The sequence below is a fragment of the Lytechinus variegatus genome, chromosome 10, assembly GCF_018143015.1.
Source record: "Lytechinus variegatus isolate NC3 chromosome 10, Lvar_3.0, whole genome shotgun sequence".
In the NCBI taxonomy this organism is placed as follows: Eukaryota; Metazoa; Echinodermata; class Echinoidea; order Temnopleuroida; family Toxopneustidae; genus Lytechinus; species Lytechinus variegatus.
In genome coordinates this window covers 11,107,260-11,527,724 of record NC_054749.1, presented here as the reverse complement: position 1 = coordinate 11,527,724, position 420,465 = coordinate 11,107,260, and the positions used below count along the sequence as shown (strand labels likewise).

Here is a 420,465-nt window from a genome sequence, read left to right as displayed (position 1 = left end):
AGACAAAAATCCTTTTGGTTCAAACTCTTTTCAGGCATTTTAAATGATGTGTTGTATCTTCCCGTGGATATTTATATAGTCTTGCTTGTAAATTAGTTTAGAAATAACAATGCTAAAATGGGAAAATATTTTTTTACCTTTCAAAAGTGCACCCTTGATTTCACAGCATTTAATGCTTTACATATCTTGAAAATGCACATGTATGCTGTATGTTTGACAATATTATAAATAATACAAAGTTTCTTTTTCATATCTTGTTGTCTTATGGAAAGTTAATGAATGGAATTTAAATCCAGTATTGTGTAGCTTGAATTTATTTTGTATTAAATTTAGAAATAAACATAGGTTAAAAGAAAATGGACCATAGGAGTAAGGACAGCTCACTCTGCCCAGATGGTTTTTGAAATACTTGAATGCAAAATATTTTAACCGAGAAACATCAATCATGAATTATCGCAATCACCTTTCGGAATGAGGTTACAAAAACAGGCTGCACTTTAGAATCTTGCTGAGAATTCATTATTTTAATATCAAAGGTCATGTTAAGGTAAGAAAGAAAAATGGGAGTGGGGGATGTTTTAAAAAAAACCCATCGCAATGAGATGTGATCTCTAAGAAACACATAGAGGATATGTGATGAGTTTATACAGTAGTGAATTCTCTTTTTTAACAATTCTTTTGAATTTGAAAGAGAATGTTATAGGTGGTAAAAAAAGATATATTCGCAGATAAATAAGATCAAATGAACATAAGGAATAAGAACAACTGCTTGGTATTGTCATCACGCATGAAGTATTTGCTGTGAAATAATTCAGAAAGGTGAACATATGTATCTTTTTCCTTTTACTATTGAAAGATTTTTTTTAGTGAGGAAGTGCATTTTTTTTCTATGACCAAGGGGTTGATATTTCTACTGCAGGCTAATGTTTCTTTTTCAGGAAAGCTAATGTTTCCACACTTGAAATCTGTTTATTAAAGTGAGGGATTTGAATGTTTTTCCAGACCATAAGTTGATAGCTCGGAGGGGAATACCATTATGTCTGCTTATCAACACAACCCCTCTTCTCGTTAATTGCATAACAACGCAGGCTGCCACATAAATTGACATTTGGAAATTATTCATGGAGACGTTTTGGATTGATAAAACACGAGAGGAGTTCGAACGAGATGACTTCAGCCATTTAAGCACAAAGGATGGGTGTGGCAGGCATGTGGGAAAATTTGTGGAAAAATTAGAGTTATTATTTTTGAATTGCAAAAGAAAGAGAATGTGATTAAATATTATGAGACGGGAGTTCTGGAAAAGAGATAAAACACTAAGAGAAGTGAAGGGACACTAGAGAGATAAAATCAAATTGAAAAATATCGACTGAAGCGAGTATAATTCTAGCAGGTTAAAATTGAAGATCATGAAGAACAAAATTATTTAGTTTCTAACTGTTTCTCCACAAATATCATACACATATTTAATGCATAGGCCTATATGATTGCCACTATTGATTTGAATTCAATATAATGATACATTTAAATTAAATGTAAAATGGTTGGTTTCTGGAATGGAACTATCATGATTGGGATGATGTGTTAGATTAAATAAGACTTTTTTTTCCTCATCACATTTGAGAATTTATTCAGTAATTATATCAACCAGTCATGATAAAAAAATTGCCAGAGGAATAAGGCATCATTGAGCAGTGGCCAGACTGGACTAAAGAAATTCATTTTCATGTCAGTATGACTCCTGCAGAAAGACATTTATTTATAATTACCTTTCCCTACCCTGAGGTAAAGCACTTAGAATCATTGTTTTGATGATTTATCCACAATATAAAAGTGGAATAATATTAGTTAATATCATTTGTGCTTGTTTTTAAATGATCTATTCATCTTTATGACATAAATATTGTATCTTTGAAATGATTTTTTTCCTTAATTCGCTATCCACACTTGGTTTGAGCGGATATCCATGATGGTGATCATCCTGAACTGTATCACGTTGGGTATGTACCGTCCTTGCAGCGACATCGAGTGCGACTCCCAGCGATGCCTGATCCTCCAGGGGTTCGATCACTTCATCTTCGCTTTCTTCGCTGCGGAGATGGTCGTCAAGGTCATGGCCATGGGCTTCATCGGGAAGCAGGGCTACCTGGGGGAGACGTGGAACAGGCTGGACTTCTTCATAGTGGTAGCAGGGTGAGTTCTTCAACTCCAGGGTGTGGCTGGTGTGGTGGGAGACATGAGTGGGGAATGACGTTGCTAGATCAGGCAAAGATTAAGGTTGATGGGAAAGGGATGAAGACGATGAAAGATTTGGCAAAAGATCTGGAAGAAAGTTGCCTCCAATTGAGGCAAAAGCTGCAGCTATTGTATTTGTGCTGGTACGCTAAATGTATGGGCAATGTCTAATGGGCTAGACTACAAACACTGGCTGCTGAGCAAGCACTGCTGATACCCTCTTGCTTGCTGTAGTGGTTTTATTCCCATTCATTCCCACTGTACCAGGGGCCTGTGCTTCTTAAAGGAGGACTAGCAACTGTTGTAACTGTAACAGGGTTCAGCAGCCAATCATATTTGTGGTTTCCATGGTAGTTACCATAATGGAACAGTTGTAAGTCCTTTATGAAATGGCCCAAGGAATTGGTAGCAGGTTTTTCACACAAAAATCCACACCAAACACCAAATTATTGTTGTTACAAAGAAAAACACTAAAATGAAAGAGGATTTAGGTGGTTCCGCACTCACTTTTTCTAGTCGTGCTGCATTAGACATGTCACTTATATTTCACATAACAGCAAAGGCAATAGTTGCAGTCTCTATGCAGTATCTACCTAAAAATGGGCCAGGAATAAAGAGGAAATTAAAGGACAGTTTCAATTCAAAGTTTAGCATATTAGCTGACATTGATGAAAGCTTGTGGTTGTGATAATTGACGGTGTGGTTGAGATCAGTGACTGGTCTCTCAACATCAAGAATTGGGCTTCACCAAGTTTCCTCTTGATGAAGATTTTCTTGATGTAGAATTTTAAAAGGTCTGTGGTTGAAGCTTGGATATGTTGATTTTTGTCTTGCCTGCATAGCAGAGCAAGACTGTAGGCGCCGCTTTTCCGACGGCGGCGGCGTGAACATTGAAATCTTAACCTAAGGTTAAGTTTTGAAATTACATCATAACTTTAAAGAAAGTCTATAGACCTTGTTCATGAAACTTGGACATAAGGGTAACCAAGTATTACTGAACATCCTGTCTTGATTTTGTTAAAGGTCATTTAGGGTCAATGAACTTTGGCCATGTTGGGGGTATTTGTTGAATTACCATCGTAACTTTAAAGTTTATGAATCTAGTTCATAGACATAAGAGTAATCGAGTCACTGAACTTTCTGTGTGAGTTTCAGGTCACATGACCAAGGTCAAAGGTCATTTAAGGTCAATGAACTTTGGCCATTTTGGGGGTAATTGTTGAATTCCCATAATAACTGAAGTGAAAGTTTAGGGATATTGTTCATGAAATGTGGACATAGGGGTAATCAGGTATCACTGATCATCTTGCACAAGTCTTAGGTCACATGATCAAGGTCAAATGCCATTCAGGGTCAATGAACGTATTATATTATTTTATGAATGGTATTTTTTGTGAATAATTATTTGATAGCCGTTTTCAAATTCAGCACTGCTGCTAGAGTGAATTGCATAATGCAGGTGAGACTGCCAGAGGCGATCCACTTGTTAATGGACACTATGATCATGGACCTAATAGGTCCATGCTATGATGAAGCTGCTGATGATTTCAATAATGATTGCATTGGAAATGTTGCATTCATTTTTGTTCTGGATTTGATGATGAAACTTGTGAAGATTGCAGTAAAGAATGCATTCCAAGTGGTTAATGTGATAATGATTGCCTTTGAAAGGTTTATTGTAAGAACGATTGCAAATGAAATGACGATTACAATATGATTGCATGTAAAATTGGTAAATGTCAGTATGAGTGCATATGAAATCTTGATGAGAATATGATTGCATTTCAAATAATTAAATGTGATCATAATTGCATTTGAAATGTTGATGATTATTCAATGATTGCATTTGAATTGAGGATGTTGTTGGTGAATTAGTAGGCCTAATGTTTGTGATGATGATTTTATTGACTAAGAAAATAAATGTAGCTGAAAAAAAGAAAAAAAATCATTAAAGATTTTGAAATGTTAAATGTCATAAGAATTATCTTGGCTTGTAGCTAAACTTAATGGACTCCCTTAATTTCCTAAGGCTAAGGACCCTAATCCATTATAGAACCATATTGAGAAGCAAAGTGGATATATTTAACTAATATGATATCATGCCAAATACAGTTGATAGGAACTAGGGAGCAATATTATTTGGCAGAGGGATATATCTAAATTCTTCCCACTTGGAAACTTGCCTATACAGTATAAAAGCAAAACCTTATATAGTTCATGGAATAAGTCCTCGATGTCCCAATTTGATGGATCTAGAAAGCATCTTGAGGTCAATATTCAAATGTTCTTTTGCAATACCAATTTACTTTTTTATTGACAATTTGCTGTGGCATATACAGTATATATTTTCCTTTCTATCTATGAATGAATGATACACTGCACACAAATTCCAAGTTCAATGAGTTGCTTTACAGAAAGAAATCCTAATTATTCATTGAGTTTATGGATGACTGTTACGTGTGAATCTTAACTGAATGATGCCAAATCTTGATTTATGCTATTATACATCATATTGCACTTTACCATGAAACTCATTTTGATGATTTATTATTTGATTTCATTTTTTTTGCAATCAAGTGCATGTAAGTTTTTCAAGAATAGTTTGATGAATATATATTCTTATTTTTCTTCTCAGTGTGTTTTTGTGCATATGCTGTAGGCTTTGGCATTAAATGCATACATGACTTTTCATGTACTCTCTAAAGAGAAAATTTAAGTCATGGTTAAGCTTAAGTAAGAAGATTACGCAAATGACAAATTAAAACTTGCTTATAATCGGATCTGCTTGCAACAGCAAAATGAGGAATAATTGCAGAGGGGGAAATTCATCGTATATTTTATCATTTTTGTTTCTTTTTGATGATTACTTGTACTACCATCTTCTCAATACCAAAAATAATGTTCCAATTGTGCCTTACTTATTCAAGATAAGAAATTTACTGTGTTATGTTTGTACAATTATTAGTATTACACTTTTGATTAATATTTGATTAGAACTGATTTACCAAAGCCCAATGCAGAGTGTAGACATGGTAGAGGTATACATAAAATCACGCAATTAAACGAAAAGTTACTTGATAATACAAAAGATCTAATCTTGCGGATTTGTAATTTATTATGATAATGTAAGGTTGCTCCTTTAGGTGCATTCTTGTTCAAATGATTATTTGACTGATTTTCATCACTCTTTTCCAACTTTCTCTATTTTATTCCTGATTTGTTTCACTGTGGGGAATGTTGGTTTGTAAAGGATTGCTGAATACATCATGGAGTAAGAATACACTTCCCTCTTTCTTTCCATTTTTTTTCCTTCACATTTTTTTTCACTCTGTGTTCCATTGTCTTGTGATTATAGAAGAGAATCGTCTCTTCTTAGTTGTTTCCCTCGATTCTTTAATCTCGACAAGAGAAATCCTTCCATCTCTTAGTGCTTAATAAGTGCATTGGATAACAGATCATTGAATTAGTCCAGTTGCATCCTCTAATTTTTTGTTTGCATTTCTTACAAAGTTTGCTTCTAATTCCCTTTCTTAGACCTGTCTCCTCGCAACGTGCTTGTCAAAGTCGCATAACTAGCAGTTGAAAGCGTCTAACAAGTCTTTCAGTTTCTTTTGTTTGAATTGAGATTGTTTTAACATGAATGGTGATCCTTATTCTAACATTAACCTAATTTTTTTTAATAGAAATAAATGAACATTAAACTTGACAGCATTTGTTAAAGAAGTTTATTAAAGATAAGATTTTACCTTGGTTATAATTTCTCTTTGAGGCCATAGTTTGTGACCAGCAAAAGGGGGGGGGGGTCAGATGATTGGTACATGTATATACATGTAGGCCTATGTGTCCCCTCAAATTTTGATTGTTGTAGCCTATGGGGGGAGGGGTATCACATGCCCCTCCCCCTAACCATGTCAAACTATCTAAAAGCAAATCATGGCACATGCTTAATGGCAGTCCATAAGTGATCCAGATGAATTTCCTTGAATGATAAATCAGTATATTTTGGGGGAACAAAAAATCTGTTGGCATCTTAAAAAATGTCTGTGTTCTATAACATGTACAGATCCCAATTATGAGGCAGAAAAATGTTTAAATATTTCATTTCCGTACATTCAAACACAGAGTATTTATCCGATTCACATCTGTTTATGAAGCACTTCTTTTTGTGAGGCATGATGTTTAATGTACTGCACCTATACAAGCTCATAGGATTTATCATGAAAAGGAGATTCTTTTAGTTTTTTTTTTCAAATAATGGAATAGAATTTCAGATAAGTTCAAACAGTGGAATAGAATTCAAATATTCAAGGATTCTAAATTCTAGAAAATATTTTGGAATAAGGCAAGGGCCTTTTGGGTACACTAGGGGTTTGTAAGTATATCCTGTGGATATTGTTTTCAGTATTCTTTTGAAAATTCATTGAACACCTCAAACTAAAGGGAATTACACATAAATCCTACTCTCTATATTGGATAATGACAGTTTAAGGTTTTCTTTCAAGTAAAGGGGCAAACCTAAGCTTTATTGTTGAAATAAACTATACTACAGCTGGAACATTTGACACATAAATATATATATTTATGTATAAATCATTGATGTATATATGTATGTTGATTGGAAAGAAAAAAAATTCATTCTGAAGTAAGGGTACACATTGTATCACAGAATGTATATATGTATATCTTAAAAAAACCCTCTGAACTGTATGTAATCTAATTATGATTATTTATTTGATAATACATAGCAAATAGAATTTATGAGTTGCCATCATGTAATGAACTACAAACTTGTGGAAAGTGTTCTCTGTGGGTATTGCTCAATGCAGTCTATATTAGTTTTAAAAAGATTAAAAGCTGTAGTTATGTTTGTATTAAAAAAACCCCAACAACATAGAATTAGAGTAGGAAAAACACATTGGTACCCGTTTATCATTTCAGTTTCTTTTCTTCATATATTTTTAATTTGTGATATTAATCAACGAAGCGTCACCCTTAGATACAGCTAGTATCTGTGTACCTCTCGATATACAAGTAATGAAATAGTTACATAACATTGTCTCGTCATTGAGGAATTTAACGAGCCACCATTTGGTTTGAATGCAATGCCCAGGGGCACCTTTGAGGTTGACATAGAGAGCTAAAACATAAAAAATAGATTATTACATAATATGAGTAGGTTAGGATTTATTTTTACCTCTTCAAGGATATAGACATAATTAATGAAATGTTAATATGCTACATTAATTTTTTCACATATGGAATATCCTGAATTTCTACCTAATCTTTGGGATGATATAATCTCAAGTGCTTAATCTTCAAAATAAGGTTTTAATAGGGGCGGCCCCTTAGGGGTAGGCTAGAAGTGAAAACAGAAAATATAAAAGGAGGAAAAATAGAAAATTTAAGAAAGGAAAAGAAAAAGAGAAGATTTCTTTTGCTCATTTGAATAAAAATGGGTATTATATATTTATATATGGAAAATGATATTGACCCCGCCCCATCAAAATATGGTGTTTACTCACTTTCATTCTCTAAATATCTCTTGATAATTATTCCTTTAGTAAATTAAGCAATACACACCTTGCTATCTTCTTTGTACCCCCATTCTGAAACCATATTATCACCTATACTGAGAAGAAAATAAATTGTATTCCTTCCCTTGCTTCTATATACTCGCTACTAGAAAGAACACCTGTCCCGCAGTGTTTCACGGTGTGTTCACAGTGTGGACCACAGTTTGAACACACATTCACACTCTACAAGCATTTCAACAGTGTGAATCACTTATTCACATAGTCAACCGTGTGAACATGCTGTGAACAGTCACACTGTCAAGGTGTCCTCAGTGTCAAAATATCTTCACACTGTTGAATGTGAGCATAATAACAGTGTGAAGAATATTTTCACACAGTCCTCTGTGTGAACACACCGTGATCACACTGTGACTTTGTCCTTTCCAGCATCGCTGATGCATTAAGAGATCTAATAAAATGAAAAAGCAAATGTTGGGCATGACAAAGGTTGAATGAAAAAGGCATTCTAAAGCAATTTGTAATTTTTTTATGTTTAACAGAATTTTCGTATTGGTTTGAGGATGAGCACCATGGATTCAAGTAACACTAAGGCAAATAAAAATAAAACAATAACTCACAAGTTATAAGCAGTTTACTATTAGTCAACCAAATTTAAAAGCTTAGTAGTGTGTTATTGTAAATTTGTAGTTTTGGCAATTTTGATGAAAGGGGGCTTTGGACCAGTTTTTGTATCTACCTGACTTGCCGACTAGCTACTTATCATCTGTCCACGTCTAATTTTTATTATTTAATTAATTATTTTTAATTCAATTTTTGTCAATTTATTTAAAGGTTTAATAGGGAAACAAAATACTGCAGGATAGAAGAAGATGTATAGTGATTCTATATACACAATAGGTTTCATGAATTTTGAATATTTGAATTTTGAAGCTATGATCCTTTGAAGCGGGAAATGCACTGCATATGTGATACTTGTTATTGCACTCACCAAATTCTTTCTACATGTAGCCATCTTTTTGTATCTATTGACACACAAACTAAATAGGTAGAGACTTAATTGTGTTTATTTAGACCAAGTTCATGTATTCAATTCATTCAGTGTGTTGGTATTATGAAAAACATACAGAAGTTCTGCACTTAGCCCACACAAGCAGTATAGCCTATACTAATGCAAATTGCAGATGACTATTATAAAGTCCCACGTCACTTTAAGGTTGCGCTCACTAGACTCGAGTATAATAATCCTGCTTATAATTAGCTTTCCCAGTGCACCCACACCTAAATACCCACAATCACCCACCTACACCCCACCCACACACCTTTCTTTACCCAAAACACTGCTCATTTGCATATTATTTGAAACCTATACCCTCTGTTTTGAGAAAAAAACATGAAGTCCTCGATGCAAACTATTAAAAAAAACATGGTGTATTCTTATTCTTAATAAAACAGTGTCAAATCCAAACAAAACTTGTCTTATCATATTTCAGAAGCTGATTATCATCAAGTAGAATCAATGAGTGAATTCAAATTGATATATAGATCATGCTTATTTTTGTATCTCATGTATTAATTTTTCATTTTTATTTATTTTTTTCGATTCAGACTAGGATTGTGCTTACAACTCTGCATTGGTGCTGTATTTGTTTATATAATAAAAATATATATATTTTGATCATGAAATAAAGATTTGTTGAATAGCCTTTCTATCAGCAAGCAAGATAGTCTCAGTGGTGTTATAAGAATCTGCATTATATGAAAAGGACTGGATTTAAAGATAACAAATTGAAAAGTTGAAGAGGGAAACTGAATGCAAATTCAAAGGCCATCCTGTATTTCTCTGGACTAGCATTAGGGACTTCATGTTTCTGTTTTCAAAGCAGCAGAAAAAAGTTTCATACGAAACCTCCCATATCATCTGAGCAAGCTACTATTTCACTATTAATCAAGATAGATGCACTGACTATTAGAATTTCTACTCTAAAAAAACTACAACTTATCATTGGCTGTTTGATTATTTTTCATTTCAATCCTTGATTTATTGGGCTGTTAAATGCCCTTTCATTTTGCTTATCCGACAAATATACAAGTCACGATTTAAAGATCCGATCTGAAACTGCAGTCAAGATTTGCAACTCTTTAATTTTTCAGAAAGCATTGCTCTATTTTTCTTATTATGTGTCTGTGGCACTAGTTTTACATCTTTGTTTTGTTATACACCCATTATTTACATTTCTACATGATTTATATTTCTTTTCGTTGGCGCTGGCAAGGCATTCGATATGCTTATGGCTCCATAAATATTTTTGATGACATCGTTCCGTGCTTTTACGTTTATCTCCTTCGGTGTACGTTCAGTTAGAATTGCACAGTCCAGTAAATGTGCATGATTATTAAAGACGAAATCAATGTGTAGTCATACAGGTACATCATATTCATTAAATAATTTAATTTGATCCAATAACACCACTGACAGTCTATCTTGCCTGCTTTAACATTTATCAATTACATTTATTTTGTAATTATGTTTGTTTTATTCAGTTTAACAAGTTAGTATTGTAAGTGGTAAATTGATAAATGTATCATATGTCATGACATATTATGCTGTAAAATATATCTACTAATGTTATTATGCAAAAGTTTACCTAATACTTGCGTATATTGTGTACTCTATTCATTGATTATCCGTATAACTTTTGTAATATAGCGCAGCCTAGCCAGCTACAAACAAGTGCCTTATTGTTTTGATATTAATGGATTATAATCAAAATATTTTACTGATTTATTTACTCTATATAAAACATGCTTAGAATATGAATATTATATTCCATTGTGTGTGTCACAATCTGAATTTTTGTTGGTGGTATTTTTCCACAAGGTTGGTATGCAGAGGTGGCCTGTGTTTTTAAAGATATATCCAATATTCAATATTACATGCATGCCTTACCATCATATACCATGTATATATCTTCATGTATATTAAATTTGAACTCAATGTATAGAATTTCTTTAAGAAGTTGGGGGGGGGGGGCAAAAATACAATTTTAAAAGAAAACTATAAATAAGAACATATACCATGTATATTAAATTTGAACTCAATGTAAAGAATTTCTTTAAGAAGTTGGGGGGAGGGCAAAAATGAAATTTTAAAAGAAGACAATAAAAAAGGAACAGAATTTAATGTCACATGAAATCTCCTTGCAGAAAAATAATTGATTATTTGATTATTGTTTGAGTGAAATGGGTTGTTTAGGGGATTAAAACAGAATTACAACTGCAATGAGCAGCAAAATATAAAAATAAAATGTTAATAATGTTGCACAAATCAATGATTGCTTAGTGAAATAGTTGTAGCTTAAAACTCACTCATCTTTCAAAAATCAATTTATAATGTGAAAATATTAGATGAAGATGGAGTCAATATTTTTTTATTGTACACCTGAATGAACCCCACTTTGTCTAATTGAATATAATTTTACACTTTAAAAGTCAATTTTGTGTGTTTTCCATTAAATCCTCAAACATTTATAGCATGGTTTTATAGAATATCTCCGAGCTTTTCTGTGTTACATGATTTTTTCAAAAATTTCTACGAAGTATACAGTTCTAACATATGTAAACAATCACAAACGCATTACTGATAACAATTTTACAATTTCAACCTCATAAAGAGTATATTCCTCACTCCCTCTCTTATCTTATTCTAAATATCTTTCATCCCCTTTTCATCTCACTTTCCCTTCCTATTCCATTCCCTTTACTTCATTTTGCCTGACCAGTGCACATAATGCGTAATCAGAATCTTCAAAGCTGCAGAACATCATACATCTGAAGTCACCAGACACATTAATATGATTGCGGATAAGCAAAAGCCACAATTTTGTGGTTTGGCATATGAACATTTATAAAGTTGGTAAACTTATGGATCTTTTGTCCACGAAATAGCCACAGAATTACATGGCATCTCATGCAAATTGCCCGGAATGAAAAAGAAACAACAACTGAAATTTGGTACTTAGTGCCTACAGCATGCTCTTTAGAGGGCAAACACAATGACTGGATTTTTTTTAATTTGTACTTGTTAACAAGCCCACTTTGATGAACCTGAATTGAACTGAATATTTTTTTCACAGTATAGCACATTTTTCTTCTCATTGATATGTTTAATAGTGTGCTACGCTGGTCATTTCATTAATCATTGAATTATCATTCCTGAAAATTATTTATTGCAATCAAATATGTATTATAACTTTTTTATAAGAGATATAAAAGCAGCAAAGTATTAATTATTATTTGACGTCTTTATAGGAGAACATGAGATGCATAAAGCAGCAGTTACTATCCTTTGTTGAATTCATTTACTGCTTTGAGGCTACCGTAGCTTAAATCAATGACGTCAGAAAGGGTTGAAAAAGAGAGCCCCTTTATTTGATAAACTTCATTAACATTTTGTGCTTTAAGGGTTTATAACAATATCCAACCTATATGGGTGCACTGAATTTCCATGAACCCCCCAATCCACGGTGCAATTTGAATTTCAGATCAATTCGAATATCGACATTTTAAAATGTCAGGAGTATATACGACAGGGAAAATAAATCTACATTCCAAGACACTAGAAACAAAAAAAAATGTAAGAGGACAGGAGACTTCATTTAATGTGTTATTTGAAGATGCAGAAATGGATAGTCATTGATATGCAGGTACATGGAGTAAATGACAAAAAAAGATGATATAAGAAGTAAATTATCGGTAGAGCTACAAGCATATTTATGAGACAGTATGTACCACATTTTTATAACATAATTCTTAAAAAGTCATCAGATTTAAGGGATGAGATTTTTTTAACAGATTTTTATGTCAGTTTTTGATTTCTCAATATCGATAGTTTATTTTCAATTTATTCCTTATCAATCATTAATTAACGTCACCATGAATTCATATTCATCATCAACTTGATTTACTAATCTCATCTTCATTATATTCACAATCAATTTCCTCATTATCATCTCTATCATTGTCACCAACATCATCATCATCTCCATCACCATTACCATCACCATCATCATCAACAACATCACCATCATCACCATCATCACCATCATCATCATCATCACCATCATCACCATCATCATCATCATCATCACCATCATCACCATCATCATCATCATCATCTCTCTGTAGAACCATTTATTTAAAATCTGCATCCAGAATTACTGTGGTATAAAGGCACATGCATGACAATAAACAGTTCTTTTGATGATGTAGATGAATCTATTCTCAACAGTCATCACACATTTTAATAGGTTTTTCATACCTGCGATAATCCACATGATTAAATCATCTAATAGTTTTGAAATAATTAAAAGTGACACTCTCATTTACATTCATGCATTGACTATTTTCCCATTGTTTACTGTAAGCAATTAATCTACTGCATGCAAATATCAATAAATTGCTTTTAATTTAAAGCATGAATGTGTGGTTCTTTCCAGTGGTTGCTATTTTTCATACATGTATATATAATATAATGATTACTTTGCCTCAAGGGTACCAAAGCTGCCCTCTTTTATTCAAATGTGTACATTGCATGATATAGTTTTGACTCTGGCATAGCTTTATTTTCTATTTTGTGTGTCCCCCTTTCCCTGCATGGTTTATATATATGTATGTTTTATTTATATATAAACCTATATAACTTTGGTATGTAATCAGAATTGTCAACTTATTTTTCAAATGTAAGACGATCACAAAATATCCAAATTTTGCTAAAATTGTTTTGCCTGAAAATTTCAAATGTGAGATTCTTCCAATAAAGGCACAGTGAATGAAGATATCCTGATTAATAAAACAGATATTAATAACCATGACAACTTAAAATCAACAGAACACTGAATATAGGTTTATATCACATGCATTCATTAATATTGGTAGGTATGCAGTGAACTTGAATTAGATCAGTTTTAATGTAGCATGGCCAGATGACGATGGTGATAGTGCAACAATAAGCACCCTCCTTATGCATTGTGTTTGTTTATGTGTTGTGATTGTGTTTGTTATAATTGTGGGTTGCTGAAGTTAGTTGTAGCTGCATTGGATGTGAATTGCATGCTGTCATTGAAGCTGTGAAGATGTATAGTCTTGCATGGAAGTTATAATTGTGTTGTTAGTGACAGGCCATCCTGTCCACCAATCATTTTTAAGTTTCATATTGAAGGGTTCAATAATCTGAAGTCTTTCCCAAATTAATTTTTCACCACATGTGGAAGACTCCAGAAGCTGATGCATTGATTTATCTGTTGTTGATTGTAATATGATTGATGTTATTATTCAAGGAAAAGTTTAATTTGTAATTGGTAGCCAGAGAGGCGTTGAGTCTGTTTTTAAGTCAACATTCAAGTGGTTTAAAGCAAACAAAGGGAAGTATTTCATTGGATACTTCATCAATCACCCAAGTTTGGAAAGTCAAAATGCGGCTGTCAAACAGAAGTTCTATGTAAATAGGTGGTTTCAAACCGCCTCGATCACAAGAATCTACGTTAAATTAAGAGAACTTTTTCAGGTTAAAAAGATACCCATTGATCATATCACGCATTCACATCGCCCTGAATCATACCCTTCGGAACAAGTTCCTGAAGTTATGGGCATGCGCAGTGTGGTCTGATCAGCAGGCAAGGCGTGAGATTCAGAATCGCTAGCTCAGCACTGAGCCACCCACGGCGCCTTCGCCCAACTACACACTGGGCTAAAAGTTCCCAAAATTTGCTTTCACACTCCAATAATACCTGCGACCTTGGAAACATCCCTGCAAAAGTTCTCGTAATTTTGACAAGTACCTACTATTTAGCGGGTATTTTCTTTCGGGGAGATTACGTGTAATTTGCTTTCAGACTGCCCAAATTACCTGGTATTTTTCAAGCGGGGTAAATTTCCTGATCAGAAAGTACCTGGAACTGACAAACTTCGAGGCGGTCTGAAACCACCTAATGTGCCTTTCTACACGAAGCGTCACCACTGGTTGACGATAACATGCATGCATGTACTCAGAAAGAAGATTATGATCTGGGATGCATTTCATGAACTGAGTGACTTTCAGTGACTAATGTTATAAGTTAATGCAAATCCTTGCATACAATTCACTGAAAGCAAGCAGTGAAAAGCAAAAGAAGATAAAAAAAATGCTGCCCAGAATATTAACTCTTTGCCTGCTGCAGACATACATGTAATTCCCTCCTGTTCTGCATTTATTTAAGGGAGCAACCTTAAGAGGGGTTTTGCATGGACTATGTCAATTCAACTCACATTCACTTTTAATTGGGTTAGTGTAATTAACAAGAAGCTATGTATGTTCACCATACAATTTGATGCACGTATCACTATACAACAGACTTCATACACTCTGTGTGTATTGTGAATGAAATGTGACTTGAGTTAAAGTTGGCAGCTCCCTGTATGTTACTCTAGTCAAACGAAGCAGGCAAAGAGTCTTGAAGATTGTAAAGAAAGTCTTGAAAATTCTAAAGAATGTTATGTTCATGTCGATAATTGCATGATAAGAAGTAAATCATTAAATTAAATATCTTTCTATACTCTATAATCTCCTATTTACGTTCCTTAAATATTTCTGTACTGTTCGAGAGATCAGCGTCATACAAGACTCACTTCCTAGCTGGTCTCTTTTTTAAAATTTCTTTTCCTACTTTTAAGCATACATACATGTAGAAATATTCATGTTCTTTTAAAAGGTTTGATTTATCATGATGTTTGTTGTATATTTTTGTCATTACTAATTTGCAAGTGACGCGTTTATTCATGAATGATTGCTATTGATTTTGTATTTATATATTTTGATTTGTATTATGGAAAAACTTGATACAGAAAAGAAATAAATCAAATGACTACTTTATTTACCCCCTCTTCTTTCCTTATTGCAATGTTTGCGTAATGGCTTGTTAAAAAACCACCATTATCGCCACTCCACCCTCAAATGATTAAGAATTCTCTCATGACATATATGTAATTAAAAACACTGTTTAAGAAACTTATTGTGTTTTCCTCCAAGTCGTTTATAAACATACTTCTTTTAAGCAATTTTCATGTTGTCGTGTCAGACCTGGGCCCCGTCTTACAAAGAGTTACGATTGATCCAATCCATCGTAACTCTATGGAAATCCATCAGTGTCATAATTTTTTTACATAAAATTTTCAAAATGTCCTTAGTAAACAAAGGCGAACGCACCAAATTGTCAAGCAAACAATGAATTTATGTAATTAACGTCATATCTAGAAAACATTTTGAACATCCATGCATTTTAGATGTTGAAGTTGCTGGCTGTCCATAGTTGTGATTGATTGGATCAATCACAGCTCTTTGTAAGACGGGCCCCTGATTTTCCCCAACCAATATATCTGGTGGGTAATGCAATTTATGTTTCTTACTGATCAAGTCATGTGTGCCACATCTACAGTTACTTTTGATGTAATTTTCTTTTTGTTAAACGATAAGACCCTTCCTGATGGAAAAAAAGATTATGTTATTATAACAACAACTCATATTAATCAGATTATTTAAGTACTTATCAGATTCAAGCCCATTTTCTTTTATTTCCAAGATGAGTCTCATGCACTTTTATTGAAGAAAGGAAAACTAGCTATATCTGAATCATGATGTGATTTGACATTTAAAAATTGGTATCCACTTCATCACCGTGCAATAATTACTTGCCACAGAGATGTGCTTCAAATATATTTTATAAGTAGATTTCTAGCAATACAAAAAACTTCCACATGCAGCCATGCAAGATGTTATTTTCTCCTGCTAATGTCCGTTAACACTTCCAAGTTGTTTATGGGAGACACACAGCAGAATAATCAATGTTTACACCTCAGCTGCTAAATGCGTCTAAGCTTGCACTATGAAAATCATGCTATTATTGAATGGTGGCGATTTGTGGATTTTCCCTGATTTTCACATTGCTGCAAAAACCATTTCAGTTTTAGTTGGTTCGGTTAACTGTCCATTTGACAATGAAAATGTTGAAATTATAATCTTTGATAATTATTGCAGTGGCGTCTTAATTATGAGGCTCAATCAAAGTTCCTGTAAAGTATTTAAATTCAAAGTGTAGGAAAGTACTATTTAGATTTTTAGTAGAATTGGTAACTGATTGTATGTAGAAATAAGTAAAATGTATTCACATCATGAGTTTATTATTAATATCTTGAAAAAAAGAGTACTCGGACTGGGACCAGTAATGTATACAAAATCAAAGCTTTGAGGACAGGTATTGTACAAACTACCTCAACTAGTACTTAAATTGGTTTTTACATATTTGATGTTGAGTCGAGATTAGATGAAGATGATATATCATATAGATGGAAATGACCATAAAAAATTGAATCAATTATTGCTTATTGAGCTCCATTATCTTGTACCTCTATCGACGTTATACATGTAATATGAAGTCAGTCGAATAATCAGATTTGACGGGCCAGAACTTGATTCGGCCGGCTTTCATCTAGGTTGGATCAGATGTACACTGTCGGGTTGCCATGGTAATGCAATCTACTACCACTTTCCCCGCTGGTCCCAGCGCATCGTCACCGAAGTAATCTGATCAAATTTGGCAGTCCTTTGAATGATCACTGTGTGTATTGTGGTGCAAGGGCACGAGATGCCTTCCACAGATTTCTTGTTATTCCAAGAAAGATGTCACCATGAAAGGATAGGCAACATCCTTAATTATTCTAATTAGTTTTATATATTTGAATAATGGTTCTGTAGATTTGAATGATAAACCTGTGATCAATATATTTGTATAATTAATAATGTTATGATGAGAAATTTTGTTCGCAAATATGCTTGTCTAATTGTGATGTGTATTATTTATGTTATTTTTTTCAGCAATTTGTTTGTAAATCTTTTTAATAACATATGCTTGTCCAATTGTCATTTGTGTGTATTTTTAAGTTTCATTGAAACAAAATAATGACTTTTCTTTTCTAGTATTTTTTTAAAATCATTATTTCCATTCTTTTCTTTCTACCATTATCTTATCATGGTAACAGAGTACTGGAGTATAGTCTGAATCTAGAGAATGTTAGCTTATCAGCAATCAGGACGATACGAGTGCTTCGGCCTCTAAGGGCTATAAATAGGATACCAAGTAAGTCCAACAACTCCTTGGCCTGTATTCTGAAGTCAGATTTAACTTAGACCATGGTCTAACTCTGTACTAAAATTATGGGAAGCCAAAATGTCAAATTTTTTATCAAGTTGTATGTTTCTTATATTTACTGTGCTCTTTCCTGATTCAACGATGGTGAAGACAATCATCTATACTTCCTAGACAATTATGAACGATTTGAGAGCCAAATGAGCTGAAATATGATATCTCTACCGTTATTGATATTTGTAGCAATTGGCTATCCATACTTAAACCACAACTTTAAACCTGAGTTTAAGGTAAACCCGACTTCAGAATACGGGCCCCTATGTCAATATTTTGTTATAATTTTCTCTTCATAAATAAGTCTATTCTCTTTTACAATTAAATGTCATGCAAGTAATGAGTTTCATATTTCTCCTTATTTTTTAGAGACATAGAATCGAATTTTAGTTAAATAGTGTTCATTCTGTGAAAGGATTTTATTTGCTTGTTTTAGTTGTTCGGATATGAAAAATTGTTCTAATTAATTTGGAATTCAATATTTGAAATGCGTAAGATACTAATATATGCAGAAACGGGAAGAAAGAGAGGGGGACAATGTTTGTGAGAGAGAGAGAAAGAGGGAGGATGATTACATACATAATGATTATCTTAAAAAAATCTGCCTTATTTTAAAGACTGCTGGGAAATTGCAGGTTTAAACCCTTAAGTCATCAATTCCATATCAAACTTAATTCTAGTCCATTTATTTCATGATGTTCAAGACTTAAATGTTATTGTTATTGTTGAAATAGACTATTGTGGGTGAAAATTTATAGCCAACATTAACGTTATTGTCAAGGGAATTCTGTTAGATATTTCTACTTCCTCTGAAACTCTGAGGTCAAATAAGAGAATATTATACTGTCCATGGAGTTACAGTAGACAGCTCTTTTTGAAATGTATATATGACTATTAACAGTGTTCTTAAAATGCTTCAAATTCAAGAAATAACTCAAAGCATATGTCATTACATTGTATGTAATAGACAGGCAGATAACTGGTGATAACATTTGCTGCCAGTGCTGACTCGACAGGGAATTTGAGGTTAATAATAAATGATATATCACTGATAATGTTTCATAGCAGGAAGTATTGGTGGCAGGAGTGGGATGTAATATATATCTATAAAAATAGAGAATTCATGAGCTGTTTTTCAGTTTAATTCAAGACACACTCAAGTTGATTTAATACTTTAATACGCGGGTTGGAATCTTTCCATGAAAAACAATTATTAGTAGACTCAGTTACCCAACATTTTCTCTCGTCACAATTGTTTCTCTTGTCAGTTTTCTGAAGTCAAAGGGTTAGGATCGCTTTGGTTCTTTTTCAGAACAATATTAATACCTCTTTTATATTGTACTTTCACACGCGCATTCATTCACTTCCTTCCGCCCGAGCAAATCACCCATCGACTTTCGCAGGGGAAAAGATATCAGTGCGAAAGGGTACAATTTTTACTTTGCCCGGGAAGTGAGGAATGCGTGCCGGAGAAGTTCGCCGGTAAAGTTCACCAGGGAAAAATGAAGAGGCCAGTCTGAAAGGGGTATAAGATTAGAATTAGGGCAAGGGTCAGTGTGAGCGGGGGTTACAAGAAGGTGTTATGTACCGACTTTCAATAAAAGTATGGAAAACATAATGGGTGATTTCAAGTTCAGTGTTGACCTTTTGGTGTTGGTGTTAGGTCATTTGTGACAATAACACCAAACATTGAACTGAAGATTGTCCTTAAAGTCACTCAGTAGTTGTTGAGATGTCAATAATGTGATCTGGATTAGTTTAACTAACTCATTGTTTTTTTGAGCAAGGGGGAAGCAATCCAAATTGTGCTTTCAACACCGACGCCACAGCCAACACCGAACTTGAAATCACCCAATGGAATGATTTTCTATGGTAACCTCAACCAAGGTTAGGTGAATGTTTCCTCAGCAAGATTAACTCCTTTAATGCACCAGCACTGGCAACGGCAGTTAGAGCTGAAGCAGGAGTAATATATAATATGTCCTTTAACTAGGATGGTAGATAAATGGTGTTTTTGATAGTGAGCTATTTATGCAGGTAGTGTGCTATGAACATGACTTAAAAACAAGAAACACCTACATGTATATGTCGAGTTTACTAGAGATAGAGATAGTGTTTTTATATACTTGTGAACATAATGAGGTAGAGAAGGAGAGCAGGTGTATATTCTACTGAGCACGGGCAGGTAGGGGATTTAGCACGTCATGGCACCAATACCTGTCCCTGCTGCCATCAATGCACAATGGGTCAGAGGAGTATTAAACAAGACGAGGGCTTGCTTTCACCGGCGCGAAATTAGTATTACCCTTCGACTGACGCAGCCGCATGACGATATAATGAGCATTGCTAATGATATGATTCCACCTGCCCTCTCCCTACCTGGGCCCCGTCTTACAAAGAGTTACCATTGATCCGATCAACCTCAAGTATATGGAGATCCATCAGTGTGGTAATTTTTTCTTTAGGAAATTTGCAAAATGTCCTTTGAAAGCAAAGAGGATTATACTGAATTGTCAAGAAAACAGTGAATGTATGAATATACATGATATGTAGGAAATATGTTGAACAAACATGTATTTTAGATGTTGACGTTGCTGGCTTTCCATAGTTGTGGTTGATTGAATCAATCATAAGGTGGTTTCAAACCGCCTCGATCATAAGAATCCGTTATATTACGAGAAATTTTTAAAGCTAAAAAATACCCTTTAATTATTCCTGCAGTCACACCGCCCCAAAACATACCCTTAATGGGATAAGTTCCTGAAGTTAGGAGCATGCGCAGTATGGTCTGATAAGCAGGCAAGGCGCGAGATTCAAAATCACTAGCCCAGCAGCCACCCACGGCTCCCGCGCCCAACTACACGCTGGGAGAAAAGTTCCCGTTATTTGCTTTCACATCGCCAAAATACCTGCGACCTTGGAAAAATCCTCGCGAAAGTTCTTGTAATTTCGCCAAGTACCTACTATTTAGCGGGTATTTCCTTTCGGGGAAATTACGCGTACTTTGCTTTCACATTACCAAAATACCTGGTATTTTCTGATCGGGGTAAATTTCCCAATCAGAGAATACCTGGAACTGATGAACTTCGAGGCGGTCTGAAACCACCTATACTCTTTGTAAGACAGGGCCCTGGTCATTTGTGGTTTCTTTGTGGTAATACCTGCTTGTATAGTGCTTTTAATGGGTGTTGATAGAGAATAATAGAGAGTTATTTTGTGTTACCATATTTAAGCCATCTCCCTCTTGACGTTCATTAAATGATATCCCCACTCTGAAGATTTTAATGATGATAATGATAGCTGGAGGCATGTAGCACTTTTTGCCAGATTATACATACACAAAACAAAAATATTGTTACCCCAGCTTTAGCCTGAGCTACTTCTGTATCAGCAGCGCTCAGTGCATGCAAGGAATTAATCCTACCTAGTACCCATTTATCTCACCTGGGCCTAGTGCGGCACAATGTGGATATATTCTTGTCGAAGGAAAATATGCTATGGTTGGGGTTTGAACCCACAACCCTCTGTTTGAAAGGTGAGATTCACACCCTGTAGACCACGACATGCCCCCATCACCTACCACAAGATTTAGGATGCAATTCATGCTATATGATTTATCTTTATTATTATCATCACTATTTCTGAATATCTAAGGTAACATCAATAAAGTTAGGTACAAACATGGCACTTATGTGATGATACATTACGTGTATCCTTTAAACTACTGATATGATGCCTCATTCACATTATAAGTTTCAGTATCATATTCTATAATAATCCATTGTTTCATAATAACAATAGATATTCTTATTCGGGTAAGACATAAATATGGTTTAGGTGTAGGAGTTAGAATGTCTTTCCCCCACTCATCAGTTCCTTATCAATTTGTATATCCAGAAAGTAGTGAACAAACAAAGAAGGTTTTATGATGTATGGCTAGAGGAATTGATTTATGAACATGTTACTTAAAGTTGACACTTATTTTCTTTTACAACGTAAAGGAGGCAGATGTTTTTTTTTAAATTGTACATGATCAAAAAGCAACCTTGTCCATCAGAAGTGGACTTTGGTCAGGCTTTAATTCAGCCCGTCCTTTTGAGTGCAGAATTTTGTTTTCATGTCAAAGTTTAAATGTCAGCATATTCTAAATAACATATTTGTTCATCTAAAAAAATAATGATCATTTGATAAATTCATAGTATGTTTAGGATTCATTTCCATATCAAAAGAATAAAAAAAGATCTAGAAAATGAATGAGAAAGTTAAAGTACAAGTAATTAGAATGGTTGTGAGATTAAAGTAAATCCTCTTCTCATTCCTGGAAATATATTGAATTGTTGTGCCTTAGCAAACTGATTATTGCTGGAGAATCAGATTGCTATTATGTATAAATGTGCTTTACATGGCAGATATGCATTATGTTGATATACTATAATTGTAATCTTGGTAAGATATGAAGTTATGATCACAGTTCATACAGTACTTTATGATTGTGTATATTCAACTTGTTATTAAATCTTCAGGGTAATTATCCTGTGTTGGAGCATAAGACTGACTGTACACAGCAAAAACTGTGGTGTTAACCAGTGTACATAGACGACCACACCAGTTATTTTACACCGGTGTTAAATTGGTGGTGTTAGTTTTACACCTATAGGTGTTATTACAACACCTATGGTTGTTACATTTACACTCTTTGGTGTTATGTTCAATCTCTAGGGTGTTATTTTAGCACCTCAGGGTGTGGTCCTCTATTAACACCAATTGGTGTCAGTTTTAACACCACAGTTTTTACAGTGTACAAGGCATATCCCTCACTAATCTTTAGCGAAGCAGAATGTCTTTTGTTTCCATGTCCGCTTGTTTTAAAACAATTTAAAGATTGTGCGTTTCATGTATCCACTCATTTGTGGTTGTCTCTTTTCTCCACCACAGGTCTGCGTATTTTAGTCATGTTACTTCTAGATACACTGCCCATGCTGGGCAACGTTCTTATGCTCTGTTTCTTCGTCTTCTTCATATTTGGCATCATCGGGGTACAACTCTGGAAGGGTCTTCTGAGAAACAGATGCTTCCTAGATCTCAATGCCACCGTAGGAGATGGGTGAGTCTACCACAAAGGACAATAATTGTCATTGTCACTTTTGTTCAAATCCATGTTGTTTGGAATTAATATCAATAGATACATATACATACAGCGATGCTGAACATTTTTGTGAACCTCACTGAAAAATGAACATATTTAAAAGTATTCAAGTTCTGCCATCTTTTAGATATTTAATTGTGAAGCCAGCTGATCAATATTACATTTTAAATGAAGTTTGTTTCTCTGGTCTCGCCAGACATTGTAGTGTTGTTGTTTACATTCAACACTCAACATGAAAGAGTGCATGTCTTGTGGGGTTCACTATTATTTTTTTAGCTCCACTGTACATGTAAAAGGTAGACAAGCAATAAATTTGCAATTAATTTGCCAGACTTATGATTGATTTTCTGGTCTCAAATTGACTTGTATTTGATTGCAAGTTCAGAGCTGCCAAGTAGTACGGATTTTCCGAATTTAGAACTGAAATATGAGAAGAAAACTGATGGTTTCATGCAAAATACTGATTTCTCACATTTCATTTTTATGTGTTGTCCTGTGATATTTCTTTGAAAATACTGATTTTTGTAAGTTTCTTACCATCCCCCATTGCATAAAACTTATTATATTATTATTATTATTATTTATACTGTTGTAACTTTACCATCCAATGGGAACTAACATGGTAACAATGCCAAACTCAACCAATCGGAATCAAAGCTTTCAGGGAAGTTTCTATGGCATTGCAAAGTTACTATAATAGTAAAAAGGTGCCCAGACAAGTTAAAGGACAAGTCCACCCCAACAAAAACTTGATTTGAATAAAAAGAGAAAAATTCAACAAGCATAACACTGAAAATTTCATCAAAATCGGATGTAAAATAAGAAAGTTATGACATTTTAAAGTTTCGCTTCATTTCACAAAACAGTTATATGCACATCTCGGTCGGTATGCAAATGAGGGAACTGATGACATCACTCACTATTTCTTTTGTATTTTATTATATGAAATATTTTGATTTTCTCGTCATTGTCATGTGAAATGAAGTTTCATTCCTCCCTGAACACGTGGAATTCCATTATTTTAACATTTTGTGCTTCAGGCATGGAGGTCCTAATCATCAAATTCGTAAAAATTGAAATATTGTATAATTCAAACAATAAAAAACAAAAGAAATAGTGAGTGAGTGACATCATCGACTCTCTCATTTGGATGTAACTGGCTCATTCATATAACTATTTTGTTAAAAATAAGCGAAACTTTGAAATGTCATAACTTATTTTACATCTGATTTTGATAAAATTTTCAGCATTGTGCTTGTCTGATTTTTCTCTATTGATTCAAATCAACATTTTCCTGAGGTGGACTTGACCTTTAAATCTGATGTGACCAAAGTACCTCAATTCGAGAGACAATTAAGCCACCCCTTTGTAGGGTTTGTAGAGTTTTTCACTTGACTTGCTCCTGAGCGAGTCTGTATGGTTCGTCATCTTAACATGCTTAGAACAGCAGGGAGTCTGTCGCTGGTAAGCAGATACCATCTTGGGCGCTACTGGTGAAATAACGCGCACAGCTGCTTTTCCCTTTCTCTCAATGGGTACCGGGCGTAATCCAAATCTGTTATTCCATCAAAAGCATCAATCGAGTCCTTGTTCGCACGCGGGCGTGCTATCGTTTTAAGCATGCTTTGACGTAATATTTTTTTATTTTTACTTTTCTGAAGAAACAAGAGCGAGGAAGCTTGGGTTCTTGCCATGTATCTTTCAGTAGGCAAACTAATCTTGGTCTTGTTTCATACAGACTTGTTATAATAACAAATGCACAATACCTATAACAAATTTACTGTTAGCCAATCATATTGAAGAATTTCAGTAGCTTTTAACTGTTTGTAAATATGTTGTAGTAGATTTTATGAAACAGGGACCCTGAATTCATTTCAATGTCTAACGCCATCTGCAGTTTGAATGTCATATAAAATCCACATTACCAACAATCCATCCTATTTATGTATAAACTTTGGCATCGTTAACCTGCTAGTGGTTATACTTGTTTATTTCAATACAAGAAAAAGAGAGTGCTTGTTATTTAAAGGAGAATGAAACCATTGGAACAAGATAGCTTGTGTGAAAACAGAAAAATCAAAGAAACAGATCAACAAAAGCTTGAGAAAAATCGGACAAATGATGAGAAAGTTATGAGCATTTGAATATTGCGATCACTATAGCTATGGAGATAGCAAATTGGCAATGCGACAAAGATGTGTGATGTCACTTGTGAACAACTCTCCCCATTACTTTAGTATATATTTCACTTGAATTGCCTCTTTTATCACATCTATCCATAGATCATGTGTTCTTTCTACATGAGGGCATGTAATACATATTTTTAAAGAATACATCATGGATAAAGAGTTTGTATCATCATAAGAAAAAGCAAAAAGAGACATTTTGAGGGTATTTTATAGTCCACCAAAGGGAAAGTTGTTCATCAGTGACATCACACATCCTTGTCGCATTGCCAAAGGGAGGATCTCCATAGCATTAGTGATTGCAATATTCAAATGCTCATAACTTTCTCATTATTTGTCTGATTTTTATCAAACTTTCTTTATTCTTATTCTTTGATTTTTCTGTTTCTACACGAGCCTAGTTCTTCCAAAGGTTTTATTCCCCTTTAAGTTTTAACTCAATTCTTTTGCATTGATTTTAGAAGTTCAGGTTGAAAGCTGCATCATGTATGTACATATATTTAGCGTCATTTATAAATATGGCATTGCAATCACTGCCGTTTTTTTTTACCCATGGAAGTTTTCAATTTTCATTGAAATTTATGATTGAAATCAAGGTTATCTAAATTATGTATATCCAAGTTTCAGTCTCCTGATACACGTCATATCAGTATGTGTCTAATTGCAGTTAATGAGGAGTAGAACATTTTGTCTTCCTGCAAAAAGGTCTGAAGTACCATTTCCTCTTCAATGGTGGAAGGACCCCCAACAACTGAAAGTCACATTTCATTCTTTCAGAACATACTACCTGGAAATTAATTTGATTTAACTGATGTAAATAAAATTGGGTTCATGTCTAATATATTTTTTTAGACCATGGTCTAACTCTGTGCTAAAATTGTGGGAAGCCAAAAGTGTCACCATTTTTATTAAGTTGTATGTTTCTTATTTTCCTGTGCTCTTTCCTGATTCATCGATGGTGAAGACAATCATCTATTTTTACTTCCTAGACAATTATGAATGATTTTAGAGCCAGATTAGCTGAAATATGATGACTCTACCATTAGTGATTTATGTAACAATTGGCTACTTATACCACAACGTTAAACCTGAGTTTAAGTTAAACCCGACTTCAGAATACGGGCCCATAATTCAAGATAGATGGTACAGTGTATGTCATATTTTTTTCCATAAGTAAACAAAACGATAAAAAAGCAAATTATCATAATCATATTATCAGGTTCTGTGAAAATGGAGGGATCTACTAAAAAACAAATGCTTGTAGTGTATGGACCCCTCTAAATAATGATTGTAGAACTGCCTATGAATTGTAGAATTACCTTCTGTTGGTCTGGTGTCGGTTTTGCCCGTGTAGCTGTAGAAAATCCACATACTTACCACCTTCCTATGCACATAGATAGTTGTTTTCATGTGGATAAGATTGTGAAGGACACACATCTTAATGTGATCTTAATGGAAACAGTTGTTAGGATATGCTCAGCACCTGCAGCCCAAATGAAATCAATCATTTACTACAAAGGGAAGTAGAATTGGCTTTAGATCAGTAGTAAGGCATACATCACACAGAGTGAGTAACATCTCTTTTAAACAGGAGATACATACACTCTTAGAATGTTGGGCAACATACTGTCCACACAACAATTGGTTAAAAGATTTATTCAACTCTGGGTAGTTTTCACCCAAAGCACATATTGGTTTAAAACTACCCAGAACTTGATAATTTTTTAACCATTTGTTGTGTGGACAGTATGTTGCCCAACATTTTTAAGAGTGTAATCTCAAGCAGACTTGTAAGATTGATATATAAGAAAATGAATCTCACTGCATACACCAAATATTTAAGACTACATCTGCACTCATTAACAGAATCACTCGGACAAAAAAATCACTGTTTCAAAGCTTGAAATTTTCTGATATCATTTAATACATGAGTGAAAAGCTATGAATTATACATTCTGCAAGATTGTACAGTATTCTATAGAAGACATGATGGACAGTGTGTAACAGACAATCAAATTCCACCTAACTGTCTTCTGACCACAGATACATCTTATGACTGATGTTTTATTGCAAAGACAGCTTCGAAATATGTATTGAACAGTGTGTATTAGCTTTGAGGTGAATGCTTAAATGCAACATTTAAGGACAGTGCCAATTGCATTGACGTCAGGCGTACGTACATGTAGACAGGCTAAATTGAATTTGACTGTGCAAATCAGGTGATAACCTTGGTATTGTGTTTGTCATATGAAGGAAGTATAAATTACATGTAGCATTCATATCACATACAACAAACTAAAAATACATTTAATATGGTGTCATTTATCATGTTAGAAGGGTATTTCTATTTTGGGGATTTTGTCAATGTTTTTTCCAAATTCCAAGGGACAGCCACTTAGATCCAAAACTGGAAAAAAAAACCATTCAATCAGACATGGTGAAACATTTTGTCATGCACTCATCAGAGTAAAATTGCATAAAGAATATAATACTTGAATTAAACTATACATAAATAATTAATTTTGATGACTTCATGTTGAAGAACTCCTGTATATTTATTTTCAAAGTTATTTACCAATTCATTTTGCAATGCCAATTAATCATTCATCCGAAACCTTGGCTTTCCAAAACTCAAAAACTTCTTTCGAGAAATAATCTTGTGGAGTAGATCAACCTCCTTTGGATAATGTTTTTGTAATATTTTCTAACATATAGACTTCTTCAAGAATGCATAACAAAAGATAATGTATGCATGCCCTGACATAGCGACGCAAAAGGCTCATTTCCTAATCAGTGGAAAGTACATTTTGTTGTTCTTTGCAAGCCCCCAGTTATAGCTACCTTCAGTTGCCGTGCTCTGAGGTGGTGTTTCATCATTATTTTCCTTCCAACAAATTGTCGGATAACTGATCTGATAACTTTTCTTGATTTTTGATTGGGTTAGAAGCATAGTACCTTTTGTGACTGGTGCATAAAACATCTGACAAAATCTTTTATGAAATACTGTCCCAGATTCGGATTCTGATGAAGGTGTTTTTTTGAGAAAATGACAAGGTTTATTAAGCTTATTTGGAGGACAAAACAATGGAGAAGGTATGTCTTTCATTTACATGGTAAGGTGTTGGAGCCAAGGAATAGGGAGGGGTGGACTTTTTACTTTTTTCTGAAATTGTGTCCAAAAATGTAAAAATTACCATCTTATTGTGATTTTTTAATGATAAATTCCCCCTTTGAAAAATATTGTTCCGCGGCCCCTGAGATAACCGTGTATATATATATATATATATCACCATCCTTCAAAATGAAAATGGTAATAGCACATGGTCTCGTGAAGGTTATGATCCATTTCTTCTGAATAAATGATTTCCTTATTTTATTTTCGACAGGTACCCCAATCTTACTGATTTTTACGTTGAAGACGAGCCTTGGACGGACTATGTATGCAGTCTGCCCTCGGACAAGGGTATGAGACATTGCACAGAAATCAAACCTCTGTATAGTTTTGATGGATTGATATGTAACGGGAGTGCTTTACCGGATGCAGACAACAGTTATATAGTGAATTCATCAGAATGCGTCAATTGGAATCAGTACTATACTAAGTGTGCCATTAGTGATGAAAACCCATTTTTGAATTCAATATCGTTCGACAATATACTCTACGCATGGATTGCTATATTCCAGGTAAGGCCGAATCTTTGTACAATTATTCATTTTTTGATAATTCAAATGTTATGTATATTATATTTTTTTGATATTTTTATTATAATGATGCATTATGTGTATTCCCTACAAATCTAAATCAAAACCATCTAGTATAAGTAAACCCATTGTCATAATATTCAATTCAAAATGTATATAGAATGTGTTATGTGATTGTTTAAAATTCCAATCATTTGACTAAAGCTGTATTCAATCATTTAGCCTTTGAATAACGGGGACAACAATATTTTTATTCCAAGACGGGGGTAGAACTCCCAAAATGGGGTCTATTACCTGATGGGTGTTTCATAATGCTGTTTGTAAATTATGAGTGGTGATCCTTTCTTGTAGTAAATGATGGACACCAGGGCCCTGTTTTACAAAGAGTTGCGATTGATCCGATCAATCGCAACTATGGACGGCCAGCAATGTCAACATCTAAAATGCATGTTTGAAAAAAAAATTAGATATGAATCTATATCCATATATTCATTGATTTTGCGACAATTTGGTGTGTTCTCCTTTGATTACAAAGGACATTTTGCAAATTTCTTGTAGAAAAAATTATGACACTGATGGATTTCCATAGAGTTACGATTGATTGGATCAATCATAACTCTTTGTAAGACGGGGCCCTGATTCCATTCATGTTGATTAAGTTCCTGAGAAAGTATTAACAGTTTCTCGTAAAGTTGCTTGTAGCTTACAGTTTTATGAAACACCCACCCGGGGTCTATTAGCTTATTGCACTATGTATCCTTCAGTATCTCTCGAACCAATTAAACTCTGTCATGAATGTATTTTTAAGAAGAAAGATATCCATTTATTCATGTTTTTGAGAGGTCCAAATATTTCTGGGTACCGAAGTTCATTACACTCCTTCAGATATTACAGAGTATAAAATGCCAATATTTTTGTTTCAGAATCTTGTAATTTTTAAGTGTTGTTCTATTTTTATTTAAGATGATTCCAGTATTTCTTTTTAAATGTTTGGCCCCCTTCAGCTTCCAAATTTTGCTTTATTCTTTAATCTCAGTGCATCACATTCTGCTTAAGAGAACTTCTAATCCGTCAATTTCAAATGAAATCAAATGAAATAAGGCTCAGTTTGTAAAATGAGATTGAAATTATATAACTGGGTCTATGTCATTTTCTGTTTAATTCTGTCAATACTTTTTTTATTATTGAAGGTCAATGATCCTTTACCCAGATAGATACACAACGAATGAGGTGTTGATTTATTACGTTCATTTTCTTCTCATCAAGCATTTCAAGAAAATTATTTTGCCTTTTTAATTTCTTTAAAATATTCTATGTTTCTAATACCAGTTTTGTTCCTTCTCTCATTTTCAGACCTTCGTTCAGTTCTCCAGCACACCATTAACTTGGCTACCATGATTTATTTTCATCTCGTGTGTATTGTGTTTATGTTCAATTAATTAGAGATTCATTGTTTGCATGTTAATCAGATATTCTTTCTCTATTGATTTTCTCATTGAGTTTAATTGAATTTCTCCCTTCTGTGTGTTGATGTTGTTGTGTGATTGCTATGTTGTCTTGTGGGATTGATTGTATCTAGGTCATTGACCCCTGATGCTCAACCATGGAATGGTCATTGTATTGGATTCTGTATGAACTCATTTTTAAATCATTACCACAACAGGCATTTATCTTTAAATACATAGGCCCGTATTCTGATATCGGGTTAAATTCAAACCCTGTATTGTTCTAAAGATGTTGTTTAACTATGGATAGCCAATTGTGACATAAATCTCTTAAAGCATGGTCACACCGCCTGAGCGTTGTTGGAGTGGTCGTGGAGTGGTAGGGAAAGAGGGCCGAATTTCGCTCACAAAATTGGGGAAAAAATCGAAGGAAAAAAAAAAAATCGAAGCCGCTCCAACAACGCTCAGGCAGTGTGACCATGCCTTTAAAGTAGAGGTTAACCTTAGCCAGTTTGACACTCAAATTGTTCTGAACCATCTGGAAAGGATAAATAAGATAGTTGTTTTCACCAGTACAGAACTATGAAAAGGCATGGTAACCATAGAAACATATGTGTACTTTTTTAAATACATATTTGGCTTTCCATTTAGTACAGAGTTAGACTACAGTCTATTCAAGTTAAACCTGGTTTTAGAATACGGGCCAATATGATTTACATGGCTGTATGAACACCACATGAGCATATCTCTGAATCCAAGTCTAGTTAGAGATGACAGAAACATATCCATCATATTCTGAAGCAAATGAAAACTTTCATCACTGTCATAGGCACATGAGAGAGTGAGAGATATATGATACTCATCTGTAAATAAGATGGGGTCTTATATGTCGGGAGAAGAAAGATGTCAGTTGTAATGTTTAACAGTTTTTAATACTCGTCATTCACCGAGCCAATAAATCAAGAGCTGCGCAGAGTTTTTCACGTACTGGCCATAGATCTCCTGTTAAAAGTCATGTCATTTAGCGGCATGTATTAGAGTCCTCGATAATGATGTATCTCTTTCTTTGTGTCGAAACGAATGTCACTTCATGTTATGTTAGACATACAAATGCCTTTTAAAAATTGTATTATAAATTGGTCATATATATATATAGTCTCTTTCTCCAACGTTTCCCTTTTAAAGTTTATTGAATTAAATATATCCTCTACAAAATGTTTTGTTTTAACTTTGATATTCTCATTAGGAATTTCCGTAATGTATTTCAATAATTGGAATATTCCTAATAGAATAATGTGGATTTCACGTTGGGTTATTCTTGCACACATTTCAAATGGAGCGGGGGAATGCTGCCATGAAGGTGCCCCTATGAGAGTGAATATAAAACAATTAGGCATTTGCACCAAGTGAATGATTTTAATTATACATTTTATTATTCAATGATTAAAAAAATATCTTTAAGCATTTAAAGTAAAGAAAAATAATGTTCAATTTGTATTTCACTGGACTGTTTACCTCCACCCCACACACACAAACCTATGTGTCGTGTGCAGTAACAATTTTACAAATATTTTTGTTAGAAAGTATACTGAGTGACAAAGGAACAATCATAAAGAAGAGAAATAGAAATCAAATTGATATCTATAGTAGAACTTGACATCGGGGAGCAAGGGAATCACTTGCTAGCAATCTGAGACCAGGGTCCCGTAACACAAAGCTTAAAGGACAAGTCCACCCCAACAAAAACTTGATTTGAATAAAAAGAGAAAAATTCAACAAGCATAACACTGAAAATTTCATCAAAATCGGATGTAAAATAAGAAAGTTTATGGCATTTTAAAGTTTCGCTTATTTTCAACAAAATAGTTATATGAATGAGACAGTTACATCCAAATGAGAGAGTTGATGACATCACTCACTCACTATTTCTTTTGTATTTTATATGAAATATGAAATATTTTTATTTTCTCGTCATTGTCATGTGAAAATGAAGTTTCATTCCTCCCTGAACATGTGGAATTCCATTATTTTAACATTTTGTGCTTCAGGCAAGGAGGTCCTAATCATGAAATTTGTAAAAAATTAAAATATTGTATAATTCAAACAATAAAAAAAGAAATAGTGAGTGACATCATCGACTCTCATTTAGATGTAACTGGCTCGTTCATATAACTATTTTGTTGAAAATAAGCGAAACTTTGAAATGTCATAACTTTCTTATTTTACATCCGATTTTGATGAAATCTTCAGCATTGTCCTTGTCTGATTTTTCTGTATTGATTCAAATCAACATTTTTCTGAGGTGGACTTGACCTTTCACGATTAATTGTACGCTTGATTTTCACGATTGATAGTACATTGTAGTCCATGGAATCAATCGTAGAAAAATGTTCTACGATCATTGCTAAGCTTTGTGTTACGGGCCCCCTGGATTTGAGGACTTGGCCTCTTAGCTACCAAGCAGTGTTTGAGTAGTGCAGGTCCCTTGGTGACTTGAACATTTGATGGTCATGTGCTCGAAGAGAATACATAATGAGACAACATTTCATGACGTGATTAGACTGGAGACATTCATGCATGTTCTCTCAGTTGATAGGTGCTTATACATGTAGGTAGCACTGTCGTATTCACATTGAGCAAGTGGGATCGCTTTGATAATTTCCATGTTAAGAAATAGTATTCCCCAAATGGTTGGATATTTTAACTTATTTTACCAGCAAATTTTCAGATTTAAATAGAAATTTGTGAGAATCGTAGGAGCCATATCATCAACTGAGGGTTATTTGTGCTATGATTATATGCCACCAATTCTGAGAGAAGCAGAACATTTTGTATAGGGGAGGTTTCCAAATTCCAAATTTTCCAAACAAAAAAGACAATTTTAAATGAAAATCTATTTTTATTACAAATTATATTGCACAGAAAATATTTCATATTTTACCTTTATCTTTCCCTTTTTTTTCTCGGGGGGGGGGGGGGGGGTAATTTTTCTTGTTTATTTTGAATGGGGGAGGGGGATGGACCCCTCAAGCCTTCATATCTCCACACCAGTTGTGTGAACAGATATTTTGAAATGTATGATCCCCATTCTTCATATCAAGTCCTTTTACGCCTTTTGGACCCATTGCTCGCGCCAATGCTCATCGGCGCACGCACAATCGCACAAGCGCAGCCCAGCCGGCTAGGCACTGCATATTAGGTACAGTACGCGCCCGGCCCGAATATGACAACTTTTGCCATTGGCTTTTGGTCTGACACATGTTTATTTAAAGCTAAAACGCGAACGCAAAGTTTGACCAATGAACATCATTCTTACATCATCGTAAAGCTTAGAAAAAACTGCACAATGACTTATGGGAACTAAGCTGTACGATACCATCAAGCGAAATTGGAAGAGTGGGAAATCGTTTGTGGTGACATAAAGTAGGATTTTACGTTGAGTTTCATCCTATTTTTGATATGAAAGGGATGTTTTTGACCCCAAAACGCGAATGTAATTAACATCTTTGCAAAAATTTCAATTATTTAATGGAAATGATATGATATCATCAGCATTATATCATTGGAACTAGGGATAAAAGTGGGAACTTTTTTCAGGAATGACAAAATTGTTAACAAAACATGAAATTTCCAATGGTATTTCCATAGAGTGGAAGACACGCGCGGAAAGCGCAGTTAGTGTCCCGTAGGATTCGATATGCTGTGCCAGTTTGTTAAAAACTTAATCACATGTATTCATATACCATACACGTTGGCTTTTAGTTTCAGCTAATTATGAAAAAGAAAACATGCAATTTGAAGATCTATCTGAGGTGATGTAAAGCAAGGTTTGCTCAAGTTGAAATCACTTCTCACTCTCTCTGTGGTGCTGTTCATGTTGCTATCGTAAACATAAGGCTAGACTAGACGTGATCCGTACTGTAATTGAATGATAACATACAATGTATGTTATTCTGCTACTCCATGAAGGAGTGACTCTGAAAAGGGGAAATAGATTGTGGTAGAGCCCATGTAGTTAAAGCAGAAAAGTGGGAGACATACTGGCCTGAATTCACAAAGGTGGTTTTGAAAACTAATGGTTGAGTCCATGGTTTAATGCAGATTTTCTGTATAAATTACGCTTAATTTAGCGCGTATCAGGAACGTGTATAAAAAATTCCAGTGCTGACGCGCGCTTTGGTCACAGTGCGTCAAACTGACGCTTGTTATCATGGTTAGGAATGCTATTTTATTCATGAGTCCAATGTTTGAAGAGTGGTCTCATCATCAAAAACAGTGGACTCATGAATAAAACAGCATGGATATATCATAAAAGCATAACATGATAAAATGATGATAGAACTAAAAATGGCTGTACAAAACCAGAGGGTTTCATGAGGGCAACTACCCTATCTGGGGCACGTTTCATGAAGGACTTGCAACTGTTGTAACTTTGCCATAATGGCAACTACCATGGTAACGGGGCTCAGCAGCCAATCATAATCAAGGTTACCATGGTAGTTGCTACAATGGCAAAGTTACAACAGTTGCAAGTCCTTAATGAAACGGGGCCCCAGATATGACTTTTTTAAAATGATATATAAGCATAACAGGGAAATGCATTTTGATACCAAAACCATTCCAAATACAACCCGACGATGGGGCCTGACATGTTTTCTGGTATCATGTTAGCATCTTTGTGGGAGCCCATTTACAATAAGCAGACAATCTGTTGTTTTCTGTTGGTAAGTGTAGATGAAAGGATAACAAGCTTCTAACCTTCAGATGTAGCTAGAAGGGATGAGTAAACCACTAAGTGGTGCAAGTTCATCCAGGACCCATCCAATACTCCCCCCCCCTCGGGAGTGCTTAAGGTTTGTTCATGTGAGCCTGAGTCTAGACCGGGGATAAGCAGAGGGTGTTATGCAGGCATTGCATCGTAATTTGATAACCGCGGACGACAACGGACGACCGCTCTCCCCATCTACCCATTCCAAGTTTGCTCGCATAATGAGGTGCGTAACATTCATGTGCAGGCATTGACGCAATCAGTGCATCACCGGAACGTGGTCGTTTCCAAGGAGAATGATGAATAGTGGTGCGAGGAGGATAACATCGGCAGAGTTGCAAGGATGAAAATGTCTCGATAGCATGATCATTCCTTGATATTTCCTGTCCTTCCTTCCTGAATTAACAGACAATGTTATTCTAACAAGGAAGCTTGTCTACATGTACTTTCTTTAGAAGGAAATTAATTGAAGTTAGCCCTGTGACTACTGAATTCTGTATTTCCCCAAGGATCTGTGCAGGCACTACCTGATACCTGCAGGCAAAGGGTTAAGTTATACATGGAAAATGTGTTTTGGTCTAAAATTGCAAGCATTTGAAAGAACATATATTTCACAGATAGCCTACATGTTCAGTATGTCTAAGAAGATGAGGAACTGTTATATTGCAGCCCCCCCCCCGTTAGCTATTAGATAGATATTATGCAGGGGTCCTGCAAGTAAGCTTTAACAGGAAATTGAATTCTCCAAGCAGCTTCAGTTGGCTGTAAGGATCATCCTCAGGAGATAATAGGATGAAAGGTGAAATAGTATTGAACTTAATGATAAAGTGATGAAGCCATGTGGCAATATTGAAGGAGGAATCTGTTGGGAAAAAACTATTCTGGAATGAAGTTTATTGTATAATTTTATTGCATTTAGGAATAATATTAATAGGCATTTATATAGCGGCATCTGTCTAGAAATATTCTATTCCGAGGTGCGATGTTATTATTATTATTACCCCGGCTTTTTCTCGAGCTGCCTTTCAGCGCCCATGCATTCAAGGAATTAATCCTACCTTGTACCCATTCACCTCACCTGGGTTGAGTGCAGCACAATGTGGATAAATTTCTTGCTGAAGGAAATTACGCCATGGCTGGGATTCAAACCCACGACCCTCTGTTTCAAAGTCAGAAGACTAATCCACTGGGCCACAACGCTCCACACAATGCTGTAGAGAATTAGTAATTTATAAAGGGTGAATACGCTGGTTTAGAAGTAGGTAAATTGATTAGTTTTCAGCTTGTGAAGAAGGAAATGGGATGAAAATGGTAAAATAATGGTGAGGATTGAAGTCAGTTATTATTAACAGATTTAGAAGAGTTTGCTCTTTGAAAGCCTTGGTGGTAAAGGTATGAATAGTTAAACGAATCTTGTTGACACGCTTGAGACCCAATCTAGTTAGTTCCATTGTCTGAAGGAGGTCTGTACCAATCGAGGGTGAGGGATGGAATACTGTATAATGAATGCAACCACACTGTGGTGGTGGGTAGGGTTGTTAGATTAGAGTAGTTAGGCGTTGGAGAGACCTAATGACAAAACCAAACTGTGGGAACGAATAAATCAGAGGTGGAAGGGTTCGATAGATGTAATGAATTTGATGAAACTGTGGTGATATGCACGTATATGCTAACATGATAGGGTATCTTCTATCTGTTTCGTTCAGTCAGCAAAATACCAGGATTGGCACATCACGCTAACGGAATGGAAATTTTCAAAGGATTTGTCGAAGAAATCAATCTGTTGGTGAATATGTGTTCAATCAATAAAAATATGATTAATATCAAGTATTCTGGTAAAAACCTGCCAACAAATTAGTTTTTTTCTCCCATTTTTGTCAGTCACACATACGTATATTCATGATTGCATTGGTGATTTGACCAATCCGTTTTTAATAATGTGTAGATTCTGGTCATTGTGACTTTTACCAAACAAAAGAAGCTTTAGAATGGAGAAGAAGATTAGAGAGATTAACAAATATAACATTTTTAGTTTGGGATATGGTATAAACCGTGATTGCAACCTTGATGGAAATGATTTTTTTTAGAATCCTAGATTTAAAGAGAAATGCCAGTAGTTGCAGTTAACACTGATTTCATGAGAAAGTCTGTAAAACCAGGCTTAATTGTCAGAATATCATCGAGGATCTAGATCTGGTACAGTTACACATAAACTGAACTTTGTGAAATCTTGAAATATACGCTGAAAAACGTTCACACTGAAGATCACCAACACAGATAGGCACACGTGGGACAGTGTATTATTATTGCTGGAATAAAGACCCGACGGAAGTGACCGAATCCGCGCTTATTTTGCTTATTTCTCAGCAGTCACACAATTTCTCCCAGAATCCTTTGGCACATATTTTATATTCATACAAACAGACACTTGGGTGGTCATTATATTAGATTCTGTAAAAAGTCAGTTTGAGATTGTTACCAAAACTGGAATTTATCTTTAATATGTATCAACCAGAAAACGTCCTTAAAATGTTGCATGCACAAATGAGCTGTAAGTGAATTTATGTAATTCTTGCTGATGGTCCAGGTTAATTCATGATACCTTCCAACAGAGAGAGAAAGAGGGAGAGAGGGAGAGAGTAACATGCATAAACACGATTGAAACAAGATCCCACACCAGCCAGCCAAGCATGAGAATGTAACCAGGAATAGAAAGGTTTCCATGGCGACCGATCCTCCAGTACATCATCCGCAACCCACCATCCATCCACCGCCAAACCCCCTCAGACGCTGGCTCGGTTAGACAGAAACGGGACACATTATCCCCGGGGGGTGAACAGATGCACGTCTGGCTGAAAACCTTCATCAAGAATGGAACATCTTTTTATTAGCTCGGATTCCTTAACCTACCCCCACACCCATGCATAGTTATCCTTTTTGTCTGGGACATGCATTGTCTCTAAGATGTAGTTTATGTCTAGTGGGGGTTGTTGCATGAACCTTGCATTCAATCGCAAGTCTAAAGCGGGTCTAAAGATTAATCATAAATCGTGCAATTGATTGCAAATGTAAACTTGATTACTGGGGTGCTTTGCATGAAAGGATGTTTTTATCTGAAAGTCCTGTTTTGTCCGACAATTACCAGAGATGGTGCTTTTTCGCCAGTCAAAATCAAGGAAAGTTGTCATATCTGACAACTTGTTGGACAAAATGTTGATGAAATGCTCCCTAATACCTTGGTCACATTTGCTCTACGGTGGCCTTATGGTGAGTGGAAAACAGCCATTTTAACATTCTTTTGTACCAACTACATAGAGGTGGTTTGAATTAAAATTAATAAAACGGCTGTTTTCGACTCGCCGTAAAGGCGCTGTGGAGCAAATGTGACCAAGGTATAACTCTTCTTCTTGCAACAAGCACTCCAACATTTCTTTCCTCAGGTTATAATTGATACATCAGTTATAAATATAATCGTGGATGTTCATCTGTGTGGGTTGAAAGTAAATGATTGAATTTTGATTTATATCTGAGAAATCCTAATGTCACCAGCAAATATTCCATGAATTCAGAAAGGCACAATGCTAAATCTCAATCGAAACCTATATATATTTTCAGTCCAAATATTCAATTTTGTGAACCTGCATGGTCTCGGCAGGGTTATTTGTTTTACACTACTGGACACATGGATGACAACCTATCCTGTTTTACGGATGTGCCTTAGAGGAAGGTGGATGGATGTTTATGACAGCCTGTCAACACAACGTGGATGAGTTTATGTTACTCTCTAAAATGATGTGTCACGTCTTCTTCGCCTGTTTTGGAAAATTTGTCTTTGGCTTATGATGAAACATTCCTACATTTTTTTTTCTTTTCATTGCCATTTTTTCATTTACAGTTTTTCATTTGCTGTACGTGATAAACTAACCATTTGTTTTGTAAAACAGATCAGGGGACTGTTTCATTCAGAGTTCAACCAATTATAACTTTACCATATTGTATTGTTACCATGGTAACAAGGCTAAGCAGCCAATCATGTTTGAGGTCTTCACTGTAGTTTCAATAATGGTAAAGTTACAATAGTTCTAAATCTTTATGAAATAGGACCCAGCTGGACATAAAGTTGTTGTTACAGGATGACAGCTACATGTATAATTTGTTGAGGACAGACGTGTATTTTGTAGGCCTATTCTTTCTCCTCAAGTCTGTTGTTAATGTAAGTGTGAGTGTTTGTGTGTGTGTGTGTGTCTGTATGTGTGGTTGTTTACATGAAGAAGGATTCAAGGGATACTGAGAACAAACTATTAATTTATGATAATTTTAGTGGGTGTGTAATACATGAAAATAAATGTGTGATATATTTGTATATAAATATAATATCAATTTGTAAATCATATATTTATATACATTGAATATATATTATCTTGATTTAGATCGTTGGATCCAGGAATTCTGAAAATAATTCCCTCCATTTTAATTCATTTGGCATCAGTCCTTAACTTAATCCTTCATTCTAATTTTGTAATTCAGAAATATTTAAAGACCGCTTTGCTTGGATATTAATACTCATTTGAATAGAAGACACTGGATTCATTGTCTTATGAAGTAGTCATCGAGAAGAGTAACGTCTCACTAGATCATGTACATGCAGGCGCGGATCCGGGGGGGGGGGGGAGATGTGCCCCCTCCCCTTTTGAGAAGCGAAAAAAAAATTGTAAAGTAAAAATGCCATTAAAACAGAGGTGTGCCCCCTCTTTTGAAATTGAAGACCTTTTTTTTTGCTCATCAAATTTTTTCAGGTACGAATATCTTTAATGTGTAGTTGAAAACTTTTTTTGCGGGGGCTTGTCAAAATTTTCCTCCGAAAAATTTGCCCCTCCCTTTTGGAAAATCCTGGATCTGCCCCTGTGTACATGTAGGTTAGTTTAGGGAGTTTAATCTTCTCTCATCCGTCGTGATGGTAGGCCAGTCCGTCTTAATCTCCTGTTTATATCCAAGTATTCATCACATCTTCATAATCTTGCCTCCGTAGTATGTCAGCTGTATCGCTAAGCCAACAGCCAAGTCCCTGATGACCTGTTTTAACCGTCACTGTTCAAAGCATGGCCTATAAGTTACTGGCATTTTTAGCGCTTATTGGCTGTATATGTTCATTTAAACTAATTGATTCATGTATATTTCAAAATATGTATAAATTGATTTTGATCATTATTATTTTTTGGTTATTGTATGCAGGACACTATGTATACATATATGGCTCTCTCTATTTAACATTCATTGGATAGTTATACATGTATGTTTGTTAGCTTCTTGTCATCTCATTGGTGTGTTTAGACTAAATACTACAATGAATGCTTCACATGTACATGTATATACTCAGTGTTGCCTTGCATCACTTTAGTATAAAGGAAACATAGTTTGGTGAGGCACACAATCTATAATCAATTTGAATAGTCCCTTTATCTCCCCACTTACTATACAGAAGCACCAATTTTCTAAACCCTTCCCAGACTCCTTTGCACCTCGGCACAGTGATCAGACCCTTTCTCTTCCTGTTAACCCTATAGCAGCTAGTTCCTGACTTGTTTCAATATTTCTCTTTATGATGAATGAAATCTCTGTTCCTTCTTATTCCTCACTCTTGATTGTCATGATCTTTTGACCTTTGACCTTGGGATTTCTGTTTCTCTCTCTCTCTCTATTTGTGACCTGCTCCTGCTCCTGTCCCCCTACTTTGCACTCTGTAGGTGATCACTTTAGAAGGCTGGGTTGATATCCAGTATCACTTGCAGGATGTCTACTCTCCCTGGGTCTGGATCTATTATGTGTTTTTGATCATTGTAAGTATACACGATCCCACCGCTGCCACCAAAAAGAGGCATCGGGTTACAGTGCTAACACCACCTCAATAAACCATCCTGCATTTCACTGCCATGCATTTAACCATGCCCCTTTAATCATCTTTGCCATATTAAATTGCATGCTGCCTATGTAACCCTCAAGTCTCAATCACCTTTAACCTGGCCTATAATCTAGAAGGAGACTGCTGCTGTATATGTCTTGTTGTTATGGTAAATGCGATGCGTCTGATACGTCAAGACTACGAACAGTTGAGTTCTCCCTTCCTACACTCTCTACATGCTTTAGTCAGGTTTTTCCTTACCTTTGATTCAGTGCAGATTTTTGGTTTGAAAATCTATCACTGGATATTTGTTGGTAAAAAACAAAACAAGAACTTAGCAAGACGAGAATACAGGCAGCGGTCGCTCAGCAGTGACTGTTTGTACTCTTGCCCTATCAGACTCGTAATAGCAAAGACAACTGCTGCAGTCTCTGCCTAGCCGGCTACCTTTTACCAAGTTGAATGTACTTTTTGAAACCCTCTTTATTCAATGTCACTACTGCTGCACTGTCTTTTGCTTATATGTTTGCACGATTGCCTCTAGTACATGTCTTCACTGAAAAGTTGCATGCATCACTTGTGATTTATATTCATTTTATATATACATTTGCATAAACCTTTAAAATCTATGTTTAACCTCAAACAAGTCAGTTTAATTTATTCTTGTTTTGGGTCTCATACACCTCTGTTTAGTCCCTAACATTTTAACCATTACGTTTCTTTCAAGCTTACCATTTCCATTTTCATTTTCAGAATATTGTGAGCAGATCCTTCATTGTTGCAACTTTTGCCGATCTCGTTTCAAAGACAGAATCTCTCTTGTATACACCATGGTTTGCTGAATGGAGACAAGTTAATAAACTCTTAAAGAGAATGGTGGTGTGTTTCCTGGAGAGCTCTTTCAACATCACCCTTCACATCTTGTAAAAACCACAAGGTTTTTTTTTTACTCAGGGTTAACAGTGCTGCGAATCGGGCAAAAACGGGCAGGAGCCATTCCTACCTTAATGCAAATGAGGTTTCATCCTTCATCATTCATCTCTTGATCATTATTGTCACCTTTGTCTCACCATTCATCCCACCCCCTTCCCTCCCCTCATACCCCACCCCCAGGTCATCACTCTCGAAGGATGGACCGATATCATGTACCAAATACAAGATGTCCATAGTTTTTGGAATTGGGCCTATTTTGTGATTCTTATTGTTGTAAGTATGATGATTGTGCTTTGCATACCCTGCCACAGACTGCTCTATCCACGGTGTAGATGGTGTAGTTGTGTGACATGTGTTGCTAGATGGACAGTACCTCTCTCAAGCACTCAGTAGTCTCAGCTTATATCCCTGGCTTGATCACATGGTATTCACGTGGTAGTCACCTGGTTATATAATACATGTCATTTCTCACTCTCTTTTTCACATTCCATTTGATATTTCTCTCTTGTGATTATCAAACAGCACAAAATCTCAATATTCAATCCTTATAATGTCATCTTGCTTCCATTGTGATTTCCTTGCTTTAATTGTCATCTTTGTTTTGTGTGTCTCTATTTGTGTGATACCATGTTTTGTGTGTCTCTGTTGGTAGTTTTTTCTCCTTTTGTGTTATTGATCCCTTGTATCAGCAATTTTCCGATAAGTGAATATTCTATTCGAGATCCTCTTCAGATCCTTGCTGTGCATTATTTTATTTCTTTTTTTTTTAATTTTTGGTAGAGAAATCTTAAAAACTTAATGTAATCCTTAAATTTTGTTGTTAAATTATTTATCTCCCTCTATTTGTATGTTTCCTGTTCTCCCCTTGTGCCTAATTGGAAATCTTAATTAGATGTGAACGCACTTTGCAGGAAATATATTGATAATGTACCATTTTGCTATTGAATAATTTAGGGGAATGTAGATCCCATGATGGTATCGTATAGTATGCCTTCAAAGTGGACTTAACGTGTTGCCATTAATGTGCACAGATTTTGAGTTTCACTGAAATATGCGTCCCGAGATGAACATGGAAAAGCACCGCAGGATAAAAAAGCACTTCAAAAATCTGATCCCTTTTCCGTGCTTTTGCATGGTGCCTGATTAAGGGATGCACGGCTTAAGTGGGTAACATGATAAAATACTAATTCTTTTAAGTAGCTGGAAGAAATTAATCTCTCCAAGAAATGGAATGACTGAAGTAAAAAAAAAAGATGTCCGTACTCTGGCTCTTTCTGCTACCAAACATGGTCAGTTATTTTTTTCAAAGAAAATCATTTTTGCACAATGCAATTTCAGACCATTTTTGCTCTCACAAGTGCTCCAAAATTAAAATTCTTATTTGCCCAATTTGAATGTGAACCTAAAGTGTAATAAAAAGTAGAATTTAGGTCAAATAGAAAATAAACATTAATTTGATACTCCATAATTACAATGATTGTGTTTGCAGTTATCTCTTTTCTGTTTCTTTTTCTCTAAATTGTATAGATGAGAAGTTTGAAAATGGCAGTTTTTGTTAATGCTCTCTAATGTCCCTAAATGTTTGTTGGAAGTTTCAAAACTAAATTTTCTCATAAATCATGATTAAAAAATAACAAAATGAGTTTATTTTTATTTTTATTTTGTAGCTTTTTATTAAAATCTCTTTCACCCTTCAATTTTTCATGTTTAATGCACTTGTAGTTCAATGCTATAATCTTCCTTTAAAAATATTTATTGCATCCTCATTAATGTTTTTGGCATTACATTCAATATTATATGTCTCATTTTCATGTCAATGTCACTGTAGTTGAAGATTTTATTTGTAAAGTTATATTGCATTTAATCATATTTGTATAAATTCATGTTTCATTCATCTACTCATTTCATCATCTAATAAAATTCATTGAATGTTAATCTCCATAAAAAAAACAACCTGCTTGCCATTTATTAATCATCACAGTAACAAACAATATCATTTTTTGTCATCCTTATGCTGCTGATATTTTTCTTAAGCATTTAAGCGCAAGAAGATTGGTGGAATTTCCTTTATTGGTTTTTATTTTAACGATTAAAAATAACAAAAATATTTAAATATTGAAGATAATTAAAATACTGTTCATGAACGTCTTTAAGCACCTTAGAGGTCCCTAATATTGTCTACTAGTGTAACATTTTCATTGAATTTAGGAAATGCTTTTGAAAATAGACAAAAACTAAAGAATTCTCAACTTTTTACCAACCACCTAACCTTTAAAGTGCATCGGATAATATGCTGAAGTGTCAAGAGATGGGGGACAATTTCCTGTTAAAGCAAGACCCAATATCACCAAACACCTTTCATACCCTGACTGCATGACAAACATTGAGATTCATACGAGACGGGACAGATTCTGACACATGGCCAGTTTTTTACCTGACGATGCTGGCAATAAAAGTGTGTGGCTCATTGTGGCAGCGGAGTGTGGTAGATTTTGGTTTAGATTGACACTGAGGTTTTAGTTTACTATCCTTTCATCGCTGCCGAGGTAGGCAAGGTATCGACGACGACGTCATTCCTAGGGTCCTTTCTATTCCTTATACTGACATTGTCAACCAATACTTTGCCCCTAGTCAGATTGATAACCTTATCCTCTTTAACCCTTTGGTTCTCATTCTTGCCTTGCATTACCTTTACCCCTCTCCAAGAGTAATAAAGTCACAAACTGCACCTTGAATTTTACTCTTATGAAAGCCTTTTGTTTTAAAAAGTTCTCTTGTAATTTTGCTGAAATTCTCAAGCCCTGAAATTTTGCTTGGAATATTGATTTACAATTGCAAAATAGATTTTTGATGGTTCAGATCAAGAAATGCCTGAAATTCAATCCATAATGCTAATAAATATTTTGCTTCCCAACATTGGTCTGTGATATCATTCGTGATATCTTTATTGTTATTAGAGCATGTTTGATGATTTTCATTTGTATGTTCTGATTTTAACTATCCTTCCGAATTTGGCCAAAATATTTGTTTCATCAATGTTGTTTTCTACCATATGAATGAGAAAGGTAAGTTTAACTGAGAAATCAAAGTTCTTGTCAAAGGATCTAGATTTTATTTTGTCCAAACAATCAGAAATTTGAATGCATGCCAGTGGAATCAAGGTCCCTTTTCCATTTTGTTTTCATTTAAGTCTTGTCTAGGATTTAAACTTTGAGTCAGGAATTATTAATCCATTTAAATGTTGCCTTAAATGGCCTTTTGAAATTGAAAACAATTCTTAAATGTATGCATTATTTTGTACTAACATATTTATATTTTGATTTCTAAATCCTAAAACAGATTGGTGCCTTCTTCTTGATAAACTTGTGCTTAGTTGTCATAGCAACTCAGTTTTCTGAAACCAAGCAGAGAGAAAGTAAGCTCATGGAAGAGCAACGTAAAAGATTTCGATCTAGCAGCACGCTTGCAAGCAATGGCGAGGTTGGGAGCTGCTACGACGAAATCCTCAAGTACATTGGACATTTATTCCGTCACGTGAGCCGGCGGTTTCGACGATGGCGAAAACGAATGCATAGTAAGCGAAAGAGCAAAGTCATGCCAGCAATATCGTTACGACGCAAAAAGAAAAGGACTAGAAGCGTTCATCTTCACCATCATCTCCACCACCACCACCATTACCACTTCGGGAACGTCAATTCTCAAGCGCCCAGAGCGAGTCCGGAGGACAGCGACGTCAGCTCGTCGCCGTCGCGGAAACATAAACTGGCAATACCGTCCAGCAATGGCAGTGCTGCGTCACTGCAGTCAATGAACTACTGTACAGAAAAGATCTCTAAACTGGAACCATCACCGCTGTGTCAAGCTCCATTGTCTTCCCCTTATCACATGACCACCACATTGTCCATTCACAGAGCTTCGTCCATCAATTACCCGACCACAAACTCCAAAGATTTAAACCAAGCAGTAGCTTTTGCCAAGATGGCCTCTGACAAGGAAGGGAGTACACCTACCACACCCAGTAATGTGTCACCAGGCAGACTCCAGGAGAAGTGGACAGAACTCTGTGGAGGCAACCACATGAGCAGATACAGCAAACTGCCACCCATTAAAACTGATACTGGAAAAGGTGAATAGCAATTCACTCTTTAAGGTTTTTATGATGTCACTTAAAGATTCTGATTCAAGATTTGAGATTCATTAAAAAGCATTTGATCGTAGTTTAAAAGCTAAAATGGCAAATGTTTCACTAAACAAAAATAGAAATACACATGAATCAAACAAAATAAGCAGAATTACAAGGGAATATGAAATCACAAAAAACACTTACATATGGAAATAAATGACCAATATGATGGTGTAATGCTGATACAATTCTATGTGATGTTCATGGAAGCTGATAAATTATCTAGGAATTCTCTAATTTCATATTTAATTCTTGATTTAGCAAAATATTTATTATCTCTGTTGATCGATTATTTTTTATATTTCCATTTGTTCATCAAGTTTCACATCTTAAGCTAATAGAAAAATATTTTGATTTTATGTATCATTTCAGTAATAACTTGAAAAAGTGTATGCATTTTCTGTACGGTAATTTAAGTTACTCTTAACTAAGAACTTGTCTCAGAGATCATAGTAAGGAAGTATATATATTACATATATCTGTGAGGTCGCATTAGCAATTCTCATCATTTTATCATTCTTATCATTGTAGATTCCTTGGCGCCGTCCCACCCACCTCTAGCCCAGCGCCTCTCAGCCCCGCCCCTCACCCAGCCCGGCAGTCCAAACTCCCACCTGACACCACCTTCACCGTGCCTAGCGATGCATTCCTCTTGCCCGGTCCATTCCCCGTGCCCCGTCCACACCCCCTGCCCGACCCACTCCCCCTGCTTCTCCTCCAAGAACCCTCATTCCAACTCGCATTCCTGCTCCCACGTCTGCACCTCCGAGCACCGCTCCGAAGAGTACGCGTGGAGCGACTCCTCCACCTCCTCCACGACCGACGACTCCGATTCCGACTCGGACACGGAGAGCAAGGCCGAGATGCAGAGGTACAAGGTCCAGAGGCGGCGCTACAGGTACGGCTACCTGAGCGTCCTCACCGAGAAGGTGCAGGAGATCGTCGAGAGCAAGTACTTCATGAGGGGTATCCTAGTCTGTATCCTCATCAACACCCTGAGTATGGGCATTGAATTCCACGGACAGGTAGGATAATCTCAACTTAAGTCTCTTACAATCTTGGGGTTTCAGTGGTGCCGGAATGATTTTGGGTCTGTTGCAGAAAGAGTTTGATCAAATGCAACTTCAAAATTCAAGCTCAACTTGATCTCCAGCAAATGATATACTGTGCATGATTTGTTTTGTTTGTGTTTAAGCAGAACTCTTTCTGAAATAGGCACCTGATCAGACAAACCTTATGCCACAATTACCTTAATGGAACCAACTCTAGACCTACCAACGCTGCAAAGCTTTTTCATTGTCTTGGTAGGTTTGCAGTCAGTTTTGTTGGTTTTGTTTGTATAACCAGGTTTGTGAGAGTAAAGATTTTTATCTGATTTCAGATTTTTTTTTGTTCTGATTTTCAGCTTAATTTCAGCTTGTTTTTGGTTTTCCTCTGTACAAATAATATGGGAGCTCTTTCTATTTCAGACTTTTTCAACACTCTTCAGCTTTTTTCAGATCTTTTTATTTGTGACCACTCACACCCCTGATAACTGTATCGTAGGAAGAGACAAAAGTGTGTAGACAATGGATCGAACACCAAAGCAATCCCTGATGAGACTGATGAGCTTATGGCATTATTGTATGTCTGTGGTCAAAAACTACTATTTATCTGCTAATTTTAGTCCTTGTGTTTCATAAAGCTTTTTAATGAAGCTTTGTACGACGTCATGAATGACTTGAATATGACGGGTCAATAGGTTTCATGATTAGTTTTATTGCATTGGGTCAAGTTGATTGCAGATGTTGTTTGTTATTCATGTTCTTAACATTCGTTTGACACAAGTGTTCTGAACAGCTTTAAAACACAAGCCCCCGTTGATGTAATTCTTAATAATTGATAAGTTAGTCCTAGCTCCTCGTTTCTAGCAGCAATGATAGTGCATGAATTTTCTGTTTTAAGACTTGTACTAAAATGGTATTACTGTACTTCAGGCAAGTCGAATGATATACATCATATCTGTCTATACATACTGAATCGGATGTAATTTTATGGTTTATCTAATGTACATCATGAATATGAAACAATTAGCAGGGACAAAAAAAGAATTAGTTTACACATTTCAGGTCAATTAATTACCTGCCAATTGGAAACATTTTGTAATATTACCAATCAGTCACAGTATAACAAACTGTGACTGTCAGGGAATTGCTAATTGATTGCACTACACATGCCGGCATCAAGGACTCTCTCATTTTTCATTGCCAGCTAAAGATCTGAATCAATAAGGGTTGAAATAATGGGAGGCCCCGGAGAGGATCAGTGTTTTCTAGACTTCCATTGCAATGTCAAGTTCGCATCGCCCCCGTTGTTCATCATCGCTGGGGACGGGAATGTCGTTAGCTGGACTGGTATGCGCGTGGCCCGTGGCGCATATTTCACCCCCCATCAAAGATTTTTTTTAATTGCTGTAACCGATGGGGGAGACCTTGAACCTGGCAGGACTGAAATAGACTTTAGATGACCTGATACGACACGTCGGATAGACAGGGATATAGGCAGGAGATGTGTGGGTTGGGTTGTCAAGAACGATGGGATGTTTATGGGTTCATGGTTGGTTACACAGAGTGGGAAACTTGGTGGGGGGAGACAGAGAAGGAACAATACTGACAGGCAGAGATTAGAGATCATAATTGTTAAGGGGAAGAGGTAGATAGAGAAGGGAGAGTAAGGGGGAGAGAGAACGATGAGAGGGAGAAAGAGGGGAAGGCACAACAAGAAGCTTAGAGGATGCTGAGAGAGAAAGGGAAACAATAAGGAAAAAAGAAGAGGGAGGGAGGGAGGGAGGGAAAGAGGGAGGGAGGGAGGGAAAGAGGGAGGGAGGGAGGGAAAGAGGGATCAGCTCTGAACAAAGCTTACTTTTTTAGATGATGATAGGTCCTCTGGTTTTTGCAGTCAGGTGACCAAAACAAGTCTCCTGCCTCTTTCTCACTTCATATCACATGCAATTCTAACACATTGGATGATTTCAAGTGGACCTTTTGGTGTTTGGTATGGTTGATTATCATATCAGCACAGCACCAAACTGAAAATCAAGGTTGGCTATCATTAATGAAATTTTGACCATTTTTGTAATTCATGTGAGGTATTAAAGATGGGGACAATTTCTGCTTCTAACACCAACACCAGCACCAAAACTTGGTCTTGGGAACACCTTAGTCAAGGTGTTGGCTATCATTAATGAAATTTTGACCGTTTTTGTAATTCATGTGAGGTATTAAAGATGGGGACAATTTCTGCTTCTAACACCAACACCAGCACCAACACTAACACTGAATTCAAAATCATCCAATATGTTCTGCTCATTTGTGCTGCTTAGCTCTGTCTGAACAACCCCAAAAAAGGTGAAGGAGAGTTCAGCAGAAAGTGATCTGGTTCCTTAAGACCACTTCACCCATTCTGAATTACATATTACCGATGGGAATTGCAAGAAAACTCCCCTTTAACGGTTTCAGTTCATCTTCAGGTTAGAGTCGCATACAACAAAGAACTGAAAAATAGGGATACCAAATACACCAGTGAGCATTTCATGAAAGGACTTATCAGATAGTTCAACCAAAAAGTCTCGTTTCGTTTGACAGTTACCATAGTAATCGTGCTTTTCAGCCAAGTAGAATAGATTTATGAGTTCCGATAACTCGTCGGACAGAAATGTTGATGAAACTCTCCCCAACTTATAGAAGTAAGATGAAATGAGTATTTATGAAATATTTGTTTTGTGGATAGAGAGAAAGACAGTGAAAAAACCTATTTAATAGGGAATATAGCATTGCATGTATTGACAAAAATATGATGAATGGACGATGCCGAGCAGAATGTAGCCGAGTCACCGGGGGATGATCGGCGTTGGAATCAACACTCTGTCAGCTCGTTAGATAATCTAATTATACTAATCAATATCTTCCTCCAACATGGGATCATTAGTTCATGCATTGATGACCATTGCTGGGGCATATCCATCATTACACTAATGAGAAAGGGCTGCAAGTTCATAGCCAGCCATAGTTGGGGTTGTGGCTTGTTTTAGAATACGTGGGATTAGAATGGATGGTAAAGACTAGATGGGCGGGGGGGGGGGGGGGGGTGGTGTGCAAAGAAACAAGGCGGTGTTAGATGTAGATAAGTGATTAACGGATAAGTGATGGAGTGTGAGACAAATGTATGTAGAGAGAGAAAAAAAAAGGATAGCATTTAGTGTTGGCAGATGGGGAGAAGGGAGAGAGAGAGAGAGAGACGGATGGAAAGTCGGGGGGGGGGGGGCATGAGATGGAGAGAGGAAAAGAGAAGTTTGAGTGGGAAATTAGAGAGAGGGGTAATGGGGTATGAGGTTTACTTGATTGGAAAATTAGACAGACATGATTGTCATATTGATTATAAGAGTTAATTAGAAAACAATGGGCTGTAATAAAGTTAGGTTTCAAGTATCAAAACATAATCAATCCATGATACCGTTCCAATAAAGTTGGATGCCTTCTTTATGCTAACCTTTTGATAATGCATCCATCACAAAAAAAATCTTCAAAGTTGCCAAAACATAAGCACTGAACACAGTCATGGTGGTGCAGATTTTGTGTCCACTATTGAACATATAATTAAGAAATGTCCATTAACGAATGCTTCCATTTTTTAAAGGGTGCTAAATTCATGCTCACATCTATTTTTCAGGTTGTGGTGTACTCCAGTTTATTAAAGGGGAAGTTCACCCGGAAGAAAAGTTTGTTGTAGAAATAGCAGCAAAAAATGATTAGAAAATATTGATGAAGGATTTAGGAAAATCCTTATTAAATATTAAGAAAGTTATTAGAATTAAACGTTTTGGATTTGTGATGTCATAAACGAGCAGCTGTCCCATATATGTAATGTTATATAAAATGCATAAATTTAAATGGTTCAATTTTTGTAATGGTTTGTAATGACTTATTAATCATTTACTTTTTAGAAATGGGTGTGAAATTATTTGCCATTGATGTAATGAAGGTACAGTAAAATCCGTTTTCAATATTCTGAGAATATGACTTGTTTTTTTTTCATAAAATTTGTAGGAAAGCTGATCACACATGACGTCACTAATCAAATAATGGAAGGTCTAATAGCTTTTTTATTCTTTGATGGATTTTTCTCCAATCACTGGCAATTTTTTTCTGCTATATTTACAATGAACTTGTTGTCAGGGTGAACTTTCCCTTTAATATACGTGAAATAGTTTGAATCGACAATTATATACTAACTCAGCCACAAGAATAACTTGTTTTTGTCAGTTTACATTCATTTTTATCTTCTCTCTTTATTTCATTTGTAAAATCTGCATAAATCATGGTTTAGATAAGGTCATATTTTTTATCAAGCCCATTTCGCTGGTTATCAAGCGAAGTCTAAAGAGAAACGGGGTCATTTTAGAGCGGTGTGAACAAGAGGTCAGAAATTCCTTCTCCCCAAGAGGACATTGGAGCTATTAAAGTGGTCAGCCATCTCAGTAAGGAATGACCCACTACCACCTATGAAGATGAAACACCTCGTAAATTGTCACAGTAGGGGGGATGGGTCTTAACCCCAGCTTGTGAAGGAAATGGGGATTATAGAAGTGCAGTGTATGCGGATTAAGAGGCATCAAAAGCTGATGGGGGTGGGGGGTATGCAACAAAATTATTTACCTATCTACGGAGAATCAAACATCTTGTCATTTGTCATAGTTTTGTTATTTTTGTTTGATTCTTTTGTTATTATTGTTAATATTAACAGCATCATCATCACCATCATCATGATCACCACCACCACCACCCCCATCACCACCACTATCAACATCATCATCATCACCACCACCATCATCATCATCATCCATCCTGGAAAGAGGATGGGGGGCAAACTTAATACTTATCCATGAAGTGGTTATATGAAACGTATTTCTTTACCTCCATCATTCGAGATCACATTATTATAAAGAGATAATTGCACTGGTAAATGTTATGCTCGTAAACCAGGTGTGGAAAGCAGTAACTGTTGGAGGGGATGGGTAAGGGATGATGTAGGAGTGTAATGGTGGTATACAAACGCATGAAGTACATGAGGACGATGGGCATATGTGCCCTTTTGACATCCCAAATTGCCCCTAAAATTCCCCCAAAATGCATGCTTTGGGGTGACCACTCTTTCTATAGTTGCCCCAAGATCTGTTCCAAACAATATTCAAGATTTTTTTAGAAAATCAATATTCTTACTGTGGCAGAAGAATAATTTTTACTTTTACTGCACAATTACCTTTTACCCCTAAAATGTAGCCCTTGAAATGAAATAATAGCTCCCAAAATTCAGAACCCGCCACAATGTGGAAAAGAAAAATAGCCCCTAAAAAGGACAATGATTTCCTACCTCGTGGTTTTCTGATACAACATCAATGGACATTAATATATATGATATATAGAATGCATGGATAGGAAGTCTTTCTTGTAAAGTCCACTTCCGTCAACCATGAGTGAGTATACCCGGCATTAAACCTTGCGAGGCGGGTCAGCCGCTAGAAAGACGGACAACAGCCTTTGGTAGGATGTGAAGACCGACACGACACATCAAGGTGTCCTACTTCCATGCACCTGCTACCAATTTGATGAAGAGGTAGTGATGTATTGGTCCAGACGTGGATTGAGTGTCAAGCAGAGACTATAACTGTAACCTATTTGGGATGCCCCCATGCTGAGAAGATAGTATGTCCATATCTTCCGAAGATAGCTCATGGATGAAGTGTTCAAACTTGGAATGTATGAAAATCTATTGTTGCTTTTTCCCTCAAAGGGTGTAATTCAATTCTAGTGTTTCACAACCAGTTTATTTAAAAGGTAACTCATAGTTGCACTTAAATTTTGGGTTGAGGAGGATATGTCCATATCTTCCAAAGATAGCTCATGGATGAAGTGTACAAACTTGGAATGTTTGAAGCTCTATTGTTGCTTTTTCCCTCAAAGGGTGTAATTCAATTCTAGTGTTTCATTGCCAATTCATTCAGAAGGTGACTTGAATTCACACCGAAATTTTGAGCTGTGGATGATATAGTATGTCCATATCTTCCAAAGATAGCTCGTGGATGCGGTGTGCAATCTTGGGATGTATGAAATGCTGCCGTTGCTTTGTCTTGAAGAATGTTGCCCTATTCTTCTGTTTGTAACAAGTTGAATTAAAGTTTGAATTCAAGTGCACTTAAATTCCCTCTTACATGTGTAAACCCTCACATGCCAAATATATTGGCATATTTCCATGAATAGTTCTAGCTTGGTAAATTATTTTTTTCCTTTTGAATCATTCAAACTTTGCGGCAAATTTGGAATAAAAATGTTTAGTGGTAAGAGCATTGGACTCATGATTGTAAGGGTGTGAGCTTGGAACCGAGCTCTGCCATTGTCTCGAATTTGATAAAAGGACCTGAGAGAGAGAGTAATTTTTGTCATCTATAATGTCAGCTGCTTTGCCTGATTAACTTGGGTGTAAAAATATTTCCTATTTAATTGGTTATATACCAACTGGGTATTATACCAGCAAAAACTGTCCCATTGAGTTATTTCAGGAGTTACCATAACAGAGACACAAATACCCAGTTTCATGTGGTGGTCCACATATGCAAAATATGTTACATGAATCATTGAATCTTGGTAAATAAACTTATAAAAAAACATTCAAATGTGGTTGCAAATTTGGTATGAAAGAGAGATTGATACTGCATGTTTCTTGAATCATGACATAAAAGTCAATACTCTTCATAACATATAATAAATTTTGCCGATGGGACAGTAAATATGATGAGTGAGGGACTGAGGGTATAACAAATTACAGCAGAGGTCACATAATCAGGCGCTCATGCTTCTTAACCTGGCATGGTGGCTCAGTGGTAGAGCGTCCGCCTCATGAACGGGAGGTTGTGGGTTCGATCCTCGGCCGAGTCATACCAAAGACTTATAAAAATGGGACCTTCTGCCTTCTTGCTTGGCGCTCAGCATTTAGACTGGAGAAGGGTAATAATAAGATATTATGTTATGCAGGGCCTGCTGGAAGAGCAGTCTTATGATTGAAGTGGCTACCCTGGGTAAATAAAATGTTATTATTATTCTAAGATAAATTCAGGTCAAATTATCTTTGTGAAGCACTGCCCTTGCTTAATATCTCATTTTATTTTGGTTTTCCCTGAAAAGAAGAATAAATTATAAACAAGAGTATTTGCTGTAGGGTGTTAACACTACTCTAATGCTGTGTAGCTATTAAAAGTTACTATCATTGTATATATCACCCTTTATGTACAAACTATCATAGGCTAGCCGCTTAAGAGCCCATTATGTAATTTTTTTATCTTTGCAGTTTTCATTCGTCACAAAAACAAAGTATACAAAACATATCGTTGCACTTCAATCAAATAGAACATTGATACAAACTGTGTATAAGTACATACAACATACCCTAAAAAAAATTGTGTACTCAGAATAATTTACAAGCAACTTGTACCCTAGTCCTGCCGACAGGACGATCCATTAAACCGAAAAAGAAAAGGGGAACGGTAATACCCGTCGGTTCACTGTCATCCTGGCGGCATCGCCGGGTATAGCGCAACATAAGTAAGTTACCATAGTAATGACACTAGTGTGCACTAATGCACCACCTGAGTTATACTCATTTGAATGCTTTTGTAAGAAAATAATAAATTTGCGATTATGACTGTGATGACATACTCTTTTACGTACAACTAGAAGCAGAGCCACAGTGATTGCCAGAAAAAAAAAGAACAATTATTGATTCATCATAACTATTTCACAACTACAGTAGACAAATTACCTATCAATGTCTAGCTTAGTATCTCTTCCTTTACCTGATTGATATTTTTTCTATTGTATTTGTGTTTTATTTGTTTTAAATCATCTATAATTCTCAGTTTTGCCTTTTTTATTCAGGAATGCAATGTATAATCCATTGTACATGCTTGTTGTCAAACATATCGCAATATTTGTATCCATTGCTTGAACAAATTTTCATGTGCCTTTATTGTTAAGTGGTGGAAAGCTAAGATAAGTTATAATTCTGAAGACAAATTCTATACTCTATATTATAGTATAGTTAACTATAGAGAAAGTATGAGGTGTAATTCTGGTGTTTGATATGCAATAGGTCTATTTTCATGGGTGCATGAACTTGTATTTAATGAAATGATAAAAAAATAAGTGTAGTCAAATATTTTACATTTCCAAAAATTAATCTGTTGACATCAACATCCTTTGTAAATGTGTGCCTTTGTAAACATGCCTTTCATCATGGTATGAATGGATCCTATGTTTGCTTTTCACGAGAAACACACACAATTGGCAAAGAATGTACGTGAATGTCATAGCAAAATGATCAAGTCCAAATTTGGAAACCATATCCTCTGAATTTCTTGCAGCAATCAAGTAGTAAAACAATTCTCAGACGATTTGCGTGAAGATGTCATGCCATATTTGCGAATGTTGTTTGTAGTATTGATCAACTACTGCAAGTGAACAAACACGAAGGACATGTGATTGAATTACAAACATGAATATTCCAAGAATCTAAGGTTAAACTGAGAAAAACTGATTCTTTCACGAGGCATTTGGCAACCGTTCGTGATCTGGCTGGGGTTTTACTTGAACTTAAAGACTTTTGTGAACTTCACCTTCGTCTTTCAGGGTCCTTCACATATTTATGACAAACCTTTTAAGACATGTTTGCCAACAAATTCTTTTGTGAAAGGTGTCCCCTGATGCAAGAACAGCTTGTGAGAAATTTAAATTTAAAAAGAATTCTGTCAGAGTATTGTAAGAATGTCACTGGTAAGGTACTGGCAAGCTTTTGAACCTGTCCACAGGTTTGATGAGTTTTTGCAGCGTAACATGCAACCGTTGGACTTTTTTGTCGGACATTTTTTTGTGTATCATATTTAGAGGACACGATTTTAGATTTTAGAAATGAAAGGTTAAAATAATGGATTCTGGGCCGCATTTCATCAAGAATGTCGACTATACAGTGCGTATCAAAAAAAGTTTACACTTTGAAAAAGACCTGGGAATTAAATAATATACAACATGTGGAGAATTTGTCACATATAATCCTGGGTTTGGGTCTTATCTATCAAATGAAAGTAAAAGTTTTGACAGAATGTTACACTTGAGTGAGCACTGTTCATTTTTGTAAAGCTCGCAAAAATCTTTTTGCGCAGAAATGCTCGTTTTCACACTGTGTCAAGGGGAAAGGGCGAAATCAAACTAACCCTGCAAAACATTTCTCATACATTTCTCTTGCACTTTTAGTCAATGGAAATTAAATGGATACATTCTAGCATTTCAGAACAATTTTGCCACCAGAATTGAAATTTCAACACTTAGTAAGCACAACCTTTACCCCTTTTCTGCCAGCTGGATCTGAGGACATATTAAATGAATCTGAACAAAAGTTTATGTCAGACATCTCCAGCATTTTTTGACTAAGGTTTTATCATTTAAAGTGGATTTACATTTCATTTTTCATTTAATACTTGTTTTTCCACACTTTTCCCAAGCTTTACAATGATTAATAAAATGAAAATGAAGCCTTAGACATTTCATGTAAATCACAGCTCAGTGTAAAGCAAATATCGTCAGGATTACCTCGCTGTGTGGGGAGTGGGATGGGGAGCAATGCACTCTTTGAAGTGTTTTGGGCAAGGAAACAAGTTTAAAAAAGGTAAAAGATATCATCAAGTCAATTTACTAGCTAAATTCCATGTGTTCTTCATGATTAAGGTCTACTTTCATTCGCATAACTATTACCAAGTTCTGCGCAAATCATTTTTCACTAACTTTTCAAAAGTAAGTGGTGCTCACTCAAGTGGAAATATTTTTCGACAGTTATATCGTCATTTGCTTAAATGGATCTGTACCAATGTTAAAATTTGGAAGAATCTTCAGGATATTACAAATATATAATTTTACAGGATTTTTTCTAAGTGTAAACGTTTTTTTGATACACACCTATCGTGGTAACAGGTTTCAACAGCCAATCACAATCACGGATTCCATGGCAGTTACCATAATGGCAAAGTTACAAAAGTTGGAAGTCTTCATGAAATGGGCCCTTGGGTTATGATGTTGCTGTCGTTCCATGGTTAACTGGGAGTTTTTGCAACTGTAAAAGGGACTGATTCAACAACAGAGTGAATATATTGAAAATGCCCATGCATTGACAAAGAACCACAGGGAGGTCTTCGTTGAAAATTGGCAAACTGGGATAGCAGTTTTGTCCTGAGCCAATGAGGTGACCAAAAATTGCGAGTGTATCACTGTCCAGAGTCCAGAGTGAAACGGCTGTTTTGATTCACCAGTTTAGACAAAGACGTTGTGGCTGTGCTTTGTCATGAAGGACATTTGGCAATAGATTTTCTATGTCCTTGAATTCATCTTGTGCCGTGGTCAGTGAAGACTCCCAGATATTCAGATAAGCCCCAGTTAGCGTTGGACATGTTCTAATCCCCCGGTCTGTGGGGTCCTAGTGTAGTATTTCTATGGACATCACACCTGAGATGAGGCATGCCAGAATTAAGTGATTAGCTTGTCTGCATACCTGCACGTATCGCACATCACAAAACAGTTGACCAAGTGAGTCCCAGTGTGGTTCACCTGTCACAGCTTTAAAGGCCACCGCACACCTTACGACTGTTCGCCATCCTATTTTGGAACAAATCGCATTTTGCTCATTTTCTGAAAATGTGAATGGAACATGTCATTTTATTTGAGGTTAAAGTTAATTGAAAGAAGACTAATATAACCATTTTGAAAGATTGCAAGCCTTTATTTTGGAGTAAAGGCCAAATTATTTTCAAATCGTAGCCAATCTTATGACTGCTACATGTATGACGTCATTACGACTAAATATTAAATTTGCTTTTATTCTAAGAAAGATGATAGCATAGTCACAGATTTGAACATATAAGTATTTGTACGATGATTTAGAATATTACACAGTAAGATATACCAAGTCTCAATATTAGCATCAAATTCTATATTTTTTTCTGAAATCGGGTCGCAGACCCGTAAGGTGTGTGGTCGCCTTAAGACTAATACTTGATGGGCAGTAGTGTAATTGGAAAAAACAACAACTCCGAATGGCTGGATTCTCCAAGTCATGAGCTGCTTTTTAAACTTTTTCTTGCTAGATCGACATCACCTCTGTTAACTCACTGCTATTGACAAGAGTCAACATTCTGCATAGGTGATTTAAAGAGATGCTTACTCATTTGTATTCAGTTAGTACAAAATGAATAAATGTAGGCTTATGGGATGGCAGAGGACAGTTTGTCAATGTCAAGTGAATGAATAATGTGTCTATTCTGTAAAAAGAAACTTCTTGAATGAATAGTGTCTAGGAACATTTGGCCCTCTCTCCTCCTTGCAATTTAAAAAAAAAGCCCCAGCCATTTACAGTATTGCCTCTGCAGAATGTGATGTATTTCAGTGCAGTAGCAATGTGAGGGATAAGGATTCTGTGAGTGGGTTTATGCAATGCTCAGTACATATTTGCCACAGGGTGTATTCGACCGGTGTCACGACCTCGCCTCTGACTATGCTGCAGCCGCGCATGATCACCTAGATGGTGCATCAGGATGTGGACACCCTTGCACAGCACCCACGACTGCAAATAGAAACAAGAAATTGGAGTGGTGGGATGAGGAACATGTTTGGTGGAATCTTAAAGTCTTAGGTCAACTGTTCCATGTTTGCTTTCTCCATTATCATCCACCATGATATTATATTATCAGTTTACACAGGCTCCCTCTCTTGCACAAATATCAATTCTTTCTTTCTCTCTTGCTACTGGTGAGAGGAATTTTGTATCGCCATTGCCCTTCTCTTCAAACAATTTCACTTTATCATGAAGGTTTGGTATTTGGTAAAGAGTATTCTAGAAGATTCACCTTTTCCAGGTTGTGCTATTCATATATTCTCTCTAAAATGATTATTATTTTATTTAACTCAACTGGGGACTCGGTTTCTATTGATATAAATATATTTGAATGGTTTTGAATTTGATATTTTCCATTTTCATGAAAATTCAGTCAGTCAATTTGGAGTAGAATGAAATTACAAAATAAATTGAATTTATTGAAAAGGTTGCTGAATCCCTGGTGTATTTATATTCAGATCTTTTGTGAAAATCTTGTGTTCTCTCAATTTTCATTTAATTCAGTCTCTTATTTTAACTGTATTCATGTTTTTATTTAGTGGCATAACATGGACAATGACCATTAGATTATTCAATCAAAATAGGTTTAGTTTCATAGATTGTTTCCATATTTTCTTCAATTGAGAGATCATATTATGCTTTTTCTTAGAAATCTTGAAATAAATTTAATAAGCATATGCATATTTTATGATATTCTCCACTGAATGTTTAATCGCAATCAGTTCCATGCATGCTCTAATCTATGACCTACTAAGCTCCCATACGCTATATGATCTACTAATTATTTTCAATTCTGTATATGCGAAGTTTGTTAAGGTTGATTTATTATGATGGCATGAATTCTGAAAAAAAAAACATATTGCAATTTATCAAAACTTTCAGAATAGAATTAAGTACGAAACAAAAGTATTTGCTGTCATCATACCTTTGACATTTGACCTTTGGCCTATGACCTCTTGATATGTTATCTCACGCTGTTAGGTAAGACATTAACATCACAACATTAATCATGTGAACAGCAGGAAGAATCCTTCATCTCGGCACAATTTCATGGTTGATAGACCAAGAAATTCTGAGGAGAAAGCAAGCAAGAGAAAGAAAAGAAGAGATTTCATTAAGATATACGTCCATCTCGTAAGGGCATGACCGGTGGCGGAAAAATAAGGATAATAAGTACTTGAGCAAGACGGTTTCTTGTTTTTCTTACTGGAGTAATATTTCCCATAAGAGAGAAAAGGGTTAGCTACTTGCAAGATTTTCGAGAAGTGACATTCTTTTTTATTTTGGTTTGAAAAGAAATTTGAGCAAAGTGCCTGTAAATGAGAACATTATTTTGGTATTGATTTTGTACATGAGTAGAAAGTCTTCCTATAATGAGATATTTAGTTAGCTATATCTACTTTTATAACAGAATGGATGGACCAAAATACATAAAATCATTCTATGGGGTTGACCGATTGCAGTCTATATGCACAGTGATTTCTTGAGATTTTCTGTCACAGTGTCATTAACTGATACTGTTTTATCCTTACTCCTTTTCAGATAATTGCAGATCCAGAATGCCACCTATAAATGCACGAACAGGTGGTTTTCTTGTAGCAAAATTGCGGTTTATGCGGGAGCTTAAATTTAACGTCAATTTTCAATACACTTTAATGATTGAGACATGTGTTTCAGAATGATCATTCTACCTCAACTGACCTCATAAAGAATTCAATGGTCTATATATTTCTAGTCATTCCAGAGATTGACCATTGGCTACTGAACAATCTCAGCCATGATTGATACAAGAACTACCTGATTTTATGTAGGCATTGGATTTCACTGCTCTCATCATTATATGTAATGCCCTCGTTCCCCTGCTGAAGTATAACAAGAGATTATGCCGCACACCCCTCCTCCTCTTTGTTCCCGTCGTCGATCCATCTTGTTTGGCATTGAGGCTACAGTTGACCAAGCTTGCTGACGTCATTGCAGCTGGTACATGGTGCGAGGCGCTGCCCTGGACTTCAGGGAAGCTCAGACCGTCCTAATCCCCTGGGATTAAAGCGAGGCTATCCTATCCCAAACTGATTAAGAGAGGGCTGCTGATGGCTTATTATCTTTGTTAGTCTATCCATGATTTGACACAGCAGGGTTTTATCCCTCGTCGTCGACCATAGCTGCTACTTCAGTGGGGGGAATGCCCCCTCTGAAATATTGCTCATTCTGAAACAAAATGAGAGTAATGCGATATAAGATATTTGATATAGATTATTTTAAGAATGAAAAAGTTATATTATGAAAAGTGTTCTTAATGATAAGTTACATGTACGTGTACTTTCTGTTTAAACCTGTGAGCTCCTGATTAATATAGTTTTGCTTGTTTGTGCAATACTCTGCATTATTTTACTACTTTTAGATGTACATGTACCTTTAACACAAGATACTTCTTAGAGTGGGAAGGAGGAAAGGAGAGAGAAAGACAGATATACAATAATGGAAGGGAGGGGGAAGGAGGGGAGGGGGAGGGAGGGGGGTTGGAAGGAGGGTAGAATGACAGAGAAAGTTTACTAGGAAGAATGGGAGGGGGGGGAGAGTTATAATTTGCCCTTTCTGATAGCCAATAGGCCTACATGTATATGTTCATATCTACCATAGATGGCTGATATGTTTTATGAAATTATTGCATTATTAAAAATTAATTATTTGGGTAAAACAGAGTCATTAATATTATCCATCAATAATGGAAGGGGGGGAGGGGGAGGTTGGAGGCAGGGTAGAATGACAGAGGAATATTACCAGGAAGAATGGGGTTGTATAATAATTTGCCCTTTCTGATAGCCAATAGGGCTATATGTTCATATCTACTATAGATGGCTGATATGCTTTATGAAAATATTGCATTAATTTCTTTAAAATTAATTATTTAGGTAAAACAGAGTCATTAGCATTTGCAATGTGTTTACCATAGAAGAAAGTGGGTTTGGAATGAGGGAGTGACAGTATGTTAGAATATGTGTGGGTGGGTGTGTGTGTGTATGTGTGTGAGAGAGAGAGTGATAACGAGACAAGAAGAGTGCTGGAGGTTGAGGGCTGACAAGATAAAGAGAAGGAATAAGAGAGTGAGAGGAATGGTATTTTCTTTTGGTTTTTTATCCTCTTAATTCACAATGAACTTGTTTTTGTCAGATCCTAATCAAGTCCCACAGAAATTACTTGATGAATACCATAATGTGCATTGGTAATTCAAACTTCTCATTGATCTTTTTTGTGACGTAAACCTCCAAAGTGTCTCTTCATACTGGGGTGCCTTGCTGATGTCAATTGTTGATAGCCATTTTGTGCTTTGGCATTCCTAAAAAAATGTTTCAAAGTTTCATAGATACCTCTTTGTGAAACGACCCTTAGAACCGTATTATTTAGAGACAAAAAAAATGAAGTACAAATGCTTGAAAGTAGTGAAAGAGAATGAATCAAGTTCCATATGAAATCTTTGACAATTAAATGTTAATTGTAAAAGTTGAATTAATCCAAGGCCACTATAGGCCTTGACCTTTGATGCCCTTTGATGCCCTTTGATGACCTTTGATGACCTGTTAACTGGTCTTAATGCCCCCCCCCTTGGTCTTGAGATTTGCTATGTCTTATTTCAGTTGTCCTATTTGTACCTCCCTAATACAAAAATGTGCCCACTGGAGAAGTGACCTCCCCTAAAATTGTTCTTAAAATGACATGCCTCTACATGAAATGCTCATGTCTTAGCATATTTTGTACATGTATGAAACCATACGATGTTGTTGGATGTGAGGAGCATCTCTCAGAGGTTTATAAAGTAGACAAAGATCTCGGGTCATTAGACCGGGTGACGTCTTTCTCCGGCATACGTTTGATAATGTCACATCCCAAAAGACTGATAACCAACGCATTCTTGGCACCATTACGCTTTAGACACTCCATTACATTACAACGGTTCTCATTGGAATCTGTCAGTAATCTTGGATAGTCAGTCAAGCCATGATGTCTTTTGCGACATGTCCATGCTTTGCTCTCTTTCTTTTTGTTATTTCCCAAAAGTTTATCGTGTGCGTTTGGATTAGAAAACTAGGCCTTTTCTCAAGTTCTTAAGCTATTATCACCCTTCTCATTTCTTAAGGAAACTAGTTTATATAATTCTTGGTTTGAATTTATCTAAAAATTTCTCCTCTTTTCTTTTTCTTAATTTCCATCCAAGTTTATTATTTGCATTGGATTGATAGAAAATTAAGGCCTTTCAAAAGTTTTTCAGCTATGTTTGGACTTCTCTTCATCTCTTTAGGACACCAGGGCTCCGTAACACATAGGTTTGCGATGAATTGCATGTATTTAAGAACCGCACCGATTGGTTCCTGGTCAGTATTTTAAATAGAATACGCATGCAACGATGATCTTGATTGGTCATTTCATTTAGCGATTAATCGCTAACCTTTATGTTACGGCGCCCAGATTGTATTCTTTTTGTGAAATTTCTCTTTTATATCTTCTTATTCGAAAACTTTGAGGGACAAAACATAAATTATGCTTATTTGAATGTATTTGATTGAAAATAAATGCGTAAAAAATATTGCATATGAGTTATGAGAATATTCAGATGTTCACAATACATTGAATCTGAATTTAGCTTCCACATCATAGATGAGGCTTACAGTTCTCCGTACGACTAGTATTGGAAAGGACTGTTGGGATGGTAGAAGGAAGAGGAGTATGTGAGAATTGAAAGTGAAAAAATTCAGGCCCATATTTTGAAGTCGGATTTAACTTAAACTCAGGTTTGAAGTTTTAGTTTAAGTATGGCTGGCCAATTCTTACATAAATCACTAACAGTAGAGATATCATATTTTAGCTCATTTGGCTCTCAAATCATTCATAATTGTCTAGGAAGTATAAATAGGTGACTGTCTTCACCATCGATGAATCAGGAAAGACAACAATAAACATAAGAAAAATACAACATAATAAAAAAATGATACTTTTGGCTTTCCATACTTAAACCACAACTTTAAACCTGAGTTTAAGTTAAACCAGACTTCAGAATACGGGTGTGAATTGAAATGCAAGAAGTGATATTACATGTACATGTATGTAAGGATCAAAACATAGTTGCACCAATTATTATTTGCATTGTGTTTAATCACAATCAATGAAATATCAGTGTTGTTATCTTTAAACCCCACTCTTCCTTTGGAATCCATGTTTGCATTTTGTAATGTTAATGTTGGCCAAGCTAAGGAACATCGTAGGATATAAATCAGAATGTTGTTTATATGTCATGTAATGATAAATGGGCTGTCCGTGGATGCAACATTCATCATTCATTGACATTTATTGTGAGAGAAGGGTAAAATGTCTCATTATGATTTATGTTGTATATGAGAAATAACAATGTGTGTTTCTCCGTTGAATTGAAAAGGCAAAGCAGCTAATTTACACACCGTACTGATGAGGTCCCTTGAAAACAGATAAATGGCCATCATTTAACTGTTCGGTTATTTGCATTAGGAAGCCTCAAGTATCAAGGTAATAGATAATAAATTAGTTTTATTTTAACATATATGTAGGCTGATTCAGTTTTCATGTCTTTCATTCTGGTATACATGTATATTCTTTCCCCGTTACTTTGATGTTGATGATGATGTTATGTATACATTGCCTTATTTTTTTCCTGACATTAACACTATAAAGATTTCCTGAATGAATGTTTAAAACTTGTTTATATGCATTAATACTAATGTATATATATTATCTATATAAACACATGTTAAAGTTTCACATATTGGCTTCTGTAAGGTAACAAAATATGCTAAAGATAATGCTTTCATTGCCAATATAGTTTGTATTCTTTACTCGAATTTTAGACGGTCCTCCATCTTCTTCAGGAGTATATACATTGTATTTACTCCTGAAGAAGACGGAGGACCGTCAAAAATTTGAGTAAAGAATAAAAACTATATTGGCAATGAAAGCATTATCTTAAGCATATATTATATATGCACATGTTTATACACAATTATATGTGTGTGTGGGTGCATTTACAATATACATGTAGATGTATTGTATGTGTTGAACTACATTCTAGAAAGATACCACTTGAAGTAATTATGTTTGCTTGTTCAGTGTCTCAATGATCATCTCTCTTCCCACTCTTTCCACACAGCCTTATGAGCTTACAGAGGCCATTGAGATCAGTAACCTGATATTTACCAGTCTCTTTGCCTTGGAGATGATCCTTAAGATAATTGCCTATGGTCCAGTGGGGTATGTTAGCAACGGATTTAACGTCTTTGATGGTCTTATTGTAATTGTCAGGTAAGTAGTGCAAACACTTCATTCCAGTCAAGTAGGCCGGGTAATTGGGGGAATAATTTCTTTAGCCCAGGGACTTACTTGAATAGCTCCTTATTACATTTAAGTCATGTACATCCACACATAATATAAATATTTAATGACTAGAAATGCATTTATAATGTTATGTGTTGTAAATATGAATTTGATTTTTACTGATATGGAAATAAAGACATTGAACTGAACTGAACTGAACATAAAATAGATACCACGATAGTTATTACTACATCCTTTTATGTACCTTGCTGCATGAGTCCTTTTGCCCAAGCACTAAATTGATTCTTTCGGTCTTTATCGTATTTGTACGTCATATGCACATGAAATATATAAAAGGAAAGTTATTGCAGCAGTGTTGGAAGCTTTTAGTGATTGACCTTTCTTGTATTACAACAGAATAACCCCATTAGATTTGATACTGTAATATTTATTGTTAACATTGAGATGGTTATGATAATTGGTTGTTTCATGCTTGTATAAATTTTATGTACCCCCGACAATCACTTGATGTAGAACAATGAGGCACTACAATATTTCTTTTAAACTCAAATTACAGCTTTGCCACTTTATACTTTTGAAGTCTCTTGAATCATATGAATTTATACTATAGTATTTACCCAACTGCAACCCTTTTCTCCACATTACTTTTAGTTAGTACTCGTCAGTGTGGTTTCCTAAATTTTTAAAGATGTTTGAGTGTTAGCCATATTCTATCTTGATTTGCATATTGACTTCAAAATGTATTTGCATACCATGTATGATTTATATGCCTTTACCATTTTCCATTACATCCCACTTCTACTTAATCTGGCTTTAAGAGTACTCTCCCTTTACTCTCCTTCAACTTCTGAACCTTTCTAAATTCTTTTCCTGCCTATACCGCCCCCTGTGTTACCTGTCACTAATTAGGTTTTCTTCATTTCTTTCTTTCTCCTTCCTTTGTTATCAATCGTTGGTAATGATTTGAAGATGTTATGATTGTCAGATGTGTATTGATTCATTTGTTGTATTTTATTATATGATGTAAATGTCACTTAATTCAGCTTTGGGCTGCCATGTGATTTTAAATGAATACCTTTTCAAATTTAAATTCAAAGGGTTCCATGGGAAGTTTTGTTTTGAATTAGTACACTTTATCTGTTGATTATGCACTGCGGTTTCTGCCCAATGATCAAACAATTCAAGCCATTGAAATAAAATATATTTTCCACACAGATTTGAGTTATAAATATACACCATAATGGCATTGTTAAGGTGTTGTATAATACCTACTATTTGTTTCAATATATGCTTCCCTGTTGCCAATTTGAAGATTTTGCTCATTATTTCTCTTTTTTTTAAAACATAGTGTGGTAGAGGTCCTACAAGACGGCAGCGGAGGCCTTTCTGTATTGAGGACTTTTCGTTTGCTTCGGATCCTCAAATTGGTCCGTTTCATGCCGGCCCTCCGGAGGCAGCTTTTGGTCATGCTGCGTACTATGGATAATGTTGCAACCTTCTTCTCTCTCCTAGCTCTATTCATCTTTATCTTCAGGTAAGCAAATGTAATTTTTTAAGGTAACGAAAAGCAAGTTACATATTCAGGGGCGGATCCAGGATTTTCAAATGATGGGGGGGGGGCACATTTTTCCAATAAAATTTGGACAAGTAAAAAAAAAAAGAAAAAGTCTTTCACCTAAAATCGGAGGTCATTTTGTCTGCAGAAAATTAAAAAGGTCCTCACTTTCATAAGGGGGGGGCATGTTTGGGTAAAATTGATTATGGCTCTAAAAAAAGGGGGGACAGGCTGTTTGTGCCCCCTGGATCTACCAGTGCATATTCATAGAGGTACTTGTTCATGCAGGAACTCTAACCTTCAAGTTATCCCTCATGGTTGTGATAATTTTGTAATTGATAACATCAGTAATAACATGACTGTAGACACAGTGTTCCTTTTTCTAAATGCTGTTTTAACTGAAACCATGGTCTACCTCTGTGCTAAAGTATACATGTAGAAAGCCAAAATCTCAAAAATTTGTTTCACTTTATATTTCTCTTTTCTCAAAATTTTATGGTGAAGCTTAGGACATTTGTCCTTATTCTTAAGGTTGGTTTATCTGAAACTATGGTCTGACTAAAATATGGAAAGCCAAAGTCTTTAAAATTTGTGTGCACTGTATATTTCCTAAGTTTAGAACTTTCCTCATAATTTATTAAATGGTGAAGTCAACTATTTTAGTTCTTTTCTCCCATAGACAGTAATTACTGATGAGCATGTATAAACCAAGCAGGTAAATTGAATCTTTACTGTGAGAGATTTTTGGTGTAATTTGCTTTCCATATTCAAGCCACAACTTCAGACAAGAGAGTAAAATAAGCCTTAACCTGAGAGTATGGTCCAGTGTAGTTTGAATAGTCATTAGATATTGCAGCATTTTTCTCTCGAACTGACAAAGTATGTTTGAAAGATCATACATATTATTGGGTCTGCAACTTTGCACAGGATGTGACTGCCCTAACAAAAACAAAGTAATAGATTTAAAGCTAACTCCATATTGCTTTCATCAAGAGAGAAATGCTCCTTCAGTGGATTTCCTCTCAGATAAACCAAAACCCAAATTGCTACACATGTCATATCTATCCAGTATATCGCGGAAAATAGATATATGTGTATCTTTGGACCTAGTATGGGTGCTATCTCTCCAGCCATTAGCAAACCACAAGATAGTTACTTTTACTGAAGTAGGGATGAGATATGACGTCGTTGATAATACCTTTACGTAGAGAAAAAAAGTATTCTCTTAGCAACCATTTCATGAGCACACTGTCTTGGCATTAAATTATTTTGTTGGTCTTCAGAGTGAGGTCATTTTAATCTAAAATTTTACAGTATTCATTAAGAATGACACTTAAACTTTTGTTATTTACCTTATTTTTTTTATTTACAGAAATGAATTGGCCTTGCAATTATTGAATTGCGTCATTTTGGTTGAAAGACAGGCTAATTGTCAGTTCAAAGTATGAGTTATATTTTGAGCAAATGTTCTACATGTATACGTAATTCAAGTGTTTGTTTTGCAGATAGCTGTGATTGATTCAAATCAATCTGATAGTTTCAGATTGATTTCAATTTATCTTGTAGTGAACAATAAATATCAATGAATGATAATTTGAATTTTAGTAAGCAATTGACACTATTTGTAAGATGAGCCACATGTGTTGTCTTGCATACATGTAGCTTTTTTCAACCACCAAAAGACTTTCAAGCTCTGAATTCATCTCATTTTAATAACGGGTTTATTGATAAAAAAACATCATTGTGGCATAGCCAAGTTGCGTTGAGCTTACATAGGCATGGTTACATTTATACAAACATTATAATAGTAAAGTAAACATAATTTTAAAGGTAAATATGGCATTTTGTAAATTAATAATTTCATAAAAAGGAAATGAAATTTGTTTCAAATTGTTAGTTGTTGAGTGCCCACCTCCTGAACAGGAGGTCGCTGGTTCAAGACATTCTGCCTTCTAGTTATTGCTGGGTGCTCGATATTTAAAAATGGAGTAGGGTAATAATAATATTGTGTTTTGTAGGGCCCACTTGAAGATCAGCTAATAGGTATAGTGGCTTCCCTGGGTACATTCGAGTTAATATTATCCTTACTTATAAATCAACACTTACAATTTGATACCCCTAATGTGATATGTCTACTATGTGACCTGAACCTACCGAACTTGGAATGTAGGCAAAATATATGACTGCTATTATTTCAAGCTTTCAGCTTGCGATAGCTGGCCTCTGTATTTAAATTTATTTGTTACTGTTTACATGAATTATGTCTATATCTACTTAACAACTATACAATTGTCACCTTTGTAATTTGATCATTATGTATGTTTGATGTTATAGCATTATTATAATATTGTAATTTTGATTTATTGATAAATGCAGAAATGCCTGCTTAAAAAAATTATCACCCCCCTACTCAGTTAACTAACATATATTGCACAAGAAGCTTTTGTATGATATACTTTGTTATGTAGGACAGAGTAGAATAAGGTAAGCCCTTTTTTGACAAAATAAGAATTGATATGAATAAAGAAATATGTAAGAGGGCACTTGAGTCATTGGCATTTTGACAGGAAGTAAGTTAAATGAGGCAAACCTTAGGCAAACAACCACATGACCTGAATATAAGACTTTTACCCATCATGCCCTGTTCAGGTAATATTTTCTAGTAGAGTCTTCTTAAGTTTCTTCTATTTTATTCTTGGGGCAAGAGGTATTTTCTCTAAAAATAATACATAAGAAATACAGTACAATTAATTGATAATTCGTTAAGGAACCTGTTAGCTTCAACTTTACTATAGAAATTGACTGCATTTTCAGACTAGTATACCTCTAATTATTGTTTACATTTGAAAATGTACAATTTCATGCTCAGCATATTTTCCTTTTCCATTCTTTCTTCTCTTTCCCTTCCCTTCCCTGTGATCTCGCTCTCTCTCTCTATGATTCCTCTATAAAATAGTTTGTCTATATTTCTTTACGTACTTTGTTCTTTCTGTCTTATCTGTTTTCCATATTCCCCAAGTCTCTTTAAATGTATGCTTCTCTTCCCTCTTCTCTTTTTCTCTTCTTTTCTTTCATCCCATCTTTTACATGCAATTCCACTCTCTTTTATATGATCTCATTTTCACAACTATATATATATATATACGAGTAGTTTTTCTTCTTCTGAATTCATTGCACATGCAGTTACCATAGTAGCTAAGCAGGCAATTAAGAGGATTTTATCTTGAGAATTAGCTGAAACAAGGCAAAAATCGGTTCAGATTTCAGTCTCCGTATCTCAGTCGAGTATGGTCTTCCAACCCCCAAGAGATCGACCCAGTAGGCTATTTTACATCTCAGTATTTGTAATTCAACACGATGTTTGTCATTTTTTGCTTTGCTTTCCTCAATGATGGAAGAGTCAATGCTAATGGCAAATATACGAAGCTTCATTTTTTGAAGTAAGCCTACCTGTTGTCAACATTTTCCCAATATGACATCGAAATACACACTCGCTTTGGGTCTTTGGGGATTGTACTTCCTGAAAGATATAAAATGAGTTTAAGAAATTGATTTTTCTTGATTGATATAATAATTCCAGACTTGAACATTTTTTAATGTTTTCTTTTCATTTATTTTTTTTTAAATTAGAAAACATTAAACCTAACAAATTGTTACATATCATTATCATATAAACCTATAGGATTAGCTTTTGATACAATTCTTGTGTATGCCATCACAGATTGCGGTATTTCTAGTTATTTTTACAATTTGGTGAGACACAACATCACTAATGCCTTTTTTTGTAAGTCCAAGAATGTATTTTTTTAACACTTGGAAGTAAATATAATTCAGTTCGGCCATAGAATTGCGATCAGTTGATAAGACCTATTCAATTTAAATCAATTCACATTTATCTGTACTCACTCGGATTTCGAAACCTCATATCAGAAAATTTCTGGGCACCTAAAAAAGGGTGATATAGCAATGCTGGCGGTCTAATATTGTCTGAAACCAGTGTCCTTATATCATCAGTGATTTTACGAACACAAACCTAATTTTTGTTCAAATTTTTGAAATTGAGTTTTTTGCTTATTCTGAAAGCCCATCATTAACTCTATAGAATGACCAAATTTCAAATAAAAATAAATATCATTTATTGAATAAGAGCATATTTAAATTTTACAAGAAACGACACACATCACTCCTTTGATTTTACGAAGTGGCACAAACCATTCTTTCTATACTGTAGCAGTCACCGGAATAGTGCGCACAGGTCAATAACCCGACTGAGATATCGCGCGTCAGCAGCCCGTATACAAAAATGATTTTACGAAGTTGCTCAAATTGTGGTTTGTGCCGCTAAAAAAGCAACGCGCATGGTCTGCATGATTTTACAAAGTTACCAACTGTAAACCCTGCTTTTTGTAAAAACTAGCAGTCACTGAAATGCCTACCTGCGCTTCATTTTAAGTATTAAAAAAATAAATTTGAATTGCAAACAAAATTTTGCATATCATAATACATAATTTCTGTGGTTTCTTTCAAAGTGCGCAGTTATGAGCATCAGAAAAACAACACAAAAATGTTGAATGCGATTATCTGAAAAATTGTGGTTTGGAGACCAGTTGAGTTTTCTTCCAGTTCGTAAAGTCACTGATGATTTGAGTAGAGAATTCTTCCTATGCACAAAAGGTTGCCATACTTATGTCATAACTCTAAAATCATGCTTTTCTTGAGCATATGTCCTCAAAATTACAGTGGTTGAACGTCCCAATGGCACTATGCACGCACTATATCTCTATCAAATGAAGAAAAAACCTGGCAAAATCAATTATGGCTTCTCTGAATGGTTGTTTTTATTGCACTGTGCCCAATTTGCAAGTAAAAGCTCAGTTTCGAGTACATATTACGTTAGTATCGAATGCTAGCATTACGCCCAAGGGGGAAATCTCTTTATACATTAACGCTGTGGTAGTGTCCTCAGTCTGTGCCTAAAAGACTGGTCTTTGGAAATGTTTTAACTGGAATAGGCAAATTAGATTACTTTACCTTGTTTTTTTTTATTACCACCAATTTCTGCATGTATTCACCATTAGGAGATACAAAAAACAGTAAGAACTCTGAGGAAGAAAAGTTCAAAATTACTGGCACATGTGATTTTTTTAAACATACAATTTGTTGATAAGAATCCTTATTGGGGATTTCTTGAATATGAATTGTTGCTACATATTCAATTTATTTCAATTCATTTCCAATTTATTTGAAGCTTGTTGAAGGCCTGTATTGTGAAATGGAATATTTTCATAAGACATAAAATTGTATAACATTCTGCAGACAACATGATGAATATGATAGAGCTTATATTTATAGGTGCTGAAAAGCCGGTGTAGTCATCATATGCTTTAGCTGAATAAAATCAACTATGAACTAAATCCCAAGTTCAAGCTTGACTGTAATCACTGATACTTATTTCACTGTCTTACCCCCCCCCCCCCGACCTAATGCCCCTACCCCAATACTCCCACCCCAGACATTGTATGCTCAGGTACAGCATGATAGAAATGGAACAAATCAATTGGCTTGAAAATGTTTCTCCACTTCTTGTTTCCCACTTAGTACCCCCCCCCCTTATGATTTTAAGTTACAGGGGCCTGTCTTACAAAGAGTTGCGATTGATCCGATCAATCGCAACTATGAAAAGCCAGCAAAGTCATAATTTTCAATGCATGTTTGCTCACATTTTTTGTCTAGATATGAATGTACTTCCATAAATTATTTGATTTCTTGACAGTTCGGTGTGTTCTCCTTCGTTTACAAAGGACATTTTTCACATTTCCTGTAGAAAAAAGATTGACTCTGATGGATTTCCATACAGTTTCAATTGATTGGATCAATCGTAACTCTTTGTAAGACGGGGGCCCAGGTATCTGTGCGCATCACTGTATTCTACCCAAACAACATACATGTATATTCTATCACCTGGGGCTAAATAGACCAAAGAATTGGTTTCCAGACTCCATTATTAAATTCTGATGGACATCCAAACTTATAGAGCAGTTCCCTACAGACATGTGTACCTGTTTGCAGAATGAAACTGTCAATGAACAAAAAAAGTCAATTATCGCTGGCAATCTATTCTATTTACCTTCTCCCCTGTTTTATGAATAAAAAAACATCAGTCACTAATCTTTCTTTATAAATACAATTCAACTTTAGCCAAGAAGCGATTGATTTATACAACTATAATCAACTCTGACTGAGAAAAAGATTATTTTATTTACCTTCATATATTTCATAGAATTCATAACTTTATAGTTTAGTTCTTTTCTTATTTTTCTATTCATGAGTTTCTTTGCCAATTGGCTCAAAAGAAAGAAAGATGGAGAAGGGAAAGGTTGCAGGAAAGGTTGCATTACCCCCTTCCTGGAGTGTCCCTCTGCTACTGCTGCAAAAAAATTGTATAGGTTCGATGTGTTTTCTCTATTGATTTTAAACATTGATGTTTTAACACGATCATACGAAAAGCAACCGGAAATTATTGAGACATACACTGTATCTTAGTAACAATATGCGTAACAATATGCAGTGTGTAGGCGATTGAGTCTACTTTATTTCAAATTAGATGTTTGTTTTTCTCCATAGATTGGGGAAACGGGATTCGGCAGAGAACTGTCAATGCTATTGTGATAACGCTGTCATCTTATTTACTTCAGTGCTATTTTTGAATAGCAAGCCAGCTTGTTTTTAGATGTTATTTGATGCAGAGTCCACTCATAGGAAATTAAATTCTTGAAATTGATTTACTTATGATTAACATCAAAGATGTATCAGGATATGAGAAAAAGTGACCTTATACTGTTATATACCTCTCATCTTGTTATTTGTAAAATTAAATACATTTTATTGATCAATTATTGATAGTGATGTTAAAAAAGAGGACATTGGCACATGACTAATATTTTAGAAGATACATATCTCTGTTCCCAAGTGAACTTTTGTTAGATGTAATGTTATTAAAATGAAGGGAAAACAATTATTTATTTGAGTAATATAAGCTCCTCTCAAACAGACTGATAATTGTTATACTTCTTAAATTAAAACAATTGCATCGATGAATCTTCATATGACGAAAATTTACCACTTTGGATTGGGATTTGATTTTGAATAAGAATCCAAATTTATTTGAATTTTATCATTTTTTGTCTATATGTATTGCAGCATTCTGGGAATGCACATATTTGGCTGTAAATTCTGTGACTATATTGACGGTGAACAGATCTGTGATAGAAAGAATTTTGATTCCCTTCTCTGGGCCATTGTTACAGTATTCCAGGTGAGTAAAAAATAAACTTTTATTCATTTTTAATGAAAATAGCAAATAATATAATAAAGTATGTTTCTTTGCAATATGTTTTTACTCTTGATCAAAGTTATTTATGTTTTTAATGCATGAGGCACAGAGCGATTCACCCTGGATTGAAAACACAGCAAAAACTGTGGTGTTAACCGGTGTACATAGAGGACCACACCAGTTATTTTACACCGGTGTTAAATTGGTGGTGTTAGTTTTACACTTATAGGTGTTATTACAACACCTTTGGTTGTTACATTTACACTCTTTGGTGTTATGTTCAATCTTTAGGGTGTAATTTTAACACATCAGGGTGTGGTCCTCTATTAACACCAATTGGTGTCAGTTTTAACACCACAGTTTTTACAGTGAAATAAACACTTGTATCGCACAAGAGTCCATGGAAAGTGTTTGTAATAATTTTAAAATGATAAATGAGGATGAACAGAATAATCATGTTTAATTTTCCTTTTAGTTTGACCCTAATTTACTTATGTGTTACTTGATTCTTTCTAAGCACAATCATTTCTGTTTAAGAATCTTTTGCTGGCAAATGCATTGAAATTGACCCACATTGTGTTTGTAAATGTTGTTTGATTTTGGATGTGAAAATATATTTTTTTCTGTGATATTCATTTGTCATTCACTGCTGGAAAGGACACAGTGTCTCTCAGTGTGATCACAGTGTGTTCACATATTCGACTGTGTGAAAATATTATCCACACCTTTAAAATGGTCAAATTAATAGTGTAAAAGGAATTTCACACTGTGGCTACCTTTATGGTGGGGCTGTTCACATTGTGCTGGCAGAGTAGCCTATGTGAATATGTGATTCACACTGTTGAAATGCTCAAGTTTAATCAGTGTGAAGGTGATTTCACATTGTGTTCCATACTGTGAACAGACTGGATCATGGTGTTCCTTCCAGTAGGGTTGCTTCTTTTTTATTAATACCATGGTCACATTTGCTCTGCAGCGAGTCGATAACAGCCGTTTTATTCATTTTTGCTAAAACCACATGTAGCTGTTAAAAAAAATGTTAAAACTGCCGCCGTAGAACAAATGCGACCAAGTTATTACTATAATATTATGTACTTTATATGTAATAAACCACATTCTGACTAAATCCCCCCCCCCCCCCGACTCCAGATATTGACCCAAGAAGACTGGAATGTTGTTCTCTACAACGGCATGTCCCGTACTTCACCCTGGGCTGCCCTCTATTTCATCGCTCTCATGACGTTCGGCAACTACGTCCTCTTCAATCTTCTCGTTGCCATCCTCGTCGAGGGATTCTCCGCAGAGGTACGTTACCATGGCAACCAAAATCACCAGTGGGAGCATTTGCCAATTTTGCTCTATTTTGCCTTCCGTTGGTTGCAGATTATCTGGTATTAAGCGGGGATAAGGGTTTGTAGTTTGCTGCGAGCAGGGTTGGGTCTTATCGAATGTGGAACAAATAATTGCAATCTCTTCTCTGAAGTTGATGGATTTCTTATCTAACAACGTTCTGGTGCTTTATTTTATTGCAAAAAAAAAAATTGCAAGTCCTGATGATATTTTTGCTCACTCTATATTTTTCATTGTTTTTATTTGTGAAGATAAGATATAAATAGAATTTATTTATGAAATAACATTGATTGCATTATTTTTTTCTCATTAAAATAAAGTGCTGTGTTTAACCCTTATATTTAAAGGAGAGTGAAGACCTCAGAAAAAGTTGAATTCATATCAAAAATAAAATCAAAGAAAACAGATCAAAGATATTTTGAAGGTTTGCATGAATAATAGAAATAAAAAGAACAATATAGAACCACTTGAAACCAGTTGAATTCATATAAAAGAAAAAAAATAAGAGTCAGATCAATTAAAGTTTGAGTAAGATTGAATGAATAATGAAAATAAAAAGATGTTATAGAAGCCCTTGAAAACAGTTGAATACATATAAAAAAGAGAAAATCAAAGAAATGGATCAGTGAATGTTTAAGGAAGATTGAATGAATAATATTAAGGTTATGAGTATTTTAATATTGAGATCACTAATGCTATTTAGATTCTCTCATTGGCAACGCGACCAAGATCTCTGATGTCTACACGTAAAACTACCCCATTACTCTAGTACATATTTCATATAAATTTTCTTTTTTATTTAGTCTTCCGCAAGATCAGGGATCGTTTCATCAATCTATTTGTCCGACAAGTTGTCAGATCTGACAACTTTTCTTGATTTTTATTGACTGAGAAGCACTGTTACTATGGTAACAGTCAGATAAAACGTCGGATAAAACATCTGACAAGTACTTTCATGAAACACTCCCTAGAGGTGCTTTTTCACGTGCGGTTTCTCACCATTTTATCATGGATGAATTGTTTGTCCTCTTGTTAAAATGAGATGTGTTATAGGTATATTTTCAGTGTCCAAAGGGAAAAATTTCACATATCTTGTTTGCAATGCCAATGAGAGGATTGATAGCATTAGTGTTCTCGACATTCAAGTGCTAATAACTTTCTTATTGCTTGTCCAAGGTTACTCAAACTTCTACAGATCTTATGCTTGCATTTTGTTGCTTTCATGCAAGCTAATTAACTTATTCCACGGTTTTCATTCTCCTTTAAATCCTTTTGGGTCAATTAATTGCTCTTGATAGGGACGCACCATGTCCTTCCTCCTATCAAAATAATGTTTTTAAAGATGGTGTTTTTGGGGTTCCATGACATTTTCTCTGACGACAATTTCTCTGATGATGATTGCTCTGCTGTAAATTCCAAACACTAATCAAATAACTAAATTAAACCCTTGATTTAGTACTATACCCTATCCTTGCCCTAAACCTGATATAAAACCCTATTGCAACCCTAACCATACATCTAGCCAAACTAAATCCCAGAGCGATTGTCGTGGGAGCAAAATGTTGTGCAGCTTTTTTTTTCAACTGGTGGATATTCTTACATTATAACCCATTTATCTCCCATTTTGTCTCATACTTGCTATTATGAATTCTTCATCTCTCACTCCAAATGATATTTACTTGCTCACTTGCTCATCCGGTGCCCCGCCCACATCTCGTTGGCCACGCCCTAAACCCGGCCCAACCCTCACCAACCACGCCCCCAATCTCATCTCATCGTGTCATATATCTGCTTTATATCACATGGTGGATACATCACGGTGAGTATACGTTTCATCAAAGCTACATGGTTCATTGGTTCATATGATGTATATTCAGGGCCATATTGCACAAAATTTATGTTTGAATGCAACTTTTAAAAATCAATCATACATCTAAGTCCCAAATAATCTTTGGCCTGTTGCAGACAAAGTTTGTGTTTTTTGATTGGTTGAAATGAAGTTGTGTTTCATTTTTTCAATCGTTTTTGAGAAAAATTTCTGAAAAAGGCAGCTAAATTTGAGGTATTTTCTCCTCAGTTATTTTCAAACAAATGTTTTGTGCAGTGGGGTCCTGTTGCACATTTGCTTCTAGGGTTTGGCTGCCTTGTACCACTTATGATTAGAATGGATATTGGAGTGAGTTGTGTGAATATCATGCTTCGAATAGCTACTTCTGTAATGTTGGTCAGGTTTAAAAAACATGGTATGCTGTTGTACAGTTAATCATGATACTGATTACAGTCTGCTATATTTATAGGCCTGTAGCACGTAAAATACGGTTCTGGGACATTTGCCTGGGCGACGATTGCTCTGATGTCAAATCTGCACATATTAAGCCAAACATGAAACCTAACCTCCAAAAACTAAAGTCTTATTGTTATCTTTACATTATTAACTAAAAAACCCTATTAAAATGCTAACATCCTAGACCCTCTGAATTATGAAGATTGCAGTGAATGTTGAGTGTTGTGGCCCAGTGGATTAGTCTTCTGACTTTGAAACAGAGGGTTGTGGGCTCGAACCCCAGCCATGGCATAATTTCCTTCAGCAAGAAATTTATCCGCATTGTGCTGCACTCAACCCAGGTGAGGTGAATGGGTACCCGACAGGATTAATTCCTTGAATGCATGAGCGCTGAAAGGCAGCTCGAGCTAAAGCTGGGGTAATAATAATAATAACATCGCACCTCAGAATAGAATATTTCTAGATAGATGGCGCTATATAAATGCCTATTATTATTATTATTAATGGTGTGTAACCTTAAATACAATGTATCTAAGCTTCGCATACAATTACCCTGACATTAGCAGGCTACTACCCTGACCAGGTACTTGAGCATTCTAGGAATTCATTCTGACTCATTTACCACACCCGAGTGGAGAGTGGCAGATGTAGAAAAAACACCTTGCCATGGTGGGACTTGAATCCTGACCTTTTAATTCAAAGTCCAGAAACGTACTCATTATTGGCCATCCTTGGTGCCAACCCTATGCGATGAATTTTCCTCTGTCATTGTGATATTTCATAGGGTTATTTTAATTGGCAACTTGTAGATCATATAACATCAAAATGAACTAAATTGTTGGCTTTGCCAAAAAATAAGTTAGAAAGGGAAAATAATTTGTTTGAAGATAGCTGTTGTACACATCTAGATAAGTTTCATGATCTTTTTTTAAATTTTGAATAAAATATCTTTTTTAAAGGAGAATTATTTTTTTTTGTGAAAGTGACGTGTAGCTCTATTTCTTATTTTCATCCACATTTTGCTGTAATGGTGTTTTATGAATATCATCTTCAGTTTAGAATCTTCATTTAACATTTACTCTCAGTAAAAAGATTTAAGCATTATCCCCTTCATTGTTAATTTTTATGTTTGAGCTGTTCAAGAAAACTCACATTGCGCAGGGCGGGTTATGTATGATGATGCATCTCTGACGGAAGTGGAATCAAGAACAATGTGAAGAAAGAAGGGCTTTTTTCACATAAAAAAACAATCATTCATTTTCTGTGGTGCTGGCTCAAATGGCACATGGTAGGGAACCAAAAAAAAAATCATCCAAATGTCATTTCCATGGCAACAGACCTGTCCCGTACGCAAGCTGTCTAGGGGCTTTATTTCACGAATTTATATTTATGGTGTATGTGATTACATCAACTTGAGCAGACCCGACTGTATGCATAATGAATGCGGGAAGGAGACAAGATTTAGCCCTGTTCACATACAAATGGCACTATACAAATGCAGTTCCTCATCAGTGTCATCCTCATCATCAATAGAATAGTGAAAAGCTTTTTTTATTTTGTTTGTTTTGTAATAGATACGTATGTTGCATTCAGAAATGGAATTAGATTTATAACATGCTCTGTTTATTCCTACTACTCCAAGCATCCAGAAATGAATGCACAAATAAGAATTATGATTTAACTGTACATGTTTAATGAATTCACACTTCTTATTGGCTTTTCACTGAGGGATTTTTTTCCAGTAATGAGTTTTGATATGCTCTGATTGATTTTATATCAATTATTCATATTACAAAAGAGTATTCTGTGAAGCTATTGTTACATGTAATGAAACAAATAGAGGAAATAAGTATGGAGTCTGTAACTGATGTTAAGTTACATGTAAAGGGTGAAACTAAGTTGTCAGGTTTAAGCCTTTGATATAAGATGATTTATTATGGCTTTGCTCTAGCAAATAAACATACATGTACAGATAATTAAAGTTTTTGAAGATTTTTACTGAACAATGATGATAAACTTTGATATTTTTGAAAGAAATAAAATCTAATTTCAGCTAAACAAACATTGTGAAATATTGGGACTTAGTTAAGGTCATCATTATCATGTTGAATATCTATCAAGGCATGTGAGAAAGTATTAATGATATATTAGATTTTAAAGGAGAATGAAACCTTGGTACAAGATAGCTTGTGTGAAAACAGAAAAATCAAAGAAACAGATCAACGAAAGTTTGAGAAAAATCGGACAAATAATGAGAAAGTTATGAGCATTTGAATATTGTGATCACTAATGCTATGGAGATCCTCAAATTGGCGATGCGACAAAGATGTGTGAAGTCACTTGTGAACATCTCTCCCCATTACCTTAAGTACATTTTTCGCTTTAATTGCCTCTTTTATCACATCTATCAGTAGATCATGTATTATTTCTATAGGAGGCATGGAATACAGATTTTTAAAGAATACATCATGGATAAAGAGTTTGCATCACCACAAGAAAAAGCAGGAAGAGACATTTTGAGGGTATTTTATAGTCCATCAAAGGGAAAGTTGTTCACATGTGACATCACACATATCCTTGTCGCATTGCCAATGGAACAATCTCCATACCACTAGTGATTGCAATATTCAAATGCCCATAACTTTCTCACTATTTGTCCGATTTTTCTCAAACGTTCTTTGTTCTTATTCTTTGATTTTTCTGTTTCCACATAAGCCTACTTATTCCAAAGGTTTCATTCCCCTTTAAAGATAATTTAAACCACTCTGTAATGCCTTCAATTTAATTTCTGTGTTTGTTATTTTAAACTCTCACTTGATGATTACACTGCATTCTTATAATGCATGCATTCTCTCCACTGTTTCATGCTTGTTGCTCTTTATTTGCATTTAAATCATAAAAAAAAGAATTGTATGCAATTTTATATTAATGCATTTTTTAGGAAATTGCCTGATTCTTTTGATTTTGTGTGGATAAGTGTGAATTATAGTGATAACATTGGTAGGCCTACATGTATGTGTATCTTTGCATTATTTCACTAAAAAAGATGGATGAAATGGTTATTTTCAATCTACTTGACAGTGATGGGATTTGTGGAGTTTATTAGTCAGAAAATCAAAACATTTAAAAATTATTCTACAATTAATTTTAAATAATCATAACATGTGTGAATATTTTTTTCTAAAACTAAAGGTTTTTTAATTAATTGAGTGAAGAACTTATCAAATTCTACATTCATTCCTTTTTTTGTATTTATGTGATTATTCCATAATTGCATCCAAATTATCAGACACCTGGAAACTGCTGACATCATGTGTTTGTGTCATGACAGCTGGTTTCCCTTCTGGTTTTAAGTCTGGATATGGAGAGTATTTCATAAAGTAAACAATAAGTGGTTGTCTCTGACTAATTTATTCTGAGCCAATCAGCTGCAAGGATTTCAGTAGCTTATAACAGTTGTCAGCCCCCTCTCCCCAAGAAAAACACTATTTGTTTTATGAAATGCTGCCATATGTTTTCACTGCGGGGTCTGCAAAACCTCTACATCAGCAGTTTTCACTAAGTTGTTCTGAGCCAATCACATGCAAGGATTTCAGTAGCTTATAACAGTTTACAGTGAAAATTGGTTTCCTGAAATGCCCCCTTGGTTTCCCCTGTGGGTCAGCATTAACTTTGAAATAACATTTTTTTTCCAAATTAATTTTTTTTAAATTGTTATATCTAACAGAGCAAAATAAAATGGTAGTATTACCACAGACATTTGCGTATATAAATTGAGATATGTATATTGTATTTTTTTCCAAAAGTAAAACACAAAAGCAAATTATCATATTTCTTCTTGGTACACATAGCCTGAGCAGAAAGAAGCAAACTTGGGTGATAAACCGGGTAGCGAGGACGAGGAAGAAGAGAATGAAGAGAACGAGAAGGAGGAGAAGAACTTGGATGAGATCAAGGATGATGTCTTGTCAGTAGCATCAGATAAAGATAACAGTAAGTAATAAGTATCTCTTCATTAAAAAAAGCATCTTTCTCCACAAGTTCATGCTAGTCTGTGAGTACAGACTCATGTTTGACACTTGAACCAATAACAGGTAGAGAGTAAAGACTAGAGGCCAAAGGCTCTGCCCCCCCCCGGGGGGGGGGAGGGGGGTGGGGGGAGGGGGGGGGGCACTCGACCAAAAATGTGGTGGGTGGTGCCGTGGGTGTGGAGCGGATTTCTTTTTTCTTGATAAGAAGAAAATGCTATGCTTTTGAGCGTCTTTCTTTGTTCTTTTATTCAGTAAGACAAAAATGCTATGCCTTGGAATGGAAATTTGAGTGTAAAAATGGGGGTTCCGTCCATGGCACGTACCCACTCTGCATTATATACTGAGTGCCCCCCCCCCCCCCGGGCTCTCCCCGTGTCAAATAAGAGCCTTCCACAGTACATAGTGAATCTAGTCTCATTAGTGTAGTAGGTTTCACAGTACAACATGTATCTTTCTTGGGCAAATGTTGGTCCTGAAAAGAACCACCCAAACTCGACGTTTTGACAAGTGTGTTCTTTTCATTGTCGGGAGAAAACATTCCCCTGAAGACGACAAGAACACACTTGTTGAAACGTTGAGTTTGGGTGGATATATATCATAAAACAAATAATGCACAATACTCACTCTGGCATTGACAAATTATCTAACCTCTGTATATTTGCTATAGTTGAAACACATAAGCCAAGGGAGAGTGACAAAGTTTTTATTGAGTAGTCATATCTTAATACTGATATTGTTGGAAATGCGTATTGTTTGAATAATGTTCCATCTTTTATTTGATTTTTGAAACCTCATCAATGAATTCTACTCTTTGCACTTCAAACAGGTGGAAAACTAGCAATAACCGGGCCCCCTCCTGAAGGGGGTAGCCACCCCCTGAGTCCCCCTATCATTACCCATACCGCAGCCACGCCCCAAGGCTCACCCAACGTTGATATGCAGAGGGCTTTTAGAGGAAGCTTCATTGATCACGACACAAGGTCATGGGACTCGGACTCTCAGTCTTTGGTAAGTATATGAACAGAGTTTTGGATCCCTGTTTAACAAAACTTGTTACAATAGCAAATTCGTAGTAACAGTTTAAAGCTAGTGAAGTCATTCAATTTGATTGGCTGATAGTAGCCTTGAAAGCTAAAGTTTTCATTTGTTATTAGAAATCTGATATGATGATATGGGCCCATTTTACACAGAGTTGGGATTGATGCAATCAGCCTCAAGTAAATGGAAATCCATCAATGCCATAATTTTTTTCTTTAGGAAACTTGCGCAATGTCCTTTAAAAACAGAGAAGCATACCGAATCGTGAAGAAAACCATGAATGTAGGAATATACATCGTATATCGAGAAAATATTTTGAACAAATATGTCTTTTAGATGTTGATGTTGCTGACTTTCCATCGTTGTGGTTGATTGGACCAATCAATCGTAACTCTCAGTAAAACGGGGCCTCCAAAACGATTACAAGCTAGCAAACGGTACAGGCTTTCTTTAAGATCCTTTATAAAAAATTCTGCATGCCTTTAACAAGCTTATGAACCAATTCACTAGCTAGCCATTAGCTTGATATTTCTGTAAAGGACTTCTGCTCAACTTTTCTTTCTCTCTCTCTCTCTCTCACCCTAGTCATCGTTAAACATCAGGGGGTCGCCCCGACTCCCACGTAGTCCCAGCGCCAACAGTGTGAACAGTCATAAAGGGGGCAGCTTGAGGAGCAATTCACCCCAGGACCAGAAACCAGGGGGCAACTTTCTCACCCCCTACCAACTGGGCGATGAGCTCGGGCAGGATAATGATAGCCATTCTTCAGTCAGTATAAGCAGGTAGGTTTTGATTTCAAACTTTGTCTCTTTTTTTTTAATATACATGTAAGTTTTAAGATTTAATTGTCTTGTTGATTTAGTTCTCAAGACTCTTTTTACTTAATTTGTAGATGTAGCTGAATGAGTGTAAGGTCCATCTATAGCCATTCCCTTTTTCAGTATTATCGAATAATAATATTCACTTTATTTTCATACTCAGATTTTTTTCCAGATTATATCATTATCCTCTTATCAGAATGGTTCTTTTCTTCATTTTTTACTTTCTTTAAATTCACTTTTAGAACCAGATCCTGTAAGGTTATTTTTTTTTTTACTTTTACTCATATGTTTTCATTAATAGTTTTGTCCTCAGCAACCATTATCCACTTTACATGTTATAGATGTTTGACCCTTAAATTGCAAAAAATCTTTATCTGGGTTTTCATGTACATAGCATTGTCAAATGGACACCTGGAATATATAACTCTTTGACAAGTTTTTTTTTGTCAATTCTAGTGGTAATTTCTATTCCATTCCATAAAATATTTAACTTTCATTCACAACACACGAAGGAATCTCGGAAGAGTTACCTCAAAATTTTCGGCCACTATTCCATTCCATTTATCATGTACAGAAGCTCCCTACATGATGGTTCTCACAACGGCTACCTACCCGACAGCGACAACAACGACAGCCGACGGACGTCCTACATCTCCTGCAATGGCGGATCAGTAACGGCCATCCCCCAAGCCGACACCCAGGTACCGGTTGATGGGCTGGAGGACAACAAGGATCTACAGACGGAAGGGACGCAACCAACAACCTATAGCAATATTGAAGATCCTGATGCCATAGATGAGGCAGTAAGTAGATTGATATGCCACAGAAACCAACTCTCTTATGTTTTTTTTCAATGGCATACCGTTGGTCGGTTGGAGTTCATTTTCATTGGTGTGACCTGTGGGCTCTGTAGTATTAATGAATAATCGTGAATTTGTGTTGCGCAGTTTCTATATGGATATACTCTTACAAGGAGGAAGTGAAACCCAGGGAATATGGGTGACACGACATATGCTCCTGCGACATTTCCTCGTGTTGGTGCAGAAACGCCCTCGGGCACCACACTTCCGCGCCCCTCACCGGTGCAGGAACGACCTTAGGCAATGCCCTAATGCGCACGAAAGGCTTTATTGCACAATGCATGAAAGTGTGGTGCTAAGGGCGTTCCTGAACCGACACGATTATTTGCTCTTGTCTCAATCTCACTGGGCTAGGGGTTATACTCAGGATTTTAATAGAGTTTTTGGTTCAGAATAATGTAAATATAAGGATTTGGGTTTAATTAGTTTTAGAGGTTAGGTCTTGTTTGGCTTAACATGCAGATTTCCCATTGGAGCAATTGTCGCCAGAGCAAATGTCATGGAACCGGAATATGACACTGAAGTCATAGCTCGAGGAGAAACAGGAAACTTTCCACTACTATGTCAAGAATAGAAGATTGGTTTTTAATCCTATGCTGTTTCTTAAAACATGATAGCAGATGTGCAAATTTACATGAATTGTTAAAATGTGCTCACTTGAAGATTTATCAGATTAAGTTTGCTTGAAATAATCTAAAGAGTTTAACTAGGATTTAGCTCAAACATTTTTTATTTATAAAAAGTAAACACTATTGGATGGGCACCTGTCCGTTCAAAAAACCTTTAACTTGTTTATGCATGAGATTTAACTTCTCCTCTCCAACTTAGATATGAACATACTGTGTGTTTGTTTACACAGTCTTTGTTCATATAAACTTATTAATCTTATACCCACCTAAATCAAGGTTGATCTTTACACAGCAAAAAGGAACCCAAATGCTTGCTCTTATCTCGATATGGCTGTTTTTGAAAAATTTTGCACGGCAAAGGGACGGGTCGGGTCGGAATGCCATTCTACACCCTTCTTCCTACTTCACAGAATTCTTTCCGCAGTGACTTTCTTGCTTTACGGCATATTTTTTGGCACAAAAGCAGTAGTGGTTGTACAGTTGCTGTTGCACGGAGCAGATGACTTCTGCTTGCATGGACTCTCTACTTTCCGTTGCTGTCAAGGTGTGCAGAATATCCGGACTAAAGGACTGCAAAGAAACTACATGTATTAACCTTTTCTCCTAACACACTCTGTAGAAGTATAGCTCAGTGATGCTAGCATGGCCACTGACTAGATGAACTTCTAAATATATGGTTTCTTGCTCTATGTGTACTGTGGGTTTAAGTTTGGACATTTCCAAATAGGTCTGTACAGTACGTGTATGTTTGAATGTGGCTTGAGTATGAGAAACAATTTATTGAATGATTGCACTCTCTTTTCAAATCATGAAATCTGTTCCCTTTTTTTGCATGGGATGGGAGGAATGTTTGAATGTGCATGTTTATTTCAGTTCATGCATGATTGATACACATGTATGTTTAATTTAATTTTTATATTCATTTGTATATAGTCTTGTTTGCATGATGTTGTTATGCTGTTTTTATAGCTTTCTCATCACAACTAGTCCACGTCAGCTGTTCATGCATGTTTACTGTCTCACACTCTACACCCACCCAACATTCATCAAGTAGTAATAATTAATTAATCTAATAATAATAAATGATAATAATATTAATGAAAATATGAGTATGGTACTATGATAGCTGCTGTACCAAATGTCATTAAAAAAGGAAATTAATAGTTTGATTTAAAGAATAGAATACACCACTCATTGATTTTACTATGAATTCTCATATATTTTTATCCAGAGCTTTCTCAGTACTATATGAACTCTTCATTTTAGTTTAGAAAATCAAATAATAAGATTAATGGGGAGAATCGATGACAATATTATTCAGTTTACCCTACTTCTTGTAATTGACTGAATGATATAATGATTTGTTTTGTTGTTATTACCTATATCTGTATCCCTTGGCCCACTCTCAAGTTTGGTGATTCCCTTATTTTTGCTTTTAAGCCCTAAATTGTGCGTCTTACGATTATTCATTATTTTAATGTTATGGGTTTACTTTGAAGGTGGGTTAGCTCCTTCTGGCCATTAGGTCTTTGTTTTATTTTTGCATATTGATATCTTTTTGCATCATCAGTAGCAGTATTGGAAGTTTGATTAGCATGATGTTTCTCCATCATCATTGTCATCATTATCATCATCATCATCGTCATCATCATCATCATCCCCACCACCACAATCACCATTATAAACAGTGGCATCACCATCATCATCAGCATCCTCCTTCTCATCATATCACCATTACCAACACCAAAACTACCATCATTATCATCATCATCAGTATCCTCATCATCATATCACCATGACCAACACCACCACCACCACCACCACCATCATCATCATCATCATCATCACAATCACCATTATCACTAGTGTCATCACCATCAGCAGCAGCATCATCAGTGTTAGCTTCCTCCTCTTCATCATCATATCACTATTACCACATCATTCTCATCATCATTAGCATCATCATCATCATTAGCATCATCATCATCATCATTAGCATCATCATCATTATCATCATCATTACCACCATCTTCATCATTGTCATCATCACGATTATCATCAGTATTATCAGTAGTATCACTATTATCACTATTACTATCATCATCATCATCACCATCACCATTGCCATCTCCATCATCACCATCATCGTCATCGTCTCCATCATCCTTATCATCATCTATGTCATCATAATCATGACTGTTAACATCATCATTACCATCATCCTCTTCCTCGTCATTGCGATATTCATTGCCACCATCATGTTTGGCGTCATCATATTTCACTTCATCCTGCTCTTCCATCCCATGACAGAAGTGCTCGTACCTTGGTTGGTTGCGGACGTGCCTTACTGGATGTTGCCGGGTAAATCAGTTTGTGTCCATGTGCACCACTGCTTCATGTATACGTAGCTTAGAAATGTTCAAAGGGGAAGTTTCACATGACAGATCTACACCTTTAAAGCAACTTCATAAGATGCATTCTAAATTATTTGAAAATTGAGAAAGAAATCAAAAGAATTCATAGATATCAATAATGATATCCTTTTCCTCCTTATTTCCCTTTCTTTTCATTCTAAATAATATAAAAGAATTTTTTTATCCGAACAAATAAAAAATAAATCAAATCCATTTTTTTAAACATACATTCTATGGTTTATATTTTTAGGATTTGGTGTAGTACTTCAAAGAAATATCCAGGAAAGAACATAAGAAAAATATTAGATTATTTCTATTAAATTGGCAGCTCCAGACAGTAAAAGCTATTTATTCTACAAGGGAAAAAACAAAATTTTGCCTTACCTGATTATATTATTCTTTACAATGGAAAACTTCTAATGATATTGAAACAAATTATGACAGAAACTTCTTTTTTTTTCCTTCTTGTCTAAATGAATATGTGTTTGCTGTGCAAACAAAGACACAGGGGCCAGTATTTTGAACTCAGGTTTGAATCAAACCCTGGTTTAAAGTTGTGGTTTAACTATGGAGAGCTAATGGGGGGAGGGGAAATCTCTACAGTACACATTAAGATTTTTAACTCATTTGACAGTTAAATTTTCCATAATTTGTCTGTGAATGATAGCAGCTGAAGTATTTTTTCTTCATTATGAAAGCAAAATAAACAAAATATTAAACATAAGAAATATACAATGTAAATGGAATTTTTGAATTTTTGGCTCCCATAATTTTTGAACAGAGTTAAACCTGACTTCAGAATATGGGCATGTGGGTTTTAAGAAGATTAGTTATTTTGAAGAGTTTTAGCAATGACGATGGATAGAAAAGTGCATGAATTGAAGCATGTTTCACATAGCATGCAATGCATTGCAATGTTGATACACGCATTTTGCTGTGAAAGCTGAGATGGTATTGCACAGTATAAATTGTATTTTTGTTTGTTTTATTTTTATCACCATACAACACAATAATCATATTGACAAAACGCTTAAGTAACATAAGAAATGGAATGCACAGTAGAAACAAATTATAAACCAAAAATGTTTGAACTGCAATATCTTGGGAATGACAAATTGTTGGAGTAAAACACGTCTTTTTTTGAATAATTTGTGTGTCTTCGAAATCTATAGTCATTCGTTTAGATTTGGTACGTCTTTTTACCCTTCTTAATATAAAAAAAGTTCACCCACCAAAAGCCTTTATAAAGATCAAATAAAAACTTTTTGTCTATGTCTCATCGTACATAAAGGTTAAGTAGGATAAAGAAATATCAAAGAATTTACATAGTATTTCCTTCAAAAAGTAAAGGCATTCTAAAATAGAAATGATAGAAAGAAATTAAAATGATTGAATAGTAATCAATGTTTTTAGATTGGGTGTTATAAGATTCAATCCAAAGAGGATCAAAGGATTTAAGTTCATAGGTGCTCTAAAACTAACTCCCTCTATTCCGTACTTAACCTGGGAACTATTTCATGAAGTAGTTCATGAATTACGCACTAGCTAGTTTACGTATGAGTGATGAACTTGGGAGAATTTTAATTAAAGGACTTGACAGGTGTAAAATATGTTTTATCCTATAATACCATACCATAGGAACAGTTTTCTTAGCCAATCAAAATTGAGAAAAGTTGTCAGATGAAAAAAAAATCAATGGATTACTCTCTTCTTGGGTTCCAAATCAGATTCTAAATCATTTTTAATCCCATGAGCTGAAGTTGATAATCAATTCTTTGTAGAATATCTTTGTTAATCAATCTTTACAGATTAAAATCTGTTTACTTGAAATCTGTTTTAATTCAAACTTTGTTGATAAAAGTCTTTGTTAATTGATTCAATCTTTGAAAATTGAAATCTGTGTAATTAACAATCAAAGTTTATGATTAGAATCTTATTAGAGTTATAGGAAATTGACTTCCACTATGTTGATTTAAACATGAATAATAGATTGAGGTACATGTATCACATCAAGCACAAGAACATGTCACCAGTAGAGCCTAAGGTTGTTTGTACGATTTTTCATAACTTACAAACAGCTTTCAGAAAAATTAGAAAATGTTGCCACCTACCTGATGTTGCTATTCATGGTATAACTTGTATAAATTCATCCGTTATGCAATGAGACAAATCCAATCAAATCATTTCCAAGCTAGCTTTTCAGAAAGCACTGCTCATTTTAAGACAAATAGTTAGATACAAGCTCAAGCATGCATGACCTGTGAAATTTGCTTCATATATGTGTTTGTATTATTACATTTTATTCTGACACTAATTTGATTTTCTTCCGACAATAATTTGATTTTCTTTTGTGCATTTTCATTATGATTTTTTTCATTTTGATTTGATTTGATTTTTGAATCTTGAAGTTAACTTTTTGACATGTGTGACCCACGTACGATGCATAATATTGTGACAGTCTGTGGCATTTGTTTTGCTGATGGTTATGTTTTAATTTTAATTTTATTTTGCAGTGACAGATGACTCCATTTTTGTGGTCATTTGAAGCCAAGATTTTGTTCAAATATTGATCCTGTAGCTACATGTATATATTGCTTATTTAACATTTATTTTACAGATGTCCGTTTCAATTTTTGTTAGAACCATCAATTCTGTTGCTATTATGTGAATGAGAGTGCAGCAATGTATTTTCAAACTGAAGTAATGGATAATTAGAAACTATGAAATGAATGTATATATTTTTTTCAGTAGGTGAGATGACGGAAACAGTTGATAAATGTAGAATGTGTAAGGCTGATTCCACCTATCATACGCAGAATTCATTGTGAATTGTCTTACATTTAGGCCTAAGTGGAAATACATGTGAACACCATTAAACAGGTGTTATTGGAACGGTATTGAATGGCAATAGTTATTACATTTGGTTACACTTTGTAATTCCGAAGGTTCTTTATTCCGAAGGTTCGTTATTCCGAAGGATCAATAATCCGAAAACAAAATAAGGTTCGATGTTCCGAAGGCTTGTTAGTCCGAAAAAGAAATAAGGATCGTTGTTCCGAAGGTTCGTTAATCCGAAAATGAAATAAAGTTTTGTTTTTCTGAAGGTTCGTTTGTCCGAAAACGAAATACGGTTCGCTAATCATTACATTTTCGGACTAACGAACCTTCGGAATTACGAACCTCATTTTGTTTTTGGATTAACGAACCTTCGGAATTACGAACCTCACTTTGTTTTCGGACTAACGAACCTTCGGAATTACGAACATTCGGAATGACGAACCTTCGGAATATATCCGAACCTTCGGAATTATGAATGTATGCGATTACATTTCTGTTTCTTACATTACAGTTATTTTGATACATATCTCACATAATTAGAACAAAACAATTCCTTTGGTCAAATTTTATGTGAATGTGATGCTGGAATATGTACATAGTATGTTGATAACTGTGGAATTTCGAACAATTAGGAACTCTGTTTTTTTTTATAATATACTTTATGCTTTGATTTACTTATTTATCTTTGAAGAAAGCATTATATTGTTCTGAGAGAACAATTGAAAGATACTCAGACCCGGCCCCCCACCATCGGGGATTAAACTGGATTAAAAGCCTTTATTATTTCTACTACTAATACTTTATTGAATGTTGTACTTCTAGACTTTCATTACATCAAACAGTATGGACAGTACTATATTTCTTCATGCATGTAATACAAAGGATATATTCAAAGTGCAATTCCATGCAGAAAGTTTAAGATGTATCGCAGAAAAGTCATCTCCATGCATTTTTAGATGTTTGAACAGTTGCATGCTAATCTAATTAAAGATCATGTTATAGTTTTCAGTTTATTTTATTTCTTTACCACCATCTCCATTATACCTGATCATTCTTCATGAAAATGCTACATTTATCCCTCTCCTCCCTCAACAACAGAGTGATTAATGACATATTCTCAACCTATTCCCAAATCTTGCTACCCTGGTGATATTTTCCTTTTTCGCCATCATGTAGAAAAAGAGGAAAAATTCATCCAAGAGTAATAACAGAAATGCAACAGGTGAAGAAAAGGATGACGGGGATGTAGATTATGATGACGATGGGGATGACGATTTCACACGAGATTGCTGTTGCATCCGGGTAATTGATAGTCGCATGTACATTGTATATCATCAAATAATTTTATCATTGATTTGGGTAAGGGTCTAGAATTCATAAAATGTTAGAAATGACAGAAAATTTTTCAGTCAGAAGAATTGAAACCAGGTATTTACATTTTTTCAGGTGTTGGGCATAGTTGGATATTTTAGATGGAAAATGAAATGAAGCATAAAATTTAATCTCATATTGAAGGGTTATGAAGCACAATATTCATCCTCAGCTTAAAATTTCATGAATAAAAGTTTTTTATTCCTCCGGCCACAAAATCTTTGAGGTATATGATAATGGAGATACATATGGCAAGTTAAGACATGCAGTAAGTGGGATTTTCTGAGGACAGTATTGACATTTAAGTTTCTTTCTTTGCAAAGATTAGAATATCTGTCCATCTTTTAGGCTTTCCAGATGTATATGGATGAGGAAATATTGAATAATGTTATATATCTTTTTTTACAATTTAAAATTGATGGCTATGTGTACCAAAGAAATTGTCTTAAACATGATTTAACCGTCAACCATCATATTTTGAAGGAATTCATTTTGCTGTGCTTTTCCTCTTGATTTTGTGAAAGAAGAAAGAAACTGATCTACCTTGTTGCATATTTTTTCCCAATTTTATTTTTATTAAAAACAGATAAATTTATGATTATAAATTCATGGAAGAAATGCTGTGTATACTATTACAAATACCATTAAAAAGGAAAATACTCATCCTCATATTTTCTCCTATTACTTTTGCCCCATATCCCAATCTTGTCATGTCATGCATTTGGCATGTTGAAACCCTTGCTTGTTATTGAACATACCTGCCTCCAATGATCCCCGTTCATCTGCAAATTGGCAACTCCTCTATGGGTGAGTTTCATGCCTAGAAAGTATGATCATACAGTTGCTGGGGCCACGGCTCCAATTGTGTGCAAGTAGCATAGAGATCTCATGGTAGCCATGTAACCTGCATCACTATATCTGCTCTATTTATACCCTCATGCTCCAGTTTCATATATATTTTCATGTACATGTTTCCACAACTGTAAAAAGGAATGGTTAATATGCAGTAAATGTACATTTCTCATATGTCAACATCTATATATGCCATATAACCGTAGTATGTAGTCTATGTTATTCTTCATTATAGCTGCAATTTCAGTCATTCATATATTCTATATTCCTACATGTACATGTATATCCATATATTTTCACACCTGTTGCACAATAACAATATGTTCTCTAGTTTGCATCATATACTTATATATATAATTATACTGTCTTTAAGTAATTCTTTTTAAAGAGAAATAAGGGAGTATATCTTTCCTCTGCTTTTGTAATCTTTGATACTTTGTCACAGTTGTTTGATTGGTATAATTAATTATATAAAAATACTTGGAAAGTACTACATTCAGATACAACTTTTTGCGTCTTTGGTTTTCAATACCTTAATTGATCGACCTTTTTCCTGTAAATTATGTTGCATTTTAACGATTGAAATCATATCATTGTAAGGTAATTATAGTATTTTCAGAATCAATTTTATCAAAATTATTTGTATGAAAGTAAAATATGAAAATAATGTTTCAGGGTACGTTTATGCTGCTAATGGCGACTTTTATTGATGAGGCTTGTTTGATAGAGAGTTACAATTGTTGGAACTACGCCATTGTGGCAATTACCATGGTAACATAACTCAGCAGCCAATCAAAAATCAAGGTTTCTATGTTATTCACAATAATGAAAAAAATTACAGTATTTGAAAGTCTTTATGGTCTAGCGAACTTGTCATCGCCGAGGGTGAACTAATATCCTATTTTCACCTATAATTTTTTTTCACCGTAAGAATTCTGATTGTATTTCCGCAATGTTTTCTTTTTCAGCCACACTACTCCTAACCATATTCATTTATCTATCATATCTAGCAGATTTTATATCACTTTTTCATGTCGCTGTCACTAATCTCAGTTTTCTCCTGATTTTTTCTTCAGTTTATTCTGACAGATTCTTGTCTTCTGTCATTGCCGTTTTCACCAAGTGCCTTATGTATTACATTTTCACATATCTCTCTAATACTTACTGTATGTGGTACTAAATGTAACTATTCTGGCTGATGCCTTTTTCATAAAGACCTAAAGCTATTATAACTTTGCCATTATTGTAATGATGTAATGTTACCGGTGTGTTGGCTCAGTTGGTAGAGTGTCGGGGTTTCAAACCCAGGCCGCGTCAGACCAAAAGACGTTAAAAGATGGGAGTTGCTGCTACCCTATTTGGCGTTCAACGATTAAAGGGATAGAGCCTCGTCGATCTGGCGCTGCACAGTGGCTGCCGGGCCTACGATCAATTGGGCAAAGTAAATATTTGGAGTATTTCATTTCATGTCTATTTCGAACAATAAATTATGGATTTTCATTTTCATAACAAGACTTATTTGTCAGCCAATTACAATCAAGGATTCCCTGGAAGTTGCAATAATGGCAAAGTTACAACAGTTGTAAGTTTTGATGAAACAGGCCTCTGTATTCTGGTTATGGTCACATAATATCTGAGAAGGTGATGATTAGATGTCTGCTTCTCTTATATACTTCAAGCATAATAACTGTTTTCATAAAACATAATTTCATGGCAACGTTGAGTACCAGTTTATTATAATGATGGAATTAGCAGTGTTACAGGAAATTTTAAAAATGCAAAATTTATTCAGAAGTTTAAGTTGAAAATTAATTGTGATTTTCAATAGTGTAATGTGGAATAACCCAAATGTTTGAATTAGACGTCTTTGATTTCATGAAAAATCATTTTCTTTATATGATCACGATTTAAGTAATTGGAGACCTAAAATATTGTTTTGAGAGGGGAGAATTTGTTTGAGGACCTTTGATGAAGGTTCTCTTTTATTACATTTTTACTCAATTTTGGAAAGTATTATTCATTCTTCAGTTAATTATTTATTGTTCAATAAAATTTCAATCCTATCATATTACAAAATGTGATTGTTACATGTTTTTGTCTCACCTGCGAAGCAAAGTGAGACTATAGGCGCCGCTTTTCCGACGGCGGCGGCGACGGCGGCGGCGGCGGCGACGGCGGCGGCGGCGGCGGCGTCAACATCAAATCTTAACCTGAGGTTAAGTTTTTGAAATGACATCATAACTTAGAAAGTATATGGACCTAGTTCATGAAACTTGGCCATAAGGTTAATCAAGTATTACTGAACATCCTATTAGAGTTTCATGTCACATGACCAAGGTCAAAGGTCATTTAGGGTCAATGAACTTAGACCATGTTGGAGGAATCAACATCGAAATCTTAACCTGTGGTTAAGTTTTTGAAATGTCATCATAACTTAGAAAATATATGGACCTAGTTCATGAAACTTGGACATAAGGTTAATCAAGTATCACTGAACATCCTGCATGAGTTTCACGTCACATGACCAAGGTCAAAGGTCATTTAGGGTCAATGAACTTTGACCGAATTGGAGATATCTGTTGAATTCCCATCATAACTTTGAAAATTTATGGATCTGATTCATGAAACTTGGACATAATAGTAATCAAGCATCACTGAAAATTTTGTGCAAGTTTCAGGTCTCATGATTAAGGTCAAAGGTCATTAGGGTCAATGAACTTTGGCCGAATCGGGGGTATCTGTTGAATTACCATCATAACTTTGGAAGTTTATTGGGCTAGTTCATTAAACTTGGACATTAGAGTAATCAAGTATCACTGAACATCCTGTGCACATTTCAGGTCACATGACCAAGGTCAAAGGTCAATGAACTTTGGCCGAATTGGGTGTATCTGTTGAATTACCATCATAACTTTGAAAGTTTATGGATCTGATTCATGAAACTTGTACATAAGAGTAATCAAGTATCACTGAATATCCTGTTTGAGTTTCACGTCACATGATCATGGTCAAAGGTCATGTAAGGTCAATGAACTTTGGCCATGTTGGGTTTTTTTGGTGAATAACCATCATATCTCTGTAAGTTTATTGGTCTAGTTCATAAAAAGTGGACATAAGAGTAACCATGTATCACTGAACATCTTGTGCGAGTTAGAGTAGTATTCAAAGTCAGCACTGCTGCTATATTGAACCGCGTGATGCAGGTGAGACGGCCAGAGGCATTCCACTTGTTATAGGGTATACTTCATATTAGGTTCCATTTATATCTGCTGGTGTAGATTCAGGCATGCACCAAAAATCAGAGTCAAACTATAGGTTTTATAGAATTCATTGTACATGTATAGTCTCTTGGTGATAACATTCTAATGGGGGGGGGGGGGGTTCACAAACATGTTTCCACATCTATTTCTTTGCATTACATGTATATCATCCCCCCCCATCTTGGGGCATTCTGCATAATGTATAGACTACTATTGATAGCAACATTGCTATTGATACCAACTTCCATGCTGATCTTCCACACATCCTATAGTTTGAGGTTCTCGTTGAATTAATAACTTGTGATAAAATGATCTCCGGCACAAAAGTGAAGTACTGACATAGTAGTACATGTAACTAACCATTTAGTAATTAAGCCTATAATACATACACACTGGTGTCTATGGAAAATATGCGTTTTAGAAAAATCTGTCAACCTCCATGGGGTTAAAAGGTACACGATACTCCTCTGGTGACATGCACTCATTTTCTAATTGGTATATTTACATTTTTGTCATCTTTCTTCGTAGTTTAGCCATTTCTGCCATGTATTACTTGTGTGTATTACTAAAAAAGTGTTCAGTCATTGAGATATTTCAGTTTTCTTTCTGTGATTTTCCATGTACATGTACGTATGAGTAATAGTTTATTACAGGCATACATGTATATGAACACTAGGTGAATATTGATGCAATTTCCAAAGTGTTGTAGACAGGGGCCGGTATGCTGAACCGTTGCTTTAGAAGTAAACTCTGAAGTTGTGGTTTAACTATAAAAAGCCAAATGTGACACACACCTCTAAGAATATAAGTTGATCTTATAAGTTTTTGTTTTAAACTCTAATCATTTGCAACTGTGTAGGAATGTTGTACTAAAATACCATCAAGGCATGGGGAATGAATGCTGTAAACTTATTAGAAAGATGCAATGTACACATAATTTTATAATGTATGAACTGACATAGGCAATGGTCTCAGTTAACCCTAGCTGAAGTTAGATTACAGACCAGCACTGTAAAAACTATGGTGTTAAAACTGACACCAGTTGGTGTAAATAGAGGACCACACCCTGAGGTGTTAATATTACACCCTGAGGTGTTAAAATTACACCCTAGAGATTGAATATAACACCAAAGGTGTTGTAATAACACCTATACATGTTCAACTAACACTGTCAATTCAACACCGGTGTAAAATAACCAGTGTGGTCCTCTATGTACGGGTTAACACCAGAGTTTTTGCTGTGAGGGAAAATAGGCTCCTTCCTCACTCAATATTCTACCAAGAACACACTGTACATTATATAGCTTTTATACGTAAGTGAATGATAATCTGAAGATATTTAATCAATTAATAACCAGTTGTAAATGTGAGAGCAAGTTCGTTTTTGTCTCACCTGCGAAGCAAAGTGAGACTATAGGCGCCGCTTTTCCGACGGCGGCGGCGACGGCGGCGGCGGCGGCGGCGGCGTCAACATCAAATCTTAACCTGAGGTTAAGTTTTTGAAATGACATCATAACTTAGAAAGTATATGGACCTAGTTCATGAAACTTGGCCATAAGGTTAATCAAGTATTACTGAACATCCTATTAGAGTTTCATGTCACATGACCAAGGTCAAAGGTCATTTAGGGTCAATGAACTAAGACCATGTTGGAGGAATCAACATCGAAATCTTAACCTGTGGTTAAGTTTTTGAAATGTCATCATAACTTAGAAAATATATGGACCTAGTTCATGAAACTTGGACATAAGGTTAATCAAGTATCACTGAACATCCTGCATGAGTTTCACGTCACATGACCAAGGTCAAAGGTCATTTAGGGTCAATGAACTTTGGCCGAATTGGAGATATCTGTTGAATTCCCATCATAACTTTGAAAATTTATGGATCTGATTCATGAAACTTGGACATAATAGTAATCAAGCATCACTGAAAATTTTGTGCAAGTTTCAGGTCTCATGATTAAGGTCAAAGGTCATTAGGGTCAATGAACTTTGGCCGAATCGGGGGTATCTGTTGAATTACCATCATAACTTTGGAAGTTTATTGGGCTAGTTCATTAAACTTGGACATTAGAGTAATCAAGTATCACTGAACATCCTGTGCACATTTCAGGTCACATGACCAAGGTCAAAGGTCAATGAACTTTGGCCGAATTGGGTGTATCTGTTGAATTACCATCATAACTTTGAAAGTTTATGGATCTGATTCATGAAACTTGTACATAAGAGTAATCAAGTATCACTGAATATCCTGTTTGAGTTTCACGTCACATGATCATGGTCAAAGGTCATGTAAGGTCAATGAACTTTGGCCATGTTGGGGTTTTTTGGTGAATAACCATCATATCTCTGTAAGTTTATTGGTCTAGTTCATAAAAAGTGGACATAAGAGTAACCATGTATCACTGAACATCTTGTGCGAGTTAGAGTAGTATTCAAAGTCAGCACTGCTGCTATATTGAACCGCGTGATGCAGGTGAGACGGCCAGAGGCATTCCACTTGTTTTACTTTACAATTTAAAGATAAAATTCTTAATGTTAATTTTTTTGTAAAAGCTGGATAAGTAATTTTACTGATTGTCTTTATTTCACTATTCAATCCAGGATTGCGACTGTATAAAGTGTTGTCCAGAGCCTAAGGGATGTTTCAAAACGAGAGAAGAATACTCACTGTATCTCCTATCACCAAGAAACAAGTAAGCTGATTAGATTTTAAGGAACATCTGAAGGGAATAGAGAAGAATGGGAATGAGTAGACGGATAATAAGGAGGAGAAGGAAAAGGAGAGAGAGAGGAGAAGGGTAAAAAGAATGAGGAGAGGTCGGAGGATGGGAAGGGGGAGGAGGAGAAATAGGAGGAGAAGGAGGAGAAATAATGTAGAATAACAAATGAGAATGAGTAGAAGGATGATAAGGAGAAGAAGGAAAAGGAGAGAGAGGAGAAGGATAAAGAGAATGAGGAGAGGACGGAGGATGGGAACAGGGAGGAGGAGGAGAAGGAGGAGAAATAGGAGGAGAAATACTGTAAGTAACGGTGTATTAACCGCACCTTTTTCTCGGCGGGATAGTAGCAAAAGTCGGGGGTGCGGTTTATACACGGTGACGGGTCTGAGCCAGCCCGCCGTAACCCCTCCCGTACATGTACGTTGTCTGCCAGTTCACAACACATCGAGTGGCCGGGCGTAGCCGCCCAGGCAATGTCGTTTTGAGGGGTATGAGCCGCGGGTAATGGGAATCGATTAATTAAATATTGTCCATAACAAACGCACCCACCTTCATGACACTAATTTTGACTTTATTCTCGATTCAAAGTAGTGAAGTTCCCTGGCTAATTTAAAAGAGACGCCAAGCACACTCGGTAATATTTTGTCACCGCTGAGTGAGAGTTGAGTGAGCTTAGAGATTGCGTTGTAATGTGGTTATAGTGCGACTTAAGCTGGCGCTATAGCTATTCAAAGTCCCGTTTCGCGCCAGCTTGTTTTTTTTCCTTCCTGTTTGCTTTTCATAAGATACCATGTAAGCCACGCACGAGAGAGACGGCACAAAGCCGTAAAAAACAACTGGAAAAAATGTCAATTTCTTTGTTTCTTGAACCTTCCTGTAATCCCGTATCCAAAATTCATGCTAAGACATCGAATTTCTGAAATTGATTGTGAGATTTTGATGCAAGAAATGTGAATGTTTCTTCCTCCTACGCTGGGAAAGACACAGATCATGATTTGATAAAATGTACTGGCATGACTGGTACTGTATCGTAGTTTGCAATGTACATGTAATGGCAGTGCTGTGTGTGTGTACACTGTGACTGTGAGGTGAGTGTATAAGTTACCAATATTGTCGGGATTGTTCTTTCTAATATTTGTAGATGAATTGATCAAGAACAGCAGATTTCCGCATACCGGTAATCTCTTTGGATACTTTGAAATCTTAAACTTAGTTTTGTTTCTTCGTACCTCAAATAAGCATGTAAATATGAGAAGAATTTTTTTTTTTTTTTTTTTTTTTAGTCCAAAGTTGGGGGTGCGGTTTATACACGGGTGCGGTTAATACACCGTTACTTACGGTAATGTAGAATAACAAATGAGAATGAGTAGAAGGATGATAAGGAGGAGAAGAAGGAAAAGGAGAGAGAGGAGAAGGATAAAAAGAATGAGGAGAGGACGGAGGATGGGAAGGGGGAGGAGGGGAAGCATCAGAAGAGGGAAGAAGAGAAGAAAAGGAGGAATGGGAGAAGAAAGATTAGGAGAAGAAGAAGGCAGAAGTGAAGGGGGAGAAGCAGAAGAAATCGGAGGACAGAAGACTTAGGAGGAAATAAGAAAAAGAGAGGAGAAATAGATATTTCAAGGACAAGTCCACCACAACAAAAACTTGATTTGAATAAAAAGAGAAAAATTCAACAAACATAACACTGAAAATTTCATCAAAATCGGATGTAAAATAAGAAAGTTATGGCATTTTAAATTTTCGCTTCATTTCATAAAACAGTTATATGCACATCTCGGTCAGTATGCAAATGAGGAACTGATGACATCACCCACTCTATTTCTTTTGTATTTTATTATGTGAAATATGAAATATTTTGATTTTCTCGTCATTGTCATGTCAAATGAAGTTTCATTCCTCCCTGAACACGTGGAATTCCATTATTTTAACATTTTGTGCTTCAGGCAAGGAGGTCCTAATCGTCAAATTCGTAAAAGATTGAAATATTGTATAATTCAAACAACAAAAAACAAAAGAAATAGTGAGTGAGTGACATAATCGACTCTCTTATTTGGATGCAACTGGCTCGTTCATATAACTATTTTGTTAAAAATAAGCGAAAGTTTGACTTGTCATAACTTTCTTATTTTCATCCGATTTTGATCAAAATTTTCAGTATTTTGCAAGTTTGATTTTTCTCTATTTATTCAAACCAGCATTTTTCTCAGGTGGACTTGACCTTTAAAGGATTTGTGAAAATAGACTGCGAGGGTAAACGCAAGTGGAATATAAATGGATTTTGAGATGTAGAATAATAAAACAATTCTATCACATGCTGCTTCTGTGCTCTCACAATCACTGACATGGTTAAATACCATCTTGTTTTCATAGGACAAGGAGGAAACTACAGCATCTGATAGCTCAGAAGTGGTTCGATTACGCTATTCTCCTCATCATCTTCTTGAACTGCATCACATTAGCTATGGAGAGACCGGCAATAGAACCAGACAGTGTGGTAAGATATATCTATATCTGTACTTCTTCAATTTGCAATCAGAGGAATATGATGCAAAGGTCCAAGGACCAAAACTGAACATGCTTACAATAATTACAACATGATCGTCATTGAAAAAACACACTAACTGAACACATTATTGAGCATCAAATGTAGAAATATATATATACATGCATATACAACAAGACAACTTTCATTAATAAGAAGCAGTATTTGATTTGATTTATTGTTTCACATTCCACAAAAACATACATTTTGAACACAATTATGAATACATGATGACAAACAATACATAGTTGTAGTATTTAACAAGAAAATACAATTACGTGAAATATGAGGAACCTATTAAAAAGCAAAGCTTGTAAACATATAGGTTCCCAGAAGGAAATAATCAAGGATTAAAAACTAACGCAATGAATCGACATCAATAAAATGAAAATACTCAATACATTATAAAGAGATCTACAAGATAGTCACTCTTGCATACGATTGTAAAAGAAATATTTTCAGCCTACATTTAAAAGAATACAGAGAGGGCGCCTGAATTATATGGGTGTCTAAATTATTCCAAAAGGAAGGCCCTGGGTGTCTAAATTATTCCAAAAGGAAGTATAATGTCAAGGAGTAAAAGTTTGATCACAGAAGGAGTCATATCATTAAGGTATTGTAGGTTTTCTTCTTCATAAAAAATAAAAAATAAATTGTCTGGAAGATTATGGTTTACTTGTAAGGAACTATACAGAAATCTTAAGACATTTCCAAGAAGAAGGCGGCTATCCGATACATACACAATGCCAATATCAAATCTATCTATGATCCAGGACCAGTATTCGACTCAGAGCACTGGCTCACTTCATAAATTACTAAAAATTTCACTTGGATTAATGAAGCAGATATGCTTAGCCAAGTATTCAGATCACTTCTATATATTTTGCATTTATCAGGCCAAATTTTTAGGCTAAATACTTACTAATAACCATTTTGACATTATTAATAATAATAATAATTGGATTTATATAGCGCTTTTTCCAGAGGATACAAAGCGCTGTTAATTGCATAAGACAAGTTAAGGTTTATGGTTATATAAGTGTATTTTGAGATGTTTTTTTGAAGAGGTTAAGAGATTATTAAGCCTAATTAAGCCAAATAATATGCTATGTATTTGTCCACCTGTGTGCATTATGATCAACCTGCTCTCATTAATTTTAAGTAGGCCTTAAGTTGACGTTGTTACCACTTTTGTATGTTATTTGCATCTGAAAGGAATTAAATTCAACCTAAGTGGTTTGGTTTCAGTGATGGACCTGAAACATGAATCTTGTGTAATTTATTTTGAATCTGTCTTTGGTTGATAACTTAACACTCCTTTGAACATTGTTCCTTCAGGAGAGGAAGTTTCTGACCATCTCAAACTACATCTTCATGGCCATCTTCTCCCTGGAGATGCTCGTCAAGGTCTTGGCAAAGGGGTTCCTCTTTGGCACCCATGCCTACCTCCACAGTGGCTGGAACGTGATGGACGGCAGCCTGGTCATCGTGTCGTGGATCGACCTCCTCATCACGGTGGTGTCGTCCAGCAGTCCGGAGATCTTCTCCATCCTGCGTGTCTTCAGGTTGCTGAGGACGTTGCGACCTCTCAGGGTTATCAGTCGTGCCCCGGGCTTGAAGCTGGTGGTACAGACGCTCCTCTCCTCTCTCAGGCCCATCGGTAATATTGTCATCATCTGCTGCACCTTCTTCATCATCTTTGGAATCCTGGGTATTCAGGTAAGAGGTCCAAGCGAGGTGCCGTAGCCGAGTGGTCTAAGGCGCCTGACTATACATGGAAAGTCCGGGGTGTGATCCCCGGCTGCGGTACCTATGCCCTTCAGCAAGGCATTTAATCGGCAATGCATTTTTATCCTGCATTTAAATAAATGAAAGTTCTATGCGCATTCTTGGTAACGACTAGTGCACTTGTTTAAAAAAAAAGAGGTCCAAGGTCAAGAGATCAAAGGTCATCCACTAGTTATATCAAATAATTGCCAATGTCTCCCATGCAATTTTCAAAAAATATGTAACATGATAACAATGGTTGGAATTGAGTATGTGAATACAAAAAATACCAAAGACCATCTCTTGCTCAAATTGAGTTAAACTTGGGAAATCTTTTGCTTATACATGAGCCCATCTTGTGCGCAAGTTATATCCCAGAATTCCGTCCAGAAGTACGCACCTATAAAGAATAAAAACGGGGCAAAATCCTCCTTGGACAGACACAAAAATAATTTTGATTTACTTCAAATAAGCAATCATTGATCATTTCTATATTCATATACTCAATTGTATATTTTTGAGAATAATAAGTTATTATTCAATGTTGAAATCTAATAAGAAATAACAATTAAAGAATCATATAAGATGATAAAAAATATAATAAAAAGCAGTGAGAAATCATTTATTAAATGAAGTATAATCATTGTTTCCTTTTGTTGTTTCCCACTACCGGCAGTTGTTCAAAGGCCAGTTCTACTACTGTTCTGGTCCTAACGTCCGTAACATCAAGAACAGGACGCAGTGTGAGGCCAACAGTGAGAATGAATGGATCAATCAACAGTACAACTTTGACAACTTAGCCCAGGTATGGTCAACCACTACCAGGTATGGTAGAGGCAGAGCTGCCAAGTAGTACGGATTTTCAGTATTTAGTACTGACGAATGAGAAGAATACTGATGGTTTCATGCAAAATACTGATTTCTCAAGTCTCAGTTTTATGTGGTGTCCTATGGCATTTCTTTGAAAATACTGATTTCCTCGCCAAAATACTGATTTTCAAGCCTTGAAAATACTGAAATGTCCTTGTTCAGGTTGGCAGCTCTGTAGAGGTGTTGTGGCTCAGTGGATAAGTCTCTGGACTGAACCACAAGGTCTGGGGTTCAAATCCCACCACAGCACTAGCATCCTTTGGCAAGGCATTTATCTACATTTGCCACTCTCAACCCAGGTGTAGTAAATGGGTATCCGGTAGGAAGGAATTCCTTGAATGCTTGATGCGCCTGATCAGGGTAGCTGTTCTAAAGCTGGGGTAATATTATGCAGCGCTTAGAAACATTTGTATTAAGCGCTATATAACAGCTGCATATTATTATTATCATTATTAACTACTAATCACAGTGATCAATATTGATTAAGATTATACTCTGAATTTGTAGGTAGATAATGGATTAAAAGATGTTATACAGTATGATGTAAGATTCAAACTTGACCTGTCTTTGTTCATTTAGGACTATACATATCCTTATGAATTAGCAACATTCAAGTGTTTGTTTTTATTTCTCATTGTAATTTTGTTTTTGATGGCATATTTTTGAAGATGAAAATGTTTCCAATTGAAATAACTTAACGCTTGTATCTCTATACTGATGCATTTTAGATGCCCTTTATAATCCCCTCCCCCCTCCAATAAAAAAAACCTGCAAGGTATTGCAGTAATGACTTATCTTGTCTTTTATCTGACTTCTCCTTCAATTTTGTTAATCAAAATGAAGATGTCTCCTTTACATGATCTGTTTCATATTATCGAATAAAATATAATTTTGAATTGTGTTTTGTATGTTGCAGGCTTTGGTTGCTCTGTTCGTCTTGGCTTCTAAAGACGGCTGGGTAGATATCATGTATAATGGTATTGATGCTGTAGGCGTGGACCAGCAGGTAATTTGATTTTCCTTCTAACCCCAAATCCTGCATAGAACATTGAACTCTCCCTAACTTTAATCCATTCAGTCTATTCCTGGCCAGAATAGTGTGGTGCAAGATTTTCACATATTCCAATGTTTTGGGTGTACTTCTGCATTTAGAAGAAGCCTGTGTTGTTTGTCGGAGTAATCAGTAAACTGATAATAGATCTGCCATTATTGGATACTCCATGCTTGCTTTCGTGAGAAATTAGCCATCCTAACCAGCTGTGTATGGCTTTAAAGTTGAGGTCTGTATATTATATTTTTCTGCGAATTAAACAATTATGAGGACGGGGCGTCCGAGGAGGGTCAGGTTAAAGGAGGAGGATGCACCGAATTGAGGAAAGTGGAGGGAAGGGATGAGGGTGATCTCTTTGGGAGCGAGGTGAATCTAGCAACCCCTGTAATTGCAAACCAAACATGATTTAAGACCTGAAAGACTGACTGACTTAAATTTCTTAAACACAGTATCATGAGTAAATATGGTGAGAAATTTTGCACAGCAAGTGTCCTTGTGACAGAGAGCTCTTGAATGTACCTATTCTGATTACTCTTTCAATGGTGAAATAAGATGTTTCTATTCAATCTTCCAGCCCCAGAGGGATCACAACGAATGGCTGATTCTCTACTTCATCTCCTTCCTGCTCATCGTCGGTTTCTTCGTCCTCAACATGTTTGTGGGCGTGGTCGTCGAGAACTTCCACAAGTGTCGGGAGGAGCAGGCGGCGGAGGAGCTGAACCAGCGGATCGAGAAGCGGCAGCTGAAGCTTCAGAAGGCCAGGCAAAGTAAGGCCGCCGCTGCTGCTGGCGTTACTATATACGTGGACCCCAGTGAGCTTGCGAATATGACCCCCGAAGAGAGGGCTAATTGTCAGATTGGTTCGTACGAGATTCAAGATCCGTTTCGCGGATCATACTTTTTTGCATCACCGATCAGCTATATACGCACATCCCCATGCCAGTATATCATTCATACAGCAGCCACTTCAGCAATGTTTTGGGAACTTATAATTCATATTGAAGGTCAGGGTTAAGACTTAATGGTGGAGGGTCATATGCAGCTATTACTCATTCCTCAAAGGTTTATGAAAGGAATTCTTGGTCAAGTTATTGTTATACCGAGGTTTTTTACCTGACTGCTAAGAAAGCACGAATGCCTGTGAGCAAGCAACCAGAAGACCAACGGCTTAAGGTCCTATCCAAGGGACCTGGTAATGAGGATAAATGCCTTACCAAAGGGCACTAGCGCACCATTTGGGAATCGAACCCGGGTCACCGGAATCCGAAACCCCCGCTCTACCGACTGAGCTGAATAGTGTTTATCATGTGAGGGTCATACAGATCAATTTCGTCACATGGTGGTCATATCATCTCTCGGGTTAAGTAGGTCAATTACAGTTCATCACCTTAAGGGTCATAGGTCAATTACAGTTCATAACCTTAAGGGTCAGAGGTCATTTACAGTTCATCACCTTGAGGGTCATAGGTCATTTACAGTTCATCACCTGAAGGATCATATATATCAGATACAGTTCATCACCATAAGGGTCGGTGACACAACATTTGCTCCGGCGACAATTGCTCCGGGCTTTATTTCGTCTGAGACATAGGGTTAGTGTTAGAGTTGCAATAGGGTTTTATGTTAGGTTTAGGATATAGTGTTAAATCCAGGGTTGAAGTCGGTCATTTCATTAGTGTGTGGTCAGTAACAGTGGAGCAATTGTTGTCACCCGAGCAAATGTCACGCGAACCACACTTGAAGGGTCGTAGGTCACTTACAGTTCATCACATGAATTAGGGTCATAGATCACTTACATTTCATCACCTGAATTAGGGTCATAGGTCACTTACATTTCATCACCTGAATTAGGGTCATAGGTCACTTACATTTCATCACTTGAATTAGGGTCATAGGTCACTTACATTTAATCACCTGAATTAGGGTCATAGGTCACTTACATTTCATCACCTGAATTAGGGTCATAGGTTACTTAGTGTTCATCACTTGAAGGGTCATCACTGAAGTTCTTTACCTTAAGGGCCATACATATACATGTAGGTCAATTTACAGTTCGCCACCTGAGGGGTCATTTAAGTCCATTGCAGTTCATAACATGAAAGGTCGTATAGGAAAATTACAGTTCATCACGTGAACACTCATTTGGAGGAACATGTAAAGGTCATTGTATTTCATCACACCTTTTTCATTCAAGGGGTCATCAGTTTATTTTATTTATGGGCTTTCCTGGGATAACTATATAGATATTCTTGTACATTTTGTGTGCTTGGGTGTGTGGTGTGTGTGTATACATGTAAGTTCAGTATGTTATAATAATTTGTGATGGGTCGTGTGGTGTGTAGGTTCATCAGAACATAATGGTAATTTGTATTATCTGTGATACCCACAGCAAGTAAAGAATATATTTGATGGATGAATGTTCCATATGGGAGTATATTTCATTGATGATACATACAGAGAAATATCGGAAATGGGTTTCTTTTCAACACTGTGACACAAAAACTTTCTAAGAACCTGAATGCATTTTGCCTAAACTTGTGCAAATTAGATTAAAGACATGTTATTGGTCCATCCTTGAATCAAAATATTCTTAAGATACATGTATGAGATAATTGACCTTGCTTTTCATTGTCCTCAATTTGTCTGCATTTTCATGGGATACTTTGAAAATACATGTATATTTTTTATTGGATAATATGGATATATTTTACTTTTTTCACTGTTTACAGAATATATTTTGACTTATCATATCTGGCTCTGTGTTCAAGATGTATTTTTAAAAAGTGTGTATATTTCTATACATATCCATTGGAATCATTGTTCTTATAGCCATCCTTATCATCTAATAGCCTTGCTATATGAATTGATAAAGTAGGTATACCATTATGCCGATCAAAAATCAAATTATCTTTGAGATTTTGTTGCTTGCTTTTCATAGCATTCACGGATCAGCACCACAATACAGTCTTTTCTTTATCAATTACTACAGACCAAGTAGGTCTTTACGCTCATCCACTTCTGGCTACCTTGTTATTCCAAAAGTTTCATAAACATGGGGGGAAAGTTCATTTGCTTTTGTGTGCCCCGCTTTGTGGAATAGCCTTTCTGAAGACATTAAAAAAATTGTACCTCTGTCAAGACTTCTAAAAATCTTCTGAAAACTTTTATTTCACTCTTAGCCTTTTATGCGCCTTGAGCACTCTATAGAGTGGATTTGGTGCTCTACAAGTCACATTATTATTATTATTACTATTACTATTATTATGCAGTTCATGCAATATTTAACAAAAATGCCACACAAAACTTGACTATAGCTTTAAAGGAATGAAGGTAAGAATGAGCTTTGAATAAATATTTTAAAAATCATTAATTTTGCCTCCTATCAAACGTTATCATCAGGCATACACTTTTACCATTATCTCATTTTATTGCAAATTCCATAAGTTATGATTCTAAGAGTTCCTTCTTTTTGCATTTTGTACAAACATGACATGATTTTATAAATAAAAAAGTAAGCCATTTCACGTATGTTACATTATATGTAGGCTTATATGGATAACATTAATAATGATGTTTAGAAAATTATGGAGATATTACTCCTTTCCTCTTCTCACCTCATTTTGCCTTCTGTCCGTCTTTATAATTCTCTCTCTCTTCTTCTCTCACTTCCTCCTACATTTGTTTTGATGAGTATCTCTGACCCGGGGGGTGGGGGCCCAGTTCCATTCACGAGTGGATACCATGCGCGACCATTGGGTCTCAACACGTAATTTCCATATTCTGAAAATGCACCCCTTAACAAGTACTGACGTGTGAAACCCTACTCTTAACAAGTATTGGAAACAAAACGATACTCTCGGCAAATATTCCCCGAAATGAACCCCTAAACAAGTATAGGAATGTTTTATTGTTACGGGTCCTTCGGTCGTCGGCTTTACCTTATTTGGTTTAGTTTGACCCCACCTTCTACACCTCGCGCAAATCGGACTCTAAACACGTAATTTTCCTAGTGAAATAGATACCCTTTTTTCATTATTTTTGTGTTTTTGACACCCTTATCACGTTACGTACGTAACGTGCCCTATTGTGAAAAAGACATCCTTTTACGTGTTTTTTTGGTCGCGCATGGTATCCACTCGTTAACGTAAGTGGCCCCCCCGGGATCTCTGATCAAAACTACCTCTTTTTCCTTTCTCTGTTTTTTTCTAAACTTTGAATATAATTTACTTAGAAGTATAATGGTTAAACACAATCCTGAAATTCAATGTGTAAAGGGCATGGCCATTTCTTCATAAAGCCACATGCCTGGAAGACAGTACAAAGGTTATTAACATTTAAAAAAAAGGCACAACTAATCTCCAAGGGAGTGAAAGGGGGCATCGATGCCGGTCAACAGGATATCAAAGGTCATGGCCCAGCTACAATGGCCTTGGATTTATTTAAACAGTGGTGAAAACTTGAAACGATTGGAAATATTAATCTTATCAAGATGACCAACATCCATTCCTCATCTTTTGTTCTTCGCAGGGTCACTGGAACAGCCATACTACATCAACTACTCCAAGACAAGGATGTCGGTTCATAATATTGTGATGAGCAAGTACTTCGATTTGGTGGTAGCCGCTATTATATTTCTCAACGTCATCACCATGGCGCTTGAGTTCTACATGATGCCTCAGGTTGGTGCCAAATTTTCTTTTCTTTCTACCAAAAAATTAAAATCTCCCGATTAAAGCTGGTATTCAGAGAGATTTTATAGAGTTTTGTGAGTTTTTTTCAGCAAAACAAGATTTGTGTATGTGATCTTCCCTACCAAATCTTTAACATTCTATTCCATGATCCATGGCAGCTTTAAGTGTAAGTCATGATAAAATACCTGTTTTTTTATTACAAAGGCCAATGATAATATTCAATCATTTTATTTTATTCTGATAGGTAATGATTGACGTTATGACGTACTTAAACTATATATTCACCGCCGTATTCATCTTGGAGGCCTTATTAAAGATTTTTGCTCTTGGAATTAAAAGATACTTCAAGGACGGGTAAGTATTAACTCTCATCTTTCTCATTTTATCAATATGAGTTTTCTCTCTCCCATGAACTTTTATCTTTTTCTAAACTTCCCAAACTTTATTTTCAGTGCCATGTATAGTTATCAGGGATGTGAGAGTTCAGATTTTTATCTGATTTCAGATTTGTTTTTGTTTTGATTTCGGCTTAATTTCAGCTTTTTGGGGGCTTTCCTCTGTACAAAAAGTATGGGAGCTCTTTCTATTTCAGACTTTTTTAACACTCTTAAGCTTTTTTCAGATCTTTTTATTTGTGACCACTCACACCCCTGAGTTATTGATATCAACTCTCCTCCAGTCCCACTCTATCTTTTCTCTAGTATTTCTTTCTTTCTTTTTTTCTTTCTTTCTTTCTTTCTTTCTTTCTTTCCTTCCTTCCTTCCTTCCTTCCTTCCTTCCTACTTACTTACTTACTTACTAACTTACTTACTTACTTACTTACTTACTTACTTACTTACTTACTTACTTTCTTTCTTTTCTTGTGCCTTGTCATTTTTACCTATTTTTTTTATTTCTACAAATACCTTTGATTTATTTTCTGTTCAGTGGTACTTCATCAAATGACAACATTAAACATTCTGGAAGGCATATTTCTGTGTTCTATTCTTCTTTCAATAATGTATTTTTGTAATTTAGAGATTTGAGATCAGAGTGGTGTTTTGTAAAAATGTTCATCCCCTGCTTGGAAAAAAATAGTGATAAAATACTTTTTGAATACCCCCAAAAGAAACCCCCGAAAATATATTTTTAGGGTATTTTGTTATAAAAAATGCAATAGAAATAATTTTTTCTTGTATGTTTCTTGGAATGCCAAATACTGTATGTCAAAAATATATTTTCTTGAGTATGTTCGTCATGTCCAATAAACTATGATTTTTTACCACCGAAAATACCATGAAAAAAACATTTTTGTCTACTCTTCCTGACTTTCAATAATTTTGGGCATGATACATGTATTAATAGCATGCAATTTAAAGACTACAAAGTATATTTCTTAAGTTTTTGTTCTGCATCTTAAAGAGAAAATAATATAAAGATATATTTTTCTTATATCTTTTAAATAGCTCATATTATGTTGATTCAATTTTTAGGGTATTTTTAAAAAAATTGTTCAAATTCACAAGAATGTTAATAATGAAGATGAAAAAGAAAATCCTTTTATTTGACATTCCAGGAAAATACCCCAAAATATGCTCTTTTTTAGTATTTGTTCCCAAAATACCCTAAGAATATGCTGCATGTATTTTAGAGTATTTTTCAGAAAAATATTCTAAAAATATGCATTTAAAAAGAATACCCAGAAAATATCAGGAAAATATGATAAAAATTTCCAAAAACGACTAGGGTTAAGTTATGCATGACTGGAGTAGGAGAGCATGTTCTTAGGTGCTAAGTCAGCTACATAGGGATATATCTGCATGAGAAAGGGACAACACCATTTTAGATAAATGTATTCTTAATCAAATCTCATACAGTTACATGTACCTGTATATCCCATCCAAAACCAGGTATTCATGAAGTGCCATTATCAAACTGCAAAATGTGCTTAATTCACAAAAAAATGTTAACGACATGTACATGATTCTAAATGGTAAATAAGAAAATTATGAACTATATGTAAATATGGCTGTCAGAACTAGGAAACAGAAAGATACATGTATTTAGTTGAGTTCTAAATGTTGTCAGACACAAACATCTTGTACTTTAATCGCAAATTCACTAAAATGATGGCATTTGCCAAATTTTTAATTTTGTTTTTAACAGATGGAACCAGCTTGATATTACGATAGTGTTGCTGTCAATTGCTGGTATAGTGTTAGAGGAATTAGAATCTAACATCATACCTATCAATCCAACCATTATCAGGATTATGAGGGTGCTCCGTATTGCTAGAGGTGAGTCCATCCCGCATACATTCGTAATTTCAAAGCTTCGTTATTCTGAAGTTTCGGATATTCCGAAGGCTCGTTAAGTTTTTGAAATGACATCATAACTTAGAAAGTATATGGACCTAGTTCATGAAAATTGGCCATAAGGTTAATCAAGTATTACTGAACATCCTATTACAGTTTCATGTCACAGGACTAAGGTCAAAGGTCATTTAGGGTCAATGAAATTAGACCATGTTGGAGGAATCAACATCAAAATCTTAACCTGAGGTTAAGTTTTTGAAATGTCATCATAACTTAGAAGATATATGGACCTAGTTCATGAAACTTGGACATAAGGTTAATCAAGTATCACTGAACATCCTACATGAGTTTTATGTCACATGACCAAGGTCAAAGGTCATTTAGGGTCAATGAACTTTGGCCGAATTGGGGATATCTGTTGAATTCCCATCATAACTTTGAAAGTTTATGGATCTGATTCATGAAACTTGGACATAATAGTAATCAAGCATCACTGAACATTTTGTGCAAGTTTCAGGTCTCATGATTAAGGTCAAAGGTCATTTAGGGTCAATGAACTTTGGCCGAATCGGGGGTATCTGTTGAATTACCATCATAACTTTGAAAGTTTATGGATCTGATTTATGAAACTTAGACATAAGAGTAATCAAGTATCACTGAACATCCTGTGCGAGTTTCAGGTCACATGATCAAGGTCAAAGGTCATGTAAGGTCAATGAACTTTGGCCATGTTGGGGTTTTTTGTTGAATAACCATCATATCTCTGTAAGTTTATTGGTCTAGTTCATAAAAAGTGGACATAAGAGTAACCATGTATCACTGAACATCTTGTGCGAGTTAGAGTAGTTTTCAAAGTCAGCACTGCTGCTATATTGAACTGCGTGATGCAGGTGAGACGGCCAGAGGGAGGGGAGAGGTCGTACAAGTATAACATCACAATTAGATGGTGATTTTCACGTTTTTTTAACACATTTATTGAAAAAATTTGCCCCCCCGTACTTATGTGGTCCCTGTTTTTTGAAACTACATTACTCAGTAAGAATGTGAAAGAATGGATGACAAAGGGTTAAAATATCATATATCAAATCTGTTGATTATTGAAGATAATATTTTAAGAGAAAGAGTTTCAGGTTTGATAAGTCAAGTTCTAAATTTTGGACAAATTTTAATGTACAATCTGGAAAAAGCTTTTGAAAAACTGCACACAATAAAAAATATCTCGATGGCATTTTTTGTCTCACCTGCGAAGCAAAGTGAGACTATAGGCGCCGCTTTTCCGACGGCGACGGCGGCGGCGGCGTCAACATCAAATCTTAACCTGAGGTTAAGTTTTTGAAATGACGTCATAACTTAGAAAGTATATGGACCTAGTTAATAAAACTTGGCCATAAGGTTAATCAAGTATTACTGAACATCCTATTAGAGTTTCATGTCACATGACCAAGGTCAAAGGTCATTTAGGGTCAATGAACTTAGACCATGTTGGAGGGATCAACATCGAAATCTTAACCTGAGGTTAAGTTTTTGAAATGTCATCATAACTTAGAAAATATATGGACCTAGTTCATGAAACTTGGAAATAAGGTTAATCAAGTATCACTGAACATCCTGCATGAGTTTCACGTCACATGACCAAGGTCAAAGGTCATTTAGGGTCAATGAACTTTGGCCGAATTGGGGATATCTGTTGAATTCCCATCATAACTTTGAAAGTTTATGGATCTGATTCATGAAACTTGGACATAATAGTAATCAAGCATTACTGAACATTTTGTGCAAGTTTCTTGTCTCATGATTAAGGTCAAAGGTCATTTAGGGTCAATGAACTTTGGCTGAATCGGGGGTATCTGTTGAATTACCATCATAACTTTGAAAGTTTATTGGTCTAGTTCATTAAACTTGGACATTAGAGTAATTAAGTATCACTGAACATCCTGTGCGCGTTTCAGGTCACATACCAAGGTCAAAGGTCAATGAACTTTGGCCGAATTGGGTGTATCTGTTGAATTACCAGCATAACTTTGAAAGTTTATGGATCTGATTTATGAAACTTGGACATAAGAGTAATCAAGTATCACTGAACATCCTGTGCGAGTTTCAGGTCACATGATCAAGGTCAAAGGTCATGTAAGGTCAATGAACTTTGACCATGTTGGGGTTTTTTGTTGAATAACCATCATATCTCTGTAAGTTTATTGGTCTAGTTCATAAAAAGTGGACATAAGAGTAACCATGTATCACTGAACATCTTGTGCGAGTTAGAGTAGTTTTCAAAGTCAGCACTGCTGCTATATTGAACTGCGTGATGCAGGTGAGACGGCCAGAGGGAGGGGAGAGGTCGTACAAGTATAACATCACAATTAGATGGTGATTTTCACGTTTTTGAACACATTTATTGAAAAAAATGTGCCCCCCCCGGTACTTCTGTGGTCCCTGTTTTATGAAACTACATTACACAATAAGGATGTGAAAGAATGAATGACAAAAGGTTTGATATCAAATCAAATCTGTTGATAATTGAAGATAATATTTTAAGAGAAAGAGTTTCAGGTTTGATAAGTCAAGTTCTGAATTTCAGACAAATTTTAATGTACAATCTGGAAAAAGCTTTTGAAAAGCTACAACACAATCAAATATATCTTGATGGCATTTTTTTTTACTATTGAAGTTTCTCATTGATGTTCTACCATGAGATTCTATTTTAAATGAACCTTTCAGTCAGGCATTTCAAGTATCTATTCCACATGCATTTTCTTATGGAGATGAGCTTAGTCTAGACCTATAGGCCCAAATTCACATGGGGGTTTTGAAAACCCACGGTTGAGTCCACGGTTTATGCAGATTTCCTGTTTAAATTACGCTTATTTTACCACGTATGTTGAAAAATGTCCAATGCTGAATCGCGCTTTTGTCACAGGGCGCCAAATTGGCGCCTGTTACCGTGGTTATCCACGCTATTTTATTCATGAGTCCACTCTTCAAACAGTGGATTATTGAATAAAATAGCGTATCTAACCATGGTACCAGGCGTCAGTTTGGCGCACTGTGACAAAAGAGCGCATCAGCATTGGACATTTTATAAGTGCTAAATTAAGTGTGAGTTATACAGGAAATCTGCATAAACCATAGACTCAATCGTGGGTTTTCAAAACCACCTTTGCGAATTCAGGCCATAATGTTTTCATTCATCAGACGCCATGATGATATTTGCTCACATGTTCATTATCCATCCTTTTTTAACACCCCCCACTTCCGTCGGAAAATTCAAAATGCACACACAGTTCTTAAGATTATGAAGACCATGAAAGGCCTTCGTGAGTTGCTCGCCGTCCTCATGGGTGCTATTCCGCAGGTAAAGTGATCGTCATGGCCAAAGAGGGCGATGTACCCTTCTCCGTTCCGTCCGTTGGTTTTGCATGTTGTGTCGATCCCGACTAAGTGCCTGATTCGTATCGGTGTACATGTGTATAATCATAACTGTTTTCTTTATTTCTAGGTTTTTAGCGGCTTCATGTACGTTTATGTCGCAATGGTCACCATCATGCTTATTCTATCCTTTTGTAGAAAATTATTTTCATTGTGATGATATAGTGATATATATATCTTATATGAATATGGTATTGCATGAATTATTTCCCCTTTCAGTACATTTGAGAAGTATCTGTGTCAAACTATACCATGACTCAATTTTGGTATCCATTTTTCTCATATTTTATGATGAAACTTGGATTGGTATTTCTTTAAATATATAGAGAAGAAATAATTCTTTAAAATTAAAGGTTTCCTTCAATATATACAACTGAGAAAAAGGATGTTAGATTTCCCCCCTTATAATGAAAAAAAAAAAATATTTTGGCACAGGTATTGTGTACAGTATCAGCATGATGAAATAGTTTTTATGTCAAGAAATAATTTCACGATTGCATGTTTGAAGATTGCACTATTAATATTAAATGTTTCTAAACACTCGGTGTAAAACAAAACAACATTTGTATTTTGCTTTTTTTCCCAAACAACCACTCAACTGCATTGCTGTATACATTGAACAAAGATTCTACAAACCACTCCTAATACACATTCAGTTGATGAGATTCACGCGTCATTTTGTGCCCTCTTGACAATTTTGCACCCTATGCAGATGAAACTCCTAAATTCAATACCCCTAAACAAACGGGACTGTTTCATGAAGTATCTTGTCAGTGCTTTACCCTGACAAATTTGCTCTGAGCCAACCAGATGCAAGGATTTCAGTAGCTTATAACAAATAGTCAATGAAAGCGACTACATGTTTCAAAAGTTTCCCTCACACAACAGACAGATCCCTGCTAATCAAATAAACATTAATTATTAAAAAAACATTTTGGCCCGAATTCACATGGGTGTTTTTAAAACCATCGCTTGAACCCTGTGTAGATTACGCTTATTTACCGTGTATATTAAAAAATGTCCAATGCTGATGCGCACTTTTGTCACGGTGCACCAAATTGACACCTGTTGCCATGGTTAAGTATGCTATTTTATTCATGAGTCCACTGTTTAAAGAGTGGACTCATTAATTCCACACATTGGACTCTTACAAAAAACATAGTGTGGATAACCACGGCAACAGGTGTCAATTTGGCACACTGTGACAGAAGCGCGCATCAGCATTGGAATTTTTTAATATTACGCTGTAAATAAACGTAATCTATACATGAAATCTGGATTAACCATAGGTTCAACCGATGGTTTTAAAAACCACCTTTGTGAATTCAGGCCTTTATGTCACAAACACTCTTTTACTGATATTGAGCCAGTTTGACACCTAAAATTTCCAAATCTCTTTTCATGGATTATTTTGGTTGTACAACAAGATAGTTGAGTGACCCCTATGGGGTTCCCTTCCTTTTGATTTCCTCTTCCATAGTATTCAGAAATGGAAATGATTATTTTGGACCCCAACTTATGCTTTTATATCTCTTCTTTCTGTGTTTGGCTGTCTGTCTGTCTACCTACCTACATGTATCTACCTCATTGTCTGGTTGGTCGGTGTTTGTTTCCCCCCGTCAGTGCTTAAACTGTTGAAAATGGCTCAAGGTATCCGAGCCCTGCTGGACACTGTCTTCCAGGCATTGCCGCAGGTAATCGTATAAAGAACAATCGAGAGGGGAATCCAACCAAAATGGAAGGTTGTTTAAAGAGGGAAAAGAAAATCCAGACAAGCAGATTGGTGAGAGTTTGTACAACAGTAGACAAACAATAAGAATTTTTTTTTAATTCTTAAATATTTGTAAAAAATTGTAATCACTATACCTATGAAGACTTCAAATAGATAGGGACTACTCTTCTATTCACTTGATCTTAAAAAGTTACTCAAATTTTTTTTCAAGTGTTACTTTAAATTCAACAAATTATATTTTCATTTCATGAAGACTTAAAACAATATGCTATATGCATTATATAGTTTTATTACTGCCCCAGGATATTATGAGAAGACACTTTTCATAATTTGCTCTTGGAATTGCCAATATGAAAGTCACATACCCTTAGTGGTCTTATTTTTAAAACAGTTGTGCCTTTCTTATTCTGATTTTGTTCAAACTTTCACCAGTCTTTTTTTGTCCTCTCTCACATGCTATTTTTATAACCACGGTTGGATTCCCCTTTATTGAAGTAAAAGATAATTATCTTTTAGTCTTTTAATTTAAAACAGCCTAAAGATATTGTTTAACTTTTATTAATAGCTGGAACTGGGACGAAAGAATTTACAAAAATTGAGAAAAATATATATTATCATTGATTGATAGTGATTTCTGCATTTAGCTGAAACAATTGAACGTATTTAAAAAGAAATAACAGGTGAATTTGAGTTTCCACTTGCTTTGTTTAGTATTCATATAATCGAATATTAATTTTTCTAGTTATGTAGTAGTAATGAATGAACTGACACCAGGTGAATACACTTGTTAGATGTGGAGTTTTCTAGTAATGCATGAAATCAATATCGTAGTAAAAGTTAGTTGTACATGTACTTGGTTTGCATGTATTTGTTCCCGCTATTTCATCGAGTATCCCTCCCTTACCCCTTGTGATAAATGGAACACTGTTCTTTACCATTTTCTTCACTTTTTCCTTTAAATTGTATTAAAAGTTCAATGTATAGTAGTTGATTTGATTTTGAAGTACACTTGAGTAAATCTATTTTTCATGTACATGTTTCATAGTTTTTAAAATCTTGAATTATATAGAAGTATAAGAATTAGGTTTGCATGAGAAATTTAAGAATATATTTCAATTTTGCTTTTTTGGATGCATAAATACAAGATTATAATACATTAACATTGTATTTTTTAACCAATGATTATTTTGGAAGTTTAGTCATATCTAATGAAGATATGAATGTATTTTCTATCTTGGATCAGTAATTAATTATTTTGGGATAGATCACAAAAGGGTTGTATGATGTATATTTTTGTATAACACATTCCAGTGTACCTATTGTCATCAGCTGTTTTTATTTTTATTCCATCAGGTTGGCAATTTGGGCCTGCTCTTCTTTTTATTGTTTTTCATCTTTGCCGCACTTGGGGTTGAGCTGTTTGGTCGGTTAGGTAAGTTGTGTTTGATATTTGTATGTAATGTATATTAGTCGCAAATAACAGTGTATATGAAAACATATCAAAATACTGATATAACACCCCAAACAATCACATTGTTGGGTGTGTTCTCTCGACATTACAAATCTCTACTGTCTGTAACACTGATCTTTCTACAAGTTTGAAATGTTATATTTGTGAGATATTCACCTTATTGAGGTCTGATTTCTAAGACTTTACTTTCACTTCTACTGCTTCTGTACTTTCCATCTCTCCTGACAAGGAACTCTTTGTATTCACTTGTATAGTATACTGTGTAGATACTGCATGTAAGATGCTAACATGGCCCTGAGTAAATCAGTCATGTAAATGCAATCATTGAGTGCACAAGTGTATTATTTAAGCGTGCTATATTCTAGTAGAAATATCTCAAATATACGAGGAACATGACAATATTGATAACCAAAAGCAAGGTTGAAAGGATCCATCCCTTGACGTTTTTATGGAACTCGAACATTTACACCTAATTGTGGAGTTTTCACACTTTCTTTTTTTCTTCTTCATTTTCTCAATCATTTCAGCCTGTACTGATCAGAATCCATGTGAAGGCTTGGGACGCCACGCCTCCTTCAAACATTTCTTCATTGCCTTCCTGACCTTGTTTCGTATTGCCACAGGAGACAATTGGAATGGGATTATGAAGGTAAATACGCCGTCAGAATTTTGGAGTAAGACGAGGAAGTAACAAATCCTTATTGCCTAACTATTATTATTTTTATTCAGCATTTCAAACAACAAACTAAACCAGAGAATGATGACATTACAAAGTATGACAGAATTTAAAAGAGGACTCCCCGCTGCAGTTCTGGAGTTGCCAGGAAGAAAAAAAAGGAATGTAAAATTCCTGTAACCCACAAGTCATTCCTTCCAACTTCAGGTAAGGCAGCAAGGGATATCTCTTACAAACATATACAATAGTGTTGACAGTAAATTTTAACCCTTAATAGCCCATTTCACCCATATTGTTGTGAAATTGCTGTAATTTTTTTTTAAAATCTGGGCCTTTATTTTGTTGTGAATCTCAAATGCTCTCTGTGACTTTACCAGGACACGCTAAGGAAAGAAGGATGCGATGACAGGTCGGGGTGCGAGTTTAACTGCTGCGCCAACCGCTACTTTGCTCCCATGTACTTCTTCTCCTTCGTGCTCATCGCCCAGTTTGTCCTGGTTAATGTGGTGGTGGCCGTTCTGATGAAACACCTGGAAGAGAGCCACAAGCTGGAGCAGGATGACGAAGAGGACGCGCAGATCATCGCCGATCAACTCAAACAGGATGCCATCGACGCGGCGGCGTTGTCGGAGCGGGAGGATGCGGCTAACAACTCGGATGAAGGGGTAAGGAGGGATGAGAGGGTGGGTGTGATGGAAGAGGGAAGGCTAAAAGTATGTGTAGACAGCTGTGGTCCAGAGTTTGAGGTAGTGAGATGCGGGCCTGTAGCACGAACTTGGGTTTTATTGAAAGTATGGATAGCCAATTGTGACATAAGTGTCCTTATTAATAAAGGTTCAGTTTATCAGTGAATCTTACACTCAATTCATTAAAAACCATTCAACCTGATGACAAATAGTTTTCCTTACCATTCAAAGCATGAGACAGAAGTTAAATATCGAAAGCGTATAATGTAAACTAATCTTGACATTTTGGCTCACCATAATTTTAGGACAATTATACCATGGCTGAAATCGTACATGGACTTCAGAGTGCATGCCATAGTGTTGGCGGTTAATTGAGTTTCAAAAGGCAACTCTGTAGTATACACTATGCAATATGAAAATTAAAAAAAAATCTAAAAACTGATCCGAAGGCCCACTCTTCAAGACAAGAGGGAGATTATAGAATAGAGAGGGATGTAGACACCTGGATAGACAAAGAGAAGGGGATTTACAGAAATTATTCAGTAGGCTTAAAATAAAGAAAATAAAAAGATTTTGTTGGGGGATAAGGCTACCATGCATTAAGGACAATGGATATTTTAGACTAGATGAAAATAAGACTTAAATAAATTTGAATATGAATTTTACCATTCTTTCTCACATCCAATTCATGTTATCTGGTAGAAATAAAATTTGTCACTTTTTGTAGACTCACTTGAAAATCTGAGAGAGAGAGAGGAGGGGGGAGGAACTAAGAAAGATTTGTATGATTTGAGCTGTGAGTTTGTTAGTATTGATTGTATTGAAATGTAGGCTTAGCTAGATTAAGGCTCTGCAGAGCTCCATGTCACATTATACATGTAGTATAGATTTAGAATCGTTTGTGTCGATATACATGTTTGTCTCGCTTACTTTGACAAATCTTCAACATTTTGTAAGTTTTCAAATCATGTGGCGTTTATCTGTGTGTGTGTGTGTTTGATAGCTTGTTGTAATTGTTATTCAAAACAAACAAAAAAGTTCTGTGCAGTTGAAACTGATAATTGTGATCTGAAATCATATTTGCACATGAAATACACCACAGTGTTAATAGCATGAGTAGAAAATTATGGGGTAGCATTAATCCATTTTGTCCCGGAAAATATCTCATATATGTTGGGCGAAGGTCGGATTTGATTACATGAGTCTGTATGACAGATTTCTTCACTCGCATCTTTAGGGTTATATCATATAGTGTTTTACATTTTCAAAAACTATATTTGTGAGCTCCAGGAGATCAAATTTCAATTTTTTTTTCATTTTAATGTTAGCTTCAACTCGTACAATAGAAACCAAAAGTGTGTAATCATTTTATTAAATAATGTGATCAGTGTATCTACTGATTTAAGGAAAGTAATTCTGCAAATTGTATCCTTAGTAAGACACATTCTTATTCAGACTTTAGTAAAAAAAATATCAGCTGGATGAACCCTAAAGGTGTTTATCATGATTGAACAACTAATTAAATAAACTTTGATTTTGACAATAATTATTATTTTATTTATTTATTTATTTTCTTGGGGGGAGGTTCAACTTATTTTTTGTATTTACTACAATCTCTATGAACTTATTCATTCTATTAAGTGCATGATATGCAACATGTCATATTGATCTTTTATAAGAAATTATCAGTGAAAATTGCTGTGTAGTAGTTGCTTGCTTAAGACAGATTATTTTGCTATGAAAGCAATGAGCATGATGTGGTTAAATCTGTATTGTAGAAGATATTTAAACATTAGTTTTAAATGTACATGTATTCGTGTACATTTAGCATTTGATTTTTTTTCTTTCATTTCATATTGATGATTAGGCAGACGTTTTGCTCAAATAAAAAAAAATGAGATAGCCAATGATAAAATTGTTTTTATTAGTTCGAATTCAGATGTTATTTATTGGATTAGATGATAAAATGATTATGATATAAGGCAAAAATAAATACTTAAATGGATATGAACAAAATTTGGTAAACTGTTGGAGTTTTGATAAATTCAGCTAAGAAGATATCTCAAGTGTAAGGGATAATTAGGTTTTCTTGATAAAACAAAAATTGGAAATGTGCAAGGGGTCTTGAAAAAAATCATTGCTGCTGCTCTTTTTCATGAAATTCAATGAGCTTACTTTTGCCTCACAATACATGCTTAAGAAATACTTATATTCTAGTGGCAAAGTGAGATCATTTCATTTGTAAAGGGAGTTAGTAAAGAAACATAGGATCTGTACACATACTGTAAAGATCTTTATGCAGTATTGTCCAAAATGGCAAGTGCTATAGTAGTTTATTTTACCTACATGTATGTGGTAATATTGATAAGACTTCACTATGATAAGGTATTGTATACAATATGACACACTTGAGCAAGATTCACTTTAGATCTAATATCTACCCCATCCCTCCCTTTGAACATGTGAATTATTTGCACTAGACAACATGTATGTTAAGTTTCTACCGACTGTTTAACGCATGCATTTAAGGTTTATATCTTAATTCATACCAGCAAGACCCCAGACTTGAAACTACAACAAAATTAACAAATATATATTTTTGAAAGATTATTATCTTTTTATATTGCAGTGGTGTGTGATACAAGCAACAACCCATGGTGGAAAGAATACAGGGTTGCACAGTGTGTTAACATTGCATTCACATAGTCGACTATGTGATTTATTTAGTTAAAATGCATTGAATTTAAAACTGTGGAGATGATTTCACACTGTGGAAACATCTACAGTAAGTGTTTGCAGAGTGAATGTACATAGCGAACTGTATGAAAATATGCTACACACTGTTAAAATGCTCAAATTTTTAAAAGTATGAAGAGGATATCTCACTGTGCACACTGCCTCAGTGTGAGTGTTTGCAGTGCATTAGTGGACTATTTGAAAATATGGTTCACACTGTTAAAATACTCAAATTTAAGAGTTTTAATATAATTTTACACTGTGGACACCAGCTAGTGGACCTCCGTACTGTGTGAGTGTTCACAGTGTGTTCACACAGGGGACTATGTTCAAATGTGACTTACACACTGTATTTCACAGTGTGGAGATGATTTTACACAGTGGACACCTCTCCAGTGTAAGTGTTTGAACTGTGTTCATGCAATAGACTATGTGAAAATGTGACTTTTACCTTGAAAGTATCTCAATTTAACAGTATGAAGGTGATTTCACACTGTATTCCACACCGTATCGTACACTGTGGGACACTGTGTTCTTTCCACACAAAGTCATGACTGAATTAACAATGTGTGCAGTGTTGTATATATATATATCACAGATTTCATGCTGTGCATTATTCTTCTCCATCTCTTTCTCTTTTCACCCTGTTACCTCCCCGGTCTTCTCTATTGTAGTCCATTTTTCACATTTCCTCCTCACCACACCTGACACAGAGCGTCCTCTTGGCGCAGCCATCATGGCCCAATCAGGTAGTCAGTCGCCTGCTATTGGTCAATTTCAAATATCCACACCATTTATTGGCTGTTTGTGTTATTCATTATAGGCATGATTTTTTTTTGTATATAAAATTCGAGTAATTCAGTCAGTTTACTGTTCATTCGTATTTTTTAGAATGAGTGTAGTGTCTTAAATGGTTTCAATTGATGAATTAAACTTGAAAGATAAAAAAATAAATTTACTTTGCTAACTTTTGAATTCTATTTATTTGACATATAGTTTTACTTGAGTAAAATTATGCTGAATTTAAACATATATCAAAATATTCTAAATTTTTTGACAAACTTCTTGTAAGAATTTGTAAGATGGTTGCAAAAATTCTGTTTTGTTTTTTCATGCAAATCCAGAATAAAATATCCAGTATTTCTAACATGCATGTATTCAAAGTGTTGAGAAAAGATGTGCAAATATATACATATTTTGTTTCCGAGTGAAAATGCTGTTTTAATAATTTGCAAAAGAAACATCAATGTCGAAAAAACACTTTGAAGGAAAAAAGCTGAAAAGCGTGTCACCATTGGTATAAATTTGTACCTATATGTGTACATGATTGCTTGCATTCAAAATGTTCTTCAGTGTTTTGCTGCTAAAGGTCTCCCATTTATAAAACACCCCAAATACCATTCAAAATGGATAAAACATACTTTTGAATAGTAAACTATTGACCTGAGTTTCTCCTTTAATTTTTAGATTCACTTAATAGTTTAACACATAACCATAGCCTATTATCAGGAGTATTTTGTACTAACAACTTCGTATATAATCATATTCACTTACAGTAGATCAGTAAATCAGTAAAATTAGTCCCATAAATGAACAAATAATAATTTTTATTTTTCTTTGTTTTTATTATTTGTATTATCACTAGTCTACATATTCGTATCTATACCATGTTTTCTTTTATTTATGTTTTTTATTGTTTAAATATTGGTAATTTTATTACATAAGTTATTAATTGATTTGTTATGACTATAATCGACTTATGTTCATGATTATATAAAGAAAAGTTACTCATCATTCATGGTCATTGGTTTGTTTTGATACAATTCATGGATTATTCTGACATTGCAAGACATGTATCAATAATATTCCTTTTTACAAAAACAATTTTCATTTAATCTGCTGAACATTTAACTTCCATTTTGTAATTTCACTTGATGATTTCAGTGTGATATTTTCCTGTATTTTTTTCAATCTTGCCCCACCTCAATAAAAAACAAGTAATAAATACTCACATTTAAATTTATGTGAATGAGCAGAGAGTTACATTGAACAACTTCCAATTAAATATCAAATATCTAAGATTGGAAAAAATATGCATACATATATTTATAAATATACACAAATCTAATTGGTAAGAATCATTGTATCTACAATTCTTATCATTTGTAATTTTATCTGGAAAGCTCTCTAGACTGATGTGTGTCTTGTGTGATATGCTTTGTGGAATTTATATATGGTTTCTTGAGAACAGGTGAATCATCTCAAATGTGGTGTGTAGAAGATTAATTCATACAGAATGATACATTTTCAGAATCAAATTTGAAATAGACTTTCAACTTTAGCAAATAATATCAATTTCTCTATACACATCACCCATCATTTTCTATGATATGGAATATCATAAACTTATCGCTGACATTGCATGTTCATTTACGTTACATTTAACACTGTTGAAAATTTATATCATGAATGGAATAGCTATAGATAGGTTTTTATTCTTTGTGGAATGTAACTGCATGAATCAATAGATTTACTAGCATGAAAGCATGACTATGCATGACTTGATTTACAAAATGGTATATTAGGTGAATGTGGAATGTAATGAGGTACTTGACCTCACCTCTCATCAATTGTGCTAATCAAATATTTTAAGATAAAAAGACAAAATGCCTTTCTTAAAACTTTGGGCAGTCTTTCTTTCTCATTTCCTTCATCATTTTTGGTATTTTACTATTTACAGTTAGGAGTGCATTTTATGTCTCAAAATAATCGTTGAAGGAGTTGCCAAGATGACATTTCCCACAAAAGTTGCATTTTTCAGTCTCTTCTCATTCTCAAGTAGAAAATGAAAACGTTCACAATTTGAGGTGTGAATTAGGTAAAAAGGAGAAGATCTGAGTTAAGAGAGGAAGTTCAATAGTTGTATCTTTTTTAGAGACTTTCAGGAAGTCACAGAAAAGGATGAATATAAAAATTCACTTTAAAACTTTCTCCAAGTTCCTTTTTTTAATATAAAAAGTGAAGATACGCATATATTATACCATTCTTTAAGAGAGAGATCATACCATACTTAAAATTGGTTTACTTAATGTTCAGTCAAATCATAGTTTCATTCAGCTGTGTATTGTAAATTGGAATTTTCGAGAACAAAAAATATATTGCAATCTTTTAAATTCATAAATCCATACCTCAATAAATTATGCATTGCATATATTTTCATCTTGTTCAGTATTAGAATTGATCAAGATTTTTGCTAGAATTATGTTATATTGTATATTGATTGTATAGGACTTCATTCTTCATGTCCTACGAATCTGTTGTCTAAATATTGTGATGTCACAAAAATATGCCCATGAAATTACCTGTTATCAATGATTAAAAAAAAAAATCAAGTTTACAATGCACAAAATTTGCTCCCAGATGCTAACTTTCATGGATTTAAAATAGATTCAGATCGGCTGATGATAGTGGCCAGCAAAACACTGGATTTAGATTAATTCTGTGAAGGATTGGAATATTAAGCTTTAAGGTTTGCGTTTAATTCCTTTGAAATTCACTTTTTTTTATTGAGATTAAATCCAGTGTTTGACTGGTCACTATTTAGAGTTGATCTAGATATCATAGTCATTTTAAGTGTATACGAGTGTTAATTATTTAGAGACTAATAGAATAGCACCGTTGTAGTAGGTAGATTTCTCATGCAATTTTTATCTATCTTCCTCTTTTCATCCTGATCATTAGACCACGTCATTAAACAGATTTCATCAGTCCATATACCCTCTATGAATTTGAACGTAGACATCAGAGTGGATTGAAATATTTATATTTTAAACTAAAAAGCATCATTAAAAATCCAAAAATTCCAGTTTATAATCATCAAACTGTTTTTCATCTCTTTAGTTCATGTAGATGAGTTTGAAATCAACTCCTTCCCGTGCACTAGAATTCCATCCATATTGAAATATTAGCGACCATTATAGCACTCTGCTGAAACATATTATTAGAAGCACATGACCTTTACATTCCAGTTTCATTACAAACTAACATCCATTTGTGAGAAAAGTAGCATTTTGTGAATCATTACTAATCTTTTCAAAAAATCTAGCCAACTATATTATGGATAGCAGAATTTGAACATTTCATTTCTTGAACAATATGCTCCAAATCAAACTATTTTTATCCATCATTTTCATCTATCATTTTGGAGTTGCCATGGTAATGCCAAACCTCAATTAATCCCAGATTGTTATATCTTTTTATCTCTTTTGCCCTCTCTTTCTCTTCTTTTTATTTAGGAACAGGGCAATGTTTTTACTCCTCTTTTAAAGGTATTCATATTGCATGCACTCTTTATTCATTAACAATATAATCACCTTGACTTTAAAAAAAGAAAATACAGGCACAATTGTTGTTGAAAGTAAGATGTTCAGTTTTGATCTCTTGTCTTAAATTCTTTCAAGCATGTGTTCTTTTGTAAAAAAAGTTTATATTTTTCTAAAGTTTTCGAGTCTCATTCTAATAAAACTTTCTAAAGTAACAGTCACCGATTGTTACCTTTTACTAACCTTCACTCTTCGTTTTTTTTTAAAAGGTTGAATTTCGACTTGTGAATTCTGATTCTATCTGTGTGTTCATTCCAACTAACCCAAAACAACAACTTGATAGTACTGAAATATATTGTGTTATTGTAATTGGAATTGTTAATTACTGACACATTTCTGATAATAGTTTTTTTTTTATTTTTAGTAAGTTTTTTCTGAATTTGTTAATGTTGCTCAAATTAGTATGACTGGTTAATATTTTTTTGATGAGGATTGGAATAAAACAATGAAGTCTTTATTACTAACATACAGCACTTGTGATAAAATTAATTATAGCCTGGTCCAGTCCCAAAGTAACAATCTATTTAAATACATTTATTGCACATAGATTGAATATATCATTCAGTTATTTGTTTTATTGCGGGAAAAAATTTTAACATGTGCGATTCCTTACAAGACAGGGCTTTAAAATTTTGGCTCATATCTAAAGATTTCGAAACCCTTTTTAATTTTTTTTTATTAAAGTCAAGATTGTGAAATCTACCAGGAATTTACTTATTTTAGAAGTAGTCAAAAGATGAATAATATTAATAATGATTAACAAGAAGTAGCATTGCCATTGAAAAGATGTGAAATTAGACAGGATTTATACTAGTGACTGGTTTAACGGGAAGAAAAGGAATCAGATTAATTATAGTCCAGGATAGAAGAGGCATAACCTTGTTTTTTTATATATACAATATTTTTTGATGGTTTCTTGTCAATTCGAGGGTGCTGATTATGAATCTGAATGATGCCACTCGTGTAACCTTGAGCATTTTCCGCAGATTGGCAAAATCCAATATGGCCGCCAAAATATGCAAATAACCCATGAAAATCATAAAATTTTCCTCACATTGGCTGTGAAATGCATGAATTTGTGTGGCAGGAGTGAAATACAATCTTAAAAAATAAGTTTTGATAAAATATTTATTTTCTTGATATTCAAAATGGCCGCCATAGGCCATTGTATACACTATCATGTACAATAAGAATAGGGAAAACTAATTTTCACAAAAATTAGCACTAAACTGCAAAAAATTGCGATGTATGAACGAAGTAATATATGCAAATCACCATTACTAACGAAATATATAATTTTGATGTCATATATGGGAAAATTGCAGTATTTTGATATCTAAAATAGCCGCCACTGGCCCAAACAGTATTGCGTACAATGGCAATGGGGGCCAAAAATTCTCAAGAGTGATCACTAAAATGCTTATTATGAAGATTAAACAATTGGAATACTGACTATAAGCATAATTATTAACGAAATATATTATTAATATGCCATGTATGTGGTAAATGTTGTATTCTGATATTCAAAATGGCTGCCAAATGCCCTAAAAGTATTATACACAATGAGAAATGGGAGAAAAGAAATCACAAGATTGAGCGCTAAAATGCATATATATGTGATAAATTAATTGGATACTGTCTAAAAACGTATTTTCTAACGAAATATATCATTCAGGTTTCAAGTTTGTGTTAAATACTGTATTTCGACTTTCAAAATGGCCGCCATCGACATTAACCGTATTAAGTACAATGCAAAGTGGGAAACCAATATTCACAAGAGTGAGCACCATAAATGCACGTAATAATGATCTATGAGTAAAATATTGTCTGAAAGCATAATTTCTATTAAGATATATCATTTATTCTGCCAGTTAGGTGATAAATACGGTTATTTTAAAGTCAAAATGGCCGCTAAAGTCCCTTACGTTATTATACACCATATGAATGGGAACAAATCATTTGAAACAGAATTTGGCTCTGCTTGGTCAAATGGTGATGTATGAGTGGAATATTGTCTGAAAACATGATTTATAACAAAATATATAATATCTTATGTAATTTAGGTGATAAATACTGTATTTCAATATTCAAAATGGCTGTCATATGCCCTTTTTGTGAACATCATTTGTCTCCACCCAAATTGTATATATACGATAAGTGCTTATGGTGGCCATTTTCAATTTAAAAATGCAGCATTTATCACCCTAATTACTCAACATTATGATATATCTAGTTAGAAACCATGGTTTTAGACAATAATTCACCTTTACATCACAATTCACAATTATATGCAATATTTAGAGTCAAGCAAAGCCAAATTCTGTCAAAATTATATGTCCCATGTTACAATGTATACAATACTTTTAGGACCTATGGCAGCCATTTTGGATTTCAAAGTACAGCATTTATTACCTCCACCATGTCCACGACCAATATGTGATGTATTCAGTTAGAAATAATGTTTAAGACAATATCTTTACCCGTACATCACAGTTATATGCATTTTATGATTCTCACTCTTGTGAAAATTAGTTTCCCTGTTCGCATGTTACATAATTTATTTAGGGCTTGTAGAGGTTATTTTGAATGTCAAAATACAGTATTTATCACCTATATGGAAGAAGAAATGCGATGATTAAAAAAAATGTTTTCAAATAACGTTTTACTCATACAACAGGATTATATGGATGTCATAGTCAAGCAAATCAAAATTCTTACAAAATTATATGTCCCAATTCACATTGTAGATAATACTGTTAGGGCCTATAGGGGCCATTTTGAATTTCATAATACAGTATCTATCTCATGCATGACAAAAGAAATGATATGTCTTGCTATAAAACATGTTGTCAGACAATATTTTATTCATATATCACAATTACATGCATTTTATGTTTCTTACTCGTGTGAAAATTAGTTTCTCTATTCGCATTGTACATGATTAATATGGGGGCTATGGCGGCCATTTTGAATTTCAAAATACAGCATTTACCACATAAATGGCATATTTACAATTATGTTTTTAGTCAGTATTCCACTCGTTTATCTTAATAATCTGCATTTTAATGCTCAATCATGTCATTTTTTGGCCCCGGCCATTGCCATTGTACATCAATACTCTTTGGGCCAGTGGCGGCTATTTTAGATATCAAAATACAGCAATGTTCCAATATTTGACATAATAAATGATATATCTCATTAGTAATGATGATTTGCATATATTACTTCGTTCATACATCGCGATTTTTGCCGTTTAGTGCTCATTTTTGTGAAAACTAGTTTTCCCTATTCATATTGTACATGATAGTGTATACAATGGCCTATGGCGGCCATTTTGAATATCAGGAAAATAAATATTTTGTCAAAAAATAATTTTTAAGATTGTATTTCACTCCTGCCACACAATTTCATGCATTTCACAGCCAATGTGAGGACAATTTTATGAGTTTCATGGGTAATTTGCATATTTTGGCGGCCATATTGGATTTTGCCAATTTGCGGAAAATGCTCAAGGTTACACGAGTGGCATCATTCAGATTCGTAATCAGCACCCTCGAATTGACAAGAAACCATAAAAAAATATTGTATATATAAAAAAACAAGGTTTGGTAAATTTTCTATGGGGCCTATCCTGGACTATTAAGGTTGTATAAATGTATAGCAGACATGGATCACATTATATAAAACTTGTTGTAATAACAAATTTTCAATAATAGTTAAAAGCTACTGAAAAACTTCTGTCTGATTGGCTTTTGTTAAATTCTTATAGATTTTTTATAGATATTGTGCATTTGTTATTAAACAGGGCCCATGAGTACATTCATTACAAGAAGTCTCGCCTGCATAGCAGAGCAAGACTAGGCGCCGCTTTTTTCCGACGGCAGCATCATCGTCAACATTGAAATCTTAACCAAGGTTCAGTTTTTGAAATGTCATCATAACTCACAAGGTGGATAGACCTAGTACATGAAACTTGGACATAATGGTAATCAAGTATGACTGAACATCCTGCTTGAGTTTCAGGTCACATGACCAAGGTCAAAGGTAATTTAGGGTCAATGAACTTAGACCATGTTCGGGTTATTTGAGGAATTGTCATCATAACTTTGAAATTTAAGGATTTAGTTCATGAAAAGTAGACATAAAAGCAATCAAGTATCCTTGAACATCCTGCGCAAGTTTCAGGTCACATGACCAAGGTCAAAGGTCAAATTAGGGTCAACAAACTCTGGCAATGATGGGGGTATTTGTGGAATTGTCATCATAACTTTAAAAGTCTATGGATATAGTTCATGAAACTTGGACATAAGAGCAGCAATGTATCCCTGAATACCCTGTGTGCATTTCAGGAACATGGCCAAGATCAAAGGTCATTTAAAGGTCAATGAACTCTGGCCGTGTTGGGAGTATGTGTCGAATTGGCATCATAACTAAGGAAGTTTATGGATCCAGCTCATGAAACATCGACATAAGGATAATCAAGTATGAATGATTGTTTTGCACATGTCTTAGGTCACTTGACCATGGTCAAAGGTCATTTTGGGTCAATGGACATTGTGCTTTATTATCATATTAGTGTTTTCTTTTGTGAATAATATTCATTAGCTATTTTCAAAGGAAGCACTGCTGCTATATCGCATTGCATAATGCAGGCAAGACTGCCTGAGGCGTTGCACTTGTTTATATGTTATTCTTTTATATTTTAAATTTTAAACAACCAACTTGAATCATGCTTAGGAACTGGCAATACATAGATTAACCCATTACTTACTGGAACCACATAATCTCTGTAGATAGCCTATCGAAATTACAAAATTCAATTCACAATAAACAGTGCATAGTTGTAAATATGCCCCTCAAACCTGTTTGCTGTGATAACCGTGTGTTTTTCAAAGATTCATCTTATTTGCAAATGTTTCTTTTTTATTGTTTTTTATACACATCACTTTCATCAAGGAACATGGAATGTGATGTTTAGAACACAAAAGAATAGATTGCAGAATACATTAAGGGCATAATTACTAAAACTGTTCACTTTTTCAGTTGTTCATAGCTGATAAATCTTTATATTGAAAAATGTAACACTTAACAATGTGTAGTTTAAAGGAGACTCTTGGCCAAGTGCATAAAAACGTATAGTGTAATAGTTAAATAGAATGCAAGCCAAGTTTTTGAGTATTTTATTTTAAATCTTTTTGACTGATAATTAGAACTTCACACAATAAAAAAGCATGTTATTTAAGCCGGTCATTCTAACAACAGGTTGTTTTAACTGTTTTGTAATTGTTTAAACTTTTTAAACAAATTGTTGAAAAAGTTTAAACAGTTGTTTAAAAAGTATAAACATTTTTTAAGAAGTTTAAACAGTAGTTGTTAGAGCGACGGGCTTATACAACGTGCTTAAAATTTTAAACAGCGTTTTTACAGTGCAGAAGCCATTTTTTTGTTTTCCTAATTATGGCAACTGTTAAGGCATGAAGAAGCATGCATTTTTTTTGCATGAGAGAACAAACATAAGTTTGCTTGCTTAGGAATCTGTAGAAATGTAGTGCTATTAAAAGTAAGCTTGTGTCCAAAATGCAGTGCTGCAAAGCTAGGCTTTATGCAAGGCATCAAATTACAAACATAAAAGATTAATATCATACATCTGAACGATCTTCAAACCTATAAATTTGATATACAACTTGACATGATTATTCCCATAAAACATTTTACAAGACAACAGTTGAACTATTTCATATAGTCAAATTTTCTCTATTCAAAAGATTAAGTTAGGGTTAAATTTGGTGGATAAGCTCATTTTTTATCGACAATCTGAATATTCTGTATTATCAATGATGTGAAAAGATAGATCAGGAATGTCCTCATTCATTATTTTTAACGGTCAAGGATGATCTGTATATTTAAAATGTGAAGCACTTGGAAACAAATTAATAAGCATCATATTTAACTATTATTATTACTAGCTCTGTGTATTGATAAACATCTTATTTACTAGTATACAATAAAAACAAAATAGTCGCTTTGGAAAAGGAATTACAGCAAGTCATTAATGCTTGATTTAAATAAGTTTGTGTTACTGAACAAACCCTTTAATCAAAATATGGAAAATGATTTTATACTGATTGTACATGTAAAAGTGTACATGTATTTTTTTTCAAGTTTGCTGTTTTTATAATGTATATCTGATATATTTCCTTGTATGTGTTTATTAATCAACTTTTATACATCATCAGTATCTGAATAATATTTAGTAAGAAACTTGTCTGTTTTGTTGTGAACGGTAGGATGGCGAGTGGTATATGTTTAGACTGTATTGCATGTTTTACGTGTATGGTATTACTAATTACATCCTACAATTACAATGTTGAAAATTCTTTTAAAAGTAGACCATATAACAAATTCATAATATAAATGTATATATGGATATTGAGGTGGGTAGTTAATGATACATTGGTATATTGTAAAACCAAGAACTTTGACACTTAACTCTTCTTAATTTTCATTTGTCCACTATATTGTTCCATTGCCATTTTAAATCACTAGTCCCTATGAATCACATGTATATAAAGTTAGTAGGTCGATATGTTGTTAACTCCGAATATCTTGTAGATGTACATGTATCTTATTTAATTTCATTCTCTTTTGTACATTATTTCCATATCTATACATTATCAGTATTTATGTATTTTTCTTCTTTAAGATTATTTCAATATTAGTTTTTTTTCATTCTAATACAGATTATGTTATCTGATTTGACCTACAGCCTTTATTTTGTATTATTTCCTTTTGTTTTATTTTCCCCTTTCTTGCATGAAACAGGTTACCTCCTCCAACCCTGAAATGTCTTTATCTCGAGGAGATAAAAAGTCAGAAAAGGTATATATTTGTTTTCCAAACTGAACATATACATCATCACACCAACATATACACCATCTCACCACTGTAGATTAAACGGTTCATTTTTTATTGCTACTTTTTCATTAATCCGTCTTCTTCAAGTGGTTTCTACACCTTTTTTCATGAAGTGATTTCAGTAAAACTTAATCGGGGTACATTATTTTATTGATTATAGCTATTTCTTAATGATACTAACATTACTCACATTAGCTCATTCGGGAAAAATGTGTGTGGGAAACTCATGCACCCTGACTATTAATATGCTTTGATAAAAGCTGGAAAAAAATATAAGTAAAGATTTGATGAAATCCATGAAAGAATAACAGTTTTTTTTCTTAATTTGAATTTGTGGTTTCATATGCAAACAGAAGCTCTGTATGCCATGTAATATATTTTTCCATTTTTTGAATTGTTCGTGGTGACTGAAATTTGTTTTCTTAGAAGCAGGTAGTGTCTGAAATAATAATGAATGTACAAATAAAGTAATTTTCATATGAAAAATGGGATGTTACACCAAAAAAAAAATTTCTATCAAAACCTATTTCATGCCAGGGTGAACTTTCTCGTTTAAAAAGGATGCATTTAGACCAATAAACTCAGATGACCTTATGTACAGTAATGCGGATCTACTTTCAATTTGTAAGAACCATTAATCTGGGGAGAAACTTCAACAAAAGTGAGGTTTACAGGGCACTTGAAACAAAATACCCAGCTTTTAAAAAATGATTTGTGTGTCTAAATATATGGATCCTATCCATAAACGTGTGATATTGTTTACAAGCCATTGATGAACCAGAGTTGATATTCCAGTGAAGTAATCATAGTACTTCAATTCTAAGATATGATAAACAACATCTGCAAGATTAATTGGAAGTCTTATAAATATTGTATATTACATATACTCCATTATACATATATATTCCTTGTTCATTTGTATGTTATTCTGATTCAAATTTAAATTTCAATGTGTGGTAAAATACTTATTATTAATTTATACCCTTTCAAAAACGTTCCCTGTTGGTTTTTCTACACTATACTTGCTTTTCTTCTTGGTATTATTTCATCTATAATTTCAAATATCCTTTGTGTTTCGACTTTTCATTTATATCATCTTTTTACTTTCTTGTTCATATTTCTGGGTAGGATCTGTCTCCTGCTGATGTGATATTGGCATTGAGTCCACATCGACATAAATTAACGGTACATTCAACGTTTCACACTCATTGCATGAACACACATTCATATCGTGCATCTTGGCATATTTTGGCAGATCATATACACTTTAGCTATTAGCAGATTGCTATCATATTTTTTTATATCATGCTGATCAACATTTATAATCACATGCCTAATTATAGCCTGGTCCAGTACCAAAGTAACAGTCTATTTAAATGCATTTATTGCACATAGATTGACTATATCATTCAGTTATTATTTGTTTTATTGCGGGGAAATTTTTTTAACTGGTCCAGTACCAAAGTAACAGTCTATTTAAATGCATTTATTGCACATAGATTGACAATATCATTCAGTTATTATTTGTTTTATTGCGGGTAAAATTTTGAACACATGTGATTTCTTACACGATATTGTTTGACACTCTTTATATCAAGTGTAGATTTGTCTTGTTCTTTGGTGTTTTAGATGACTTACACCATAGCTGCATGTAGCATACATCAAGCATTGCATCCTCCTAAACCATGCAGCCCCTCCCCTCCCCCCCCCCCTCCCGCTCCCTCTAATCTTGCCCTCCCTTTGACCCTCCTTTGAGGTCATCTACAAACTTGCATAGGTTTTTTTTTAATTACTGCATTTTACATTTTATCAATAAGGTATTTTATTATGCTAATCGTGCAAAAATCTAGACATTTTACTCCACAATACGGAATGAAAGCTACAAGTTTGTGAGCTCTTGGATAAAAGTATTCTGTAGTGTTCTTTAATAATTTACTTTAAATCAAAACAATATACAAAGTACTTTCTTGTATATTTCATGCTATTCCTTCAGTTGTTTTTTTTTGTTGGCAATTTGTCCTTTATCAATTTGTGTTCCTTCTTTTCCATTTTGAAATGAAATTGGTTTAAAGTATTCTTATTGAAAACATTCATTAAAACATGAATTATTCATGCAGTCACAAAAAGAAAAGTATTAAAGGACAAGTCCACCCCAACAAAAACTTGATTTGAATAAAAAAAGAAAAATTCAACAAGCATAACACTGAAAATTTCATCAAAATCGGATGTAAAATAAGAAAGTTATGGCATTTTAAAATTTCGCTTATTTTCAACAAAATAGTTATATGAACGAGCCAGTTACATCCAAATGAGAGAGTTGATGACATCACCCACTCACTATTTCTTTTGTATTTTATCATATAAAATATGAAATATTTTGATTTTCTCGTCATTGTCATGTGAAATGAAGTTTCATTCCTCCCTGAACACGTGGAATTCCATTATTTTTAACATTTTGTGCTTCAGGAAATGAGGTCCTAATCATCAAATTCGTAAAAATTGAAATATTGTATAATTCAAACAATAAAAAACAAAAGAAATAGTGAGTGAGTGACGTCATCGACTCTCTCATTTGGATGTAACTGGCTCGTTCATATAACTATTTTGTTGAAAGTAAGCAAAATTTTGAAATGTCATAACTTTCTTATTTTACATCCGATTTTGATGAAATTTTCAGCATTGTGCTTGTCTAATTTTTCTCTATTGATTTAAATCATCATTTTACTGAGGTGGACTTGACCTTTAAGTAATTAAATACTAACTGCATTCATGAATTTTGCCTCTACACCTAATTACTATCAATATCATACACGAAATCATGTTTTATAAAGCACTTTTATATCTGATGTGATTAGAAAAACTTTATAATTGCTAATAAAATAGCACATATATCTCTTCCTGACACACTCTTAACCAAATTAGATAAATCAGGTTTAAAATGAAGACCAAGATATATTCTAAAGAAAACAGATAAACAACAGATAAAATGAATGCACTTGACATTGCACATATATATTGTATAAAAGTCAAGTATTTAATTTTAGCGAGGATAGGAACTTCTATACATAGATAATGATACTGATTTTCATTGACCTGTAATTCATGCTATGCCCAACAGGAATTACATTGTATGCAATTCAATGGATAAATTTTTTGCAAACCCAGTTGTAAACCGAATGAATGGCCTGCTTTCTGAAACAAGATTGTGAATGATATTTATTTCTAGTAGTTAAGAAAAACACCCCCTTCCACCAAAAAACCCCATAAATAAATAATGAATTTAAGGGTAAATGAATGAAAAATAATCTTATGAAAAGGTCTTTAGTGTTTTAATGAAAAGACTGGTAAAAGAATGTCCAAGTATTTTGATATCTACACAATGATTTTAATAATAATTATAATAATAATAATACACAATTCAGTAATGTATTATTACTCTTTCAGCAACATTTATAACAATATTTCAAAATGTCTACACATTTCATTTCATGATGTTACAATTTATCCTTCATTTTTAACCTAATGTATTTATTTGTTTACCTTTGCTTGAGAGAGTGAGTACTCTTTTTTCTCCATTTCTGTTATTTAAACTAATCCCTGTTTTGTTCTTTTGTTTCCTCTTTTTTTCAATTAAATATTACATCTATTTATTCTAAAAGAATAAGAGATCAAGTATACAGTTAATCGATAAATCAAACACAGTCATTTAATTTGTTCATTGCAAACTTATATATTTCTCCACATTTGAATTTATTATATTTCACTTATAACACATATTTAATCTGTTTAACATTTCAACAGCATGTGATGTTTATGATAGATGTGTATTGCTTTCATAAATGAATAATGCATTAAATCAGATTCATGCATGGTGCCCATTCCTAAATGATAGCATATTGTCATTGTTGCTTTATGCTTTTTAGATAGAAAAGTAGCGCCGTACATTATTGCATGTCTGAGACACGAGTCAAGTGTCATGTTAGGAATGCCCTTTAGAATTCACAGTTCTATGGGTTATTTTGTCATCCAGCTATTAACAATAGACCGTGATAAATGAAGGAAGTATAGCATCTGTTGATTTACCAGTTCGCATCAGGGTTATAATCTTTAAAACTTATGTCAGTTGTACTGTCAAAACTTTCTACATGCTGGGAATAAGTTTGGGCAATAAAACAAAAAAAATCATATTTGTAAAATTCCTAAATATTTGAAAAATGAACCCATTAAAATTCTATTTGATTCAATTCATTAAAAAAGGAGAAAGAATTCACATGAGAAAATTAGCTAATAAACAAAAATTTACGAAAATACTGTAATTTATATTTCTTTACTTACATGTAATTAAGGCCTTTATGAGACTTAAGTCTTTCCCGGCAATAAAATTGATGTAGTCAGAATAAAAGTAATGCTGTATTTCTCTGTCTGGATTACGGGTCTTAAGATTTTACAACCTTACCCATGATGATGACTCCCTTAATACTCTGTTCTCATCCTCATCCTTGAAATATGAGGCCCATCTCCCAAATCTAGGGCCAATTGCATACAAAAATTGTTATACTAACATATTTGCACAGACAGTTTAAAACTTCTAAAACCTTTCAATTTCATTGGCCGATGGTGAACTTTCTATGGAAATTGTGCAAAGTTATTATAGCAAGTCTTTATGAACAACACTCAAGACTATTTCCCATCATAGAGGAGAAATCTAAAGCTCCTTGTATCTACATTGTACACAGCAAAAACTGAGGTGTTAACCAGTGTACATAGAGGACCACACCAGTTATTTTACACCGGTGTTAAATTGGTGGTGTTAGTTTTACACCTAGAGGTGTTATTACAACACCTATGGTTGTTACATTTACACTCTTTGGTGTTATGTTCAATCTCTAGGGTGATATTTTAACACCTCAGGGTGTGGTCCTCTATCAACACCAATTGGTGTCAGTTTTAACACCACAGATTTTACAGGGTGGTATGTCTAGAAAAAGTACTGTACATATTAGAAGAGCATAATGTGACCGGGTTGATAAAACCTTGTATCTCAAAATGTAAGAAGTTTGACGGCAGCTTCGAAAAGGCTGTTTTTCAGAATATAGCAATGGTGGCATTGTCATATTATCTGAAAACAGTCTCCTGGTAGCTGTGAAGAACTCTTTTAAGGCAAAAGAAGGTTAATTATTACACTAGAATCCAGTTTATTCTGAGCTGTCATTAAAATATCTAAATTTTGAGCTATGAGGATTTATCAGCCGAGCCACGATAGATAATCTTTGATATATCACAGGATGGAGAAAGCCATCTTCCTGATACTACGTATGTCTGATAGGCCTATCATGTTATAACCCCATTCTAATGGTGTTGGTAATACACAATGCATTCGCTCAGCATGTCTAACATAGCATGTGCATGAGGATCATATTCATCCTTTAAATATTTTTCTTAGTCCCAGATTTTAACCCATACTGAAATTTATATATATAAATATATATATCATATTTTTTTGTATATATATATTATATTTTTTGTATATACATGTATCTTAATACAGAGGAGTGAGGGAAAGATGCTTTGTGTCGATGAGTGCACTAAAAAAATCACTTAAAAATCTACTTTCAGCTGATCAGATGCATTTATTTCAGTATCATATGTTTTCATGTTTGAAGCCATTCAGATATGAATCACTCAGAGTAGAACAAGATTTATGATCAGCAGACTTTATGTAATACCACTGGAAACTGTCTGTTGGTAAATTTATTATCCCACTTTCCCTGGCCTGATAGTTGCTTGTGGCTAAGCAGGTTTGGCCTGAGAAATTCTTGCTTGAACACCGAGTTTGCCCCCCCCCCAAGTTGTCTCTATTACAGGTATTTCTAGTGTCTTTCACAGAGTCTGATATTAGCAAATGATAATACACTCCCGATAAAACTGATGCCCACATGACTTTTACACTCATTTTAGCTTGTCCTTACAAATAACTTTTGTCTAACCAGGGTGTGCCAGTCCCACTCTGCTCATCTGCAGGGGGAGCATTTCATGAAATGTTTTGTGAGTGATCTTCACTGACAAATTAGCTCTAAGAGCCAATCGGGTGCAAGGATTTCAGTAGCTTATAACATCAGTCAGTGACTATTTGTTTCATAACATGCTCCCCAGGCAATGACCAAGACAGAGAACAGGGTCCTGTTTGATGAAGACTTGTTTTGATAACAAATGGCAAAATTTCTGTCGCAAATCTACTATCAGCCACTCAGATTGCAGGATTTCAGTAGCTTTTAACTGCCATTCTAATTTTTTTCAATAACAAATATTATTAAACAGTCCCCTAAACCTTGATATTTTATTCACAATCCTCACTGCATTAATGAATGTATTAATGTCTTTTCTTTTTTTAAGAAAAAGAGGTATCCATTTTAATCATGATTTGTTTTCTCTCCCGATAGAGCGACAATCCCAGCACGCACCTGGTGGTCAAGCAGCCAGTCAGCAGGGTCAAATCGCTACCAGATAACTTCCAGTTTGCTCCCGATAAACAAAATCAGACATTGCCAAATGGTGAGTAAGCTTTTTTGTCAAAGGTCTGATAGTACAGTTCATGTACTTACATGTAGATGTATATCTTTGTGGTATTGGCGGTAAATTATGACACCATTCTCATTGCCGTCTTAAAACTACAGCTTATTGGAATAGAGCTTAGTAGAAACTAGTCTAACATGTAATGAGAATGCTCAAATTGGTCTTGTAAGCGATCTTTGAAACCGGTTTGGAAAACCACCTCTCAATGGAATTTTTAACGATTGCCTCGTTATACTGATTTTAGTGGAAGTGAAGACACAACTAATTTTCAGGAAGCAATATTCACACATTTTGAGTGTGCTGCTCTGCATACCGTGTGAAGAATGCCTACGGTGCAGTTTCAGATTCCATGTGAAAAACCGTCACCCACCGAGAGCATTCCCATAGCAACAAGACCGCTTTACATGAAGTGGTAATGAAAACCACTTTCGGGTGATCAGATGAGAACGCTACCAAAGCAATCTTCCAAACTGGTTTCCTGAACCGGTTTCCATGCAGTAAACTAGTTTTAGAATGTATAGTGAGAATGGGGTCTATGACTTAAATTCAAACATATTTTCAGATGAGTGCAGTATCTAACACATCTCCTTGGTTAAATCTTGCTCAGGAGACGTGAAGCTTGCTCCTGTTTTGCCATCAATAAGTTAACATGTTATGGATGATATATGTGCTTTGCAGTTGAGCTTGAATTTCAGTCACTTTTAACCTTTGTAAAACAACCCCTGGTTGGTATGCTGTTCTCCAAGCTTAAAAATGTTTTCTGTTTGTTTTTCTTCCTGTGTACTTGTGGTCTTTGAAGATGCAAATGATGAGGATGAGGAGAAGACTGATGGAGACCAAATCCTGCCCGTTCCCCAGCTATACCTGAAGCCCAAAGAGCAGAGGATTGCTGGTCAACAATCCTCATCAGCTGATAGCATCTCGGCACCGGAGGCCCCTAAGGATACCTCCAGTCTAGGCCTCAGCAAGTCATCGCTTAGCGCCAGTGGTGGTGGTGGACTCGGTTGTGGACTGATGGTGCCTGGTCGGGACAATGAGAGAGAAGGAAGCCCAAACCCCCAGAGGAAGTTTGCGGCGCGTCAGCTGAACCCTGTGGACAATACCCTTGGAGGTGACCTGGGTGCCAGTGGTTATGATGCTGTACCGGCAGGAGGTGTAGGGAGTGGGGAGGAGGTACCCTTGCAGGAATGGAGGGTACCGCCTGTAGTGATATCGTCGACATCCAGTGAAGATGACTCTCAGAGAAAAGGTGCCAAAGCCTTACCGGAAAGTCCTGCCAAAAAGGGAGTCAGGAACAGGACATCGCCCGGGCGTAAGAACTCTGCAAAGAAACCTAATCATACCGGATCAAAGGGTAATAACGGCAACGAGAACAAGAATCGATCGGACTCCTTGCTGAGTGTAGAGTCTGGCTGTTCAAGTGACAATGATTCGTTGCTCAGCTCACCTCAAATTAGACAACGTAAGTCTCGGCGAAAGAACACTCCCGCTTCAAACTCGTCATCATGCTCGAACAGTCCCAAATCTGGGCGGAGTCTTGGTGCAAGCAACGAAGAGAGCGGGCTAAGGACTCCATCCCCATTGATTGGAAAGGGTCACAGTAACCCGTTACTATGGGAACCAAATGGACAAACAAATAACAGTCCGAGACTGGGAAACGGAACACAGAATGGTAGATCCACTCCGCCCGCTATTCATGTAGATTCAACGCAAGACAAATCTAAGAGTAATCACGATCACCGAGTATGATGAATGGTTTGCGTTAGCTATGTACATGTCCTTCTTATTCATTTTCAATAAGTTGAGAAAATTCAATAGATTTATCACTTGTGCTCTTCAGTTCAGCATGTTTTTAATATGTAACATGTGCTATAAGTGTGTGACTTTGTTAGAAAAAAAAGAATGAAAAAATGACTAGTTTACGTCTTCAATATTGTTAATGTGAGGCCTAATTTTTATCATGAGTTCCATTATTTTTTGATATATTTCACTTAATAATTTGTTTTATATGTTTGCAGGTGTATAGGAAGACAAGGCAAATGATACAATATTTTGCAATGTTAATTATTCTAGAGGTATTCACCAAGCAATGGATTTCACCAAAGTATTTTACACTTCTGTTATTATTGTAAGGTTGTGTTAAGTTAAGTGCTTCAAATGTATCGAAAGTAAGGTAAAACGTTTCCATTTAGATGGAAAAGATGATTATGTACATTCTACTTGTGATACACCTGAAGTAATATTATGTCTTGTACAGATTTGATAATACTGTTTTTTAGGAAGAAGAAGAAGTTTTAGTCAGTTTGATCAAATGTACATCGCCCATCATTATGAAGAGTTAATTTTTGTCAATGTCAGCTATGGAATGCCAATGATGTCATAATTTGTCAGCTGCAAATATTTTTTACTGGGGAAACACTGATGAGAAATACATGTACAGTTAGTATTTAAATCAGTGGCACATATCAAGTGCTTGTCATCTTTTAAGAACACAGTATTCTCAGATGTGGGCATCGTACTTGATGAATTGTGACATTGTTGTTTTAAAATACAGTAGTTGAATGGTTTGAATTATTGCTCTCATAAGAAATGGCCTCTTGAAATTTTGATTGCTGAATGATATAGCATTGGCACAATAGATTTCATTCTTGATATCATTTTTCTCTTCACTTTCATTTTTTTTAAATGAATATATCTGCACAACAGACTTGATGTTTTGATGATTTTCATTGGAAATCCACTATCAAGGGTTTCATTACTTTAATTGAACAATGTATAATTCATCTGAGAAAAATCTACATTGACTTTACTTTTGCTGAAGTCTTTTCATCATGAAGTAGTGAGTTTGACTTGCTTTGCATTTTCAAAGTGTAGGAAACTACTAATTTCAATGTGTTACAACTCGGCACTTACATACAACTCAATGCAGACAACTCTACGTATGCCCACCTAAAGTTAATCACATTTTTCATGATTTTTTTGTCATTTTTTATATGCAAAGAAGCAAAGCTAGTTGGATGATATGAAGCAATAAAGTCTTGTCTAACAAGATTTCTCAACTTTTATATGCGAATGATGCTTGTGTATTAGTGTTAACTACTTGTGTAATATATGTGACAATCAAACTGGTTTTGGTAAAGAAAAGGCAATGAAGAATAAGCATGCTGCTGACATATTTTGTGAGATTGTATTTATAATTTTAAAAGATTGGAAAATATTATTGTAAATTGATTGAATATTCATGTTTGAAATGAATTTAAAAGATTACGAAGTGGACTGGTGCCACCTTTCCTATTTATCTCGAGAATATTTATTGATGATATTGTTAATATTTTTGCTTGTTATCAAATCCAAATTACTATTAAATGAAAAGAAATGCATAATTACGAGTTTTAAATCATTTTATGATACTCCGTTTGGGAGATAAATATAGAATGATGCTTCAACTCCTGAGAGTGCATTGCTGTACTACTTAAAAGCGAATGCTGCTATTTAATGCAACTCATTACTGTATTGTCCCCTTTACAGTGAACCAACTTCATAAGATATCCCAAATTAAATCATTTAGTGCCATCATTTGTTTTCATGCATTGGTCTGATTTATTAAACTAAACTTCACATTTCTATTCTAATTACAGTTTTAATCAATAATTTCTGTATAGGGTTCTAATTATTCTTCTGATAGCCCATCTTATTTTTGCATTTGTTCCAAAATCAGCATACTTGCTTTCTTACTCGTTTCAATTAGGACTTTTTAATGATATCAATTGACTCCTGGTAGTGCAATTCAAATGATTGCTTTTCTTTAATATGGAAAAAAGAAACAAATATTTTTGCTAGAAATGTCTAAAGATTTATGATTTACCTTTGACTTTGATGGGCAGATTTATAGAAATTGCATTTTCGCAAGACTTCATTTCACAATTCACAATTTGTACTTAAACTTAATGATAAGTTTTATTACTCTTGTATTCTATTTATTTATTCAAGCTCACACAAAGACGTTTCGATGCAAAGACGCATTATTCAAAGATGAATAATGAAAAGATTATGATTTAAATTCACTGTAGCATTCGATAATGTTGCCTTACTAGCTAAAAGATATCAATCTGATATTTGTTTTAGTAGAGTCATATATGCTCATGATCAATAATGTTTTAATAGATTTGATAGATTATCTATTAATGCAACATTAATTAACAAAATAAAAACCTTAAAGCATTCTGTTCCTTCTTTGTCTCTTATGTTTGAATTCCTCATTACCATTAAGATTTCACATATGTGCTTTAAATACAGCTTTCTATGTACATGTATATTGTGTAGGTGCTTTTCATACTACTGAGTGTATTTTATATATATTGTATTGCTACATTTGAACGTCAAAGACGTAGGATCTATAAAAGTAAAATAGTATCAAATTTTCCATCCATTTTAGTAAGGATATTAAATTCCCTGTAGTAAGGCCAATATCTTGTAGGTAAAAATTCATCTAAAGCTTGGCAAAAATTTATAAAAATTCAGTACACCTTTTCTTGTGATTTTACCTCTTATCAAATGCATTGCTCTTCACTAGATGAGTCTTAAAGGGCTACAACAAGCTGAAAATAAAATGATCTAAACATATCAAGTAAAATCAGAATAAAAAAATATGTTGAAATTTCCATCAAATTAGGACAAGGAACAATTAAGTTATGACATTTTATAAAGTTCCATGTGTGCATTTTTTGGGGAAGCAGTTCTATATGCATGTATTCATGAACTAAAGCAAGCTGGTGATATCTCAACTTACCGGGTATTCTTCTTTATTCTGTAATATGAAATTATTTTTGGCTACTAGCTAATTCAGTGTGTAATATAATCATTGCTGCAACTTATTTTCTTACAAGGAAGACATAGCACATGCTGGGCATGTATAAAAACATGAATTAATTACAATTTTATATGATAACATAAGAAAAAGGAAAGTGGGAATGTGACAACATCAACCCGACTATTGCATAATCATGTTGACACGCATAAATTTCTTTTTCCGAAATACATGTACATGTATTGCTAAATCTCAATTCCAAAACCTTTTTTTCTTTTTATTCATTATCAGATTTTGATGAAGTTCTTAGCATTTAACTCATTGAATATAGTCTGTTTATTCAGATATAATTTACGTTCATCCCAGAGTACCCTTTAAGATGAATCAGGGAGCTATTATAGATCGTAGTATCTTTGTCATATCATGGACAGATTAAAATAGTAGAATAAAACGGTCTCAACGTACTTATTATTCATGAAATAGAGACCAGGGTCCCGTTAAGATTGATCCGATCAATCGCAACTATGGAAAGCCAGCAACGGCAACATCTAAAATACATGTTCAAAATATTTTGTAGATGCGATGTATATTCATATATTTACTGTTTTCTTGACAATTCAGTATGCTTCTCTTTGTTTTCAAAGGACATTGAGCAAATTTTCTAAAGAAAAGTTTTGACATTGACAGATTTCCATATACTTGGGATTGATTTGATCAATTGTAACTCTTTGTAAGATGGGGCCCAGTTTTAACTTCTTGTGGTATATTTAAAGGTATATCATGACCTTAAAAAAGGTAGTTAGAAATGTCAAGTTATCACATCTTATATTGATAAACTGTAATGGTATTTCAAAGTGTGCACATATTTTTCTCTGTAGAAATCATGTAGCATATTTAGAAGTCAGAAACTTTCTATGAAAGGTATTCTTGACTTCGCAATTCATATTCCACCATATTCTGAAGTGGAATTTAATTCATATTTCCTTTTAAAAATGACCAAATTCTTTTTTTTTAAATCTTTGACAGGTTAAACTTTGAACAAATAATTATATCAAGATTATTTTATTTCTTTTATTTGATGAGTAGGAGTGGACTTTTGGTATTAGAGCAATGATGTGCAATTAAATTTGGTCTTTCTTCAAGCTTCTATCGTACTAAAACCAAATTCTGCTTTTATCTGCTGCAATCCAGATCCTTATTGAGCTTTGGTTAAGGCCTGGTCACACCGCCCGAGCGTTGTTGGAGCGGTCGTGGAGCGGTGGGAAGAGATGGTCGAATTTCGCTCACAAAATTTGGGAAAAAATCGAAAACAAATATAGAAAAAATAAAACAATCGAAATCGAAATGGTGAACGGTAGCGAGCGGTGATGATTTTTTTCTCTCCGCTCCAACAACGCTCGGGCGGTGTGACCAGGCCTTAAAGCAATGTCATTTCTGTTTTTTAAATATAAGTAAGTAAATACTTGGCATGTATGTAATTGATTATAATAATACAAAATTGTGAACATTTTGTTTACAATTTACACTTAGTTTACAAGCGCAGTCTCCAATTTGACATTATTTCGGTGGATTCACAATATGGTTCATCATCTATCTGCAGCTAACAGGCCAAATATCTGACTTCAGGGTCGACATCGGGCAGCGCATGGTGCTAGTGTACAGTAATATGACTGACTCTTCAAAAATGAAGAACGATTTGGAAGAATTTATCAAAAACGGTCTAAATTTCCCAAATAAATATGTAGGCAAATTTCTCTCCCACCTCTGGTAAACAGCATACATGCAAGCTGGTTGAGCCGCGTCGGCCAGCGCAGCATTCGCATGCATGCACTTAGCACGCAACAGATATCGACTTTTTTCCATGAGGCATAGTGGATTTAGACCTGTCTGATTCAACAAATAGATGGTGCACGGTATTGTGAACCTTTACAGGTTGACATATCAGGCCAGATAATTAGCTTTGGGGGGGGGGCAGGGATTGAAGATTTTACGTTGGAGATTATAATTTAGTAATGAAAAGGAAGCATTAAGTACATGTATACAAAATCTTTTGTAGCTTTCAGATATGAATAACTTTACTCTGTCAGATTAGTGATTAAAGGGGCTGTTATATAAAGGCGAAGAAAATCTGTAATTTTTATTTTAGTGTCAAATTTCCTCAAGGATCCAGCTGATGCATTTGTAAAATACTATTTTTTTAAAAATCAGACCAATATATTTCATATTGAATTTTCACCTGAACTGAATTCTAGCTTTATATCTCAGTTTTGATATTTCATTCTTTTCTTTTTGCACATTTTGTATTGATTGTTATCTGCATTGTAATGTATTTCCAAAGCTCATATTATAGACTATCAAAATGCATTTGTGGTGCTTTTTCTCTATTCATGTTTACACATGTAGCATTTAAGCATGGATGCGCTATAGTGAATGATATCTCCCTTTTATGTCTTTATGGAGACTTCCCCTACTTGCCATTGTTCATGTTGATATTAAAATTCACTGAATATCGGGTACTGTTTTAAAGCATTTCAATCAAGTTATTAGTTACTAAAAGTGTCTTCATGATTTTGTATCAATAAAATACAAATTAAACCTCCATATTAAGTCAAGTAGGGCTTGATGAAGACCTGAATATAGAAATGGGAACATTGTCTTTATAACACTCAAGTTTATTTGTGAGAAGGTAAGGTTAAGTCATAGAGAATATGTAGGCCTATGTATTATTCAATAAATAAAATTTCTTTATGTTGCTACAAGAACTATGCCTCTAATGAGATTTGAATGGAATTTAAATCTTCCCTGTTTTTCTCTGAAGGTTGGTAGCACTACCAATTATTATTACCAATGAGTCTGTGGATCTCTGTAATGTTGTCATTACAAAGTTATTAAAGTGGCAAAGATTAATTGTTCCTATAATGGTATACAATTGCACTTTGTATTATCAAGTGGAGATGTTTAAGAGCTTTTTTCTGCAATTATGTAGGCTTTTAATGCCTTTATTCAAATCAGGTGACGTACACGTTACAAAAAAAAAGAAGAAAAAAATATTAGAAATGGAAAGACAATGCAAAGTACTTCAAAATGTTAATATTCAGGGTAAATTTCTTCACTATCTTATTACATTTCACTAGATTTGATATAGTAGTTGTCTTTGCCATTGAAATATCTACCTTTATGTATGTCATTGCAAAAAAAAGTTTCTACATCTATTTTAGGAAAGGGAGACAAAGGGAAATTGTAATACATTGACTCTGTGCATTGATCATGTTTTTATGATAATCATTTTGTATATTATATCTGTAGCATTACAACTCAAGGAATGTCAACATTTAGAGAATTAAACTCGGCTGATTTATATATATATATCTACATTGTAGAGGATATGATTGTAAGCATCAAATTTTTCATCTTCACCTGCATCACGGTGAGATTGTTCTTTTTTTATCTGTATGATTATGTGTCCATTGCACCAAATGATTGATACAATGAATTTCACGTTTGTAAAGAGTTTTAAATCAAAGTAGTGTATCGATACTGAAAAAAAAGACTGAATTGTAACCTGCCTGGTTTGTAGAAACTTGATGTGTACATGTTTGGTGAAATTGAAGGTTAAAAAAAAGTGAGAACTTTGAATAAATGAAACCATGGAAGCTTTTTGTAATGAAAGTCACAATAGACACAAAGTGTGAATGGAATCCTTTGTCCGACTCTCAAGGCCCCGTCACATCGTTCCGTGCAAGCCTTGCACGTGACTCGCCAACTATTTTTGCTACTCCTAGGTCGCCCACATTGGCAATATTTTGGTGGTGATTTTTCACCTGATTGCTAAAAAACCATGAATGCTTGTAAGCAAGCAACGAGAGGACCGACGGCTTAAGGTCCTCTCCGAAGGACCTGGTACTGAGGATTAATGCCTTACCAAAGGGCACTAGCGCACCAAGTGGGAATCGAACCCGGGTCACCGGAAAAAGAATCTCCCGCTCTACCGACTGAGCTATCGCGCCTCCTCTCGCATGTATCTCACACCCAATTCTGATTTGCACAAAGAGATGTTTTAAACAAGCTCAAAACGTTTTTTTTTGGGTGAGTTGCGGGCAATCACCCGCACGGCTTGCAAGGAACGATGTGACAGGCCTTTTTTTTCAATGTTTGTTTTTTTGTACGCTCTAGGGATTATTCCATTTCAAATTGCATTTAATCTCATCTTATCACAACCACTCACACATGAAATATTTGATTCCACATCCAGTGCTCTTTTTTTCCAATTATTTTATTCAGACTTTATTAACTAAGAACACCATTATTTGTACAATTAACACTTGGAAAATACATTTGTTCTTTACAAATTCTATGAAAATTTCAATACTTAATTGAAATATGTAGGTCGTCTCTTGTAAAGGAAACCAAATTATCATTTTCATACAATTGACTGTTTTCCAATTTGTGTGGTAACCCAACTGAATTTCAATCCCTGCTTAGCCACATGCTTTATCATTATGTATGAAAAATATTGTAATTGAACTGATCTGAATGTGAATGGATATTTGGAAGTGAAATAATTACGCAAGTTACAGTTATTATCTTTTAAGATTTGACATTCTTCCTTTCGTCAATTACTAAATGTTAATGAAAATTAGAAAATACACAAATTCCATGATTTCAGTCAAAAAGCTGCTTTTTTAGAAGCACAAGCAGCTCCTCCCTCAAGAACAGTGGCCACTACACGTAGCAAACACAAAAATTGTGCATCTTATTATATACATGTATACACAATAAAGTTGTACTAATAAGTGTTTATGTACTCACATTTGTACATCCATGTTCAAAATAAGAAATCAATTATACAGAGTATGTGCTTTATGTCACAAAAATATATATGTACAGAGACAAATATAGAGTTAACAGAACATTTCATTCATAATTGGGCATCCAAGTTGTTAGCCTGCGTGCAATTACATTCTCATAAATCTCACTGATTTTGATTTCATATGACCAAATCATTGTAAGAATAAACTACAGTAATCTCGGGCTTGCAGTTCAATACAATATAATGAAATTTGAATTTTTGAACAAAAATAAACAAAAATATGTCTTACACTATCTGAAGTGGTAACAAATTTGCCCACTTATGATTTGATTAGTGGCTGACTGAGAGGCAAGTTGATTGAACTTGCAAATGAGGAGAACAATGACCATGTTTTATGAAACGGACTACAAGGGGTAATGTTAAAAGTATGAAGCTGATCGAGCTTTAATTCTGACTAATCCAGAATAAGGTGTTTCTTTAGAGTTTTCATAGCCATTCTATTGTATTCATCCCCCTAAAATGGTCTGCAGAAAATTAGCAATAAGCGTTCTTTTAAAAAAATACACTAGTTGATCAATGAAGTTCAATACACTGTAATTTCAAGATCTGACGTTGTGAAAAAGTGTTTTCACAAAACATAATCCCAAAACTCCTAGTCATAATACATGGTGAGTTTTCTAGACATTTGGTAAACTTGACATCAAATGGACATAAATTTTATACATTTTTTTCTGTCCTATCAACAGAAAATATCTTCCTTTCCAACCTTACACTCAACATGAATAATGAAACCATTTTTCTGTTCTGTAAATCATGCACATCCTCATTTGTCATGCAAATCTCAACTTGATTAAATTCAGAAAAGGGAAATTTTAGGTGGAAATGAGGCAACATGCACATTTAAAGAATAAATAATAAATATCAACTTACATACATGTATTTTTAATTTTTGCCCACAACAAAAAGGGAAATCAAGTGGGGGGATGGGTTGACGAATCAAGATGCTTGGTTGAATAATTTTAGAATTCATGCAAACTTTGAATTTTTCTAAAAATAAGGAATCTAGCAACATGGAATTGGGAAATTATAAACCACTACAGCATCTCAAATTGTATCACACTGTATAAACCACTGTACATACAACTGTACAACTGTCCATTTAAAAAAAAATGTATTAAGAATGTATATTTCAAACTAATTTCAACGGTATTTTTCATCTATATAATTACTTCTAGAAAACAGATTATTCCTTCCAAATTGGAAATTAACATTTTAAATTTATTGTCATTTATTAGAATATTAGCACCAAACTTTACATTTATTGGTCATGGTCATGGGTGGTCCATTTTGGATTACAGACAACAATGGAACAAGGTCAGATGAAGCTTTGAGGATTAGTCTTTAAATGGACCCAAATCTAATAAATATATTCTTCAACAGAGATTTTCTCCAAAAGCATGATATGGTTCCTTGTCATGTGATTTCAAAGATGGTGGCCCAAATGACGGAGTCGAGAATTATTTTTCACAAGAGCCATATGTAAAAGAATGTGCAATGTATTTGTTCATAAATACAGGAGGTAAATAAGCCTGCATATTGCTGCAAGGATTAGAAAGCAACAACTGCAGACCTGCCAACCTCTGGGAATTGAAAAAGTGTATTCTGTGATAAAATAAGTGTATTTCACAATAAAATGTGTGGCGCACTCGCTTATCGCGGCTCTCAAGCTGCATGTAAGCTAAAATGCCCGCTGCTCTTGCAGATGAAAAAAAAAAAATTAAACATGTGTATATATCACCCTGGGTTTGACAAAACTATTTAAAAAAAACAGTTGCCTGAAATTACATTGATCTAATAACCATATTTGTGGAAGTTTTATGAAATAGAGATGATTTTTCTCAATAAATTACGATTTTGTGAAAAACAAAAATGTATTTTTTAAAAGAAACAACGTACTGCCGTATTTTGGTAGCAAAAACGTACTAAATACACCAAAAACGTACTGGTTGGCAGGTCTGCAACTGGCCCATCTGATCTCTACATGTCTGTAGTGTTTTTTTTTTTCTAAATTATATATTTTCTACTTTTATGAAATCGACTCGCAGTGTGAATACACTTTGCCAATCTTATACAAATACATATCCTCATATGCTATTTTACTCTGCAATATCAGGGGGGCGTTTCATGAAAGGACTTGTCGGACGTTTTATCCGACAAGTCCCATTTTATCCGACAGTTACCATAGTAACAGTACCTCTCAGCCAATCAACATCAGAGAAAGATGTCGGATCTGACAACTTGTCGGATGAAAATGTTGATGAAACACTCCCCAGTCAGCATTGTATGACCCTTTAACACTCTCCAAAAAAAGAGCAATAGACAGAACAATATATTCCGAGGACTGAATCAATTGCTCTTTGTTGTCTATGAAGTATTAAAAGTGAAAAAAATAGCTGGTATTGTACATTAAGTTCAAATTGGTGAAGATTTGGCCCAGAAAACAAATTAAACCTCTGCATTAATTCTATGTACATCAAGCATGGACCATCAAATTACGATATTATTATATGAATAATTAAAATAAAAAAGAATGTTCTACAAATTAACTTCAAATGAAAAGAAAAATCAGCAAATCACATTATAAATACAGTCAATATTACTTACAATACCTCACTTTAAACTGTTCCTAAAGTAATGTACACAGGATTGGTATGTTGCATTGGAAACTAAGGATACAGAGGGGGGGGGGGGTGAACTAATATACAAACTACACATCAGCCATACAGAGAAAGCCTTCCTGGAAGGAAAAATATAAACATTAATTGGCATAAATATGAAAGATGAATAAAGGAATCAAGGTCTATTTACATGTGGTCTCTTACTTGAGAGCCTTCATTTTTTGGATGAAGAACTTCTCCAAGACGTCGGCACACTGGTAGTATGGTGTGTCTGTTGGGTTGTAGAAGCGGCAGTTGTCAAAGATCTTGCCGATGTCGGCAGCAAAGTCACTCAGCTTGACGTAATGCTTGTTCTTCAGGCGGTCCTCCACCGTTGAGAGGTCTGTAGTAGTGAAAGGAAATCATATTTCATTATTGAGTCTGATCATTAATTGCTGGAAGATGGTTACCATGTATAATTTTTTTTTCGATATTTCACGCAAAAGAAGGGGATCAGATTAGGTATTACATTTCATTTTCTATTTTTTTTCATAGTTTGTAAAACTCAAAACTGATTTTATTCATTTGAACCGGTTCACCTATCCATCCATCTATTCTTCTTTTCACTAATTAATAATTCACTTGATTATTCACTCACTCACTCACTCACTCACCATCCATCCCTCATTTGAGTCAATTTTACTCACTTTTATTCAATATTTCATATTCGCTCACTCACTCACCATCCATCCCTCATATGAGTCAATTTCACTCACTCACTTTATTCAATATATATTTTTTTTAATTTTCATCATTTTTCAAAATTAAGTTCTAGGGTGGATGGAAGGGATAAATGGTATTTTGGTATCCTTCAAATTAAACAGTTACAATTATCGACCTCATTCAATCCCCTTGTTGAGATCTCAATGCATATGAAATGCAACACCTGCAAACTCAATATTAAAAGACACTATACCAGTCTTACCCATGGGGTCTTTGATGACATCATAGTAATCCGGTGCGTCTAATTCGCTCACTGGTTCCAAGAAAGGCCAAGCCATCTTGTGACTCTGTAACAGACAAACAATCATTGGAAAAGAATGAAGGTGAAAGTCAATTAGTCTCCATTCATTGCAAGACAAATAAAAAATACATGTTCCAATAAATTCATTATTTTTTGGCACTTTTTTGTTTAAAATGTAAAAATTCATGTTTTCACCCAAAATTAGCATTCTACTAGCAATTTAAAGTGGGTATAAGGCAAAAGCATGCACAAATATAAGCAATTTTTTGAAAATTGTTCTTTTCAGTCTTGTAGTTTATATCTGGCTCTATGCGCAAGCAAATTTTTGCAGCGATTGCGCATTCAGCGGCAAAGATCTGAGGTGGGGGGGGGGGGGTTAAATAGACCCTCCCCCCAGTTTATCCTGGTATGAAATAGTCCAGTTAAATTAGGATTAAGGGTTTCAATCATATTGTCTTGAAGCAAATAATCTCTGCAATTGGGTGTGGATCAATAGTAAAGGTTTCAAATGTAATTATGCCTAATTTATTATTGGACAGTGAAGAATGGCTCTTTGGCATTCAACCCTGGTGAGATAATGGGTAGCTGGCAGGAATTAATTCCTTGAAATGCCGTGCTCGTAAGAATTGCTCTGCTAACACAAAGGCAATTATGCTGCAGTACTTTACTAAAAGACTTCTGAGAAAGGACAAGTATAATTATCATCATAATGAAAACCTGATAGAACTCACCTGGAGTTGTCTAAGCATCTTCTTGAGATGGTCATAGTCCTTGCCAGTCAAGGTCTTCTGTTTAGCCAGGTTTTGAATGGTTGTTGTCTTGCACCCTGGACAGATGTAGTTATCAATACCTTCTGCTTCCTCCTGGGAAATACCAACGCAGTGGCCATGGAACCAATCGTTGCATCGGTCGCAACCAATGTAGAACCTAAAACGACAAGGTGGGCGATTCAACAAAATGTCTCTGGAGTTCTTTTCCTATCACTGGACTCAAACAAGAATGGAAATCGGTAGGGAGAGGTCTGGGCCCCGTCTTACAAAGAGTTACGATTGATCCCATCAACCTCAAATGTATGGAAATCCATCAGTGTCATATTTGTTTTTCTACAGGAAATTTTGTCCTGTGTAAACAAAGAGAAGCACAATAACTTCTCAAGAAGGAACAGCATATCTAGAAAATATTTTGAACAGGCATTTTAAGATGTTGGTGTTGCTGACTCTATAGTTGATTGGTTGATTGTCTCAATCTTTCTAAGACTGGGCCCTGGTATCAATATGGGCAAACCTACCCCTCCCTCTATAATGGGATCTATCTGTTCTGTCTGTATATGCCTTGGACTTCTGGTTCATTAAAAAGGGGAACATGCTTGCTTTCACATTATCGTGGTTCTGGTGATTATTGAAGTGGGGGGTAGAAATGTACAGGAAAAAAAAAAATTTTTTAAATGTATCTGAGAGATCTATTAATACATTTTGAGCTTCCCTTTTCTAAAACAGGCCCCCTGTACATGAATTAATTTGATGTTAAATGATACAATGCAGACATTTTCAAAGGACAGCTCAAATAGACATATTTTTCTGGGTTAGCAGCAACACCAAAAAATCAGTTGAGACTTGCGACAATGAATGCAGGTAATGACTCACTGTGCTTCGTCATATGGCTGTTTACAGATGCAGTAGAGTTCCTCCTCGACTTCTTGCTTCTTGGTCTTGCATTCGTCACACACGTATTCCTTGAGGCTCGCAGCTGTCTTCTCGGAGACCTTGACACAGGTGCCATGGAACCAGTTCTGACAAACATCACAACCAATGTAAAACCTGAAGAAGAGAGGAAATATGGTAAAACCCAAGCCACTAAACAAAATTGAGGTCAACAGGGGAATCCAGCCTTGGTCATATGTTGTGTTTGAAAAGAGAAAAATGAATAAAACAGTATGAAAGTTATGGCTGTTTTTAAATTAAGATACCTAAGAATATGTAGATTTGAAATTGGCAACTGGATGAGTAAATTATGACAAGAGGCAAGGACAACTTTCCCATAGGCCATGTACTTTATTATCTGTGATTCGTAGTTTTCTCTTAAGTACCCATTCCCCTAAGGCAGTAATCTTAATATAGCCGAGGTAGTTTGTTTGACGTCCTCATGAAAGAATAATATATTTTGAAGTAAAACTTTTGAAAAAAATGTCATTCTAGCCATTCATTTATTGAAGTACATGGAAGAGTAGTCCTTGCCTTACATCAATATGACATCACATTAGTGGCCAATTTGAAGTCTCCATGGGTGAAGTGATTACGAATATTCACAACTTTAAAAAAATTCATAACTTTTTTATTGCATGTCCAATATTATTTCAAACTTTCACATATCAACTTGTCTGATTTTCCCTTTTCCATTTAACAAAAGTTTTTATTTGGGTTGGATTCCCATTTAATGGCCTTATCTGCATATTTCTGATTGACAACCTGAATAGGGAAATACATTAGACAGTGTGTAGTATCAACTTTGCAAAAACTAATTAACAAGAAAGTAAACATTATAAAAATATATGCAGCCATAATTGAACATATTAACGTGTTGAACATGATATGATTCATTGAAATACACATTCTTCACAGACCAGAGCTAAGGGCCACACAGGCCAGGTTTAGGACTCAAGAGGTTCAGATTGGTATTCACATGTACTATAACTATACAAAGTTAACATGAAGAATTTAGGGATTTGGCCATAAATCTCAGTGGACATACTGCCACGGACCTGTTGCTTTCGCGACAACCAGCCTATGTTATGCTCCAAGAATTATGTATCGCATGGACAAAGAATGTTAATACCATGACCATATAAAGTGTTATTCAGGGGCCGCGGAAAATGGGAGGGGGCGATTTCAGCTTCGGTTAAGATTTTGATGTCGATTCCCCCAACATGGTCTAGGTTCTTTGACCCAAAATGACTTTTGACCTGGGTTATGTGACCTCACACTCTGGCATGATGTTCAGTAATACTTGATAACAATTATGTCCTAGTTTCATAAACTACATGTAGGCCCATATACTTTTGAAGTTATGATGACATTTCAAAAACTTAACTTTTGGTTAAGATTTGATGTTGACAACGCCGCTGCCGTCGAAAAAGCCGCACCTATAGGTATCGCCTCTGCTTTTCAGGCGAGACAATAATTGATACCTTGTTCAGAAGCTACAAACCTGGTTTCATCATAGGGTGTCTTGCATATACAGAAGAGCTGAGTGTCTCCTGCAGCAGCACCTGTAGCAGCATCCGCTGGCTTAGGTAAAGCAGTCGGACCTTCCTGCATGGTCTCTCTGATGAGCCTTGAGGCTTCTTCACGCTCTTTAATCTCCGCTTCAGCCTTTGCCTTCTTGGCAGCATGGACTGCCTTGGACTTCTTACTCGCATTCATCTTCTTCTGGGCCCTGGCCTTGGCAATCTTCTTCCTAGCAGCAGTGGCCGCTGATGTCTTCTGGACGTTGACCGACCTGGAAGCGCCGCCGGCGTCATCGGTCTTGACCTTCTTAGGTTTGATCAAGCCTTTCGATTCCTTCTCTCTCCTCTTCTCGGCCCACCTCTCTCTCCTGACCTCATTCTGTGAGAATTACAAATATTTTCATTGCTTGCAATATTAAATGATTTAAAAGTTGGATTATGACAAATCAATCAAAAAGTGTAAAACAAATGTTCTGAATCCTTGATAAGGGGAAATGAAGGAAGACACTAATCTTTCACAATAATTCCAATAAAAACCATTCAAAATAGTGCTGCAAGTCAGGCGGCATGTTCGGGTTCGGTTCGGTTCGGCAGGGTTCGGCAATTTTTTTCCGAACTTTGGTTCGGTTCGGGGTTCGGCAATAAATGCCAAATTAAATTTAACATAAGATCGCCAACCTACAAACAAGTAAACTCCCGGATGAACTGTCATGTATTAATAATAAATTTTGTTTCTAAAAGAATAGTTAAGATAATTGTTGAAATTTCTTTTGTTTTAATTAACAAAAAATAAGTCATTTCTACTTTCATTTTTAAAATGAAAATAAAAAAATCAAAAGAAAAAAATATTGATAACGAGAGAATCAGGCCAGAAATAGAATTACAAAGATCAGAATATTTTTTCACGATTATTTCATGTAGCTATGATCATGATCGATTACGATGTCATTGCCAACGCAGCTTCTCAAATTGGAAAGTGTTGATCGGGAATGTCGAAATAGTAGACAAACAACCTCCACTCAACTGTTATTATACCGGTAAAATTCACATTCCAAAGAATATGAGAGTTTTAGAAAGTCCCTATTTTCTGAAAAGTGGTAAAATCTGGTCAATGAATTACTTTAAAAAGATAAAATATCAGTCCATTCTTGGTCCAGAAAGATCGACGCTACGTGACTTCAAACATATTTCTAACACGAAAATGAGTACATGGGACTGTACTGCATATTTTAGTGTTGTGAAATCACTCGGCGTTGATCGTCAGAACTAAGACGGAACTGATAATTTATCATTTCATTTTCAGTAATTGGCCAGATTAAACCACTTTTAAGAAAATATTGACAATGGAAAAACGTTTCAAGTTTGGAATACGAATTTTACCTGTATATATAATAGCAACCGAGAGCAGGTTGTTTGGACTTCCTGTTTCAACTTTCCTTACCAACCATTTCCGGAACATCGATCAGGGAACATGCGTTGATTTGGTTTGAATTTTTATCTTTTTTGTTTTTTTCACCCTCATTCCTTCATCTCTTATTTATTTATCTTTTATATTAATATGGAAATTTCAGAAGGTGGAATATATATACTTTACCATTACTTTGTCAGTCACAAGGAATTAATTTATGTCTTTTCAATTAAATGTACATCCGATTACAGCAATACGTAATTCAACTACACTTTTTAACCGAGTTAAGCTTAAAATGTCCCCACATTTTATAAGGAAAAAATATATTCATGTTTAGGCCTGGGACGATTGTTATTATTACCATTCGATTATTTCCTGGAAAAATAATTGAATGATTCGATTGTTCGTCGGGAATCACGTCTTTTAAGTCACAATAGTTGACCTACTTTATGGTGACCCCCCCCCCCTCCCCATGAAGAAATCTCCATCAAAGTCACATGTTTAGCATAAATGAGGCCCTTTTCCCCCTTCTCCATGATTTTTTATATCAAAAGAAACTTCATGAAATGAGATTAAATCTTTCAGTTTATTGTTCCAATGAAAATCTTTCCTAAATCAATACTGGTACCCTGGTATTATGCATGCATCCCTCCAAGTGCCACACCCCTGCATATAAATGAATCAGCCCCGCCGAGTCCAAAGACGTAAACAACTCATTCATGAAGTATATTCTTTGAGACTGAGCCCAGGTGGAGCATTTCACTTGAAAAATTTCATCCCTTGCCCACACCATGTCCCCGCCTCCACTTGTGGCACTGCCCACGATGCTACACATGTATTAAAAAAAATATTTCATTTGAAATACCTTTCAAATTTACGATTTTTTTTGAACCCACATGTATAACTGGGTCTATTTTTGGAGACTAGTCGAGAAAGTACTGGTGAAGGCGGGCGCGTGTTGGAATGTAGTTTTCATTGGTTGAGGGGGATATAAAAAGGTTGCATTGTTCTGAAACATGAAAGAAATTCTCCGGCTCCCACCCCCTATCCTTCCCTCTCTCTTTCCCTCACACGCACACACACACACACAGATGGGGGAGGGGTCAATTTATTTCTGAAGTCATGACCTTTCCTGATGATAAAGGGAACCACATGCCTTCCGCTTCTTTGTTTCCCAAAGTTTCATTGGCTATCCGAAGGTCCAATCAGCTCAAGTGAGCTGGTTATGTGTTTACTTATTATTGTGCACGCACACAGTGACTTATTTTGTGTATGAGGGCAAGGTCGGGTGGGATTAACATTTTCGGAGCGTTATCATGTTGGTATGTAACTGTGAATGTGATACAATCATTGATAATTTTTGAAACATTACCTCGGTAACATAATTTTTAAACCTGTAAAAAACAGCTGTCATCATTGTTTTCTTGTCATTTTATTATTATTACTTGGGTATTAGAGTTATGTCAACGTCATAATCGGGATCTGCCGAACATTCGATTAGTGTACATTTGGCTAATCGATTGGTGATTGGCGGCATGCCAATCGAACCATTCGATCAATCGATGTTTACTCCCAGGCCTATTCATGTTTATAAAAAAAATTGAAAATGATAAAAATTTAATCAAACACGAGACCGAAACTGTCATACTTTGTCATTTACGAGGAATGAATTTATGTCTGGTTCTTTTTCTTTATTAAATACAAAAAGATTTGGTCCGATTACGATCACGATCGATTACGGCAATACGTAAATACACCACACTTTTATACCGAGTTTAGCTTCAAAATGCCCCCTCATTTTATCAAGAAAAAATATATTTATGTTAATAAAATATTCTTAAGTTGATAACAGTTCAATCAAAGACGAGATGGGAGCTATCATAGTGGATTTTAAAAATATATTGAGTGGAATTCTCTTTGTGCACAATCACTAACCAATATATATTTTGTTAATTTTATAACTAAATCTATGTAGTCATCGCATTCACGCATTGCATACAAACATTCTTTATTTTTACCGAACTTCCGAACCAGGCCTTTGAGTTCGGTTCGGTTCGGTCCGGTTCGGAAGTGCCAAGTTCGGCGAACTTCCGTTCGGTTCGGCGGTTCGGCTGCAGCACTAATTCAAAATTTTCTTCCAAAATAAAAATCAAGACAATAAATGGTTCATTTGTTGAGACAAACATCGAAAACTATCATCTTGATTTAAAATGAAAAGATTCATTCTCCTGTGTATCTATGAAGCGGTTTAAAGGTATATGATTAAAATTGAGAGAATTGATGAAAACATCTATCAATTAATCATGGCTTACAAAGTCTTGAGAGACAGTAACCACATTTCAAGTTAAGCCCAAAGACTGGGCCCTAAAATCAGAAAACTACACATGAAAAATGAGATGTGGTTCATATTAACCCTAAAAAGACTGGGGGGGGGGCCTTTTAGGCCCCCCCCTGTACATAAATCGCGATAACTTTTTTGCGCATGAAGCGTTCGCGCCGCCATTTCATGACTTTTTTCTCTTGAGTTTTGCGCAACTTTTGATACCAAATTTGTATACCCCTATGCCACGGTTGCGGAGTTACGTAACATTTTCGTATCACATGTCACATAAGAAATTGAAATTTGTATTCGTTTGTGTGTAAAGTGTATGGTATTTGAATGAATGTTATACACATTGTTTTCTAACTACATTTTTATTTGTTTCTTTCTATATTATGTCACTTGTGAATTCAAGTAGCAGTTCTAGGATATGAAAATAATGAAAAACATTGCATAAAAAATAAAGAAATACATAAGAAATGCAAAATAAAGAAATACATAAGAAATTAAAATCAAAGAAAAACATAAGAAAAGTAGTGCAAAATACCAGAATCGCTTGCACAACTATATTTAGTAATTACTAATTTGCATAAGCATATCTAATAATTCAAGCATGAAACAACACAATTCCATGATAAACAACCTCTTCTTACAGCTGAAAACCTTGAAACGGGAATTTATGGACCGCAATAAGTACCAAAATATGAAAAATTCAATTTTTTGATAAAAATTTGCATATTCGCATAATTAATTATGCATATATTAAAAAATACAATGAATATCAGTATTTTGACTATGTTTTCTTTTAGAGGACATGACAAAGGATGTGTGTGCCAAATTTGGTTGCGATCGGACGACCAACGGCCGAGATCTTAGGGGGGGGGGCCCAAAAGGCCCCCCCCCCCCAGTTTTTCTAGCCTCCAAAATAGCCCAGTCTTTTTAGGGTTAAGCACTAAATAAAAGCAGATTAATATTTTTGTTCTAAATAAAGATTTGGACTATCAAAATTACAATAGAACAATGATATTCCTTACATAAACATCCATCTTGAGTCTCTTCTCTAGCTGACTGCGTTTGAGCAGTATGACTTCTCTGAGCCTGTCTTTACGGGTATCAAGGAGAGCCTTCTTCTTGACGATCTCCTCTCTCTCCTGCCTCATTGCTAGGAGTTTCCTCTTCCGATTCTGTCTCTCCTCTTTCTCAATACGATCCAACATTGATTTCATTACCATCTGACATGCATGTTCTCTGCAGAGAGACACACATCAAAAGCAAGAATGCTTTTAAAAAATCACCAACACCAGTGCATTTCTTTCTACAATGTCATCAAATTTTTGCATATTTGACCTTATATTGGGAAATAATGACATCTTTATTCTCATATGTTGTGGCTCCACAAGGAATAATAAACAAAATTTATAGAGCGCTTTGTACAAAAGTTTCAAAGTGCTAAGAAAGAAGGGGGGAAAATACAAGATATCTCACAAAAAGAACAACAAAGGAACTGAAAGTGAAAACACCATTATGAAAAATTAATTATATGTACAAATAAAGAGATAATCGGTGAATACACAACTTAAATATAATGGGTCGATAATCATGTATGTAAATTTAAATAATCCTAATAACTAACCTAACAATCCGACTTAAAAAATCTGAACACAATATGATAATAGCCTATTTATAAATGTTCTCATATTTCGCATACATTCTATACGAGAGATGTTTAAAAAAAATCTAGATTCTGCATCGTGTTGGAATTAGAAACTGTACGTCATGTTATTTTCATTCACTTTTGCCTTGATTGGGAGGGGTTGAAATAATAGGCTCTTTGAAGTAACACATTACACGACTGACCAGAAATTATGATCCTGACCCAAACTAAGCTCACTTGTTCAGTACAAGTACCAGGGCATGGCTGTTTTGTTTAACAAGTGGAATGCCTCTGGCCGTCTCACCTGCATCACGCGGTTCGATATAGCAGCAGTGCTGACTTTGCATACTACTCTAAGGCGTGACGTCAATATCCGGGAGGGGTGTGCAAACGGGTTTGCACGCCCTCATTACTTTTCATGCACGCGCTTGCACGCCACGAAGTTAATGAGGTTGAATTTGCATATCAATAGAGCACCCCTACGATCATCGCGGAGTGACATAACGAGCCCGTGCAGTCGCGTTCTGGCACTTCTATTGTTCGCGGGCATTGGGCTGGCAAGCCAAGAGGAATTTATTGGCGCGTGTGGAGGAGTTCCTTACCTCAATTGTTTGCCGTGAAATGTTGTGAGGGTGCAACTACTAGTATAATGAATGACGATGTGTGCCGTAATGAATTGGTTGGAAGGCGTGACAAGTATTCAAAGGGACAAGAACCTGGACGCAAAAATTTTGGTCCGGCGAATTGCTTATTCATGCTTATAACTTGGTCACATTTGCTATACGGCGGTCGTACGGCGAGTCAATAACTGCGCAGCCGTTTTAACATTTTATGTACGAGCTACATAATGTGGTTTGTATAAAAATGAATAAAATGGCTGTATTCAACTCGCCGTACGGCCGTCCTAGAGCAAATGTGACCAATGTATTAGTACCTGGTGATGTGAGCTTCCAAAAATATGTATATAATTCTCGTAAATTCCTTATAAAGATGGAAAGGGAAATAAATTTTGATTTGGCTACCAGCGGAAGTAAAATGCGATCCGTCAAAGCATTCGATCAACCGCGGCGACCGCGCACAACGTCTACAGGAGCTGGACCCACTGAACCAGCTTGCAGAGCTCTGTTCGCTCAGATGTGATTACAACCATGCCTAATAATAATTCCCAAAGCGCTGACAAATACGACAGCATTGTCACTGGTACGTGATTGCCCCGATTTAGTCCTCAGAAAAGTTTAGTCACAACTCCGTATCGTTCTTGCTGTATACCCGCACACTCAAACAATATCAGTTTGATAACATGTGCGCGCAGGTGCAAGCATATAATACAAGGTAACTTGAGGCAGAGCTTTGCCGCTATGAAACAAAATTCTCTTTACGCTACGTACCAATATCTCCAATAGCTTTTGCAGTAGCGTATGCTCGAGGTGGAGTTCGAGTTGAATGAAAATTTGACAGTGGTTCCCCCTCATAGGGTGTTTTCATAACAAAAAAAAAATACAAGCAAAAAATTATCTAAGTGTGTGTGTGGGGGGGGGATGAACTCCTGCAACATTCCCTGACCTTACCTCCGTCATTTTTGCTCTGTGACGGCCGTACGGCGCATCAAAAACATTTTTTTTGTAATAGCTATACAAACAAGTGGTCTGAATAAAAATGGATAAAACATGCGTTTCCGACTCACCGTACGGCCGCCGTAGAGCAAATATGACCGAGGCATTTAGAACGCAAAATTATGAGGATGGAAACTTGGATAAAGTAATGTTCATTATTTAATGTTTGTTATGACTTCTCTTAATATCATGAAATGGCTGAGCAAATTACTTGTATATTTTTTGAGATAACTCAAAATGATGAAGAAAAAAGTATTAATTTGAAAATATATGAAATGATGAAGATTGACTTGCATTTTTACATTACAAAGTTTTATTTTGTTTCTCAAAAGGCCAGGGGGGGCACGGGCCGACTGTGCCCCCCCCCCTGGATCCTCCAATACTCATGGGTACTAGCATTCGTATTTATGCATACAACTTATTGAAATCCTCATCCATTCCCGTTTCCCAGTCATGTTCAGTTCTCAATCTCCTTTGTTATTCGTTCTTTGAGCCTAGTTCGTATTGGTCAAGACTTTGTTTAAATTACTCTCAAGACCCCAATGCACTTGATTTACTTCGTTTTAGGAAAGATAACTCTTATAAAGTCCCATTGAAGCTTTGAAGTTAATGCCCCGGAGCGACTTGAATGGGTTCGATTAACTACACTGTCTCGCACGTGTTGCGAACAAAGAAGGTGTGAAAATCACAATTAACAACTAACAATAGGAAGAATCCGTTTCAACTGAAGTTACGCAACGATCTCTGATAATCTCTAATTGTGCTTTCTTTACCCCAATGAATCCTCCCAAACCACATTGTCCAATCACGGAACTACTACAAATAGTCAGCAATTATGAAAACGAAATGATGATCGAGGATGATATAATGGTGATGGTAATAATGATGTTGGTGATAATGAAGGATAAGGAGGATGAGGGTGAAAGCGGTTGTAATGATGATGACGATTATAACATTTTTGTTTGTTTTAAAATTTATAAACATATTGATGTGTGAATAAAAAAAAACAAGACATTATGATCGCGATGATATCGAAAAGAAAGGTAATGATGGCTGATTATGATAATAGTGATGATTATGATTGCAATCCCAACGATGATGGCAATGACAAGAATGGTGATAATAATGATTATAATGTTGATATAATGGTGATGGTAATAATGATCGTAATAATTATAATGTTGATATAATGGTGATGGTAATAATGATCGTAAAAATAATAATTATAATGTTGATATAATGGTGATGGTAATAATGAGCGTAATTGATCACGAGAATGTTTATTACGACAAGATTGATGATTATGGAAGCAGTAGTGATGATCAGAGGATAATATTTTACTGTGGTGGACAATAATGATGCACCCTATGAACAAAGGATATGTCCTCTGCTCCGCCGCCCGGGTTGATTTATTAATGTTTTATGATGATGACGGTGATAATGACAGTGATGAAGGTAATGAGATTAAAATGACAGTGATGAAGGTGCCGAGATTAATTATGATAATAATCCTAGTTTTGATGATTACAATGATTATGATTATGGCGATTGTGGTGGCATGACAGTGGGGGAAGGGGCATGTTTGTCTTGAATTTCATTTGAAAATTAAAGGTAGGTCGTAGACTGAACAGTTTCATCGAGTGTTTCTCACCAAGGCGAACTTCTACTTCAAGCTAATTACGGAGCTGCAACTCTTTTCATTTGGTTCGAGATTCGACCCATGAACCTCGTGTACAGAGAACGAATGATCAATAACCAGGTAACATATGGTATACGATGTCAATTATGGACGAATTTTTCTCCTTATGTCTATTTATCGTATGGTTGACACCCGGGGTTGAAATCACAATGAGGCAAAATTTGATTGCATGGTGACTTCTTTAAAAAAAAATCGTAAGTTTGGGATTTTTAAGGGGAAGGCAACACTTATGCTGGATTTTCCCCAACAAATATGATTTTCAAAACTTGTAAGAATGATGGTTGAGTGAACAGGAAATGTAAATTTTGTGTAGCCTATTCTTTTTGTCATTTTACAAATAAAAATTCTTGTGTATCTCCACCCCCCTCTATATTTCCCAGACCCCTATCACTTCCAGGATGGTAGCCTATTCAAAACTTATTTGCCGCTGAAGTGACCGGTGGCTGATAGTCATTTTTTAAAATTCTTTTTATTGAATGATTACCAAGAAATTGACTTGATTATAATTTATGAAATACTTTATTGAAACACTGAATGCCTGATTTATTACACTGCCAATTGAAATAGTTGATTTAATGATAAATTGTTGATTGAAAAAGTTGATGCCCCAATTATCATTATAATCAAATTATAACATTCTGCTCTGGACTTCAAGCGTACATGACAATAAAAATCAGTAACTCAACAGAAGGGGAGGGCGGGAGAGGGGGAGGGGCTAAAATGTTCTGTTGACCCTTATTCCATCAACCTACTTCTCCCACTTCCAATCTCACCCCTATTTTCCTGACTCCAATGAACACATTGCCGAGAGCCTCATGATAATGTTGAAATGTTGCCCAAAATGTGTAATTTTTGTTCGATTTAATAATTTATGAAACTTGCTTAAACATTCATAACTGGTCATGACTAATCAGTAATTCATCACAACGCCCTTAACATTGCAAGTTCCAAAGCCTTATGATTTTCCCCTCAAAAACTGACCAAAAAATGGAAGGCTAATTCCAGCCTAATTTTCATACCCTTTGGCTTTGTTTCAGTAGGCAGTGTTCGCTCAAACGTGATAGTATTTCAACTTTTTGGTGTCATATGAAAGTTGATTTTATTGGCTTCCATAACATTTTAAGTCTTTCCCCCAAAGTGATATATATTTTTTTTTTGGGGGGGGAGCACTGTGTTAGTAGAAGCGAATAGTTATAATACCCGTAAACGAAAAAATAATAAAATAACCAGAGAACCAAATAAACGAAAATCCCTACTCCACAACCCGAGCCTCAAAATAGAGGCTCTTTCAAAAGTCAGGCGAATGCAGAACTTGTTCTTGTACAAGTGACTCGACCCTGGCCTGGTACTGGAGTCGAGACGACGGTTAGCCATGGATCAACCGGTAGTCTACGGGCATGACGGGGCTCGAGTCGGAGCAGTCGGAGGCAGCCGGACTTGTGCAAAACAATTCCACTCACAAAATTTAGAAGCCAGCATTAGAAATGTAACAAAGTCTGGCACAAATACATATTTCTAATACCGGTAGATATAAAACTTTAATGCATGACTGATTACGACCCTTTATGTGACAATCGCTTCGCTCCAAGTCGGATTTGACTTTAAGATACTGGATAATCTCATTTTCGTTTCACGAGTCTTATTATGGTATCGGCAAAGTGAAAATAAAAGATCAATACAGTCGAGCCATAATAAAAAAAATACGAGGAAATTAATTACGTGCAAGTCAAATATCTTAAAGTTCAGAAAATTTTGAATACATTTAGAGCCGGGAGGGGGTGGCCTACAAAATAAGATATACGGGCATGTGCCGCTGAAATGGGTCGCTCTTTTGGAAGAAATCTCTAAACATGGGGTATAGTTTTATGCTGGAAAATCACTAAACATGCATGGCCCCAATTTTTAGATAATTGTTTTTAGTTACATGGGTTCATGCCCCCAATTTTTAGATAATGGCCTTAAACATGGGTCCATATTCTCAAATTTGGGGTGATAACCTTTTTTTGGTAAAGTTTTAAGCATTAACAATGGGTAGGGGAAGGCGGGGTAAGTTGAGCATAGGGGCAAGTTGAGCCACCAGCCCCAGGCCAATAATGAATGAGTCAGACATTGTGGTGGTGTCATGTATTGATGACCCATAGCATAACCCCTAACCCCACCACATTGTTTCCAACTTTGAAACAAAAAGTAGTTTTTTAGAGGGAAAAATATGAATTTCAGCCAAAAAAGTAAAAAAGAGTGTAAAATAGATAAGTGCTTTATAAACACACACGTCTTTAAAAATAATAAAGACATGATAACAACATCATTAGTCCAGGTATGGATCATCATTCTTGCCATAGTCTTTTATATGATGGATGCATGATAAATGTGTGGATACAAAATTATCGCACTAAGTTCGGACTGGGGTAAGTTGAGCCAAACAGCATGGGGCAAGTTGAGCCATGGTAATTCCTATGGTAATGTATCTTAGAAAACGAACAAACCATAAAAATCGATTTAAATGCAGGCTGAAAGGAGCAAATTTACATGACTGCTCTTTTCCTTTTACAGGATGTTAGTATTTATAGAGAATTAGCAAGTGAAAAGACTTTAAACAAAAAATTGACATGCTGGTTCTCCCCCATACATTTTGTACATAGTTTTTGTGGCTCAACTTACCCCAGAAGGTGGCTCAAACTTACCCCATATATGGGGCAAGTTGAGCCATTTGACATCGTTTTTTTCAAAGGTCACGATGACTTTCAGTGTGGGGATAGAAAGTTATATATAGGTGGAAAATATTTCAGAAGAATTAAATTTCAAGGCAAGGTACTTATTTCGACAAGATTATTAATCATATCAATTCTAACATGCAAAAAGCAAAAACTGTCACAACTTACCCCGCCTTCCCCTACCTTTTAGCCAAAATGACCCGTAATCGGTATGGGTATTGATCCCGCATCAGCCGCACACCCCCGTCCAAACCAAATCTAAGTACCCCCGGACCTGCCCCCCCCCCCCCTATAGAGGCAGAGTCAACGTTGAAAAGAAACTAAAAAACTGAACGACGGAAGAGAGTATAGCCGAGATTGAGAACAATCATGGTAAAAAATACAATAGAATATAAAGCCATTTCGTCATATACATCCCGCCGGGGGGGGGGGGTCGCAAATTCTCAGGCCAATACACAATATCACCGAACTGTTCGGACCAGATTTGCAACACTGGGGGAAAAGGATTAAAATGGTACCCACAAAATGAAGGGAAGTATTTTTGCATGTCATGGACGGATGAAGACCCTCATTAAAATATTTGCATATATACGGGTTGACGTGGTTGTGCATAGCCTATTTCGTGTTTGTAAATGGTATTCCGTTCTGTATAGTCTGAATTCTTAACCTTATATCAACTTTTTTTTCTCTCTTTTGGGGATTTTGTAGATTAGCATCTATATCCTGTATTTTATGTTATTAATTATGTTGTGTAATCCAGGCCCGCCCCGCTCTCGCTTTTAAAGGGGTCGATGGGAGTCGATTTAAATTCGTTGTGAATCTATGGTTGAAGGGATGTGACCCCCCCCCCCCCTTCAATGGAATGACATAACGAATCGGCAGCAGTGGTCCTTGAACCGATTTGTCTATGCTATACTTTTTTATGTTTTATAAATAAATTATCACATACAAATCCTTTACATCAAATGTTCACTAAAAATTACAAATCAATTAATGATAATTCATAATATTTACTAGGCCAATATTTACATAAGATCGAAGTGATCAGGAAAATGAAAAGAGAAAAAAGAGAGAAGCCAGAGTACATTTCATTAAAACAATAACATACTTTTACTGTAGTCATTTACATCGCATGCATGCCTATATTTATTTTTATTATAATATGTTTCTTTTTAAACTGAATAAATAAACTTGAACTTGATTTTGATACAGTGACCTGAATGTTTTCATAATTTTATATGGCCAACCTCTCCTTCCGGCCCTACCGTTCTATTTATCATTCTTCCTCCATTACAGATCTTCTTCCTCCTTTTCCCCTCCATCTCGAGTAATCACTTTCTTCCTTGGAAAGGGTGCAGCTCGTTCGCCTCCAGCTCCTCAAACATCGAGAGGTACACATCGACAGGGCAAAAAAAATCCTTTTTATGGAGACCACCCTGCTGATGTCCACGTTTAATGAATTGCATATACTTTCACAGTATTGACTTTTCAGAAACTTTTTAACATTTGCTAAGATTTTATGTACACGAGATGACACTCAAAACTTCTTTTCTAAAATCTTGTACCATTATTTGAGAACTCATTAATACCAATAAATCATGTAATGGACCTCAGCACTCTTCATGTAGTCATGTTCGATTGACTTTGTAAAAAGTAAAACACACACATTATTTAATTTTTTTATCTTGTCTTAAAGATAAAATAGACTTATAAGAAACATAGCTGCTGCATAATCAGTGTGATTCATTTTTGTTTTGTCAAAATTATCTCATCGGCGATTCCGTTAAAAATGCCCTATAAATAATGGGACCTATAGAGTTACATGTATATTTGTATTTTACGTGAATTAAAGCCACCGACAAGCTATGAATCGACTTGGAGAAGACATGCACGCAACTATAATAGAGTCTATAACATACAGACAATGAGGCATTCAGCATGTTCAGGGTTTCACATTCAAACCGCTATACGCAGTAGATCTATAGCATAACTTCAATTGGAACGGATTTTCCTATTGTTAGCTACTTTGTGATTTTCACACCTTCATCCATTGTTCTCAAAACGTGCTAGACGGCGTAATTGACCCAAGTCAGGTTCAAGGGGTCGTTATAGCTATATAGGGTCGTTGACTTCAACCATGGACCTACCGATAGATGTATAGTGCAGGTACATTATGGCCCACTCTAGACCGTTGCATGAAATCACCCGAAATATCTAACTATTCATTAATGCCTATAATGAGGGCTCGAAATCTGATGATATTGGCCTGAAATCTGTACATTTTCAAGCACCTTTGTAACTATAAATATGATGCATCAAGTTAATATATTTTAACCATTAATGCGAACGCAAACCGTGAACCAATTTTTTTGATAAACTGTCATGAAAAGGGGATTTCAAGTAGTTTGTTGTACAGTGCGTCCCAGAAAAAACGAAACCGAGATTTAGCGATCATTTATCATTTCTTAATCATAAATAAAATAGACAAATGACCTACCAATTTAAAGCTTAGAATCTCCTCTTTCATCTGATATTCCTTAGATTATTTCTCATTCACGCATGAGTGAGCAAAGACAGTTTGAAGAAAGGATATCAAAAACTCATTTGGCGGGGGTATCTGGGTTTCAAAAAGAAAACCACATTTTTGAAAAATTCAATATCTCCTCTTTAATTTGATACCTAAATTACAGAAAATGGTCAAGAAATAACAAAGTTCTGGTCATTTGAAATAAGGCTTGAATTTCAATAATTTCATAAAATGAAGAGGTTCTCCAGGCTGGCTTTCAAACTCACTCGACACTCCGTTTTGTTGACCATCAGCCATGCGTTAAATCTTTTGTTCACCATGCGAAAGCTTCTGTGGGAAACCTCTGAAAACACGTTTATCTCATGAAATCTGGGACGCACTGTATAATCAACAGGGGCGGATCCAGGAGGGGGCCAAGCCGCCCCCTATTTTTTACAACCTGCAGAAAAAAACTCTTTAACTTGATAGTAACTATGAAAAACAGAAAGAAAAGTAAGAAAGAGGTATCATACCCATGATGTGTAATTTACAGCCTCGTAACGGTCGGCCCGACCCCAAAGGAAACAAGAAAAAGGTGGGGGGAAGAATTGGAATATAGATTTTATATAAAAAAAAATCGCTCGCACTTCGCGCTTGCATTGCCTGTGTAATGAATCCCATTCAAGAGGATTAAATGGCGCTTATATATCCAGTTCTGAAATCAATTTGCACACATTTCAGCTCGCGCATCAAGCTTTTATTAATTTGTTTGCTTTACACAAATTGTTTATATTTACCTCGCCCTGCGCGCTCGCATTGTTTGATTTGTGAGTTACCTATCCTCTTTGGAAATTCTAACCAAAATTTGTCAAAATGCTCCTTTATCATGTCAGTATATATAAAAAACTAAGCTCGTGCTTCGCGCTCGCATTAAATTGTTTGAGACACACAGCTTGTTCTTTATTTAAATAAAAACACGCTTAGACTTTTCCAGATTTCAGGTCGGAATATCAAAAATTTTGAGCTCGCGCTTCGCACTCTCATTATTTAATTGGTGATACTTGTATCCTCTTCATTAATCACTAAAAAGAAAACCACAGTCCTAATTGAGCCCCTTTTCATGTTATAATGAAATTTCGGCTCGCGCTTCGCACTCGCATTGTTGGATATTTTTCTTTTTTTCATGATTATAAAATCTCATCAGAATCTTCAGGTCTAAGGACATAAAATATCAAAGAATTTGAGCTCGCGCTCGCATTATATATCAAGACCACATGAGCTCCCTTATCTTGTTTATATCAATTAAAACTAACACGTACTTAAAACTTCAGTCTTTAGTTAGGACTACCCCCTGAAAAAACAACAAAAAATCAGATTATAGCAGCCAATCGAGAAAAATGTTGATGAAAATATTTTTCGGTCCTCCTATTGGCGAAAGCTGGATCCGCCCCTGATCCAACATCGTCGAGAAAAGACGTATTTAATATTTCTTTACTGAGAACAGGGGATCTTAACGAAAGGTATATCAAATGTATTTTAACTTATTGACCCCTCGAAAAATATGTATCGCAAATTAATATGAGATGCTACCAACTTCTATTTTGTTTTATCTACGTTTCCAACTTTGTCGAGAAAATGCATCTTTAATATTTCTTTACGGAGAACAGGGGATCATAACGAAAGGTATATATAAATCTATTTTAACTTGTTCACCCGTAAAAACAACTTTAAAACATGTCCTGATAGATCGCACACCCATCTGAGATGTCATGTGACTTCCATTATGTTTTATTTACGTTTCCAACATCGTCGAGAAAAGACGTATTTAATATTTCTTTACGGAGAACAGGGGATCATAACGAAAGGTATATAAAATCTATTTTAACTTGTTCACCCGTAAAAACAATTTTAAAACATGTCCTGATAGATCGCACACCCATCTGAGATGTTTGTGACTTCTATTCTGTTTTATTTACGTTTCCAACATCGTCGAGAAAAGACGTATTTAATATTTCTTTACGAACAGGGGATCATAACGAAAGGTATATAAAATCTATTTTAACTTGTTCACCCGTAAAAACAATTTTAAAACATGTCCTGATAGATCGCACACCCATCTGAGATGTTTGTGACTTCTATTATGTTTTATTTACGTTTCCAACATCGTCGAGAAAAGACATATTCAATATTTCTTAACGGAGAACAAGAGATCATAACGAAAGGTATATAAATCTATTTTAACTTGTTCACCCGTAAAAACAATTTTAAAACATGTCCTGATAGATCGCACACCCATCTGAGATGTTTGTGACTTCTATTCTGTTTTATTTACGTTTCCAACATCGTCGAGAAAAGACATATTTAATATTTCTTAACGGAGAACAAGAGATCATAACGAAAGGTATATCAAATGTATTTTAATTTATTGACCCCTCGAAAAATATGTATCGCAAATTAGTATGAGATGCTACCAACTTCTACTTTGTTTTATCTACGTTTCCAACTTTGTCGAGAAAATGCATCTTTAATATTTCTTTACGGAGAACAGGGGATCATAACGAAAGGTATATAAAATCTATTTTAACTTGTTCACCCGTAAAAACAATAGATCGCACACCTATCTGAGATGTTTGTGACTTCTATTCTATTTTATTTACGTTTCCAACATCGTCGAGAAAAGACGTATTTCTATGATGTGTTACTTTCCTTTCGTCAACTATATTTCGTCATGGAGAACGGGAGTTCATAACGGATTTTCACTCGTTCGCCCCTGAAAACAATATAAAGCATGTCCTGATCCGCCACCGTTTTGCTTGCGCGACTCTCGTAAACACGGAATGTTTTGTTTTTATTGGTATTTTGTACAGGAAGCTAGCCCCAGGCAACCCCTAGTATTCCACCTCGTAGATCCGCCCGCACGTCACGCGCTGCAAAGCTCATCTTCGCTGCAAATGTTATCCGACGTGCACGCCGAACACGGACCTCATTTTATGTGAAGAATACGCTAGCGCGCTGTGTGTGTGTGTATGTGAAATTGCACTATTCAGTGTATTCTCGTGCGACGCTTCGGCGGGCGCGGATTAGCCAATAGCGATCGAGATAATAATTGCCCCGTTCCCCAGCGTGTACGGATTATGCAAATTAGCTTTAATGTAGAATATAACGGTACTTCCTACTAATCTCTTGGAACACCTTTGCACACTCTCATTATGGAACAATAGCTATGCACGCGTTGGAACGCATTTGGGCTTTTGACGCTCCGCCTAACTCGCACAAGATGTTCAGGGATACATGGTTACTCTTATGTCCTCTTTTTATGAACTAGACCAATAAACTTACAGAGATATGATGGTTATTCAACAAAAAACCCCAACATGGCCAAAGTTCATTGACCTTACATGACCTTTGACCTTGATCATGTGACCTGAAACTGGAACAGGATGTTCAGTGATACTTGATTACTCTTATGTACAAGTTTCATGAATCAGATCCATAAACTTTCAAAGTTATGATGGTAATTCAACAGATACACCCAATTCGGCTAAAGTTCATTGACCTTTGACCTTGGACATGTGACCTGAAACACGCACAGGATGTTCAGTGATACTTGGTTACTCTAATGTCCAAGTTTAACGAACTAGACCAATAAACTTTCAAAGTTATGATGGTAATTCAACAGATACCCCCGATTCGGCCAAAGTTCATTGACCCTAAATGACCTTTGACCTTAATCATGAGACCTGAAACTTGCACAAAATGTTCAGTGATGCTTGATTACTATTATGTCCAAGTTTCATGAATCAGATCCATAAACTTTCAAAGTTATGATGGGAATTCAACAGATATCCCCAATTCGGCCAAAGTTCATTGACCCTAAATGACCTTTGACCTTGATCATGTGACCTGAAACTTGCACAAAATGTTCAGTGATGCTTGATTACTATTATGTCCAAGTTTCATGAATCAGATCCATAAACTTTCAAAGTTATGATGGGAATTCAACAGATATCCCCAATTCGTCCAAAGTTCATTGACCCTAAATGACCTTTGACCTTGGTCATGTGACGTGAAACTCATGCAGGACATTCATTGATACTTGATTAACCTTATGTCCAAGTTTCATGAACTAGGTCCATATATTTTCTAAGTTATGATGACATTTCAAAAACTTAACCTCAGGTTAAGATTTCGATGTTGATTCCTCCAACATGGTCTAAGTTCATTGACCCTAAATGACCTTTGACCTTGGTCATGTGACATGAAACTCTAATAGGATGTTCAGTAATACTTGATTAACCTTATGGCCAAGTTTTATTAACTAGGTCCATATACTTTCTAAGTTATGATGTCATTTCAAAAACTTAACCTCAGGTTAAGATTTGATGTTGACGCCGCCGCCGCCACCGCCGCCGCCGCCGCCGCCGTCGCCGTCGCCGTCGGAAAAGCGGCGCCTATAGTCTCACTTTGCTTCGCAGGTGAGACAAAAATGGAAAAGTATATTCTTCCCAAAATGGTCAACAAAGACAACATCAAGTTGTTACCTTTGTGTTTTTTCCTTCTCCTTTGACTGTTTCCGATATTGCTCCTGCATCTGCTGTCTCGACTGTTGCTTCTGGAAAACAGAAAGACATTGTCATTTCAGATGATCACTCTGATTCGTACATAAGTATATTACTAAACTACTGTGCAAGCTAAATTCAAAATAACATATAACCTTGGATGGTAAGGTTTGCTGTAACACCATCCAAGTCAGCTCTGGAAAGGACGGTCAGTTATATTTGTGATAATAAACCTCGAATGACCCTTAATCTCAATGTTTTGAGCAGAAAAAACTCTCTTCATCATGAATATCACTGCAAACCTTGCCATCCGGTCTTAACACCAGGCAAACATTCAAAGCCCACAAAGCTCTTCTTGGTTTGTTCTCACACACATTGAAAAGTCAAGTGTGTCCATACAAGCCCAACAACAGTAACCAAGCAAGGTAGAGGTCGTATCTAACTGGCATATATTCCAATACAGATGAACACCTCAGCCCTGTATTACAAATAGTTCCAATTGATCCGATCAGCCACAACTATGGACGGCCAGCAACATCCACATCTAAAATTCAAATATGTTCAAAATATTTCTTAGAAATGATGGATATTCATACGTTCACCATTCTCTGAAAGATTCAGCACTGTGATTCTCTTTGTTTACTAAGCAGATTGTGCAAATTTCCTGTAGAAAAAATTATGGTATGTATGGAATTCCATACAGTTGCGATTGATTGGATCAATGATAATTCTTTGTAAGTCGGGCCAAGGTATGAGCAGCTTTCAAGGTGGATTGACAAATAAAGGCCTGTTCAGATAAAGCTTATTTGCAGGCAAATGCAGGCATATTATATTACTATTATATACCTACCTTTTGAGTAACCCTGAGATGATCGGGTGTGAACTGCTTATGCGCTTGGATGGCTGCTAACGGTGTTTGACCTTGTCCTTGCTTAGCTTTCTGGAGGAGCTCCAGTTGCTGTTTGATCAGGTTTACCTACAAAAAAGACAACATGTATGTCACTGGGTTCAATATTCAGAACTGCTTGAAGTTTACAATTTAGAGCAATTTATGAAAAATGAAAATCCATATTTTATTGTTCGAAATAGACGTGAAATGAAATACTAAAAAACTTTGCCTAATTGATCGTGGGCCCGGCAGCCGCTGTGCAGCCCCAGATCGACGAGGCTCTATCCCTTTAATCGTTGAATGCCAAACAGGGTAGCAGCAACTCCCATCTTTTAACGTCTTTTGGTCTGACGCAGCCGGGGTTTGAACCCCCAACCTCCCAGTTGTAAGATGGACGGTCTACCGACTGAGCCAACACACCGGTAATTGGATGGTTCAATGTATACCAAAACTCAACAAGCAAAGGATGATGTACAAAACAGGTGACAAATAACAATCTATTACGAACACACGGCATGCACCTGAATTTCCTGAAAAAGGTATTGCAAACACAAGCAGATCATACCACCAACACCAACAGCAAAACCTCACTACAAATTCCTACACCGATTCTTGCGTATGATCAATAGTGAAAATCTGCCAATCACTACGCTTTACATGTATGTTATAGTGCCCAGGTTATCCCGATCTTACCTGTTGTTGCGGAGTAAGAGCAGATAGGACCTGGTTTCCCACCACCCCAGCAGCACCACTGGTTGATGGTCCTGAAGCTGCTACCTGCACCCCAGGTCTTATTGGGGATATCGAAGTCATTCCTGTCGATGTCTTCTGTATGAGTAGGTTGTCCCCTTGGGTCTGGGCTAGACGGATAGGTTTAGCCTGAGGTGATTGAGGCAGGTTGGTGTTCAGGTTGTGGGATTTGATGGAGATCTGGGGCTGCTGCGGGAGACTGGCAATCTACAAGTAGGTGGACAGAAGAAAGGATAGTACAGTCAGAAGATTTTTTTTCATACTTCATTCAATCTAAACCTGACAAAAAACATTCAAGACTATTTCTGAACCAGCAGTTGAATTTCATAAATGCTACACCTGGAATGTCATTAAAAGCTCCTTTGGATATAAATTCTTCAAGTCTTGTTTTCAAACTGCTTTAAAAGCATCTCCTGTATTCCATTCCAGAAATGTGACATGATCCTCACAATGTCAATGTGCAGTTCTATGAAATATAATTCATCATCTTCAGCATCCAAACCATCTACAACTCACATCCAACCAAACTGACATCCAACCAAACTGACCTTGGTAATCTGTGGTTGTTGGACAGGTTTCTGGGCCAGCCTCTGTTGTTGAGCCACTAGGTTCGCCGGTGAAGTGATGGTGGTCACAGCTGCAGCAGCCGCTGCTGCTTGTTGCTTCTGAGTTTGCTGAGTCTGCTGAACTGCCTGCACGGCTGCTTGGAGATTCACCTGGGGTATGCTTCCTGGGGTAGATCCTGAAAATGATAACGAAACTAACTCTGAAATACTGCATATCAAATTAATGGGTTTAACCCTATCTAGGCCCCCCCTCAACGAATAGCGCGATATTTTCGCCGTGCAAAATTTTTTGACCGCGCCACTTTCTGACTTTTTACTTTCAAGTCTTATGCAACTTTTGAGACCAATTTTGCATCGCCCGGGTACGTGGTTCTGAAATTACGCAACATTATGTAAGTGCATGTCAGACCAAAAATGGCTCAAAAACATGATTTTGTGTACAAAGTCAAGCAAATTGTGTTTTCAACCAAAATTCATAAATGTATGATTATTTTTAGTTTTGCTTGTCTAAATGAATTTATTTTATCCTTTTTATGATCTCAGAAGAGTCCCCAACAAATTTCATTGAAAAAACAATGAAAACAAAAGGTAAAAAAAACAGAATTACATAAGTAATTGCAAAAAACAATATAATACATAAGAAAATGATTTGATATCACAATTTTTTTCATGTACACTAGCTGAGAACAGCACAAAGAGTTTCTATACCAAAAATTAGTACATTTGGAGCTTTATTTAGGAAGTTAGAGGAAAAAGAATGATTTTGCATACTAATTAAGCATAAATTAGCATAAACACGTAATAGCGATTCACGGGATATAAATTACTATACAACTGTGTAGATTATGTCCCAGGCAACCCACATGCCAATTTTCAGTGCGAGCGCGTGGTCGACGGCCGAGATCTCAAGGGGGGGGGGCCTGGGAGGCCCCCCCCCGGCCATATGAACTCCTAAAATACCGCGGCCTAGATAGGGTTAACAATACCAGTGTGGTGAGGATTACAAAAGGAGTTTGAAGGAGTACAAAATCCAATAAAATGACCACTGTTACGGCCTTCCTGAAATAATATTTCTTTCAAGGTTCCCAGCTTTTCAAGAAAACAAAATTCCTTGATTTTTCCCTGATGATGTTTAAAAAATTCCCTGATAATCATTCATTCCCAGTTTCACATGTTTTCTAAGTTGTTGCAGTGAATTGCATGTATTTTGAGTATAAAAATAATGTATTACTAAGTAGTACCAACATAACCAGTCATTCAATGGATGATGTTTTGATATGCAACAAAATATAACAGAGTCTGACTGACTACCATGCTTTTGACCCGATCAAAATTCCCTGATTTTTCCCTGATTTGAGGCATTTTCCCTGATTTGAGATTCCCTGATATTTCCCTGAATGGAAAAAAGTATAGTAATTTTCCCTAATGGGCTGGGAACCCTGTTCTTTAGTTCAAATGAAAACTTGTAATGTTCTTATATCATTATGGCTGTAGCACAACATGAATTGCAGTAATAATGGAAACAAAATATTAGGCTCGGATGTTCAAGGTTGAATACTTTATGGAATTGTCCTTTAAAGATAAATTCCAGTATTGGTAACGATCTCAAAATGACTTTTTACAGAATCTAATATAATGACCACCCAAGTGTCTGGTTGTATGAATAAAAAATATGTGCCGAAGGATTCTGGAAGAAATTGTGTAATTGCTGAGAAATAAGCAAAATAAGCGCGGATTCGGTCACTTCCGTCGGGTCTTTATTCCAACAATAATAATACACTGTCCCACGTGTTCTTATCTGTGTTGGTGATCTTCAGTGTGAACATTTTTCAGCATAGATTTCAAGATTTCACAAAGTTCAGTTTATGTAACTGTACCAGATCTAGATCCTCGATGATATACTGACAATTAAGCCTGGTTTTACAGACTTTCTCATGAAATCAGTGTTTACTGCAACTACTGGCATTTCTCTTTAAGTAAAGCAAAGGAGTGCGCTTAATGTCTATGAAGGAATACCGTCAATTGTTATTCAGTGTATGATTTATGGCAATGATGGCTAAATGGCAGATAAAACCAATTTTCCACGCAGTCTGACCTTGGGAAGCATTAGGCGTCAAGACCAGCCTCTGAAGAACTGCTCCTTGACTGGTCTGGGTCTGGATGAGTTGGGCTGGGATCATCTGGCCTGTTCCTTGGACCTGGACCTGGGCGGGTGTGATGACAAACTTCTGCCCGCCAACCTGCAGAACCTGGGCTTGGTTGCTGAAGACCTGGGCTTGACCGGTCAACTGGGGCTGACCTATAGAACGGGAGAAGTGAAATGTTGCTACAAGTATGGTATCTATCAAACATTGAATATCAAAATACATCACAGTAAACAGAATATTAAAACACTTTTAACACGATTCCCAATGAATAGGATTTATGTCCGACTAACAAGGTCACTCTTTCCTACTCCACTCAATATTCATTACGTTAGTGAGTTAAGAATTGAAAAAAAAAACTTTGAAAACACATTTAATATCACTCATTTTTGTGTTTGGGGGAAATGGAATACATATATTCATCATACCAGGAATGATTGAAGAAGCATCTAGAAATTAAGAATCCGCACTTCAATTTTCCGTGGGTGAAAAATATCATCTGATGGACAATGCAAGTCAATAAAATAGAACAGAATAAACTGACCCTGAGCTGGAGAAGTGGTTGCAGCCACCGTTGTAGCACCCACTGCGGTGGTTGGTGCCTGCACCTTCACACCGATAGGGACCGTGCCTCCAGGTGCAATCTGCTGTACACCGGCGGGTTTGATGGCCGTTACCTTGCCTGGAGTATTGGGAGCTATGATGGTGGTGGATTGTGCACCACCAGCGGCGCTGGCTACACCAGGTAGAGGCATCTGCTTGATGACCTTCAGAGTACCGGCACCCCCAGCGCCGGGGGAGTTGGTGATGACGTAACGGGCTTGACCCGCAGCTGCAGGGTTGTTGGCGGTGATGATGCGCGCCTGGTGGTGGATGGGTAGAGTCAAAGGGATCTTTTTAGCTTACATATGACATTTACAGTCATGGTGCCTGTTTCACAATACTTGTTATAATAACAATAAATTTGCGATAACAGTTAAAAGCTTCTGACATTATTCCATTTGATTGGCTGATAGAAAACGTGTTATACATATTATGCATATGATATTATAACAATTTTTTATGAAAAAGGACCATGGATAAATTCAAAACTAACAAATAACAACAATACTTCTGACTTAAATACATGTACATAGCGCTCAATACAAAACACTCCAAAATCATAACCCTTATTGTTGGATTCATTCCTGTAAAGCATATGAACCAACAGCCTTAATAGCATCCCCCTCTCAAGGTCTCAACTACTCAATCTGTCCAAGTTCTTACCCATAATGACACATTATAAGCAGTGCAATCTAATACATGTAGGCCCTTTTGAATTAATACACACTAATTTACTACTTAATACATTCATATTGGAATAATTATGTTAGTAAATAGCAAGAGATACCTGTCCTCTCTAAAATACTTTAGTTTTTCTCATGAATAATATTATACGCTAATCAATATCCTCTGTATTACTAATTGTTATCTCAAAAGGTATATTTCAAGAATAGCCATCTATAACACACAGGCAATGAGAGACAACACTGGGGCCCGTATTCTGAAGTCAGGTTTAACTTAGACCATGGTCTAACATTGTGTTACAATTATGGGAAGCCAAATGTGTCAAAATTATGTTTTCATTGAATGCTTCTAATGTTCACTGTGCTCTTTCCTATTTTTTAAGGTGAAGACAACTATCTTATTCATCCTTCCCAGACAATTAAGGATTGAGACTAAAATGAGTAGATACATTCAACCTCTACTGTTACAGAATTATGCGACAAGTGGCTTCCCATAGTTAAACCACAGCTTTAAACCAGAGTTTAAATTAAACCCGCCTTCAGAATTTGGCCAGTGTTGGTCAGTTTGCTCTCCCTTTAAAGGACAAATCCACCCAACAAAATATTGATTTGAATAAAAAGAGAAAAATCCAACAAGCATGACACTAAAAATTTCACCAAAATCGGATGTAAAATAAGAAAGTAATGACATTTAAAACTTTTGCTTAATTTCACAAAACATTTATATGCACATCCTGGTCAGTATGCAAATAAGGAGACTGATGACGCAATCCACTCACTATTTCTTTTATATTTATTATATGAAATATAAAATATTCTTTATTTTCTCCTCATTGTCAAGTGAAAAAGTGAAAAAATTTGATACTATATGGTTCAGTCAAGTTGGTCCTTATTGTCAAATATGTAAACAAGTGGAATGCCTCTGGCCGTCTCACCTGCATCACGCGGTTCAATGCAGCAACAGTGCTGACTTTGAATACTACTCTAACTCGCACAAGATGTTCAGTGATACATGGTTACTCTTATGTCCACTTTTTATGAACTAGACCAATAAACTTACAGAGATATGATGGTTATTCAACAAAAAAAAACCCAACATGGCCAAAGTTCATTGACCTTACATGACCTTTGACCTTGATCATGTGACCTGAAACTCGAACAGGATGTTCAAAGATACTTGATTACTCTAATGTACAAGTTTCATGAATCAGATCCATAAACATTCAAAATTATGATGGTAATTCAACAGATACACCCAATTCGGCCAAAGTTCATTGACCTTTGACCTTGGTCATGTGACCTGAAACGTGCACAGCATGTTCAGTGATACTTGATTACTCTAATGTCCAAGTTTAATGAACTAGACCAATAAACTTTCAAAGTTATGATGGTAATTCAACAGATACCCCCGATTCGGCCAAAGTTCATTGACCCTAAATGACCTTTGACCTTAATCATGAGACCTGAAACTTGCACAAAATGTTCAGTGATGCTTGATTACTATTATGTCCAAGTTTCATGAATCAGATCCATAAACTTTCAAAGTTATGATGGGAATTCAACAGATATCCCCAATTCGGCCAAAGTTCATTGACCCTAAATGACCTTTGACCTTGGTCATGTGACGTGAAACTCATGCAGGATGTTCAGTGATACTTGATTAACCTTATGTCCAAGTTTCATGAACTAGGTCCATATATTTTCTAAGTTATGATGACATTTCAAAAACTTAACCACAGGTTAAGATTTCGATGTTGATTCCTCCAACATGGTCTAGGTTCATTGACCCTAAATGACCTTTGACCTTGGTCATGTGACATGAAACTCTAATAGGATGTTCAGTAATACTTGATTAACCTTATGGCCAAGTTTTATTAACTAGGTCCATATACTTTCTAAGTTATGACGTCATTTCAAAAACTTAACCTCAGGTTAAGATTTGATGTTGACGCCGCCGCCGCCGTCGGAAAAGCGGCGCCTATAGTCTCACTTTGCTTCGCAGGTGAGACAAAAATGAAATAGTGTATGATTCAAACAATAAGAAGCAAAAGAAATAGTAAGTAAAAGACATCACTGTCTGTCTCATTTGCTTGTCACTGAATTGTATATCACTGTTTTGTTAAAAACAAGCGAAACTTCAAAATGCCATAACCTTATTTTACATCCCATTTTGATGAAATTTTCAGCGTTATGCTTGTTGGATTTTTCTCTATTTATCCAAAATCAACATTTTGGGGGGTGGACTTGAGCTTTTAGACTCGCCACATGTAACACACAGTCATGAGGGACCAAACACCGAGTTGGTCAGTGCACTCTCCCATTTAATTTCACTTACCTGTTGGGTTCCACCTGGTCCTGAGATGTACTGTATTGTAGTACCCGGGGGTAAACTTTTATTCTTGGCTCCCATTGATGCTATGTTACCCATGGAGATGGTTGTCTTAGGTGCCCCTGCCTTAGCGACAGTTACAATCACCTTGGCACCTTGGCTGGATACACCAAGGCGCTTCTGGAGACAGACGGACAGAGAGAGAGAGAGAGAGAGAGAGCGAGCGATAAAAGAGAGAGCCTTTATAAAGTAGTTAGCCTTTTGCTAAAGATACAAGCTGCAAGAGATTACTCAGCATTTTCCCAATACATACAATTATTTCATTCAATATCAGAAAAAAAAACAGAAGTTCTATGTATAGCTGCGAATGTCTGCAGTCATCCCCAAATAACCAATATTCAAATTGGCAATATCTGATAAATTGACGATAGTTTCAACTAAGTATACATCTTCCCTAATGATCCATTGAATCTTAAGAAGCATATAATGTCAAGCAGATTCTATAATATATCTTTAAAATAGGAGTCTACTTTGGCATCCATTAAACACAGGATTTCACAGTAGACAGGAGCAACAAAGACAGTTTTGATGGTAGTTGTAACATATAGGTGTAAATATACAGTTACAATATATAGCTGTAGAATCTACAGTTGGAACATATACAGTTTTTAAATACATACAGTAGTTGTAACCTAAATAAAGTTGGAACACACGCATACAATTCTAACAACCCTTGACATTGCGCCTCTTCCACCATCTCACCTGTTGCATCTGCAACCTCTGGTTTTTGAGTTGTTCTTCTAACTCCTGCTTCACCTGCTCAGCTACCGACTTGGAGCCCTTGACAGTAGGTATGGTCACCTTGCTTCCCTTGGGTGTCACGGCCAGTCTGACGGCAGTCTCGTTCTCCTTGTTGTGGGTGCTCTTTAGGGCCAACGCCTTGGCTTCCTTTTCACGCGCTTCTTTCTCCTTGTATTTCTCCCTGGCCTGTTGCTTCAATTGCCTGAAAGATTACAAAAACAAAATTTCAAAAAGTAGTCTGGAAAAATGGTTACTATACTGATATATAATCATGCTTAACAGGGGAGAATTTCATGAAAGAAAACTGTTGTAAGCTACATGTACTGAAAATCCTTTCTTCGCATTGGCCGAGGGCAGTTGCACTTCGTGAAAATCGCTGACAAATTGCTTCATGAAACAACCACCTTAATGTTAGAGTGGTTGCCTTATTTCCATGGTATAATTCATTTTACTCAATTCTTCAGAAAATGAATTTGTTTTACATCATGTAGGAAAATATGAATAAACAGGAATATATATAAAAAATAATTATCTTTACTGTAGAGGCACAGAAAATATGAGAGTAACTAAAGGATTTATGACATTTTTCAAATGTTTTATCATATATTAACCCAAAGAGGTACATAGCTTTCATAACTTCAACATTAATTTTCATTTGCTCTGCAAAATTTCCAACAATCAATAATTTTCTGTTCATTTCGTACTAAAAAAAAATGAAATATGGATAAAACATTAGTCCAAATTAATGATAAATGAACAGATTTACAAAAAAGTTGCCAATTTAGTTCTTTGATCACATTGCCATTTTAGATTACCGTAAGACAAATGTTTTTTTTTCTCAAATGTTTAAGTACATTTCTTTCTTTCTAACCACATTCTATTTGTAATTGCTAGCATTCAGAATAACGAGAAGCCCCAAAGACATTGTACATCTATGAGTTGAGCATAACTTCTGTCAAGATCTTACCTCTCACAGAACTGCTGAACTTCCCACAGTTCTAGTTCTTCTTCTGGGACCCATACCTCGATGGTCTGTGGACCTTTTGGTTTCTCTGGGACCACTCTCCGTGAGGGTGTGATGCTTGATCTTAGACCAGATCGCTGGGGTTTGTGCACCTCTGTTAATGAGAGATGTTGGTTGTATAGTTGTTAGAATATAAAGTAAAGTGCAAATGGGGGAGGGAGGAATATTAAAGGAGTGGTTCACCCTGAAGAAATGTTTGTTGAAAAAATAGCAGAGAAATAATAAAAAATATTGAAGGTTTGAAGGAAATCTATTAAAGATTAAAAAGTTAGAAGTTTCGGATTTGTGACGTCATAAATGAGTAACTGTCCAATATGTTATGCAATATAAAATGCATAAATTTCAATTTTTAATGGTTCGTAATGACTTATTTTTATTTAATTTTAGGAAAGAGAGTGAAATGACTGTCTATTGATACACTGACAGTATATTAAATAAAAAAACAATTTTCCTTTTTTTCTGAGAAAATGACATTTCATTGATTTTTTTACCACACAATATGTAAGAAAGCTGCTTGCATATGATGTCATAAAACAAATAATTAAAATTCTAATAACTTTTAATTCTTTGATGGATTTTTCTCAAACATTCAGAAATATTTTTAATTGTTATATCTGCTATTTAAAAAATAAACTTTCTGTCAGGGTAAACTTCCTCTTTAAAGAAGATCTTCCACATTTTGTACCGTAAGCTAGTTTTTTTTTTAATAACATGATAGTTCGAAGTGACAAATGGTAAACAATTTGATTTCTAAATTACAGATATGTTATTCATAATTGCTTTATTAATGATCTGATTGCTACTATTACTAAAACTTCAATAAATTCTTTTCTATAACCTCTTCTTGCAATTATTGATCATTAAAAGTGTTAAGACATATTCTGTTTCAGTTGGGCTACATGTGCCAGTCAAAAGCTGATAAAACAAACTTCATTTTACCTGGTGTGGAGAAGGAAGTCTCTTTGGGTACAATAATCTTGCGCACCAAGTACTGAGATCTGACACCACTTGTTGTAACATCCCGCCGATCTATGATCTCTGACGTGATCCTTTCTCTATCCGTATTGATGATAGTGACACCATTGTTGTTGGGTGGTTTAATGTTGATGTCATCCCATCGTATGCAAGCCCACAAGATACGAAGCAGCAGACTCACGGCTGACAGCGACTTCACAGTCTGCAGTCGATACCTCCAGCAGATCTTGAAGGATGGACGGGCACAAGGGTAAGGCCAGAAGTCTCCTACATTCTTGGTGTTGGATATGTAGCCTTCTACTTCAAGTTTACCTCCACGTCTGCTGAGACGCCTGAGATTGTGCTGAGGCAACACCAAGATGCTTCTCTTCCTGCTGCGAGTGGAGAACATATAGCAGATGGGCAAGGGTTTGGCAAGGCGCTTGATGGGACGCCTTCCCTTTGGTCCTTTCTCAAGGCGCACACGGTCATTGGTTCTCCGTGGTTTGGGAATGGCAGCCAACTCTTCTTTCAAAGCACTCTCCAGTTTGATGATCTCTGCCTGAATCATGGTCTGGGTGACCGAGGTGTCAATCTTGCTGACAATACTCTCTGTTGTTGTGGTGGTGGTTGTGTTGCTGGCAATGAGTTCTTTCAATTCACGGCTGATCGTGGTAGACGTGGTTGTTGTAGTGGTTTTTGTGACAGTTGTCATAACAGTCTCTGATTTCTCTGTCACAACAACAGAAATGGTAGTTGCAGGTACATCTTGGACTGCATCCATGTCGACTTCATTAATAACCTTACTTTCAGAGGTTTTAACTTCTTGTGACTGTTTAATCTCGGAAGTCACACGGACTTTTCTTTCTTCATGTTCAGTTACTTTCACATTAGTCAATAGAGTATCTGTCTCCATAGGGCTTTCCACATGAGTTTCACATTGTTCAAAGTTTCCTTGAGTGGAAACATTAGTTCTTGATACATTTGAAGCCTCAACTTCCATTGATTCATCTAAACTCTCAATCTTAGTTTTCTGAGAAGCATCCTGAAATGATGTAGCATCAACAGATGATGTCACTTGAGAGCAATCGTCCTTCAGTTGCAGATCAGATTCTTTGCTTTGTATCAAAGGGACTTCACTTATCGTATTACTAGTATCTATTTGTGGGCCTTCTATAGTAGTTGATACTGCAACATTGACATCCTCATCAAGAGGTTCACTTGGTTGTTTCATGTCACATGGTGCAGCTTCAGTATCTGTTTCCATTGTGTTCTCTTGATTCTCATACTTGACCGCCGTCGAGAGATCTGGAACTACCTTTGTACTCTCAACAGATTGCATTGATTCCAACACAGTAGACTCTTGCACATGTTTCAAACTCTGTTGATCTGTATCACTGATAACAGCAGCATCTGTTTCTATCAGTTTATCGTTGGCAGAATCTGGCAATGTGTTGACACATGCATTATCATTCACAGTGTTAATGAGCTGTTCATCTCTTGAGCTATCCGATATTTGGACAGGACCCGTATCTAAAGCATGCTCTTGCTCAACAGATGGTGTGAGCTCTGTTTCTTCATGTAAAGTTCTTTCAGGCAGTTCACAAGAATGAATGTTCATGTTGCCCTTGTTTAATTGTTCACTCTCTACATTGGGCTCCCCTTCCATGTCTATTGTGGCTTTGATTTCGCCTTGTTCTGGACTAACATTGATGTTATCTCCCTGCAATGGAGGAAGGACATCTTTGGCCACTCCAACATTATTATGGTCCATTCCTAAGATGGGATTCACTTTGGTCTCTGCAGCAAGAGAACTATCCACACAATTCACATTCTCATAGATAGATGCCTTGTCATTAGGTTCCGAAATGTTTACATCTGCACTTATACAATCAGTTTCATGATGTTGCATGGAGATATCCTGTGGTGGCAATCTTTCACACTTTGGCTCTTGTAGATCTGCATGATCTGAGGAATGGAAGAGTCCAGAAGCAACTATATTACTGTTATTATTTGAAGTAGACAAATTTGTTCCAAGGGACTTTGCACTTTCCTCAATAATTTCAGTTACAGTGCCACCAACACCACTTGATGGTGATGGCATACATTCAAGCATGGATGTGTCTGAAATAGCTTGCTTAGTCCTTTCTCCATCACAACTTGATTCAACCATTTCTGGTTGTGAAAGACCACTCTCAAGATGTTCGGAATCCATGGATACAATAGTTCCTGTTTCGTTGGATAATGAAACACTATCAAGATGATTATGCTGCATGTTCTCTAAGTTCTGTTTTTCGGGATGAACAACACTTTCCTTTGTAGATTCTATCTCTTGAGGGGGTTGATCTATCTCCATTGCAGGTGGCGAGGGTTGATGCAAAGCACCTGAAGCCAAATCTTCTTGCTTGTCTGCCTGTGGTGTTTCAGTGGGTTGCTGATCCATTGGCACTGGTTCTGACAAAGAGGCAGTTTCATCCTGCTGATCTTGATCCATTGGAATGTCCATATTCAGCAGAGCAGCATCTCTCAGTTTTTCTTGTGAAAGCTGAGGTTCTTGTTCAGCAGAAATCACTTCAGCTTCCTCAATCAAGCTGTTTTCAGATTTCACTGGAGGAATTTCTGAAGGCCTAGCTCTCAAGGTATCATCTGTCAATATGATAGGATTTCTGGGCGAATCATTTTCCAAAGACTTGGCACTAGTTTCCATCATCTGTTCTTTTTCCTCTGGACTCCTCCCTGGAGTCTCAACTTCCACGGATGATGAAAGAGTTGTGTCTATGTGTTCCCCAATTTGAACACCTGGTGCACTCTGCATTTCATCACTGCTAGAATGTTTAGGACTCTTAGGAGGTAACTGTTCCGATGGTAATCTTTCATCTGTATTGGTGAGCATTTCCTTGAAAGTATCTTGATTGGAAGAAGAATTTTTGGCAAGTAGTGTTGTAGATGGCTCCTGGACATCTGATGTACTTTGGGTTTTCAACTCAGCTGGTTCAGTAAGACTTCCATCCATTGCTCCCAATGTCAATTCTGATTGTGGAATGCAAACTGGAGGCACTATAGGAGCAACACTAGCCTGCTGATCAGTCTTATCTGTTATAGTTTCTTCCGCTTGTATAATCGATTTTGCCACAACAGTCTGACCAACCCCTGATATTGTTGCAGATGTCTCTATTGCGGGCGTTTCTACACTCATGGTAGGTTTTTGAGTTGATTCACTACTACTTGAAACATCATTTAGTTCTTTAATATCATTCAACAGTTTTGATTTCTCTGAAGCAGTTGGTGGGGTTGGAGCATCTTCTGATTTTACAGATGGCATCGGAGCTAGAGGTGTGGATTTTGCAGGAGCAGATTCAGTTGGTTGGGCACTTTTTGATGGAATTGCTTGAGAAGGTAAAGGTTCCTTTTTATTTTTCACATTGGCAGCACTGGTTACTTTACCAGACAGAGAAGTTTTATCTGCTGTCGATGACTGACGATACACCTGGGGTTTTCTTGCTCTCCTGACTTCCATCTGTTGCTTCATACCTTCTACAACACCCTGCACAGCCTTGATGTCACCACCAGCAGCAAGCTTTGCCTTCAGGACCTTCAGCATTTGCTCTTTCTCCTCCACCAACTTTTGTTGTTTGGCATACTTCCCAATCTCTGACTTGAACTTTATTGTCTCCTCAAAGTGCTGTTTGGAACGACTCTCTAACAGTCCCTCCAGTCTGGACTTGTAAGGAATCTTCCTGTACACAGTGTGATTCCTCAATGCAATGGAAATGTTAAGCTCATCCGTAATTTGATGTGGTTTCTTCGCAACTATTCCAAGAACTTTCCCTCCAACATCTGTTGATTCTGCCATCTTGTCTTCATTTTCTGCCTTTTCTTCGCAAGAATTCTGTATGGATGTGTCATCAGGATCCTTCTTGTTTTTATCCGACCCACTAGATCCCAAGCTATCATTAGGGGATGAATCATTGGTTGTTTGGATCTTGCCCTCATTCATCCTTGATTTGTCTTCTTTTGCCTTCTCACTCTGCTCTGATTCTTTTGTCATATCAATATCCATTTTCACCTCATTATCAGCTGCCTGGGCATCCATCTTCTCTTCAGTCACTTCCGTAGGCATCTCAATCTCCTTTTCACTATTTTCAGGCTCCTCTGCATCATCAGTGGCTCCTGCAACTGGTTCTTTGCCCTCCTCTTTCTTCTGGGTACCTGCCTCTTCTGTCTCTGCAGATGGCACTTTGTCCTCACTGGTGTCCATCTCCTCTTCCATCTTGGGGTTGTCAACTGGTGGGTAGCCCCACTTTCCAGCTGAAGAAAAACCATACGACAGGAAAAAGAATTATAAAAAAATTTGGTTAATCTGTTAAAAGCAAATTTATGCTTTCTTTGTAATGCAAACATAATGAAAGTGAAATGTCATAACCCTAACAGTCATGAGGGGGGGGGGGGTGCTTCAACATTATTTTTAGATCAATTTGTAATGTAAGAGGTTAGCCTTGCATATTTCATAACTATTTTTTTCAAGTTTTGCCTAACTTTTGAGACCATATTTGTGATGCCCGTGTACATGGGTTTCGTTAAATTTAGCAACATTTCCAAAGTGCATGTCAGACCAATAATTACTCAAAAAGGTGATTTCACAAACAAATTCAATGCAAATTCTGTTTCTACTATGTACTGTAGTCAAAATTCATAACTCTATCAATATTTTAACTTTTGCTAATCAAAATCATTCTTAGTTTAACCCTAAACAGGCAGGGGAGGGGGGGGTTGAATCAACATATTCTGCGATCATTCCACCGCGCAAAATTTTTTGACCGCGCCACTCACTGAGTTATATCATTTTAAGTCTCCCGCATCTTTCGAGATCAAATTTACAACGCCCGGGTATGCAGTTCCGAAATTACGCAATATTTCGTAAGTGCATGTCAGACCAAAAATTGTTCCAAAACATGATTTTGTGTACAAAGTCAATGAAAATCAAGTTTTCTCATCTTATTCATAAAGATATGATTATTTTTACTTTAAACAGCTGAAATCAATTGATTTTAGTGTAATTATTCTTCTAAAAGGTTGTGCAATAAATCTGGTGAAAAAAACCCTTTTTTCAATTATGATTGTTAAGAATGCTACAAAGAATATTTTTACCAAAAATTAGCATTCTAGGAGCTTTATTTAGTGAATTGGAGCAAAAAGTATGATTTATGCATAAATTAGCATAATTAATTCATATAAAATAAAATCTCATTTTGGAAAATTTTACCATACAGCCTTGTAGATTACATCGAACACTTACTTTCAAAGTTATGGTAAGACATTAAAAAAGAAATACCTCCAATGTGTTCAAACTTCATTGAAATTTCACATTTTTGAGATTGGGATTCTGTTATCTTTTACACCATTTTGAAGAACTGGCAGTGCTGTTAGACTTAGACTGTGCTGCACTCAACCCATGTGAGGTAAATGGGTACCGGCAGGAAATAATTCCTCAAAAAGCTGTGTGCACCTGAATCGGTAGCCTAGCTTAGCCAGGTACAATGTAATAAAAATAGCAGGGCCCACTAGGAGAACAGTTTTTGGAACTGAAATGGTTACTCTGGGTAAATATGCCGTTATTATTATTAGTATTATAAAGAGCAAATAGCAATATAACTAGATTCTCCATCTTAAGGATACTACATGTATATGATACTTGATGAAACTTTCATAGATTTTGACTGAGTAATAGAGGTTTAACTCATTGAGGCCCCAAAATGCCAAATTCGTTTGAATGCACAATCCATTTAAAAGAACATCCATTTGGTGAATTTTGTAGCTCTATGGCAAAAAATCAAGCACATGGACCCATGTTATTGTTTGCATATTTCGAATATTCAGGTGCTAAAGTATTTACATGTATGTGCAAAGTTTGGTGAAAATGGATTTCACTTTAACTGTGGAATGTTCTGAATTTGTTTAAAGGGAGATATATCATACACACACATACTGTACAGTGTATGAAAACATGAAACAATTATGACTTTACATGTACAAGTATATAAAATAAGGGAAGTTGGAGGAATGACATCAGCACACCTATTGAATAGTCATGATTTCAAACTAAACTGGTAGAAAAATACATGAAAACTGAGTAAAAATCCCAAAGTTGCCCATTAAGTCACCTGGAAACATTACAGATTAGTTGAATTATCCTTGTACCTAAATTTGACCTTAAGATTCAAACCATACATTAGATGTATTTTGGCTTTAGGCATAACTTATTGTACATGGAAAAAAGAGGGAAAACTATTTCATCCCAGAAGTATTTTTATATAACAATTTATGACCAGGAGAATTTTACAAATGAAGTGGAAACTTGTTGCTGTTTGTTGATAGCAAGCAATACAATAAAAGACTTGATTGTTCATTATTTCATGCAAGGCTACAACTTGAATTTTAATCTCATTTTACTTTTTAAGGAGAATGAAAGAAATAACTTGTGTGAAGACAGAAAATTGAATAAGATTGATCAACAAAAGTTATCAGTATTTCAATATTGAGATTGATGCTATGTAGATCCTGCCTTTGGCAATGCGACCAAGCTCTGTTATGTCAGAAATACACAACTTCGCCATAACTTATGGACATATTTCACCTTGATATCTCTTTTAACTAGTATGTGACAACATGACGTGTGGTTTTTTTTATGAGAGCTTTTAAATACAGGCTGCACAACATGTTTTAATCAATGAATTATTTGTCCTACCATCAGAATGAGCAAAAAGAATTTTCAGTGTCAAAGGGGAATGTTGTTCATGTGTGACATCTCACATCTTGTTCACATTGGGAGGATTTCCACAGCATTAGCCTTTCTTGACAGTCAAATGCTTAAAGCTTTCTAATTGTTTGCTCAATTTCACCTGAAACTTGTGTTGAACTTTTTCTTCTGCTTTTACACAAGATGACATTGTTCCAAAGGATTCATTCCCTCTCATTATATAAAAGCTTAACGATTGACTTACCAGCTTTGGCTGCTTTGATACACCTGTCAAGACCAATCTTAGCCGGACTAGGTGGGGGCAAGGGGCGCCTCTTCCTGATGGAGCTATGCCAACCAAAACCACTCCCGCCATAGATACGATACTCCTCGCCTTTCATCTTCCACACCTAAAAATCGTAAGAGGAAAAAGAAGAGTCTTTACTGATACAGAGCATACGTTGAGACATCAGAGTACAAAAAATAACACTAAAGAATTACTCTATCCTGATACATGTGCTACTATACTGACAGAGATTTTCCGTTCACCAGTATTAAATCAAAACAGAAAATCAGTTTTGGTTCTTAACTTTTCACATGAAAATTCACTGATTTCACTGAAATTCTAAAATTTCAGAGAGCTTTAGCAGCTGAGATAAGATTCTATGGTAACTCGACTTTTTTAACCTTAGTATGATGATAATATTATGACATTTTACCAAAGCTTTGGCCATGAAGTACTCACCTGATGCTTGATAGGGAAGCAGTATTTCACCCAACTACAGTTCGTTTGGATCTCTTCAATGTCGTCATCCTTCCTCTTCTTGTCAATCTTCTTCCTCTCCTCCTTATCCATAGCTGTAGTCCTCACCATTCTGACGTGACCTAGTCCATCTGCAAAGTAGGAGTTGAACACCACAGGTTTGATGGCACATTCCAAGACAGAGAGGGCAAGCGCAAAGGCATGAGGCTTGGAGCACATGTGGACGGCTTTGATCCAGTTGTTCCGATGGACCGTCCAGTTGGTGTGCATGAGAGCCCTGGGGATGTTGCTCTCTAGCTGCGTGGTAGTGAGACGAAGCGTAGATATGGTGAGCATGCGATTGCTGTTGGTGCTCCCGTGCCACTTGAACTCAGCTGCAGGGGTCAGACTGAACTTGTTGACAAGGTAGCGTTTGCGATCACGCTCCTCAGCGTGCTGGGGTTTGTTGAGGGCAAGTCGATTGGTGGTGAACTGATTCTTGTACGATTTATACGTCCCCTCCATGCCAAGCTTGAAGAGAGATTCTGGACGCATGGCACTCCTCGTCAAAACACCCTTACTGGAGTCATCTCCACCAATGCGATTAATCTCTCCCTTGGAATTAATGACGAGTGTCTCTTCGGTCCTTGGTCTGCCCGTTACAAGGGAAGTGTTTGTACGAGTTGGAATGCTTGTAGTGTACGTTAGATAAGGAGTGGCTTTAGGGGGAGGGGGTTTGTAGTTGGGATTTCTTGACCGTGTCATGACAATAGTTTTACTCTTCTGATCAGCTTCATCTCTGCTCTCTTTATCCCCTTCCTCTTTCTTTTCTGATAGCTCGGAATCTGGGTCACGTTCAGATTGATTGGTATCAAGTTTATCTCCTTGCTCCATCTGCTCCTCACTTCTAATCCCCGTCTCCTCTCTTGTCTCATCTTCTTTGGTTTCTGAATCACCAACCACTTCCTCCTGAACAGACTTGTTTGAACTTTCCGCCTCATCAACCTCCATTTTTTCTTCATCCTCTTTCTCCCCTTGCCGTTCATCCTCCTGCTTCAATCTTGCCTCCTCCTGGGCCTGCGCGATGACAGCTTCTTCCTCCAGCCTTCGCTTCTCCTCTTCTGCTTTCCTTAGTGCCTCTTCTCGTTCGGCCTTCAGAGCATTCAATTCATCTGAAAGAAAATAAATTCGCACAGGAGTAAAATCAATTCACAATTCTAGACCCCCAATCTTGACACAAATATTGAATCCAAACTGAATCCAAATCAATAGCTTACAACACCTCAATGTACCATCCAAGGAATTAAAGGAGAATAAAACCATTGGAGCAAGTTAGCTTTATGTGAAAGAAAAATGAAAGACTAGGATTAATGAAAATTTGAGTAAAACTGACAGGCAATAAAAATGTAATGAGGATTCGAATGTCAAGGTCAATATTAGTAATGCTATGGAGATCTATGATGTCACATACATGTATGTACAACTTTCACATTTGGTAAAATATTCCCTAAACCATCTTTTTAAAAAAAAAACTCTTTTTAAGGGTATTAAACAATTCATCCATTATATGTAGTGAAGACTTTATTACATGTCCTCTCATTGAAAAAAGTTTAGACTAGATAAAACAGAAAATCTAAGTGAAATAGACATTTTTTTTGGAATTTGTAAGTGTGAGACCCCACAGATCTACATGTAGGTTGCATTGCCAAAGGGATGGTCAAGTTTGAGTGACCTCTGTATTCAAAGGCTCAAACTTATATTATTCATTCAATCTTTCTCAAACTTTCAATGTGTTTCTTGGATTTTTCTCTTTTTATGAATTCAATTGGTTTCATTGGTTCTCCTTTGATGAACATGAATGTAACCTTACAGAAAACCTGAATGAAACTTTGAACACGTTCTTCACATCAGCACAAGTACTCCTTGAGTGAACACTATTTCTATTTTGAGGGTCCTTCTGCACACACAGTAATTCACTGCCAGGGACATTAGGATGCATATCAAGACATTTTGTTTTCTCAAATGGACAATTTACAGAGCAAACTGGCAGCCCTTGCCCCTCACAGTAAATCCTTTGTTCTGCATAGTCTATGACTAAGCCTGAGTCGAATCGATTTTAAAATCGGTGTTCGATCGATGTCATCGAACACCGGTGCAGATTTTGCAAAATCGGTGCATCGAAAAAAAAAAAAAAAAAACGTCGGCCGGCCGATTCGTTTGGTTTACACAATCAATCATCAAAATATCAGCAATGTCCAACTTTACTACCACTTACTTGATTTCTATTGCCCCCAAAATGAAACCGATTGAGTAATTATGATGCTATTCACCATTAATTTGAAGTTTATTTCGATCATAGTTCGAGTCTTACTCGTCTGCTCGTGCCGAGATAATTTATGCACGATGAATTCATGAATGGAAGTCATGGCCATCGATCGTGCATGCGCAGTACTGTTCTTTAATCAAACCAGAAAATGGCCGGAAATTGACGCGATCAACGTAAAATAAATCTTGCTTTCATGAACAATATTAATATCATGACCATAGAACATTATTTAATCGTAATATTTAACAATAATTTGCATATGATAATTATATAATATTGGATGGCCTTGAGGTTAATACAAGGAAATATTGGACGAGCTTTGCATAAATATTGGACGAGTCGAAGACGAGTCCAATATTTTGCAAAGCGAGTCCTATATTTCCTTGTATTGACCGAAAAATGGGACATCCAGTATTATGATTATTCATACAGAGAATTTTAGCAAATAATTTGTAACTTACCCTCCCGCCCTGAGACCCCGAGTCTGCTGTATGATGGGGGGACCTAAAGCTACGCACTTTGTTTTCAAACAATAACAAGTGGAATGCCTCTGGCCGTCTCACCTGCATCACGCGGTTCAATATAGCAGCAGTGCTCACTTTGAATACTACTCTAACTCGCACAAGATGTTCAGTGATACATGGTTACTCTTATGTCCCTTTTTTATGAACTAGACCAATAAACTTACAGAGATATGATGGTTATTCAACAAAAAAAAACCAACATGGCCAAAGTTCATTGACCTTACATGACCTTTGACCTTGATCATGTGACCTGAAACTCGAACAGGATGTTCAGTGATACTTGATTACTCTTATGTACAAGTTTCATGAATCAGATCCATAAACTTTCAAAGTTATGATGGTAATTCAACAGATACACCCAATTTGGCCAAAGTTCATTGACCTTTGACCTTGGTCATGTGACCTGAAACGCGCACAGGATGTTCAGTGATACTTGATTACTCTAATGTCCAAGTTTAATGAACTAGACCAATAAACTTTCAAAGTTATGATGGTAATTCAACAGATACCCCCAATTCGGCCAAAGTTCATTGACCCTAAATGACCTTTGACCTTAATCATGAGACCTGAAACTTGCACAAAATTTTCAGTGATGCTTGATTAATATTATGTCCAAGTTTCATGAATCAGATCCATAAACTTTCAAAGTTATGATGGGAATTCAACAGATATCCCCAATTCGGCCAAAGTTCATTGACCCTAAATGACCTTTGACCTTGGTCATGTGACGTGAAACTCATGCAGGATGTTCAGTGATACTTGATTAACCTTATGTCCAAGTTTCATGAACTAGGTCCATATATTTTCTAAGTTATGATGACATTTCAAAAACTTAACCTCAGGTTAAGATTTCGATGTTGATTCCTCCAACATGGTCTAAGTTCATTGACCCTAAATGACCTTTGACCTTGGTCATGTGACATGAAACTCTAATAGGATGTTCAGTAATACTTGATTAACCTTATGGCCAAGTTTTATTAACTAGGTCCATATACTTTCTAAGTTATGACATCATTTCAAAAACTTAACCTCAGGTTAAGATTTGATGTTGACGCCGCCGCCGCCGCCGCCGCCGTCGCCGTCGGAAAAGCGGCGCCTATAGTCTCACTTTGCTTCGCAGGTGAGACAAAAACTGTCCCAATTTCAATATTTCAACAAATTATATTTCACTAATTTGTGGCAAACATTCTAAAGATCATTAACCAAGTAGAAAATATCACAAAACTCACTAATACGAAAATCCCGTCGTGTTTTTCGAAAACCTCTTAATTTCGCCGCCCGATGTAGAAGGGGTCCTAAAGCTATGCACTCGATTTATCATGCAAAAAAGTAGTATTTCCTGTGCCTCAATTTCTAAAATATATTCAAATTATTATTGGATAAAATGAAATTAAAGCGAATATAACTCCAAACTTCCTAACAGTTGTTGGTTTTCTCTGCATTTAGAGATTACTGCAGCCTCTGTAGAAAAAATTTAATAGGAATTATTCATCACTCTGCAGTCACAGTTCCACACACAGTGCGCATTTGCCATTGAAAACTGCATGCGCGCGCGATGATGGTGGTGCGTACACTTCGGGAATTCCCCTTCTAGTCGTCCAATATTTTCAATATTGTGTCACCTCGGAAAAAATATTAGGCGAGTTCAACAAACTTTTTAAGTGGGTCGAGTGCACCAACAAAATAACACTTGTATTTGGGCTCTAAAATTGTCTGTATGAATAATAATCATTAATATGAATTTAGAGCTTGATGTGAAACGTTTGTATTTCGTTTCAATTTTCAATGGCGGACATCTCATGACGATCGACTTGACTTCTTGAGTCGAGCTAGTGCACTTGTCTAAAAAAAAATAATCATCACGTCAGGATTGATTCTCGAACATTGTCTACATGCAAAAACTCTGTTCAAGTTCGTAATATCACCATATAATAACATTTTACATGACAAAACAGAGAAAATTGCGTTTGATTTTTTTCCCCCATCAATTTGAAGCTAGTTTGTGCCCAACTTTGGGCTCTGATTTCATGAATGGGAAAATATGTCATACGTCATCGAACACGCATGCGCATTGTGCTTATTTTCTCGGAGCTTGGAGGAGACGTCCAGAGATGGAATAACAATAGAAATAATCCGGCCAGTATTAATTCTTCCATATGAACATAACATACTTTGCTGACATCGTCAATATTCTTAGTATGACCATAAAATCTTGTTAAATCGTAATAATTTAGATGAACTTATTTAGGGCTCGATCACTGATCTCTCCCTCGGGCTCGATTCGAACCATTCGTATTTATTTTGATCGCATGCTCAATTGCGTCTAAAAATCTGGATTGTCATCAGGATTAATTCTCGAACATCGTCATAACTCATATTCCACAATCTTTCCTCACAATCGTTATATCAGCATTGAATAGCAATTCAAATGACCATCCAGAGAAAATTACGTATTTATTCCCATAAATTTATTTGGAGCTCATTTTGGATCCAACTACACAATCTCAGACAGGTTACAGCGCTCTCCGTTGATTGCACTTGTTTGCTGGCGCTGACGTCAAGCACGCCTGTCGTTGTTTCGGGAGATTAAGCTGCGGACGGGGCTGGTGAATGGACTGCGAATGCTAGTTGACCGAAAATCATTCGGATCGACTCTGCGTGATTCATGTCTTTATTATTGTTTCATTTTAAACTTATATGTTGTCATCTGCAAATATCATTGTTGAAGATATTTTGGGAAGAATTCTGATTTGGTCCCCGGCATTTTTTGTGTATTTTGTGATCATGGAAAATACAAACGAACTTTGCTCTGTCATCTGCTTGTGCAACGCTCACCCGGCCAACGCCAGCGCAGACCGTCAGTGCGTATAGTGCATATGCAAAGCGCATCGACGCAAAAACAAGACTAAATTTTCCCCGCCTTCAATATTCGATGCATCGATGTTCGATCGAATTAGAGCTGTCGAACACCGGTTTTCAAAATAATCGATATGAGTCAGGCTTATCTATGACTTGTGAATATACAGTATACGAATGGGGGAAGGTTCAAGAGAAAAGGGGAAGACTAGAAATAAAATCATATAAATCAAGACTGATGGCAATTTATTCTTCTGCTCTATGAGAAAGAACCATGCAGGAAATTTTAATGAAACACAGATTTACATGGAGGAAAGAAAATGAGGGGGGGGGGAGGAGTGAATTGTATCTTTGTATTTATAACTCTTACAACTACATCTTATACAAAATCGAACGAGAGCACCTTTAGGTACCAGTTTGCAAACACCATGTATAACTCATAAGTTCCATAGGTACACATGTACATGTAATTAGCCAATAATTAAGCAATAAAATAATGCATTAAATGAGGAATCTGCTATTTCAGCCACCAATCACTACAGATATTGTAAGCCAGCAGCAACAAGAAATACAACAAATTTATAAGCTCCGAGTGGCTGTGAAGGCAGTAGGCTGCTCCTACTTCTCTACAACCATGCTTTGTTGAGCTTATCAAGATTTTTACCCTATACAGAAAATAACAGCTTCAGACTCTAATAGGTTAACAATAACCTCTTTACATTGCTGCTAATTATAAATTTTGTTCGTAATTCCTTTTTTTTTTCACTTTTAGCACGGTGCCACATAACTTTTTAGAAGCGCTTGCCCAGTCGGGCAAGTAAATTTTTGAATAGTTGGAATATACTTGCCCAAAGTCTATTTCACTTGCCCGAAAAAAATATTGAAAAAAGTTTTACCTCTCCAAAAGAGAGTTTTGCGGTTTTATACCATTGACCTTTTTCTCTCTTTTGACATGAACTGATCTACCTTGTTGCATTTTTCTCCAAAGTGTTTTTATCAACTTGCCATGGCCAATATTAGGGTCAATACATGTACTGTATCATATCATATCAACCCTTATGTTGGTCATTCTACTGTGAGAATTTTGCTTTCAACTGTATGAATTTTGCTTGCCCAATTCGGGGAAGCAGTTTTGGACTTTACTTCAAAACACTTGCCCGACTCTAACTTTTACTTGCCCCGGGCAATCGAGCAAGTGCTTATGTAGCACCCTGCTTTTAGTTAACACAGGCCTACTTTGATTTTTAACAGAAACTAGTTGAAATAAAACTGACAAACTTGACAAAAGACAGTAGCAACCAACCTGTTGACTTCTGAAGCACTGACTTCTGGTTACCCCTTGCGCTGTTGGTCAGCTCCTCTGTCCTCTGCATCTGGTCAAGGATCTCCGCCATACAATCCTGCAGTGCAAGACACAAGTCCTCCTCCCATTTTGTTGCATCCAAAGAATGCATCAATTCTTCAAGTTGAAGCTTGGTGGAGTAGTAATATAGCTCATTTTCACCTTCACTGCATATTTAAAAAAAGATAAATAGTATCACAATTATGATATACTGCATGCAAACTTTAGAGAAATAAACCTCCAGTGGCAAGGGTACAGTGTATAATGTTTCACTCATGTCCAATGCATGTTTCAAAAATGAAATTCAATAAGCCTTATGTTTATAGCCCATCTCAAATTTACGGGGAGGGGAGATGAAAAGTGGTTCATGGGAAATTTACTTCTGAAATACTCATATTACACTTCAAAGGTTTAAGGCAAAATCTATTTCTTATTTCTTCATAATTTTAAAGTTGAATTAATATAAAAAGGAAATGCATTTTCTCTTAGTTATGTGCCTTCTTGTTTTCAAGACTGAAATATTGTTTACAGATTCTCAAAACGCCACACCCTTAACAGCCATCAATTTCTAAAGTTAATGGGAATAAGAAAGACAGATGGTAGGAGGAAATACTCACACAACAATTCTCCTAACAAAGTGCCAGTACTTTCTGCCATGCCTGTCATAACCCAAGGGTTCCTGTCGAATGAGGAGTCCACTCTTCTCCACCTCTGAGATACAGTCATAGACACCAAGAACGCGATGCTGCCTGCACACCGAGCACATCCAGTCTTCCTCTGGTACTTCCACCAAATTCACACATTCCAAGTGATAAACGGCTGAACATGTCTCACAACATATTAAATCTCCCAATTTATGACATGACCTGCAATGGTCGTCATAGGTTATTGCACCTTCACTCAGAATCTCTTCACGCACTCTGTTCGATGCCAGAAACTGGTCGCAAAGGAGATGCAACACTGTTAATTTGTCACTCACGGGAGCGAAAGGGTAGTTTTCTCCTTCTAGAGCACTTAATGCACCGTGGAATTCTTTGTCACTTTCAACATAAGCTCTTGCAACTTCAGACCATGTCATATTATCTAGAAACAAGAACTGGACATTGATACTGTCTCGCTGGTCTTGAGGACCAAACGTTGTACTGCTACTTTCATCTTCCTTCACAAGGTTGTACAACAGAGCAATGTGGGTTTCTGCTAGGAGCAAACATTGCTCTTCACTACACAAAGCTGCACAAAAATCCTCAAAACGGAATGGAGAGAGTCTTAACTGTTGACTGAAATGCCTGAGAACTTCATACACAGATAGAGCATTCATCATATCCTCATTGTCGATAAGGAGGTCTGTGCTAGATTTTGGAAGTTCAAGCGGAGGAATTTCCTCTGGCTCTGCCTCCAGGAATGGCAATGCGAAAGGCCGATTTGTCCGTGAAAGTAATAACCTCTTCTTGGCAGCCGTGCTGCTGTCGTCACTGTCGTCTTCTTCTAGTTCTTCTAATTCATCCTCATCTGGTATTTCAGACTGCGAACTATTTGAACTAATCTCATCTTCTGACGAAGATTGCAACAATTCCTCATTGAAATCAACTCCCTCTTCATCTGAACTTTCATATTTCGGCCTTGCCTTTTTTCCTTTCGCTTTCCCTTTTTGTTTTGATTTTGCACCCGGTTTACTCTGTGCTGAGGGAGTCTTACCTCTCCCTCTCCCTTTTCCTGGCCCCTTTCCAGTACTTGGTGTGCTACTGCTTGATGGACTTGCCTTAGCCTGGGGACTTCTTTGAGCCTCTATGACCTCTTGAATTAGCCGCTTGCTCCGCCTCGCAGCTTCACGTAATCTCGGGGATCTCCCTCGGCCAACTGCGCCGGTACTGCTGGCTTGACTTACCGGCGTGCTACAGCGAGAACTTGCAGGGCTGGAGCCGTTGCTCTGGCCATCATTGCCCCGTCCAACTCCGGCTCCTCCACCAGATTTCTTTGCATTTCCCGGCGTCTCGTCCAACGAATCAACAAGTGACTTAGGCGGACGTCCACGTCCCCTCGGCATCTTGAAATACAAATTATCGGCTGCTAGCGGGTGCCTGGTAACCTAACGCACACCTAACTTAGGTTTGAGATCCACAAGCTTCGCGGTGAAACACGATTTCGGCATTATATTTACGAATCGCACGCAAGTTCTGCACTGTCCGCCATTTTCTGATGTAGCTGACCACGTGACCAATTACGCATTCAATTACCGCTATCGCGATCGATCGCTCAGCGAGCCCCCTCCATGCCCACAGTGTTCACAAAATACCCAAACATCATTACAAATAATACTTCTAAGTTCATAACTGATTGACCGTATCTAATCTAGTGACAAACTCCACAAATCAGAAGAAATAATTATTTTTTTATTACAACGTTATTCCTTTCCTGTTGTGCTTTCCTATTGGTGTGCGTTTAGTGTGCATATGTGCCCATTTCCCAATTGCATTTTCCAAGCAAAACTGATACGTTATCATCTTAAATTATGACCCCGGGCTACAATTATCTAATTTGAACAAGATGTGGCAAAACTTTAGATATGAATTGACGGTGACTACAAATAACCTTTTTGCTACCATTCTACCGGTATGAGACCTTGCGGGGAAACACCTTTCACGATTGATTGCTATAAACCAATCAGCGGTCTTGTTTCATGAACTCGGCTTACGGGACAAATTCAGTGAACTATTTTTTTACCGCGTTAGGCGGATGAAGGTAGCAACGATATTAGTAAATCGGTGAAAGGACTACCAATTTGATGACTGTAAGTCAACGTGATTACGTACATACACATCAGTGATCTAATAATGCAAGTTCAAGGCAGCATCAGCAATTTAACAAGTGGTTAGATTGGTTTGCAAAATTTCACTCGAGGAAAAAGCGACGGTGTGATCTGCATCCAGAGAAGTGGCTGTTCACGGATCGAACTTCAGCGCGTTGTTGTTTTTGTATTATTTATGGGATCCTAGCATGGGGATATGCCTCTCAAACGAGACTCGACACCTACTTCAGAAAAAACGGTACTGAGGAAAATATACGGATGAACTTTTCGTCAAGTCCACCAAAACAAGAAGTTGATTTGAATAAGAAGAGAAATATCTGACATAACACTGAAAATTTCATCAAAATTGGATGTAAAATAAGCCAAGAGTTGTGACATTTTAAAGTTTTAATTGCTTAATTTCACAAAACAGTTATCATATATGCACATGCTGGCTGGTATGCAAAATGAGGAGACAATGACGTCATCCACTCATTATTACTTTTGTATCATATTATATGAAATATGGTATATTCTAATTTCTCCTCATTGTCAAGTGTGATACAACGATTAATTCCTCCCTGAACATGTGCTTTTGGGAAATTGGCAATAAACGTGAGCAGAAAATGTTTGATAATCTGATCTGAAACTGGATAATGACTTAGATACAGAACAAGCTGCGGTATCTCATTGCGTGTATGTGTTTCAGATTTAGACCTAGAATCTGGGCATTCTTCATTCATCTTTTATCATGAGAGTCAATAAAGCGAGCGCGAAGCGTACGTGAGATTAAAAATGATAGTTGATATTCCGATCTTTTCCTTATTATTACATTTAGTTTTGACATACTACCAACTAGGACATTTTGTCATCATATGAAAATGATGACTATTTTCCTATTTCGGTTCCTTAGCGTGAGGTGAAACTTGTCGATATTCCATTCTGAAAAGGGGAAAATTTTTAATTATGAAATCAAATCTTATTTAGGCCTATTTATTGATCTAATAAGCCTATAATGAGAGGCCTGAAAACTGGACATTTTAAAGCACTTTTGTAATTATGATTATGATGCATAAGCTAATATGTTTTCAAAAATTAAAGCGAGCGCAAATCGCTAGCCGAATTTTTTAATAAACTGTCATGAAATGGGGATTTTATAGTTTGTAATAGATTTGATGTTGAGATATATATAACTCATCAATCAAAATGCGAGCATGCAACGCTAGCTAGCTGATACGGTTTGACATTAAGACCTGAATAAGATATTTTGGAAACACAAATAATGTTGATATTAAGACAATAAATCTGCATTCTCACAGAGCTCTTTTTAAAAATCAATTTGTAAAACAAACATAATAATGAATGCTCGATTTCAGAGCTGAAATGTTTCTAGCTGTTTTGTGTATTGACTTCTAAACTTGTATAAGCTCCATATTGAGCAAGATATGTATTACCTAACAGCTAATGCGAGCGCGAAGTGTGAGTGAATTTTTTTTAAAGTGACATGAAAATTTTTTGTTTATTTTCCAAGTCTCCTCATCTTATTTTATTCACACCCGTCTCCTCTTATTTTTCTCTTCTTTTCCTCCTCTCTTTTCCCTTTTTTTTTGTTTTCTTTCTCCCCCCTTTTTGCTCTGCCAATAGGGGGGGGGGGGGGGCTCGGGCCCCCTGGGTCCGCCTATTCCTTGATTGTTATCATGATCTGTTACTATAAGCCTTAAGCTACGAGGATAGAGACAGATCCAGCTTTCGTGCGGGGGGGGGGGGGTAATCGTCAGGGGAGGCGAAAAAAAAGTTTCATCCACACTTTAAAAAATGAAGTGCTAATTTAGCACTTACGGTGCTTGTACAGTGACTGCACTACGAGTGCTGATTTTCAAGTTTAATTATTTAAATTAGCAAATCAGAACTCGGAGTGCAGTCACTATACAAGCACTGTAAATGCTGAATTAGAACTTCATTTTTTACAATGCACATTTTCCACGATCGGCTGACTTATTTGAGGGGTAGGCTATATATCTAAAGACTTAACTTATTAAAAAAACATCGCAGCTGTATTCTTATACAAGAAATTTGTACCTTGTAAAATGCGCTGAGTCACGAAGAAGATCGATGCATCTCAACAATCAAATAATGCGAGCGCAAAGTATAAGCTGTTTTTTTAAGATAGTGAAACGAAAAAAAATCCTTTAAGGACTGTTTACATGCAGTATAACCATTCAAAATATTAAAATTGCGATGCAAAATGCGACCTGCATATTCTGACGTGAAATCTAGACTATCAATAATAACAATACAATGTGTCCCCCCCAAAAATAAAAATAAAGGACCTCTGACATCGGGCTGAATTAATTCCAAAATGAGGTAGTGTTCCCAAATAAATGTGCTAACTTCTATGAAAATTTCATTTGTCTCGCTTCAGCGATTTTAAATATGTATTCTATTGTGGTGCATTTCAGTCCATTCGAAGTTTCCAGCACTGCTGGGACGATCTATCAGGGCTCATCAAATCATAAATCTGTGCATGTTCAGAAGGGTAATAAACAAGAAAGAATGAAGTTTTTGTATGATTAATAGCAGAGGCGTCGATCGTGGGGGGGGGGGGCAGGCGATCGCCCCACCAATGAAAATATTGGAGGGGCAAACATCGTTTTGCCCCCCAATAATTCCGGATGTGCAAAAATAAAATAAGATTGTAATGTTACACAGAAATTGGCAAGCGAGATTGAGATACACAACTCGTTCTTTATTCAAAATTCTGCTCAAATTGTCCGTTTTTCAGATTGGAATATAACAATTTTCAGCTCGCGCTTCGCGCTTGCGTAATTTCTTTATAAAAACCCATACTTTTCATGACTAAATAAGTGAATATAATGTCCCGATTTTGATTCTGAACCTCAAAAGAACTCCCGATTGTAACTTCATGCACTGTTGACCTGTTATAACAGCGAGAACGCTGCTCCCACTCTTCAGGTACAAAGTGAATTCATTTATGAGAAGTTGTATAACCTACACTAAATCACTTCACTTTGTACCCGAAGAGTACGTGGGAGCAGCGTTCTTGCTGTTCCTTCGAAACAGATCTGTATAGTGCATGAAGTTACACTAATTTCTACTTGTTTATTGCTCCTATATATTCGAGCACTCTTAAACATGGTGTTTTGCACTATTCATATGTGGATTATACAGTGCGTATCAAAAAAAAGTTTACACTTTGAAAAAGCCCTGGGAATTAAAAAATATACAACATGTGGGTAATTTTTTCACATATAATTATGGGTTTGGGTCTCATCTATCCAATGAAAGTAAAAGTTTTGACAGAATGTTACACTTGAGTGAGCGCTGTCCATTTTTGTAAAGCTCGCAGAAATCTGTTTGCGCAGAAATGCTTGTTTTCACGCTGCTGTGTCAAGGGGAAAGGGCGAAATCAAACTAAACCTGCGAAGCATTTCTCATAAATTTCCCTAGCACTTTTAGCCAATTGAAATAAAATGGATACATTCAAGCATTTTGTAACAATTTTGCCGCCCAAATTTGAAATTTCAACACAACCTTTACCCCTTTTGTGCCAGCTAGATCTGAGGACATAACTGAATCTGAACAAAATTTTATATCAGACATCTCCAGCATTTTTTACTAAGTTTTTATCATTTAAAGTTGGTTTACATTTCATTTTTCATTTAATACTTGTTTCTCCACACTTTTCCCAAGCTTGGCAATGATTAACAAAATGAAAATCAAGCCTAAGCCATTTCATGTAAATCACAGCTCAGTGTAAAGCAAATATCGTCACGATGGACTCGGTGTGTGGGGGAGTGGGGTGGGGCGCAATGCACTCTTCGAACTGTTTTGGGCAAGGAAACAAGTTTAAAAAGGTAAAAGATATCTTCAAATCAATTTTACTATAGCTAATTTCCACGTGTTCTTCATGATTAAGGTCTACTTTTATTCGCATAACTATTTCAAAGTTCTGCGCAAATCATTTTTCACCAACTTTTCAAAAGTAAGTGGTGCTCACTCAAGCGGAAATATTTTTCGACAGTTATATCGTCACTTGCTTAAATGGATCTGTACCAATGCTAAAATGTGGAAACATCGTCAGGATATTACAAATATATAATTTTACACGATTTTTTCTAAGTGTAAACTTTTTTTGATACGCACTGTATATATAGGCCTATCTATGTGACGGTGTGTGTCATCAGATCAATGGTAATTTTTTAATGTGTTTTTACACGTTTTATTAGGGGAATTGAAATACAGATGCAAATAAGGCAAATTGCCTTTTCAATTAGGAGTTTAGATAACTGGAATGCTTTAAATACCAGAGGAAGCAGTTTCTGCATCTAGTGTCATACGTTCAAATAACCTATTGAGAGGCACTGGAAAAAGTTTTTACCCTACCAGAGACTATCCAACGTGACGAGGGGCACATAAGTTACAAGCTATACACCTCTACTTCCAAGTAAATCCAATTAAGTAATTTCTGATACAAGTAAACTGCTAACTCTATATGCCATGTTACTATGGGCGTACGTTTTGTTGACTCGTTTATTAAAACAAAATTGGGGAGGCGTGTTAGAGTCCCGCTCCCGAAGTTCCACGGCCTGCATGTTTCTAACAAGCTGTATAGTTTGTGATAGAAATAATCAAAGGGATCAAAGGCGTACCGCATTTCCTGAGGCAAAGTGAGCGAGCCGAAAGATTGATTTTCTAAAATGAAATTATATTTTGGTATGTTGAATTATGATATTCAGAGATATATCACCCTTTAGTTCCCTTTCTTTCATAGCCCCAATAAGACCTCCCCCCATTCATCTGTATGCCAGGGAGTCCAAGTGTGTTGGGCGATTTTGAACTGAACCCAAGTAGCAAGACCATATCTGGGGCCCACGTGGATCCCATATTTTCCGAAAAATGGGCCTAAGGTCACTGCACCCAAGAAGCATATGGGACCCATGTGGGTAAACCCAAGACAGATGGGACCCATATGGGCTTTGCACCGTCCAAACCATCCGGGGCCCAAATGGGCCATGTGGGTTTTATGTGGGGAAAAGTCTGGGCAAGCCCACATAAAACCCATGTAAACCCCACATGGCCCATCTGGGCCCCATATGAAAACAATACTGTGTTTTTATATGGGTCCCATGTGTGCCCCATGTAGGGTCCCATTTGGGTCCCATATTTGCTTGAATATCCTACCCAGAATGGCATGCCCATGTTAATCCCATATGGGTTCTTACGTACCTTAACTGGTATGCCCATGCTAATCCCATATGGGCAGGCTATAGCAAAAACCCATGTGTCAAAATTCATATGGTCCCCATATGGGACACATATACGGGAAAACCCACATCCAGCGTCCCACATTTTTCCCATATATACATTGATACCTGGGAAATCGTTTGAATCTGAATTTGACTTATATTTCAAAGCGCAAAACAGTACTGCAAAAACAATAACATAAAAAAAACATGATATAAATCAGACATATGACATCATAAATGGAATTCATTCATTTGGGCCCAATTCTATACACTTGTATCAAAACAGTGAACCACTATTAAAATATTTGGGCCTATATTTTGATAAAAAACAGGTCAATATGATTAGGCCTATACTGAACACTGGCTGAGGTGGTCAGGTATGGCGTTTTGACGGGGCGTAAAACTTCCCCACCCCCCAAAAATATATATGTATATATAAATGATAATAACAATAATAATAAAGAAACAATTATAATTATTTTTTCAATTCAATTTCAATTTATTTCATTCATAAAAAACACATAAATACACATAGTAATAAACAAAAATACCAATATAAGAATGTGGAGACAGCTTAGAAGAACATTAAGTCTTATACAGTGCTGCCAATGTAAGCACAAAACATTTAAAAATGAACATTTTAACATAATAACTAGAAAATAAAGATGATAAATACAAATTATTAATATTCCAAAACAAACCCTACACGATACTTGAACAAACAAAGCCTAATAATCTTATAAGTAATATTTTTGTTTAAGTATAATCGTTTGAAAGAATTGAGTTTTAAATAGTATTTAAAACAATAATGATAAAAAGGAATAGAGGAAGAAAATAGAAGGTAAAGAGAAAGAAATAAGAGGATCTTGCCCCTATAAAAAAATTGGGGAAAAATTAATTAAAAAAATGAAAATAGAATTCGATCCGCATTACGTTAAATTGACAACAGTGCTTTATTTTGGTCGGATAGTTGCAGTTCCTCTAACTAAGTGAAAAATTGTTCATTTTCTTTCACGCAGCGTCAACGCGATTAACTAGCACTATTGACTATAGCAGCGCGAGCGCTTTTAGCGAAAATCATCCAGGCACTGCGCCCAGAGAGCAGGGCCAGGCTAGCTAGCTGGGCCGGGATGATTATGGGCGACGTGGCATGCGTGCGTGTACACTGTATACTGCATGTGCGACGTGGTGTGTAGACTGTACTAGTCAATATACATAATACATGTATTGCGAAGAGGGAAATTCCACAACCATGAGTGGCACTTCTGGAATGTTTAAACTCAAACCCTTCTACGATTTTGACAACACACAGATTGAACTCCCAGACTGCATGTTCAAGATGTCCAATATTCAAGGGAATTCATCGCAAACGAACAGCGGAGAGGTGAATATAAATGCCGTAGCCAGTTGAGTTTGGCTCGGTCTGGCTACACCACACAATCTCCAGCCAGGGATATCTTGGGGTGACTGGATTTTGAAGCTTTTTTATTTGAAATAAATAGTCGTAGTCGTACATCATACATTACTTGTTTGCTTACCTTTAAAGTTTAAATTTATAATAGATGTGCTTATATAAGAGCCTAGTATAATTAGTAAGTTAGACTGTGATGCTTAAAAAGTTAGACAGCCGTCTGTTTCGAGGAGTTTTTCAATATTTTTTCAATTTCTCGTACACATGACACTACTCGGACAGCTCGCTATTGTGCAGCCACCATTAGTGGGTGAACAATGCTAAATCCCCCCTACGGGGCACATTGATTTCTGTCTTTATTTCATAAAAATATTGAAAAAGAATTGAAAAATAAACTTAAAGAGAAATTCCAGTAGTTGCAGTAAACACTGATTTCATGAGAATGTCTGTAAAACCAGGCTTAATTGTCAGTATATCATCGAGGATGAAGATCTGGTACAGTTACATAAACTGAACTTTGTGAAATCTTGAAATCTACGCTGAAAAACGTTCACACTGAAGATCACCAACACAGATAGGCACACGTGGGACAGTGTATTATTATTGCTGGAATAAAGACCCGACGGAAGTGACCGAATCCGCGCTTATTTTGCTTATTTCTCAGCATTTACACAGTTTCTCCCAGAATCCTTTTGCACATATTTTTTATTCATACAAAAAGACACAATTGGGTGGTTATTATATTAGATTCTGTAAAAAGTCATTTTGAGATCGTTACCAAAACTGGAATTTATCTTTAAACTTTAGTTAAAGTTAAATCATGTAAATGGGATACAACTTCATTTCCAACATTTCTACGCTATCGATTTTATTTTTAAATGTGAATTCATGAAAAAAAACGAGAAAAATATTATGAAAAGAGGGAAGAGACATGCCCGATGTTTATGCCGCCATCTTGTTTCCTATTCTTCCCCAACGTTACGTGATGCACGTGTCTGTAACGTTGGGGAAGAACAATAGGAAACGAGATAAAAATATTAAAAGTAGAGCCTAGAGGAGCGTTTTCTCACAGTCTAATTGTTGCCATCTTGCCATCTTTGTTATAGTAGCCTAGCTACAAGACGCATATAGAGGGCGACAATATCATGAACAGTGCTAACCTTAAGGGACAAGTCCACCCCAACAAAAACTTGATTTGAATAAAAAGAGAAAAATTCAAAAAGCATAACACTGAAAAATTCATCAAAATCAGATGCAAAATAAGAAAGTTATGACATTTTAAAGTTTCGCTTCATTTCATAAAACAGTTATATGCACATCACGGTCGGTATGCAAATGAGGGAACTGATGACATCACTCACTCACTTTTTCTTTTGTATTTTATTATATGAAATATTTTGATTTCCCTGTCATTGTCATGTGAAATGAACTTTCATTCCTCCCTGAACACGTGGAATTCCATCATTTTAACATTTTGTGGTTCAGGCAAGGAGTTCCTAATTGTCAAATTCGTAAAAATTGAATTCAAACAATAAAAAACAAAAGAAATAGTGAGTGACATCATCGACTCTCTCATTTGGATGTAACTGACTCGTTCATATTACTATTTTGTTAAAAATAAGTGAAACTTTGAAATGTCATAACTTTCTTATTTTACATCCGATTTTGATGAAATTTTCAGCATTGTGCTTGTCTGATTTTTCTCTACTGATTCAAATCAACATTTTTCTGAGGTGGACCAGACCTTTAAAGCTTTAATTACCGGCATTGTGATGTCAGAGATGAACAGCCCCCCTCCATTCCATTCCATTTTTTTTTATAAATAGAAAAAGTGGTTCAAAATGATATTTCTGATCATATGTACCTTGGGTCTATCCATCCCCTTCTCAAACAAATTCACTTTCATTATTTTGAATTTTTTTTTTTTAATGTCACCCAATTTATAGGGAAATGCTTGTCTGGGAGTGCTACATCAATTAAAAAAATTAAAAATTCATTACTTCTCCAGACTAGGCAGTCTCACTTGCCACTATAATGCCTAGAGTAAACTCAGATTTTTTAAAATGGACATCTGTCTTTCTTTGTGAATTTTGTCCTTTTTTTTAGTATGATGAATGAAATTTACACTACAGCAGTGCCAGTAAGCAGATCGAAAGGTCAAATTTGTTACATGACCAGCTCCAACGAACCAACGAACCCAACAGACCATAGTTGAGTCAAGTTTCTTGTTTTTATTGTCTTGAATTCTGTAAATATTGTAGGTTGACCCAGCTGTAGCAGCACTAGAATGTCGACAGGAAGCCATTCTGGCAGACCTTCGCTCAATGGAAACCGATGTAGCCTCATTAACTAGCAAGATTCAGCCCACTGCACAGGTCAAGACTCCGGCTCCCGCAACTTCTGCTTCACAGTCATCCTCAAACTTGGTGAGACATTGATTTCATCAGATCTGTACAGACTTGAGATGTCTTTGTTTCTTTTTTTTTTTGGGGGGGGGGCTATTTGAACAACAGAATGAAACTGGGCCCTGTCTTACAAAGAGTTGTGACTGATCCGATCAACCACAACTATGGACGGCCAGCAACATCAACATTTATAAGACATGTTTGTTCAAAGTATATTCTAGATATGATGTATTTTTATGCCTTGGAGATTTGTTGTGTGCTTTCATGTTAATTTTTGATGTAATATTGATATTTTGTGCCCTGTCTTTTTTAAATTTTAACACTGGGTAGCATTGTCAGCTACAAAACTACTTCCCACAATATACCTGTAATTTTAGTGAACCCCCTTCCCTTAAAAAAATAAATACATGTAGTCTTAAGGGGGGGGGGGGCAAACTGTCTCCATTTGACTTTGTGCTATAAACAGCTAGTCTTACCATTTGAGATAAATAATTAGGGAGCATTGGATGGCCTTGAGTGGGATTTGTAGAAATATTGTACGAGCTGAAGAACCTTATTGGATGAGACGGAGACGAATCCAATATTCTTCAGCGAGAAGCAATATTTCTACCTATCCATCCCATGAAAATTGGTCATCCAATATTATTATCATTTAGATACTCCCACAAAGCTAAACATAAATTAATAAAGCAAAAAAAAATTGTTTTTACTAACCATTTGATATCAGTCCAGTAAATCATGAGCATGGGGACTGAGTATTGTCCTTTAAAAAAAAAGAAGAAATCTGTGTAAAGCGTATATACAAGCGCATTTCAATTTAATAAATTGCTGCAATCTCACTCCTTTGCCACACCTGGCAACTGATACGCAATGCAATTTTATTGTGACATAACAATAGCTTCATGCGCACAATCATTTGTTAACCAAAGATAATCTTGTAGGCAGGGCAAAATATTCATTTTATCCAACATGGAAAATATTGGATGGTTTTCATAGGCATACACGTTAAGAATCAGTTTTAAGTTTTCTCTCTTTGAAACGACCTCGCAAGACGTCAAAAAATATCTGCGCCTCTAAAACCCTCATCTAAATAATGATACTTTATATAGAAAATGAAATAACAATATTTGTGTATAATTAATTACCAAAATGTGTTTGAATAAAGAGTTACCTTTTTTAGTACTTGGTAACGTACTGTATGTCATTATTGCAACATGCATATATTGAGTAGTGAATTGTGTGTTACAGGCCTGTGTGTTATCATTGAAATGGCCTACAAGACTGCACTGATTAGAATGTTGCATTATGGGTAATGAAGCAGGCCAATTATGACTCGTTGAGGACTTGAGGTGGGGCTATTTAGGCTGCAGGTTTGTGTGCCCTTTTAATTGATGGTACATACTTTATTCTACTTACATTGCGTAGGTGTCCGGATCAGGTCTCCATGATGTTGTAATATATGCAAACCCCAACAACCCTCCGTACTCGCTGCTGGTCCTGTATGAGCAGCTGAAGCAGCAGTTCAGATGCATCACAAAGGTTCACATGCACTCCTCCATATCCTCGGTCCCTGATAAACTGCTCGGTTATTTCAACCAAAATGGCAGCCAGCCACTGCAGAGGATGGAAGCTCAACTCTCGATCACCCTCATCTGGAAGAATGGTAAATCGATTTTTCTCCTGTGAAAAAGAAATTAATCCAAGAATTATTTCTTCTGTAGTTCTTTCTTGAATAGAAGATAATGATCATTTTCCAGTTTCTGGACGATTATGAAAATGTGTACCAATATCAAACTGACTTGTATGTTAACGTTCAAAGTCTGATGGGCATCAGATCAGCTTTCATGATGAATGCAATATGGATTATCATTTGATGTTCCAGACTTATTAAAAAAAGCATTCAAGGAAAAAGCAAACTCGGTGTACCAGCGAGAAAGTCTTTGGCCAACCTACTTAGCCTCGTGTAGTCTTTAGGCCTTGGCTTTCATATAAGGCATTTTCCAGTGTGGTGAATATGTCTGCTAGTATATGACTTGTTCTAATCTGAATGATTTGTATTTGAATGGTCTTGATGAATGCAGTCAATTATCTCCCTTTAATATGCTTGAAGACCAGTTGTAAAACTTGGTGATAAAACTTGATAGGTTTTTCTTGTTTTCATCATGCTTTTCCATTGTCTGATATTGTATTTGTGAGGTTATATAATACATGTATGCAGAGCTGCCAAGTAGTACGGATTTTCCATATTTAGTACTGAAAAATTAGAAGAATACTGATGGTTTCATGCAAAATACTGAATTCCTAAGTTTCATTTTTATGTGTTGTCCTATGGTATTTCTTTGAAAATACGGATTTCCTCGCCAAAATACTGATTTTCAGCTTTAAAAATATTGAAATGTCCTTGTTCAGGTTGGCAGCTCTGTGTATGCCCTTCCATTGGCATCTGGGGTAGTAGGTCGAGTTGTGATCAGCATGACACCATTTTGAAGAGTAATACCTACATTCTCCAAATTTTCTTTTTCTAGTATCACAAGGTCCAGAGATGAAGATCCTGGCCAACTGCCAGACGCCCATCCAAGGGGAGGTTAACATCCTGCGCTACCTGAGCCGTCTCCTGACCCCTGCCTATGATGCCTCTGACGACATCATCACCGTGGCAAACATCGACAACTTCCTGGACCTGGCCAGCTCTACCTTGCTCAAAGGAAGCTCCAAGGAAAAGGCTGCAGGAGTTAGAAGTCTCAACTCTGCCTTGGGGAGGGGGACGTGGCTTGCCGGGAACAGCCCTACGGTGGCTGACATTGCAGTGTGGAGCGCTCTTCACCAGACCAACTTGGCCAAAGGAGCGCCATCTAATGTTCAGAAGTGGCTGAAGTCTTGTGCCACTCAAAGTGATTTCAGGACTGCTCTTAGTGCTGTAGCTTGAATCTTGATGATTTCAAATTGAGAGAATTGAGTCACACCTGTACTTGGTTGCTTGCTATTGTAGGTTAGGTAGAAAGATTATACTAACTGTAGAAAACAGAGATTTATTTTGAGAATGTTTGTGTCAATGCAAATCTCTGCTAATCTTTTAATTTTTTTTGCATTATTAATCTCATGTTACATTGGACAATTAATAGGCACATTGTAAAAGGTCAGGGGTGGTATTCTGAGGTCATTTTATCTTTAAAATATTTTGTTTTATCTCTTAAAATGAAATTGGTATTCTGAGATGACATTTTACCTCTCAGAATTTAAAGTTTTATCTTGCATATAAATTTTGTCTTTGAAATGATGCTTGAAAAGATGCGATAGACTTTAAAAAAATGAGAGTATTGTCCTTTTTGTTAAAAAAAGAGATCGGTGTAAAGATGCGCAAGTGTATACAGAGATGCCAACCCTCCCGATTTCATCGGGAGGCTCCCGAAAATTCATCCCAACTCCCGCCCTTACGATTACCATCCTTATCCTCCCGAAATTACGATTTTTTTGCATTGATCAAATTGGATTGGAAGGACATGTATCGTCTGCTAACTTTAGCACGTAATAACTCCATTACGTTCGCTGCTACTAAATTCTGTGTGAAAAGTAGACAAATAAGGAGCAGCGAAAAGCTGGTGCATGTGATATGCCCAACGGGAATCCACTGTGCACCAGGCCGGTAGGCCCGGCTAGCTTTGCGAGGCGTGTGCGCTCGCGGCCACTGGATTTGTCCGAGTCGTGCGGTGGAATATCGGTGTGTGATTTCGGCGTATTGATGGGTTGATATTGACACGAAATGGCGGAAAATCAACAAAAGAAGACCAAGAAATGGTCTCAGAAGTATAAGACTGAATACAGTCTCCAGTACCTGTGTGTTCGGAAGTCGGAAAGAGGAATTTACCATGCATTTTGCGCAATTTGCAGCGTGGACATTTCAGTTTAGCAGGGAGGTCGTGATGATAATTCGGAAGCACTTTCGTTCGGGAGCAAACGGCATAGGCCTACGGACATTGCGATGACAAGATCTTCGAGCTCCACTAGTACCCTGTTGTCTTTATTTCACCAAGCAAGGGACCAGCGCTGAGCTTTTCTTTACTGGATTTATAGTGGAACATAACCTGCCTAGAGCCGATAGTGATAATTCATCCTTATTATTGTTGTTGAACAGGTACATGTACTTCTTTTGTCCCCTCATTTTTTATTTACAATGTGAAAATACATATTTGATATTTTTAATGTTAAAAAAGTGGGAATAATGTTTATTTCAAAACATGTGAAATGCCCCATAATAAGGGTCAGATTGCACCAGAGAGCATCTAGAAACCCAGAGCTGGACCCCGGCCGCGAGGGTCGAGCGCTCCGCGCTTGAGATGTGCGCTACACGCACATAATTTGGTGGCTGTTGCAAATCCTCCCTAATTCTGATTTCCAAAAGTTGGCATCTCTGGCGTATAGTGTAAGTGTATTTGAAGTCAATAAATTGAAGCAATCTCACTCCTTCGCCACACCTCCCAGCGGAATGGATTTCCATTGTTTGAGTGATATGAGAGAGCTATAAAAATATGTTTCTAATTGGATATTGATTAAAAAATAGGTGTGTCATAGATAAAATGAAGATAAAATTGTTCTAAGAATACCAATTCGGAGAGATTTTAAGGGTATTTCATCTCACTGATTTTAACAGAGATAAGATAAAATGGATCTCAGAATACCACCCAAGAGCTGCATCACTCCTGCAGGAAATCCTGCAAGTAGCTTTTCATTACAAATCATCACATTCACTATAGACAAAACATTGTAGACTGCAGGAAAGACGCATACCATCCTTATATAGCGAGATTCCTGCTACGAATTGAAGACACGACTTCGATTTTTGACCAGTTGCCTTTGACGATTGGTTATCTTCCATGAACATAAAGCATTGTAATTTAACCCTAATCTAACTGGGGGGGAGGTCAATTTGACACCCCTTGACACATTTCGTCACTTCACTGTAGCGCGAAATTTTGGATCGAGCCGCTCACTGACTTTTTTAATTTGTAAGTTTTGCGCATCTTTTGACACCAAATATGCGAGCCCTGGATATGCGGTTCCGAAATTACGCAACATTTTTTAAGGGCGTGTCAGACACAAAACTGCTCAAAAACATGATTCTGTGTACAAAGTCAATGCAAATTGTGTTTTTAACCAAAGATCATAAATGTATGATTAATTTACTTTTGTTGGTTTGATGGATTTATTTTATACTATGTATGATCTGAAAAGGGTCCGCGACAAAGTTCATTGCAAAAACAATAAAAAACAAAGAAATGCATAAATAAAAAAAACATAAGATACATAAGAAATTGATTACATTTTGGCAACTTTTTTGTCAATATTTGTAAAAAAATAAAACTCACCAAAAATTAGCATTCTACTAATCATATAAAGTTAAAAGTTGAAGACAAAAACATACACAAACAAGCAAATTTAGGGCAAATATCACTCTTATTTTAATAATTAATTAAAAATATAAACAATTAAATTTTTGAGAATTTTACTAGTCTTTATGCACGTGCAAATTTTTGCGGCGATCTCACAATTAGTGGTCGAGATCTGAAGAGGAAAGGGTCATTTTTACCCCCCCCCCCCGTATATCCTGGAGCCTGTAACACAAAACTTAGCAATGATCATAAAACATTTTTATACGATCGATTCCATTGACTACAATGTACAATCGATCGTGAATATCGATTGTATGATTAATTGCTAACCTTTGTGTTAGGGGACCCAGGTCTGATATAGCCCAGTAAAATATGGTTAAAGCACATGGCACATAATGTGGTCGTTCCTTTGCCATTTTTCATCATTTGCTGATGAATTTTTGTCAAGACTGTTTTGTTCATACTACTTGCACAACAAAGGAATTGATACAATGGCCCTGGGCCCTGTTGCATAAAAGTTACCATTATGGCAACTTTGCCATCCAATGGTAACTTGCATGAAATCCTTGATTCTGATTGGCTGTTGATCAGTGTTACCATGGTAGTTACCATACAACGAGGCCCAGGACATGTCCATTTTTCAGGAAAACTGCTGGACAAGTTTTTTGAAAAGGTGAGGATATTCATGGTAACCAAAAGGCAATAAATCTGAAATTTGGAGCCAACTACTTCCTCAGTTTTTAATCCAATGCTCATGAGTGTTAGTATACTTTGGTCTTGGTGTGAAGATGTGCAAGTTATATTTTGATATTGTGACATGGCAATTTATCTGGGGGGATGTTGTTATTGTCACATGTAGCCTTAACCACCTTTGCGGTGATGTTGATAATATTCGGGTTCCCGCAGTCATGGAAAATCCTGGAAAAATTTGTCATGGAAAGTTAATTTGGAAAATATGTGAAAAGTCATGGAATTTCATTTACCTCTTGGCTTTGGCAGCTTTCCAGTTTGTCGTGTCTTGCAATTCTCATACTCTGCTATTATTGGTGTTCATGATTTCCATTTTTCCTAGTTTGTGACATCCCAAATTCTACATAACTCCCGGGACGTTACGGGAAGTCATGGAAAGCAGCAATTTAGTCATGGAATTCTGTTTTCAAATTTCTGTGGGAACCCTGTAATATGGTCTCATCACATTGTTCTCCTTTCTCTTTTCTTCTTCCTCTTCTAAACTTAAATCAATATTCAGGCACCTGTTTAACACATTGTGTTGGTAGGGATGTTAAACCTTCATCAACAATCCACACTTAATCAGGATAGACCACCTCGTGCTTCACCATAAATGCTGTTAACGATATTATGCAAGCCATTATAATAACGGTAGTCCTTATCTGTATTTTGCCTTTGTCACAAAATCTTGCTATTTGACTTATTTGTGTTGATATATTATGTTGTATTCAAGGTTTATTTAGGGTTTATCTGAATCTCAATAATCAGAGTAAGCCAAGTATTTTCATTTAATAAACATTGCAGAAGTGTCCTTTCTAACATACGAGTTCAGTTTGAATTATGTTGTCGTCAGTCAAACCATTTGAAGAATTACTTCCAGAGTTACAATAAATCCGTGCTCTGAAATTTTTGTATCTTTTCTTGGAACTTTTCACGGAGCACATATGACATCAGAGCTATGATGCGTAAAGTTGATAACGTGCATGTATATATCTACATGTATGTGCGCAAGATAACATATCGAGATGAAAGGTATTCTGAAAATTCTCGTATCTTTGTGCGTTATGTTAAATTCCTTGCAAAATACAAGAAAGTTTAGAAGAAGTAGGGGGCTATTGTAACTTTATGGTGCATGTAATATTTATCAGTCAAAAATAATTTATTGCTGCATCCCGCAAGAACATCCCGTTTTACAAAATTAGATATTCAGAAGACATTACAGAGATGGATTAGTAGACTTTCCAGCAACTGAAATTGTTTTTCAAGATGAATCATTTCAAAGAAAATATGACTGGGAGAACAGCCATGTGTACTTTTCATAGCGCAGAAGCGCACTGTGCACATAAGCATCAAGGGCGCAAGTGTAATTACGCCTCATGCCAACAATGTGCTTAATTATTTTTCAGAGGAAATGATTCTATTAGTTGAAGCATGTAAAAGTTTAACGATTGCTTGATGAAAAATTATTGGGCATGTCAGAGATGAAATAGGGGACATCCTTACAGAGATAAGACTATTTTCAGAATACCAATTGAAGACTGAATTTTAGCAAGCTGTTAGCTTGCTAAGTTACAAGAATATTTACTACAACTAGGTCAGACAATTTTCAGAATACCACCCTTGCCTTCCGTTTCACAAAGACTTGTTATAATAACAAATGCAAGATTTCTATAACAAATTTACTAGCAGCCAATGAGATTGATGTATTTCAGTAGTTTATAACTGTTATTGTAAATTTGTTATTGTGACAAGTTTCATGAAACGGCCCCCAAGTTTCGTTTTTGGGGACGCACTGTACATTGGCACATGCTGCCTTGATGCAGAACGCTCCTGTGTGACTTCACCACGAGTTAAAACCTTTGGAATGAATTTTCATGCAGACCAAGGAGAACTATTGACCCATATTCACGAAGGTGGTTTTGAAAACCCATGGTTGAGTCCATGGTTTTCCTGTATAAATTACGCTTAATTTAGTGTATCAAAAATTCCAATGCTGATGCGAGCTTTTGTTACATTGCGCCAAATTGATGCCTGTTACCATGGTTAGATACGCTATTTTATTCATGAGTCCACTGTTTGAAGAGTGGACTCATGAATAAAAACAATGGACTCATGAATAAAATAGCGTGGATAACCACGGCAACAGGCGTCAATTTGGCGCACTGACAAAAGCGCGCATCAGCATTGGTCATTTTGTATTAACGCGCCCAATGTGCGCTGAATTTATATAGGAAATCTGCATAAACCATGGACTCAATCGTGGGTTTCAAAACCACCTTTGTGAATTCGGGCCATTAGGTTTGCAAGAGGTATGCCAAGAAAAGTTCTGCCAAAATTTGACCCCCCCCAAAAAAAATCAAGTTTTTGTCCCACTCCCTCTTCTCCATTTCAGAAATACTGTGTCTGCCCTGCTCTTATTCACGCTCAGTCCATTCAAATGAAAGTACACAGAATATTCATGGATTTGTACAAGGATTTTATTTTCTCTTGATAGTTGCATACATGTATGCAGCAAATATACACAAGACAAATTTATCAGATGTACAACAACACATGAAAACAATATGAATACGTGAGAGATTGAACACAGTCGAGGCAAATTTTGACATTCTCATTTTTTCTAATGCAACATGAAATGTAGTTTTCTGAGGTGGGGCTGGGGGATCAAATTTGGTGGTGAAAGAGATTGGCACATTGAATTCTGTATCCTTAATAAAGACTGCAGAATAATATATATTCAGTTAAACCCTAAAAAGACGGAAGGGGGGATTCAGCCCTCGACATTTTTCATGATAATTTTTTTGATTGCGTCGCTCCCTGACTTTTTAACTTTCAAGTCTCGCGCAACTTATGAGACCAAATTGCGACCCCCGGGTATGCAGTTCAGAAATTACGCAACAAGTGCATGCAGACCCAAAATTGCTCAAAAATATGAATTTGTATACAAATCCAATGCAAATAGTGTTTTCAGCAACAATTCATAAATGTATCATTATTTTCACTTTTACTGATTAAAATCAATTAATTCCATCTTGTTTATGAAAAGTCCCTGATAATTTTCATTGAAAGATCAATAAAAAACAAAGAAAAAATGTAAAAAACTTAGAAAATAAAGGTGATGTTGAATTTAAAAAGTTCATTTGATCAGATCCCTTTTAAAAGTCCATGTACCAAAAATGAGCATTTTAGGGGCATTATTTAGTTAATTAGAGCAAACTTTTGATTTTACGCACACGCTGTACATTAGCATTCTTAATTAGCAATGAGATTTTTCGCAGAATTTGATCCAATTTTTTGGAGATAATACCATGGGGACTGAGCGTGCCAATTTTTGTTGCGATCGCGCAATTATTGCGGCTGAGATCATGTGGGGGTTCTATTAGATGTCAAATGCATAAAAAGAAAAATCAATGTAACAATTCATCAATATGCTAAAAGGAACCTCAGTGACCACATCCAAACCTCTTCATGGTAGCTTATAAAATAGACTTTGTTGATGTAGTTAAAGTAGAATGAAAGAAAACAAATGAAAAAAAAACAACAAAACCATCCGTGAATATCGGTATTATATTATACAAAACTGCTATGATACTACAACAAATAAAACTCATAGCTACTTGCACTACAATTATAAAAAAAAACAAAAACATTATTTGAAGAATTTATGAAAAAAACAAAAAGAAAAAGTGGGGGGGGGGGAGGAAATCAGTAATATTGATATTACATAAGGAACAACTATTATTCTAACAGAAAATTGAAGCAATTGAGATTACAAAACAAAATCTACACACAAACCACTACCTATCTTCAGCCTCGGGTGCACACGAAGATATGGTTCTGTTTTTATCAAACTTGCTCTCAATAACAAAAGCATAATCAATCCAATAAATTCCCTATCAAGGAGGTAATCAATTGCTGAGACTTTCAGTATAACACCTCTGTTACTTGCATTTTCATGACAATTTGTGAAATTGGGCCTAGAGTGTACTAATCATTTAACGGACTGCTCACATAAAATCAAGTCTTACAGAGTTCAGTGTAGCATTCATATCCGAGATATTGGTTTGTCATTTGTACAATACATATATGTAAATAATCAGCTTCAGTAAACATTCCATTATTTGTATTATGCATACACTTGGGCCTGTATTCTGAAGCCGGGTTTAACTTAGACTATGGTTAACTCTGCTAAAATTATGGGAAGCCAAACGTTTCAAAATTTTGTTTACAATTAATGTTTCTCATGTTTACTGTGCTCTTTACTATTATATTCTTTAATGGTGAAGACAACTGTCATAGTATCCTACCCAGGCAGTCAATAATGTTTTGGAAGTCAAATGAGCTGATACATTGAACCTCTGCTGTTAGAGATTTATGTAACAACTGGCTTTCCATAGTTAAACCACAACTTAAAACCAGAGTTTGAAATAACCAGACTTCAGAATACGGGCCATAGTGTACAACAATCATTGGAAACAAAGGAAACCTCAAGGCATATTTTGATTGATCTGCATACCAATGACAATTCATATCAGAATTACAGTAATATTTCTCATTATGCATTACAAGAAATAGCCCTTTTTGATATAAAACAAATATTGTCTATCTATTTTCATGCAATAGAAAAAAATATTTAGTCAAACTTGGACTATACCTATAAAACTCAGCTTAAGGCTTGGTCCCACTGCATTACGGATGCAGAGAGGACGTAAAACGGAAAAGAATCTTGCCATCCTTTGGAAAACGTTATGTATCCGTTGGGTACTCTTTGCATCCATCGAGCATCTGTCCAATGTGATTTCATTTGTCCATCGTCTGAAAACAAATGGAGCCACCCCGAAATTTTGCTTGTCCATTGTATCCGTTATGAATACGTTTTGTGTCCGTCGGCCAGTGGGACCAATCCTTTAGCCTTGTGAAGCGAGAAAGTCAAAATTTGACCTTGTGATGTATGTTGCACTCAACACATTCAGGAATTCAAAATTTTCATATCATATTAGAGGTATGCAGATCAGAGCACACATACTATTTTATAATAAGGCAATCATCCTTCCCCCCAAAAAAAAATTAACCCGCAAATAAACACAAACAAACTGCAACAATGCTCATAATTATGAACAGAGAAAGAGACATGTTTGTATAAATATCTTGACATAAGATAGGCATTATTTTACAAAAGGTGGCGATTCATAAATAAACTATAAGAACAATCCACACTGTGCCAATATCATTTACCATCAAATCATCTAGCGATTATTTCAATCCGCAATAATGAACCTATTTAGCATCATAGCATTGTTAATAATATCGTCGCACGCACCACGAACCGTCCTCTCTGCGCAATTCGATGCGAAAGTTAGTTTTGCAGAGAACGCATTTAAAAAAGGTTTTTTAAAACCAGCAATAAGTGCACCTACAAGGAGAGCAAATTATTTACCGGTGTCTTTGTTCGATAGTTCAGGTTCCAAAGTTTCATCCCGTATCTTTACATTTTCTTGAAGTGAATTATTTACGCCACAGTGGGCATCGTAACAGAGAGGACGGTTCGTGGTGAAATCGCGAGGCGCGATAGCGCACTGCATCTGCGCAGAGAGGACGGTTCGTGGTGCGTGCGACGATATGAGAAATATGAAAGAAACATTCCAAGTGTTATCTTACACCACTGTCACAACTGGTACTTTACGCTAAAATAATTATAGGGTGTATGTTTTCAATAGAAGAGTGTTACCAGTAATATTAATATTACTTATTTTAGTCGAAATTGAAGGAAAATGATTCAAACAAATACAAATTAGACAAACTCCCTCCCATACACCTATAAGTAGGTTATTGGAATTTTACATTGTGATAAAGTTAAAAATGACACTCCTAATTATTGTGAATACTGTAGAGTGTAAACCCATGAATTATGGCAAATTTTGAGTGTCTCTGTACACCATGAATATATCGTGAAATGTTCACAACTCAAAATAACCAAACCTGAATAATAAAGATATTCAGATTATATTGTAAGTGGTGGCTATAAAGGGCCATAACATGACCCCAAACGTGCTTTAATAAAACACTGAAACAGAGAGAGAGGCAATTTGGATATCTTCAGCTACAAAATGTTTCAAGAGAAGTCTTGTTATCCAGCTCTTATATACATATTTCATTGAAATTTTTGTTAACTCTCCCCCCCCCCCATCCCAAAGGGCTTGTCCAAATACAGTGGACCAAAAAAATACACTGCTTGACAAACAAGTTGTGTACAAAGTTAACAGAATTGGATGCATGCATAAAAGCAGTGCATCAGAAACAGCTACATATACATGTATATTCATCATGGCTATGGTGTAAATGCAATTGGACCGATCAAATTCATCACCTGATGTAGCCATTTACCATAGAATGTAGTTCACGTACATGCTGGCTTAAAGATAAATTCCAGTTTTGGTAACGATCTCAAAATGACTTTTTACAGAATCTAATATAATGACTACCCAAGTGTCTGTTTGTATGAGTAAAAAATATGTGCTAAAGGATTCTGGGAGAAATTGTGTAATTGCTGAGAAATAAGCAAAATAAGCTCGGATTCGGTCACTTCCGTCGGGTCTTTATTCCAGCAATAATAATACACTGTCCCACGTGTGCCTATCTGTGTTTGTGATCTTCAGTGTGAACGTTTTTCAGCGTAGATTTCAAGATTTCACAAAATTCAGTTTATGTAACTGTACCAGATCTAGATCCTCGATGATATTCTGACAATTAAGCCTGGTTTTACAGACTTTCTCATGAAATCAGTGTTTACTGCAACTACTGGCATTTCTCTTTAAACTCATGTGGGTAAAGAGAGAGGCATTGTGCAAAACATGGTTTATAACATTACGACTCATATTCTGAACTCAAGGGCCGTTTCATAAAGCTGTTCGTAAGTTAACCCTATCAACGATTCACGCAATATTTTCGCCATGCTAAATTTTTTTACTGTGCCGCTCGTTGACTTTTAACTTTCAAGTCTTGCGCATCTTTTGAGACCAATTTTGCGATGCCTGGGTACACGGTTCCAAAATTACACATTTTGTAAGTGCATGTCAGACCAATAATTGCTCAAAAACGTTGATTTTGTGTACAAAGCCAATGCAAATTGTGTTTGGAAAAATCAACAAAATAGATCAACAAAATTTTGAGAAAATTGAATTAATAAGAAAGTTATGAGCATTTGAAGTTAAGATCATTATTGTAATGTGGATCCTCCCATTGGCAATGCAACGAAAACATGTGATGTCACATGTGAAAAACTTTCCCATTACTTTTGTATATATTTCACTTAAAATGCCTCTTTTATCACATCTATCAGTAGATCATGTGTTCTTTCTATAGGAGGGCATGTAATACAGATTTTCAAAGAATACATTAAGGATAAAGTGTTTGCATCACCCTGAGAAAGAGCAAAAGAGACATTTTTTGGGTATTTCATAGTCCATCCACGGGAAAGTTGTTCACATGTGTCATAACCCAACTTTAATTGCCAATGGGGGATCTCCATAGCACTAGTGATCACAATTTTCATATGCTCATAACTTTCTCATAATTAGTTAAATTTTTCTCAAACTTTCCTTGATCTTATTTGATTTTGAGAAAATTGAATTAATAAGAAAGTTATGAGCATTTGAAGTTAAGATCATTATTGTAATGTGGATCCTCCCATTGGCAATGCAACGAAAACATGTGATGTCACATGTGAAAAACTTTCCCATTACTTTGTATATATTTCACTTAAAATGCCTCTTTTATCACATCTATCAGTAGATCATGTGTTCTTTCTATAGGAGGGCATGTAATACAGATTTACAAAGAATACATTATGGATAAAGTGTTTGCATCACCCTGAGAAAGAGCAAAAGAGACATTTTTTGGGTATTTCATAGTCCATCCACGGGAAAGTTGTCCACATGTGTCATAACCCAACTTTAATTGCCAATGGGGGATCTCCATAGCACTAGTGATCACAATTTTCATATGCTCATAACTTTCTCATAATTAGTTAAGTTTTTCTCAAACTTTCCTCGATCTTATTTGATTTTTTTCTGTTTCCACACAAGCCCACTTGTTCAAAAGGTTTCATTCCCCTTTAAGAATGTGGATGGAAAATCGCTGTACTACAGTACTATACAATGAACGCGCATCTAGCCTCATTTCAGTCTTCGAGAGGGATATTCCTAAAGAGATAGGACATGGACTCCCCGTAGTGTATCCTCCTGATAGACTCTGAGAGCAGGAGGCTGATGTCTACCGTCCGAAGCTTGTTGCACTGGAGCCGCTGAAGGTCATGTGATACCGTGTTTGTGACAATGACCTGGACAAAAATGGGAAGGCAGATTCATAATAATAATAAAGATAACAATAAAAAGCTGCTTAACGCGGATGTTTCAAAGTACACAGGTGGCTGACTAACTAGTAAATACGCAACATAAAAAAAGTTAAATTGAAAAACAAAATTAATGTATTTCTGTATTGCATAAGCTTGACTCTTGAAATATAAATATAATTAATTTTAAATTCTTGGCTAATTTAATTACTACAGTGTACTACAGTGCATCCCAAAAAAAAACTATACACTTTTGAAATGGCTGCCAAATAAAAAATATAGCACCTTGGGGGAAAAGACTTATAGATATGGAAAGCTAATAAAGTCAACTTTCAAATGACACCAAAAAATTGGAAAACTATTCATGCTTGAGTGAGCACTGCCCACTGAAACAAAGGGTATGAAAATTAGGGTGGGCTGGAATTAGCCTTCCAATTTCTTTCATTTTTTTTGGTTTGGTACTTGCAAAGTTGAGGGTTATTTGGTGAATTAAAGATCAGATGTGATCAGTTTGTTGTTTGTGATAATTTAATGCATTATTAAATCGATATTGAATGCATGAGTGATCATGAATTGCAATTTTGTCTTTATCATGTGGATCTCAACAATGTGTTCATGACAGTCAGGAGAAGAGGGGGCAATATGACTTAGGTAGGTAAAGTACTTTGATGGGATAAAGATCAACAGAACATTTAGCAACCCCTCCCTCCATCTCCCCCCCCACTTCTCTCCTCCTGACAGACTAAATGTAAGTTTGGCTAGGCTGGGCAGGAATTAGCCTTACAGTTTTTTTAAGAGGTTAATCCTTTGGAACTTACAAAGCTAAGGTGTTAAGCTATTTATGAGTGAGAAAAATTACGATTTCTTAGGCAAATTTCATGAGTTACTAAATTGAAATCTAATGCATCACTGAACAGGAATTGTAATTTTAGTGTAGCATATTCATCTTGTGGACCTCAGAAGTGTGTTTGTGAGAGTCAGAGTAATGTGACGGTACCTGTTACAAGCAAGAGGGCAAGATATGCTAAGACTTGGTTAAAAGGGCATTCCTCTTCTTTTTGTCCTTTTACATATTAAAACACTATATATTGGTCTTAAAATCCAAGATGGCGGATTGGCGAAAGTTGTTGAGTGATGATAACGATGTCCAAAAAACCCCAAAATTATCGATGAAATTTGATTTCACCGTAAAATAATGCTAATAATGTGAAAGGTGAGGATGTATGCATTCCAAATGTCTTTTAAAAATTATTAAATGCACCCGCATAGATCCGATTAGAACGGATTCTATTGTGTTGTTGGTACAGAAGCAGATACAAATTTTGGCCAGTGCGAGTGTACGCGCTGTGATTTTGCTATTTAATGTGTAAACGGAATTGTCACTTTTCCTAGTGTACTAAGTCTATGGGGAAACAGAATTTCCGTTTCCGGAATTTAAGATTTTCTGAAACGGAATATCACTGTCCCTATAAGTAACTCTCTGAACATCCCCCCCTCCCCCTGATATTATTACACAAACCAATCTTCGTATGATCCAAAGTACCCCAGTGAACCCTGATCTAATCTGAGAGTGGTCATGAGATAAACATCCTCTTCCTGCGTAGTAGTTACAATTTTGTTTAAAAATAATGTCTCAAATCTCATATCATGTTATGAAACTAGTACACCATTGTATACACCAAAACAAAAACAATATGGTCTATAAATAGAAAATGGGCTGGTTTGTAATATAAATTGGCATACAACACGGGCCCATTGCAAAAAGGATTTGTCTAAATGCGACTCAGAAATAAATTTCAGATGAGAGTTAAACATGCACACTTCTCATTGGTTAAAATCAAGTTGCATTTCATTGCAACTGTTTGTGCGATGGGCCTTTGACACAAAATTGCTTGAAAGGTTACCTCATCAATGCAGGAATCTTCAATAATCTTAGGGGCTTCTGAGGACAAGAGACCATGTGTAGCAATAATGTAAATCTTATACGCCCCTCTATCCTTCACTAGTTCAGCTGCTGCAACAAAGGATTCCGCCTCGTCAATCATGTCATCCTAGGCACAGAGAGATATACATAATATGTATTTTGAATCAATTTAATACGCTTTTATTTAAACTGTCTTTGTTTTTCTGGGTGGACTTCCTCCTTTAGAAGGGTTTCTTAAAGCCAATTTGATCATTGTTGAGAAATGGGCAAAATTAGCATAAACATCTGGGGGGTGTTTCATGAAGGTTTTCAGCACTGTCTGTGAAATCGTCGGTGCTGACAATGTCAGTGAAATCCTTGGTTTTGATTAGCTATGAGGCACTTGCCTCCGACTGTTACTTTGGTAACTGTCGGAGAAAGCCAACTTACATGTATCAGTGCTGACAACTTTCATGAAATGCTCCCCAGGCCTAAGGGGCCTTTTTCCACTCAATATTTGTATAATGCAAGATGTGCTCATCTGTAATGGACATTTTTTCTTTTCAGCTTGAAATTCATAATTTAAAAAGCGGTTTAATATAAATATAAATGTTTGTGTAAATGTAAATATATCAAGGTAGATCTACAATGATATATTGACAATTAATCTTGTTTGTTTAAAGGCTGCTCATTTTCAAAGGCTGTGGTCGTGTGGTCCAGTGGTTAGAGCATTGGACTCACAATCGCAAGTTTGTGAGTTCGAATCCCAACTCTGCCATTGTCTCCACTTTGATAAAAAGGCCCAAGAGTGATATCTGTCGTCTATTACATCAGCCACTATGACTTATTAACCTAGATTGGTTTAGCTATTAATACTCACCACAATGATGGCTATCCTTCCTCCTACATCTCCAACAACATTAATGGGCGGTTTCTCCTTAGGTGTGAACACTGCACAGAAGAAGAAGTCAATACACGTTTCTAAATGTCTAGATATTATTAGATAAATCAATACTGTATTATTAACTTAAAAAAGTTGAATTAAAAAGTTTACAATTTTATAAATGGTAATTTCTAGTTACAGTTGAATCTCTTGCAATGACAGATATCTGTTGTACCTTACATGTAATATAAAAAAATTGACTTAAAAGATGTAAATGTTAACAGATAGATTCTGGTCTGTAATAATGCCTCCACTTATAAGATTATACAACTTTAGAGAAAGCATTTTTTGCAGACTACCTGGTATACTATAATTTTAATATCTTGATTTCTTTCAGGGATAAACGAGGGAAATGGATTACAATCTGATAACATTGTGGCAGAAAATCATGGAATTACATTACCAACTTTCGTAGCTATCCCTACATTTTATAAAAAGTTTCATAAATCATTACATGTATGCACCCTTTGTTTACTTTACAAATTATGACAGACTGTATCAATTATGTGATCTATGTCAGGGTATAATAATAATGATAATCCAAGCTTCTAATTTGTCTTCCTAAGCAATGAAACTAGATTGAAATTATTTTGCAAAGCAATGGTATTATCTAAGTGGGTCAATTCAAGTGAGAATACTGGAGAGCCAAGCAGTCGGTTATAACACACTTGTGGGATAATTGCAGAGTTGGTCTGTATACTGGTCTATTCACTTGTATCTTTGAACATGTATGTACATACTTCTATAAAATAAGATATTTATGCACATTCCTCTATTTTTTTTATTATCTTTTTATATGCAAAACTGAGATAGTATTGAAAGTTATCATGTACAATGCATTAAATATATTTGCCTACATATGGTATTGTAAAAATACAAATTTAGAAATGTCAAAACCTGGCCTAGAGAAAAAAAATCATAACTGCCCCTCAAAATGACTTGCAGTATGTACATGTATGTTAGTTGTTTACCGAACAATCTCACTGGATTAAGTAACCTAACTTTCCATCGTACTAAGGACTGTGAGTCATATCTAATTGATACAGTGAAACTTTGGTGCAATTAACTTTCAAACTGTTCATGTTGTTAGAGGACACTGGATGAATAAACTGGGTAAAATGACAACTGATTGTACATTGAAATTCGAACTATGCTTTATTTATAGACAATTTAATTGTATTTGCTTTATTTCTAAATCATGATTATTGCTATTGTATCATTATTCTATCATTATTATCATCATTATCATCAACAATCACCGTATTTTCAAAATTACTATATTGACTGTAGACTGAGCATCAACTGACTTCAATTGTTTATCATGGAATTCTATAAAAATCGAACAAAATCATCCTAAAAAATAGCACGAGTCAAATCTGTTTTTCAACGTCACATTGTAGTTTACATACCAGAAAACAGCAGTTGACAAAACATGTCAGATTTTCTTGAGAAATTCACATTCATTGCATTATTAAAACATTGTATGAATTGTTAAATCAATTTTGCACATGTTGCTATTTTCATTATTATCATTATAACATATAAATCTGAAATGCGAGTACAGTGCCTTCTAAGCAATGCACATTAACATGTATCTCTCATCAAATCTCATAACCATATATTGGTATATCAGTCTTGTATATTGAAATACTAAATCCTGGCTTTCGTTCATAATTGATAACAAAGTATTTTGTTCATTAGAATGTAATAGTTTTAAATGCAATTACATTAACTATTACCAATCCATAACTACTAAAATTAACACATTGTTAGTAATGCATATGATTTCGAATGAAAACGGAAAAAAAATCATACAACTTCAGATCAGTAAAATTACCAAATTGGGTGGAATGTAATATAATCTTGGCTATGAAAGGAAAAATAATAAAAAAGAATTGCAACAACTTAAAAGTTATATCAACATTGACCTGTGAAACAATTTTTATTCCCAATGACGTGGGGTTTTCTTTAAAAGGAAATACAGTACATCAGGAGATGGGACTCAGATTTAATGATTAGCCAGAGTGCTACATAAGCACTTGCCCGATTGCCAGGGGCAAGTAAAAGTTTGAGTCGGGCAAATTTTTTAAAATAAAGACCCAAACTACTTGCCCGAAATGGGAAAGCAAAATTCTCTCAGTGGAATGACCAAAGTAGGGTCAATATTTCTGATATGATATCGACCGTAATTTTGGTCATAGCGGGCAAGATATAATCACTTTGGAAAAAAGTCATGCCATAACAAGGTACATCAGTTCATGTCAAAAAAGAGAAAAGAGGTTCAATGGTTTATAAAACCACGATACTTTCTTTTGAAGTGGTAAAACATTTTTTCATGGCTTTTTTTTGGCAAGTGAAATATATTTTTTGGCAAGTATATTCCAACCATTTAAAAATTTACTTGCCCAACCAGGAAAGTGCTCCTAAAAAGTTATGTAGCACCCTGGATTGGCAATTTCATCTTCTGAAAACTGAAGGTAAAAAAGAACTTGTTCATCTTTGCAGGGTACCTTGCTCGGTTTTTGTGATGTGTTCTTTCAAACCAAAAATTCAAAACTTCACAATGGGCATAAGAACAGTGCACGAGGGGTTAAATCAAACATTCCAAGGCTGGAATGGGCTACCAATGTCAGTGCTTATAGCTTTGGAGAAATTAATTTTCACTGGTAACCAATTGCACCACGGTCAAGCAATTTGGGAAATGTAGTGCTAGATACCAAAGTTTGGGCTGTCATTGTGAGAAATATCGAAGCAAAAAAAAAAGGAAAGAAAATTTGTAGGTTAGAGATCAGTGCTAAAGGCAGCAAAGGAAATATAGGAGAGTGACGAGGCGACCCTGCCCTCATCCCAGCCCACCTCGTCTCTTAAGTTCCCTGAAAAGAATGCTTTGGAGCCACCATCTTTCCTCAAGTCCCCTCCCTTTAAAACTACAGCAAAAAAAAAATCATTATTCTGCATCGATCAGACTTATAACATTGTGATTTGCCAAATGATGGCTCCTTGTACAAAAATAGCCTTCAAATGAAAGAAATAGTCCCCAAAATTCAGACATTATCCTAATGTCACAAAAGCAACCCCTAAAAGTGGAGGTCATTTCCTATCCTTAATGAAAGGTTAGATCCCAGGGAGTGTTTCATAAAAGGACTGGTCTTAAGTTTCATCCAACAGGTCCTGTTTATTCTGATAGTTACCATAGTAACAGTGCTTGTCAGTCAACAAGAACCGAGGAAAGTTGTCAGATCTGACAACTTGTTGGACCGAAATACTGACGGAATGCTCCCCTGCTTGCACTAGATACTTACAAGGTAGGCCAGGCATTCCTAGGGCCTGACTGCTACTGCCTGGTGCCACAGGGGGTGGAGAATGGCGGCCATCCACCCTGTCCGACTCGGATTCCTTCTGCTCTCCGTGGATAACGGCTAGTCCAAGGCGAAGCCTCTCGGCGTAGGATGTCGCCCTCTTTGCTGATCCGGGATTACGGGCTACAATTACAGCATTTCTCCAATCAGGAATCTAACAATGTACAAATGTAAATAACATAAATATGAATTGGATAAGTGTCTGTTAAGAGTCAACATAAAAACTGGAAATGATGATCAACTATACCAGTACTACACTTCATCCACTGTAGTGAAAGTACAGCTACAGTAAACCATGAACACTCTCACATGATATATTCCGATGAATTATTTTACTATTTTCAAGGTCAAGTCCACCCCAGTAAAAACTGATTTGATTAAATAAAGAAAAATCAAACTAGCATATTACTGAAAATTTCATCAAAATTGGATGTAAAATCAGAAAGTTATGACATTTTTTAGTTTAGCTAATTTTTCACAAAACAGTTATATGCAAAACTCAGTGACATGGAAATGAGATAGTCGATGATGTCCCTCTCTGATTCTTTTGTTTTTTTTATTGTTTGAATTATACAATATTTCATTTTTATATAGATTTGACAAGGGCAAACCTGACTGAGCCATATAGTTTTAAAATGATGCTAGTTCCACATAATCAGGAAGGAATTCATCTTTGTTTCACTTGACAATGAGAAAATTAGAATATTACATATCTAATATAATAGAATACAAAAGAAATACATGTACTTCTTTTGTATAATGAGACTGATGACATCCTCCACTCACTATTTAGTGAGTGGATGATGTCATCAGTCTCATTTGCATACCAACCATACAACTGTTTTGTGAAATTAAGCGAAACTTTTAGTATGTCATCACTTTCTTATTTTACATACGATTTTGATGAATTTTTCATTTTATGATCGGTGGATTTTTTTTTCTTTTTATTCAAATCAACTCTTTGTTGGGGTGGACTTGCACTGCATCCAGTTATCCACCTTTAAAGGAAAATTATAACAGTATGAAACAAAACAAAGATCACAACAACAACAGTAATAAGAGTAACAATAACAATCAGGGTGCTACATAACTTTTTAGAAGCACTCGCCCAGTCGGGCAAGTAAATTTTCAAAAAGTTTGAATATACTTGCCCCAAAATCTATTTCACTTGCCCGAAAAAATCCTTGAAAAAAAGTTTTACCTCTTCAAAAGAAAGTTTTGCGGTTTTATAAACCATTGACCTTTTTCTCTCTGACATGAACTGATCTACCTGCCATGACCAAAATATTATATCATATCGACCTTTATTTTGGTCATTCTACTGTGAGAATTTTGCTTGCCCAATTCGGGCAAGTAGTTTTGGTCTTTACTTCAAAACACTTGCCCGACTCTGACTGTTACTTGCCCTGGGCAATCGGGCAAGTGCTTATGTGGCATCCTGCAATAATGATAATATTGAGAGTCCACTGGATACCACTTACATGTTCTTGAATGTACTGGACAAGGAATGGGGAAGCTCTAAGGTTATCTACAGGCACGTCAAAGAACCCTTGAATCTCTTTATGATGTAGGTCCATGGTGATTACATGTGTCACACCTGTAAAATTAATATACAAATAATGAATGTTTATGAGTGCAATGGATAGAATACTTCATGAGGTGAAAGATGAAATTATCCATTCAACGAAGGGTAACCGAGTTGAATGGATCATATTTCGTCTTTCACAGAATGAAGTATTCTGTCCATTGCACAAATGAAAAACATTCACTATTTGGTTTATATGACACCTAAAATTTTTTTTTTTTCCATGTGAAATTCATGAATTTCGATGCAAAACACGCTCATGCGGTGCAAGTTTGGTCTGTTGATTGTTACGTCATTACAACATGTGCACTGCTGGCGCTTGAACTGCACGCTCGGTGCGCGAACTTAATGGACAAAATCGTTATGGATCCAAAATTGCACGGTTGATGACGCCATTGCAAAATGGGCTGAATGAACGATATCAAACAACCAATCAAATCACAAGGATCTATCTAGGTGTCATATAAAGTAGATTATCATGTCAATGTGTAATGAAATACTGTCAAACCAATATGAAGAATGGTAATTAGTACTTTCAGAATATAGGGCTGTCTATCAGGAATATTACCTTTCCTTCATTTTAAGATTTTATATTCCTTTTTCAGATAATCTCTTCTAAACAGAAAAATTACATGTAGGACCCCCATCTTCTATCTCCCTCCATTTCTCTTCCTCTCTCTAGTATTTAATCAATTTATTTATTTATTTAACTTGCTTATATATCTCCTTCAACTAATCCGAAATTCCATCTGAAGTGTTTAAAAAATTATGTTCATAATTTTTTTTTTTTAACTTTTAACATACCAATCAGAAAAAACAGAAATACTAATCAATGAGAAAAAAGAACAAAGTATTGATAAAAATGAAACATCACAAGGTCATATCTGTCATTACTCAAATAAAAAATTATTGTATATTTAATTTTTCATTTGATTGAGTGTAATTGAGTGCATGTTAAAAAAAGAGATACAAATAAAGAAGCAACAGTTGTTTAGATGCTTGACCCTATGACTTGTCCAATGGAAAACCACTGATTACAAGGTTTCACTTTGTAATTCCAAAGGTTCGTAATTCCGAAGGTTCGTAATTCCGAAACACGTAAATTCCCTATACCTCGATGTTCGTTAATCCAAAAACGTAAAAGGGTTCATTAGTACGAACATTTGTGGCGTTATTCCGAAGGTTTGATAATCCGAAAACAAAATAAGGTTCGATGTTCCGAGGGTTCGTTGTTCCCAAGGTTCGTTAATCCGAAAACGAAATAAGTTTCGTTGTTCTAAAGGTTGGTTAGTCCGAAAACGAAATAAGGTTCGTTAATCATTTCATTTTCAGACTAACGGACCTTCGGAATTACAAACTTCATTTCGTTTTCGGATTAACGAACCTTCGGAATTACGAACCTCACTTCGATTTCGGACTAACGAACCTTCGGAATTACGAACCTCATTTCGTTTTCGGACTAACGAACCTTCGGAATTACAAACCTTTGGAAATACGAACCTTCGGAATAACAAACCTTCGGAATATCCGAACCTTCGGAATAGCGAAGCTTCAGAATTACGAACATATGCGGATTACAAAGCAGGTATTCATAGAATTAAAAGTATAAGGGCAGGTAGGGAGAGTAAGCATGGAAATAAATGTGTAAAAGTAGTAAAAACTAATTCCCTATTGCATATTAGGCCCGTTTCGGGTACACGTGTACACGCACGGTCAAGTCAGTGCACGTGTACTAAATTCCATCACCGTGTACACGGTAGCATCTGCATAAACAAGCTCACAGCCTCACATTAAATCTTAGTTCTCAGACACTGCACATGTTTTAATTACTAATATGTCAACATATTTCAATTAATCCAGAGTGAGTTCACTTCCAAAATCGCCAATTTAATCCTCATTCTTTCTGGAGACTCACGTTTTTGTACCACGAAATCGGCACGAAATGGGTCTGCTCCGGTCTCAAAAGCTCGAAAGCGTTGCTCAATCACACTCAGAGTCAATTTGAGAATCACCAATTGCGATAGCGATCATCGCTACAACTTACGTGTTATACGCTCGCACACAAGCCTACAAACAAACGCTCTTCAAATTGGCAACATAATAATGAAAATTAATCGATAACTTCAGTTACACTTATTCTGCAGCGAAACGTGCATGCATGTACGGTACAGTATACAAAATGCGCATCCACCGAGCGTCGGCGATAGCTAGGGCCCTGTATTGATTTTCTTTTGCATTCTTTATTAATTTAATGCGTTGCTAAGCCGAGTAAACTTTTAATTTGCACCAATTTTTGTGGATTGATACTTAAAACTTCTCAGGTAAGCTTTAAAACCGTGACTTAGGCTATATAGACCCTTTTTATGACATATTGATGCGGGTCCGTGTCGACATGAAAACAGAACTCGCTCTCACAGTGTTTACAACGTGTACACGTGTACACGTGTACACGACCAAAAAACACGCCGTGTACACGTGCATCAAAAATGGACTTTCAAAACGGGCCTATTGCATATTATACAAATTATGTACGTAAACACGTGCATTTAAGGCCAAATAATGAACGATGTGCAAGAGGAGCCAATGGATATACCGCATCGAGGTCTGCAGTCTGGCCGAGTGCAGTATATCCATTTGGCGAATCGGGTACAGAGTTCATTATTTAGGTCCTCTATGCACAAGAATGCGTGCATTGTTTGTTTTATACAACCCCCTTCCCCTCCCCTACATGTATGTTACTGAGTTGCCCCGAATTCTATATTTGATCTAAATTCTACATTATTCTAGATAATTCCAGAATCTCCAGTTCAAGTACATTTGGTATAACGTCAGAGTGCAGGATAGTGCATTTTGGATGCAATCGTGCAGTTTGCTGAATATCATGTGATCCGATTTGGACCAATCAGATTACAGAACATTCTTGGGAGTTGTATAATCTTCAATTTACTACATTTGTAGTATGCAGTCTATCTTACTTACCAGCTTTACAGAGCATAGTGGCAAGCAATTTGGCAACGATGGATCCTCTTTTCCTCATCTGACTCTGTTTACTGTATGGAAGGTAAGGAATGACAGCGACGATGGACCGTGCGGACGATGTCTTGCAGGCATAGGCTATGATCAATAACTCCATAATCGCATTGTTCACATCTCTGTGATGCATAAAGACAGATAAAACACAACATTATTTTTCTGTATCTTTTTTTGAATTAATTCATTCATATTTCTATTGATTTATCCATCCATTTTCATACATTCCTTTGTAAATGGTAGTCGGGATATTCGTCAACATTGTTTCCAGATAGTCTGCAGGCACTGGCCTTTTGTTTTTATTAGTGCAAAATACAGAGTCTCAAGTAGCGAGACTAGATTCAATCATGTATGGTGGCTCCTTCACTCTAGATATGGTATCAAGGGCGGAAATCTCTCCCCAAATGTAGGGGGACCAGGGGCTGTAAAATTTAACAAGCAAGCAAAAAAAAAAGGTTATCACCCAAAAAGTCCGCAAAAAGGAAGGTCATATCGTCCAAAATACATGTTTTATTTTGAATGAGGTATTTCTTTTTATCATACAAGACCAAAAAAAAAGTAGGGGGAAATTTGATTTTGTGGACATCCCCCCCTACTAAAAATAGTAGGGGGATGCAGTCTGTGATTACAGACTATCTATGAGGAGCCCAAACGCATTCTTTATGAACAAGACTATTAAATCTTAAAGGAGAATGAAACCTTTAGAACAAGATAGCTTGTGTGAAAACAGAAAAATCAAAGAAACAGATCAACGGAAGTTTGAGAAAAATCAGAAAAATAATGAGAATGTTATGAGCATTTGAATATTGCAATCACTAATGCTATGGAGATCCTCAAAATGGCAATGCGACAAAGATGTTTGATGTCACTTGTGAACATCTCTCCCCATTATTTTAGTATATATTTCACTTAAATTGCCTCTTTTATCACATCTATCAGTAGATCATGTGTTCTTTCTATAGGAGGACATGTAATACAGATTTTTAAAGAGTACATCATGGATAAAGAATTTGTATCTCCACAAGAAACAGCAGAAAGAGACATTTTGAGGTTATTTTATAGTCCATCAAATGGAAAGTTGTTTACATGTGACATCACACATCCTTGGCACATTGCCAATGGGAGGATCTCCATAGCATTAGTGTTAGTGATTGCAATAGTCAAATGCTTATAACCTTCTCATTATATTTCTGATTTTACTCAAACTTTCTTTGTTCTCATTCTTTGATTTTTCAGTTTTGACAGAAGACTACTTATTCCAAAGGTTTCATTCCACTTTCAGGACATAGTTCCTAGAGGTGACAGGTCAGACATTGTATACAAAATTACCTGCAAACTCACAGATTGCAACAATACTGACATGTATGTTGGAGAGACGGGCAGAACTCTTAATGACTGACTGAGTGAATGAACATGAAAGAGTGTTTCATGAAAGGAGTTGTTGGAGGTTTCATCCGTCAAGTCCCATTTTATCCGACAGTAAACAAAGTAGCACGGCTTCTTAGCCAATCAACATCAAGGAAAGTTGTCAGATCTATCAACTTGTCAGACAAAATGTTGATGAAACACTGCCCAGATTGAACTACCGATCTCATTAAGCTCTTGCTCAACAAGACCTCAACACAGGAATATATGTTGGGAACTTGGGATAATGCCCTTATAAGTGTCATCTAAATGTGAAGTTGATAATAGAAAAGGCAGTATGAATGGCGATAATGCAATGCTAGAAAATTGAGAAATCCATCTTTCCCTATAAAATTTTGCTCATTAAAGGTGTGAAATAAGTTTCAATAGGAATAGGGAAATTCATTACATGTAGATATTCTAAACCAGTTTAGTTTTTCCATCTTTTTTTTCAAATCAATGTTCCGTTCTGATTGCTTTGATATGGTAGAGACCCAATATGCAACAATGACTGCCATGATACAATGTAGAGTACTAGTCGGAAAACTAGATGTGATAATACATGTTTGCCCTTGAAATAAACTTACTTTGCTCCAGTCTGAAGTATGAAAATATCTTTGCCTCTCACTGATTCTTGAATCTGGACCTTTGTTTCTATGTGAGAGAAAACAAAAACAAAATCATTAGTAAAATGTTGATATGAATCATGTACAGAGATGGGTTAGGCATTCACAGTGATTATAATATGGTTAAATGGGTACCGTTAGGAAGTAATTCCTCAAGAAGCTCTGTGCGCTGTGAATACCTAGCTTAGCCGGGTAATATAGGAGCGCCTAACAAGGTGGATATGTCCGCAGTATAAATACCCTATATTATCATTATCATTATCATAATATAACATAACTAACAAGTGGAATGCCTCTGGCCGTCTCACCTGCATCACGCGGTTCAATATAGCAGCAGTGCTGACTTTGAATACTACTCTAACTCGCACAAGATGTTCAGTGATACATGGTTACTCTTATGTCCACTTTTTAGGAACTAGACCAATAAACTTACAGAGATATGATGGTTATTCAACAAAAAACCCCAACATGGCCAAAGTTCATTGACCTTATATGACCTTTGACCTTGATCATGTGACCTGAAACTCGCACAGGATGTTCAGTGATACTTGATTACTCTTATGTACAAGGTTCATGAATCAGATCCATAAACTTTCAAAGTTTTGATGGTAATTCAACTGATACACCCAATTCGGCCAAAGTTCATTGACCTTTGACCTTGGTCATGTGACCTGAAACGCGCACAGGATGTTCAGTGATATTTGATTACTCATATGTCCAAGTTTAATGAACTAGACGAATAAACTTTCAAAGTTATGATGGTAATTCAACAGATACCCCCGATTTGGCCAAAGTTCATTGACCCTAAATGACCTTTGACCTTAATCATGAGACCTGAAACTTGCACAAAATATTCAGTGATGCTTGATTACTATTATGTCCAAGTTTCATGAATCAGATCCATAAACTTTCAAAGTTATGATGGGAATTCAACAGATATCCCCAATTCGGCCAAAGTTCATTGACCCTAAATGACCTTTGACCTTGGTCATGTGACGTGAAACTCATGCAGGATGTTCAGTGATACTTGATTAACCTTATGTCCAAGTTTCATGAACTAGGTCCATATATTTTCTAAGTTATGATGACATTTCAAAAACTTAACCTCAGGTTAAGATTTCAATGTTGATTCCTCCAACATGGTCTAAGTTCATTGACACTAAATGACCTTTGACCTTGGTCATGTGACATGAAACTTTAATAGGATGTTCAGTAATACTTGATTAACCTTATGGCCAAGTTTCATGAACTAGGTCCATATACTTTCTAAGTTATGATGTCATTTCAAAAACTTAACCTCAGGTTAAGATTTGATGTTGACGCCGCCGCCGTCGTCGGAAAAGCGGCGCCTATAGTCTCACACTGCTTCGCAGGTGAGACAAAAATTATAAGGACCAAGTCTCTGAGATCAAGCTCAGGGGTTAATATTCAATATATGGTTTGATTTGACATTACATTGATCACATGGAAAGATCTACCTCGAACAGAACTTCAATGTCCAGGTGGACAGGCAACTCACGTTCATGAAACAATAGAACCCATCTCTGGAACCTACATGTACCAGTACAATACATGCATACCACACAGGAGGCCATTTCTGGCATTTAATATGCCATTTAAACTTGCACAGAGTTTTATATCACAGGGTAAACTCCTTATCTTGTGATGTAACTTTTGCATTAGTGTGAGTGCATGCTCATAAGATAATGACAAAGAATAGCAAATAATAATATTTCATGTCATACATGTATAAGTCATTCTACAGTTCAAAGTCGTTCATCTCATCCTCAATCTACAGTTTCATGTAATTAATAACATTATAAAGTACATGCATTAGACAAACAAAAGTCTCTCCAAATAGTCTTTGGAGAGGTAAATTCTTTACTCTTGACTTCCTCTTTTTTACAAGTCATTTCCCCCTACAAACCATTCATAACATGTCATACATGTACATGAAGCTCCTTGATGAAACATTACCGGGTATGTATCGGGGTGCTTTCCTGTACATCAATGTTGGCAATACTGAGAAATGTGTACCTATGTACTGTACAGTGTGTAACAGAATGACATGATTGAATGAGATATGACTGATGAATATTCAAATTTCCAGTACCAAATCACCATTATTTGTTTACATGCAGCATCCAGAGCAAATAAAGAGAAATCAAACAGTGTATACAGTATGGTGACATTAAATCTGTACATATGTACAAAGAGACTCAGGATGGGTGGCTTATTTCAATTGTTAATGCCAAGATCAACCAGGATAATATCAAATTTGCATTTTCAGTCCGACCTCTCTTATCCAGCCTCCCCTTATTTGGATCCTTCTATTATCTGGACGTACTTGCCGAGATTTTTTTTTTCAATCTAGTACGTGGGGAAATGCCAGGGGGAAATGAGATTTCAATCTATACTTAAAATTCCATCGCAAACTCACTTTGATTACATACATTTTCCAATGCATGCATAGTCTACCTACAACCACATTATTTTTAATATCTTACCCAAAGCACCGAAAGAACTTAGACAGGATAATTTTCCAGTAAATCAGGGTGAAGTGCAACCATTTATCACAATTTTCTTTTTATTCTGGGAGCGGTAGGCCTCGATACGGACAGTGCCATTTATCATGTTTGAGCCTACAGTCAGTATTCAATGGCAGACTTTGCTAAGCAGTGAAGCCCGCCGTGATGATCCAATTTTCTAACTTAGTTTCGAGTCATTCTCTTTCCTTCCAGTTATGCTCGATGTATACCTGAACATTTCAGCAGGTAAATTATCCCAGAGTTTCGGCAACCAATCAATTTCATTTCCTAAAGAAACTGCCTATCATTTGCACTGACACTGCAGTGAATGTTGTCTGCGTCTGCCCACTACAGTAGATTACATGCAGCTACTTCGGGTAACAGCTGCGTGTATTTGATATTGGGTCTCTTAGATCCATATAAATCCCTTATAATAATAATGATAATAATTAGACTTATATCACGCCAAATCCACTCTGTAGAGTGCTCAAGGTGCTTTTTAGGAAATTATCAAAGAAATTAAGAATTGAAGAGAAATGTTTTAAGGTATTGTTTGATAGTTTCAGAGGTCAAGCACTATTTGATGTTTTAAGGGAGGCTATTCCAAAACTTAGAGGATGAGTAAACAAATGATCTTTCACCCCAGGTTTTGGAAACTTCAGGGGTAACAAGAGAATTGGAAAAGGAGGAACGTAAGGATCTTGAAGGGGTGTAACTGTTGATCAGTGAAATGAGGTACTGGGGAGAAGAGCCATGGACACGGTGGAAAGTTAAAAAAATCTTGAACATAATACATTGTTTTACAGGGAGCCAATGTAAGGATCTTAAAATAGGAGTGATGTGAGTGCGTCTGGTGGAAAGAAAAACGATGTGAGCTGCAGCATTTTGAAGTTCCTGAACTTTGACTAACTGATTGTGGGGTAGATTAAACACGTTGGTGCTGGTCCCAACCTGTCCGGATAAGAGAGGTCGGACTGTATTGACAATGATACCTGTAAGCAAACATTTAAATTCAAACATGAAAAGAAAACCAGTACAGGAATATGAAATAAAATAATGAATAATGATTTGAAAATTGTTAATAACGGTTGATATTATTTTTTTCATGTATTGTTGGTGGGCTCTTAAAATCTGTCTCTCTATCTAAAAAAAACAAGGCATGAGCGATGTCGTGTCTTGCCCACTTGTGAAAATGACCAGAAATATTGCGAATTGCAGGGGCATGTAACAGAATTGTATCAAAAGTTCATTGTAAATAACTGGGATGTAATAACACTTTTTGTAAGAGTCTAGAATGTAAACTTTAATGTTGGACTCAAAATGACCTTTCACCTTACCATGTGACCTGCAAACACAATAACATGCAGGTCCCCTAAGTACATCTTCCATCCAAGTTTTATTGAAAAGTGACTTACGGTTGCAGAGTTATGTGTCATAGGAGAGTCTTGCATGTCAACTTTAACGTTGACCTAAAATGACCTTTGACCTTACCATGTGACCTCCGACTGCAGCATAACATGCAGGTCCCTGAAGTACATCTACCATCCAAGTTTGGTTGAAAAGTGACTTACGGTTGCGGAGTTAGGGGCCATAGGAGAGTCTTGAATATAAACTTTAACGACCTGAAAATGACCTTTGACCTTACCATGTGACCTCTGACTTCAGCATAACTTGCAGGTCCCCTTTGTTTGAAAAGTGACTTACAGTTGCAGAGTTATGTGTCATAATGTTTGTGACGGATGGACTGACGACATTTGGATCCCTTTAAAGTCTCGCCTTCACCTCTGGTGGGCGAGACAAAAAATGAAGGACATCTCATATAAAGGTCTTCAGAGTTACTGCATACTAAGTGACAACCTTCTTTTACCCATAAAAAGAATTCTCTATAAAGGGAAATGAAGAGACTATTTTTGGACAATTAGAGGTTGCCACTAGTGCCATAATTCTAAAATACAGCTTATTTTCTGAGTTGTAACGTTGTCATGTAAACATTCAAAAAGTCAGAGCTGCCAACATGAATTGTCAAGAAATCCTATTCATCATTTCTCTTTATCATATTTCAAGCCTAGAATCCTATTTTCTTTTAAATTGTGAAAAAAAGGAAAACATACACAAAATCATAATTCTTACATTGTAAAAGTTTCAAAAATCCTGTTTCTAGGGGAAAATCCCATTTAGTGGTCAACTTCCCCTTAAAATTCCTACTAAATAGGATAAATTGCTCCATACTTGGCAGCTCTGAAATGTTCGGATTAAAGAACAAGGTTTTAACATTAATATCAATGTACATGTAATGATTACCTTTGTTGTCTTGGGTATAAACGTCCACCTGGCCCAATTCTACTCCTAGACGCCTGATAAAGAAATAACAACATCAGTTTTACAGATAAATGGTGACAATAATCTGAGAAATATTGGGTAATTAATAAAGGTTTCAAAGAAAGGGTAATAATTATTGGAATATCATTACACTTCAACATGTTAAAACATTGAATATATATTGGTGGTATGGGGAGCCACTTTGATGACCCCCTTTTCAGGCCTAATTTTCAGTTCTCTAGATACTCCGAATGACAAAAGTTCTATTCAGAAGCCGTTGCCATATGCCTTAGGGCAAGGGCTTTAACTGTATGAGTATATGCACGGTGAGCTCCTGGGCTCCCGCCTGCGAAGCAGGCAGGAGCTCCCTGGGTTAGCTGGTGTGGTGCCTTGTACAGTTGTAGTTAGACCAAAAGCTTCGGTCTCTGTTATGTTGGCTGTTCCAATGAACTCCGTTGGCTCCACTCACCAAATACAGAGACCGAAGTTCTAGCTTGATCTGTACAGGGGACTGAAAGCCATACGTAGGCCTTAAGTTCGGATAAAACAGGGAAGTGAAGTTGCGCAACAGCCGAAGTGAGTCACTGTTTTTTTATTTTTCCCTGCTTTACTTTTCGTGCATTTTAGGCCAAAACGGAATAATAATCTTTATTTTTTGGTAAAGTTCTTTTTATATATTTTTATGAAATAAAGACAAAAATCGATGAGCCCAGTCGGGGGGATTTTGCATTATTCACCCGCTAATGGTGGCTGATGGATAGCAAGCCGTCTGTGTACGAGGAGAAATATTTTTAAAAAATAAAATGTTAAAAAACTCCTCGAAACAGACGGCTGCCAGCTGTCAAAGTTGTATACTAAAACCATTAGTTGTAGACTCCTGTGGTGTGGACATTTTCTTTATGAGCATGATGAGATTTTAACCGTTTATTTTAGCGTTAGGCCTACATTCTTCTTGATGATACTCCTCAATGTCCCTATACTATGTAGGAACCACCCGAGGAGAAAATATATTGCAGCCATTACTTAAACTTTGAAAGTAAAGTTCAGGTAGATCTAGGGTGTCTGGAGACACCCTACTCTAGACTAGTTTAGGCACACTTAGTTACTCTTATTAATATGAAGGACAATATGAAAAAAAAATGTGGAATATCAATCTCATTCAAGTTTAGATTTAATCAATTCTAGGCCGAGGGTGCGTAGAAATATCCCCCCCCCCCCCTTCCTTCATTACGCCTAACGTTAGTGCATGGCCATGGGCTTAAAAAAACAGTTCAACTCCCCCGGCTCGCGCTCTGGTTCCACATTAACGTAACCGAGGGAGTGCCGGACCGTGAAGCGGTCCGGCGCCCAAGAGCTTACCATGTATTTACCCATACTCACGGGACAATGGTAGATTATGGTCAAAATATCTAGCAAGATAAATTATGATTTTTATGAAAACATAAATTATGCACTTACATGCATCATATGGATGAAGGTCTGACGAGTGGTAGAATCCTGACATCGATGCACAGACTGGAACCTCAATAAACCGAAAAGTTCTCTCCTTCTACCCCAGTCTCGATCATGTCGATCGGCCATTTTGTTATGATTCACAACAAAATCGGCCGATCGAGACTCAGACTGGGGAGGAGAGAACTTTCCAGTTTTTTTGAGGTTTCAGTCTGTGCCTCGATGTCAGGATTCTACCACTCGTTAGACCTTCATCCATATAATCGTGGTAAGTGCATAATTTCTGTTTTCACAATTTATCTTGCTAGATATTTTGACCATAATCCCTTGTCCCGTGAGTATGGGTAAATACCACTGATAGTGATCTATCAGTGGTAAACACGGTGAGCTCCTGGGCGCCGGCCCGGGAAGCGGGCCGGCGCTCCCTGGGTTAACATTAACGTTAAAGTTATTTACCGTGCAACAGAATTGGACAACTCCGGATGGCTGTTTCCAGAAAAAAACAGGAGGCCTGTGGCTCGATTACAAGCGTTTCGGGCCATTGTTCAGCTCAGATATATTCTCTTGCTCCGTTTGACGTCAAAATCGTGTTTATTTTCCTCAGAATAGACCAAAAGTTAGTTTTTACAATTGATTTAGCTCAATAAATGACGAATGATCGTAACTCTCATCTTGTCGTACACACCGGTGTAGTCTGTAGAACAAATTTGTTGTGTATGGAGGAAAACGAACGATCGTGACATCATTTTATTTATTTACTGAATGAAATATCACATATTAATAACAAAAATATTAATAATTATCTATATTTTATGTTTTCTTGATTATCAATAATATTATAGTGTAAATTATTAAACATTTAAAAATTATCACTTGTAAAATAATATTATTGTTGCCGATTTTCCTTCGTCTGGCGAACTTTCCCGCGATATGTAAACAATGCGCACGTGTGCAGGGAAGATTTAAAAACAACTCAGCTGCATTCGCGCAATCGAATCGGAGCCGGAGTGGGTGCCGCCAGCTGATGGAGCGGCGGGGATCAATATTGGAGCATGCAGGACCCCCGCGGGATCAAGGAGAGCTCAGACTTGGATCTGCCAGACGTACACAACACAGGATTGGATGCTGCCGTGTTTTTAGTTCTACATAAAGCGTCTTCAAGTGAGGAAAACCCTGTGAATTGGGTAAACCCATATTAAACTAGATCAAGTTTCACCTGTTGCTTAGTTTACTTTGACTCTGATTGACATGACTGAGCTCTAGCATTAATGCGTGTGGCACATTTCATTTGTGGAGCAGTGTCAATGAGAAGAGCTGTGATGATGACGTCGCCATCTAGTGCTGATTTGGTCCTGTCTCCTTACTTCCAGGGAAGAACAACTAGATCCCAAGCAAGAAAATTAGGCTCCTTGAGTTTGGGTAAAGCCAAAGGCAAAGCCATAGACAAAGGCGGTACAAATACAAGACGCCAGGAGTCTTCACACAATGTCAATGGACCATTTCATCATGATGAAACAGGAAATGGGGAAGAAACTCGAAGAACGAGACCAGATGCTAAACAGAGACATGTGAAGATTGCATATGAATCCTCAACAACAGGTGTCCCTGCAGTCAAGAAGGTGAAAGTTCAGACTTCAGAAAATATCCCGGAGAGCTCTAAAGTTACTGAACCATCTGAAACTTCAGAAAACAGTTCCAAGATGACAAATAGGAGTCATCAGAACAAAAAGTCTAAAAAGAAGAGTATGGTTCATGAGGAAGAAGGTGGGAACTCATCAAAGACAGATGTACGGGAGAGAAAGACGTGGGATGACTTGCCTGAGGATGCCCGACCCCAAGATGAGGTGATGAAGGATGTATGGGAACCAGTGATGTGGAAAGAACAGCTGGAAAACATTCGTGAGATGAGGAAGAACAGAGATGCACCAGTTGACAGCATGGGAGCAGAGAAGATTTGTGACTCTTCTGCAGCTCCTGAGGTATTATAGTTTATAGATCTACTTGGTCTAGGTCTATAATGCCTTGTGTAGGCCTATATTTTATAACATAATTTTCTCCTTGTTTTTTTTGTTTCCAAACCCAAGACTACAAATGTGTATTTTCCCTTTATTGTTTAATCAATCATTCTAAAGATAGATTTGTTTTCAACTTTAGTTCCTATAATAAAGTGGTATTCTTTGACTTGATTTTATCTAACTTTGGTTTATTCGAACATTCATCATCCTCATGTTACGAGGTGAGGTAATCCTGTTGACCTCGATCTCTTCATTTGAAATTATAGTCCTCCATCTTCATTAATGCTTCTGCAAACTTTGACTTGATTGTATATAATGTACACAAAACAGGGTTAATGCTATGGCCCCTGGTTGGGCCATGGTTTATGTAAGAGCCTTGTGTATAAATGTAAATTTTGATACAGTATTTCCTATGCCATGTACATGCCAATCAAAAGTAGGCCTTTATCTTATAAGACAAAATTTTTATCCATCCTTTAATGAACTGCATGGTTTATTGCTTATTTGGTAGGTGTACCGCTACCATGTTCTCTTGTCGCTTATGCTGTCGAGTCAGACGAAGGATCAAGTTACCTCTGCTGCAATGACCAAGCTGAAGAATCATGGTCTGACCGTCAATAACATCCTCAAGACCCCTGAAGCCAAGATTGGGCAACTCATTTATCCTGTTGGGTTTTGGAAGGTAAATGTAGTTAGCATTACTGCTCTTAATGCTACCCCACCCTCATCTCAGTCACAAGTAGCGTACCCTAGGATTTTCCACAGGGGGGGGCAAAATCGTCTGCCCCAAAATTTGTCAAGCAAAAAAAAAAGGTCTTCAACCACAAATAAAGGATTTCGTACACAAAATAAATTGACAAGCCAAAAAAAAAGGTCTTCAACTTCGTCAGGGGAGGGGGGGAGGGATACGTCCCTTGCATTGGGTTGTGACTCATCAGGGGGGGCAGTCTCCCCCCCCCCCCCCCCGTAGGTAGGCTAGTGTCAGTCACCATATAAGTTGTTAATATCAGGGCATCCTTTTACTTTACTGTAATCACCAAAGCTTTCCTTCAAGATGTGTTGAAATGAGGCATGTTTCAGTTATTCTGCATGCACACACTCATATTTGACACTTTTACCAATAACAGGTCTAGAGTAAAGACTAGATGCCAAAGGCCCTGTCTGTGTCAAATAAGTAGAGCCAGCCACAGTGCATACATAGACACGCTACTTCAGACTCTGCATTATGCACTATGCGAATTGCGAAAACCAAGGATCTGTGCCTGCAGACAATGTTTCAGTTGCCAGTGTGAGCAAGTTATTCTACACATATGTCAGATCGCTAAAGTATTCTGCATTATTGAGTTACATGTATGTAGGAAAAGTGAACTAAATATATTTGCAAGTTTGCAGAGGATGCATAAGGACAGCTTGTCATATATCTGAATTAGTCTGCAACTGTAGACCCATATCTGCAGTGTGTGTATCACAGCTGATTCAAGGAGTCTGCATAGCAGACTAGGTCTACTGGAGCTGCAGATGGCTCGCTTCGCTCGCCCTTTCAGGCTGATTTGTTTCACAAACCAGCTGCAGATCCCACTTCACGAGCCATTCAGAGTCTGCATAGCAGACTATAGCAGACTATAGCAGACTATATCTGAATCTCTTTCATTGAGAGCTGTTTGATATTTTGTTAATAATTATACTTTTGGTTTGATTCAGTCTAACTTGTATATGAAGGGGAGGGGGATTATTTTCTTGACTTTTCCTCTCAAGATCAAATTAATTTTTGCATTTTATTTTACTCCAATAATGGGCAAACAGTGTCTTCGGACTCTGGATTATATGTTTTAACTGTCACCTACATGTATCTGCTATATACTTTTCATCCTCTCAAAATAATTCCTTTCCAAATTTGCATCATAAGCATCTGTACTTGAAACACATGTATACCTGGGGCCTGTTACATGAAGACTTGTTGTAGTACAAATGCACAGTTTCTATTTAGCATCAGCCAATCAGATAGAAGGATTTTAGTAGCTTTTAACTGTTATTGTAACACGTTTTATGAAATGGGCCCCAGAAGCCTCAGATTATTTGCAAGTCTGAGTTTACATATATGATAATGTGCAATTACATAAAATGATATTATTTCATAAATACTATAATTTATTTTTTATCATACTTTCACACATTTGATTCTTTAATTTTTCATCTTTCTGTCAAGAGTAGCTTGCATTGAGATTTTTTCTTTCCATTGATAATTTTCCTTTTTTAATTCTAGAGGAAAGCAGATTACATCAAGAGAACCACACAGATCTTAAAGGACCAGTACCAAGGGGACATTCCTCCAACTCTGAAGGAACTGGTCCAACTTCCAGGGGTTGGTCCTAAGATGGCCCATATCATCATGGATGTGGGATGGAACCAAGTCACAGGGATCGGGGTGGACACCCACGTCCATCGCATCAGTAACAGGCTCAAGTGGGTCAAAAAAGAGACGAAAGCTCCTGAAGACACTAGGGTTGCCCTGGAGGACTGGCTTCCAAGGTAACCAAATTTACCTTTAAGAAATGAACAGGGCTTACACCAGGCAAATGTCCTTGGATTCCATATTGATTGGTGCCATTGCTCCTCTCATTGGCCTTGGATATTTGTGTGCAATTTTTAATGTTTCCGTTTGTGCTGCTTTAATACAGAAATGTGCCATAATGAGAAGGGGATGGTCCACGAGGCCGAGTGTTACATACGTTCGTCTATATCAAAACACTTTTCACTTGGTCTGATCTTCAATATAAAAAGAATTAATATGCATGCACTCTTGTTTAACACTAGTCATTAAATCACACAATTCTAAGCCAACTACATGTACTTGTGAACTCACATTCAGGGCATGTTTTGAAACAGAAAGCAAGGTTTATAAGGTTAGGCCAAGCAGTAAATTAGCTTGGTAAAAGCGCAATCCTGGGCCTCGTGGACCCTCAGCCTTGTGGGAAGACTCCAAAGACTTGGTCCTCGGGGCTTAAAGTAATCCAAGGTGACCAAAGCCATGGTGTTTGATGCTCTATTGACTGGTCTTGATGCCCCTCTACATGTAGGTGACCTTGGATATTTGTATGCCTTTTTCATATTTCCCATTTGTGTTGTAACATAGAAGTATGCATTAAAGAATACCTGTAGTGGTATTGCCCTGAAAATATTAAAATTGAAGGCCTCAAGAAAATGAAGTTCTCTCATATCTGCAGACTAGATTTCATGGAATATTCCTGAAAAATGTGATGTGAAAGGCTTTATTCTTGATGCTGAAATACAATTATGATAAGTTAGAAGGTAAACATAACTAGATTGCAATGGTGTCGATCCGCAGAAAGTTCTATTCATCTGGGGATATTGTGCAATAATACAAAGCACCATCCCCCCTAATGAATAGAAAGCATAAGCAGATCTACGCCCATGCTAGATTGGCTAAACTTATCCTGCTCTTAGTAATGACCTAATTTGATCAAGTGCATATATCTTCATTAAAAAAAAAGCTTCATGAAATATTAAGTGTCGAGAATGGAGCATTCACTAAGAAGTAGGTAAGATTTAAGATAGCATAATTTGTACTTAACAGCTAGGAGAAGAGAAAGAAAATCAAAACTTCTCTTTGTTTATGTATTCACCTGCAAGTAGTAGCAATAGGCCTATGTATTTCCCCCCTCTACTTGACAGTGTTGAACCTTGGGCTTCTGGTTTTTTTAATGCTTGTTCATACATTTATAACAACTCATAAGCACATAGGCAACATTTCCTAGAATGCGAATACCTTTATGGGTCTTAAACAAAATACATGTAGATTGAAAATTTTCAGTAATTCATCATGATTTCTGTAATTTTGTACGATTTCACTCATTCAAACTGCAGGGATATGTGGAGTGAGGTCAACGTTCTTCTTGTTGGATTTGGCCAGCAGACATGTCTACCTGTGGGACCAAAGTGCTTTGAGTGCCTTAATAAGGATATCTGTCCTTTCGGTAAGCAAGAGATCAGAAGAAAGAGCCCTATCAAAAAGAGTCCTGTGAAGAAGTAAAAAAAAAAAAGAAGAGGATCTCTCCAAGAGTGTATCTAGGAGAACTGGTTAACCTGTTGACTACTGAATTATGTAATTCCCATAGGTTTTGTACAGGGAACACAGGTTCCAATCATGGCACTGGGAAGCAGGAGTGCTTGAATGCTGAAGCACCCCCCAAGATTTTCCTTGGGGGTGCTGGTGTAATATTTTCAATAGGCAGCTGCACCCCCAGGTATTCTGGGAGGTTTGTAAAAATGAAAAATTGTAACCAAAATGACCTTCATTTTTATGGTGAAATCTTTTTTTGTTTTGCTTTTCAAATTTCTGGGGCTAATTTGACCTCCATCTTGAAAACCTTTTTTTTTGTGGGGGGGGGGAGCTTTTCGAATTTACATCAGCAACCGCTGTGAAAAAATTTTTTTCCCATGGCCCTGGTTCCAGTAGTCACTGGGTTAATGCTTAGAGACTGGATGATAAAGTGTGTGAAAGTAAAACTTGAATTGGATTGCGAGTGTGAAAGGTTTTGTAGTGTATTTTTCTAGTGTCCTTGACACATACATTTATACATCGATCTCGTGAGATTATCTTTTCCATGGTATTGATTTGGAAAAGCGAAGAGGTGATTGATCATACATGGGGTGTGTATGATATTTGCACATAATGATCAGTGCAAGCAATCGTAAAATCAACTCAAACAATCAATCGCTGATGTGTTGAAGGAGTGAGATCTCAAAATTGAAGATGGTGCTGATAGTTCTCAATTATTCATCAGAAAATGTCATAAAGTGGTTTTAGACTGCCTCGAGGTTTGTCAGTTCTAGGTATTTTCCGATCAGGAAATTTACCCTGATCAGAATATACCAGGTAATATTGGCAATGTGAAAGCAAATTATGCATAATCTCCCCGGAAGAAATTACCCACTAAATAGTAGGTACTTGTCAAAAGTCCAAATTCGCAGGTATTTTGGCAATGTGAAAGCAATTTACGGGAACTTTTAAGTTTTAGCCCAAGGTTAAGTTGGGTGCGGGCGCCTTGGGTGGCTGCTGAGCTAGCGATTTTGAATCTCGCACCTCGCATGCTTATCAGACCATACTGGGCTTGCTAGTAACTTCAGGAACTTATCCTGAAGGGTAGGGGAGACCGGGGTTAGTTGGAACATTGGGTAAGTTGAAACATTGTAATTTTCTTTAATGCCTGTAAAATAAATTTATGCAATACTGCCCTCAATTTATTACAATAATGATTCAACACTGTTGTATTATTAATAGCAATAAATTGAGGGCAGTATTGCATAAATTTATTTTACAGGCGTTAAAGAAAATTACAATGTTTCAACTTAGCCCATGTTCCAACTAACCCCGGTCTCCCCTATGTTTCAGGGCGATGTGAATGCAGAAATAATTAATGGGTATTTTTTAGCCTAAAAAAGTTATCGTAATTTAACAGAGATTCTTGTGATCGAGGTGGTTTTAAACCACCTATTTGCATAAAATTACCATGTGTTTTCTGAACGATACAAAGTAAACAACTCTTCGCTGTCAGTGTAATAATCATCAAAGGTGAAATTGAATAGCGCAAAGATTGAGTGATATTTGACTCGAGCTTACGATCAGCACGGTTTTGTGAAAGTGATTTTGAGACCCAAATTTCATTCAAAACCAAAGATGATTATACCACTAAGTTGCCCTAATACCACTTTTTAAAAACATGGTTATGATATGACTGACATAGGTGTGATTTACGATTACCAATAATGATGACTTTCTCCCACACCCTTCAAACCCCCCCCCCCATCCCAGAAAAGCGCCCCAATAAAATCCCTGACACTCAACTGCATAAGGATATCCTATAAGATGATGCTTTGATGTAACTATGTAGGACTATGTTTTGAAATGATTTTGATATGTAATGATTCAAGTGGCAGTAAGTGGAATTTTTAACACATGTTTTCATTAATTTGAGAAAACTACGGATTCATTGTGATCAATCAGTGCACAAACTAGAAGTTTATTTTTCATCTAAACAATCGTTTCGTTCTTGATGGTCTTACTTTTGATGAATGTTTATTTAAACTGTCAGTATTTTTAAAGAGTATTTTGGGAATGTTTTCCCTCAGAGAAAGGTACTTTAGGAGAAAGAAAACCCAGGTAATTAACATGTTCACCTCTGGTAATACATCAGGAGAATTCTGTGTCTTTCTATCATTTAGAGTATTGCAAAGCTGTAATTTTCGCATACATTCGTAATTCCGAAGGTTCGTAATTCCTAAGGTTCGTTAGTCAGAAAACGAAATGAGGTTCGTAATTACGAAAGTTCGTTAGTCCGAAAACGAAATGATTAACGAACCTTATTTCTTTTTCAGACTAACGAACCTTATTTCGTTTTCGGATTAATGAACCTTTGGAACAATGAACCTTATTTCGTTTTCGGATTAACAAATCTTCGGAACATCGAACTTTATTTCGTTTTCGGATTATCGAACCTTCGCAATAAAGAACTTTCGGAATTACGAAGTGTAACCGTAATTTTAGTGGTGTAATATTTCATTAAAGAAAAATCTTTATCAAAAGTTGAATTACATCTACTCAAGTTTCTCATAAATCTCTGCTTTCATCGAATCATTACAGTCATTTGATTGCCTTTTATATGTCATGGGCATGTCATCAATTAATTTGTTAAAAGTTTTTATTTTTTAAATATGAAAATCATTGAATATTACACACACACCATCACCCCCCACACACACACACACACATATTTGAGGGAAGTAACCTGCACTTAATAGATTCACACATTATTTTGCTGAAATTAGAAACCTAGGAAATCCTGGTGAATCTTCAGTTACTTTGGTCTGTAGCAACATCTGAGAGGAATAGTTATGACACCTCTTTCATAAATGAAACCTTTTTTTAATGAGTTTTATTTGCAATTCACATTTTAACAAACATATCTCAAAAAACAGATACTACTCTTTTACATTCATATAGATAAACACCATGCTAGGTTAAAGTAATATACAACAGATCTAATTAAAAACAACAAAAAATAGATCTATACCCTTTACTCTTTCAGAGTAATTATATTCCACTTTTTTCTGTGAAACTCTGAACAATTATGTTGAAAAGAAATGTAGCGTTCTGTTGTTTTCTAACTGTGTTAGAGCGCATACAAACGATTTAAAAAGAGGAATTGTTTTACTATATTTACGTGAAAAATGAAATATTTGCCGTGTAGTATTATGGTATTTACCAAATCAAAATGTTTTCTTTCCAACGTTCCAAAACAAATTTCTCAATTAGATAACTTATAAGAACGGATATTTTTTAAAGTCAACCAAGTTCACAAGTTGTTCCAATAGTTCGAAACGAATTGGCATTCAAAAACCAGATGCATCAATGTTTGATTTTGTTCATTACAAAAATCACATATGTCTTGATCTATAATTCCCATTTTATATAAATAACGATTTGTCGACACTTCTCTGCATATAAATTTAAATTGGAAATTCCTTAGTTTGTTATCTATTGACGATTTGTATATTAGGGTAAAACGAGAATCCCAAATTTCATAAAGGAAACCTTGCTGAATAAATATAATCCCAGAGGTATTTCTTCAGAAAAAAAGGGGGAAAAAATACTATTACTCGGACAGCATACCCCCAAAGTGTTGACTGTTATGTGGTTAAAGTGATTATGGTGTTATGTAGAATGTATATTTCAGTTTCCATTGAAGATCAGGCTAAGGGGGAATTTTTGAAGAAGTCAAATGTACTCGGCCTCATCAATAATGCCCCCCTCCCCCTGCTTAAAGTGAAAGAAAAATACACACCAAGTGAAATTGTTTAAAAATCCAGAGAAGTAGAAAAGTAATGGGTTAACAAAAATTGGACAATCAATGGAAAAAAAGAAGCTTTGAATGTTGTTATCTTAATGCTTATTCAGATTTAAACTCGCAATGTTAGATAATGCCATAGTGCTATTCATAAGGAAGGAAATAACTCTGTCCAATACTAACACAAAAATTATTCCTTTTCTTTGTCGTTTTCATTGTCAGAACATTATGTTTTTCTTTAATGATGACACATTCTGTACGTTTTGATTAATGCCCCAAGGGAAGCGGTGCTAATGATGAAATTATGGGCATGGCTACCAACTGTCACGATGTCCTCGCCAAAATGCCAATTTGATATTTACTATCTTACTGATCTAATTTCATTCCTCTGATTTATTTCAAAATGTACATTATTCCATTCATTTCTTTTTACATGATTCGTTACATTACCAAGGTTATACCCCCTCCCCTTTTAGAAATCCCGTTCAAGGATTTGCAACCATTGCGCAATACATTATTTCAAAGATTTGATCAGGATGAAAACTTTCGATTTTGTCACGAGCAACACGTACAAGTAATTCCCCCAATACGTTTGCTGTATGCATTGACAAAAAAGGTATTATTTTTCATGTGCATTCTGCACATCAGTGACACATAAGTTCATTAAAAGTTTTCTAACAATTTTTTCCCTATCAGCATTAGCAATTAAAAAAAAGATTTGTAGGATTGATAAAACGGTAGCTCACATTTGATGTCACCAAAAATCACTTGTTTCTACAGCATTAATATCTCATTTTCTGCTTTTTTGTAACCTAATGCCAGGGTGGACTTCCTCCTTGAATCTGAACCAATTTATTATTAAATTGGGGTTTTTCCCAGGTACTCCTCAGCGGGAAATCAATAAATATGACAGGAAATGCAATTAAATGTTCAGTACAATTTTTTAGAGTGAACTTTTTCCCTTTATCCCGGATCTCTATCCATAGTGGACTTGTTTTATTATTTATTTGATTTTGCTATTGATAAACTTTTGATTTATTTTCAGGTACAGATAAAAAAAAGGGGGGGGGGGGTCTAGGAGGCCGAGTGTTCTGATTTTCAATGTAAACTGAATATACACTCTAGAAAACAATTCGTTATACATGTATAAACCAAGTAGAAGCCAATTATGTACCTCCGTGGCATGTTTTGAACCCTAAAGTAAAGTTTATAAGATTAAGCTACAAATAAAGATGATTTTATTGTTGACAAACATAGTCCTCGGCGTAGTGGACCCTCTGCTTGTGGCAAGACCCCACATAAGAGATAATTATTGAGGTAAAGACCACATTGAAAATCTTACAGTCAACTACTGAATTACTTTTCAAGTATTTTCAGAAACATGGTAGGATATGAAAGCATTTAAATTCATTTTTTGTGTGCGCATACATTCGTAATTCCGAAGCTTCGTTATTCCGAAGGTTCATATTTCCGAAGGTTCGTATTTCTGAAGGTTCGTATAAGTCTGAAAACGAAATGAGGTTCGTTATTCCGAAGGTTCTTTAGTCCGAAATTGTAATGACTAACGAACCTTATTTCGTTTTCGGACTAACGAACCTTCGAAACAACGAATCTTATTTTGTTTTCGGATTAACGAACCTTCGGAACAACAAACCTTATTTCGTTTTCGGACTAACGAACCTTCGGAACATCGAACCTTATTTTGTTTTCGGAATAACGAACCTTCGGAATAACCCAAAAAATATTCGGATTAACGAACATCGAGGTATAGGTAGTGCTGCAAGTCAGGCGGCATGTTCGGGTTCGGTTCGGTTCGGCAGGGTTCGGCAATTTTTTTCCGAACTTTGGTTCGGTTCGGGGTTCGGCAATAAATGCCAAATTAAATTTAACATAAGATCGCCAACCTACAAACAAGTAAACTCCCGGATGAACTGTCATGTATTAATAATAAATTTTGTTTCTAAAAGAATAGTTAAGATAATTGTTGAAATTTCTTTTGTTTTAATTAACAAAAAATAAGTCATTTCTACTTTCATTTTTAAAATGAAAATAAAAAAATCAAAAGAAAAAAATATTGATAACGAGAGAATCAGGCCAGAAATAGAATTACAAAGATCAGAATATTTTTTCACGATTATTTCATGTAGCTATGATCATGATCGATTACGATGTCATTGCCAACGCAGCTTCTCAAATTGGAAAGTGTTGATCGGGAATGTCGAAATAGTAGACAAACAACCTCCACTCAACTGTTCTTATACCGGTAAAATTCACATTCCAAAGAATATGAGAGTTTTAGAAAGTCCCTATTTTCTGAAAAGTGGTAAAATCTGGTCAATGAATTACTTTAAAAAGATAAAATATCAGTCCATTCTTGGTCCAGAAAGATCGACGCTACGTGACTTCAAACATATTTCTAACACGAAAATGAGTACATGGGACTGTACTGCATATTTTAGTGTTGTGAAATCACTCGGCGTTGATCGTCAGAACTAAGACGGAACTGATAATTTATCATTTCATTTTCAGTAATTGGCCAGATTAAACCACTTTTAAGAAAATATTGACAATGGAAAAACGTTTCAAGTTTGGAATACGAATTTTACCTGTATATATAATAGCAACCGAGAGCAGGTTGTTTGGACTTCCTGTTTCAACTTTCCTTACCAACCATTTCCGGAACATCGATCAGGGAACATGCGTTGATTTGGTTTGAATTTTTATCTTTTTTGTTTTTTTCACCCTCATTCCTTCATCTCTTATTTATTTATCTTTTATATTAATATGGAAATTTCAGAAGGTGGAATATATATACTTTACCATTACTTTGTCAGTCACAAGGAATTAATTTATGTCTTTTCAATTAAATGTACATCCGATTACAGCAATACGTAATTCAACTACACTTTTTAACCGAGTTAAGCTTAAAATGTCCCCACATTTTATAAGGAAAAAATATATTCATGTTTAGGCCTGGGACGATTGTTATTATTACCATTCGATTATTTCCTGGAAAAATAATTGAATGATTCAATTGTTCGTCGGGAATCACGTCTTTTAAGTCACAATAGTTGACCTACTTTATGGTGACCCCCCCCCTCCCCATGAAGAAATCTCCATCAAAGTCACATGTTTAGCATAAATGAGGCCCTTTTCCCCCTTCTCCATGATTTTTTATATCAAAAGAAACTTCATGAAATGAGATTAAATCTTTCAGTTTATTGTTCGAATGAAAATCTTTCCTAAATCAATACTGGTACCCTGGTATTATGCATGCATCCCTCCAAGTGCCACACCCCTGCATATAAATGAATCAGCCCCGCCGAGTCCAAAGACGTAAACAACTCATTCATGAAGTATATTCTTTGAGACTGAGCCCAGGTGGAGCATTTCACTTGAAAAATTTCATCCCTTGCCCACACCATGTCCCCGCCTCCACTTGTGGCACTGCCCACGATGCTACACATGTATTAAAAAAAATATTTCATTTGAAATACCTTTCAAATTTACGATTTTTTTTGAACCCACATGTATAACTGGGTCTATTTTTGGAGACTAGTCGAGAAAGTACTGGTGAAGGCGGGCGCGTGTTGGAATGTAGTTTTCATTGGTTGAGGGGGATATAAAAAGGTTGCATTGTTCTGAAACATGAAAGAAATTCTCCGGCTCCCACCCCCTATCCTTCCCTCTCTCTTTCCCTCACACGCACACACACACACACAGATGGGGGAGGGGTCAATTTATTTCTGAAGTCATGACCTTTCCTGATGATAAAGGGAACCACATGCCTTCCGCTTTGTTTCCCAAAGTTTCATTGGCTATCCGAAGGTCCAATCAGCTCAAGTGAGCTGGTTATGTGTTTACTTATTATTGTGCACGCACACAGTGACTTATTTTGTGTATGAGGGCAAGGTCGGGTGGGATTAACATTTTCGGAGCGTTATCATGTTGGTATGTAACTGTGAATGTGATACAATCATTGATAATTTTTGAAACATTACCTCGGTAACATAATTTTTAAACCTGTAAAAAACAGCTGTCATCATTGTTTTCTTGTCATTTTATTATTATTACTTGGGTATTAGAGTTATGTCAACGTCATAATCGGGATCTGCCGAACATTCGATTAGTGTACATTTGGCTAATCGATTGGTGATTGGCGGCATGCCAATCGAACCATTCGATCAATCGATGTTTACTCCCAGGCCTATTCATGTTTATAAAAAAAATTGAAAATGATAAAAATTTAATCAAACACGAGACCGAAACTGTCATACTTTGTCATTTACGAGGAATGAATTTATGTCTGGTTCTTTTTCTTTATTAAATACAAAAAGATTTGGTCCGATTACGATCACGATCGATTACGGCAATACGTAAATACACCACACTTTTTATACCGAGTTTAGCTTCAAAATGCCCCCTCATTTTATCAAGAAAAAATATATTTATGTTAATAAAATATTCTTAAGTTGATAACAGTTCAATCAAAGACGAGATGGGAGCTATCATAGTGGATTTTAAAAATATATTGAGTGGAATTCTCTTTGTGCACAATCACTAACCAATATATATTTTGTTAATTTTATGACTAAATCTATGTAGTCATCGCATTCACGCATTGCATACAAACATTCTTTATTTTTACCGAACTTCCGAACCAGGCCTTTGAGTTCGGTTCGGTTCGGTCCGGTTCGGAAGTGCCAAGTTCGGCGAACTTCCGTTCGGTTCGGCGGTTCGGCTGCAGCACTAGGTATAGGCAATTTACGTGTTTCGGAATTACGAAATGTAACCTTTTGTGTGAAATGATTGTGTAGGGTACTGTTTCACCATAGTATTTTGTAATCTTAACAAAGGTGAATGGTTGATGTCAAACATCTCATATTTATGATCCTTCAACTAGGACTTGTTTTGGTCTTTAGGGGTTTTATGATTATTGAATGAGTGATCTTTCAGTATCATATGTTTTGTTCACATATTATGTACCAAACTGTTTTCATGAATATATTTTTGAAAAAAAAAATTGTCTTAGGTTTAAAGGACGCCACCATTTTTTAGTGTTTGCGTTGCCAAGACCTTTAGTTTATTTCATGTATGTGTGTTTGTGGGGAGGGGGGGGGGGGGGTCTTGTGTGATTTGTGTGTGTGTTGAGAGAGAAAGAGGGGTAATGTAGGAGTGTAGGGTGTATTAGAGGGGGGAGAATGAAAGATCAAGAAGCAGGCCTGGTCGTACCCAGCGGGGGCGGGGAGGGGGCTGTCCTCCCCCCGAAATATTGGAAACTTTTTTCAAGAAATTCGCCAAAAGTGTGCCCCCTCAAGAAAAGCTTCAATTTCACTTTGGAAAATTACAAATCACCCCAACGATAAGCTCTTCTGCTTCGCTCCCTTGCTTTTGAGTTTCTTCAGAAATATCTATGCGTCCTGCATTTTTTTATTATTCTTTATTCTTCAATTTTGGCTGATATATACACAACAAAAAAAGTAAGCCCCCCTTAAACAAACATCAATAATTTTCGAACCAATGCGAGATTTTAATATATTTTTGCATGAGCGTGTAGGTAATTTTATAAGCTACCCTCTGAGTAAATGATATGGACGTATTTTACGTCATGCTTCAGTGAGCACCGCCAGAAGGCAAAAATGTCACTTTTCAAAAGTCACAAGCCAAATATCTTGACTTTGATTCCACTTCATTGGAACGAATTCCACATTCTCATCATGAAAAATAGTCAGAAGGCTTGTAAAAGGTACTTTCTAAAAGACGATACAACTTATTTGGCTACATTTCACGGTTGAATAAACACAAGTCCAAATTTGCTATAAATGGATTGTTTACACATTTCTATCGATAAAAATGATCGAATATGACAATTATTTTTATGAAAGAGTATCTTCAACAATATTCATCATTTCACGGTTTAATGAACATTTATTGAAAACAAAAATAAGATTTTCCAATATTATAGGCAAGTATAGTTTCATTTTGGTAACTGAAAATGATCTTTTCTCAACCTTTTCGTTATGTTCATGACCAGTTAACATGTTTCAATGATTCAAACGCGTTTAATAAAATATTCACGCTTGAATGAACATATGAAATGTGATAAGCTCTTATTTACGTTATTGGAAAAGTGCAATTGCTAACTATGGATACCTGCCACAAACCTTGCGTAGTTCATTTGATTTGATTTTTATGAAATTCCCGATGTCCAATGCATCAGTGAACACACAATATTCGAAAATCATGCAAATGAGAAGAAAGTTCAAGGCCTTGGTCCCACTCTGTGCCGCATCGAATGGTTATTATTTTGGTGTGCGCGCCTTTTGGATAGTGTTACTCTGAAACCATGTGCGAAGTTTCATGAAATAACTATTGGCAGAAATAACAAAAACCGTCCATGAAACTGTTATACTTCGTAATTCCGAAGGTTCTTTATTCCGAAGGTTCTTTATTCCGAAGGTTCATAATTCCGAAACACATAAATTGCCTATACCTCGATGTTCGTTAATCCGAAAACGTAAAAGGGTTCGTTAATCCGATTATTTGTGGCGTTATTTCGAAGGTTCGATAATCCGAAAACGAATAAGGTTCGATGTTCCGAATGTTCGTTAATCCGAAAACGAAATAAGGTTCGTTTTTCCGAAGGTTCGTTTGTCCGAAAACGAAATATGGTTCGTTGTTCCGAAGGTTCGTTAGTCCGAAAACGAAATAAGGTTCGTTAATCATTTTGTTTTTGGACCAACAAACCTTCGGAATTACGAACGTCATTTCGTTTTCGGATTTACGAACCTCACTTCGTTTTCGGACTAACGAACCTCCGGAATTACGAACCTCATTTTGTTTTCGGACTAAAGAAACCTTTGGAATTACGAACCTTCGGTAATACGAACCTTCGGAATAACGAACCTTCGGAATATCCGAACCTTCGGAATAACGAAGCTTCGGAATTACGAATGTGTGCGCATGAAACAAACCCTCATTTCACATTTGTTAAAATTTTGTCTTCCTTTCTCATAGACATTGTGTACATTGTGGGTGCGTAATGTTTAATAAGGAACCCCTTATTCAATATGGTGGAACTTTTTCAAAGCTGTTTTTAGAAATGCCATTCGGCAGTAATGTTTATCAAACTATGGGCAGAATTCTGTGCAAAAATGAAATCGATTTTATGGATGAGTGAGCACGCCTCAAAGTGGGAAAAGGGGCATTTTCAATGTCACAGACTCATTTTGAAGGGTAATAAAGTAAACATTGGGGGCAAATTCGGTTTCAAATGTGATTAATTTGCTGTTGTTTTTATCATCCATCATTAATTATCACCACACACTTTCCGAACTTTTGACATTTTCATGGTTGAGCGAGCACATTCAGGAACTTGGGAATGAATACTCTTAACTGCATAAATGTATAGTATTTTCCTAACGATTTCTCAGGATCAGTTGAATTTATGGACAAATCAGTGGTGGATCCAGAATTTTAGAATGGGGGAGGGGCCTATAATCGGGGGAGCCATCAACATTTTCAAATTGTAACTTGTTCTTACAAGTTGTAGAGGATACTATCATAAACCCCTATCGTCACAATATATACACTGCTCACTCAACCATAAACATACGATATCAAAATTGTGTGTGGAGTGGCTAAATGATGGATAGTAAAACAGCTTTAACACCATAAAATTCACCTAAAAACAATTTTTGCCCAACTATGTATTTACACAATCTGAAAAATGACTCTTGTCACTTTTAAAAATGGTCATTTTTAATTCAATCTTTCATTACTCATTCATGACTCAACCGATCAATCTCAATTTTTTCAGGAGTTGCTTCATGAGTGTAGAAATCCACCTACGAAATATCATATCTCAAAATAATTCCGTTCAAAAGTTACAGCAATTTGATTAAGGGGGACTTACTTTTTTGTTGTGTATATATACTGGGATCTTTGTAACTTACTATGACCTATTTCAACGTAGATTCATGAGTGACCAGCTAAGAAATGCCTCTTTTCGCCAAGATTCGCTCTCTTTTTTCAAATTGTTCGATTGCTCCCTGTAAAATCCTTACGAAGTACTGAGTTCGAAATAGTAGGTATTTTTTTCAGAATGTTAGATTGCAAACAGAATTTGTCAAAAACTGAAATAATGAAGCGATTTAGAATGGAACTATATAAAAAAAAGGTTATACCGATTGTTCTCATCAAGTTTCTGAAAAGGGCTTGTTTTGAAAAGGTCTAATTTTAAAGCTCTGTTGAAATGTAGCAAGGACCTGGGGCCTGTAACACAAAACTTAGCAATAATCGTAGAACATTTTTCTACGATTGATTCCATGAACTACAATGAACAATCAATCGTAAAGATCAAGCGTACGATCAATTGCTAACCTTTGTGTTATACGGGACCCTGAAGTACTTTGTTGAAAGGAAAGGAGACACAACTCTTCATTTTTCACAAGTGGAAAATTGCTCTGAGTACTAACTTAATTTGAATTGAATTGAGCTGGGGGTGTTTCATAAAGCTGTTCGTAAGATACGAATGACTTTACGCACGACTGGTGACCCCTTCTTCTGCGATGTGATATCCTAATGTTATTGAGTTAAGAACTGTTCCAGTCGTGCGTAAAGTTGTTCGTAACTTTACGAACAGCTTTATGAAACACCCACCAGGTTTATTAAAAAACAAAACATGCAGCCCAAAGGCTGATACTGTTTGCTTTACAAGAAACAAAATCAGCATGTCATACAGAAACTGAATCATAATATAATACAGCACAATTAGATGACACATTACTTAAAAAGTTACAAAATTAAGAATTTAGTTGTTGTGTTAAGGAGAAGGAAGGAGAATAAGGGACAGAAAAGAAAATAATATAGAAAAGTGAAGTATGGAAAAGATAAGAATAAGCAGCATTCATTGATAATAAATGTATAAATACAGACGTGCATACATATTACATCCATATAAAAATTGATATGAACTTAATTCATCTTATTAACCACCCCGTCACTATTTTAAAGAGTTATCATTTGTAATTACTTTAGATTGATTTTTTTATAGCAATCAACATTGACAGATTAAAAGATAGTCCTTTTTGGTCTGTAGTCCAAACTAAAAAGGAGATGGACCGGAGATGGATAAGCAAAGCGAGTTCTGTATTTCCTGTTCACAACTCGTTGTTTCATAATATCATGTAGGTCCATGATAAAATAGAATGGATGCTGTAAACATGAGACCGAATTAGTAATGTTACCACTCCTCGTGATCGAATTTCATTGCAACTGAAAGACCATAATTGAAACCCCCACTTGTATGCACTCTATATTCTATCAAAAAAAAGAATTTGAGAGTTGATTGAAGAGATTTCCTTCCAACATCTCCTTCCACTCAACCCCCAAGGCCACTCCTACAATTTTCTCTCCCTCTCATTCCCATACCTTGACCCCCTCTCTCCTTCTCTCGCTCTCGTTTCTCACTATTCACCCATAAATAATACAGTTATTACAGTGGCGTAGCTAGGATTTTTTTTCCTGGGGGGCAGCGGGGGGTCCTTGCTTTTTCAGGGGGGGGGGGCACCGGCCATTTTTTCCGGTGTGTGTATGTGTCACAAGGGCGGATCCGACTTTCGCCAATAGGGGACGGGGCCCAAAATTATCTTCACCTATATTTTTCCTGATCAGTCACTACTTAGTTTTATTCTTATAAAACATAAACATGAAATAATATCATAAGCCTTATAAAAAGCGCGAGCGATTTTTTTTTTTTACTTTCATGTATTTTGTCCTGAAAATTTAATATTCTGGGCAATGTTATGTGTGATCTTGAACAAGATTCGTAGTAACTAGATGGGTAATGCGAACGCTAAGCACGAGCAGAAATTTGTATTAACTGTTCAAGCATTATCGAAAAGGGACCTGTTAAGGACTGCTTACAGTTACCCACGAAAACGGTATATATTTCAATAATGCGAGCGCGAAGCGCGAGCAAATTTTATTGACATTTCGACCTAAAAAAATGGTGATTCTAAGCACTTGTTGCATTAATAAATGGTATAGGTATCTAACTAAACAATTGATGCGAGCGCGAGAGGAAGAAAATTAATTTTGGACCTAAAAGCAGGACACTCTGGCATCATTAATGCGATCGTGAAGCGTGAGCAAACAATTATTGATATTCTGATGTGAAACTGGATGATTTAAGTACATTTTAAATAAAGAACATGCAAGCTATCGCGCATGTTTTCGATTTAGACCTAGAATTTGGGCATTCTGAATACACTTGTTTAGTGGAACATTATGGAATACACGTAGACAATATGAACTTAGCAAATCAAACAATGTGACCACGCAGCGTGAGCTTAAAATGCTGATATGTAGACCATAAAACGGACATGTAACAGAGCACTTAAATTTGTAAATGAAAAAAAAATAATGAAAGCTCGATGTCCGAGCTAAAATATGTTCTGTATATTGACTTCAAAACTTGCTCCATATCAGCCTAATGAGCAAGATATGAATTTCATCGAACAGGCAATTCTGGCGCGAAGCGCAAGCAAAAAATTTATATAGTAACATGAAAGATTGTTTTTTGCAAGTCTTCCCTCACATTATTTGATTCACTCGTCTTCCTCCTCTTATTTTCTTTTCTTCTGTCTTTCTTCTTCTTTTCTTTTTTCTTTTCTTCTTTCTCCCTTTTTTTTTTACTCTGCCAATTTTTTTCTGGGGGGGCACACCAAATCTCAGGGGGGGGGGGGGGCACGTCCCCCCAGGCCCCCGTAGCTACGCCACTGAGTTATTACCAATTAACATTCGCTTATTAAAAAATTGTATATGCACAATGCAGTGATATGCCGCTTTACTCATAGAGACTTGTTGGCGATGTAATAATGATGTTATACGGTAGAGATTACTCTTCAGTTTACTCCTATAGGGCCTAGACAACGTATCCCAAACGTACTTTTTTTCTCCAAAAATTTTACTTCAAATTATAGGCCACCTATTTTATTTTACGAGGACATAAAGCAATACGCTGTAGTGATTACATCTTTCTTCATCTTTTAACAATATTATTGTTTGTCCAATAATTGTTACCTACCTGCTTGACTGATTTTTTTGCCTCTCCCAAAACGGATTTAGGATTTTCCAGAAGGGGGCAAATTTTTCTGAAAATTTGACAAGCAAAAAAAAGGCAAAAAAAGGTCTTCACTTTCAAGGGGGGGGGGGGAACACTTGTGTTCTAAGAGCATGTTTACATTACAAATTTTGCTTCTTCTTCTCAAGGGGGGGGGGGAGACACGGGCCGGCTTCCCCCCCCCCCCCCCCCCCCGATCCGCCAGTGATCTCACAATACTTCAATGGTTTATCTCAAACAACAAATTTGTATTTTTAATAGTTCTTTCTCAAAAAAATAAACATGGTCGTTTGAACTGTTGAACAACTAATGTAAGGTTCATATCGTAAACAGTATAATGTATTAAATTTTAAACATTTTACTGTGTAGATGTCGAACATCACACCAGCTTCATAACAATTCCCGCCCCTCGGTTACATGCATTTCAATGTCACTAGAAAATATAAGAGACAAAATTATTTTGATTTGATTTATTGTTGTCTTCTGCATTCATAACATTCGTATACAATACAATCTTCATTACATAATAAACATTATATCGGTAATTGATTTTGGTATGGAACATTAAGAAAAAAAACTGAATAAAAAAGTCATTCTAAACAGTTATGATCTACTACCAACAAAAAATATAACATTTACAGTTTGCAGGAGAAGGATTGTCATTAAAAGCAGAATGTTTGAAAAAATGACAACCCCGGAATAAATCTCATTGAATTGATAAATACATTTATACAGCAGAGTAGATATATTATTTTGTTCATAATTTTACTATGATGAAGATGGAGATGAAAAGAATGAGGATGATGGAGATAATATTGTGAAAATGAAGGTCACGATGGTGGGTGGTCATGGAAGAGTACTTGGTGATGAATAAATCATAGGTAAAGTGATTTAATGATTAACTGAAATTCTGACACAGAAAACAAACTTACTTTTAATATTCTGATAATAACATGGATTTAACATTTGCCTTAAATGCAGTGGCGTACCTATATAAGGTTTTCCACAGGAAGGGGGGGGGGGGTTGCCAAAAATTTGACAAGCCCCCCCCCCAAAAAAAAAAGGGTCAACCACAAATAAAGGATTTTGAACCTGGAAAAAATTGACAAGCAAAAAAAAAAGAAAGAAAGAAAGAAAAAAGTTTTTAAACACGTCAGGGGGAGGATATGTCCATTGCATGGGTTGTGACTCGTCAGGGGGGGGGGGGGCGTGGGTCCGCTAGTGCTTAAATGAGTAAAGAGATGAACATTTTTTGATAGACTCTGGTAGAGAGTTCCATGAATCGGGACCTTGATGTCTTAAGGATCTCTTTGCAATAAGCAATTTGGGGTTGATTAAGTGAAAATTTTGAGAGTTCCGCATGTAGGGTTTATATTCATATTTTACATGACAATTCTTACATTTTATTTGTCGTTATACATTAGTTATACATTCCCTCGATCCGTTCTATCTTTTTTTAACGATTGATGTGATAATGATTTTGTACAAACGACCTCTTAATCATTATTGAACAACCGAAACGCACCATTCTCCTAATTGTTATTGATGTGATGGCCATTAATCTTCAAGAATTCTTTTTTTTTATCTATTGATCGCTAAACAATATTCACCTTTCCAATTCAATTCCTTTCCATTCAATTATTTTGCTTAAGTATAACCATTGTGAATGTATTGCATTGTCCATCCCGCCCATGTAATGACCTATTCACAACTTATAGTAACAAGAAAGAACACATTTGACATACTGATGATATGCATATTGCTATACATCCATAACCCGGTTCGTTTAATTGTTAGCTCCAATTACCAAATGTTTTGTTTATATATGATTCCCGGGACTATTCCTTGTAATTGTAACTGACAGTGATATTTGGTAATAAATAAAAATTCAAATTCAAATATATGAGGGTATAGCCCATCCGTTTTTGCCCCCAAGCCACGGGAGTTTTCGCATGCGACGGGGACAGATTCTACAACGTAGAAATCCTGCATACATTCGTCATTCCGAAGGTTCGTTATTTCGAAGGTTCGTATTTCCGAAGGTTCGTAATTCCGAAAAGGAATTGAGGTTCGTAATTCCGAAGATTCGTTTGTCCGAAAACGAAATGATTAATGAACCTTATTTCGTTTTCGGACTAACGAACCTTCGGAATTACGAACCTTATTTCGTTTTCAGATTAACGACCCTTCGGAATAACGCCACAAATGTTCGGATTAACGAACCCTTTTACCTTTTCGGAACATCGAGGTATAGCAATTTACGTGTTTCGGAATTACGAAGTGTAACCAGAAATCCTAGTGTCAAAAGCCCTTCATGACAAAGCAGTCTTTGTAAAAAAAAAAAATCGGTGAATAAAAAACAGCAGTTTCGTCCTGGACTCTGGACAAAAACGACATTATTTGCATCTTTCGTCAGCTCAGAATCTTAACGACGATCAGCTGTCCCTTTTTTCGACAAAGACCTCAGCTGATCATTGTGATTTGACGGGTTGATTCAATAGATTTTCTTTGTTGTAGAATCCATCCCCGTCGCGATGGCGAAAACTTGATATTGTCGGGCAGGGGGGCAGTCACCTCCATGCAGTATTCAAGGGGAGGGGAGTCTTGACCCCAATGTACACCTACAACATAAATAATGTAATTCAATTCAATTAAATCATGGTTTATTTCGTATAAAAACAATACATGTTACACAGTCAAAGGCTGAAATTAGCATGTTTACAAGTCATACATGGGTAAAAGCAACAATTACAATTTAAACAGGTACATGTAGGGATTTATAATAAAATAGTTTGGAAAGAAAATATGAATATAAAAAAAAGTGATGAATATTAGACAATCAAAAATTCAAATACTAATTGGATTGAAATGGAGACTACAACAATGGCAAATATTTGAGTTGATTTCAAGGCTATGAAAGTAAATTTTTATTCAGAATTTAGTAAGCCAATGAATGGTATTGCACGTTTTCTAAAACGATCTATTTTGCATTTTATCTGAGCAAAGTTTGGAACACTTCTTAATGAGATTAAGACATTTCTCCTTTTTTGGTAGCCAGTTATTACAGTTAGGGTTTTTAAAAAGAGATTTAGCAATCTCCATACACAGGTTTTTCGTCTTCTAGATATTCTAATCTACGATTTGTAAGTGAATTTTCATAGTCTATATAATCTGAACTAAGAATTATTTTGCAAACGCTTTGTTTGTATTTTTTCCAAGTCCTTTGCCTGTTTAGCAGTTAGTGCTCCGTTGAATACCGGTGCACAATACTTCAATATTGGACGAATGTATCCAAAGCAAATTTGAACAAGGTCTGATTATTTGAAAAAAACATACAATTTTTTGTTACACCTTTTTTAATATCTGAAATTTGTTTATCCCATATTAAGTTTGACTGAATATAAACACCAAGTATTTTAACAGTTTCTGTATACAATTTAGTATTACGGCTAAGGAAATTAGACATGTAACTACTCTAAACGACTATACTCTATATGAAATGCACAACTAAATGTACATTTGAGTATGTACACATATACACTCGAAGCAAATCGATGTTTTTTTCTTCTCATCCATGCACAATATACTGAGGAAGTTGAAACTACTTGAACTAAACCTTACAAACTTAGTAAAAAAAAAAATGAAAATCTGTAGGACATGAAACTCTGTTATAACCTTTTATTTTACATCTGACTTTGATAATTAGCTATAAATCTGTTTAATCATTTTATCTTTCTATTCCAATCACTTCATTATCGCGAAAGGTATTTGATAATGCATTCTTTATGTTCCCGATAGCTTCCCTAGGTTTGCGCCATTAGGCATTGTGTTATTGTTACGTCATGAAATTTCTCTTAAGAATATCCTCGCTGGATATCAACATTGAATGTGAACCCATCAAAATGAGTGATTTCACCGTCGATTGGTGCTCGTCTTTGGTGTTGGTGACACAAGTCACGTTGACTTTCTTCTACAATAACATCTAGTGTAGGCTCAAAGAATTGACAGCATTTCACATCGTGAGAGATTCGTTTCAGGACGAGCAGTTTGTTTCATTAAGTTTTGTGTTGTTCTCATTTAAAACTGGGTACACTGTAAAAACTGCGGTGTTAAAACTGACACCAATTGGTGTTAATAGAGGACCACACCCTGAGGTGTTAAAATTACACCCTAGAGATTAAACATAACACCAAAGAGTGTAAATGTAACAACAAAAGGTGTTGTATAGCACCTATAGGTGTAAAACTAACACCACCAATTTAACACCGGTGTAAAATAACTGGTGTGGTCCTCTATGTACACCGGTTAACACCACAGTTTTTGCTGTGTAAAGCTAGCGGTTAGCTAAGTGATAGTGGATATCTAAATAAGTTTGTAATTTGAACAATCTAAATAGGTTTGTAATTTGAACAGTGGTCTTTCTAACTGTCGATTTGCATGGTGCCACGCTGGCCGGCCTCGAGAAGATTTACAAGTACATCGACTCTATTTGTAACGTGTCCCATTAAGGCAGTCGGTCATTGGATAGTTCCACCTTGTATGCTCTTGGAAATCCTTCCCGATATGACCCAGGTAAAAGCCGATGGCACTGAAGATCAGCGTTGGCGTAAGGTCACCCGAGTAGTCGACATTGATCTCATATATGTATCTGTTAATGGCCGTCCAGTATGCGTCATAGTCGTACTGTCGACATTTTACAATTTCGTACTTCAAACGCTTCCAGACGTGTTCTAGATTGAGCCCCCCGATTGCGTAAAATGGAACGACGAAGAACATAATCTTCTGTGAGCCGATCAGCACATTGAGGAAGTTCAACATCGGGATGTTTTGAGGGTCGATATTGCTATCGCTGAAAATGAGGTAATTCCAAATGATATGGGCAGTAATTCCCCAAGTCGCCACAATAATGGAGAAAGCCACCCACGCCCCGATGAGTCGACGCAGCACGTTATAATTCTTGTAGAATTGTGAAATTCTCCTGCGGACAAGATCAACGTTATTACCCGATGCCTGCTCGCGGGCGAAAGTAGCAATCTGATGAACTTCACATTCAAACGATAGGCGTTCAATGTAGACGAGGTAGCAAAAACTACCATAGAATATGTATCCAAAGAAAGCGCACCAGTGGGTGGTTTCTTTATAGGTTGTCAGGGTCCGACAAGATTGGAAGTAGTAGTCGTTGGCAAATCGAAGTGAGACATTGGTCAACGGCCACACCAGAAAGCAAATTAAACGAAGCCAAGAGAGGCCTTTGGCGCCGGAGCGTGAATCCTTCAGGACCGCCACGCGATTTGAAAGATACGCAGGAGAGAGGGGATAGTACTCCCGACAGCGGTGACCAAGAACCAGGTAGAGGATTCGAGCGTAGAAACACCAAAAAGGTATGACCATGACCTCGAAGAGGTACGTGAAGTACGATATGAGATGGAGAACGTCTTCTTTCTTCCCCCAGTAGAACTTCATGTATTTAATGAAGTTGTACGCCATCAGGGAACAGCATAATATGAGGTACGAGAATGCGCAAATATTGACAGCGATCAACCGTTCTGTAAAATAGAAAAAAAAATAATGTTACGATTTTATTGAGGGACATTTCTCTTAAATTACCTGATGAAGCAGATTTAGCTATGTGTATAAAGCAAGAGTTTGATCTTGTGATGGTCTGGCGAGAGGCAATATGTTCGTGTCTGTTATTTTTTGCCACTATTCTATTTGTGTTTTTAATCGTACCATAATGTAGTAATCAAGGGAGTCGGCTTTGACAGGTCAATGGCTTTTCTGACTTCCTACATCCGCTACATTTTCTTTTCATTTCGTTTATATTTCTTTTATATTTCTACCATTTTTTATTGCTTATAGTGTGATTTGAATTCTTTTACTCCTTTGTTGTTGTATACTTGTACATAATATGTTTGTATGTTTTTAAAGGACGTCAAATAAATGAATTGAAAAAAAAATTACGTCAAAGTTCGATTTTTCATTCTGGGTCACATTTCAAACATGGCGCTTGCACATCAAGACCAGTGAATCATATTTGAATCTCAATGGAAAGGGTAGCCACAGCCAAGACCGACTACTAATAATGTATTTTATTCATTTTATTCGTAAAAGACAAATTTAATCTAAAAATTGCATGGAGCAGAAAATGGGTCAAAAATTGAATGAAGTACCTTTCAAGCAATGAGATGACGAGAGTCTAATAACGAAACGCTAACCACGCGAACATAATATGATGTGATATTTGTTTATCATAGGAAAAAACAAATTAATATTGGTAGCTATTTGCATCGATTAAATGACATTCCACCCAGATTTGGAAAATCACATGTGTAAATCATGAGCAAATTATGGGCATCCCGGAGTCATCATTATCAAGGTGTGATGCCCGTAATAATTTTGATGACACGGTAGCCTAAGATTGATAGAAGTAAAAAAAAAATCCATCTTACAAATCAATACCTACTCTTTCGATCAAAAGTTAATGTTTTCCTTGACCGATTTCCATCGTCACCATCCCTGTCACAGTACCCGCTGTCATTCTCATCGACACATTGTTTGGAAGAATCGTCCTTGTCGTCTCCTTGTTGGATCCTGCAGTTGTTGTTGCCCAGTGTTTCTTCCCCCCAAGCGGAATGTGACGAGATGACTGTCGTTGATTCCGTTTTTCGGTGCGGACTCCAGAGACCGAGGAACCCCAGAGTGACTTGGGTGACCAGCGGCAGGGGAGATCTATCCCCAGAATCGCTCTTCGGACGTTGCTCGATTGATTGAGGATGCCATGTACTGGACTGATCCATGAAGAAACTATCATAAAGATCATGCTCTAGGAGATGGGATCTTTCATCGTGTAGAGTGAAATGAGTCTCCATCTTGCAATACGAACCTGATGTTACGTTCAAGGAGTATGTAAGAACAGCCGAGGTTAGTTCTCAAAAGGATGCACACAGAAGCTTTATCACCAAATAAATGATGGTTATGTCTCTGTATCGTAAATGAATTTTGCTTTCGTTTTTAGTCTTGCCTTTGTTCAGGAAAGCTTAAGTATAAGGTCTGGAGAAATATATTTCCGTATCTTCACTGTGACAAATTATCAGACAAGTGTAGAGGGATGGGTGGGTTGGAAGGCAATGATATCATAACCCAAAACTATTGGACATTCGATATTTCCCGCCCATCAATGATACCACGAACAAATCAGATATCGTTTAGGTGATGATTATGCAAATTAGCAACACAAGGAAGGACATTCAGAATTTCCCAGAGTTAAGTTCGTCAGCAGTTATTTATAGCATGGTTCAGTGGTATCAAGTGGTTATTATTTTATGACTGTTATTGCTTCAATGATTGTATATGAAGGTATTTTTATTACTTGTAACTAAGTGTTTTTAGTTTCACTTTACCATGTTTACACGAAAGGTCCGTGCTCATACAGGCGCATCAATCTCAATTCATTCCTGACGCTAATTCTAATATCGTATAGTGTTTTCACTCCTTAGAACACACTGTCCCTAAACCTCTTCCGATAAAATCTAAAATGAAACTTAGAACAAATCGAACGAATAATATATATTTTAGAAACGACTGCCGTTAAGCTAATTTCATTGACTTCTTATGCTATTTGCTACGCGTACCAGCCTGTCGTCTCTGTAGGCCGTGGGAATAATTATGAGCCAGTAGTCAATTGGGACTGTGGTGACGCTCCACTGAGGGGGGGGGGAGGAGTACTGCCCCGATGATTTTTTTTAGTAGTGAAGAAAAAAAAAGATGGGGAATGAACAAGCCTAGGAAGAAGAGTACAAGGAGAGGTCTTTGTCATGCAACTCTTAATACCCATAATATTCCTTCAGTCTGAGAATGAAGGTCGACCCCAGGTCGCCACACACCTTATTCAAATGGCACCACCCTGTCCCTATGTAATACTCTCCTTACCTCTGAATCAGTCAAATACTGATTATCAAATGTGTTTGTCTCTTTATTTTTAAAGAGTATAGTATATAACGTTTGATGCGCTACCGTTTTACCATTGAATTCTCATTTTCTGTAAATCCAGTGCTAGAGCCTTTCCTAATGGGATAAATTAAGATATTTGCTCCGATTTTCCTCGACTATCCACTTTTGCCCGTTGGACCTTTTGGACCGAATATTTCACCATTATTGTCTTTCATTTTAACTCGCTGTCTTTCCGCTATAATGTCGGCTCAGTTGGTAGAGCGTCCGTCTCACAACCGGGAGGTCAGGGTTCAAACCATGGCCGCGTCAGACCAAAAGACGTTAAAAGTGGGAATTGCTGCTACCCCATTTGGCGTTCAACAATAAAAGGGAATAGAGCCTCATCGATCTGGCGCTGCACAGCGGCTGCCGGGCCCACGATCAATTGGGCAAAGCAAATTTTCGGAGTATTTCAACGTTGATGTCTATTTCGAACAATGAAATATGGATTTTCATTTCATTTTAATTTAGATAAATGATTATATACCTTGTCTGATTTATATCACGTCGTGTGTTCTGATACATTATATTGTGTTTGCATGTATAGTGAAGTCAACTTCAAAATTTAAAACTAGCTTAATCACACAATGATTCCTTACCTTCTAATTTTGTGTCACATCCCGTAACTTTTGAATGAGTATATTTGGTTCTAATTGGCGGTTTTCCTTATTTCAGGACTACATTAAAGTATTTCCATCCAACTGATGTTATTTTGTGCACTTATCTATTAAAAAAAAGATATATGAGTCTGACCAACAGCAACAAACATACATGTATTTCAGGAGAAATGGACCACCCTATGCTTCGTAATTTCATTACATTTCTTATTTATTTTAATATTCTTTAAATTCCTCTTGCTTGGAAGAAACTGCAGATTGCAAAAGCAATTTAAAATCAACAGGGCAACTGCACAGTTAGAAAATACAGCAAATTTTACAGAAAAAAAAATTTGCATAAAGAAACAACTAAATCATTCTGAAATTATTATTATCATTTGTTTGGCGTCACCTGTGCCTGGGAGGCGAAAAGTGAACTGAATCGCTATGACCCGCAGGTCTCTCCTCCTGATATAATTATAAAAGGAAAGATTGATTTATATTTTTTCTACAATTTTACAGAACAGGCCTGTTAAAAAAAGGGGGATCGGTTTTATTACAATAAATTTGTAAGGTTAAATACACCAAATACCAATTTTCTGTAATTTTACACAAATGCATGTAAGATTACACAGTGCAGTCAGATTTCAGATGTTCTCGAGACTCTGCTGCAGGATTTATTTTTTTTAATAGAAAATCTCCTGCGTTGACGCGTTATTTTCACGTTTGATTGATTGTTTGAATTTTATTCTTCTCCATTTTGACAAAGTAAGTAGGTACAAAACAGAGTATGAATAATGAAATAAAGGGATCTCACTGGAAAGCATCGCTTGTTTATGTGAGTCCCCTAAAATAAATAACTAATCAACTTTTATCAAATACAAATAAACAAGGTTCAAAAGAATAATTGAAAAATAATAATGGGCTCACGCTTCGTAAGTTTATGCACTATATGCAAAAAATAATAGAATCAAGAGAAAATAACCATACCCCTTTCACATTAAGTAAAAAGATTTTGAAATTTCAGCATCACATTAATGGCTGTATCTATGGTTACAATATTCGGGTAAATAAACCGAATTTGTTTCATTCGGCATGTCTAATCAATAGTGTAACAATCATAAATTCATAATACATTAGTATAATTGCTACCAGGGTTGGCGATTTTTTTGATTTTTAAAAAAAAATTTAAAAAATCGGATTTATTTGATTTAAATCAGATTTTTTTTATGTAAAATCAGATTTTTTTGATTTTTTTTGATTTTTTTAAAGTTCCTTCGAAAAAAAGGGTAATTATCCTTCCCCCCTTACTCTTACAATGACATCAATATTGATGTTATACATTTCACCCCTAATATTGTTCTTAACCACATATTTTGTAATTAAAATCCAGTAAAAATGGACAATTAAAAATAAATTTGAGGAATCATGTATCTGAACTTAATTCTATCATACATAGGCCTATGAAGGAATATTCCATAGGGAATTCCCAGTGAGTAGAGAAAATTCCCCTCTGGGATTTTTCATTCAAATATTTAAAAAATCCAAGAGAAAAAATCCCTTATCAAAACTGCCAACAAACCCTTTGCCAATTACTAGTATTCATGTTTATTGTAAGAGAAATAATTCAAATCAATGATTTTTTTTCAATTAGTCACAGCTTTACAATAGTCAAAGAGAGACTACAACTGTATATGTTTAGGATCTTTTTGATAAAAAGCTCTTCTCTTGCTACAGATATAGATGCAAAACTCTCAGTTTTGGAGAATAATATAGGAGATAGCTTACCGGTAGTCAAACTGTCAAAGGGTGACTATACTACATTCTGTTACTGTGATTTTTTTTACATTAATCTACAATTTTTATTCCCATATTCTCTACAAAAAAATCTGTTTGATCCATGAAGTATGAAAAAAAATCTACTTACTTTTAACTTAAGGGATAAAAACTGCAAAACTGCTTAAATTAAAACATGTATTACAAAAAGAAGTATTTTATTTTAAATGAGACACAGCTTACAACTGCCAATGATTGTAACTGAAGTACCTGCATCTTAACATTAAAATGCAGTGTTAAATGTTTATTCTGAGTTTTGCAAATTGTTGTTATAGAGCTCTTTCCATTATTACATGCAGATACAAAACTTCCATTATTTGTAGCACTGAACATAAAATGGGCTGCAGTGACTTAAAAGGTTTATAAGAGAAAGCTTTTCTCAACAGTCAAATAGTGACTGTACTAGATTATGTTAATGTGATTTTTATAATTATGTTATTCAAAACATCAAATTTATGATAAATGTAACAATACGAAATAAGAGGCATGTTACATGTAAATATGTTGATTACATGCAGGTACCATTTTTTTATTTTACATGACAGAAGTAGTTATGTGTAGGCGAAGGATCAAAACTGGAAAACTGCCAACAAACCTTTTCTCATTGACTTTTATGTATTATATATTTTTTTTTACAAACTGCTCTCTGAAAAGTCTTTGGATTATGTGAAAACTTTACGTTAAGAAAGAAATTGACTAATAATAACTGACAAAGAATGTAAAATTTCAGAAGAAAAACTTGACATGATTTACAAAAAATGAGTACCTATTGACAACATTCATCTGTAGTTTTTAAGGAATTACCTGATTTTAATTTGTTTTAAGTAGATATGAAGACTTTGTTGATCTTTTATTGATATAAAATTAATTCAAAGTTTTTCAGTTGACTTGCAGAATTAAAACTGCATTGAACAAATACTTTGTCCATGATTTGTACATTTTTCAATGGAAGTGATTTAAATCAATGATTTTAAAAAAAAAATCATGGTGATTTAAATCGCGATTTAAATCACGATTTAAATCAACGTGATTTAAATCCGCCAACCCTGATTGTTACGTAATAATTTGTTATTATTCATAACATACATGTATTGTCTTAATATATTGTTATGATCAGTAGCGGACCGTGACCCCGAGGAGACAAAGCATGGGGGGCACTGCATTGTTTGTGAACAATGTCGTGCCCCCAATGCTTTGTCTCCTCGGGGTCACGGTCCGCCACTAGTTATGATGACAAAAACAACTAAGAGGTCTTCGTCGAAAATTGGTGATAAAGCAGCATTTTAAGTCAGTGTCATTCTAGACGAACGATACAGTCGCAACTTTCCATCAGCAGTGAAACTAAGACAAAACCGCTGTTTCGGTTCACGGAATTTCGACAAAGACTTCTTTGTTCATTGTCATTTTACTGGCATTTTCAATGCATTTACTCTGTTCTTGGATCCCAACCATGGCGTAATTTCCTTCAGCAAGAAATTGATCCACAATTTGCTGCACTCAACCCAGGTGAGGTAAATGGGTACCTGGCAGGAATTTATTCCTTGAAACGCAGCGCGCGTAACAGCTGCACTGCTAAAGCCAGGATAATTATGCTGCATATACTGTAGAGCGCTTAGAGACTTCTGAAATAGTAAGTATTAAGCGCTATATAAGCAAGTATAATTATTATCCTCTGTACGTCGCTGAACAAAATTGTTGTCATCATAATCAAATGCAATAACTATTACACTGTAAAACACTATGGTATCAAAAAAAAGAAAAACTAAAACAAAAACATTCGCTGTGTATGAAAGAGATCAAGACTCTCGGGTGTTAAAATAGGCTACACCACGGAGTTTCATTATAACACCAAGTAGTGTCCATGAAAAATATATATGGTATGATAACACGCATGGTTATTTAACCAACACTTAATTCAACATTGGTGTAAAGTAATTGTGTGGTCATCTATCAACATCCAGTGGTGTAGTTTTACGCCACTATTTTTGCATTGTAACCAATCCAATGCAACGATTTTCAGTACTCTGAACATTAACCATATGATGAATTTTCACGATGCGAGACCACGCTAATAGCCCACTACTTGTCTTAGTAAAGATATATTTAAAAAGTTAGATTTTTAGTGCAAAGGGCTTATATTGATATTTCAGTTCTAAATTGGAAACAGAAATTTGCAATTGATTGCAAATGTTTTTAATGCTCCTTATGTTGGGAGTAGGGCTACAAATAGTTGAAAATGGTGTATCTACTGTGAATCTAGACCCTTAGTGTGATGTAATTCCTGCATCTTCCCATGGGTTTGGCTGTTAGTTCGTCCAAGATGCCAAAGCTTTGTGACTGGTCAAGGCGGAATGTAAATCGTTGGAGGAGCTTAGCCAAGATGATACGGGATTCGATCTGAAAAGTAAATAAAAAAAATGTCTGGCTTCAAAACCCTCAATCTCGTTGTAACGAGTTGAATTTTTCAATATTTGTTTTCAAAGGTGAATGAATGATGGTACAGGCAAACATTAAGACTGAATTCTAGTTCTTAAGGCCACCGCACACCTGTTCGTGATCCGATTTTGGAGCAAATCGCATTTTGCTCATTTTCTGAAAAAGTGAATGGAACATATCATTTTATTTGAGGTTTAAATTGATTGAAAGAATACTGATTTATAACCATTTTGAAAAATTCCATGCCTTTATTTTAGAGTAAAGGCCAAATTAGTGTCAAATCTTAGGCAATCGTACGACTGCTGTGGCGTCATTACGACTAGATATTAAATTCGCTTTTATTCTAAGAAGGATGCTAGCACAGTCACGGATTTCAACACAGGTATTCGTACGATGATTTAGAACATTATACAGTAAGATATTCCAAGTCTCAACATTAGAGCATCAAATTCTATTACATTTTATTCTGAAATCGGGTCACAGACCAATCGTAAGGTCGCCTTTAGAGATGATATATATTTCAGTAGGATGGGATTTCTATAGGACTATTATGACTATGCTATTTAGAATTACGGCAAGTTCTGTATTTAGGTACTAAAGTGAAATCGACACAACACAACAGTTTTTACGCAACTGAATATATAGGCCTACTATGATATACTTGGATAAACACAACAATAATGACAGGATATCACCTGCATAAGAATGTACATAAAATATAGACATTCCATATCAAATTTGTTTTGGATTTTTTTGGCCTATTCGGGTAGCGGTATGAGGTCCTTAATGCATGCCATCCCATGCCTAAATACTGTACCAGCTACCAGGCGTAAAGATATCCGGTGTAATATGGTGTAAGTCTTCTTACCAGAGCAAACTGTTGACCAATACACGATCGTTGTCCCATAGAAAATGGAAAGTAAGCATAGAGATGTCGAGGTCTGTCAATAAAGCAGAGAAAGATTCTTTTAATTGCAACGATAATTCTAAGAAAGCAGCAAGTCGCCAAATACGTCTTGATCTTTGGAGCTGCCTGTTATATCGACGAGAATTGCTGAATATTTAAAACAAATTGTGAGTTAACTCAGAATCTCATAAAACTATGAACAAAAAAAAAGTTTGTTCTTTTAAACAGATTCATGAAGGGGATTTTTTTCTGGGCTCTCGCAATAGGCTATTATTTTAAGACTGCCACACACAATGCACCCGACAACAACCCGACTTTAGCACAAATCGCACTTTGGATTTGATATGAAATTTCGAGAAGTAACATTATCCAATTAAAAGTTTGGAATAATGCTAGGAATTTTACTCCAAAAAAGATACTCCTGTTTGTATCCTTCACATAATAACTGTTTTAGGCACGATATATGGATTGGAAAAGTGATTTGCACTTTGAGGGGATTTAACAACACTGAAGACAGGTTTTATAAAGAAATATGAATGATGACTTACAGCGATCCGTCTTCTGAGGGTTTGAATCGATCAGGATTAAAGAGAAGAGGGTCATCAAAATATTCCTCCATTCTCGACATCAGGACAGACATAACCTAAGACAGAAACAATTTATGTTAAATCTTTCATGGCACCGTAATATATATATATACATATTATACATAATAATATTAACAAAAATAATAATGATAATAATAAAAAATAGTAATAATATGTGACATTTATAGAACACTTAATACAATAATTCTAAGCGCTGCATACTATTACCCCAACTTTACTACGCCTAGCTGATCGGACGCTCGACTGGAGCATTTAAGGAATTTCTTCCAACCCGATATCCATTTACTACATCTGGGTGGAGAGTGGCAAACATAAATAAACTCCTTGCCAAAGGATGCGAGTGCTGCAGTGGGATTCAAACCATGACCTCGCGGTAGTTCCGAGACCTATCCACTGAGTCACATCACCTCTCTATGTATATATTCAGGGGCCGCGGAAGCGGGGGACGGGGACTTCGGCCTCTCCCCACTTTTTCCAAAACCGTGTCAAAAACATAAAAATGACAATCATGATAGCGATCTTTGGCATGGTGCAGCTCCCCCCCACTTTAAAAACCGTTCCGCGGCTACTGTCATTTACATGTTAATTTTTGGTAAGTGGACTTTCTTTGTTTTCAATGCTTTGATTTCAATCATGTAAGTATCAATGGACGTATTTTCGGTATGAAAAAGTATCAGTGACATATTAATAACTGTACCTGATTACATAGTGATCTCATACCACTAAGGTCAGTAAAAAAAAAAAAAAAAACTCGCTTCTTTACATTTCTTATTGTGTACAGTGTAATTCATTGTGTAAATTGGACAAATCCAAAATTAGATTGAGAAAAAGAAATAACTTCTAAAGGTGTAAGGTTGAGATTTTTATTCTACGTTTCAATGGTCCCCCAGTGTAATCGAAAGATATCATGGAGAATGTTGATTTTTCTGAAGAAAATGTTTTAATCCGGTTCCCATCACAGAGAAAATAATAAGAACTATGTTGATCGCGATCCTTACGGTAACATTGGCCTTAGCTGGTATCGTGATGCCTTTGTATGTAATTGGATGAGCGGTAATGCGAGTAGTACCTCCAACAGGTGTATACAACCTAAGGGTTTCCTTCAGAACCTATCAAAGGAAGAAAAGGAGAGGGGGAGATAGAGAGATGAACAAGCAGAAAACAGGTTAACATATCCATTAGATAACTATGGTCGAAAAACGTATATACACACCATCATTGTGACATAAGGACAAGTTGACTTTTAATGTTGACATGGCAACATAAGTTATTCTTAGGCCGAGTAGAGATTAGTTACACTGTCACTGATAAAATTAATAACTTGCTTTTCATTTATGATCGCGAGGATGAGGCCCCAGAAAGTTCCCCAAACCCCTCACAAAAGCACTAAAACAATAATATACAACGAAAAGTTATGTTGATATCATTTTTGTCGTAGTAGATTTACCGAGAAGGCCACCAATAGAAATTTTAATAATTGATTTCTCAAGTATACCACATCATAATTCATTTATATATTATCTTACCCTCATCATGTATTCAAGTTTAGCCAAATCCTCGTATTGGATTGTATGTTTTTGTCCGAGCACCTCATCAACCTCGGCTTGTAACCTAAGTTAAGACCAGATTCGAATTTATTTTCATCATCATGCTTTAAAAAAATCGCATTACGTTCCTACGATTCAATGAAAAATAAAGTTTTGAAGAATAAATATCATTAAACATACTAGTCCTCATAAAGGCATAACAGATTACACACGTAATTACAAGATCTGCTGCGAGTCAGATGATGCTTCCCAACCATTTTGTCACATGACTCGAAACAGAGCGAACAGACTATAATCATAATTAGATATAGAAAAGCAAGAATACAGAAATTATGGAATATGATTTTTCAATCGGACTTCAATGAAGACCAGCATTACACAATTTACACAGAGTTGATGAAAAAATACGCTACCTGAAGTTTTTAACTTTCGCAGTTTCACTTATGGAAAAAAATTGATTCATGTATCACATGCGGTTTCTTTTTGGAAGCCACCTGAAATTTATGATAAAGACAATCACCTTTTAGCAACTTCAGGGTAACGTCCAAGTTGTACAAATGTGAAAGCCAAGAGGTTGCTTGTTGTTTCTTGACCTGCAATGCATCCAAAGGAGCAAACGATAAAAAAGTTTGAGAAATGAATATAGTAAAGTAGAAGTCTTCAAGTCCTTATATTGGAAACTTAGATCAGTAATGTGGAAAACAACACTAACAAGTGGAACACCTCTGGCAGTCTCGCCTGCATTACGCGGTTCAATATAGTGCACTGCTGACTTTGAAAACAGTTATTCACTAAAAAAACAACTTCATGTGATAATAAAATACTATGTACATTGACCCTAAATGACCTTTGACCTTGATCATGTGACCTAAGACAAAATGATCAGTTCCACTTGAAACACGTCTAATAAACTAGATCCCTAAACTTTAAAAGTTATGATGACAATTCAACAATATCCCCATGGCCAAAGTTCGTATGTTCCCCTACACCTGGACCCGTCACTGTTTCAAATACATGACTTGTTTACTAAGAATAAATATTGATTTTTTTTTAATCTTATTTGGCAAATGAAATCATAAAAGTATCCAACACACATTAAGTCAAAATTAATATAAGTATGCAACATGAGTAGGTCATCACCTGCTATAAACAGAGTTACGAATTCATCCAGCATATTCTCCATTTGGAAGTCGTTGTCTCCCTCCAGGTCTTTGGCTATATCAAGGATGAGGTTCAGGAGATCGTTGGGAACATGGTCTCCTCTTTTACGAGCTTGAATGCGTTCCTGGATCTGTTCCCGTCCGGTTTCCCTGACGAGGCTAATGGCTTCGCGAGTGCCGCGTCGCATGGAACTAGACCATGGATCGATCTACAAGATTAATGATCAACATACAGATTAAGATTACAAAAAAAAAAACAGCTTCAGGTTCGCGAGTGTAACGCCGCATTAGACTACCCCATGGATCAATCTACAAAGATAACAAATTATTGAAAAATTGCAAAAGAAAACAACCCAACAACAACAGCTTCAGGTTCGCGAGTGTAACGCCGCATTAGACTACCCCATGGATCAATCTACAAAGATAACAAATTATTACAAAATTGCAACAACAACAAAAACACAACTGCTACGGCTTCGCGAGAGTCACTTGGAACTAGACTATGGGTCGATCTACAAAGATCAATGATTTATACAAGATTACAAAAAAAAAAACGGAAGAGGATTTACCAGTGTAACGTCGCATGGAACTATACATAGATCAATCTGCAGAGATCTTTGACTAATAAAATTACCAAAAATGCAAAACAGAAGTAAAGGCGTTGTAATTTGTGGGTACCACGTCGCGTGGAACTATATTGTATACCATGAATCGATCTGTAAAGATATTTGACTTATGTAAATTAAGATTTAAAAAAAAGAGAGGCTTGTTCTTACTGTCATCACACATGAGTACATTAGCTTTATATTTGAAAAAAAAAATTATTCATTTTCCCCTATTTTTTTTTCATTTTCAGGGTACCAAAAAATAATTGTCTACCGAGGAAGTACTAAGGTCATAGGGTCTTGAATTGAAACATTTTAAGTGCAAACATGCACTTCACCATAATGGCACCACTCTACACACCATTACGGGTGAACAAATATTCTTAAGGAACAAAAGGTGCATTGATATTAGCTCTCCGTATTTTGTCTAAAATGAGAAAATTAGTTTGGTTTTGATTATGCAATTCATCAAAAAAATAGAGGGACAAATGTATGTCTGAGAGAGGGGTAAACCTTGGTCATCTTCCGAGTAGCGAAAATAAAGATTTGGCTTATACTCACTGTAGACCAGGGTTTATCATGAAACCTCTGCATGCCCCGAAGTGCAGTTGTAATAGCAGATGGGAAGGGACAACTTGGATCTCCAACAGCATTGGTATCCATGCTGAATGCAATCTGTAAAGAAACTTTTGTTCGTATGTTCTTGAAGTCTTGTTCCACAGTGGAACACGATGTAAAATTATTTTGGCACTTTCCAATTTTAAGCAACTTAACGGTGTGAAATTATCATCACATTGTGAAATTTGAGCATTCAAACAGGTTGAATCACATCTTCATAATTATTGTCCACTTTGTGAACACTCACACTCTGGAGTGTGTGTGTGCGCGGGTGTGTGGAGTTGTGCGTGTGATTGTCTGTTGACCTTAATATCAATATCCAAATGTCGTGAACAGGGCTCCTCAAACCTCTTACATCAATATTGTAATTCCCTACTTGACCTGGAATACAGGCGCACGCCATGTATCGCACCGGAGGTTTACACAGTTAATCATCTTTACACGTTCAAATTTGAGCAAGCTAACAGTGTGAATAACATTTGAAGAGTTTAGTTGCAAAAGGGGTTAGGTCCACTTTGGACCATTCCGAGAAAAAACACCTTTTTTATTCTCACTTATTGCAATATTCTTATGAGAAACTAAATTGCCATGATGTACTACTCTATCATGTGCACATAAAATTGGGTATAGAATTTATCTACCTGTCTTCAGTTTTTTTCTATATATTTTTGAAAAAATATCATTGTGGACCTAACCCCTTTTGCGAGTAAACTGAAATAAATCCGATCTCTTTTGATTAAAAAAGTGATTTTTCTTTGCCATTTTCAGTCACGTTTTGATTTGAAATTCAAATTTTCTTTGGTAACATCGGAGTGACTAAAACTTTAGAGGTTTATAGAGACAGAAAACAATAAAATTTACAAAATATGGACCTAACCCCTATTGCAAGTGAGCTTGTCATTTCTTCTCGGCAGGTTTGCCTTCTACCCTCCCTCATATTCCATCTATATTCTAAAGCTTTCATAAAGGAGAGGGCAACACCATTAGAAAATTGTGTCTTTCCAGTTCCGGGAGCGAACAAACTCCAAGTTAAAGGACAAGTCCACCCCGACAAAAAGTTGATTTGAATAAGAGAAAAATCAAACAAGCATAACACAAAAAATTTCATCAAAATCGGATGTAAAATAAGAAAGTTATGACATTGGAAAGTTTCGCTTGATTAAAAAACCCAGTTATATGCACATCCTGGCTGGTATGCAAATGAGGAGACTATGACGTCATCCAATATTTCTTTTGTATTTTATTATATGAAATATTCCAGTTTTCTCATCATTGTCGAGTGATACAACGATTAATTCCTCCCTGAACATGAGGAATCAGCATTGTTTGATACTACATGGTTCAAGTTGGTCCTTATTATCAGATCTATAAAAAATGAAAATATTGTATAATTCAAACAGCAACAAAAAAAAACAAAAGAAGTAGGGAGTGATGGACATCATCGACTGACTCACCTAGTTGTGCATATCACTGTTTTGTGAAAAATAAGCGACACTTTAAAATGTCATAACTTTCTTAATTTATATCCGATTTTGATGAAATTTTCAGCACTATGCTAATTGATTACTTCTTTATTCATTCAAGTCAGCATTTTCCTAGGGTGGACTTGACCTTTAAAAGTTTCATTCAACAATAACATTTTGCGTTTAACTTTAAAAAGACAGTGGATTTTGCCTCGATGGCGGTGCAATGACGCGTCATGACGCCAGTACAATATCTATTACATTTATAACAATTATAATAATTTTCATTCAAAGATCTCCACTTTCCATTTTCCCGTGACCTTCGTCCCTAGCTCTTACACCTCTTACAGAGATTCGTTGGGGTTATTACCTTTGCAATGACATCTAAGGTCACCTTGTTGAGTTCGTCTAGCATGAGTACTTCTGTTTTACCATCAGCCTTCTCCTTGAGCTGCTGACAAAGAGCCTCTGATCCTGCGTTGAATTCATCCACAAGACTCATAAGATACCTATTAGCCATTAAGTAGACATGCATCAAATTAGCTCTGTAATTTCATCGTCTGTTCACAAGACTATTTAAGGGAAACTTAAAGTTATTGACCAAAACTGTATGGCTAATATTGATAGAATTGTCAGCAATTAGTAAGTACCTAAACAGCAACCAACCATGACCGTCCAGTCAAAACTACTGTTATTTATTAACATTATAGAAGCGTTTTTTAAATAACTTAAATACATCTCTTTGATCTAAAGTCCGGGTCTAAAGTCCCGATCGGTAATGCCACACTCTTAAAACAAATCAGTCAAATTGAATAGACCAGTAGTCAGCTGGGAGCAACTGATACGGCAATCACTGATATTCACATTTCTGACGTATATTCTAGTCAGAAATAACCCTGCTCTAGTGAAATATGACAAGAAAATAGTCAAATATGACTAGAATAACAGTTGCACCCAGATGACCCTATTAACTAGTCATTTTTGACCGATTTGTTTTTGGAGAGCACTGACCTCTACAGGTCATAGACGTGGGTAGTGCGCATCCCCTGATTAGACATCCCCCATTATGACCAATTCAATATGGTACTTTTTATATATACCACACGATTTTCAGTATTTGTGAATCACCACCCTGGAAGTCAACCGGAAGTTGTTCTCACTTTCGTCTGAAGGCGGGATTCATGATAGCCCTCCTGTGAAACCACTTCTCGTGATCGACCTCTGACACCAGTCCATGGCCCATGAATCGTTGACCATACAACTTCTGGAAGCCACGATAAATTTCTTGAGGTTTGGTATGTTTGCTGTTCAGGAGCAGTTCCTGAAATTGACGGTATTTTGATTTTAATTGAGGATGCCTATTAAAGATAGTGCAAGTAGATACTGTATTGGAAAAGGATTAAAATTGGCATGATATATAGATGAGCTATGAATATTTTGTTCTGTCAGAAAATGTGTAGTATTTTGGAGACCTTGTCCAAGATACTATTTAGCCTATGTATCCAAATGACAATCATTTGAGACTTACCTTAGTGATAAAACTAACTCTAGAAGTCGGATTGATATTCCAAAATGCACTTGTTCAATATTTACCATATAACTTCAACCGCAAAAAAGGGCGAAACTAATTACAAAATAAAATAAGAAGAATTAATAAGAATTTCGAAGTGCACAACACTCATTCAACTTTAAAGGGCAAGTCTTCACCTAACAACAAAAAAGATGATTTGAATGAATGGAGAAATCAAACAAGCACACTGCTGAAAATAAATCACTAAAATAAGATTTGAAATAATTTTGTAAAATGTAAAATTTTGAAATGTCGTTTATTCTTCTAACAAAACGGTGATATGCTCACCACTGGCAAAATTCAAATGAAAATCTGATGACGTCACACACTATTTCTTTTGTATTTTGTTACATGAATTATATGACAATGGGAAAGCTCTTTCATCTAATCATTATCGGTTATAACATTGGCAATTATTCGTGTTCAATTGGCGGGTTACCTTTACAATTTCGGGTGCTGACGCGATGAAATGTGATTTCCAAAAGATCCTTAAGTAATAGACTGGTCCAAGCTCCTTTGCCCTGAACAATTTTGTGATGAAACAATAATATAAAAAAATGATTTTATTCTTATTTAAACACGATTAAAAAAGTCAAAAGTAGTTGAAAGAGGAGGTTTCATTTGGGCTCAGTTGAACAACTGAATTGACATCGCTAGACATTGGCATCAATGATAAAACATAACAAAGGCAAAGACCAAACAAAAGCTATTAATAAAAAAATTAAAATGGATAAGCTTCTAAGAGACACCGACTCACCCAGTAAATGATAAAATATACGAAAAGACGATTTTTTTTTCAATTATTAATGATCCTGTATTCTGTTCAGGAAAGCGTTATGTATCAAAATGCAAATATCCTTCTTAGTTCAAATACATTCATTTTCATTACACAAGACTTGTTTTTATTTCTTATTCCTGCAACTATGCAAAATATATTAATTTCTACTTGAAATCACTTTAGTCATACGTATATTATAACTGTTAACAGGTCTAAGTCAGAAGTCAGTCTATACTTTTATCATGAATGCCTTGAACAACTTTCAAGATGTCAGGACAATATTAGCCCACGGAAAAGTTGGAACTTGTCGCGGCTTCAGATTAGTTTATTGTCTTATATAATTCCAGGGGGTACTATTGCCCTATGGGAAGTACTGTAGTCGTGGGTGAGGGGTGATTTTCTTCCTTGGATGGGGAGAAATTGGCAAAAAATCTACAGAATAATGTAATCCAATTAAAAAACACAGCCTTTCATAGATATATATTAAAAAAACATTTAGAAATCCATTGCTTCGTAGGCCTACGTGAAAATTTGTGATGAATATAAAATTTAGAAATTCCCCACTCTGATCTAGCAAACATAAGGAAAGCGAATTGGTAAAATAACCGAAAAGAGAAGCGATCATAAACTTACATCAAAAATAGGACGTTTGCCAGAGGTACATCAACCTTTTCCTTAAAGTTTCCTAGATATTTGATATCTCCCAGAAAGAAACTGTGATAGTTAAAGACAAAAACACCAAGTACTTGAATACTGCATGTAAAAAGCTGTGTAACACAATGACTCGTGTCATCATCACATCGGGCTATCTTGTCAGGTTGGGGAATCGTGAAAAACGACCATTCCTCAAACGTCGGGTACAGTTTAAACGACCATTCGACAAAAAGGTCCCCTAGATTTCCATAAAATTTGGGTCCAATAGCCGATGTTTTGTAAAAATTCATAGCCAAATTTTCGGGTCATCTTTTCTCGAATGATCGGGTGTACTCGATTCCCGACGCGATGTGACGTACATAAGACATAAGAAGCAATTGATGACGTTCTAGGAATTAAATGGATTCTGTTGATGTCGTTGATACACAATTACACAATAATGTAAGCATACACGATGTCTAGGTACCGCAAGACAGAAATGATAATAATAAGTGGAAATAATTCGCTGTTGCATAACACAAACACATGGCTTGCAATGAAATATTCTATCCTGTACATCAATGGAATATATCATATTTCAATCAAAGAATACACTAAGTAAATGTACGAAAGGGGAAAGGTGATGCCGTATGTTTATTATATAGAAATTCAATCCACTTGTGGCAACTATCTTGTAAATGATAAACAGTGAAATAAATGAAAACGAGAGAATAGTAGATGGATCATGGGTAGCTTCAGTCAAGGTCCAGAGCTGCCATCCACTCTGAATCAATTAAGGCTGAAAAATATGCCTCCAACGGGAATCAAACCCTGGCCCGTAGTTCTATTATTATTCTCTCATTCACGTTAAGATATATATTTTATCTACAAAATAAACGAAGGATAGCCAAAGAATATCGCATTAGTTTATTTTAAAGGAAAGTGGAATATTCTAATTCGGATATTACTCGTTTATTTTGTTATTTCTTTCCTTGACGGTGAGCATATTTCATTTGTCCGTATATATATATATATATATATATATATATATATATACACACACACACACACATATGTATATATATATATATATATATATATAGTGTTTGTGTGTGTTTGTGTGTATACACGGTATATAGTAAAATAAGTGAAAATGAGACGATAATATATGAGTAGCTTCACTCAATGTCCCACAGAGCTGTCATCCATATTATTTTCAAGAGAATTGCCTCAAGTTGTTTGCATTTATCCAATTTCTTTTAATATGTTGTTCAATATCTTCATATAATTATATATATATATTAGGACCATGATATACGGACAATATTGTTGTGAGCAATAAACGAGACATTCAATATTCATTTGAAAATATATTCGGCCCATGATACACCGAAAATATATAAGCGAATACTAAAGGTATATACCTCTTGTTTTTTGCAGTTGGCACATCTCTCAGGTTGTATTCAGTCCGGAGAATGGCGACCGACAACAGAGCTAGTGCAACTCCAATTATGCCCAGGATGAGAAGGGCAACGTACCCAAGAACAGTCAAGATGATGGCCATGATTCAAGTAGAAAATTGCCGGAAATGCATGCATCAGTCGAAATTAATTGGCAGTATAGAGATAAGTGTGTAAGATGTTTTGGCCTACAGCACAGTCATGTGCAGTGAATAGGCCTACCTGTTCATTTATTCATTCTAATAATAATCGGTGATGCAAATCACATCGCCTATTGCGAGTTGCGACTGTAAATAAAACTTGAACTTCGACCTTCCTTTGTAGCTGACTACGGTCAGTCTTGAATTCAGTCCCGTTAAGATATTTTCGACAATCTGTCTTTTATGAATACTGATTTATTTTCAAGATGGTCTAAATTGTTGATTTTATACATTTCCACATGGGTTGACCAAACATGTCTAGTGTTTTGAGACATGTGAAGTACCAAACATAATACAGCTCATTTCCGGAATGATATCGTAAACGCGTGAAAAAAAAGAACAAGACTATAGTCGAATGGCCTCAAAATCCGGACTTTGATCAGAGGATATGAGCTCAGTGGAGTCAGTATACACTACGTCAGGACACTCAATATTCACGCCTGACGATCAGTCACATATTTTTCCTTGATATTCGTGGGTTGAGTTCTATGCTTATTCGAATACTAAGAAGATAAAGCTTAAAGTTCAAGTCAAGTCCACCATAGAAAAATGTTGATTTGAATGAATAGAGAAAAATCAAACTAACAAAGTACTGAAGATTTCATCAAAATCAGATGTAAAATCAAAGTATATAACATTGTATAGTTTTGCTTATCTTTCACAAACAGTGATATGCCAACTCAAATGAGACAAACGATGAAGTCTCTCACTCACTGTTTCTTTTGTTTTGATTTTTTTCAAATTCAAATTGATTTATTTCACTACCATCAAACAAAAACAAGTTGTATACCATATATAAACATAAATATTTGTAGCCGTTGCAAAAATAAGATTAATAATACACATGTCGTGAAAATATGATTTATACAATTTTTCATTTTTTATAATAGATTTGACAATGCTCACTTGACAGTGAGGAGAAAAACAGAATATTCCCTATTTCATATAACAAAATACAAAAGAAATAGTGAGTGAATGATGTCACCAATCTCCTCATTCGCATATCAACCAGGCTGTGCATATGTTTCATGAAATTCTTTAAAATGTCATAACTTTCTTATTTTACATCCGATTTTGATGAAATTTTCAGTGTTATGCTTGATCATACATCTAAATGACAACAAAGAATGATATCAAAAGCCAAAGTTTTTTTCTCGTTTATCTACATTTCTAATTTTAGGCTAAATTTCCGCTTTTTATGTACGCGTGTGAGTTCCTGTTACAAGTAACGCTAAGATAATTGTTGCTAGGTAAATATACGAGAAAATGTAGTGATGATTGAACGGGGGTCAAAAAGCAAGGAATCGTCATCAGCCACACCAAAGAAATCAATTCCAATCCGACCGATAGTATGTGATTGGTAATAATGTAATAGCCTTGGTCGGACTGGACTTAGCTTCCCCAATGTGACTGCGGCATTTAGGCTAAATTAATGGACGAAGATCTTACTCTTCATCCCATTTCATTTCATTTATATCATTTTCAGCAAAATATGAATTGAATAAATACAATCATAACAAGTCATACCATCATTAAAAAATATACCAAGGTCATTAATTCAACTTGAAAAAGACATGTTATATAAGAAAGCTACATACAAAATAATCATGTGTAAAGGATTTGTGATTTATAATTTGTGAAATCAAGGAAATTTGGTACAATCAAGGAGGTTTAAACAGAGCTTAAAAAACAAACTAGTTCCCCCTATTTCCCTTTGAATCAAGTCCGAAGCGGCCAGCAGAAATTTGCTAAATATTACTTGCAAATTGGTAGACATTTAAGGATTCCCGCATGACTCCATATTTTATTTTATTTCACTTCATTCAATTTCCAGGTACACATTATACTTGTAACAATGGTCAAATTCATTACATTGAAAATAATCATCATACATTTTCCAATATGTAATATCAAATTTAAAAAGAACACTAAAAAATGGAAAGATCACTGGCCAATCCCTGGGGATTATCAAAACAAAAGAAGTTTCTGTTAAAAGACTCCCCTCATTAGCTGGTGCTCAAAAGAACACTAACATTAAAATACAGTTCAACAAATAAAAAATAAAAATGACATTTGAATACATAATTTGCTAATGCAGGTTTAGAAGGAAAGAAAGGAAGAAATTTAAGAAAGAAAGAAAAAGAGAGAAAGGTAATGTAAAAGGAAATGTGCCTTTGTGATAAAACTTTTAGCTGCACCTCAGTCTGGTCCATGATTCTTGCCTTTTCAGGGGCATGCGAAAATAAACTGTGCTATACTTTCTGAAATATGACTAAAATTTACTCGATTGTGCAGGTACGTGTACTAGCCTGACATATAAAATCCTTAACAACAATATTCTAACAATCGCATTTTTTTTATTTGTCGAACTAAAATGTAAAAATCTATGGCTGGTTTATTTAAAGGTCCAGTCCTTTAACGTTCTTCACTAATAAAAGGTTATATTCCTCCCAAACATGTCTCGGGGATTGATGTATATCATGTGCTTAGATTCCATTCTGTTTAGGTAAAAAAATCATTACTGCCGTACTTTCTTTATTTGCATTCTGAAGGACAGTTTCTTTCATCCTTCATTTCGATCAATATTTAACTTGTCATACGAAAAGTTGATTAAACATTAAATGTTTGAATCAATTGCATATGAAACTCTTTTAAAAATACATCTAAATATGAAACCTAAATATTTGCAATAATTACATATAGGCCCAAGATTAAATAACGTACATTAAAAAAAACAAGACCGAACTTTCAAAATGCTAAGCAATCGAGACAATGACAGACGCACACCTGCCGATTTTGTGTTTGTTTTTATTTTATTTTATCAAAATAACATAAACCTGAAATATGATTATGTATACACACATACTAGCTTAAAATAAAAGCTCGAAGTCTCTAAGGTTTTGATTCTTTCAGGTTTCCATCTTACAAAAGTGGCAAAATATTTTGTTTGTTGAACTAAGAAATAATATGAAAGAACTTAAACTGTATTTGCTTCAATGGTTTCTCTTTCGTCGTATTTATCAAAATATATATTTTTTTCATGTAGAAACTCAATATGTCCCTCCTATAGTAGTTTGTATTTTGTCTCGCATGCACAGCACTGAGAGCGAGACTAAACGCGCCACTCATCCGACGGCGGCGATAGCAAACTTGCTAACATCTCTCTATTCATCCCATTAGAATAATATGTATTATTCCACCGTTTCGAACGAGGATATGCATTCTGAGTGGCAGTTTCATTTACAAAATTTGTTCATTCTCCTGAGGACGACAAGAACACAATTGTCGAAATGTCGAGATTGGGTGGTCCTTTCAGGACCAACACTTGCCCAAGAAAGATACATACGGTGTACCGTGAAACCTACTATACACTATGCAGTTTCATTCATTCTTCATAGTGAGCAATATTCTTGTTATTCGAAAAGTTGAATAGAAATTAAACTTACATGTTTGCACTAATTTCAAATTAAATGACAGACGGCACACCTGCCGAGTGTATGTATTGTTTTTTCTATTTGAACAAAATGATGCATAACCCTGAAATATGATTATATACAAGAGAATAAAGCTTGAAATCTCTTATGTTGATTTGTGAATCTTTGAAGCGAAAAGAAATGATGTAATAACTAAAACCATATTAGAGATCCAATCAATCAAGCTTATATTTGCATTGTGTGTGTGTGTATATATAATATATATATATATATATATATCTATATATATATATATATATATATATATATATATATATATATATATATATATATTGAATTCTCTTTTTTGTCACATCATGATGGGCACTGACGAAGAATGTGACTTTACCTTTCATTTTTACGAGCTATGCTCCTTTTAAAATCTACGATTTTATTTCTACGGTCTTCGGTATTTACTAGACCATTGGTGATTATAATTATCATTATTCTTATTATATATAAATATATATATATATATAATAAATGATAAATACAAGTTCACAAGGTTGACTGGAGGTTCATAAAAATTTTGATGAAACTCCAGTCAACCTTGTGAACTTGTATTTATTATTCAAAGCTCTTCCTGTAAAGGAGATCAAGCACTCTATACAAGGATAGATTTCCCGACGTATATGAATTATATATATATATAGTAAATAGTGGTAGTAAAATACGAGCTGTGATTGGCTGAATTTGTACCACGTGACCTCCCTTCAAAAAGTTATATTGTACATATGTACAATATAACTTTCGATTTTTGGATGGCAAAATCCATGATGGGGGCTTAGACTGAGGGATCTATTTACTATAATAAATAGTGAACGTTCTATCATACAACATTGCAAGCCTATTTCACCTCGGCCTTCGGCCTCGGAGAAATAAACCTGCACTCGGGATAATTTTATTTTTGTCGTACATATAATCCAGTATATTGTACAATAGATTGTACACTATTTATATAATATGTGTGTGTGTGTGTGTGTGTGTGTGCGTGTGTGTGTCCTCAATATTTCCCTACTCTATTACATTATTTTGATATTGCGCTAAAATAAAATAAATTTATTTGATTGCATATTTGAGATTAGGTGGGTGCGTGGAAACCTTTAGCAAAGTTCAATTACCATAGTTACATTCTCAGCAATGAGATATGAGCATTGCTTAAAAAGGAATGGTCATCATGCCTGATTGATTCAATACGACTAGTGTTTGATAAATTGATTATTATTAAAATAATAAAAAATTATTTTATGAATATCCACATAATTTCCATTGTAATCGAACTATCTACTCCCACATCGTATGCACCTGGTGGGAAGAACACAGTTTCACATAGTGTTATAAAGGTGTGTTCACTTAGTGAACTATGCATGTAAAAAATATAATCCGTACTGTTAAAATGTTCAATTTAACAGTGTAAAATTATTTTCACAACGTGGACAGTGTAACTGTTCACAGCGTTTTTACCTGGGGCCCGTTGCAGAAAGAGTTGCAATCAAACGCATCTCTAAAAATCATTCGGAACTTCATTTTCAACCAATCAATAGCGCGCATTTGGGACTTGCGATTGATTTTTTGACTTGCGTTTAAACGCAACTCTTTCTGCAACACTGTTGAAATACTCAAATTTTACAGTGTGAAGGGGATTTTAAATTGCGTTCCACACTGTGAGCATGTTGAAGACTGTTGGAGACTGTGTTCCTTTGGAACACCGTTGGACACTGTGTTCCTTCCAATAATTTTAGGAATTCTAACTATTTTGCAAGGTTTTCTTTCTATGAAAAAGTGTATACAACACAATTTAAAAGCCAAGTTTGTAAGAACGGATGACAACAAACTGAGCTAAAAAAAATACTGTTTTGATTCGTCATTTGTAGTCTCTTGAAGAAATTTTCGTCGTCAGATTTTAACCGTCTCAAATCATAAGAAATCCCAAGGTGGTCATATAAGCTTTGATATGATGGTGCATGGGTGAATAAGGAAATAGTAGGAAAGGGTGAGTGGGTGTGTCTGTGTTTGAGATTTACAGACGTACATGTATATCAATCAGATGTGAAACCGACATTTAACAAAGAAGTTACCAGGGCTCAAACCTCGAACGTCTGCATCAATTTGTAACTTCTACATATCTGTAACCTGGGTTACAGGCGCACGTCGCAACCTGAGGTGGGGGAGGGGGTGGTGATAATCAGCGCTTATTTTATTCCACAGTAAACGTTAAAGGAGGATGAAACCTTTGGAAAAAGATAGCTTGTGTGAAAACAGAAGAATCAAAGAAACAGATCAACGAAAGCTTGACAAAAATCGGACAAATGATGAGAAAGTTATGAGCATTTGAATATTGCGCTCACTAATGCTATGGAGATCATCATATTGGCAATGCGACAAAGATGTGTGATGTCACTTGTGAACAACTCTTCCCATTACTTTAGTACATATTTCACTTAAACTATTTCGTTTATCACATCTGTCAGTAGATCATGTGTTCTTTCTTTAGGAGGGCATGTAATACAGATTTTTAAAGAATGCGTCATGGATAAAGAGTTTATATCACCATAAGAAAAAGCAAAAAGAGACATTTTCGGGGTATTTTATAGTCCACCAGAAGAAAAAGCAAAAAGAGACATTTTTGGGGTATTTTATAGTCCACCAAAGGGAAAGTTGTTCACATGTGACATCACACATCCTTGTCTCATTGCCAATGGAGGATCTTCATGGCATTTGTGATTGCAATATTCAAATGCTCATAACTTTCTCATTATTTGTCCGATTTTTCTCAAACTTTCTTTTTTTATTCTTTGATTTTCTGTTTTGACACAAGCCTACTTGTTCCAACGGTTTCATTCCCCTTTAATCGAAAAAAATAACATAGATCAGTGCTATCTTTTCCCTGCTTTGCTCCTATTTTTTTCATTAACAAAATGATTTTCAACATTCATTTTCCTTTAAGAAAAAAAAACTTATAACCTGAAAACGATAATTTGATTCGTTATTGTTTTGTTTATACTATGAAATAAAGGTTCTTTTTATTCTCTGGAATAAAAAAGAAAGAAAGAAAAAAATCATGAGAAAGTGCTAGAGTGGCTCTTAATTGAAGTGTATTGTTCTCACAAAACGATGAAATGAAAGGAGCCTATGAGATAAGTGCGCAGTACTTCATTGCAAGATAATTAGATAATAATCCAAACAGATCTTAAAATAATGAGCTTCCTGTGAATACTTGGTTCTTTGCCAAGTTTAGACTATTCCATGTCCTTCTAAGTTTAGATCTGGACGTTAATATGCATTTATAACCTTTGTTTGAATACTGCAGTAATGCCTGGTAATGCAGTAATGCCTGGTCAAATTGTGCTCAGAACACAAAAGATATCATGATTAAACAACACAAGAAAATGGCCAGGATAATTTTGGGAACCAATTTAAGAACTCCTACCCAAATTAATTTAAGCAAACTGAAATGGGTTCCCATCGAAGATAGATGGAAATATTTTAAATGTAAAATGATATTTTCTGTTTTTCTTAATCAAAATCCAGCCTATTTGTTAAGTATCTTTAAAAAATCTGAAACTGTACATAGTATTCGTACTCGTAGTGCACAAAGCACAGGATTGATTTTGCCCAGAGTTCGAACAGAAATGGGCAAACAAAGTTTTTCTTTTGCTGGTGCATTCATTTGGAACAATTTACCTATTTTTTTAAGAAATGCTCAATCCGAATCCTCATTTAGTCTTCTATTTTGGCGTTATAACAGTCTTAATTTATAAACTGGCCCCTTGTGTTGTTCTTTTCTTTACAGTTTGTTTGTTTCAACTTACATTGTACACTGTTTATACTCATGTTTGTTATATGTTTGTATTTTTGTTGTAGGGCCTCCAAGGACAACAGTATATCAATTACTGATGGAGCTACCCTACTAAAAAAAGACTTATAAATAAATAAATAAATAAATAAACCCTACAGTCACTCATCGCTATATACAGATAGTCCTCCCGCGTTTTACTCAAGAATAATACCTTGGTCACATTTACTCTACGGCGGCCGTACGGGGAGTCAAAACAGAGGTTTTATTAATTTTTATTTAAACCACCTTTATGTAGCTGGTACAGAAAGAATGTTAAAACGTGGGTTTTTTTAACAATTACACACTAAGAAATAAAGGTTCAAAATTGAACCCCGAAAGGTTGATGGAAAATCAGCACCCTATGGGTTCAGAAATTGAACTCCTGATTTGGGGTTCAAAAATTGAACCCTGCGGTTGGGACTCATTTTTGCACCCTGCGGGTTCAAAACTGCACCCCTAGGGGTTCAATTTAAAATTTAGTGGTGCAGGGTTCAATTTTTGAACCCCAAATCAGATTTCCGCCCATGTATACATGGATATATACTCCTACACTACAAAATATGAAAATCTGAAACAATGGGAAAAACAAACATGTTTTCCTTTAAAAATGGACATTATTTTCTGAGAATAGTGGGAGAATAATGACAAAAAAAAAACAGTTTTCAACAACGGTCACCTTTCCGTCAGGTCTGAACAATACAAAATGTTTTTAAAACCAAATACTCGATATATGCATATATTTCTAAGAGAACATTTTGTCAACTGAAAGAGGAAACAATCATCGTAAGATAACATTTCATATATCTCAAATCACTAATGATAATTTGTCATTCAAATGGACCATGGTTATTGTAAAAGAAACGGGTTGGCATTAGGAAGGTCTACTGATTTTTTTGAAATAAATTGTGTATTCTCTATTATAGCCAACGCCCTCTAAAAAGCATGAATGTTATTATTCTAAATTTTTTGATAACGTATAAAACCTGCATTCCATTGGATTCAAGTCCCTATTGAATGACGTGGTACCTTCATAAACATTGTTGCATTATTTCTGATTTACACTACTTACAGTTTTTCTTTTGATCGGAAATTTCAAAATTCCAAACACATAGGCCTACAGATAAGGAAAAGCTAAACGTTCATATCATTCTAGTAAGTAATTGTTTTTTTAAGTCATTATGCGAACATTTTTGTATTTGAATTATGTTGTTATTTTGGTTTCCTAACCACGGAGGCAATGTAAATTGAGGGTTAAATTTGATTTTTACATGTGCTAATGAATGAAATAATTATTGTATATGATTGTACAAAACGGCCATTAATAGATTATTCATATATTTGTACGATTCTTATGTAACCATATTGGATAAAAATACACAAATATTCATTTCAATATTCCACCGGGTCGAACCACAACATGTCATAATTCTTAAGTATCAAAGCATAGATGAAGAATTACATTACCTATGTCTTTTTGACAGCGATGATTGGTTGACTACAATTAAGCCCCGCCTCCTGGTTGGTCATCTTATATCATAGCCTCAGCAGAAGATGATAACCTAATTATCGTGATATAAGATTTCATTGTGGTTGTGAACTAGCATCCGAGTGAGTGGCGAAGAAGAGCACCGCAGAAAATAAATCATCTTCAGATAACCAAACTGCTAATGGGAATGCTACCCGTCTTTTCGGAGATCAATCGCCAACAATGCCTGGATCCGCCGAAGATGTGCTACCCCTTCCTGTAAGATTGGCTCTGGTGTTCATTGGCCATTGGCGTCCTGGGGTAAAGAAAAATGAAGACAAAACGCTCAATCCATCCAAGGAAAACAACAATGACAACCGGAATGAGTCGAAATTCGATGAAGAGAAGATGGTAGGAGGTCCAAGATCATCCTTCGACGATGTCACGTCCCAATTGATGAACCATGATGAAAACCTACACAACCAGGAGCAACGAACCCCATTGTGCAAGAGATTGAAAGGTTTGTAAGAACAGTTAAAGCTGATATTATGATTAATTCCTCTGCAACTTAAAATCATGCTTAACTATACAGAGATGTCGTTGGTGGTGAAGTGGGGTGGATGTACTGTAGGTGTGGCTGTCAGTCATGATGTGACAACGACATTAGTGAGTTATTACGGACCACATTGGAAGCCCAAGTCATTGGAAAGCTGAAATAAAAATTAAAAAAAGCAAGTTTCATGCATTTCCACTGTTTATCATTTAGGTTTCTTGCTTTATGAGCACTCGGATCCGTTACTCTCGATATTACGCTTCTTAACGACCTGACTTACACGACGTAATTATATGTGGTTCAGAGTTGAGATTATTGATAATTATTTCATTGTTTTCCAAATTAAGAATTAATTTTTTAAAGAATACCACGCACAGAAATACAATATTTCGAGTATCCCTTATTATATTGATGATGCAATCTCCATTGCTCTAGAATTATTTTTTGAAAAGTTTTATTTCCTGCTTACTTGGCGCAATTTTTACCTGTATCTGAGTTGGTATATAACATATTTGTGGCTAAAATTAGGTAAGAAAAAAGAAGAAAGAAATAGAAGATATTCCCAAAGTTTGGTGTAAAGCTATGGGTTAACTTTTATTTGAGCACTGAATAATTAAAAAACAATCTTTTCGAATGGTCTATCGAAATTTTAATATTTCGAGCAGGAGAAACATTGTAAATATCTCATTCGTTTATTTTGAGACTAATGAAAGAAAAGGATTGCTGAAAGGAGGATTTTGAACCATCTTCAAAGAGTATTAAGAGCTGATAAGACCTTCAAAATCCTAACTGAAAAGTCGCAAACATTTGAAATATTAGATTGTAGATGTAGATGTTATTTAAATCTAGTAGAACATAGATTAAGCCGTAGAGATGTGAGAAATATCAATAATATATGATAATGTAGTAAATCATTATATACATTTTCCTGGAAACATTTTATTTTTTCATGTTTTGATATTTTATACTTAAAATCCCCCTCACACCTGGCCGAAAGTAGGCGGACGAAGGGTGACGAATTGGAAAAATGCAAGAAATGTACGAGAATTCAACGAATTCAAATAAAATTTCGGTCAAATCATGCGATCAGTAACTATCATGACTATTATCAAATTTTATCAACGAACGGTAAGCGAAGGATAAATATGACATGCGAAGGATATCGATTTTTAGGTTATCCTCTTTGAGTTAATTGTAGCCGAAGGCGAGCGAAGGGTTGATATAACCCAATAAGACGAAGGAACAGTGAGCAATGGTTTGATATGGCGTGCGATTAGAAACGAAGACGAGGGAATAGATCGTGCGTTTGTGTCATCGTGTTGCTTCGATACCGGTTCTTTCGAGATCGGTCCACTTTGCCAAAAGCGCGAAGAGGCACTATGCGCGACAAAAACACACGAACGATAAACGAACGATAACCGCAGACTAAATAAGAGATGCGAATTTAAACAGATGACCAACGATTTTTCAATTCGTCGGGAAATTTTAAACTTGTTCAATCCGCGCGAATTTGAATAATCACAGCTAGTTCAGAAGATTCAGATTCAGATTTTATTTACAACAGAAATAACAAATATTGATACAAATCATTTTCATACTTCTTAACAAATATTTACAATACATTAATGATGATCATGATAAATAACATAAAAAAATAAAAATAATAAGATGTACGAACCCAAACACGAAGGATAAATATGATTTACTATCAGTTACCATTGAAAACGATTTTTTAAAAAATAAATGCCTTTCGCTAGCCATCGCAAGGCATATTTCTGGCAATTCGGTTAGGTGTGAGGAGGCCTTTAGATGCTAATCACACCAATTTTATATACATGCATGAATACACTAATGACAAAGCAGTGGTAGACAACATTTGCAACAAATCCTTTACCCTGTTACATGTCCACTCACTTTTTTTTTATCTGAACGTTAAATCTTAAATTTCATGCAGCGGATATGATATCAAATTTGATCAAATTATTATTATATTGATCTATTGGAGATCTGTCATGCATCAAAGAAGATATTTCATGATGAAATGCTAAAGACGTAGAAAGTGTGCGAAAACATTGACCCTTCATTGCATATTGACAAGGCTGTAAAAACAAGCGAAAATTGTAAGAGGCCAGAACTTCAACTGGTGTTGATGAAATTATCAGTTACGTGCTTATTTCTTATATCATGGTCACATTTGTTCTACGGCGGCCGTACGGCTAGTCGAAAATAGCCGTTTTAACATTTTTGTACCAGCTAAATATAGGTGGTTTGAATAAAATTGAATAAAACGGCTGTTTTCGACTCGCCGTACGGCCGCCGTAGAGCAAATGTGACCAAGGTATTATTCTCATACTTGTACAGAACGAGTTGTCCTTGGGGTCTATGGGTTTCATCTGTGAGTAGGAGAGGGTGTTTGTACTGGCTATATCCCTTGCCTGGAAAATTATAAATTCCACACTCCTCGAGATTTACGCCCGTGATATCACTCAGTCCGTAAAAAATACGTTTCATTGTTTTTACATTAACTGCTATGATGTTTCTAGGATTGACCGAGTTCATCGCCAATAAACATGGACCATTTGCCTATCTGAAAATTATATCATATATTATTTTGACTGTTTGTTGTATGGTTTGCTCATATTCACAGAATACTGCCGTTGTTCAGACCTGATGGGAATGGCATTCCTTATATTCTCGTGCTGCATGATGTTTTACGACCTAGAAGCATACTTTCGTAGTTACTGGGGTATCAAAGAGTACACCCTCCATTTTGTCACGTACGTCACCTTCGTAGGTCAGCTTATGGTTTTACCTTACTGGTTCCTGTTCACGCGCATAAAATATGGGATAATCAGTAAAAGTCACCTTCGGGTTTCCACCACGTCCATGAATTTCATCGCACATCGAATCAAGGTCATCCGAAGAGGGCGTTCCGACTCGATCACCCTGTCCTGGTTCCCTTTCTGCTGCATCCTTGCGTGGCCCGTAATATCGGGGTGCTTTCGAGTCCTGTACGACTACAAATTCCGACTCTGTAAGATATCCAGCATCCATGGTGAAGTTAGTCACTGGAATTCACTCCTCGGGTTTGTCACCTACGGGTGCTTTTGTTACATCTTATACTTGCAGCGCAAATCGTTCGAAATCGAAGCGCAGCAGGTGTTCCGTTACGCCTTGGAACAGGCGCCCTACCAGAATGTCGATGCGGTGCTCAGCCGCATCCGGCAATTCAGCTTACAGTATAAATTCATCCGTAAGCACATCAGGCGATGGATGGCGTTTACTATCCTGGTTTCGACGTTCGGGCTCACATCTTGCATCGCGTGGAATTACCTGGTGTTCAATGAAGAGAAAAATAACAACCCAGACCTTCTCTGGTCCATCTACTTCATGAACGCCCTGGTCAGCTCACAGAAGATCACCTTCGTCGTTGTACCTGTGTTTGCGCTGGGTGGTTTTAACATGGATCATATTTGGAGACGCTTCAAAGAAAAGATCGCCCACAGCAGAGAATACAGGTACAAGAAATTCTGGAAAGCTGTCAACAAGTACGTCAAGGACATAAATCACGTCTCACTTTCTGGGGATGTGATATCTTCTATCATATCCTCGGGGATCGGTTTCTATCTCGGATTGAATTTGACAAAGAGCCAGGATATAAGCTTCTGGGTCGACCCAGCACAAGGTTGCAATCTGACATTTCCCACGGGTTTTTAGGAATACATGTCAACCCTTTGACACCAATGCGCCAGCCACACCAACAAAATCGAGTCCACATCGACAAGTGTTATGTAATTGGAAATAATAAAAAAAAACCTTTGAATTGTCGGTTTTGTAGGACTGTAACATAAAGGAATTATCATGATGTGGCACTTGGAGTAACAAAGAAGCTGGGGAGGGGGCGTAGTCCGTTAAACTACCCTTTCGTGGTTTGGTCAAAAATAGCATTATGATTTATACAAGTGTGTTATCACTTCTGTGGGGTTGTAAATCTAAAGAGATACTCTGACAATTATTACGATTGATTGTAACAATTGTACATGGATACACTGTAAATGCAGCTACACTTAATATAACAATTCGATTGATCATATCTTGTATATCACATGGCACTGACGAATCGATTTTAAAACTATTATGTAATGGATATATCTTTAGTTATTAAGATCTATTACTTTTTTAAATTCTTGTTTCCTCACATTAACAACTTGTTTGAGGTCCTTTAATCTAAACTATGGCAATATGTCTATTTGATATAATCATTTGAATTTCAATCGGTCTTTATACATGTTATACGTAGTATCATGCAATTCACTTCCCTCCATTTTTTTTTGCTTTTGATTGACTTCCTTACTTTTATCGATTAAAGTCAAGTAAGTTGGCCTATATATTCTAGTATTCTACTTTCTTTTCCTTTTCGTCTTATAAATTATTATCCAAAATATATCCATTCAGTTTTCACCTTCAGTCAATTAGATGAAACTTGAATATCATTTTTATTATATTGCACCACTGATTTTTTTTTCAATTTCGAACTGTTTGATTTAGATGGTTGACTAAGTTCAAATGTGTACACCAACATATTATTAGGTTGGAAAAATATATGAACTTCCACTACCTTGTCATTCATTAACTATTTTGTTCATTGATTACATCGAAAGTAATTGGTTAGTCTTAATTATGTGTGACTCCATACCAATCAATAGGAAGAGCATTATTTATTCTTCTCTGTGACACCAAATTTGTAATGGTAACCCAAGTATTTTTGGAGATGAAGTATATTTCATGACTGTCAAGAAAGAACCCCAAACGTTTCTCTGTTTTTTTTTCAAATGCATGTTAACTTTAGGTTCCAAACAATGTTCCCATCATCGAAAGTTATTTTACTCCTACTGTATATTCTCAGAGGGATGTTGTCTTCTTAGTTGAATACAAAATGACAGATTCATATATAATATATATATATATATATATATATATATATATATATATATATATATATATATATATACAATTATATAATCATAAAAGGTATAGTAAATGCCGTAGAAATGAAATCATAGATTTTAAAAGGAGCATAGCTCTCAAAAATGAAAGGTAAAGTCACACTCTTCGTCAGTGCCCATGATGTGACAAAAAAGAGAATTCAAAATCCGTTTCTGAAACAGTCGTGAAAAACACGTCTGTTCATGGGCATACGGATTGTGAAACTAACCTTTCAAAGAAATCAATGCGCTGAAGATGGAGGAAGCGCACTGTAAAAGACGCATAAAATGACGCGTTGCCATGACTGCAAGATGACAATGGCGAATCTCCGGCTCCAAAACAGGAAAATCTGAAAAGGGCCTCACCGCCAACAGTCGAAGTTTAGCAGTAAAAAGTACATGAGTAAAATAGAAATAGTCTGCTTCGGCATAGGAATAATATAATCATAAAAGGTATAGTAAATGCCGTAAATATATATATATATATATTTATATATATATATATATATATATATATATATATATATATATATATATATATATATATATATATATATATATATATATAAGAAAAAAATGATTGTCATCCGTCAAGGATAGAAAAAATCTACTAATAATTGAAGAATAGCCGAATAAAATTTAACTTCTACTAGTTTCATTTAATCTTCAGAAAGTAAAATTTAATCTTCACTTTCTGAAGATGAAATGAAACTAGTAGAAGTGAAATTTTCTTCGGCTATTCTTCAATTATCACTTGCAGCTTCTGTTTTCTAAAATTAGTTGGTAGTTGGTGAAACAACAAATATCTATCGATCAACATATCCGTTGATAATGACCAGGGTCCTGTTACATACAGCTTAGCGATTGATTATGGGACTTATCTTTACGATTGATCATACAAAACAATCAATGACAGATTTTTTTAAAATAAGTGCACACCTAGTTATCAATAATGCATATAGCATTTCCATTTATTTGAAAGCAGGATAAAAGAGCATTGTATAAATGCCTTGCTCACGGGCATAGGTGCCGCGGCCGGAGATCGAACCCCGGACTTTCCATGTAAAGCCTGTATAGCCAGGCACCTTAGACCACTCGGCCACGGAAATCGGCCCAACGATCGATCGCAAGGACTTATACGGGGCCTAGGTGTGCTAGATAGCTAAAAAGTAGAGAGGAAGCGGAAACCCTCTTAAAAACTGATACATTCCTATATTGTTCCTGTTTTTATTTTTCTATAATACTTTGTAATTTTGTCATGTTTGTTGATTTTTCATGTTTATTGATGCTGTATAAAGCCTATTTCTCATTTTGATTAAAGTACATTGAAGTGTTTGAAGCATACATCACGCTTACGGGGATTTCTTTCAGATCGTCTTTCCAATTTACTACTCGACTACTTTCACATGATACTATCAGTATGGTTGTAGATTCGTTTAATCTGAAAACTTTTCCCGCTGTATTAAGACTGAAGAAAAAAGTCGAGACATATTGTTTTTTTTTTAATATTCTTCTTGAGTTCTGTTGGGGGGTATTTGTGGCACTGTCATCATAACAATTATAAGGATCTAGCTTATGGAACTTAATCATAAGATCAATTACACATCTCTGAATATCCTGTGCGAGTTTCAAGTCACATGACCAAGGTCAAAGGTCATTTAGGGTCAACGAACTTTGATAATGTTAGGGGTATTTGTGGAGCTGTCATCATGACTTTAAAAGTTCGTAAATCTAGTTCATAAAACTTGGGCATAAGAGTAACCGTGTTTCCCTAAATATCCTTTGCGCATTTCAGGTCACATGACCAAGAATTGGCATCGTAACTTAGAAAATATATGGATCCACACATGTAGTTCACGGAACATAGACATAAGGGTAATCAAGTATGAATGATTGTTTTGCACACGTCTTAGGTCACATGATCATATTCAAAGGTCATTTGGGGTAAATGGACGTGGTATTTTATTATCATATGAATGTTTTTTTTTAGTGAATAGTTATTCAATAGCTGTTTTCAAAGTCACCATTGCTGCTATATCGAATCGCGTTATGCAGGCGAGACTGCCAGAGGCATTCCACTTGTTTAAAAGTCTTTGGTGTGACTCGGCCGGGGGTCGCAACCACGACCTCCCGTTCATGAGGCGAGCGCTCTACAGAGCCACCATTGATTCGGTCAGATCAAGAGCATTACAATGTCATTAAATCTTATTTCTGAAACTATATAGCTGAGTGAACTTGACACCCATAGTAACGAGTATAGATCAACAGGCAAACAGGTTCATATTTCCTGGTCGCTTTTAATTACCGTGGAGTGTCTTCCCTCTTTACATTTAATTTCCTTGTATAATTTGATATTTGATTACTTTACAGGCCCCAGCCATTATGAAGTAAAAACAAAAGAAAGAAATGGAAATAAATTACACATGCTCTAATGTAATGGCCTTGGATGTACATCGTTGATGGAAGAATATATGCCACACTGTCTTCTTTCTTGACATAAAGCACTTGGAATTATTCTCACCATTTAATACAAATAATGTAAATCAACTCCATTCTAACATTCACCCTGGACAAAAGTTTGACGTTAAGATACCACAAAAATTACAAAATATGCTGGTGATAGTTTGAGTAAAATCAATCACATATATAGAAAGACGTTAGAATTTTAGTTTTTGAATTGTGACGTCATAAACGAGCAGCTGTCCAATATGTTATGTAATATAAAATGCATATATTTCAATTTTAGTGTTTCATGAGACTACGAACTGTTTTCTTTTAGGAGCCGTGTGTGAATTTATTTGTCTGGTCATATACTGAAAGTACAATAAAAAACAACATTTTTAATTTTTAGAGGAAATGAGATTTCTTTTTTTTTAGTGCACGATATTTTACTGACTTTTTTTTACAATAAAACTTTTGTCAGGGTGAACTTCCCCCTAATTGCAAAAGTTGATTTAAAAAAAAGTCATTCAGATTCTTTGTATAGGTTTTTTTTATTTGTTTCATCATATTCCAGAAAAATTTTCACTGCAGGTTTAAAGAAAAATATATTTAATGAATGAAGTGTTAGTACCCCTATAGTACCATATTTCACTTCGCCCGTCCCAAAAAAAAAACGTACATGCACTGCACTTTGAAATATGCAGTTTGACAACTTAAAGGTGAATGAAACCTTTGGAACAGGATAGCTTCTGTGAAAACACAAAAATCAAAGAAACGAAAGTTTGAGAAAAATCGGACAAATAATGAGAAAGTTATGAGCATTAGAATATTGCGATCACTAATGCTATGGAGATGCTCAAATTGGCAATGCGACAAAGATGTGTGATGTCACTTGTGAACAACTCTCCCCATTATACTTTAGTATATATTTCACTTAAATTGCCTCTTTTATCACATCTATCAGTAGATCATGTGGTCTTTCGATAGGAGGGCATGTATTACAGATTTTTAAAGAATGCATCATGGATAAAGAGTTAGTATCACCATAAGAAAAAGCAAAAAAGAGACATAATAGTCCACCAAAGGGAAAGTTGTTCACATTGTGACATCACACATCTTTGTCGCATTGCCACTAGGAGGATCTCCATAGCATTAATGACTGCAATATTCAAATGCTCATAACTTTCTCATTATTTGTCCGATTTTTCTCAAACTTTCTTTGTTCTTATTCTTTGATTTTTCTGTTTCGATAAAAACCTACTTGTTCCAAAGGTTTCATTCCCTTTTAATGTTCACATCATGCGTGACATTCCACCGCAATCAATTGAACATTCTCTCCAAACTGTTTTACCCACTCATCCGCGAATAATCATAATCAAGTCATGTACTGCATCTTTATGAAAGAGGAAGATGTTATAAGCTTTTCGAATCTTTCCCCTAACATTAGCATTTGAACTCCCTTTTGATACCGAGTGTCGCTTGCTAATGCCATATTATTTCTTATGCTAGTGTAATACGCACTTCAGGGAAGCATACATTCGTAATTCCGAGGCGTTATTCCGCAGGTTTGTTATTACGAAGGTCCGTATTTCCAAAGTTTCGTAATTCCGAAGGTTCGTTAGTCCGAAAACGAAGTGAGGTTCGTAATTCAGAAGGTTCGTTAATCCGAAAACGAAATGAGGTTCGTAATTCTGAAGGTTTTTTAGACCGAAAACGAAGTGAGGTTCGTAATTCTGAAGGTTCGTTAGTCCGAAAACGAAGTGAGGTTCGTATAATTCTGAGGGTTCGTTAGTCCGAAAACGAAATGAGCTTCATAAACCAAAAAAAAAAATTGTTGTTCTACGGCATCCCCAAACAAACCAATGAGGTTATTTACAAGACCACATCTTTTGCATTGGGCAAGTTACTGGAAATTCCCGTTGAAGAGGCAGACCAAATTCAAATCATCAATGCTCATCGTCTACCTACGAAGAGGACCCACAACGGAGCCAGCGGAACCCCGGCCCCCGAAGCTTCTGATCCCATCATAGTCCGTTTTGCATAGATGTACGACCGGGACCGAATTCTTCGCGCCTTCGAGCAGCCAAGGCAACCCCGGGCTACTGACGGCAACCGTAGGGATGGCGACCGTGTAACCGTCCGTACTGACCCACCCCCATCTTTGAAACGCGAGCGTGGTCATCTAGCATCAGTTGCATATAACATTTGCAGAACCAAGCAATTGAAAACCAGGATAAGGATTCAAGGAACCAAAGTACTGCTGCAGACTAAAAACCCTAATGCACCTTCTTCACAGTGGTCAACTTGGACTGAGTAGATTTACTTATCACATGCAACATCATGACTATGGAATTATGAATATCATTGGAGACCGAGTCAAATTCAATCCCCATAACTTTGCAAGGACGAATGGAGTAGGCCTGATCCATCTTCTATACAGGTATTATATACCCCATCATGTTCTATCCCCATTTGGATAATTGCTAAATAATTAATTATCCCATTTTCATCCATTAAAATGACCCCTTCATTATGATTTGAAACTTGGGTAATTATGTAAGCCAAAATTAAAACAAATTTAAACGATTTATATTGTCATGATTACTACATGTATGTCTATGTAATACAGTTAATACAACTGCATTTTCTCTCAATATTACTGGATCCTAGATTGTTGGATCCTAGATTGCACAACCCTTTCAAGTAATATTTGATGTCATTTTCATTTTTCATGCATAATAACTTGAATTTTATGTTTTCTTAAAGGAATAGGCCTACATTATTTCCATTTTACAATTTGACTAGACTTTTGGGCATAGCCCTGAATCACCATAGGTTTTGTTGACTGGTAAATTGAAACAATAACCTCTATTGCTATGATTATAGTACATGTTTAGCTAATCAATAACTGCATTTCTTTATTTTTACTGGATTCTAGATTGTTTGACCCTTTCCAATAATTGATGTCATTTCATTTTACAATTTGTTGGTAATTTTATGTCATCAATGAATACATTATTGCATTTCCCCTTTATATTTAGATTAAGATTTTGTGCTTAGTCCAGAAAGCCATAGTAGGTTACGTAGTCTGGTACTTTACAGCTACATGTAAGTAATATTGACTATTAAATGTATGTTCCTCTAGTCATGTCATGCATGCTTCCTTTATTTCAATTTTATTTTTTTCACCAATATCATCCAAATGGTAATGTTATTTAATGGTACAGTAACTGTCGTTTATCATTACAATGCATGACTATCTTGTCTTAATCCTTATTTTTTATTTACGACACCTTTTTTCACCACTATTTGCTATGCTAATCATTTCCTTGTTGGCATCACAAATTATTGAAGGGAATCAAACCAGAATGAAATGAAGCAAATCGAAGCAAAATGACATACAATTCTATTTTTTCTTCATCAAAATGAGAGAAAACTATGCTATCACTATTCAGCCGATCATGGATACGATTTTGACTTGGTACACTGATTGGACAGGTTTTATGATGGACCTATTCTAATAATGAAATTACTTGTCCATTTTTTCATCCATTAAGATGAGTACCGGTATAATGACCTCTTCATTATGAATTGAAACTTGATGTAATCATGTAAGCCAAAATTGAAACAAATTCAAACAATTTATATTGTCATGATTACTACGACTATGTAATACAGTCAAATCAATACAACTGCATTTTCTCTCATTATTACTGGATCCTATACTGTTTGACCCTTTCCAGTAATAATTAATGCCATTTTTTTTCATGCATAACAATTGGAATTTTATGTTTTCTGAAATGAAAACATTATTTCCCTTTTACAATTTGACTATACTTATTGGGCATAGCACTGAAAGCCATAGTAGGTTATGTTGACTGATATATTGAAACAATAACCTCTATTGCTATGATTATAGTACATGTTTAGCTTGTCAATACAACTGCATTTCTTTATTTTTACTGAATTCTAGTTTCGTTTGACCCTCTCCAATAATTAATGTCATTTCATTTTACAAATTATTGGAATTTTATGTCTTTAATGAATACATTATTGCATTTCACCTTTTATATTTAGATAAAGATTTTGTGCTTAGTCCAGAAAGCCATAGTAGGTTATGTAGACTGGTAGTTTACAGTTACATGTAAGTAATATTGACTATTTAATGTATGTTCCTCTGGTCATGTCATGCATGCTTCCTTTATTTCATCATATTTATTTATCTATTTTCTCTTCAATATCATCCAAATGGTGATGTTGTTTAATGGTACAGTAACTGTTATTACAATGCATGGCTATTTAATTTGTTTTAATCCTTATTTTTAATTTATTACAACACCCTTTTATTCACCATTATTTTCTATGCTAATCATATGAAATACAATTATTTAATTGTATTTAATTTGTTTTAATCCTTATTTTTAATTTATTACAACACCCTTTTATTCACCATTATTTGCTATGCTAATCATATGAAATACAATTATTATTTTAGTTTTTCTTCATCAAAATGAGAGAAAACTTTGCTATCGCTATTGATTTTGACTTGATAACCGATTGGACAGGTTTTATGATGGAGCTATTCTAATAATGAAATTAAACTTGTCCCATTTTTCATCCATTAAGATGAGAATAATGACCCCTTCATTATGATTTGAAACTTGAGTAATCATGTAAGCCGAAATTGAAACAAATTCTAAAAATTTATGTTGTCATGATTACTATACATGTTTACCTACATGTATAAAACAGTCAATACAACTGCATTTCCTCTCATTATTACAGGATCCTAGATTGTTTGGCTCTTTCCAGTAATGATTGATGTTTTTTTTTTTTCATTTTTCATGCATAATTGCTGGAATTTTATTTTTCTGAAATAAACACATTATTTCCCTATTAGGCATTGCTCTGAAAGCTATAGCAGGTTATGTTGACTGGTAAATTGTAAAACCTCTACTGCTATGATTTCAGTACATGTTTCGCTAGTCAATACAACTGCTTTTCTTTATTCTTACTGGATTCTAGATTGTTTGACCCTTTCCAATAATTAATGTTTTTTCGTTTTGCAATTCATTGGAATTTTATGTCTGCTTTAATGAATACATTATTGCATTTCCCCTTTTATTTTTAGACAAGATTTTGTGCTTAGTCCAGAAAGCCATAGTAGGTTATGTAGACTGATACTTTACAGCTACATGTAAGTAATATTGACGAATTAATGTACTAGTATGTTCCTCTGGCCATGTCATGCATACTTCCTTTATTTCATCAGATTTATTTTTTTTTTCACCAATATCATCCAAATGGTAATGTTGTTTAATGGTACAGTAACTGCTTATTAATTATTATTATTATTATTACTATTACAATGCATGGCTATTTATTTTGTTTTAATCCTTATTTTTATTACAACACCCTTTTCTTCACCATTATTTGTTTCGCTAATTATATCCTGTGTGGCATCACAAATTATATATTGGTACCTTAATCTTTTGTCAAACAGACATTATGAAGCACCTTATACCATGCATACATTATTCTCTTTATTAGTTTTGCATTATCTTTTTTTATATACAAATTTACAATAATTCCTCAAATGGATAGGTAATAATGTGCTGGCTTTTGTACACTTTCATACAAGCATGCATTATTCTGAGTAGCTAGTGAATATTACAGCATTTTCTCATTATTACTGGATCCTGAATTGTTTGACCCTTTTCAGTAGGTAATTAGTGCCATTTTTATTGTGTTTTTTTGTATTTTGTTAATTATCTCCATGAACACTTATTTCATTTTCCCTTTTACATTTAGATTAGATTTTGTGCATAGCTCTAATAGCCATAGTAAGTTATGGGAGTGGTACATGTACATTTAGAGGTAAGCAACATTGACAAATTCATGTATGTTCCTCTGTCATGTCATGCATGCCCTTTTTATTTCATTTTATTTATTTTTTCCACCAATATCATTATCTAAATGGTAACGTTATTTGTAACTGTTATTACTCATTACAATGCTTGATTAAGTTTTTATTATTTTATTTTCTTTTTAATTGTTATCTTATTTCAACACCCTTTTATTGACCATTTCTCGCTATGCTAATCATATCCTGGCTGGTATCACAAATTTTATATTGCTACCTTAATATTTTGTCCTAATCAACATAATGAATTTGTTCACACCATGCTTACATTCTTTTATTATTTTAGTATTTAGCATCCTATTATTGAACGTTCAAATATCATTGCCTCAAACGGATGAATATAGACAATAGTGTGCTAGATTATATACATCTTCATGCATCTATTATCCATCTATCTGTAATATCTAGTGATCTACTCTAGTTATTTACATAAGTTCCTCTTCGTGTGGCCGAAACCTAGCTTGGTATCATTGCATATATTTTTCACCTTAATTCTCTTGAAAGTTGATTCTATCATGCATGCCCTTTAAGTAATTTTAAAAATCACTGTTTTTGTTTCGTTAATTCTTTTTTTTTCTCACCTTCATATGCTTACCAATTTTTACCCAATTTTAAAAATTAGTTTAAGTCCTGTGTTCAGTAGCTCTTGATCATGCCAATTAAGCATGCTTGCATCATTATTTAACATTCTTTGTTCGCCCTTGCAATAACTACATTACCAAATTAGAGAATGAGTAAATATCTGTGTTTAGTTGTGAGCCCGTGGCCATGCTTGCAAAACATGAGTAAATATCACTATTTGTCTGTTCTACTATAGATCTCAAGTTGAATAATCGACATCTTGTTTTATTTCTATCGTAATGTCTACCCTTTTTTGATATTAGCTTCTAATGACTGGTTTTACCAGAATGGCATTTTTTTTTCTATTATCTATTTGTGTTTAAACATTTTAGGCATGATCCTTCTTTCAATTCGTTCACTGCCAACCTTTTGTTCGCTCTCGCCGCACCTATAAAATAATTACTGAGAATTTGGTGTTAGGTCTTCCTGATTGACAGAATACAAAAAGGACTTGTGCTTAATAATTATATTCACTTATCATGCCTCGCATGCCATATCCCTCACATATTTTAGTATCTTGCAAGATCATAAAAGAGCGCCAAAGATATGCAAATCATTAATTACAAATGTCTTCAGTTTCGATTAATGTCATACTTGACTTCTTTATTCTTGTAACATTAACAATACCCAATTGTTTGAGAGAAGATCTGTGTCATTAGCTCTTGACCATGTCAAGCATGCTGCCTCATTATTCGTCTATTTTACTATCGATTTCCAATTGAATAATTAACACTTTGTTTAAAAAAAAATGCTTGATTATATAATGTCTGCCCTTTGTAATAACTTCCAATGGCTGGCTTCACCAAATGGCAATCTTCCTTTTATATTATCCATTTGGTGTTTGAACATGTTGACATGACCCCTTCTTTCAATTCGTTAAGTCCTAACTTTTTGTTAGCTCTTGCCACATCTATTAAATAATTACTGAGAATTTGGTGTTTGGTATTCCTGATTGTTTGTCAGAATACAAAATGGACTTGTGCTTAAACAATTTTGTTCACTTATCATGCCACGCATGCCATTCCTCACATGTTTTAGTATCTTACAAAATCATAAAAGAGCGCCAAAGATACGCAAATCATTTACTACAAATGTCTTCAGTTTCGATTAATGCCATGCTTGACTTACTCTTTTATTCTTGTAACATTAACATTACCCAATTTTATGAGTAAAGATCTGTGTTATTAGCTTTGACCATGTCAAGCATGCTGCCTCATTATTCGTCTATATATGTTACTATCGATTTCCAATTGAATAATCAACACTTTGTTTAAAAAAAAATGCTTGATTATGGTAATTGTCTGCCCTTTGTGATAACTTCCAATGGCTGGCTTCACCAAATGGCAATCTATATCTATTTGGTGTTTGAACATGTCGGACATGACCCCTTCTTTCAATTTGTTAAGTCCTAACTTTTTGTTAGCTCTTGCCACATCTATAAAATAATTACTGAGAATTTGGTGTTTGGTATTCCTGATTGTTTATAAGAATACAAAAAGGACTTGTGCTTAAACAATTATGTTCACTTATCATGCCTCACATGCCATTCCTCACATGTTTTAGTATCTTGCAAGATCATATAAGATCGCCAAAGATAAACAAATCATTTACTACAAATGTCTTCAGTTTCGATTAATGCCATGCTTGACTTACTCTTTTATTCTTGTAACATTAACATTACCCAATTTTATGAGTAAAGATCTTTGTTATTTGCTCTTGACCATGTCAAGCATGCTGCCTCATTATTCGTCTATTATACTGTCGTTTTCCAATTGAATAATCAACACCTTGTTTAAAAAAATGCTTGATTATGGTAATGTCTGCACTTTGTGATAATTTCCAATGGCTGCTTCACCAAATGGCAATATTCCTTTAATATTATCCATTTGGTGTTTGAACATGCTGGGCATGACCTCTCCTTCAATTCGTTATAACTCCATGGTCCCATCCACGGGGGATTTTTCTGTTTTTGCTTAGCATTGTCTCAGCGCCCCCCCCCCCCTCCCTCGTAGCAATGGATGATCCTGCGTGGATGGGTCCATGGTGAACTCCTAACTTTTTGTTCACTCTTGCCACATCTTTAAAATAATTACTGTGAATTTGGTATTCCTGATTGTTTCTCAGAATACATGAAGGACCTGTTTGATTACGTTAATTTATCATGCCATGCATGTTATATCCCTCACATGTTTCAGTATCTTGCAAGATCATAAAACATCGTCTGAGTTATGCAAATCATGAACTACAATGTCTTCAGTCTCGATTAATGCCAATTTTGACTTCTATATTTTTGTAACATTAGCATTACCCAATTATATATATAAAAATAAAAAAAATCTGTGTTTACTTGCTCTTGATCATGCCAGGCATGCATGCTTGCATCACTTTTTGTTGTCAGTTTTACTATGGATTACAAGTTGAATAATCCACATTTTGTTTACACAATACTTGAAAAGGAAATGTCTGCCTCTTGTTAATAATTACTTTTAATGGCTGGTTTCACCAAAATGACAATCTTTTCTATTATCCATTTGACATTTCAACATGTTGGGCATGTCCCCTTCTTTCAACTCATTGACTTTGTTTTTGTTCGCTCTTGCCACAATTATGAAATAATTTCTGAGTATTTGGTGATTGGTATTCTTGTTCAATTATTAGAATGCAAAGATTATTAGAAGACTTGTGCTCAAATATGTTCAATTATCATGCCATGTATGTCGTATTCCTTTATTCTTTACTCACTATACGTATTTGAAATTATATCTTGATATTTGAATGTACTATTTTATAGGTGTATCTCACTACATTTTATTTTATTTTGGAGCTTCTCACTTTATCTCCTCCGCCAATGTCTGTTTCGATAATCGTTCCGTTCTCACTGACTTTGCATCGTTCACACTTAGAGGTCTTTGCCCTACGTTCTCGTTTTTGCGTAAGAATCCTTTGTGTTGCGCCTCCTCGTCCTTCTTCATGTTCTGTATGTGTTTTGTGTTCTTTGCCTTCTCCCCTCGCTTTGTTACTTTGCTTTACTGCCTCTTATATGACCTTGACCGACACTTTATTGGACATAACACAACACTTTCGGATATGTACTGACTTCTTAGCATAGACAATACACCTCAGTTTCCATTTACATCATTGGATAATGATGACCTCTTCAGCGAATTGAGACCTCAGGATACTGTACTTAACAACCCAATGAATCCTTCATTTTATGATTATTTTGTTACTAATAATATAAATTTAGCTTCGGAAGAATTAGATCTCGATTTTGAACAGGATCATAACATATTGCAAAATCCTTCTTCTGAGTATATTACGCAACATCAGGTAAATAATCTTACAAAAAAATTTAACGACGATACATTCAGCATAATGCATGCTAATATAAGAAGTTTAAATAAACATTTTGATGAACTTCAGTTACTTTTGAATAACACTTCAAATTCTAAAAAATGCCCCTTTTCTTTAATTGGCCTTACTGAGACATGGATATCGTGTGATTCTAACCATTAATTTTCTCTTAACGGATATGATTTCGTAATGAATAACCGAGAAGACAGACCTGGGGGTGGGGTAGCGTTCTATATTTCACATGACTACGAGTATACGGTTTGTGATTATCTTAACTCCATGAACGCCACTGTAGAATCTCTATTTATTGAAATTAATATTCCTGGTAGTAAAAATATGATTATTGGTGTAGTTTATAGACCCCCAAACTCAAATACAAATGACTTTCTAACTTACCTTTCCGAAACAACAAATAATCCAGCTCTCGTTAATAAGGATGTAATATTTATAGGTGATTTTAACATTGATTTATTGAAACACAACAATATATCTCAAGATTTTCTTGAAACTTTTTTTTCGGCCTCCTTCTTGCCTCTGATTTCTAAACCTACTCGTGTAGTTAATGAAACTGCTACACTTATTGACAATATTTTCTGCAACATTCTCCCTCCTCCCGATTCTTTTATAATACTTTCTGACATTACGGACCATTTCCCGATTCTTACTCATTTTTCATTAAGACGACCAATTAGACCGATACACTCCCAACAACGAAGACGTAGACCTACGCACGAAAATACAGCCAGTCTAGGTGCTTCTTTGGATAATGTCGACTGGTCAGTTGTATACAATTCTGTAGATGTTAATGCGTCCTTTAACCTTTTTATGAATATAATAAATGAGAAATTAGACCTGCATATACCCTTAAAAAAAGATAAGCGTAATACATACAAAACGATTTCTAAGTCACCATGGATATCGCCATCTATCTTACGTTCGATTAATAGAAAAAATAACTTATTTTATAGATTCAAAATGAAAGGTACAGAACAATCAAAAATAAAATACACATCTTATAAGAATACACTTACTAAAATATTACGCATTGAAAAGAAAAATTACTTTGCGAGGCAGTTGGCTCTATATAAACACGACATGCAAAACACATGGAAGGTTCTAAAACAGACCATGAATCTCTCCAATAATAAATCAAGTATTTCCAAAATTAGATTTAATAATGTTATTGTTGATGATGGTGACAACCTTTCAAATATTTTTAATAACCATTTCTCTTCCATTGGCGTAAATCTAGCTAAAGATATTCCTCCCGCGACGAAAAGTTTTTCGGACTTTCTCGGCCCGCCTAATCCAAATTCAATATTTTTTGCTCCAACATATAATCAAGAATTTATTGATATAGTATCTGGTTTGAAAAATAAGAAAAGCCCTGGCTTTGATGAAATTGATAATTTTATTTTAAAATCCGTAATAAATTCTATTGTTTCCCCGCTGGTGCATATATTCAAACTTTCCTTAGAAAATGGTACAGTACCAAATCAAATGAAGATAGCCAAGGTAATTCCTTTATTTAAAAAAGGTGATAAGTTGGATGTCGGTAATTACCGACCTATTTCTCTTTTGTCCACATTTTCTAAGATCCTTGAAAGAATAGTATACGTCAGAACAGAAAATTTTTTGTCAATGCATAATATTTTATCTGATGTTCAATTTGGGTTTCGCGACAAGCACAACACCACTCATGCCCTGATGAATTTTGTCAACAAAGTAGTCAATGCTCTAGACAAATCTAGTCACCTTGTGGGTATTTTCCTGGACTACTCCAAGGCCTTCGATACCATTAATCATGAAATCCTACTTAAAAAAATATCTCACTATGGTGTGCGAGGGAAGGCCTTGGAGTGGTTCAGGAGCTATTTACTTAACAGACAACAATACGTGTTTGTTAAAGATCATAACTCCAATTTGAAATATGTTAACTGTGGAGTCCCCCAGGGTAGCTTATTGGGCCCACTTCTTTTCACAATTTATATAAATGATTTCTGTAGATCATCCAAAATATTATCCCTTATCTTGTTTGCAGATGATTCGACCTTATTTTTTTCTCATTAGAATCCACAAACTTTAGTTGATGTTATTAATTCTGAACTTATTAATGTTACTGAGTGGATAAGAGCCAATCGATTATCTTTGAACCTTAACAAAACAAAATACATGTTATTTAGTAATTCCATAGACAAGTTGCCGATGAACATTATGTTTGATAAAAACCCATTAGAAATGGTACCTTACACCAAATTTCTTGGAATAACAGTTGACAGTAAACTTTCTTGGAAAAATCATATTGAAAATATATCCAAAATAATTTCACGAAATATTGGTATTATTAATAGGCTGAAATTTTGCATTCCCTCCACATCATTAATCATGCTCTACTCATCCTTAATCTTGCCTTATTTGTACTATGGGATTCTTATTTGGGGTGATACCCATCAATATTTATTAGATAAATTGTTGCTTTTGCAAAAGAAAGCACTTCGTATTATTCATAGTACATGTTTCCGTTCTCATACGGACCCACTTTTTCTAGAAAGTAAACTGTTGAAAGTCAAAGACCTGTATTTACTACAGTTAGGGCACTTCATGTATAGTTATAATAATAATGCACTTCCCCATATTTTTGATGCCATGTTCCCTAAAAATCAATTTTATCATAACTGGCCCACGAGACACTCTGACGAACTTCACATCCCACTTTACAGAACTTTACTGGCCAAAAATACATTCCTATTCAACGGTCCTAAATTCTGGAACTCACTCGCTTATAATGTTAAAGACAGTGTCTCCTTGAATTCATTCAAACGTAAACTCAAACGTATCCTGCTTAATTCCTATAATTCTTCGCAACGGAACTGACACTTCATTATCTTGATTATAATCCTTACATTTTCACTTTTATTTTATCTTTTTTCATCTATATTGTCCAGTCATATCCTTTATTTCGCCAGATCAAGCTGGTTCATGGTCAGCCCTTTCCCATTCTTAGTTTTACTCCTTTTTAAAATTTAGTTGTCTTGTACTGTCCTGTCTCTGGTTTTGTCTTGTCTTCTACGTCTTGTCATCCCCTCTCTCTGTTTTTTTTTCCTGTCTTGCGCAACATATCCTTTACAACGAAGACCTCTTTGTGTGAAAAGCTTTGCATTTGTTCAGTTATTATGTTTCCGTCAATATGATTTCTTTTTCTCTTTTTCTTTCCTGTAATACATGCATGTACGCATATAGTAAGTCGACTATAATTTCTTCTTTTCCAAGGGGGATCCACAATTTTACAAGCTTTGCTTTTTAGTGGATCCCCCTCATTTCCATATCCATTTATGCTCTATATTATACTGTTTTTTTTTACGAAGTAAGAATGCCCTTCTGTAAAATTGTATTTGATTTGTATTGTTTTATATTACTTTGTATTATGTTTTGAATGGAAATGAAATAAAAGAATTGAATTGAATTGAATTGAAGGTTCGTTAATCCGAAAACGAAGTGAGGTTCGTAATTCCGAAGGTTCGTTAATCCGAAAACGAAATGAGGTTCGTAATTCTGAAGGTTTGTTAGTCCGAAAACGAAGTGAGGTTCGTAATTCTGAAGGTTCGTTAGTCCGAAAACGAAGTGAGGTTCGTAATTCTGAAGGTTCGTTAGTCCGAAAACGAAATGAGCTTCATAATTCTGAAGGTTCGTTAATCCGAAAACGAAGTGAGGTTCGTAATTCCGAAGGTTCGTGAATTCGAAAACGAAATGTTATTTCGTTTTCGGGTTAACGAACCTTCGAATTAACGAACCTTATTTCTTTTTCGGGTTAACGAACCTTCGGAACAACGAACCTTATTTCGTTTTCGGATTAACGAACCTTCGGAACATCGAACCTTATTTCGTTTTCGGATTGTCGAACCTTCGGAATAACGCCACAAATGTTCGGATTAACGAACCCTTTTACGTTTTCGGATTAACGAACATCGAGTAACAGGCAATTTACGTGTTTCGGAATTACGAACCTTCGGAATAAAGAACCTTCAGAATTACGAAGTGTAACCCTTGAGGGACACTGACCCCACTGACAAATAACAGAAAATGAAAAAAAAAACATATTACAGGTGTGGCTAAATTCTAACACGAAAAAACAAAGTTCAAGATTCTTGAATTCTTTTTAAGTCCGTGACGTGCCTTACGAGCAGGTTATCCGTCTCGTATGTATTCTAAAAATGTCTTTTTTTATTCTCTCAGAATATTGAGCATGACATCACATCATCAAATACATGAACCCTTCTTTTAAAAAATGTTTTCAATCATAAACTGTACAAAATGCGGGAATTAACAAATCTATGACTTTGAGACACAAGGGCAGCTGGTCAAATATAACATCACGAAAGCAGAACTTTAAAAATTCATAGCTCTTGTTATATTATTCATAATGAGACTGTCGCATAACCTACATGCGTACTCCGTTTCCCTTCTGTTAATATTAAAACCGATTTGCTAATTCTCTCAGTTTGGATTTCATATGCTATTGGTCATACCTGTTACTAAACGGTTCAACCTGTCTGGGGCCTGTAACACAAAAAGCTTAAAGATAAATAGCGAGTATGAAATAATACTTCTGATTGGTTCCTAGTAGGCACTTTGAACCAAACGCGCATGAAACATTGACCTTGATTGGTCAGTCGCTTTAGCGATTGATCTTACGGAGCCCTGGGTTCCGTTTCAAATAGACTTGTTACAATAACAAAAGCACAATTTTTATAATCAGCCAATCCGGCTGAATGATTTCGGTAGCTTTAAACTGTTATTGCAAAGTTGTTATTATATAAAGTTTGATGAAAGTGTATGAAGTTTGATTCGTTACGTGGACGAACTGATTTGTACAAAACTGGATAGACAACTTAAAATAAAAGGGGGAAAACCCATAGTTTCTTGGTCGAAATAGAATTTAGAAATAGGAATCCTCCGAAAATTAATTTTGCCCGATATTGATCGTGGACCCGGCAACCCGCCCGACAACCACTATGCAACGCTATAGATCGACGTTGCTCTATCCCGTAAATCGTTAAACGCCATGCAAAGAGGGTATTTAAAGCAGTAATTAACTCCCATCTTTTAACGTCTTTTGGTCTGACACGGTCGGGGTTTGAACCCCCAACCCCACGGTTGTGAGGTGGACGCTCTACCAACTGAGCCAATACACTGTTATTTGATATAAGCATCGATAGCATGATTACACCGAGACTATACTAGTGACAAGTATACTCTTACTCAAATGCTCAGAAAAGCATGGATCAATTAAAACCACTGCAATGTATTATAAAAGAAAGGTCAACAGCCCATCGTCTTTAGATCACTCATAATTATGATATATATTTTGGATCCAATTCCTTTATTACATTTTGTTCGAAAATGTATATATGTCTTACGACTCTTCTTCCCACGCAGATTGGTCTTTGTACTTAAGATTGTAGAAATCCTTTTCAGAATTCAGGTATAGGTCTGGTTTAGCAAACAATCGCCTCTACTTCAAAAGCAAATACTGTAAGTACTTGATCAATACTCTATACTGCTTGTTTCGTTTTTCATCATCCAAGTGCAACCACTTTACAATTTCTCTGGTTATTGGGAAACTTAGTATAATAAGAAGAGGAAATTGGAACAATGCAATTCAAAAAGAAATATCCAGGTGGGGTGACATAGGGGTTTCATCAGAAAGGAGTACGTGAGTAAGAGAGGGAGGGGAGAGAGGAGGAGGGATAGGTGGACAGAGAGAGAGAGGAGGGAGTGGGGAGAGAGGGAGGAAGAGCATCAGAGCAACAGTATTTGACTTTATTATGTGTAACTACAATCTGAATTTTAAAAAAATGCATATGAAAAAAATAGAGCGAGATATTTACATTGTGTGGAAATAGAATTTAAACGCATATTATATGAAAATGTAATATGAAAAGTGTACTACAATTTTTCTCGAAAGTATAAAAGAAAAAGCATTTTTATTCAAATTAATTTTTACATACTTGGAAAGAGCAGGAAAAACTCGGTAACCACTTTGGGATTCACCACGTATAAATTAAATGGCAAAGAACCAAAGAGTATGTTTATAGGCGCTTGTGCCACCGATACATACGCTGAAGAGAGGGTGAGTGAGTGTGTGAGGGTGTGTGTGTGTGTGTGTGTTGAGGTGCCGTGGCCGAGTGGTCTAAGGCGCCTGGCTATACATGGAAAGTCCGGGGTTCGATTCCCGGCCGCGGCACCTATGCCCGTGAGCAAGGCATTTAATCTACAATGCTCTTTTATCTTGCTTTCAAATAAATGAAAATGCTATATGCATTCTTGGTAACTACGTGTGCACTTGTTAAAAAAGTGTGTGTATACGGATGATTTTGAACTTCTTCAGCTTTTGATATCTCTGATCCCACAGAAAATTTACCACACTAATCAGTGTAGATCTCGCCTTACCATTATCTAACCATACGGAGGGAATCACACAATGCATTGACTAGCATACAATAAATATCCTCTGTAGTGTTTCATCTTAATTATGTCGAAAATTTCACAGATGTTTGGTGTCTTGCGATTAATGCAAATTTTATACGATGTTCGATGAATGGATGATTTTAACATTAAACCGGCTTGAAAGGTAATGTGGAGCGTTGTAGCCCAGTGGATTCGTCTTTTGACTTTGAAACAGAGGGACGTGGGGTCGAATCCCAGCCATGGCGTAATTTCCTTCAGCAAGAAATTTATCCACATTGTGCTGCACTCAACCCATGTGATTTAAATGGGTACCCGGTGGAATTAATTCCTTGAAAGGCGAAGCCGGGGAAATAATGATAATAAACAATGCGCCTCGAAATAGATTGTTTCTAGATAGATGGCGCTATATAAGTACCTATTATCATCATTATCAATATGATAGTGTGCAGATATGTGCAGCAATCAGAGGACGTGGCTGGAACGACGGTCCCGAACTGAATTCGAAAAATTAACTGAGTAGGCAATCCAGCCTTTTGTAATGATAATAGGGCTATCCATTTGATTTACTGTATAGAGATTAGATATACACTTCGCATGTACTTTGATTTGTACATTTTTTTTAATGAACGGAGAACAATCACAGTTAAGCCAAACAGGGTTTGGATCGGAAGAGGCCGCATACATTCGTAATTCAGAAGCTTCGTTATTCCGAAGGTTCGGATATTCCGAAGGTTCGTATTTCCGAAGGATCGTATTTCTGAAGGTTCGTTAGTCCGAAAACGAAATGAGGTAGTCCGAAAACGAAATGAGGTTCGTAATTCCGAAGGTTCGTTAGTCCGAAAACAAAGTAAGGTTCGTTAATCCTAAAACGAAATGAGGTTCGTTAGTCCGAAAACGTAATGATTAACGAACCTTATTTCGTTTTCGGACTAACGAACATCGATCGAGTTATAGGCAATTTACGTGTTTCGGAATTAAGAACATTCGGAATAAAGAACCTCCGGAATTACGAAGTGTAACCGGAAGAGGCACACGGTGGTCTTCTAACGAGACCGATTTTCTCGTATTGTTTTTTTTTTTTTATCAAGATGTTGAACAGAGGATTAAATACCAACAACGTATTCTAATTTACAAAATTTGGAATGATTTTGCACCAGAATACTTGAAACCAATATCTGTTATCCGATACATTGTTTGTAATACTACACAGCAAAAACTGTGTTGTTAACCGGTATACATAGAGGCCCACACCAGTACACCGGTTTTAATTTGGTGGTGTTAGTTTTACACCTATAGGTGTTATTACAACACCTATGGTTGTTACATTTACACTCTTTGGTGTTATGTTCAATCTCTAGGGTGTTGACCTCAGGGTGTGGTCCTCTATTAACACCAATTGGTGTCAGTTTTAACACCACAGTTTTTACAGTGTAGACATTCCGCCCAAAATTGTCTAATACCATACCCTAAATCTGAATACAAAAAAGATAATTCTCATTCACTGCAAATTTTCAATAAATTACCATTGTCCGTACAAAACTAAAGTCCCTAAATAACTTCAAAAACTTTGCAAAACTTTCTTTAAATGCTCGAACTTTACAACCTGACCCAGTTTGGGGGCGATGGGGGTTATACCACGTGCAGCCACACTTAATTACGGTTTATGTTTATATTTTCATTTTGATTTATGTTATGTTAACTATTTCATAATCTTTCTTTTACTTATTCATTTACTATGTATTTGTTCTGCATTTGTTTTTATCATGTTTAGGTTTGTTTTTATTCGTAGAGGGCTACGTTGTAAAACAGTTCTTTTTTAACTGAACCGGACCACCCTCCACTGTTTTTATCGATTATGTTAAATACGTCAGTTATGACTCTCAACTGAAATATATTTTAGACCATAAGCATGCTAAATCGTAACCGGTCATCTACACTCTTAAAACAAATCAGCCAAATTGACACCATCTTAATATCATCCCATACACTTATGTGTACTATTTAGGTGTCGACAAGACGCCTATTTACAAAATCGGGGTTTGCCTTGTAGTTTTAGCTTTTCATTCTCAATAATGGTTGTTTTCAGGGTTTATTAGTTCTAATACATGCACTTGTACACATGTTTCATCTTGGTTTGAGAATTTTTTTAAATCGGCTGCTCACAAAGTTAAAAATACCTTTAACCTTAACGGTACATCAATCAAGCAAAAAGGAGAAAGACATGTTTACAGCGAATCTTTCAATGTAACAATGGGATTGCGATGGACCTATGCGCTCCAGATTCGCATGTTCAGAGAAATCATGTATCGTGAAATGACGAGGGGAAAAATATCTATACATATTATATGAACTTCAACACCATTGTTTCTGACAGTATATTGTGCGTTATACATGACAACTACAAGCAATAATGGCGTCATGTCTGAAAATTGAATTCTTTACTGTTTTAAGTGTGATAATACTGGTGGTCTTGCCCGAGATAAAAGCGCAGGAAACTTTAGTAACAGTAGCAGAAGGGACCCTAGAAGGAAAAATAGTTGAGTTTACCGAAAATCAATTTATCAACGTTAGTAAATACGTGGATGTATTTCTGGTAAGTATTTCCATTTTACCCTTTCATAAATTAAACAATAATTGAGCGGCTAAGTAACAATCCGAGAGCAGTCAAAACCAAATACATTGCCAGCAACAGATATGTAGACGAAGGCAATATGGTTCTTCATCAGGCAATAGATTTGATATTTCATGTTCCTCGACAGAGGAGCCAGTCAATATTATCAGAGACGGCTGTACATTAGTTTTGCTTGTTACTACTTCGGGTTTCAGGTTATTCATGAACTTGATGAGGTAATTGTGATGTAAATTGTTTAACGCGCGTAATTAAATCTTGCCTTCGGGCATGTTAGGATTGAGACTTTGGTTTGATAGATGCGTGAATTATTACACATGTATAGCCTTCAGACTGAGTTGCCTTAGACTAACTTACTGGTATGATGAAATACATAATCATGGATTAATGTAATATATATATATATATATATTTGTATGCACATATGTATTCCCCCCAAAATCCCACTCCATCCTACAAGGGCTTGTCTACCAGAGTAGATGGGATTCAAAGGCGTCTTGTCTCAAGGAAAGTTCGAGTCTTCACTGACGTTGGTGTTCACATCAAAGGGACAGACGCATCCCGATACTCCGGTAGGGTGTAGCCGCGTAGGATTGGAGCTGTGATTTTCCTCATTTCTTTCTCTGTCATCTCCCTCCTAAGTTTACTAGCATATTTCCAGTAAAAGCACTGGTTTTAATTTTCAAGACACACCTACTCGACTTTAAATCCAAGTACCTTAATTTAGAAAATATTTGAATGTTTGAAAGTTGATATATATATATATTAAGAAAACAGAAATGAAAAATCAGCATTTCATTTAACATGCAATGCGAGTGTGAAGTCCAAGCGAAAATTTTATATAGTGACATGAGAGATTTATTTTTTATTTTGCAAGTCTTCCTTCATCTTATTCTACTCACTTGTCTTTCTCCTCTTTTTCCCTCTTCTTTGTTTTATCCTCTATTTTCCCTTCTTCTTTTTTTTATTCTCCCCCTTTTTTTGTCCAGCTAATAGAGGGTACCCCTGCTCCCTGGATCCGCGTATGTACACACCCTCACAGCCGTACAAACACCCACATATCTACACAAAATGTTCATTGTGTGGGACTTAACTGCTGTTTTTGAAAATAATTACTCGTGCCTTTTTCCAATCTTTCGGAAAAAAACCCTGAACGTAGAGACGTATTGAAAATTATGAGCGATTGCATGACAAATAAAGTAAGCACTCTCTTTCAAAAAAAGAGGGATGGTGTAAAGAATCTAAGCATGATGCCTCGGTGTTGCAAAAAAATGATAAAAAAAACTTTGTTTGATTTTTTCCTTTTTTTGCCAGATTTTTTGGTTATGTGTAAGTTCCAATGACATAACTCTGTTTTACAGAGTTTTTGTTTATTTGCCAAATATTTTATTAATTTCAAAAGTTTCATGCAACAGGCCACTTGGTTGTTTTCTTTGTATCTAAATCATTTGGTTCTTTTAACACATAGCCGTGATGGGCTTAAACTTAAAAAATGGAGGTAAATTGATCAACATCTGCATGTTTGTACGTGTCTATATTTTTAATGTTATCGCGGTCTCGCGTGAAATGATTATTGAATAAGTTTCCAATTTTCAAGGGATCTTTTTTATAATTTTTCATTAATAGCATCACGCTTTACAAGTTTATTAGTTCCAGTCAGCAGCAGGGGTGAGACTGAACATTACATCAAAAGAGAATTGAAAAATAAACAAAGTTATGGCGTCTCAACCTTTGGCTTTATTTCTTGAAATATTTCCAGGACCGCATGCAATTGTGGGAACCAGTGACGTCACCCATTCTCTCACTATTTCTTTTGTATTTTATCATATGAACTAATTCAATTATCTCCTCAGTCGTTATAAAAAAGGAACACAGTTTGAGTCCCGGCTTATATGTTTTTATGTGCCAAATTAAGTAGCGATCCATGCATGTAATGGATCCTGAATCACTCTACTTAATTTGGTGCATATTCCATTTCTTTTTATATTACCTTCGTGTTTAGGAAATTAAAAATTAAAAATGCTGGTTTCATTTGTGGTATTCACAGGGTGTTCCATATGCGAGCCCGCCAACTCGGTTTGCTGCCCCAGAGCCCATGACGCCATGGGAGGGCGTTAGGAATGCTCAGGAATATACCGCTGCTTGTCGGCAGGCCGGGCACCCCTGGGTCTCAGAAGATTGTTTGTACCTCAACGTTTACGCGCCACGCCCAAAGGTAACACAAAATCACCAATTCATAATTCATATTATTCCAAGTATATTTGACTCTTCTTGCGTATTAATAGAAAACTTATCAACGACAAATCTTCTAGCAGAAATCCTACTATATAAAACGACACTTTGTCACTATAACCTGTTTCCCCTAACTTAATCGTGGAATGGACACCAGAATTGGATCTCTATAGACTGCAAAAATAGATGAATTGTAGTAAATGGCGGCCATTTTTAGACGTCGTCTTGAAATGAACCAAGTTCCTTCCCGCTGACTTCTGTAGATATTTAGTACGTTATTCCCGAGGTCAAGTACTAGTAGTTCTAAAAAAAAAACCGTCGAAAGATCTTGTGTTGCTATTTCGGGGGTAGTGATATTATTTTTTATTGCATATTGACCCGAATTTAATGAAAAGCCACTTGCGGAATTCCTGCAGGAAAGATAGGGCTTTGGCTTTTTCCAAGGTGCATGCCCAATGTCTTTCAGAAATTATACTAAATTCCCATTTACAGACTTCTCCATAAGCTTAAGGTTTCTATATCTATATATAATAATAATAATGATGATAACGTTTTTAATATCTACCCATGGTAGCCACTCCCGTTAGAAAACAGGCTCTTCCAGCGGGCCCTGAATAGCCTAATAAGATATCACCCTTCTCTAATTTAAATGCTGAGCGCCTATATAGCAAGAAGGCATGTAGAAGGTCCTTTTTTTTTATAAATCTAAAGCTTACATCCCCAAGGATGCAACATGGATCATCACGGGTCTCAGTCGGTGGTTATCCAGGGTACCAAATTGATATTTTCTTAGCATTGCCGGAGTAAATACGAATTTAACTGGGTATTTACAGGGAAATGTACGGAAAAGTACGGTTTCTTCAAGGCTAGAAAAGGTAGTATTACACAGATCTGCTTGATAAGGTACCGAGAGTCAACACAGAATATACGGATGGTCCTTACACGTCAGGTGACTGGGTACTCTGTAGAAAAAAGCTTTGTATCCCAGGCAAAAAAAAATCATTACTATTATTAGAAAAGTGCAAAATTTGCATTTGTATGCAAATATGTCTATGATGGGAATATGAATAAACTGTGCTGACACTGTTGACAGTTCATTTTCCCCTGCAACCAATTGGACATGTTTCGCCTTCTTGTCAGTCGATCGACGTCTTAGATTGGAAAAGGGGACTAAAATAACAAAGGTATTCAGGGTCCGCTGTGAAGACAGTCCATAGTGGAGTAGACTGTAGCTATACCCTTGGTAAATAAGAATTATTTTTATTATTTATTATTATCATTGTTCTTGTTGAAATGAGGCATGAGGGATGGATATTCTGCTTTTATTATAGAGATTTGGAATTCCTGTCATGGTATGGATACACGGTGGATTGTTTCGAACTGGATCGGCCATGAGCTATAATTCATATGGAGTACCCTTGGTTGCCGTCGGTGACGTCATCATTGTAACTATAAACTACCGTCTCGGGATTTTCGCTCAATTTTCAACAGGTTTGTACAAGTAGAGGCATATTAAACAACATTCTATATAAACATCAAAGCCAAAGTTTATCTTAAAACCCGAATCACTAACAGCATTGGTATCATTATGATTTCACTATCATCGCTTTTATCACTTATATCATTCAAATAGTAGGCCCCTCCCCCCCCAAAAAAAAATATATATATATATATTGGTAATAAAATAGAGTTAACTGATGAAAGAAAAACAAATGAACAAGTGAAGTCGGACCGAATGTTGCTTGTTGCTAATCTATGACTACATAAAATATGGAGAAAATTATTTGTCCATAGTTCCAAACTATTGATTAAACTAGACAGTGGTGGATCTATATGAGGGGCACAAAATATTTTTAGTTGCTTTAGTTTGTTTGTTTGTTTTTATTTGAATTGCAAAAGTTTTCCTGAAAGAATGCCCCCCCCCCTTGAAAATCCTTGATCCGCCCCTGAAACTAGATATGAACTATCGTAAAAGAACTAATAAAAACGACATTTCTTTTGATTTTTCCAAAGTGAAAAATTAGACTGTCTTTAGCGACAGTCACACCAACGAATCCTATATCCAACCAACACATGGTAACTATGTCATTGGTGATAACGTAATAGCTTTGATCGGTCTGGAGGCGGTTACGTGTGTGTGAATGAGGTATAAGTCATTCTGATATTTCCAGGGTGTCGGGTTCACAATAGTTTTTGGAAGGATTTTTTTTTCGGTAGAATAGTGATTTAGATCACAGTCACTTTGCATTGTTACATCATAACCTATGTATCCTTGTCATTATCATCATCGTCATCATCATTATTATTGTATTGCACTACATGGATGAACAAAGCTCTTCCTCCAACAGCTCTGAAATTGGCCTATCAAAAGTATATTTTTATTGCTATGTATGATTTTTTGTCTCATCTGCATAGCAGAGCGAAACAATAGGCGGCTTTTTCCGACGGCAGCGGCGTCGGCGGCGTCGTCAACATTGAAATCTTAACCAAGGTTCAACTTTGAAATGTCATCTTAACTTAGAAAGTAACCTAGTTCATGAAACTTGAACATAAAGGTTATTAGGTATTTTAAGTTTATGAAATGTCATAACTTTTAAAATGTATGGATCTATTTCAGGAAACTTAGTTATGAGAGCAATCAAGTATTACTGAACATCATGTGCGAGTTTCAGGTCACACGACCAAGGTCAAAGTTCATCTTAGAGTCAACGAACTTTGGCAATGTTGTTATTTGTTGATTTGCGATCATAACTTTGAAAGTTAATGGATCTAGTTCATGAAACATAAGCAGATGAGTAATCAATTGTCGCTAATTCATTTGCAAAAGTCTTAGGTTACATGACTGAGGTCAAATGTCATTTAGGGTCAATGATTTTTCGCCATATTGTGGGTATTTGTTGAATAACCATCATAAGTTTGAAAGTTAATGGATCTAGTTCATGAAACACAGACAAAAGAGTAATCAAGTATCACTGATTCTTTTGTACAAGTCCCATGTCGCATGATTGAGGTAAAAGGTCATTTTGGGTCAATGAACATATTTTATTAACATATAAAAGATTTTATTCTGTGAATATTTTTTTAAATATTTGTTTACAAGTGAGCACTGCTGCTATATTGAATCGCGTACTGCTTTAACCTTAACGGTACATCAATCAATAGTCCAGTAGATATTTTTCATACCTGGAAAAGTTGTTAAGTACAAGGTTTTTTTGTTGATTTGTGTTCTAGATGGGTATTGAAGTAAATTCAGCTTGGTTGCCACCTTGGCAACCTTGAGCATTTTTTCTTATTAGCCTAATTAGCATAATCATCTAATTAGCATATTACGATATGTAATATGCTACTTCACTTAAACCAGAAGGATCAAAAATTATAAATAATGTCATTTAACTAAGAGGTCCTGTGACGAGGAATCGATTTATAGCAATAATTTAACATTTAAGTTATGCAATTATCGTAATCAGCCTAATTAGCATAATGAGCTAATTAGCATAAGTGTAATATATACGTATTTGTGGATGTCTATCCCAAAAATTCCCAATATGTAGATAATGCATCTTTTTTAGGGTTTTTTATAGCGAGAAATTCATTTATGACATTATTTTTCAATTTTAACCAATGTAATTGCTGTAATTAACATAATTAGCATAATGCACTAATTAACACAAGTCATATACATGTATATGTGTAATACATATAAAAATATATATTTCTTTGTTATTTCATATCGAGAATGTCTGAAAACATGATTAATACAGCTACCCTATGCTTGCTTTCTATGGCGAGGAATTCATTTATGACATTTTTCCCTTCTTACCAATGTAATTGTCGAAATTAGCATAATTAGCATAATGCGCTAATTACCATATATATATATGCAATATATACATTCCTTTGTCATTTTATATCGAAAATGCCAAATACATAAATAAAAAGTTATCCCATGGTTTTCTATGACGAGGAATTAATTTCTGACATTATTTTTCCCCCTTTTGCCAATGTAATTGTCGTAAGTAGAATAATTTGCATAATGCGCTAATTAACATATATGTGCAATACATATATTCATTTGTCATTTTATATAAAAATGCCCGAATACATGAAAAATACATCTATCCCATGGTTTTCTATGACGAGGAATTTATTTCTGACATTGTTTTTCCCCTTTTTACCAATGTAATTGTCGTAATTAGTATAATTAGCATAATGCGCTAATTAACATATATGTGCAATATATATATATATATTCCTTTGTCATTTTATACTGAGTGAGAATTCCCGAAAACATGAATAATACAGCTATCCTATAATTTTTCGAAAAGGAATTCTTTTGTGACATTATCTTTTTCCTTTAAACAATGTTATTGTTATAATTATCTTATTAAGCAAAATGCGCTAATTAATATATATATATATATATGCAATAAATAGATTTCTGTGTCAAAGTACTGTCTACATCGGCCTGAAAACATATATAATACAGCTCTTCTAATGTTATCTATGTTGATGAATTCATTTATGACAGTAATTTTCCATTTTAACCAATGTCAATGCCTAAATTAGAATTACTGGCCCAATGCACTAATTAACATCTATGTGCAATATATCAGTTATATATTCCTATGACCAGTGTGTTGGCTCAGTTGGTAGAGCGTCCGTCCCACAACCGGGAGGTCGGGGATTCAAACCCTGGCCGTGCCAGACCAAAAGACGTTAAAAGATGGGAGTTGCTGCTACCCTGTTTGACGTTCAACGATTAAAGGGATAGAGAATCGTCGATCTGGCCCTGCTCAGCGGGTGCCGGGCCCACGATCAATTGGGCAAAGCAAATTTTCGGAGTATTTCATTTCATGTCTATTTCGAACAATAAATTATGGATTTTCATTTTTTCATTTTTTTCTATGTTAGTTTATATCGAGTGTGCCTTAAAACATGAAAAATACAGCTATCCTATGGTTAGTGGTAATTAAAATACAGGTGCAATACCTATATTTCATTGTCACTGAAGTTATTGTCTCGCCTGCATAGCAGAGGGAAACTATAGGCGCCGCTTTCCGACGGTGGCGGCGATGGCAGCGTCGTCAACATTGATATCATATAAACCAAGCAATGTCAATGTCATTATAACTTAGAAAGTATATGAAGCTAATTCATGAAACTCGGACATAAAATTAATCAAGCATTACTTACATCTTGCCTTAGTTTCAGGTCGCATGACTAAGGTCAATGGTCATTTACGGCCAATGAAGTGAACTAAGATCTTGTTGGGGGAATACATATCGAAATCTTAACCAAGGATAAGTTTTTGACATGTCGTCATAACCTAGAAAGTGTATGGACCTATAGTTCACGAAACTTAAACATAAGGGTAATCAAGTAATACTGAATATTCTGTTTGAGTTTCAGGTCACGTGACCTAGGTCAAAGGTCACTTTGCGTCAATGAACTTTGGCCATGTTGGGGATATTTGTGGAATTGTCATAACCTTAAAATTTAATGGATCCACATGTAGTTAATGAAACTTGGACATAAATGCAACCATGTAGGCCTATCCCTGATATCTTGTGCGTATGTCAGGTCAAATGACCAAGATCAAAGGTAACGTCAATGAACTTTGGCCATGTTAGGGGTATTTTTAAACTTGGCATCATATCTTAGAAAGTTCATGGATCTAGTTCATGAAACATAAACGTATGGGTAATCAAGGATGAAGGATTGTTTTGCACACATGTTAGGTCATTTGATCATGGTCTCAGACCATTTTGGATCAATGGACATCATATGAATTGTTTTTACGTGAATATTTTATGCAATAGCTGTTTTCAAAGTCAAAACTGCTGCTATATAAAATCGCGTAATGCAGGCGAGACTGCCAGAGGCGTTCCACTTTGATTAGCTCATTATGCCAATTAAGCTAATTACACCATTAACATTGTTTAAAGTGAAATGCGATACCATAAATGAATTCCTCGTCATAGAAACTATGAAATAGCTGTATTATTCATGTTTTCGGGCATTTTTAATGACAAAGGAATATATATATATATGTGTGTGTGTGTGTAATTATATTGTTTATTATGTTAATTAGCGCAGTATACTGATTGCACTAATTACACAACAACATTTGTTAAACGGGGAAAATAATGTCACAAAAGAATTCTTCATCATAGAAAACCATTGGATAGCTGTAATTGTTTATGTTTTCAGGCTTTCCCAATACATGTATATATATATATATATATATATATATATATATAGAGGAAAAAATGACTACGAAGTGGTCGTTGCTCCTTGCTTCTCCATTTAATCAAGCTTTCGATCAATGCATGATCTTCCTCAGGACTATAAATATATAAACAAAGTACAAATACAATACAATAATATAATAATACAATATGATGGCCTCTAAAATAATCTAAACATGCTTCACGGTTACTTATAATTATTAATTATTTTACACTATATAAACAAGAGAACATATATATATATATATATATATATATATACAGAGATTTATTATAAATGTATACATGTGTAGGAGTCAACATATCTGAGGAATTATAAACAAGAGAACATATTATATGATATAACAGGACTTATTTTGACAAATACCAGATAAAGATATATATTTATAGAAAGAGATATTTATGTAATAATAATAATAATAATAATATAGGTATATTTACCCAGGGAAGCCGCTGTAATTATATATAGATTTGTTATAAATGTGCCAACATATCTAAGGAAATGCAGACAGAAAACATGTTATATGATAAGAGACTTATTTTGACAATTGCCGTATAATTGTATATATACAGAGAGAAATATTTATAATAAAAGATTGTATGTGTATAGGAGTCAACATATCTAACAATAGAACATATTATAACAGAGCAAGTGATAGTCGGTTGTAACGAGGTGTGCCTTAAAAAGGTAGTTTCTAAATGCGTTTATAACGCGTGGTATATATAGTACATTCATGTTTACTACCTCCATGATATAGTGCACCGACCTGTTATAGGCAATATATCAATCTTTTTCTGCACAAGGAATATATGAAGATAATGCAGCAAGGGTCGGTAACTTATCTAAGAAATACAAATTACAGAACATATTATTAGAAAACAAAGTAAATACGGAATAGTACCTGTGAGCGAGGGCAAGGATGTCATGGATGTAGTGTCATGCTTGGGCGTCTGTAGTGTAGGTAGTGTGTGGTGCGTGTGTGTGTGATTGAGTGGAGGGATTCAAGGGTTCAGGGGTTACGGGTTATTGGTCAACATTAATGCCTTCCGGGTTAAGGGTGTGTAGTTTTCTACGACTACGACAACTATCTGACACAGAGACATACTTAATGTTAAATCGCGATCCCACCCCTTCACACATACAGAAGGTTAAATCTACCGTCCAAGACCTAGATGTGGATGAAAATCTTAAAAAATTGCTTATCCCCAAAGAACCTAAATGCCCTAACCTCTACTTTCTCCCAAAGATCCACAAAAAGAATAATCCAGGACGCCCAATAGTATCTGGTTGTGCATGCCCCACGGTTCTAATATCTCGTTTCGTAGATCACCACCTTAGACCCCTTGTCGCAGCCCTCCCATCATACCTCAAAGATACAACCGATTTCTTAAATCATATACAAGAAATAAACATGACCCACTCCCCCCTCCCATCTAGAACCACCCTCGTCACAGCAGACGTCACATCACTCTACACAAACATACCCCATGCAGAAGGAATGCAAGCCTGCAAGGACGCCCTCAATAGACGAAATGACCGTAACCCACCAACAGGGCAACTCATTCGTCTATTAGAACTAATACTAACCCTCAACAACTTTCAGTTCAATGGCCAAAACTACATACAAGTGGAAGGCACGGCAATGGGAACACCTGTTGCGCCCTCCTATGCCAACATCTATATGGGCACCGTTGAAGAGAAAATCCTTAAAGAACACAATGCAGTACTCCCCCAATCATGGAAAAGGTATATAGATGATATTACTTTCATTTGGGTGGGGTCCCCACGCACACTCTCTCGGTTCGAGGAAACAATGAATTCTATCCATCCAAAAATAAAATTCACCTTCGAATCTTCCGCCAACAGTGTCCACTTTCTGGATCTCAACATCAAACTTGAACAAAACACCCTTCAAACTGACCTCTACAGCAAAGAAACAGATTCCCACACATTTCTCTGCCCCACCTCCTGCCACCCACCCCACATATTCCGGAGCATCCCATACAGTCAAGCACTCCGTGTAAAACAAAATTGCTCACAAGATAACACCACTGACGACCACCTCAACAACTTACAAACCTACCTTGAAAATTCGAACTATGACCCCATACTTACCAAAAATGAAATCGACCGTGCCCGCGATGTTCCCCGGGAAAATCTACTAAAGAAAAAAGAACGCCCCACATCTGAACGCATCCCATTGGTAACCACGTATGGTCCCGACACACGCAACATCCGCAAAATCATATCAGAACACCACCAAACTTTACACCAATCAGAAGATCTCAAAGCACTATTCCCGGACCCCCCTATAATTGCATACAGACGCGCACGTACACTCCGCGACATATTAGTTTTCTCCGGAGACCCAAAACAAGAACACAACCCAGGACAAACCGGCTTCTATAACTCAAGGAAATGCATACTCCACATACACGTCAAAGAGGGGAAAAAATTCTCAAGCTCAATCACGGGGGAACAATTCCCAATAACAACACGAATAAACTGCAAATCGACATGGGTCATCTATCTAATAACATGCAAAATATGCAACAAACAATATGTGGGCAAGACGGAAGCATCCCTTTACACAAGATTCAGCAACACCCGATCAGAAATACGCAACTTCAATTCATCCAATCATAAAGTTCTCCCCTACACAACCCATTTCAACCAACACGGTCACTCTATTAACGACGTTCTCATAATGGGCATTGAAACAATCCACAACAAATCCCGCCAGACCATCCTCCACAGAGAATCTTTTTGGATCAGAAAACTACACACCCTTAACCCGGAAGGCATTAATGTTGACCAATAACCCGTAACCCCTGAACCCTTGAATCCCTCCACTCAATCACACACACACGCACCACACACTACCTACACTACAGACGCCCAAGCATGACACTACATCCATGACATCCTTGCCCTCGCTCACAGGTACTATTCCGTATTTACTTTGTTTTCTAATAATATGTTCTGTAATTTGTATTTCTTAGATAAGTTACCGACCCTTGCTGCATTATCTTCATATATTCCTTGTGCAGAAAAAGATTGATATATTGCCTATAACAGGTCGGTGCACTATATCATGGAGGTAGTAAACATGAATGTACTATATATACCACGCGTTATAAACGCATTTAGAAACTACCTTTTTAAGGCACACCTCGTTACAACCGACTATCACTTGCTCTGTTATAATATGTTCTATTGTTAGATATGTTGACTCCTATACACATACAATCTTTTATTATAAATATTTCTCTCTGTATATATACAATTATACGGCAATTGTCAAAATAAGTCTCTTATCATATAACATGTTTTCTGTCTGCATTTCCTTAGATATGTTGGCACATTTATAACAAATCTATATATAATTACAGCGGCTTCCCTGGGTAAATATACCTATATTATTATTATTATTATTATTACATAAATATCTCTTTCTATAAATATATATCTTTATCTGGTATTTGTCAAAATAAGTCCTGTTATATCATATAATATGTTCTCTTGTTTATAATTCCTCAGATATGTTGACTCCTACACATGTATACATTTATAATAAATCTCTGTATATATATATATATATATATATGTTCTCTTGTTTATATAGTGTAAAATAATTAATAATTATAAGTAACCGTGAAGCATGTTTAGATTATTTTAGAGGCCATCATATTGTATTATTATATTATTGTATTGTATTTGTACTTTGTTTATATATTTATAGTCCTGAGGAAGATCATGCATTGATCGAAAGCTTGATTAAATGGAGAAGCAAGGAGCAACGACCACTTCGTAGTCATTTTTTCCTCTATATTGACCCTCACCACTATGAATGACCGCCAGTGTTACGAGGCTTTTGGAAAATTTCTTCCGCTATATATATATATATATATATATATATATACTGCACATATATGTTAATTAGCGCATTGTGCTAATTACGAAAATTACATTGGTAAAAAGTAAAAATAATGTCATGAGTGAATTCCTAGTCATAGGAAATCATCGGATAGCTGTACTATTCATGTTTTCGGGCATTCTTGATACAAAATGACAGAGGAATATATATTAATATGTAAAATATTGCTCATAAGTTAATTAGCGCATTATGCTAATTACGCTAATTAAAAACAACATTTGTTAAACGGGAAAAATAATTTCACAAAAGAATTCCTCATAGAATAATACCATAGAATAGCTGTATAATTTATGTTTTCAGGCTGTTGTAGTACTTTGACAAATAACTCTACATATATGTTAATTAGTGCATTATGTTGATTATGCTAATTACAGCGACTGCATTGGTTAAAATGGAAAAATAAAGTCATAAATGAATTCCTCGCCATAGAAAACCATAGGATAGCTGTATTATTCATTTTTCGGGCATTCTCGATATGAAATGACAAAGAAATATGTATTTTATGTATATTACACATACATATGTTAATTAGTGCATTATGCTTATTATGCTAATTACAGCGATTACATTGGTTAAAATGGAAAAATAATGTCATAAATGAATTCCTCGCTATAGAAAACCATAAAAGGGTTGTATTATTTACATATTTGGAATTTTCTGGATAGACATCCACAAATACATATGTACAGTGTATTACACTTATGCTAATTAGCTCATTATGCTAATTATGCTGATTACGATAATTGCATGACTTAGATATTTAAAATATTATTATGCATGGATTCAATGTCACAGGACCTCTTAGAAAAATGAAATTGTTTATGTTTTTATTCTTTCTGGTTTAAGAGAACTAGTATATTACATATTGTACATATGCTAATTACATGATTATGCTAATTAGGCTAATCAAAAAAATTGCTCAAGGTTGCCAAGGTGGCAACCAAGCTGAATTTACCTCAATACCCATCTAGAACACAAATCAACCAAAAACCTTGTACTTAACAACTTTTCCAGGTCTTGTACATGGCCTATGAGACCGTCTACTGGACTACAAGCAAAAAAGGAGAAAGACATGTTTACAGCGAATCTTTCAATGTAACAAAGGGATTGCGATGGATTGCGATGGACAGAGGCGATCCACTTGTTATTATTTATGATATTTTTAATGAATTATGAGTATCACTACATAAAATTGAATATCTTTTTCTATTACAAAGAGGACGAACATTCTCCAGGGAACTATGGTATGCTGGATCAAGTTGACAGAGGCGATCCACTTGTTATTATTTATGATATTTTTAATGAATTATGAGTATCACTACATAAAATTGAATATCTTTTTCTATTACAAAGAGGACGAACATTCTCCAGGGAACTATGGTATGCTGGATCAAGTTGACAGAGGCGATCCACTTGTTATTATTTATGATATTTTTAATGAATTATGAGTATCACTACATAAAATTGAATATCTTTTTCTATTACAAAGAGGACTAACATTCTCAAAGGAACTATGGTATGCTGGATCAAGTTGACAGAGGCGATCCACTTGTTATTATTTATGATATTTTTAATGAATTATGAGTATCACTACATAAAATTGAATATCTTTTTCTATTACAAAGAGGACGAACATTCTCCAGGGAACTATGGTATGCTGGATCAAGTTGACAGAGGCGATCCACTTGTTATTATTTATATTTTTAATGAATTATGAGTATCACTACATAAAATTGAATATCTTTTTTTCTATTACAAAGAGGACGAACATTCTCAAAGGAACTATGGTATGCTGGATCAAGTTGACAGAGGCGATCCACTTGTTATTATTTATGATATTTTTAATGAATTATGAGTATCACTACATAAAATTGAATATCTTTTTCTATTACAAAGAGGACGAACATTCTCCAGGAAACTATGGTATGCTGGATCAAGTTGACAGAGGCGATCCACTTGTTATTATTTATGATATTTTTAATGAATTATGAGTATCACTACATAAAATTGAATATCTTTTTCTATTACAAAGAGGACGAACATTCTCAAAGGAACTATGGTATGCTGGATCAAGTTGGCAGAGGCGATCCACTTGTTATTATTTATGATATTTTTAATGAATTATGAGTATCACTACATAAAATTGAATATCTTTTTCTATTACAAAGAGGACGAACATTCTCAAGGGAACTATGGTATGCTGGATCAAGTTGGCAGAGGCGATCCACTTGTTATTATTTATGATATTTTTAATGAATTATGAGTATCACTACATAAAATTGAATATCTTTTTCTATTACAAAGAGGACTAACATTCTCAAAGGAACTATGGTATGCTGGATCAAGTTGACAGAGGCGATCCACTTGTTATTATTTATGATATTTTTAATGAATTATGAGTATCATTACATAAAATTGAATATCTTTTTCTATTACAAAGAGGACGAATATTCTCCAGGGAACTATGGTATGCTGGATCAAGTTGACAGAGGCGATCCACTTGTTATTATTTATATTTTTAATGAATTATGAGTATCACTACATAAAATTGAATATCTTTTTCTATTACAAAGAGGACGAACATTCTCCAGGGAACTATGGTATGCTGGATCAAGTTGACAGAGGCGATCCACTTGTTATTATTTATGATATTTTTAATGAATTACGAGTATCATTACATAAAATTGAATATCTTTTTCTATTACAAAGAGGACTAACATTCTCAAAGGAACTATGGTATGCTGGATCAAGTTGACAGAGGCGATCCACTTGTTATTATTTATGATATTTTTAATGAATTATGAGTATCACTACATAAAATTGAATATCTTTCTATTACAAAGAGGACGAACATTCTCCAGGAAACTATGGTATGCTGGATCAAGTTGGCAGAGGCGACCCACTTGTTATTATTTATGATATTTTTAATGAATTACGAGTATCACTACATAAAATTGAATATCTTTTTCTATTACAAAGAGGACGAACATTCTCAAGGGAACTATGGTATGCTGGATCAAGTTGACAGAGGCGATCCACTTGTTATTATTTATGATATTTTTAATGAATTATGAGTATCACTACATAAAATTGAATATCTTTTTCTATTACAAAGAGGACGAACATTCTCCAGGGAACTATGGTATGCTGGATCAAGTTGACAGAGGCGATCCACTTGTTATTATTTATGATATTTTTAATGAATTATGAGTATCACTACATAAAATTGAATATCTTTTTCTATTACAAAGAGGACGAACATTCTCAAGGGAACTATGGTATGCTGGATCAAGTTGACAGAGGCGATCCACTTGTTATTATTTATGATATTTTTAATGAATTATGAGTATCACTACATAAAATTGAATATCTTTTTCTATTACAAAGAGGACGAACATTCTCCAGGGAACTATGGTATGCTGGATCAAGTTGCTGCTCTGGAATGGGTGTATAACAACATAGAAGGTAAAGTTCTTATGATATTCATTTCAGACTAAACACATTGGCCCGTATCCTGAACTCGGATTTAGTTTAAACTTCTGACGAAATGAGTGGTTGGAGGTGGATAGTTAATTGTGACACAAATCCTTATTGGTGCAGGTTCAATTTATCAGCTCCAATCAAATCCATTAGAAAGTCCTAAAAATAATTCCAGTGTGTTAAATCAAGAAAATCAATTATTCATAGGGTCTAATGACCCTAAAATACTTTTTTCAACATGTCTGCAGCTATATCATACTGTAATATCTGTTTTGCTATTGGAAGTATTTTAGATTATAAGAACAACCAGAGATTGGACAAAATGCATATATTTATAAAATTTGATGGGTTATTCAATATCGAAGACAAATATTGAAGACCGTAAGCTTCAAATGGTTCAATGGGTTTAATTAAATAAAACCCTAAATATTTATGAATTAAAGTATGTGATTCTTGAAACTAAATTGAATCGACTATATACTTTTAAAGAGCGTTAGCATGAAATGCATAAAACTCTACGGTTCAATATATTATCTTTAGTATAGTACATGTAATACTAATAAGTGTTATTTATGTCAATATTATGTTTAGCATTCGGCGGAGATAAGAATAAAATTACACTATTTGGAGAAAGTGCAGGGGCAGCCAGCATTAGTTTTCATCTAATCTCAAAGCTTAGCAGACAGTACTTCAATCAAGCAATATTACAGGTTTGTACATGGATTCATATCATTTATGATTTAAAAAAAGGGGGGGGGGTAGTCTTGCGGCATGATGTTTGACCATAAATTTATAATAATAATATAGGGTATTTATATTGCGCACATATCCACCTTGTTAGGTGCTCAAGGCGCTCCTATATTACCCGGCTAAGCTAGGCGTTCATAGCGCACACAGCTTTTTGAGGAATTACTTCCTACCGGTACCCATTTACCTCACCTGGGTTGAGTGCAGCACACTGTGGATCAGTTTCTTGCTGAAGGAAATTACGCCATGGCTGGGATTCGAACCCACGACCCCCTGTTTCAAAGTCCGGAGACTAATCCACTGGGCCACAACGCTCCAACGCTTATAAATTTGTTGTTACGCCAGATTTTTATGTAACTACAATCGGCATTACAAATTATTTGCTAGATTTCATAAAATGACCTGTTATATAATTCCCATAGTGTATTACAGATTACGTGCTCTGTTTGTAAATTTCAGTTGCAAATTACAAATTGATTAATAAGTTTAACTATCGAAAATCATTCAATCCTTGTAGAAAAATCATACCAGATATTGGATGTGCAAAATGGCAATTAATTGCAGGACTTATGATTATTTTGATTGTGGATGTTATTTGTGTAATATATCTTCAACATTCGAATAAAGTGCATACTATATTAATGTCGTATACACAGCAAAAACTGTGGTGTTAACCGGTGTAGATAGAGGACCACACCAGTTATTTTACACCGGTGTTAAATTGGTGGTGTTAGTTTTACACCTATAGGTGTTATTACAACACATATGGTTGTTACATTTGCACTCTTTGGTGTTATGTTCAATCTCTAGGGTGTTATTTTTAACACCTCAGGGTGTGGTCCTCTAATAACACCAATTGGTGTCAGTTTTAACATCACAGTTTTTACAGTGTAACACAACAACTTTACACCTTGGGTGAATTCTTGCAGAGTGGAACTGCATTTAGTCCATGGGCCTTCAGGTACGATCCAGTATTTGAGCTTCAAAGAGCACAGGAACTTGGAAGAAAGATGGGTTGTGAAGATGTCACCTCTTCCTCTGCTTTGGTATCATGCCTTCGTGATGTAGACGCTCGGGCACTGCGCATCGCAGGTGACGAGGTATTACCGTCTTAACGATTGTATGCGTCAATGCTATCTTATACATCATTCATGGTCATAGGCGTACAGATGGGGTAGTTGATGGGCTTGGGGACCATGCCCCCTAGAAGTTTGATAACACAGAAGATCAAAAGAGAAAAGGATAGAGGCAGAGAAAATCTGAAATATTTTATTTTCTGAATATTATGTCGAATCAATCCCCCAAAATAAATATTTTTATGAAAAAGGTCAGAAATTTTGCTCGCTCGCTTGCATATTTTTTTAGAAAATTTCCTCCGTCCGCCATATTAGCGGAGATGATCTGGATGGTAAATTCATATTAAAGCATAACTTAAGCACCTTGGATTGGTTTAAAGAAAATTAAATTTCAGGAAACTGCGCACGGATTCAAATGGACGTTATCTAATTTTATAATTTGGAGTCCAATTTTCAATTAATTTTGGTGGGCAAAACCAAAAAATCGAAGGAACTCGAAAGCGAGGAGCGAAGCATCCGTGCTTGTCACGTGGATGCTTTTGCATTTTCTAAAGTGAAATAAAAATTTTGTGCACACTTTTGGTAGATTTTGTGAAGATATCTAATCAATAACAAAATTCAAGTTTTCGTAATTGTTGGAGGGGGGGGGGGGAACTGCCATCCTCTTCCGCTGTGTAATAGTTTGTAAAAGAAAAACATTCTCAATATTTCATAATTATGACGTGAACCAATTTTGGGGTTCCTACAGGTTTATGACCAGAGGTATGCAATCACCTTAGACGGCACATTCTTAGACGACACCCCGACCAACCTCTACAAGAAGGGAGATTTTTCGAACGTAACACTGGTGGTTGGTTTCAACAAAGACGAGGGAACCCTGGCCCCCCTCTATTTCTTTCCACAATACTATGGCAGCCCGACCCCACCACCAACAAGTCGCGAATTATTTGAAGACGTGGTAAAGACCATTTTGAATACTTACGACAGGGATGACGAGATCGCACATGCTGCCGTGTTCCAGGAATACACCGACTGGACTATTGCCGACGACCCAGAAGGGGATTACTTTCAATCGTGGGTGAATTTCGGGACTGATTCTGACTTTGCCTGCCCATCTGACTTTTTGATCCGGAGACATGTAGAAGCTGGCGGTCAGGTCTACGAGTATTACATGACACATGTGCCGTCCGGGTGAGTCAAGGAGAATGAAAACAGTGGGATAAATTAACATGTAAAAGCAGAATAATGAAATAATAATGTCAACGAAATTTTGAGTAAAATTTGAAAGGCAATACGGAAGTATCAATACTCGAATGTCAAGATCGTACAAACCATGGAGACCTCCTATCGGCGATGCGAACAAGATCTGTGATGTCTCACAATTACAACCCTCCAATGTGGACACTAAAATGATAGCCCCGACATCTCTTTTTGCTCACTCTAATAGTCTGGGTGATTGGTGAAAAAAATGTTCAGAAAATGGTACAAGCATGAAAATCGGCACAAAGGTAGAGAAACTTATTCTAAACATTTTTAGCAGGGGGTGCCAACGTGAGTTCATCAAACATAGCAACTGTTGCTAGGTAACATATTTACCTTAGTAACTGAGCTTAATTGGGCTTGAGTAACATTTTGTCAGGCGAAATGTCATACAAATTTTATTCTAAAGCATCTTCCTTTGTATAACAATAATTTTGATCCATTTATTCATAACAACGGTTGCTAAGTGACCCTCTTCCGTAGCAACGAATTCTTTATCTTAGTTCAGATCATTATTATTTACTCGAAATAGCTCAGAAATTAAATCTACCCCATAGATTCCTCATGTGATGAATGCTTCCATAGGTAGACACAGTAAGCACCATATCAATTGTTGCTACGTAACATTTTCTATGGTAACTAATTATTATAAGATATCTTTTTTATAATTATAATTTATATAAATCGCATTTTTTATTAGAGCATTAATCACAACAACCCAAGGACAATTATACCATGTATACATGTACAAGCCCATGCGAAGTACCAGTTGCTAAGTAATATGTTTTCTGTAGCAACCGATGGATAGAGGCCGTAAGCATGGTAAGGTAAGATTATTGATGTGTGTGTGAATCATTAAAAAGTAAAACGTTGCACAAATCAAACTAGCTCATGATATGGTTCATATTTCCAAAGACGATATCTATGGGTTCCATATTACTGTTATAATAATACATATTGCATGTGAAAAGAACCTCCCCAATCCATTTGGAAACCATATTCATTCTGGATTAACTTAGACATAATGAAAAAGATCGACCCAAGGAAAGAATTCCACAATATCAACATTTAGCAAGAGGTCACTCTTGTAGAAGAACGGTTACAAGAGCATGGGTACTTACAACATAAATATCTCTGACCTTGGAGAGATTTAAGAATGTCCACCAATAATTAATTGAGTCAACTAAGTTTAGAATTAGTTCAAACACCAAAAACTTGCCTGAAGTTAATTTTCAAATGAGTGGTTGGATACCACTTTATCCCTTGCTAACAGTAGTCGGTCTCTTGAAAGCAAATTAACACACTTTGCCTTGATTTACCCGCTCTCTTCCATAGCCTGCAATGAAGATCATATTAGTTCTCCATTCCGTTCCCAAATCAAATGCCACGGGCAGGAGTTAATTTTGACCAGGCATTCTGACTTAGATCAATCCAGCTGCGGGATCTATCATGACGTGATAGATCTGTAGCATCGATTTGGGACCATTCAGATACATTCCTGGCCTGTTGACCTGGATCCTGCAGCTACATGATCTATCATGACTTCTGCAGAAGTTGATCTGGACCTGTTAGTTACGATTCCTGGTGTTTTGACCTGGAACAATCCTGCAGCTCCACGATCAATCATGACAAATCTTGCTAGAGTGTATTGGGACCCGTCAGTTCCGTTTTTATATCGGGCATGCTTGCCTGGATTCTGGAGCTAAATGACTTAATCCTGCTGCAGTTGATTTGGACCAGTCCGTTCTTTTTCCAGGTGTTTTGACCTGGATCAATCCTGCAGGTCTAGGATTTAGCATCACTTGAAATATTTTTTGGATTCAATTTAAACCACTCAGTTCCGTTTCCAGGCGTGTTGGTCTGGAACCTGCAGCTACATGATCTATTGTGACTTCTGCAGAGGTTGATTTGGACCTGTCAGTTCCTATTCAAAGTGTTTTGATACGGATTAACAATGTAGCTCTGGGATCTATCATGACAATCATGAAAGATCTTGCTAGAGTTGATTTGGACCTGTCGGTTCCTATTCAAAGTGTTTTGATCTGGATTAATAATGTAGCTCTGGGGTCTACATGAAAGATCTTTGCTAGAGTTGATTTGGAACTGTCAGTTCCGTTTCCATATAGGCATGCTGGTCTGGATTCTAGAGCTAAATGACTTGATTCTGCTGAAATTGATTTTGACCTGTCCATTCCTTTTCTAGGTGTTTTGATATGAAGCTGTAGGATTTTTCATCACGTGAAAGATTCCACAACTGTTGATTTGGACCAGCAAGTTCTGTTTTCAGGCGTGCTGGCCTAGATACTGCAGCTCTGGGATCTATCATGACTTGAAAGCTTGTGAAGAAGTTGATTTGGACCTGGCCCTTATTTTTCTATAGGTGTTTTAACCTGGATCAATCCTGCAGCTCCAGGACTTAGCGTCACTTGAAAGGTCTGTTAGATTCGATTTAAACCACTTAGTTCCGTTTCCAGGCGTGTTGGTCTGGATCCTGCAGCTACATGATCCATTGTTACTTCTGCAGAGGTTGATTTGGACCTGTCAGTTCCTATTCAAAATGTTTTGATCTGGATGAATAATGTAGCTCTTGGATCTATCATGATGTGAAAGATCTTGCTAGAGTTGACTTGGACCTGTCATTTCCGTTTCTAGGCATGTTGGCCTGGATCCTGCAGCTGTATCATTGATCTATCATGACTCGATCCTGCAGAAGTTGATTTGGACCTGTCCGTTCTGTTTCCAGGTGTTTTGACATGGATCAATCCTGCAGCTCCAGGATCCATGACCTGAAAGCTCGTGCAGAAGTTGATTTGATCTGTTAGTTCCAATTGCAGGTATTTTGGCGAATCTGACTTTGTCACCTACGTATGTAAAGCACTTGTGATATCAGGTTGGCTGGACGCGATCCATACTCGGCCACAGAACAGTAGCATGGAGTTCTGATATGCTTCTTCCTTACATATACCCCAATACTTCTTGGCATATCCGACTCAGATGGAAATGATTCTGCTGATGGCACTACCACCTTGTCTTGGAACATAATTTCCTTATGGAGAGAAATGTTTCTTACACTCTGATTGATGAACTATTAATTGTCCCACCGAAGAGGATGATGATGCTTTTTTATGCATTCCTCTGTTGCCTCTGATATTCTTTGTCGAGCATACTGCATGCTTCATAGTAGTCTTGCTTTCCCGTATTTATGATTAACCCAATCTTAACTTGAATTTTTTTAATATGCCCTACTTTGAGAAGGCATGTGCGACACATAAAATGTATGTTCGATTAATTCGCTAGAATTGTACCCAAAGTCCGAAGCTATTGGAAACTTACAGTGTAAATATAAATCATTTATTTTCCTTCATCATCTAGAAACTATTGCAAAATATCATGCAAATTAAGTAAATGACTCAAGTGCCCAGCATTATGATCAAATAAAAGAGATACATACAGTTGCAATTGCTTCTAGTGAACTTGGGATTAGAATCATTAGTTATCTTTTTTAAAGATGCTCAAATATTATGGGCAAGAATGATGAAAGAAGTCATTCGAAGCAAGCTCTTTACAGTGCTTTCTATTTTCCAACCATACTTTTTGATGTCCAGGTACAACATGCAATATGTTGCATATTACCGCTTCATTTTCATGATTTGTAGGATGCGGCGTTGATGATTAGTGTCAATTACAGAGATAACCATTTCTATTAAAAGATTTTGTTGTATAATCAACAAATGTACTGCTTCGTGACATATTCACAAGTGGTACATGTACAGTCGATGTTCGAAGCTGTTTCAGGTCTACTGTCCATGCTATATACAGTGAACATACAGTCAATGATGCTTGAGGCTGTTTCAGGTCTACTGTACATGCTATTCAAGTCCAAAACTTTACTGACAAGTACATGTAAGTGTGTGGGCATTAATCGCCATTGCTTCCCAATGAAGCTTTGTGATTTGGGAGCGATTAGATCAATTAATCAAATTTTAGCTTCCCCTAAAATGTCAGTATCTTTCCCAGTGTTCCATGGCCATCCACTACAATACCCTGTCACATTTTCATAACAGACGAAATGCTAATAATTATTAAATAGTAAGCACATTCAGGCTTATAAGATAGCTTTTACTCCCAGGTTTCATACTCTGACCAATTTTCTAACAATTTTCATTCAAATATATGACCAGATATGGTATTCAGGAATATTATCTATAGTTGCTAGGGAAAATGTGTTGCCTAGCAACTGTTGCTGTACATAATTGGAACGTTGCTTGATATGTGATAGTAAAATTGGCGCTTAGAAGTCAAAATATAGTTTTTAAAATGGAGAAAACACCCCCAAAATGGCAGTTGCTAAGGTAAATATGTTACCTACTAACTGTTGCTACTATACAGAGAGAGAACAGGTTGGCACCCCCTGCTAAAAATGTTCATCACTGTTTACTCTACCTGTCAGCCAAATTTCATGCTTGTACCATAATCTGAACAATTCTTGCTATCTTTTGCACCGATCATCCAGACTATAATGAAAGGACAATCATTCATCCATGACTTAATGTTGTGAAACCTGTTACATGTCCTCTTATGTAAAAAGAGTACATCCGATCTTACCACAAACTAGATAAACATAAATATTACGTGAAATATGAAAAATAATGGGGAAAGTTGTACAGACATCACAGATCTTGATCGCATTGGTAAAAGAAGGATCCACAACACAAAGCGTCCGTGTTATCAATATACAAATGTTCATTTCCTCATTATTCATTCGATCCTCATATTTTCATTGATCTATTCTTTGTTGTTTTTTTTCTCTTTTATATGAATTTAACTGGTTTCAAGGATTCATTACCCTTTAACATGGTTGAGACAGTCTTCGGTTCCAACGTACTGTTTATTGGAAAGTAGAAGTGTAATGTTGCATGTACATAATTAAGTAATAATCTGTTTTTGTTTTAAGGACTGTTTGTGAGTATAAGGCAAAAATTCGCCATGGCATATCTGCTAGGAATTTAATTTGCAATAATAATAATTAATACTTTGAAAAAAGAATGCATTAAAAAGACTTTCTAACGCACTACGAAATCATTATGAACTGGGATATGTCTATCCCACATTATGATTAAAAAGTGGGGTCTAACCAAATATTAAACACACAATCCTGCATCCCGAATTCAATATTGTTTGTCTAAAATCATTTATCCAATGGGTTCAGATAGCTTTGCAATAATTGCCTGGATTCTGTTTTTTACAGGAAAATCTAAACATGTATGATTTTTTTATTGCACCCACTATCCAGTCCTAGATTTTCAGTGTATAGGAGAACCAAGTGGGAGATTTCTATTTTGAGCTGTAAAGTTCACCTAATATTAACACTCGCAGTGTAGTAAAGGAAGTTCTTTGCGCAATAATGGAATCACAGCAAAATGAGGAGACTAGCATATTTTTACATGGCACTTCCATTGATTTTCCCATTCATTCATCTCCAGGAATCAGTGGTTTGGAGCAGGCCATGGAGAAGAGCTGGCGTTTGTTTGGGGTCATCCATTTATTGATGAGCTTAGTAATAGCGGTGGACACGACTTGGCAGATGAGGAAAACGCCCTGTCCGTGAAATTCATGCAGTTCTGGACAAACTTTGCAAAGTCAGGGTAAGTTAAGGCTCCATTTCATCATTGCCCATGGCCGAATCCTTCGCTCTTCAGGGCTCCGTAACACAAAGGTTTGCGATGGATTGCAAATATGAAAGAACCGCACTGTTTGGTTCCTGGTCAGTATTTTAAACCAAATGCGCGTGTAACATTGATATTGATTGGTCAGTTCATTTAGCGATTGATCGCTAATCTTTGTGTTACGGAGCCCATGTTTGATTCAGAGTAACGCAGATATAGGAATTTTCGAGGTAAGCAAACGTTTATTTATGTGCCATTTGACGCAAATCTTTTTTTGGCAAGAGAAGGCATGAAACGGTAAACGCAAAAATTAAGCATAGAGTTTACAATTTCGCCAACCTAATTGTTCCAAGATTGGAACCTCTCCCGTTAGATGCTTCATCCTTCCAGGGTGCACTATAAGTCGGCCCTATAATAGCTATTTCTAAGAATGGTAAGCCGTCCAAGCGGCCCGAACAGAGAGGTAGGCTTTCTAATGATGATTTTGAAATTGAAATCTGGTACATCCATGACATGATTTTGTGATTTGTTGTTGGAAAAACAATTCCCATTTGCTTTCAAATTTGAGCATATTTATATTTAGGAATATCAAGAACCTTGATCATTATTTGCATCTTCTCAGAGAATTATAATCGATTAGTTAAAATAATCAATTATTGTCATTATTATTATTATCATTATTACAATTTAATGGTAATGTAACGGCAGGTATTAATGACACATGACACAGTCATTTAAAAGTTGATATGGTATTTATTTTGAGGGTAGATCAACCATTGAAAGAAAAAAAAAGCAAGAAAAATATGATGAGTACATGTATATCATTTTTTCATCATCAGCACAAACAATAACGAGCCATTGCATTAAACAATTCAAAACTCAGTTTGTTTAAGATTATTAAAGTGTCAACCAATTAAATGTTATGATTATTCTTCAAATAAATTGGCATGATACATTAAATTGGTCACCCAGTTTTACCATGTTCATCACTCATTCAATGAACAAGGTTATAATATAACCTTGTTCTCAGTTATATCTCCATGTGTGGCAAAATAAGGATGGCAATGTTTGGCCTAATTCTCTTTTTGTTTGGGGCAAATGCCTGATTTTTTACACTGACAGTTTCCATTACACCTATTATTCATAGAACTTGGCTCTTATTTAAATTTGACACTTTAAATAATTTTTTTCTTTATGAAAATAGAGATCAAAAAATGAAAAAATTTCTTGCCATTTTACTTTCCACCATTAGAGGGCGTACACAAAAATATGCCCAAAATTCAAGTTTTTGAGCGCTCTAGTGAATACAAAAATTATTCCCAAGTTACTAAAGTAAAATAAGTTGCAACTGTAGGGAAATTAGTAATTTTGGTCACAAAAGTGATATTTTAATGATCTTTTAAAGTGTGTGCTCTGTACAACATTGGCATACCATAGTCCTACCTGAAGATTCCCCACAGGCAGGATGGTAGCAGTGAAAAAGTGATGTTCATATGAAATATAGCATTAACATAATTAGTAACATTTTTATGACCTGCAATTTTGGGTCATCTTATATTCCTAATAATCCTTCAACATACATTGTCCAACAATACAAAAAGACTGATGCACTATATCTGATTTTATACATTACATAAACAAGAAAACACGATTAATTTTCACAAAATATCAATACTATACATTTTGTTATAAATTGCCTTTGATCATATAACATTAACTCACCCCTCTTGAGTTCTCAAGGACAAATCTACATGCAGTTTGAAAGTCACCTACATAGCGATAGCATCGTCAAAGAATCAAGGATTCGACCACTGTAAATACAAATATTCATAACATCTTTGATAAAGTCTTGAATTATACAAATAAAAAAAATATTTTTTCTTATGTGTACTTTACACACAATCATTCTGTTTACAGTACAGTATCTAAAAATTAATCCTTACAGGTGTAATTCATATTCAATATACAAAAATAGTGCATAAATGCCACCAAATAATTCCAAATACCTATCCATCCGATTCATAAAACAGAGAGGATTCATTTATAAATTCCTCTTGCTACATTCATAGCATATAAATATCACAGCAATCAAACAATTTATGCAATCAAGTACTTTCTGCTTATAAATCTCACAAAATGCATCAAAATAAATGTTTTAAAGAATCATTAATATATGAGAAACTCACCCCATATACAGCTTTTTGACAGTGTGAAGACAAATCAAACCACCTTCAAATAGATCATCAAAAAGTGTAACTCAAATCTTGACCTCCCCAAACCAAGAGGGTGGTAATTCTCTTTCCCTCTCATTTGGTCATGTGTCAAGCAAGCTATCAAGAAAGTTGTCCCAAGATCACCCTCACTGACCCAAGTTCAAGGAGAACTTCCCTGAAGGGATCTCCTCAGAAGTATTTCTGATTGAAGGGATGACTTCAATACAATGATTTCCAGGGACAATACATGATGCTTCAATGCATTCAGGGACCTTCTCAACAGAACAGTTTTACATACACATAGAAAATATATCTCTCTCTTGTACATATATTTTCTGACCTGTTACAGTAAATCAATAGCCAAGCCAAACCAACCAACCATATTAATGACAAATAATTGAGCCTAACCAACCAAACATGTGTATATCCAATAATCATGCCAAACTAACCAACGATGTCAATGATCGATAAACTAAGCCCAATGCATGTGAATGACCCTACCCATGCCCCGAAAAAAATTTATTTACCAACGAACTTGTAAATAATCAATATTAATCCCATTTATTTTTATTAGAAATCTCAGCCTGCATAATGAACAAACCCCAGCTAGCATGCGAACATAAGTGTTAAATTTTATTAAAACCTGGAAACCAGGAAACTTACAAGCTCACACCCTTTTTTCATGAAATTGAACTAAAAGCATTTCGGGTAGACCACACCTCGAAACTGAATACAGTACTCGTACAGTGTCCCATCTCCTGCACGTTCGACATGTAAATTTACTGTCAGCCCATATACACTGTAAAAACTGTGGTGTTAAAACTGACACCAATTGGTGTTAATAGAGGACCACACCCTGAGGTGTTAAAATAACACCCTAGAGATTGAACATAACACCAAAGTGTGTAAATGTAACAACCATAGGTATTGTAATAACACCTATCGGTGTAAAACTAACATCACCAATTTAACACCAGTGTAAAATAACTGGTGTGGTCCTCTATGTACACCGGTTAACACCACAGTTTTTGCTGTGTAGTCTGTCCTCAATCAGTATATTTAACCATTTTTTTTCCTGTAAAGATATTCAAATGTATCATCTTCAAATGCTATTTTGCTTATTACAAAATTGATAAACGAGTTGTGAAGAGATGGTCTGTTATAATGGCATTCCCTTATTCATTCTTCTATTCTTCCTCAGTGATCCCAGCAAGGCAAGTGTTGATGGAGAAGCAGGAGTAGGAGTTGATTCTTGGCCCTTGTACACCATCCCCGGGCTAAAATACAAGGAGCTCTCTCTAGAACTGGGTGACGGCAGGGCTGTCCTGGCAAGACAGTGTCATTTCTGGAACGAATACTTACCCAATTTGGAGGCATTTGCAAGTAAGAAGTTCAAACTGTATACCTATGAAAATATTGATATAAACATATATGTATACATGATGTATGTTTGACATAATAGAGCAAATAAGGTTACTTGACATCTACAGAAGATCCACTCCCCTATATATATACATGTATATATATTGTAAATTTATATGTATATATATATATATATATATATTCATAATTATGTTGTAACTTGTATAAAGAAACCAAAAAAGTAAATGTACTGTATGATTATTCATATATATACACTTTATGTTGATTATGTTCTTTACCACCAGACACGATTGACGAAAATCAGAAAGAATGGCGAGAGGGCTATAATGACTGGCAAGATCAAATAGCCAAGTGGCAGAAGGATTTTGACGAATACAAAAAGCAATCAACATGCAATTGAGCTGAACTTCAGTACGGAACAGAACGTTATTCTTCTAAACCTACAGTTAAAAAAATCGATGATATAAAAAAAATCCCCAAAGCATTTTGTCTTCGGCTGAAAGATATTTATGTTAGCAGTGGATGGATATCGTATCGCAAAATTCTATTTACATTTTTATGCAGTCTGTATAGATAATGATAGCAGTATATACTAGGCTTAAACATTACTAAGAATTGACTCTAAAATGTTGAAAATTACCAGTTAGGGTGAAACCGATCAAGATTATAGATAAAAGCTGACGAGAGTTAAGAATCCAAGGATCACAAGAATAATTTAGTAAAATTTGCATACATAACGCCCGTTCTAATTCCTTTTAGAAATATTCACTATTTGTGGAGAAAAGGGTACACCAGTTTAAGGTTTTTCACAATTTAAGTAATTTAAGTAAATAGATGTATTATTATTGCGATTTTTGTACTGAACTTCTGTTCTTGCGGAGAAATGTTCCAAGTGGCACTATTATGAATCGAGTTCTTTGATAATATTATTGGTAGTGGTGATTTTTTTTACCTGATTGCTAAGAAGGCTTAAACTAAAAGTAAAAAGTAAGTAAGTAAAAATTATTTTACTTAGAAAGAAATTTGATTGCTAAAAAGCCAATATATCATTAAGGAATAATGGTATACCTTGATGTTTTAGTTTATGTCCAAAAAAAAATCTTTAGACGGAAAATAATAAATCATAATAAATGTGGAGAGTCATTATTAATAAAACATCAATTTCGTAGCCCTTGTAATCTTTTTTGAAAATTCAGGTGCGTGTCCATGAGGGGAAAGGAACACTAGCCCCCCCCCCCCCTCTTCCCATCGAAAAATGGAGAAAGGAAAGAAATAAGAAAGTGAGGCAAAAGAAGGCTGGGACTACGATCATGGGGCAGGGGGCACAGTCCCCGCCATGCGTTTTGAAGCACTTCAATGTGTAACATTGTTTACCAGAGAAAAAAAGGCTCGTTACCAACGTGTCCAGTGCCCCCTTTGCCTTCATGTCAGTGTCGTTCATTCTCGTATCAGAGAAGTTATCCTTAAAATCAATGTTTTCTTGCCCAATCATATCAGCGCCCGTTTTCCTTATTTGGCGTTCTGTTTCCTTCTGCATGTGTGTCATTTAACTGAATAATCCCTTTCAAAATGTGTTTATTTCCCCCTCTAGCTCTTTTTTTTCACACTGAATTCATTTTCTGCAGTGTGCCCCCTTTCAACCCTGATCTAGTGATCCCTTATTTACCTGTGATGAATGCCCATTTTCTTTTTTTCTCTTTCATTCAGTCTGAAAGGTAATTGCATTTAGCGCTCTTTCCTCTCAGCAAGGGCAGAGGAATCGGGTGCACTTGTCCTAAAAAATCCCATTGAAAAAAAAATGATCGTTTTGAAAAAAAATGCTGTGTCCTCTGAGGTTACACTTTTTTTTGCAATTTGCGCATTTTTGTGCTTGCAGTTGATTCTTCTTTATTTGTTATGTACATCTAGCTCATTGTGAAGATATGTTTCCTCTTTCATTTTTATTCATTTTATTTTTCACCCCTGAAGGAGCACGTTTACAGAACAGTGAAGAAATGATGGGGTGAGTTCTATTCAACGAACCTGTAATACCTAAAAGTGATATTTTGCCTTTTACCTTACAATGTTCTTGGTATGCATTAGGGGGTAGAAAAAATGGCTCCTCTTATCCGATTTCGTGATAACATGGCCCTATATAATGTATCATGTTCTCTTCAAGCATTAGAAAATTAGCGAGGGAATATCCAGGTCGGATGAGGATCCAGGATTTTCTGAATCGGGCAATTTTGTCCTAAATACCTAACTAGACCCCAAAAGGGTACTCATTCAAAAGTAAATGCCATTTTGATCTCTAGAAAAAAAAGAATGATTAGCAAAAAGAAAAGAATAAACAAAATCGTTTAAAGGGGAAGAATTTTCTCAACTTTTTTTAACACACTACACATCAGAGTTTTAATAACCGGACTACAAAGCAAGTTTTACGACTCAAAATTTAGAAATTTTATTGAGAATAAAAGAAAACAAAAATTTGACAAGCAAAAAAAGAAGGTCTTCGCTCCCATTGAAGTGGCTCAAATCTATACATTTTTAGCATTCGAAACTAATTTCCAGGGGGTGCTGCTTATGGTGTAACACCTGTCATAGCAGCATCCCTGCTTTCCAAGCGTTGCTCTTGACATAAGGTGATAAGGGCGGTGCATGGTTCACTGAACTTTTTAAACGACAAGTCCACCTCAACCAAAAATGGATTTGGATAAAAAAAGAGAAAATTCAACAAGCAGAATTCTGAAAATTTCATCAAAATCGGATGTGAAATAAGAAAGTTATGACAATTCAAAGTTTCGCTTAATTTCACAAAACAGTTATATTCACATCCTGGTCAGTATGCAAATGAGGGGACTGATGACATCACACACTCACTATTTCTTTTGCATTTTATTATATGAAATATGATTTATTCTAATTTTCTCGTCATTGTCATGTGAAATAAAGTTTTATTTCGCCCTGAACATGTGGAATTGCCATTGTTTAACATTTTCAGTCAAGTTGGTCTTTATTTTCAAATTTGTAAACATTTATATATTGTATGATTCAAACAATAAAAACAAAAGAAATAGCGAGTGAGGGACATCATCGATTCTCTCATTTGCATGTGACTAAATTGTGCATATAACTATTTTGTGAAAAATAAGTGAAACTTTAAAATTACATATTGTGCATGGTCGTAACTAGGGAATCTGGGGGTAGCCTAACCTTTTAAGAAATATATACATTATGTATATTTCCCCCCAAATAAATAAAATTTCGACCACTTTCTATTCAATGGTCTTTGATGCTGCTGCTTTTCAGAATCTCTGGAAGGCAAATGACAACACATTTACCTCCAAAATTTACCTTATTGGCGACAAGACCTTAAAGGAAAATGAAACCTTTCGAACAAAACAACTTGTGCGAAAACAGAAAATAAAATTTAAAAAATCAACAAAAATTTTGAGAAAAATTGAGAGAATAATAAGAAAGTTATGCGCATTTGAAGTTCAGATCATTATTTTAATGTAGATCCTCCTGTTGGCAATGCGACAAAAATGTGTGATATTACATGTCAAGAACTTTCCCATTGCTTTTGTATACATTTCTCTTAAAATGCCTCTCTTATCACATCTATCAGTAGATCATGAATTCTACTATATAGCCTTACAGGGGGGCTTGTAATACAGATTTTAAAAGAATGCTGTAAAAGCTGTTATTTTCGCGTACAGAATTTTTCGCGAATCGCGGGGGTCCCGACATTTTCGCGGGTTGTTAAATTCGCGATCGGAAGATGTATGATACATTTCCATAGCATTTCAAAGAAGCAAAACTAGTGCAATTCATGTGCAAATCTACACTTCTCAAAGCCACCAGGCTGATATGTCTTTTGTACATAAATATGTCCCTGTAAAAACAGTTACAAATTGTGGAAAAAGTGGCTTAAATTTCACTTTTTTTAACCTTTAGATCTAAAAATTCATCATGCCACAGGATCTATAGGGTTAAGCAATCTTTGGAATTTGTGTTTGATTCAATTCATTTTTCAAAAAGTTGGTAAAAAGTGCAAAATTGTGGAATTTTGTGAAGAGAATGTTCACCTTCAAAATTCTGGTCATGTGACTTATGAATATTAATGAGTATGCAAATAGCTACCAATACGTGTGTATAGAGTCAATCAGATGACAATAAAATCAAATTGTTTCATGGAAAATACATTTTAATATTACAGTGAGTGTATAAATATTGATAAAATAATGTTAGAAAATGGTTTAGGCCCTGATTTTGTTTGAGAAATTAAAAAAAGTGAAATTCTAGCTAACTTTTTGAATCACTAACTGTACTTTCTAAGCCTATTTTTTGTACATATAGAGGTGCATATCTCCATTTTCTCAATATGCAGGATGTTTTCAATAGCAAAGCTTTGCTGTTGGGGGCATTGGCGCTGACTAAGAAATGTGTCAATATTTTCGCGTGTTGTTAAATTCGCGGCCGATCGGCAATTCGCGAAATCCGCGAAAATAACAGCTCCTACAGTATATTATCAATACAGAGTTTGTATCACCATGAGAAAGAGCAAAATGAAGTTATTTTGCCGCCATTTTAGGGTATTTTATAGTCCATCACAGGGAAAGGTGTTCACATGTGACATCACACATATTTGTCGCATTGCCAAAGGGGGGATCTCCATAGCATTAGTAATAGCAATATTTAAATGCCCATAACTTTTTCATTAATTGTCAGATTTTTCTTAAACTTTCTTTGATCTCATTATTTAATTTTACTCTTTCCACTCTTATCATCGTAAACTGACATTTATTTTGTTCAAATGCTGGCTCGAATTTTATACAATATGGTCTATTGAACACAGAGATAATTATGAGCCTTCTTTTAGAAATCATCAGAAAACCTCTCCATCCAAGTTTTGATATTCCGTTGAATAAAGTGCGTAGTCAAATTACGTCTTCTTTCATTCTTATATTATTATTCCCCCCTTTTTTTTTTAGATTTTGGACCCACAACTTGTGGGCTCATGCTTAGATTTTTTTTTTAAAATGAAGATGTAAGAAACTTATACTAAAAATATAAATAAATATACTTAACCTTAACTACAAGAAAACGAATCTAAAATTTTTTTAATCCATGATCTCACTTTAAAAAAAAATCTGTATTCCATCCATGCCTAATCCTTAGTTTGTTGGGATGAAATTCTAGGTCTTTATGTGCAAATCGGTTAAATGTTGATTTTGATTTGTGGAACGTTGTTTATTCTGCATCTTTGTTGAAGTTCTTGAAGGGGGCTTTGCCTCACCATGTTCATGTTTTATTGTGTTCCAACTTTTACTCTTCTACCCGATCTGCTATAATTGTTAAAGTTTTTGCTTTTACTAGTACCAGCTTTCCTGTATTTGGAGCACATTTCTGAGTATCATCATTTTGCATAGATTTCTTTGATTGAATTTTGCCTCGAACTCATCTTGTACCCAATTCATGTTTCTTTTTATTTGAGCATATCGAACTTTCTTCTATGAAGTACTTTGTCTGCCCACAAGTTTTGTTGACGTCGAATTTAGTATCCAGTAAAAATACAATGATTGGTTAAAGGTCAAGTCCTACCACGAAAAAAATTGATTTGAATAAATAGGGAAAAATCAAACTAGCATCCACACTGAGAATTTCATCAAAATGGTATGTAAAACAAGAAAGTTATGGCATTTTAAACTATCGCTTATTTTAAAATAGTGATATGCACAACTCAGTGACATGCAAATGAGACAGACGAAGATGTCCCTCACTCACTATTTCTTTTGTTTTTTATTGCTTGAATTATACAATATTTCATTTTGCATAGATTTGACAATAAGGACCAACTTGACTGAACAATATAGAATTAAACAATGCCAATTTCACATGTTCAATGAGGAATTAATCGTTGTTTCACTTAACAATGAGGAGAAACTTAGAATATTTCATATTTCATATAATAAAATACAAATTAATAGTGAGTGGATGACGTCATCAGTCTCCTTAATTGCATACCGACCAGGATGTGCAAATAACTACTTTGTCCTTTAATAGTCGTGACACGAACCGCCATCAGTACACTCAAGATAAAAGCTTTCATGTGGCCTTCTTAATTAAAAGAAGATCAAATTCGTGCGTAGTTTGAATGAAATTAATATTGTGAACCAAAGTCAATCATTGATCAACGTCAACGTATAGTGTTCTTTCTTTAATTAATCTGGTCCACTGATTGATCAACTTTTATTATAACTTCGACGTCTGGATATCATTCAAAAATCATTTTTCATTTATCATGTTACTTCTGCTTATAGTTGGGGGCGAACTCCATGCCATTTTGAAATATTACAGAGAACATTATCTTTGACGTGCATAGATTGTCATCTCCAAGTGATAGATAATATCGTACTCTGATATTCTGTCTACTCTGAGTTGAAGAAAGAGTTTGCACAAAGCACAGTCGAACTACTGTGTTCCGCCCTTCCGTCGTCTTGTTGATATTGCTGTCACTGTTAAGATACTGTTTCCGAATCAGCCACGATAATCCCCATGAAACCATAAGGCTAATTGTACTAATTGGAAATGCCAATACTTAAAACAGACAGTTCAGACTATCTGACAAGCAATCGGCCACTAAGAGTACCAGGTTACCATTTCCAAAATTGATCATTAAAATGACGCAATTGATGGATGAAAGTACTCTATATGATTCCATGGTTGTCAAAGGACTATCAAATGAAACGCAGGGTGGACTTGATGAAAATTCGACAATCCTTGTAAGTTTTTCCTGGAGTCCAATGGATTGGTCATGGTCGGTTATCCTGCAACTTATCTCTGCAATCCTTGGCATTTTAGGAAATCTCCTAGTGATTGTTGTTCTTTTTCATCGCAGGAAGAAAAACAGATCCACAGATACCTTGATCAGTGGTCTTGCTGTTGCAGACTTCTTAACTTCAGTGATGCTCATACCAAATCCTTCGCCAACGTACATTCCAAACACCTGGCTGGGTGAGCTCTACTGCAGATTTGTTTTCACACAAAGCCTCCTCTGGGCGTCCATTACGGCCTCGACATATCTCCTGATATCTATATCTGTTGAAAGGTACATTGCTGTGGTATATCCTCTTCATGTCAAGCGCCTCATTACTCGGCGTCGTATCTCGAACTTAATCTGTCTTATCTGGATCCTGTCTGTGTTATCTTTACTCTTCGTCTTCTTTGTGCATTCAGTTGACGCTTTCACCAACAAGTGCAAAGAACAGTATCTAAACCGCTACACAAAACTTATTATAGCTTATTACTGGTTCTGTCTGCGTCTCGTTGTGCCATGTTTCGCCATGCTAATCACACAGGTTCTAATTGCTCGTAAGCTAAGTCGTCAATCTAACAACGCTCAAGGAATGACTACCCATCTCTCCAACAGAAACCCAATGCCATCACTCCACATTGTGGCCAGAAAACGTATCCTGAAGATGATGGTCATTGTCATTTTAGTCTACTTTATCTGCTGGACTCCGAACCAGATTGCTTACCTTGGTTATAATGTCGGTTGGGTTCCTGAATCCTACCTTAACAGTGATCTCCATTCAATGCTTACCGTTCTTGGATTCTATAACTCCTGCGCAAACCCGATCATCTATGCGGTTAGGTACCCTGAGTTTAAGGAAGCTCTGAAAGACATGGTCACTCGAAACTCCGAAAGAAATAACGCACTTGGAAGAGGTGTCATTGACATAAGTACCGTGGGTGGCACAAAAATGGCGGGAAAACCTTAGGATCGCATCAGGTCTGTTAAAAATATGACCCTCGCCACTGAAATGAAAACATTATGCCAAGTTTGATTTTGTTTTGTTTAAGGTTGATAGCCGTCTATAAACATAACTGGGCTACATATTTTCACCTATATTACATGTATATATTCTTGACACCAATATTTAATTGATTTGATATATTATGAAATCGGACAGAGCTCTCTTATATTTGTGTTTATACCTTTCAACATATTGGTGTTATAAGTCAGCCTCTTACCATTAGTGGATATGTTTATGTGTTATTCGTTATTTTTCATAGGCCAAAATACAGCTTTTCTGTTCACGGTCAGTTGGCATTGTAAAGCCAAATTATGCAAGTAATATTTTCTTGAACGCTCTCCGCCTTGATTTCTACGTTATCTATATATCGAGAATTTCATTTATTTATTTAGATACGGTACAGATTAAAAAAAACATGCTTTCAGCTAAACAAGCTGTTTTCAGCATGTCGGTATGAATAAAGATTAGCAGATGTTTCTACACTTATATTGAGATAATAATATTACAAACTTGTGTCTTAATATTAAAATAGATTTCAATAGGTTTTTGGCGAATTATAACACTAACTTAATTGTAAATTATTTAAATAAAAAGATAAATAATGATAATAATTGGATTTACATAGCGCTTTTCCAAAGGATACAAAGCGCTGTTAATGGCATAAGACAGGTTAAGGTTTATAATTATACAGGTGTATTTTGAGATATTTCTGAAGAGGTCGAGAGAATACATGTTTCGGAGAGATGTGGGAGTTTGTTCCAAAGACGGGGGCAAGAGATGCAGAACGAAGGTAGTATGTTGATGTTTGTTGCTGGAATAGCGTAGAAACATAATAAGGAAGTGTGATTGACAGAGATTTATAAGTTTGAACAAGAATTCGATAATGTATTCTGAGAAACAGGTAGCCAATGAGAGGGGTAGGATGACATCATTTTGGTTTTTGACAGATTAAGCGTGCACACTTGCTCTGAAGGCGTTGAAATCTTCCCTGATCTTGTTTACCGATACCCAAAGCAGGTATCCACCATAGTCAAGCCTGGAGAGCACAAGTGCCCCAAAACTTAATGGCATGTGTCCTTATCCAAGAAACTCCTAATGCGAATGAGATTGTAGATTTGAGAGTGCAACACAAGTATGTGTTTGGTCATTTTCATTCCACTATCAAAAACGACTCCCAAATCTTTTCATGCGAAGGTATGGGAATATTTATGCAATCAAAAGAAATAGAAAGGTCAAGGAAGCGATTGAGGTGTGTAGGAGATGCAGAAACAAAGAAAAACTAGGTTTTACAATAATTCAATTTCAGTTTATTACCATGATTGGATGTCAGATAAGCATTTTGAAATCCGAACGTACGTGCAGGCTACATCTCCAGGCTTGATGGGGTCGAAAAGGATGAACTTCTGAATGTCACAAACATAAACATGATATCGAATTTATGCTGACTGATGATGTTCCCAATATTCCTAATAGTGATATCTAGGAATCAGACTAGCGAGAATAGTGCCAAGCAGATCGTACGATGTCATATATTGCACAGGAGAACAGAATATAAGTGAACTGTGTTATCATGTAATGACGCCGTCGATCTGCAGTTTCATTATTATAGTAGATTTTACATTGGCGACCCTGCGAATTACGGTAAAGATGTTGTTTTGGTGTTTTGGCTGATTTTGCCCGACGGAGTTTGGCCCGAACCTCGATGACGTGCACATTGTACCGTTTAGTCTCCTCTATTGAATTGTGTGTTTACCAAGATGGCAGAACAAATTACGGTTATTACGGAAACAAGATAAAGCTGATGCACTAGTGATTTACGGGGTTAAGGGATTAGCCAAATCATTGCCAGATATAGAAGGTAGCGCTACATTGACTGCTACAATAAGATCAAGAACAAGCTGGATGACTGCTATAAAACAAAGAAAAGCATCTTGCCAAATACGTCTTTCTAAAAACAAGAATGGGTGAAGGGGAATCCACAAGTGCGTATGCTGGAAGTGTGCGAGAAAAAGCAGCAGATTGTAAATTTGGGGCAACAACTGATAAAAGAATAATGGAACACCTTATCCAAACGATCAAAAATCCAGTTTTCATTCAAAAAGCTATTTGGAAGCAATGGACACTCTCGCAGTTGCTTAGTGAAGCATCACAACCATTGGCTCTCTCAAGGAGAAGAGTGAGGTGCAGAAAATATTGACAAAATTATCGAGTGTAAAGGAGATAGTGGATGACTACAAAGAGAGATTTGAAGGGATCGGCAAGATTTACAAGTGTAGAAAAGACAAGGAAATCTACGCTAAATTCATGCCTGATGCGACTCATGTGACACAAAACCCAGACCAGTACAATTCTACATCCAGAAACCATTGAAGAAGTGGCTATAACAGTGTGTGGAAGAGGAGATATTTGAAGAGATCCAGGAAGATGAACCGGTCACTCGGTGTTCACCATTGGTTGTCCAACCAAAACCGAGATTTGATGGTACACCGAGAGATGAACTGGAACCATTCATGATCAGAGCTAGCGTGGACTTGAGAGTTGTGAAAAAACACATGGACAGGAGTCGAATCACACAAACACCTATTGTGGAAGATTTCATGTACAAATTCCATGACTGCAGAATATTCTCCAAACTTCACATGAAACCAGGATTCCACCACCTAATCTGGGATCAAGCATCGAGAATTGTTGCCACATTCAGTACACCATGTGGTAACATGAGACCGAAGGAAACTGATGTTTAGGCAAATTCCTTCTCGACAATCCCTACAGCGCAGAGATGACATACTGAAAGGCGAGAAGACGTTATCAGATCACAACCAGACACTACAACAAGTTCTACAAAGAGCAGCAGACTTTAATGTCACCTTTAACAATTCGCCGTTAAAGAGATAGAGTTCTACGTTTGCATGTTCACGAAGGATGGTCTAAAACCAACCGAAGACAAGATAATCCTAAAAGAGCCGGATTACTTGGACCCATCTCACAGATTCCGCCCCCCCCCCCCTGAGATCTCGGCATTCGATCGCGCGAGCGCCGCGGAAATTTGCACAGTGGCAGTGTGCGATATAGTCTACAAGGCTGTATGGTTATTTTTGTTTAAATAATACGATTTTTTTTAAAGGACAAGTCCAACCCAAGAAAATGTTCATACAACAAGCATAACACTGAAAATGTCATCAAAATCGGATGTAAAATAGGAAAGCTATGACATTTTAAAGTTTTGTTAAATTCACAAAATAGTTATATGCACAACTTGGTCGGTATGTAAATGAGGAGACTGATGACATCATCCATTCACTATTTTGTATTTTATTATATAAAATATGAAATTTTCTAATTTTCTCCTCATTTTCACGTGAAAAAATGATTAATTCCTCTCTCAACATGTGGAATTTGCATTGTTTAATGCTATATGGTTCAGTCAAGTTGGTCCTTATTGCAACATCTGTAAAAAATGAAAAATTGTATAATTCAAACGATGCTATGTTATGCTAGTTTGGTTTTCTCTATTTATTAAAATCAACATTTTTCTAGGGTGGACTTGACCTTTTTAATGAATTAATTATGCTAATTCATTCATGAAATAAAATATTTGCTCTAATCAACTACTATACTGCCTCAAAACTGCTAATAATGTATTTACAGACTCTTTGTAGGATCCTGATAAAATATACTCCAAGAAAAATTTTGGTATCGCAATTTTTTTCTTATGTATTTTTTAAATTTCTTATGTATTTCTTTGTTTTTCAACCTTTTTGTTTTTATTGTTTTTTTTCGATGGACATTGTTGCAGACTCAAATTTGATCATAATCAAGAAATCAATCAAAATCAATTAAATTCAATCAGTAAAAGTAGAAAAAATTATACATTTATGAATTTTGGCTAAACTCACAATTTGCATTGGATTTGTACATGAATTCACGTTTTTGAGCAGTTTTGGGTCCAACAGGCACTTACATAATGTTGCATAATTTCGTAATCGCGTACCCGGGCATTGCAAATTTGGTCTCAAGAGTTGCGCGAGATTCGAAAGTAAAAAGTCAGTGAGCGGCGTGGTTGAATACTTTCGCGCGGCGGATTTATCGTGAAAAATGTAGAGGGTGGGCGGATTTCGACAGACGTGCCATGACCAACTCGATAATACGTGATACGTATTCGGTGATATGAATCGTCTGGGAGTCATCATGTATTTTCCTTTTTTTATAGGTTTAATCAAAGATTGAAATGTATTTTCACCACTACTCTTCCATTTTGAAATGTTATTTTTCTTCCAATGGCATCTCTTACATTGATTTCGATTGTATCGAACAATTTCTTATTAACGGCTAGATAATGAGGTTATTCATAAATGATACATCACATCCATATTTTTCTTTCACTGTAACAGTACGAAATAAAGAATCTCTCACATTCTCTACAATTTGATATTCTACAAGGTCGCAATAAATGAACAGATTATGCATCCTTAACATATCGATAGAATATGAAGCTCCTTATATACAGTACTTCACCATTATGAAATCCTAACATGGAAGCCAACGTTCCGGTAAACTTAATTGTAAAGTAGGGATCGATCACACTGACTGTAACTTTCTGAGATGCGTCGTCGAAGGTAAATGTTAATTTATCAACAATTCTTTCGGGCACTAATCTCTTTAGAAAATCGTGAATTTCAGAATAATGACCATCGGACATTTGAGAGTCTGACTACTAGTATGTCACTTCTTTTTCGTATGAAAAAGATGCATTCGAATCTTTGTCTTTCTCCAAGTAGTTATACCAGCGATGATGATAGTGAATCTCACACAATCCCACAATGAGCTATTACTTGGTAAGGTAACATAAAAAGATTTTTAGGATAAGACAGCCATGACTACACTTAATTGAGCTTTCCAATCAATCCTTTGTATTTCGGTGACGTAACTGTTGAATTTATCTGGGTAACCTTGCCACTTCACAAGATATTCTATCAATTTCCCTCGTTTACTCTTTCCTAGTATGCGTTCGATTTTGTACACATCGTCTCGAGGTGTCACAACCCTCTTGAAGTTCTTCCTTGTAGAACGTTCGTCTGTGGAGAGAGGTATATTATCTCCTCAGTATTATGAAAGCATATGAAGAGTTTAGTTGCAAAAGGGGTTAGGTCCACTTTGGACCATTCCGAGAAAAACCATGTTTTTTATTCTCACTTACTGCAATATTCGTATGAGAAACTAAATTGTCATGATGTACCCTATCATGTGAACATAAAATTGGGTATAAAAGAATATACCTGTCTTCATTTTTTTTTCTATATATTCTTTTGATAATTATTTATGTGAACCCAACCCCTTTTGCAAGTATACTGAAATGAATCCAATCTATTTTTATTAAAAAATTGATTTTTCTTTGCCACTTTTATTCACGTTTTCATGTGAATTTCAAATTTTATTTGTGTTCATCAGAGCGACTAAAAATTTTGAGGTTTTGAGACAGAAAACAATAAAAAAAATGAACAATGGACCTAACCCCTTTTGACAAATGAGCTCTTCAGAAGAATTTGTTTGCAAAAGGGGTTAGGTCCACTCCAAGAAAATCTTTTTTTTTAATTCTCCTATATTGCATATTCTTATGCGAATCTAAATTTTCAAGATTCCCTACCATGACAACAGAAAATTGGGAATAAAAGAAATCTACCTTTATTCATATTTTTAAAAATATTCTTTTCCAAAAAAAATCGGTGTGGACCTAATCTCTTTTGCAACTAAACTGAAATGGACCTAACCCCTTTTGAAAAAAAGTGATTATTCTTTGCCATTTTTGATCATTTTTAAATAGGAATTTCAACTTGTCGTTGGTATCATCTTATAGAGCTACTAAAAATCTATACAATGAGACCAAAAAAAAAATAAAATTTGATAAAAAATGGACCTAACCCCTTTTGCAACTGAGCTCTTCATATTCACAAATACATTTGACTGAATCTGTGTTAGCACCCTTTAATTTTCCTTGTCTCTGAATATCGATTCCACAAGCCAAGACATGAAGATATGGTATGTTATTCTTTAAACGCTGTGTCCTTTCTCGAGGAAAATTTCCGTCCTTAACCGTAGACGATCATGTGTATCAGGTTTCAGATCGATTAGAAGGTATCACCATATGCCTCTGGGAGGAATTTAACTTTGTTAGGGTATATCTCTTTGTAGTGAGTGTTCAAACTGTACGACTTTCCTTTCCTTGAAAAAACACATTTTGAGTGTATTTTGAAGTATGACGCAAAGATTTTTATGATTACTACCCCTTGTGACCAAATGTGTGCTTGTCTTATTTTCATTGGCTTCAGTCATTAAATCATTAAGGATGTTAAGATTATTCTCTTTACGGTCAAACATCGTTTCAAGATTGGAAGGTATTCCAACATGAATTTGTATGTCAGGCACATCCCTCTCCATATCCCCAATAACACCAGACAGCGCGGTCAAATACATGGTCCACAACATCTTCATATATATATTTAGATATTTATATATATTTAAAGAGTTTCTTAACAAATTTTGGTTTCCCTGATCCGGTTGGTCCACTTATTAAGACATTGAAGGGAGTTTTCAATCTTGTGTCCATCATTAGAATGGGAAGTAATTACATACGACTGACACTTGTTTCTATAGTATTCCAACCTTAGCTACACTCATCAAGCGCAGTCACTATTCTTCTCATAACATTCGACAGGTGATCGTTTCTCTCTTTCTTGCACGTAATTTTCTTTTGATAAATCTCATTTCTCTCTGTGTTTACTCTAATTTCGATCTTAATCTTTCAATGAATCTTTTTCTCAAGCATTGAAATTTGCTTTTCAGTGTAGTGCATTTTTACCTTTTCTTACATATCGTCCATCACATCTTTCTTTATGATTATCCTCTCATTTCATATTTTCTTCGTTTTTTAGTCTCTCGTTATTTTCACTTTAATTATCCCTCATTTGTACACTGTAAAAATATTGGGTAAAATTCTAACCAGCGAGAAGGTAATTATGTGTGATAAAAATTTGGCCCATTCTAAAGTAACTTCTGCAACCTTACTGGACAATATGCTTCCCGCAATTTGTAAAATACTGCTCAAAATTGGTTGGACACATGATCACCCTCGTGCTGTTTAATATTTTACCCAATATTTTATTACAGTGTAAGAGTAAAAAGATTCGATTTAGGATGGTAGTAATATATCAAATTATTCAAAGAGTAGATTCGATTTGAGATGAAATGATAGTAATATATTCGTTCATTCAGTGACAATAAAAGGTAATTGAGTCGTTTTTAGAGTAAAAGGTAATACATTCGTTTGTCAGAGAGAATGAGATGGAGAGTGAGATGGTGTAAAATGTGTCTAATTGATTCGTACGGTCTGTACATTACTAATCGATTCGTTCATTCAGTCTGTACCCAACCAAAATTACACAAAAGAGGAAGGCCTATGCAAAGAGAGAGAGAATTCTTTAATACATAGTCTTTTATTCGAAAGAGCTTAACAGGGAGAGGGAGACTGTGTACAATTGGTCTAATAGATTCGTTCATATATGCAAACGTATACATTTACCCAGATAGAACTCCTCAGCAAGGGCTTCAACACAAGGAACTTAGAGCGGAATTAAAGAAAAGAAGAGAGAACGGTGAGCAAAACCCAGTAATCAAACATGATAAGATTGTACCACGCCGAAGTACCACTTGTAAACACAAAATCTTCTCTAAGACTATGTTGTAGCTCCTTCGAGATCCAATGTTGTAACTGTTTCAAATGCCTAAGGAGTAACAAAAGTTCCTGATAGCACATCTCACAGAGACAACCCAAAGAATCGGAAGCCTCGTGTCCAAAAAGCAAAGACTGAGGACAGTTTTGAAGATAATAGTCCTGCTAGGAAGCATGCTAATCAAGTTACTGACTGTGATTCAATCATCCAAGACAATCATGGAGACAAAAACTCTTTGCATGATGTAAATATTTGTTCAGATAGCCAAACACCCACTGAAGAATGTTGCCACAGATTATGAAAATACAAGGAGCACCGACTCTGATGATAGTAGTGAAAACAAAAGAGATAATTCTTTACTTGGTACTTCAACTAAAACTAGCCAAAGCCATGCAGAGACTCCATCAAACATCTGACATAAGGCACTGCCCATTGGACATGTTCATTATACATGTTCAATGCAAATGATAAAGGAAGACATACATGTACATTGGACTTTGAAATTGGGACCCCGGGGGGCCACTTCCATTCACGAGTGGATACCATGCGCGACCAAGGGGTCTCGAAAAGCACCCTAAACACGTAATTTCCATATTCTGAAAATGAACCCCTTTATAACAAGTATTGGCGTGTGAAACCCTACCCTTAACAAGTATTGGAAACAAAAACGATACTCTTGGCAAATATTCCCTGAAATGAACCCCTAAACAAGTACAGGAATGTTTTATTGTTACGGTTCCTTCGGTCGTCGGCTTTACCTTATTTGGTTTATAGTACGACCCCACTTCTATACCTCGCACAAATCGGACTCTAAACACGAAGTGTTGGTGCAAAAATGACATCCTTTATAAAACATTTTAATTTTGTTTTATCATCCCTGCAAATTAGACCCTAAACACATAATTTTCCTAGCGAAATAGATACCCTTTTTTCATTATTTTTGTGTTTTTGGCACCCTTATCACGTTACGTACGTAACGTGCCCTATCGTGAAAAAGACATCCTTTTTACGTGTTTTTTTGGTCGCGCATGGTATCCACTCGTCAATGTAAGTGGCCCCTCCGGGATTGGGACTCAAATTGAGCATGCCAATACAGAGTTTGTTCATGCACAGGAAGAGAATATTTCTTAGCCTGATGATGCTTCTACTTTATTTGAATCAGAAATGTCCATCTGTGAATCAGGCAATCAGAAATGTCCATCAGAAATCTGAAATGTCCATCTGTGAATCAGGTAATGACACAGACTATTCGTCTTCTATATCAGATGAAGTACATGAAGATAGATGCAAGACTGGAGACAAGGCTTACTATAGAAACACAAACATTGGCGACGGAAGCCAAAAGATTTAGGAGGGGTCCACCTGAAATTTTCGTAGGGGATCGCCAAAAATTTTTGACAAGCAAAAAAAAAGTTATCAACCTAAATTTTAGGGGGGGGACCACAAACACTTCAGGGGGGTCCACGTGAATTTAGCAAAAAAAAGTTATCAATTTTTTTGTAGGGGGGACCGTCCCCCCAACTCAAATTTAGGGGGGGACAGGCCCCCCCCCCCCACTTCCGCCGCCTATGAACACAAGTAATGATGGGATGAGAGTCTTCTATTCAAACATTGACGGCTTACTCAACAAGCTGGATGAGTAAGCTTTACTATCCGTAAGTTATGAACCAGATGTTATTATTGTTTCTGAAGTTTTGCCAATAAACTTTGATGTAAAACCAATCGAAACTACAAAATAGACAGCTATATAACCTACACAAACATTGAGTAAAATGGAGTACGGGGCATAGTGGTATATGTACAAGAAGGGATTGCATCCACGGTTAAAGGGATCCATTTTGAAACTGATTTTGCGGAGAGTATATGGATAAGTATGCGGATAAAAAGAACAATGACACACTGGCAGTTGGTACTATAGATCGTAGCCCAACTTTGAGGCAAGCAAACTCCAATACTAATAGATTATGCCAACTTTTTCATGAGGTTGTAAGCAGTAACCCTTCACATTTGCCTGTCGTAGGAGATTTCAACTACCCTACCGTTTGTTATAAAATATATGGGATTCTCGAACATCGGATAAAAAGAAATTTATTGACAGTCTAAGAGAATGTTTTTACATCAGCATATCACAGAGAGCACTCGGACTGGGGATGGGCAGCATCCTAGCACCCTTGATCTACTGATCACAAACAAGGAGGAAATGGTCAGTGATATGACCTACCTCCCAAATCTAGGATTAATTAAGTGAACATATGTGCTTGCTGTTTAAAGAGAAATGCCAGTAGTTGCAGTAAACACTAATTTTATGAGAAAGTCTGGAAAACGAGGCTTAACTGTCAGTATATCATCGAGGATCTAGATCTGGTACAGTTATACTGAACTTTGTGAAATTTTGAAATCTACGCTGAAAAATGTTCACACTGAAGATCACTAACACAGAAAAGCGCACGTGGGACAGTGTATTATTATTGCTTTGAATGTCGGCCCGACGCTTGACCAGAATCCTGTGCTTATTTGCTAGTTTCTCAGCAATTACACAATTTCTTCTAGAATCTTTTGGCACATATTTTTTTATTTATACAAACAGACACTTTGGTGGTCATTTCATTGGATTCTGTACTAACTCATTTTGATATGGTTACCACAACTGGCATTTACCTTTAATGTAGACCTATATCGCAAGATCTCAACGAAAAAGCAAACTGGATATAGATATCACAGAGGAGACTATAGAGCAATAAACATAGCTATTCTGGATGTAAACAGGGAGGAAGAGCTTGAAAACTTGGATGTCGATCAAGCACGGGATCTCTTCTCATCCAAATTTGAGACTGAGATAGACATGAACATCCCTAAGGCTGCCTCTAAAATGAGAATGAAAAAAAAATTGTATGACTAGAACTGCAATGAGGCAGCACAAACTGTATATGGCATGGAGGTCATACATGAAAAAGATGAAAAGTTCGAGAATGGCGAATATGTAGACCAAGGAAGAATGTATAGAAAAGGTGTCTTTTATTCGCAAGAGTTATGCCATGGTCACATTTGTTCTACGGCGGCCGTACGGCGAGTCGAAAACAGCCGTTTTATCAATTTTGATTCAAACCACCTATATGTAGTTGGACAAAAAATGTTAAAACTGCTGTTTTCGACTCGCCGTACGGCCGCCGTAGAACAAATGTGACCATGGTATTATACACAGAGAATGAGATGATGTACAATGGGTCTAATAAATTCGTTCTTTCAGTGAGGTTGAAAAATATTCGTTTTGAGATGATAGTAATAGATTCGTTCTTTCAGTGAAGGTGACAAGAAAAATCGTTTTGAGATGATAGTAATAGATCTGTTCATTTAGTGAAAGTAAAAATATTCGATTTGAGAAAATTTCATTCGGTAAGAGAAAAAGAAATAGAATCGTTCATTTATCAAGAATATAAATAAAGTCGATCTATAAGATCGGATTTATTAAGAATTTTTAAGCAGCAATGTCCTTCATTCACACTGGGCACTGACACTGTAATAGCAAACTTTGAGGAAGAACATTTGTAAGAGAGAGAAACCTTGAAACTAGACTGCAGACCTCTTTATTTTTCCAGTACATCCTGTAATAGGTAATGAAAGCTAATCGATTTGTCAATCAGTCTGTACACAAACTTAGCTACATTATATTGACAGTCCGTTTGAAAAAAAATCAAAAGATTGAGAGATAATTAAAGTTAAAAAAGGGGTTTATAATGAGGAAAAGATCGAGGTGGGGAGGGGGTACGTGGACCGAGAATGTATAGATTAAGACCATTGATAGAAAGTAGTGAATGGGTCTAATGAATAGAGTGAGAGGAGCTAGTGCACAAAGATATTCGAATGAATAGGGATGTCTAAAGAGAGAAAGTTCGAGGCAGCACAAACTGTATAGGGCATGGAGGTCATACATGAAAAAGAGGGAAAGTTAGAGACGGAGGATAATGTGGACCGAAGGAGAATGTTTAGAAAATGCGTCTTTTATTCGCAAGAGTTATACAAAGGGAATGAGATGATGTACAATGGGTGTTATAAAATCGTTCTTTCAGTGAGGGTGAAAAATCGTTTTTGAGATGATATTAATAGATCTGTTCATTTAGTGAAAATAAAAATATTTGATTTGAGAAAAGTTCACTCGGTAAGAGTAAAAAGAAATAGAATCGTTCGTTTATTAAGAGTAATAAGGTCGATCTGAGAGGGTAGTAATATCAGTAGGCCTCTATGCAAAGAGAGAGGGAGAAAGAGAGTTCGTAATTACATAGTCTGTTATTTGTAAGAGCTTTAATTTCAGAGAGAGAGAGAGATGGAGTGGAAGATGGGTCTATTAGATTCGTCCGGTCTGTACAAAACTAATCGATTCGTTCATTCAAAGAGAGGGAGTTCGTAAGTACGTAGTCTTTTATTCGAAAGAGCAATACAGGGCGGAGGAGACGGTGTGCAATGGGTCTAATAGAATCGTTCATTCAGTCTGTACACAGAATTTATTAACAATCCGGCGGCAAAAAAAATAAAAGGTTTGAGAGATATTTCCTCATAGGCTTTGTATTCAAGCCCACAAAACGTACACAAAGCCAATGGTAATTCTATGTGAACTACCCGTACTACTGATCTGAATGGAATCAATATAATGAACCTAATTCAATCATCGATCAGCGTCAACGCATAGTGCTCTTTCTTTGATTAAACTGATACAACGATATATCGAGCTTTTATTATAACTTCGACGTCTGGATATCTTTATAAAATAATTTTTTTATCATGTTACTTCTGCTTATATTTGGGGGCGAACTGCCTTCCATTTTGAAATATTTAGAAATTATATTTGACGTGCATAGATTTTCATCTCCAAGTGATAGAAGATATCGTACTCTCATTGTCTGTCTACTGTGAGTTGAAAAAAAAGAGTTTGCACAAAGCACAGTCGAACTACTGTGTTCCGCCCTTCCGTCCTCATGTTGGTATTGTTGTCACTGTTAAGATACTGTTGCCGAATCAGCCATGATAATGCCTATATGAAATCATAAGGGTAATTATTGTACTACATTGAACTACTAATACTTAAATGGACAGTTCAGACTTACAGACAAGCAATCGACCACTAAGATCACCAGTCCATCATTTCTAGAACTGATCATTGAAACGACGCAACCAATGATGGATGAAAGTACTCGAAATGATTCCACGATTGTCAATGGACTATCGAATGAAATGCAGGTTAGACTTGATGCAAATACGACAATCCTTGTAAGTTTTTCATGGAGTCCAATGGATTGGTCATGGTCGGTTATCCTGCAACTTATTTCTGCAATCCTTGGCATTTTAGGAAATCTCCTAGTGATTGTTGTTCTTTTTAATCGCAGGAAGAAAAACAGATCCACAGATACCTTGATCAGTTGTCTTGCTGTTGCAGACTTCTTAACTTCAGTGATGCTCATACCAAACCCTTCGCCAACGTACATTCCAAACACCTGGCTGGGTGAGCTCTACTGCAGATTTGTTTTCACACAAAGCCTCCTCTGGGCGTCCATTACGGCCTCGACATATCTCCTGATATCTATATCTGTTGAAAGGTACATTGCTGTGGTATATCCTCTTCATGTCAAGCGCCTCATTACTCGGCGTCGTATCTCGAACTTAATCTGTCTTATCTGGATCCTGTCTGTCTTATCTTTACTCTTCGTCTTCTTTGTGCATTCAGTTGACGCTTTCACCAACAAGTGCAAAGAACAGTATCTAAACCGCTACACAAAACTTATTATAGCTTATTACTGGTTCTGTCTGCGTCTCGTTGTGCCATGTTTCGCCATGCTAATCACACAGGTTCTAATTGCTCGTAAGCTAAGTCATCAATCTAACAACGCTCAAGGAATGACTACCCATCTCTCCAAAAGCAACCCAATGCCGTCACTCCACATTGTGGCCAGAGAACGTATCCTAAAGATGATGGTCATTGTCATTCTAGTCTACTTTATCTGCTGGACTCCGAACCAGATTGCTTACCTTGGTTATAATATTGGGTGGGTTCCTGAATCCTACCTTAACAGTGATCTCCATTCAATGCTTACCGTTCTTGGATTCTATAACTCCTGCGCAAACCCGATCATCTATGCGGTTAGGTACCCTGAGTTTAAGGAAGCTCTGAAAGACATGGTCACTCGAAACTCCGAAAGAAATAATGCACTTGGAAGAGGTGTCATTGACATAAGTACCGTGGGTGGCACCAAAATGGCGGCAAAACTTTAGGATCGCATCAGGTCTGTTGAAAATATGACCCTCGTCACTGAAATGAAAACATTATGCCAAGTTTGTTTTTGTTTTGTTTAAGGTTGATAGCCGTCTATAAACATAACTGGGCTATATATTTTTCACCTGTATTATATATCCTACACAACAATGTTAATTTGATGTATAATGTTATGAAATCAAATGAAACTAAGTTTTATGTTTTTACTTTTCAACATATTCGAGTTAAAAGTCAGAGTCTTATCGCTAGTTGATATTCTTTCTGTTTTATTGGTATTATGTATTTTTTTCATAGGTCAAAATACAGCTTTTCTCTTCACGCTCAGTTGCGTGGTTAGGCCAATTTAAACAAATAATGCTTTCGGCATCCCTCTCCACCAGTAGTATAGGGATATCTATAACGTCATAACTTTATTTGTTTTATGAATATGAATGTAAATTCATTCATGTTTGAAATATAGATATGGATATGACGTCATAATCATGAAACTGTTATGAAACTGTTTAAATAAAAATGATATGGTGGCATTTTGTTGCAGTAAAATCATTTGAATGGTCTTTCAGATAAAATTGAACATTCTATTGATTGTAATCAGATGAAAACAACAACTCTGTGTATTGTGAGAACGGTATGGAATATGTGCACTTACTTTTTACTATTTACTATTCATTAAAAATATTTAATATCTATTCATATAATATTATACTATTCCTCTCATATATATTTTCACCAGTCAAATCGTTTGTTTTTGTTATTTTATAAAGATTTATTTTATTCTGTTTTACATTACTTTCTATTTATTCGTATTATATTATATTATTCATCTCATATATACGTTCATCAGACAAACCGTCTGTTTTTTGTTATTTTTTATAAGAATTCTTTTATTTTGTTTTACATTACTTGCAATTTTGTGTTATTATATTATTTTTTAGTTTTTCATACATTTTAGTCTGTATTATACCTCCTCTATTTTAATAATTTAATAAGTTTGTGCATCTCACTTTACTGCAATAATTATCTTTTTGTTCTATTTTTATAACTTACATGTTATCATGGTATTATGCATATTTAAGTAAGCCTTATATATTTATTTTATTCATGACATAAATTATAGTTCTATGCTTTTTATTTATTTATATTTCCTTAGATAATCTTAAATACGTTGCAATTTTGTAGCTTAACGAATTTTATAATTGTATGTTTTCATTTTACATATACACAATTTGATTTTACTTTTCATTTTACCTTTATCATTGTGTCATCGGTAATTCCTATTTTCACTGAGTTCTGTATAATATGTATCTCTATTGTCATGCATGTTTTATGTATTTGTTATTTTGCACGGCCCCTTTGTAAACCAGCCTAGTAGCTGAACATGGCTTTTACTGTCAATAAATAAATGAATTAAATCAAATCAAATCAATTAATTAAAATCAAAGATATGATGACGTGATGGTCATGACGTCATGAACATGACGTCATACCGATGACGTAGTGGTCCCGGATGACGTCATAGGATTACGACAATATTGCGAAAGGGGGGTCGACAACTCAGAAGGAGCGTGGGAAACGATGAGAAAGGTATGGAGTAAAAAAAAAAGCAAGACAATTCGAAATGAAAAAAAAATCACCAGAAAAGGTAATAAAGGGAGCATGGACTTCGGAACAAACGGGGTTGGCCCTACTTTTCACCTCTCTTACTACCCTATTAGAATTCGTTACGCTTCGTTCACTTACCGTCGTTGTCGGTGTTTCAAATTGAGATGTATATTGTAAGCCTTGGACAAGTTCTCGAACCCTATCAACTTTCCCGTCAACTACAGGTTGGATTTGGGAAAGAAAAGTCTAACCTTGAAAATTTGGATGTAGAAGAACAGGGTACCCCAACGATGGTAGGGATACCCCCGCCCCTTCCAATCATGAAGGCCCCGGGAGAAGTATCGGGAGATTCACCTCCACCACATGTCAAATTCTATTTTTCATTGGACGACGAAGTATGGGATGATATTCAAAGGAGGGATGATATTCAAAGGAGTGAAGAAAATATCCAAAAGGGTGGGATGCGTGTAATTTAAAAAAATCTCGGGAAATCTCGACAACGCAACGTCCATGTATGTGGAAGATAACAATGGCTGTGAAAATAATGTCTCGTGCAATCAAACAAATGAGAATCGTCCCATCCCTGTCTGTCCAGATAAAATTCAGAAGAGTTAAGGTGGAAATTCGTCTATTCCAGGATTTCCAAAAGGTTTGCGATTTGGAAAACGTGGTACGACTTTGTAGGGATCTGCGAAATTGTTCTTCGGTTCAGGATCTTCTCCGATATGTTGAGGCCTCTCTCAATCAGCCAAAAACTTTCTCTTAAGAGGTACTTCGGAGAGGTACTCTGTCCGTCTAGTTCTAGTTTCTAATTTTCTTAATATTCCCATAGGTTTTCAGTTGGCGATGGTGAGACATTTTGGCATCAGCGCGATTCTCGAACGTATAGAGCGCGTGCTAAGCAGCAATCAATATTTTATGCTGAAAGCTGGTTTAACAATCTGGTTTCACCATGTAGTTCACCCCGAAGCTGGTTACCTCCGAAAAATGGACCGGTTGTCTGATGCCGAGGTATCGATTCGGAAAAGATCAATCATCACAGTACCCTGATCGAAAGAAGAAAAAACATGCTTTGCCAAGGCGATAGTGATAGCCAGACATTTTATAAACGACATTGATAAATGTAGATTATGGTTGCGGACGGATCGAAAACCCACCGAGTGTTTAAGAAAAGAAACCCCGAACTTCATGAGCTAGATTTGAAGGTGTTGAAGTGGGAAAAGCTGATTCGTGCCAGTATGCCAAATTTCAGGAAGTACTCCACCCTGATTACAGACTTGTGATTTGCTGAGGTAGAAAAAAAGTAAGATATACACAGGACGCTCCGGCTCAAAACACTCTATCAGTATCTTACAGAATCGTTGCACTATAATTACTTGAAAAAAAACATGTCTGCATTTTTTATTGTAACAAATATTTGGAAATATTCAATGATCCCCGTCATCATGCCTGCTGCGCAAAGTGCCCCGATCAGTTGCCATTCGGACAAGTGTGACCGTAACGATCAAACCAAGCGCTCCTATTCTCGCGTATGTTCCAAATGCAAAATGACTTTGCTGACCGAGCGCTGTTTTCTGCTGCATAACATTACCGTTTTCAAAGACTTTATAGCCTATAATACAAGAAAAATGTAATAAAATGCGAGCATGTTTTTTTTATGAAGATAGTTATCACGGTCGCATGGAAAGACACGACTGCTCACAAATAATATATTGCCAAACGTGTAAAGCCGATGTAGAAGGTCCAACTCACGATTTTTACATAGAAGTTTCTAAAGAGAGCCCATATTATGTCCCAATAGAAGAACAACAACTAAGGGAGAAGCAAAAGGAAGAGGAAAAAGACAAAATAATCGGAAGAACAGAAGAAAGATTCACCCGATAGTAAATTCTATATCCTTTTTTTATTTTGAATGTACTCAAACACTGGTTCCAACGTTCCCAATTTAGTCCATGCAATTTGGGACTGCGCCAGGTGCATGGACGGACTAACCTTCCCTGAAACAGGTTGCGAACTAGTGTCTGGATGGATATAGAACCGGTATTACTTTTGAAGGAAAAGACACTCTTCGTGACTTTCAGAATGGGTATTTTCCCCAGCTCACGATGGGGATATAGGCGTTGCCCTTTCTTATGAATTTGTTAGTTACCATTCTTTTGGTAATTGTTATCGCAAGTTTTTTTTAAATGTCTTTTAGTGCTGCTTCGGAAGCTGCCTGGTGGCCCAAATGCAATACAATGGCCTTATAAAAAGAATGTTCCATGATGATGAATACTAACCCAAACATCGAATTTCACGAAAATTTACCCACTGACTTTGACGAATTTACCAAAACCGGAAATAATTGATAATCTGATGGCTGTTGCGGGTGAGAGTAAAAAAATAAAATGCTGCATTGTTTACGAAGAGGTTTCATCATAGAAACGTCAATGTAATTTATATTATTCAGAATTTATTCCATGAAGGAAAGGAATCCAGGGTAATTTCCCTAAATACCCAATATTATTGTTTGTTCAATAGTTGTCGGGAATAAATCCAAATCAGCTATTTAGCCAAACAAATGTATCCAGGTGGGTGTTTCATAGAGCTGTTTGTAAGATAAGAGCGACTTTAAGAACGACTGGTGATCCTTTCTAATGCGCGATAAACCGTCGCCAATGAATATACCATTTACCACAAGAAAGGATCACCAGTCGTTCTTAAAGTCACTCCTAACTTACGAACAGCTTTATGAAACCCCCACCAGGGCGAACGAGATTTTTCCAAGAGGCATAGGCAGATATGCTGCCAAAGATAAATACGGCCATGGGCAGAAATCTCATCCCGAAGGTAGGGGGGGACCATGGGCGGATCCAGCTCCCGCCAATGGGGGGGGGGGGTCAATTTTTTTCCCGGGGGGGGGGCACTTCCATTCACGAGTGGATACCATGCGCGACCATGAGGTCTCGAAAAGCACCCTAAACACGTAATTTCCATATTCTGAAAATGCACCCCTAACAAGTATTGGCGTGCGAAAACCTACCCTTAACAAGTATTGAAAACAAAATGATACTCTTAGCAAATATTCCCAGAAATGAACCCCTAAACAAGTAAAGGAATGTTTTCTTGTTACGGGTCCTTCGGTCGTCGGCTTTACCTTATTTGGTTTAGTACGAACCCACCTTCTACACCTCGCGCAAATCAGACTCTAAATACGAAGTGTTGGCGCAAAAAGGACATCCTTTACAAAACATTTTAATTTTGTTTTATCATCCCCGCAAATTTGACCCTAAACACGTAATTTTCCTAGCAAAATAAATACCCTTTGTTCATTATTTTTGTGTTTTTGACACCCTTATCACGTTACGTACGTAACGCGCACTATCGTGAAAAAGACATCCTTTTTACGTGTTTTTTGGTCTCGCATGGTATCCACTCCTCAATGTAAGTGCCCCCCCCCCCCCCCGGGCCTGTACATAAAATATGATGAGTAAAGGAGGGATTTATTGAGATACATGTAACTCCTTGTCCTTTAGTAGTGTAATAAAGAGTGATATTCTATATATTTTTAGAAAGGTACTGTTGAATTCAGAAATGTTCTTCATCATCAGAATTGTTGGTTATTTCACATCTCAGCTGTACATACATGTAAACATAAATATTGTTCCCCCAAAGATTTTGATTATTGGATGGAACGTTGATGACACAGCACTAGTAAAATATGTTCATACAAATCCAAGATCAGGTAAATGTTACATAAAGAGTTGCAGTTACAAAATGTATACACACAAATTCCAGTTGTGGTAAAATCTCATACCGAATCCAATTAAATGATGAAGTGTCTTTGTATGGAGAAATATGTGCCAAAAGGATTCTTGAATATGTAATGTGCTTGATTTGAATCTTAGATTGAATGATTTCACAAAGTTCAATCTATATAACTGTAATATATCTCTTGGATGTTATGACAATGGGTTTACAGACTTTCATTAAATCAGTGTTTCCTGCAACTGCTTTGATATTAATATTAATTAAAGGCAACTTCATTTCAACATGAGCAGCATTTGCTTAATTTAGTTGCATTTAGATTAATAATAATAATACCCAATATTTATAAAGCGCTTTTCCCAGAATGGCCCAAAGTGCGTTAGAGCATATTATTACCCCGGTCATTGGATTCATTTCAATCAAGCACGAAAAGTGCACAATTTCCACTCCAGGGGGGGGGGGCATTCCTTGCATTCATCGCAGCCACATTATGGCGCTGGCAAAATCAAACATACAATATCTTTCGTATCCTACCGGGTACCCATTTAGCGCTTGGTCGAGAGTGGCAATGTGTTGATTAACGCCTTGCCAAAGGACGCTAGACCGCGGTGGGATTCGAACACACGACCCTCTGTGTACAAGGCGAGAGTCAGAACCACTACACCACGGCTCTTCCACTTTGTGGTAAAATTAAATCAAACTCTTTGCTGTAGGCGTCTCTTTATTGGACAAGAGAAAGTTTTCATGGTTAATTTTACTTCAATTCTACAATTAAAAAGAAATACCTGGCATATGTCTTAATCGCAGGCAGCTCAGATGGAAGACTTTTCCATAAGAACAGTTGTTGCAGCACACCACTTTTGGGTGCCCCTTCTTGTTGACTCCACAAATGCAGAGGGGCGATCTTTTGGTCTCTTTTCTATCTTTTCTCTTTTCTAACCACCACCAGCCACCTGTTTATTTATAGGATTTTAACATTTTTCATAATAAACTTAATGACTCTATAGGATTTTATTATTTTTTCATAATAAAATTAATGACTCAGGGCCTACACATTGTAGCATTATCACAGATATACATGTACAGGGGGGCGTTTCATGAAAGGACTTGTCGGACATTTTATCCGACAAGTACCAGTTTATCCGAAAGTTACGATAGGAACAGTGCTTCTCAACCAATCAGAATCAAGGAAAGATGTCAGATCTGACAACTTGTCGGATGAAAATATTGATGAAATGCTCCCCAGTTTTCAACCCTTGATTCACCAGGCCCTGGACTTGTCTTATTAAAAGTTGTTATGATATTATCAACAAGTGGCAGCTATTAGAAATCGTGCCATGCGAATGGTGTTACTTCATATTTATAATTATATATATTTTTTGTTGGAAATGAAGAATTCTCTATTTTTTAAATAGGAAGTCATCATATTTGCCCTCTTTGCATGTAACTATCGTTATACTTATACCACTCCTTGATAAACAAAAATGGTGTACCCTATGCTGCGCTGCCATGTGTAATGCTGGTAAATAATAATATAGGATTTGTATATAGCACACAAATAATTCTTGCCATGTGCTGAAGGAGCTTTATATTATGATGAGCCCAATTGAAATCAATCATTGGCCTGCTTTTTAATTTTTGGAATCATGCCAACAGTACATTGACTTCTGAAATATGCTATCAAAAATGCAGAAATTGAAGAAATAAGATATTTCTGACATCATCACTTTGGTACTCATTTGTTTTTACAATCTACCGTCTTGATTTCCATGATGTCCATTGCGAGGAGAACAATGAAGGCTTCCGCACTGAAATGCAGAAATTCCCCTGTATGGTTGAAGCTTTTCATCGCCTCCTTGCTTGAATGTCGAAAGAAATACTCTTCTTTGATGTTTGCGAGATTACCTGGACACCTCGCTGTTGCCTCCGAGTAGAGCATCTTCATCGAGTCCTATCAAAATACGTTCAGTTCAGTTCATTTATTTATTCATTTCTAAAAAAAGGCATTGAGTACAGATATATACATAGAAAAAACACATTCAAATATATACATCAGTATTTTAAAAATGTAAACATGCAAAATACTACTAAAATAAATACAATGATATTCATGCATAATTAGGCCTGTGTATACAGTAATAATATGAGAAACGAAAAGGAGGACTTAAAATAAAGCCAAAAGTGGCCTTGTGAGTTAAAGTCTCCTAAGAATAATAAATGCTATTTTGGAGGCTACTTAGTATATACAATAATCAAAGCATGTATGACAACTTAGGTTACAAAAGTAAGTGGATTAAGAAACGGACATACGGTATAAGATAAGAAAAAAAAATTATGGCAAATCGTCTAGAATATTGTAACATAGCTGCAAAATTAGGAATATTTAGAATAAAAGTATTGTTTTAATTTTCTTTTAAAGAGGGAAAGAGACTTGCATGTGCGAACAAATTTCGGAATAGAATTCCAGATTGTTGGGAAGCTGAAACGTATAGCTTTTTGTACATAAGATTTTCCTACTTTCCATAAATGAAACAAATTGCATATACGTGTAGTGTGACAATGTACAACATTATTGATACAAAACATTTTACTGATCTTATTTGGTAATAATTTTTTAAAGTAGAAAAACCCCAATATTGCAACTTGATATTGATAAAGGTGGAAAATATTTAAAGTATTAAGTTTACGGAATAAAGGAGTTGAGGGTGAAAGGTAATGACTGTTGGTGCATATACGAACTGCTCTCTTTTGTAATTTAAAGAGTTTATCTAATTTAGATTTACTGCAATTACCCCAAACAGCAATACAATAAAGAATGTGTGATAATATTAATGAATTGTAAATAGAGAGTAATGCAGGTTTAGGAAGAAAACTTCTTAATTTATACATAATTCCAGTACATTTCGATACTTTAGTAGTTAAATAGTTTATGTGTGAATCCCAATTCAAATTTTCATCAACATGAACACCTAAAAAACAAACAACCTTAGACTTAGATAATTGGGTTGAATTAATACTAGGAGTAAGATCATTACATATATTGCTTGCATTAGATAATTTGTTATGAAAGTATATAAACGAGGATTTATCAATGTTTACCACCAGTTTGTTGGCTTTAAACCATCGGGATACATGTAGTAATTCAGAATTAATGTTTTCATTTAAATACCTAAAGTCTGGTTGGGTATAAAAAAGTGTAGTATCGTCTGCATACATTATGAAATCAAATTTACTAGATGACATAACAATATCGTTAGCGTAAATGAGAAAAAGCAAGGGACCTAATATCGAACCTTGGGGGACTCCATGTTTAACTAAGCTATAAGAAGATGATTTATTGTTAAAGTGAGTAAATTGATAACGATTATGTAAATAATTTTTAAACCAGATAAATGGAAGCCCACGTACACCATAATATTGTAATTTGGTTAACAAAATATTGTGATCTACTATATCAAATGCCTTGGAAAGGTCAATGAATATTCCTACCCCAAACTTATTAATGTTCAATGCCGATACCACTTTATCCTGAAGGTCTATTATAGCATGACATGTGGAGTGATTACTTCTAAATCCATATTGACTATCATTTAGTATATTATTAAGTATTAGGAATGAGTACAAACGATTATATATACATTTTTCTAATATTTTTGAGAAGCATGGTAATATTGAAATAGGTCTGTAGTTTTTGCAAATATGTGGATCTTCTTTTTTATAAACTGGTACAATTTTAGCAATCTTTAATTTGTCGGGAACATTACCTGATGATATAGACAGATTAAATATGTGATACAAAGGTTTTACAATAGAATATATGATTTTCTTTACAACATTAATATTAATGCCATCAAATCCACAAGAGTTGCCTTTTTGAGTGATTTGGTGATTTCTATAATCTCTGATTCAGTAATGGGTTTTAAAAACAGTGAGTTATTGAATGATTTACTTAGATATAAAGTGTACTCATCAGTTACAGCAGTATTCTCAGATGATCTTAAAATATTGGTACAACAATTTACAAAGTAACTATTAAATTCATTTGCAATATACTGTGGGTCATCAATTTTTTTATCATTACATATAATATACTGTGGTAGACTACGTTTGCGTTTACAGAGCAGTTTATGATAGACCAGGTACCTTTTATATCATTTTTATTTTTTGATATTTTTTCGCAGAAATACTTCTTTTTAGCATGACGTAATAAATTAGTTATATTTCTTTGCTTTTTATACTTTGTTTCAGTAAAAGTTGATCGATTGTTAAGGATTTTTTTTATATAATGTATTTTTCTTTCTGATGTGTCTTAATAATTCAGGAGTAATCCATGGCTTACGTAAGACAAAAGGAAGATGTAGGCCTACATACAAAAGACTTCTTTAATTGAGGAAAACTGGGCATAATCTGAATGCGTCTTAGTAACAATTCTTAAAATTAGGCTAATAAATTGCTGCTGTCTCCTGTCTAAACCAGAGTTTTTGATCCCATTTTTCGGGGTTTTTAAGGGGGGGGAGGGTTAGGAGGAAAAATACAGGTACATGTTTCATCTATGTTTGAGAATGTATTAAAATCAGCTGTTCACAAAGTCGAAATGTCCCTTTAAGCTTTGCTATGTGTAGGCATATGCAATGAGAACAGTGTAATGTCTGTTATTTCTGTAATTTACAATAAAGATCCAGCAGTGGAAAAAAGGACAGTATATTGTAGGGTTAACTGCTGTTTGCATTAATTTCACTGAGTTCATTCAACAGTCTTCTAGAAAGGTGATGCTCTGGAAAGAAGGAGAGTGTTCTTTTTAAAGGCAAAACTAGAAGCTTTCAGAATAGTGGAAAGTTATAAATGAAAGCTTGCAGTTTCTTCAAGGATCATATGAGATTAGAACACAGAAATTAATGGTACACTTCATGTCAGAGCACAGTTTATTTTCATGCGTAATATAAAATTAACCTCTGTGGAAATATTTGCACACCATAAATTAACTGTTTGCAGTTATTTTGAGAGGAATTCTCATCGAGATCATCAACCTGTTGTAAATAATATTGGTCAACTAATGGCTTGCTAAAATTGAGTGTTTATCATCAACAACTTCATCTTCACAGACATTTTAACTCACTACAGTGAGTGTAATTATCCATCATGTTTCAACATCAATTTCATCATCGCCAGAGGCCAACATTATGGACTTTATTCTAAGGAATCATTGCCACTTGCCAGCCAAGTTGGATTTTAGTTGGATTAAATACAGGAGAAACCAGTACTGACTCTTCAAAATATGTAACATAATTGTAATTTTTATTGTCTGATCTGTTGACCTGCAAATAATACAAAATCTAATTTAATTTGGTCAAGTATTTGTTGCATATCACAACATTTTCTTTTTTCCTCTTGTCAGATTTGTTTTCTAACTTTCACCTCTCTTGTATATATTTTCCACTTTTATACAAAACACTTTAACATTTATACAAGGTTTGATTCACATTTAAGTCCAATAAACATATAAGGACTTAAATGTGAATGAAGCAGCCAATGTAAAACATACATTATTTTTGACATTCTTACGGTAGGTCTTAATATAAAAAAGTCACTAAATTATATTAATATGAATATTCACTTTGTCATACTTAGGCTTTGGATTTAACCAAAAAAAGGAATTGATTAATCTTACTGATATATGTACTCACCGTTATCAAAATTCCTCGCTTATGGATCTCTTGCGTAGTGGGAATGAGGCCATCAAGCCTATCCATAGAATTTGCCAGGTGTGCCAGCGCTCGTTTCCCATTTACTTCATGAATGAATGCGCCCCCATCACTATGGACAATAATGGGGTAGATGTCATCTTCTCTTTGGGGAACATACTTGTTGATTTGTTTTATCACTGCAATGACCCCTCCACAGCTAGAAGGATTCTCCTCCACTGCACCAATGTGTGCCTGAAGATTTTTGATATAGAAATATTAGAGGGTTTTTAAAGCATGTAAGAATTATCTGATTTTTGCATACTCTGTTTTTTATAGTCCATCTTCCCTGTCTTTTTTTGTGAAGGCCTAAAGAACTTTTTTTCTTCATTGACATTGAACTGATGAAAAACGAAGTTGACCATAACAATAAGTACAATAAAAAGCACATTTTACACAAAGTTTTATCCAACCCAAATGTGAAGTATAAATGCAAGATTTTTTTTACATGTTGGTATACAAATGTACTGAAGTGAGCAATAAAGCAAATATGAAAATTAGGAAGACATTTTTTTCTCTTTTGTATTTTATTTAAAGAAATTATTAACTGTAGAAGAGTCATGGTGAAGTGCTTCTGACTCACACCTTGCAAACAGAAGGTCGTATATTGGAATCCCACCACGGTCTAGCGTCCTTTGGGAAGGTGGTAAATGTACTTGTAATCCACACTTTGCCAATCTTGACTCAGGTGCTAATATCAGATAGGATGCGAAAGTTGTGTATTTTAATTTGCCAGCATTATAGGGGTGCGATAAATGCAAGGAATGAGTAGAAATTGTGCATTTTTTGTGTGGGATTGAAATGAATCCAATGGCCAAGGCAATGATATGCTGTAAAGCAAGTCGTTCTGGGAAAGTGCTATATAGAAACTAAAGCTATTATTATTATTAGAATTATTTGGAATAATTCATTATTTTGCTCATATTGGATCATCGTAAGTTGGTGAGGATTTTACCTGTTGAAGGTTAAGTCAATCATTGTTTGGAGAAAAAAAGTTTTTATATTACTTTGAATTAGAAATAGAATGTGACATCTTTGTTCCCCTCATTAGTAAGCTATGATTGTGCATATTGCATTTATACCTGTACATGTAGGAGGGGAGAGAGGAGGGTAGGGACTAGGAGAAGGAAAGGTAAGGAAAGGTGGAAGTGGCAAGCTTGATGGGATGATGGTAGTTGTCTTTTCAATTTCTTTGTAGATAAAGTTCCTAGTATCATTTCCATTTGCATGTTTTGGACCCCTCACCTCTTCCTCTACAGTGCATGTCTACATATGACTTCAAATAGATGCATGACCAATATCATTATTATAAGATCACCTACCAGTTTGGTTTTCTTGGAGGATTCATTTTGATGTTGTCGATCATGAGCTTTGGGCCTTTTAAATGTGGCAAAATTCTCGGCTAGTACCCTCTGTATTTGAAACAGCGTGGCTTTATGCAGTGCACTATCCTGTTTTGTTTGGAGGAGGTGCTCCAATTGGATTTGTAGGGCAGGGATTGTGGTGTCATCGCAAGTAAATGGTACCATATCTTCGGCCGCAAATATCGTCGTCCATATAATATTAATCCCATCCTGGGCCTTTTTACTACCTTCGTGTCGCCTCACTATATTTTGTGTGTGTTGTCATAGGTAATTCGAAATCCTGCAATAGAGCAAAGAAATTAGAGATTAACCGTGTGGGAAATGGCCAAAACCTTATTTGCCATTGGTGCACCCATGCTGGACTTGATAGTACATTCCATGTTGCTCTGCCCACCTAAGGGTTGCTGGATAATTGTTTATCCATGTGTCACACATTTTACTATGATTGATAGCATGATATGTTGCATCAAAGGGGAAAAATCTAACATCAAAAATCAAAGAGAAGTATTTCTTCCGACATGCAATCTAAATTTCAGGTCTGTAATAGGTCAAAAGGAAAAGTTTATGAATGCTAGATTTCATTGAATTTCTTGCAAAAAAAAACAGTACAGTAATACACATACCATAATGTAATCTTGGGGGTTTACAAGAACCTTTGCAGTACATCATTTAATACGGAATATAATTCATTTATTTAAAATTTTTGTAACAGTTGAATGAATGTAATATGCTTTATTTTCTGTTGGAGTAACTATTAAACAGGAAAGAGTAAAAACTGTTAATGAGCATTTTCTACCATGTTTGTATACAAGGCTGTATAGTGAACATTTTTCAAGCTTTACCTCTGGCTCTGGGGCTATGAACAGTGCCTTCACAGGGGCTCTCTGGCAGAAATCTCTCCCAAAAGGTAGGGGGGACAAGGGTCTGGAAAATTTGACAAGGAAAAAAAAGGTATTACCTAAAATTTAAGGTCATTTCGACGAAAATATATTTGACAAGCAAAAAAAAAAAAAAAGGTCATCTCGTCCCAAAGCGCACGTTTTATTCCCATTTTGAGTGATATATTTCTTAGCATCACCAAAGACCCAAAATGATAGGGGGGACATTTGATATTGTGTCCCCCCTACTATTTTGAGTAGGGGGGACACGACCCCCCTGTCCCCCCTGGGATTTCCACCCATGCTCTCTGGGGAAGATTACATAAGATTTTCCTACTTTCCATAAATGAAACAAATTGCATATACGTGTAGTGTGACAATGTACAACATTATTGATACAAAACATTTTACTGATCTTATTTGGTAATAATTTTTAAAGTAGAAAAACCCCAATATTGCAACTTGATATTGATAAAGGTGGAAAATATTTAAAGTATTAAGTTTACGGAATAAAGGAGTTGAGGGTGAAAGGTAATGACTGTTGGTGCATATACGAACTGCTCTCTTTTGTAATTTAAAGAGTTTATCTAATTTAGATTTACTGCAATTACCCCAAACAGCAATACAATAAAGAATGTGTGATAATATTAATGAATTGTAAATAGAGAGTAATGCAGGTTTAGGAAGAAAACTTCTTAATTTATACATAATTCCAGTACATTTCGATACTTTAGTAGTTAAATAGTTTATGTGTGAATCCCAATTCAAATTTTCATCAACATGAACACCTAAAAAACAAACAACCTTAGACTTAGATAATTGGGTTGAATTAATACTAGGAGTAAGATCATTACATATATTGCTTGCATTAGATAATTTGTTATGAAAGTATATAAACGAGGATTTATCAATGTTTACCACCAGTTTGTTGGCTTTAAACCATCGGGATACATGTAGTAATTCAGAATTAATGTTTTCATTTAAATACCTAAAGTCTGGTTGGGTATAAAAAAGTGTAGTATCGTCTGCATACATTATGAAATCAAATTTACTAGATGACATAACAATATCGTTAGCGTAAATGAGAAAAAGCAAGGGACCTAATATCGAACCTTGGGGGACTCCATGTTTAACTAAGCTATAAGAAGATGATTTATTGTTAAAGTGAGTAAATTGATAACGATTATGTAAATAATTTTTAAACCAGATAAATGGAAGCCCACGTACACCATAATATTGTAATTTGGTTAACAAAATATTGTGATCTACTATATCAAATGCCTTGGAAAGGTCAATGAATATTCCTACCCCAAACTTATTAATGTTCAATGCCGATACCACTTTATCCTGAAGGTCTATTATAGCATGACATGTGGAGTGATTACTTCTAAATCCATATTGACTATCATTTAGTATATTATTAAGTATTAGGAATGAGTACAAACGATTATATATACATTTTTCTAATATTTTTGAGAAGCATGGTAATATTGAAATAGGTCTGTAGTTTTTGCAAATATGTGGATCTTCTTTTTTATAAACTGGTACAATTTTAGCAATCTTTAATTTGTCGGGAACATTACCTGATGATATAGACAGATTAAATATGTGATACAAAGGTTTTACAATAGAATATATGATTTTCTTTACAACATTAATATTAATGCCATCAAATCCACAAGAGTTGCCTTTTTGAGTGATTTGGTGATTTCTATAATCTCTGATTCAGTAATGGGTTTTAAAAACAGTGAGTTATTGAATGATTTACTTAGATATAAAGTGTACTCATCAGTTACAGCAGTATTCTCAGATGATCTTAAAATATTGGTACAACAATTTACAAAGTAACTATTAAATTCATTTGCAATATACTGTGGGTCATCAATTTTTTTATCATTACATATAATATACTGTGGTAGACTACGTTTGCGTTTACAGAGCAGTTTATGATAGACCAGGTACCTTTTATATCATTTTTATTTTTTGATATTTTTTCGCAGAAATACTTCTTTTTAGCATGACGTAATAAATTAGTTATATTTCTTTGCTTTTTATACTTTGTTTCAGTAAAAGTTGATCGATTGTTAAGGATTTTTTTTATATAATGTATTTTTCTTTCTGATGTGTCTTAATAATTCAGGAGTAATCCATGGCTTACGTAAGACAAAAGGAAGATGTAGGCCTACATACAAAAGACTTCTTTAATTGAGGAAAACTGGGCATAATCTGAATGCGTCTTAGTAACAATTCTTAAAATTAGGCTAATAAATTGCTGCTGTCTCCTGTCTAAACCAGAGTTTTTGATCCCATTTTTCGGGGTTTTTAAGGGGGGGGAGGGTTAGGAGGAAAAATACAGGTACATGTTTCATCTATGTTTGAGAATGTATTAAAATCAGCTGTTCGCAAAGTCGAAATGTCCCTTTAAGCTTTGCTATGTGCAGGCATATGTAATGAGAACAGTGTAATGTCTGTTATTTCTGTAATTTACAATAAAGATCCAGCAGTGGAAAAAAGGACAGTATATTGTAGGGTTAACTGCTGTTTGCATTAATTTCACTGAGTTCATTCAACAGTCTTCTAGAAAGGTGATGCTCTGGAAAGAAGGAGAGTGTTCTTTTTAAAGGCAAAACTAGAAGCTTTCAGAATAGTGGAAAGTTATAAATGAAAGCTTGCAGTTTCTTCAAGGATCATATGAGATTAGAACACAGAAATTAATGGTACACTTCATGTCAGAGCACAGTTTATTTTCATGCGTAATATAAAATTAACCTCTGTGGAAATATTTGCACACCATAAATTAACTGTTTGCAGTTATTTTGAGAGGAATTCTCATCGAGATCATCAACCTGTTGTAAATAATATTGGTCAACTAATGGCTTGCTAAAATTGAGTGTTTATCATCAACAACTTCATCTTCACAGACATTTTAACTCACTACAGTGAGTGTAATTATCCATCATGTTTCAACATCAATTTCATCATCGCCAGAGGCCAACATTATGGACTTTATTCTAAGGAATCATTGCCACTTGCCAGCCAAGTTGGATTTTAGTTGGATTAAATACAGGAGAAACCAGTACTGACTCTTCAAAATATGTAACATAATTGTAATTTTTATTGTCTGATCTGTTGACCTGCAAATAATACAAAATCTAATTTAATTTGGTCAAGTATTTGTTGCATATCACAACATTTTCTTTTTTCCTCTTGTCAGATTTGTTTTCTAACTTTCACCTCTCTTGTGTATATTTTCCACTTTTATACAAAACACTTTAACATTTATACAAGGTTTGATTCACATTTAAGTCCAATAAACATATAAGGACTTAAATGTGAATGAAGCAGCCAATGTAAAACATACATTATTTTTGACATTCTTACGGTAGGTCTTAATATAAAAAAGTCACTAAATTATATTAATATGAATATTCACTTTGTCATACTTAGGCTTTGGATTTAACCAAAAAAAGGAATTGATTAATCTTACTGATATATGTACTCACCGTTATCAAAATTCCTCGCTTATGGATCTCTTGCGTAGTGGGAATGAGGCCATCAAGCCTATCCATAGAATTTGCCAGGTGTGCCAGCGCTCGTTTCCCATTTACTTCATGAATGAATGCGCCCCCATCACTATGGACAATAATGGGGTAGATGTCATCTTCTCTTTGGGGAACATACTTGTTGATTTGTTTTATCACTGCAATGACCCCTCCACAGCTAGAAGGATTCTCCTCCACTGCACCAATGTGTGCCTGAAGATTTTTGATATAGAAATATTAGAGGGTTTTTAAAGCATGTAAGAATTATCTGATTTTTGCATACTCTGTTTTTTATAGTCCATCTTCCCTGTCTTTTTTTGTGAAGGCCTAAAGAACTTTTTTTCTTCATTGACATTGAACTGATGAAAAACGAAGTTGACCATAACAATAAGTACAATAAAAAGCACATTTTACACAAAGTTTTATCCAACCCAAATGTGAAGTATAAATGCAAGATTTTTTTTACATGTTGGTATACAAATGTACTGAAGTGAGCAATAAAGCAAATATGAAAATTAGGAAGACATTTTTTTCTCTTTTGTATTTTATTTAAAGAAATTATTAACTGTAGAAGAGTCATGGTGAAGTGCTTCTGACTCACACCTTGCAAACAGAAGGTCGTATATTGGAATCCCACCACGGTCTAGCGTCCTTTGGGAAGGTGGTAAATGTACTTGTAATCCACACTTTGCCAATCTTGACTCAGGTGCTAATATCAGATAGGATGCGAAAGTTGTGTATTTTAATTTGCCAGCATTATAGGGGTGCGATAAATGCAAGGAATGAGTAGAAATTGTGCATTTTTTGTGTGGGATTGAAATGAATCCAATGGCCAAGGCAATGATATGCTGTAAAGCAAGTCGCTCTGGGAAAGTGCTATATAGAAACTAAAGCTATTATTATTATTAGAATTATTTGGAATAATTCATTATTTTGCTCATATTGGATCATCGTAAGTTGGTGAGGATTTTACCTGTTGAAGGTTAAGTCAATCATTGTTTGGAGAAAAAAAGTTTTTATATTACTTTGAATTAGAAATAGAATGTGACATCTTTGTTCCCCTCATTAGTAAGCTATGATTGTGCATATTGCATTTATACCTGTACATGTAGGAGGGGAGAGAGGAGGGTAGGGACTAGGAGAAGGAAAGGTAAGGAAAGGTGGAAGTGGCAAGCTTGATGGGATGATGGTAGTTGTCTTTTCAATTTCTTTGTAGATAAAGTTCCTAGTATCATTTCCATTTGCATGTTTTGGACCCCTCACCTCTTCCTCTACAGTTCATGTCTACATATGACTTCAAATAGATGCATGACCAATATCATTATTATAAGATCACCTACCAGTTTGGTTTTCTTGGAGGATTCATTTTGATGTTGTCGATCATGAGCTTTGGGCCTTTTAAATGTGGCAAAATTCTCGGCTAGTACCCTCTGTATTTGAAACAGCGTGGCTTTATGCAGTGCACTATCCTGTTTTGTTTGGAGGAGGTGCTCCAATTGGATTTGTAGGGCAGGGATTGTGGTGTCATCGCAAGTATCTGTACCATATCTTCGGCCGCAAATATCGTCGTCCATATAATATTAATCCCATCCTGGGCCTTTTTACTACCTTCGTGTCGCCTCACTATATTTTGTGTGTGTTGTCATAGGTAATTCGAAATCCTGCAATAGAGCAAAGAAATTAGAGATTAACCGTGTGGGAAATGGCCAAAACCTTATTTGCCATTGGTGCACCCATGCTGGACTTGATAGTACATTCCATGTTGCTCTGCCCACCTAAGGGTTGCTGGATAATTGTTTATCCATGTGTCACACATTTTACTATGATTGATAGCATGATATGTTGCATCAAAGGGGAAAAATCTAACATCAAAAATCAAAGAGAAGTATTTCTTCCGACATGCAATCTAAATTTCAGGTCTGTAATAGGTCAAAAGGAAAAGTTTATGAATGCTAGATTTCATTGAATTTCTTGCAAAAAAAAAAACAGTACAGTAATACACATACCATAATGTAATCTTGGGGGTTTACAAGAACCTTTGCAGTACATCATTTAATACGGAATATAATTCATTTATTTAAAATTTTTGTAACAGTTGAATGAATGTAATATGCTTTATTTTCTGTTGGAGTAACTATTAAACAGGAAAGAGTAAAAACTGTTAATGAGCATTTTCTACCATGTTTGTATACAAGGCTGTATAGTGAACATTTTTCAAGCTTTACCTCTGGCTCTGGGGCTATGAACAGTGCCTTCACAGGGGCTCTCTGGCAGAAATCTCTCCCAAAAGGTAGGGGGGACAAGGGTCTGGAAAATTTGACAAGGAAAAAAAAGGTATTACCTAAAATTTAAGGTCATTTCGACGAAAATATATTTGACAAGCAAAAAAAAAAAAAAAGGTCATCTCGTCCCAAAGCGCACGTTTTATTCCCATTTTGAGTGATATATTTCTTAGCATCACCAAAGACCCAAAATGATAGGGGGGACATTTGATATTGTGTCCCCCCTACTATTTTGAGTAGGGGGGACACGACCCCCTGTCCCCCCTGGGATTTCCGCCCATGCTCTCTGGGGAAAATTCATGACCACTGGCTTGTAGATTTTCATTTCCACTAGGATCTGTAACACATGGATGAACAGAAAATGTAAGAATCATTGGGTATACTTGATTAAAATGTTTCTTTGTATGCTTTTAGTTTTTACTTACATTCATTATTTCTCAGGTCATGCTTACTGCATACTACCTTTTCAAAGCCAGTTCGTAGTTCCTGTCTGCGCATGATCAAACGATTCTACGCATGATCAGAAGAAGGTCATTTGTACTAAAGTGACATGGTGCTTTAAAATCTAATGAGATAAGCACCAACTTTGATGTCTTGATTATTCATATATTCTTTTGAATTGTCGTTTTCATTTACATCCACAAAAAACAACAATGCTTCCACGAACGACTGGTATTTCACAGTTTGTCAAGTACATCGTGCAACATGCTAAGATATGCATTCAAAGTAGGAATGCAACAAATACCTTCATTAAGTGTTCATTGGTGTGCTATTCTAGTCACCTGGTCTATTCAATTTCTTCATCCTGCTATGTAAGGCAAGCTTACGTAATATCTTGCTTTGAACTCTGCCTATCATCTGAAAGAAATGAAATGTCATTTGACCAAAATTGCCCATGAAGTAACTCCGAGTTATAAGGACTACATGTAATAAGAAATGGAGAATGATGAGAGTTCAAACTAAATCACACAAAAAGAAAGTTTGCATTTTAAAAAAATTACATGTACCAATCACTATACCTAATACCTGTATGAATTTCAATATGGCTATACATGTAGGTAATGTTGTGATGGAGGATGAGGACTTGTTATATGATCAAATACACAAAATTTAACAATATTTTCTAAAGCATTTTTTATTCTTAATAAGCTTAATAAGTATCCTCTGTTATTATTATTTCTTTCATTTCATGGGTTACCTTTTGGAGTGAAAATTGTGCAGTAAAGACAAATATCATTCTTCTGCCCCAGTTAGATTATTGATATGTCTAAATCTTGAATATTGTTAGGAATGGATCTTGGAGTGACTCTAGAAAGAATGGTCTCACCAAAGCATGCATTTGGGGGGATTTTAGGGACTATTTGGGCTGTCATGGGTGCAAAATCACCCGTCAGCCTCATGTATTTCCTACGCTGGCTTCTTCTATGAAAGTCTGTTGGAGGTGTACAGTCAGGGGCTGTCAGTATATGTGATTATTTACAAATATCTGAAAAAAAAAATTTGGTACTACATGTACATGTAGTTCCTCAGTCTGGGAACATTCACAAAATGTACGTGTATTACATACCTTTCGAGGATTTATTTAGAATTTCACAGACCCTGTCAAGTGGGAGACACTTCCCCTTGATCCCTCGCAGGTTCGCTGTTCTGTTCCATTGTAAGTCGTGTCTAATTCTGGCCTTCTCCCAGCCTGCCATACCTTTGAAAAATGAAAATGCATGAGAAGGGTATGTCTTTTCAGATAATTTCATAAAAATCCAAAATTTAAACGTTTCTTTACTTTGAACCCATCAGATTTTTTTCTTTTAAATATATATGTTTCATATTTAACTTATATTAGGTGGTCTCTGTACAAAGTTCAGTAGATACAAACACCTGTCTTTATATGAGTTAAATAAAAAAAAAAGTTAGAGAGAAAATGTGCATTATCCATGGACCTTGGGCTTAAGATCACATAGATAGAAAGACACCAACACTTGTTAATTTGTTCCAGTCCGTTAAGCAGATATAGTAAACTGGCTGGGAATAGACCAGGGCTCCGTCACACAAAGACCAATCAAGATTAATGTTACACGCGCGTTTGGCGCAAAATACTGACTAGGAGCCAATCAGAAGTGTTCTTTCATATTTGCTATTCATCGCAAAACTTTGTGTTACGGAGCCCAGTTTGTTCTTTTTGTGAATGCAGCATATATTTCATACCCCTGCCAATTAAAGGCGGGCTGGTGAAGTCAATTTATGTGATATTTCTAGTTTTTAAGAGCTTGAGTTAAAAGATAATGTTTGACATGTATGCTCAAATATAAATGCACCTGTAGGGTCTATTTTGTGGAATTAGTTCTCTGGAATCAGCTTGATTGAAGTTGTGTTCTAAATATTATAAGCATATTAAAAGCATGCACATTATTTATTGTGCACACTACAAAACATTTTTATGTAACTTACTTGTGAGTAATCTGTGGCCCATAAGAAGGTAATTCTTATGGGCAGCAGACCAAAATTGGGCCATGTCTATTCGCCAGAACGCCAACATTTGTGGCCCATCGTTGTGCCTGATGGCGTCTCTTCTTACAAGGTCTTGCAGACCCTCCCATATAAGGAATACTGAAGGATTCCATCTCTCCTTGATTCTGGGTTGTCGTTGTACATACTGGACATTTCCAATCAGGACCTGTACCCGGGGGGGGGGGCACTTCCATTCACGAGTGGATACCATGCGCGACCATGGGGTCTCGAAAAGCACCCTAAACACGTAATTTCCATATTCTGAAAATGCACCCCTTAACAAGTATTGGCGTGCGAAAACCTACCCTTAACAAGTATTGGAAACAAAACGATACTCTTGGCAAATATTCCCTGAAATGAACCCCTAAACAAGTAAAGGAATGTTTTATTGTTACGGGTCCTTCGGTCGTCGGCTTTACCTTATTTGGTTTAGTACGAACCCACCTTCTACACCTCGCGCAAATCAGACTCTAAATACGAAGTGTTGGCGCAAAAAGGACATCCTTTACAAAACATTTTAATTTTGTTTTATCATCCCCGCAAATTTGACCCTAAACACGTAATTTTCCTAGCAAAATAGATACCCTTTTTTCATTATTTTTGTGTTTTTGACACCCTTATCACGTTACGTACGTAACGCGCACTATCGTGAAAAAGACATCCTTTTTACGTGTTTTTTGGTCTCGCATGGTATCCTCTCCTCAATGTAAGTGCCCCCCCCCCCCCGGCCTGTACATAAAATATGATGAGTAAAGGAGGGATTTATTGAGATACATGTAACTCCTTGTCCTTTAGTAGTGTAATAAAGAGTGATATTCTATATATTTTTAGAAAGGTACTGTTTAATTCAGAAATGTTCTTCATCATCAGAATTGTTGGTTATTTCACATCTCAGCTGTACATACATGTAAACATAAATATTGTTCCCCCAAAGATTTTGATTATTGAATGGAACGTTGATGAACGTTGACAGCACTAGTAAAATATGTTCATACAAATCCAAGATCAGGTAACTGTTACATAAAGAGTTGCAGTTACAAAATGTATACACACAAATTCCAGTTGTGGTAAAATCTCATACCGAATCCAATTAAATGATGAAGTGTCTTTGTATGGAGAAATATGTGCCAAAAGGATTCTTGAATATGTAATGTGCTTGATTTGAATCTTAGATTGAATGATTTCACAAAGTTCAATCTATATAACTGTAATATATCTCTTGGATGTTATGACAATGGGTTTACAGACTTTCTCATTAAATCAGTGTTTCCTGCAACTGCTTTGATATTAATATTAATTAAAGGCAACTTCATTTCAACATAACAGAAGCAGCATTTGCTTAATTTAGTTGCATTTAGATTATAATAGCCAATTTTTATAAAGCGCTTTTCCCAGAATGGCCCAAAGTGCGTTATAATAGAGCATATTATTACCCCGGTCATTGGATTCATTTCAATCAAGCACGAAAAGTGCACAATTTCCACTCCAGGGGAGGGGGAGGCATTCCTTGCATTCATCGCAGCCACATTATGGCGCTGGCAAAATCAAACATACAATATCTTTCGTATCCTACCGGGTACCCATTTAGCGCTTGGTCGAGAGTGGCAATGTGTTGATTAACGCCTTGCCAAAGGACGCTAGACCGCGGTGGGATTCGAACACACGACCCTCTGTGTACAAGGCGAGAGTCAGAACCACTACACCACGGCTCTTCCACTTTGTGGTAAAATTAAATCAAACTCTTTGCTGTAGGCGTCTCTTTATTGGACAAGAGAAAGTTTTCATGGTTAATTTTACTTCAATTCTACAATTAAAAAGAAATACCTGGCATATGTCTTAATCGCAGGCAGCTCAGATGGAAGACTTTTCCATAAGAACAGTTGTTGCAGCACACCACTTTTGGGTGCCCCTTCTTGTTGACTCCACAAATGCAGAGGGGCGATCTTTTGGTCTGTTCACATTCAGCTGAACAATACCCGTCATCTTTTTCTGGTACTGATTCTGGCGTCAGTCCGACCTCGCTGAGGTGAAAAAATAGCCCCTTTTGGCACATGTCGTTTGAGCAGCCTACCCTGCATTGGCTCATCTGTCTCTGACAGATGTCAGAAATGGGGGGGGAATGAAAATACCATATCATTTCTATATATTTTCTATGTCAAGTTTGTTCCCAAAATAAATTTATTATTGAAGGTTTGTTGAATATACATGAAGTAATAACAGACTATGTTTCATGTGATATAACCAAACTAGTAATAGCTCTTGTATCTTTCCAAGGATTTATTTTTTTACACTATATTAGCATGTAATGATTTTGTTCCTGCATTTATTAGAACCATTTTGACATCAAAACTTATCATTCGTTTAAATTGGGATTGGTCTGATTGGCATGTATGAACTAGTAGAACTAAGAAATACATGTGTACCTATACTAAGCCAACAGAGAGTGGAATTAAATAATAATAATCATACTTGCTTATATAGCGCTTAATACTTACTTTGTCAGAAGTCTCTAAGCGGTCTACAGTATATGCAGCCCTGGCTTTAGCAGTGCAGCTGTTACGCGCGCTGCGTTTCAAGGAATAAATTCCTGCCAGGTACCCATTTACCTCACCTGGGTTGAGTGCAGCACATTGTGGATCAATTTCTTGCTGAAGGAAATTACGCCATGTGTAAGATTTAGAAAGTTTTTTTTTTCTTTGAAATATTTAACATGACGTCAGAGACGCTAATTGAGGGCACACATGAGTATTACAGACCCCCATTCACTCACGTGTTATATCATAGCTCATCAAAAAATCATTAAAAATCAATCTCTCGATAGATTTTGCTTTAATTCACTGACATTAGTCACAATTAACAGTACATTAAGACTTGATATGTTAATCAGGTACTTGACCAGCTCAATCAAAAGTTAAATGGCCTGAAATAAGACTAACCATAATTTCGGCCAGTTCATCGCCAGAAAAAACAGAACTGCATTGTGGGTAATAATGATTAAAATGAAATACAAAAATGCAGTCTAGCCTTCCCAAACGCCTTGATTATGAAAGAGTATGAACATAGCATTATGTCTATCGTTTTTCTTTTGATATACAAACATTTGATCTATTTTTAATGAATTATTTTAATCAATAAAGTCATGTGATCTTTACTTACGCCTGTCCGGCATGCTTTGCGCGCGGTTGAATTACTCTCATGTGCCCTATACTGTGGGTCAAATGACGAAAAGTTGAAAATTTTGGTCTCAAAAGAAAGAGTGAGTTCTCCTGAAGAGATTGATACCTTGCATTCAATACCTAATCTGACTAAACGTGTAAAAGAAAAGAAAACGTCTCATTAGACACCCCTCAATTTAATGTAAAAATGCAGTGTTCCATTCATATATTTTGTGCGCTTCCTATGGTATTGCAGCTACAAGTTCTACTTGCTTGATGTCCATCAATTGGCTAAATATGTATTGTGTGGATTTACAACTTCTTGTTTACATGTTTAATTTCGTTCGAGGTGATTTATTACCTATGTATTCGCATAAGAATAAACAAAGTAAATAAAAGAAAATTGATAACAAACAAAGATTTTTTTAAAGCATTTCTTTTGCTCATTCGCCTCTCTTCCCTATTATAACCGTTAATTTGGAGGAAGAAGGGGGGGGGGTGTTATAGGCATCAACCCCGCCCTGCTTACAAGCCAGGAGGATGGGGGTATGTACCCCGACTCAGCACCCCCCCCCCTCCTGTAGCTTTCAACGAAGTGAATAGTATTCAAGTGCGCAATCTATGATGTATCTGACTGAGACAAGTTTATGTATTTTAATATTTTGTTCATCTTTCTTTCTCTGCGTGCTCTAAATGTTGAAAATAGGAATCCTGATGATAATTAGAAGTTATTTATCATTTTGAAGTTCCTACTAGTACTTGTTTCATTTCACACTCTCAAACCAACCAGATCTCCTATTGGCAGTAGAAACTCGCATTTCTGCATGATAAATGATAAGCATTGAATATACATTTGAAAGCGTCATTCCAGCATAGTAAGCGATAAATGCACTAAATGCCGAGTAATATACTTATCAACTGTTGTTGAACATAACCTATAATATCACTTTGCATAAAACTGTTTGAAGCATTCTCACCACCGATTTCTAGCAGACGACGCCCAGCCATAGCAACGATAGTGTAGAACTGTAGTCGCGATATAGGGCACACATGAGTATTACAGACCCCCATTCACTCACGTGTTATATCATAGCTCATCAAAAAATCATTAAAAATCAATCCCTCGATAGATTTCGCTTTAATTCACTGACATTAGTCACAATTAACAGTACATTAAGACTTGATATGTTAATCAGGTACTTGACCAGCTCAATCAAAAGTTAAATGGCCTGAAATAAGACTAACCATAATTTCGGCCAGTTCATCGCCAGAAAAAACAGAACTGCATTGTGGGTAATAATGATTAAAATGAAATACAAAAATGCAGTCTAGCCTTCCCAAACGCCTTGATTATGAAAGAGTATGAACATAGCATTATGTCTATCGTTTTTCTTTTGATATACAAACATTTGATCTATTTTTAATGAATTATTTTAATCAATAAAGTCATGTGATCTTTACTTACGCCTGTCCGGCATGCTTTGCGCGCGGTTGAATTACTCTCATGTGCCCTTGAGTTCTAGCATTATTCATCTGGGTCGATAGAGGGCGTTGGAAATTTGCCTTGCCAATATCGACAAAGATTAGTAAAGTTCAGCCCGTCGTGACTTTACAGTAGAATTCAAGATAATCGGTACAAGTCCAATGTTGTAAGTAAAAAGACCTTAATATTTTCTTAATGTAATGCTTAACTGAATATATGAGACCAAAATTAACTCTAGATGATAATTAATTTGTTGTTAATTTAGCTCATAACTTAAGTGAAAGTGTTTGGAATTTGCGTATAGAATACACGTGTGATAAACGTATTGACATTGTACATTGAAAGGTACTTGGATGTGTATTGAAGAGTGTTGCGTAATAGCATATCGGTACGTTACTGTGTGGTAATCTCGCACACGGTGCATAGCAGGTTATTCATGTTCCGAGTTGTAAATGAAATGGAATGTCAAATAAACAAGTGTTGTTCTTTGTTAGCTGTATCTAGTTGTTGAAATAGATACAGTACATGTATAAGTTTGGAAATAAGGCATTAAAGCCAGTTTTGGTGCATTTGGAAGACCTGATAATTACAAATAACCGGCAAATAACATGGGTGAAATGAAAGCGTGGTTATTGGTTTGAATAAGGTAATTGCAAGTCATTAATGCCTCAGAGTATAAAAATGGTTTAGAGGCTAGGTTATATTGATTTAAGTATTGTAGTCGATGTAAAGAACAAATGAGACAGAGTCAAGGTTTTGTTTAACCACATAGCAAAGTTTATTCAAGGTTCTTTGAACACATTTACAAAACATAAAAGTAAATTTGTTACAGAAACCAGAATATTTATTTATGCAAGATTCAAATGTCACAATTAATTTGTGCAATACTTCGACTATTTATTTATCTCATGTAAGTACATAATTGTAAAAAGTAATTGCATATATACAGATGCTTATTATTGTTTCTTTATATTTTTATGCTACAGATTGAACATGCTCGATGGTATGCTAGGTCGCATGCTTGATGGTGTACTTGATGCATCGTATGATAACTGGAAATTCTGCGTCACTGAGTCTTTTGTTTGAGTACTGGCAACTGTGTAGTCACTCGTAGTTATACGTCACACCATGGTTGGGATTCGAACCCACGACCCTCTGTTTCAGAGTCCGGGTACTAATCCACTTGGCCACAAAGGAGATGATCAAACATGCATATACATTAATTGTAGCTGAACATTCCACCTAAATCATGTGTTAAATAATGTTTGAATTTTTTATAAGGCAAGCTATATGTAACTTATTTTTATCATCTTTACAAAATGCTTTTCATCATGCAAATTTACCCTTTTTGCAAAAGCAGTACGGATACGGCCATTGCTGATTTGCTGCAACTCCTCTTGAGAAGTAGGTGACGAAGTGATAGAGTCTATGGCATCCTGTGAAATAGGGTTTCATACCCTTTGGAGGAGTTCCATTGCGACTTTCAGTTGATATGCTGATTTTGTGTGTGACGGCCCATTTTGGGGATACCCCTTAGGGATTTCATCAATCTGGATGAAGAAAGTGAATAAGTGTACATGTTATTACAGGTTAGGGCTGAGTCAATATGTACATGCCTTTTAAATGCATGAAAATTTATCGATTTTGGCAACCTATTGGTGGAAGTAAGGAAATTAAATTCCTTTAAAGTTGATGAAAGATTATGGTACTTTCAGTTCATGTCACACTCGGTCAATTAACATGAAAATCTACCTGTGGGTCCACATTAAGAATAAATTAAGAAACAATCAGTGGGCTATACAAAAAATTATAAAATTTCTTAGAAAATTTATAAATTGTATGCCAATTGATAGCCCAAGAATGATAGAAATCATGAAGAATGAATCTATTTATGCCATACATGTACTGTATATTAAAATCCATAATGCACGTCATATAGATCATTTATGGCTATTTCATGGATGTGAAGGTACATGTACTAAATTTGACATTTTGAGCAAGGACGGGTTTCTCTTTTCTAACCACCACCAGCCACCTGTTTATTTATAGGATTTTAACATTTTTTCATAATAAACTTAATGACTCTATAGGATTTTATTATTTTTTTCATAATAAACTTAATGACTCGGGGCCTATACTGTATTTTAGCATTATCACAGATATACACGTACAGGGGGCGTTTCATGAAAGGACTTGTCGGACATTTTATCCGACAAGTACCAGTTTATCCGACAGTCACCATAGGAACAGTGCCTCTCCGCCAATCAGAATCAAGGAAAGATGTCAGATCTGACAACTTGTCGGATGAAAATATTGATGAAATGCTCCCCAGTTTTCAACCCTTGATTCACCAGGCCCTGGACTTGTCTCATTTAAAGTTGTTATGATATTGTCAACAAGTGGCAGCTATTAGAAATCGTGCCATACGAATGGTGTTACCCCATATTTATCTTTTTTTTTTTGTTGGAAATGAAGAATTTTCTATTTTTTAAATGGGACGTCATCAAATTTCCCTCTTTGCATGTAACTAACGTTATACTTATACCACTCCTTGATAAACAAAAATGGTGTACCCTGTGCTGCGCTGCCATGTGTAATGCTGGTAAATAATAATATAGGATTTGTATATAGCACACAAATAATTCTTGCCATGTGCTGAAGGAGCTTTATATTATGATGAGCCCCATTGAAATCAATCATTGGCCTGCTTTTTAATTTTTGGAATCATGCCAACAGTACATTGACTTCTAAAATATGCTATCAAAAATGCAGAAATTGAAGAAATAAGATATTTCTGACATCATCACTTTGGTACTCATTTGTTTTTACAATTTACCGTCTTGATTTCCATGATGTCCATTGCGAGGAGAACAATGAAGGCTTCCGCACTGAAATGCAGAAATTCCCCTGTATGGTTGAAGCTTTTCATCGCCTCCTTGCTTGAATGTCGAAAGAAATACTCTTCTTTGATGTTTGCGAGATTACCTGGACACCTCGCTGTTGCCTCCGAGTAGAGCATCTTCATCGAGTCCTATCAAAATACGTAAGACAAAATGAAGATGTAGGCCTACATACAAAAGACTTCTTTAATTGAGGAAAACTGGGCATAATCTGAATGCGTCTTAGTAACGATTCTTAAAATGAGGCTAATAAATTGCTGCTGTCTTCTGTCTAAACCAGAGTTTTCCACTTTTATACAAAACACTTTAACATTTATACAAGGTTTGATTCACATTTAAGTCCAATAAACATATAAGGACTTAAATGTGAATGAAGCAGCCAATGTAAAACATACATTATTTTTGACATTCTTACGGTAGGTCTTAATATAAAAAAGTCACTAAATTATATTAATATGAATATTCACTTTGTCATACTTAGGCTTTGGATTTAACCAAAAAAAGGAATTGATTAATCTTACTGATATATGTACTCACCGTTATCAAAATTCCTCGCTTATGGAACTCTTGTGCAGTGGGAATGAGGCCATCAAGCCTATCCATAGAATTTGCCAGGTGTGCCAGCGCTCGTTTCCCATTTACTCCATGAATGAATGCGCCCCCATCACTATGGACAATAATGGGGTAGATGTCATCTTCTCTTTGGGGAACATACTTGTTGATTTGTTTCATCACTGCAATGACCCCTCCACAGCTAGAAGGATTCTCCTCCACTGCACCAATGTGGGCCTGAAGATTTTTGATATAGAAATATTAGAGTGTTTTTAAAGCATGTAAGAATTATCTGATTTTTGCATACTCTGTTTTTTATAGTCCATCTTCCCTGTCTTTTTTGTGAAGGCCTAAAGAACCTCTTACTTCATTGACATTGAACTGATGAAAAATGAAGTTGACCATAACAATAAGTACAATAAAAAGCTTATTTTACACAAAGTTTTATCCAACCCAAATGTGAAGTATAAATGCAAGATTTTTTTACATGTTGGTATACAAATGTACTGAAGTGAGCAATAAAGCAAATATGAAAATTAGGAAGACATTTTTTTCTCTTTTGTATTTTACTTCAAGAAATTATTAACTGTAGAAGAGTCATGGTGAAGTGCTTCTGACTCACACCTTGCAAACAGAAGGTCGTATATTGGAATCCCACCACGGTCTAGCGTCCTTTGGGAAGGTGGTAAATGTACTTGTAATCCACACTTTGCCAATCTTGACTCAGGTGCTAAATGTATATCAGATAGGATGCGAAAGTTGTGTATTTTAATTTGCCAGCATTATAGGGGTGCGATAAATGCAAGGAATGAGTAGAAATTGTGCATTTTTTGTGTGGGATTGAAATGAATCCAATGGCCAAGGCAATGATATGCTGTAAAGCAAGTCGTTCTGGGAAAGTGCTATACAGAAACTAAAGCTATTATTATTAGAATCATTTGGAATAATTCATTATTTTGCTCATATTGGATCATCGTAGGTTAGTGAGGATTTTACCTGTTGAAGGTTAAGTCAATCATTGTTTGGAGAAAAAAAAAGTTTTTATATTACTTTGAATTAGAAATAGAATGTGACATCTTTGTTCCCCTCATTAGTAAGCTATGATTGTGCATATTGCATATATACCTGTACATGTAGGAGGGGAGAGAGGAGGGTAGGGACTAGGAGAAGGAAAGGTAAGGAAAGGTGGAAGTGGCAAGCTTGATGGGATGATGGTAGTTGTCTTTTCAATTTCTTTGTAGATAAAGTTCCTAGTATCATTTCCATTTGCATGTTTTGGACCCCTCACCTCTTCCTCTACAGTGCATGTCTACATATGACTTCAAATAGATGCATGACCAATATCATTATTATAAGATCACCTACCAGTTTGGTTTTCTTAAAGGATTCATTTTGATGTTGTCGATCATGAGCTTTGGGCCTTTTAAATGTGGCAAAATTCTCGGCTAGTACCCTCTGTATTTGAAACAGCGTGGCTTTATGCAGTGCACTATCCTGTTTTGTTTGGAGGAGGTGCTCCAATTGGATTTGTAGGGCAGGGATTGTGGTGTCATCGCAAGTAAATGGTACCATATCTTCGGCCGCAAATATCGTCGTCCATTAATCCCATCCTGGGCCTTTTTACTACCTTCGTGTCGCCTCACTATATTTTGTGTGTGTTGTCATAGGTAATTCGAAATCCTGCAATAGAGCAAAGAAATTAGAGATTAACCGTGTGGGAAATGGCCAAAACCTTATTTGCCATTGATGCACCCATGCTGGACTTGATAGTACATTCCATGTGATGTTGCTCTGCCCACCTAAGGGTTGCTGGATAATTGTTTATCCATGTGTCACACATTTTACTATGATTGATAGCATGATATGTTGCATCAAAGGGGAAAATCTAACATCAAAAATCAAAGAGAAGTATTTCTTCCGACATGCAATCTAAATTTCAGGTCTTTAAAAGTTTATGAATGCTAGATTTCATTGAATTTCTTGCAAAAAAAACAGTACAGTAATACACATACCATAATGTAATCTTGGGGGTTTACAAGAACCTTTGCAGTACATCATTTAATACGGAATATAATTAATTCATTTATTAAATTTTTTTGTAACAGTTGAATGAATGTAATATGCTTTATTTTCTGTTGGAGTAACTATTAAACAGGAAAGAGTAAAAACTGTTAATGCGCATTTCCTACCATGTTTGTATACAAGGCTGTATAGTGAACATTTTTCAAGCTTTACCTCTGGCTCTGGGGCCATGAACAGTGCCTTCACAGGGGCTCTCTGGCAGAAATCTCTCCCAAAAGGTAGGGGGACAAGGGTCTGGAAAATTTGACAAGGAAAAAAAAGGTATTACCTAAAATTTAAGGTCATTTCGACGAAAATATATTTGACAAGCAAAAAAAAGGTCATCTCGTCCCAAAGCGCACGTTTTATTCCCATTTTGAGTGATATATTTCTTAGCATCACCAAAGACCCAAAATGATAGGGGGACATTTGATATTGTGTCCCCCCTACTATTTTGAGTAGGGGGGACACGACCCCCTGTCCCCCCTGGGATTTCCGCCCATGCTCTCTGGGGAAAATTCATGACCACTGGCTTGTAGATTTTCATTTCCACTAGGATCTGTAACACATGGATGAACAGAAAATGTAAGAATCATTGGGTATACTTGATTAAAATGTTTCTTTGTATGCTTTTAGTTTTTACTTAGATTCATTATTTTCGTTTTCATTTACATCCACAAAAAACAACAATGCTTCCACGAACGACTGGTATTTCACAGTTTGTCAAGTACATTGTGCAACATGCTAAGATATGCATTCAAAGTAGGAATGCAACAAATACCTTCATTAAGTGTTCATTGGTGTGCTATTCTAGTCACCTGGTCTATTCAATTTCTTCATCCTGCTATGTAAGGCAAGCTAACGTAATATCTTGCTTTGAAATCTGCCTATCATGATGAAAGAAATGAAAGGTCATTTGACCAAAATTGCCCATGAAGTAACTACGAACTGGTCTATTGTCAAGTTATAAGGACTACATGTAATAAGAAATGGAGAATGATGAGAGTTCAAACTAAATCACACAAAAAGAAAGTTTGCATTTTTTTTTAAATTACATGTACCAATCACTATACCTAATACCTGTACTGAATTTCAATATGGCTATACATGTAGGTAATGTTGTGATGGAGGATGAGGACTTGTTATATGATCAAATACACAAAATTTAACAATATTTTCTAAAGCATTTTTTTATTCTTAATAAGCTTAATAAGTATCCTCTATTATTATTTCTTTCATTTCATGGGTTACCTTTTGGAGTGAAAATTGTGCAGTAAAGACAAATATCATTCTTCTGCCCCAGTTAGATTATTGATATGTCTAAATCTTGAATATTGTTAGGAATGGATCTTGGAGTGACTCTAGAAAGAATGGTCTCACCAAAGCATGCATTTGGGGGGATTTTAGGGACTATTTGGGCTGTCATGGGTGCAAAATCACCCGTCAGCCTCATGTATTTCCTACGCTGGCTTCTTCTATGAAAGTCTGTTGGAGGTGTACAGTCAGGGGCTGTCAGTATATGTGATTATTTACAAATATCTGAAAAAAAAATTTTGGTACTACATGTACATGTAGTTCCTCAGTCTGGGAACATTCACAAAATGTACGTGTATTACATACCTTTCGAGGATTTATTTAGAATTTCACAGACCCTGTCAAGTGGGAGACACTTCCCCTTGATCCCTAGCAGGTTCGCCGTTCTGTTCCATCTTAAGTCGTGTCTAATCCTGGCCTTCTCCCAGCCTGCCATACCTTTGAAAATGAAAATGCATGAGAAGGGTATGTCTTTTCAGATAATTTCATAAAAAGCCAAAATTTAAACGTTTCTTTACTTTGAACCCATCAGATTTTTTTTAAATATATATGTTTCATATTTAACTTGTATTAGGTGGTCTCTGTACAAAGTTCAGTAGATACAAACACCTGTCTTTATATGAGTTAAATAAAAAAAAGTTAGAGAGAAAATGTGTATTATCCATGGACTTGGGCTTAAGATCACATAGATAGAAAGACACCAACACTTGTTAATTTGTCCCAGTCCGTTTAGCAGTTATAGTAAACTGGCTGGGAATAGACCAGGGCTCCGTCACACAAAGACCAATCAAGATTAATGTTACACGCGCGTTTGGCGCAAAATACTGACTAGGAGCCAATCAGAAGTGTTCTTTCATATTTGCTATTCATCGCAAAACTTTGTGTTACGGAGCCCAGTTTGTTCTTTTTGTGAATGCAGCATATATTTCATACCCCTGCCAATTAAAGGCGGGCTGGTGAAGTCAATTTCTGTGATATTTCTAGTTTTTAAGAGCTTGAGTTAAAAGATAATGTTTGACATGTATGCTCAAATATAAATGCACCTGTAGGGTCTATTTTGTGGAATTAGTTCTCTGGAATTAGCTTGATTGAAGTTGTGTTCTAAATATTATAAGCATATTAAAAGCATGCACATAATTTATTGTGCACACTATACAAAACATTTTTATGTAACTTACTTGTGAGTAATACGTGGCCCATAAGAAGGTAATTCTTATGGCCAGCAGACCAAAATTGGGCCATGTCTATTCGCCAGAACGCCAACATTTGTGGCCCATCGTTGTGCCTGATGGCGTCTCTTCTTACAAGGTCTTGCAGACCCTCCCATATAAGGAATACTGAAGGATTCCATCTCTCCTTGATTCTGGGTTGTCGTTTGTACATACTGGACATTTCCAATCAGGACCTGTACCCGGGGGGGGGGGGGGGCTTCCATTCACGAGTGGATACCATGCGCGACCATGGGGTCTCGAAAAGCACCCTAATCTGAAAATGCACCCCTTAACAAGTATTGGCGTGCGAAAACCTACCCTTAACAAGTATTGGAAACAAAACGATACTCTTGGCAAATATTCCCTGAAATGAACCCCTAAACAAGTAAAGGAATGTTTTATTGTTACGGGTCCTTCGGTCGTCGGCTTTACCTTATTTGGTTTAGTACGAACCCACCTTCTACACCTCGCGCAAATCAGACTCTAAATACGAAGTGTTGGCGCAAAAAGGACATCCTTTACAAAACATTTTAATTTTGCTTTATCATCCCCGCAAATTTGACCCTAAACACGTAATTTTCCTAGCAAAATAGATACCCTTTTTTCATTATTTTTGTGTTTTTGACACCCTTATCACGTTACGTACGTAACGCGCACTATCGTGAAAAAGACATCCTTTTTACGTGTTTTTTTTTTGGTCTCGCATGGTATCCACTCCTCAATGTAAGTGGCCCCCCCCCCCCCGGGGCCTGTACATAAAATATGATGAGTAAAGGAGGGATTTATTGAGATACATGTAACTCCTTGTCCTTTAGTAGTGTAATAAAGAGTGATATTCTATATATTTTTAGAAAGGTACTGTTGAATTCAGAAATGTTCTTCATCATCAGAATTGTTGGTTATTTCACATCTCAGCTGTACATACATGTAAACATAAATATTGTTCCCCCAAAGATTTTGATTATTGGATGGAACGTTGATGACACAGCACTAGTAAAATATGTTCATACAAATCCAAGATCAGGTAACTGTTACATAAAGAGTTGCAGTTACAAAATGTATACACACAAATTCCAGTTGTGGTAAAATCTCATACCGAATCCAATTAAATGATGAAGTGTCTTTGTATGGAGAAATATGTGCCAAAAGGATTCTTGAATATGTAATGTGCTTGATTTGAATCTTAGATTGAATGATTTCACAAAGTTCAATCTATATAACTGTAATATATTTCTTGGATGTTATGACAATGGGTTTACAGACTTTCTCATTAAATCAGTTTCTTGCAACTGCTTTGATATTAATATTAATTAAAGGCAACTTCATTTCAACATACCAGAAGCAGCATTTGCTTAATTTAGTTGCATTTAGATTAATAATTATAATAGCAAATTTTTATGAAGCGCTTTTCCCAGCGAATGGCATAAAGTGCGTTAGAGCATATCATTACCCCGGTCATTGGATTCATTTCAATCAAGCACGAAAAATGCACAATTTCCACTCCCTGGGGAGGGGGTATTCCTTGCATTCATCGCAGCCAGATTATGGCGCTGGCAAAATCAAACATACAATATCTTTCGTATCCTACCGGGTACCCATTTAGCGCTTGGTCGAGAGTGGCAATGTGTTGATTAACGCCTTGCCAAAGGACGCTAGACCGCGGTGGGATTCGAACACACGACCCTCTGTGTACAAGGCGAGAATCAGAACCACTACACCACGGCTCTTCCACTTTGTGGTAAAATTAAATCAAACTCTTTGCTGTAGGCGTCTCTTTATAGGACAAGAGAAAGTTTTCATTACTTCAATTCTACAATTAAAACGAAATACCTGGCATATGTCTTAATCGCAGGCAGCTCAGATGGAAGACTTTTCCATAAGAACAGTTGTTGTTGCAGCACACCACTTTTGGGTGCCCCTTAATTCTTGTTGACTCTACAAATGCGGAGAGGCGATCTTTTGGTCTGTTCACATTCAGCGGAACAATACCAGTCATCCTTTTCTGGTACTGATTCTGGCGTCAGTCCGACCTCGCTGAGGTGAAAAAATAGCCCCTTTTGGCACATGTCGTTTGAGCAGCCTACCCTGCATTGGCTCATCTGTCTCTGACAGATGTCAGAAATGTTAGATAAAATAACTCATCATTACAAATTGCATTAGATTTAGTGAAAAGCCTCACAATATATACCAAATTCTGTACATACATCATGTACATGAAAATTGAATGATAATTATATAAACCTGGATTGGTGATGTATTCCGAATGATTCATGATGGAGTATCATTGTATATACAGAGGCGTCGATCCTGGGGGGGGGGTGCAGGGGGCGATCGCCCCACCAATGAAAATATTAGGGGGGCAATCATATCGTTTTGCCCCCCCCCCCATAATTCCGCACGTGCAAGAATGAAATAAGATGGTAATTATACACATAAATCAGCAAGAGATCGAGCTACACAACAATTTCTTTATTTAAAATCGTACTCAAATTGTCCGCTTCTCAGATTGGAATATAAAAATTTCAGCTCGCGCCTCGCGCTTGCATCATTTCTGTAGCAAAGCCCCATATTTTTCATGATTAAATAGGTGAATAGAATGTCCCGTTTTCTGTTCTTAACCTCAAAAGAAGTCCCGCTTCGATTTGCAATAATCTTTTGTTGGATATGATCTTCAAGGGCGCCGCAAGCGGGGGGGGGAGGGCAGGGGGGCGCTTGCCCCCCCCAATAATTTTTTTGGGGGGCAAAACGAGATTTGGCCCCCCCCCCATGTGCCCCCTGAAAGTAGAAAAATGATAAATTATTTAAGGACAAAAGTAAACGATGAAGGCACTTTTCTGCCTAAAAATTGTCATTTCTATTGTCAAAAATGAAAAAAATCGCCCCTGACGGGGCAATTACATTATCATAGTAAGCCTCGCGTCTTTTGACGAACATGTTCCTCTGTGAAACATACCTTTGATAAGCCCCTTTTCCATCTTATTACAGTGTGATAACGTTTAACCTTTTAATGAATACATTTCAGACTAAAACCGAAAGGCAAATTGATAGTGGTCCACCAATGATTAGGTTTATAACTCTATGATGCTGGCTGTGTCGGCTAACAAACGCGCGGTAGCCCAGAAACGCTCAGACCTGACCGGACCCGATATCACTAACGCGCGTGAACACTAGTTACTCTAGCAACATATGGAATTTATGTCATAGCTATCAAGCCTAGAAACCATAACATCTCGAGATCGTCATTATCTCAAATACTTGTTGCCTGAGTAAGTCATCCCTGAAATAGTAAGTATAGTTTAATAAACATACAGGTTTAAATTATGAAAACTTGTTTCAATTATTTCATTTTCTACTTAATATAAATTGAGTTTATACAATGATAACAAGCCAGTGCCCTAAAGAAAATACCCGGGGGGCAGGGGCACTTACATTGACGAGTGGATACCATGCGCGACCAAAAAAACACGTAAAAAGGATGTCTTTTTCACGATAGGGCACGTTACGTACGTAACGTGATAAGGGTTTCAAAAACACAAAAATAATGAAAAAAGGGTATCTATTTCGCTAGAAAAATTACGTGTCGAATTTGCGGGGATGATAAAACAAAATTAAAATGTTTTATAAAGGATGTCCTTTTTGCCCCAACACTTCGTGTTTAGAGTCCGATTTGCGCGAGGTGTAGAAGGTGGGGTCGTACTAAACCAAATAAGGTAAAGCTGACGACCGAAGGACCCCTAACAATAAAACATTCCTGTACTTGTTTAGGGGTTCATTTCAGGGAATATTTGCCAAGAGTATCGTTTTGTTTCCAATACTTGTTAAGGGTAGGGTTTCACAAGCCAATACTTGTTAAGGGGTTCATTTTTAGAATAAGGAAATTACGTGTTTAGGGTACTTTTCGAGACCCCTTGGTCGCGCATGCATGGTATCCACTCGTGAATGGAAGTGGCCCCCCTGGGAGAAAATACCAAGGTCATTTCAACTCAATATAGACATGTTCTCAGAAAATTACACATAGGATAATCATGTGTAGAGGATTATAATTTATAATTTGTGAAAATGGTGAATCCCACTCGAAAGCAACTTAGAGATAATGTTTAGACATGAAAAAATAAAATCATCTGTGAAAGTGTCTACTTGGCCCGACTCATATTATCCGAGATATGAATAAAAATGCAAATAAAGAATTAAAAGAAAAATAAGCGTTACAGTACTGTTCTACTATTTACAAATTGTTAAGATATTTTCACAGCCCATTATTTTCCTATATTCCTTTTCATTGGCATGATTGGCAGGCGTTTTGTCTGATACTGTTTCAGCTCATATTATATAGCACTTATGTATTTTAGATTCCAAAACTTCTTCCCATAACCTGTTACTAATCAGATCGAGATGGCAGCTATGTTCTTGGTTCATCCCAGCTTTTGTTATTCATGGACTTCTAAAAAAACAAAATCCGGGGGTGGGTGGGGCTGCAAGACCTAAATTTTCGAAGAAATTAGGAGCGAGGGGGTTTGTGATGGGGGAGCTTTTGCATTTTCTAGAATAAAATTGAAGGATTTCGTTCACACTTTTGGTGAATTTTGTAAATTTTGCCCTCTCGATCGGCGGCCCCCGGCTGCGTACGGTCATCTTAAAGTCGTTAAAAGGACTATATTACATTGGTTTGAAATAAGTTCGTTTGCAATAACGCTCGTCATTTGCTGGAACTGCGACCCTGATCATGAAGAAACACCAGTCTGGGTCAGAAGGGAGGAAACAGAAGGAGAAAAAAGAACTCCAAGACTGTTTAATTCTCAAGAAATTTATTTTTGAATGCTCTTAGAAACGCAACTTTTATACTCCATTTTTACACAAAGTCCTTACCATGGGGATCCCACACCCTCTCCCGCTCGATCGCTTCGGTATCTCACGCTGTCAAAAATATTGTGCCCCCTTCGGAATTTTGCCCCCCCCCCCCCAAAAGAAAAAAATGAAAGTGTTCCGGCGCCTGATGATCTTGTTCTTTGTTAAAAACGTCCTTTAAACTGTCATTTTTCAGATCGAAATATCAAAATTTTAAGCTCGCGCTTTGCGCTCGCATCTATTTTTTTTTAGATACCCATCTTAATCATTGGTACCAAAATGCTTAAAATATCAAGCTTTCTGGTCAGAATATGAAGAAATTTCAGCTCGCCCTTGGAACTCGCATTATCTGTATAGTGAGATATGTATCCTCCTCATGAGTTACTACAAACAGTCCTAAACAGGCACCTTTTTCCTGTTTTCAGGTCAGTATACTAAAAAATTTCAGCTCGCGCTTCGCGCTCGCATTAATTTGTTGGTGAGATATGTGTCTTTATCTCATGAGTCATATAAATATAAATATAGATATATATGTGTGTGTGAGAGAGTTTGTTTGTTTTTGTGTGATATCGAGCGCCTTTGGAAAGCTGATTCATGATTTTGCCCCACCCAATTGTGAATAAAAGCAATAAAAGGATCGACGCCCCTGTATATATAGTAAAAAAAATTGTATCTCAATTAATAAACAAGGTATTGGCCTCATCGCAATAAAAGGGTTAATACACGAGATTTTGAAATCGCACATAACATGCATAATTTGTGTTACTTTTTGCTCGTTTCTTTCTTTAATAAGTTTTTCAATCTTTCTCTGGATATGTTTTAGAAAGATTATATCAGTATATGTTTAAATTGACGTATATTTTATGTTATAATGAGATATGTTTAATTGGACTTCAGGGAATGGTCGTACGCAGCAAGGGGGGGGGGGGCAAATTCGCGATCAGCTGTTGTGAAAAACAATATTTTTTCCTTAACATTTCATGAAAACTTTGAAAAATGTGCAAATGTGAGATGTGCACCAAATACTTTTATTACACTTGTAAAATAGAAATAATCGCCCAATTGAGCAGCTCGGTCCGTTCACTCTATCGTTTTTATTTTTTTTTTCAAAAATTTGTTCGAGTCTTGCCCCCCCCCCGGAAATATTATCTGCGTGTGGTCATGCAAAATGGCATGACTGGAAATCCTACATTTTGTAAAGAGCATTTGACAGGGTCAAACTTTACCCCTTTTTCAACATTTTCTTTTATGGCGCCAGTGAAGTGCAAAAATTATGTGCGCCGCTCGGCAGTGCGCCCCTCCCCCCCTTTCGCCAAAAGCTGGATCCGCCTATGAAGAAGGTTGATTTAGAAAAAGGCACAGAGTTGGGTTAAGGTATATCTGCTAGTGCTCAACTAAGGAGGGGTGGCTCTGTGCTCCCATCTTAGCCCCCTATAACCCCCACCCCTCTGTATAAGCCATATGCCAACTGTGACATTCCCTTCCCTTTTTCTCTCTTTCTCTCTCCCCCTCTTATCTATTTATGTATCTATTCCTTCTTACATCTGATTCTAATAGGCCATAGCCCTTGAAAGTTTTTGATAAAAAGGTCATATTTGCGAATGTATGTTCTCATTTTTTTTTTGGGGGGGGGGGTTATCTCATGTACTTATGTTGGGGGCAATTCTGGTATCCTGATAAGTACAAAAATTAAATAACTACACCTTTATATTACAAGGAGAATAGGGTCCTTTATTGCCATTACATTCACTGTTGGGCTATATGCAGGTATAATATGTGTACATCCATATAGTGAATATAACATGTGTGAGTAACACATTAAAATGCCGGGGTCATTGCATAGGAAAAAGGCATTTCAATGCATGTTTTGCTAGTGTGAGTGTACAGATATGAAAGAATAACAAGGTAGCTAATTGTAAAAAGGTTCCATATAGGTTCCATGAGCCTAATTACAACAAGAAGGCTAAATATATTCGTTCGACCCAACCCATTCAATTTTTTTCCAATTTGATATTGCTGATTGTATATGAATATAGAAATGATTGAAAATCTAACACTGATTCTAGAAATGGTAACTACTGAACTTCCTTTGCCCAAACTGGGAAGATATATCAATGACTTTGGAACTATTTTTGACTAGCGGAAGAATTAGGGCTATTTCACCGTTTCAGTTGATGAATTTTATCCTACCATAGTTATCTTCACAAATGGCGATTTATTTTTAAAATGAGCTGGCAACAATGCCCTTTTCTGGTCAGATATTGAATATCAGATATACACAGTGGCGTACCGTGGGTCACGGCATGGGGGGGGGGCACCAGCAAAAATTTTGAGTCACTTAATGAGCACGCGAAGCGCGTTCAGTTGCCAGGTATACAGACCTAAAGTAATAGCGACATTTCAAGAACAGTGCCATTAAACGGATATGTATCTCACTGATCACATAATGCGAGCGCGAAGCGTGAGCTGATATTGTTTGATATTCAGAAAACTAAAAAGGGACACTATAAGCAAATTTTTCTAATCATGATACGTACATCTCTTGCTAAACAAACAATGCGGGCGCGAGCTGAAATTTTTGTATATATTAACCCCAAATAGGGACATTTTAACTATAAAAGGACTATATTTTAGGAATCTATTAAGAGTATACATGTATCACCACAGTCATCTAATGCGAGTGCCTAAGTGCATGCTGATGTTACTAGAATTACATCTAAACACATGAAGCATGTGCACTTTTTGTAGTCATTGTAATCATGATTATCATATGCATCTCACTAATCAAATATTGCGAGCGCGAAGCGCGGGCTGGAAATTTACTTAATTCAGAACTGAAGAGGGGAATTCTACAAGGCTTGTTTGTAGGAATTCACGAAGACCATGCGTATTTCGCTAACCTAATGATGCGAAGCTCATATCAAGCTGAAAATGTTTGATGATCAGATCAGATCAGAAAAAGTTACAGTTTAATTAGGACTGATTTTAGGAATTCATGAAGAGCAGACATAATTATCTCAGCAATCCACTAATGCGAACGTAAGCACGGACAGGAAGTATTTATATGAGACCTTGAAATAGGGCAACCACTTTAAGCAGTCATGAAAAAGAACCATATGTATGCAAATTCATAAAACAATAATAATTCGAAGTGAAAATGGGAGGTTTTAGTACAACGGGATTATATATCTCGTTAAACAGACAATTTTCAAAGTGGGGGGGGGGACTGACCATGCAAAAAATCACAATCCTATGGTCATTTTTACGTTTTTGTACACAGTTTTTGAAAAAAGTGGGGGGGGGGGGGCTGAAGCCCCCAGCCCCCCCCCCCCACTTCTGCGGCCCCTGCAATGAAGAGGCCCTGAACAAATTATGTTTCATAAAGTTATGATTTTTTACTAAAGTAATATAACGTTACATAATTATATTATAATAATAATAATAATAATGTACATTTATATAGCGCTTATTACAATAGTTTCTAAGCGCTTAACATTTATATCTTAAAGCAATACAAGTATAAGGATTATTAAGAGTATAATGAATTATATCACATTACGTTGCATAATATTACATTAAATTACATTACGTTAAATTACATTGCAAGACATTATAATAAACAAAGAAAACAGATGGGTGACATGGAATTAGTGAATCGAACTACAGTCCATTGAATAGATATGTTTTGAGTCTGATCTTGAAGGTGTCTACAGAAGGAGAATCACGGATTATCACTGGGAGATCGTTCCAAAGCTTGGGGGCACAACATTATAATGAACAATAATTTCTTCTTTCGATCCCACTACGTTT

At 35.8% G+C, this 420,465-nt stretch overlaps 11 protein-coding genes and 1 long non-coding RNA gene across 25 annotated transcripts; 8 read left to right on the top strand and 4 right to left on the bottom strand.

The window, feature by feature from the left end:
• Positions 1–1,926: 1,926 nt before the first annotated feature.
• On the top strand, positions 1,927–145,897 carry LOC121422981 (voltage-dependent T-type calcium channel subunit alpha-1I-like). Of its 12 annotated transcripts, none has more exons than XM_041618238.1 (36): positions 1,927–2,193; positions 5,486–5,506; positions 17,838–17,935; positions 22,934–23,102; positions 28,717–29,014; positions 42,258–42,350; positions 45,417–46,203; positions 46,792–47,285; positions 65,177–65,328; positions 66,710–66,895; positions 74,117–74,231; positions 75,399–75,554; positions 81,744–81,876; positions 82,741–82,922; positions 83,538–83,734; positions 84,348–84,576; positions 91,691–91,816; positions 98,622–98,695; positions 101,093–101,216; positions 102,603–102,983; positions 103,708–103,836; positions 104,818–104,907; positions 105,527–105,812; positions 109,480–109,631; positions 109,888–109,997; positions 111,789–111,919; positions 116,987–117,057; positions 118,449–118,527; positions 119,094–119,215; positions 119,620–119,907; positions 123,339–123,413; positions 126,960–126,992; positions 133,869–133,925; positions 135,090–135,146; positions 140,402–140,513; positions 141,334–145,897. In XM_041618238.1, the coding sequence occupies exons 1-36, from the start codon at positions 1,967–1,969 to the stop codon at positions 142,281–142,283; spliced, it is 6,984 nt and encodes a 2,327-aa protein (XP_041474172.1). In that variant the 5' UTR covers positions 1,927–1,966; the 3' UTR covers positions 142,284–145,897. The 12 variants fall into 12 exon arrangements, with proteins under 12 accessions (XP_041474172.1, XP_041474176.1, XP_041474169.1 ...); XM_041618242.1 differs by having other exon boundaries at positions 81,735–81,876; positions 105,527–105,719; XM_041618235.1 differs by having other exon boundaries at positions 81,735–81,876.
• Positions 145,898–152,407: 6,510 nt separating this feature from the next.
• Positions 152,408–203,371, bottom strand: LOC121422469 (nucleosome-remodeling factor subunit BPTF-like). The gene is made up of 20 exons (XM_041617539.1): positions 201,415–203,371; positions 200,759–200,964; positions 193,753–194,921; positions 193,273–193,417; positions 186,257–190,579; positions 185,261–185,411; positions 184,255–184,495; positions 183,499–183,672; positions 180,422–180,740; positions 179,829–180,032; positions 177,716–177,909; positions 177,111–177,374; positions 176,379–176,504; positions 175,511–175,581; positions 161,818–162,031; positions 157,037–157,434; positions 155,476–155,649; positions 154,564–154,759; positions 153,794–153,878; positions 152,408–153,211 (listed from the first exon to the last, which is right to left on the bottom strand). Exons 1-20 carry the CDS (start codon positions 202,839–202,841, stop codon positions 153,030–153,032), a joined length of 10,263 nt encoding a protein of 3,420 aa, XP_041473473.1. The 5' UTR covers positions 202,842–203,371; the 3' UTR covers positions 152,408–153,029.
• Positions 203,372–210,057: 6,686 nt separating this feature from the next.
• LOC121422518 (aminoacyl tRNA synthase complex-interacting multifunctional protein 2-like) lies at positions 210,058–215,848 on the top strand. The gene is made up of 4 exons (XM_041617643.1): positions 210,058–210,233; positions 212,522–212,686; positions 214,091–214,328; positions 215,191–215,848. The coding sequence occupies exons 1-4, from the start codon at positions 210,072–210,074 to the stop codon at positions 215,589–215,591; spliced, it is 966 nt and encodes a 321-aa protein (XP_041473577.1). The 5' UTR covers positions 210,058–210,071; the 3' UTR covers positions 215,592–215,848.
• Positions 215,849–226,860: 11,012 nt separating this feature from the next.
• Positions 226,861–246,997, bottom strand: LOC121423018 (phosphoribosyl pyrophosphate synthase-associated protein 2-like). Of its 2 annotated transcripts, XM_041618289.1 has the most exons (10): positions 246,737–246,997; positions 244,811–244,863; positions 239,943–240,009; positions 237,901–238,073; positions 234,818–234,933; positions 233,280–233,490; positions 231,815–231,844; positions 229,915–229,985; positions 229,036–229,182; positions 226,861–227,119 (listed from the first exon to the last, which is right to left on the bottom strand). In XM_041618289.1, exons 1-10 carry the CDS (start codon positions 246,820–246,822, stop codon positions 226,961–226,963), a joined length of 1,113 nt encoding a protein of 370 aa, XP_041474223.1. In that variant the 5' UTR covers positions 246,823–246,997; the 3' UTR covers positions 226,861–226,960. The 2 variants fall into 2 exon arrangements, with proteins under 2 accessions (XP_041474223.1, XP_041474224.1); XM_041618290.1 differs by lacking the exon at positions 231,815–231,844.
• Positions 246,998–247,199: 202 nt separating this feature from the next.
• Positions 247,200–252,615, top strand: LOC121423149 (endonuclease III-like protein 1). Its single transcript, XM_041618453.1, has 4 exons — positions 247,200–248,259; positions 248,807–248,977; positions 250,559–250,824; positions 252,181–252,615. The coding sequence occupies exons 1-4, from the start codon at positions 247,549–247,551 to the stop codon at positions 252,344–252,346; spliced, it is 1,314 nt and encodes a 437-aa protein (XP_041474387.1). The 5' UTR covers positions 247,200–247,548; the 3' UTR covers positions 252,347–252,615.
• An 18,930-nt stretch (positions 252,616–271,545) lies between these two features.
• On the bottom strand, positions 271,546–275,628 carry LOC121423249. The gene is made up of 2 exons (XM_041618570.1): positions 273,749–275,628; positions 271,546–272,831 (listed from the first exon to the last, which is right to left on the bottom strand). The coding sequence occupies exons 1-2, from the start codon at positions 274,152–274,154 to the stop codon at positions 271,771–271,773; spliced, it is 1,467 nt and encodes a 488-aa protein (XP_041474504.1). The 5' UTR covers positions 274,155–275,628; the 3' UTR covers positions 271,546–271,770.
• Positions 275,629–279,837: 4,209 nt separating this feature from the next.
• On the bottom strand, positions 279,838–292,273 carry LOC121423228 (cholesterol 24-hydroxylase-like). Of its 2 annotated transcripts, XM_041618547.1 has the most exons (13): positions 291,456–292,272; positions 290,032–290,112; positions 289,060–289,141; positions 288,211–288,371; positions 287,421–287,559; positions 285,531–285,644; positions 284,345–284,573; positions 283,725–283,797; positions 283,184–283,268; positions 282,656–282,766; positions 281,598–281,692; positions 281,011–281,083; positions 279,838–280,103 (listed from the first exon to the last, which is right to left on the bottom strand). In XM_041618547.1, the coding sequence occupies exons 1-13, from the start codon at positions 291,593–291,595 to the stop codon at positions 279,963–279,965; spliced, it is 1,524 nt and encodes a 507-aa protein (XP_041474481.1). In that variant the 5' UTR covers positions 291,596–292,272; the 3' UTR covers positions 279,838–279,962. The 2 variants fall into 2 exon arrangements, with proteins under 2 accessions (XP_041474481.1, XP_041474482.1); XM_041618548.1 differs by lacking the exon at positions 290,032–290,112 and having other exon boundaries at positions 291,456–292,273.
• A 7,571-nt stretch (positions 292,274–299,844) lies between these two features.
• Positions 299,845–305,970, top strand: LOC121422613. Its single transcript, XM_041617770.1, has 3 exons — positions 299,845–299,866; positions 300,616–300,987; positions 303,668–305,970. Exons 1-3 carry the CDS (start codon positions 299,845–299,847, stop codon positions 304,735–304,737), a joined length of 1,464 nt encoding a protein of 487 aa, XP_041473704.1. The 3' UTR covers positions 304,738–305,970.
• Positions 305,971–310,247: 4,277 nt separating this feature from the next.
• Positions 310,248–312,794, top strand: LOC121423159. Its single transcript, XR_005971244.1, has 3 exons — positions 310,248–310,887; positions 311,489–311,555; positions 312,525–312,794. It is a non-coding gene; the product is annotated as an uncharacterized LOC121423159 (long non-coding RNA).
• Positions 312,795–338,632: 25,838 nt separating this feature from the next.
• LOC121423306 (acetylcholinesterase-like) lies at positions 338,633–356,503 on the top strand. Its single transcript, XM_041618649.1, has 8 exons — positions 338,633–338,866; positions 343,248–343,325; positions 343,932–344,050; positions 345,017–345,187; positions 345,912–346,354; positions 351,907–352,068; positions 355,504–355,685; positions 355,970–356,503. Exons 1-8 carry the CDS (start codon positions 338,842–338,844, stop codon positions 356,083–356,085), a joined length of 1,296 nt encoding a protein of 431 aa, XP_041474583.1. The 5' UTR covers positions 338,633–338,841; the 3' UTR covers positions 356,086–356,503.
• A 5,844-nt stretch (positions 356,504–362,347) lies between these two features.
• Positions 362,348–363,448, top strand: LOC121422612 (QRFP-like peptide receptor). The gene has a single exon (XM_041617769.1). It carries the CDS (start codon positions 362,348–362,350, stop codon positions 363,446–363,448), a length of 1,101 nt encoding a protein of 366 aa, XP_041473703.1.
• A 12,196-nt stretch (positions 363,449–375,644) lies between these two features.
• LOC121423175 (QRFP-like peptide receptor) lies at positions 375,645–378,282 on the top strand. The gene has a single exon (XM_041618487.1). The coding sequence runs from the start codon at positions 376,381–376,383 to the stop codon at positions 377,470–377,472; it is 1,092 nt and encodes a 363-aa protein (XP_041474421.1). The 5' UTR covers positions 375,645–376,380; the 3' UTR covers positions 377,473–378,282.
• Positions 378,283–420,465: the final 42,183 nt, after the last annotated feature.

Excerpts from the sequence above, each read along its gene's own strand:
- LOC121422981 (XM_041618235.1), top strand. The coding sequence starts at position 1,967 with ATGATGGTGATCATCCTGAACTGTATCACGTTGGGTATGTACCGTCCT. Across the intron at positions 81,877-82,740 it reads AGCATCAGATAAAGATAACA|GTGGAAAACTAGCAATAACC; the intron begins GTAAGTAATAAG and ends CACTTCAAACAG. Across the intron at positions 111,920-116,986 it reads GGTGCTCCGTATTGCTAGAG|TGCTTAAACTGTTGAAAATG; the intron begins GTGAGTCCATCC and ends TCCCCCCGTCAG.
- LOC121422469 (XM_041617539.1), bottom strand. The coding sequence starts at position 202,841 with ATGCCGAGGGGACGTGGACGTCCGCCTAAGTCACTTGTTGATTCGTTG. Across the intron at positions 193,418-193,752 it reads GCTTCCCTATCAAGCATCAG|GTGTGGAAGATGAAAGGCGA; the intron begins GTGAGTACTTCA and ends TACGATTTTTAG. Across the intron at positions 183,673-184,254 it reads AGAGGTTGCAGATGCAACAG|AAGCGCCTTGGTGTATCCAG; the intron begins GTGAGATGGTGG and ends GTCTGTCTCCAG.
- LOC121422518 (XM_041617643.1), top strand. The coding sequence starts at position 210,072 with ATGTATTGCGAAGAGGGAAATTCCACAACCATGAGTGGCACTTCTGGA. Across the intron at positions 210,234-212,521 it reads CGCAAACGAACAGCGGAGAG|GTTGACCCAGCTGTAGCAGC; the intron begins GTGAATATAAAT and ends TAAATATTGTAG. Across the intron at positions 214,329-215,190 it reads CACCCTCATCTGGAAGAATG|TATCACAAGGTCCAGAGATG; the intron begins GTAAATCGATTT and ends TTCTTTTTCTAG.
- LOC121423018 (XM_041618289.1), bottom strand. The coding sequence starts at position 246,822 with ATGGCCCGAAACGCTTGTAATCGAGCCACAGGCCTCCTGTTTTTTTCT. Across the intron at positions 244,864-246,736 it reads TTGTCCAATTCTGTTGCACG|GCGTCTAGGAGTAGAATTGG; the intron begins GTAAATAACTTT and ends TTTCTTTATCAG. Across the intron at positions 238,074-239,942 it reads ATACTTCAGACTGGAGCAAA|AGATGTGAACAATGCGATTA; the intron begins GTAAGTTTATTT and ends TATGCATCACAG.
- LOC121423149 (XM_041618453.1), top strand. The coding sequence starts at position 247,549 with ATGCGTGTGGCACATTTCATTTGTGGAGCAGTGTCAATGAGAAGAGCT. Across the intron at positions 248,978-250,558 it reads ATCCTGTTGGGTTTTGGAAG|AGGAAAGCAGATTACATCAA; the intron begins GTAAATGTAGTT and ends TTTTAATTCTAG. Across the intron at positions 250,825-252,180 it reads CTGGAGGACTGGCTTCCAAG|GGATATGTGGAGTGAGGTCA; the intron begins GTAACCAAATTT and ends TTCAAACTGCAG.
- LOC121423249 (XM_041618570.1), bottom strand. The coding sequence starts at position 274,154 with ATGGAGACTCATTTCACTCTACACGATGAAAGATCCCATCTCCTAGAG. Across the intron at positions 272,832-273,748 it reads ATTAACTTTTGATCGAAAGA|AACGGTTGATCGCTGTCAAT; the intron begins GTAGGTATTGAT and ends TCTATTTTACAG.
- LOC121423228 (XM_041618547.1), bottom strand. The coding sequence starts at position 291,595 with ATGGCCATCATCTTGACTGTTCTTGGGTACGTTGCCCTTCTCATCCTG. Across the intron at positions 288,372-289,059 it reads CAGCACCCGAAATTGTAAAG|GAACTGCTCCTGAACAGCAA; the intron begins GTAACCCGCCAA and ends CGTCAATTTCAG. Across the intron at positions 283,269-283,724 it reads TACCCTGAAGTTGCTAAAAG|GTTACAAGCCGAGGTTGATG; the intron begins GTGATTGTCTTT and ends GTCTTAACTTAG.
- LOC121422613 (XM_041617770.1), top strand. The coding sequence starts at position 299,845 with ATGGTTATTGTAAAAGAAACGG. Across the intron at positions 299,867-300,615 it reads GGTTATTGTAAAAGAAACGG|TGGCGAAGAAGAGCACCGCA; the intron begins GTTGGCATTAGG and ends CATCCGAGTGAG. Across the intron at positions 300,988-303,667 it reads ATTGTGCAAGAGATTGAAAG|AATACTGCCGTTGTTCAGAC; the intron begins GTTTGTAAGAAC and ends TCATATTCACAG.
- LOC121423306 (XM_041618649.1), top strand. The coding sequence starts at position 338,842 with ATGACATCCTTGCCCTCGCTCACAG. Across the intron at positions 344,051-345,016 it reads TCAATCAAGCAATATTACAG|AGTGGAACTGCATTTAGTCC; the intron begins GTTTGTACATGG and ends GAATTCTTGCAG. Across the intron at positions 346,355-351,906 it reads ATGACACATGTGCCGTCCGG|GAATCAGTGGTTTGGAGCAG; the intron begins GTGAGTCAAGGA and ends ATTCATCTCCAG.
- LOC121422612 (XM_041617769.1), top strand. The coding sequence starts at position 362,348 with ATGACGCAATTGATGGATGAAAGTACTCTATATGATTCCATGGTTGTC.
- LOC121423175 (XM_041618487.1), top strand. The coding sequence starts at position 376,381 with ATGATGGATGAAAGTACTCGAAATGATTCCACGATTGTCAATGGACTA.